Source organism: Colossoma macropomum, unplaced genomic scaffold, assembly GCF_904425465.1.
Source record: "Colossoma macropomum unplaced genomic scaffold, Colossoma_macropomum, whole genome shotgun sequence".
Classification (NCBI taxonomy): domain Eukaryota; kingdom Metazoa; phylum Chordata; class Actinopteri; order Characiformes; family Serrasalmidae; genus Colossoma; species Colossoma macropomum.
The window spans coordinates 28,389,430-28,854,238 of record NW_023494799.1 but is presented as its reverse complement, the minus strand read 5'-3'; the positions used below and the strand labels follow the sequence as shown (position 1 = coordinate 28,854,238).

Sequence of the window (464,809 nt, the reverse complement as noted above, 5' to 3'; positions counted from 1 at the left end):
TGATGCAATGATTTTTTTTGTCTTTATTCATGTCTTAATGTAGAGTGGTGGGGGTTTGAGGGGGTGGCTGCATGTCTGTGTGTGTTTGTGTATGTATGTGTGTGCAGGGGTCTTCCAGTAATTCTTAATAAGCATATTCCATTTAGACAGTTTACCAGTTCATTACTCTAGTTTATATCATTATGTGCAGAGAACAGACTACCTGTTGTAGTCGTACTCCAATTTTCACTCAGTCAATGACAACCTGTGTAGCCTGTGTAATAAAAGGGATGTGTTTGGTTAAGGTTGCTATTGCGAGGCCACACCCTGAGCAGTGGGTTTGGAGAGCCTGAACTCTGTCGCATTGTGGGATCAGCCCTGTCCAGAATATTCCAAGTTTAATGCATTCTCAGTCGGTTGTTGGGAACATATCTTCATAGATTATGATTTTTATGGCTGACCATCAACCTAAACCCACTCTCTAGCACTTATGTGACCATATTCTCTAAATCAGACTGCAGCTGTTGAATATGTACATGTATGTGATGAAAACTTGTACCATTGCCACGCCCCAAAAACCAACCCCCCCTAATTACAATAAGCAAAAGTCAGAGTAGAAATCATTGAGAAAAAAAAAACGTACTTGAGTTCCTCTATCACTGTTTCTTTTTCTGTGATCTGTAGGCTGCCTGTTTACTAGATGAAATGAGTCTTAAATGTGTCTTTTTCTTTTATCCTGCTTCATTTTTTTTTTTTTAAGTTAATGGCTTGTATAAGTGGAGGTGTGCGTGGGGGGGGCGGGGAGGGCGTTTGGGCTTACATGGTGGAGGTGGATATGAGGGGTTTTTTTGGTGGCTGGGATGGGGGCGGGTCAGGGCAATATAAAGCCTGATAGCACTGGATATGGTGCTTTAGCTGAGACAGCAAGAGTTTTGCACTAAAAGTCATGTCCTTGTCCTTACAGGAGAAGGACTGGAGAACCAGGCAAAGGCCTTTGAGTTTGTGTGAACACAGAGCCTAATTCAAGCCTGCTTCACCATGCCCTCTTTTACCTTCTCTACTGTTTGTTAATCGTTTTTAAAAAACCAAAGTAGATAAAGGCCTGGATTACTTGAATTAATTTTACTCATGCTCCTTTAAGCTGAATAAGCTTTCTCTATCTCTATCCCTGATTCTATTTGTGGGTGCATCAAACAGACGTTCAGAATACTCCTGTGATGTAAAAATCATTTACAATACAACCTGTTTCAAGCAGTGCTAAGAAAAGATCCAAGGTGCAGATTCTGTTGTCAGAAAAGACTACATATGCTCTTAAAAATAAAGGTTCCTAAACGGTTCTTGGCATGGGCATACAGTTCTGAGGAAAAGTTTCAATTGGTGTTGAACCTTTCCATGATGTAGAGGTTCTTTAAAAAACACACTTGCTCAAAGAACCCGTTCTCTCACATTTATGTTTTTTAGAATGCACCCCAACCCAAGCTATTTGAGGAAGGTACCGCATTCAGGGAATGGCCTAATGCAAATGGTTAACTGGATCAAGCCCCAAATTTCTGATTCCACAACTTTTGCCCTGTAATAAGTTGTTCCTTCAGGTTCACAGCAACTCACTGGCCTTGGCTTGGAACTTAAGCTCTGTGTAAATGGGTGCACAAGGAGTCTAGGGGGAGCTGAGTGTCAGCCTCACTAAGCAGACAGAGATATGGAGAAGAATGTGCCTTAACATGCGAGAATATTGAGTGGGTTTTTCAAAAAGGAGCTTTTCTTTCCATTTCCTTTTCAGTTCTCCAACAGTTGTCCGTATTGAGTCTCTTAACAGTCTAATTAACATAATTGTCATAGAACTTTTATACTGTATGTGGCTGAATGTAAAACGTTTGCCTGTAACCAACCACACTTTACCTTTCAACCTGTGAAGATTTGCATATGGAACAGCACTAGGATGGTCAATTGCAGTGAAATGCTCCAATCTGCTCCTCTTAGGAGAAGGTCGGCGCCTCAGCTCCCTTTTCGGCTCCTTAGACAGATGCTACACTGAGAAGATGTCTCACAAACCCTTTTATAAGACGTTTCGAAAGTGTCGCTTATGTAATATCCAAATATTAATTTGTCTTTTGTTTTATTTATTGGATGAGATGTTGAAAAAGCATTAAAAAACATCAACGACAGTGATAACGGTAATAATCATGGAATAAGAGGCAATGAGGATGGATGATGGTCACATCAGAGTGGTGCAGAAGGCCAGGCTAAAGCTCAGTAGGCTGAGGGCTGATGTATGCTAAGACCACAGCTGGTTTAGCACTGTTGTTCTTACAGATGTATGGAGAGACTGCTGTCTGTTGCCTTTTGAGCATGTTGCACTAGGGCTGCGTTCACATTACACAGGGTACATGTTGTGATTTTTTTGCCTGAACATGAAACCAGTTTTTTAGAGCTGTGTGAACACAAAAAGTGGATTTTTTTCAAATCAGATTCAAGCCATTTTCATACTTATTTACAGAAATACATGGTCATAGATTTATATATATATATGTATGTATGCGTGTGTGTGTCTGTGTGTATGTGTGTGTGTGTGTGTATATATATATACACACACACACACACACACACACACAAAATACATGCATACAAATACACATATATAATATAATGAGAATTTGAAATTAATGTTTTTGTGTTTGTTTACCCATCTTGTCCTACTTTCATCATCCAGTGTGGGCAGCGTGTCAGCAGCAGTTAATTTGATGCTAAAATGTGTACATGCGTGGATCCTTTCAGGGCACCGTTTACACTAATTACAGATGTGGGTCACCTACAGACACAAATGTAAACCATCAACGTAGAAAGAGCTGATCTGTGCAGGAAATTAAAACTGAGCAGCAAGTCTCAATGTGAACGTAGCCCAGGAGTCTTTCATGATCTGTGGGAGCCGGTGATTTGGGTGGAGAGAATGAGGTGCAGTTGGTGTCTTGAAGGGGTGGGATGAAGTTAGCCAGGTGATGCAGTGCTTAGTGCGTCCAGGAATGAATGACAGCTACCTAAGCCTACAATATCCACAGCCTGTTGTGCTTTACGAGCCATGCAGATGATGCTGGAAGCGAATGCTTGGTGCATTTGTTTATGTCTGTGTGTCTATGTGTGGGTGAGGTTTAACACAAGTCACTATTGTAGGGATTATGGGTAATCATCTATCCTTTTAAGTCAATTGCTTCTCAGGTTGAAAAAAACACTGCAGTCCATTGGTTTGTTACCAGTCCAGTTTTTTGCCTTCCTTGTAAACAAAGCTTTATTATTGTACAGTATCTGTCCATGTGATGATGGTCTAACAGAATGTGCCCGCAGTTCCCTCATTTACTTTTGCCTATGATATGTGTGTTCTTGTGTTGCTGAAGCAAAAATAGTGCCGAAACAAGTCACTGTTAGCTTACCGGATGGCAGTTTCAGTTCGTAGAACTGCAGGAGTACTTACCTTTTCATGCTCCACCCATAAATGTGTTTTTGTAGCAACTGTTGTGGGTGCAAGCAAACATTTGAATTTTGTCAGCCTTTAAGGAAAAAATCCCATTCAGCTTAATGAGACCTTGTAAAATACAACTCAGTTTTGTTAATATTGTGTAAATTAATCGCATCAAACAGCTGTGTTTGTTTAGAGTCGCTGCAACGTTGAGTTTCCAGCTTAACTATTTTGTGGACCATGTTGTAGCTAATCGGAACTAAGCATGTTGGAAATAACAAATTTGCTACTATGCCTACGTTAGATTACAGGACAGAAAACAACATCTCATCTATCCTTTCACAGGCATACAAATAAATATTTCCAATTATAAACACTATGAATTTAGGTATTTTAACAAAGCCTGTCAATTCCTTATTGAATGGAATGATTACCAATGTTTTGTAAAGCTTATCCAACCTGGCAACACAATCTACAAAAGAACGCATTTGTGGGCGGAGCATAGAAAAGGTCAATTGTTTTCTTTCCCTGCGCCTTTAGTCCGTCTGCTCTGGCTGCAGTCCAGCCTCTAGGCTGCAGAATGTCAGCGGCAGAGGTTGTGTCAGAGAAAAGGTCTCTTCAGGTCTGAAACCACCAACAAATCCAGGATGCATTCCGTAACTTCAAAATTCCCACTTAGGAGAGTGAACGGGGTTGGGCCGGAGGGAAGAGAAGTGGTTCTTTTATGTCTTAAACGTGTGTTTCTCTCCCTCTGCCCACCCAGTCCTGAGGTCAGCAGGTAGGCAGTAAGCAGGGCTTCTCAAAGCCATCATGCTGTTTGCAGCTTGGTGATTGTAACAAAAAAAAGCACTTTGCGAATGGCCATCCAGAATATTGTGTGCTTTCTCCAATGGTTATTACTGTTAATGTTATTGTTGCTGTTTTTTTTTTTTTATATGTTTTGTTTTTGTTATCTCATTGTGGATATGATGATTTATTTAAATGCAAAAACTACATGGAAAGATTACACAAACTTGAACATGCTACATTTGAGTTGAAGTCCATTTGAATTGCCGCCCCACTAAACAATCCACAGTTCTAGAAAGACAGAGCAAAAGCAAGGAACAACGGCAACAGTGAAACAAACCGGAAATGCTTTCCCTTCAGCGCTCACATGCAAACTCGAACCCTTTCTGGGGGAGAACAAGACTCTAAAGGACTTGTAGAATTTACATTTACCGATTATAACACTGCAGAATAAGCCTAAAAATGTGTTGGGGTGGCTTTGACTCCCTCAACGGTGTCTAGTATAAAGCTGCACATATTCATCTCTAACGCAGTGTCAGTCAGGTTTTGCAAAATGATTCATATTTCATGCATAGGGGCCACAGAAGGCCTCCCTTTATTTTCCCACTATAATGCTAGTTTGTACAAGCACACTGTAGTAGATTTCAGTCACTTGTGAAAGAGAATTTCACCTCTTAGAGGGACTAATAGAATATACGCAGGAATATACACAACGTTGTTTATTTTTGTCAAATCCTTATGGAGATTATTATATAGAGTATATTATAAAGTGCACAGACAGACAAGATACACTTGACAGCAGTTGAAAGACAGTAATTCAGCAGCAGCCTTTTTATTGGTGCGCTAAGAGCATTAGGGCACATTATTCTAACACTTCGGTTAGGTAGACTTTGGGGCGGCAGAATATTTCCCAGTGTCTCAGGCTTGGACGGTAGGAACCCTGTCCTTATTTTATTATTTGTTTTTCTTTTTTTTTTTCTCAACTTAAATCAAGTCCTGTTCCTTTCCATTGTCCCTTAGTGTCTGTTGAAGCTAGGGAGGGATGGGCAAGTTTGGGAGAATTTGCACTTTTGGCGATGATAAGAATTTGTAATGTATATGAGACCACTAAATGTACATCGTCTAAATCATATAATTCCATCTTTTATTCCATTTTTTTGTTCCATTTTATTCTGTTGGTTTTGTTTTTTTGATTTGTTTGTTTCTGTTTTTATTTTTACAAAATATATCCAAAAATGTCTGGTGTCCTGGTTTAAGAAATAAGATCTTTCTATTAAAAAACAGAATGTTTACGACTTCTGTGCCTCACTGTCTTGTATATTACCTGCACATGACGGTGAACATTAATGTGAGATGAAAACTTAATGAGGCCTATAGGCTTCGAGTCCTCAGGGGCCTTAGCCAGTCTATATTTTTATGGTTCCTTTTCCTAATGCACCTGAGCCAGGTAACCAGTCCTCTACAGCCTTTGATTATTATTATTTTTAAAAGATTTATTAGGAGTGTACCAATGTTCATTTTTATGCTGGATATGATTTTTTTAAATCTGAGATGAAAAATGCATTTATTCTACAAAACTCAAATTATTATACTACAAACCTCAGTTCCAAAAATGTTGGGATAGTATGTGAAATACAATAAAAACAGAAAGCTGTGATTTGGAAATCCACTATGATCTGTATTTAAACAAAATCAGTACAAGGTAATATATTTAATGTTTTATCAAATATTGTAAATATACACTCATTCTGAAATTCATGCCTGCGTGGAACAGGGGCAATTTAAGACTAGTAATGTTGTGAAATGTTAAAAAAAACATCATGAACAGTTGATGGATGCAATCATGCTTAGGTATAAAAGGAGACCTTTATAAGCAAGTGAATAATCCAGCAATTTAAGATCAATCTTCCTCAATAAGCAATTGCAAGAATGTTAAGTATTTTACAATATATGGTGCATATCATTAGATTTAGGGAATTTGAAGAAATCACTGTGCGTAAAGGGCAAGGGCGAAAATCAGTAAATGCCCATGACCTTTGATCCCTCAGATGGCACTGCATCAAACACTGACATGCTTCTGTAACGGATATTACCACATGAGCTTGGTAAACTTTAACAATCTGCCTTCAATAGACACCGTTTGTCACTGCATCCAAATGCAAGTTAAGACTGTACTATGCACAGTGGAAGACATGTCAATAATGCCAGGCTCAAGGTCACCTGAAATAGACTCGGGTGCAGTGGAAATGTGTGCTGTGGTCTGATGAGTCCACCTTTCAGATTGTTTATGGAAATAATAGGCATTGTGTTCTCCAGTCCAAAGAGAAAAAGGAACATCCAGACTGTTACCAGCGTAAAGTTCAAGAGCTGTCTTTTAGATGCTGTCTTTTTCAGGAATACCCAGGCTCATTTCAACACGACAGTGCCAAACCACATTCAGCATGTTACAACACAATGGCAGTGTAATCAGAGAGTGTGAGTGCAAGACTGGCCTGCCTGTCTCCCACTGAAAATGTGTGGTGAATTGTGAAGCTCAAAATACAACAATGAAGGCCCCGTACGGTTGCACTGCTGGAGATGCAGGAAACTGGGTCAGTTTGTGTCTTCAGTACCCAAACGCTTTTAAGTGTTGTTAAAAGGAAAAGTGATGTAACACAAATTGTGTGTTTCTGATGTTTTCAATGCATTTCATATGCCATCTTTTTTCTGGTTTATACACAGCTTGGTTTGGTTCAGAAAAATACTAATTTTATTTCAAAACAAAAGATGTATGTTATGGTGCATGTTATGTGCAAAATGCTGAAACTTATAAAACAGTACAATTGGGCTATAAACAATAAAAAAACCTGAACTGCCTCAAAACATTTAACTTGTCTCCATTTTCAACCTCACATAATTAAAATGCCAACATCTTGTCACAAAGTCTGGCACTAAGTGTTAAATATAACTACGTTGCTTTTTAAGTGTTTTTTGAGAGTCTGGTTTATTTATTTATTTATTTATTTTCAATTTTATTTATTTTCAAATAAGGTTTAAAATGAGCTGTTTTTATTTGAAGCCCTCCACTAAAGATGAGCATCCAAAAAGTAGGCTATTATAATGAAACCTCACAAACGCTATAGAATAAAAAAAAATTACATTACACAAGCTGGACGTCCCTGGAGACTGGACTGAAATACCAATGGTATAGAAGAAAACAGCCAGACGAGATGCAACGACAACGCATCGAAGTTCACTCGTAACTACTGAATATTGACTTACCCTAAAATCCCTCCTACTCGTCTGACTGCAGTGCACGGCTCTCGCCACAAGATGGCGCCAAATCTCCAGTTACTGCACACTTATGCTTCTTTTCCACCGCAGAAACCTGCCCGGAAAGTTCGAATCATTAAAGTAAAGCCGCCAGTTACGTTTTATACGTTAATTACACTGAAAATAAACTGACATACGTTTTGTGTAAGTTTAATTCCACCTGAATGAGTGCACAGATATGTGGGCCACTCCATATGGCCCCCAGACTCACTCCGAAGTGCCCGGCTAACAACAATAGCTCACTGACCTCTGTCTTCGTAGACGTTAGCATTTCCCTTGGGATTAGCATATCGATTCAGGGGGGTTTTACTCCCACTACACAAACCAAACAGTCACCATTCCGCCGTCTGACATCAGAAGAAACAACAGAAAAAGGAACTTTCACAATGAGTTTAACAACAGTCTGTGTGGACATTTTAGCATTAGCCATTTTAGCTCAGTTTGGCACAACAGGGACTTTCCAGGTCAGACACTTAAAGCTGAAGCCTACTGTTTCCCCAGTTAATGTATTATAAAGGCTAGACACAGTGAAACAGGGGAGTTGAGGGGGAATTAATAATTCAGTAGAACAGACCAGGCTATGGGGTTTCATTATTGTTCTCAACAGGGGTGGGTTTTTCTACAAACAGATTGAGTTGGAAAGAGGCTATCACAAGAGTTATTGGCCTGAAGCTAGCTATGGAGCTCCTACATTAGGCCCAGCTCAGGCTACTAATGTGTGTGCACGTTTGAGAGAGAAAGGGAGAGTATGAAAAAGAGATTTCATGCAATGACAGAAGCTCTAAAGACTCCTGCTGCCTTCTCAACAATGAACACCAGGACATTCTTTTTCAAAAGAGAAGAATGTGTCTTAATTATCCACGTTGACAGCCTGCAATTTGAAATTAAACTTTGAGCTACACTATATCACATTAAAGAAGGGCAACATTACACAGAATTGTCTAGCCAGCTTTATTTAACATGTTCATATCAGGCCTATGAGAGGAACACTATCACTTAAGTCTGTCTGACCCTGGATCTAACTATTCCATATGACAATAATTTGGCCACACTCAGGACAATCCTTTCTTTCATATGTTGATTAGGGGACCTTGCCCCTTAACCCCGTAACCCCTGTGCCGTGAGGGCACCTAACCCCATTCCACCCACACGATGCTGTTGAGGTTGGGGTGGGGGGACTACATGGCCTGCGGGCGTCTCCGCGTCCCCAGAGAGCTCGCCCGAGGTGCCTTTAAACCACTGCGGCAAAAAGCCCCACCAAAAACTCTGCAGTCATTAATATGCAAAAATGCAAATGAGTGGGTAATTAAGAGCCAGAGCTCTCTGGAGGCTCTTTGATTGCTAATGAATTCTAATCTGCAAAGAAGGGGGGGAGGGGAGAGAGGAAAATAGATAAAAGAGAAAAGGGAGAAAAAGAGGAAATATAGGAAAATGCTTCCAGGATCTGACTGTATTTTCTTCAGCCTCTGGTTTTTGACATCAAGACGTTATTGTGGGTTACGGCCTTAAACAGGAGACGAATAGGGGTGCAGGGCCTTGAGTGGTCAGTTTAAAGAAAGCACAGGCCTGGTTACAATTAGAGCACTAGAGTACAGGTAGAAGATTTGCTTGATGTTACTGGGATTAGCTTCCAGACAAAAACAAATGCTGCAGTAATGATTAAAAAGTTAGAAATTATTTTCTAGAAACAACAGTTTTAGTGAAAATGTTTATAACTTAGGTGTAACTTACTTACTCTTACTTATTACCTACTTACATGCTGATTAGAGTTGTTTTAGTACTTGTACGCTGTAAGCAAGGATGTGCATGCAAAAGAAATAAAAGAGAGTGAAAAAGTGAAAGAAGGGCAGCTTAGCTTCGCTCTGTGTCTGTGGCAGCAGCAGCTGCGTTGTACGGAGATGTTATTTCATCACTTTTGCGAAGCACTAACCCCATTCTGTCTCACATGTGTGTGCACACGCACACACACACAAACACGCTGCTGTTATTGTTGTTCAAGTACTCCCACAACACCCACAACGCTCTCCCACCCCCATCCTCGACCACTCATTCATCTCCCCCTCCTGCTTTTCCTTCCTCACATTCCGCATCTCCTCAACTTCTAATGCAGATTCACTGTATCTCACTGTTATTTCTACACATTTACCTGAAATGCTCTAATGTGACTGCACCAGAAAGGTCTGCGGTCATCATCATTGCAGTGAAGTTTAAAGGGGAAATTCCACTATTTAAAAAATCAGCATAATTAAATGGTTATGATGTAAATAAAGTTCTTCAGAGTGGTTTGGTGTGAAATGCTCAGTTCTAGAGAAACTTAGAAAGTCAGAGTTGTTCACAGTGTTGGTGGTAGGAACCAGACGTCTGGTGTTTAGTGCTGAAAGCTTCCTCACTGAAAGTTATGACATGAAATGGGTATAAATACGCTGCCTGATGCTGGAGACATTGCTTTACAATAGTTTTGAGATAAGATTTTGGCTTCAAACAAATTTTCAAAAATATATTTGTGGCAGAGAGGTACATGCAGTGCTCTGTAAGACAAAACAATACTCAAAAAATTTATTTTCTTCAGATTTAGCACTATTTCATTATATGGATAAAAACTGGGATGACGCATTTAAGTTCACTGGTTGTTTTGGATAGGAAATAAAATATATTTATTTGCTTGTCGACATTGCGACTCCTGGTTCCTATCATCACCACTGTGTGGTAAAATATCGGTCAGTAAGTTTGTCTACGGTGAACCATTTCTCATCGATTTCACATTAAATCTCTCTAAATAAATTTGTTCACATTTTAACAACTGAATTATTCTGAAATTTTGACAAATTGATAGATTTTCCTTTGAAGATTAAAAGCGTTGATGCTGATGGCACTAACAGCTCATTCAATGTGCCTTCGATGTTTTATGGTGCAGCCACAAAGTTAGTGCATCTGGGATGGTTTTGGGGGTTGTAAACAGGAAGTGCATGTTCCTTCTATCGTACTTGATGCAGGGGTGCCAGAACAAAGGCTCAGCTCGCTGCACAGCACTGGGATACCAAAGTGCAGGTGTGTTGGTATGAGGCTCCTACTGTATGTGGGGCAGCACAAAGCGTAACATAGTGACATTTAGGGGTGTCATGTTTAAAAGCAAAAGGAATGCAAAGAGCGGTCAGTAAACTGCTTGGTGAGATATTTGACCGATTTCTTAACTGTTCAAGATTTTAGAATCAATTTCATTTTGTTTGTTACATATCAATTTGCTACATATCAATATTATATACAATAATAACTTACTAGTGGTGTGACAACACACAAAATTCATCATTCGAGTAAAAATGACAGTGGTGTCTCAATACGATACATTTCAAGTTCTTGAATGTGGGCCTTGTGTTCATATGTTAGTGTGTATATGGTAATGTTTGCACATGTACACTAGAGGCATAACAATGTGCCTGTTTGCAAGTTCGATAATGTTGTAAATTCTGGAACCTGGGATTCAATATTTTGTATGTCAGAAAGGTTACAAATGTAAAATGAATTCTCAACGTTCTTCAACTGAACCCATCTAACAAAATAAACCCCCAAAAATACAACCTTTACAATTCATAACTGATTTGTGAAATACCCCAGGCATTTGACCATGGGTGTGTCCATGATAAATAGTGAAATTATACAATTAGATAAATAGATACTTGTACATCATTCTGGCTAGAGCTCTGTTTATGCCAATAACTCAGTCTGGTGTCCAGTCATTATGCAAAAGTTTGAACACCCCTGGTCAAATGACATGTTTTGTTGATTTTCTAAGTATAAATAAGTTACACATCCTCTACAGAGAACACACTTCAGCACATTTTAAAGCACAATTACTGTTTATCCACTGACTTTAACATATTGGAAAAAGAACATTAAATATGGCCTGTGCAAAAGTTATGGCACATTTTCTATTTTATGCTTTATTTTTCCAATACATTAAACTCAGCAAATAAATAGAAATTGTACACTGAAATGTGTAGAAAATGTGATAATGATGTGTGTTCGATGTGTTAACTCATTTCACTTGGAAAATCAATAAAATCAATAACACTACACAACACTCCAGAGTGGCGCAAGTGTCTAAGCATTGGCCGAAGTAATGGCAAGTTTGATCCCTGGTGATGCTACAGCCATCGTTGGTTGGGAGTCCAAAAGAGCACAGATGTTCTCCCCCCATCATTCAGCATAATGCTAACCAACACAGGTGTCTGTTAGATGACATAACAGAACTGACAGTTAGTGTTCTCCTCCAAGCATGTTGAGCTGTCCAGTGACTTTGCATTAGCGGCAGTTCTAAAAGATGTAGCAGCACTTCACATGACTCGGAAGAAGCATGCTAGGCTTTACCCTCCTTGAGTTGGTAGTATTGTGTGACTGGGGGAGACCTAGCTTGTAGGTAGAACTGGACAAGGCTAATTTGGGGAGAATATTTTATCTAAAGTTAGAAATGCGTTAGATATAAAAAAGAAATGTTAGATGTTATGAACAGAGCTGTAAGTGTAGCTAAAATGACCAAGAAAGCTGAGGAACATTAAGAATAAAGTTCAAAAGTTATTTTTGGTTATGAAACAGTTATGAAATTAATATCCAGACGCTCTTAGTTTTGAATCTTAGCTAGATAAAAAAGGATTATACATTTTTTTTGCATAATTTCCCAATAAAAATTGATAATTGTCTAATGAACAAAGCTAATGATCTATTATTTCTGTAATTATCCATTTGTAATTATTTTCTGTCACATTATCTGCTTCAAGATTTAGTTACCACATTTGAAATATGAAAACATGGAGCATTCAGGATACTAATTTTAGAATAACTTTATTCTTGATACTATACAGCTTTCTCAGTCATTGTAGGCTCATCTACAGCTCTGGACACTTCAGCTTCCTAAGAATCATTGGAAATCTATGACGTTGAACAGGACTAACATATTAGAATAATAGCTTTAATACAATAACATAATTGAAACATTGATCCAAGCTTTTGAATGGTAGTATTTTTGATGATAGAATTGTTCATAAATGGTACCAGTTATTGGCATGACCTTTTGCCCAGCTTGAGGCCAGAACGACATACAGTATGATTTGTTGTCACTGATAGCGGTAGAGGAGTAATGCGTGGTTGCTGTGTAAGGAGATGGGGGTTGTTAAGGTGGGCGTCCCAGCTTCAATGTCCTCTTACTGGCCTCCGATCGAGCAAGCTCAGCGGGGGTCAGTTTACCATGAGCACAGCGAGCAAAACAGATAGATTCCTCTCTCTCTCTCGCTCTCTCTCCCACCTTCTGCGTAGATAGACCCTGACCATGGGCAGTGGGCCAAAGCCATCAATCTAGCCCCGGCTACCAGCAGCCCCACTGTGAAGCCGAGCTCCTTTCATTTTTTTCCAACTTTATAAATATGTAACAGCTCTTAAAACGGGCCTAAAAGCGATTAACGCAAGCGTTGGGACCAGAAAATGGCTCAGTAGTCTCAGCCTTAAACAAAAGAGCCAAGCCTGGGCCTGACACGAGCCAGTCACTGTTTGAAGTGATGGGGTGAGGGGGGGCTGGGGGGTTGGGAAGCTGAAGGTTTTTGGGGCTCATGGAGCTTGGCCTAGTTTCTCGTGTCTGATCAGTAGCGTATGCACCTCATATCTCAACCTTCGCTGCAGGTAGTCAGTGTAGTCAGTGTAGTGCATGTCAAACATCTGGCGGCTTCAGCAGACACGGAGACGCTCCTTTGAAGAGCTCTGGTGGCTTCTGCCAACACGGGGACAACAGAGGGAGAGTATAGCCTGGAGAATCAGTAGCAATTATGAATGTATGAAAAGTATACAGAGGGATAAAGAAAGGGCTTAGTGGAAAGAACTTGAAAAGCAGCCCAGCTGCATAAGGTTTCACTACATTCTCAAATTCAGCGGCTTCAAGGGCTGGTCCACCTATTTCTTACAGCTATTATAACACCCGACACTTTGACATTGTGATTTACAATAGACAAAGCATGTTACAAATGATGAATTGTAACTCAATTAGGGCTGGAGAAAATGATATTTTTGCAATTGTATAGCTACATATTGTGAATATGATACACTTTTTAAAAGAGCCATTTTATGGAAAACATCTAATTTTCTTCATTTTTTCAAATAAAAGAGTTTATGTAAACATTGAAGGGGAAATCCACAGATTTTTCAACATGTCTGCATAATTTAATGGTTAAGATGTAAACAAAGTCGTTCACGATTTGATGTGAAATGCTCCGTCTAGAGAAACTTACAGAGACAGAATTGTTCACAATGGAGGTGAAGGAACCAGACATCTGAAGAAAGTTCTTTCATGAACTGAATATGCTGCCTGATGTCCAGTTTTGAGAAGATTTTGACCTAAAATGCATTTTTTACCCCATTCATGGCGAAGAAATACATGCAGGGCATTGTAAGGCAAAAAATCCCCCAAAGAAAATGTTTTTTTTTTTTCAGATTTATATTATACCATCATCAACATTACATATAAAAGCTCAGAAGGCATGTGTGGATTCACTGGTCATTTTGGATAGTAAATAAAATGGCTATATATTTTGTGTTGTAGTCATTGAAATCCCCAGTTCCTATCACAACCACTGTAAATAAATCAGAGTAAATTTCTCTACAATGAACCATTTCACCTCAAACCACTATGAATGCCTCTGCTTGCATCCCAACCACTGAATTATGCAGAGGTTTTGAAAAATTGGTGAATTTCCCCTTTAAAGTTTCAAAATGTTCATTCCCCAGTCCGTAACGTCCATATATAGAAATTAATCTGCAAATTCAGCCACTTTTTGTGATGTCAAATCAGTTTCATTTACCCCCCATTCAGCCTACATTTAACTTCACCTATTCACATTGTTATGAGGAGTGTGTCTGCTTGGACTGCTTCTTTAAATGGTGTTTGTTTTGGTATTTGTACATGATTTTTGTCATCTTTGTGGAGAGGTGTATATTTTTTTCACAGCAGGGGGTTCTCACTCTGTCTTCACAACCTCATTGCTCACCAACAGCTCAACTCTGAGTGTGGAACACACAGCAGTGTTCTAGTTACTATGATTACACAGTTAAGGAGAAATATATTTCATTTGATTATATTAATTAAAAAGGTCTGAGTTGGTTTCTATGCTGCTGATGAAACAGCCACTAGAGGGCCTACAGTAAGAGGTTCAAGACAGTAACGAAAACAACCTGTTTATTTCTAAGAGTTACAGAAAAGCTAGAAAATGGTCATGTAATAAAAAAAGGTTCTGACTGTTTTTGGTACAAAATACCACACAAATATTATAAGCAAAAAACTATGAAAATGCAGGACGATATGGACCATTTAATATACAAATATGTTTTGGTATTTGATATGGTATAAGACTAACCTGTATTATTTTGACTAAAATAACTTACCTTTGTTGGGTCATATGGAGCTTTGTTTATCAAAACACACAATTAATCAAGGTGATAAGTTACACGGCTGATGTGCATATTGTAGCATTCAGCAATATCAGTGTTACAAAGGCCAATATCATGATAAACATCAACAAATGATATATTGTGTAACCTTAACTTGAATCTGGAATTATGTGCATTTGTGCAGCGTTTCAAAACAAACACTTTCATAAATAACTGGTTTTCATTCAGTCCACTCGTCCAGTCATACAGGTCACTTTAACCTATGTAAAAGCATAATTAGACATTTGCTCTAAGACATTTATGTGAAGTATATCTACTGCATATAAATACACAAGTGTTGGCATCACATATGAAGAAAAACACATTTACAGTCAACAGAACTGCAGCATGACTTGTTCCAGGCCATAAGTGAATGATAATTGCATATTAATTCTTTAGCATATTTTTCTACTACCAAACATAGTTTTGATATATATAAACATTACAATGAAAAAATAACAATAGCTTCTCACGTATCATTCACTGAGCAATTTTTCACATGAATAAATATTTTATATGTTTGCACAAATGTATGAATGATTAGCACAAATGTATGAAACATATGCTAATTTTACTTCTACATCTGGTGTTAATTACAGACAGAGGGTGGAGGATGGCTGGAAGGAAGAGAGAAGGGCTCAACAGAGTCACTCTCTCAGATAATGAATCCTAACATGCCCTACGGAAAACTTCCAAGTCCACTATAAGAATCTTTTTTTCAGAATTGGTTGCATTTCTATCTTATTTCTAGATTTCATTTAAAATGCACACCAAATTCACACACACACTGCACTGCAATACCAAAATAACAATGTACACTTCTTTGTGTCAGTTGATTTTTAACCTTCATTCTGAATTCATTCTGCTCAAGTGCAGGTTCTCTTTTCTTTCTCTTTTCTTTTCATCCATTGTGACCCTCCCTCCTTCCATCTCGTTGCCCTCGTGCATGCTCTCCATGTCAGGCCCAGCTGTTACTACAAACTACTTGGAGCGTTTACAAGGCCTGTAGTGAACACTGACAACCGAGCTGTTCTTACCCAAACCCCACTGCGCTCTCCAGACCACTATACTACAATTATCACCTACCTTCTATTTTTGGGAAAATGACTGTGATATCGTTATATATTATGTGATGAATAGCATATGTTCTTTATTTAATGGGAACAGTAAAGGTATGTATAAACGAACTGTATTCTTTTTACCCCTGCAGTTCCTCTGCGTACTGCACAACACCCTCGGGGTTAATTATTACGATTTACCCAGGCTCTCCTTACCCAAGGGAGATTCCTGTTTTTATTTACCAGTTTTAATTTTCCCAGTGGTTGCTATCTGTGCATTTTTTTTCATTGATTTGATGTTGTTGCTGCCGAAACAAAATCTATTATCTATCTTCAAAATATTCAGGAGGCAATTATGTATGTATATATATATATATGTATATATATATATATACATGTATATATACATATACACACACACTATATATATATATATACATATATATATATATATATATATGTATATGTACATACATATATATATATATATATATATATATATGTGTGTGTGTGTGTGTATATATATATAAAATACATGTGTGTGTGTTTCTGTGTGTGTGATTATGAACCATTTTTATTGGTCCTTTCATCGTGAAATTTTGAAGCAATGTAAAAGGCTGGTATTTGCAAATGATGACAAAAAATGAAGAATGCAAGAAATGGTAATACAAAGTTTGGCTTGACTGCATCTAAATATATATCTTTTAGTTCCTAACAGATTTTTCATTTCATGATAAATGGACCAGTAGAAATGGTCCAAAGCCATTTCTTAAGAATGTTTTTTTTCCCTCCAGTAAAGTTGATGTTTTTGAGATACAAGATTTTGTTCTGACAGTTTTTATAGTAAATAAATAAATAAATAAATACATAAGCTGACATATAACTCAACTCAATGCCTTTTTATTTATCTAATAATAAAATATGAATGATAGATTAATCATAATATAAAAGAAAATTTATGAAAGTGGCATTTAACATGTTTTGGAACAAAACCACATATAGTTGTTTTTCTAATTATCAAATTTCATCACAAATATCACTCTTATTAGCTTTTCACTTATATGTTTACCCCCAAAAAACCTGTTGTCTTTGGAATCCAACTAAATCAGACCCTCTCACCCAAGAATAGGGCTTGACCTCAACAAACCTCTTAAGTGATTTTTTAAATTGAGTAAGTTTTATCACTATCCTCTTGTGTGTGATTCCTGTGACCTGATTATGAGCACGACCTAAACTGTAGTACCTAAGCGTGTCTCTCCATCCGCTCTGCTTTGCTTTCTCTGGCCCTCGGGCTGCCCACCCCTCCCCCACTCTGCTCTGTTATGATCCCCCAGTCCAGCTCTATGAATCAGCCATAGGGAGAGAGAGAGCGCTCCAGTTTTCTGGTCATGGTCACAGTTGGGCCTGAATTAGCCATTCAGGAGCAAAAAAATATATATATATTTGAACTTCAGGAAAAATGCTTTTGTACTTGCATATTTTTGTCACCCCTTCAGCCTCAATACAGTTCACAGATATTCTGCTTAAAGCTGTATCATTTTAGCAAGTAATATTCGAGTCTTAATATGCTATATTCAGGCAAGAATGCAATGAAATGCCTTATTTACAAGCAGTAAACAAGAAGGTAAACTTTTATCAATTTTGTATCCAAATGAATTACTAAAAGCAGCAGGCTACACGGTTTGGCATTTCTTTTTTAACAAACTATAAGCAAATTATTCACGTAGTGCTTTTAACTGCATAAGCAGAACAATTTCTAGTGCAGGAGACAACGTTAACCAGAGCAATAAAATGATGTCACAAGCTGCTCTCATGGCCCACGTCACTAACAAGGGCGGGCGTTGGCTGAATACGCGATCAGCTATTGGCTACCATAACCGTTCATCACATTGTACGGCTCTCCCATTGGCTACTCCGCTGCGGGTTTATCTCCCCATCTCATGCTGCTCCAGTACGCGTCGCGACTTATTCCTCTACCGTCTACGTCCGCCGAAGTATATAGTCCACCACGGCGGTGCTGTTTTACGATGGGTTCTCAACTGTAGACAACTGCATTGTGCGTTTCAATCCACTCTTCTCACTGCTCTATTTATTTCGCTTCTTAACAACAGGGCGCCAAAAATCTTGGTCCTCCTCGGAGTATTTGAAACTGGACACCGCTGGCGTTTGAGGCCCCTCTTTTCCGCGCGGAGGAATACGTTGTTGCTGCTGACAATGTGGATGGAGGTGGTTAAGATGTCTACTAGAAGAATGAATTCATCTCAATTGTAGCAACAAAAAAGAGGGGAGTCGCGAGAGAGGCTGTTTGGATACCGACTGTTTACTTTCGTGTTTTTTAAGCGTGGATTTTCTATCGAAGGATGTTTAAAGCGGAATTCGGAGACGTTTCGCGGTGATACGACGCTTTTCTCTGCGCCGAGGTTCAAATTCTCCTCTTCAAGTTTGTTGTTTTTTTTTTCTTTCCTCCTGCTAAGAGTCAGCCTTTGCTATATAGCCACTGGATGTCAAACATCTGATAAAGAAAGGTGAGCAGGCTCGGTTTTACTTCTTTCTGCACTTGTTTTTGTGCGGTATACTCTATTTACTTAAACCCCCGTTTAGGTTAGGCTGGGGAGTCACTTATTGTTGTGTGTTAAACTTCCAATTTCCCTTCGAGTAAGTTTTCTTATGGGAAGTGGAGGAGGGGGGCCATGCCGGGGTTTTGTGTAGAGGGGCTGAAGTGGCCTCTAATCAGTTCTATCTCAACTCCAATGACTCTTTTGTTCCTTTTATCAATATAAGGATTTAGGGGTTAACTTTGTTTGACTGCTATCCTGACCTACCAGACCACTGGTTGTCACTTGCAAGTCATTTGTGAGCATCTTCAACGTGAATTTCGGGCAGCTAAATTCGGTTTGTTCACCAACACTCACTCAGCAGAGAGCTGAACTCACAGCCACTTTTTTCAGCAGTCGTTAAATGACTAATAGGCAAGTCTCACATTTTTGGCAGGAAATTCCTCTTGCTCCCCCCTCTTCCCCAACCCCCACTGTCTGCTCCCTCGGCTCCATCAAATAATTTCTACGAGAAAAAGTTGACGATCTGACGTCGGACGAAGGTGAAGCTGGCTTTACTCGTCAGCTTCTTATTCGACTTTTCCCGTTCCACCTTAAATGGTGCAGCAGTTACGCGCCAGAATGCAACTGCTGCACTATTTAAGGTGGAACGGGAAAAGTCGAATAAGAAGCTGACTTCAGCCTCGTTAACGTTGGCTAGTTTGGCAACTCCGTAGATGAAGTTCATAACATGAAGAGCAAGGCTAACCTAAACTTACCCCTCACACTCAGCCTGCATGTTGAAGAAATGCTTATAACTGAAGCTCCTCCTTTGATGTCTGCAATGTTGGCCGTGTCTTAGTGTAGGTTGTTCTCATAATGTCGTGGACAAACCGGTGCAAAATGAAGGTTTATGACCTCTTTGCTGTTGGAAATGGTAGCTAACGGAGTAGAATGAGTTTACAACCCGGTATAAATATTTACATTGTTCCAGTCTGGGCAGCTCGCCCTGCCTATACACAAAGAGGGGAAATGGCATTAGTTAAGAAATATCGCCACACTAAGAAAATGTTTATGTTTTTTAATGCCTAGTTTGCATTCTCTATCTTTTAAATCGTATTTCCTTCGGGTGATCCGGGCTGCACTTCAAATAAAGGGGAACTCCGCCGATATTTCTACATTTTTGCATAGTTAAATGGGTATCATGTCAACAGACTCATTCAGAGTGGTTTGGGATGAAATGTTCAGCTGTAGAGAGTCTTACAGATTCAGAATTGTTCACAGTGGTGGTGATAGGAACCAGAGGTCTGAGGAGTTAAACGCCTCTTAAAGCTTCCTCCCAGAAAGTTAGAACATGAAATGTTTATGAATGTGTCTGAAACATATTTTAATCAATTTATTTTAGTCAATTTGTGGTGGAGCTACACATGAAAGGTTTTCTAAGGAAAAATAGTCCCCCTAAAACTTATTTTTTCAGATTTGCCATTATTTTACCAACATCAGCATTGCATAAACAAACTCAGAAGACATGTGTAAGTTCACTGGTGGTTTTTAAAGGTAAATAAAATGGCTATGTTTTTGTTGTAGAGATTACGACCCCTGGTTCCTATCACCCCACTGTAAAGCAGTCTGAGTCTCTAAGTTTCTCTGCAAAGAACCATTTCACATCAAACCACTCTGACTGACTTGATTTCTATCTCAACCAATGAATTATATTGGAATTTTGAAAAATTGGTCAAATTTTTGTTTATCATGTTGTTGTTTTGTTATTCATATTCCACATAATTTTCAGTGCTTTGCATTTTTGTGGTGAGTTTAATAACAACCCAAATGGCCCTCAGCTTCAAAACAGCTCACGAAAAAATCAAAATTGCACAATTTTGTCCTCAACCCAAATACAACCAAGACATGTTTAGTGTCTGAAGTTTGCTGCTTTGGTCTTGCACTGGAGGTGTCTGTCACTGGATAAGATTTTGAGTGACGCAGACGTCCATTACTTGTTAGCTACAGTAGCCTTGTAGTAAAACTGTAGAAGCAAACATCAGGCACCAAACATGTCTTGGCTGTTCCACTGAGTTCGGGGTTTAGGGAAAAATTGTGCAATTTTTATTTTTCGATTAATCTGTCCTTTCCATATTACTTTTAGCTTTTCACAAGGCCCATCAGAGCACACACTTGAAAGGGTTTCCATCTTTCTTTAGCACTGTTATCATTGTTGAGAAAGTGATGCCATTTTGCAGAGGCAAAGCTCTTGACCTGAGCGAGAGGTTTTGATGGAGACTTTTTATGTGGAAGACCACAAATTGGCAGAAGAAATTCCTTCCCCTTTTGGCTTTCCACCGTGCTTTTAAGTGCAAGTACTTGGTTGTGTGGAGGTCTGTCTCGCCACTCTGTTGTAGGGCACTCTGTCTTGAACTAGGCCTGATGACGACAAACAGTTAGTTTGATGGAAGCATAAGAATGGAGGATGTGTGCCTTAAGTTTTGTTATAATGGGCTATTAAAGTCCTCACTTTTATGCTTGGGATATAACAGGTCATGCCAAACTCTGCAGCCAGTTTGCTTTAAAAGCTGACTGACCAGTGGTTAAACTCTGTCTTGCCTCCTTATTGTGGTATATATGTAACAGAAATTAAGTAAGTATTTAAGTCTAGTCAGGTAAATAGTTATTTTTCATTGTAATGCAAGAGAGTTCTTATAGATTGGCTTAGTTTTTGTTTTGCTGCTAAATTGTGGTCCTGAACTTGTGATTGCTGCAAAGTGGTGGGAGAATGATTTGCTGATGTTAGCTTATTCCAGTGGATTACAAAACACATCTTAGTCTGATTTCTGCCGATTAAATACCACTTATATTTATTACGTATCGCCTTGGTGCAGGGAAACTTTTAATTCAACTACACAGTTTATAATACAGTTGTAGATAACTTTGGGTCAATGCAGAAGTAAAAACCAAAACCACAGTGTAAAATCGAGCCTGGTTTACCAGTTTGTCATTTTGATGTCCCTGCTTTGACGTTTAGCATTGAACAACTTGTTTTTTGTAAAAAAGAGGTTGTTTAATGTGCTTTTTGTCTTTTCCACTGCATGCTCTTCTCTTCAAGAGTTTAGTTTTATTCACGTTAGTTAAAACTTTCTCTTACAGGGCTCTTTAAAGACGGTGGGGCATGAACAAGCAGCAGGACCACACAATGGCGGTCGAAACAGATAAGGAACTCAGCGACCTCTTGGATTTTAGTGCGGTAAGAAAAAAGAGAGAATGTGGGGGGTTGGGCTAGGAGGTGGGCCTTGGTGGTAATGTGGGGGGGTGTTGTCTGGGGGTTTTGGGAGTTTGGAGTTTGGTTGAGGGCACACTAGAGAAGTTCATTACCTGATTGCTGATTGAGGCTCTGCGTTTAGATTACAAGCTTGTTGAAATGTGTATGTGCTCTGTGTTTTTGAATTGAAAGGCTGTGGGTCCATGCTGTGTCAGAATTATGATTGTCAGACCCTTTTTCACTTTGTGATGATGATGATGATGATCTTCACTCTTGGTTCTTTTCCTTTTAGTGACAAAAGTGCTTGCATTCAAGCCATCGGCAACAGTTTTTGTTGTATGAAACTGTTAGACATGCGTTCCTGATCTAGGCAGGTACACAAAGACATTTTACGGCGACATGCAAACATTTGCTGTCAATTTTGCCCCTAGCAGCACGCAACATCTATGCAGCAAGACAAGATTGTGGCAAAGAATCTCGCATGGAAACTCACCTCAGTGGATGCAGTGTGGAATGTTTGTTGTGCTCAGATTGAGCTTAATGGTCAAGCAGCAGTTTGTGATTTCTTTTCATTATGCCTTTTGAACATTTCTTTTAAAACCATTCATTAGAGTAAGATTATGGTTGGAATATAGGTCATTATGGCAACTGTTGGAAAAAAGCTAGCAAGCGTGTTTTCATTTCAATTTGTAGAACAGTTTGCTGTGATGGAAATCTGTCTTTTTTTTCTTTTTAGTAATATCAGGAGGTGCAAGTGTTTGAATCCTAATAAGGAAAACATTGTATGGCTAGAACAGTGAGACTGCAGTCATTCCACATTTTTCATTCCAGTGAAACTGCTTAGACAGGCCTAACCTCAAGAGATTTGCTGGCTACATATATTAGAGACTCTGCTCTGTCATCAGGTTTACTGTAGTTTACAGATGCAAAATGAGGAAACTTAGGTTAGCAAAGCTTACCTGCCAATATTGATCACTTAATCACACTAAAAGCTTTGGAAACTTGACGCATACAATATTAGATTCTAGCCCTGAGTGTTTTAGGATGGCACTGATGAATTCACTGTTCATTCGTTCATCAGTTGGGGTGCCTTGAGTTGTTTCTGTAATGACAGAAATATGAGAATGAGTAAACCTAGTAGAAGATGTGGGTTGTGTTTGGTCATGCTTCTTCATGACCAAATTAGCATTGTTTTGCTTTGACATCATGACATGAACGGAGTAGAAGAATCTAAAGTGAAAGCCACTTATTCTCTAACATGAAAGACGCTAATTTTCTTTTTAAACTTTCACAGTTGGAGCAATGCATGGTTATTGTCTCTTTTTTGAGGTTTTTGAGGGTTTAAGTGCCTTGCTCAAGGGCTTCATGTCAGTGATTACAGCAAGGGCAAAGACATTAGTACCTGTCGCCCTCTGGAAGGATCCCTTTGGCCAACCAACTGGGATACATGCCAGCATTTTTTTTTTTCTTCTTTTCTTCAGTGATATTGCTTTTCCCAATAATACTGTGCTATTCTGTAAAAGTACTGTAATATTTAAATCCTGGTTTTGGCAGATTAAACACTTAATCAGCATTGGTTGATTTGGAGAAGTAATATAATAATACATTTTTATGCACTGACTATATATTGTGGGTGAGTAAACATGCACTTTTTTGAGGTAAATTGCTGGTAAATTGTTCCATTGGTTCTCTAAACATTAGTAATAGACAATGTTTTCTTTAAATAAATACATTTCTTGCATGAGAACATTTAACTGACACTGGAGCTTAAAAACACTAACATTATGGCTAAAGCTAACTATGCTTGAAGGAACCGAGGAAAGAGTAATGTTATGGCTGTAAGCCTTCGGCATTGGCCCAGTTCATTGTCAGTCCTTCTACGTCAATTGTGGGGAAGACATTACTTATTTTAATAGAAACACTGTTGTCACCAATATTTTATGTCTAAATGTTATACATTTAAATACATGTAATAAGTTATAGAAATGGAAATTTATTTTCCATAGTGTCCCAGCATCAGTTCATTCATAGTCTTTGTGTTGTTTTTTTATTTGTGTGCTGATTACACAGGGGTCTTCATTGCAGAGAAAATGTAGTAACATAATATTGCCATATACATTATTTATTGAGAAAACAAACACAAACCAACACATAAATAAATAGGTCTGTAATTCGGGATCTGTGTCCGGCTCTGTTGTTTGAGTGTACCTGTTGATATAGGCCTCTGTGTTACATTACTTCTGTGTCCTTTCTTTCCTCCAGATGTTTGCGCCCCCTGTGGCCAATGGAAAGAACAGGCCAACCACACTTGCCAGCAGTCAGTTTGGTGGTTCAGGTAAGATTGTTTTCTCTGCCACCTCAAAATATTAGCCTTCTCTTTCTATCAGTTGTTCTTTCTGTCTTTTTCTCTTTTGTGTAATATTAATATGTAGCATATAATTGTTAATATTGTGTCTACCTCTCAACATGCATCATAACTTGAGATTGTTATTTGAAGTTGAAAGGTCAAGTTAAGGGCCCTTCTTTGAACACATTATCTTTTTTTGCTTGTTTGACCTCCTTTACTTCCCATTCTTTGTGTTTACTCTCGTCATTGGTGAGCCTGGCACCACATCACATGGTTCTGCAATCTTAGAGCTGTGTTAAGAGCTTGAGGTGTCCTTGCATTTCTCTCAGACTTTCTCAGGCATGTGTGCTTTTCTCCCCATCGACACACCAAACATCTCCCTGAATAAGAACAATCTGAGAACAAAGGGTTAAATGAAGGACTTATGGTCTCCAAACGATTCCCCCACCCCACGGCATAAAACACTCCTCCCCCTGAACAACAGAGCACTTTCTCCCCCCACCGACTCGCAGGAAACGGCTCTGCTCAGAAACAAAGCCTCCTCCATGCCCCCTACTATCTCTGGAGCTCCCCACCAGCCCAGTGTGAAGATAGCAGAGGACGGTCTGAGAAAGATCAGTGGAATATTTCTCAGTTTAGGGCTTACTTAAATGGTGTTTATTTAACGGCGACAAACTAATCTCTCAGTTTGAGGTCGTGTCATGAAAGCTTCCGATTGATACCAGGGTGACCTGGCCTTATGAATATGTCTGGGGTTGATAAGAAATAATAAACAGGTTGTTGTAAAAAGTCGTTTAAGATGCTGCAAATTACAGATATAGAAAAACAGACAGCGGCAGCATAATTTGCTAAATGTTTGCTTAAGTCCTTCACAACTGCAACATTTTTATGTTCAGGTACAGTTTTGCACCTTATCACTTGGTGACAAAAGCCTGCAAAGAAAGCGGCACACCTGATTCTAGATCAACCGTACTTTGTTTACTAGTGATAGGCATTAGTTGACCACAGATTCTCTAACACACATACTTTGGTGTTTTCATTCTGAACATGACTTGTCTGCAGAATAACTTGAACATCCTTCATTGGAGATGGTTTGAAGAGAATTTATTTAAAGTAACTGACAAAATTACACATATAGAGAAAAATCTGATAGCGCTAGCATCATGTTTGCTGAAATGCCTCATGACAGCAAGATTTCTATATATATCTCCAGGGTCTGTTTTGCTCCTCGTAGTGACAAAAGCCTGCAAAGAAAGCGGCACACCTGATCTTGGGTCTGTCATCCTTTCATAGGATGTTTACAAACCTGTCGACAAATAGCAGTATCCTAATATTGGCAGCTGGTTTTATGTGTTTCTAGAATAAGAATCGTTGAGACTTATTAACTAGTTTGAACGGAAAAAACATGCTGAACAGTTTGAATGCAGGAGAACATTATAGAACAGTGTGATTGGGCTAAATAACCTTTCTAGAGCTTTTTGAAAGATGGAAAACATTGTAGAGTCTCCCAGTAGACTCCCAATGCAACCCAATGTTTGGGTTTGTTGGAGAACTTTGGGTCGTTGTGCTCTGGTCTTGAGAAATGAATATCATCTTGGAAGAAGTAATGGCCTTCCAGTTTGCATCTGTTCCTCAGGACAAAAGTGCTCGGAAGGGTGCTAATTGCATTAAACCCCTGCTCCCCCTCCGCAGTGTGTTGGTGGAGAGTCATCTTTGCGGGAGAGCTTCACCCCGAGGGGGCTCAGCCAGGCGTCCTCTCGCTCACCTCCACAGCTGCCTGTCTCGTCACCCGCTGAGGCCAGCGTTAAGACAGGACAGAGCCCATTTCCCTCTTTCTCACACCCTGCCACCCTATTACACGCTCGGACACCTGAACTCTTTAAGCTGCAGGCTTGTTGTTTAGTAACTACTATATTATACTAACTCTAGTAACTACTGTAAAACTAACATGTTATTTATGTACCGGAACAAACTAAAGTGTGGGCCCACAAATGGGTCCTTGCAGTTTAACTGTTTAAAGAAAAGTACTGGTTTCTAGTTTCATGCTTTGCTCGGGCCAGATTCAGAGGATACTTTGGCTGCTGGGTGATTGTCTTTGTTTCCGTTCTTCGCCAAATTAGATTTAACATTTATTCTGATTGCTTAGGTGTAGGAATTTGGTCTTAAAAAGTGTTGTCAGGGGTTTTAAGGTGTTTTTCTGCTCTCAAACTCTCAAGACATCACCTAATCTAGTTAGGCTTACCAGAACGGATGTTTATCATTTACATGTTTAGCCATGCAAGACATGGTAAGCACTTACTGAAACTGAATGAATGGTTAGGAAAGCTTGTGGTGCAGTATGCTTTCCTGTATTCATTTCTCAACAAGACTGTTGGCTAAAGTTTAGCCTGCCTTAAGACTACCAGCACTGTGAATCGAACTGTAAATAGGGCTGGGTTATATGGGGAAAATATAATCATTTCAAAACATTTCCAAGATGTACAGTGTATATATTTAGTTTTTCTGAAGTTTAAGTTTTAACAGGAATCAAAATCTATCGGTACAGTGATTACAGTAATTACAAACAATATGTTACCCATCCTGGTCTGCGCTAAACCCAATTAATCAGGACCAGTTATGCTTTTTTTTTTAAACGACACATGCAGCTGGTCAGTGCTCTGGACAGACAATACTGCTACATATATACTCAGTAAAGCATATTATCATGTAATGATAAATATTGTTGTGTTGCCCAGTCCTATGTGTAAGTCATTTTGTCTGCAGAATTACAGCAACTTTGCTGTCATCAGCTGTATTTCCTTTTAATGTTTAGACTTTTATTTTTTTTATTTATTAAACATTTATTTTTTTGGCAACTTCTACTAGTTTTGGGGGAGAAGCTGCAGTTAAGGGAAAAGTATTTACATTGGGCTGCACAGTATATGTTCATTAATTATTGTTTTGATGTTGTCCTTTGCATTGCTGATGTCTCAGAAGGCTGCAATACATTAATGAGCCATCTAGACAGTAACAATGGTTTTTACTGTGTGCTGTGAACATCTTGACCAGTTACAGTTTCAAAAATGTGGGTAGTTACGATTTTCATGTAATCCAACAAAAGTAAATTATTTTGATCAAAATTAGTCCAGGGCAGTTCTTTAACGCGTGACATTATCTAGCAGTATATGGTAATCACGGTATCTAGCGATGTAATCGCAGTACGAGAATTTTGTCCATTGTGAAGCCCTAGTCTAATTAACTTTGTGAGTATTCAGAGGTTCTTCATAGACCAGTACTCTTTAACTCCTATAGAGCTGCCAAAGATCTGCCATAGCTGCCAGTGAAAGCCTAAATTCAACCCCCTGTGATGCTCAACCTTCTTATGACATTGCTGTCGTTTCATACTCCCTCTGAATCTGACTTTCCATTCCTTCATGTTCCCACCTAAAATGATTTTTATATGGCGGATTCTTTCACGAGGCCGGTCGGTGCCCGCTTCATTTGCCATGCTGCCTGCGTAGGCTCCATAGATCACGGCTGTCAGCGTGGATGTCGCTATTTGCACTGCTTTGTTAGCTTCATCACTCATGCTCAGCCTTCAGCCGCCGTGCTTGCCGAGACCCCCTCTTCCCTCACACATTTTTAATTAGACCTTCAAAAAAAAAATCAAAAGGAGAATATGAATATTCATAAAGCAACTGCATTAATATGCACAATTATGCAAATCAGCATGCAATTAAGCTGTGTGTCTCTAGAGAGCTTTGCGAGCATTAAGGCATAAGACAGGGAGAGAAAGGAGAGGCTTAGAGGAAATTTCTGCTCTGTATACTTTAAAAATTCTCTCATAGTGCTTTTGGAAACCGATACGTTGAAGCATTTCTCAGCCTTCTATATGTGAAGCTTAAGTGACTGAAAGCATTGCATAGGTGTCCATATTAAGCACCGAAACCTCTTTTCTATTCTCCCTATTAGACGCCGTTGCCAAAGCCATGTTAATGCTATTATAGCGATTCTTTGATCTGTTGTTTTTCTCTCTCCCCTTTTCCATAATTTTTTCATCCTAATGAGATCCTAATGAACGAACGATCTCTTTATGGTCACGGATGTTGAGGCTTGCTGAAAGACATGGGTTATTAGTACGGTGTGATGCCTTGGGATGAGATCCATTGCTTTGGCCTTTGAGGCTACAGCTCCTGTAATCGGAGCTCCACCAACCAAATGTCAAAAGAAGCCCATGTGAATAAACCCAGAAGGAACTTGTGTTTTTTTTTGTTTTTTTTTTTTCCCTCTTGAATCTCTGAGCTTCTCTTTACCGTCTGTCACTAACTCTCCTGGTGTTATGTGTGTTACAGGCTTGGACGAGCGCAGCAGTTCCAGTCCTTGGGCTGCTGGAGAGCAGGGCAGCCCTTCATTCAACCAGGAGCGGGTACGTATGAGCCCAAGACAGCAAATTCATTCACTTGTAAAAATAGAGGGATACTTCATCAGTAGTCATTAGAGCTGGACGATGTGGCAGAAATGTAATATTCAGCACTGTGTGTGTGTGTGTGTGTGTGTGTGTGTGTGTGTGTGTGTGTGTGTGTGTGTGTGTGTGTGTGTGTGTTTATGTGTGTGTATATATGTATGTAAAAACAGTACTGCACTGTATGTTTTTACAAACATGCAAATATATGATGTGTGTGTGCATGGCTTTGAGTCACTCTGTAAAGCCTGAAATAATAATTTTAGGTTTTGTGGGAGACTTTCTGCCCCCTTGTACGTTCTTATGTATTAGCATCACACACACAGGCTCATAGTGAAGGTCTGGCCCAGTGTTTAGGTCTTCAATGCAAATTCAACATTATACTGTCAAAGGTTTGATGATAGTAGTAGATGGTTCACTTACATCCTCTGAAGTGTTGACCGAATGCTCTCTCAATGCACTTGCAATCATTAGGTTCAGCTGCTGTCTGGTCTCCAAATCCCCAAAACTTGTGAAAAAAAGTGTGACACAGCACATGAGAGTAAAAGCTATGCACAGGAGCACTTTTCTAATTCTGTTGTTCTTCACACCAGCTTTGTCAGAAAATAACTGTTTCAGACTGTTACATTTTTAGCAATATAATATGGGCTAATAAGTGAAAATAACTGAAAAAACAGATATTTGGTTGATTTTGACAGACTAAGGTGATAATCAAGATGTCTGCAATGATCAGTTAGACTTTATAGCCCTAAAATAAACTGGAAGAATATGGTTGAATATGAAATGCTTGTCTTAAAATCCTCAATTACCAACATTGCTTAAAATAGATACATCATCTTTTGGGATGAAACCTTCAATTATAACAACACATAATGTAGGAGGTGTGCAGACTTTTGAAGAAAAAATATCAGATTGGTGCTCTCTGTTAGCCAGTAAACTTTGTTCCGATATTGGTATTGGGAGGGGAAAAGTCATATTGGCACATCTCTGTAATTTTCTGTATGTTTTTTTTTTTTTCAGAGTTACGTTGAAGGCTCACACTACAGCGAGCATGATGGGCTGTCTTCCCCATTCCTTAGCTCAGGGATCGGCGGTGGGTTTTACGTCTTGAGTTTTGTGTGTGTGCGTGTGTGTGCGTGTGTGTGCGTGTGTGTGCGTGTGTGTGTGTGTTTGTCTGTTCCGGTGATGCTAAGGCCACTGAGGCAGAAACTCTCCCTTGGGTTTAGACCAACAGTGGCTCTTTGTAGCTGAGCACTGCTCCAGCTTTAGGGGGGGAGGGCTCACACACAGCCTCCATGCAGTGGCATTGCTTTTTCTCACCATTTATTGTTCACTTTCAGGGTATGCTTCATAACTTGTCATCACAACAGAATGAATCATAAAACAATGAATCATTTCTGTATATGAAGCAGGTTGCAGTCACTGACAGCATTGCAAGGCTGTAAATGTTTATCATAAAAATCACTTTCTGAAACACTACTGTTTAATGTTAAAATGTACATAGCTTTTCAAGCTCATCTCTTTCTGCCACGTTTCTGTCATACAGTCGATTACCATAGTTAGTAATGTTGGCATGTTTCCCTGTCCTTAGTAACAGAACAGAAAACCAGTTGACTCAGGACTCATTTATAATAGAAGTTGCTTTAGCACCTGCCCATTAACTTCTTTTACAAGTGCATTTGAGTAAAAATTGAATTTCAGATTAGATTGAGAAACGAAAGTATTCTTTTAATGCTGTTATGGTTATGATCTCTGTATATTGTCGCTACCCAGCAAAAAAAATCTGTCTCTCTTTATTGATCTGTATTTTTATACATATTTTGAACACGACATCTGTCTTGTGAGAGTTTAGTAATGACTGGACCAAATTTTTCCCTTCTCCTGTAAATAACTCTTTTGGACATAGATATACTTGCCTATTGTATGTGAATGCGTGTATTTTTTTTTTTTTTTTCCCTTTCCAGGAAAAAGTGAAAGGGAACCATATTCTTCGTTTGGTGCCCAGGTAAGATAAAGCAGTACAATCTGGGATCAGTCTGGTGTGATTTAGTTTTTTTTAGTTAAAAACTCCTATGTGGTTGATCTGTTCAGTAATATTGCTGTTGTCTGCTCACTTCTGTCCATGTAGTCGGGGTTCTTGCCCTCGGACATTGTGATGGCCAGTGCCGATGCCATGTCTCCCTCAGGGCTGAAGTCTGCCTCTCAGTTTTACCCCTCATACACTAGCAACCCCCGCAGACGCCCTCCAGATGGAAACATCGGTATGAGTTATTCCAGTCCAGTCCAGCTGTTGAACTCTCAAATGAGTGCCCTGGCTGTGAAATATTTGGAAACACCTAGCTTTTCAAAATGTTTTTAATTCAAATTAGCATGTTTTCTTTGTTGCTTTGCAATACCTAGATATTCAAGACCCTGGTTTATTTTGAGGAAAACAGTATCATACATCTGAATTAGAGATGCATGATTTTATCAGAATCATATTGGTATCAGAACTTATTTGCTTTGTAGGTATATTGGCATCGGACATATGTTTAGATTCGACCACTATTTCAAACTGTTGTTTGTGTTTAATGTTCTTTAGAAGAGAAGGAAGTTTATGCGATACTGGGCTATTGTACTAAAATTTCCTTTTTTAAAGTTTATTGCTTTGGTAACCCTGCAGAAATAAATGTTAAATTTCTCCAAAATTCTAATCTGAGTAGATTTAATCTTGATTTCTACATTTCATAACTGTTTATTTATCTGCATTGGCAGATCTGTACATGAGAAAAATAAGCATCGGCCCAGAATTCCCATGTTGGCGCATAAATATTTGTGACAGTGTTTGTGATATTGCTACTTTGGGAATAATTCCAAAGGCCACATATGTTATCTTCTTGTTTTGACCTCAGCACTCAGCACTGGAAATGAGCTTATTTTATTATTAAGGCAAGAGCTTGCTCTTCAAACCAAGCATGGCACTGTGGTGGATGCTGAGTGCAGAGTATTGTAATACAGCATTAGTTGTTTAAAGTTAGCAGAATCTTTGCTGGCATTTCTTCTAGCCTTATTAAAAAGTAACAGTGAGAAAAATGTTAGTGTCCCATGCATTTTTACAGGCAGTGTAGTTGTGAGGAAAACTCCGTCTGACAGATTTGTGACCTTTTTCTGTTCTAGAAACTCAGCCAAAAAAGATTCGGAAGCCTCCAGGACTACCGTCATCTGTAAGTATAACCCTGTGGCAACTTTCTTTAAACACCCACCCCCACCTCTTACTGAACATGTTCGGCATCAATAGTTTTGAGACAGGAGTCATGCACTTACGCTGTTTAACAAAACCTCAGGTCCACAGTGAAGTGTGGTGTGCTATATTGTGGCTGCAGCTAGTGTTTTTGTGTCTATTGAATAAAAAGGGTGAGCATGAATTGGTGTAAATAATCGCTAATCTGTAATGCTCTGTAAACCTTTTATGCGTGCATAGGCTAACCAGGAAAAGTCCATTCTGAAAAAGTTGATCCAGCAATTTTCTGGTCCAAGGACTTGTAAGATTTCCAGGCTTTCATCCATTTTGACTTATGTGTTTAGCCAAAATTGGTAAATAAATGCCTCTTGGCAGGCATGAGGAAAATACCCCTGTTGTGAAGCAACATATTTAAACAAAGTCAGTGCAGGTCTTTTTCTCACTCCTACAGAAATGCACTTTCAACAGTCAAGGCTGCTTGTTGTAGCCAAAATAAAGACATAGTGCACTAACAGGAAGCTGTGGAAACTGTGATTGATGGTTAAACTAATCAAAAGCTACTTGGCAAGAGATTCTCTTTTACTGGTTTCCAAGGCCAGAATTGGATATGGTTTAATGACGTATGTTAATAATTTTGGCGTTGTTGCTTGTTGTAAGTGTTGCCATAGTCTTAAAGCCAAAAGAACTCCCCACGTGCCCTCCAGACAGTCCTCCCCCCATATGCCATCCCTCTATTGACCTATGCCTGACCACACGACATTGTCTTTCTCTCGGTCTTGCTACGAGTAGCGGGTCCGCCTTCTGCGCCCCATTTTTCTTCTTTCTTTCTTTCTTTCTTTCTTTCTTTCTTTCTTTCTTTCTTTCTTTCTTTCTTTTCTTCCCCCCTTTTTCTTCTACCCCCTCCCTTACAAACCTGTCTGAGCTCAGATTAATAGCTGCTGATGATCCCAAGCCCCCTTTCCCCTCCCCTCCCTTTTTGGAGCCCCTGCTCTGCTTGGGCTGGGTCTGCTAGGTAACTTCCTGTAGCTCAAACCATCCCCCATCCCAACAGTGCTCTAATACCTTAATGCCTGCGCTGAGTCCTCTAAGGCTGTAAGTAGGCTCTTGCAAAAGAGGAGTTCTGGACACTGGACGTTCCACCGTTTTTTTTTGAGAATGTGTCATGTATACATGTATAGCAGGCTCTTGCTTCCTGAGTTAATTTGGCCTTTTGTCACGTCTTTATTAAGGCTTTCCACCAGTTTTAATATGTTTACCCAGAGCTCTTACCGCAAAAAAGAAGTTCTTGGTATTTGGCCTTTTCCAAGGCTTTTGGTTGACGTTTTCAATTTGTTACTTTCCTTTGTGCTCTGTGGGTTATTTTTTTCTTTGTGGCATACATGCGTTAGTCTATGCCGTCCTTGTGAGTTTTTATTTTAAAACATAAAAAAAACACCTTTACACGATTTGAGAACAATCTGTCTTTTTGAGTTTTTTGGGGGGGAGCAAAGGAAGTGTCTCATTTTTCTCTTTGCAACCTCTTTTTCTCTGGCTTCCACGTGATCAAGCCAGTCTATTTTTTTCCACTTTTTTCCCCTCCTTCAGCAAGACCTCTCCCCTTGCTGCTTCTCACCACCTCCCTCCCCCCTTCCCTTTGCTCCTCTCCTTCTCCCCTCCCTCTCTCCCTCCACCCTCTCCTCTCCTCTCTTCAGCCCAGCTGCCTGTGGAGTTGGACTGGCTCCAGGAGCAGGCAGATGGCTCTGTAATTAGAAGTGCATCTCTCCATTCCCTTCCCACTTCTCCCTGTTAAATCAAATTACAGGAAAAAGAGAAATATCAGTTTGCTGGATTTGTCAGTTCTCCGCTGGGCTTCAAACGACCCCCTCCTGGTACACATGTACACGTGTGCAGTTTTATACACAGTCATACATGGCAGTGGCAGAAGTGCATGGTGGCCTATCATGTCAGAGCATGATCGTTTGCGTGTGGTGGTATGCGGTTGCTCTTGTTGGGTGTGCTGCAAAATACAATGCCACATTTTAAATGTAAGATTTAATGGGCCCGTATCTTATGTTTTTTGTTCTTATATTTTTGTTATTTCACTTATGATGTTCTTGTGGATTTATGTAATGAAAAGGCCGTAATTGTTTCTTACATGACATTTTCCAACCTTTCTTTATCCCTCAGAGTGAAACAGGTGGTTTTTATTACTGTACCTTTAAGAGAGAGTGAATGAACTGTGTTCTGACCTGCTGCTCTGTATTGTGCCTCATCCAAAAACAGTCTGAGTTGAAACACTCGTTTTAACTTCATTGCTAAAATGCTGTAGGCTGAATAGGTGAACATACATAAATGCTTCTGTTTCATGACATTACCAAAGCGATTTATTCAAAATGGGCCATTTTTGCAGCTTAGTTTCTGTATGCGGATTTTATGGCCTAGGGAGTGAACATTATGCTGTAAAACTTGAATAGTGTTTACATGCTGCACCAAACTCTCTTATTTAAATAAGGTCTTCGAAAATTATGGGCTCATGAATCTGAAAGAGCTGAAACCACAAGCTCTTTCAGCTTCCTCTACATTTATAGGAAGCTGTTTAACTTATTTCACTTAAACGTGTTTCAGTTTATTTCACTTGAGAACACAATGCCAAATAACTCTTTTGCAAATCCAAATTCTTCAAACTGTATAATTGCATAAACTATAATTTATCCACTTCTCACACTGTTAACCGTACAATATTCATGTACGTCATAACTGTCATCTACTTCAGTGCTTATAAACTACGTAACACAGATTTTACATCTGTAGTATAAATTGTAGATAATTTTGTGTATTTTATAGATTGATTCTCAAAGGGATCACAAGATGAAATAGGTGCCATAGATGTAGAGAATGCTTTGTGTGATCCTCTAGCATGGTAGACACTGAGGGTGCTTGATTTGGATGAGCTCTGAGAGATGGTGCCCTTTTGTGCGCGCCCACCCTCTCTCGCTCTTGGCTCGTGGGGGAGAGAGAGAGAGGATGCACAGACTGTGCCACAACACGGCTGTGGCTCCTTTCCCAGCATGCTCTGTTCCCAGTCCCTGCCACTTTAGCTGAGGGGGCACTGCGGAAACACTCGCACACGTCATTAACACAATAAATAAATAAATAAAATAAATCTGGAAGTCCTTGACAAACTCTCTGGGTACTGTTCTCTTCAATGCTGAATAGCTGAAGCATGCACAGCTGTGCAGATAATACTGTTTAGGTTTTTATTGTTTGTTCCCTTGAAGTGCAGATGCTGTTAGGTGCTTTAATATGTGGTGTTTATTTTATTTTTGTCCAGGTCTATGCCTCCACGTCTGGTGATGAGTATCCTCGGGACGGTGTAGGATATCCAGGCTCCAAAACGGATCCAGTGTACCCCGGCTCTTTCTACATGCAAGGTGCGTGCTTTTTGAGAAGTTAATGGAATTGTTATATCCTCAACAATAGTGTTGTTGATGTTGTTGATGATGTTGTTGTTGTTGTTGTTGTTGTTGATCATGTTTAACCCCATTTGAAAAATGCAGCTGCCCTTTTCATTTTGTTAACAATTAATGACCAGTAAATCAATAGAAGTGGTTTGAAAATATTTGGAATATTATTTTGTTGCCTGAACATACATTAAAATTATGAATTTCTCTTACAAAGATCCAGAGATTTCAGACATTTTACCCCAGCGCTGATGTGTATACATGTTTCTGCTGTAAATAATGAAATCAATTAGGTTGTGTAATTTATCTCTATGAATCTCTATTCATTAAAATGAATTTTTTTTTAAAATGTTATATTTGAGGAGTTTACTACATTAAATCAGCCTCTAAAGGTCACATCCATCCTCTCCTTTTGTTAACACAGAGAGCCTGCACCCATCCTCTGACCCCTGGGCATCCTCTGGACCTTTAGGCCAGTCAGGCTACTCAGCCATGCTGGGAAACTCTCCCCACATCAGCCAGCCTGGCTCCTTTACTGCCATTAATCCACAGGACAGGGTGGTAAGTCCTTCTCCACTGGATAATTCTGTTTAACTCTTTGCTGCATCACTGTGTCTAACAAGTGAGACCTGATTGTGTCTGTAGAAGCGCCAGCCGCTGCCTCTGTCCCCACAAAACTACCCTCTGCGCGGAGCTGACGTCAATGGGTTCCACTCAGGCTCTGGAGTTTACAATCACACATCCTCCATCAATGGAGCAGACAGCATTATGGGTACGACTCCTACACCATTTCTCTTTGAAATTTTTGGGCATACATTAATTGTACTGTGTCTTTAAAGTCACCATCAGGTTATATTCCAATCAGGTTTTCCCGAAAGATTCTTTTATTGTCTTTTGGAGCTGCCATAGGCATGACATTTTTCATGGTTCTTATAATGTGCTGATCCTAATTTATTCAAGAGCTGAGGCCGATTTTGGTCAAATCTATTTTTTCCATAGTACACCTGCTTCATTGATGTATGTGTTTTTCTTTAAATATTAAGAAGGTAAAAATGATTTGTGTAGGTTATACATATTTATAGTCTTTACATGTAAATTGTGACTGTAAGAACATCCTAATTAGGAATTATGGCTTTGAATAAAATTCAGTGTTGCAGCTACTTACTTTGTTCATTGCTAAGTATAATTGCAAGTCAAGCTTTACAGTTTGAACATGATCAGAACATGTTATTGTGTTATATTTGTGATTAAATGGCAAGTAGTAAGCTGTTTGTTCTCCCTCGCAGCCAGCAGAGGTTCAGCCACAGGCAGCTCGGGTGATGAAATTGGAAAGGCTCTGGCGTCGGTGAGTGAAGGTTTGGCCCTCAGGTCAATTTAGAAACGGCAGACAAAATATTACAAATATTTATTGTAAAATTACTAATTGTAAATTATAAATAAATGAGTGATGAATGGGATGAAATGTTGGAGAGCAGAATAATTGTCTTATGCTATGTCCTGGCATTTCACTTAGGCTAGCATCACCCTCAAACTGACCACAGAATTATATGTTATTATTTGAGATACTGATGGTATGTTTATTTATTTTAGATCTACCCCTCAGACCACAACAGCAACAACTTCCCCTCCACACCTTCCACTCCTGTCGGCTCCCCCCAGGGCATTGCAGGTAGGTCACGCGCACCATTTCTCTCCACCCATGCCCAATGTGCCTGCACTACTATGGTCATAGAGCCAGCTCATAGAATCCCTTAGAACGTCACTTCAGCATAAGTTCTGTTTTTTAGTATGCATGGTTAATAGTGTTGATGAGTAAAGCCTGATCCTAAAGCAGCACTTTGATGCTTGTGAATACATGCTTGGACTGTAAATGAGTGGCTACTTTTGACAAAACTCTGGAGTGCCCTCTGCTGTCCCAGTGGAGGTACTGCAGACTTGAAGCATGTTTTATGCTTGGCTACATTTTTTTTTCTGCAGGTGCATCACAGTGGCCAAGATCTGCAGGCCAGACAGCTCTTTCACCTAGCTATGAAGGTGGACTACATGCACTTGTGAGTCTTTTGCATTTCTTAAAAACATAAAACACATAAAACCCCAATATTACAGCATTTCGTTATAAATAGAAGATGTAAAACAACTGTGTGTGTAGTAAAATTGTTTGTTAGTGTGTTTGACTGCTTTATTCCCTCCCATCCTCAACAGCAGAATAAAATGGAGGACCGTCTAGAGGAGGCCATCCATGTGCTGCGCAGTCATGCGGTTGGTGGGGCCCACTCGGAAGTGCACACCCTGCTGGGTGCCGTATCCTCGTCCGTTCATAACGGAGCACTGGGAGGCCTCTCGCAGAGCTTCCCCAGTGCTGGGCTGGCTCTGGGCAACAGACATCCTTCCATGGTAAGGATGTTTGGCCGATGAGGACATCATTCTGCCAGCAAATGTCACCATATTGTCCTGAGTACTAAATTATTTGATGTGAAATTGGAATATAACTGTGTCACTTTAATGTTGTAACTAGAGAGGTTTTGCTGCTTTATAATTGTTCAGGGCAGGGGTGTCCAGTCTTGTCTGCACAGGGCTGGTGTGGTTACAGGTTCCCGTTCCGTCCAAGCAGGATCACAGCTGGTCTGTTGTTTAAAGACTGAACCCAATTGATAAAGCAAAAGTAAAATCGAGTGTGCTCCTTCTTGGTTAGAATGAAAACCTGCAGCACCACTGTTCATTCACTGCTAAGTTTGGACACCCTTGGAATAAGGGGTATTCAGGTCTGGTCTTGAAGGGTTGCGGTCAAGCACAGTTTGACAATTTATTATGTGCATTAGACCACGGTAAATGGTCAAACTTTGGAGTACGGCCCTCTTGGACCAGGGTTGAGTTGCCTTGCGTTTGTACCTCACGCAAAAAAGAACCTGAACTATAGTGTACACAGTAGTAAACAGCATAAATCTAAAATACACATTATAATCACATTAATGTCATAACATTTACAGTTTGCCAGCTGATACCCAAATAGGGTTTGCACACAATATATATTACATATATTAATGCTGGTTTCTGGTAATTGTTTTGGCCCATGTCTTTAGGGTGCAGGTCACCACGATGAGCCTGCATGCCTTCCTCCCAGCAGCAGCTTATTACAGACATCCCATGCCTCAGGCACCCCACAGCCTGCAGGAGCACCAGAGGGTTTCAGCAGTGAGTAGAAGCCTGATCTGACCTAACAGGGAGCTTTCAGATGTGTACCAAGCTGTTTTGTTGTGCTTTGTTTGTGGTTTGACGTTGGGTTCCTGACTGCAGGTTTGCCAGAAGGCATAGCCTCAAACAGTGCTGACATCAAGAGGGAAGACAAAGAAGATGACGAGAACTCTTCGGTGGCAGATAAGTCTGAAGAGGACAAGAAGGACACCAAAGTGTCTCGCACCAGAACAAGGCATGTCATCACTTACTGCTGATTTTGTATTCGTTACCCATGCTGAATTCAAATGGATGGTGAGAAGATTGAAAAAAATCTTTAAAATCTTGCATGATTGGAAACCTGAAGGTTTAAATCAGACCTCCAGAAAGTATGTCAGAGTGTTTTGATGTGTTTTTGAGCCTCCACAAAGGGCCAAACTCGTTTAAGAAGTGTCTGGGCTTATCCCAGACACGCTGCCTCCTCTCATGGTCTTTTTCCCCTCCCCTCCCCAACTCTCACATTGTTTTCAGAAAGGAGGCGTTTTCCCTCCAGACCCATTCAAGTGTTTCAGACCAAGAAGAGTAAGTCTATCTCCCACCATAGAATGCATTTGGGAAGCCCTATGATCAAGCAGTTCATACTCTCTATGTCTTGGAATCAGTTTTAATGTATACGGCATACACCCATTATGCTAAACACATTTCACACAGTTTTCAAGGGATTGTTCCCAAATGCTGGACGTTTTCTACAATTGGTGCAGACTTTTTCTTGATTTTTATAATTCATAGTGGTTAAGATAAACTCACTTGTGCTGGTGTAGGACTATGCAATAATGATTATTTATACTTGCATAAGCTGTCTGCCATACACATGCAAACTTTCACTTCTGCCCATTTTCATGCCATGGTTAAATTAGTGAGGTAAAATAATTCACTGTTAATAAGGGTAAATGTTTTTCCTCTTGTAGTCAAGATGATGATGAGGACCTGCCGGCCGAGGTGAAAATGGAACGGGAGAGGGAGCGGAGGGTGGCAAACAATGCGCGAGAGCGACTGCGCGTGCGTGACATTAACGAGGCCTTCAAAGAGCTTGGCCGCATGTGTCAGCTGCACCTGAGCACGGACAAACCGCAGACCAAGCTGCTCATCCTTCACCAGGCTGTCAACGTCATTCTTAACCTGGAGCAGCAAGTGCGGGGTCAGTACTGGCAACCTGTTTGTGCCTGCAAAATAAAGGGCTATTTTTGTTTTCCAAAGTTGATGTTAATTTTATAACCGTAACACTTACCTTTATAAAGTGTACTGTAATAAGCATGGCACAGTTTATATCTGACAACATCTGTTTTCTTATATCCTTTTTATCCTTCTCTGTCTGCTTTCCTTCAGAACGCAATCTAAACCCCAAGGCGGCATGTCTGAAGCGGCGGGAAGAAGAGAAAGTGTCTGGGGTGGTGAGTGACTCTCAGATGCAGCTGTCAGGCGCCCACCCTGCTCTGGGAGGAGATGGGCACAATCCCGTCAGTCATATATGATGGTAGGTCTTCAGATGTTCAGACTGATTTAATGATTCTGAACTTTTCTACAAGGTTCTTTTCTCCAACATTTCATCTTTACATTCAAATTATACTTTGAGTTCCTGTTGCTGGTGCTACACATAATAGACCCTGTACTTGTGTTTTTGCACTATGCACAATGAAATAAAACCACATTTTTTTCTAGACATTTGCTTTTACTTTTGCATTATGTGGGAAAGACTCCTTAATTGAACTTTTATCTTCCAGATCCAGCAGTTTTCTTGGCTCATGGAAGAAGTGGCCTTTTTTATCTCTTCCCTCATCCTCTTCAGAGTGCGTGTGCACACACGTGCGTATATAGACATGGAAAGTGTATCTATGAAATGTAAGAGGTGCATCTTCACACATCCAGAAACACACAAGAGTACTGCCAAAACTGACACAGCCCATTTTACCGCACTCCTGACCATGATTACCAGCGTAAATGTGAAGAACTCTTTCTCTGTATTTTTTTTTCTTTTGTATTTTTCTGCTTCCATGAAATGATGGAACACAGGGATAGTTGTGTCGTATCCACTATGGACATTTCCCACCCCACTGCTGAGAGTGAGAGGAGAAAAAAAAACTTAGAAATGTCTGAATTTAATCAAGGATTTGTGCCTAATTGTTACATTTTATAAGAGACACTGAAGCAAATTGCTTACTTGTGTGGAACAAATCTGTTTGGGAGTTGCTTGTATATGAGCAATGTTTTATGTAGCTTGGCATTCCCTACTTAAAGGTACAGTCTTACATGTGTTGTGCAACCAAACCCATGTGACGTGGGAGAGAACCTGTGGTGCTTTTGGGGACTACATATCCCACCATGCCCTGGTTCTGTGGTGGGAAGAAAGCTCACAGACCAGCTGAACTCATCGGACTCTAGTGAAATGAATATTTTCCATCCAGGCTGAGAGTTTTCAGTCTTGACGCACTCTTCAGAATTGTTTTTTTGCGTTGTGAGACCTTACATGGCTCTCACCATTTCACTGGCCACTGCCAGTCAGAGTAAACACGCAGCTCATGAATTCGTTCGGAAGGTGTCGGTCTACTCACTCGCAAGTATTTGGTACGTTTCTATGAAATAATTTCCTTTAGATCGCTTCTTCTCCCTCTGACACCAGCTTGCAATGTGTCGGCCTCATCATTCCTCCTTGTTTCTACTGTTCTTTGCTCCTATTTAAACCCATAGTGTCAGGCATCTCGGCCTCTTGTCAGCAACGTCTGCCGTTATAGATGAGGGAACTCTAAAACTGGCAGATTAAAAACCTGACAGTTTTCTCTCTTATCTTTTTGTCCTTCCAAAAATGTGTACCACCGAGATGAATGTTTCAGTAGAGGGCAGAAAATTATTTCCTTTGAAGAGGGGCATCTTTTACACACAGTGACCCACTCTCACTGATTGTTGCCAAAAGACTGAAACCTCGTACGTATGTCCGCCTCGCACATGCAAAAAGGATATTATTTCAACTTGAGCAAAACATAAGAATATATATAAATATAAATATATATATTTTTTGTTAGTATATACATTGTAGATTTTTAAATAAAAAAAATTACCACTATTAGTTTGAAGTGCAGAAAGTATATTGTGCGAGTGAGAGAGCAGGGACAAGTAAGATGAATTGAGTGGAGAAGTACATTTTCAAAACGGCCCCAGATTGTTTGCATAATGTTCAATTCAGGTCCATTCTATTCAGCTATGCTCCACCACCTCAACACGTGGACAATGTTTGTACATGTAACGTTTACTCAGTATTTTGCTGTGTTTAGGCTTCATTTAGTTCTCCTGTCGCAAAGGATGTGAAGGAGCGCATTGATTCTAATGTTAAAGAGTGCTTGGAGGCCTGTTATGTCAAAGCTTTTGTGATTTTTGTATGTTATTGATAGCTGAAATTCTTTCCTTTCATGAGGGAAGGTGGGTAACACAGTATGCCACTGTCTAATTACAGTTCCCTTCATATTGAAATGTTCTTATGGAATGACACAGCAACTATTGCCCAACTTTGTTTCAGTTTTGACTAAGGAACACATTATGCAACTGGTTTTGAATGTACATTCAAATATAGATTATATTCTTGTTTGCTATACACTAAATTACTGCCAGTTCAGTTCATATTAATTTTATTTCATTTCACAATATATATCTATCCATTTCTGGAAAAAAATCTGTTATTTTGTGTGATAACATGGTTGGTTTAGTATATGTAAGATAATAGTGTTAATTCCGTACAGGTATGCTGACAGTGGCCGTGTCCACAATTATAGACGTGTCCATAATGGGCACCATAATGACACACCGTCAACTACCAATATTTGTTTTCAAAAAGAGATTGTTGTGCATATCAGTTACTGGAAAAAATACATATAATTGACCTTTTTGAACATTTGCAATGTGGCCTTTTCACTCTCCAGACTCATTGAGAGTGGTGCCTTATCAGTGCCTGAATTATTATTTTCTTTTGATTTTTGATTTAACTGTCTTGAATTACTCAAAGTAAAGGCACGCCTATGAAGTTTCTCAACTGACATATTTCATTTTTAAGGAAAAAAAAGGATCAACCTTTCCATAAAGTTGTACATTTATGATTAGGCCTTTTTTGTGTGTTTTGTGAGTAATCTATGGACTCATCTTTTTGCTTACTTGTATAACCTTTTTTTTTTCCTTGTCTTGTCACATACTTTCCTGTTTGCTTAGCTCTGATGCTGTTTGGTTCTGAAGATATTCTTGTTTCTGTTTTGAAATCCCCATGGTCTAAAAAGCACATCAAAATATGGGAGAATACTCTTCCATGAGGAGTTTAAACACTAGACTGTTAGCAGTATTTACCACCAGCCAAATGGGCCCCCTCATAAACATGTCTTAGAAATGTCTCTTTATAGGAGTTTCTGTCCAGCGGTCAGCACAGACTGTTGAAAACTCTGGTTTGAGACTTTGCTTCAGATTTTTTTTAAGAAATAATGAAGTTATCTGACTTCTTTAAATGGGAAAACTGACATAAATCTGTATTATTTTTTTTTTCCTCTTTTGAATGCGTTAGGCGATCTTGCTCTGTCCCAGTACACTTGCTGCCCGAATAAGCTCAGAGAAGACCATCACTGCATCTTCCATTAAACCCATACGAAGTTTTTAAAGCACTGTTTACTGATCTGGTCCCACATGTGAGACACATTACAGCTGAGCAGAGAGAGAGAAAGTTATTTGTAGAGGGCAGTGCTTCAGTCTGACTTTGAAGCTGAATTTTGGGAGATTTAATGATTTTGTTCTTTTGAATTGTAAGACTGAAACCATTGTATTGTTTTCCATAAAACCCATTTCAAAGCTCTGAAAATGTTGACAAGCATAAACAGGCAGGGCAAAAAGCATTTCTGTTCAGTAGACAGCAAGTTGTGATATTTCATGGGCAGTTGTTCAGATCCTTCACACTGCAGCATTAACAGTATGTATTCTGTTTATATATGTTTGGAGTAAAAAAAAACAAAAAAACAAAAAAAAAAACAAGCACTGCCCAGCTTCTCCATCCTGAGACACAACGTTACATAACCTGGCTTCTTATACTTTCAGTAGGGACATGAACAAAACTGCTGTTGTGTCTTCAGAGTGCCTCCTTGTGTGTGCGCGCGCGTGTGCGTGTGTGTATTTTTGGTCTCTCTTATTTTGGTCTTCATTTTTATAAGTATATATATATATAAAGTAGGTATTGCGATCCTGTCCTGTATATAACAGTAATGTAGCAATAAATGTGCCATTTTTAATAACAGAAATATACATTTTTTTTCAATGTCTGGCTTTGAATCTTGTATACCTTGAAAAGAGTTAAATAAATGAAAACATTGTAATAAAAGTCTTATCATTGCTTTTAACACCCCCAATTTCCACCATGCCAAAGGAGAAAAGGAGCTTATGTATTAAATTGTAATATTCAGTTTAGCATTTAGTGTTTCAGGTGACAGAATGTATATCAGCAGTGATTCTAAAAGGAATTAACAAAACTGTTTAGAATGAATGTCTGCTAGGCATACACCACTGCTTTCAAGGTAGTAACTACTTCCATTTACTGAAGCAACATTATGATTTTAATGGATTTAAACTCTGAATATTTCCAAATGACAAAGGGCCTGCTTCTACTGAAGCATAACTGTATGTAAAGGAATCTACTGTTCCACGTGGCTTTCCAATCACATTTTTAAATTTAGTTGTAGTCTAATTTATAATTTCTGCATTGTTGTTTTTTTTTTTTTGACCTATGCATTTATTTTAGACCAAAAAGATCCTAAAGATGTAGCTAGAATATCAAAGTCCTGCGTTGATAGATGCTGCTGAATGTAATACGTTTTAATGCAGTTTTGCAGGAAACTGTATTTGAGGAACTTTTGGACTTAATCATTTTTACTCCTAATATTTTTCTAGCTGCTGTTGCTTCTTGAGTTGATTATTCTACTTCTGCTAGTGGCAGCTACTTTGCTGTTGCTCATACCTTTTACTTTTGCGCTTTAGCATTTTTTTATAGACCAGAAGGATCCTCAGAAGGGAAAAATAGCACCTATCAAACCTAATTTTCTATGTTATTAGATGCTGAATATACTACGAAACTCCTCTGCAGTTCTAATAAGGAAATCAGTTGTCTATACTACGTAGGAGTTTTTGAGCCTGATCCTGGTTGGTGTTTGTTTTATTTTTCTAACCGGCGCTTCCCGGGACACCGCGGGGACTTCAAGCAGGAATTAGACGTGTTAAAGCCGCGTCTGTGTTTTGGGTGGGAAGGAAGAAAGCCAGAGGTGAAAATGCTAAAACTTCTCTCCAAGTTAGTTGGACCAAAATACGTCTCCGTCGCAAGAGCATGGTAAGTTAAACTCTGAGCAGATCTGAACTGCATTTAGGAGAATAAAGAACGTTTGGTAAGCCAGATTGTTGCAGTCTGCCATCTTGGTTGATAATAACGACCAGTAATACAGAATAATGCTCTATATGACTACAGACTGTACTTGTAGTTTGCTATGTAATGTTTTATGCTTTGTTTCCTGCTCGATTTTCCCAATCAGAACAAAGTTCAGTCTGTTTGTGCGCCATCTGGCGGCGGTGTGGCTATAGTGACTTTTACTGCGCAAGCGCACAAGACATCTTGGAGAAAATGACCGTTTGTCTTCTTTCAAATTTGAAATCTAATCTCGATCACAGGGAGCGAGAGGAACCTAAAACCACACTGGAGTAAAAGCGCTATTTCGTTGATGAAATAATCTCGTAAAACTACAGTCTAACAAATGGCTCTTCAAGGGTTCTTTAGTAAGTGTAATGGAACCATGAGTTCTATTTAGAACCATTTAATGTTTTTTTTTTAAATGTTTTCTTTCTTCTGTTTTTACAAGCTTGACATCGTAACAATAGAAGGACCCTTTATGGTGCAATGTAGAACCATAACCACAAAGGTTCTAGATATAACCATATACAACACATTCTCCATCAATCTAAAGAACCATTTCACCATGCAAAGATCCATAGAGTATACAAGTATACAAAGTGTACATGGTTCTTTGAGTGTTTATGCAGCTATAGAGAACCATTGTCTTTACTAAAGAACCTTTGAAGAACCATCTTTTTTAAGAGTGCCGAAGTTCCTTTTCACACAAGAACAAGGTACGAAAGTAGCAGGTCAAAAGCAGTAACTAAACTAATGAGAAACTATCGCTACTTCAAGTAATAGAATCAAGCAATAGAAGAATGCTTTTTGGTGCTACATAGAACTGTATCCAGTACATTCTCCATCAATCTTAAGAACCATTTCACCATGCAAAGAACAATTTAATTATTAAGTCCTGTAAAGAAATCACAGTTCTAAATAGAACAATTATCTTTACTAAAGAACCCTGGAAGAACCATCTTTTTAAAGAGTGTTGAAGTTCCTTTTCACACAAGAACTTGAGTACAACTACGAAAGTAGCAGGTCAAAAGCAGTAACTAAAGTAATGAGGAACCCTATCAATTTTACTTCAAGTACAAATAAATACATGAAATAGGGACGCACAAAAAAATACAGTGAGGGGAAACAAGTATTCAGAAATTTTTGATTTTGTTATTTAACCCTTTAAATGGCCAAGGCCCACGGGCAAGCCCAAAGTTTTATTACACACTTCTATAACCTAAGAATAGCTCAGCCAGCCTGTATTGAAGTTCCTATAATTACTGAATAATAAGCCTTAGTATGTAAAAAGCCTGGGATTTTATATATGGGGCTAATATACTTCTAGTGAATACATCTGTTTCAATTATGCAAACGATGTCTTTTGACTTTGTACTTTAAAAAGTATGAAGTATGTATTTACAAGCATAAACAAAGACAGGTTTAAAAAATGAAATTGATTGGGGGGTTTGGGAGTATTCAGACACCACAAATTAATAACATTAATACTTTGCGGCAAAGCTGTTGTTGACCTGTTACAGTTCGACATCTACTGTTCGAAGTAATAAGCCTTTTTTGCATCATTGTGATGCTCAGTAATTCCCCAATGTTACGAGTGTCCTCCCAATTTCAAAATCCTCTATAAATATTCGAAGGGATTAAAGTGAGGAGATTGCCTAGGCCATGCAGGCATCTTCACCTTTTTTAGAAACCAGTCTTGAGTTATATTGGCTGTATGACTATAACTTGTTGAATTGGCCATCTTGTCACCTTTCTTGGCTGATGAAATTAAATTCTTCTCTAATATCTCCTTATACATTGTTTTATTCATGTTTCCTTTGATGACATGTAAGTTTTGTACAATTTACAGAGGAGCAGCCCCATATCATGGTGCCCACACATGGGTATGGTTAGTGTTCTTCGGGTCATATGCGCAAGCCATCTTTCTCCAAACATGACAAGCTGAATTATTTATACTGAATTATTATTATTGAATTCTAGATTAATTTCGTCTTACCTGGGGACATTGTTCCAAAAAAGTTCAGATATGTCTAAATGCTTGTGTGCAAATTTTAGATGTGCATCCCTGTGCTTTTTATTTTTTTATTTATTTATTTTTTTGAGCAGGGGAGTTTTGCAAGGGGTGTAGGAACAGATAATTGTGGTGCAGTTTGTTGCTTGTTGTTCTCTGTGTAACTGTCATTCCTGCTGCGTTTAGGTCATCAATAAAATCCTCAAAAAAAACAAAGCATCCAGGTGCTGTCACCAACACAGCATTTCTCAACCCTTGTGCCGGTGGCCCACTGCCCTGCACTTTTTAGCATTTTCCCTGCTCCCAACACACCTGATCCAACTAAACAGCTAATTAACAGCCCATTTTTAGTTAAATTGGCTGTTTTAAAGCAGGAAAAGCACTAAAATGTGCAGCACTGTGGGCCTCCGAGACCAGGGTTGAGAAACACTGCTATGGGAGGCAAAAATATTGTGGATTATATCATACAAATTATTCATAATATTAAGATGTAAAATTCCATTAAGCTTGGAGGTTACACGATTGCAAGTAATAAAAGCTAATTTGTTTGTATTTCTTTCCCAGTATGGTTTTAATGTTGTTTTTCTCCCTCATCTCTGTAAGGGCTCCCACTCTACTTGGCTGGAGTGCTGCAGGTGCAGTGGCTGTCGTCCATTTCACAGATTGGCGGCTCATTCTGGATTACGTGCCCTACATTAATGGCAAATTCAAAAAGAACGAGTAGTCTTGCTTTACAGCATGGAAATGAGATTATTGAGCAGTTGGTGTGTATTACACTGAAACATAACACGCTTTACATCCTCTTTTCACAGTCAGAGCTCACCTATAGGTGGTGTTATAGGCAAAAAGGTGTAGCCAGGCTTTTTTGTTTTTCATTTAATGTACAATTATTATCTGCCATTAAGTAGACATTGAGTAGATTTGTGATTATATAGTGTAATGGGTACAAACATTTCTCCCTTTTACTGAACTGGAGAAAAACGGACAGTATATTATACGTTACAATATACTGTCTATGTAATATACATTTATAATACTTAATACATTACAATTAATAACAGACTTTTATGTTTTTGCCTCTGCCCCACTTTGACAGATTTGAGGATGTGATTAACGTAGAATTGCACCGATTTTTCTAAAGTTCTGCATAGTTAAGTCATTCAGAGTTGTTCTTATGTGAAATGCTACATTCTAGAGAAATTTACCAAGTCTCTTACCAAGAACCCCTCAAATTCTTGGTGATGGCAACCAGATGTCTGAAAAGTTTAAAGCCTCTAAAAGCTCCCTCACAGAAAGGTATTATATAAGATTTTACTAACAAGTTGCTTGATGACTGAAACATTGTTTATGATAATGTGATCATGTTTTGGTTCAAAATGCTGGGCGTCATAAGGCAAAGTAGTCGCCAAAGAGAACTTTTTTCCCAGATTTACCACCGTTTTACTATCATCAATGTTACATATAAAAACACACAAAAGACGTAGGTTCACTGGTAGTTTGGATAGTAAACGAAATGGCTATATTTGCGTCACCACTAGTGTAAAGAAATCAGTACCACACTAAACCACTTTTTTTTTTTTTTTTACATCTCAGGAATTTAATTATGCAGGAATTTCGAAAAATCTGTGGAATTCCCCTTTAAACCTGGCAGTAGAATTTCACTTTATATGATGGAACCAGACATCCCACGTAAAAGGGAATGGTGTGGAAATTTCATTAAAACTCTCATCAATGTGTTCAAAGGTTTGACCAAACACCATTCAGAAAACTGATCTATGCTGTAACTGTTTTTCATTCACTATGCTCAGGCACATTTGGCCAGCAGAACTGTGACTCCAGTCCTAAGCAGTGAAGATGGATTAGTTCCCAGATGGTGGCACACGATTTGGCCAAATTTCCGAGCACCGAAACAGGCAGAGAATTCACCTGTACTCTTTTATGCTCTGTTATGAGCTGCTCACTCCAACTCCTTGAACCAGTTTGGAAAAGTAAAGGTTTACTGACCTCCAATGAAAATTGTTAATAGGTTTTTTCATGCAACAAAATCAATGCTGACAGAACCTCTGTATAGCGAGTTACTGCTCACAGCATATGATTTAGAGCATTTATTTGGCAAGAGTATTTTACATGTGATATGGGTCTAATGCTGAATTTCTTAAATGCAATGCTATTCAGTTTTTACCAGTTAAAAAAAGAGAAAGGAGGATTTACATGCTAATTGGGTTTGTGGTTAAAGGAAATATGGCTGATTAATTGTTGAGTACATTTTAGAAGCACTACCCAAAGAAGAAGCAATATTCAATCCATGTTATAATTACATATTCTTTTTTTGTTTTTGTGTTCATTTTTGTAACTTTAATTGAACATTACATTTACTGCATTTCTGTGTTTTGAGCTCATGCAACAAATGGCGTACTTCTTTGTGCCGTGTAAGTAAAGCTTCCAGGGCCATATGAATTGCCTTGTCTGTCTGCACAGGGCTATGACCTGAGAACGGCCTGTGGTGAGTGGATCACTTACTCTGTATCTTGCCTTGGCACAGTCTGTCAGAACCTTTAAAAGGAGCAGAAATATTCCTGATTAAATGCAGTTTCTATGTGCTATTGATTTTTGCAATCACCCAAAAAATAATAAAAGCTTGATTTTGTTGTAAATAATGATTTGCAGCATGATCTTTTATCCTGCACTAAATCTCAAATGTACACTCTTAAAAAAAGATGGTTCTTCAAGGGTTCTTTAAGATAGTGGTTCTATATAGAACCATGAACACTCAAAGAACCATTTGCATGCCTAAACTTTGTTGGAATTTTTAGAATTTCACTTTATATATGATGGAACCGAACATCCCACATGAAAAGAAATGGTCTTTATGTTCCATGAAACTCATCAGGGTGTTGAAAAGTTTGACCAAACATCATCCAGGAAACTGATATATGCTGTAACTGTTTTTCATTCACTATGCCTAGGCACTTTTGGCCAGCAGAACTGTGACTACAGTCTGAAGCAGAGAAGATAAATTAGTTCCCATATGGTGGCACACGATTTGGCCAAACTTACAAGCATTAAAAAAAAAAAAGATTCTATACAGAACCATATAGAGTACATTATCCATCGATCTGGACCATTTAGGCATGCAAAGGGTTCTTTTAAGTGTTCATGGTTCAATATAGAACAATTTTCTTTACTAAAGAACCCTTGAAGAACCATCTTTTCAAGACTATCTTTTCTCCCTGGAGAAAACAAGAAAGTGAACACATGCATTTTATTATTAAAAGCTTTATATGGTCAGAGGGGCTACTGGAAGAAACTGACCATGAATTGGCTGTACTTGAAGCCAATGACAGGACATCACAATTGGGGGTCTTAAGATGTATACTCTTACTTTTAACATATCTACTTCTACCAGGAGAAATGTCCATGATTCAACAAAATGGCAATTCATTTAGTCTCTTCTGCTTTATTTTAACCGTTAACCTAAGCAGTAGTCAGCAGTAATACATTTGTAAGGAAGCTATTGGGTTTCAAGCAACAGCTTGTAGACAACAACAGCACTGCGATATATTGTTAAACCAGGGTACTCTAATCAGCCTAATCGATATAAAAGCCAAACAAACGATTTTTGTCTATACAAAGAAATTTATACTCGTAAAACGGCACAGAAATCTAGGCTTTGGTCACGCTGTGCTCTAGTTCGCCGATACTGAAAGAGCTTCATTCCCCCTGTAGCGCGCATTATGTCTTTCATTCGCCTCATTGCAGGGGGAGGGGAGTGAAAGTGGAGAGAAGAGGGGATTTAACATTCACCAGGAGACACCGAAACAGCATGCAAGATGGAGAAAAACGAGTAAGTAGCAAAATTAAAATCGCAAATTAAACGCTCGCTAAATAGGTTCGCAAGATTTCGCCTTCTTCGTGTGTTAAAATGAGGGTTTTTGTCGTTAATCTGAGCTAGCAGATCCGTTTGCTTGTGCACAAAAATGTAACGTTAGATAAAGCTTTCCGCACTGGGTCTCTATTCAGTCGGTGAAAAGGCTAGCTAGCCTGCCGCACTACGTCCACTTAGCAAAGTCTTTCGTTTGCACAATAAGCAACGGGCTTCTCGATGTGAAAGTAAACCTTAAAAGAGATTAAAATAAGCTAGTGTGCTCACGGATTGGCCTGTGCCAACATTTAGTCTGAGCGAGTTCGGCTTTTAGTCGCTATGGCTAAACGGCAGCCAACTCATTTTACTAACCTAGCCGCATATCTGCATTGCTGTATGACAGCACTGGTCTTTAATGAATATTACACTGTATTTAGTCAGCTAATGCGTAAAACACAATTATATGTTTAATTTTATGATGTTACAGCTCTTATTCACCCTTTGCGTGCCTCGGAGCAACTGCAGCATTGTTTGCAGCCTGCTAACGTAACGTTAACCGTTAAAATTCAAACGTGCTGAGAATGTAACGTTAGCGTCGCTGTTACCTGTGTCGGTTTTACACAGTAACGTTAAATCAGTCAGCGACGATATTAATGTCGAGTGCAGGCTAACATATCACTGATAATATGAATTTTAACGGCGAAACACCGGCTTGTGCTGGGACATAAATATGTGTATTGCGGAGTATAACCAGGTTTATCTGCACTAGATCGCCCGTAAGTGTCACTTTCTGTGTTTTTCCGAGCGGATGGATCCTTCAGCGGCCTCAGCGCCGGGCAGAGTGACGAGGCTCCGGTCACGGCGGAGCGATTTGCATAGCGACAAAAGAAACGTGCCCACAAAGTAGTGATGGGATGTTCGATTCAATTTTCCGAACCGATTCGTTATAACGGTCAGTTTCAGTCAATAGATTCAGCGGTTCATTTTCGTTCCGTGCTGAGGGAAAGCACGGTGATGGATTAGATTCAGTTCAGTTTTATTCATGTTGATCTTTTATGTATTGCATGTAATTAAGTATTGTTACAAAGCACTCTGGTTAAAACCATTAATGAGCAAGATGAGGTCGACCTTGGCAAAAAAAACTCACTAAATATTTTTAGTTAAGTCAATTTAATTCCCACGTCCTCCATATTCATCAATTTTGAAGTCTTTTTTTAATTCTGTGGGCCAGCAGTGTCGCATCTTTGCTAGATGTGACACATCCGCATTATGTCGAGGCGATATTCACAATTATTAGTCAGATTTCAGATTGAATTCATCCTTAACGATGTTTAATTCATAAAGTGACCTATTTCCCTTAGTGCTCGCTAATGGGTTCAGGCTTGTCTTGGTAAGTGCAAGGCTGGTGCATATTCTGCATTCTACAGAGAGATAATGTAAATTCAGAGAGGTGTTTCTTAAATTAACGTGTTGTCAGTTCATTAAATTAAATTGTGAACGACTTTATTTCTTTTCATCTTGCCTTTAATATGAACGTAAACATGCTTAGAAACTACAACAAAGTCAGATTCACTTGGGAGTTGTGTATCGGTTCTACCGATTTGTTGAAAGGAACCGATTCAGAAGAACGATTCGTTCGCGGTCCGGCATCGCTGCCACAAAGAGCTCATGTTAAAGTCGGGAGGGAGGAGAGAGAGAGAAACAGAGGCTAAAAAATTAATATACGGTTGAGGAAAAGACCTTCGCCAAATCAGTGGATAGAACCGTGGATATCATGGACAGGAAAAGGTGGGAGTGCTCGGCTCTCCCAAAGGGCTGGAAAAGGGAAGAAGTGACCAGAAAGTCGGGTTTGTCAGCGGGGAAAAGCGATGTCTATTATTTTAGGTACTGAGCGAGAAGGGATGGTGTGCTGAGGTGGCCTTACGCCATTCTGCAACAGACTCCGGTCTGGAAGGGGTTTAGTTTGTGGGAACGGGTCGGCAAATATGCATAATCGAAGCCCTTTCAAAAGTCAGCCAGAGCCGAGGTCCTGTGTCAGTGTTATTTTCAGTCAGCCGTCTGAAACCGAGCATGTGGGTTTATTTACTCTCCTACTACGGGCACAGTTCGGCCATGACCAGAAATAGACGAGCCTGTTTCTTTTTTTTTCTTTAGCAGAGGTGAGGAAGAGGAGGAAGAGCAGAGGCGAGAGAGAGGGGAAGCGGGTCGTTTGTTTAGTTTATGGTAGGCTGGTCATTTTATCTAACTTCATTGTTTGCACGTCTTGCAAGCTTGAAAGTGGCCAGAAAACATGGCCAGATTTTGCATGACATCTTCATGTCTTCAGTCATACCGAGTGTCCGTGTGAAATCATGCTGTGAATTGCATCGTTACAAAGTCTAAAGTAAAAGACATGCTTGAAGGGTTGTTTAAGGGAACATGCTTGCAGAATAGGCTTGTCTTTGTTAAAGATGGTGGGAGGTGAGGGAGTAAGATTAGCCATCATGACTGTTTATGTTGTGACGCAGTGGAGCTCAGCCACAGCTGCACAAGAGATACATGGTGAACCGCTCAGTGCTGGGCGATATATCATCTATACCGGTATAACCGTGATATTGACATGTAGTGTTTTTGGAGAGGAATTCGTGCCCTATTGAAAAGCAGTCACTGCAGTGCACATTACTTTTCCACAGTGACATGCATAACAGTGCCAAAATGAAAAACAAAACCTCTGTTACATTATTTTCACTTTGCTTGACCTCTTTATTGAAAAATAATACATGAGGATTTACATGTAAAAAGTTCAATGCTGAATTTTAGGGGTGTAACGATACACTCAGCCCATGATTCGATTCTCAATACTGGCTCCACAGTTCGATATTCTCACGATATTTTAAACAGAATTTGAATTAAGAAAAATGACAATTGTAATAATGTTCTGGCACAACTTGCTAACGACATGAAAGCTGAGAGGCAGGTGAGGTGTGGATTGGTGTTGATCATTTACAAAATCTGGTGTTTAAACAACGCAGTTGCATTAGATGGCATAATTAATGGAATGCCTGTTATACACAATGCATTGTCACACCTCCATGATGCACAGTTTTGCATCATGATATCACAATGTCACTACGCATTTTTACACCCCTACTGAATTTGTCAGAATTGATCACAGTTCACATTGAAATATAATGAAGGCATGGCTATATTGCTTTCCATTGTGTAGTACTTTAAACTGATTTGCCTCATTGAAATGCAGTTCTAACAGTGAAATACAGTGCACACACAACATTACTTTTCCATAGTAACATGAGGAATAAGCGTTAAAATGAAAAGCAAAACCTCTACTACAATGTTTTCACGTTGCTTGACTTCTTTTTGTGAACTTTACATTTATTTGCCGTATTGAAATGTAGTCAAAACAGTGAAATGCAGTGCAAAGATTGCTTTTAAACAAAAACATGAGGAAAAAGGGCCAAAATAAAAAATAAAAGATCCTTTACATTGATTTAAAATAGTTTGAAGTATTGGATGTTAGAAAGTAATAGCTGTGCATTTCAAGTTGGCGATATCTGTGCCATTATATTTCAGGTAAATTGTGTTCAATTCTGATATGAATTTAGTTTTTTGTTTTTAAAATGTGAATCCTTATACTTTGTTTTTCAGTAAAAAGGTCAAGCGAAGAGAAAATAATGTAATAGAGGTTTTGTTTTTTGGGACGTACTCTGCATGTCACAATGAAAAAGTATTGTCATGTGTGCATTGCATGTCACGTTTTCACTGTAGTGATTGCTTTTCCATTTTGCATGAATTCCTCTCCATAGTAATAGCATTGAGGCTAGATAACAAATACGTGTTTGACAGTACTCAATAAAATAACTTGACTAACTTTACATGTGAAATCTAGAACCTGACAGTTAACCGCATTGTTTGTCATTTGCTGGGTGCCTCAAATTGTCCAAAATACATAACAAACAAATAAATTTTGGGGAGAGTGGGGCACAACACATTTTGGTTTTTATAACCATATTTAAACTAATTGTATAAGATTGATCTTTTTTATGCAAGCAAAGTGCAAATCTAATAAAAATGAGCATGTAACTATTGTTTGTTAACAATCCAGCCAAAAGTTGCACAAATGGAAGTGTTACAATTTACCCTATAGGTGTGGTTAGTTGGAACAGGCTGAGGGGCTAGTTCTGTAGACATTCACTAGAAAAGTCTAGAAAAGTTATGCAAACACAGTTAATTCAGTACTGTTTCATGTTGTTTGAATCAGATGAGAATTCCAGCCTGAATACATAAAAATATATGTATTAAATTAAATGTGGCTAGTGAAACAGACAACTTTTTTTTTACTACAAAAGAGAACAGTAAATATTAGTGAGATAATATTGAAATACAGTTTTTTTTACATGATTTATATTTTTGGTGAATCTGGGAGTAAAAAGTTCTGAAAAAAAATTATATTGGGGGAAATGTATTTATCTCGTTGTTTATTACAGCATGCATAAACTAACCCCACTGTGTGGAGGTTGTATTTTAGCCTAGCTGTCACTGTGTGTTAGTCATTTTCCACAAAATGGTACAGTGTTACAACCACAAAGGGGATAATTAGAATAATATAGGTGTGAATTCTGTAACTTATACACGCAGCTCAGTAATAAAAAAATTAAGTACTTAAGTAATTTAGTAATTAAGTTACTTTCAAGGTACAAAACCAGTCTTCAGGGTCAATCTTAAGAAATGTTTGTCAGGTAGCTGTTAGAATTCATAGATCACATTGCTATGATAAGAAAGCCACAAGCACGATTTAGGAAAGTACCTGCAATAAAAAGCCATGTTACATGTTACCCTGTGTTAGATTGTGCCCCACTGTACCCCAAGTTTCCTGTCTGGAAACAGTCTAATCAAAACAAGATTTGTAAGACATAAAATAGCAGCGTGGGAAGCATAGGTTGATTAACTTTATTAATGCAAACTTAAATATCATTAAATACCATAATACTGTGATATATTTGTAAAATGTTGAGATATTCAAATGTATCTGTTCTGCCCAGCACAGTGTCTCTGTTATATGCATTTGAACACTTATTGGTAACCATGCAAACCATTTTCTACCAGGCTGCATACTTAATGTGTGGAAATAACGATTATCCATATTTTTATTATAATGATTAACCTCTTAATTGATTGTCTGACAGGTGAGGTAAGGTCTGTATTGAACTGTCAGCATTTACTCAGTTTCAGCATCCTATTTTGTATTATATTGCAGATTCAGCAAAGGGAGAAAATAACATACATTACATCATTTCATAATATTTAGAGATGCACCAATACCTTTCTGTGGTATCAATATTAGGTTGGTAGTGTATTTGTAAATGGCTATTATGGATTATAGAATTTCTGCAAAACTGATATGAATGATGTAGTATTGCAGTTTTTTAATAAAAGTTTGATGATAGCCAAAGCTATAATGTCTCCACCACCAGTACAAGCAATTTGGACAGAGGAAAGCCAACACTGTAAAAGAAGTACCTGGTATTGGTGTCAACAAAAAAAGTTATTGGTGCATCACTAATTATCATTATTGACGTTGGTGACACTGTTCATGCTGTCAGTGGATGTGTGTAATTATGGGTTTGTTCTGAAACTGCTTGCCCAGTTTGGCTTGACTAACTAGGCCATGATGAATGCATGTCATGGTTTGCTTTTCCATTTGTTATTGTTCAGAAAAAAGCAACCCCATGCATTACTTCTATTATGTGTCTTTGTGCAAAAGCTTGGCAGTCACAGCATTTCTCTTAGTTTGCATCGAGTCTCCTTGTACGATTCATCCTATTTTTACTCTCCCAGTCCTACTGGAAAGAAGTTCCGGAGCAAGCCTCAGCTGGCACGTTACCTTGGCAACTCTATGGATCTCAGCTCCTTCGACTTCCGTACAGGAAAGATGCTCATGAGCAAACTTAACAAGAGCAGACAGAGGCTCCGCTATGACAATAACAGTCAGACAAAGGTGAGGGCCACCGGATCCCTGAATGAAGGAACTGTTGATGGAACATTTGATTTAAATCATTAAATCAAATTTTCCATAATACAAAAATATGAACATATTAGAAATGACATTGACAATTCTGCAGAGATTGTGCTGTGAAGTGGAATTACTAATAATAGTAATAGTTATGTTATTTATTAGCTTTTTAAAATTTGTGGAAATGATATGTTTGCAGAGAAATCTGGTTATATGAACTAGAATCGCTAGTTTGATTATTTTGATATTGTTCATGCAGTTGTTCTAAAACCAGTTGAAGCATTCATATGAGTTCAATATGTCTGTCAGTAATTTCTCCACAAAAATATGAAAGTTTCATGTCTTTTTATCCCACGCACGTCCTTTCTGCATGGATTACAGGGCAAACCAGACCTGAACACCTCGCTCCCAGTTCGTCAGACGGCATCCATCTTTAAGCAGCCTGTCACAAAAGTTACCAACCACCCCAGCAACAAAGTCAAAACAGACCCACAGAAGGCTGTTGACCAGCCAAGACAGGTACATACGTCTAAGTAACTGATTTTAGAAACACTGAATAGCGTTTATTACTATTATTTAAATAGAAAAGCAGCTTTTTTCCCCTTTGTTTTTCAAAATTCCACCATACTTATTTGCAGCTGTTTTGGGAGAAGAAGCTGAGTGGACTTAATGCTTATGACATTGCTGAAGAGCTGGTGAAAACCATGGAGCTCCCAAAAGGTTTGCAGGGTATGGCCGCTTCAGGGCTTTTACATTTAAACTGCTTATAGGTTTCTTTTTATCCTCTGCGGGGTACATTGGATTTAGAATCATAAAGTTACAGTGCTAGTTTAACATTTGTTATTAAACCATGAACATAAAACTCTAAAGCTAGTGTGACTGGCTGTCTTCCCGTAGGAGTTGGCCCTGGATGCACGGATAAGACTCTTTTATCTGCGATAGCTAGTGCTCTGCACACTAGTGCTGCCCCTATCACAGGCCAGCTGTCTGCAGCTGTGGAGAAGAACCCCGGTGTGTGGCTCAACACGGCCCAGCCCCTCTGCAAGGCTTTCATCGTCACTGATGAGGACATCAGGTATGTGCCATACTGTATTTGAACTGTAAATAATTGAACTTGCACAACTTGCAAGTAACAAAATGCTTTAGGCAATAAGGATTTGGTGTTCAGTTATACGGTATCTGAAATCATTTTAGTATTTGTTTACCCGATTGGGTAATCAAATAAGACGTGTAGTTTGGAATAAAAATGAATTATAACCTGTACTTAAAATGAAACCTGTATTTAAACAAAAGCAGTACAAAGACAAGATGTTTAATGTTTTATTTCATCAATTTTTTTTTTTTTTGGTATGTTGAGACCGTTGTGAAATGTTCAAAAAAACATGGTAAACAGGTGATGCAATCATGCTTGGGTACAAAAGGAAACATCCAGGATGAGCAAGGATGCGTCAAGGCTTGCCACTTTGCAAAAATGCGTTGTCAAACAATGCAACGGTTGAAGGACAATAGGCCTTATTCACCAATATCTTTCGAAGTTCTTTCCTAAATTTGTTCTTGAGAAAGGTCCTAAGAAACATCTACGTCCGATTCACGTGTTCTTAAACCACAGAATTGTTCACACCTTTGTGCTCTTGAGTATGTGTAGATTCTGTTCTTAACTAAGAACAAGCCCCAGATAAGAAAACAATAGTGAATGTCAGAATCTTCATGAAAACTACGCAAGTGGGTTGTTGAGAAGAAAGTTATTTCTAAGAACAGTGGGTGAGAAAGGTCCAGTGTACCTCAACAAGTGATTACAAGATTCCCTAGTGCATGTAATTATCAAAAGATTCAGGGAATCTGGAACAATCTCTGTGCATAAAAAGCAAGGCCAAAAACAAGTGAATGCGTGTGATCTTCTACACTTCAGACGGCACTGCATTAAAAACGGGCATGTTTCTGTGATGGATGTTACCTCATGGGCTCAGAAATACTTTGACAGACTGTAGTCAGTAAACACTGTTTGTTTCTGCATTCACAAATTCAAGTTAAGACTGTACTGTGCACAGTGTAAGTCATATGTCAACAACGTCCAGAACTGATACTTAGTGGATATGTGTGTTGCAGTGTGACAATTCAACCTTTCAGATTGTTCAAGGAAATAATGGATGTTGTTATCTCTGGGTGAAAAAAGGTTAAGGCCCATCCTGATTGTTTACCAGCATACAAGTTCCAGGGTTAGGGTGTGTCCTTGTATGGGTTGAATTAGTGGCCATGGCATGGGCAACTTGCACTATGAAGGTACCATTAACACTGAAAGATATATACACATTTCAGAGCAACATATCCTTTCTAATTTTATTGGCATTTCACATACTGTCCCAACTTTTTTGAAATTGGGTTTATTTTTTATTGTGTCTCATGTTAAATAGGGATACACTAATCATGCATTTTTATGGCATTTTTCGATTCCATGTTCTTTGCAGCCAAATTGGCCGGTAGCTGATTTTTTTGGCCAGTTTTTTTTAACCAGAAGCATTTTATCCTGCATTTTATGGGCCCCTGTAGTTTAGGCTCAGAAAAACATTCACTGCTTGTACTGAACTGTGAGTTTTATTCTGCTTGGCTGGTTCAGGAAACAAGAGGAGCTGGTGTACAACGTGAGGAAGCGACTGGAGGAGGCTCTGATGGCTGATATGTTAGCTCACATAGAAGAGGCATCCAGTGGTGGAGAGGCACTTAAGGAAGAGGGGAACTGTCATGAAGACAAAGATGATGTATAACAAAGGTGAGTGTGCATATTAGTTCTCTAATCCAGACCCAACTGAGCAGGCCCAACTGGTGCTGCTAAATTTCAAACCCAAATTTGCTTGGCGTATTCTTTCAAATAAAAACAGATCTACTACAAACCAAACCCCAACTGTATGTGAAAAGTCATCCTGAACCCGCCCGAAACCTAATATTTTGTTGGGCCCCACCAGCAGATAGCAGACCTCTGTAATATATGGATAGACCTAAGCAAAAAGAGTTACATTTGAACATTTGCGCTTAAGTTTTCTATTATTGTTGTACAATATTGTTTCTCTTCATTGCTATTTGAAAGTTTTGGAGTTTTAAGTGTGAAGCTCACTCAAAAGAACATGAGAGAGCAGACAGAGGATAGAATGAATGGATAAGAATAATTACATTAGAATAAGACAGTATTAAATATGATAAAACCAAGAATGAGATGCAGACCTTTAACCGACTGTAAGCCAAAATAGAGTGTGATGATTCTTTAATTACCCTTCCATCTTGTCTCTCTTTCAGGGCGATCAGGTGTTTTTAAACTACCTACATACAGGTTTATCAACCAGGACCACAACTCCCCACTCCAGCAGATCAGCTCAACACCTTTACCAAGATGCTCTAGTCCTGCTCTGTGGGACTCTGATTTAAGCCCACTGGTTGGGATTTCTCTCCAGGACTGTCAGTTGGGTTTTCAGACGTAACTTTTTTTTTTTTTTCAAAATGTGTTTTTACTGTCTATAAGAACAAAACATTTGCAGATCCCAGAGTTGAAAGTGGCGCTACGATGTGTCTATGGAGTGATGTGACAATCACTAAATCCTCCAATCAAAGTAGGTGTGGTGATATCTTAGGATGATGTAGGTGAGAAAGAACTAGTCCTTTAACAATACAGTCGTCTGTGGTCATGATACAGAGACGACAAAATGATGCAGTCAGTATTGTGCAATATAGAGCACTGCGGAAGGAGTCATGTGAAAGACATGTTGAGTTTTGGAGGCTGGTTAGACGTAGCCTCGTTAAAATAGTTGAATTTTGATCCCTAATTTTGAGCAGTTTAGGATAGTAGGACCTCATGATTGCAAATTCCTAGCAGTTTGGACAAACCAACTCTTTTAAACAGTTTGAACTAGGGACAGTTTTAACAGTCTCTTAGCAATTTTAATTTCCATTAAACCCACTGGCATCGCTTTTGCCCTTTCAAGTTTCTACAAATTCAGTGTAAGAACAGTTTGATTTGGTAGCTGCTGGAAATCGTTTAGCTTTCTACATTTTAAAAGAAGGAAGTTCTGAGCTCCAGGTTCGATTGACATGTTTTATTCTAAACTGCCACAAAGGTGTTTGTAGATTTTATGTTTACTTTGGTGTATAGACATTGATAAGTTCATAAATGGTTATCTTGGGCACAATGGTTTAGAGATGAACAACTCTTGCCATGCATTTTTATTTCGTATTTCATCAGTCCATGGTGCTTATTGTAATTACTGATGTTCTTTTATATGCTCTTCAAGTTTTATTTTATATTATGTTCACACTTTCATTTCTGAATCAAAAATTCACCACAGAACAATCTGAGCACATCTGAATTCAGTATCAAAATGTGAATGGAGACTTATACTATGTCTGGAAGTTTTTTTGAATGAACGCACATTACCAGGTTGAAACTACATGTTTATTTTTTTTTTTCTGAAGGGATGATAGTTCCAGGGTTTAACCATCTTGCAGTTTACTTTGCCATTTTACAGAGTAAAGCGTTTCTGTATGTTCCGTGTGTGAATGTCTCTTTTATTGGCCACTTTGTCAGTGATTCCAACCATTTGATCACATTTTATAGAGCCTCTTTAAAGAATTTAAAAGGCCTGTACCATGGAAAATAAGAATTTGATGTACTGTGGCAACCTTGTTAAAGTGCCCATAAACATAACGAACAAATAAACAGAATAAACAGACAAATACAGCTCATTTTGTAAGAATATGAGCACATGTAGTTCACACAGTTTTTGTTCTCAGCCTTATATCCCAAGCAAACCGTATGTTAGGATGACTAGCAGCAAATAACACATCTTTACCAAAAAAGGTCAGAAAATATGTCCTGGTGCATTTATGGCTATATTAATGAGCCCTTTTGCCAACTAGCCCCAACGGGGTTGATTTGCACAATGTTAAAAAGCTTTAAAAAAGTTTCAAAGAATACATCAACAAAATATAAACGTTCAGTTGCAACCAAATGATGTTTTTACTCAAACAATAGGAATGTTTCATGTATTTTATTCCTGGTATGAACTGAAAAATAAGAAAAACAAATTGGGCCACTTTATCTAATAAGTTTTTTTTTTTTCATTTACCTGCATTAAAACTTCCTAATTCATTACAAACAATGGTTTTCTATTTAGTCAATAAAGGACTGTTTTAGTTTTATAAACATAAATATAAATAAAACACAATTCAAATAAAAATGTCTATTTAGTAGATAAATAGAATCAAGGGTTATGTTATCTTCATCTTGAGGTAGACTCACTTATCAAAAGGCCTAAAGCTTAGCAGTAGGAATAGGTTCTTACACATTTAATGTAAATTTGAGCAGTGTTATAGTTATGTACTGCATTCTCGTTGTGATATTTGGTATGTACTATTCAGAATGTATGCAGAGTATAATATAAAATATGTCTATTAAAATTGGCTGACATGCCAACCAACCCCATCTACATCAGAACACAATGTATTTTCAGTATCTGTTAAAAATCCTTTCAAAGATAACTCTCATACTGATGCTTGTTCATAAGCAGTGATTAAACCTAAATGGCCCTCCCAGCGTCCACGTGAAGATTAACCGTTAACTTGCCATTATGGTTATGATGTCTCTCCTCTGTGCCAGAGCAAAGGGCGCAGGGCCGGTGAGAGAGACACAGAGGAAGAGAGGAGCCTCTGCTTGTGTTGCTATTATTTTGAATCTCTCATCATTTCTCCCAAACCTTAAGCCTCAAGAGTCTAGTTTACCAAAGTGGCCTGGAAAATATGGCAACTCCTGAGCTCTACACCAAGGTAAGAATGGAAATAAGTTTTGCATTAGGAGACATCAAATATAACACAGAAAAGGTTTTACTGGTAACGGTTTTTATTTAATTTTCTAGAGGACTTTTATTAAGAATCCTGGCAATAGAATTTGTTGTTTAAGGGAAAGAAGTTCAAAATAAAACTCATTCCGGTGCTTTAAATGAATGTTCCAGGCTGATGAAGAGTGAGAACATCACAGGGGAATGAATGACTGGTGTTAATGTTTAATGCACATGAGGCTGTATTATGCTGATGCTGGAGAAATGCTGTCATTGGCCTGGACACTTACAGGAAGCTCAGCTTTTTGTGTTGGATTCAAAAATGGGGCAGTTTCTCTTACACAGATAGTGGCTATTCTGTCAGTGAAAGTCAAGCTTCTGTAATGGAGAACAGAGTATATATGCAGTACTGTGTAAAACGCAGTGAAGTGTAAAAAGCTTTTTTTTTTTTCTGTAAATATTAATATGTTAGTTATAAGAACACAGCTTTAGCTTCTGACTTTTCCATTTTATAGATTTGTTGAAATCCACCAGCAGCACATCTGATTTAATTTAATGACAGATTGATTAGATGACTGCAAATACTGCACATCAATGAGGAGATCTTTAGAAATGGTTAAGCTAATACACTGACATGCAGAACAAATCACAGTGTATTGTTTATTTGTGTTTATTCTGATGGTATTTTTGTCCAGTTAAACAAACACACTGCCAAGATAAGTAGTTCTACCTCTCAAGACTGCTCCTGTAGATATAGTACTGTGCAAAACTCTGAAAACACCCATCACATATTTAATTAGTAGTTAAAATGGCAAGTACAGGTTATTAATTACTCATTTTTCTGGACATATTTCTGAGGAGATCAGGTATAAGATAATCCAACTGCATAAGGAAGGGGAATTGCAAAGGAACATAAGGGGAGAAACGAGTTTATCAAAAAAATTATTAAAAGCTACAGAGAAAATGGGACTCCTAACAGCTGTGCAAAACCTGATAAACTACTTGAAGCTTTTAACTTTGGGAGAGAGAAGAAAATCAATCTGCACTCTTGCTTCAGATCTGAAAAAATCCACAGGTGTTTCTGTTCATCCTTCCACTGTGAGAACACAACTCAGTGCTTTGAGTCTGAAAGATGTGTAGCTGTTAACAACCCTTACTGAAAAAAGGAAATAGACAAAAAACAAGCATTTTCAGATCAAACAAAGAAGCTGCAGGTGTTCACCGAATGAACACCTGCGGCAAACAACTTCTCTGACTGAACTTTGGAGGTGTGGAGAAATATCCCTGCAGATGTCTTGAAATCCGAAAGCAGGTCTCCTGAAAAGAACGGAAGCTGTAATAAAGGCAGCTTTCATTAGTTGTTGAGGCTTTTGTGTAAGTTTCTGTTAAATATATGCTTTCTGCTTAAAAATGAGTAACTTGTAGTTAAAGGCCATTTCAGATTAAATAAAAGGCAAAATCTTAACACTATTAGTTATTCTGTATTGATATTAATTCTAATGTTAATCCCAAGTAACATAATAGATGTGAGGTTAACTGAACATTTAAGTAGACCTGTCCTGCATTAAAGATGGCTCCTGTTCCCTTTAGAAGCATAACAGTTTTGGAATTTGCATGTCCTGTTATACAACAAGTGAAGTGGGCTATAAATTAATTCTCTTAATGATGAGTTTAAAAATGTAATGTGGGCTATCACTGGTGATATACTGTCAGTGTGAACATGTGAACTGCTCTCTCTTAAGGGAGCGAATGTGTGGGTGCCTGATCCTGAAGAAGTGTGGGTGTGTGCACAGTTACAGCAGAACTACAGGCCTGGAGACCAGCAACTCCTACTGCTGCTCAGTGATGGCAGAGTGAGATGCACAGATACATCAGTCGTTTAGAACATTATCACAAACAAAAACGTTAACAAGAACTGTGTGTAGGATTGTTTTGGAATGTATTTCTTCCAAAGTTACTTGGCTTCCATGACCTTCAAGAGGCTATATTTCTCTACAGAGATCAAGCAAATTTCAGAATGTAGCTGATAAATGGCTGATAAATGCATTAATCTCCTTCCACAAATGATTCTTGGCATTCCTTTAATATTTGGCTAACAATCACAAACCTCAGAAGAATGGATTCAGGTATTATCTGCCATTGGATCATATGAAACAGTGTGTTTCATAGTAATTTAAAACACGCCATAGGCCATTCTTTCACTCAGTTTCCCACAAAAATCAGCTTTTTATTTAATTAGCACATTTGCATTATATCCTTTTGCACATTTAGAAAGAATACACTAATAAGCACCCACTGAAACCAGAATAAACATGAATTTCTTAGTGTCCTCTATCACAGGCGCAGAATTTCTGAACGAACCTTATCTCTTGCTCCTAAGAAGGTGCAGTACCCAGTGGCGCCCCCTGTTGGTCTCCCTCCTCTGGGGAACCCCGACATTCTGGAAGGAGAAAATGACTTGACGGCCCTCAGTTTTCTCCATGAACCTGCAGTGCTCCACAACCTCCGTGTGCGCTTCCTCCACTACAACAGCATCTACACCTACTGTGGTTGGTGATGCTAAAACATACTACATGCAACTTATTTACACACAGCTACTTTATTTACTACAGAGCCTGCAGGAGGACACGGTGGGATTTTTTAAAAACAGGTGACTAGATAAAATAACTTAATTCCATGCTGGTCTAGTCTGGTTTATGCTTGGTTTATGCTTGGTTTATGCAGGTTTATGGTTGACCGGCATACCAGCATTGTCATTTTTCATTTTCTCACATAAATTGAAAATGCCTGTTGCTCTTTACATTGTTTGTACATTTCATGATGAATGGACCAGAAGATATGGCCCAAAAGTACTTGGAAAAAAGTCTGGTTCCACTGACTTGCATTAAACGTGAAGTATGTTTGGCAACATTTTACTGTGGAGTACTGTTCATATAGCTACATGACACCTACATAAGCTTGTCATAACAACTGACGTAACTTTACATAAATGTTTAAAAATGCTTATTCTAATAGGTTCCATTAGATATAAAGGGTACTTTTGCCGATTTTGATCAAAGGTAGCTAAAGTAGCCTTTATGACAGATTATGCTTATTGGAATAAAACATTTATAAACTTCTATTTATAAATAAGCATTTATAAATATGAACAAATAAAGATAATGTGCAAAGAAAGAAACAAAGCCCAGAATGGGCTTGTACTCAGTAATTTACCTCTCACAAAGTACTTTTCATAAAACTATTCAATCCCCAACACCTCTCTCAGGCCCTCTGTTTGAGTCGGAAAAACTTTGTGAGCGAAAACTAACAGCAAGCAAAAGCTAACTGTCCAAGCATAAATGGGCTATCAAGCTAGCTCATCTGTCTGCCTGGTGTCTGGCGTTGAGCACATTTCACTAATTTCTTATCACTCACACTGCTGTGTTTAGTTCAGCATGATGTCAATCATGTGTTCTCATTATAATGTAAGGACCACACCCAGACAGATCTCAGATAGGTCTGATCAGCAGTTTACAGGCAAGGTTTTATCATATTTCTATCTTGTTTTTTTTTTTCATTCAAACTTTGCTGTATGTTTAATATGACACTCAGTTTTAGTACCCTAGAAATATTTTTTATGTTTTACACTGTGTTCCCTGGGACTTTAAATACAAAGAAAGTGTTCCAGACCTCGACCTAAAAAATTACAGTGGCTCATTATAAAAATCCCCACCTTGTCCTCATGTGGGATCTGTATTTTACAGTTAGTGATATACACTCCAAGAGATTTTTTTCTTTTCTTTTTTTTTATGGGGGATAAAGTTCACAGTGGCATAATTCACACAAAATTACTCCCTGTTTTGTTGATCCTCTTAAAACTTCTTTGTAAACATTAGCCAGTCGGCCTGCCCGCAGCTGGTTTCTCCAGTTGTAAATTGGTTGTAATAGAATTCAGTTCAAGCTGTAACGTAGAGTCTTTTATGTCCTTCCAACTGTGTCTCTTTTAGGGATTGTTCTAGTGGCTCTAAACCCATATGAGGAGCTGCCCATCTATGGAGAGGAGGTGATTGATGCGTACAGTGGGCAGGACATGGCTGATATGGATCCTCATATTTTTTCACTAGCTGAGGATGCATACCGCACCATGATCAGGTCCGAGGTGATCAATAGTCTGTAGCCACGCTCACTTTCACACAGCCTACACTGTGGGCCTTCCTTTATTGGCTTTATTTAGGAATCACAAATCTTGGTAACCCACCTGAATGCATAATGGGTTAACATGCACCCTTTCAATTGAATTGGTTATTGTCAATAAAAGGTGTGACAATAAACAGAAATAGGAAATGTAAGTGGTTACCAGCAGGATTTATAAGACCACTCACTGCTACTCTGTCTGGACCTGTGGGTTATCTTGCCCAAGGAGACTTTTAAAGTGACAGTTTGACCAAAAATCATATTTACACAATTTTCCCCTTACACCAACTGTAGTTGATCAGCCAAGACACGTTTGGTGTTTGTACAAAACACCGTTGTTGATACAAATGGATAAAAGTGTGGACAAAATAGGCAGATTTCAAGATGGCTGCTGCTACTGCATTTAGCTAAGCAGTGTACTTTTGATCTTTTTTTACCTATATTTAAAACTTTACACAGTCTGAGGCAAGAATGTGACATAAGGATGATCCCTAGGTAATGGAAAATATAGGCTTGTGCTCCTACACTTACATGTTCCCAGGGCTCTTTATTTGCTTATTGAAATTTCAAGGAAACAAGGCTCCATGTTTCCATGGCCCCTATCCTTACCTACATACATACAAACCACACATTTACAAACAGTCTGACACTGGATGTTCAGTAAATAATATCTGAAACTGGGTTTTGCACATGCTCAAAATACATTTTTAATTGAGACACAGCCTAGTTGTACATTTCAGTGAACAAGAATGAGAATGTATTGTCTTTTTACACCTTATTTAAACTTAAATGTTATGAATATTACAAAACATTAACATAGTTAGCATTCATGCTAACAGTGGGATCATTGACACCCTTAACTAATTAGCTAATTAGCTCACTGAGGTTAGCCTAGTCAGGGATATGTACTTTCCTATTTAAAATTCACTCCTCGTTGTCCCCCTTTGGTAACCCCAGGACACTCACCATGACCTTAGGAACGCTTTCACAGATTTCTTTAAAATGTCATATTAAGACATCATATATACACCAACTGGCCACTTCATTAAGTACTCCACCTTTTTTCTATATTCATTGTCCATTTTATCAGCTCCACTTTACATACAGGTGCAATTTATATTTCTACAATTACAGACTGTAGCTCATCTGTTTCTCTGCATATTTTTATAGCTGCCTTTTATTCTATTCTTCAATAGTTAGGACCCCCACAGGACCACCACAGAGCAGGTATTGTTTGGGTGGTGGATCATTCTCAGCACTGAAGTGACACTGACATGGTGTTTAGTGTGTTAGTGTGTGTTGTGCTGGTACGAGAGGATCAGACACTGGAGTTTATAAAAACCTCAGTGTCACTGCTGGACAAAAACATCCAGCCAGCAGCGTGGTGTGACCACTGATGAGGGACGAGAGGATAACCAACACAAACTGTGCACCAAAACAGTGAGTGAACACAGTGTTTAAAAACATCAGCACTGGTGTCTGGTCAACACACACTAACACGTCACCACCACGTCAGTGTCACTGCAGTGCTGAGAATGATCCACCACCCAAATAATACCTGTTGTCCTTTGGGGGGCCTGACAATTGAAGAACAGGGTGAAAGGGGGCTAATAAATTGCACAGAGAAACAGAGAGAATACAGTATGTAACTGTAGAACTAGAAGTAGAAATGGACAAAAAGTGAAAAATGGACAAAGACTGTAGATACAAGGTAGGAGTACTTAATAAAGTGGCCGGTTGGTGTACAGCTAAGGAAATGTAACAACAATAATCACATACTGAATGCAAATGGTTGTACTTCCACACACAGGGAGGAGAAGAACCAATCCATTATCATCAGTGGCGAATCTGGCTCTGGCAAAACCGTCTCTGCAAAGTTCACTATGCGCTATTTTGCTGTGGTTGGAGGAGCAGCCCAGCAGACCAGTGTGGAGGAGAAGGTCTTGGCATCTAACCCTATCATGGAGGTAATGGCCCCTTTTCTGTTTCATTACAAAGATACAATACAATGGGACTCAAATGCATATGGTATCAATATATTTTCTGTATTGCAGTCTATTGGAAATGCCAAAACTATTCGCAATGATAACAGCAGCAGGTTTGGGAAATACATTGAGATTGGCTTTGGATCTAAAGGAGATATAATTGGAGCAAACATGAGAACCTACCTGTTGGAGAAATCCAGAGTTGTTTTTCAGGTGCCAAATTATTACATCTATTGTTGATATCTGCTCAGTTGTTCATAACAATATATTGTTCAAAGTGACTAAATAATGGCTTTCTTAGGCACCAGAGGAGAGAAACTATCACGTCTTCTATCAGCTTTGTGCCTCCAGAGATCTACCAGAAATGAGGGGACTCAAACTTAGTAAGCTAAAGGCCTCTTTCAGCGAAAATACAAGAGTTTGATTCCATGTGTTTGCTATAAGACCTTTTGATCAATCAATGCTTTTGTTTCTAGATTCTGCAGAGGATTTTCGATACACTAACCAAGGAATGGACATAAACATTCCAGGCACGGATGATGCCATGGAGCTGGAGCACACTCGAAATGCATTGACTATTTTGGGTAAGTGACCTCTTTATACACACTAAACTGATACAAGCTCATTCCATGTATGGTACCTGTGATGTGAAATGTTCTGATTCTGTCCTGCAGGAGTTCAGCCTGACCAGCAGATGGAGCTCTTTCGGATACTGGCAGCTGTCCTGCATCTTGGAAATGTGAACATCCAAGCCAGTGGGAGAGGAGGTGACCGCAGCTACATCAATGTATGGCCAATACAACATGCATCCACAATGTAACCAGTTATAATCATATGGCTGAAACAATGCTGCTTGCATAAGCTCTTAAAATAATGACTCTTCAAGAGTTCTTTAGTAAAGGGAATGGTTTTATTTAGAACCATGAGTTCTATATAGAACCATTTCATGCTTAAACTTTTTTTGCACAGTGAAGTGTTTAATCAGGTTGATGGAGAATGAGTTGTAGATTTTTGAAAATGGTTCTATAGTGCATCAAAAAGAGTTCTTCTACTGTTATAATCTTAAGGAAGTAACAGTAGAAGTAACAATAGAAGAACTCTATTGTGCTGTATAGAAGCATGAAATAAGTGTTAAAGCATGAAATAGTTCTATATGGAACTCTTGGTCCTAAATGGAACCATTCCCTCTTTTTTAAGAGTGTAGGCCTCAACATTACCATGTTATGGCAGTTAAATTATGGCCCTCTAGAGTGATAATTAGAGGGAAAAAAAAACACATTTACCCAATTTTCTCCTTACACCAAATGCACTGGCTGAATTGCTCATGTGCCTGTGTGCCATACAGTTTACATTCTTTTTGAAATGTAAACAAAATCAAAGTCATATGGAGTGGTTAGATGTGAAATGGTTCATTGGAGAGAAACATATCGATTTCACTTATAGTGGTGGTGATATGAACCAGCCGTCACAATGTCTTCAAAGCAATTATGGGCATTTTATTTACTATGCAAAATCACTAGTGTACCTACACATATCTTCTGAGTTTTTATATGTAATGCTGATTATGGTGAAATAGTAATAAAGCTGAACAAATATGATTTCTGTGGGGACTATTTTCCCTTACAATGCCCTGCAGGTACCTTTCTGTGATAAATGCATTAAAAATGTTTTAGGCCAAAAGCTAATCTCAAAACTATTGAAACTAAAAAGCCTGTCTCAGGCATCAGGCAGCATATTCTTAACCACTGATACCATATACATTTGAGTCCCATTAGATGTTCATAGGGGTGGGCGTCCTTTCTGTGTGGAGTTTGCATGCTCTCTCCGTGTCTGTGTTAGTTTCCTCTGGGTTTTCCTGTTTCCTCCCACAGTCCAAAGACATGCAGTCAGGCCAGTTGGAGATGCTAAATTGCCCCTGGGTGTGAATGTGTGAGTGTGACTGTATATATCTGTGTTTCTGCTCTGTGATGGACTGACATTTCTAGATTCCATGCAGTTTATTAAATGAAGTTCAGACACAATTTAAAACCCCTTGAGATCTTGTGGGGCTATGCTGGGAAATGTGTGGAGAAGAAAAATCCAACCACTATCTATGGTCTATAGACAGCAGGTCTAAAAAACAGTTCATATAAATCATTTTAACAAATTGATTTAAATGAATAACACTTTAATATTTTAGAGTGTGTTCACTCTTCTGCCTTCATTTTTTGGTGTGTCAGTGTTCATTATCAACAATCTTTAAGCCGTTATTTTTGACATTCTAGTGTTTATCAGCTTAGTCTAGTCTTGAAAACAACTTCACATTGCTCTGTCATATTTTCCATTTTTTTATAATGTAAAGGAACTGCTTCCCTCACTGCTTCCCTCACTTTCTGTCTATAAACCATCTACAGTGGTTAGACTTTTCATCTCCACACACTTCCCAACATAGCCCCACAAGACCCTTAGTTTCAGTTTTCTAGTATCTAGTTTTTAGGTCATGCCTAAATTTCACTTATTGAACTGTGTGGGATCTTGCATTGTCTTGTTGGGATTTCCCTCGTTTGTTGTGGTTTTCATTTGTTCTGTGGTGTACAAAACTACAGAACCAAACTTCGGACACTTGGCTGATTGCATTTGGGGTAAGAGAAAACTCAGAGGTCTCCTTAAAGGAACAAAGATGACATTCTTCCATGTGAATGAACACTGTCACCAGTAGTCAGTGACAATTTGCAAACATAGTAGCACAACACACAGGTATTCTCTACTATGTGTGCATGTTATGCATATTGGCAGGGAGATGACCGCTCCTTGGTGGTCTTCTCTAAACTGATGGGGGTGGAGGGCTCTCAGATGGCCCACTGGCTGTGTCATCAGCGGTTAGCTGTGGGTGGTGAGATGCTGGTGAAGCCCATGTCAGGCCAGCAGGCTAACGAGGCACGGGACGCTCTGGCTAAACACATTTATGGGCAGTTGTTCGCCTGGATTGTCCAGAGGCTGAACTCAGCTCTTCGGGCCCAAAGAGAGCAGTCCAAGACCTTTATAGGAGTGTTGGACATCTACGGGTGAGCACACAAAGTTGGTTAACTATGGTATAGTTTTACACCAGAACCACGCCTCTTTGTTGCTGATCAAGTTGTGACAAAGTTTTTTTTCCCATCTTCTAGATTTGAGACCTTTGACAGAAACAGTTTTGAGCAATTCTGCATCAATTATGCCAATGAGAAGCTTCAGCAGCAGTTCAACAGGGTAAGTTACAGAGATAGTTCAGCAAAAATTTTAATTGATGCTATTTTCCTCTTAGGCCTATTGTAGTTGATCAGCCAAGACATGTTTGGTGTCCAAAGTTCGCATGTTTTGCACTGGAATTATGGGGCTAATGTAACAAGGAATTCTAAACTTATACCTTACATTAGCATAGTGTAAACTGTATGTTCAAATATATCAAACATATGCCTTAAATGTGTCAAGTTGTTGAAGGCGCAGTTCCCCAAATTTTCCAAAATGTATGCATTATTCAGTTGCTTAGATGTAAACATGTTTTGGTTTGAAATGCTCAGCACTAGATAAACCCACTGAATCTACTGGCTACCGATTTTTAAAGTGGTGGTGATAGGAGTGTGTCATAAGATCTAAAAACAAAAGAAGTAAACTTTGTACACCAAGCATGTAACATTCAGCTATGAAATTGTATATATTCATAGTATTTTTTCAGCCAAACTATTTCTTTGCAATGTATCAGATTGACTGAAGACGGACGCGTCTCAAAATCAGACTGAATTGTCTCAGTGTTGCTAGCTGTTCTTGTTTCTCCAGCATGTATTCCAGTTGGAACAGGAAGAGTATGTGCGAGAGGAGCTGCCCTGGAACCGTATTGAGTTTAGTGATAACCAGCCTTGCATCACCCTCATAGAGGGCTCTCTGGGCCTGTTGGACCTGCTGGATGAGGAGTGCCGAGTAAGTCCATTTGAAGTCCACTCAAGTCTGAACTTTAGAGTTTGTTGTCTTAAACAATAGCCCTGTGTTCTGATTCTTAAAAAGAAAGGCACGCCTAGACTTCCCCTCTGCACTTGCCCTCAGGGGATTCCCTGCCATCATCCTGAAGGGCATTCTGATTCTCAAAAAGGGACGAGGGACATTTCCACTAGCATCTTTTCAAACACTTGATTTGATCTGAGGGAGAAAGTCTACAAACAGTAGACTATTTTCAATGAAGATCTATACAAAAGAGCTAATTATGGTTACAAGTGTTTAAGGGGGTTAGTGCATTTTCTTTATTTTTTTAATTTTTGCCTCACACATCTTTCAGCAAGAGCACATATGTATGAGGCAGATCTATGGAATTGGGTTAAGTAAAGAATCTACATAGGTCCCTGATATAACTGCCTGTCGATATTGGGTTTTGCTTTTTATGTAAACCACGAGAATAAGATGTCAAATTGCTTGGCCTATACTTTTTTTATCAGGTTCCTAAAGGCTCTGATGAAAACTGGGCACGGAAACTGTACGAGCAGCACCTGAACCAGAGCCCCAATTTCCGCAAGCCACGCATGTCCAACTCAGCCTTCATCGTACTTCATTTTGCTGACATGGTCAGACACTAAGCCTGGATTTTACTTAAAACAGCTATATATGCTGAGTACACTGTCCAAAGTTTGGGGACATCTAGCTTTTCTTCATGTTTTTAATACCAATGATCATGCTTTGTTTGTCAGTAACTTAACATATTAAAGTACATATTAAAATACTTGTTAGTTTCTTTTGTGAAAAGCATGTAAATACCACACATAACTATTTGTGACAGTAATTATGACAGTGCTCATTTGGGAACAAAAAAGGCTATACATTTTATCCCTTTGTTGTGACATCAGAAAACATCAGCACTTACAGATGGTTAAAAGAACAGTTCCGTGAAAAATCAGATTTGCAAAATTTTGCTTCTTTACTTTAATGCTGGATCTATGAGTCCGTCATTGCTAACAAACACTATAAACCAATAGTCACTCAAATCTTTTTCTGTAAATCTCCAAATCATCCTGCTATCCTGCTCAAACCACATCCAGGTCATCATTAAGATTGTGGAGACTTGTCAGTGTGGTTTAGGACAAACTATGACTTACTGTGAAATCTAAAAATGAACAAAACCTCACCGTTTAGCTGAAAACACAGTATTAGAGAATAGCAGTTTGAAATTGACAAAACCTTTGCTGGTAAATTCTTACTTACATTAAAAATCAAACATGGTGCCCCCAAAGTTTTGACAAGCAGTGCATAATGTCCTACATCTGTGCATGTCATTGTCTTTCTCTGTTTCAGGTCCAGTATGAATGTGATGGCTTTTTAGATAAGAACCGTGACACAATATTCGAAGAGCCCATTAATATAATGAGAGCCAGTCAGGTGTGGTTTCCTTGCCTTCTTCGCCCATCCAGTCTGGTATTTTGTGAGATACATGCTGAGATTCAAAATCAGATGCAAGCTCAGTAAACTTTCTGTCTCCTAGTCAGAACTGGTTGCAGAGTTGTTCCAGCAGAAGCCTGTTGGAGGCTCTCTCTCTGTCTCCTCTGTGCCTAATGGGGGTGTACGCTCGGGGAAAAGAGCCCACCGTGAGCACAAACTGACTGTGGGCTTCCAGTTCCGCCAGTCCCTGCACCTCCTGATGGGCACGCTCAACAGCACCACTCCACACTACGTCCGCTGCATCAAACCCAACGACCTTAAACAGCCTTTCCTGTGTGTGTGAGGGTCTCTGGTCATTAAGAGTCAGTCTGTTTAATGTGTTATGTAACTTGCCCTTCTTTCTCTCTCTCTCTCTCTCTCTCTCTCTCGCTCTCTCTCTCAGGTTTGATCCTAAGAGAGCAGTGCAGCAGTTGCGAGCTTGTGGCGTGTTGGAGACAATCCGCATCAGTGCTGCAGGCTACCCATCCAGGCAATATTAACATCTCTCACATCTAACTCCTCACATAGAATTACACTGTAGATAACCTGGGAGAGGCTGCTCTCAACTCTGCTCCCTAAAATGTGGACAAAAGCTAAAAACTTTGTATTACAATAAAAAAAGTGATGTACTATGTAAAATTGTTAATGTTTCAACATGTAACATTAATCTTCTAGCCCATACAGTACATGTTAGAACCATTAACATATTGCTATTGTCAGAACAAAACCTTGTATCTCCATTTTTGACGTTTTCAGTTTTTGATATAATTAGAAAAATTACTTGGAAAAAGGTCTGGTTCCATTGACCTACATTTAAAGTACAGTAGGTTTTTTTCCTTCTCCTGTAAAGTTACCATTGTGGAGATACAAGGTTTTAAACTGACAACAGCGATATTTACATATGACTGACCATTAAGGCCACAGCAGTTTGCACACTGACCTGTTAAGCCTACAGCAGTTTGCACACTGTGCTTTTACTGCAGTCGGTCTGTAACAGAATTATCGGCGCTGAAGACGAGGAGAAAACAATTAAAGGGCCTGTATTCTACATTTTTCTTGTATTTTATTTTTTTCTCTTAAGGTCTATTTATTACATTTGTGTGGTTTGGAGTAAAAAGAAAGTCTCAATTAATTTTTATATGATCATTTTCCAACCTGCCTTTAACAGTATTAAACAGGCTGCTTTTTTCTATTGTGCCTTTAAGACTGACACATGGAAATGGGCTCTGTTCTGATTGGCTACCCTTTACCATGCCTCATTCAAAAAGGACTCAGAGCTGAAACACTCTCTAGAACATCAATGTGAATGGGTGGAGCTAAACTGCTGTAGACTGAACAGGTGGATAAATATAAATGAGTTGGTTCTTTTGACATCACAGAACCAAGTTTTCTTGCAGTATAGTTTCTATACATGGTCTGTATGGACTGGGTAGTAAATGGGATGTTTTAAATATTTGACATTGTTTACATATTACTCCAATCTCTTTATTTAAAAAAAGTGAAGGAAATTTGTTTTTCCATGATATGGCCCTTTAATGCCCCAGCACAGTATATGGAAAGCACAGTATGTGGAAAGCCCATTTTAAATTTATTATGGTTGTGATGTTACAACCATGAACATATTTACATTAGGCCTGTCTGCCATTCACAAGTCTTAGTCTGCCCACTCACAAGTGATAAGTGATAAGTCTGTAGCTTATTATTGGAGCTGATGATGAGGAGAATGTTGGAGGAATGCTATTCCTGAATAAATCATTGCAGAATTCCGAAAAATCCACAGATCCCAAATAAGTGGCTATAGTTTATTTTTCCAATTACTTTTGTTACCATTATGTGTGTCACTTAACTTGTGAAAGGTTCACCAGTTGGAGAAGAGGTCGTTTATATATATCAGTCTTACAGGCACAGTAACAAAAAACAGCCTAGGTATAAAAATAGGCTGGAAAATGGTCATGTAAAATGACTGATGATGATTTTTGGTTTACAAAACTGCACATATATAAGTAGAAAAATGGAGACTACGGGCCCTTTAATCTAAGGGCTTTTGACCTTTAGGTAATGCCAGTCATCTTCTTCTCCAGGTGGACGTATGAGGAGTTTTTTGGACGCTACAGAGTTCTCCTTCATGGCTCATCTGCTCAGGATGAACTGCAGGTGTCCTGTCAGAAGGCGATCCCTAACCTCATCCCGGACCCTGAGCAGTACTGCTTTGGCAAGACGAAGGTGTTCTTCCGGGCGGGGCAGGTGGCTGTGCTGGAGAAGCTGAGGGCTGAGAGGCTGTGGTCGGCCGGAGTGCTGATCCAGAGCTGGGTGAGAGGCTGGATCCAGCGCCGGAGGTACCTGCAGCTGCGCCGGTCTACTTTAACGTTGCAAAGATACACCCGTGGAGCACTGGCCCGCAGGTAACCGGCTATGTGTGTGAGAGGGTGTTTGAGAGTTTGTGTGTGTGTTGAAAATACATTAAAATAACTTGATTTGATTGTGTATATCATTCATTAGTGTAATGTGTAGTTAATTTTATTAACAGAAGGAAAATAATTCATAAAATATAACATAAAAGTAAAACAACAACAACAAAGGCAGTAACTGAAGGAAATGAGTAAAAACAACAAACAGTGCTATGTTAGTGTGAGTATATTTTGGTGTTGCTTTTATAACTCATTCACGTTGAATTCATTATACGTTACACTATGCTGAATTAGGTTTTAACACAGCATCTTTTTGAATGTGTGATGTTATTAGGTTGGCGTGGACCCTGCGGTACACGCGGGCTGCTCTGATCATTCAGAAGACGTACCGTATGGTGATGGTGCGGCAGCTCTATCTTGCCATCCGAGAGGCCACCATCACCATCCAGGCCTTTGCCAGGGGGATGCAGGCCCGCCGCACATACAGACTGGTGAAGCCCTACAGTCCTTTGCTCTTCAGCTAATTTCTTATATCCTTTTCTATTTTCTTTCTCCCCTAAGGTCAACTTATAGCAAAAGCTTTTATGTTATTGAAAAAGTCTATATACTTTGATATATATGATATATATATATATAGTGCAGGTGTATATGTGATTGTAAGTCTGATTGATGGATGCTGCATCTCTAACCCTCTGGTTGTGTCCAGCTGCTGGAGGAGCGGGCGGCGGTGCGTGTGCAGGCGTGGGTGCGTTGCTGGCTGACCCGCCGCTGGTTCAGGCGCATCAGGGCTGCGGTGGTGCTGCTGCAGTGCTGTGTGCGCAGGAGGGCGGCGCGGATGGAACTGCGCAGGCTGAGGGCTGAGGCTCGATCTGTAGAGAGGTACAGAGAGCTAAACAAGGGCATGGAGGTCAAACTCATGCAGCTGCAGCTTCGTGCTGACCAGCAGGTGAGAAAGAGGAGAGTGTGTGTCTGTGTGTATGTGTAACGGTTAGTGCTAAAAGAGGGGTGATAAGCTTTGTGAAGCCTTTAAACTGCAGGCTTATTTAGTTATCGATTTTACCACTTCAGTAATGACTATTAATTGTTTGGTAAGTGCTATAATTATATATGGCAGTATAATTTCCTCTGGCATTTTAGATTAATCTGTAGTTGCTTCATCATTCAAGACCAGTGATCACCAGCCCTCTTTCTGGGGCGCTACTTTCCTGCAGAGTTTAGTTCCAACCTGCGTTTAATATCCTGCCCCTCCTTGCCTAACTAATGCATCTAGTCCAGCCAGTCAGGTTGTAGTTGCAAATAGACTTCACAGGAAGGCAGGATCTCTACCTTCCAGGGTTGGGATCCACTTATAAGGACTTATCTAAAATTTCTTACCCTTTTTTTAACTACTTCCTAACTTCATACTGTGTGAAGATAAATAAGATATGCATAAGGGGTGGTGATATCATAACATGATAATATTTGTCATTATCGTTAGGGCTGTCACAATCATGAAATTTTAGGTGACAACCGATTGTCATATAAGTAAATGAAATTAATGATTTAATTGTTGTTCTGTGTTTGCTATTAAAACACACCTTACCTGCTAACTTTGTTTACTTAGTTGTTAACACTGGTCGCACTGTTGAATCAATACTGTGCGCACACACAAATGTCTGCAGTTACACAGAATTATGTGTAGGCTTAACATTAACAAAGCTGCATGTTCTCATTCTGCTGGCATGCATGCTAAAAACAAATGAACAAACAAATCATCTCTGCCCTCTAAACGTATTAGACCACCCAGTGATAAGTTTTTTAGTTTCTAATAAGCCACATGAGGTCTAATTGAACGCATTTACTGTTTTCTTTTATTGATTTTATGTGTCCAATTTTGTTTACTGCAGCATAATATGACTGTGAAATCTAACGACTGTGGAAAATTACTGCAGTCAGGTTAAGTGATCGTGAACATCTTAAATGATTGAGATTAGATGTTTGTGTAATAATTGTGACAAATTATGTCACGTTATGTCGCCATATGCTTTTTTAAAGAACACTAACCAGCTGCATGTTTCCTTACAATGAGACCATAATTAGTTTATGTAGATTTAGTTAACTGAGTAAATAAATAAATAAATATCTTTTTGATATTGTACATATTTTTGCCATATTGTCAACCCCTAGACAAGCATATTTATTCATTTTTCATTTTATACATTTGTCTGAAACCAAATTGGTTTCTTACTGAAAATATTGATTCCGACCTTTTAAATGCTGATTCCAAACTTTTGAACAGTAGTGTACCATGGTCTTTTATTCAGTAGACTATATTAACATGTCATTTACTCACATTTATTCAGTTTAGTGAAGAATGTCTATTGGGCTTAAAAGAGAAGAACATCTTGAGTAGAATTGAGTGTGATTGTGTACGGCTGTGTGTTTTTCTTTTTGATTGTGGGCTCTGTGTCTCCCAAGGCCAAAGAGAGTGCGTCTCTTCGGGAAGCTCTGCACACGGAGCGCGAGTCTCACAGCTCTGAACTGGAGCAGCTCCGCTCGGCCCTACTCAAACTGCAGAAGCAGCTGCAGGAACAGAGCCACGCTGCTCCCTCTGTTACAGCCCAGCAGGAGGAGGAGAGGCAGAAAGCTGAGGAAAGAGCAGCCCAGGAGATCCAGCGCCTCACACAGGTCTTGTGTTCACATCTTATACATTGTCTGCCTTTCAGCCTCATTCTTTTATTTGTCATTTTGTAAACTGAAATAGCTGATTGCTGCTCACTTCCATCCTGTAGGAGATAGAGGCTCTGAGAATGGAGAGAGACTCCTTGGAAAAGGAGAGGGATGATCTCAACACTCGTTTATGGCAGCAAGAAAAATCTCAAGAAGGTAAATGAATGAATGAATGAATGAATAAATAAATAAATAGTTTGGTATCTGTGCCCTTTTTTGTACTCCATGTTTAACAAGTGCTTTGGTTTATTTGTGTTCATTTGTTTTATTTGCATTTGTTCTGACTGTGTTTGTCTTTTAGAGAGCAGACAGCAGACTGAGGTACAGGCTGCAGCAGTGGTACAGGCCGAGCTCGAGGAAGAGAGGAGGAGGTATCAGGGCCTGCTGAGGGAGTTCACTCGTCTAGAGCAGAGATATGACAACTTGAGGGACATGAGTATGCTCCCTACTGCTGAGGTACTGCTGCTGATGGAGAGTGAGAGACAGAGTGTGAGAGAGAGATACTTGTTTTTTTTGCACCTGTTTTTGTCCTGAAAAAATCCCTTGTCAACAAGGGAAAAATGTCAGTTTCTTTAACAGATGTTTCTTTTGGTCAGTGTACATGTGTTCATGTGTGTGCTGCAGCGTTGGCGTGGGCACAGGCGGACGGACTCCACTCAGAGTTTGTCTCTGGAGCCTCCATCTCCCATCTCTCCATCCTTTAGCGGTCCTCCTGACTTCTCCTCGGCTGAAGAGGGCAGGAGGATCAGTGTCACCTCTCCTTTCGATAGGAGGCCTTGGAGCCCTGAGCAGCCTCTGGTGAGACCTCCAGGCTGCACTATTAATCATGCTTATTATTAATCTTTTAGGTCAAGCTTGTCCACTTTTGAGCTAGAAAGGTATTTTTGGTCTATCCTTTCCATTGTTGGCAAGTAGTGTGTCATATTGTGCAGCAACAAATAGGCTACGATCAGTTGCTGAATACCTGAATCAGGCCTGAACGATTTGGGCGAAATATCTATTTGTGACAAATATCTTTACTGCAATTTAAATTGTGATCATTAAGGTCCAGTCTTGATTTTATGGCTATGAAGGCCAGCATATACACCTTTTGCGTAATTTCTGAACATAATGTGCTAGACTATCAGTATAGTTGTGTGGTGGTTGTGTTATGCACACAACACATGGGTGCTGTGTTGATGATATAGGCTATAATAAAAATTGCAGTTATTGCGATTTGTAAATTGCACTTTTAAATTAAGATTCCACTGTAAAAATGTTAGTCTCTCAGCCCTAACCTGCATATAGGTGTAGCTGATAAAATGGCTAGTGAATGTAGATGAAAGACCTAATAAACTGGCGACTCTGTGTATATTCAAATGGATTTTACAACTAAATATAATTTGATTAGTATGGATTGGACATAATTGCCTAAGCCAGAGCCTCTGTAGTAATAAAGTCTGCCTGATCAAGTCTTACCTTATAAACTGCAAGTTAAAAAGAATGATAAAAAACTGAAATATAAGTCTCTATATTCCCTTTGTGTGCAGAATGCCTTAATGGAGGATCTGGGTGTGCCAAAGGACACAGCAGGGAAGATGCAAGGAGAAGACCTTCGACACGCTTACGATGCCGTCCGAGTGGCCAACAAGTCAGTTCTTTCCTTTTTACCTACCATTTATTTCAGTTGTTCTGCACAAAATGCAAAATGTAAAGGCAAATGTATTTTTTATTGGTCATGAACTGAATTGAGGGCTTGCTGATAAGTGTGTGTTGCGCTTGTGTTCATGTGTGTGTATTCTTGTTGATGGTGTGTGCTGTGCTGTGCTGCAGGTTTCTGGAGAGGCAGCTGTTAGCTCAGAGAGCTGAGGGGGAGCAGGAGAAAGCTGCTCTCATGCTGCAGCTCCAGGAGGCCCAGGCTAGAGATGCTCCGGCCAGCAAAGAGCTGAAGGTGACCGAGACCTCACCCTCATCTTAACCTGTACTCTGCTATGCACTGCTGTCCAGCAACAACTTCACTCAGAGCTTTTCATCTCCAGCCTCTCTTTGTAGTGCCTCTCTCTGCATCAAAGCTGTTTGCGAGGCTCTATCATACACGGCTCTCTCGGTTTTGATGGTTGTTTGTATGTGTCTGCGTGTTTAGGATCTAATGGAGCAGATGGAGGTTCGGGAACAGGAGTGCTGCAGGCTGAGGAGGGAACTGAAGGAGCTGAAACACACAGTGACACTCAGAAAAATTCTCTCTTATGCAGGTCTGTAATGTACTGCACAGACATTCGCCACAGGCCGAAAGTATGAATGTATGCATTGTTGTTCATTTTAAGGTTTCAAAATATTTTACAATTTGTCAGCATCCAGCACAACACAACATGTTAAAAGACATCTAGTGTAGCCAAAGAGTATTTCCAAAATACTCCATTGATTTGCAGTAGGCATGTGCCAATATTAAGTAATAAGGTATTACAAAAAATTCAACACACACTCAGTCAGTGATGTAACAAGTCATCCCCAGGCCTGTATGAAACGTTTTTGGACTAGGCCTCCTTAAAGGGTAATTCCATTGATTTAAGAAAAAAAATTAAGTAGTTTAATTGTTGAGATGTAAACAGATTTATTCATTCATTCATTCATTCATTCATTCATTCATTCAGAGTGGTTTGGTGTGAAATGCTCCGTTCTAGAGAAACTTACTGATTCAGAATTGTTCACAGTGGTGGTGATAGGAACCAGACGTCTGAAGCATGCCTCTAAAAGCTACTTCACAGAAAGTTATTAAATAAAATGGTTATGAATACACTGAGACGTTGTTGTATGACAGCTTTGAGATGAAATTTTGGCCTAAAATGCATTTTTTTTTAAATACTGTGTTTAAGGTAGAGATTCAGGGTGTTGTATGGCAAAATGGTCCCCAAAGAATTTTTTTTTTTTCAGATTTATCACTATTTTACCATCATCAACATTCATATAAAAACTCAGAAGACAAGTGTAGGTTCACTGGTGGTTTTGGATAGTCAATAAAATGGCTACATTTGTGTTGTAAAAATTGTGACCCCTGATTCTTAACGCCACCACTGTAAAGAAATCAGAGGTGATCATTTTCTTTGCAATGAACCATTTCAACTCAAACCACTCTGAATGACTTTGTTTAACTCTTAATCATTAAGTTAGGCAAAAAATAAGAAAAACTTGTTTGAAATTACCCCTTTAATTTAAGACACAAACAAACTCAAGGCGAGCCAGTGTCATTATGATATAATGTTAGAAATCATAAAAGACATGAATGAGTGAGCTACCAGTAGGAATTTCAGTTTTTAGCATTATCTCATGAAGGTAAAACATACCAGTACGATTTATTCACAGACTTACTGCACACACCAACGTCCTGAGAGCATTTTTAAAATCGACTACTACAACTATGCAACGCGTGTAAAAAACAGAACTGGCACGGTGTAACATCATCCCCTCAGAGTTTAGGTGGAGCCCACCCATTTTCTATGAATACATTAGTTATATACCCAAAATACTGCTACAGAATGCAAGAGCAGACATTTTACATAAACACAACAGAAGCAAAAGACTAATAGCTAAATCTCATATTGTACGTATTTGTACATCTCAAGATGTACAAACTTCACTGAAACTACAAAGAAATGTCTCACCTTTAAACATCTATTAAAAAAACAGCATTACAGATATGAATGAAGTCTGCTACGTCCTTTATACAAAGAGCCATCATGTACGATTTTTTTAAAGGCAGAAATCTCCAAAAAGTACAACCGCCATTATTACTATTAAAATGACATGAAAATGACATGAAAACAACATGAATGTTTATCTTATGTGTAAATTATGTAGTTTTTTTCAAACAATATTATCAAAATATTCTAAACTTTGATAATAGTATAGGTAATTATCATGATATTTATATCAGCTCATACCTAGTTTGCAGTGCTGTAATATATTGGAAAAGAGTCCATGCTTATTGTTGATAACCGTCCTTACATTGATTAGTTTAAAATTATTTGCAAACTTAAAATTCAACATACATAATTCAGCTTATTAAGCTTTCAGGAGCCTTTGAATTAGCGATGTATGCTTTGCGAACAAATCGTCTCTTTAAGGTGAACACTGAGAGCTGATTTTTAGCCGTTCTTCCAAGTGTGTCTTGTTAGTTACTCTGATTTTTGACTTTCCCTGGTTTCCTTGTACATGACTGTTTGACAGATTTGTTTGCAGTTTGCCTGTCTGTCTATTTCATAATCTCTGTCTCTTATTCATCCAGTGAAACTAACATCTGACTTATTTGATTTTTTAAAGGAAAAACAATGCATTTTCGTTAATTAATTAGAAGGTAGATAATTTTTTTTTTTAATTATGATTGATAATAACTTTTTTTGGGAACAAACTGACGATGCTACTGAATGAAAAGCCTATTGATCTGACTCACTGAAAAGAGCCAGAACGCCTGTCACTTCACTAAACATGAGAACCCGGTGGATATGATTAGAGATGCAATAAAACTGCAGGATAGTCTCTAAAAAAATGAGAAAATGAAGGATTATTCAGTTGTACATTACTGCTGCAGACATGATAATAAACATAGTGCTGTCTGTTACATTTTGAGGAAAAGGTTTTGGCCATGAGTGTATGTAACAGTGTCACTGTCCTCTCCTCAGGCCTGGCCGTGTCTGTGTCTCAGGAGCCCATGTCTCCCTCCACACAGTTGAGTCCAGCACTGACTGGACTACTGGAATGTAGGAAGAAAGACGAGAGCAGGCTCATGAAAAACCTGATTACAGGTACACATACACAAACTCACTCTCACTAGCTCTCACTCAACCTGTCACTAATCTTCCCCACTGTCTTAAAGCTCCATGTGGAATACTGTCAGAGTTGGGTAGTAATGGAATACATGTAATGACATCACGCAATCAGGATACAGGAAGTGTAACTGTATTCTGTTACAGTTACAGAAAAAAAGACAGTAATGAGACTACAGATACATTATGAAAACAGAGTGATCACTACCAGGATTACATTAAAACCACTCTTAGCTATTTTCTTGCCTGTGTTAGTCTCTAGGAGCTAAATTGTTCTGATTTATTAAGGCTCGATACAATGTTGCAAGAGAACAGAGACAGCAAGATGTGGCAAGCTCACATGAAAGAAAAAACTCAGCATGTTTACAAAGTCAACTTTTATCACTTTTTATGGTAAATTTCATTTTTCTTCCAAGGTCTTTTTTTTTGTTGCTGTTGCAGCAAACATTATGCTTTTAATGGTCTTAACAACAAATCATTATGCAAATAGATTAAGTAACTTGTTATGGAATAGCTTTTTCTCTTTGATTTCTTTAAGTCTTGTGGGTAAACTTGCAGACAGCCTTTTATAGAAAATAGGGCACTGATGGCTTCAAACAGCTGAAAAACATTGCCAACGTAGTGTTTAATGTGAGACCAAACATTCTCTATAGGGTTTAAATCTGGACCCAAAACCATCATTAAAACTATTATATTTTGGCTTGGTCTGTTTTTTTGCATGTAATCTTTGTGGGACGATTAAAAAGAGACATTAAAAATCAAGTTAGGATGAAAAGCTTTCCACACAGCACAGAAAATGAGCCAGACTGAGAACAGTAACACAGCCATGTCTGAATCGTATAGACAAAGGTACAAACGGTTTGCTCAGACAGGAAATCTGTGTCATTCCAGTGAGTGCAGTTTGAAGGGTAGGTCACCATGCACAACAGAGTAGGAATGTTAAAAAGCTGTTTGGGTACAATATTCTAATATTTCATTTCTAAGTTCTAAACTATGCATGCCTTTTTTGAATACCTGAAGAACTCCACCAAAACATTTAATGACAATTTTAAATGGATGTACATAAAGCTGTACAGACTGTTACACATCACCTGTATTGTTTCTGTGCACTTCTGTTTATCTTGTTCTAGAACGTGGTCATTGTTTTTCTTGTGTCTTTATTTAATTATATGATTTTAAAAAGACAGGTTCTCCAAAAGTAACATAAACTAATCAGATTTCATTACTAACATAGTAATCCTGTGGATTAGACTACAGCAGCCTTAAGTCTAAAATAGTACATTAATCAGTAATCCATACACATTTTTAAAGTAACTCTTCTCATCTGTGTGTTCTGCAGATGTTCGAGCTGAAGTAGCTCTCTCTCTGACTCCGGGCCTGGCAGCACAGCTTCTCTTCCTGTGTGTGCGGCAGGCAGACGTCAGCAGGGATCACACTCGTGCTCGAGGCCTGTGCGTCGCTGCATTGGCAGCCTTCAAAACAGCCCTAAAGGTAAAAAAAACACAAATATAGCACAGCATTATCAAAACTGACAGCACAGTCTCTGATGGTTTTCTGTGTGACTGATATTAACCCAGTAAATATGCTGAAGTGATTGTCTCTCATACTGGATTAGTGCCTGCTAGGATCAATTTTTGCCTTTTAAATTATCAATATTTTAGGACTAAAGGCCCATTTTGGACAAAGAGGAGCACTCCTTCTCTGAGAGCCTTTATATGGACCATTGCGGATTAGGATTCCAGAAATTGGCTACACCTAGTTATGTTCATGACACAATGGAACTGATACCATATAGCTGATTTAGTAAGCAGTAGACTGTTTTTCCTTTTTTCTGCATTAGAAACACAGTGGTGATTTGGACATGACGGCTCTGTGGCTGAAGAACGCCTGCGTGCTCAAAGACGTGCTCACCAAGCACTCACCCACACAGGTCCTAGCTGCTGGGGAGGTACTAAAATTAAATGATCATGGACGAGATCCATGATTTTAATCCTCTGTGAATCTGCAATGTCTGTGGTTTTCTCAAGTGGACAAGTAATAATTACAGACAGAATTACCTTCGCAATCCCAGAGTAACAGTAATCCTGTTTGAACTGAGCTCATGGTAATGCAATAACAAAAAGTATTAACAGACATGCACAGTGTGATGTTATTACAGAATGTTATTTGAGTCATGTACCCAGGCTATTTGAGATGATCTTGGAAATGATTGAGATAATCTTGGAAACGTTAAGATAATCTTGGCAACGTTGCTTTCCGAAGAAAAATGTGCCTCCATTTTTGTCTATTTTTATTTTTCTGCATAATTTGAACAGCTGTCCTTTTCATTATGTTACAATTTCATGACGAACGTACTAACAGAAATGCTCCAGAATTGCTTGGAATAAATCCTCTTTACATTAACTTACATTTAAAGTTAAGAAGGTTTTTGCCTTCTGTGAAGTTATTGTGTTGGAAATACAAGTTTCTCTGTGGACAGTGACACCTGTGATATACTTTTTCCGTAACAGATTCCATAACACTAATCCAGCTGGAACAGCGCTTATTGCATACTAAATCTCACTATTCAGTGACTACAGGGACTTCAATGCAAACTAGTTGAGCTATTCTTAGGTTATAGAAGTGTGTAATAAAACTTTGGGCCCGCCGATGGGCCCCGGCCATTTTAGAGGTTTAACTTTTAAGCATGGGCTCTCTCTTGTTTGTGGCTGTATAGGTGGTAGGTGGAGGTGAGGAGGTGCTCCCTCTGCAGGTGGAGCTGAGGGAGCAGGTGCGGGTGCTCGGTGACGTGTGTATTCAGGCCTACCAGCAGCTGCTCGCCATCTCTGAGAGCCACCTACAGCCCATCATCGGTACAGCTCTCATCACAGCTTCCCTGTTTCTCATGATTATACATACAGTTGTCATTCTGTAGCTTGTGTGGTGAAGTATGCTTACACATTAAATGGTTTATTGTGTTGTCCAGCCATTAAAGGGGATTTTTCAAAATGCCAACATAACTGAGTGGTTCAGCTGTAAGCAAAGCCATTCATAGTCATGAAACTTCATTTCATGACTATTGTAAAACAATGTTTTGGGCATTAAGCAGTTAATTCGCAGCCATTTCATGTAATAGCTTTGTGTGAGGGAGCTTTCAGAGGCGTTAAACGGTTTGGACGTCTGGTTCATATCACCACCGCTGTAAGCAATTCTGACTAAGTAAGTTTCTGTAGAATGGAAAGGTATCAAGCCACTCTACATGACTGAATGAATAAATTATGCAGAAACCTTAAAGAACTGGTGGAATTCCCCTTTAAATGCACTTAGAAACAACATTTATAATTATGCTTTAATTCTGCATCAAGACATAATAAAGTAATAAGCCGCAAGAGGTCATGTTACTGCGATTTTATCACGGGGAAGGGCGTTTTTAGGCACGAAGCGAAGCGGTGTTTTTATAAAACGGCGGTCAACATAAAATATGACAAAACACACAATTTTTCAGAAAATAATTTGTTATTACTAATAAAAATCGACATAAACAAGCATTCCGCCAAGAAATGTAGTTCCTTTAGTTTATGGAATCGTTGCCAAGCAACCATGGACCGCTGAATGAGGAGAAGAACGTTCAGTCGCCCGTCACTGTATACTGCAGTCATTTCGTTAAATTTTTAATTATTTGTCGTATAAAAATGAACATATGATAACATAACACTATTTGATACAAAAACCTTCGCTTATAAGTACTTTTTGGTCGCCAAATTTATCACCGCACCAAACCAACGGCGCCCCTCCTCTCACACTGGGGCTGAATCTCAAATGCCTCTCTGATCCCTACATAGTACCCTACGTAGGAATTTAGATACTGGATCCTGCACCCCAACAATGCACTATACAGCTAAAAATAGTCATTTGGGATTCAGCCACATCCATACTCGACAAGTACTACTACGTGGCTGTAGAGGCTAGGATGTTTAAACATCAATAGCTAGCACACTATTTAGGGAGTACGAAGCCGTTTGGGATTCAGCCTGGGTTTGACGCTACTTCTGACTTAAACACAGACATCTGAAGCGTGTAAACTATTCAAGTGCCATTCTTTAGACTTTAAAATTGCCGTTTTACAGTGAATCATATCGTAAGTACTTTAATTCAAGCCTGTGATATTAATGAAGGAGTTGTTTAGCCTGTTAGCTATCTTTTAGCCTGTTAGCTAGCTGACCAGCCTAGTTCTAGTTACAAAGACTATATGTCATAATTCCCTCGGTTTAAACAAAATGGGTTTATACCTCATCAACACACTCGGTGCTCCACGCGAGCAGCATTTTAGAGTCAAAGCTGGGTATTACCAGCCACCTTGAAGCCTGAATTTTGTCTGTAATTTTGTTCCTTTTTATAAACAAAAGTATTTGATACAGCATCAGAAACCACATAAGCAAGTCTATTTGAGATTACTTAACAAGTTTAGGCGGTATGAGGCACAAACTGTGGACCTCCTGCATGCCACGGCTGCATTTGGGGTGAAGGGAAAATTGTATAAATGAAATTTTTTTGCCAAGTTATTGCCTTTAATTATAATAGTACAACATCTATCCACTGTATTTTTTGTCAGGGAGTGCTGCTCACTCTTAGTTCTCCCTCTCCTCTGCCCAGTTCCAGCCGTGTTAGAGAGTGAGACCATCCCAGGCCTGTCCGGAGCTGTGGTAAAGCTGGTTGGCTCTCGTAAGCGCGCAGGCTCTGACCCGCGCCCAGCGGTCTCTGGGGAGGTGGCCAGCATGGCAGCTGTGCTGAGGGAGTTTGGGGCTCTGCACACTGCGCTGGAGCGGCAGGATCTGCCTGCGGCCCTGCTGGAACAGGCCTTCAGGCAGCTCGCACACCTGCTGGCTGCAAGCACTCTTAACAGCCTGCTGCTGCGCAAGGACATGTGCTGCTGGAACCGCGGCCTGCAGATCCGGTCAGAACAAAGCAGTCTTCAGCAAAGTGTTTGTTCTTATGGTCTGAGATATAACCTGTAAAGGACTCTATATTAGAGCTAAAACTGAATGTGCTGAGATGTTACGAAAAAGAATACTTAAAGTTAATTTCATTAAGTAAACTTAAGTAAAGTTTCCCAAGTATACTTTATATAGTAAGTATACTAGTATCAATGTTCTGGTGGCATACTTGTAAGTGTACTATTTCAGTACTTCAATACTAAATTGGCCCACTTTTTAGTTATAAAACTATGCTTTTAAGTGTTCTTTAGGTGTAAGAGTAGTAAACTTTGAGAACACAACTAGAATACATATTACATTTTATTTTGTACAACTATATTAGAACTACAGTAAAAGTGAACTTATAGATATACTGTTCATTTACTAGTTATATACTTATATCCCACATTTTAGTTTATGAATGTACACTTTCATGTGTACCTTAAAGTAAACTACCAGTTAAATAGTTTATATACTGCAATTATACTTGTAGTTTTTTTATGAAATACGTAATATATAAACATACATACATACATACATAATCTAAACCGCTTATCCTTCTGGGTCGCGGTGGTGTGCTGGAGCGTATCCCGTAATATATATGAAACATGTAATACTTATAGTTTACTATTCATAAATTATTTTTGCACTCTAAAGAATACTGCTGGGTATCTATCTAGGTATTATTTTTGTACTTAAAATATACCTTTAACAATACTTTAAGTAGAATTGAAGTTAACTAATATGAACACTAACAGTGGACTACACTTCAAAAAATTCACAAGACATACTCAGGATTAAGAACATATATTTGTTTTCTTTACAAATCAAAAATTTCAAATATTGTATTTGATGCAAAAATATAAGAACATAGCACCTCAGAATCGACATTCCAGATCCAAATAAAATACAACAAACACACACATTCTTTAGGGAGGTTTGATATTAGAATTTGTGGCATGCAACCGACAGCCCACAAACAGATTATACTTCTCTACAATTTTCATAAAATATCTGTTCCACAAATGTACTATTTACCCTAAGATATTCCTCCCCAAATTATAAGCCAAGTATACTTAACTTCATATATAAGGCAAAAATACATACACTTTTCTTAAGTATGTCTAGATCAAAAGATTAATTACAAGCGTAGGCCAAAAATACTTAAGACTTTTCTGTACGTTTGTCAGTATAAGCCGATAATACTTATAGCACACTTGAAAAAATGACTTTTTTGTAAGGGAAGTATATATGTGACCATCATTCTTGCTGACAGTTTCAGATACTCTCCTAGTTGTGAAGTGTTGTAGGGTCTGAGGAAAGCATGCCATGTCATTTTTTTCTTAGATACAATGTAAGCTTGCTAGAGGAGTGGCTGCGGAGCCGAGGCCTGTGGACAGGAGGTGCTGCGGCCGCTCTGGAGCCCCTTATCCAGGCAGCCCAGCTTCTGCAAATGAGCAAAAAGACAGAGGTGGATGGACAAGCCATAGTACAAACCTGCAATGTCCTGTCAAGCCAGCAGGTGGAGCACCTTATTTAAATATTGACAGGCTACTGTAATGAACTCAGAGAGTTATATGTTGGTCAGTGACATTGTCTTGTGTTGCAGATAGTGAAGATTTTGACACAGTACACGCCACAGAGTGATCTTGAGGAGAGAGTAACGCTCAATTTTATTCGTATCGTTCAGGTAAGAATGCACGATGTTTGTTTTACCAGCGTTTATGCAAAAATAGTGGTTTAGTTCATATTTATTATAGCTATTCAGTCAAAAAGAGAGGGATTTAATACTTGTATGGGGGTTTCTCAGGGGCTGCTGAAGGGACGCTCTGATGGGCACCCTCCTCAGTTGCTGCTGGACGTTAGGAGGGTCTTCCCTGTTACTTTCCCGTACCTGCCGCCCCCACTGGTCAGTGCTGAGCAGTTGGAAATCCCAGAGTCTCTCAAGATCTCTTTTCTCCGCAAAGTGTGAAGGATGGCAGTCCCATAGTGACCCTGGACCCCTTTGTAACTAACAGGCACCTTTTTCAAAGCACCAAAACTTTATTATTTTTATGCATGTTTATAGCTGATCCATGAATTTGTCTGGGTTGAACTTTATTACTAATAATGCTATGTTGTTGGGATGTATATTACAATACTGAGAATGCTGGAGACATTTTTACAGACCATGCTGAGAGTTTCTATATATACAATATAAAAAACAATGATCATTTAGATTTATTTTATTTTTGTGTGATCAGTGTCTGTGTTTAGGTGTTTACATGAATCAAAGATGAAATGAAAAAGAAAAAAAATTATTTTATAGCCATTTATTTAGTATTCATAACCATTTAAGTAGAAACACAGCAAAAATGCTATTAGTTTCACCTTCATCCCCATTTAAGAACAATCATATTTAGAAAAACAAAAATTATAAACATCTGTGTATAAAAAAAGTCTCTCATGCTAGTACTCTGTATCACTACACATCAGTAATACATATTTATATATTCACAAGCCTTTCAAAAATAGAAAATAATACCCAAATATCAAAATAAATAAATTAATAAATAAATAAAAGACAACAATTGAAAATCACGTCAAAGACACATGCTGGCACAAGAGAGATCTTTCCCAACATGCACTGCTTTTTATTTACAGGTCTGGAGTCTTGGTTTAGGTCAGACAGCAGTGTTCGTGTGTGCGTGTTGGTGGTGAAAGTGTGACTTCTGTGTGCTTCTCTATCATTTGTTTACATGCTCACGTTAAGTCTCCACAACTCATTTCTTACGTTCAGACATTCACTAAGAGCATCTCGCACACAGCTTGAGATCCCGCAGCATGACTCGGACCATCCCTTCGTCTTCCTCCTGCAGCTATTAGCTGCTGCTACAGTTTTGTTTAACAATTTAAACCCGTCTCCTCTATAAACTAATCAGGTGCTTGTCGTTTTTCCAAAGATTTCCAAAGAATATTCAAACCTGTTCAACATTCACTAGTCCTCTATCATCCACTAAACTAACCACCATCTAAGTAACCCAAACAGTCCCCAGAAATAAGAGGGTGGCTGTAGTTTTCAAATTTAGACTCTAAAAAAAACAGCAGTGCCATCACAACAGACGATTTTGTGCTGATAATCCACAATGTAAACAATACACGACTGTCAACTAGAGCTATCTGATGCATAGAGAAGTTAAACAAGGGCACATGGCATGACGTTTTCAAACAGAAGCCATTTCGGGCCATGGATTTTTAGATCTCCAAAATTACTTGAGCTTCAAAATGCCTGTGCTTGAGCACTTATTAGAGAGTTCCTCAGTGAATCTCTGCAATAGCAGAAAAGGGCTTTGTTAAAACCTTTAGAGACGCAGCTCAGATAGCTTGCTGAGATCTTTCATGTTGGCAGGCTTAAATTGAGGCTCCAGTACCACTCCCCCTCAGAAAAACAACACCCTCCTCCAAAGCCTTAATATATACTGTGCTCTCCAGAATGCAAGAGGGTGGACTGGCTGCATTTACGGCCCAAATTGGTCAGTGGCTGTAAAATGAAGAGGACGTGATAGAGCAGGCATGTATTAATCAGGTTACACAAATACAGAGGGGGCTGCATTCGCTTTGTGTTGCTCTGCTAGTTGGACGGGTGGCAGGACGATCTGAGGTTCCCATGGCAACAGCACTGGAATGATTCTGAATAGAGAATACTTTCCATATTTTCTTCTATTGTGTCTGCTGTGGTATGTAAGGGGAAAAAAATATGTAATAAGTAAAAAGTTTTTAAAAGATGCTACTTTATAAAAGTAAACGACCACAAAATTATCTAAACGAGTCAGCAATTCTTTAAAGGTCCTATCTTAGCAAGACTGCTGATATTCACCAACAGGCAACACTGGTGTCTGATACAAGTCGCACCACAACGCGCCTTACCCAACACCACAACACCTTATTTACAAAGTCTCAGTCATACGCTCACATGTATTGCACATGCAGGCCGCACACGCTTGCACACAATGCAGCTGGTCTGAGGTCATACAGAGACTGGACAGGGTGATGACTGGCAGTGTGCTTAGAGAAATACTTCACCCAAAATGCTAATGTTAGCTTTATGCGGGTTAAACCTTAGTCCTGTTCACTAGCTGTCATTTATTGTTATCTACTGTACTGTACGAAAGTCAGAAACCACCCTTCATTTACTTAATTTCCAGTCAAAATGGCTATTAAGTACAGGCTATACATTTATCAGGAGATACTTCTTAGGAGGTAAGATACAAGTCTACCCACCAAGAAAAATATATGAAAAGAGTTTCCAAAAAATGTTTAGAAAATTTAGAGAAATGGGATTCCTAACAACTGTGCAAAACCTAAGAGACCACATAAACAGTATTTAAAGCTTTCATTTTTGAGAGATTGCTTCAGATCTGAAAAAATACATAGGTATTTCTGTCCATCCTTCCACTGTTAGAAGACAATACAGTGCTATGGGTCTGAAAGGATGTGTAGCTGTCAAGAAGCCTCACTGAGAAAAGCACACAGACAAAAAGAACATCATTTGTAAATCAAACAAAGAAGCTGACGGTGTTCTCAGAACAATAGACTGACCACCCCAGAGTCCAGACCCTAATATCACTGAAAGTCTTAGGGATTACGTGGAACATGAGAAGCAGAAAATGCAACCAACTTCTAAGACTAAACTTCGGAGGTGTGGAAAAACATCCCTGCAGATTTCTTGAAAAACTGAAAGCAAATCTCATGAAATGAATGGAAGCTGTAAAAAAGGAAAAAGATGGACACTGAACACAGAAACGTGCTATTACGCTTAGTTATTGAGGCTTCTGCAAAATTTTCTGTTAAATAATAATAAGTAATGCGTTTTCTGATTTTATCCTCACTCCAAAAAATTAATAACTTGAACTTAAAGGCTGTTTTGACAGACAATTAAATAAATAAAGGGTGGTCTCCGACTTTTGTACAGTATTGTACATTAGCATTTTAAGTGAAAGACACAGATCAGAGAAGGTACTTTATACTATTCGACACGCCTAGATTACACATTCTCTGATATTACTGAGAGGAGCCAAGTCACTGCCATCTTTCCATTCACATCATTACATGAGGGGTGTAAAAGAAATGTAGTCTCTTCTTTGTGAGATGTATTTGGTCCACAGTATGTGCACTGCAAGCCAGTGTATCATTTGATAATAGTCTTCTTGTGCTTAATCTAAAAGTTTGCATAATTTTCCAAAAGCTGAACCACAGGAGGTTTTGGCCCTATTAAAGAGTGTGCCTTTCAGTAGTAGAGGAGAAGGACATCACACTGAGAGCAAAAGAGAAATACCCTGACATAGATCACCCATGAGGAGGTGCACAAATGATTGACAAAATGAACAAGGCAGTTACAAAAGAGGTTTCCATAGAGTCTCAGACATCATTAACAGACGTTAGGGAAGAGGGATCTGAAAAGGGGAGGTGGGAGGCATCAATGGTACGACATGTAGCAACCCTGCTTTCACTTAGACTGTCATATCTCTGCTTCCTACTCTTCCCAAATGCACTTGGAAAAAGAACCTAAAGATCCATATATATGTCTTTCAGTATGAAGTTAGACAATTGTATCTTTTTTATATTGATAGAATATCTGCAATGTTAATATATTTCTTATATGCATGAATGACTAGATAAATGTTATTCTTTAAATATCTTTCAACAATGATGTTTTGTATAATATGATAACTTTAAAAATCAAGGACATCACAAACATCAAGTATTAAAGAGATACAAGGGTTTGTGCCTGTATCTTTTTAGGTGCCAAACTGTGCTTGTCAGACAAGCCTTATGGCAGGTTATGGCAGTGTCCTAGGCATTACTATCCAACGGACAAAATGATTTTTGGTCCTTGTTGGGGTGGTAGAGTGTAATCTGCTCTGTGTAGTTTGTTTGTGTGCATTTAGGTGTCTGTGTCAGTGCAACACTACAAGAAAGAAGAGGTGGGCAGTGATTTCACAACGCTGCAAAGCTTCCTTTCTCTAACTGGCACCTTCTCTTAACTACCCCGGCCCTCCTCCGCCGAGCGCTGGTCAGATTTGAGCTTGACAAACTCCTTGGCCACATCGTCGTTGTTGCGCTGTGAGAGGATGCGCAGCACGGTCAGGCCCGTCTCGTCCATGTGGATGCGCTTGCCCAGCGGAAGCCAGCAGGCCACACTGCCCCGCGCCGCCACATCCTTCAGCTGCAGCACGGCCATGCCCACCGTCCGGTCCTCTCGTGCAAAGCAGTAGTCCTTCACGCACACCTGCAGCTCATAACACTCTGGCCCCACCTCGTTGCTCAGCGTGCTGTTCACAGATAAATAGATAAATATTATATTTATAGGTAGATTAATGTTAAAAAAAATAGGAGTTGATGTCTTTTTCAAATGTGATGCAAATAAATGTTATGAAAAATATTTTAAAGTCACTTTTTGACAGTAATTATGCAAACTGGACATGATTTTGTTCAAAAGATTTAAGTGCAAGTTCAAGTCCACAAACAACAACGGGGTGTTTTGTCATACAAAAAAGTATTAGGTGTGCAACACAGCAGTTACATGTGTTTAAATACATTTGAATAAATAGCATGGAAAAATCATGTTTTACTTACAATGTGAATGTTTCATTGTATTTGGGAGCCCAGCTGTTGTTCTTTGATTTGGTGGCGTACTTCCTCTTCTTATCACTCAGGTGGGGGCCGATAATGTAGACCTCCACGAAGGGCCGGAATATTCCTGATGTCTGCCACCGCAGGTCATTTGCAGCCACCACTGAAAAGAGAGGCATTTCCTTTCTTTTGATATGAACTTATAATGAAGGAAATTCATTCACCAGAGTACCTCTAGAAGAAATCTCAAACAATTTTAGATGGTTCAAACACCAGCAAATAACCACCACTGACCTTTCACTGTGACCTTGTGTTCACCAGTGTTGGGATGAGTAAAGATCTCCACGTGGATGGACACCTCTCCCACTGCATCCTCCACACCGGAGCCTGAGGAGATTTGGTAAAGAAGAGCAGTCATACAACAGTCTCTCACTTGAGCAAATACTCTGGTCTGCCTGGAAAACTTGCTCCTGCATGACTGAAAAATAACTCTTACAAGCTGTTCTGTTGTATGCAGTCTCTTAGTAATGGCTGACCATCACAGAGAAGAGAAAATGCTGTTGAAACAGCACCTGGGTCACATTCAGCCAGAGGACATTGAAATAGAGACCTCATTGCTCTGCTCACTCTTCATAACTATTGAAGATCTTAGCTGTTGAACTGTACAGTATATTTTGAAATGATTTTATAAATGATCTCTTCTGAAAGCTAGTGAAACTTTCTGAGGAATGTACAAAGTCTTTTCATTTATAATCCCTTCACATATGATCCTCATGAATAATGTTTCAGAGCTTTAGTGTCTACGTAAAGACGGAGGAATAAAACGGCATAAGGCTTAAGAAGAAAATGTACTTAATAGCTGAAAACATCTCTTGCTAATTCATAAATATCGAACTAAGCTCAGATTCAGACTCTCCCAAGACATGCAACATCCAAAGACAACAAGGAGAACTGCTTGGGATCAAACATTTACATTAAATTTCATGTGAGATCTCTCTGATCTGCACACATGCCATGGAGGATCACTTGCTCTGTTTATGAGCAGGAGGTATGCACCATGGGGAAGAAAGGGAAGGCTCTACCACTCAAACATGAGAAGAGGTAGGGCATTTTACAGGACTCCCTTCCGTTAACTCAAACGCAGGCAGGGACATGCCAAACTGTGCCCAATCTCACTTTGTGGCTCAGAGTTCCAGATATAGACCCGCCACCTCTGAGTGGTTGGTCCTAGCTGCCACTGTAAGGCAGATCTGACTGACATTCTGCTAGAGGGGTTGCACTATGCTATGTACTCAAGAAAGTCACAAACATTAAGATCAGGCATTAGAAATGGTTACAGAGAAAAAAAGAAAAACATTTTTCACAGAATGTAATCAAAATTATTAAAATACATTGAAATAGATTTTTAACAGGTCTAATACAGGGACAGTATACAATATCAGAGGAACGCTATTAACCTGTTCTTTTATATTGTTTCACTGGTCACCAACAGGGGAGGGGAAACGCTGGAGCAGGAATTGAATTATACGGTTTGTGTTAAAAAAAAAAAACAACAATGAGGAAAAAAATTAAACAGAATTTAAAAGGAATTCCACTGATTTTTACACATTTCTGCATAATTCAAGATGTGAACAAAGTCATTTAGAGTGGTTAGTTGTGAAATACTCCATTCTTGAGAAACTTACTAAGTTAGAACTGTTCAGTGTAGTAGTGATAGGAACCAGACGTCTGAGGAATTTAATGCCCCTAAAAGCTCCTTCACACAAGGTTATCACATAAAATAGGAGTATGCTGCCTGATGTCTGGCGATAATTTCAACATTAAACAATATTTGAGAAATAAGGTTTTGGCCAGAAATATATTTTAAACTCCATTCACGGTGGAAAGGTGCATGCAAGCCGTTGTAAGGCAAAACAAAGAAAACTTATTTACCAGTATTTTTACCATACAGCATTATCAACAATACATATAAAAGCGCAGAAGACACATCTAGGTTTGCTAATGGTTTTTAATAGTAAATAAGATTTGTGTTGTAGACATTGCATTGTGACCCTTGGTTCCTATCACCTGTAAGTCAGTCTGTAAGTCTGCAAATTCTACAATGCACCATTTCACATCAGACCACTTTGATTTTGTTTACATCTCAACAATTGAACTGCACAGAAATTTTGAAACACTGGTGGAACTGCCCTTCAATCAATAACGCTATTAATCAGCTTATCACTTTTTAAATTAGCACTTTTTTGCCCAACTTTGTTCCAGTTTTTATGTACTGGGATGTTCAATGTTCTTTGTCTTTCTTTAGTTTCTAATCCCTGATTTGGAATGCATCATGTTGAATAATCAAGTTGCAAACAATGAGTCTTCAGTTATGTGAATGCACTGTACCACCCCTCTACCAGGATGTCCGTGTGAGTGAGCAGGATCTTGAGTCTTGCTGGGGCCTGTGCTCCATGCTACTAATGTTGGGAAGGAAGGGGAAGAGGTGTCATGCAAACGGGTACTGGCTTATTTCATCCATTAGGGGGCAGTAAGGCTGTTCAACTCTCTATGCCCATGGACTCCAGTGGATCCATATCTTTATACATGCATAAGTAAAAGAAAATTATCACACACTTTTAAACACATTTAGATGTGCACACGCATACAAACACACACACAAGTCCTGCTTCACCTCATTTCCTGCATTTTCAGATGACATCAAAATATATCCCCCAATATTTACCTGAGATCAACTGTTAGGTTGTAGGCTGGGTAGGTATGTGTTTGTGCGGGTGTAACTGTGAAACAGGCTGATGGCAGAGTGTGCTGTGTCCAAGTGTAAAAAACAGGATCTCCATTCTCAGCACCACTGCCCAGTTAGACAGTACAGTTTCAGCAGGCACTCAGCCAAGCAAGTTAAAAATAGCAATTTAGGGTGCTAATAGCACATTCAGGTACTCAGTATTCAACACCTGAAGGGACTCGTGAAAAGAAACAATAAAAAAAATTTTGTTGTTGTTCCAACTGCTAAATCTTATTCCAGTCTGTATTTGCTGGTGCAGCACGACTGCTAAGGAGACACGAGAACTAACCCTAACACAGTGAATCATTCTCTTTTACAGACAAGATGGAAAGGTGGCTTGAATTATCAGGCTGGTTCGTGACTGGTTCAAGTCTCACCTATAAGATAGTTCTCAATTTGTTTTCATCAAAGGTAAGGGCATTTCTCAGGGGTCTGTCCTCAGGCCTATTCTTTTTTGTATTTATATACAGCCATTGGGGCATATTATTAGGAAGGCATAAGACAGTTCACAGCACAGCCTCTCAGTACCTCTGTGATTTAATTAAGCCCTACCAGCCTTCTCATTCTCTCACTTTGCAGCAGCCACACTGCAAACTTAAATCTGTAGGTAAGAGACCCATCTCGTTTAGTGCTCCTCAGTTACAGAATACATCGCTGATTGTATTAGAAATGCCCCAACTCTTGATTATTTCAATAAACTGAGCTTTTCTATATTACTGACGTTACTGCGCTCTGCTGTGTTGCTGTACTGGCTTTACATATATGCTTGTTTTATGTATTTACCCTGCTTAATTAGGTTTTTTTTGACTATGCACTATGTTTTTGCTGTCATGTATTTGATGCTTACTGATTTTGCTAGTGTTTGTATTTAATGTATTCACTTATTTTATTTCTTAATTTTGCTCATTTTAGTATTGTTGCCTTTGTGTTTTTTGCTCTGATAATGTGTTGTCTGTTTTATTCTGTAGCACTTGAGATAAAATATATTGTTGCTTTTATTATTATTATTTTTATTATTATTATTAATTGTTTACTAATTCCAATGCCTTAGTTATAACAGTCTCTCTGTTTCTACCATTCAATTCACTAATCTGGAGTCTGAAGCCATCCCTGTATAGCTGATTTTGTGACATTCTTGATGATTCCAAAAAAAAAAAAAAACCTGAAATAATTGATGTATAATTCATTTTTCTATTTCATTTATTAACAGAAAGGGCTGGGTTTTGTTAGTGTCTTTTAGATTAAAAACCAAATGTTGCTATGGATAAAACCAGAAATGAGTGCTGGAAGTGGGTATATTTAGTGCTGACATTAATAGCATTTGGAATGCAATTCGGACAGTCAATCACCAGTCTTTATTTTGGAACAAATCTAGAACCAGTCTAGATTATTGGCTCAATGATACTGACTACTTATGTACTGAAATTTAGAACTGAATGACACCACTACAGAGAAAAAAATTAGTACTCTACAGTATTGAAGTACTTTGGTCAGTACCATACAAATACTGAAATTTAATAACCAACACTGCTCATTGACATCCTGGACTTAATAAAGCATTCACATTAGCCACCTTGCCCAAGTAAGACAACAATAAGAAAGCACATGGATATAGAGTGTGTTTCATAGAGAATTCTATGTGCTGGGTGCTGCCGCTCTTTTTGCCTACAGTACAGCTCTGTGGAGCTCTGTGCAGCTTATGCTCTGACAGGCAGCATAAGAAAACAATGCTGCCCAGAAAGCAACAACACACAAAAGACATAAATGTCAGGCTGATCTGGGATGCGGTTGTAGTGGCTAACGGCCCCCTTCTGACTTTAAGGCCACGTATTGCAGCGTAAGCAAAAGAGGGCCTGACTGAGTGTGCATGTGGCAGCATGAGTCCCGGCAGTGACGAAGTCCTAAAGGTCCTCAAGGGCCAATTGGGGACCCCAGAATGCTGATGCAGACTGACAGAAAGTGTCACATGACTTAAGAGGACCTTGCTGATTGGCTGAGACCATGCTGTCACATCTTCTGGCTGCCTGACGGGAGAAGCTTGGGGGGGTTGGGGGTGGTGGCTAGTTGGGGTAGGGGGAGGGACAACTTGTTGAAAGTTGTACAGAGACACACAGGACAGACCCTGCCTGTAGACACACTGAGTCAGCACCCATTACTGTCACTCCAACATTCAGTCAAATTCAGGCATCAAGTAGATAAATAAGCAATATGAGTGAGCAATAAGGGGGTAGAAATGCATAGAGGCACCACGAAGAATCAATCTGAAGGTGCTGCTGGATTCTGGAATGTTAAAATAGATTTCAATTTATCTTAATGTTCAGTGAAGTTTGCACTTTTTAACTTTGCAGGCTATTTTCAAAGGGGTGTATTAATAAAAATCTGTACTCAGGCCTGAGGCGATGAGCAATTTTGATAAGTCAATAATAAATAAAAATCAATTTAGATTTTTTAATTATTTAAAACCACAGGTAGTTTGCAGTTATATATTCACTGTATATAAGACAGTTTCCATTTGTGCCAGAGGGGAGTGAAACTCCACAATGAGTCTGAGGTTTAGCTTTGAAACAAACATTAACATGAATTACATCTTTCATGCTAGAGCTCATGGACACTCTTGCAGTTCGTTCATTCATTTTAATTCCTGGAGCTCTATATGGCTGTTACTACTCGATGAATCAATTTCTTATTTTTCTGTGTCTTCTTCCAGAGTTCTCACTTGACATGAAGGTTTCAGTGCATTAAATCCAGAAAAGATGACTCTGAGTGACAACTAAACATTACACTATAATGAAGCACAAAATATAATGGCTTTTACCATCAATGGCCGAGGGTGTTTTTCACTGTCTTTGCTCTATTGAAGACATATCTTTAGAAAATGGAAATTAACCTGTATCTGAAAAATTGGCACAGAATTCTTTGAAGGAATAGTGACTAATTCAACACAAGAAAAGAATCAGATTCACTTACATAAACCTCATGTTTTAGCGACTACAGTAAACTGATCATTTGTCGTAGTAGAACAGCAGGCTACAGCAGCAGGAAGCAGTGAGTCAAATTTGCACGTGTAGGACATCATGTTTTTTTTCGGACTGCTGTTACTATCCCTGCCACCATCGCTGCTTAACCTCTTTACATAGTAGCCATAAAATGTCATTTTAGCCTGTTTTGGAGGTCTCCTAGTTCACCTGTGAAATGTAAAATGTTAATTAAATTAGTAAATGTTAACATTTAAATTAATTAATTTGAATTAAACTATTTTACTTGATTATATTAATAAAATATCTGATGAATTTCCATTCTGCTGGTGAAATGCCCACTAGGAGGCCTGCAGAAAAGGCTTACACTGCTGTGCATGTGTAAATAAAGTAAAACCAGGAATGGAGTAAATGCCGAACTCATGGCTGTTATCACTAATTATCGATAAATCGATAGTGGTTCCAGCCCACTCCAACCATCTGTATCCCAGTACTGTGTAAACGGTTCCTCTAGGCACATTTGGCTATTCAGTGTAATTAAAAACAATTCTGAATTGTGACATTTGAAATTTAATGATGCACTGAATGGTTTCCTGAAGAACTGTAATTAAACTGAATCGTGAGGTCTGAGATTCACAGCCCTACAAGCTCTGCTTCCCTGATTCACTGATGGACAGAACCTGCAGCTCTGAGTTTCCTCAGACGAGCTCAGAAAAACAGAAAACCTCCAGAAGAGTCTCTCACTCATCTCGCTCGCTGTCTCGGCTCGCTCGCTTGTCACTTGTGCACCCACACACAAACACACACTCACACACACACACATACAGCCCAAGCAGTCGTGAGTCACGGCTTCCCCTCGGCACCGCGCACGTGCTCCTTTCACACTGCAGAAGTGTGTGTGCAGTCCTCATTCTCTGCCATTCAAAATCACACACTTCATTCTGGGCTTTCTTCTCTCTGTAGTGCCAATATACATGACCAACCGATGTATGTGCACATACAGCAAGTCAATCCCAAGGTCTTGTACATGCACAAGGCGGTCAGGCTGACCAAGACTGCCTCTGTAGGGGGGTATGGGTGCTTGCAGGGCATGCGATTGGGCCTTTTGAATGGGATGTGAATGATCTGACTGGGGGATGGTTTCAGGTGGGTCACTGATTCTTGGTAGTGCAGGGCGCTGGGCCCAGTGTAGACGTACCCTTTTCGGGGTACACATCCTCGCTATGGGTGAACCTCACCCCCTTCCCTCCATGAACTGGTGGAGAGAGAGGGGGACGAGAACAGGAGGAAAGAGAAGGAGCATTAAAAAAGACAAGTGTAGAGTAGAGAGAGTGCATAAGGAAAGAGAGAGAAAAAGAGACAGAGACCTGAATGAGAGAGAGTGAGAGAGTGAGACAGAGAGAGAAAGAGAGAAATAAACCAGCAATTTAACAAGCACTTCTTGGCCTTGGCTTTTTGATATTTTTCAAAGTTTAATACAGATACAACTGATCTGCCTATCACTCTCTAATGTGTTTAGATAAATAAAAGAATAGCATTTCTTCTAATTAAATTTCAAGCGATCATTCATTAAAAAGACTTCTCTGCCAGAGGCAGGAAGAGCCAAACTGTGTCAGGATTCCCACAGCACAATCATGTCTACAATAACAGGGAAAGATCATAGAAACAAGGAAAGAATGAGAGAGAGAGTGAGAAACAGTGAGAGGGAGTGTCTTAAGTACTATTCAGTTGGGATTAGTTATACAGGAATGAGGTGGGGTAATGTAATTTTACCACGACATCTTTAATTGTTATGACTGATTGGCGTGGGATAAAAAATCTTGGCATAAATGACAGAGATGGGAGTGGCTACTTTATTTTACGCATTGCTGTCACTCCAAAAAGCTCCACTGGCAATACACTCAGCTCCCCACAAGTAGAAAACAGGTCCAAACATAGAGTTTAATTATAATATGATACCCTAACCCTGTTTTAAGTGAACTGCTGAATGAAATCAAAGTTCTTTTCTGTTATTGTCATGTCTTAATGTCCTGGGTTGTACACTTGAGTAGCACAACACATACTCAATTGTTTTGGGCCACGAAAAATACAGGTAACTGCTTCTTCAAGAGCTGCCATATTTAAGAAAAAAACGCTTTTTTCACAGAATATGATGAGATATTTACTGACATTACTGACAAAGTCACACCAGAATAATATAATAATAATTCTACACTTTGTTTTACAGTAAGTAACAAATATATATGGAGTCCAGAATCTTTACTAAAGTGGGAGTGCACAGTCTGTAAAGCAGACTGACACGGCGAAATCAAAGAGGATTGAACTGAGAAACACTGGTAATATTTACATTACCCCTCCGCCCCATGTAGAACTAATCTTAACCAAAAAGTTCTTTAGTCAGAGAAAAAGAAAGGCATTTAGAAATGCCAATTATAATTAAATAATAAATCTACATGTTAGCATGCTGTCTGCAAAATATTTTATCAAAGATTAACCTTCAGCCAAGACAAAAAAACAAGCCAATTTTCCAGGCCAACAAAAACCCAACTGATAGTGAGAGTGAGAGAGAGAGGGTCGGACCCTTACCCTGTGCATTCTGTGACTGGACAAAGGTCTTGATAAGCTTGTCAGTGGCCTGTGTGTAGAGGGACAGGGCATAGTGGAGAGACTGCAGGTCAGGACTCTTCTCCAGGAAGGTTTTCTTCAGTCCTACTCCTCCAGCATGGAAATATTGCTACAACATAAAACATTAGCATCAGTGCTCTGGCTGCCTACCGCAAACTCTGCAGAACTCAGCCCTACCTGCAGAATAAGACAACTTACATACATCTATACCACAGGAGGAATAAAGACAAGAAATGGTTAACATGACACTGTTTGCTCAGGGTAAAACACTACTAATTTAAAATATTAGGAGATATATTTACAAGGGCTCAAAAATAAAACCTTAAGAAGGATTTTAAACAAACACTTGTAAGTTAATGTCTACTCTGCCTTTACTCTCTTTTTATATTCATATTTATATTTATTATTAAACCTGTGGTTTTATGTACGAACAACCAAAATTCATTTTTAAATAATCATTTTCCAGCCTCTCTGTATCCATTAGAATTAAACAGGCTGTTTTTCATAACTGTTCCTTAAAGGCTGATATATGTAAATGACCACTGTTCTCGTTGGCTGTCCTGTTCTGTGCCTTATTCAATAAGCAATTCAGGCTCAAAGATTTCTAATAACTAACTGTGAGTGGGCAGGGCTAAACTGCTGTAGGCCAAAGAGGCATATACATGTAAATGCGTTTTAGTGTAAAATCTTGTTAAATCCAGCTCTATGGTTATCTATAATTACACATATTATTGTTATCTTCATCTCCTAAAATAAAATGATATAGTAATAACTATGACAAAAACATGGCATCAAAACAGGATTTTAATGTCAGAACTGTACTGAATTTTATCAAAATATTTCACCCAATTTAAGCCCAGAGGATGTTATATAGCAGTTCCATTAAGGCATTATCAGAATATAGACAGTTGCTTTTACATTATGACCCACATTAAGATTTCACTCATGTTGAACATGCATTGGAAATACTAAACCCTGTGCTTGTAGCATGAGGTATGTGTATTCTTTAAAGAACTTAGGTTTTACCTTGATGGTATCCAGAGCCAACTCAATGACTGCACATTGCTTGGGTGATAAGGCCTTGGCCTCCTCACGCACCATGTGCTCCTGGAAAGAGGAAACACACACTGGTTATTCTCCAAGGGTGTCCACAAGTTGCTTTTACCAACTAAAATGAATGGATCGGATCACTGCATTATATATGGGAAGGGGCCCATATGCTACGTTTTTCATGTATTTTATTTTTGTTCTCTGAGGTCCACTTGTTTGTGTGGCTTTGTGTGCCAAAATCAGTTAGAATTAATTTTTACATTACCATTTCCCTACCTCTCTTTATCTCTCAGAATTGAACAGGCTGATTTTGTTACTGTGTCTTTAAGACCGATATGTAAATGACCTCTGTTCTCAGCGCCATGCGCTGTGCCTCATTCAAAAAGCTGAGCTGAATTACTCTTTACAATTTCAGCGTGAATGGGTAGGGATAAACTGCTAAGAGCTGAATAGGTGGATTGGTAAACCTGCTGATTTTCATGACATCACAAAAACAAGTAACTCAAAATGGGCAGTTTTTGCAGCTTAGCTTCTAAATATGAACTGTGTGCATTGGGGAGTGAACAGGATATTTCTGGAATTTTAACTGTGTTTACATTCTACATCAAACTCTTTTATTTAAAGAAAGCAAAAGCAAGTAAAATTCAATTTCCATGATATGAGCCCTTAAACTCTGAATAGAGTTAACAATGGGTTACCTTCAGCTTGGAAAGCTGGCCAAGCTCCTTAGCTGCATTGAAGATCAGCTGCGTACCCTGGAGGAGGAGGAGGAAAAAAAAAAGGAAAACGAAAAAGCAAGAGACAGAGAGAAGGGAAAGGATATTAGTGAGGTTATGGAGGTGAACAGAGCTTAAGATAGAAATGCCACATAACAGAGGTCAGCAACAGACAGTTGAAAAGTCAGACAAACACACATTCTACAACACACAGGTCCCACACATACAGTTTCATCAAACCTAGAAGAGTTTTCCCACACAAGCCCGCACACACACAGACATAGCCTTTATAGAATGCAATGCAAGACAGCAAACTAGCTATGTACAGAAGACACAATTGACAGAACTGTACAGAGAGAGAGAGAGAGTTGAAAAATCTATCAAATTCATTAGGTCCACAGCCTATTCGACAACACTGTGGTGATATATCTGGTATCTAGGACTGGGCGATACATCAGTAAGGATATATCACTTAGTGAAAAAGGCTTGCGCACCTTAACATTGTGCCAGTGTCCATACAATTACATCTTATGGCTTAAACACATTCAGTAAATAGACACAGAATGCAGCATACTGCATACAACAGAAATAACTCTGTATTTCTAGAACCATAAAAATGTAACAAAAGTAATCACTGAGACCAACATGGACTCTTAACTCATTGTCCATGGCTCCAAACCAGCTAAAAGCATGCACTTTCTGGTCTATCCTAAAGGATTTGAATGCTATGTGGAGGTCTGTATCATTCACTCAGCTATGAAGCAGGGACGTTGGGATGGAGCGAGCTACTGCTAAGGGGGATCTGAAGAAAACAAGGGTGAGAAACCAGTTTGTTCCCATCGGTTTGGTTGGAGACAGGGGACCCAGGCGACACAGAGAAGAGAGACATTTAGAAATGGAGAGAGAAAGAAAGACAGGACACATTGAACTAGAGGGGTTTTAGTCCTTACATCACTGTGACAAGCAAGCTTCACCCTGCCCTGTGAAGAGAGGACAGCGTTATTAACTCCAGAAGTGCTTCTGCCTTCCTCACATTGGCTGACTGACAGGGACTGACAGGCTAACCAAATGAACATCATAAAAATGTGCATAACTACACACAATATTATAAGTGTTCTTATTTTGAGATCACAGTCATATCAGGAACAGTCCAATTTCAAGTTTAATTCTTCTATCTATGATGTGTCCCAGCTGCTTCAGACCTGGCTGATCTGATGAAATCTTGATATCACTGCAGCACAAGTAGAAACATCTAAGCAGAAACACATTTTTGAGCAATAAATGAGAAACAATATGAAGAAAATGAAGCTAAACGGTGGAATGAAAAAAAGATTAAAATCATAAAATTAATTTCAAGGTCATTTTCTAGTCAGGACAGAAAAAGGAGAACAATTTTGAAGAAAAATGACTGGTCCTTGTGAGGACAACAGTAAAGCAAAAATGAAAAGTTAAAATTAATCACATAAATTAGCCTTACTCTATTTATGCATAAAATTATATCAGTAGGAAGAAGAAAAACAACACAAACAAATACTCCCATATTATCCACTTACATAAAATTTTAAACAAAACCTTATTAAAACACTTCAGACATAAAAAGGATAATTTGCTTACAGCCTGGATTAGAACACAAAGCAGTGTGATACTCTGCCGTTTTAATTTTAACCACTTTCAAGAACACAACCAAAAACCAAATGCCAGGACAAGATTGACAAAACAAAGTCTGCAAAGAGCGCAGACTGGAAAGTCAGAATCGAGAATTTGAGACGCAAGCAACGGACCGACAGAGGAGAGAGGGGTTCAAACAAGTGAGAGTGGGGGGAGGGCGGCACCAACTACTGACCAGAACCACAAAGCCACCACTGGAGCCACCCAGGCTAGAAACCCGCCACGCGATGCAGGGGAGCAACAGGTGACAGTGGAAGCGTGAGAGAGAAAGTGCCACTTCCAGAGGAGAAAGTGAGGGTGAGAGAGGGATAAGGAGAAGAAAAGAGGTCTTGGGAGGGGGGACTGGAGGAAGTGTGGAGGACCACCAGATTGAAGGATTTGTTAAGGAAGGCCTTGTCCGAGTCAACCAGGAATGCACCATGCTGCGGCCATTTCAGCTGGAAACGAGAGGAGGACAGGGGGATGGAGAGAGTGGGTGAAAGAGAGAAAGATGAAGGGATGTAATGGACAGATGAGGACACACAGTGGAAGAGGGGGACGACTTTGCAGCCACATTGAGCAAAAGGAAAGGGTGGGGGGTGGAGGGGCACCCGGCACTGACGGACTGCAGGACAGACAGACGCACAGAGAGGAGTGCTGCCGTACTTACTATCATCTGTGGAGGAGGAGCGGGGGGGCGAGCGAGAATGTAATAATAACCAGAAAGAAGGGTCAGTGAAGAGCCCCACATCAAAGCAAAGCAGTATCAACATCAAAAAATGCCCTGAGTAGCGTTTTTTGTTAAAATGCCAGTTTCAGGTCTTCTGCGTTCCTAACTATTAAGTTTCAGTGTTAAGACTAGCAAAGGGACATTAGCCATTAGCCTTTAGCCCAGCACAGGCCTGGAAACCATCCCAAAGACTGGGAATTTTAAGTAACGACATGGGGCTCTTTGTCAAAAGCAAAACAAAACCAAACAAAAAAAAGAAAAAAAAAACAAAACAAAACAAAACAACACAAATAAGAACAAATGTATAAACACAAATAAAAGATCAGGCTGGTCTCTGATTCCATGAATGTGATTTTTTTTAATCTTTGTTAACAAGAACATATCATGAAAACCCAATTTGGAGAACAAAGAGCAGCCTTTAGCGGGTGTTAGGATGATAATGGTGCACTCTCTTGGCCCTTATTCATTATTTTTAGGTGAATGGAAGAATGGGTCTTTTTGCAAGTGAATATTTGGGCCAGGGAACAGGGGAGATTACTGGCGCATCTAGTGGGCAAGACCCCGTCACTCTTCAGCTGTGACGATCTTCAGGATCCATACAGGAAAACAGTTGCAAAACTCAGTAACAGGTAATCATCTAACTTTTTAAATAAGTATTTAACATCTTTACCAACTACTAAATTCACCAGTTCAATGTAGCATACATTAGAGTCCTAAGCCACAAAAGCAGAGGAAGGGTTCATTTGGAAATGCCCTCACCGTTTGGTCAGTTAGAGGTGGCAAAACAATGGTCTTCTCCATGGTGTTCATAACAAGCTTCCAGAGCTCCTTTAGCACCCGCTTCAGAACAGTCTTTTCGCATATCTTAGCAAACAGTGACAGGCTAAGCAGATACAAAAAAGAGAAAAGCGTAAGTGAAAAACGAAGCCATAAGCCCTCGTGTACCAACACATCTTAGACAAGAACTGTAAATCCAGGATCAGCGCTCGCCATCTAATTGCCCATGTTAGTACAGCAGTGTTGCTCCGTTTTGGATTTCTTTTAATTTGTAAGATATTTACAAAGACCATCATGAGTTGAATGAAGCATGTAATGACAGCTAAAACATTAAATAATGCTCTCATAGCCCTTCTGGTTGAGAAAACCTACTTGCTGTCCAGGAAGTCCATGATAGGCTGCAGCACGTTGTCTGCATCCTGCGCCACACTGCTGCATGCGCTAGCTGGAACATTGCCCGTGCCTTTCACTTGGCTCAGAATATCTCCCATCTGCTTCACGTTCTCCTCTATGTTGGGTTGGAAACTGTAAGAGGCAGTCAGAGGGAAAAAATTACTACAGTGTTCAACAAAACTAAAAGCTAACTAGAGGTGAGAGGTCAAAATCTAGTTCTTCTAAGAGTCTTCATTTATATTTGGACAGTTCATCGGTAGTATTTAGCCAAAACAAACAAACAAACACACTAAATTAGTAATTGAAGAACATATTGTAAACTAGATGTGGGCGATATGGCAAAACATGAAATATTGCAATACTTCAAGAAATTTTAACGATACACAATATGTCACAATATTTATTTTTTCAGACATCTGATCAGTTGGCACAGAGAAAAAAGAACCGAAAGTGCTACATTTTAATAAAAAAACTAAATACAACAATTCCAGTTAAACAGGACTAATTTTGATCTTTATAATGAAACATGCAGCTGGTCAGAGTTGTACAAGCACTGACGATCTATATGTTCAGAAAAGCATACTGTATTGCATTATGGAATAATTTAGCATGATAACAATATATATTTATCATACTGCCCAGCCCTACTGTCAATGTCAGGGAGCCAGAATGGAAAATCAAGAGTGGATTTTCCTCCATATCTGCCTAATTTACCTGGTTGCAAAGATCCTTGCCAGGTCATCTAACACATTGTTGAGCTTCACCTGCAACTCCTTCAGGATGTCACTGGCCTCAACATTCAGCTGAAACAAATGATAATCTTGGTGAAAACAACACTGAGCCAAATACAAACTGACCACACAGAAAACAAGTCTACTTCTGTTCAGTTGTACCTACTGGCTATCTCAGGATAAATGAACCAAACATTGGAGTTTTTGATTTGACTCACATCTTTGCCCCCCATGGCCTCAAACATTTTCTCCAATTGAACTCGGAGCTGCTGGATGTTGTTGATCAGGATACAAGGCTAGTGTAAAAAAGGAAATACCACAAAAATATGAACAACTCAACACCATGTAACCAACTAGTAAAGTAACTCATCTAATAAGAGCAAAAGTCATTACATTGACAAAATGCTAACTTTCTGATAAGGATGCATCGAAATGGTAACCGTGGGTAGATGTAGATACCAGTACAATCGTAGGAAAAAATTTGGATGCCCCTGGTCAAATTACATGTTTTGTAAGTACACACGCTCTGCAGAGAACACACTTGCATACATTTTAATGCACAATTACTGTTATTTGTCATATTTAACATGAGGCCGGTGCAAAAGCTATAGCACATTTTTAATTTAAGTTTTATTTTTTTCCAACATTTTAAAATTTTGTTAAACTTTGTTAAATCCAAAACTGTGCACCAAAACTTGATTTAATTGTGTTCTCAGTAGAGGATAGACCGAGGAGTGTTAACTTGTTTTGACTTAGAAAATAAATAAAACGTCATTTTGACCGGGGGAGTTCAATCTTTTGCATATGACTGTACATAAGTATTTACAAAATGTAGAAACATAACATTCATTTCTATAGGTTTTCAAATGCATTAAAATGATTAAAATCCATATTTTTAGCATAGTAGTCCACTGTGGTCTAAACATTCTTCTCTTCCAGAATACAGTAAATTCACCATCAAATATCCGTTTGAAATAAGTCACTTCTAAACATCTGTCTGCTGCCAATATTTTGTTTTTAATTATTAGCTGCCGATACATCATATAAAATATGATTCCAATATCACTGTGCATCCCTGCTTTCTAAACTATAAATGTTTTCCTTGAAAGGTTCAAACTCATCAATGGCTGAAATCATACCTTTATAGCGCCATCTTTCGCATTCTATAATTGAATGGTAAAGAAAATACATCATGATAAGCAAAACCATAAAAATGTTCAATGAAAACAATGTTGTTACAAAAACATTCAGACATTTACCACTTTCTCCTTGGTGCAGTGATTGGGGAAGTCCCTGGAAATTATATCAGCATAAGAGAGCAGAACATTGCTTATTGTCTGCAGAAAGAAAAAACAGAAAAGGCATGAAAAGTCATAACTCTGACAGCTTAAAAAATATTATCTAATAAAATCAGAAAAGGTATACTTTAAACAGCCCTCATAATGTTCACCTTTGCAAATCTCTTCATGTAGTGGCCCACAATCTGTGGGTCAGGGCATTCCAACTTTTTAATGATCTCAAAGCTCTGGTTAAGCTGGGAAAAGACATCCACGACTGAGCAGGAGAAAAGAGCATGCTCAGAAGTCTGCTGGTACTGTGGGGAGAGATGAAAGAAAAGTGAGTGGGCAGGTCAGAGAAAGTTCCGGAAGCTTTGCAGCCAGAAAGACAGCAGGCTATTTGTGGCCAGACACCAGCAGGTGTGATTTCTCTTGTCTAGGAGTAATTGGGTTGAGGTGAGGCAGTGGTGGCTCTCAAAGGGGGCAAAAAAATGAACTGAAGAGCTCTCATGTTGGATGGGAAATGAGCTGGACCAGCAGGGTGGCCAATTCATCAAACATTACACAATTCATCAAACATTCTTCGCCAGAGACTATCAAACCAACATCAGGCATTACATATATTTAAAAATAGTATATATGGCATGATTTAAAACCTTCCTGTGAAAATGCACCAAAACATTAAAAATTCACGTTTTTGCTACCTTTTAAAGAGTATAAGCATGTAAAAAGGCAAAACATATGGTCATGGTGAGTGGTTAAAGCTACATTATGCAAGTTTTGGGGATGTGAAGACCTCCCTGGTGGAAATGTGAAATGGCACGCTTGTGATTTTGTAATGTCGGTTGTATTTCAGAACCCTTCTTTGGGTGGATGAATTTGATGATTGTGAGCGCACTGAAAGAGTATTCAAAGAGAACTCAGCCAAAACTTGGTGAAGGACGCAGCTTCCAAGGATGTTAAAGAATTATCTAATACTGTTATCATATCTTCATCAGTATTTTGCATTTAGACCTAAACATTGGACCTTCTTTTTCAGCCTGTGAGTGTGAAATGAAAACGTCAAGACATATGAGGAGGACCATGGAACTCCTGCAAAAAATGACCTGACACCATGACTTTTAAATTATTATTTCAAGCTTAACAGGGTGATTCGCAGCAGCGCACAGAGACCATATTTTAGTGTGTGTTTTTCTCATGACTCAGTAATGATACTTCTTTCAGTGTAAACAAAAAAATCTTACAGAGTACAGCTTTAAGATGGAAGGAAAAGAAAACTGGGTCTTACTCCATCTTTTTTGTCCCTTTCCAGAGCTCCATGCAGAAAGTCTCGAGAAACTTCCTCATTCTCATCTAGCCACTGGATGACAAAAGGCTCAAACCACCTGCAGATCAACACATGGACTTCAGGTTCAGAGGTATGTATGTAATATTTATATTTTTACATATGTCTCAGTGTCCTAGTATGTGCAGGTTCACTGGTAACTTCATAGGTTACTGTCTGACTAAACACTAAAGCCACTCACGCTGGGTACTCCGGCACACGGCTCTTGAAGAAAGGCAGGTCTTTGCAGTACTCATTGTAGAGCCACTTCACTTTGAAGTGCAGGTTCATGTAATCAGCGCTCTTACACAGGCGGTTCTTTTCATGCTCTGTGAGTGGGAGAGGTGAAGACAATGGCACTTCATTACAAACCAGGTGGACACAAAAAGGATGAAGCCACATCAACGCAGAGCAAGAGAGCATGAATCAGTGGCAGAATTCAATTTTACAATGACTAATTATGTAAATATGGCATTCATTAAACAAAACAACAAAAAAGATATCTGTTATCTATTGGTGTAAATTCCACCCAGCTGACACTTTTTAGGCTTCTTTAAAATCAAGAAGACTTGAGGTTAATGTGCTAATAGTTAGGGCTCATATCCTGGAACACAATTATCTCACATTCTTGAAGTAATGGAGTTTGATTACTGTTAAAAGTACTGTTCTCTCCCCAGTCCATGTAGCCCATATATAGAAACTAAGTGGCAAAAGCAGACCATTTTGAATTCTGTTTCTGTGATGTCACTAAAATCACCACATTTACATATCCATTTTTAGCATTTTAGCTTCACCTATTCATGCTGAAGTCATAAGGGGTGTTTCTGCCCAGACTGCTTTTTGAACAAGGCCCACAAAAGGGCAGCCAATCAGAACTGAGGTCACTTATATATATTTCAGTCTTAAAAGAACAGTAACAAGGCAAAAAAACAAAAACATTAAACAGCCTGTTTAATTCTAAGGGATAAAGAGAGGTTAGAAAATAGTCATGGAAAAAATGAATTATGGTTTTGTATATGGGCCCTTTAAAACATTTGGAACCCACAGGTGATTGTTATTAAAAATGTATATCTAGAGAACTGAAAAGAACACAATAGAGACATGTCAGTATCTTAGACTCACCCTCCATGGCATACTTCATGTCCTGGGCAAACAGATTCCACATGACTTCTGCACTTATCTTCCCAACATTCAGCTCCTGGGGAAACCTGACAGAAAACAAGATAAAAAGTATAATCATAGTGAATGGAGCAAGAAAATCTAGTCTCCAAATTCTATTCATATTCTGCAAGAAATGTGAGTCATGAAAGTATAGCCCTGGCATTGTGCAGGGAAGATGGACAGTGTGAAATGTTTAGCAATAAACTCACTGGTTAAGGCAAGGGGTGTAAGAGTTCTTGTCCTCCTCAATGATGGACACAATGAGAGTGATCAGTTTAGACCAGAAGTCCAAGTTCTTGATGCTTGGACCCTGCTCCTCTGGAGGAACTTCACCTTTCTTTGACTGTGTGAGAAGAACAAACATTTATTTTACTGTAGCTAGAGGCTCAAACTCATTTTGTTTCTTCACCACAAGAAAACACCCTAAGAAATTACCTCAACGATCACTGTAATCTGAGACAGATCATTTGAGCTAACAAACAACCAAAATTATACCACTTGCTGCGGGGGAGCAAGATAGAGAATGATCTGGTGAAGATTCTACAAAATATGCCAAGAGCCTCAGTGTCACATATTTCATTCAAAGGAAATTAAGCGTTTGATATTCATGAGTCTACAATATCCTGATGTGCTAATGAGGCATGGACAAAAGTTGTAAGCTAGCTGCAGATGAGCTGAGCCCCATGCAGTCAGGGTCCACAGCAGCTATGTGCCCAAGGGGCAAGCAGGGCTGCTACACCATGGAGAAGTGGCTTACCGGGTCAGTCTGGTACTCGCGGCTGTAGAGCTCGTGGCAGTTATTGAAGATGTACTCATAGGTGGAGTTGAGACAGGCCTTCACACAGTCTTTCACAACCTGGCTAGCACGAGGTGGGCTCTGTAGCTCTTGGACCTGGGGAAACACACGGGTGTAATTCAGCTAGATGGACAATTTGTTAAAATGTGCATAATAAATTTATGTTTTCAAAGGATGGATAATAAGTGAGTAGAATCCTCTTTTAGCTCTTTTAAAGGAAATTCGACAGACTTTTCAAGATTTCTGCATAATCATACTGTTAAGATGTAAACAAGGTAAATCAGGTGGTTTGATGTGAAATGCTCCATTTGGTAGAAAGCCACATGTCTGAAGTGTTTAATGTCTCTAAAAGCTATTACAGAAGATAATTATTTTATTAAATAGTTGTGAATACCATGCCATATACCTGGTTCATGATAATTTGGCCTTAAATGTATTTTATTAAATCTATAACAGAGTGATACATGCAGAGCACTGTAATGCAAAAAGTATCCCAAAAACCTTATTATTTTCAGATTTATCACAATTTTAGTATTATCAGTATTTAAATCCCAAAAGACGTGTAAGTTCACTGATTGTTTGGAATAGTAAATAAAATGGCTATGTGTGTGCTGTAGACATTGTGACCCCTGGTTCCCATCACCGCCACAGTAAAGAAATCGATACGTTTCTCTACAATGCACCACTTGACATCAACCCTCTCTGAAGAACTTCTCAATGATTGAACTCAGCAGAAAATTTGAAAAATCTGTGGCATTCCTCTTAATAATAACAATAAAATTACTTACACAGTACTTATACAGTGCCTTCTAAGGCTGAAATAAAAGATGTACCATGTCTGTGTACTGTGTGGCTGAGAATGAGTTACCTTCATCCTGAAGAAAGTAATACTGGTCAGTAGGTCCACAGTGGACTTGAGGTCCTGCAGTCTCTCAGGGCTGCTGGCTGGGAAGTTATTCTGTGACAGTCAAAAGAGAAAATTAACAGCCAGTTCTCGGGAAGATGTAGAGAGCTGAATCTCAGGGGACAGATTACAGTATGTCCCTCTCATTCATTATCCTTTCCTGTGCAAAATCTACATAGTCCATCTTTCATGACCCTGGTTATTTCGTAACACTGTCAACTCTGCTAGCTCATGATCCTTATTCTTACAATCAGACAGCATAGAGAGGAGAACTCCCATGCCTGCAGGGAACTGGGGGAATTCCACGCTAATCTGTGTGCTGTGGTTAAAACAAAGCCCTCAGAGAGAGCCAGAGCGAGAAAGCCAGAGTGAGAGAGACCGAGCGAAAGAGCATGAAAGAGAGTGACAGAGAAGCACAGACTGAGACATAGAGACTGAGTTAGAAAGGCTGAAATAGAGACAGCGACTATAAGAGGAAATGAGAAAGCACAGTACCCTGTACATTGAGAGATCAATCCTCAGTGAATTATGTAGCTGGTCCAGAAGCTTGACGAAGCGTTCTTTCTATAAATGAAACACAAAACCCAGAAAACAAGTTTAAAACATGAGAGTACTATCATAATTCCACTGCTCACTATTCTTATTTGGGTGCTTCTCTCACTTGCTTTGATGAATATGTGCGTATGAATTGTGTATGAGTGACCTACCCCAAAGTTGGAGGCAGCAAAGCGATCGGAGGCAGAGACGTTGTTGGTGGCCTGAGTGGTGTGGGCGTAGTAGGCATTTATGTTAGCCAACAGAGTGCTCATCACAGCAGGAACTCCAGGGCACATGTACTTAGATGACAGACAAGCGAAGTGTCTAACACAAAAAAAAATAGACATATTAAATCAATCTTTCACAGATTTTACTTCAGAAAATAACTCTGTGCTGCTCTTATCCTGAGTATAAATGGCACTGATGCCAAACTAAAGTAAACTCTCTAAAGGATTAATAAATTATTATACTGATGTTATTAATTGTCCTTCAGACAGATGCTCACGTCATGGCTTGGTAAATAGATTCCACTCCGTAACGCATAGCAAATTCATCCACAATCTCCTGTGGTGTCTCTTCGAAGTAGACCTTCCAGGCATCGTCCCCTTTAGCATCTGGAATCTTCACCACACCATTATTCTGGAGGTCTGTCACATAGTGGAAGAGGTTCTGCACATAGAAAGGGATGATGTTTACCAATCTGAATTATTTTACAGACTAGATTTTTTTAAACTAAATCTGGTTGGAAAGCACCATCCATGTTAGCTCCTATACATCACTATCATTGTTGCCCATGTAAGTTGAGTGGCATACTGACCTCATGAAGGCAGGTGTACTGGACATGGTAAGGAGCCACCGTCTCCTCTCCTTTGATCTCCACGCTGATGTGCATGCGGATGGCTCCTGACACAGCAGACTTGTCTGTACGCTTGTCTGTACAAGAGGCAGACCAAAGACATGAGAAGTTAGATCTCCAGGACCAGTGTTAGTGACCACTGTTGTAGAGCAGCTGCATTGTAAAATGGTGTATAAAGTATTAATGAGAAGTTAGGCATTGGATAGACATTTAGATTTTAAACTGATATTTGATAATGTATTTATTGTACAGGAAGAGCAGAGTGGCTAGATAATGCTGGGTTGCTATGCTAAAATGTATATATATAGCAGGATTACAAATCTAGTCCCACATTTTCTATTTAATAAAAGTCTATGCACCAGCATAGACTTTAATTAACATTCTTATATTGGCTTCCCTAATACAAACATTGCGAAAGTTGAAATTTGACTCACCCAGATTGTACCAGACATCCATCTCTCCGCTCAGTGTTCGCACCTCGATGATAGTCTGCCCTAGGAAGTCATCCGACTCTCGCTTGAACTTCTGCTTCACACGTGATTTGATGTCATCGTCCTCGTCCCACACTCGCACTTTGATTCGATCTGAGGAGTTGTGGCACTCGCTGAAAGTAGAGATCAGACTCGGCCTAATTTATATCCTCTTACATCAAATGGTTTCCTTGCAATCTGAAGCTAGTTCCTTACAGTCTTTCTCAACAGCATAGACATATTTCCTGAAATAATGCACATTGTTCCCTAAACTACAAACACATAACCAAAACTAGACATCAAACATCTACAAGAAGATTCAAATATTTGTCTTAAAAACATGTTACCTTCCATCTAAATCAAACTGTGCCCTCATAGGTGCTCTTTCCCACTGGGGAAATCAGTTAAAACACTACCATAACAACCTGTTACTGCAATAAATAAAGAGACACAACAATCTGTATATTTTGATCATGCAACCCAAATGTGCTGTAAACACAGGTAAAAACATACTGTAAATGGGAAAAACGGATTAACAGTTATAGAAGTTTAACACATAAAATAAAGAGTAAAAACTTATACACGTACATAATTCAAGAAATCACATGCATACACATCTCTTCCTGTCTTGTTGTAGTCTACTACTTTTTAATTCATGAGTTTACAGTACATATACAGTGCTGTGAAAAAGTATTTGCCCCTTCCAAACCTTTTGCATATTTGTCATACTCAAATGTTTCAGATCATCAAACTACTTTTAACATCAGACAAAGATAACCTAAGTAAACATAAAATGTTTTTCAGGTTCAATTTCACTGTCCACACAGGCATGATTACAGCCAGACCTGATGAATCTAAACATCATTTAAATAGAACCTGTCTGCCAACGTGAAACAGGCTAGAAGGTCTCAAAAATCAGCACATGATTTCATATTCTAAAAAGTTTCCAATACAGATCATTGAAATCTACCAGTCTGGACAGGCTTACAGAGCCATTGCTAAGGTTCTGGGACTTCAACAAACCACAATGCAAACCATTATCCACAAATGGAAAAAATTTGGAACAGTGGTGAACCTTCCCAGGAATGGCCGGCCAACCAAAATTTCACCAAGAGCGCATCAAAGACTAAGGGTAACTAAGGAACCCAGACGAACATCTAAAGAACCGCAGGCCTTACTTGCCTCAGTTCAGGTAAATGCACACAATTCCACAATGAGAAAGACACTGGGCAAAAATGGCATCTATGTGAGAGCTGCAAGGTGTAAATCACTGCTGACCAAAAAGAACACAAAGGCTTGTCTCACATTTGCCTGAAAAAATCTACAATTGTGGGATAATATTCTGTGGACTGATGAGTGAAAGGTGGAACTTTTTATAAGACATGGGTCCTGTTACATCTGGTGTAAAGCTAACACTGCATTCCACCATAAGAACAAACCAACAGTCAAACATGGTGATGGCAGTTTGATGGTCTGGGGCTGCTTTGCTTCTGCAGGACCTGCATAATTTGACATACCTGATGGACCCAGGAATTCTGCCTATCCGCCTGTCAGTTTGTGACTTAAAGTTCAAGTGCAGTTAAGTTATACAGCAGGACAATGATCTAAAGAACACAAGCGAGTTGACCTGAAAATTAAGATTTTGGAGTGGCTGAGTCAAATTCCTGACTTGAGATGCTGTGGCAAGACCTTAAACAGGCAACTCATGCTCGAAAACCCTCCAAATTAGCTGAATTAAAACAATTCTGCAAAGAAGAGTGGGCAGAAAGTGATGTAAAACACTCACCGTAAGTTATCACAAATGTTTGATTGCAGTTGTTATTGCCAAGGGTGGCACAATCAGTTATTAAGTTTAGGGGGACGATTATTTTTTCACATAGGTGATACAGGTTTTTAAAAATCTTTATCTCCAATAAAAGGAATGATAATTTAAAAGTTTAGAAAACTATAATAAGAAGAATCATGTAATTGTATGTTCATTAACATTTAAGACAAACATTTTAGCAAAAGCAAACACTTACAAATTGAAGGACTCATCCCACACAGGGTTAAGGTTGCCGTAGATGGTCTTAGTCCTTTTCTTGGTTTTGCCCACTTGCACTGTGACGTAGGGGTCACTGGAGCCAGTCTTATCCTTGGCCTGGAGGCCCTGGGCACATAACACTGTGGAGAGTAATGGATTTAGGGCACAGCTCAATTGCTCTTTCATATTGTTACATCAGCCAAAATCTTTCTGATCCAGCAGCAGCATGCAAAAACTTACAAACTTATTCTAAAACAAAAATACAATTAGTTGGTGATAGTTTCTCAAAACCAGTTACTGTTGGCATATGACCATAACAACTGACTGTTGTTTTTTACTGACATGGTCAAATTTTCAACAATTTTACCAAGGTGCCTGATTTTTCTTTGTTGACATAATGTATTTAAAACAAAACAAGATCTATACAGCTTTGCTGTCATACATTTCAACATATCTGCTTTAGTAAATGCTTGAAAATCTCTGCAAAACATTAAAGCTATTTCAGAGCCCCCCAGTGTTGTTAGTTATGATAGTTTTTGAGAGCACTTTATATGCATCTAACATGAAGTGCAGCTACAATGTCTATGGAAAGCACCAGGACAAACATCCCTAAATCCAAACAGCAGCACACGCTCTATCTCCAGTCAGTGCATTTTGTTTGCATGTTGCCCAAAAAACAAACAACTAAAGACACCGCTGCATTTTTTTTCTATGGTGCTGGTTTTAGATCTGCAGATTTAGCAAACAAGAGAGTAAACAATTTTAAGTGCTTTGGACAAGCCTCTTTTAAGTTCTTTGCTCAAAACATTTTTCTCTCTGCACAGAGCTCTTCATGCATTTACATTCATCTCCTTTGCTATTTTCAAGTCAGCAAAACAGTCACCCACGCACTCATCCATAATGCTCAAAGGTGGGTTGTTCTGCATAACAAATGTCGAGCCTATGCAACACCATGTTTTGATCCAGAGGAATCTTGGTTTATATTCTTGTTAGTGAGTGAATTTGCCCAATTATACATGGATTCATATGCACAGTGGTATACTAGGGTTTAGGCACCACTGTAGATTTTTGACATAAAAAGAAGTAAACACAACCTCGGCAGCAAAATATTAAACAATAACATTGTTCTGCATATGCAGTTATAAAGTAATAAAGTCTTAGAAATTGATTAGATTGTTAGACCTCGATTGACTCTTTAGGAGTGGTTAGGCAGGTCAAGAATTCCAGAGCATAATAAATTTTCTGATAATTCAAACCTTGTGCTAACACTCAACAGCTATGAGCTCCTCTAAGCAGCTGGCTGAGGACCTGAAAATGAATCTAACTGTTGCCTACAAGGCAGGGAAAGGTTATAAAAAGATATTAAAGTGCTTCTGGTTTACAGTTTTCACTGTCTGAATTGTAATTAAGAAATTGCAGTTAAGGGAAACTGTAGAAGTCAAGGCAAGATCTTAAGACCAAGAAAACTCTCAGCTAACACTGCTCATATGCTAGCCAGAAAGGCAAAGTAAAACTGCCATATGATAGCAAAGCACTTGAACAGCATCTGATGTAAAGAACACTTGCCAAATGTTAAGCAGATGGGTTAATCTTTTATGCTTTGGGGTTGTGTGGCAGCTGGTACTTGAGGAAACACTGACTGGGTAGACGGAAGTATGGATTCCACTAAATATCAGCAAATTCTAGAAACACAGTCAGTAAAGAATGAAGCTGAAAAGAGGCTGCCTTCTACAACAGGACAATGATCCAAAACACATATCATGGAGCACTTCAAGAAACACAACCTGAAGGTTTTGTAATGGCCCTCACAGTTGTCTGACTTGAACATCACTAAAAATCTCTGAGTAGATCTTAAACATGCTGTGCATGCAAGATGGCCCAAGAATATCGCATAACTAGAAAGTCTTCTGCAAGGAAGAGTGGTGGGTGGAAATTCCTAGAATAAAAAGAATAGAAAGACTCCTAGATGGCTACAAAAAGCATTTGTGAGCTGTGATATAATCAAATATAAAATAACTGCACATTAACACTTGCAGTAAAATGCTATTTTTTAAAACAGTTTACTGCAGAGGCTGTGTTTATTCTTATATTGTCTTTACTTTTTACCTAAAAATCATCAAAACATGTAATTTGGCCAAAGGTACCCAAATGTTTGCATAGAACTGTATGTGACAAGTATATAATACATACTACTACATATTTTGTATAGTAATATAAGAGTAGTACGCAATAAAACAAGAACTGGTTGTATATAATAAAAAATTTAAGGACAGTCAAAATTACCAAGGATTAACAGACGCTTGCCATTTTGTTATGTACTTTCTGTAAATTTGAGCATAGTCTGCAACCTTGTATACGACAAAAGTAGTTTACATGATGACTTTCTTTTTGTCCAACAGATAATCTAGGTCAGAAAAACTATCCCTCATTGTACAGCTAGACTGTGACGTGAGCAGTCACAGAACGGCCGATGTGTGCCAGTGTAGGTAGGTGACTCTTGACCTGTGATGCTGATCTTGGCTGACCACTTGGATGTTCCATCCAGGACGCTTTGTTTGACCTGCTTCATCGTTGCGACGTGAGTGGCCTTAATTACTCCAAACACATCCTGGATGAGCTCGAAGATCTCTGGCTTGTTCCTTTCTCGGATCTTCATGCGGTCCTTCAGCACCATAATGATGTTCTGTGTGCGGTCCTCTGCACCATGCTTAGAACTTTTCTCTGCCGCTCCTGAAAGACAGGAAATAAACAGAGTGAGGGAGAGATGGAAGGATGTGAGGAAAGTTTTAGAACTACTGCACAAACAACTTGACTGAGACTCATTAGCAATTCATTAGTGAGCTTCAAAACATCTCCAAAGTTCAGACAAAAAAGCAGACACTGCATAAACTAGATTTCAGAACAAATTAAATCTGCATAATGATCCCCACTGCAGAAAATAAAACACAAACTACCTGTAATAAATTTCGGTAGAATGTCTGTACAGTGAGAATGGTATCATATATTCACTTGGTGAACACAGAAAACAGGGACCAAACAGACAAAGATCAAAGATCTGCAGTGATGTTTTTCCCACGACATGAGGCCTTACTCTGCAAACAGTCAGCGTTCAGCAGGTCCTGGCACTTCTCATGGCATTTAACCCCACACTCTGTACAGCGCATGCCCTGCCGTGCGATTCCCCACAGCAGCCCCTCACACTCGTAGCAGTAGGTGGGTGTGGTGGCTGTCCACACCTCGAAGTTATGGGGTGTAGTGCAAGAGATGGGATAGATAAGAGCCTGGAGGGTCTTCTTATATACATGACTCTTCTGCACATGGGGATATAACAAATCAAGTCAGTAAAAAAAAAAAGGTAAATCAAACAGAGATGAGGAAAAAGAGGGTGAAAGAATGTGTGAGCATACCAGCTCTTCATTGTTGAGAGTGCTGGAGGCCATCGCTGAGGTGATTCCAGCCTTGCGGGAGTTCTGAACGAGGGACTGAAGGAGAAAACAAAAAATTAATATGTATAACATGGTGCAAAAGTCAGAGACCACCCTCTGTTTATTGAATTTCCAGTCAAAGCAGCCATTGAGTACAACTTCTTTATTTTTAAACAACAGAAAGAAATAGAAAACATAATTTTAACAGAAAATTACCCAGAAGGCTTCAAGGTGTATTAAATATACTTCCAAACTTTTCAGTATTTAGTGTGTCCAGCCGTTGCAATTATTGCAGCTTCCATTCTTTTCAGGGGACTTGTTTTCAGTTTTTCTAAGAAATTAAAGTTCAGTCTTAGAAGTTGGTTGCATTTTCTGCTTCTCATAATGAAAGTAATCTCAATTATAAATTTGGTCTCATCAGTCCATAAAACCAGATGTCTAGCAAGGCGTTCCAGAGCAACTGTTCTTCTTTTTGTCTATTTTCTTTTCTCAGTATCAACTTCTTGACTCATACTTTAAGACTTCTTTGAGACATCTTCTCACAGCAGAAGGCTTTAAGTAGTGTTTATCTGATGGGGACCGTTTTGGTGGTCTACGAGCTCCTTACTTGTTAGAAGTCCCATTCTCACTGTACCTTCTATTAATTCTTTGAACTCCAGTTTTGGAAATTCCAGTTTTTCCACTTTGTTTTTACCTTCCCCTTCTTTATGCAAGTGCATCATTTTACATCTAATCTCCCCAGAAATAATAATGTACTTAACAGTTGTTTTGACTGGAAATTTCTCAAATAATAGGCAGTATCTGACTTTCTGTGTATATAATCTTCAGTCAAAATATCTAATTCTAAATATGCTATGCATACATGGAAATCATGTAATGCTTGGCTAATCATTAACTGAATAGGACACAATATCAAAATGTTCTTTATGTGTATATGAAGAAAGACAATTCTCTATTATCATGTAACTTTTTCCCAACTATAACTCAAAAAAATAATAAAAACTCACCATTGCCTGTTGTACATGAAGTGTTTGGGGCAAAGAAAAAGAAAAAAGAAAACAAGGCATTACTATGAAGACAAATTCTCAACATCCAAAACCCTTTTTAAATAAATCAAAGTACAATCACATTAATAAAACAGACAAGCCTTTGTGAAAAAGCCTTTGAGAGATCAATCCAAAGTCATCATAAGGCAATAGAGACTGTCTGATCTAAAATGAACAAGCTCTGAAAAGTGCTTGCGTAACCGCAATATAGGGACTAAGAGTCAGATGGAAAAGAGAGTGAAGAGGAAAATAGGCAGAATAGAAAGTGGAGAAGAAGAAGAAGAGTGGGAGGAAAAGGAGAGGAAGAGGTGAGCAGGGAGGCCAGTCTTTTGTGTCCCAGATGAATTGTGTTTGACATGCATTTTAATCCTATTCCTGTCAGCACTTGTTTCTGTCAGGCTGGCCAGCTCCAACATGGAGAGCTCCCATGGTTGACAGTAAGCTGGATTAAAACAGACAAACCGCTGGACTATTTAGTGCAGTATGCAAATTTTTTCCCTCTTCAACAGGGATTCAGAGCGTGGAGCAGAGAGTGGTGCTGCTGCCTTCTCTGACACAGCATGTAACAGTGCTCACGTCAATCGTGATCGGTTTAAGTCAGAGCGTTCAGCCTGAGTCAGAAGTTTCACAGTTAGGTCTGTTCAGTTTCAGCCAGCGGTGTTCACTTGAGTCAGACTCAAAACTTGGAGAGCATTCAGAGACTGAACAGTCTCCTTCGTCTAAGGTTGCTTCCTTTAGTCCATTTACTGCAACCTTGATTCTGAAATGTTCTGAATCAAGTATATCATCTAGCAGCACCCACATATCCCTGTCCTGCCATCCTTGGAGTAGTACTGGGCAATTTTAATAAAATTCATTATCAGTACTTTGCCAATATGTCACGGTATCATGATAAGTCTGCCTTAATAAAGTTAATGAACCCATGTTTTGGCATAATGAGCTCTGGAATACTTTGTTAAATTAAGCCTCACAAACCTAACAAAGCTTGTGTTATGTGGACTGTCTTAAAATGACACTGAAGGGAACTTTAGACAGTATTGTTAACCAGACAGAAACCCTATGCTTCTATTTTACATTCTTTTCTCATTTAATACAAATATGTTTCATTACAAATGATAACATCAGCATAACAAGTGAAAGAAAAGTAGAATCTCTAAAATATTTACATGAATTTCTGAATGTCCACTTGTTGCTTTAATGACAGCGATAACACGATAAAAAACAGATCTTTTTGTCCAAAGACCTTAACATGATCAATGCCACAAATCTGCTTAAATTTAAATAGAGTAGAATTTTGAATAGTATTCTTCATCAAATTAAAATAAAAAAAATCCCAGATTTTCAATGTGGGCTCAGACTTTTGGACATCACTGTATTTTGAACTATTTTTAAAGCACTTTAATTAAGTATGTTTTTGTTATCCATCACTACTGCTAAAACTAAAAAAACAATATTAATGCATGACAGCAATAGGCACACTGGTATCTGCTGTTTTTGGGACTAAACTCCCTGACTCGACCACACTGAGTAGTCTCTTGTCTAAGATTGATGGTATTTTTGCTACAAGAAAAATGAAATCCCTTTACAATCTGAGGCAGTAAATGGATATTGTTATTCATTTCTCAAAGAAAGAGACTTATCATCGTCAGATGTGATAATGCTGAGAAGCAGAGAGGGAGTATGTAGACAGCCATGACGTGATTTTGTACAGAAAGGGAAAATAAAAGAGAAAGTGAGAGAGAGAGAGAGAGAGAGAGAGAGAGAGAGAGAGAGAGAGAGAGAGATGTGCTGCTTTAGACACTCCATCTTCTCGGAGTCAATCACAGAAAGAAACAACTCTTCAAACAATGACAGAGGAACACACACGCATCACCACGAAATATACAGGTTCAATAAAACTAGAACCACAGGTGAAGAGATCTGGGATATAAATAGAAATGTAAGTGAAGAATCAAGAATAAATTACAAACAAGTTCAGAAAGTAGGCCAAAGAGGGGAAACAAGGTAAAGAGGCAAAGAGTGGAAACAGGTTCACACATAGAATACATAGCTAAGCAAGGGAGTAGAGATTTTGAGAGAGGGAGTGAACAAAACTCATTAATCAGAGTTGAAACTTGAGCTGAGTAAGTCTCAATAATGGTCAACCCAGGAACCAGGAGTGACCAAACCCTGCCAGCCAAACAGGATCATCTCACTGATGGGTTATAAGCCTACAGGGCTGCTGGGCTGTTAATACCATGAGAGTGCAGTTTATGTAGAAACCTTGAGCAGAGCAAGAACACTGTGACCATCAACATGACTCACCAAATCTCGGACCAGAGGGATGGCCTTCCGTTTGCGCAGGTCAGGCATGCTGTCTATGCTGTACAGAGCTCCTCCAGGCCTGCGCAAAGACACAGGTGAAAAGAGCTGAAAATGAACCTTTTATCATCACCCTTGTGTTCAACATAGTTCATTGCTTGTTGTAGGCATGTTTGAGGGCATCGCATTGTGCAACTTATTTATTTATGCATTTATTTATTTATTTATTTGTTAATATATAGTACTGTGCAAATGTTTTAGGCATCTAAGCAAATTAGAATGAAAAAGCTGTTTATCTGGCGAGTAAGCATTTATTTGCTCTGAAAAAACACTAATATTAGAATACATAGAAATAACATTAATATAAAAATTAGTGACTTTACATATCTCAATGTGTTCGTTTAACCATGCCTAATTATCTCCTTATGGCAGCCTAGTATTAATTGTAGTTATCATACAACACTTGATTTGGGTAATTAATGCTTCTTTGCCCTGAATCAAGTGTGCTGGCGATTGAATTTAACAAATCCATGTGATGGCTGAGGGCATCGAGGAGAAATCTGGAACCAAACTTTGCTCTTCAAACTAGATCACAATATATGTCTACTACTTTTTTCAAAAATAAAAAATTCTTGCTTTTTACTGTACTTATGTTTGTCGGCATCTATTCTAATGATATATATTTACTGGCAAAAACAAACAATTGCCAATGTAAGTGGTTTACACTCTGTGATTAGGTGCCTAAGACTTTTGCACAGTGCTGTATACTGACTCACTTGCTTTCCAGGTGACTAATTTTTCCAAGTCAATTACAGTTAAAGCTGTAGACATTAGTGCAAATTGAAGTTCGGGTTTTGTAGCTGTTGAGTCTCTCTATGAGCTTAAGCATCATTCTGTTTTCCCAAAGGTATTGTTCACATGCGTCACTGGGCTTTTGGCCAAAAATGACATTACTTTCAGCACTCTTTTACTTTCTCCATGTCACTCACCCAGCTTGTAGAAACAGTGATGCCAGTCCAGGAGTTTCGCCCCGGGCCTGCAGACACCAGAGACACAGGTTCAGACTCAGAGGTGCATCAATTATCTCTTCCTCCCTCTGCTAGACTATATTAAATTCCTCAATTACAACAATTCGAAACCCACAGCCTGTTATTTTCGTTGGGCATTGCTTCTATTAGAGGAAAAGGCCATAGTTTGATTTGTGACTGGACCCAGAAGGGGCCTGGAGATGTGCGCCTGCTGCTCTCATTGACGTCATAGGTAGCCCTTGTGCATAATGAAACCGGATACATGTGCTAGCTTTAACTTTATCTACGATCATCATTTTCCCATAACTGCAAATCCATTTCCCAAGCTGAAGGCAGCAGTTCCTCAGCAGGGAGACTGCTTACTTCAGTCCACACAGAGACACACCCACCTTTCTGACAGCTTATCCAGCCTTGGCCAATCAGGAGAGAGCAAGACAATCGCTATGGCAATGACACAAAACTGAAAAGAAAAACACAAAACAACAATGGGGTGGAAGACGAACATAAATAAAGGGCAAACTTAAAGTTCAAAAGAAAACTGAATAACAATCAAATAATTAACAAATGATTTCATATAACAACAGAAAGAATAATAGAAATGGAAAACACAGGCAAGCAAAGGAGTGAAAACACACACAAAAAGTGCTAATGGAGTGATTCTGGCAAACAGAACCGAAGTGAGGGCTAAGAAAAAATCCACACAAATAGTTTGCTCTGCTCTTGCTGTATGTGTCCCTTGGCTGCCCTAGGTCAGCTTCACCGAACCGCATCCACTCTCCGGCGAAACACGAAAAACAGGGCAGCCCAGGGAGTCGGTGCCAGTGTCTGGATGGGTGACACTCTCACTCACCTCCTGCAGTTGAAGGCGCACCCTGTTGAAGAGTCGCAGCCAGTTAGCTTTGGCCCTCTCAGCAGGGTCCACCAGCTCATCACGCCTCGTCACACTGAAAAAAAGAGACAATGAATATTATAGCTAAAATGTTACATTAGGGGCCCAATATATTCTTTTTTGTCTTGCTGTATTGTTGTCTTTACCTTATTATACCAAATAAGTTAGTGATTCCCTGTGTTTTGAACGTACATCACTCCTGCCCTGCATTTGCGCTTTACTTGCTCAAACACACCTGATCCCACTAATAAGCTACTCAACAAACCTTTCCTGAGTTGAAGTGGGTGTGTTAGAGCAAGGACAACCTTCATCTTACTGTAATAATCAGCAGCTGAAAGTAGTTTAGAACAAATGATCTTTGACACAAAGGCTTGTTGTGCTACTTAGTTTGTTGTTCATGAACGCCTTTCATTCATGTGACGTTTTTTATTACGATGTGCACGTGGTCATTTCATGTTTGTTCACATTAATCATAGATTTGAGTCACTCAAATACACAAATGTGAGCCATTAAGTTAGAAATATCAGATCTGAGCAAAAATTGGATTTTTTTTCCCAATACTTTTTGCTCTGTGGATACGAGGTTAGCTTTGACTGCTTAAAAAGCAATCACTTCCCACTAAGTCTAGCTTATTCTAGATTGACTTTATTGGATACTAGAAGAGATGGCACAAATCTGATACTTCTTTCTGATACACTTTCCATCTTCTATCGGTATCGGGCCGTTATCAGCAGAAAATGCTGGATCAGACATTGGATGGAAAAAAACAATTAATCTGATCTACTTCTGTAACAAATCTAGCTCGAAACACCACACACTCACATTGTGTCAATGAGAAATAGCTAATTTTAAAGTTAAGTAGTTTTTAAAAAGAAAACATTGGATCGATGTCAGCTGATACTCAAGGACCCAATATCGGTATTGGTGTCATGCAATCTCTGGTTACCACTATTATCCTGTATTCAGCACAAAGTTAACTAACTATGGCTGTCACTATTACTCAATTAAATCAAGTACTTTTTTTTTAAATCATCCTTTAAATTTTCATTTTCCATGAGACCCAGCAGCATCTCCAAATGTGCATATGTTTGTAGCTAAAAATGTCATGTGCATGAAGTAAAACTAAATGTATTCTGTTATAAATTGTGTATATATGATTACTCAAACAATCGTCAAAATAATTGCTAGACAACTCGATTACTAACACAATTATACCGGAGCTCCTCTATCAGTACAGACCCTCTCACACCCTTTCTTTGTCACTGAATCTCTTCCAGTACTTTGCACTAGACTTTCTTTGCCATGGTTTTGCTGACTGCTTTCAGTCTTTCATTATTATTCACCTTTCTGGGGGAGCCTCGGTTTTCTCAGGCAGGGCTTCAGGTGGGTGCTCAGTGGCTGAAGGCTCAGCTGGAGGATGGTGCTCCTCCATGGGCTTTGCTGGAGGTGTCTGTGGAAGTGCTGCAGGGGCAAAGGGTTCCTGCTTGGAGTCCAGGGGTGGGCTGGGGGGTTTGCTAAAATCATCGAAGCTCTGCTGCTTTGGCACAGCCTCCGTGTGAAGCTCCGTGGGCTGGAATGGTGGCTGGGTTTGTGGGGGCTGCTGCTGGTGCAGAGACGTCTGCTTCTCTAGAGGTGGCCGGCTACTGGAGATCTCTGGAGCCAACGAAGGAGCCACGCTGGTTGGGGTGGGCGTGTAGGGCAGATCTTGGTCCTCGCTGAGCATGCCGTCCAGAGGGTACTCTTCATCCTCCTCATAGACCATTCCCTCCTCCTCTTCCTCATAGGGGTAATCCCCTTCCTCCTGCTCATAGATCTCTCCATCTTCATCCTCGTACAGAGCGCCTTCTTCCCCACCATCTTTGATGTAGCTGCCCTCATCACTATAGACGCCCTGAGGCTCATCTGGGTCCCAGCCAGGTGAGTCTTTGCCGTAGCTGACCGAGGAGTGGCAGGAGTGGTAGGAATCGTTCTCGTCGTAGAACTCTCCTGAACCGCGGAAGCTCTCACCATCCTCGGGGCCGAACTCCTCGCTCAGCTGGGAGCTGCCACGGCTCAGCTCACCCGAGGAGGCATAGCGGCTGGAGCCTGTGGGGCTGCGGAAAAAAGGGAGCAGTCAGACACAAGTGGGAAGGCAACCGGGGAAGTGGAACTAGGACAGGTGCGGTTCATTAGGAGAAGAGTGAGAGTGTCAGGGGAAAAAAGTGGGAGCACTGACAAAGAGGTAAAAGGTACAGGTTCTGTCTGTGTGTTTGTGTGTGTGAATGCAGGAGTGTGGAAGACCAGTGCAACATAACGGAAAAGAAGTTCAAGTAATTAACAGTAATTAAGTAACACTGATTTGTATAAGAAGCAGACAGCAAATCTCAGATACAACACATTAACAAAGAAGCTGCCCTCTACCACTGAGGGAACTCAAAACACAAAAGCAACGTAAGACCCAAGAAACAGTCTATAGTGATAACAAATTCGTTCATCTTAGGGTGAGAGAGGGAGAGAAAGAGAGACAAGAGATATATTTTTTTGACCAAATGAATCAAATATTTCATAATTAAATACAGTCACATGTAAATGTTTGAATACCCAAATATCAAATGTTCCTGATTATCTAGTTAACACATCTTCTACAGGAAACAAACTTAAATATGACATTTTTCTGCAAATTATAGTGCACAGTTTCTATTTATTTGTGGAGTTGAACATAGTGGATAAAAATAAAACAAACATAAAATGTGCCCTAACTTTTGCACAGGCCACATCTTATATTTTATTTTTTTCCAACATGTTGAATTCAGCAAATAAATAATAGAAAAATAAAGTGTGTATTAAAATGAAAAAGTAAGCTCTCTGTAGAAGATGTGTACTTGGTCAAGAAAAAAAATGATTTGACCAGAAGTGCCCAAACTTTTACATACGACTGAATATAGTGTGATGTGGCAATAAATAAATAATGGTATAAATTAAAATTAACGTAAATAATTAAATGTGACAAAAAATGTATTTTAATGAATGAGTGTAATTATTAAATTATGTAAATAAATATGTATATTTATGTATTCAGCTATTTATTTCATTCATATTAAAGGCATGAAAAACAGCTTTTTAAACTGTCATTTTGGCACATCAAACTACAGAGACTGGTGTTTGGTAGAGTATTTGTGGAAAGACCTATAACAGCTGCAGTTTAACATGGCCACTGCTGCTCCTCAGTTCAGTTACTGATGGCTAAAGTTCAGTAGCTTAAATAAAGCTCCTTTTTAGTTTATTTTAACTTAATCTAATTGTCATTTATTGCCCACAGCACCATATTTTCCAACAACTCCCCAACAGCCTGGCTACAGTGATAAAGGAAGAGACAGGTCACTATGAAAAGTGAATAGGAAAGCTCGTAACGCCCAACATGTCGTCTGAGAAACGCCCCCTGAATGAAAAGAGCCAATCGGCTTGCTGATTATGCTGCATGGAAATAAAGCCCCCCTCTACTTGGGCTCAGTTGTGAAGATATGTGTAAGTGCAGTAGCCACATTGACCAAAAACACAAAGCCATATTTTTTTGTGTGTTATTGGGATATTTGTCTGTTTTTACCAGTGATTTCAACAATGTTTTGAAATGCTAAATTGGCCTTGAGTTTCTCCACGCTAAAAAAAAATACAAGCCGATCTTGTATGACTGGTAATAACTGCCTTGTTACCGAAGTGGCTGCCGAGTGGACAGATTTTCATATAAGGAGGACTTTGACAATAGCCAGAATTAAGTTAGAATGTATGCCTTTGTTCAAACAACAGTTGTGCTCGAATGTTGTCGACATAAACTTTTTTGTTCATTTAAGAGGGCATGTCTTGAAGATATCCATAGTGAGAACTATGATCTAAAAAAGGCTCTCAGCTTCTCCTATAAGATGACTTTTTTGCTCCAGTTTAAAATCACAGTATTATCTGTTTGTCCAACAAACAGAATAATTCCCAGACAGAGTGACTGGCACCAAAATATCCTAGCTTCTGATGCTTCTTGTTCATATCACAGCTTATTGGTTTGGTTCATATCATATCAATTGTTTATTTTTTTGGAGAAGTTTAATAGAAGCCAAGAAAACAAAGTTATTAAAAAAATTATGCCCGGGGTTGGTGTTAACTGTATGTGTACTGAATCTACAGTTAGCTACCTAGTTAGCTGAAAGTGATGTAACATTTAGCTCACTTTATTACCTTTTAATTAGTTAGCTAGTTTGCGTTAATTCAGTTTGGTAGTTATGTCTCGGTCCTAATTTTGTATTTATTAATTTATTGCACCATTATGCCACATATTTATTTGTTTATTCATTTACTTAATTAATTTTGTCAGAAAAAAAAAATAAACCCTCCATAGACAGACTAATTTCAACCTCACAGATTATAGGTCATCAGATTCAATAATGATTAAAAGACAAGAAGAATAGCTGGAAAGTTTAACAGGCGCTGAGCCACAAACAGAGAATGTACCTGATTTGCTGACAGAAGAAAATATGAGTAGCTCACACACCACCCACTCATAGACTGCACAAACAATTTATACCTATTGAGTTAACCTGAACTCAACTATTTATCTTTTGACACCTTCAGTCTCACTCTTACATACTCACACGCGCACCCACACACACACACACACACACACACATACACACATACACACACACACACACACACAATTTCCACTGTAGCTGTGTCTCAAATCGAGTACTTCTATAGTGTGTTCTCTCTGGGAAATACAATAGTGATGCACTGTATATTAATACCGGGCTGAGACCACTGCAGACTGAAATTTTCAAAATATCCTTAAAACTCATAGACCGAGACACAAACGCAAAGTAGGAGCACAAAGAGTTTATATTTTCATTGATAACCCTTAGAATTCAGTTGTCACTGGTGTAACAAAAACAGTTGATGCTACCAAAAAAATGTAAATGTTAAAGGTTTACACTGTTCAAAAGTAAATTGCATGTTACTATAGTTGTATAAAATAGTATAGTGATGTCTATGTTTAGCCTAGCAACCTATTGAGTTCTTTAGTCAGCGATTAATAGATGTTTATAAATAGAATAAAATTGCAACTCGGTGACACCGAGTCACTCTAACGTTACACTGTTAGCCTTAGTATAAGCTCATCTACTGTTTTAACCCAGAGTACTTAAATGTCTTCCCTTTTAAATAACCAAAGTTGTCTTAAATTTGTTCATTCTTAATCATAGCTCATTAAAACACATGGAGAAATTCTGCCTGAAATGTGGATTTTAGACTTTTGCTGCCAAATTTGTGTTCAAGGGGAGACCTTTTATGATTGGAATTCGATGAGCAGGTACTGTTGTGCAACAAATGACACAAATAGAAGAAAAAAGATTTATTTTATTTTATTTATTTTATTTTACTTACAAATACAAATATGTAAATGTATTACATTTATATAGTACAGAAAAACTACTAATAACTTGGGTTCTAAGGGTAAACACTGGTGTTTTACTTGAGTATCTGTAAGCTTTAATGATAATGATATTGCACTGGCACTACAAGGCTAACAAATTCAGGAGCTCACAGAGCTGTACTTTTAAAACATGTATTATTATTTTTAAAATACCCAAGAGAAATATTTTGGTCACTATGCTTGAGTAACTGAGGCTGCCCCTAAGAGCTAACACTAACACTAGAGCAAACCGGTGCAGTAGATAATGGCTCTACTTAATTTGCTGAGGTAACATTAAGAACAGATACAAATACTTTTTTTCCATTGTTTTTGGTTCTAGCTTACCCCAGCTGGAGTAGTTGCTAGTTACTATGCTAGTTACAGCTGCTCTAACTCTGCATTCTCACACTTATGTTTTGTTGTACTTAATCTTAAACAGGAGGAAAACTGTCGCAATTTACAGCTCTCTTACAAAGTTAACAGTGTTTCACTCAAATGTTTGCCTATAAATTTTCTCCCTGATTAGCCAACGTAACAAATACCTGACTAATGATTTCAGGTTTAAAAAACTGTCACCTGGAATGGTTAACCGAGTATTGTAGTGTCCTTGCACTTCCCTACTGTTTGCCTGGAGGAATGATTCAATGACATAAGTCACTTCGAAATTTGTCATTTTCATTTAGTGTAAACAGTTAATGTTAGATTTGAGACAATACTACCCGTAAAAAAACCACAAACTAGATAGTTAAGTACAAAGTGTAGAGTGTGAGAACATGATGCATAGTGCTTGAATTGAGACACAGGGTCTATTTCTCACCAAACACGTCTATCAGCTCTTTTCTTTCATATACCCTCATAATTACCAGCACAGAACAAAGAGTATGCTAGTGAACCCAGAGTAGATCATGCAGTAAAACGTGCCCCCTTCTGCCACGGCCCGATCCATCCACGCAGCTTTGCCAGCTGCCAGCTCTGGGCTTGGGCTTTCTAACAGCTCTGTAATTACTGTAGCTGAAGTTAGACACACAGAATCATAGAGTGGCAAACTAACTCTGTCAGGCATAGGACAAGCAAATAGCAGCCTACCAGCAGAAAACACACACCATACTCCTTAAGTAACTCACAACACTGAACCGACCTAACATGGCACTAAACTCAGACTTCACAGCACAACAGAGAGCAAAAAGAACCGGAAACATTCAAGGGCCAGGCACCACAAAATGTATCACAATAGCATCATTAAGGACACAGCAGTCACGGTGCAGCATAGAATATGTAGAGAAAAAGAGATACAGATATATATATCAATATCAATATAAATGTAGAGAACGCATGTAAGAGAAGAGGGTTTGTGCGCATGCATGCAAGCACAGCGAGGACCACAGGACCAGACACGTCCAATTCCACGACATTATCACAGCGGGACGGAATCACAGGCTGGAGCAGGAGGAGGAGGAAGAGGAGGGTGGAGGTGAAGGAGCTACAGAGACCCACCTATCGGAGAGCGAGTGCCTACTGTCTAAGGAGTACTGGCGGCTGGTCCGCCTGCTTGAGCCGGAGGCCGAATCGAGATCACTGCGGCCGTTGGTGGCGGAGTCTAAACTATCATAGCGTCTGAGAGGAGGGAAGGGGAGGGGACAAGGCAGGAAGAGGAGGAGCATAAGTTACGGCTTCTTTGCATCGAGCTTTGAAAGGACAGCCATAGTGAACACAATAAGGCCCAATGTAGCCAGTGGGGGTTGGTTCACCAGGCTGCATAAAGACTCTTTACAAAAGCTGTCTCATAGCATAAATACAATCTTTAGCCATTCAGGAGTTAACAAAATGCTGTAAAACCTCTCAATGAGTGTGCCTTTCAAAGGGGGAATGGAGTCTTTATGTACTAATGCATCCCAGCATGCAATGCAACAGTTTGGGGAACATAGGCTTTGAACGATAAAATGGAAAGAAGACTGATGCACGTTTTGGATTGGGTTGCAAAACGAGTGGTTATGGAGGAGCACTGGCTCATAGGTGATTCCAGTATTCGAGTCATGGGAGGGTGCCAGTGAGCACCCATGGTGTGTATACAAAGGCAGCTCTTCCAAGGACTTGTATACAGGGACCAACGAATACTCTGAGGAAGTTGACAAGGATTTAGTGAATTCATAGTTACACACAATGAGACATCCACTGAAGTCAGCTGCACTAGCATAAGAAGTAACAATCTACACTGCTGCAGAGCAGAGTACTCAAAAAAGGAATCAAAGCTACAAACACATTAAGAGACCCTAGCGCTTCTTACCTCATGGCTCTCTGATTATCGTAGTCATAGTCATGCATGTCGTCATAGCGGGAACTGTGGTGCATGTGTCGGATGGGGTACTGGTGCATGGAGGCGTTGGGCTGAGACGTGGTGTAGTAGGGAGGAGGGATGCTGTTGCTCGTCTCACTGCGGTAATCGCTGTCTCTGTCATCTACTGCGCTGTCTGGATCATCATCTGGAAGCACAGACAGATGTAATTGTAAAATGTAATTGTCAAGCACTTACAGTGGACATGGAAGTGCTCAATTCCAAAAAAGTTGACACAGCATGTGAAATGCAAATAAAAACAGTGATTTGTTAATCCACTTTGACATGTATTTAGAAAAGATATTTAATGTTTTGCCTTATCAATTATGGAAGTGTATCAGTATCAAAGTTAAAATTAAAACATAACATGCAAAATGGCAATGAAATCGATGAAAGTTTGAAATTAAATTTTCCATTCATACGTGCAAATTTGGGCTCAAAATGAAAATTCTAATTCAATAATTCCATTTACATGTGCCATTTGGAGCAACAGTGTTGAAATTAATTTAAAGAAAGAATTAGATGCTTTTAGAGAAGCTTTATTTAAAGTTAAATGTATTACCAGAACTGCATATTCATGCCTTACATCATTATGCAATAATGGTGTCAAAATGATAATTAAAATGTAATTTAATCTCTAACAATGTTTCTAAAATTGCATTATCAAAGTGAACACCAAGCTAGAAAGATGTCAAAATTCAAAGGTAAATGTGAAATTACTACTCTACGCCTTGCGTCTTTGAAAATAGGTTTGACAACGGTGGCTGAAAGTGAGGCTGGACATAGAGTTTCCAGCTGATGCCATGCAGGGATATCTTCTACAAAGTGAGCATCAGATGTGGATATACTGACCTGTCATCACCTCACCTGCTAATACACTAAACAAATTGTGGAAGGCTGCAGAATTAAGCAAACTAAAAGCCATTGTTAATGCTAGCTAATGCTACATTCCCAAACAAAGCCCCCATCTGCTGATTTTACCAGCTGGCTAAATGACCCAGCTCACTGACGCCCACACATATCAAGCGATTTTTGTAACATTCATTTAAAAAGCAGGACATTATAGACTCCCTAGCTGAATTCAGCTGAAATATGATACAGTACTGACACAGTACAGCAGCTGTTGTCAACTCACTGAAAAGGCGGGTATGTGATTCACACATGTCTATGTGTGCCAGTACTAGTTACAACTAAACCATTTCATGAGTACATTTTTCGGTAACAGATAGTGGAACACAGCTATATATCCAAATCTCACTGTGTACATTAGAAGAAGATGCTGGATTACTCTCTATCTGTAGCCTATGGTTGGCTGACACAGACAACAATTTCGACCCATGGCCACTTATTAAATCAGAAAAATCTACAACAGGTTCGATGAAAGATTTTTGGGGGATCGTGCATAAAGACATAGTAACTATCACAAGTGGATATATTGCTTTGTTTCACTCCATCTTCTAATGTAAGATTGGCCACCATGGTCCAGATAAATCCTTTTCTGTTGTGTGTGCTGTTGGCTCCACCCTAACAGGATGACTGACAGGTTGGGAAGACCATGAAAATGAAAATTCATTCTGGTCGAATGCTTTTTCAAAGGCATTTTGACACGGAATTAGCGCAGTAGGTGAGAATAGGTAATTGCAAAGAGCAGAGGCACTCTTTCCCATTTACTTTTGAATTCTAACATCTTTCTAGCTTGGTGTTCACTTTCATAATGCAAATTAGAGGGTGCATATGCATAGAAGTTAATTTACATTTTAATCATCATTTTGACGCCATTACTGCATAATCACATAAAGCATGAATATGCAGTTCTGGAAATACATTAAACCTAAGGTATTCATAAAGGATCTAAATCTCTGTGTAAATGAAATGTTAACACTAGTGCACCAACTGGCAAATGTAAACAGAATTATTGAATTTTAAACTTTATTCTGAGCCCAAGCCTGCATGTATGAGTGGAAAACTGAAATTCAAACTTAGGATTACATTGCTATTTTGCATGTTACATTTTCATTTTTATTTTGATACTGATTTACTTTCAGTTGATAAGCCAAAACATTAAATATCTTTTATTTGCACTGTTTTCATTTAAATACACGTCAAAGTGGATTAACAAATGATCTTTATTTTAATTTTGATACTGATATGCTTCCACAGAGAATACCAGGGTGTGTCATGGTATGGAGGTGTATTAGTGCTCATGACATGGGTAAATTGCACATCTGTGAAAACATCATTAATGTTGAAAGATATTTTGAAGCAACATATGTTGTCTTCTAGACATCGTCCATGTTTATTTCAACATGAAGTCGTATCGAGATTGTTACAAGAGCAAGAGAGTGTGGGTGCTAGACTGGCATGCTTGTACTTCACACAGTTTCAATGAAAATGTGTGGTGCAAAATACAACAACAAAGGCCCTGTGTGGTTCTGCCACTGAAGACTTTTATAACAGGAGACTGACTGACAAAAATTTCTGCAAAACTGCTTAGTCTTCAGTCCCCAAATGATTATTAAATGTTGTTAAAGGAACGCTGTTGTGATGTAGGGGTAAACATGCTCCTGTCCCCACTTTTTTAGAATGTGTCACAGACAACAAAAAAAAATACATAAATAAAAAAAATAAAATAATAATAATTGTAAATGTCCAAAAACAAACAAGAAAGTTCATAAGATTAAACAATACAAATAACTTATTTTTGTACCAAATAAGGCAGCTTAAACAGAATTTACTAATCACTGCTTTCTGTTTCTAGCAGCATTTCACACACTGTTCCAACTTCTTTGGAATTGTTTACTTTAATAATACACAATATTGTACAAGAACAAGAGCTGTTTGGATATGAATGTGACATACTGTTTTAACTTTGCTGTCTCCTATGGTGTGTTTTCTGTGCAATATAATTGGGATGCTAGTGTTATTAGAAATTAGCATGTTCTGTTATGTAAGTACAATGGAAAAACACAGACACAAACATAAAACCCACTTTTTGTACTTGCACACTCATAAAAATCAACAAAAAGTTGCTTACTTTGCTGGTCCCCCCATAGGCTCCAGTTACCTAGAAGGGAAATGAGGAAATCAGCTTTAGACTAAGTCAACTATAAAAACAACGCAGCCTCTCTGTGACCATGAATGAGCAGGTGATTCATAAATCTAGGCAGTGAATCTATGCCAGACGTGACATGGGTGCAAACTGGACATTAGCCAAGGTGGAGAGTGACCTTCCTGCTGCAGGCTAGCTGTGATCTGGGTAGTATGTTAGCATCGAATCCTAATCAGAGCTATCACTCAAAATCTGTCTAGCCTCAGAAATCAGTCCAATGTAGCCTCGCTTATGCTCAGCTGCACATACTTGAAATATTAGTGTATAATGTCTGTACTGGACTCTTGGGGAACCATATGCTCATGACATGTTCAATGTATACTGAAATGCTTATGATATAGCCTCTATGATAGCTGATACTTCTTGTAATGATATTTAGTACCTCTGACCTGTTGGGAGGCTTGGTTATTATCTTGTGTAATGAGAGTCTGTGAATTTGAGTGTATACTCACAGCACTGTGTTGATGGCACTGGAAGTGGTCTCTCATGCTCCTCCTGGTAGGAATACTGTTACGTCAATAAACAATACATATTAGATATTAGACTCTAACAACTGAAGTGCTGACAAGATAATTTTTAATATTCTTTATGTCACTGGAACAGCATTTGAAAGGACCAGTGGGACGAGGAGAAAAGTAATAAAGCCACTGTTCGCTCAGGGTGTCTGAGTGACAGACTTGTTCAATTAAAAGCTGCTCTGCCCTTCTGGCTCAGTGCTGGAGTGGAAACTCAAAAGGCTGAAAAGAAAAAACTCACATCTTGGTCCCTCATGGCATTTAGCTGCTCCAGTTTCTTGGCCCAGTAGCGAGCCTCCTCCTCTGGAATGTCTAAAATCATTGAGTTTTTTGGTTACATAAAGCTGTTCTTTGGCACACCCAATACAAGAGACAAAAGTGTACAGTGACTTCACCTAAAGGTAGCTCAAAGCGGGTGTCCAGAAGCACACGGTGAAAGGTCGGGTCTTTTGTGCCACAAATCTCATTTTCAGCCATGATGACCTGAGAGTCTAAGGTCAGCCATTGCCCTGGTCCTTCCTAAAAACAGAAATAAAAAAGCAGTACTACTATGTGTGGTCACTGGCATGGTTTAGTGTTAATTAGGCTTATGTGCAATATAGCATTGTCTGATCGCGTCTCTAGCCATTTCCGATTGACGACTGTATTGTAGTAGCAGGCAAGTGAGATCTGCTTTCCAAAAAAAGGCATGCAGAAAGGTAAACATAAATACTGCCATCTACAGACTGAGGCGTTCTCAGTTAAGATTTGTGGCACCTTCCTCTAGTAACCCATTTCAGCATGACAAATAATACGGTGATGCCACAGAGATGCCTTCTTAAACTAGAGGTCAGTAAATGCACTGTGAATTGAAGTGTCTCTTAATTTATTTTTTATGTATATAAATGCATATTTTATGTATATAAATGGCCGCAGTGATCTCGATTCAGCCTCCGGCTCAAGCAGGCAGACCTGGTGCCACATATATATAATTTATATACAGAAAAACACAAATTATGAGACACTTCAAGTCACAGTGCATTTACTGACGTTTCAATTAAACTGTCCATCGTCAATATCTATCAAAGATTCCCCACACTATAGTCAATGAGCTTAAGCAAAGTGTGGATGGGGAATGGTGGTCAACAAACCCTGGATTCAACTTATCAGCTAACTAACAAGCCCTGATCTGATCCTGATCTGAAGTGGGTGTCTTGAAGCAAGGAAAACACTAAAATGTGCAAGAGAGATGTACTATAGCAACAGGGTTGGGAACCACTGACCTATGGCAAAAATGTCCTTTTTGGTCTGCAAAAATATCTGGGGGTCATTTAAGATGGGAGAGACCAAAAAGTATTAAATGCCAGCTGGCCAGAATCTGCATGTATATGTCTACAAGACTGAACAGTGCTACAGGCTGTTGGGGGCAAGCAGGCCATCTGTGCCATACCTCATTGGACTGGCGAATGTTGCGCAAAGGGATCCACAGGGTGCCCACCATGGTGTCCCAGATCAGGCCTTTGTTCCAAACCTCCACCGTCAGTCCCAGATCCAGCCTGTTAATCTCACTGGAGGGAGAACAGGAAACAGAGAGAGGAGGAAACAAACAGAGAGAGACCTGTAACATGTCCACCAGGAAGACATACTGCATGACTCTGTAAATGTCAGGATTTGCCACAACAGCTCAGTGTAAGCGACATGACCATGACCTCCCTGTTCAAATGGCATTTTATTTACTCCAAAACATTATTATACAGTCTTGAGATCTAATATGTCACAAATATCAGCCCCTTTATATGTCAGTTGTTGTTTTAGCAAAGGAAAACTAAAAATAGTCAAGTCAGGGTTTGGTCATCTGTAATTTGAGCAACGCCATTTAACACAATGTTCCTCTCTACAGGACAGTGGTCTTTTTGCTGCATCTAATCTCAATAATAGCCTCAGCTTTGATATCAAAACCAAGCCTTCTGTGCTGGAGACCAATCTTAGAGAATGGTGGGTGATGGTGCAACAGTAGATGCCAGACAGAGAGACAGAATGCAGAAAAGGACCAGTTAAATGAGTTGGTTTAAAGAGATAATTAGATAATTAGAGAATTAGTTAGATAGATTAGACAGATTAAAAGCAAAGCAGTGCTTTTGCACTAACTGGGGTAAAGTTGCTCATTGACTCCCCTGGTTAAAAAAAATACACATTCAGTGAAAAAAAAAGTGGAACAAAAAAAAACCTCTTCAGTCATTTCCAGTCTATGTTAACTGGACTTGGTTTACAAGTGTCCAAGCAACACTTTTAAATGCAGTGCCCTCAAAATCCTAAGAATCGTTGCAGCCAGTGCCAGGCAACATCTATGCATTCGGGACCAAAGCCGTTAGAGAATTGTGCATCTGTCGCTACCCAGGGAGTTTCAACTGTTGCCTGAGAAAACAACATCAATGCCCTCTGATCACAGTTATAGCTGAATTTGGCTTTGCAGAAGTCATGAAAGCAGAAGTTTAGTAAGAAAGGAAAATGAACACTAGGGCTATTATTTAACATCTATGGAAGTAGATAAAATTGCTCCTGCTGACATCACTTCTAGGTTTGATTCCTATGCAAAACAGTTCAACCTTTATTTCAGTTAGATCTGTCATGCTTCTGAGACAGAGAGGGACAAGAATGCTACTCACAACATGAAGTCCTGTTCCCAACATGGCTGACTGCCTCGCACAGCAATGGTGGTGCTCTTCACATTCTGCACCTTAAGTGTCACATAGGTGTTGAATTTCTCTGTAACAGACACAGATAATGAGTTCAAGCTACTAGGTGCACTTCTGAAGAGGTAGACAAATGCTGAATTTAAACAGGAAGAAAGTGATGGTGAACTTAGCTTTGTGACCAACCTTGTGGTCCATCTAGCTTGGCTTTCTTCACTGTAACATAGAAAGAGATGGGAGAGTTCAAAAGATGCAGGATAAGCAATTAATTCAATTAATATGTATAGATCAACACACATAAACTTAGCATCATTATTATCATAAAAACACTGCTGCATCCAGAGGTGGATAGTAGCGGGTTACATTTACTATGTTACGTGTGCTTAAGGAAACACTGTCCAAAATGAAAATGAAAAAACTTACAGAAGTTGTGGTCTCTACAGTAAGTTTTTCCTTTAAAGACTAGAAAACCCCCTTTCTGATGATGTATCTTGAAGGTGGGAGGAGCTTTTGAAAAACTACAACCACTTTGGGGTAGATTCTTGGGGCAGGCTGTTGAGATTTTTTTAATGCAGAACGAAGGCAGCTAACAATACTGCTAGAAAGGTAAATTATCTTATTGCAGTCCCATTCATGTAGTAACTGTCGTCGTCATCATTACAACGGAGAAAATGGATCACTCAAATATCAGAACAATGAGACTAAGGGATACGATGCTCATACTATGTAACACGACAAGCAACACATTAATCTCTAGCTTTAGGCCGGAATGCCCCTGTCAATGAATTCTAGTGGAAATGTACTTCTTAGAGTATTTTCATTAATCATACTTTTTCTTTCACTTAAGTGTATATAGGTATATGGAAGGTAATCTACTGTTTATTTAGTTCTATACTAATGATTCGCATTTAGTTACTAATTCTGTTTCTGCATTTAATTTCATTATGTTACATCAGTAACAGCATCTGCACTGATTTGCAATTGGACACACCTCTGACTTTGAGGTTTATGATGTATTTTAGATTTTAGTTTTAAGATAAATAGTTTTGTTTAATCTACTGCTTTTGTACTCCTACTTATGTTTTTTGGAAAGGTACTTCTACTTTACTCTACTCTAGTTATTATTTCACAAAATTAACAGTACTTTTACTTGACTATGGGTTCTGGCTACTCTACCGAGTCACTGAGTGCTGAGACGCATAGTATAAAAGTCGCCAATGCTCTGCTGACTCAATAACTGCAGAGTTCAAACCTCCTCTGGCATTAACATCAGCACAAAAACTGTGTGCCGGAAGCTTCATGGCATGGGTTTCCATAGCCGAGCAGCTGCATGCAAGCACAACAGCAAGCGTTGGATGGAGTGGTGTAAAGCACACCGCCACTGGACTCTGGAGCAGTGGAAATGTATTTTGTGGAGTGACAAATCATGCTTCTCTATCTGGCAGTCTGACGGACGAGTGGAAGAACTTGACTGGCCTGCACAGAGCCCTGACCTCAACCCCATCGAACACCTTTGGGATGGAGACTACGAGCCAGGCCCTCTCGTCCAACATCAGTGTCTGACCTCACAAATGTTCTTCTGAATGAATGGGCAAAAATTCCCACAGACATACTCCAAAATCTTGTAGAAAGCTTCCTAGAAGAGTGAAAGTTGTTATAACTGCAAAGGGGGACCAACTCCATATTAATGCCTATGGATTTAGAATGGGATGTCATAAAAGCTCCTGTAGGTGTAACGTGTAGGTGTCCCAATACTTTTGTCCATGTAGCATAAGTATATAGAGAACTATTTGAGGCACTCTACTTTTATCTTTCTTCCAGTCAATCGGTTCCGTTTAGAGAAATGGTGCATGCAAGAGGCTTTATAAAGAATTGAAAGAGGTCTAGACTGAAGGTGCTCACAGAAGGAGACAGAAAAACTGCTGTCACTTGTGCTTTGTGGATCTCAGAGAAAGCGACTTTTTTTAAGCCACCCTGACGTCACTGGGGCCATTCATAATTCATGTAACCCATGCAACGTGGATGGCAAGCTTCAGTGTGAAAGCGGCATTAAAATTCAAAGCTCACTTTTAATCCCCTACACCCACCCATCACTTTAGAATCCACAGCAAAAAAGGCTGAGCTGTCTCTTTTTAATCTCTCAGGTTGCTTTAACATCACTTGCTTTAATGTTTGCAAAGCAGGCTATACAGGTTTACCTAAGGACTACCTCATATTTATGAGAACTGGCAAGGTAGTTTGCAAGCTATGCATTCCTGACTCCTGATACTTCAGGTATCTATGTTGTTGGCTCATCTCATCTACCACAGTTTACAACAATCCATGTATTTCACGGTATTAGACAGAGGTGGGTGGTAACTAGTTCCACCTACATTACTGGACATACCATTTTGATGCATTTGTACTTTTCTGGAGGTCTTCAATTTTCCAATGATACTTTTATTTGTTCTCAAATATATTCACAAGGAAGAAGTCTACTCTTTACCCAGTTACATTTTAGTTATTTTTTGGTTTAAGTTCAATCTGTTCTGTCAGCACCTTTTGAGATTTAGAATTTTCTTTTAGACTACATGTGTCCCAAAATTAGAGCAACAGAAACTCCAGTTACTATGCCTCAACCTTCATTATTTCACTGAAGTAACACCATTTTGGCTTGAGGATATGCTTAGGCTCCTCTACCCACCTCTGGCATTAGACACAACATATAACCAATGATTAAATATTAGACACCATAATCTTAAATTAAACTCTTTAGATTTTGAGAGTCAGTTAAAGAATAGTCATCATGACCGTCTCCCGATCCTCCACCTCCTCCTCCAGCTCCCCCCACCACCACCACGTGGCTTCCGTGCACGTGCTCTCCCTCTCCATCTCTTCCGCTCGCGCTCCAGTTAATCTGTGGGCGCCGCCGCTAAAAATAACGTGTGCACTTCAGAGATGGGGAGGGGGCAGAGGGAGCTCCCATTAAAAACCCACCTTCAGCATAAAGCCCGGATTGACTGTACAAGGTTTAACATAGAGCCCCTCCAGGGATGCGATAAAAAAAAAAAACACAAGCTAATTATGACTGGAATAATATCAATTATAATCAAATGTCATTTTTTGTAATATAGCCACTGGCTTCTATCTCCCCATCCTGAGCCATGAAATTTAAAGAAAAAAAAAAACACTTTCTCAGTTTCTCAACTCATCTTGCCTTGCAGGAGAGCCAACCACACTTGTATACAGAGGCTAATATCTGTATATATTATATAATTATTGTAATACATATATTAGCTTCTATATATTACTGTATAACATGGTTCATCTCCTACAGCACTTTGCTTGAACAGCTGGTGAAGGACAGACTGTTATATATATACGGACTGTTCATACATACTACTGGAAACTATCCTTATATCAGCCCATCTGAAGGATGTTTCTATTCACATAGGATGAAATGCACATGAAAAAGACAACAGGAATGACAGATTAGAATGCCTGGGCCCAAGGCTGCCGCCTAAAGTGTGAACACTGTCTCTGTCTTAGAAGGGATGAAAATCCCTGACGATGTGAAAATGGCCTATGATAGTCCTGACTCTATAGACAAGATGTAATTACATGGATATAATTTCTTAGGCTGCAGCATTACATGCCGTAGCTAATCTTGAGGCTTGTGAAAGGACTATGGTCTTGTTGTGAAAAAGATTTTTCAGTCCCAGTTACCATTTTTGAGCATTTTATGAGCAGCAATCTATAAAAGAATATAAAATAATTAATTCTACTCAATTACATCTAAACATGAGGCTTTCAGATAGGCACTAACTGACTATCATTGTAAGTTCTGCTGAGCAGTTGAGTAGATGATAATAAGAGTGTTTGAAAAAATTATTCCTAAGCAAACATTAATGATACACTGTAGGCTAACGAGCATATTTGAGTATACTTCACAATATTAAATCCACATTCATCCATATTAAAAGGCCCATACAATGGAACATATGATTTTCCATTGTTTATTTATACAGTATATTAACATTTTCTATACAGTGCATATCAGCACTGTCCAAAGAATAACATTTATCTACAAAATGGCAACTCTACATGAGGGGGCAATATAAGTTAATATAAAGAAATCTTTTCTGAGCATTTTTGAGCATTTGAGCATAAAAAGTAAAATTGGAGATACTTGTTTTGTTTTTTTGAACAGTGACAATTTATAGAAACTAAGATGCAAAAACAGCCTGTTTTAAATTCATTGTTCATTGTTGACTGCAAACTCATGCATTTTCATATATCCGCTTATTCAGCATACAGCAATTTAGCCCCACCCATTCACACTGAAGTTATAAAGAGGGTTTCAGAATAAGGCACGATACAGGGCAGCCAATCATAACAGAGGTCATTTACATATAATCAGTCTCAAATGCAAATAACAAAAATAGCATGTTTAATCCTAAGCGATAAACAGCGGTGGGAAAACGGTCACATAAAAATGTATTTTGACTGCTTTTGGTACATAAAACCACACTGTAAAAATGGTTCAGATCACTTTACATGATGCATTACAATTTTTGAATTTTCTCAAAAGCTGATTTTGTAAGTCATCCATACTAACTGATTTGTTTAAACAACCTAGATTTGTTTCTTTGTCCAGTGTGAGGCTGCCAGTAGAATATGATAACATTTTTTAAAAAGCAGGAAAACTTAACCTACATTATGAGAATCGGCAGACACTCTTATCCAGAACGACTTCCAGTCTAATCATGTTACAGTGGTAACTAATGTAGCCTTAAACAAATTAACCTTAGTAAGGATGACTACTAAAGAAAGTTGAGAATATTAATGTGTCATGTTGTCTTGACATTTTAAGTTCTCTAAACAGTTTTTTTTTTTTACAACGCACACAAACATCATAAGTGGACCTCAGGGCAAAAAATAAAGCACAAAATGTAAGATCTGGTATACTGCACTGTATGTACATAATACATAAGACACTACACTGCACGGGACTATGAATATACAAACCATCCAATGGACCACTCAAGTCTTACCGTGCATCTGCCCAGGTTATTAAAGCAACTGCCAAAAATCTATCCAAGCTCTTTGACACACACCCACACACCCACTGTCGTTCTTGGACGTAAGCAGTGGAAGCTGTGCCTTTTTCATTCCAGATTGGTGGCAGACATGCCATGGACGTGAGGAGATGTGGGTGTGCATGCAAATGTAACTCAGGGAATTCTGAGCAGCGCTTTTACCATCAACCCAGGAAAGATGTTATCTGTTTGTACAAGGGCAACTGCTAATTATGAAAGGCACATTAACTTGGGCAACTCACGTGAAGTTTTAACCCACATGTTAAAACTGGCAGCCAACACTAGACCAAATGACAGCCTTAGGGTCAGTGTCAATGCATGTCAAAGTGAACCAGTCAAATGTGGTAAAGACAAATGACAAAGTGTCTGTCGTGACAGTCTGACCTCATAGACTAAGCACTCACATCTGGTTACACAGCTATTGAGCACTTTAACAAAAAAAAACTCTGATTTCCAGAATAAAACAGCTTTACAGTGAACTGTTAGTATATGGAACCCAAAAGCTCCCATCATGTTTTACACAGTGTATCGTTTCGTACCTTTTACGGGCATTTTAGACTATGGAATAACAACATATACATTGGTCTATAATAAAAAGGTTCTAATTAATGAGTCTGCTGTTCTTTTCAACCCAATCTGATATGTAAAAAATGTGAAGCATCGCAGGAACACGCCCCTAAATTCCGAAAGCAGCTGAAACAGAGACGGAGGAGCCCATATTCCCTCATCACCTATAGCATCCTCCACTACTATTTTTGACAAAGACTACAGGCTATAACGAAAAACTGACAATAAACCAAAGGAAAAGCCTCTGGTTCTGTCTCGTGTCACAGTTCTCTCGACATTTGCGGTTAAAATTAAAGAGGATCTCTAGTGAATTCAGCCCTACAGATTCCTGATCAGGCGTATTAATCAGTGAAGGGTGCAAACCTGCTATATAGTCTCTGTTATTTCAGTCAATGTCCACATCTTCACACGGTGCTGCCACACGTCTTAAAACGCATATACATGAAATGACAATACACAGGGGGTCTGAACTGAGCTCGCCTCAGAAATGACAACCAGCAGCTGGTGCTCAGACACAGCCTCACATCTCCATCCTCTAATAATGCTCACTTACCTCCAACACACAGCAGTGACATCTCTTTCTGCGGTTATAAAAGCTACTGCCAGCTCTGTGTCTTCGTCTTCGTGTCTCTTCACGTAAGAGGAAAAATAACTGTATTAATAGGACTTTATCACAGGGTGATGCTGGGTGGACACCCCCTTCGCTTCATATACGAAATAAGCCCTGCATACACGCACGTATAAGCATAACAAGACGGAGCGTTTATTTTCCTGATAGTTTAGAGTTCTCGGCTATAAACAGCTGTTTCCCCGGCTAAAAATGGAATTAATTTGCTGTCTTCTCAGCCTCTCGCTAGCCGACGCTCAGCCATCTTGTTCAGCGCGGCCGTTGTTACGGTGAATTCAGTTCCCCCCGTTTCCCCTCAGTGCGCAGGTCCAAATCATGACGTCTTCAGCTGACGCTGCGCTGCGGGGCCAAGACAGGCTTAATTCGTCCGTGTTTGTACCGTTATTTCGTTCTATTTCTCGGGTTTCAGTTTGTTTGTAAAATAGTTTGGAATTAAACACACGTTTTTAAGTATAACATGTGTTGTTAGCACAGGTTTTAATGATCAAATAGTAGGCAGGTAAACTTGTTAATGCTAGTTAGCTTTCGCTCCGTTTTCAGCTAGCTAGTTAGCTACTCCTTGTAACCAGATTTAACGCATAAATTCTAATTTACTTACTGTACATGAAGAGACATTCTGTTGTTCAGTGATTTTTAAGGTTTATTGTGTATGTCCCACAGCCTCGTCAGTCTCGCTAAGTTGTGTAAATAGATGTGAAACATTTGAAAATTTTGTTGCTGATATAAATAAACCTCATTACAGGCACAGTAATTAGTATGAGCTATTCTTTTAAACTACTTCTAAGTGCACCTAGGAAATCGGTTTCACTATAGTACAGTGGTGTCCACACTTTCAAAGAGGGCCAGATTATACGTGTCAGAACACCTGAGGACTGAAATATTCAAAATATCAGTGCATAGAATCAGAGCTTTTTGTGCCCTGTCTCCTGTCACTGTTTATTTTTTATTGTTGTTTATTGTTTATTGTAAAGATTATTGTTTGATTGCTCTTTCAGAGGAATTTGGATCAGTAAGCGCTCATAACAAATAATTAAATTGTTCAAAAGTAACAATAAAACATGTTAAATGTATTAATTATATTCCTATTCAAGTGTTTGCTTATTCAAAAATATAATTTGTGAGACAAACTAAAAAAAAATACATTTTTTGGTTTTGTTAATGTTCTTTACATGCAGCTACATCATTCAGAAATCCACTTAATATACAAGAAGAGCAGAATAAACAACATAAATAGCCGTTATTGTTCAGCCACAAACAGTTAATATTTACTGAAGTGCTGAATTTGCTCTGATTAGAGGTTGGTGCTGTGATTTACTCTGTAATTTTACGGTACTGCTGCCACCATCAGGTGCAAGGAAGAACTGCAACGTACTGGCTGGCGGGCCACTTGCAACACTGGCCAACTAAAACAGAAGCCAAGGTCCAATTAAAACTGTCCGTGGGTAGCATCTGGCCCTGGGGTCGGACTTTGGACACCCCTGCTATTGTCTATCGACGCTGGAGTACATTTACATCTTACTGTTATGGTAGTAATCTATGTTTTCTTTATAGTTATCATCAATGCAGTTGGTTTATGTTAGAACACAGAGGGAACAGAGCTACCTGGTAGTGATGGAAAAAGGTTTCCCCCAATAATTACAATATAGCACAACTAAAATTGAATTAAAATATAACAATAGTGATAGTGAGCATCTGTTCTACCTTTAAACACAGTAACTTTGATGATTTATTAATGAGAACACAGCAGGGAACAGGTTTTCCTGGCAGCCTTTAAGGTGGTTTCCCCTTAGAGAGATACAACTGGAGTGGATTTCAAGTCCAATAATGATGCTGATAAATTATAACTGTGCATGATCATTTCACTTAGTAACTGTTAGTCAACCTGTATCACCTTTACACTGAGAATAGAGGGGAAACATCTTTAACCACAGCCCTGAGAAAAGTGGTTCCCCCTTGAAAAATTACAGCTGGAGTGGCTTTCAAGTCCAATAAAGGTGCTATTAATCTGTCTGTGCATGATCATTTCACTCGGTAACTTTTAGTCAGACTGTACCAGCTTTACATTGGGAATACAAGGGGAACATATTTAACTAGACCTCTGAGAAAAGTGTATATTACAACTGCAGTGGATTTAAATCAGGGGTGTCTAAATGTTTTCCAAAAAGGCCAGATTATACCGTGTCAAAGTACCTAAGGTTTCAAAATAGCAGCACATGGAATCAGAGCTTTTTGTGTGCTATTGTATTTCCTATCACTGCATAAAAGATGCACAAGTCTTCTTTTATTGGTGGATTGGTCAGAGCAATCTGGATCAGTAAGCACTTATGACAAAGAATTAAATTGTTTAAGAGAAACAATAAAATGTCTAATGTATTAAGTATATTCCTATTCAAGTGTTTACTTGTTACACAATTTCATTATTTAGACAAACTAAACAAAAATTATAAATTTGTTTTGTTAAATAATATTCTTTACATATCAAATAAATGCAGCAACAGCATTCAGAAATCGCTTTATTAAATGATAAGAGCAAAATAAACAGTATATATAGTCACGTTTTTGTTCGACCTTGAACAGTTAATATTCACTGAACTACTGAATTTGCTCTGATAAGAAGCTGGTTCCGTTAGACTCGGGTAGCTCACAGTTGTTCTAGTTTCTCTGTCCTCTCCAGAATACTTAATGTAATGTCTTTTGACATATGAGGTACTCACATTTGCTTTGGCTCTATAAGAATATTTTGCAGCACTGCTGCCACCATAAGAGGAAAGGAAGAACTGCAACGTAATCTTTGGCCGGTCACTTAAGACATGCTGTTGAACAAGCTGCAGCTCCAATTAAAACCTGGCCGTGGGCCATATTTGGGCCATTTGGGACTTTGGACACCCCTGACTGAGAACACGGGGCACAGATATGTCATGCACAGATATAGATTACCAGCATCATTATTGTACTTTAAATGCACTCCAGTTGTGATTTACAAAGGGAAGCAACTTTTCTCAACACTCTTATTAAAGATGTCCCCCTGTAAAGGTGGTATGAATAAAAGTTATGATGATCATGCAGTTATAGATTACCAGCATCATTATTGGACTTTAAATCCACTCCAGCTGTATCTCTCCAAAGGGAAACCACTTTCCAAGGCTGCCAGTAAAACCTGCTCCCTTATGTGTTCTTATTATTAAAGGATAGGGATCAAACTTGTTTAAAGGTAGAACAGATGCGCACTATCACTATTGTTGCATTTTAATTCAGTTTCAGTTGTTCAGTGTTAATTTGTAATATATGGGGAAAAGCTTTTTTTTCCCATCAGTACCAAGTAGCTCTGTTCTCTCTGTGTTCAAGTGTAAAGCAACTGCACTGATGAAAACTATAAAGAAAAGACACATTACTACCATAACAGTAATGTACATGTACTCCAGCTTCAACAGACTATATGGAAACCAGTTTCCTAGGTGCACTTAGATAAGTAGTCTAAAATAATAACACAGACTGTTCCATGTAATGCATTTTATTTACATAACCAACACTCAAATGTTTCAAATCTGTTTACACCACTTGGCGAGACTGACGAGGCTGTGGGACATCCACAATACATCTTAAAAATCACTGGAGTCTGAACAACGGAATGTCTCTATATGTACAGTAATTAAATTAGAACTGGTGCATTAAATCTATGTTAACACGGAGTAGTTGAAAACGGAGCAAAAAGCTAACTAGCATTAGCATGTTTACGCGCCTACTGTTTGAGCACTAAAACCTGTGCTAAAAACACATTTTATACTTTAAAACATGCGTTTAGTTACAAACTATTTTACAAAGTGAAATTCTCTAACCCGAGAAATAGAACAAAATAACGGTACAAACAAGGACGAATTTAGCCTGTCTTAGCCTTTCAGCGCAGCGTCAGCTGAAGACGTCATGGCTTTGACACGCACACCGTCATCATCATTATTACATATAAAAAGTAGTTTTACTGGTAGTTTTGGATAGTAAATAAAACTGCTCGGCCAATCAGACGGGGTTCTGTGCAAAGCTTAATGAATATTAATGAGCTTGATATTATGGCAAATTATGACATGCTTGAAATTCTGATTGAGTATATGTGTATATTCAGAGTCAGTATATATATATATATATATATATATATATATATATGTATATATATATGTATATATTTCTTTTTCTTCTTAGATATTTATATTTTTTGTATTTAAATTCTATAAGGGGGCCACGCACTTAAGATTTTCACTCACTTTCCACCTGTGTAAATGTGATGTGACAGTAAACGTGATTTGATTTGATTGTTACGTTTTTTAACTGATTTCTCACCAGTGAATTGTTCCATGTTTCAAATTCAAGACTTGTAAAAATGTCAAGAATTTATGGCAAGCCTTTGTTTTAGCTTTTATTTCAATTTTCCTTGATATCAGGAGTTAAATTTACACATTTACAAATTTAATTTCCACTAGTGAAAATAGAATTTTTACTATTTTACTACACATTTTTACATTTTGATAACAATAAATTTTTACTAGCGGAAATGTAATTTCACATGTAAATTTAATTCCTGATATCAAGAAAAACCTGAATAAAAGCTAAAACAGTTTGTCATAAGATTTACTTTACCAGCAAAGAACTAAAAGTAACTAAAAGTGATGTTAAATAACACAACAACTTGTGTTACCCATTATAACACTGTTTGTTTCATATTGTTTTCTGATTGAATACATTCTGTGTTAAAGGGACCCAAAATATGTTATCCATAGAAATATTTGAACACAAACTGTGTTGTCTCCAACTGAATACACTTATGTCTCTATTTAGAGACACAATGTGTTGTTTAACACATCTATTTAAAGAGTGTAGTAAGAAATCTCTTTGAACGTCTAATAGAATTCTATGTCAAAATGAGATTTTTAAAGATTTTGTCAATTTTCCTCTTCTCATTTCAATGAATTAAGGAGAACCATGACTCCTTACTAATGGGAACTGAAACCTTATGTGCTAAGATATATGTATTAAACAATATTATGTGACACAGTAAAATTAGATTTATTGTTACATCAAATGATTTTACCACTACTGACATTTTTACATGTTAAAATTGACTTTTTATATATCAACAAAATATAAACAACACTTTCTATATGGCTTCTCCAGAAATACAGCTGGTCAAGAGTCATGAGCATGAATTTTCAGTTTATTTAAAAAAAAAGGGGGGGGGGGTACATGCTTCTCCAAAACATTTATTTCAAGTCCACAAGGCCTTTTGAGTCTGTCATATTGACATTGTTTTCCAAGTGCCCTTGTCTCTTGTACAGAAATAGTAGTGAGGTCTACAAATAATGCAGTTACACAACATATTTAGTTTAGAGATTTAACTTGTTTACTTCTTGTAAAGTGTAGGAAAAACAGGAAAGAAATATGCTTTAGTAGAAAATTCCCTTTGCTCTGAAATACCTAGTGGCGAGCCTAAAATCATGCTAAATTCATTTATTAGTCTAATTTTTTCTTACAAACTTTGTAAGATATTCTTGAAACATTTGAAATCCAGAATGACAAATGGGTCATTTAATATTTAAATGTAACATTCTTCTAAACAAACATACAGCCCAGCATTTTACTGTAGACTGTTGTACATATGCTGTAAAACGATCAGTTAATGCATAGTATGACCTAGAAACAGGATCTGAGGGAGCAAATATGTTTAAAAAAAATCAAAAGTAAATAAATTCATGCTTTAAGTTTTAATGTTTTCATGAAGCACTAATTCTTATTTTAATGTTTTGCTTTTTTGGAAAACAACATTAAATTGGGCTTCCTGGGATGTCTTCATCTATGTGATGGGACAGTGGGACTACTGCAGAGAACTGGAAAAAACCCTCTGAAAGAAAATATATTGGGCAAATCATCTTAATCTTACCATGGTGCTCAATACCTTAAAGTGCCATTTGTTGAATTTCAAAACTCTAATAACACATTTTTTGTTCAGTTTTTTTTACTTTATTCTTTTTTGATAAGTGACCTGATAGCATGAGCTGAGGTAATGCAAGTCACATTTAATAAAGGTAACTGTTTAATTCCCCAGAAAGAAAATGTGAAGTCATCTGTAAACTTTACAAAATTCATCTGAACTGACTAAAATGCACTTAAAACATCCATTTAAAGCTATGGCCTATATATATGCATTTTAGGATGACTGTGAAAGAATTTGTTAAAAAAAACAAAAAAAAAACAAAAATAACCCAACTTTATCGCTTGTTAAAAATGTCTCATTTTATAAAAGAATCTTGATATCATTTGCACATTTAACTACTAACCTCACTAAGTTCACAGGAAATAACATATTGAGAAACTCTAGATTTACTGAAAGCTTAAATTAATGGAATAAACTCTTTATAACAATTAATATGACTGCACTGCTGCATTAATCCATAGGTAATAAAGTGTGCAGCAAATATTCACAAACACTTCTTATCTGCCTGCAAACACAAGCACATCAACTGACATGCAAATCGAGATGACATGGCAGTTTGACACTGACAAAAACAGTATGGTCAGTGTGAGTCCCAAACACTTGACCTGTAAGACTCTGTCTTACTGTCTGGGACAGAAAATAAAACGTAAGAAATTACTGACAAATATCTTGCTTCAAGAGACACAGTTCTTGGTGCTTTTTGGAAAGGTTTAACCCAACACCACAAACCAACACCCACCCCACCAACACCCACCTCAAAAGGGCTGAGGATAGTCCTTTATGCTCAAACTGGTCTTAGGTCTCTCAGGTCAGTAGTGTGTTATGATCCAAATAACCTAGAGCAAATTAAAATTGTTATAACAAACAGCTTAAACATAAAACATATGTATAATGAACATTTTCATATACAGATTAGTCTATACCAATCAAGATACTCACAAGATCATGCAGAACATTATGAAGATGTTCCACAGAGCTATGAATATGCGGAAGTACCTCAGGCTCAGTAGGAACTCTCTGATGTTATCACCTGCATTTGAGAAGTGGAAAGCAGAAATTTTCATTCCAGTCACTAGGCACCCCAAGCCAGTTCACATTTTTATTTTTTTCCTTTGCAAAGGGCCGGAATGCTGCAAATTTTCATTCCAATTAGGCAGGGGCACATCTGATTCAAACTGTAAAAACAGTTCTTTAACCCCTTACAAAGCCATAGGCCTGCCGGCAGGCCCAAAGTCTTATTACACACTTCTATAACCTAAGAAAAGCTCCACTAGTTTGCAATGAAGTACCTGTAGTTAATGAATAATAAGCCTGTATGTAATAAGTATGTAATAAGCTTGGAATGTTAAGGGGTTAAACAAATTATCCTACTGGTGTGCTCCTACTTTGTTAAATGAAAACCTGCAATCCCACCAGTGCTTGGTAGATATGATAGGACTACCTTGCCCTAAAAGGTCAGATAAACAGTGTTCTACATCTTTTGATTACATGGCTAAGGAGTTATATATGTGAGAGTAAAAGTGAGGATTGGCTGAGGGTCCCCAATGACTTCATTAGCAGCCAGAGGTGGGTAAAACAGTCTAAAATCATCCTCAAGTTAAAGTGCTGTTACTGCAATGACTCAAATTCAAAAAGCTGTAACCCTTAAAAACTCAAAAAGTATCAGGTCAGTACTGAGTTCCCTATAGAACTGCAGTAGAACATCTTTATATATCTAGTTTGTTAGGTGCTATTCTTTTCTCTTTGTGATCCTAAAATAAAATCCTAAGGCAAAATAAGAGGTGTAGGGAACAGTAAAGCAGTCCAGGTGCTGACACATTCAGGATAGAATTAAATTAACACCAAAAATGAATTAGGAACTAAATGTGAATGGTAAATGGAACTGCAGCTAAAACAGATTCCTGTTCTCACAAACACACTTTAACAGAAGTACTATCATTTACAAAAAAAATCCACTTAAGCATATGAAACAGACTAACTGTAAGCAGTTGCTAAGAGAGTAATGATTTCAATACATTATCGAAAAACATGAAAGTCTGAAAAGGTGTATCGCTGATATGCCCCTCTGCTTCTTTCAATGGTCTCACAATTGCCTTCTTTTGTGGAAGCCACTGTCAATGACCAACACTAATCATCTCGGTGCTTCCTATCTATTTTGAATTGTTTGTAACTAGCAATCTTTTGTTTTAAAACTGTATTTCTCTTAGTCAATCTGTCTAGCACAGAACCAGAATCAAGACATAGATTTTCACATAAAATATCGATAATCAATTCAAGTTCAAACCTGTTGATGATCAGAAATCATATTAAATTTTTAAATGTGTATCATTTGTCATTAGAGCCCTAATAGTAACTACCCAATGGTATTGGAAGAGAACATGTGTATGAATCATGTTAGTCAGAAGGTTTGCATTAAGTTTATATTAGATCAGTGGTTCTCAACCCAACATGCAACACATCGAGATGAAGGAAAATTGTGGACCATCTTGGAAGGAGTGGGGTGGTGGTGGTGCTGTATTAGTTAACCAACTTGACCTGTACTAGATCCGCCTGTTTCATCTCCAAACCCATGTGACTGCGACTCTTTCTTTTTCCTGTTGGTGAAAACAATGAAGACAAGATATGTTTGGACAAGGTATTGTAGAGAAACCTAATCAGAGAAACTCTGATTTCTTTACAGTGGTGGTGACAGGAACCAGGGGTCACCCTGTCTACAACACAAACATAGCCATTTTATTTACTATCCAAATCCAAAAAAGGTGAAATGGTCATACATCTGAAAAAATTAGTTTCTTTCTTAGTTTTCTCCGCCATGAATGGATTAAAATAAATGGATTCAAACATATTTCAAGCCAAAACTTTATCACAAAACATAACATAAAACTGTCAGAAAGTGTCAGACATAAGACAGCGTATTCAGCATCTTCATAACCATTTCATGTAATAACTTTCTGTGAGGGATCTTTTAGAGGTGGATGTCTGGTTCCTTTCACCAACGCTGTGCCAATTCTGACTGGGCAGGTGAGCATTTCAACCACTCTGAATGAGTTTGTTTACATGTCAACCATTTAATTAGCTAGCTAGCTATGGCGATGACGTTCTCCTTTAACAAGAATACACGTCACATAAGCAATGGCATACTAAATGTACTAATGCCAACAAATGTTTAGACTTACAGTTTGAAGTTTAACACGGCTCCAGCGTTCACTAACAGAGTGCTGCGAGAAACAGAAACACAAACAGTGCGTGACGTGGAACCGCAGCTAGTCGGCTAACTTAGCTGTTTTACACAAAACACAGTAACCTGTCCACTACCGTTATGGAGGTAAATAAAATAAGGACATTAATTTAAAGTAAACTCTAAAACATGTCTCGTTTTATCCTTATCTGAACATTTTACCCAAAAATGAGAAGATCGCCGATCATTTTGCCTACACCCGTGTCTTCCCTCTTCTTCCTACGACACGTAATGACGTTAACTGAAAACTCACTGCCGCCACCTGCCGGCCGTGGCAAACTTTACTACTAGAGCGAAAGGCGATGCACGAAAGGACACAAGGATGAAGGACACATCATATCCAACAGGATTTTAAGCTTGGGTCTAAGTTTTAACTCCTATTTATTAATTGATTGATTGAAAAAAAAAACAATACAGCAAGCACAGTGTATGCAGACTCTCACTGAACTTAGATAATAGTACAGCAGTATTTTTAATCCTGCTCCCTGGGACACAGTTTTAGACCCTTGACCCTGCTCACTTAAGATCAGTAAAGAGTTTATAATAGAACACTAAAACACAAAAAACATATTTATGAGATGGTGGTCTCTTCTAATTTTTGACAGGCCAGCCTTCCATCGGCCGGCCCATGGGGGGCGGTAGCGCTGCGCTGCTCACCGCTGCACGGCGGCTCTGTGCCATCCTGAAGAGGCGCGTTAAGCTCGGTGGTGCAGATGAGGAGCTGTGTATTAATAGGAGGGTTTATGTGTCCTGAGTTGCTTTACTCGGGGAGACGGACACGGGGGGCTTGAGGCGAGTCGCCTCAGTCTAGCACGCAGCACACACACACAGCTCTCTGTTCATGTGCTAGTGTCGTCAGCCGCACAACCATGGAGGTGTTGGATATCCTAAACCTGGGCGAAATTGCCCACTATTTTTCAAAAATGGCCATGTTTCCAGTTTTCGATCTCGCCTATTACATCGTGTCCATACTCTACCTCAAGTATGAACCAGGTAAGTCTGGAGCTCTGATTATTATTAATATTATTGAGATATGATGTAAAATTGCCTGTAATATTGTTTGGGAGATGTGTGTGAGATGTCATCACTCATGTGCAAGTGTTGTTTTTTTCATTTCATTCCTTCTTGAGTGTTTTCCCTGTGAAGGCTTTTGAATTAGGCTGCATGACATACATCCAAGACTATGGCTAGAATACTAGACCAAATACTGTTTGTTGGACTTAAAGTGATGCTATTAGCTGTATGCACTGAAACTTATACTTTAGCCATTCTACAGTTTTTTCCCCCACGTTTTGTCCTTTTCTTAGAGTTAAGGCGACTCTAAGAGCCCCCTCCTCGAAATCTGATAGAGTGAGGGCACATAGCAGAGTGCAATAAATAGACTTGCCCTAAATAGACAACAGCAAGAGCGCCTCCACTGTAGCCTATTAAAACCACTGTTTAGTAATGCATGAAAAGTGAGAGTAGCCTATAGAAATGTCCCTAGTCAACTGGACAGGTGTTCATATTCCAATGACCACAGGCCAAATATCAGGATAGTATAAATGAAATTGTCTATGTGAGACTGATCATTTATGACTGACTGTTTTTTTATTCCCATATGTGGCTGTAGAGTTAAGACAAATGTAGTCATTGCAGTATACCAGCCATGTAATTTCCAGTAGTGAACTATGATATTCACTGGGCTGTTGATGCACTGCAATGTCCAACCTAAACTAAAACTAAAACTCACCTGGTGTCGAAATGTGCTTTTTAACTAAAAGAAGTGCGTCAATAATAATCTTGCTAGCTTATGTATTCCATAGAATGCTGTAGACTAATTAGTATTTAGGAATAACTGAACTACCACTAGACATCTCGAAAAGCTGAGTTTCTAGCCGAGTTTCACATCACATCTGAGTGACACATCTTCACTAATGCTGTCCAGTCAGTTTATTGATAGACAAGAATAATAAAAAAAGGTCTACACACATCCCATTAATGTTCATGGTCAGGCAGTGGGACAGTTGCTCTCGCAAGCCTCGCACCATTTGACAAGCCTCATGAATGAGCTCCGACATTTTGGGCGTGTTGGAGGTCAAAGATCGAAGCAGGCCTGCCAGTTGCCACGAATGAGACGCAACAGGCTGACACTTATTTTTAGTCAACATTTGATAGGATCACTTCTCCGTCAAAATGCCTAGCGAATGTCCTTTCTTGCCCAGGCCACACCTGTTCCATGTCTCTTCATCCATAGAGCTTTAGAGGCTCAGAAGGCCTCTTAGAGCTCAAGTTACCCTTGATATTTGCCTTAATGAATAAAACATTTTACTGAATTTGCCAGACCATGTTTTGACTAGGCTGCCAGGAAGACGCAAGATGTTTTCGCTGACCACACACGAAAACAAATAGATAGGCTTATGTTCTATAGACACATTATTATTACCATACATGTTGTTGAATGATGTTCTATGGTGTGACAAAAGAAATCAGGGAAAAACTACAATTAATGTAGGAAGATTCAATTAACTTCTCTGATATTGGTGATATATGATCTCTGCATTTCTTTCATTAAAAAATGCTTAAGCAACACATGAATGAACTTAATTGTTATGCAGTTAAAGGATTGTCCAAAAATGAAATGGGCTAATGTTAACACAATAAAGAATGTAAATAAAATGAAAGATTGTGAAAATCAAATGTTCAAATCACTAGTTACTTTTAATGCAGTGAACATGTATTTAAGTAGACCTGCTACAGTATGTGCTTATGCAGTTTTCATGTGGACGTTGATAAAGCACAGTGCCATATGTCAGATATGCCATATGCCATATCTATCCTGTACAAAGACATTTGGATGAGGAGATTGTAACGCTATCTGCTGTTTGCAGGCTCAGTGGAGGTGTCCCGCAAAAGCCCTGTGGCCTCCTGGCTCTGTGCAATGCTCTACTGTTTTGGGAGCTACATCCTTGCAGACATCATGCTTGGACACAGCCCCATCGACTATTTCCATAATAACAGCCACATCCTCCTGGCCTCAGCTGTCTGGTGAGAGTCTTTGGAATGGATCACTAACCCGGACTGATTTCCATAAGAATTTACATAACCAGTTTGCGCCAGCTCTTAAAGGTGCAGACAGTGTTATAATAACAGTCATGATAAGCATTGCTGTGAAGACTTCCATTCATTAACTATATGAATCGTACACATTGTTACAGACATGTGAAATAAAATTGAAGTTAAAAGGAATTACTCACAGATGGGTACAAATTAAGGAAAAATACCAAGTACCATCAAGTAATCTAAAGAATAAATAAGTAAATTAAGTAAAAATATTAAAAGGCTGGTTTAATGTACCAAAAATGGGCAGAATTCATTTTACTTGACTATTTTCCAACCTCTCTTTATCTTTTAGAATTAAATAGGCTGTTTTTGTTACTGTGCCTTTAAGACTGATATAACTGATTCCGTACTGATTGGCTGTCCTATTTTGTGTCTCATTCAAAAAGCACCCTTCACTTCAATATGAATGTGCAGGGCTAAACTGCTGTAGGCAGAAAAGTTCAACAATGTTCACATATTACTTCAAAATTTGTTTTCTGTAATATGGGCCCTTTAAAGTATCTCCAGAACTATACAGGAGATTGTAACTTAAAAAAGCCTGAAAGTGTTACTTTTCAAAAGACTGTACAAGGAGATACAAGGTATAATGGACAGATTTTATAACCAATGAACTTAGAAGATTTTCAAACTATTTTGGACCAGTAAATTGGCCAAAACAGGACAGCTAGTGTTTAGAAGTGATGTTAAAAAAGTTACAAGATTTTCTTATTACTGTAACAATGTGCTTCACATTAAGGTATTTACTGTAATTCCCATTTTGTAAATTAATTCTATTATTTTGTTTTTTTATGCTGGCTGAACACAACAGGTATCTCATCTTCTTCTGTCCCTTTAACTTGTTCTACAAATGCGTCGCATTCCTGCCCATCAAGCTGGTGCTGGTGGCCATGAAAGAAGTCGTCCGTACTCGCAAAATCGTTGCTGGAGTCCACCACGCGCACCATGCCTATCACCATGGCTGGTTCATCATGGTTATTACTGGCTATGTCAAGGGTAAGTATGTGAAGTTTTACAAGAGATGAGATGAAGGGCTGCATCATGTCTTCATATGGCCTGCTAGCATATGTTTTTGTCAAAAAAACAAGTAGACTATGGCCTTAAAGGTAACAAAATTGAGGAAGCGCTCTCCTGAAACATTTTACATTTATATTGTTTTTTATTGTTTTGTTTTTTTTACATCATCTACTTTAGTTGTGTGCTAAAGTATGAGGCTAATGTAGCTAACAAGCAATTGAAAGGTATACCCTGTCAATTAGGATTGTGCAAACTGCATGTGTAAAACACCAGATACTTGTCTCAAACTGTGTCAAATAGTTAGGTAATTTGTAGACTTGCCTATGTCTATGCACAAAATTCAGGACTGAATATGTCTGTCACTGCTGTTTTTAGCTATGTAACATAAGTGCTAGCACAGTGCTTAATGCTAGCACAATGCTAATAGCTATATGGACCAGTTACTTTAAATTGCAGTCACACAGTAAAACTTAAAAAAATATATTATGTATACATTATGTATTCAGACCTTAGGTACTAACAAGGATTATGTTATGATCTATTTCAGCCTAATGCATTAAATGAGATAGTTATTTTGGGAGGTGTCTGTCCCCTAAATTTCAACTTCAGCAAATCTTTTTTGAATTTTTTTCAAAGATTTTTTTGATTTCTGTTAAAGTGAAGTTGAAAGATTAAGGTTTATCATGACTTTTTGTCTGTGGGCGGAGCCACATTTTAGCCACACCCCTGCATTTTAGAGCAGGAAGTGAGACTGCATCCCTGTCCCTCATGGCCACATGATGAGCAATTCAGTCCCATTGTTTGGAAGTAAATCCCAAAATCTGAAAATCAGTGTGTAACATTAATTTTCACTACCAAAATGTAAATTATCTGCAGTTAAGTCAACCTTTTTGTGATGCAGTGAAAAATATTATTATTTTATGTGTGTAGAGCTGCTCAAAACTGTGTTTGCTAGTCTTGTTTTGGCTAGCGCTTTTGATTTATGCTCAAACTTAGCTAAAATTGTCACTACCGAAACATTCACCACCGAAACATTTGGTAGTTTTATGGTTGTTTCTGTAGTGACAAAATGGAATGTTCAGTCATTTTATTTGAATAAAATGAACGTAATTAGGGTATAGGGTCGCTCAAAGCAAAAGGATTTTAGCCTAAAGTCCAGGTCAGTCAAAAATCCGAAGCGTGTTTTCAACTTTTCAACTATGACTTTGAATCAGTGCGGTAGAATGCTTCCATTATTTGTTAGCTACATTAGCCTTGTAGCTCCTGCACAAAACTAAAGAAGCAAACTTTAGACACCAAACTTGCTGATGGAATTTAAGATGTAAAATTTTGTACATTTTTTTTTGCCAGACTATACGTTTAAAATAAAGTAAAAAACCTTCACAATTGTATTTCCACCAGTAATGTTGCTGGATGTAAAGAAGATTAGGGGCCAAGACTTTAAGCTAGGATCATCAAAAGCAGAGCAAGGATTGTTTTGGAGTGTAATAGTTAAGATGGTCTTAGCACCAGAGTCCGTGCAGTGAAGTGTGTTAATCCTCATAAGGCCGCTGAGGCGTGAGGGGCTGTTCTCACCTGACACTTTCTCATTCTCTTGATGTCCTTGTAGGGTCAGGAGTAGCTCTCATGTCAAATTTCGAGCAACTGCTGCGTGGAGTGTGGAGGCCAGAGACCAATGAAATTCTCAGCATGTCATTGTAAGTGCTCTTTCCTCAGTTCTGTGCCCTTCTTTAAGTTCTATGACTTCTAGCCCTGTAGCCTCCTGTTATCCTCAGCCCCTTTTTAAAGTAGCCATAAAATAAAATTTCTGCCTGTTTTGGGTGCCCCTCAGTTGAACTTTGCCTTTTTTGTCTTCAATAATGTGGATGGAATAAATTTGTATGATGGTAATGTGTAAGATTTTCAAAAAGTGGTTTTATTGTGTAAATGCTATTTTTTTTATTGTGGCAGTACATGATATTTTGTTGTCAAGAAAGCTGCAGTTGTTCTGTGTGTTTTATCTTTGTGGAGAGATGTGAGTGGTTTTCACAGCAGGGGGTTTCAGCCCTCATTGCTTTACTAGCACCTCAACACAGAGTCACAACATATTACACACAGAGAGCCGACAATGTCCTTGTTAATCTGATAACAGAGTTACAGCGAAGAAATGTTTTATTTGGTTCTATTAATTCAAAATATCCAAGGGGGCCTGCAGAAAGAGGCTATTGTTTGATGACTTGTCTGATTCTCATCCTTGAAGGAATATTCCAGCATTTTTCGATATATTCTCTATCCACAGTATATCTGGCATACAGATGATTACCATGGACTGCAATATTGATACATTTCTCCATACTTAGAGAACTGAAATATCACATTTTCTTAAGATCAGTAACCCTAACAATCTCATTGTGTGTTTCCAGCCCTACCAAAGCCAGTCTGTATGGAGCCATTCTGTTTACACTCCAGGAGGCACATTGGCTTCCTGTGTCCAAGAGCACCCTCATCTGCATCTTCACTCTGTTCATGGCTACTTTCAAGGTATTGCCTGCTCTCTTTTCCGTCGAGTCCTGATAGCCTTTAATTATTATTATTTTGAAACATAAAAACACATAAATGTCCTAAGTCGACATTAAGGGAAGTATAAAAAATTTAGTGGTTTGCTGGTGCATTTTGTCCCAAATTGCTTGCAAAATCTCCAAAAAGCGAGATGTCGGTATGCTTATGTATTGTGAACGTATCTTTCGCAATCATTTTATTTCTGCCATATTGTCCACCCAGACTTCTCACTCCATTTTGTTTTGTCTTTTATTTTATACAAGCTGCCCTTTATGCTATGTGAACATTTAGTACCAAGAGACCCTACAGAAACATTTTAGTTTTTTCTACACTTGTATGCAAAATTGCATCCCCAGCCAAAGTACAATTTTTTTGTAAGTGAAAATTTTCAATTACAAAAAGTATGTGAAATGACAAATTTAAATATGCCATTTCAAATATTAGTGCACAATTCGTGTTCATTTGGTGAGTTTAACATACTGGAAAAAAAGCATAAAATGTAATGTGCCATAACTTTAGCATAAGCCACATTTTGTTTGATTTTTCCCCCCAATATGTTAAATACAAATTACAAACAGTAATTGTGCATTAAAATGTACAGAAATATGTTCTCTGTAGAGGATATGTCAACTAATTTTCACTTAGAAAATCAACAACACATACAATTGGGGGCGCCCAAACATTTGCAAATAACTGTCTATTAACAGATTTTAAGCATGCTTTTCTTTCTGCTGTAAAGTTACCTTTTCAGAAAGACATGTTTTTCTTATGACAATGGTGGTAAACCAATTACACTTATTCCATTGGACCCTCTTTACTTCTTTTGTAGGTGGTTATGACCGCTCGCCACTCTCACGGCTCTCCTTTCGCTCTGATTGAGTCCTGGCTGTGCCATCTTCTGTTCGGCTCTCCTCTCGGTGGTGAAGAAGCCCATGACCATCATCATGCTGCTCCAGCAGCTACCGCTGCCCCTGCCTCACCAGCCAAAACCAAGGAGGAACTGAGTGAAGGCACTCGCAAGAGGAAGACCAAGAAAGCAGAGTAGACACCCGACCGCTTCTTAGAAGGCTAACAAAAAAAATCCTCCAGCCGACTACTGGCGTCTCAAGTCCCCTCTCAGGCCGTTTTTTGATACAGAGGTTTTCATTTGTCAGCGGAAAAGGGGAGGAGTCTCAGGAGCCTGATGTTAACCAATGCAAGTTTCATTTTTTAATGGTGCTGTAAATGACAGATGCTACAAAGGGACTCTGTAAATAGCTCACCAACGCTTCTCATCTCTCTTATGAATATACAATAAGTGTATGTCTATTTATTGTGTACATTGCTTTTCATCAGTGGAGCTCCATTCTCCTATCACCAAAAGCATGTGGTGATCTGCGCTATGGACACTGGATTTTTAAGCCCAATGAAAGGTGAATCTGTCCAAACACATTTAGATGCAGGAATCGACATTTTAGGCAGCAGAAAAAAACGAATGAACCGCCAAAGTAACTACCTTAAATTTACTGTACATGGCTGCTTTGTATGTCATATTTCATTTGACAGTACAGTATTTTCAAAAATAAATCTATTTTCCAATCAGAAGTGGTTTCTTTTGTAGATTACTTGGTCATCTTGTTGCAATTGCAAGTCTCTTATAAGGTATTTACTAAAGGTCAGCATTCATAAGGCTACATGAGACCTACATAACAACTGGCATAAACCTACATAAACATTTATAAAGGCTTCTTTCAACAAGCAGTAGTTATCTTAAAGGCTGCTTTTGTCAATTTTGTTGTAATTTAATTACACCAAGTTATGACAACTGGCATTTATTAAAATAAACCTTTGTAAATGTCTATATAGGTTTATGTCAGTTGTCATAAAGTTGAATATAGGGGTTGTAAACCTTATGAACGCTGCCCTTCAGTAAGGTGTCCCATATGTTGGACTGAGTATTGTTTGAAATTTTTCAAAACAGAGACCTATACCTATAATAATACTTTGACTACCAATTCTTGAACCACACATTTTTCCATACCTCCTTTTAAATGCTAAAAAGACATTAAATACAGAGCTGTGCAGAAGTCAAAAAGTGTTCTTTCATTTATTACATTTCCAGTCAAAACAGCCATTAGCTGTAAGTTATTCCTTTTTTAGTGTCAGGAAAAGGAGGAATATATTTAACAGAACCTCAAACACTAAATGTCATATTAAATCTGTCAGTATTTCTTATGTCCACTCTTTACTGTTGTTCACTCTGCTGCCACTTTCACTCTGCCATCTTTCCAAGGGGTGCCCTTCAAAGAGACACTAACATTGACCAAATGACCCAAACTACTTAGATTCCTTGCGTAACTCCTTGAGTTAAAACAAATTCTTAAAATGTTACTGAGAAAATAGGAAATGGACAAAAAAGATGAAAAGTCACGCTAGAATACCAAAACCAGACATGTGAGATGTAGAGCAAGGTTTTATGGATTTGCTGAGTCTAAATTTGAGATCTTTGGAAGTAACAGAAAGCAGTTTAACTCCACCAAAGCAATAAAAGATTCTTTGAATCACGTCTACAAACCATCAGTCAAGCATGCTACAGGATCAGTACAGGTCTGGGGGTGTATAACAACATCTGGAGTTGGTGATTTTGTTTCTTAACTGAAGGCCTCAGGATTGCTGATGAATACAAACAAATTTTAATGCATCATGCAGAACCTCCAGGAAGACATTTGATTGGGAAGAAATTTGTTCTACAGCAATAATGATGATCCCAATCTGAGAAAATCAAGATGTATTTATCAAAGAAAGAAGCTGCTGGTTATCTTAGAACAGTGAACTGCCCACCTCAGAGTTTAGATCTCAACGTCACTGAATGTGTTTGGAATTACACTGGCTGAGAGACAATGCAACTAACTTCTAAAACTGAACTTTGGATGTGCAAAAAATATCTCTACAGATTCCACTGAAAAACTGCAACTGAGTCTCCTGAAAAGAATGGAAGCTGTAACAAAAAATACATTTGATATTATATTTAGTTGTTGAATCTGCCTGCTGTGTAATCTGTTGAAAACATGTTTTTGGCTTTTTTTCAGATGCAGAAAAATGAATAATTTGTACTTAATGTTCAGTGTGTATATATATATATATATATATATATATACACTGAATATTAAGTATCATTGTATGTATATTACATATGATGACCACCTATTATTTAGACATTTGTGAATATATTGTAAAAATAATTAAAATACATTAATACAACAGTGTGTTTTTATGTTGCCTTATTTGTCACATACTCAAGGGGCCCCCTGGTGGCTCAGTCAGTCAGGGGCCCTAAACAATTGCTAATACCATCAAAAAACATCCCTGTGTACATCAGTTTCTTCTTTCAAAACTAGCATCGTGTTATAACTTAAAGCATCTCAGTTCAAAGTCTTTTTTCACACCCTTTCGATGCTATATTAGGAAGGTGTAACATCCTAGCTCTGTTTCTGTCTGTCTACATCTGTTTACCTTCCTTCGTGTGTCTACCAATTTGTCTTACCAATGTGTTGTTTGTAGCCCACCCTTTCATTAGTCCCAAGTGTTTCTTGTTAGTACTCCTGTATTTATACACCTTGTGTTTGAGCTGTTCCTTGCTTGTTGTATGTCGTGTTCTCTGGTTCCAGTTTAGTGTATTTATGCCCCAATGTTTTAGCTCTTTTCTGTTTCATGGTTACAGTTTTTTACATGTTATTTTTCTAATTTAGCTTTTCCTTTATTTGTTTATTCCTTGCTGTTTTCAACAGGTCGCCAGTCCATCGCAGGGCAGACAGACAGACATACACATTCACACACTCACTCACACCTAGAGGCAGTTTAGCATGTCCAATTGGCCTGACTGCATGTTTTTGGACTGTGGGAAACCGGAGTACCCGGAGGAAACCCCGCAGACACGGGGAGAACATGCAAACTCCACACAGAAATGACCCTGGTCGCCCGGCTGGGAATTGAACCCAGGCCATTCTTGCTGTGAGGCGACAGCGCTACCTACTGCGCCACCGTGCCGCCGACATCATACTAGATTATTTTAATTATTTTAAGGATGATTTTCCTGGTCTGCTGTTCTGCAGGCCTCTCATTCTCAGGCACCCCTGATGACATCAGTGCTTGATCCCTGGATCCACAGCACCAGCCAGTGCTTGATCCCTAGATTCACGGCTTCAGCCAGTGCTCTAGAGAGCACCAGTGAGTCAGTGCTCTATCCTACAGTGCCACCCAGTATGTTTCAGTGTACTGCAGGTCCATCTGCCCCGAGGACGTCACAGCAGGTCCGCGTGGATGTCATCGCTGCCCCGCTGGCACCCAAGGCCCTGGCAGCACCTGTGTAAATAACTAATAGAAAATACTGTTTTATTACAGTAATTCTTCTTTTTTGCCTAAAATCTTAAGTTAATCTGAAACTAAAATGAATTAAATTACTAATGCAACTCACTTAAAGCAATACACTTTAATTTGCCAGAACTGAGTGACGTTAATAAAAGTATTAATACAAAAGATTTAGTGCAAGATAGATACTTTCACATGCCCATTAACAAAGCACCAATAACATTTTACGAGTGACCAGATTTCAACAGTACAATTATACTTGAGACATTTTCTCTCAAAGTTATTTATAAAGTGCCTTTTTAATAATCCTTGCTGTTCGTGTAGCCGAATCCTCCTTGTGATTCTTGTAGCTGAATTCTTCAGGTACAAAAGTCCAGATACTTAAGAGTCTTTATCCAGTTGCTGCTTGCTGCTGAAAATCCCTGCACAGCTGTGAGAGCTCACTGCTAAAAAATCGAAGAGGTTTTATTACATATACTGGAAGCCCATCCACATAGCCCTTCAAAGAAACACTAAAATTAACCAAACTACCCAAACTACTTAGATTCCTTGCAAAATTCTTTCTCATGTGCACCTAAAATGGAGATATTTCTGAGGAGATTAGATAATCTACCTGCACCCCTATCCACATCATCTTTTGTTAGGTCAATCGTGACTTTGTTTTGCTGACCCTTCTGATTGTTTTGGACTGCAGCCTGGGCTTCAAACAAAGAAGAAACCAGAACTGTTTTAATCAAAGAGCAAGCAAAAAATAAAAGCATGTTTCTTTAGAACCAGTTATTTCTGAATCTCTGAAAGTGAGTCTCAAATGTGACCATATAAACAAACACTATTTACAGCATTTAAATCTCAGTCATAATGTCACTTGTACTAGTTTATACTGAAACTACACTAACTGGCCATTTTATCAGCTACATGTAACATATCGATACACCTTGAAGGTTTACATTTATTAACTGTAGCTCATGTGTTGCAAAACTTATCAAACACCCATTTCCTTCTTCACAAATGGAAAGGGACCACCATAGCACCACTGCCCACCCAATATTCTCAGCACAGTAGTGACACTCAAATTATAGTGGCAGTGCAGTGTGTTTGGTGCTGCAATGAGTGTTAGGAGTAGCAGCATTGCTGGAATGTTGAATCAGTTGTGCCAGATCAGGTAATTGCATAAGTGTTGGGTCAGAACTGACTTCAGAAACTCCTGCTGTAGCACATCAGTGGTCAGTTTCTGACCACAGAGCTGCTCTTGGCTTCATATTTTTCATTGTGGACTGCTCTCAACCTAGCAGCGACACCGATGCATCTTAAAACTCAAATAATGCAGCTGATACACTTGTTCAAACACATACACACACACACCCCTATTTCATGCCATGTCAGTGTCACTGCTCGGTTGACCACCACCCAAAAACATCCAGACAAGTCAGAACTGAATCATTGATGAAGGATTATAGAATGGCTAATATTAATTGTGCATTGGAAGATGGACCATGGCTAGCCTAACACAAATACTGACATTTTTTAGTACACCACCCAAAACATCCAGACCACTGACCCAATCACTGAGCGTGGCTAACAAACTGCACAGCAAGTGAGCTGTAGTCTAACTGTACTCCAGCAAGGTGTTTCTAATAAGGTGACTGGTGAATGTACATCACTAGTAACAAGCACAATGAAGCATGGAGGGTAGCACAAAACAAGGGATCAACCAAAAAGGACCATTTCAGCAACCTTGTAGAGTTTCAGATAGCATGCATGTAAAATTAGAGTTAATTTTAAATGAAACACAAACATTAAGATTTACTCCTCTTAGTCGGGTTTCTTTGTAGTGATGCGCTCATGTTCGGCTAAATCACTTTTCATAAGAAAGCTGTATGGCAATCTAGAAAGCACCCAAAAATTAGCCACATGGCTAACACATTTACCAACTGGCACTGCACAATATGGACCATATAAAAACTGCTTTCTTAATGTAATGGCACTACAGCCTACAATGTGCTATAATTCAAATATGTTATTTCCCTACAATATAATTATATGACATAGCCAGGTCTAACTGTGTTTCAGATTCTAAGGATTTTTTTTCCTTACTCTGAATAAATGTTAGAAATTAAAAATGACACACTAAAATTTAATGGAGCTGATATATCTAACCCAGGGGTCACAACTCAAATGTTAAGAAGAGCCATTTTGTCCTTTCAACAAAAATCAAACCACCTTGGAAGCCGCAACATTTTATGTCCATTTTAACATCTTGGCTGTAAATATGTCCCAGTATGTGCTAATGTACTAGTATAGACTAAAAAATACAATATAAACGCTATAGCTGCTTTTCTCTCATCTCCAGCAGAAAACCTTTCCACCAAAGTAGAATAGTTTTTTATAAAATGTCTCTCAATGTTTGTTTTTTTCACATGACTAAAATTAGCTTCTCATTCTCCAGCTTCTTGTTCAAATTTTCCTGTTTCACATTAAACGTTGCCTGAGGCGCCAGAATGTAACTGCGGCACCATTTAAGGTGGAATGGGAAAATTCGAACAAGAAACTGACTTCATTTTCACGACTTCTTAGTATCTGACAGTTCCTCGTTGCAGATTAAACATATCAGGAAAGGTGCTGAGTGCTCATAAATGCGAATAAGTTTGTCCATTCGTCTCTAAATGATCAATGATCATCTTAAATCTTTCTCTTTGCCGTTTCGTTAGCTACTAGCTAGGTGAAAATGTTGTCTGCATTGCTTTGGTGACCAGCAGTCTGCGCACCAACCTTCAAGGTTACAAGGTTGGTGAATTAGCTGATATAGACTACGTTAACTCCAGCGTTTAAGACCATTTAGTGTTAAAACTGTGTTAGAATGATCAACAGAGCTTTATTTTAAGGCAAAAGAGCATTATTTTATTTTTACCTAAAAATCTAATTCTACATTTAAGTCTTCTGTGGAGCCACAACAGGGCAGTAAAAGGGCTGCATGCGGCTTTGCCGACCCCTGGTCTAACGTAATGTTATATTATTGGAATTTGCCACCAGATTGGCCCTTGGGCAAGTCTCGGGCAAGAACAAAAATACATGTTTATCATTAAAAATTTACTTATAGTAAAAGGTATGTAAGTATGAGGTTTACTGAGAAATTACTGAACATACACTCACTCATAAGCAATTCATACAGCAATACTCAGCACCTGCAGATTGTGTAAAAGATTTGACATTGTCATTAAATGTTATCTATATCTCACATGCGCATACCATACAATATTCATGGTTAATTTTGACCTTTATCCTTTGTAGACATTGTAGTTGACTTTTACATGGTCATAGGTTTAAGGTTGCATAAATAGAAATCAAAATAAATCTTTCTCTCACAATAAAAATGGCAGGAAATATTGATTTGAAAAGATCTATTATTTTAAACTATCCCATCCAGATAAAAAAAAAAAGTTGCTTAATTACATGCATACAAAATATGTTGGTTACTTGCAATTGCATTTTATATTCAGCATGTATATGCTGTCCTTATTTGGCTGAAAGGAAATGTGTAGCATGAAGTTCATACAATTATTTCTTTTTGAAAATAAGCATGTGTGTGTCACATTGTGTGTGTGTTGTTGTTTCAAAATAATTGTGTAACGAAAATATACATCACAGTGTTTCTGCATAGTTTTTTTTTAGCTCAAAATAAACTTAGAGAAGAAATGCCCAGACACCTTCTTTATGCATAATCGGCTGTGTACTGTACCCAGGAATCATAAACACACACAAGACTAAGAAATTCCTGTACATGTCCCGGACACAAATTTCACAGGAAGTGTGCAGGCCATTAAATTCCCAGAAATGTCAGTTCTCATGCAGTTTTTCCATTCCTGAATCTCATGCAGGGAAGGGGGAGGTAAGCTAAATGTACAGCAGCCCAGTCAAGGCTACAAAGGTGCACCACAGGACCCAAAGGGCCAATGAACTGGAATGGAACCAACATCTGTAAATGCAATCACTGGTGACTAAAAGACACAGAATAAACACACCACCACAAATGAGCTGCACATGTTATCCTCATGTGCTGAAAAAATGCAAGTGGAGTCCAACAGATGGACCTTTTTTGGCTATTATGCTACAACATTTGGGTTCTCAGTGTATAGGTTAACTGAAAGATCTTAACTCCTTGACTTCGTTCATTGGAATCACATCTATTATGGCTGTGCTTTGCCTGGAACTGGAACATGAGCTGCTTTGCCAGTAAAAAAAAAAAACTGTTCCACCAAGCAAAATAGAGATCTTATTGCGAAACAGCCACTGTTTCTCCAATTTGCCTTTGTGCAAATGCTCTCCATAGTAAGAAAAGAGCCCAAAATTCCTGTCATAGCCAAAGGATGCCCTCCTGAAAAGAAGCGTGGCCACTCCAATCATAGAAAGTGCGATAGTCAACCATCGTCAGTCAGCAACATCAGTAAGGCATAAATTATGCATTATGGTGAAAATCTGCCATCAAGTGATCTACGCTAACCTATTCAGCAAACAGGTGAATGAATGTGCACTGTTCTGCTCTGTGCTATATTGTGAGGCTATTTGATAGTAAGATGTGTTAACTATCAAATATTAGTCAGCTACAATCATTTATCATGCTAATTTCTTTTTTACAGTTGAATAAAGTATGTGTTGTGGGTTACCTTATACACTGCTGGCTAGCTTTCTAATCATTAGACTCATTAGACTCACTAACCTGTTATGACTGCAACCTAAATGAATAACTTCCATGATCTGTCTACATGAAATGTTTAAAAAGTGATGCATTTAATTTATTTGATTCAAATACAACATTTCCTCATGAATGACTAAACTATATAACATGGACAGATGTACATACAGAGGAAAAATCACGCATTACATTTTTATGTTAATTTTATACAGTAACACTTTATTTATTAGCAGTGTGACCCTCAATTTTATCTCTGGGTCTTACCTGGCCACTCCGTTCTAAAAGTTCTAGCTACGCCCCTGCATTGGTGATGTCAGAGGTCCAGAGATACTAAAGCAGAGGAGGGGTCAGCAGGAATTTCACACTAAGGCAGACATCCTCGCAGCCCTCAAGTGGTAGAGGAGGACACTAAAAATGCGCTGGATTCTCTTATTATCCGGAATTCTTAACCTGGGTATTCCTCTAGTGTCTGGGCAGGCAGCTTCAAGAGGTAAGTGACTTCAATTGATGTCTGAACTGAATAGAATGAAACTAGGAAAGTGGACTGAATACTTATCTAATACACTGTGTTGGATTAAGGTGAAGTTGATTAGTCTGTCGCACAGAGAGTTAAGACACAATATTAGTTTATGTATGCTTACTAATTTTTGGTAAATGCAATCTGAAAGGCTTTTAGTTGTGAATTGTCAGGATTTTTAAAAAATATTGTTCTGTTCTTTTATAAATGTTCAAATAGACCACCAGTACATCTGCAGCATGTGTGTGTATTGGCAAAATCAAGGACGCAAATTTAAAAAAGGCATCAAAAATGCCAAAAAGGGTTCTTCGGATCGATGCTATAGAAGAACAACTTTTGGTTCCCTAAGGAACCTTTTTCAGCGGATTGTTCTGTAAAGAACTATTTTCGTAAATTGTACATGTGTAAAGAACCTTTTTAAAGTTTAATCATCCAAGCCAAGAACCATTTAGGAGCTTTTATTTTTGAAAGTATGTAAAAGACAAAGCCAAAAAGTTTATAACTTTTCAGAGCAAGAGTCCTGATCAGGGATCAGTTCTTACCTGTGTTCTCTATACTTATGTAAAGGTGGCCTGTAAAATATATTTCTAGTATTGTTATTCATTTATGGCCACATCACTCTTAATCAAGTGCAAAAACATCAAACACTGATGTATGATTAAGCTGAGTTGATGTATATTACACATGCAGCAGTCCATGTTCTGGAATCTCCTGAGCTTTTGCCAGGAAGGCATGTTGAAAAATATGAATGCTGTTAATGGAAAGACCATATCTCCATTCCTCTATGCCCAAAAGAGGGGAGGCAGAACGGCCCCTTGGGGAGAACAATCTACCACACATGCTGCGCTAAGAAAATCTGACCTGAGATCAGCTTCCTGTTAAAAGAGGGCAAGAGCGGAACTGGAAGTGAGGTTCGATGGCTGCCCTCTGGCCTTTTGCTACCCTAGGGGTTATTTCACAAAGCAGGAACTTAGGCCAAATGTCAAGCCTGCCCAATAGAAGATGCACATATGGACAAAAGTATTGGGACACCTACACATTACACCTACAGGAGCTTTTATATCACCCATTCTAAATCCATAGGTATTAATATGGAGTTGGTCCCCCTTTGCAGCCATAACAGCTTCCACTCTTCTGGGAAGCTTTCTACAAGATTTTGGAGGGGTTTTTTTTGTCCATTCATCCAGAAGTGCCTTTGTAAGGTCAGACACTTATGTTGGTCGAGAGGGCCTGGGTCGTAGTCTCCATCCCAAAGGTGTTCGATGGGGTTGAGATCAGGGTTCTGTGTGGGCCAGTCAAGTTCTTCCACACCAAACTCGTCCAGCCATGCCTTTATGGACCTTGCTTTGTGTACTGGGGCTCAGTCCTGCTGGAACAGAAAAGGGTCTTCCCCAAACTGTTCCCACAAAGTTAGAAGTATAGAATTGACCAAAATGTTTTGGTTTGCTGGAGCATTAAAATTCCCTTCACTGGAACTAAGGGTCCTAGGCCAACACCTGAAAAAACAACCCCATAGCATTATCCCTCCTCCACCAAACTTTACAGTTGGCATAAATAACTATAGATGAGTGGTTCCTCTGTTAGCAGGGAGGGAGAAGAAATGTAGAGAGGACTTTCAGAACGTAATTGTTGAGAAAATCTCTGTTTTTGACATTTTCTGTTGCAAGGAGAGTTTTGCTGTTCTTTGCTTTTGTTTATGTTTTTGTTTACAAGGCCTGCCAATCAAATGCTAAACTACTCCAATTTGTTTTTAGTGTAAATCCACATTCACATTAAAAAAAAAGTAACAACTGCTCATTTTACAGCACGTGTCAGGCTTCAGGCCTCACGGACCAAAACACTGCAGACTTCAGCAAACTGCCTCATTAAACATACCTGGTTCAGCTCATCAGCTAATTAGCAAGGCCTTCATGAACTGAATTCAGAGTGCTATAGGAGGGTAAACTCTAATCTCTGTAGCACTTTGGCCCGGAAGTTGCGCAGTTTGGTATGCCTGTTTTACAGATTTATTAAGAATTCTGGGGGAGGACGCCCCAAAACAACCCTACTGTGACTTGGGCTGAGCCCCAGATCTTTAAAGGCCTAGCCAAAAGCCCTGAAGAGGATGTCATTGCTGAGGAACCATCTCTGTTTATTGATGTGTAAATCCTCCCATTACATGTAAAATAAAAAACTGTACATTTTGCAGGTTAATTAACTAGTTCTGAGAGAACTATTTAAACAATCCCGCAGTGAACTGGCCTAAGCCCTGGATCTTTACGTGCTCAGCCAGAGGCCCTGGCATCTCATAAAAACTTTGAAACGCTTAGCACAAACAACCAGTAAGTTATAGAGGCTGAGACAAAAAGAGTCACAACCCTCCTGTTCTCCTCTACATCCCACTTCTCTGTAGGTTAAAACAGAGAACATTAAGATAAACGTATTATTATGATTTGAAACACACGCTCAGTAGAACAGAAACCAGAGCCCAGACAAGGTTTTCAGAAATGACAAATGAACTCGCTTGTGAATTCCAAGAGATGTGAGCAACTATCCTTCATTAGAGCAAGCTGACAACAGCCTTGTGAAAAACTCATGAGTTTAAGTCAACAAACATTGTGGATCATGAAACAGATTAAGGCCTCTCCCTTGGATTGGATCCCTTATATTCACTATACAGTTTAAAAGTACTTAACTGTACTTCATTACTGTATTATTTTAGAAGATGTACTTCAGTATTATTGGATTGAATATGTCTACTTTTACTCAATTGCAGCAGCATACATAAATTCCAAATCACAATTCAAAAGTTTGGGACCACTTTTTTAATAACATAACAAAAGTTGCAGATAAATGTGTGAAACTATTCTTTTATGCTGCTGCTGCTCTACAACTTCACACAACTAATTTGTAGGACGCCTTAGAAAATAAAAACGTAACCAGCGTGACGAACGGAACAGAGTAGATGAGTCCATAAGAATTCAGAAAGATGAAAAACATTGAAAATGAACTTAAAATTAAAATCCAGAATTCCATGCCGGAAACATGGAGATAACTGATAAAAGCATTACTATACAAAAATTATTACAGTACAGTATTTATCATTTAATAAGTTCTTGGTTTTTGTTTATAAATATTTTCCTAACCTCATGACTAGCTTACACTGGTCTTAGATTGTAAGGACAGATAAAGCTTTAAACTGCAACTTCTAATAAGTTTTACATCATATAATCCTTAAAATAAACCGAGGAGGATTTTTCCTGTTGGCTGTTTCCTCCATCATCACTTCAATTTCTTGTTTGCTCAGTTCGTATGTTTGTATTTGTTCTACCTTCATTTTGGTGTCCTCAGGCACTGATGCGATTAAAGTGAATAACTGCCTAACAGAAATATCTTAAGAAAGTAATTATGTCCTTAAGAGAATATTTGAGAACTTGAGAACTGCACTTAAGAACAATGGGCCTCATCCACCAACTGTTCTTAAGAAGAAATTTCTTCTCAAAACCCACTTACACAGTTTTCACAAAGATTCTGACATTCACCAATGTTTTCTTGTTTGGGATTTGTTCTTAGGTAAGAACAGAATCTACACACACTCAAGAGCACAATGTGTGAACAATTCTGCGCTTTATGAATCTGACTGACTTTTACTTAGAAACTTTTTTTTCAGAAAAAAATAAGAAAAAACTTACTATTAAGTCAATGAGGCCCATTCTTATGAACTTCTAAGCATTTACATTGAGATCTGTCATAAGTTTTTTCTTATGAAAGCTTTGGTGAATCTGGCCCCTGGTGTCTAGTTTAGAGTATTACAAACTACACTGTATGAGTTTAATGTTCAAAACAATAATAGTAATCATAAATATGACAAGTGATTCCAAACTTTTGAGTGCTAGTTTCCAAACAACATACTATTTACTCCTTACATTTTCATTTTGACCTTGAAAGGCCATGAAACTTTAACGTTTGTTTTTCTCTTGCCAGTGAAGTTCCTACACTTGTTCTTACACTTTTTTAAGACATCCAAACAAAATCATAACTATCTGTATGACACCACCCATGACAACACTAATATCTTTGTGCAAACAAAGAAAATATTTCATTTTATCTGCTAAAACATTATTTTTTTAAATTTATATGCTTTTTTTTTAAATGTAGACACTTTTTGACATGCCCAAACTTTCACTTATGTACAGTTTCTATGTACTTTCTACACCATTGACTCTTACAATCACAATGCAATTTATAATTACTAGTGTTGCTTTGTTGTTGATACTCAAAACAAATCATGAATGCTATCGGCTTTCACAGATGGAGAGATAATAAAACAGATTAAGGACACAAACCAGGCACTGGCTGAAATCAAGGAACTGCTGAAACAACAGGTAAAGAAGCAAGACCACATGCCTTTCATTACCCTGTTTCCTTACTGGTGGCTCAAAGTTAAGATGCACTGTTTATTAGTGCTCATTCTTGGTCTTGTCTCCTCACAGATAGAGGAAATCGTGTTCTTGAAGAACACAGTAATGGAGTGTGAGGCCTGTGGTGAGTAATTTGGGTGTGCTTGCCTGGTGGAAGTTTTGAAACAGCTACAGTAGCCTATAATGTAACACTAAGTAAATAGGAAAATTAATGATCAACCCATTCCACATGCGCAGGAGCGGCACAGTGGAACTGCAGGAAAAGCAAATGATAGGCCTCTTACAATTATTACATAATTGCCTGATTGCAATTATTAGAGCTAATCGCTGACCACAATTATTTTCCACACTTGTTGGGTTTTGTAATCATATGTTTGCATCACAACGAACAGAATGTAATAGAGTTTTTATCAGCTGATTTGAGGCAAATGCATGCAAATAGAAGAAAACAGAAAAAGCACAAAAAAACAACAAAAGTTCTTATTTTGACTGGCACAACAACACATTTAGAAGGCAGTGGAGAGTAATGTGTATTTATCTGAGCTCAAGCTGTGTCATCAGTCATCAGTTAGGAGCTACTAAGTATCGTTAGATACACTGTAAAACATAATATTTGCAAAAAATCTTAATTTTTTTGGTTTGCTTTAAGAAAATGACTATGTTGACATATCTCTCTGCAGGCATGCGTTACGACAATCCGGATCCAAAGCCTAAACCTTCTTGCACTCCAAATCCCTGTCACCCGGGTGTGGAGTGTATCGAGACAGCCAGCGGAATCAAATGTGGGTCATGTCCCGAGGGCATGGTGGGCAATGGCACCCACTGCACAGATGTGGATGAGGTGAGACACAGCAGAGGACCACCGATCGGCAAAAGCCAACAGCCACCGACATCCTGAAATGACTAGTCATGCACTGGTGGAACACTGACACTGCCTCTTTGTGGTTCAAAATAATCACAGCAAATTCTCTAGACTGTGAATTTTACATACATCAGTAAAATTGTTACATTCCAACACTTCATTCCTGCTAATATTTACCTCTGATTTAAAGCATAGGAATAATAACACGGGCTGGATGTACAGTACTGTGCAAAAGTCAGAGACCACCCTACATTTATTTAATTTCTAGACAAAACAGTCATTAAATACAAGTTACGTATTTTTAAGGAGATATTTCCGAGGAAATCAGATATTAAATAATCCACTTGACTAGGAAAGGAGAAAGTCATAGGAAAACAAGAGTTTCCAATCCTGGAATTCTAAAAATCATTAAAATAAACAGAAGAAATAGGACTCCTAATAACTGTGCAGGCCTGGTAGACCACCACAACTGTCCCCATCAGATGCACAGTAGGAGAAAATCAAGCTCCATTCTAGCTTTAGATCTGAAAAAATACACAGGTGTTTCTGTCCATCCTTCCACTTTGACAAAACAACTCAAGCACTATGAGCCTAAAAGGATGTGCAGCTGTCAAGAAAAAGAAATATACAAAACAGAAGAAAATTTGCAAATCAAACAAAGGAGCTGCTTGTGCTCTCAGAACAATGGACTGACCTCCCCAGAGTCCAGACCTCAACATCCCTGAATGTGTTTGGGATTACTTTGTCATCATGTGAAGCAGAAAATGAAACCAACTAATACTGAACTTCAGAGGTGTTGAGAAATATTCCTGCAGATTTCTTTGAAAAAGGGAGAGCAAGTCTTCTGAAAAGAATGGAAGCTGTAATAGGAAAGAGTGGACATATTAAATACCGAAAAAAAGTTATTAAATTTAGTTGTTGAGGCTTCTAAATCAATTAAGGGTGCCCCCTGACTTTTTCACACTACTATACACAGGCATAATATTATGACCACCTCGTTGTTTCTATCAGCTTTTATCAGCTCCACGTACTATATAGGTGCACTTTGTAGTTCTACAATTACAGACTGTAGTCCATCTGTTTCTCTGCATACTTTGTTAGCCCCCTTTTACCCTGTTCTTCAGTAGTCAGGACCCCCATGGACCCTCACAGAGCAGGTACTATTTGGGTGGTGGATCATTCTCAGCACTACAGTAACACTGAGGCAGTGGTGGTGTGTTAGTTTGTATTGTGCTGGTACGAGTTGACCAGACACAGCAGTGCCTGCTCTGTGAGGGTCCATGGGGGTCCTGACCAGAAACAAGGAGGTGGTCATAATGTCATGCCTGATCGGTGTAGATGTTCATTTTAAGTTGATTTTTGTGATAATGTAAGGAGGAACATGACTGTATAGTTAATGGCCTTCTTATAAGACACAACTAGTGGCCAGCTAACTTGGGAGAAGAACATTGGAGGTAAAAGAAAACAACAACAATAAAAAAAAAAAACCTCAAATATTTCATTGACTGATATTTTACCTGGTTAACCTAAGGTACAAGAACAGAAACGAACATGCTTGCTATTCTAATAGGCTGCTTGCCCTAACCAAAATATGGACGCTCTTATGTACTTTTAAGATTTTTTAAATTCAAGCCTAAGTTTTTATGCTTGCAGTGTACTGTAATGCCATGCCATATGGGTGTAAGATGCATCAACACATCTCCTGGTTTCCGCTGTGGCCTCTGTCCTGCTGGCTATACAGGTCGACAGGTGCAAGGAGTTGGACTTGCCTACGCTAAAGCCAACAAACAGGTTTCTACTTTCAGATCTTCATTCAGATCTTGACATTCTTGACAAGAGCTTGATTCAATGTGTCATTTAAGTGAGTCAGAACTTAGCGCTGAAAACCTTTTTTCCTATTTTCCTATCTTGTCTTGCCTCGAAGGTTTGTAAAGACATAAATGAGTGTGAAATCTCAAGCGGAGGCTGTGTGGAGAACTCCATCTGTCAGAACACACCCGTAAGTGACTGCTTAACAATCCAGTCCATTCCATCAGAAATGTATGCTGTACAAATCCATTTCATGCTAACATGGCGCTCTAATGTTCTTTGTAATGCAACATTGGGTACATTAAAACACTCCACAGTAAAAGGCACAGCAATAACTTCAAGGAATGTCATTAGTTCATTTTTTTTCGATCAAATACAGTTTTGCTATAATGTGCCTTAACTGATACTTTGACACTGGGTTCTTAATGACTGTGGAGAAGAAGTGTCTTCACTTCAGCCCCACTATTTCTGTGACTGATGACTGTGAACGACCTTTCATTTTCCCTGTATTTTGCATGTGTTTCTGACAGGGGTCTTTCCGCTGTGGACCCTGTAAGCTAGGCTTTGTTGGAGACCAGACACGGGGTTGTAAGCCAGAGAGGGCCTGTGGGAACGGGCAGCCCAACCCCTGCCATGCCAGTGCTGAGTGTGTTGTCCACCGAGATGACAACATAGAGTGTACTGTAAGGAGCAGTATCAAACGTTGCACATCCAAAGCACTACAGATTGTATTGCGAGTAAATATTCAGTGGGGAACCCTCAGGGCTTCTAGGTGTTCAGAGAAGGCCTAATGATTTCTGGGAACTAAAAAAATACATCTGTGAATTTAGTTCATTTTTTAACAATATCATCATGCTTGTTGTATTTAAATTCAGCAAGTATTGTGGTACTACTCTTATTTCATTGTTAAGCTGTGGCTGGAAACAAAAAGTTTAAAATCTTGAACTTTAAAAGTGTCCAGTTAGGATTTTTTTACTGTGGTGACTAGGTAGATACATGTGTCAGTTCTCCTATTGATTAGGCCTTACATGTTAGATTAACCTGAATTAACCAAGTTTTTAATTAATCAAAAAACCCAAAAAGATCATTCCTTCTGGAAGTCCTAGACCAGGGGTGCCCCAATCCTGGCCCTGAAGATCTACCACCCTGCAGAATTTAGCTTCAATCCAAACCTAACACACCTGATCCAGGTAATCAAGGCCTTCAGGGGCCTCTGACAATATGAGCCAAGAGTGTTGGATCTGAACTCTCCAGGGTGGTAGATCTCCAGGACCAGGATTGAGCACCCCTGTCTTAGACACATCACTGACAGGGAATACCAGCGGTCTAACAGTGTTTCAGCCAACTGTTAGAAATGGAAAACAGCAGCAGCAGCTCTGAGCTTGAATTCTTTACTAAAGAGTCACAGTAAAACAGCAACACACAAGGTAAAATGTATGTCTGTATGTAAAATGTATGTTACAAACTTGCTTGTTTTAAAAACATGTTTTACAAGCTTCAAATGTCTGTATTTAATCTAGAACAGCAAAAAAATGCTCATGTGTACCAGTGTTACCTTAACACTAACGTACTAGTAGACATCCCATAGCAGAAATTAGCATTAACATAGAGGTTGTTTTTTCTTCTTTTTGTTATTTTAAACCTTGTGTGGTGTTGATGTGTTTGTTCCTCAGTGGTCTGGTGGACCCACCACATTATTGTTTTTTAAATCAGTACAGCCAACAACTTATGTAAAGATACCAGATGTGTAAAATATCACAAGTGCCCAGTGTAGGGTTCTCCTTTAGCAGCTGTAGCCATTCGGCGGCATGTCCATGTTGTCCACCCTCACACACACACACCCACATACAAACACATACACACACACACACACACACACACACATACACCCACACATAGACACATATACACACACAGACACACACACACACACACTAACAGCAGGCCATGTAGGAGAACAGAGTGAAGGGACACAGCACCTCCACACTTTTATTCCCTGTGGGTTCAGCCCACATTAAATGTGTAGGGGGTGAACAGTGTGAAGTCACTGAAAATGGGTTATTTTATATGTTCTTCACAGAAAATGAGCAAAGGCCAAGGAATCTGAGGTTGAAATAATAATAAATTGCATCTTTTGGTAAGCATTTAAAATGGGTCCCACGGTCTGTCTAACGGTCTGCCACTGGATTTATCCAAGGCTGATTAAAATCTCTGTATTTAGTGTGGAGTTGGCTGGGCTGGCAATGGATACATGTGTGGACGAGATACAGATATTGATGGATTCCCTGATGAGAAACTGCAATGTCCAGAGAGAAACTGTGCTAAGGTAAAAAAAATAGATTTGTTCATTAAATTGATTTCTTGTAGATCTGAAAGTGTACAATAAGTCCAAGAATCTCACTGAAAGCGGTTTTGCAGGATAACTGCCTCACCGTACCCAACTCTGGCCAAGAAGATGCTGATAGGGATGGCATTGGTGATGCATGTGATGATGATGCCGATGGAGATGGGATCCTTAATATAGAAGTCAGTAACTTTGGTCAAATAATAACCAAAATTTGCATATAGAGAGATTGCTTTATTAGGGCCAATAAACCTCAACTCAACATACTGGTCTTTGCTTTTCTAGGACAATTGCGTGCTTGTTCCAAATGTGAACCAGAAAAATGCTGACGAGGACGATTACGGAGATGCTTGTGACAACTGCCGACTGGTTAAAAACAACGACCAAAAGGACACTGACCTTGATGGCAAGGGTGATGAATGCGATGATGACATTGATGGTGATGGTACGTTTGACTGGAATATTTCCTTTACACTGGGCAATCCTTAATGTGGCTCTGGTCTTTAAGCTTCTGCTGTGTTCCTCAGGAATCAAAAATGAAAAAGACAACTGCAAGAAGGTTCCCAATCCCGACCAGATTGATCGAGATGGTGATAATGTGGGCGACGCATGTGACAGCTGTCCTTATGTTCGCAATCCTGACCAGGTCTTGTTCCCATTCTGTATTTTACTTCAGACAATATGGTAAATGCGTTCTCTCCGTGGCCAGTTCACGATCCCTTCTTTTGCACTTACAGCTGGACATGGATAATGACTTGATTGGTGATCCTTGTGATACCAACAAGGACAGGTATTACTTTTTCTTTGCATAACTTGCAACATGGACATGTCCCTAATACAAAAAAAACACCCCGCAAGAATTCAGACCATTCCTGTATAACACATTTGGATCTCATTAGAAACCTTCAAAGGAACCTACAATAGGTGACCAAGTCACCAAAATACCATTGAACCACCAGGAACCAACTATCAATGGTTTCTATGCTTTTCCTTCTTCCAGGGTTCTAAATGCTAAATCTAAATGCTTATTGCCTTTTTTTCCAGTGATGGAGATGGTCATCAGGACTCGAGAGACAATTGTCCTGCAGTCATCAACAGCTCTCAGCTGGACACTGACAAAGACGGCAAGGGGGATGAATGTGATGATGATGACGACAATGATGGCATTCCCGATCTCCTCCCTCCAGGACCAGACAACTGCAGGCTCGTCCCTAACCCACTACAGGAAGACTGGGACGGTCAGTTTCTAATTTATGCCTTCTTTACTATCAGTCTTCACTCAAGCCCAGGTGTCACAACTACTTCCCTTTCATCAGATTGCACTATTTGATGCTTAAAGTGATCTGACCAAAAATCAAATGTGCACATTTTTCCCTTTACCTTATATGTAGATGATTGGCCAAGTCTGGTGTCCAAAGTTTGCTTCTTTAATTTTGCAGTGGAGTGATGAGGCTGATGTGAGTTCAAGCAATGGAAAGTCACACCAATTAGCACTGTGCAAACTGCATGCCTAAATCATTACACACTTGCCTTAAACTGCATAATTAAGTAATCTTGGATGCACTTTCTTATGTGGTTTCGGACTCTGTAACAGATACTGTTGTCTATAAAAATGGAAGCATGAAGTCAGACTGCTCCACACTTTTGTCTGTTTTTGATGTTAGGGCAATGCACAAGGCTAATTACTGGGGTTTAAGTTTTCATCACTTGTTAACCATGTGAGAGCTAAATCGACTACATCTAGCTGTATTAACTGTGAGTAACTTGCACAGCAGTGCTGGAATTTTGTCTTAGTTCACCTTCTGTCATAGTGCCACCTTAAAACAACATTTACAAACGTTCTTGGCAAACAACTTACAAATGTAAAATGAAAGATGCACAATGACATCAGAATTATATCAGTATTGGCAGATAATTGCTTAAAAAAATCGGTATTGGACAGATGTTTACATTTGACCGATATTTCAACCTGAAACTTGATGTTGTTTATCATATATTTATATTTATGATACTCTTGAAGAGCAGAATGTATAGGCAACGCTGGGCTACTGTGCTAAAATATGTGTTAAAATATTTTATTTTATTCCTTTAACTGCATTTATAACCCTCTACAAATATACCTACATTTTACTGTAATGCTAAACCAGGTGGATCTAGTCCCAGTTTCTACATTTTTAAAAAAGGTTATTTTTCAGCAAATCGCTGCTGTCAGAAGAAAACCTTGTATCTCCATTTGTCATTTTTAAAAAAGGTTATTTTTCAGCAAATCGCTGCTGTCAGAAGAAAACCTTGTATCTCCATTTTTGTCGTTTTTCGGTTTTTGACATCATTTGAAAATGCCTGTTGCCCTTTACACTGTGTGTAAATGTCATGATGAATGGATCAAAAGAAACGGCCCAAAATTACTTGGAGAAAAGTCTGGTTCCATTGACTTACATTAAAAGTAAAATAGTTACCATTTTGGAGATACGAGGGTTTGCTCCGACAACAGCGATATATGTATATAAAAACAGTGATGGCTGGTCATAATACTGAACTGGAGGGCTAAAAAAACAGTTATCAATAGCTCACACACTGTAGCATCACATTCGAAAGCCCCAGCAACAAAGCAACGAAATGAGCTGTCAAGCTAAGTACAGGTCGCAAATGTTGATGTCTACCATTATCTAACAGCTATAGCAACCTAATAGAACAATCTTGTTAGCACTGTTTTTATCAACTACATGAGCAGAACATGACACAATTAAATTCAAATCATTTCTGAACAACTCTGTAAAACAGCAATAGACAAATTATAAAGTGTATTTACCTAAATGTCTGTTACAATCATTTATATGCATTAAATGTCTATATTAAACACTTCAAACGTCTGTGCTGTAGCACCTCCGTTCGCATGGCGCTAACGTAATACTGGGAAAAAAATACTGGGAAGGCATCTTTTGAAAATGAGCATTATTGCAGTAATGTAAATTAAAATGTAATGATATCACAATTTTACTGTACTTGACTCTCACTGTAAACAGACTTACTTTACAAGGGATTTGATTGCGTTTCAGCCAATCAGATGTTATAACAGGATCCATCTGCCTCAACCAGTACTGACTGCAGATTGCAGGAAGGCAGAGCTAAGCATCGTGAGCTTAAATAGAGACTTTATAAAAAATTTAAAAATAGATAACGAATCTAGGGGGCATTCATTACACGTAATACGTCAAATCACATCTGACACAGTAACACAGACAGGCTGTGCGAATCCACAGCTTGGGCTGGATGTAAATCAGCCCCATCACAGCCAATGTGTATTGTTCTTGCCACCTTTTGGTGGAGGTGTTGTTCTTGAGCCCACAGAAGTCCAAAATAATCTTCTTATTGATGAACTGCAAGTAAAATGTTGTGGATGCCAAACATGAAACCTTATATTGATTCTTCCTTTAAAAGAGAAGGAAAGCTTAATCCCTCTAGCCTATTTATACCAGCCTGGATGTAGTCATCAGGCCACAATTCCCATATCGGCGCATCTCTGCGTAAAACATACATTTTTATATGCTACTTACTAGCCACTTAATACAGGAATTCCTAAGATTGTTTCCCTCCGAATGTGAATTGCAGGAGATGGAATTGGAAACGTGTGTGAAAAGGACTTTGACAACGACACAGTGACTGACCCAATTGATGTGTGCCCTGAGAACGCAGAGGTCACCCTCACTGACTTCAGAGCTTACCAGACTGTGGTGCTGGACCCAGAAGGAGATGCCCAAATTGATCCAAACTGGGTGGTGCTCAACCAGGTCAGATCTGCTGCCACTTGATTCTGAGAAAGCTAAATGACAAAAGGGTGAGCTTCATAATGCAAGCAATACGTGTTTTCTTTCAAACAGGGGAGGGAGATCATTCAAACTATGAACAGTGACCCTGGACTGGCTATCGGTAATATATGTCTATGGAGATCTACCATTAACATGACCTCACCCACGATAGAACTTCCAATATGTGAAGATAATCAGTGGTGCAATCTACAAAACTAATAATTTCTTGTTTTTCCATTCAGGTTTCACAGCTTTTAATGGAGTGGACTTTGAAGGGACGTTTCATGTAAATACGGTAACGGATGACGACTATGCTGGGTTTATATTCGGTTATCAGGACAGCTCCAGCTTTTATGTGGTCATGTGGAAGCAGGTAGAGCAGATCTACTGGCAGGCTAATCCTTTCCGAGCCGTGGCTGAACCAGGGATCCAACTCAAGGTATGCGTATATTTTGCATAATGGACTCAGCTTTGTGGCATTAAAGTCCTTGATGATAGTTGGGTTACAATTAGTAGAATGCACCTTGATCCTGAGATGCAGTACATGCTCAAAAGTATGTGGAAAGCCCTTCTAATTAATGGGTTCTGATGTTTCAGTCACGTTGCTAACATCCATTGCATTAAATCAGGCAAACAGTCGTACAATCTCCATAGATAACGTAGGCAGTAGAATAAGTCCTACTGAAGAGCTCAGTGACTTTCAACACAGCACTGTCACAGGACTCTACTGGTCCAACTAGTCAGTTCTTCAAATTTCAGCTCTGCTAGAGATACCCTAGCCAACTATAAGTGCTATTATTGTGAAGTGGAAATGTGGTCACAGCAACACAGCCATTAAGGGGTAGGCCACACAAATTCACAGAACAGGGTTCTGCTGATGCACATGAGGATGTAAAAACTGCCCATCCATGGCTACAGAACTCACTACTGAGTTCCTAGAACAGAGGCTGTTACAGCATCAAAGGGGGTACCAACTTCATATTAAGGAAATGGTTCGGCAACAAAATAAAATGAAATTTTCCACTTACCCCAGACATAGTCGATCAGCCAAGATATGTTTGGTGTCCAAATTTTGATTCTGTAGTTTTAAACTGGAGTTATGAGGCTACTACTGCAAACAAACACTACAAGTCATTAGTCACCCAAAACCTTTTGTGTCAATACATCCTCAAAACTTCTCTCAACCTGCTCACACCACATCCCGCTCTCCATAAAGACTTGTCAATGTGTTTTAGGGCTCAGTATGACATGAAAGTGAACTATAAAGATGAACATAACTTTACTATCTAGCTGAAGGCAGTGGGGCAGGCATTTTAGACAACAGGTGTTGTGGCGATTTCTGACTTCCTTTCGAATGCGTATTACACAGGCATATAGACACTAGATTAGGTTCACAATTTTGCTTCCTATTCAAAAACATATAATTTAACTGATATTTATAAATATTATATTTATATGTATGATGTACAGGTTGAAAGGAATTTTGGGGATGTATTTACAGATAAGATTTGGGTGCCTAGTGACTAATGTCAGTCATATTAGCTTTTTCACCAAACCATTCCTTTAATGCTTTTGTAATGTCCACATACTTTTGGCCATGTAATGTATTTTCCACATACTTGAGCTCTCTCCTGATGGATGGATCTATAAAATCAGGATCTATAAAATCTTTACTCCTTAGATTATAATTAGTGTATATTTACTTTCTTCCTCTTGCTAGGCTGTAAAATCAGACACAGGGCCTGGAGAGAACTTGAGGAACTCGCTGTGGCACACAGGCGACACCCCCAACCAGGTGAGGCTGCTGTGGAAAGATCCGAGAAATGTTGGCTGGAAGGACAAGACGTCTTATCGCTGGTTCCTGCAGCACAGACCTCATGATGGGTACATCAGGTACAACAGCAGTGGACAGTGCTCCATCTACAAAAGTAACTAGCTAACTATGCAGAATTTACAACACAGTACCCTGATTCTCGACCTTTAAGAGTGTTTGGATCTCTATCATACAGGGTTCGTTTCTACGAGGGTACGCAGATGGTTGCTGACACAGGAATTATTATTGACACAACTATGAGAGGTGGCAGACTAGGAGTATTCTGCTTCTCACAGGAGAACATCATCTGGGCCAACCTACGCTACCGATGCAATGGTAAATGTCATTTTTTAGATTTGTTTTAATTGTTTTAACATGAACAAACCTAGGCTTGTTATTCAGTAATTAATTTTTAGACACATTATTCAGTAACTATGAAACTAACGTGTACATTATGTAGTTATGAAAGTGAGGCACTGAAGGCCTTAAGACGAGTAGTCTGGCCTAAAACTAGCATCCAATGTTTTTGTCATGTTTTGTGATATCCTGTAGTACAGAATTGCATCTCTCAACTTTATTGGTTTGACAGAATTCACAATCAGAGCAGGGGGCATAGGAGTCCTTGCCCAAAAAAAGAGAGAAAATAATAACGTAATTTTATGCATTTTCACTTTGACTTTGGGGCGATTATTTAAAAATTTCACTTAATCAGTTTTTGCATCTTGGTAATCTCCTACTTTATATTAGCGTAAATACTGTATATTAATTTAGAGATTTTCATGTCAGTTATTTGTGCTGTTATGGTTATTGAAAATGACACTCATTCACTCACTTCTACAATAGCTTACACTACTGCCACTTTTCTTGAAAAAAGAGCTGAATTTTGTCTGCTTCACCCAAAAGGGGCATAAGTTAAGGGGCATAAATTCACATAAAAAGACTACATCCACAATCCAAATTAATTTAGAGAACATAGATAATAAAGCCACAGATCAAAGGAAACTGCCAACATGGTAATAGCGGTATTTTCAAACACAATGCACAGGAAGCAGCATGAGTACAGATGGGCTCACTGCCATAAGATTCACACAGTTCTCCTTTACCGATATTAAGTAGGATGCTATGCTATCACAAGTCACGACTAGCTAGTGAGCCAGAAGGCTAAACAACCAGATTGAGAGGGGCTGGTACTAGCCATAGCCAATTATCTTGCAAAGCAAACTATGTCTATATTCTTCAAATGCACTTTGGTGTGTATAACTATTTAATTTTCACACGTTTAAACTGATGCTCTACTAACCACTTCAGCAACACATCATTCATCAACCGTTCAGCACTGATGTGCACAGAATGCTGTGTGTCTGTAGCTGCTGCTTCGCACTGATTTCACCCTGCGACTTTTGGAAGAGATCTTTTGGAAGGGCATGACTTTCATAGTAATAAAATGAAAACATAAAAAATACAGATTTAAAAAATCTGGGGCCTGGTTTGAATGAGAATGGTGCACTTGATTAGCCATCAGTCTTCCTTCTGCATTATTCAACTAGTGGAAATAAAATCAAAAAGCCTGTTCTCAAATATCCGCCCTAAAGCAGTTGTAGGTTTTCAAATGTTCCTCTCACCTTCAAGATACATCATCAGAGGGGAGGTTTCTAGTCTTTAAACCAGAATATCTTGCTCTAGAGACTACTATGGCACCACTGCAGAAGGCGAGTGGGCATGTTTGCAACAGACGTATCAATGGTTAAAGTTTTTATTTTGGCCAGAGTGTCCCTTTAAACCAGAGACCAAGCAAAAATAAGTACTCAAACTAAATTTTAAAACTAATTGTTTTAGAAAGTGTTTGAAATACATAAACAAAGGAGTGCATACTTTGTTCTAAGCAGCTTGGAAAGAAAAAAACAAAAACAAAACAGGAGCAATTTTGTTGTAAGCAGTCTGTTATCTATAATTCAGATTATAATGTACCATTGCAACTCTAACTAGTGTCCATGTCTTTCTCTCCAGATACCCTTCCAGAGGACTTTGACACATACAGAGCCCAGCAAATCCAGCTTTAAATTTAACATCAGGCACAGCCCCAAAGTCATTCTATCCACCTCTTCGCAATGACTTCATTAGATGACACCAACAGACTGTAAATAAGTGTAAGAAGGTGTATGCCTGCATGCTAAATTGCAGTCATTTCTGTGTTCATTACCTCTAGGCACCTGTTCATGAAGATGGAAACTGGTAGTTTACAAGCTATTACATTATGGCATGGTGTCAAAGTAAATGTATCATTATTGTAAAAGCGGAAATACAAGTGTTTTTTATTGCTCTGTGTCAGTTGTGTCTAAGATGTCTGGTCTACGAGTGGAGCAATAATTCAGTAATGGAAATAAACATTGAGGTATTGTCCATTAGGGGTGGGCAATATGACAACAATGTTGCTATTGTTATTGTGGTCAATTATGTTGCAATGCTTAGTATACCATGGGCATCGTCACTACTTCTAAGTCACTGAACAACTGCATGTATTATAAAATGTCAGATTTAGACCATTTATGAAGAGCCTGTAAACAAATGCAGCGAATAGTAACTGCAGAGCTGATTGTATTTCTGCCCGCTGTGCTATTATCATTGATAGTTTTTTTAACCACTTGGTACAAAATGGTACAAATATGCTGCCTGATGTCTGCAAGATTGTTTTGATATGTTTTATGTTTTTTGGCATAAAATATATTGTAAAATCCAGAGGTAGAGGAACATGGGCGTTGTAATGCAATAGCACCCAGTAGTACCCAGTGGGCCAGCCTACAAAAGTCTATCACTGAGTCACTGACTGACAGACTGATCAGTATTGTTAAAACACGCATGTCCAATACAAGCAGCAGATGCCACTGTAGACCATTAAATCAGAGAACTTGTAGAGGAGCATTAACACTCTCTAATGTCTTCCGGGTGTCTTAAACGCTAGAGGGCTCCCGAGTGAGTCCAAAATGAATGGGTTAAGATGGAGCATTTGAGTAAAATCCAACATTATAAATAATTATAAATAAGTAAGCATTTTTAATATAAAATAATACATTAATTTCACACAGAACAGCATAAAGCATTATTTCTGAGCGCTTCTGAACTGCAGTTAAAGTAGTTTAAACGGCTCTTCATGTACGTTCATGATGTCTGTGAACGTGAACAGCCAATGAAACTAGTTTAACTATTCGTTTTTAGCTATTTAGCTCTATTCACCCCATTAATTGAGGACTTGCTCACAGGCGCCCTCTCGCGTTGTGCAGTCCTATTTTTTATATAGCGGGGGAAATAGGAAGACGCCAAGCTCATCATAAACCGGCTCTCATAAATGTCGCCAATGCTACCAATAAAAGAACAAACAATAGATGAAAGCAGAAACGCATTTAATCAAACTGTTGACGCATTAACGTTAGGTGGTACACGACCAATACGTGCACCAGAATATAAACTGGAGTAATATTATGATATGTCGATCATTTTTTAAAAATTATTTTGTAAAGTTACATTTATTCGCCAGTATGACGTTATGATCGGAGGCTAATGCTAGCGCTATTAACTTACATGCAAACAGCTAACGTTAGAGAACGAGTAGATTTGTAGTTCATTTTTACATTCTGAAGAAGAAATGTACTTTTATTTGGCTCTACACGAGTCTGAATAACTGTAGACGTGTGTGGATTATCACTTTGTAAAGAGTTTGTCAAGTTAACATCAGCTAGCTCTGCAGCATTAATTCTAGCGCTATTAGCATGTATGCTAGCAGAAAGAGAACGGGTGGTTTTTGCTCATTTTTACACAAAATGTGCGTTTTGTTTAAATCTACACATGATTCTGAGCAATTATAGAGATTTGCGTGAGTGTGTATGCCAGTAGAAATCATCATAGTTAGGTTACTAGCTATGCTTAGCTGGTATTAGCTATAGTTTAGCTACAACTAGCTGGATAGCTAATGTTAGCTAGCTTATTCTGACTTAATAGATTCATTCATAACAAAGTAGTGTACACACCATGTCAGAATTATTAAGTTAACTAATTATTAAATGATTCCTGGGAGTACAGAGATTTACTCGCTTTTTTGGAAGCAGTGTAATGCCATGTGTTAGGCAGGAATGCCAATGCTACTAGCTATGCAAGTATTAGTAGTAGTAGCACAAGTTCACCAGGAGGTCTTAAGTAAAGTTTTTTGTATATGTCCTGTACCATAGACACCAGCTAACTAGGCTTGTCCAGTCTAATTTTCAGATTTAACACTATGTTGCCATCATCAATATTACATATAAAACTCCGAAGACACATGTAGGTTCACTGATCCATATGGATGGTAAATAAAATGGCTATATTTGCACTGTGACCCCTGGTTCCTATCACACCTATTTTTATTTTATTTAGACTCAGTAGGTTTTGGTTTAATTTACCATTTCACCATTCTGAATAGCTTTGTTTTGTTACAAAATTGTGAAAAAATTGGTGGACCTCCTCCTCTTTAAAGTCTGTGAATGTCAAGACTTGGTGATGATCATATGGCACCAAAACCACAAACACAGCAGTTTAAATGTATATATTTTAAAAACACGTACAGAAATACAGATTACAAAATATAAATGATGTAATAAGAACGATCTGATATATGTAGCTGAGACATCATGCACATCCATATTTAGCATACTTTGAGAATGGAAAACATCCATGAAACGATCACTGAGACTATGTACAGAGAGAAAGTGGCCTTCTACAACCAATTTCCACAAACATGAGTCAAAATATGGACCACACCAGAAAAATCTATACAGTTACATGAGAGTTCTACATCTGTGAATAATGTAACTTTTCCCAAACACTGTTGAAAATGTTCTGCCGTACACAGCTGGTAAAAAGCTCCAGCTTAATGATGGATTTTTCATCTCAGTACATGTATTTAAAATGCATATAAACAGCATTGTTTCTGATCTGAGTGACTGCAGATTTTGAAGCTTTTTTATGTTCTTGTGAGCAGTTTTTTTTACTTTCACAATCTTTTTTTTTCACACACCTGCTCAAACACTTTTTTTTGACTAAATAAAACTGATGTTTAGAGAGTAAATCAATGCAGATGGCACTTATGTTTGGCGGATCATATATACTATATCTATTTCATATAGCCCACACTCTATTACTCTAAAGATTAATCAACAAATATTTCTGGTATAAGAGAACCACTTCCTCATTAGTTTATTATAATGGTGGAAAATTGGCGGATATATATATGAGAACCATAGCAACTGCCCAGCAGTCCTCTTAAGGCTTATAGGGGAGTTTGAAGGAGGCTCCTTTAAAGGGGCTCTGCATTCAGAAATAAATACGTCCAAAATAACAAATAAACTGCTGTTGAGATCTGAAACGATTCAATAAAAAGCCCAAAACTGCTATTACCATGCATGAGGAAAACTACTGTAGATCTAAGGACAAAAAAAAAAAAACATACATTCTGGCTGCATCTCCCAATTTTTACACTTAGAGCACAAAGACCGAGCCCTTGTTAAGTTTGCATTAAGAAGTTACATATTTGCTCCCAAAAGTGTTATCCCTCAACGTTATCAGTGCAATACAGTGGAGAATTCACCCAGAAAAATTTCACATTAAGGAAAAATAGCCTTGATTACAGGGACTAGCCATCTGTAAGGAAAGAAAAAGGAAGGAGAAGCATGATAAAATCTACAGAGCTAAACAGTCAGTGTTCTCAGAGGGTAAAACAGTCCAAATTTAATGCCATAACGCCACTGTTAAAGTGCGAAGCAACACACTGAGAAAAGATACAAAAAGAGAGAGACGCACACGCATACGCACACGCACGCACACAGTAGCACGAAAGCTGCCATATATATCAGTGACTTGAGCTGTGATATATATTAGTGATTGTGAGGGTTTATGTTGAGATGCAAGAGCTAAGCTAAGCAACAGCGCTGACAAGTATTTCAACTGAAAACAAACAAACAAACAAACAAACTAAAGGTCTAGCTTGCTACAATCATGATGATCGACAACCATGCCAAAGAAAACAATGCAAACATACACGCAAAAACAAAGTAACTAGAAAAAAAAACAACTTTCAGAGAAAACTAGCAGTTACAATATGGAAAAAGTAAACAACAAACAAAACTGCTTTGGTCAAGCAAAAGGTAATTTGGTGTTGACGCACAACATCTCATATGGAGCCCCATACACTGTACTTCCAGAGGTGATCTACCAAAATATACGTGAATATGAGTGACGTTCAGTCAAATGAAACCACTTTTTTTTTTTGATCAACGCATGCATTGCATCTCGCTAAAAGAGTCCATAGTGTATCATGTGCAGCACATTTTATAATGAAATCAGCCAAGCTAAGGAAGGCCTCTTACTGAAGATCCTTTTCTTGTTTTTGACATGCAGTCATCATAGTCTAGTGATAAGCTCTATGTACAGTATTTACCATACAAGTGTTTGAGAGGAAAAACAGTTTTGAAATAAATGTCAAAAAGAAAAACACATTGTTTAAAGAAAGTGATTGTGAATGGCACGGTCTAAGGGTTAAAAAATAAATAAATAAAAAGTCCAACCCTATAGCAGTGTATGCTGTTTTAAAGTGGCCTTTTCTGTAACACTGCATGCTGTAAACTGCTGCTCGACGTTAGTACTGCGTTTTTTTTCTGATCTGTTTCAAACGCCTAATAAACCATCTATATTATCCGTGCGTTGCTATTTTAAAAGCTTTACAGCTACACCATATAAACCATTTCACTCAATTCAACAAGATATATTTCAATTTGTAGACTGATAAATTTTCTCTGGTTTGCATAGGAATCACACAATCTGTACATTTCACATTTCATAATTTTTTTAAAGTCATATCCCTTACAAAGGTCCAATTGATCTGGCTTCTCATCCAAGACCAAATACAGTGCTGCCTGTAAGTAAATGGATGGTGACAGTTTTCTGTTGTTTTGGCTCTGTACTCTGTGCACATTGGATCTGAACTGTAACAATGCCTGAGAATAAAGTGCAAAATGGGAGTCCCATCCCAGCAGAAAAGAGCTGGCAAAAGGTCTGGAGTGGGTTCTAGGTGGGGCACTGGCATCTGGAGTGTCTTGAGTATTGCCAGTAAAATAGGCTATCATGAGGCTGAGAAATCAGAATCAGAGACGTACCCAAGACTTTAGGTTTGTTCATAGATACTACAACCAATCTGGTACATTGTAGAGATGCCACGATACCACCAAGTTTTTGATACCGATACTTGCACACTGGCCGAAACCTATCCAAAATGTTTTTCTTTAAAAACTATTACGCTTTAAAATGAGCTATTTTGATGTGCTTAACGTAAGATGAACATATCCTCGCTCTCCAAAAAACAATGTATCTCCAAAATAATAACTTTACAGGACAAGGCAAAAACAGCAAGTGAAGCATTTCTATTGATCCATTCATCATGACACATTGTAAAGGACAATAGCTATGTTCAAATTAAGCAAAAAAAAATCCGAAAAAAAGAAAAAAAAAAAAGGAGATACATTGTTTCTTTCTTTTGACAGCGGCAATATGAAACTTGGATTCATTCTTTTTTCCCCTCTGATATATGATCAAACATTTTCTGCCAGTATCAGCCAATATTTATACTCTGAAGGTTTTTAAAGAATATAGAGGAGCTTTTCAGGGCCAAAAATGGTGGAATGCTCTTGACAAGCCAAATCAAATACCCATGATTGAGCATGCATTTCAATTAAACAAAAGACTGAACGCAAAAAGGAACTAAGTAGTAAACATGACAATTTCAGACTTATGTAAGGTAAAATATTATGCATAAAAAGTGCATATGGTTGACATTCATAAAGCTGACATTCTGCACTTTAAGTACACATCAGTTGTTTCATTTCAAATCAAATGTGCAAAACTGCAAAGCCAAAACTAAAACTGCATCACTGTCCTGTTACATACAGACTGCACTCTACATACCAAGGTCAAGACTCTTGGTTGAAGTCAGTTAAAACTGATATAACAATATTCATTCCCAATCATGAAGACCTAAACAATAACAAAATTATTGTTCACAAATAATAAATGGCATCATGCACATCATTTGCCACTACACGAATTTGGTACCAAATGTTTTTTGTGCAGTGACCAAGTGCTTTAATTTTCCCCGGCTGCATAAAGCAGGATTATAACGGTTTATCTGAATTAGGCCATCCATTTCAAGTGGCATAAAACCATAAAACGGTGAATAACAGTATTTTTTTCTGTAATTTCATAGTGTACATAACTACAAAGATGTGATTCCTTAAAACTTTTCAAATGGAAAAAGACAAATGAGACATCACATGAATGACAGACAAGACAAAAACAAATATACAAATATATATGAATAAAGACGAGAACGACATTCTGGTAAACAGCACTGAGAATAAGGAGCAGTACCCTCCCCTTACTTTCACTTTAGCAGCTCAGACGGACGGACATCTGGCTTCACAACAGAACCTCCATTTAAGCGGGAACACTTAAACCTACATGCCATACAGTACTTAATTGAAAAACTGCATTTATAAAAACACAATACTGCCACTGATTGTGCATGATCAGAAGTCTTTTCAGATACGAGAATAAACATTAACAGGACGATTAGAAAACTTGTTTGTCACACCGACAGCTTAAAAACAGCTCTTTTTTTTTTTTGTTCATAAGGCAAAATCAGGTCAGCTCACAGTGATGAGTTCAGTAGCTTTCTGAAGCTTCCCTTTGACGGTTTTGGCCCTGCGCGATGACAGCCTTTTAATGCAAATCAGAAGTCAACGACAGCACTAACATTTTCAATTTGCAACTGAACAAGCAACTCACTCAACAAGGAAAACATACAGGTTTTTAGCTTTTAAAGACACTTTACAATATCACTACCAAAAATATAGGCAAGGCTGTCATTTTCACACAATTAAATCAGTGAGTCTGCTGGCAAAGTAAAAACAACAACGCCAGCACATAGATAATCATGGTAAAGTTATGTTTGGAGTTTAAAAAAAAGCGGATGCTAGTTTTTTCATTAGACATTTCGCAATAATAAAGTACATACAGTAGCAAGCGACGCTTTCTCAAATCCATAAAAAGTAGTATTGGGGGGGAGTAGTACTCCTTAGTGTTAAATAAAAAGGTTCAATAAATAATTTAAATTTTTAAATATATAGATAATTTAACACAAACATATAAAACACCCACGCAAACGCACACAGAATCAAACTAACAACTTCAAAAATACACGTAACGTAAACATTAAAAACAAGTGACAAAAAGATTTGGCAATTCATGTAACATGCCAAATAAATGAATGTGAACAACAACAAAAAAAATACATAAATAAATAAGCAAACAGACACAAAGCACTAAAGAAACCAAATGGTTTGTAAAAATAAAGCTGTGTCTTAGGGGGAAAAGCCATCATAGTCAGGAGGTTCAATATTTAGGTTAAATAAAGTTTAACACAGTCATACATGCATGCACACGCACACACACGCACACACACGCACACACACACACACACACACACACACCTTGACACTTGCTTTTCGTAGAGAACGGAACAAATACTCACATACAATGACATGAGAAAGACAAATATCACCTCAGACTCAGAAACATCAACAAAAAACAAAACAAACATGAACAAACAACTCAAAAAACCAAAAGAACATAACAAAACAAAGCAACTCAACATGTAGGCCTAAAGAGGGGCATAGCACACACTTGTACAACGGACGAGGTTTAAAACTAGCCGCCTTGCAAACGCTAGCCAGTATGGATGTAGTAACGCCACTTCCACCTCTGTGCTTGAGCGCCTCCCTTCCCCAGACGGCTTTGGCAGCATGCTATTGTAGATGCCATGTGGGGGAGGAAGGGAGGGCCGTGGACTGGATGATAAACTGGGTGGCCATGCAGCTGCACAATAAGTAGTCTCCAGCCTCTTCCTCTTCAGAGAGCTTCTTTTGAGTTCCAGCCACCGCTCGCTTCACAGTCGGTCCATGCGGAAGGTGTCCTCGGTGGCTGGATCGGCGAGAACAATGTCCGGGTCGTTGAGCATGTGCAGTCCGTCCAGGGTCAGAGGGTCAATCTTCAGCTCATCCAGTGGGAACTGAGAGTCTGCATCAAAGCTGACATCACCCACGCCGGCCAGTGAGCTGGTCAGCTCCTTGGACAGGCTAGGTGGGGACTCCCCGGTCACTAATATTTGTCATTGGAAATGTGCAGGAAAAAATACAAAGCACAGAAATGACATGAGTCCAGGTATATGGGTTAGATTTGCATAACAATGTATAAACTGTATTGCACCACACATCCAGATCCCTGGAAGGACTTACACAATAAGAAACAGAGAAAAACATATACCTGTGAGAATAATGTTGGGAATGTTGCCATGGTTACTGTAGCCTAGTTGCTGTGTGTCCTGCAAGTTGCCGTGGCTCCCGGTTAAACCCATCATTGCTGCCTGTGTGTAGTTGAGTGTGGAGCACTGACTGTAAAGGCTGTTAGAACTGCTCGGGTTCTCGATCATGTTCATGTTGAACTGCTCAAGCTAGGAAATAACAGAGGGCACTGTAATTGCTATAATGCTAAGAAATGTACTCATGATGTTACTTTTACAGGACAATCCTTTTATGGTCCAAGACCCCTCCAGAAGATTAGGTAAAGCCAAATATGACAAGATCCACCAAGGAGAGGGCCCAAAGGTAAGAGAAAGGGGCTAAAGACTGTCCTCAGAAGCACTCATAAGCACTAACCTGATGGGACAGAGCGTTGGTCTGTCTGGATGCCAGTTGGTGTTCATAGAACGAATCTCCAAAAATGCTGCCCACCACCGGAATGTGCTACGATTACAGCAAAAAATATCTCAGTTACTTCCATTAGACTTCAGTGTCTGCTGGTGTGAAAATGTTTGTGTAAATAGCAGGACAAATGCGCAAGACGCTGACATACGCGGGAATGTCTAGCACAAGACATCCACGCAAAAGATCTGGGGACATCTGTTAAAAAGCAGCGACATCTCTCAAGTGACAAAGCTTAACATCAATAAAACATACAGCTCTTAATCGACACACTTGGTAAATGAAATCAGCAGTTAAATATCAACGTAAACTTTGTTCTTGCCTGATTGGCGCTAAAGATAAATGAGTAGGAAACCAGTACAAATCTAATCTGATATCACTTTTATATGCAAAATGGTCTCTATTGTTTTCAAAACAATGAGCAAGAGTCACTACAGTGCTGTTTTCAGTCAATGTTGCCCTAGTTCAAGAAACAACTATGTAGGGAGCTACAAGGACAGTCCTTGTATTGCAGCTGCACCAAATTAACTGTGCATGCCCATTTTAGTAAGATAATATTAAGACCTAATGTGCACATATTGTGATTATCAGGCTATACCTACATTAGTATGCCACAGGCAGCAAGTGTAGCAATCTCAAGCAGCCATCTCTGAGTTTAAGATTATGTACAATAATGTCATAAATCCTTAATACAGAATGATTTTCTAATGTTGTGCCATTACATGCTACTATTCTCAACCAAGCCCGGATGATTACAGGGATGCAACCGAGCATGGAGGTCAACTGCATCATGGCACACTAGCACTACAGCTAATGAGATACTGAAAGCAAAAGAAATGTCACTGGGTAACAGGACACGGATATAGTAAAAATCTGACGCTCGCTACAGTTTATGCAAGTGAATACAAGGATGTATGCTATTGACTAAAAAAGGCAATGTATCACGCATTACTTTTAGCTAGTAGTGGGCAGGATGATCAAAACATTGTATCACGGTACAATAAACATTTTGGCTTATAATTAATGTCTTGGTATATAAAACTGCACATATATTTTCAAGATAAACAATTTTAGATGCTTAAGTAAACCTATTTTTGTAGGTTATCAACAGCTTATTATTCTGGAATGTCACTTTTTTAATAAGAAACATTTCAACATTTTTAACAACCAAAGTAAATCTGAAACATTTTATTGTGCAAAATCGTAAAACCAAAACTGAACAACATATCGACACATCTAAGTTAATATTGCTTCCTAATATTAAATCTGGCAGGCCTGCCAAAAATGGGCCTAAATGTTGCATGAATTTCTACAAGCCTGACGTTGGCTTCTCCCTAAAGGCGCCTAAGTGTAACTGCTGCACCATTTAAGATGAAATGGGAAATTCAAATAAGAAGCCAAATTTAGTTTAATGGAATTTCTCAAGTCATTTGTCACATGTGTCTTTTCCACCTGTGTTTCTGACCATCAGACACCGTTACTCCTTTACGACTGCTGATTTAAAACAAACGTGATCACTTCAGATGCAATTGACTAGATATCGGGATTGAGGGTCAGCTGCATTTTAATATTTTTATTTGAAATGTGACAAACATTTGACTCAATGACTCAGCCACTCAATTCAACCGAATAACATTAGCATTGTTTACACAGTTCTGACGTTGTGTTATCTGCGCTTATGTGTGGCATACTGATAACAGTAATGACAAAACTTTTACCTGAGGAAAGTTTTAAACTGTATGAACTGGTATACCGCCCACTACTTTAGCTATAGGCTATATATTATTTAGCTACTGTAGCGAACAACACAGACTAAACAGCCTTCAACGCACTTCAACATTGTCAGCATTACGCAGAGAAAAGAACAGGCTGTGCATTGCTCTTCATTTGATAATGACGCTGTTAGATCAAACCAATTTTGTAATTAAACTGCAATACAGCTAAACACCCCCATAACCCTGCCATACACAGACAACTGGCTAATGTGCTGCTACCTTATATATGATACTGAAGTACATCCTGATATGCTACATGGGAGAAGTTTTAAGCCATTCACCCACCCATTCATTTAGCCCGTCACAATGGCACCAGAAGACAGGATAAGTGGTACCTATAAAATCACAGCGTCATCTGAGCAATGAGAAAGGGGTTGGAATGCAGACAAAGAGAAGTGGAGGAAGGAGAACAGAGAGCTGGGACAGCAAATGAGCGGCCAAAGCACAACAAGCAGCGGGGTGGGTCCGCCCTTACTTGAGGCGAGCCTCCAGGCGAGAAGCCTTGGTTGGAGACTGGAGAGGTTGGAGACTGGTTGGCTGGAGACCCAGTCTGATTGCGATACTGCTGGAAGGAAGAGGCCTTTCAGAATGACAGCACAGGTCCACTATGACATGGGTCCATGTGTGAACACCAAACATGCCATAAAGCACTGTGTTGGTCAAACCTGACCCTAGTGTGCTCTTAGCTCTACTGGAGCACTCATCTGAACATTACGAGGATTTGTAAACCAAAACAACTCCTCAATAATAAAATGAATTTAATTTCAAACTGAACGCACAACTGAATATCCATTTATTATGGCAGTAACCTTGTGTGTTACATCTATGTCACTGTCAATGAGGATGGGTGCAGGTTGCACTCACCGAGCTGACTGGTGCACTGGTGGCCGTCGGCGACTGGGTGGCGAGGGAGGTCTGTGGTGTGCTGGAGGCAGAGCTGACAGTGAGTGGGGGCAGCTGGATGAGGCGGATGTTCTGGGGCAGGGTCTGCTGCTGCTTTTGCAGGTCGCTTAGCAGACTGAGGAGTGAGTACTGCGACAGTTGCTGCTCCAGAGACATGGTGTCCATTGCAATGGGCTGCAAAACATGATATGTGAGGTAGTAAGTAGGGGTGGGCATAACAGCAGGGCTACAATGATTAGTTAACAAATTTGACAATGACAATTTACTTAGAAAAAAAAATGCATTGAACATGAGCAGAAGTGTGTGCTCTGTAGATAACGTGTTAACTTCTTTTTGCTTATAAAATCAAGAAGAAATGTAAATTGACCGGGGCACCCAAACTTTTGCATAAAACTGTCAGTTTATTAATTAAATAATAGTCAATAGGTCATTCAGTTATAGAAATAATTGCTCGTTGCAGCCCTACTAAACAGGTGGCTTAAAAGTCAGAAACAGTAAATATTATAATCAACACAGTCCCAAACAGAGGCAAGATGGGTTAGGTTGACAATACCTGAGAAATGGGCATCTGAGGTGAGAGGGTGGGAGAGAGAGTGGGGGAGAGCTGCTGTGGGCATGGCTGCTGCTGCTGTTGCTGGACATCTATGTTGAGTGTGAGGGCAGGAGCAGGTTGGGTTTGGCCGCTGAGCGCAGGGGGTGAGGGAGGTACGTGGCTGGCAGCGCTGATGCCCAGGTGGGTGAGGTTGGTAGTGAGGTTGCCCGTGCTGCTGGAAGTGCTTGGGGTGGGGAAGGATACAGGGTCGTCTGGGTCTAATGGGGTCGGCAGAGGAGGAGGGAACTGAATGTTGGTGAGATCCGGCAGGGAGCCGCCCGTGTTGTGTGTGGCTGGCATCAAAGAGGTGTTCACTTCTTGATCAGGGGATGGGAATATGCTGTGGAAGCAGCAAAAGAAATTGTATAGAAATAGATGCATGTTCTTTGAAATGGTTATAATAAGGTGAAGCTAGGTAAATTACCTTTACCTAAACTCAGTGATTGAACCGTATGTGGCCCTTATCAAAATAATAATACAGAATCACACAATAACAAAGAAATGGCAGAAAGCTTAACAATATTATTTAGTATACTTTTTACTCACTTAATCCCTGGAACCTCATGGGATTTGGGATGCAACGATGTTTTCTGATCATCTTTTTCCATTTCTGTTTCAGCCTCCTCAGTATCTGGAGGTGTGAGCAATAAGACTAGAAAATGAAAGAAAAAAAGTCACTGAGTTCCCTTTATTTGGGGGGAGCACTGGCCAATACGAAGAAGAAAAAGCTTAATCCCGTTACCTCGTTTTGGCTGTACCTCCTGGGATCCTCCAACAAAAGTGTCTTGCGGGGCAGGTTTCATGGCACTCTGATGTAAGGCTGAGTCAGAATTGGTCCTGAAACAGATGGATGAGGATAGTGAAAGTGTGCCATAGTAAAAGTGTAAGTTATACACATGTGAACTTCCCAACGGCAAACACTGCCTTACCTCCTCCAGCTGGTGTCAGGGGGAGGTGACAGATATACTGAGCCATAAGGGCAGCTGTCAATGTAATTGTGTTAAGGACAAATGTCGCATTTGTTTCAAGCACCTGAAAGTCTGTCTGGCGTATGTTATTTTTATGTGGGCACAGGAGCGATATTTACACACTAAACTAACCGCACATGCAATGCCACTGTATTCCACTGCCATTAAACATAAATTAAGAATTAAATAAAGTTTATTAGTCATAGTAGTAGGAGTAGGATGTGATGGCTACAGCCCTTGTTGTTCTACAATCTATTCAGGTTTAAAAAGCAGAAACTAAAAAAAGATCATTGTGATTTTTTTAAGTGGTTTTGGGCCATTAAAAAGCTACTTTTTTCGCTCACCAGGAGGGGACGTCCTTGGGAAAGTGTTTGACTGGGTCAGCTCACTATCTACAATGTTAACTGAAGGCTTCATTTACTGCGAAACAGTCTGTCTCACAGTGAAAAAAAAATCATCTGCAGTTATTTGTTTCAATCATCAGTCTTGAATATTGATATGCACAATAACCACCCCTTGTCTCTGTAGGACCACTGCTGTGATGATCTTATCGTTTCAAAGTTGTGATTACAGAATGTAATAATATCATTGAATCAACCGTTTTACTGCCACATACACCCTATTACTTCCAATGATTACTGGCCACCTGAGGAACTGAAACAGCCATGAATTGTATATTATTATATTATATAATATCTACAAAAATAAACCCCAAACACCCTCCTCAAATACAACAGCTATTATTAAGAAGCAATTTTAAGGGGCAAATTTTTGCCCTTGCTGATTGAAATTCACAGACATTTTATGTAAAAATGGGGAAACACTGTTAAGTACACAAAATACCATTTTCATATGGTATTTTAATGTGTTAAGTTAAATGATGTCACTTATTTTAAAATGCACATATGTAATTTGCATGGGTACTGAGTCACAGCACAAATGTAACTATGGATGAGTGCACTCATGCTGCCAGGTCAAGATCAACGAGTTGAGCAATGTGGAGAAGGAACGGATGTTTTATTAAAAGCATGAGTCTAGAGTCGTAGCACAAATATAACTTCAATTTTATCTACAGATAAGTGTGCTCATGCTACCAGGTCAAGATCAACAAGTAAAGCGATGTGGGAAAGGAACAGCTGTTTTATTAGTGCAATCACATTGATTCATGACTTTTATAAGTTCACTTATTTAGTTCACTATATTCAATTTATTACACTTATAATTACTTTTTTTTAAGGGGCTAAAATATACAAATATGAAGATGGTGGTATATTTGCCCTTTGCCCCAGTTATTTCTGATACTGTTGTTATGCAATATAAACAAACTATTTAAAACTTTTAAATAGGATTCTTGTGACTGACCATTTGTTCTTGCTTTCAGATATCCCTCTACAAACATTAAGGCAACATGGCAATCAGTCTGAACTCCTTCCTTCAGCTGAGAAAATGCACTGCTTAAGATGTAACTTCCAGTTTCCACTGACCAGATTAAGCCTAAACATAGACTAATGAAACCCCACCGGCACTGCATTTAGTCCAAAATTAGGCTTAATCCATGTCCATGAAACTGGCCCCTGGTGTTCAGAGGTCTGTGGCTGAATAAAGAGAAAACAGTTGACTTTGTTGAGTCAACCAGACCACTAATAAAAAAGGATATCTGACGGCCATGTTTGTCCACAGACAGAGGTCTGCGATGTGGAGATGTGATTCTGTTCCTGTCACGATAAACACGGTCCACCAAGCCATGGTGCCGAGTCGTTCGACTGGTATCCAAAACTGTAGTCTGAAAAGGAATCTCATAAGTTTAAGATATCTCCACTCACAGAACGGAACACAGACACCCCTTATTTATATTCACTTCAATGGCGAGGCATAGCTGGACAAATAAAAATACAGTGCAGCCTTTTAATCAAAGATGGACAGGCAATATGCAAGCATAAAAGCAATGAAACCATCAGATTGTTTTGTTTGTAGTCTTGCTTATGTTTCATAAATGAAAAGCAATGATAAAGGCAGTGATGGCACCCCCATTTCTCAACAATAATGGTACACAGATCCACTGTGTGCTAGGTCTTAATGTGGGAAGCAATCCAGATTCTCACACCCTGCTACATGGAATTATCTGCGGGCGGGGTTTGAGGTGACTTATATGGTGTGCAACAGTTAAAATGCCTTTTAAAATGGGTTCCTGCCATAAGAAGTAATCGATGAAGGACGCACACAGCAATATGTGTTTAAATTAGGTGTACTTCTTACGGCATTATTTAAATATACATGTTCTGTATTCAAAACAATTTTATAATTTTAAACTATTTTGTATCTGTTTCATTTTAACTGCATTTTAAGCTGATCTTTGGTATCTCGAGACTATATTAAGTCACAGATTGTGAAGATCAAGCATAATGTGACAATTAAGCATTTATTTTACAGATATTACACTTTACAAGCACTTAACGTAGGTAAAAGCCTAACTAGGTCAAGCAAATTTTAGTCAAAAATTGTCTAGCCGTAAGATTCACGAACAGTACTTGTGAGAATATCTCCACTTATAAGTGGGTTAACTAAATGGGGCAGATCCACCAAAACAGTGACAAACAAAAAGACGTTTTCAACTCATATAGTTTCTAAGGGCTCACCTGAAAAGGCAGGTCAATGTTGCTATTTCCAATCTGATTGACATTGGGCAGTGAACCTCCATAGCACTGACCACGATTCTGGCCTAGTTGCAAATACTGGGTCTTCTGCAACTGCAGCTGTGCAAAATAAAAGTGCATGAATGAGTGACAGAGTGAATGACAGCATGAATGCATGAGTGAATGAAACTTAACTGGAATACCATAAAGGGAAAACATTAAAACAAAAAATCTGGGGCTCGATTAGAAAAGCAGATCAGTGGAGCACTGCTTATCTATGAAGCTGTCAAATTAAAACTAAACAGACGGGGCCAAGTAGACTCTTATGGAGGCTTTGGCTGTGTTACTGTGTTACAGATCCCTCACTATGGTGAGCACGAACAAACTCAAACGAAAGGCATGTCAGGATTTTGGCAAAGTTGAAGAAGAGAGTGGGCAGAGCAGCTAATATCCTGGCCTTGCAAGGCAATGAGGAGATGGCATGCAGTCTATGCCACTCATAACTAGAGCCTTAAAGCCATTTCAGGTCTATAATATTCAGAATTTATGTATAAATATGAGTGGATAAAAATACGGGGAGTGACAATGCGGGACATTTTGAACGTATGAAACAAAGAGTAACACGGAGTAAATCTGAGCCAGCAGGCTCCGTGCAGATGTGCAGCACATCTGTAGGCAGGCTGCCCGTTTTTTTTCTGTCGAACAGCCTCGCTTCTGCGCATCCGCATCGTTTCTCTGGTTCGCTCGCCTCACTGCTCGACTAAATGAACTGAAACGAGACGCGTTTCGTCAGGTTTCTGTGTCGACATGGTTTTATTGTGGATGTCAGTCGACGGGAAGGTCGTTGAGTCGTGTGTGTTCCGCTTAAAGCTTTAGCTGCTCGGCTAACGAGCTCCCCCACTCCTACTCCTCCTCCTCCTCCTCCTCCTCCCCGAAAACACCGAGAGGAAAAATAAACCCGACACGTACCCGTGCCGCCCGAGTAATGCTCAGGTCTTTCATGACTTCTTCAAACGCCGCGGTCTCCTCTGCCTGCTTCTGGTTGTGCAGGGCGATCTTCTCGCTGAATTTTCGCGGATTGTTTGAGGTCGCCATCTTCCGTTCTTCTCCAAAACAGACCTCTCTCTCTTTTTTTGCGCCAGACGTACGTGGCGCCGCCGCGTCGTCGCCGCGCGAAGGATTATGGGGGTTGGAGTCCGTATCGTTCGTAAAACTCTCAGCATGTTCCTCCGTCATAAAATGCACCAAAATATAATGTTCTTGGATTAAAATAGTGAAACGACATCAATGCACAATAAAGATTTTTTTTTAATTCTGCACATTTTAATTGTACATGCGGATTAGGGTCCATGAACGCCATAGTTGTTTACTAGAAAAAACAGCTCAGACCAGCATGGCTGGTCACATGCAAAACCAGCATAATGTTGTTTTTAGATGCGGGTATGCTGGTCAACCGGCAAGATCATGCTGGGTGACCAGCTAAACCAGCAAAGTCCAGCTTAGACCAGCATGGAATTCACGTTGGTTCCTTGGCAGGGTTTGCGGTAGGTACCTTGATAAAGTCTCTGGTATTTTGTTACCACCAATTTTAGGCTCTTGAAGACATTATGTAAAGACATTTAGGTACATTTTGAAATGTTAAGTATTACATGTTTGTATTAACGTCTTATACTGAACAAAAATATAAATGTAACAGCTTTTTGCAGGGTTTTGGTAAAATGTTTTCAGTGAAAAGTATTGCATTTACGTTTTTGTTCAGTATAAGTGAACACTGAATTGCAAAATTTTAAACTGTGTTGCGTGTGGAACTAGTACATTTTCGCAAGAAATCAATTAGAACAAATAATAATTCAAATCATAAAACAGTTTCAGTCCTAAAATTTGATAGGCTGAAGCATGTTTGAAGCCTATAAATGCACACCTATGATTGCCTCACAACAACTGAATTTTCTATGAATGTACCTTAACGTTGCTTGCATGGATTGAGTGTATTGATAAATTAGACCAAGCACCAACACGTATATGAAGTAAATAGCCCCAAAACACACCCTACATAAGAACCCAGTTTTGTTATTTTCTTAACAACCAAACTAGAAAGACAGCTAACAGGGTAGCAGGGCCCCCATTAATAATCATTGTAAGCCTTGAATTTAAGTATTTGCTTAAGGATTCATGGTAAAAGTTACAGTTTTGCAGTTTTACAGTTAATCCTTCAGTACAGTGAAAGGGGGGTGTACTTCGTGTCATGCTTAACAACACCCCTTACCGGTGATTAATAAAACACTGTAAAGTATGGCCTCTCGTGGATTATTGAATTAAGTTCAATGTGTCAAAATTTAAAATACATATGTAAAATGGTATTAGCACATGTTATAATTTAATCCATACTGTTTCTTTCACTTAAATGAATAGGGAAAAATTTTGACAAGGAAGAAAGGAAATAATAAATGCTAAAACATAATTCCTACTGATACAAACTGCCTTTTGACATGTTAGGTTTATATTTTTTACTTGTGGAATTTCCCATTTTTACTAGGACTAATAATATTCAAACTAAATTGCTGAGATCAACATTTGTGGCTTAAAAACCTAGACAGCTTTCCATAGGTGCAGTAACCGTTGAGGAATTTACACATCAAAAATAATGGACCTGCCAGAAGAAACATGAGAATTTACACATCTGTCACAGCCTGCTTGCTACTTTAAGGGCTGATTCCAATAAACAGCAATAAAACTATACAAGCCTTTGCTGACAGAGGAAAAATGTGACTTGTCAACATTTTGTAAACTGCAATAGTTGCACTGTATTACACACAGAGGTCGATGGCAAAGCACAACTATCCATTTCATTTTTTTTATTATTCAAGACACCATGTATTGGTACCCCAATATTAGCTGGGTGAAAAAGGGAGTAAAAATAATCTTACATATGGAAAGAAGAGGAAAAGAAAATGGGTAAGGACCATAAAAGTGCTACAAAGGGCAATACATTCAGTATCATAGGACAATGAACAAGCATAGCAGATCTCTTTCACAGTATTTAACACTGCACATATCAAAGTAGAGCACACATGGGAATTTTATATAACATGCCCATTCCCCTGACATAACACAATAACACAGTACTTACACATTAATAAAAAAAGAGGAACAATGATAAAATATGTGAATTTTAACTACATTCCTCATGTTTGACGCATTCATGGCAATACTCTCGTAAAACGGCAGGTGTTCTGAGGAAGGATTAGAAAGTTAGAAAGCCTGAGGTGAATGAGGTGAAATTAATTCATAGGAAAAAAAGTCAAATTTACTGTCAGCGTACTCTTCATAAATGCCTGAGATGTACCAGAAATGTCTGAGGTTAGTGCTTTAGCACAAACAAAATGAAAGTTCCTGTAGTTTTTTAGTATACTGTAAATAGCATAAAAACTAAAAAGGTTCTTTCGCATACTCATCAAACTCTGATGAGTAGATGTTTGTATAAACTACGAAATTTTCAGCCTTGAATAAGTTTAGTTTAATCTTCACATTACACGGTGGATGGGGGTTTAATGCTTCTTCCAGGTCCTGAATGAGCAGAGACTGCTGTATGCTAAGCTCTTAGTCATAACGTTAAGATGTGAATAGTTTGAAGGAACAGGGGTGATTTGGGCCAAACTTAAACAACTTTTAGAGATGCTGAAATCATTGGTCTTTAATAAGTTATATAATTTAACACATACACTAGCACATCACTAACTCTTGGCTAACGTTTTCTATTCATTCCACTTTCTCTGTCAACAAAGACCTGATGGTAGGAGAGTTGAAACCAAAGCCAAAGAGGTAATTTCTTGTTTCATGTATAAAAATGATTTTAAGTCACCCTTTATTTTCCACCAACAGCATAAAGACCTTAATAATTCAAAACTCTGCAAGAGCTGACAAGCATCAAACCTCCATTCCCACTCTTTAAAAGAGGGTTCTTCGAGAGTTCTTTAGTAAAGAAAATGGTTCTATATAGAACCATGAACACACAAAGATTGGATGATTAAAGGGTTCTCTGCCATTGTAAAAGCGTTCCTCAGATCGATGTGCTGTAGATGGTTCTATATTTTCTTTTTGAAAAAGGTTCTATATAGCTTTAAAAAGGATTGTTGTTACCAGCTTTATCGCGATAATAGAAGAACTCTTTTTGGTGCTATATAGAACCCTTTTAAAAAGGTTCTACATTGAAACATCTGCAGCACATTCTCCATCAATCTGAAGAACACTTTCATGGCACAAAGAGCCCTTTGCATGATGTTCTTTGAGTGATTATGGATGGTTGAATGGTTCTATATAGAACCATTTTGTTCACTAAAGAACCCTTGAAGAACCATCTTTTTATATTTAGCTAAGAATAAAATTGTTTAAAGATGAAAAGGTGGTTCCTGCAACTAAAGGCTTCGATCGGATCTAGTGAAAACTAGATATTTAAAAAGATGGTTCAAGGGTTCTTTAGAAAAGGCTATATATAGCACCACAAACGTTTTTTTCTACTGTTACAATGTCAGGCTTATAACAGTAGAAGAACCCTTTTTTTGATGCAATTTTCAAAAAAGTTCTATATAGAACCATATACAACACACTCTCCATCCATGCAAAGGACCATTTACGCATAAAATGGTTCTATATAAAACGTATGGTTCCAAATAGAACCACTGCTTTTACTAAAGAACCCTCAAAGAACCATAGTTTAAAGAGTGTATGTCATAAAATAAAATTAACTGAAGCATTTTGCTAATTGTAGTGGAGACTTAGAGATATTGTGCAGTCATTTCACAGCACATCAATGATAAGTAATGCCTGCACAATCATGTGAGAGATATATTAAAAAAAAATTATCAAAGGGTCAAAAGTTTAAGAAGATCAAAAAAAAAAAAATCAAAGGATCAAAATAACTCAGTCTCACTCATTATGTTCAAAAGTGCTAGCTCACATTTTCTCTACCTCAGGTTACCCAGATACCTTCATGTTCAATGCCTTAAAGGCAGATTAGCTAATACGCTGTCCTAGAAAAGTCCTGAGCCAACAATAGCTCCCATTAATCATTTCATGAGGACAAATTATGTTTCATAACAACACCTAGTTCCGATACAGATATAGTACCATAATGTGCTTGATCATTACAAACTCAATCACGTCATACAAACAGATTGTATAGAACACAAACAAAAACTAGAAAACATCACTACAGCATCCAGTGTTGTAAGATACCTACTGAATGCTGCAGTATTTAAGACTGTGGTGATCTTTATACATTCATATATAGGAAGAAAAAGCATGCCAATGCAGTCTTACAAAACACACTGTGGTAACAGTAGCACACTTATGTAAGACCACAAGTTTTTTTCTGTTGTTTTTTTCTTCAATTCATTCTGCAGTAATACTATACAAATCATACCAGAATTTCAGTCCATTGTATTTTTCCACTAAGCCATCACAGTGAACATACTCCGTCTGGTCCACACTTGGATCCTGCCACACTGTATTCGGTTAAAGTGCATTTTGAAATACGTCTATGTGCTTACTGACTTTGTGAGGCATCACAAAGACTATGAGGGAGAAAGGAGTTATTAAGGACATTAACCGAGGTAACTGGAACTGATCAAAGTTTTTTGAAATGTGATCAAAAACTTGTGCTTTAGTAAGAAAACCTGCAAAATATTGAGAACCCATTGTAGAGTTAAATTTCAATGAGTAGAAAAATAAAAAAAAAAAACACAAAAAATGAAATTTACACAATTTTCTCCCAATTGTAGTCGATTTGCCAAGATATCTGGATTTACAATACAAGTAATGAAATCTTGGACTCCAGCAATTAGCATCTTTCAAATTATGTCAAATAATCTCAAATAGATTTTCTTAAGTGGTTTACTTACACTGAATGACATACAGTTATCTAAAAGAATAAATAGACAAAATATGTCACAAAGATAAAAACGGTTGTAATGGCAAGAAAATGTCTTGGTGGATGAGCTATTCTCGCTACACCGCCTCAAAACATGTCTATAAAGGTCTGAGTGTTATAAACAGGTGTTTTCTAATGCATTTCCTTGCAAGGATGTGAACCACAAGTGAAAAGAAAAACCTCAATGGCTGTCAATGTGTTGTGGTAATGAGATAAAAATGCTAAATACCATATACAAAAGTATACAGACTGTAAAATTTTACCCCCCAAAAAATAAATAAATAAATAAATAATTGAGAATTTGGCCACTTAAATTGGAAGATTTAATATGAACTAAATAATTCAAGTTTAGGCATTGAACCAAGAGCATTATTGTTTGTATATCCAAAAAAAGGAAAACATGAAGTTTTAGTCATTTTATCTTTTGTAAATTGGCTCCCAGTATTTGTCATGTTCATGATAATGACTCGACTACATTTTGGGGTTAAGAGAAAACTGTGTAAATTTGATTTTTCACATAACAATGCCTTTAACCCACACTTTCAAAGATGGGATACAATCTTCCCTAGAAGTGCTAATGAGTTGAGAAATTTCCTCAGAGGTTTGTGAAGGACCTTATGTTCTGTACAATTCCATGATTTCACTGCTCTAATGCACCTGACCCAGCTGATGAAGGCCTTGTTAATTAGCTGATGAGCTGAATCAGGTCCAGTTGGCTAGGGACAAGAGTAAAATGTGCAGAGGGTGGGGCTCTCAGCACTAGGCCTGAGAAACCAGCAAAAACTGCCCACACACTAAGAGAACATTAAGTACTCTACTTGCTACAGGACCGTTACAGTATATCTAATCCAGTATCTTATTCCGTTAAGGTTTTTCAAAGAAGGTGCATAGTTGGATGTCATCGTAGAGGTCATAAAGCAATTTTTGTCTTTATCCACTCTGCGCTTACATGATGTTTGGGTTGTAGATCATAGCTTATTATAATCTTTGTACCTAATTTTGTAGTAGTTATAAATGATCACACATGGATATCTCAGCTACACATGAAAGGCTTGCCTTTAGACATTCAATATGCAAGGGAATATGAATTGGTCATACACCTTGTAAAAGATGCTCACACAGGACAAAAAGACCAAGACTACACTCATACCACTGAAATTACAGTTACAATCAAGTTTAAGGAATATTTCAGCATTTTCCAACCTAATCTCTATCTACTGTATCTGTTGCGGATGGGTCTATTATGATCGGCAACGATTTTAATGTGTTTCCCTGAACTGACTCGAAGCTCACTTATAATAGAAGTCAATAGGCAGTTGCTGAGCTCCTTCAGTAAATGTTTAAGTGAAACAAATATTATTGTAGAGCACTTTCATGAATTCTTCAGTCAAAGGTTTTTGTAAATTAAGCCGTGAATCGGTAAAATTCATTCAGAGATGGGACTAGCGCTTTTTTCCCCAGTTTGGTCAGGTTCAGATGTCATGTCCCAAAATCTGCCCTGTGATGGACTGGCAATCTGTACAGGGTGTTTCCCACCTTCTGGGATAGGCTCCAGCACCCCCCAGCGACTCAAGAAGATAAGCAGCTTAGATAATCTGCATGTAGATAATGTGTGCGTAGATAATGTGTGTTTGCTAATTCGGATTCAAATTTGATGTTTAGGTTCTCACACCATGCCTCTCAACTTTAACAGATTTTGCCTTTAACTTTATTTTCTCTCCTTACTTAAAGCTACTCTATATACGTTTTGAGGATTCGGAGACCACCTTGGTGGGTGATGCAATATGTGGAAGAACATTTTGTAAAGTCTGATGTGCTTCAGATCCCTCTAGAGCAGATAAATCTGATGTTTGCGAGCGTGTTAAAAGAGTAGGAACTTGATGAAGGACGTGTCTTCCGAGGATGTGAGTGAATTATCTACTATTCTCATCATTTCTTCATCAGTATAATATTAATTTAGCATTTGAGACCTTCTTTTTGAACCTGTGTGTGTGACATTAACATGTAAGGATGTAAGGATAATTTGTTCTGAAAAAATCCAGCAAATCCTGGACACTTCTTTTAAATTATTATTTCAGGCTTTCCAGGCTGACTCTCAGCAGCACATGAACACCATATATTAGCGTGTTTGTTTTTTTTTCCAGAATACTTTGTTCAGTTTTAACAAAAACCTATTACACAGTGTAGCTTTAATTCTTACTCCTTACTGCCCATACCTTGTAACACTTTTTAAACAAGCTGGAGTCACCCATCAGTGATGCTGCCACCCGCACTTGGGACAAAAAGGATGTACAGGAAATAAAACAGCTAATCTTTTTAGGAGAGGACAGTTTAGTGCAGTCAAAAGGATGTATATATTTACTTTGGTCAATTTTTTGTGATATGTAACATGTTTTATGTAAAGAGTTTTAGGATTAAACAGGTGAAGGCTACAGTCTTGCTTTCATCATTGTCCAGTGTGAGAACACCATAAAATGCAGTTTATCCAGACTAAAAATGTTTGGGATGTTGTTTGGAAGCATTGCTTAATGAATAAAATTGTGATACTTATCTTCGGACAGCTGAGTGTTTGGTTATTATGCCATTATTTCACGTTCATTTTTATTTTATTGAGCAATGATCTAATGATGGTTATTATTGTTGCTACATTTCAATTTAACCGGCGTATGCTATTAAGATTTATTCAGCACTTTGGTTGATGTCACAAGTGAGTTTTGAGAAAACAGGTTTACTGTTCTTTTCTAAGCACTGGGATAACTATTATCTGTTGTAATCAAGAGTAGAATACAGATGAGGCAGATAGAGATTAGGTTGAAAAATACTGGATTATTCCATTTGGGAGAACTATATAAAAGTTCATAACCAAAATGCAACTGGTTGAGAAAGCAGGCAGGAAATGTTACAATTAAGACGTAACTTTAGCTATCCCATGTAACACATCACCTCACATTTTCTTGCTAGGCCATCATCGCTGAGTGACAGTTTGTGGCAGTATTACAGGAGTGCAAGCGATTCCAGCGAAAGACTCTGGAAAGTGCAGATCCCTCTCCCACTCGTCCGTCTCAGTGTTATAGACTTGGACGATGCTTGTGACATTATTCAGATGCCAGTTGTATCCTCCAACGACGTAGATCTTTCGGTCCAATAAGCAACAGCCAGCCTCAGACTGGCCTGCACGCATAGGACTGACGGTTGTCCATTGATCCGTCTCTGGAACGTAATACTCCACTGCTAGCACATCAAAGCAGCGGTCCACATGGTCCATCCTGCCTCCCAGAGCATACACACGGTCATTTACACTGATCATAGCATGCAGAACCCGAGGCTCATTCATGGGGCATTTGAAGTCCCACTGGTCTGTGACTGGATTGTAGCAGTGGAGGGTCTTTTTGTCCTCCACAGAAACCCCATATCCCCCAGAGATGTAGAGTTTGTCTCCACATGTCGTCCCAGCATGACCCCATATCCTTCTCTTTAGAGAGTCTACGTAAGTCCATTCGTTTTTTTTAGGGCAGTAGCATTCTACAGAAGATAAGCTTCCGGATCTATTACGCCCTCCAGTGGCATACAGCTGGCCTTGCAGGACATTGAGTTGGAACTGGATGCGGCTCTCCTGCATGGACTGGATGCGCAACCACTGGTTTAGGTGGGGATCGTAGCGGAAGCAAACATCCACTGCACCTTCACCGCTACGGTACTGCAGGTGCTGGCCGCCCACTACGTACACAAAGTTGTCCAGAACAGACACACAAGCATGGCTGCAGCCAGACTCCATTTCAGTCAGCTCCTTGAACTGCCGTGCTGCGCCATCAGGGAGATAATACACTTTACTGCTAACCGTGCGGTCATTGTCGGTGTAAGGCGTGCCACCGAACGTGATGAGCGATATAACATCTGAGCGAATGATCGTGCGAGGAGACTGCATCTCATGCTGACGGAAAGGAAGGATCTGATAGTTGAAGGCTTCAAGAAGGTACTGCCGGCACAGCACGTCCTCCACCATGATGTCCACGGTCTGGACGCTGTCCACCAGCTCAGAGGAGCGCATGAGTGGAAAGCGGACATGGCGAAGCACCTGGTTGGCCCCGGCCCGACGTGACTCATCGTGCTGCAGCCAGCGGATGGCAGCACGGAACAGGTCGATCTCGCTGCAGTTCCTCAGCTTGTTGCTCTGCAGGAAAAAGACCAGCCGCTCCATCGGGATGTGAAGGAAGTCCTCCTCTTCTGCGATCTGCAGGAAATGGCGGAAGGTGAAAGCATCGACGGACTCCTTCAGGGAGGATAGACTGAAGGTGGTGGCCATCTGGCCGATGTTCAGACATGTTTCAACGCTCATGGCAGATTTGAGGAATTCCTCGCAAAGCTCCACCACCGGCACCATCTGGAGGAAGACGGCTGCCCCAAGGACATCCTGAATGCAGTCCAAGTCTAGAGTGACCTCAGAGCTGTAGGCAAAATCAATGATGTGCTTCAGTCCACGGGCTGACAAGCCCTTTAACTCAATAGTGTCCTGGTTTGATTCCTTCATGCCGCCAGTGAACATAGCTCTGGAAGAAATGGACACTTAACATAAGCACTCAGCAACATCAACAAACCTGTGACATCATTGTTCTACAGTCAATACACAATACTGCACTCACCACTTAGGCCAAATATATTTCAACATGAGACTCTGTAACCATTTGATTTAATGATTCAAACTGAAAGGAAGTGCTCGATAATTGCAAAAATTATTGACTGACACATATTATGTTTCACAAAACTCCATTCACTTTGCAAAACAAGCATTAAACTATCTCTTATCTACAATTTAAAGTATCATCTTACCTAAAGTAGTCGCTGCAGGAGGCCAGAACGGCTTTGTGAACCTGAAAGCGTTCTTCGTTGATGGCGAGCACCACATCCAGCAACTGGCCTTGTTCTCTCAGGGCAGATAACCCCTTCAGAAGAGTGCTACTGTGACTAGGGGCTGAGAACGTGCAGCGGAGGGAGCTGTTCTTATTGTTAGCCATGCTGAAAAAGAGGAATCGGTTTACATGGGCCTTTTATCTCTCACAACTCTCGGCTCATAATCTCTGGTTATATAATCCATGAAACTTCAGAAATGCGTCTCACTGGTCTGTTGTATTACAATTCCCCAGCAACAGTTTGTCAGTTTCTAAGCACGAATCAACATGACACCAGCAACTGCCCTTTCTTTTTTAATTATTTATCAGCAGTCAATTATTCATCAAAGAAATAACCGATCCTGACTCAGGAAGAGCGTAAGAATGATATAACACCACGCACTGTGAGGATGAGAGAAAATCTGACACTTATATTACAATAGTGTTTAAATTCATTATTCAGAAGAATATACCACACTGAGATAAATGTAATTGTAAATGTAAATAAATGTAAAAAATAAAAATAAAAACATTAGTAAACATTACCATAGTTAATGGTTCTATACATTCACCAGTGGCCAATTTTCTGGAATCAGATTAAGCAAAGAATGTAGATTATTTGGGTCTGTTTCCTGGACATGGATTATGCCTAATCTTGGACTAATTTGCGGGGCCAACAGTGAAACACCACTGATAATTGTAATTTTAGTGTAGGTTTACATTTAATCTGGGTCTGAGAAACCTTTAGCTTTGCTTAACGCTGGCCTGAAATCCATTGCTAGTGAAATAACGTATATTTACATAGTATCTATATAAAAACTATATATTTAAACCATATTTATACCTAAAATCTGTGTTTGGGGAACTGGTCCTATGAAATACGAGCACAGACCACCGAGTAATTTGGCCAACCAGTAACAGTGGGGCACAGAACAGGACATGTCTATGGAACATACTGTACATAGGTAAGGTGGGACTAATATATTTTCATGTCATTACTCATCTACTGTGTCTTTTGCTACAGCACATTACTGGATGTTACTCAGCCAAGAATCACAACCTCTTTTAATACAACCTCCAAAACAGAGGATCTCTAAAGCTCACTTTGGTGCTCACAGTTCAGTGCCCTGACCTCTCAGTAGACCGACTGCACGTTCAACGCGGAGAACTAGATAAAGCTGCGTCGTGTTGACACAGTCAGTGATTTAAGTCCGCTTGAGAGGCTCCTTAACTTTACCTGCTCTGTGAACGATTCGCAGAGAATTCCCCACCATCCAACTCCGCCATCTTCGGTCATGGCATTCACGGTGAGGGGCATCATGCGTGGGCTGAAAGTCCCCTCAGCACACACCGCCGCATAGTCTTCATATTACAGGTATTCGCTACAGCGTCCTAAAGCTCTTCAGAAATCATTCGAGAGTAAATGTTTACATTCCGACTGCTGGGCACTATATAGTCAGTGATGGACCTGCTCGAATAACAACATTCGCGGTGTAAAATGTACGAATGGAGTTAAATTCCTTTTCTTCCTCTTCTTCACGCATCACCTGCGCTTTATTTCTCCCCTGAATCCGAACCGCACAACTACACTACGTCATGCCATCAGGCTTTGTGTGCGTTCACATCGCGTTGAAGCTGCGCAGAATGTGCGAAAGGAATTTCTAAATAAGCGGCTGATGCACAGTACAGAGTTAGCCACACGTATTTTTTTAAATATCAGATATACGATTGACTACAGCTGCCGATGGCTTTCGTACGTTATTTAATTTCTTCTAGAAATCTTTATTTATTTTAAATTTGCGCAGCACTTTTTGTGTGAACAAACTACAAGGAGGCGTGTCCTTCGCTTCGCAGGACGCAGTTGAGTGACGTAACCACATGCGCCCGACAGAGCGCTCCACGAGGAGTCCAAGCGCTCGATTTCGCCGCTTTAAAGGCAGAAAAAGCTTTCAGATAAACACCCCGAGCTTTACCAGCTCCACTTCTCACTGTGACGGTCGACCTGATCATATTCGGCCGGGAATAAATGGCAACCTTCGCGTCCCTCGGCCTGTCCGAGTGGCTGGAGCAGCAGTGTAAACAAATGGGCATCACTCGGCCGACCCCTGTACAGGAGAACTGTGTACCGGCTATTTTAGAAGGTAGGCTCTGAGGGTCTTGAGGGTCGAGTCCCTGACAGGAATTAAATACTGTACTGTGATGTCAGTGTGTGGTGTGGTGGTAATCAGAGGAGGGTATAGTAAGATATCCTAAACCCTCACTCAAGTAACGGTATTGTTTGAAATAGTGACTCAAGTAGAAGTAACAATACTTTTTATGGAAATCACTGGAAAATATATACAGCCATTTAGGAAGGCATAATAATGGGTTTTTCATAATTATGACTTACTGTATCATAATTATGACTTAATATCTTATAATAATGACTGTCATAATTATGACTTGGAATCTCATATTATGACTTACAGTCTCACAATTTATTACTTAGTGTGTCATAATTATGACTTACTGTATCATAATTATGACTTAATATCTTATAATAATGACTCCTAATTATGACTTGTATTGTCATATTATGACTTACATTCTCACAATTTATTAATTAGTATGTCATAGTTATGAATTAATATCTTGTAATAATGACTCATAATTCTGACTTAGAATCTCACAATTATGCATTATATTCTCACAATTATTACTTAGTATGTCAGAATTGTGACTTAGCATCTCATAGTTATTACATGCTATGTCATAATTGACAATGTCTCATAATAATGATATTTGATCTCATAATTCTGACTTACTTTCTCATACTTATGACCTAGTATCTCATAAATATGATTTAGTATCCCATAATTATGACTTACTTTCTTATAATTATGAACTAGCACCTCATAAGTATGACTTACTTTTTCATAATTATGAGTTTGCTATTATGACATACTGTATGGTCTTTTTTGTCTGTCAAGTGGTGCAAATTGGCTTTCATAACAAAACAACTTGAGTAGAAGGAACAACAGTACCAGAACAAAAGTACCATGTCAAACAACTACTCAAAGAGGAATACCCTCTGTATAATCCAGTTAAAAAGACGTAAACAAAGTTATTCAGAGTGTTTTGAAATGAAATGGTTAATTGTAGACCTTCTGAGTTTCTGTATATAATGCTGATAAGTGGTAAATCAGAAGTTTTCTTTGGGTAATATTTTGCCCTACAACACCCTGCATGTACCTCTCCACCATGAATGTATTTAAAAATACTGTTTATGCCAAAACCTCCAAACTATTGTAAAACAACGTCTTAGTGATGAAGCTACAAATTTAAAGAAATGTTACATCTCTCTGTTAGAGACATTAAAGGCTTTGGACATCTGGTTCACCACCACTCTAAACAATTCTGACTCTGTAGGTTTCTCTAAAAGGGCACATTTCACTTTAAAGCACTCTCAATTACTTTGTTTACATCTTAAAGACTTAATTATGCAGAAATTTTGAAAAGCAATGGAATTCCCCTTTCCGAGTCCTCTAGCTGCAGTGCAACATCTAACAGCATAGGAATCGAAGTTTATAAAGTGCTGTTCTTCTCTTTTTGAGTTTAAAACGTTAACATTTTAAACGCTCTCAAAGCAGGAGCTTTCACCAATGCAGCATGTTGAAATTAATCACAAAAAATAAATTAATAATGAAAAGTTAATGACTAAAACGTAATCCCTTTAGATTCCTTTCCTCATAATAATACTTAAGAAGAAATGGAAAATAATTTCTCATTAAAAATCTTTAGTTTTGGTTTAGAATTAAACTTTTGTCTGGAAAACTGGCCTGAAGTTTTACTGTTCCTAGGTTACACTATGCGTACCTTCTGAATAGTTGTAGATGTTTAATTTGTCATCACACTGCAAAATTAAAGAGAGACATTAGTGAGTAATTTGATGTTTTTTGTTTTCTGCAGGTCGGGATTGTATGGGCTGTGCAAAAACTGGAAGCGGCAAAACGGCAGCTTTTGTTTTACCAGTCCTCCAAAAACTGTCTGAGGATCCCTATGGTATCTTCTGCTTGGTATTGACACCCACAAGGTTGGCTTCCTTTACACATTATGTTTATGAGCAGTGCTTGTACTGAAAGAGAGACTTACATGGGGAATTATTAGCAGTAAGAAGAATCTGATATGGCTGAGATTATGCATTGACATGTCTGTTGTCTCTTTCTTGTCTCTTCTCAGAGAACTGGCTTATCAGATAGCGGAACAGTTCCGGGTGCTGGGGAAACCACTGGGTTTGAAAGACTGCATCATTGTTGGAGGGATGGGTATGACTGCATAGTTAGCTTTTTGGGAAACTATACTTGAACTACAGCTTACTAAGCTAGAGTAGAGAAGTATCTATGATTTGGGGAAATATAAGGCTACCAGAAGTTGCTGGAAAATGGAGTTAGTTGCTTCGTCTGAACTTATTCTGAGTGTTGCTAAACAAAAAGACAGATTTATATGTCCTTCATAACAAAATACCATAATAGGGCTGTGGTTACCCCAGTACCATGGTCATATGATGCCTACTGTGGGGTTGAGCTCATTACCGTCATTACCACAATTAAAAAAAAATTGTATTTCATTCACTATCATTAATCGCGCTTGGCTTGTGTAAATTTTAAGCCACCTGTTATCTACCATGGCTTTCTGTGGTCTCAGTGTGGCTTTCATTTGACATAGTAATGGCAAAATGCTGAGTGGCACCATGTGAAATTGAACAGTGCTCAGAGTTGTTGGGCACCAGCGTTAAAAACAATGGTTTTGAATGTTTGTACGTTGCGGGACTGGTGTGCAGCAGCCTTAAGCATGATAACAGCTCAGCGACAGCTACACACGCCACAGAACATGTTCGATTCAGCTCTTACCCGGTCAATTGACGTTGCCCTCTCAGATATCCTCTAAACAGGTGTCATTTTAGCATCAGTCAGTCTGAACCAAGTCTGTGCTGTGTGGCATTTTTGGCTTGCTAACTAAAACGTTACAATCCCAAACACCACATAACCGGTTCGATTTCGGCTTTGTCTCTTACTCGACTTTTGCTCTCTCCGACGTTAGTTTTTATCATATAAACTTGTGTCAGCAGATCACCAGTTAGTCAGACTCAAACCTGTACTGTTGTGGTTGCACTGTTTGGGTCTGTAGCCTGCTTGCTAAGCTAACATTAAGTTAGCCAATCACACTGTGGATCCAAACACCAAAAACAGGTTTAATATCGCCTTTCTGTCCGTTCTTCACCAGACGCTCGACTTCACTCCCTCAGAATTGAGTCATTATCATCTAGACTTGTGTTGGTGCTTTAGTTAGCCAGAATTAAACATGTTCTGTGGTCAGCAGAGTCGTTATAAGGCTAGCTATGCTAATAGCTACTGCTAACAGCACTACTCTCTTAGCTTTCAGCTGTGTTTAGTATTTGTCAGTTGTTAGATAGATGGTGTGACATTTATTGAATGGTACATTGGTGCACTGTGTTCACCTATCTGGTGATCATGTAAGCAGACTAAACTTTTTCATTTTTTTAGATTTTGAAATAACGCAGGACGAGACGGCCAAAAAGCGCCATACTTCTTTTACATCACTTAAGACAGACAATAATACCATATACTGCGGTCATATTTGGAAATGGTGTGGTGGTATTAAAAAAGGGGATACTGCACAACTCTGCTCCATAACATAGCACACCACAATAAGTGTTCTTATTTCTTCTTCTGTCTTACACTGTTTCATCTCTTTGTTTTCTTTTATTCCTTTGTACAAGAGTTTGTAACATAGAACGTTTTTTAACTATTTTTTTCTTTTCCCACTAGACATGGTGACCCAAGGTTTGGAGCTGTCAAAAAAGCCACACATTGTTGTCGCTACACCAGGAAGATTAGCAGATCACATCAGGAGTTGTGACACCTTTAACATGAAGAGAATCAAATTTTTAGTAAGTTTTTAGCTTGAACATGTACTCTAATTCAGACTCGCTTATGAGTCTCTACAAGTTTTAGCATTATACAGAACCTTAATACCAATTAGCTTGGAAAATGAATTTGGGTGCTCATCTCTCTAGATCCTGGATGAAGCAGATCGTTTGCTTGAGCAGGGATGCACAGACTTCACCAAGGACTTGGAAGTTATTCTCAGTGTTGTGCCAGCAAAACGGCAAACACTGCTGTTCAGTGCCACCCTGACGGATACACTGCAGGAGCTGAAAAACATTGCCATGAATGAGCCTTTTTTCTGGGAAAACAAGTCAGAGTAAGAAACCACACCACATTTCCATTGCACTTTTTAAAATTGCACCGTTATCATTTATTGTTAGTCTTAGCCTATTCATGCCAAGTTGTAGAACAGCTGAGCATGCTTGGAGGACAGTGTTAACCACACAGTTCTGCACACACCTGAGATTGACTAGCATCAATGGGAATTAGTGATGGGCTTGTTTATGGAAAACGAAACTCATCTTAGTGCTCAATTACATAATCATAGCTTTGAATACAGAATGTGCAATAAAAATGAAATGAGCCTCATATCATCTTGTACTTTGAAAGTTTGTGAAACGGTCACTTTGCACGGTGATTTCTCCCTTTAGGGTCCGGACAGTGGAAGAGTTGGATCAAAGATACATCCTTACACCTGAGAAAGTTAAAGATGCTTACTTGGTGCATCTTATTCAAAAATTCCAAGATGAACATGAAGACTGGTCAATCATGATTTTCACCAACACATGCAAGTAAGTGTTCTTAAGTAAAATTTTGTACTAAGTTGGCTATATTGTTGTTTTGTCTGAAAATTGTCCCCTGTATCAGTGCAGAAATTAATGAGATTTGTTTTTTCTTATAGGAATTGCCAAATTCTCACAATGATGCTTCGGGAATTCAAATTTCCTACAATCTCCTTGCATTCCATGATGAAACAGGTATGTGTATGTCTTATTCAGCATTACTGTGTTCTTATCTTCTTGTATCTAAGTCATTGTTACTTTTGTGTTATTTAGAGACAACGGTTTGCAAACCTTGCCAAGTTCAAGTCCAATGTCTTCAAGATCCTGATAGCCACAGATGTTGCTGCCAGGTACAAAGCTTTCACCTTTGCAGATAATGCAGCAAATCGGAAACTTCCAAGTGCTGTTAAATTCTTCTTGTATTCCTTGGCTTCTAGAAAATACCTGCATTTTCTAATATCTAATCTGTGATATGGCATTATATTTATATTCTTTTTTTTATTTGAAAAGGGGTCTGGATATTCCTACAGTGCAAGTTGTCATCAATCATAATACTCCAGGCTTGCCTAAAATCTACATTCACAGAGTGGGCAGGACTGCCCGTGCAGGTATGTATGTATTTAGACTACTTTGACAGTTTGCCTTTGCATTAATAAAACAGCTATTTAAGTATGTATTTTTGTGTTTCAGGGAGAAATGGTGTTTCGATTACACTGGTTACACAGTATGACATTCATCTGGTCAACACCATTGAGGAGAAAATCCGTAAGTCTACAGCTGTCGCAATGCAGCTATCGCACAGCAGTGTGATACAACATGGTAGACAGGACTACAGCTGAGTGTAGATGCTGTACATTTCAGTTATATTACTGTTACCAACAAACAGCTTCCAACTTTAATTGAGAAAAAGGTACTATATCTTTTCAGAGACCAAGCTAAAAGAGTACCCAGTGGAAGAGAAAGAGGTGCTAAAGATCCTTACCCAAGTAAATGTGATGAGACGCCAGTGTGAAATCGTAAGAACCGATAGTTGATTTATTTTCATTTATGTTTTTAGAGGCCAAATCCTTGAGAGATATTAGATGTTCTGTATTTTCTTTTTTTTTGTTTTGTAGAAACTGGAGTCAACAGACTTTGGCGAGAAAAACGAGATCAACAAAAAGAAGCAGATGATTCTGGAAGGGAAAGTAAGTACCCTTGGAGGACTGGGACATAGATGTAAAATAAACCACCAAAATAATCTCTTAAGGAAAAGCTGAACACATCTGAATAATAATAGCAGAGTAAATGTTTGGTGATGATGGAATTTTATTCTGGTTTAATCACAGGATCCTGACCTGGAAGAGAAGAGAAAGCATAAGCTTGCCAAGATGAAAAAAGAAAAAAAGGAATCAAAGGGGAGAATTCAGGAAATCATCCAGAAGAAGAAAGGAAAGATGCTGAAAAAGAAAGGAAAGAATACCAGAGAGACTCCTCCAGGACCCTCATAATTTTGCAATTTTTGCATTGACTGCTGTAACTCTTGTGTACATACTAATAAATCTTTCTTTTTATGTATTGACCAATTTGATTATACTGTAATGAAGTTATTTTAAAATGGCAATATGGTGAATATTGTTAAATTGCTCGTCACATAATCGCTGAAGTAAAACAACGAATATTTTTGTCTTTAATTGATTTATTTTAAAGTTGAAAAGTTGAGCCACCAGTGAAGGTGAACTTTTATTTTGATATTTTCCGGGGAGCACAGCAATAACCCGGAAAAAAACTAGTGGCGCAGAAAAGTATGTGGTTTGAGCCGCTACATGTACTGAGAGTTTGTCAAATTACTGACCTCAGATTTCAGCCGTTTAATTTATAGTCCAGGTAGTTTATTTCAGTCGGCTGATATGGTAAGTACATCTCATTTATGCACTGTAGAAAAGTGTGCGCCAACCGCTGGTGTTGAAAACCGCACCATTAGCTTTGCTAGCTAGCATGAGCTACAGTAGAAATACTAAGACGCTAATGCTAATTAGCGCGTTCATGGTACAAAGGCTCAAAGCAGCATTCAGACATCAGAGCTCATCACTGAATGGCAGTTCAGGCCCACATTATACTTAATGTTTTATTTACGAAGAAATTCTGACCACGGCTCATTGGCTAGGCAGAGCTAATAGCTAAGGCTACTACCAACACAGATTGTGAGTACTTAAATGTGCTCGAAGGCTCCCTTAAAGGGGAATTCCCACTATTTTTCCAAATTTCTGTATAATAAAGGGGTTGAGATGTGAACCAAGTCATCCAGAGCGGTTTGATGTGAAATGGTTCATTGTTGAGAAACTTGCCGGCTCAGATTTCTTTACAATGGTCGTGATAGGAACCAGGGGTCCCCATGTATACAATATAACTATTTTATTTACTATCCCAAACCACCAGTGAACCTGCTCGTGTTTTCTGAGTTTTTTATATGTAATGTTAATGATGGTAAAATAGTGGCAAATATAAAATACATTTTCTTTGGTTTTCTGGGACTATTTTTGCCTTGGAACACCCTTCTTGTATCCTTCCACTGTGTGGAATTACATTGGATTAGAAAAAACTGATTAAATTGCGTTTTAGACCGAAAGCCTTATCACAAAACTACAGTAAAACATTGTTTTTTCCATGAAAGATGGCAAATGAGAGACTATTGGAAAAGACTGAGGAGCATATCTGTAATACAGTTTTAAATTTCTGATGCTTGTTTTTTTATTTATTTATTGTTTTTTACTTTTTACTTCCTTAGTAAGTGCATGAAATGAGAATGCCTCACTTAAAGGTTAATTTCTCTTTTCCTTATAGCTTCCACTATCTTTACTGAAAACAGCACAGAACCACCCAATGGTACGTATTTGATGGGTTTACATACAAACCTGTAAATTGTAACTGAACTTTTAGCTGCCTCTGTTACTTTGATGATTCAGTGTCTATTAGAACTAAAGAGACTTATGTTTAGTGTCTGCATGACTATATTTTTCTTTAAAGTTTAGCTACTGAAGCATTATGAATGTTAGTACAGCAGTATATTTAGCTGAAGCATTATGAATGTTAGTACAGCAGTATATTTAGCTGAAGCATTATGAATGTTAGTACAGCAGTATATTTAGCTGAAGCATTATGCCATCAGGGGCGTAATGAAATGAACTACTGGACTGCGAGGTCCAGTGTTAGTGTGTAGCTAATGGACTTCCTAATTCCAGCTGGTGGAGCTGAAGAATGGAGAGACCTACAACGGTCATCTGGTCAGCTGTGACAACTGGATGAACATTAATTTACGAGAAGTCATCTGTACCTCCCGCGTGAGTATCTGCCCAATCTAGTAATGCAGGTCTGGAGCTGCCAGCTTATTAGGTACCTACACTTCTATCTACACACATTAGTGAGGCACCTGATAAACTTGGACCTTGGGTTCACCACCCAAATAATATCTCATCAGTGGTGGTCCTGTGATGGTCCCTTTGCACTGATAGACGTGGTAGAGGGGTGCTAATAAATAGCGCAGCAACAGAGGGGCTACAGTCAGTTACTGTAAACCTACACAGTGCACCTATAAAGTAGGTGTTTCTGACAAAATGAGTGTAGGTAAAGGTACGTGTGCCTTATGGTGTTTTCCAACTGGGCAGTACGGTACAGTACGGTTACCAGTCAGTGGGTTCTCCTGCCAATTGAACAGTACTGTACCTGAGTATCCATACTGAATTTGGTTACCCTTCTCAATGGGGTACCAAGTGTGCCAAACTGGAATATATGGGGGAAGCTAGAAATGGTGCAAACCACTGATTGGACAGACACAATCATCACACTTTGTCACTGGAGTCAGATGAGATTATTAAAAAAAAACAAAATAAAAAAAGCTAGCTAGCCAGAATCTATTTGACTCTTTACATAAAACAAAATGCAAAGCTAAAGGTACATCAGAGCTTGAAGCTTCATTGCTAGTACTGTTTTTATTTACTGTTAATGCTAGATTTGTGTGAGAAGTCATGTGCCCACACAAAGTAGAGAGCTCTGCCTACTTTCATGATTCTGTTGTGTGATGGGTACTCAGGTACTCAACCAAGGTGTGGATAGTTCTGGGTTTGGGTTTGTAACCATACTGCCTGGTGGATAAAGGCCTTAAAAGACTGGCAACTCTGTTTATACCTAAATTGTTTGAAAATGGTCTTTTCAGTCAAAAAAGGGAAGAAATAACCAAATTTGAGAGAACTTACAGCACCTGTATATCTTTGTGCAGGATGGAGATAAGTTTTGGAGGATGCCTGAATGCTACATCCGAGGAAGCACTATCAAATACTTGCGGATCCCTGATGAAATCATCGACATGGTGAAAGAGGAAGTTGTCTCCAAAGGCCGTGGCAGGGGTGGCATGCAGCAGAACAAACAGCAGGGAAAGGGCAGAGGAGGTGGCGCTGGCCGAGGTAAAATGGGTGTCCAAGCAGAATATGGTCAGAAAGTGAAATCTGATGACTGTGAATAAATGTTGCATATTATCAGTCAAGAGCTTATATTAAGTAAAAAAAAAAAACCTTTGCTGAGCAGCATGAGTAAAAACGTAAGTGAATGATGTAATTTGTGTTTGTTTAGGTGTGTTTGGTGGCCGCGGACGAGGCATACCAGGTACTGGCCGTGGACAGCAGCAAGACAAAAAACCTGGAAAACCACAGGGTGTCAAAAACCAGCACTGAACACACAGTACCTCCTCTTTTTTCTGTATCTTTTGTTCTTCTCACCAGATGTAGACTACTAGCATCTAACTTCTCATTGCATTGCAGAACATTTCCTTCCCACAATCAGATTTTAATTTTGGACAGATTAGTATTAAAAAATGTTTTGCATCACATGTAACCAAGCAGCTTTCTAAAGAAAAACAAACCAAAACATTTTTCTTTGGATATGTTTCTGCATAGTACATGTGATATGCAAACAACAAAATTTCAGGTTTGATGTACTTTCATATTTCATAGACTGTCAATTAAAAAAAAAAAAGATCATTTGGGATGCCCCGGATATTTTCAATTTTAGTTTGGACTCTTCATTAACAAAAATGGCATCCGTTTTCTGAAGTAAGGTAACTATTTTTATTTCCTCCGTGGTCTTTGGGTTTTGGTTTGAGTTTCTTTGTTTTGTTTTTACCTGACATGTCTGTTTTTGTTTTGGAATAGATATGCAGTTATGCTGTAAATTATGTGCAGTGAACTTGTCAATAAACGTTTTTTGTTATTTGTTGCTCCTAGTCTCTATTAATAATTAGTAACTCACTGTTATGGAGTAAATGCTTGTACTTTGATCCATAAACAAGCCAGTGAAAGCAAGGAGCATGTAGGAAAAATAAGAAAATGTCAGCTTTAATTATGTCCACTCAGGTCCTGTTGTGATTGATCAGTAATGGCATAGCACCCTCTTCAGGTGAGCATCAGTCTTGCTAGAAATGCTCTTAAGGGAGAATTCCACTGTTTTTTCTTTTTTTGGTTCAATTTTTTGCATAATTAAATGTTTAAGATGTAAGAAAAGTCTTTGAGTGGTTTGATGTGAAATGTTCTGTTCTAGAGAAACTCAGTCAGAATTGTACGCAGTGGTCATTACAAGAACCAGATGTCTTGAGACGTATCCAATGTCTGAGACATTGCTTTTTGATAATTGTGGCATAAAACTTTTTGTTTTTTTAAAGACTTTCATGGCTAAGAGGTACATGCAGGACACTGTAAGCTAAAATAGTACCTAAAGAAGACTTTTTTTTTCCTTGCATCTATTTTACCATTATCAGCATTACATGTACTCACATGGACGTTCACTGGTTGTTTTGGATAGTAAACAAATCGACTATATTTGGGTTGTACACGTTGTGACCCCTGGTTGCTATCTCCACCACTGTAAAGAAATCAGTCAGTAAGTTTTTCTGCAGTGAACCATTTTACATAAAACCAATTTAAACTGAATTTTTGACTGACTTTTAACTGAATTTTGTACCATTTCAGTAGCATCAATATTGCTCACTTTTCTGTATCAGTTATGTCAAGACATCTATGCCCTGACATCTTTTGGGAGTGTTGGCAAGCCTTTGCTGTTTCTTCTGACATGGGTTTCTTTTTTCAGCAAGGTTAATTTATTCAGATGGTTTCTTGCTTGCTTGAAATAATAGATTAATATTATGGTTTTTAATTCCCTATGCAATATCATGCAGGACAGTGCAAGGCTTTAAATATGATCATCTGATCAACTACTAATGCTGTTGTGCAGTGACCAGTTCTGTTTCTTTTAACAGTATAACAGAATGCTATGAATTCTCTGGTTTGACTCCCAAGAACTTAGGATTTTACCAGAGTAACAGGTTTATAATGATATTGATCTTAATTCGCAAGTTCTTTTAGGTCATATTGCCTTTAATATCTTAAATAATGCCTATTTTCCTGATCACACCAAACACACAATTTCATCATGAGAAGATGTTTTCCTCAATTATTTCTTGCAACAAAGCATATGAATCAAAGTCGCCGGTCTTATCACATATTAAAAATGTACAAAAGGTCAAAAACAGAGGACTCCAGTCTCTGAAATCTGTGTCAAATTCTAAAAGCCATAAGAAAACAATTCCTTCCCTGAGGGACTGAAAGATTACCTTTAACTGAACATTTTACTTGTGCTATAGGACACTGTCAACCTTTCCTGCATTTTTCTTTTCCAGCCAAGGCTTATCATCCTCCTTCATAAATCACCTGATCATTCTGTCTCTCTGTTCCCATGGCAACAGCTGATGCAGGCTGTGTTTTTGACGTCATATTTCCCCCAAAGGCAATGAGCTATTTTTAGATTGGTGCCAAGAAAAGACTGTCCTCTGGTGCCCTCTAGTGCAGCTCTACTTAGACTTTTTTTCATTACAGTGCATAGAAGTGTTCAAGCATGTCTAATGATGGAAAAAATGCAAGTTCATTTTACAGCACAAACCTTTATTTTTATTTATTTTTTTCCATTTCTGTATTTTCCACAACATAGACAATTGGTTTGGTAAATTTCACCATTGAACATTTGACACCATACCCCTGTATTTAGAGTAAATTTACTACTGCATAATAGTTGATCTTGTTTTCTTAAACGTACACTGAAGTCTTATATAAGAAAAAGAAAATTAGAAAAAATAAAATAAATAGAAAAAGATCACAATGAGGCATACAAATTAGAGTGAAGACTGTAAAACAAACCAACGAAAGTAAGACAGTAAAGCAATAAAAATAGAAAAGCAACGCGCAGGTGTTTTTCCTACTGAAACTCTGTGTGGTTTCAGTGTTTGGGTGATGTGAAATGGAGCACTGAGGATGCTGAACGTTTGCTTCTGTGTTTGCATCAGATGCACATGATTCAATTTATTATTATGATCATAATAAAGTAAATCGGAGGACACAAGGGTCTGCTTGGACAACCTCACCACTATCTGGTGTCACACTGGAGCGCTGTAGACTTTTTATTGCCTCTGTTTTCCTGTTCAAATCATCCTCTTCCCACTGAGAAGTAAGACGGGACATGCTAACTTAAAAACCATAGCAAACACATTTAAGAAGCATTCCTGCAAACCTGTGAGATTCCATGTACCGGTATTTTTTTTTTTTTGCAAATCCTTTAATATTCCCCTCATACCTAAAAGGATGTGACGAAATAACGAATAATACTTCAAAAGATATTTTCTCAATATTGCTTTGTAATAAAGTGACACATTCATTCACAAGCAGGCATACACAATAGCAGATAAAGCACATACTTTAAATAATTTAAGTTTTTCTCTTATCTCTTCTTGTTTTACCCAGAGTCAATACAGCACAATCCACACATAAAACTAAAGACTCAAATATATTTACAGTAGTTTTCAGGAAGACAGCATAGCAAAGGAAAAAAAAGCTGGGAATTATCTGTCGTAGTACAGGGAGAATTCACTGAAGTCACAAAAAAGTTATTTAGGGGCACTGGTTCCTGTCATCACTGCCTTATATTTTTAATAATGCCTATATTAGCTATGTCTACTAACAGTCCTGACGATCGGCCTTGTAACGTTACAAGTACACATTTACAACATGAGAAGATGTTTTCCTTAACTTGTCTTCTGCAGCACAGTGTAAGAATAAATGTCCTACCGTCGTTTGGACATTAAAACATTTATCTTAGGTCAAAATCAGAGGACTCCACTCTTTGAAACTTGGGCCAAAGGATGGTTTGGCAGGTGGAGCTTTTAAAGGAACTTCCAGCATTTGTCAGTCTAATCTCTGCCGTATCTGGAGCATATGGTCCATTAGCACTACAATTTTGTCACACTGCTCTGAGCTTAGCAAAAGAACCAGAATTTTATAATTGAAGTCAATGGAAGTCAATAACCAGCTGCTTCAGCTGAAGCATCTGCCCATTGATGTCCATTATAAATGTGTTTCGAATCAATGTTTCTTCTGCTCTTTTCTAAGTAGAGGGAAATTACTGTCCAAGGTACTTGACTGTACTGCAAATGTGGTAGATGGAGATTAGTTTGAAAAATAATGGAATACTCCTTTAAACGTGGCAGAATAAAAGTCCTGCTGCTACAATGTTGTGACTGCAAGAACACATAGTGAACTATCTTTCAGTTTGCAAGTGTTTGGATCTAAATCAACAGTGCAGAATCTGATAACTATTCGCCTAAATGGCTTCATTTCCTTCCATGCATTTTTACACTGAGGAATATCTGTGGATGACAATTGAATTTCACAAAGTCTCATGAAGGGGTTTAAGATGAAGCAGTCCAGTGACTAAAAGGTACACCTACAATTCGGCGAGAGAGGTTTGTGACGAGCAATGCAAAGGATTACCACAAAAACACTAACATGACTTCTCGTTTTCTTCATAACTCTCGGAATGATGTCGTTTTCAAAAACGTTCTTGAATATGTTACTATACCTGTATCAATTAAATACTGCACATTGTCTATATACACATTTGGAATAAATATACAGAAATTTCTTCTCTATTCTTTGTTCGTAATTCATTTAACAAAAGGAGAGCATGAGAACAAAAGGAGTTATACAAAAATATAAAGAAACGAAAGAGGGTTAAAAAAAGATGAAAAATGGCACAATAAAGGCCAGAGGAGACAGCATTCAGCAAAAAAGCTAACACACAAAGTCATAGTTTGTGCCTCGCCAAACTTAGGACTAATGGTAAAATCGTAACGTGTAATATGGCTTTCCCTCACCGAGTCTGAGACTGGTGGGTAGCAAAAGTGGACATATTCATAAACATAGTGTCATGGGGAATGAAATTAAATCATGCTCTCAAAATGAAACGAAACATAGTGGAAAAGGGCCTGGGTAGAAAATGAGAGGGAATACGTGTTGTGGGAGGAGCCGAGTTTAGATTTCTTTTCTTTAACCCTTTTTATTGTTGTATTACCTTTTATCCTGGATGTGGTAGTGCAGGGCAGTGTATTTGGAGAGGCTTTAGGGAGGGGGACTCTTTTAGCTTTTAGCACGCACAGTCCTGGTGTGGGGCAGTCGGCTGCTCGGTCAGCTGCGGCCCCTGTTTGGCCCCTGTGACGGCGGGGTCAGCGGCGTCCAGACTCTCTGACATCTTCTCGCAGATGATGTCTACCAGCCGCTCGAATGTCTGCTTCACGTTAATGTTGTCTTTGGCGCTGGCCTCGAAAAACTCGAAACCTGGAGCAAAAAGAAATTTACACGTTAAAATGAACAACTGCTCTTATGATAAACTGAGAGAAAAGCAGTGTTTTGGTCAAAACTAAAACTAAAATTTACGCAAATATCCCAAATATAGTCGATCAGCCAAAACATGTTTGCTGTTCAAACTTCACATCTTCACCGTTTTTACTTTGCTTTTATTTCAAATAGGCTTTCTTGGTTTCAACATACTGTATGACATACTGTTGTCTAGAGCAGCACGCTACGCACATAAAATGCAATGTTTGATAACTGTACTCGATATTGTGATAATATGAGTTGCGATTAACTGTAAATAAAATAGTGTGCAACAAATGCAGACTCTAAAATAATAACATTAGAATCTCTGCTTTAAGAAAATCATGAAAAATGTTAACCTACAAAAGTACTCACTGTTGTGCAAAGTCCAAATTAAAAAAATGAATGACTAATAGCTAACACACACACACACACACACTTACACACACACACACACACACACACAAACACACACACACATATATATATATAAATATGAATGCTCCTTATGGTGATGCAGGTTTGTTGTAACAGTTGCCTTTACATATTCTACACACTAGGAATCAGAACAGTCATTTAGAAGAAAGATTAGTGGTTATATATACTTTGTAACTGGCTCTTTAGCAGAGTGGCTAAATCACTTGCTCTGCATGCAGGAAAGCAGAGTTTGAGCCTGGCTCGCTCTAATGTTAGACATTAATGCTCCTGACGTTACATTCCCACCAAATCTAATGATGTCACTCTTGCACTGCAAATGTAATTTGATCTGTCCTGTCATTGCAGCTCTTAGTAATTCATTTATCATGGACATTCATAACATGATGGCGATAAAAAATATGATTAATCGTGCTGCCCTACTGTTATCTGTAAAACAGACTTACTATTAAAATGGGCAAAATATGGACAAATCAGTGCTTTAAGACATTACATTACAGCCATAAACTAATCTGTATTGAGTTCACTTCTAGCAATCAGAGGCAATAATACACTTTTATAAATTTCAGAAATATTACTCTACAGTATGTACACACAAGAATAGCATTTATGTCCTGGATGTGTAAATAAATAGTTCAATAAATGCCTTGAATAGGGAAGAATAAACTCACCAAGATGTTCAGATAGTTGTCGGCCCCTTTCAGCGGCGACCACCCTTTCATCCTCCATGTCACACTTGTTGCCCACCAGAAGCACCTGGGCATTATCCCATGAGTATGTCTTTATCTGTGTAGACCTGTTGTATGAAAGGCACAGATATTTAAGTCAGGGTCAGTATTCTTTATATTTCTTAGATTTCATTTTCTTCTCCTGTATTTATAAAATTTGCGTGTTTTTATGTACCAAAAACCAATAAAGTTTTTTTTACTGTGCCTTTAAGACTGATATACACCAACCAGCCCCTTCATTAAATACACCCCCTTGTATCTAACTCATTGTACATGTTGTGTCCACTTACCATACAGGTGCACTTTGAAATGCTGTAATTACAAACTGTAGTCCACCTGTTTCTGTGTATAATTTGTTAGCTTCCTTTCACCCTGTTCTTCAATGTTGACACTGACGTGGTGGTGGTGTGTTAGCGTGCGCTGCGCTGGTATGAGTGGATCAGACACAGCAGCGCTGCTAGTTTTTAAACAATGTGTCCAATCACTGTCCACTCTATTAGACACTGCTACCACCTTGTAGAAGTAAAGTCAGAGACAATAGCTCAATTGTTGCTCCACGGTTTGTATTGGCCTCTAGTCATTCATAAGAACGCTGCTCACAGGACGCTGTTGGCTGGATAATTTGGTTGGTGGATTATTCTCAGTCCAGCAGTGACACTGAGGATTGTAAAGACTCAGCACAACACACACCAACATGCCACCGCCACGTCAGTGTCACTGCAGTGTTGAGAATGATCCACCACCCAAATAATACCTGCTCTGTGGTAGTCCTGTGAGGGTCCTGACCACTGAAGAACAGGGTGAAAGGGGACTAACAAAGTATGCAGAGCAATAGATGGACTACAGTCTGTAATTGTAGAACTACAAAGTGCTCCTATTGATAAGTTGATAATATGGACAATGAGTGTAGAAACAAGGTGGTGTATAAAGTGGCTGGTTAGTGTAAATAATCTCTGTTCTGGCCGACTGGCTGTCCTGTATTGTGTCTCATTCAAAAAGCAGTCCAGACAGCAGTCCAATATATAAAACAAACGGATTTCAAACAAGACTACGTTCTAAAAAATTTCAAGTTACCCCACATCTCTCATTCCCATACCTCCGCTACAGACTGTCTGCAGTAACAGCTCTCCTTCAGAGTGACTGAGCAGGTGAAAGTACTGTAGGCGGAATGGGTGGTCATATGTGAAGGTTAATAGCCCTCTAAGACCACCCCGTTCAATCCAAATTACTTACCGAGCAGTTTGATTATTGGAAAAGGGTCAGAAAACTATCAGACCAGAAAAGGCAGAAAATGCTGTAAATATTCTTTATAATCTGACACCAGGTTTCAGAAGTCACTCACCAGTCCTGTACAGCAGCAAAGGACTCCTCATTAGTGATGTCGTACATGAGGATGAAGCCCATGGCCCCCCTGTAGTAGGCTGTGGTGATGGTCCTGTAGCGTTCCTGCCCTGCTGTGTCCTAATGAGAGAAGCAACATCATCTTGAAAAACTTTCATTTTAAAGAAACGTAATTAAATGCAAAACATGGTCTCAACATGCAACTTTGGTCATGCCATTTCAAACTACACTGATTTGTAACTGCAGCGTTTGATTAGATTCGAACTGCACTAATAGCACCACACAGGCGACCAATTAAATCACTCAGTACCGCGCTTGAGCTGAGAATCAGAGCTAGTTCTGTGAAGACATAATCGCCTCAAATGGCCAAGAAAATGCTAATTAAATTTAATTTAATTAGTCAGGAACCCATCCAATTAGAATAACAATGCTGATTAAATTATACAGTCACCAAGACCGGATTAAATCAATCAACAGGACTCTTAGTGAACACCAGGCCGGTGTGTGCAGATTAATTTTAATATTTGAGTGTCTGTAAGAGTTAATGAAGGGAAAAATAACTGTGAGGAAGAAAAAAGACTTTGGATGTTATTAACATGTCGGAAGAATGTTCAGATTGCATTTACACTTTACTTCAGTCAGTGGAGCATGTGTTTATGTTTGACAGAAGGAATAGAGAGAAATAACGCATTGCATAACCAGGTTATCAGCCCTGTGATGTTACTTAATACACAAACACACCATGAAATCAATCTTAAATCAAGCACCTTTTGCCTTTAAGTCTGAAATATGTAATGTAATGTAGTTGACCTGTGCCTCGTTCAAAAAACAGTTCACTCCTCATAACTTCAGTGTGAATGAGAGGGGCTAAACTCCTGTAGCCTGAATAGATCGATATATGAAAATGTGTTGGTTTTTGTGACATCACTGGACATTTTTGCAGCTTGCAAAGTGAGGAGCATTCAGTATTTTGCTTTCTTGATCTTGTTAGAATATCATTGATTTGTTGTAGTTCACTCCTATAAGTGAACAGGCAGGATAAACACATGAAAAAGTGTTGCTAACCATCAGTGTATGACATACATGCATGTGACTGACAGTGTATTTACTCTCACGTGTACATAATTTCTAAATAAATAAAATAGATCAACATTATTTTGTTTTTCAGTTCACTTACTTTTGGAAGTAACACTGTTGATATAATACATTGTATGCATGTTTAAATGATGTACACATTTCCATCACGGAAATTCAATGCATCACTTTTTCAGTGTTTTAACATCCAGGCACCATATAGTAGTGCACAGTACATGCATGCACGCAGTGTAATACTTTGGATGTACAAATATGAGAACTGTGAGCTGATGCTGGCATTCAGTATTTTTCATGCACATATCTGTCAATGCAGATACTAATGCCAATGCTTAAACACTTATAAAATGTACAAATTTCTACCCGGATTAACATGATGGATAAATGTAGTGTTTATTTATATAAGGTTTCAAAAGTATAAATGAATAAAATGCAGATATTTTAGCTCCGAAGGCCTGTGTTGCCTTAACGTTCGGCTCTTCCAGTTTGTTTGACATTTTGGTCCCCCCTGCAAACACACACACATGGTCCGCTGCAGCTTAGACTTAATTTCTACGCTAAGCTTTTATCCATATTTTTTTTTAGCATTAATTAACTTATAAGAAATGCTTAATCAAATCACATTAAATGATCTCAACACTTTTTGGTAATAACTATATCACCTATTTCAATAACACTCAAATCTAAACATCTGATGCAGATAGTCTTCTTTTAAGCAAATATCTGCCGATACAGGCAGAACTCAATATCATCGTGCATCCCTTGTAAGAATACAGTTAAAGTATAACGATACGCAAATTTCACAAGACAATAAGTACTGTTGCTTTTGCATCATAATACAGCTTCGATACAAAATTAGAAAAGAAATGCTAACAAATCTTCAGCATTTATTTTAGATTTTAGATTTTTGGTAATTTACATTTGACAGTGCTTTTCTATGGAGATTATACAAGCTATGTATGTGAAGCTGAACACCTGTGTCAGCTACTAATTATAAGAGGTGTCTGGAAATGTTTGTAAGAAATATTTCAGTATTTTATATACTGGTACTTGCAGTGGTTAACTGAGTATCTGATTACTCCTAACAATCAACACAGCATTGTTCAGTCAGCAGTGCCATCCAGGGTTACAGCTCCCATGCTGGTGTGCAAATAATGCTAAGGGGAACTATTAGGTTACCAGAAAAGCTGTAATGAACAGAAGAAGGACTGTTTCCTGTCTTCATGACACTGAGCCCTGTGCTGCAACCCAGTACCTCATAAACAAGCCCTGTGCTAAAAGAATACATTTCCCATCTGTCTCTGCCATATGCTTCAACTCATCTCCACGAACACCATGCAAGTCTAGAGTTATTATTGTTATTTAGTTGTATTTACAAGTAAATATGTACTTATATAATTAATTACATTGCTCATTGCATAATAAATTAGATTTACATTCTATTAACATTCTGTATGGACAGGTTGGAAACTGCACTTCTGACTTGTTTTAATGTCAAAAAAAGCAAAAAAGGTAAAGGATGCTTTTTTATTCCACAAAAAAGACTATACGCACAACAACTTAATTAAATTTAAATCATAAAGTTTCTCCTACACTACTTACTAATGCAAATGTGGTATCTTATGCAAAAGTGGAATCTGCACCAGGTTTGGGCGGTATGGTGGTAATATGGTATACTGCAATATTTAAAATTTGATGACAATATTTCAAAATTACGATGTTTCAAATTTCTATTTCACGTCTGAACGGACAAATAAAAACATTACACCCATTTATATTTTTGAGGGCTCACCAGTTGGTGGTGTGTGAGCTCACCGACAGATAGTGCAAACAGAAAAAGGGGAGAAATCAGAGCCAAGAAAACCTCAGAAAAACTAAGTGTGACAGCAGCTCAGCCCCGGCGAAGAGCTACATATATCAGAACTGCACATTTTCTGCTAATTAGGCTGACAAGATGTCACCATTTTTTCAGGGAAAGTCCCCATTTTTGTTGGCCTGCTCCCGGCTGGAGCTGTCCAGAAATGTCCCCGGTTTTAACTGTGAATTAAAAACGCACCAGAAGGTCCGAAGAAAAACCTGGCAGCAGAGCAGACGGGCAGATATCTCAAGCTGTGATTGTTTTGGTCAACAGAGGGGGCTCCTACCAACTAACCACTGCTACCACTTCCTCGCCTAGTTTTAGAGAATACTGCTGCGTAAAACTCGACCAGAAGCTATCAAGTGTCAAGTTAGTCCACAACATCACCACAAAAATCTTTTCAAGACACAAGGTAACATCAGTTTCAGTCAGCAGCTCCTCTGGCAGCAGTGTCTTTCTCTCCCCTCGCACCATGTGCACGTGGGCTGGAACTGTCCCCTCTTTTTTATTTCATAGAAAAAAAAGCTGAACTGGAAATATCCCCAGTTTTCATTTGAGAAATCTGGTCACCCTACTGTACACACCACAGAACACGTTCGACTTCTGCTTTTCTTTCAACATCAGTCGCACAACTAGGCGCTATCTTTTAAATGAGCATAAACGGTGCGCTACACTCTTATTTTAGCATCAGTTATTTTAGCTACAGCCATGCTGTGGTGTAGTGTGGCACGTTTAGCCTACTAACTAAGCTCTCTCTGAAACACCACAGAACAGGTTGGAATTCTTACCGTCATTCTCCTTTTGCTCTTTCAAACATCTAAATTTGTGTCGAAAAAGCACCAATTTTCAAAGTCAAATCTGTACTATGATGGGTGGCACTGTTTGGGTCTCCAGCCTGCTCGCTAAGCTAATGTTAAGGTAGCCTGTCAGGCTACGGATCCAAACACTGTCCCTTCAACAGTCACCTGACTTCAGTCTCTCAGATTTTAATAATTATTTTTAATCATCTGAACTTGTATCAGTGCTTTAGTCAGCCAGAATCAAACGTGCTCTGTGGTGGGCAGAGCTGTTAGCATGCTAGCAAAGCTAACTCTAACCAGCTCCAGCACTGTTTAACATTTACAAGTTGTTCGATAGATGGTTTGACATTTATTCAATGTTGGCTTGAACATCATGCACTGTGTTCACTTATTTAGTAACCATGCAAAGCGAACTAGTTTTTTTTTTTCGATTTTGAAATAATGCTAGATGAGACGGCAGCTCTCTTTCCCATCATGGTCATTACTGCCGTTGGAGCATTGTCACCGTGTTACTTCAGTCATCGCTGACATCCGATTACAACATCCGATCGCTGAGGCCTACAAATAGCTATGAGTGAGAAATAGTGAAATAAAATGTATGAAGGTGTAAATACCATGAGGGGTGTAGGAGGGTTAATGAACAGCTGTACTGTTACGCAACACAACACATTTGTTTACGACCACACACAATGAAATACATGCAATAAAGCCATTGAAGAATTACTGGGCAGTCTGTAGTGTGTAATGTGCCTAATGGGCCTTTGCCGAGCTGTTTCTACTCTGCACTGTGCTGACGAGTCAAGAGGAGGGGGGCCATGCCATCACCAAAGACCCTGTGTGCTTTTCTGATTGGCTGTGAGTTCACATCAGTATATCAGCGGCCAACCAACCGTACACACTGCCCTCCTTTTGCTGCCAGGCTACTGACCATCACGCATCATACTGACCATCATCTGCTCATCTGATGCTAGTGACACATACTTTGCTTATCTCATACAGTTCAGGAGCTTCTCTTCATGTTTTGCATGGAAATGCTGAACATCGCTTTTCTATTTAAATACTTAGAAGTTGCAGTTGCTGCTGGTGATAAGAACATGGTGCAATTTGACATTAACTATTTTTTAAGTCATACATTACTTAAATAACTGAATAACTAAAAGAAATTCTGGTGAACGTTATCAGTGACAAACCATACAGTTTTATCACACTCCATCACTATGCCATTTTAAGATCAAAGAGCTGAAAAACTCACCCAGATCTGCAGCTTGATCCTCTTGTCATTCCTGTAGATGGTCTTCACTTTGAAGTCGATGCCCACCGTGCTAACGAAAGCTGGAGTGAAAGAGTCGTCGGCATAGCGAAACAGAAAGCTGGTTTTTCCGACGCTGCTGTTGCCAATGATCAGGATCTTGAACATGTAATCAAAGTTCTGGTCAGAAGACTCCTTTTGGCCATAACGGTTGTCTGTAGCTGAAGCCATCTGAAAACAAGAAAGAGAGAGATAGAAATACTGTGTTTTTTAGCAGACATTAGACTGATATTTCTATTAGAACAGCTTTTAATTAGCCATAAGTGTCATATTGTCAGTGTAGGAACCAAAACGTTGTATCTCCAAAATGGTAACTTTACACCTGAAGGAAAAACAATCGAAACGCTAGAGCTAAACGATTTGGGAAAAATATCTAATTGCGATTTTCTGACAAATATTGAGAGTGCGATTTCAGGTGCGGTTATTTTCTATAAATTGAGGTTCAGGCCTGTTATCCACTGTCCACTGTTCAGACTACAATATCCATCTTTTCTGGCTTGAGGCTTGAACCCTGAGTGTACTGTGCCAGACTGCCAGTAAGCTGTGGTTGTGATGTCAAAATACATGGAGGTTTGGTTGCCTCTGATTGGTCTAACTCATGTACAGGCAGTTCACAAGCTCTGTATTATTAGGTTAAATTTCCCCACTTAAAACTTACGACAATGTTGTTGATAATGTAGACTATGATATAAAAAATTGCTGCTCTTACAATTTGAAAATTACACATAATGCTAACAAATCTTCAGCATTTAAATTATCTCGATATAGAAATTATTAATCTTTCAGCCCCACTAAACATCTAGCTTGAAGTAAGTTTAAATAAGTTTTTCTAAATAAGATCGTTTTATTGGTTAGGGGTGTACATGGGCACACGAGTACTTGAAATCACTGTTGTGGTATCTGTTACACCGCATCACAGAAATTCGAAGATAAATATACAGCTGAACAATTTAATTTTAACAGAATTATAAAGTGCTGCAGTTTTTGATTTGTAACACATTAAATCTGCACTACGTAAGCTTTGGGTATTTAGACACCTCTCTGGTGGAAAGGTGGAATTACAGGCAATGTGTGGAAAAACATTTTGTGGCATCAGTTATGCTTTGGACCCCTTCTCCGAAAGGAGGAATCAGATGTTTCCACTGAGAGAGAATTCAAAGAGCACTCAGTCAAAACTTGGTGAAGGACGTGTCTTCCAAGGATGTAAGTGAATGACCTACTATTGTCATCATATCTTCATTAGTAAAATGTTGATTTTGCGACCTAAACATCCAGCTGGATCTTCTTTTTTTCCTTAGTATTGTTACATAGTGCAGCTTTACATATATCATATTATACTTTGCTTTTTATGTCAAGCTGCTTAGGACATGTTATGGATATAAAGGATCAGCAGAGAAGGCCAAGGTATTGTCATTAGCTAGAACCAAAAACACTGAAAATATAATTCTGTGTTCTCAGTGTTACCTCAACAAACCAAGATGTTGTCACATCATTCACTAAGGAGAAAAGCACTTATGCTGCATCTTCAACTGCACTGGTCAGCTCTAGTGTTAGCATTAGCACCTTAGATGTTCTAGAGCAGTGGTCACCAGCTCTTCTCCTGGAAAGCTCCTTTCCTGCAATGTTTAATTCCAACCTGCACCTAACATGCTGCTTCCCCCCTTTTACCTTTTACCAAACACTAATGCATCTCATCCAGCCATAAAGAGCTTCTTAAGAAGTTCACTTGCTGGAGCAGGGTTGGCAGATGGTAGTTGGAACAAGACTCTGTAGGAAGGCAGATCTCCAGCACCAGGGCTGGTGACCACTGCTCTAGAGGCTTTATCTGACATGAAAACCTACAGTTTTAACATGCAGTGACAAAAAATTCCATACCAAAATCAGTCAGAATGCAAAAGCAGTCAGAAAGTACTGATAATACCTATGATGTTCTCAGAAAAGCTTGTCATGATGTAATTTATCATGAAAATGCCTTCAAATGTTTAACTGTTTGGTAGAAAATGAACTTTTTCATGAAATCTACTCTGTAGAAGAGAAAATACTTTCCCAGGTAAATACAGTGCAGTCCTAGATGCCAGTGCTTGGTTTGTGATGTAGCACTCTGAGAAGCTGGACGAAGCCAGAGTAAAACTCTGTGCTGTAAACTATCAAATCTTAAAGCGCCTCCATCAATATTGAAATGCTATTCATAAGGCCTTATGGTAGCTGCGAGCAATCGATTGAGATCCACTCTGCACAATCAATTATCATCAACTGGCATGAAGGAAGTCCATCCCCTCCATTTGCTGTCTACATTAAAAATCATGCCATACTGACATGTAACTAGACTAAGACTAAGTCTAAATAGTGTAACTCTAGCTTTCTCTAAACTGCTTTCTGTGTCTACTCAGACCTGGTTCAGTTCACTTTTAGAGTGTGTCTGCCACTGTCATAACAAAATCTTTCGCTGCCCTTTATGTTGTGTGAACATACCGATATAAACTTTGAAGGTAAACCTTTAGTTGACAGAACCTTTCTGTAAATTGAAAGAACCTTTTTAAAGCTAACACATGTTAATTAAAGATGTTTGGTTCTTCTCTTGTAGTAGAACTTGTGTCAAAGGTATGTGCTTTTCTAACAACAAGAATTATTAGCGTGTCATTAATAGGCATGTAATGATTTCAAAACTTTATCAAATATTGGAAATATTTACACTTTAAATGGTGTATTGCAATAAGCTGCATTGTCAATATGCTTCTCAGCGTCGTCCAAGGGTCTTTCATTTCATTTCAGCCTGGAAATCTGTTAATGATCAAAACTAAGCATCTAGTAAAGTGGACAGGGAGGGGGTGGTGCTTATGTTATACATGCCCTCACACTTAAATGACTGAGCCTCTTTATCTAAAGATGCCTATACATTCTAGAGGTTGCAATTTTGTTTTATTTGAGAATTCATATTTAATCTGCAAAAATAAGATCAAACAGAATTATTTCTATAGTGTTTCAAGACATTGAGCCTATAAAATATTGAAAATGGACTCAAATCTTTAACTCAGAATCAAAAATCGTATTGAACCTGAAAATGTGTATTGTTACTCTTTTACTTGTTAAAATACCAGACTATGCAGCATAGGTGTCATACAAGTTTTGATATTTAAGCAATAGAACACGAGAGGGAGTGTGTTATCGTGAAATAACATCACAGCTGTGATTTGGTCGCAGGCATGAGCCGTGATTCGTGATAACACACAACCTCGAGTGTTCTATTGCTTTTATACAACAGTTAAATAAATAAGTAAGTAAGAAATAAATAAATTGGGCCATGAACATTTAATATGGCATTTAATATGTTTTAATTTTAGCAATTCCTTCCGCCAAATTATAGTTCCTTAACAAGCAGCTTGTTGCTGCGTCAGAGTAACGAACTCCGCTCACTCGCTGCACATTCTGCTGTAAGCCTCACCTTTTGAAGTACGGACTGAGCCACAAAACTGCCGCAATATCAAGTTTAGCTCAATGCTGTAATTTTTTGCTGGATCAATATTAATGTTGTTTTGTTCCTGCCAGTCTGTAAAGCATCTTACAGCCCATTTTGTTTGGTGAATGGTATTCGGTTAATTTCTGGCTAATTCCAGGTTGTTTAGGTGTTCTTCTGTCACAGCTGCCGACTGAAAAGCTGCTCAGTGATGATGAAATCATCGTTATGGCGAAATAACAGCACAGTTAGAACACTTCTCAACCAATCAGCTTGCGTGGCTGGAACTAACTGTTGTATAATTTGATATATACTGTAAAAATAACGTAAGTGAATGATAGCGTTGATCAACGGCAGCACCTAAGCCTACACAAATCCCCAAGTGCTAAGTTACTCCATAATTAGTGAGCAGGGTACATGTAATAGTGTACATGTTGGGGTGACGACAACATGCCTCCAGGTCATGTACCAACAAAAATTAGTCGAGCAAGATTGAAACACTACTCTTCCAAACTTGACTAAAAGAGATCGCAGATGCCAGGGCTTGGCATCAATCAGACTTAGCCGTGCCACACTGGATCAATATTTGATACAACGCCACTGGCGCAGGTCCAATCTGTCTCACTATCGGAAATCTAAAAACAGACCCTGTGATAGTGTTTCTCTGACCTCTATTTGACTGAGCTAAAAAGGATGCCCGCTGACCACTGTTTATAAAGCCTGAGAAAGCCTTGACCAGGTCTGCTGCAATCGATGCTGAGATATTTATGAAGTTACCATCAGTTGGTATTTACAGGATCGAAAAACAGGATGCACAACTGAGCAACAAAGAGAAATACAGCACAAAATGACAAGGCATTGCAGTCATGTCGTTTCATGCTGTAAATGAGATGGCACATAGTAAAATAAACCACAGGGAGGGACGTCTGATCTTAATCAGGATGATTCAGATGGTAGTAAGGCTTCTTGCACCAGCATACGTTTAAAAGGACCTCTGACTCAACCTTAAAGGGGAATTCAGAATTTCTGCATAATTACATTCATCAGAAGTACACAAAGTCATTCTAAATGGTTTGGTGTGAAATGCTCTGTTCTAGAAACTTAGCGAGTCAGAACTGTTCACAGTGGTGGTGATAGGAACTGAAGAAAAAGACACAGAAAGTCATTATGTTAAATAGTTATGAATATGTTGCTGTTTTAGGACAGTTTTGAGTTGAGGTTTTGGTCTAAAATGTATTTTTAAGACTCCATTCATGGCGGAGGAATACGTGCAGGCAAAGGCAAAATAGTCCCCAAAAACAACCTTTCATATTTACTTTGCTAAATTTCCTTCAGTCTGTCTGTCTGTCTATCTATCTATCTATCTATCTATCTATCTATCACTGTATCAACATCAGCATTTTATATAAATACTCAGAATACATGTAGAGGTTTCCTGGTGGTTTTGGGTAGTAAATAAAGTGGCTGTGTTGTAGACATCAGAACTACTGGCTTTTATAACCACCACTGTAAAGGTACATGAGCAGGTAAGTTTCTCTACAATGAACCATTTTGTATCAAACCTCTCTGAATGGCTTTGTTTATATCTCAAGGATTAAATTATACTAAATTAATTATTAAATTATATACATTTTGGTTGAATCTCCTTTAACAACCAAGCTACTGAAGCCTCAGCCAAGCAAAAGATTTCTAGAGCTTTCCCAAATAACATTTTTTTGGGCTCCAGAGTCATTTTGGATTTTTGCAGTAATCAACAGCGAATTTTTGAAGCATTGACCCGCCGGGGGTTGAAAGGGCTGCTGTCCAGAACAGCGTTATCGTGCTGTGGGTGAGCGGGACGTGCAATTAAAGCGCAATTGTTTGCATGTTCTCCCCGTGTTTGCGCGGTTTTCCTCCCACAATCCAAAGACATGCAGTCAGGCCGACTGGACACGCAAAATTGCCCCTTGTGAATGTATGTGTCTGTCTGCCCTGTGATGGACTGGTGACCTGTCCAGGGTGTATCCTGCCTTCCACCCAATGACTGCTGGGATAGGCTCCAGCTCCCCCTGTGACCCAGAAGGATAAGTGGTTTAGAAAGTGTGCGTGCGTGTTTTAGGTATATTCATATGATTTTTATGTTGAAGAGCCTGAAAACAGGTGGAATGGTGCGATTTCCAGAGTAGAGCTGAGGGCTGTGTTTTTAGCTGTTGGCACTGGAGAGGCTGGGTTTCTTCTTGCTGTGTTCAGTGCTGTTTTCAGCAAATAAAAAATACACCTGCGTTATGGAACGTAATCTCGAGTCGTCTCCCCAGCACCCCAAATGTTAGTATTTTGCAGTTCGCCTTTACTAACAGCCTAAAGCCTGAAAAGAAAATAAATACAAAAGAAACAAAAAATATCGGAATCCCAGCAAACACACAATATTGTCACAACACTGTCTACTTTCTTACAAACATACTACAAAACTGTCAAAAGATGGTGCTGTTTGTCTCAACAAGGTTGTCACAACATTGTCACAACCTTATTATTACGGAATGCTGCTGTGTGGTATTATGACTACCTATTGGCAACTTGGGTACCTACACAACGAATGAATATCCGAACGGTGGAATTTTCCAGCCCTACAAGTTTCGTAGGAAGATTCTTAATGTCATACAACAATACTCATATTTAGTCTTCATGGTATTGATAGATAACAAGTTGTAGCTCATCTCAGTTTACGTCCTTTGGTGCTTTAGACTGCCATCACAATGCTAGCCCACATATCTGTTAGCTGAAGTAAAGGGCACTTCACGTTGGCACTTCACGTTTTGATTAAGCTTGTGCTGGCCTTCACCCTCCCAGCTTGGTAGCATCATATGGTTAGAACTAGCTAACAGGTTGGAAGTTACTAAAATTGGGAAGAAAATTTAGGTATTTTCTTTTAGAGTTAGAGTTAGAGTTAGAGTTCTTTTAGCACAGGATCCACGGGTTCTTTACTTTATTAACGGACGCTTAATCATCATCTGATAACATTATATATATATATATTTAGCTAATATTGTGATATTGAATTCATAGTATTCGATCACACCAACATTTTGGTGCTGTGACTGTGCTCTGATCGTCACTGCTGCTGCAGCTGCAATGCTACAGGAGGTGAAAACCAAGCAAAGCAGACCACAATGACCAAGAAAAGATAAAAAATATTATGTGGACACTTTAGATGCAGTCTCCAGAAAACGGTATGAGTAGATGATTAGCTTGATTGGTGGACGGGTTTCATAAAACCTGCATATCTCAGAAGATTCCAATGCATGAGATTTTACAAAAACAAATAAAAACGGCTCCCAAAACTGCCAAAGCTCTTTGATAATAGATAAACTTCAGCTGAAATCGGCTTCTTCTTCAAATTTTCCCTCCTGCCTTAAATGATGTGGCAGTTTTTTTTCAAAAATAACATTTTTTAAACTGAGTATTCCCCATAAAAACTGCCTTTGCTGAATGGGTTATGGCTTCATCTCAAAGCACCTACATTTACCTTTTATGAGCACATGCAGGAAATAAAAGAACTTACATCTAGTAGAAATGAAATACAGTCACTGCAAACTTCAACTAATCACATATACATCTTGTAATACGTGATTTATAGCTCGAAATACCCACTAAACAGAACGACATCTGTGTCGACATTCTGTAACCTATTATTTCTGGACAGAGATGCTGGTGGTCAGCTAGGCATCCAGTACCCTATTGAGTTTCAAAGAAACCTGAGCAGCATGTGGCTAAGGTAAAGTGGAGCACGACGCTGCGCTCATTCAGAATCTGAGCAGGGTGTCTACAGGTTAAGTAGGACATACCTGAACCTGTGTAATGCATTGAGGATGGCAAGCTATATTGCTCCTGATGAAGATTTCTTAACACATCTTAATCCATCTTCAAACAGACTGTTGTTGTAAATAAAGGTCTTCCATATTATCTCCCTAACCGATACATTACTTAACTGCTTAACCAAAAATTATTGGTATGCGCTGGTATGCTGGAAAGCTCTGTACAACACCAAAGTGTCCTGGAGTGCTTCAACGTTTCAACGTTTCTCCAGATAACAGAGGGCCTGGGCACCCTAAAAATAGAACATCACTTTTAGGTGCGCACAATGTGGAGCCAGTGACTTTATCAGTGAGACAAAACGCTGCTGCAGAGAAACACTATTCCTTCAGGGATGAGGATCTTTAGTGTCGTAGTGCATATTGCAAAAGGGGGGTTCAGCACGAAGAAGTAGCTTTCCACAGCTGTGTGCTATGAAAGGCTGTTTATTTCACATTATATAAGGATGCAATCATCTCAATACAGTATTGAAAAATCTAAAAAATGAATGCTGAAACATACTGAAATTTAAACCTGCATTACAGATGAGCCCCTCTGCCTCTTCTGAGGGGTCGCTCATTTGCTCTCTTTCTGGGAAAGCACTGTCAATGATCAAACACCTGGCATCTGGATGCATCATATCTGTTCTATTGTTTATAGCTTGGTTATGTTGCTTTAAAGATCACTATTTGGCACAAGGACCTGATACATTGCAATCTTTTGTACTGGAATATTCTCATTTATTTTTCTGAGCTAAATCAATCTGTGTGATATATTTGTAGCTCTACAGAATCAATACACTTTTAACTCATCAAATATTGAAACTCAAACTCTGACCTCATGATCGCAGCTTAGCTTAACATTTGTGAATAATTACACCTTTCATATTACGTACATGGTGAAAGCACTGAGCTTAAACCTGTATTACTCTGGGAAGGTCTCGTACCTCTAGGAAATTTACCTTACAGTCAGCTCCATAATTACTGGCACGCTTGATAAACATATGTAAAAAAGGTCACGAAATGTCTTTGTGGTTAATTAGCTCAATCTCACACTATAATATGAGAAAATAGGAGAAAATATAACCTTTAGCTGAAGTGAAAAAAAAAATCAAGAAATCTTTTTATTAACAAAACCACGTCGTTATTATTCTTTCAACAAAATCACGTGTCATAATTATTAGTACCTCTCCGCAAATAAAAGCCATACACTCAAATATGCTGGTTAAAATGTGCAACCCTTCTATGCCAACATAATAACACTGGGTCTCATTCACCAATATCGTTCTAGGTTTTTTCTTAAATGTGTTTGTGAGAAAGGTCCTACGAAGAAGTCTACATCAGATTCATGACGTGTTCTTAAACCACAGCACTGTTCTCATCTTTGTGCTCTTGACTGTGTGTAGATTCTGTTCTTACCTAAGAACAAATCCAAACAAGTAAACATCAGTGAATTTCAGAATCTTCATAAAAAATTTCATAAGTGGGTTTTAAGAAGAAATTTCTTCTTAAGAACGGTTGGTGAATGAGGCTCAGTGAGCCTTCTCCTATAAAGCTTGATGAGAGGGCAAGGAACCTCCCTAGGTTCTCCAGGGTCTTAGGTCCTCTCTTTTGCTCTTCAGCTTACCCCTCAGGTTTTCAGTGAGGTTTAGATCAGGAGCTGGGATGTTCACGTCTGATTGATTCTGCAATCAATAACCCATTTTTATGCAGATTTGGATGTATGTTTTGGATCACTGTCCTGCTGGACATCCACAAAGCACAACCAAGCTTTAGCTGTTAAGAGGAGGCAGACAGATTTCATTGAATATCTCCTGGTACCTTATAGGGGCTATGATGCCATGTTTCCTACTAAGGTTCTGAGGGCCTTTGGAGGAAAAACAGCTCCAAAACATTGCAGATCCTCCAACTTCACAGTAGAGATGGGGCTCTTTTCTGTACAACTATTCTCTTTTATGCCAAACCCAACACAAGACATTCTTTACCCATCTTTACCAAGGGTGTAAATAATTTTGGAGCTGACTGTATTAACTCTTGTTGGTTTAGCAGTGCTCAGAGTTGCTGTCCAGCAGTGCTGCATTTGTACTGTACAGTCGATTACCACATCCAATCATTCTGATGCTTTTCTCTGTTCTTAGTAAAAGAACAGAAGCATCTGCACACCGGCTTCTGCTGTAAGTACAGAGAAATCATGCTCTGCAGTGACTGTACGACACAGATATGGTACAAAGAGATTAGCTTAAAAAATACAGGAGCATGTCTTTCACCCTAAATGGCCAGGGTCCACCAACAGGCCCAAAGTTTTATTACACACTTCTATAACCTAAGAATAGCTCAGCTAGTTTGTATTGTAGTTCAATGTAATTACTGAATAATAAGCCTTAGTATGTAATACGCCTGGGGTTTTAAGAGGTTAAGGTTATCCTAGCAAGTATTCTGTCACATACAACCTTTAAAAAAAGATGGTTCTTCAAGGGTTCCTTAGTAAAGAAAATGAGACTATATAGAACCATGAACACAAATAACCCTTTGCATGATTAAGGGGTCTTTGATTCACCAAAAGGTTTTCCAGATTAATGGAGAATGTGCTTTAGATGGTTCTGTATAGAACGTTTTTATATAGCACTCAAAAGGGTTCTTTTATTGTCACGATGTCAAGCTTGTAACAACAAAAGAACCATTTTGGGTGCTACGCAGACCTCTTTCAAGAAGGTTCTACTTAGAACCATCTATAGCACATTCATGCATATTTTCCATCAATCTAAAGAAACTTCTCATGATGCAAAGAACCCTTTAATCATGCAAAGGATTCTTTGAGTGTTCATGCTTCTATATAGTACCATTTTCTTTACAAAGGAACCCTTGAAGAACCAACTTTTTTAAGAGTGTTGTAAAAGGAACGGTTCTATATAGAAGCATTACATGTTTAAATGGTTCTTTGCACGGTGAAATTGTTCTCCAGACTGATGGAGAATGTGCTTCAGATGGTTCTATATAGAACCTTTTTGAAAATGGTTCTACATAGCACCCAAATGTCAAGCTTGTAACAGCAGAAGAACCCTTTTGGGTGCTAAGTAGAACCCCTTTCAAAACCACCTTTTTAAATAGTGTAGTAAAAGGAATGGGTTTAGATAGAACCATTTCATGCTTAAATGGTTATTTGCATGGTGAAAATGTTCTTCAGACTGATGAAGAATGTGTTGTATATGGTTCTATATAGAACCTTTTTGAAAATGGTTCTATATAGCGCCAAAAAGCGTTCTTCTGTTGTTACAAGCTTACAGCAGACCCATGTACAACTTATTCTCTATCAATCTGAAGATCCATTTTACCATGCAAAGAACCATTTAAGCATGCAAATGGATATACATAGAACTCATGATTCTGTATAGAAACACTGCCTTTAAAAGGCTTTATATAGAACTATCTATTGCATATTCATGAATATTTTCCATCAATCTAAAGAACCTTTTCATGATGCAAAGAACCTTTCAATCATGAAAATTGTTCATGATTCTATACGGAACCATTTTCATTACTAAGTAACCCTTAAAGAACCATCTTTTTAAAGAGTGTAGTACAGGGAATGCTTCTATATAGGACCATAACCATTTGCATGCTTACATGGTTCTTTGCGTGGTGAAATTGTTCTTCAGACTGATGGAGAATGTGTTGTAGATGGTTCTACAAAGAACCTTTTTGAAAATGGTTCTAAATAGCACACAAAGAACCATTTAAGCATGCAAATGGTTATTCACAGAACTCATGATTCTATATAGACACACTGCCTTGAAGGACCATCTTTTTCAGAGTGTATAGAAGGTCAAAAACGTCCTCAATCCAGGAGCTTGCAAAACCAAATCTATGATCTGGCCTCGAGGACGCTGATGTGCCATAACCAGCTACTGGCTGCTGTATTATTTAAACCTTTAGGGCTGTATTACTATGGTTGAGGCCTTGAGGAGGAAAGAAAGCCAACACAGCCCACAGCAAGCAGCCAGGCAAAGGCAACTCTACTCAGACATCACAGAAACGCTGTTTGCAGTGTGAGCTGCATTTGCTGTGCGTTTGAAAATGGAGCTGTTAGGGCGGATGATGGCGGTTGGGGGTCGCTCCACGTAATCTTCATCTGGGCCAGGCAGGATGCCTTAACCTTACCGCACACGTACACATACACACAGCGCAGCATTCCCGGTTTAATTAAGGAAATTATGGAATACTGTACATCGAAACCCGGGTGCCATCTTACGTAACGGCAAGCGAGAAAACATATGGCAAACGACAAACGTTCTTTTTGCATGTTTTTCAGTACAAACAGTCAAATTCTGTGACTGCACACTACAAAACACACACTGAGGAACATGCAGACGGACAACCACCACAGCAACAGCCCATATTAATACAGGGTACACAGAACCCAAAGGATGCTTCTCTCTTCATGTCAAATGAAGGTTATTCCTTCTGTTAAAGCGTGAACTGACTCGGCTCTGACCGTCAACGACATGCTCACGATATGCAAACGTCCCAACGTACGAATAATGTGAAAATAACATTGAGATATTGAGGCTTTGCCTTACCGCTGGAGATGTTTTAACGCGTGAATTACGCCAACGCTGCGCCTCTTCCAGCACCTGCAGAAGCTTCGACGTCACTTGACGGGCGTGTGACGCAGCCAGCGGGCGGAGTCACGGGCGGCGAGAGGCGTGGTCGGCGAGTCGGAGAGCCAATCGCGAAGAGGCACGGCTCTCTCAGCGCAGTGAAACGCTCAGACAGCGCGAACACCGCTGGGCTAGTCATGCATAATATAGCATCCTCGTTGGAGCCCTTGTATAATTCATCAGTTAAAACAGTCGCAGGAAATCATCTGTTGACTGTTTCGTGGGTGACACGGACGTGAGGGCTCTGAGAAAAAGCCATGCTCGGGTTAATGATAAAGCTTTACTGCATACCTGCATATCTGAACGGGGACTTCAGTGCATCTCAGTGTGGACACAGTTTAATCTTTAACCCGCCTGTGTGTGATAGAATCGAAGTCTCTCTCTCACTTTCTCTCTCGCTATTTCTCACCTTCTTTTCCATGACTATGACATTTGAAAAATTACTTGTGGTCTTTTTTTGGAATTGTGAACCAAATTTCCAGATGACGGATAAAACGAGAAACGTAGGACTTGTGAACTTTCAGCGCCACCCAGTGTTGAGTTTGTCATTGGGTGGCACATTTGGACCACATTTACCACAAAATGCAGCCCTTAAAAGGTGGCCTTGTGGTTTTAACCTACCTAAAACAAACTTTTCATCCTTTTTAAACAGATTGTTATCTCAAGTTTCAACAAGTGAAAATGTGATAGGCAAACAGATGAAATTTCACATGTGCACATTTAACAAACAAGGTTGGGCACAATAATTCGAGAAAGTAGTGATGGCTAAAAATGTAATACGCTGTCCTAAATGTATTCAGTAATGTATTCTGTTACAATACATAAAAAGTACCATAAGAATATATCAGAATATATTTAGAACACATCTTGGTAAGCCAGATGGGATTTTTTGTTGTAATTAATTTATTTAGATTTACTTAATTCATACTGTTACTGGTTTATATATATACACACACACATATACATATATATATATATATATATATATATATATATATATATATATATATATATATATATATATATACATACATACATACATATATATATATATATATATATATATATATATATACATATACATATATATATATATGTGTGTATGTATGTATGTGTGTGTGTGTGTGTGTGTGTGTGTGTTGTTTTTCATTTAGGAAACCATCAAAGGCATTTAGAATAAGCCACTGGCCACCTGTTAAACCATTACATTGTGATATCAACCCATTAAAAAGCCAATACATATTACAAAATCTTTAGGAATCAACAGAAACTACTTACTGGTTTCTATGGCTTTTTCAGCAGAGTGCTTAAGTCCACTGCTGCTCACACAATCCCTTGAGCAGATGGCCAGTACAACACTGATGTTAAACCTTTCACTCACAAACATGTCCACTACCGAGATTATAAGTTTAAGCATTCCTTTAAGAGCTCAGTAACACTGAGATTAATAACTGATCATCACATTGATTTATCAGTCTACTCAGGCTTTATCAGAGCTCAGTAACACTGAGATTAATAACTGATCGTCACATTGATTTATCAGTCTACTCAGGCTTTATCAGAGCTCAGTAACACTGAGATTAATAACTGATCGTCACATTGATTTATCAGTCTACTCAGGCTTTATCAGAGCTCAGTAACACTGAGATTAATAACTGATCGTCACATTGATTTATCAGTCTACTCAGGCTTTAGCAGAGCTCAGTAACACTGAGATTAATAACTGATCGTCACATTGATTTATCAGTCTACTCAGGCTTTAGCAGAGCTCAGTAACACTGAGATTACTAACTGATCATCACATTGATTTATCAGTCTACTCAGGCTTTAGCAGAGCTCAGTAACACTGAGATTAATAACTGATCACATTGATTTATCAGTCTACTCAGGCTTTAGCAGAGCTCAGTAACACTGAGATTAATAACTGATCACATTGATTCATCAGTCTACTCAGGCTTTAGTAGTAACTTCATTGCTTGTAAAGGCCATTAATTAAAGTCCTCTTCAGAACTTGTCTAACAAGCATGTTTGCTTCAAGCTGTGCACTGATTTTAAAATAGTTCATAAACAAACATTGATGGTGTTTCCTTTGAAAATTTTGTGCATTTAATTCAGTGGGTAAGTATTCTGAAAGTACCCTCCTAAAAATGCATGCTAGTCCTATTACTTTTTTAAATGTTAAAATGAATTTTTACGTCAAATTTCATTTTACTAGTATTAGTAAATACTATAAGTTAAATTGCTATTTACAAAACCACACACAGACAGCTTTCCGAGTAACTTTATTGACATTGGTTTCTAGAGAGCAACCTGAATTAATCTGGAGGTTTTGGCTTTGAAAAGTGGCAAATGAAGAGGTACACGCAGACACGCACAGGAGTGGCAAAACACCTTTATCTGAAAGAGCACTCGAGCTCCGTGGATCAAAAGACACAATTTCCTTGACGAATGAACAGAACAGGAACAGGAACAGGCCTTGGTTTGACATTATCGGCACTAGGAATAAATAGCACGCTTGGCACATCAGTAAAGATGAAAAGACAGAAAAAGTGACATAAGAAACGTACTAGAGATGCGGCGTAGCCTATGTGCTGTTTCATAAGGTGTGTTATAACCTTTGCTGAAGCTCTCTCCCACTGTGCAGGTTTAAGGCTGTGCGTCCAGCGGACCTCACTGAATGATGTCTTATCTGAGAGAAGAACAGCAGTGAAACTGTCATTGCTCTGTGTTAAACAGTGCTTTTAGTGTTTCCTGTATTAATATTGTAAAAATACAATGTTTTTTTCTGCTTAAGAAATAAGTTTAAATAAGTATAAGTTCTGCTTAAGTTTTTTTTTGATTAAGAAATAAAAAGCAGCCACATAAAGCCTAAATGATGGAAAGCAATAGAAACATTTTACCAAAACATTTTCAGACCTTCTATCTATATTATAATAATTTGCTATTTTTGTTTCTTTTTACTTTGCAGAATTAGAGCCAGTTAATGGAATCAGTCTGTCTATATAAAATATGAATCTGTACCTACTGTGTGTAGTTAATTCCAAAATAAATAAATAATAATAATAATAATAAAAAAACATTGTTAAACTTGAGTGAAAGAGGAGATATCACTGGACAGCGGGGAGAGGCATTCAGTCAGCTCTTTTCTTACATCCTGGTTTGTCTCTAGCCCTTTAGAAGCGCTGTGGATCAGATTCCTAAAGTAGTCCTAAAAAATTAAGAAAAACAAACAAGCTGCTCTCTCTTATCAAAATCATAGGCCACCGCCTGAAAACACATAACCGAGGCCAACACTCAGTGGAGGCAGTTTTGTCAACAATATACTGAAAAATGTAATGCATTGATTATACTTGATTCAAATGTGTACATCATTTTCTCATCAATAAAGTATATTACATCATCCCAATTATTGCAAAAAGTAAGTGAAGTAACTGAAAGAAAACAAATGTGTTGACGTAATATATTTAGTCATGCGGAAATGATGCACACATTTAAAAGTAAATTCCGTACATCTTTTTCTTCAGTGTAAATTTCATCTGCAAAACTGAACATTAGGTAAAATAATAATAATAAAAACAAACCATATAAACATGAGTGTAAGTGGTGTTATAGATTCAGAAAATGACACGTACTGGTACCCCTGGATATTGATCCCAGCTATACATAAAAGATTCATCATCATTCATAGATTTGTTATTAGGTGTCTATTGGGTCACAGAGTGTGAAATCTAGAACAGTGGAGGCTTTAATTCCAGCTAATTCCACCTACAGTCCTGCATGAGTCACTGCATCAGAAGGTACAGAATTATATCAGAGACTCTGTTTGTGGTGAAAATATTCATTGTCTGCAAACAAAATGTACGTTTTGCACCCACATTAGCTAGCTTGTTTTCAGATTGTATTTCTCAAAACTTTCATAACAGAAAGAATGAGACAAACATCACATCGGAATAGTCAAAGGGAAGCCTAAAAACAACTAAAACCTCAAAACAAAGCTCAAGAACATCAAACTGCACCTTCACAGGATGTATCAGACTTTCCAATTCTGCTCAAACATGGTTCTAGCCAAGTTAGAGAGGGCTGTCCTGTTAGAAAATCAATTATTTAGTATAAAAAATGTAAAATTAATATGCAGATTCCTGGCTGTTATTAGTGGATTCTGCCTTACTACAACTATATTATGAGTTAGGAGTTAAATAACCCATGAAAATGGCTGTCTGGGACTTACATTTTACTTTAGACACCATGAACATTCTCAACCTAAATAAATAAATAAATAACTAAATAAAATTAAATATCTCAACCAGCGTCTCTGGCATCACTTTTGTACTCTCTTTCGCAGTGGCTCTAAAATCAGTGACCATGTGTCTTGACATTTACCATCTCAACTGATTTCAAATGGAACAACATATTACACAATTTCAAGATATATTAAGTATTCACAAATGAAATGAGTAAATTTTACAAATGTAACATTGACATTTTTGAAGTTTGAATTCTTTCATTTACTAAAATGTTACATCTTTATGTTGGGTGCAATAAAAAAGTCACCCTGGGTAACATACAGGGGTACCTTGCTACATTAAAATGAAATCATTATTATGTCCTGAGGTTATTAGTGTCATAATTTTGTCTCTTTCCTATTTCATATTTGGTATGACCGTCACTGCTCATTCATCTGATCACTTCCAAGCGGCTAAAAATATTGAAAATACAGAGTGCTAAATTAATTATTCACAAGATAAATGAATATCCTAAATATCCTAAACTAACCGTACGGTGCAAAAGTTCCTAGACCCTGTAAGGTTACCACAAATATTACATGGACTTTCCTCTACAGACACCATGTGCATCGTTTGAAGGAAGACTCTCTTTCTCAGAAGGGCTCCTTAATTTCGTTAGTAGACCATAAAGAGGCTGCTTCATCTTCAGTTCTGTCATCAGTCTCTCAGTCACAGCATGGTCGAGTTGGGTCTATAGAGAGGCCTGTGTCCTAGACATGACTGCATCTTAAGAAAACAGGACTAAAAAGGCTTATTTGGTGGGGGAAAAAAATGTGTGTAACTGGTTATAAAGGAGAAACTGAAATGAGGAGTTGTCTCTGGTGTGGTATGTGTTGTTGTTCACTAGGAGGCAGCTAAAGCCACAATGGGCTCATCACAGATTTGGAGCGTGTCATTTCTGAGACTCGTAATGAGGACAGCAGTGCTGGTTTCAGGCCATGCTACGTGCCTAGTCACTAACTGGTTTAGCCTTTAGTCTCTTAGTCAAGTTCTCTGCTGCAGTCCCTGTCCGCTGTGTCAGGAGATAACGTCCTGTGGCGCGGGCTTCGCACAGACATGGCGGCCAGGCCGAGTGTGTGGCTGGGATTTGGTGATGGGGCTCGATGAAGGCTGTCCATTGGGTTTCTGGAGCTTTCTGCCGCTGACGGGCTTTCAGCGTCCGACTCGCCCTCCTCCTCTAGCGTCAGCTCGAACTGGAACTTTTCTCCTCCGGCTCCTCCGGCACCCAGAGAGCCGCTGCCGCTGCCCTGCGAGTCCTGCTCCTCGGGCGCAGGTGAGGGGCTGCGGGGGATCATGCTCTGGTACCACTCCCTGTTGTCCTCTAGCGTGTCCAGAATGTCCTGAGCATCAGGGTGAACTAGGTCAGCCCACGTCTCCCACAAAGGATGCACAATGTAGTCGATGAAGCCCACCTACAAACAGAGGTGCACAGAGATTAGTTTGCAGGCAAAGCCAGGATAACTAGCACTGCAGTTAAATATATCTCATTAAAGGTTCTACATTTTAATAGATTTGTGGGAACAGACATGATGCTGTAACAAGAGTGTCCAGGGACAATAAAGAGGAAATGTTAGGCTAAATGTGGGTGGGAACAAAATCAGTGTGAGATTTCTAAAGTGATCCGATGCCTCGTAAATGCGGAGCTCAAAGTTGGGAGAGATGGTGCGCTCATCAACACTTGGCCTGTCCCGAAGTCCACATTTGTGGTTTGTGGTTTTGCTTAAGTGCACACTAACGTATTTCCGAGTTTGAGACCACATGGTTCACATCTTTGTGGGACAGGCAGTTGCCAACGTTCCTCGATATTTATGAAAAAGCCTGTAAGTATGTCACCAACGCATTGAACTGTGGGATATATACCGCTCAATACTGCTTTAATGTGGTCTTCAAGGTTGAAAGCGTGCATTTTGTGTGTGTTTAGTGTGGTCTCACGAACTATGAGAAGTAGGACACACTTGCATACTTACCAGAAAGCTCACGAACACAAATTCAAGTATACAAAACCGCAAGTGCAAACTTTGAGACAGGTGATGAAAATCAATGCCTTTATATACAGAAAAAATAAATTTCTCACCTTTTGCAAAGGAAAAACTGTTCCAACAACAAACAACAGCGTTTCGTTAGCTTGCTTTGCTGGTGTTACCGTTAAGAACGGACTACAGGGATTCAGGGGCAGGTTTTAAAGAGGGTGTAACCTTGTTACCAGCGGATTTTACCACAATCCAGCACTAAAGGTTTAACAAGTTCTCAGCAGACATGTATTCTTGTCCTGAGGTCAGATCTGACCCTGCAGTACTAAGATTGTAGGATGCGTTGTTGCTGTGTAAAGCATTTAAATGTAAATAATCTTTTTTTGTTTTGCTTTCGCTGCCCTCTTTTAAGACTATTTTAAAAAGCCATCTAGGTTGAAATGTAAGGGACAAACTGAAATCCTCAAGGACACTGAAAAAAAACACCTCCTCTCTGATGGACAGTCATTTAAGTGTTCTTGGTTGTGACATTAAATCCATGATGAATTCAAAAGTTGCACAATTCCGTATGTGAACAATGTTAACATGAATGAACGAATCAAAATCATTTCATTGTAGAGGACCTAGATGATCAACAGATGATAGACTATTAAACAGTCATCTTATACCTGAGACTTCTCCACTGAGGCAGTGTGTTTGTCACACATGGGGCTGATCTCCATCCCTCTGTCTCGCTCTCGGTCACCCTGCGTGAAATACTCCACCATGATGCGGTCAGTCCATTGCCGGTAGATCTCCAGAGGCTTGGTGGGGTTGCTGAGGTCAGCACAGTGGACCATGTTCTGGAGAACCTAAAGCCATAAAATGGTACAGAGATGACTGAGTTTCAAAGAATGCAAAAAGGTTACCTTGCTACCTCATAATCGGTAAGGCCAAAACCGCAAATCTGACCTGTATTCTATCTGAGTAGTTGTCCAGCAACAACACTCCGAGACTCGTCACTTTCTTGGTCTCGACCATGGTCTTCAGGTCTGCCAGGATGTTCATGTGTTTGGACATATCTGTCGCTAACACCTGCATTAAAAATAAGGTTTGTTTCTTGTACATTTTCTGGCACGATCAGATTAGAAAAATGGACTAAGCGATAAGAACGGTTCGCCCTTATGAACTTTCTGTAGGTTAGAATCCGTGTCTCACCATGTCAATGACCATCTTGCGCAGTGACTGCCGCTGCTTCTTACTAAGATTCTGGAAGATGTCACAGTTTTCCTCCTGTACTAGTTTGAAGCCCACAGCCAGGTGGTGGTTCTCCAACACAGATGCATCATTGTACATCAGAGCCAGCTCAGAATCTGATGGGGAGATTAAGTTGCTTAGAATGAATTTGCATACCAGAAGAATTTGATTATAGTTCCGTCAGTCCTTTTTGCTTATAAACACTTATATGAATAGGGCTGCACCATATGTACAAAATACTAGTCTTGCAAGTATACAGCTACATATAGAGACTGTGATACGCCTTGCAATATAAATTAAACGTGCATTGGTGAATCAATGTGACACTGGCTGGGTTATTTTGACTCTTTTACTTTTGTTGAATCACACCTTGATTCAACATAGCACGAACAGAAACACTCATCCGGAACTATGACTGATCAAGCTACTCGCATCACACAGTAAAAAACATTGAGATTAGTTAGTGGGCTCAATGCATACTGCAGCACTCTGCAGTATCAGTATCGCAAAGACCAATATCACAATAACAATTAACAACCTATAGTGTGCAGCCTTAGTAACTATAGACCAAGAAGTCTTTCCCAGCGCACAAAAAAGTGGGCCTAGAATTTGTACAATTAAACTGAACTCACTCAAATCTAATCTGACATTACAATACTTGCTCATTGCATAGGGTCTTGCTTAAGGGGGCATTTCACAGTTTTTTAAAAATCTTCTTTTGATTAAATTGTTAATGTGAAAGTCATTCGGACTGGTTTGATGTGAAATGCGTCATTCTAAAGAAACTAGAATTAACAGAATTAACAGTGGTGATATTCCAATACATCAAGGTATTCAATACATCTAAAAGCTCCTCCATAGAAAGTTATACATGGATGGTTATATAGTCACTGATGCCTGAGACATTGTTTCAGAATAGTTTTGAAATCAAGGTTTTGGCCTAACATGTATTTTTAAAAATACATTCATGGCAGAGAGGTAATTGCAGGATGTTGCATGGCACAATAGAACCCCGAAGAAAATGTATGTTTTCAGATTTACCACTACTGTACCATCATCAACATTATATATAAAACTCATAAGACACATGTAGGGTCACTGGTGCTTTTTGGAAAGTAAATAAAACGGCTATATTTGTGTTGAAGACATTGCCCCCGGTTCCTGTCACCACTACTGCTAACCATTTCACATCAAACCACTCTGAATGACTTTCTTTACATCTTGACTGAATTATGCAGAAATGGTGAAAAATCAGAGAAAGATTTCTCAATAAATACAAATAAACATACTTGTGTTTATGAGGAACTGGTTGGACACTCCAGGGTGATCAACATCATGTATGGCACTAGCAAACAGAGCAGCCATAATTTCGAGGTCAGTGAAGACGGCCTGAAATAAAAAAAACAAATTTAAAAACAAATCTTACGTGGTCACTATTCATGTCTGAAATCGTAGCCTTATCTTGACAGAACAGTAAAGCACCTCTAGAGCAGGTGAGGAGAGCAGCACATGAGTGGACTGCACTACATCAGCAGCATGGATGTTGTTGTGGTAGGCGACGTCAGCATGGTAGTGGTCCTCTAGAGTCATCATGAAGGTAATGAATGTGTCTGTTGGGATCTTAAATGACTTCAGCAGGTCTCGTTCCTTGAAAAGAGATGAAAACAGGTGTAAAATAAGCAAAAATAGTCCACCAACAAGACAGGAAGCACAGAGGACAACTTCATGACAAAATTCCATACCTGAAAAACTGTGTACATAATAACCGTCAGTGGCCGATTTCCTGAATGCTCTGCTATTTTAAAGATATCTAAACCCCATCGGTTGATGTCCTCGACTTCCTAGAATCAGAAAGTCAGCATTCAATTACATTTTTTTCAACACTGAATAAGCTATCCAAGGTTATTTAAAAAAAATTAAGAGTCCAACAAGAAGCTTGTGAAAAATGACAGTAAAAAATCTTCCCCTAAACCCAAATGTAGATCTGCCAAGACATAATTGGTATCTGAATATTGCTTTTTTTGGTGTGGACTGAAACTATGAGGCTATTGTAGCTAACAAGTGAAGAAGCGTTTATCCTACCAGGTTAGCATTTTACAAATTGCATGCATGAATCATCACACACTTGCCACTGCATTGAGTTAAGAAATCTCAAATAGACTTGTTTATCGCTGCTGTTGGACCAAAACCTTGTATCTCCATTTTTGATGTTTTTTAGTTTTTGACATAATTTGAAAATACCTACTGTCCTTTATAGTGTGTGTAAATTTCAAGATGACCAAGAGAAACAGCCCAGAATTACTTGTAAAAAAGTCTGGTTCCATTGACTTACATTAAAAGTAAAGTATGTTTTTTTCCTTCTCCTCTAAAGTTACCATTTTGGAGATACGAGGTTTTGGTCCGACAGCAGTGTTATGCAGTTTCTGACACTGTATGTTATTATAAAAATGGACAAAAGTACATCACATAGCTAACAACAACAGTAGCAGGTACTTTTAAACCAGAATTCTGTCAATGGTAATGGTATAATGGTATAATCCACCATTGCTTGTTAGCTTCATTTGCTCTGTAGCTCGAGTGCCAGGGGAAAATTGTGAAAATGTGACATTTTGCTGACACTTTAATCCTTTACAGAACTTCTCAAAGGAGAATCAAGCTCATCTTTAGCTTAAATCTGGTGCTAAGAAACCTGGTGCTGTGTGTAGCAACAGGAGAATGTGTGGACAGACTGACCTTGGCCAGGAGGCTCTCGTGCTCGGTGCTGACCCCGAAGCGAGGGATGCAGCTGGGGGCCAGACTGGGGCTGTGCGTCAGCTTCTTCACACCGCTGATCTGAGACATGGGCCGCCGCTTCTTCTCCTTCTCCTTCGTTGGCGGTGACAGTATCTCCACATCATGCTGCTTTTCTGTAACACATTCACGAACAATTACAGCAATGACTATGACGGTACATGCAGACAGTCACTGTCGTAACAACACCTTGGATCTCTGAAATGCCAACTTTATAGGATAAGGAACTTAAATTTAGTGTAAGTTAATGTGAAACGTCATTTCTGTTGGTCCATTAATAAAATACTCATGCAATATAAAAGGCAGCTGATATTGCCCAGAAGTGTAAAAAAAAGAAATAAATGCATTTACAAGACTTTGATATAACAACAATGACAGAACACTCAATTAAAATGTCAGATTATTCCTGGAATGCTGGCTGTCACAAAGCAATAATGAAAATATAAGTAACCAGGCAAATTCTTCTCACCAGGCTTGCATATTTTCCTCTTGTTACAACCCACTGTCACAGATTTCTTATCCAGGTATATTAAAAACGTAAAAATAATAGGTTTCTATACTGTTTGGTTGCTCTCTTTTCAGCACAGCTCTCCCCTGTCACAATATTACTTAAACACACGCTGATGCACACACAGCCCGATGGCAATATTACAGTCCCCATGGCAACTAAAGACAATGTGTCGAGGAATGTTTCCATCCTTTGAAAGCACTGCTCTGTTTTCCCACACCTACGTGCTCTATGATATTTGCTGATACACTGCTAGCAGGATGATATACAGGTAAGGTCCTTTAAGCAGGCGTTTCTGTATGCAGACACGTGAACTCGAAAACGCTTGTGTGCAAATATGGACACGCTCACAGAACATAAATATGAACAGCACTTCGCATATTGACACTTAGGATGCTTTAATTCAAGTGTAGGCAAAGTATCTGACACCTCATAAAATTTTAGAGCTATAACTTCATAGCCTATAATGTGGCTAATAGCGATTGGAAGATTGGTAGCCACCAGTAGCACCATTTATGGTAATTAGGGGCAGTTTGTTTTCATTAACACTTCCCACTGTCTGTATCCATTTATACAACAGTTAGTTCCCATGGCAGAATCTGATTGGTTAAGAAGCATAAATGTTTTTTTCACAATAACTATCATACCGCTAAGCAATGGTTGCTAAGTAAAGACTCACTTTATGCTGCAGCTGTTACATTTCTACTGTAGCACATTCAAAAACAGTAAATGGATGTATAATTCCAATTAGCTAAAAAACAATAAAATTCATCAAACAAGAAGGGCTGTAAAATGCTTTACAGACAGGAACGTATTGAAAAGCTGAGCTGAGCTGATCAAGGTATTGCAACAGTTTTACGGCTCTATCTGTACAACAGCAAAGGGCTTTTTTGGTGGGAGGAACTGACAATATTAAAACACATTTTAGACATTTTTGGGGTTCATTTTTTTAAGCTTTATTTTTTTCTTTGCAGAGCTGGATAGAATTAATTGAACACCTAAGTCGCATTATCATGAATAACATCACAGCTGTGATGATCTACAGGGACCGAATCACAGCTAAGATGTTATTCATAATAATGTACGTTCTCGTCTCCTTCTAGTGTTTTATCGCTTGGGCTGAAAGATGGTTCATGATTTAACTGTGTCAAGCAGTTGCATATGAAATAAATATGAAATAACTGGTTCCAATATAATACATTTAATTCATTTGCAACCACTTCACACTTTTAAACCATGTAACCATTTTTTTTATGTGTACTTTATTCCTACAAATACTGAACGTTCTTCATACGAATCACTTGCATTTTGCTGGCTTTTATAATGTGCAAAACAAATTAACATCCCAGTAACAAATGAATTGAATACATCATAATCAGGCCTTTGACTGGTGCAAATCATGTTGAGACTCACCTAAAAATGTGCTTGCTATGAACTCTGACACTTGGTTTCCTGAGCGGCTCGTCTCTGACAGATGCGTCAGCTCTCGGTTCAGCATCCTTTTGAACTGCACACAGAACACACATTCCACAACAACGGATTAGTTACACTTCAATTACGGACAATTCATCAGCAGAAAGGTAATTAGGAGCGATAATCATGTTTGAACCAGCTGAAAGAGAAAATAATGTGTTCTTGTTAGAATTAAATAGAGATCCCACGCAATTAACTCCTCTGCACCAATTATTTGGACCATCTGACAGTGTATATATGAATGAAATGTATATCATGAATAAAATTAATGCACAAAGCAAGTAAACTGAAACACAAATATGTGTTGATGTTTATTCATGTGGAAATGATGAATACATTGGAATCAACTATTAAGTATTATCTTGTTCAGTGGGTGCTGTACTATGTATTCGCACAAAACTAACAAACAAATTCTATGAAAAGTTTCAGCTTTGCTAAACTTGCATGGAACACAAAACATGCTACACATTGAAGAAAATGCACTTTCCATAAGACTGGCTTCCATTGTTTGTGTTACTGCTTCCGCTGCTTGATTTGAGGCATAGTTAAGGTAGGTTCATATACTCTTTATTGGTGCATTGCCATACAGCAATTTAGCCAGTGTTTTTACTTATGCCAGGTGCAATTCTGCTGGCAGTCCTCTGAGATTAAAAGACTTGCTTGAGGGCACAAGCCCTGCTGTTGGCATTAAAGGAATAGTGTTTCTCAACCTGATCCCTATTTGCTGCACCTGTAGTGTACAGACAGTAATTCTCCAGCACTTAATTTCTTCTATGAACACTTATAATAGAAGCCAATGGGGACATGCTTAAGCATAAGGGTCAGTGGGTTTTCTGTTATTTTATAAACTATATAAGTGCATTAAAATGATTGCAACGGTAGTTAAATGTGATTATTTTTTCCGTAGTGCAGCACATTACTGTTTAAAGTCCTGTAATCACATTACACTTACTGACTTAATAAGAAATATGCTTTTTGTTTTATTTAGACATTTCTTAGAGAACAATATTAACAACGGTAAAATCGTACATTTCCTCTATATAGATTATCTGTGCTTGTTCTTTTTACATAATTTGTGTGTGCGTGTGACCTATGACAGCTGATTGTGAATGTGAGCAGTGAGTATTCTAATATGAAACTGATGGCTAAAGATAGCTGTGCCCCACCCTCACCTAAACAGGCCAGATTTATTCAGAAACAGCTCTGTAAGCATAATATTTTATTCATAAATATCTCATTTGAAGGCAGCTGTTTTTGAACTGTTTCTACTAGCTAGTTTCTTGGTTCTTGAACAGCATTAGCTGTTCATGATTTTAATTAAGCACAACTACAGGTCTTGTTCAGAGTAAAGGCAGGGATAGTGGCAGGCTTTTTAAATGATGTTTACTGTGATTGGCTATTTCTGTCAGCATAAATTACTGAAAGGACTATTGTTTATACACTTGTCCAGTTGATACAGATTTGTGTGGGATTCACAGAAGAACATATACGTAAAGTAATGAGTAGTGAAATGACTTTTACCAGGAAGTAATGAGTAAGCACAGCACAGTTTAAGAGACGTAATAAGTAATGGATTACTTTTTTTTGAGTTACTACAGATAATGCAGATACAGAGAGGTTGAAAAAGTGTTTCTTTAATCAATTCCTCAGTGTTGGAAGACGAGGCTGTGACATGCATCCTAAATGTACATTTAGACTTACAACAGTAGTTTCTGATCAAGTAGTAGTTTGACCAGAACCTACTGTTGGAGGTACTTTAGGAGCTGTAAGCGAAGAGAAGCAGCAGAGCACTTGCTGCCTGTATGTACACAGCGGCGGCTATACGTGGAGGCAAGACTCTTTATTCAGACGCGACGGGCGTCTGAGAGGAATGCCTGCTCAATGAATGAACCTCCTGCATCTCTGCAGAGGCTGTTATGTAATCAGGCATGTGGCTACGAGAGGGAAGTCGTACAACTAGGGGCGCACACGCACTCACACACATACAAGTTTGCATTCCATCCTCTGTGATGGATTTCCCTTGACTTCTTGCTGTAGCTATACAATGTTTTGTCAACAGGAACCAAAAAGGCCATCTTTAGGCTCTTCTAGTCCTTTAAAGAAAAGTTGCAAACATTGTAAAGCAAAAAAAATATATTTTTTCCCCACATTGTACACACAATGTCAAAATGTTAATATTTCCATAATTTCATAAACATTTGATACCCAGAAAGAGCTAAAATATGACAACACATGCACATAAATATTGTTTAGAGATGGCACAGTATTACTTCTTGTCCAATGCCGATATAAAAACAATGATACCGAATCACTTCACTCAAGACTTCTAAAAGCATCTAAAAGCAGCCTATCAAGCTCAAAGTACCTAGAAGAAATGCACAGCCAACAACATGACATCACACAGCCCAGTGTGATCTCTAGAATCAGTTCATCTCTAATGTTTCTGCATTACTGTACATGCTGTCATGAAAATATCATAAATGATGTACATATATAAAGAGATATCTGTGATACAATATATATGGATACTTTCAAATACTGTTCAGTGCCATAAACATACATACAAGATTTCTCTTAGCAAGTTGTTGAGTTTTTGCATGCTATGATGCTAGACTTGTTGAGCAACACTTGGGTCTGCTTCAAGGGTGCGGCATCGAGCCCTGTCCTTTTTTCCACTAAGGCAACCCTGATGCTTGCCCATGACATAAAAGCTTACAGATGTATTCAAGCTTTGGTTTAAATAAAGTGCACTGGAGCTTGACGTTTATTTTTCTAACCTCACTTTACTTCAGAAGAGGTCGTACCAGAGCATGGCACAAGCCACTACAGCACTTACCAGTGTGAAAGTCTGAGTTGCGGAGAACAAAAGGTAAGCCTGTGGCACTTAGACACATGTGAAGCCATGCTGAGAGCAGACTGCACGCGAGGCTATTCAGTAAAGACCACCTTATAGAGTCATATCTTTGGAATTCCGCTGCGGTCTGACGGCGCAGGTAATCCGAGATGAATACAAAGGAAAACACCAGGTGCTCCAGCAGCAATGAATGGACCAAAGCATCAAAAGCACAGACTCTTCATGTCTACTTTGAGGCAGCGTGCAGGGATGCAGCATTTTCCTGCAGTGTGTGTAAATACAGAGATTGAGAGAGTACTATGAAGACCGCGTCCCCCCTCCTCAGCTTTACACTGCATGCTGGACAGCTTCCAATCAGCCGCTCCTGACAACAGAGGCTGAGCCTGAACGCAGTATCCGATTGGTCAGCGAGCAAAGAGGGAGGTGTGTATATGCACGTGGGGCCTGGTGCGTGTGCGTATGTGTGTGTATGTGCGTGCCTTGCATACATGTGTGTAAAACGGGCCGAGTGAAGCAGAAGCACAGCTCCATTCATGGAGTGCAAGAATGAACTAAAATTAATTTAAGATTAGAGCAGGTTTTGTTAAAGTATGATGAGCTTGAGCTATTATTTTTTTTATTAATTCATTTGTCAGGATCAGTGTCCATTAATAAAGAGTATCACAGAACTGTACCTGTTGTCCATGGCCAGATAAGATGTTAAGAGGGCAGGTTTTGCCACCCATTCAAGATTTTCCTGGATTGTCCTGGATTTTGGTCATGAATGAATTGCATTCCTGGACAGAACATCTCCCAGAGTATTTTCATACTTTAATATTTATTATGATGTTTATGATTATGATGTTTAAACCGCTTATGGTGTATATTTTGATACAAGTCAAACAATATTTGATAAAAAGAATAGGTTTAAATGGTTTAGATTATCTTCTATTCAGGGATAACTGTTTGGTCTGTCTGACTCACAGTGATATGAGCATAACCATCTATCCACTAAATTTAGTATGAAGTTTAGTGCCAAGATCTTTAGTGATACAAGCATTGTAACCAAACTACCAAACTGGGACGTCCCTCTTAACATCTTCAGGATTTTGGGGTCCAGATCGAGTGTCCAGAAATTTTACGAGACTGAGGTGGCAACCTCAATGACTGTTTTACAATGCTATACAATGACTGAGAATGAATTAAAAATAAATACAAACAGCAGTGCTGAGACTGTCACTATATTTGCAATATGTCACTTGTCATTAATCATTATCTTGATATCATCCTTTGTTACACAGATACCGCAAAACAGTGCAATATGCAAATAAGCCTGCAGCCATACATCAAAAGCTTTATTGTGCACTGTGAGCATCCTGACCAATCTCAGATGTTCTGTGTGTTCTCTGTAGATGAATCAGGCCTTTTAGAAACAGGAATCAAAATCACTTTCACATTACAAAAATGTTATCTTGGCAAATGAAATTCATCTTAAATGTACTGAATATATCTAATATTTCTCATTATGAGATTATTAGATAGATTATAAGCATTATTTCTTGAAAACTAGTGCAATTATCTGCTGATGCAACAAGACCATTTCATTATTGCCAATAAAAAATGTCAAAACATATTGAATATTCTCACAACAGCCTCACAAGGAGAAATTTTAGACAAAACTGACTAGATTTAAGATTATCTGACTTGCCAAGATGATTTTTTTTTTGCAATGCACTGCATCACATCAAGCATTCATGGATCCTCAGAATACTCGATTTTTGCCGTATTGCACCCTTTCCATTGCTGATAATTAGCTCTACTGAGGAACATTTTATCTTGGTATGTTTGAACATTTAGCACATTTATCACAAAAACCCTAGAAGTACTGCAACAAGACTTTTTCAGAATATCATTCAGCTCAAGTAGTTATTCTGTAGTTATATCTCCTTGCATCAAGGCAGATATAAATAAAGGAGATATAAATAAAAATGTAGAAATTTAAACAGGAATACCTGAATAATTTTAAATGTATTTTTAAAAATACATTTATAGTGTAAAAGTACTCAGCACTAAAAATAAAAACTCTGGGGACATGTTAACATTAACTGGTTATGTTTGCTACATTTGCACTGAAAACATTGTAACCCCTGAGTCACCCCTATCACTGAGCCCCCTATCACTACCATTGTAAAGAAATTTGGTTTGTTTCTCTATCATTTCGCATCAAACCGCTCTGAATAACTTTGTTTAAATCTCAGTGATTGAACTGGGCAATCACTAAAATTGTCATCTAACATTTGCCCTCTATTGGCTTGAGATACAGTCAGGGTGCTTGACACATTTCTGTGAATTTCAGGATGCGCATGGATGAGTTGTGTTGGGGGCCTATTTATAGCACCAAATCATTTTAAATGAATACCCTCTTCATCCCCACCCCGCTGCATGCATGCTTGTGTTGAAGCGCGTGCTTCAGAGTCAAGGAGTTCCACACACACGGCCGTTCAATGAAGGAGCCATGCAGTCTCTGAGAGAGCCAATCAAAGCGTGTGTGGTGGTCTCTCATGACATCAGATCCACACTGCTGTGCTCATTCACATTTCCCAGCACACGACTGGGGAGGTGCACTTTGTGTATGTGTGTAGTGTGTTAGCGTTTGCATGTGCAAAGAAGCAGGGAGGGGGATGGGCACTTGCAGACTCGAGCCAATGCAAATGTGGTCGGTCCAAAAATAGGAACGCTACCGATGTTAAAAAATAGCTACACGCGTGCCCAAGCCTAGCGTCCATATTCAACAACAAAAAATACAGTGACGTTAATTCAGTCACTGTGTAAACATTCACAAATTAGTTGGTGTGGTGTTGATGTAGCTTGTTTTCCATGAAGTACAACATAAAAATGAAAAGTTCTTAATTTTACAGTTAAAATGGACTGATATTAAAATACTGCATGTTTTGCCCTCCCCTCTGAATGTGATATTATTTGTCCTCAAGGTCTACATTTATGTGTCATTATTTAAATGAAGCTGTGACAGGGCCCTTGCTCTGAAAGAAGTAACGCATTAAATTTACTTGATTAAATGTGTACGTGAAGAAAACATGTCACATTAACATAATTATTGCCAAAAGTACAGTCTTCAAGGCTCAACACGTTTGTGACAGTATGTGAAATGCTACTGAAAACACAAAGCAGTGCTTAGTAAATTCTGCTTGTCCTGTATTTGATTTAAAAACAGAACAAACACAGTGTTTGATGTTTTACCTAATTAATTTTGTTTATTTATTGATTTTTTTGTAAATATATGCTTATTCAAAATGTACTGCCTACAACATATTCCAACAACAAGAGACAAGTTTACTGTTTTGGACCTAATGACATCAACTGATTCAGTTTTGAAAGCTGAATTTTTTGTCTTTCTTCCATAACACAAATCTTCAGCTGTACAGCCATACGGGGCTTTCATTGTTGTATTCTGTGCTTCATAATGTAAACAACCTTTCAATGGGAGATAGATCTGGACTGCAGACAGGAAAAAGCAAGCACATCCTTGAAATGTGTTACTCCAAAATATGTATATATTTTTCAGCATTAATGGTGCCTTCAAAGATGTGCAAACTACCTATGACATGGGAACTAATATACTCCCATATCATGATAAACCCTGGATTTTGAACTTTATGCTGGTAACAATCCAAATGGCCCTTTTATTTTTCCCCCCAACTTCTTTGGAATGTGTTGCAGGCATCAATTTCAGAATCAGCATATATCTACACAAACAATGAAGCTGAGGTAAAATCTTAAACATATTTTTGCTGTTTTTGTTTAAATACAAGTCAAAGTATTTAATCACTGCTTTCTGCACATGCTCTCAACCTTTTTTGAAATTAAGGTTTGTAAGTAAACCAAAACACAAAATTGTGTAGATGCATTTGTATCTTCAATTTGATGTAATATATTTCACTGATTATTAATATACACAGTTCAATCAAGGGAATGTAATGCATTACTTTTTTCAGTGTGGCCACTGACATCTTGTGAGTCCCTCCGGATAAGAGTGTGGGGTAAATGAAAAAGTGCAAATGTATAGTATACCTTGTTAGAAGCCATCTCGCTGACCGAGTGGCGGGTCTGCAGGGTCTCCAGCTGGTCCAGACACCAGTCCAGCTCCTCCAATGTCTCAATGGCCAACTTCTGATACGTGTCATCTGCAAAATGACAGGTACTGATCTAAAAACAGCCAGGCAACAAAAACATCTCCCTATACTTCAGCTTGTTCCACTGAGAATCCCCTGTTGCAGCACCAATGGCATAAACATTGCATATTTATATTACAATTTGTAATACTAAAGTGTTTTTTGTAGGGGTCTTTTAATAAAATTTGCAATGATAAGATTTAAAGATCTTTTAAATATGGAAAATATTAAAACTTTTAATGACACATAAACTACATGTACATGTACATAAACTATCAACAGTATATAATCGAACTGTTGTTGGTGTTTACTGTCATCAAATTCTTCTTAATGCCATCACTGACACTCAGTCCTGCCCTTCTTTTTGGTTGCCTGAGAAAACTCGGGGGTACTCTAATACAGTACCCGTCCCGGGTTGCCATAGCAACCGTGATCCCGGTTTACGTTCGTGATCGGCCTCACCCCACACGATGCAGAGAGAGTGAGAGGAGCAACAGAAGAATGAATAAGCAAGCTTCACAAGCACTTGAGCCTATAAACTTATTTCACTGGTTTATTACTGAATTGCATGATGGTACATACTGTTCATTCTGTACTGGCTCACTTTGGCTCTCAGTGCAGTTTACTGCTGCCAATTGGGGCGTTGTATTTTTACCCAAACCTTCCAGCACTGTTTACAAAATAGGTCCAGTGTTCCACTATCTAGTGATAGTGCCAAATCCCTTAGCACTGACCTGGTAAGCCTGGCTTGCACATGGAGGGAGGATTGCTGCCTGATGGCCGTCTAACAGAAAAGAGAAGAAAAAAGGCGGTAAGTTCCAAGAAGGTGGTCCAATGCCATTGCTGGCGCAACAATCTCCAGAATTCCTTCCATTCTGTCAGTGGCTAGAAGGGCTTGGACATCACAGTCTGATGAATGTCTTACTTGCAACCACCCCGATCCTGCAGATGAGTTAAAGCTGCAAAGTTGCTCCGCACTGTTCGCAGACTGGCCAGAACCTAAGAGAAACCAAGGTTGGCGTATTAGTTCAGTCTTACACATGGAGGCATTTTCTGTATGGCTGTTTGCAGCACTTGCACTGAAGAAAGTGTTGCTTTGAATTAACTTAATTCAAATGTGTTCATCGTTTTTACATCAGCATGACTATTACTGTATTGTTTATTTACTGTTGGCAATAATTTGTCAATGTAATGTATTTTTCTTCTATGGAAATGATGTACACATTGGATTCAAGTGAAAATGCATCACTTTCAGTCTGTAGGATATGTGGTAACACAATACTGATGGCCAACCAATATAACTGCCAACAAACAAAGCTGGTGACCACTGTATCTAAGCAGGGGTGTCGTAAAACCTCACTAACCTGTGCAAAAGGTGTTACAATCATGTCTTCTCCATGTCTGAAATAAGAGAGAAAATTGGTGACTAAGTTCCTAAGAAAGGTCAGGAGCATGACACTCCATTTCTTAGTATGTTGAGGATGTTTTGGTATTTTCAGCTTCACAGGGCCAGCAATTCCGAATACTGTTTTGAGTGGGGAGTTATGCAGAACAGTGGCCTGCAGAGCCCAACCTCATGTACAGAGGTTAGTTTATACTCTAAACCACAACATAGTATCCTTCCCACAGGCTCAGAATATGACTAATCCAATAGCACTGCAGCACGGCTGGACTCACTGTGCAAACTGCAAAGTTCAGAGGGAGTGGTGAGGGGGAAACAAATGGAGAGCTTCAGTTTACAAGACATGAGTACTACATACCACCTTCATGATACACAAACACTGTGTCAAAGCCAGTGAAAAACAGTGACAAATATCCTATTGACTTGTATAAGACTATTGCGAATTTCTGTACATTCAAAATGTGTAACTATTTTGGCATGACCAATACGAACACTGTTACCGATATTGATTTTAAGGGGCGGGCAAATATTCCAACAACCAATAATATCAGCCAATATACTTCCACATTTTATAATTTTATCCTCCAAAAGTTTATACTTACTGCATAGTGGGCAGAGTGTTCTTGCATTCTTTGCAGTTTGGGTTTCTGTTAATGGTGTCTTGTTTTTTTGTTTTATAAGTTCTCTTCATGCAATAAGCTCTTATGTTATAACCTCAGGTCTAGTTTAGATTTAAAATCAAATGTTTTTTGTTATTTTAACTATGATGATATTGTATACAAATGTACTTGTTCAGCCTGTATTGCTGTGACATATGAGACATATGAGGAGAAATCTCAATATTGGCCAATACTATCGGCCAACCACTATTAATGGGACCCCATTACCCATGACTAACTATCATGATGACCGTAAAATCTATCCACCCGCTTTCATGGTGGGTGGGTAAGCTTTACCCAAAAAATGGGTTCAGTCTTGTAAACTGAAGCTGTTGGCTCATACCGTTTAAACTGTGGGTCATGCACATGGGATTTTTTAATAATGAGGAGAAATATCAGGGTACATGCATCATATGAAATCCTCCTAAATCAGGATGGCATTTTTTGAGCTTTGGTGAATTAGACAGGTTTAAGGATAGGCATATGTGAGAGGATCTGAGTGATGGTGGGGAAGGGAGCACACATGTTTGGAGCAGTTTGTTAAAGTAAAATAAAGTTGCCACGCGCTTATCTCACCGAGGCAGGCAACTGACTTCCCACTGTTTCAAGCCCTCTTCCCTTAAGAAAAAAACAAAAGAAGAGTCTGATGACCTAACTGGGATGTTTGGGCAAAACGACATGGACGTCAGCACAATGTCAATGATGACGAGGATGGGAAAACAGAAAGATAGTAAAAGCAGTAGGTACGTCTTTCCTTTGAAATGTAACATGCCAGTTTTATATTCCAGGCTATCATAACATCATTGTTGAAAAATCTGACTTTGCACACTTTAATAACTGGACTGGACTTGGCCTCTCAAATATTGGTCATTATACAGTACTCTTCAAAAGTTTGGAATCACTATTCAGAAGTGAAATGAATGGTGTCAATAAACTAGGCAGTTAGTTGTTGGAATGTAGGAAAATCTAAGTATTTTAGATGTTTTCAGAATGTTGAATGGAGATGTAGATGGCTCTAAAATGACTGACAAAGTGGAACAGCATCAAGAATGACATTATAATAAAATTAATATGCAGAATGCCTCATATTTGAAAAGTGGTGATTAAATCTTAAGGCAAATTACTTGTACTATTTATCATTTTTGTTCCCAATACTTGAAATATTTAGTAAAACTTTTAAAAAATAGGTGGCTAGGTAAAATATTTCAACCTACACTGTATAAATTGTGTAAAAAATAAAAAACAATATGACAAGTGATTTGAAACTCTGCAATGGTAGTGCATCATGGAATCATGACGGAATACACTCTCTGTATAACAATGGTCATGCTGCATCAGTTCAGTCTTGGAGATGGTGAAGGTCCAGTACTTACAGCTCACTGGCAGTGGAGGAATTTCTGGACATGGCCTTGGGGGAAAGGTCAAAGTCTGAGTCGGAGCGGTACAAGAAGGACTCGCGCCGCTGGCTGTGGGGGAAAGTGGCCTGTAGGACCAGGCCAGAGCTGGGGCTGACCTGAGAGTCCAGCGCACGTCCTGCTGACAGTCCATTCTCCACATCGAAACTGAAACAGAGCAGAGAGAAAACAAACAAAGAGAGAGAGGGAAACAATTAGATCATCACCTTTCACATAGATGCCGCACTACACAGAAAAACAGCAGTGGAAGCTATAGATGAAGCTGTGCATTTAAGCCTATTCACATCATCTTATTTGAAGGAGTTCTGATTCTGTATGCTGATTTTTCCCCCACAAACTGCTATGCTGCGGTTTTCTCCTTCATAGGAAGGTTGGAAAATGGTATGATTTTGGACCGACATACTGTACTCAATACTACACTGTGCAATTTGAGGTTGGGTGGGATGCAATGCTTCTAGCCGTCTTTCTCAGCCCATCCCACTTCAACTATGATACACCACACATCTATCTTTAGCACTCATTGGAGGTCCAGCGGTGGCACCCACCGTTAAATGAAGTGTGAATGTTACATAATCAGCGCTGAATGAGGCTACTCAATTCATGAGGAAAGTGAGCGGCTGGGTGAAGAGCCAATAAGGATGCAGTGGGGAGCCGCTGTCGCTGCGGTGACGCACATAGGCGCGTGTCAAGACTGCACTGGGGCTCACCGAAATGGGGAGGGGCCAAAATCAAACAAGCCCTATCTCTTCTTTGCCTCCTCTGGAGTCTTCATCTGCCACTCAAAGGGAATTTTGATGAAGGTGATGTGAGCATGATGACGTAGAAGGCTGTACAGTGCTCCAGTGGAAGTCAGAATGTGGAGGGATATAAATAGCACATGGAGCAGACTGGGCTATTTATAGCCTCTCAGGTGAAGCATGCTCCAAGCCTACTGGCAATGCAGTGTCTTCCCCATTCATATACACACATGCATGCATCAGCATCAGAAATCACTTCTATATTTATCCTAAACTGTATGTTGCATTAACCCTTTAATGTCAAAAATGCAGCTATTGCTGCCTATTAACCTACTCTTCTCTTTTAATAATGTAATTTGTCAATGCTATTGTTATATTTATTTTGATATTTAAACAAATGTGTTGGAATATACTACACATTTAAGTCACTTTTTCAAACCAATAACCAGCCCTTACATCTAAGTTCTGTTCTAAATGTGCATCCAACACAAATGCAGCAAAATGCTTCTTTTGTATAGTGATACAAAAAACTGTAGCACACAGAAAACCCCAAATCCACATGCTGATCCATTTTAACTATGGTTATTTTAACCATGTGGGCATGCAACCCTTTCCAGGGGCAGATTTTAGTATGGTGAATTTCTGAATAGATTGCTGAAAACATGTTAGGAAAGATAAAGTTAAGGAAAAAACAGTCATCAAGTCTTTCTGAACTGGTTATTGCTATACTCTTTTGAACCGAGAAATGATGCTTTGTGAAGTCAATGAAGCACGCTATGCAAAATTTAGTCAATTTGGTCCAATTCTCACTGGACTTTACTACATGACTGGCTAGATGGCCAGCCAGAGATCAATACTTTAATAGGAATATGACCAATTGCATTCCCTAAGTACTAAAGGCACATGGCACAGCTGGACTGGATCCCAAAGTGGGTACCTGTCTTGAGACCAGTCTTTAAGCATGTCACATCAAGCGTTCCCTAATGTGCTACAATATAATGGAAGCTGTAACAAAATCACAATATGTAGCAATATGATTACAATATGGTAATTTGTCCTACTACTGCCTCAATTTCCCCTCTAAATGCACAAATTGCTAAGACGATGTCGCCAGTTGGAAATAGTTTATCTGGGTGTTTTACTCCTTTTTTGTTTTTCAATTATCGCAAAAACCTAAAATATCGCAATGTCCCTTTTCCCTAAATTTACTCAATGTATACAGAATGTTGTGAGAATAAGCCACAAAAGCCAGCCTACTTTATATCAGTGTAATCATATCAGCTGTCTCTCAAATATACATATATATATTTTACAGACCAGCTTGTCACGAAGGGGGGCTTGAGGTCATGAACCCAGTGAGGACTAAATGTTTTCTGACATCACAGGAAGTAACACTTCTCCTTCCTATAGTTCCTGTGCTAGATGTTAGTGTAAACCGTTTTCTCCAGCCAAGAGTGCTCTATTAACAAACACTACACAACGAGGACGATCTGACAGATAAAAGAAAACAAAAACACATGACACTTCACTTGAAATCATTGAAGTACTTCAAGCAGCCGCTTTTTAGGAATTAAAGCTTGCCCGTCAGCTGAAAAGTGAATTTGGAACATCCTACTTGTTCCAGTGTGATTGCCAGTTGCAGTGCTACACTGGTGCGGGGGATGGGGTGACAGAGACCTCTTTTCATGTCGGTCTGAGAGGCAGATGTTATCATTAAAGAACAACTTCAACAACTTCCAGGGGATAACCGAGAAAAGAAAAAAAAGAAAAAAGCTGCCTCTTTGTCATATGCAGAAACTAAACACCAACGGTAAATTAAGTTCACATACGCTTCATATGTGGGTTCTGTGACCTTCTGTTACAGTTAGAGCGCCGTAGAATGAAGAATAAAAATTATTGCCAACAGAAAAACATGTAAGAATCTGAGCTGGCTTCCCATGACTACCAGTGCTGTGTCAAGGGATGAGGTAAGGGGCTTTCTGTTTGGTGGTCTGTACAGCCTACTATCCTGTACATCTTGCCTGCATGTAGGCAAGCCTTAACAAAATCATCCACTCTTTGCCTGGGGGACATTTTACTGTATGGTATTGAATACTGTATGAATGACATCAATATGCTATCAGTGAAAAAATCCCTGAAATCCACTTTCCCTTGTATACCACCATCTTACAAGAGAGTACAAGTTATAAAAAATGTGAACAACAGTAAATGGCAGGTGTTTTATTCTAAAAAGTCAGTTTTCCAATAGGTTACAATTCACACAATATCACCTGTTAACACTGAAAACATTGTGGAAGACAATGTTAAAGAATGAAAAAATATACTCAAAAGGAGAATATAATAACTGCCACCCTCTCCCCACTGCCTGCCTCACCAACACACTGCTAAACTTCCCAGAAATGCAAGTCTGAACATGATTCAAATGTACAGACAGACCTGTAGGATGCCATTGCTGGGTATTCCAAAGGGTTTTGCCATCAATGCTTGCGCTAAGCATGACGTTGTCTCATAGCAGAAGTACTACTCAGAAGTCTGGTAGACCTGCCTCCTCACTGCTAGAAAGAAAGTATATCACATGTCTTGCAAACATACGCTTTTGCTCTTCCGCTTTTTATTCAAATGAAAGCTAACTGTGTAAACAATGTTATACTTTTTGTGCAATCTGATCATCCTGCACTAAAATGGTCACTTACAAAAGCCCATTTCCACCAGATAAAGGTGGACAAAATTGCATATTTTTTCTTCTCTTGATTTCTGACGGCTAATTATAAAGATTATGACTTATTATGTGGATTTACTTTTTATCTCAAAATAATGATTTTCTCAAACTTTCAGATTGTCATAAAGAATTACTTTTATTCTGAAGATTTTGACTGAGTATCTACAAATACAAAAAATCTACAAAATTTTGGCTTATGTCATAAGAATGACTTATTTTCTCAAGACTTTGACTTAGTATCTCAACATCATTACCTACTTTCTCAAAAATTCAGCTTATTACGTCATAAGAGTTATTTTCTCAAGTGCCTTAATATAATCACTCATATTCTTAAGGAAAAAAAAAATCATTTAAAATCAGGTGCTAATACAACAAACATCACTGTTAGACATAACAAAAACACCACAAATATTCCTATTGTGCTCAATGGAAATGATACTCAGATGCCAATATTAGAAATACGCTAGCTAGACTGTACCAAAATTAGCACAGCTATATGATTTTTTTTTTAACAATAGAGAAAAGAACTGCAAGACTCTCTGCCTCAGCTAGAGGGATCAGCGACTGGGGTGAAACTGAGTATGCTATGCTAACTTCTGTCTCAAGCAAGGAGAGCTCTGGTTCATGATGGACTGCGACCAGGTGTGCGTCCTGGAACAGGCCTCAGACGGCGCTCTCGCTTTTCCCACGTGGCCAGCAAGTCTTCCTCACAAATCTGTCAGAGGATCATTCCTGTGTCTGTTGCGGTATGTGGCTCTTATTTCAAGCCATGTTTCCTTATTATCTTTAGAGCATGGGCTGGAGACGACGACTTCGATTCACACCATGATCTATGGGTGACTCTTGCTACACTCAGTACCAAAAACATGTCATGCTAAACTTTAACACATGAATGACAGGCACGGAATGAGGTCAGGACCGAGACATTTGCCTTTCAAATCTCCACTCCATGCTATGGGTTCTGTGGGTTCCACAAAACAATTGCCTGTTTTGCTGAGGATGATCATGTGTTCTGCCAGCCAGTGGAAACAGAAAGTGAAATGAAGAAATACAGAAGGAGAATCAAATACTAGCGAAAGGCCTGACAGGTTTAGATGTTTTGTGGTTTAGAAGGATGCCACTGGGATACAGTAGGTGGTTCTAACAAGAGCTATGATTGCAGAAAGCCTTGCAGTGCCTAGAGACTGGTCACAAATAGCCTACTTGCACCAGGTGCTTGGGAAAGGAAAGGAGGGATGGGATGGTGCAATCAATAGACTCTCCAGTGGTGGTCTTAGTGGACCGCTGTGTGGAGCATGGCATAATTGAGGGCAGCGCTCTTCAGAACGAGTAGCACACAGGGACTTGTCCTCTTCTCCGTCTCCACGCGAGCTGTTCTCCAAAGCTCGGCCTCTCTCCCGGATCCACTCTGCCCACTGCTGGGCCTGATTAAGCTCTCAGCAGATCCAGGCTTTATTTGGAACGTGGTATCGATCCTGACAGGACAGCGTGCATCACTTGCCGAGCAAAAGCAATTAAGTAGCAAAGTGCCCAGCCATGGAGGCTCAATGCACAGGCTGGGGTAGGTGTCGAGAGCAGAGAGGGTAGGCCTTTGATTTGGGGTGCAGATGTGGGTTTAATAGGGACATTTCAATAAACAAGTGATTAGGGCCTGGGGCGAAGCAGGTTCTACCACTTCCTCTCTGAATTAAGCCTTTAAGAGCAAAAGTGAAACATTCTTGATGCTCTACAAAAGTTGGTTATCTTGTACGTGGCTATAAGGCCATTCTCTTAAAAGCTTTGGCTAGGTTGTAAAACTCTGGGCAACATGCTCTTTGAACAGCGGCTTGCACGAAATGCTAGATTCATAAAAATGCCTAAAACACACACACAAACTGCGCACACATGTCTTTTGAGTCCTCTAACAGGAGCTGTGACCACAGACGCCTGTGTCACCATGCACTGCTCTGGGGTTGACGTCAGTTGCGGCTCAGTTTGCACTCTCGTCAGAGATAAATGAGCACAGCGGTGTTTGATGTATAAGAGATAAGATTCTGAGGTCTCAACCCTGAAGACAGTATTTTATTTAATCTTACATTACCCCCGACTTAAAAACAGGCGCTAGTCTAAGATTAACAGCTCATCTGACTATTGGAGGTGGAATATTTGAGCTAATACTGAAGCCATGACTCTTGTTGAGTTTCAATGAGCAGTAGTTTCTAGGGTGCCACTCATTTTCCATGGCAGTCTTCAGTGAGGACCTAGTTTGCACTAGTGGTGCCAAACTCATGCACATGGTTAATAAGGAATTCCACAGCAAACTGGTATCTGCGCAAACCACAAATGCAAAGACAATTCCTGGTGTTTATTCTGCTAGCTTCCTGCTATTGAAAATAGTCTGTAGTTTTAAGGAATCCATGCCTAAATGGCTCCCCATGGTGTCTGTTTTGTATAGCATGGGCACAGCCTTCTTCAACAACAGGAAATGATATAACAGCATTTCTTGAGAAGGTCTTAAGTTTAAGAGATGGCACGTTCAATACCGTCGGGGTTCGCTTTAAAACGTAGCTGCTTTTCCTTTGGTGGAAAAGCCTCTCTTTAAATCGGGCACATTATCAGCTGTCACTTCCTGTCAAGAAATCACAAAGGTGTCTCATAAAAGAAATGAACATGACAGTTCACGAAGGTATGTGTTCTGCAGACTGCATGTCATGGCAAGTTATTGGACCTGAAAGAAATAAAATGCATTTTTCAGAAAGTAATCACGTCTGGTTCTTAGTTGGACCACAAACCTACTGCCCTATTTCCGAAGACAAAGTTGGTCTCATTTATTATCTTAATATTTGTTTTTCACATCTACTTTAATCATTCATTATTTTAATGAATGGTCATTAAAAGTCCTAAAAGTATCCATCACATACACACTGCAAAAAAATGCTACATTAACAAAAGTGAAATCATCTTAAACGTAGTCTAATATCTAATATTTTACTTATTTTAAGTAATCTTATTAGACAAAATGATCTCACTATTTAGGCAGACAATTCTGCTTGTTTCAGACACATTTCTTCAGCAAATTGATCTGCCAACATAGTGAGATAATTTTGCTTAATAAAATTACTTTAAGCTAGTAAAAAAACAGAAATATTATTAGATGTATGTAAATATTAGATATTGAGATTACATTTAGGATCATTTCACTTGCTGAGGTATCATTTTTTTGCAGTGCACTGTCCTGCAGGCAGGTCACTGTGGGTAGGCTTTAGTGTTAACATCTAACAATCCAATAATCCAATAATCCAGACCCCATTAATCCCCAACAATCAATGGTTCATAAACCAGAAAATCTGACGCCAAAACAGTACCCCAGATGGACCCTAACACATTGAACAGGAAGAGTGGGGGCTATAAGTCTCACTTCCTGCTTGTCCCTGATGTCTTAAAATCATCATCTTCTCAGACCAACAAGCTATAGTTTGCTTTAGCACACAGGATAAGCCATGCCTGAGTACTTACCAGTACAGTCTGAGTTTGGTGTACTCACAGTGTTGGCTACTGTAAATATACTAGGTCCTACATAAACAATATGTAAAACAATAAAGTGAAACTGCATCAGTTTACACAAAATGAGCAGAGCACCTTACCTCCTTCAAGCAATGGTTATTGTTTCTAAACTCTATGAGACATTTGTGTTATTATTAACAAAAATCATTTTGTTCTTTGAACAATTTCATGAGATCTGTGGTGCACTCCTTGCATATAAATCAGCTGGATTTAAAAGTCTTCAATATATATGACCTGGACACTCTAGTCTACTAAGACTGGAAGAACAGGACACCTAAATAATTCTCTTTAGAATAGCGCCTTTTGCCTCCACCTGTGCAACAGAGCCATGTGCCGGAAATTTGAATGTGTTTACATGCGTATGGCAAGCTTTTGTCTCTTAAAGTCCTATTTCTACACCACACAAAATCTATTTGGCATTTTACTCACCACAGAAACAGCATTCAGGAGCAACTGGCACAACATAAGGTGGCACGGCTGAAGCCGTCTCCTGACGTACCAGGAACAGCTACTTGCACAGAATGTTTTTTTCAGAAACTATCTTGACATTAAAAAGAAAGAGGGAATGAAATTACCGCCTGCGTTTTTGCACGATGTCAATCGGACGGTTGACGGCACAGGGGGACCCACAGACGCTGCCGTTCCGCACTTTGAAAGCCCGGTCGGCAAAAGGGTGAAAGACACAGTTAGTTGGCAAACTCATAGTTTCCCTCTGCCTATCACTTCCCTTTGCTTTTGTTCTCCAGTTTTGCACCGTTCTTCACCTTTTCCTTTCATGTGCCCGTGCCCGATCGAAGCCACATGTGGTTCCCATTTCGGACAGGTCACAAAAGAAGAACGAAGGAGTTGAGCCACAGTGGCATGAGTAACCGAATCCACTTTGAGTCAGTCTAGAAACCCTGAAGTTTATCTGGGTTTTGGCATTCATCCTCAGAAAAAACAGCAGGTTCATACAGTCTTGCTTCTTGCCTTAGTGCTCTGTGTCACGTTTTTCTTCTCCTCTTCCTGAAAAGAAGCCTTTTGCTGCGATTCCTGCGGTAAAGGCTACTGTGAAAGCCCAGCCCGGAGCATGCTTTACATGTGCAGGACAAGGCGCATGGCTCCAAAGAGAGAGAGAAGGAAGGAGAGAGAGAGAGACAACACTATACAGATACAAAGAAAACGAAAGTTTCACAGGCTTTCCTCTTGGTCACTTCTCTTCCTGCGTTGTTGTGCCGATCCACAGTGTTTCTGACAGTGTTGAGTCGTTTCATGCTCCTTCCCCTCTCTCTTCCTCTCTTCCTTTCTCTCACCCTCAGCTTTCCTCTCTCCGTCTTACCCCGAACGCCCCCCACCCCCTTCTCCTTTCCCTCTCGCAGCTCCGGCTGCCTCTGACAGCTGAACTCATATGCGAATGAAGCCTCTCTCCAGCACGCCTACCCAATATAGAGCGTACGCATGTGTGTGTGTGTGTGTGTTTGCAGCCGCATACACGTGTGTTCTTGTGTTCTTGAACAAGTGCCAATTGAACACAGTGAGGTCAGTGAGACTAGGGGGGGCAGTGGACCCCCACAGGATGAACGGCTCCAGTCTTCCTGGAATGTCTCCAGCATATTAACTCTTCACTCTTTGTTGAAGAAAAACAAAAATCCCCACCCCGTCCGAAAAAATAAAAAGAATACACGCGAACACAATCATACAGACATACAGATACACGCACACACACAGGTTTGTTTTTATTACTTAATCAGGATGTGGGGTCGTACAGTAGTGTGCAACAGTCTTAGGCATCTGAGAAAATTATGGGTAGTAAGCATCTATTTGTTAAAAAACACTAAACATGAATACAAATAAACAAACAACACATTGTCAATTTATGTTAGAGTATGTTAGATTAACCATTTCCAAAGCTCTTCGAGGAAGTCCGGTGTTTACAGTTACCATCCAATACCTTATTTATCTCGTCAACCCTTCATTTAACTAAATCAGGTGTTCTGCTGATGGAATTTAACCTATCCGTACAATGAGTGGAGTGCAGTGAGAAGTCACGAACCAAACCCATGTTCTTCTAACAGTATTCTTCTAACCAAGACATCAATAACCAACAAGAAATTCTTGTTACTTTTTACAGTATTTATGTTTATTTGTATATAGTCAAATGTCTCATAGTGTTTTTACTAGTAACAGCACACTGGCTGCTGAGATAAATAGTTTCCATGGCTGTCTAAGACCGTATTACACTGGTCATATATACCATATATAAAATACTGTAGCATTCACCACTATTAAAGAGATGCAGCTTTTGCAAGTCTTGGTGTTTTATTCTCCAGTTGTTGCTGGCCACAGCTACACTGTACATAAGCAGAGTTATCTCTTCACTAACAGTTTGTTTGCTACCCAGCTCATGTCTGACTCTTAGCTCTTAGCTCATAACCCCCTGGGTGGAACCAGCCCCATCCTCCATAATAAGAGTCCTTAGCAGAATAATCCAGTGCATAATAAATAACCTAAAGGCAGCATGCAAAACATTTTCTGAACAAGCTACAATACTGTGCAAATTTTTAGCTACCTAAGCAAATGTGTTTAAAATGAGTTATCTCTGCAGTAAGTGTGGTTATACCAATAAAAAACTATATAACATTAGAATAAACACAGATAAATATTAATGTTAAATGTAACAAGAATGTTCTGTTTTTTTTTTTTAAGTGTCTGATATCTTTCCAGCTAGTAATAAGAACAAAGTTTGGCTTCAGATTTTGCCTCAGTGCCCCCAGCCACTGCATGGATTAGTTCAATTCCATCTCTAGCATGCCTGATTTAATTTAATGAAGTATTGATCGGCCAAACTAGGCATTAAACTGCAAATAAAACCAGGCTTCTTGAGGAGAGGTTTGGAAATGGTTAAACGATGGTGATCATGTTAGTTGTATTTATTGTAATATTAGTGTTTTTCTGAGCAAATAAAAGCTTACGACCCAGATAAACAGCTTTTTAAAATAAATTTCTTAGATGCCTAAAACATTTGCATGGTATTGTGTATGTAGTACCTACAATAATAATAATATAACCTGTATGTATTATATGTAAGTACCAACAGGCAATAATAAAACAATCATATGCCCCATATGTATTATATATAAGTACCTATATGTAACCGTAAAAGTAACTTGCGTAAAAAAGTAAAAACCCTTTTGTCAGTCCTAATATTGCAAGCTACCGCTGGTTTTTCTATAACTTCAGGACATTTCGTACTTAACTTGAATCAGGTTAATTCAGCGCAACCCCTTTTTTGCAATACACACACCCGACCACACACATACACGCAGGGCATAAACAACGTGCCTTCCCAGAGTTCCCTCATGTCATGACTGGCTGCTTAACTCTGATCAATCATCAATCGATATGTTAATTTAGTTAATATAAAAACTAAATCATCATCAACCCCAATGCAGGTCACCTTCATCCTGGCTTGAGATATATGTGAAATCGATGAGCGTCAAGAGCGGGCGCTGGACGCTTTAATTACATGACTGGACTTTAGCTGCCCAGTTCCCTCAGGGCTGAAATGGAGCGCTGCTGAAATGAGGATAAATATTTGCTTAGGCAGAAGTGTTAGAGGGGGCTTGAAGGGGTGTCTTTCTCCCCAACTGCTCACGGTCAACCACACACTGCAGAGGGGGAGTGACCCCCTGAGAAGGAGCACACATTCATATGGACACGCACACATATGTACACATAAAAAAATATGCTAGCATACTGTACACACACACTCCTCCACACATAGAAACGTGCATGCATATGTACATGAATATGGGTGCATACACACACACACACACACGGGTCATACCGTCCCAGGTCATTTGCTTCACATACACGACCAAAGTTTCCATTTCAGAAACTGTAAGCTTCAGAGAGCAGAGTACCTAGTAGTAGTAGGTAACATTTTCCAAATCCAAAGAAACCTCATGTAGAGTTTATACTGCATTTCTAGTCTTGTTTGTATGTTTTACATTTAGGCTGTTTTCACACATAGTTTGTTTGCTAAAGTCCATACCAGAGTTTGGGTTTTGGTGACATTGTATCTTTTATTTGGTTCGGTTGGATTCATGTTACAATAGCTAAAGAGCTCAAAATTATACATGTGAGTGTACTCTGATTGTTAAGGAATTTGGCAAGGAGACAGGCACTGTATTACTTTCACATTTGTCTTCATTTATGCCAAAAATACAACTTTTTTTTATAACTGTCATTAGTCCACCATTGTATTAAATCCAGATCTATTCCTCAAATATATTATTGATAAAATGCATAATCCTATCCATTTGGATGCATTTATTGTTCATCTACCATTATAAGCAGCAGCCCATGCTACAGAAACAATATGAAACCCCTTAACAAGCCAAGTTTTATTACACACTTATATAACCTAAGAATAGCTCTATTAATATGCATTGAAATCCCTGTACTTACTGAATAATAAGCCTTTGCATGAAAGTTACACCTTGCTCTCGTCTACCTATATGTAAATACAGTAATAACAAATAATATCTGTGAAAGCAGCCTTGGATTCAGGCCGTGTTCACACTTAGCAGATTTGGTTTGTGAAACCCTGGTGTAACTGCTCTGTTAGTGTGGTAAGTTAGAACATTTGAACGCTGGTGCACGCCAAAATTTGCAGGCTGCCCACTTTGCTGCCCACTTTGATTTCACACTGCTTAGTATCGTGGGAAAATGATGGCAATGCAAGGCCTCTCATGGCTAAAATTGCTCTAGAATATCACAAGACATAAAACAATACACAAAACCCACAAGCTCAGGTAGGCCAGAGTACAGCATGATACAGAAAGTTCATAGGATGTTACCCCAGCTTTTGTCACCAAATACGTGTCATAAAGTCTGCCCAATCAATGACTTTGGTTTGCTGTCAAATGTGTCAGTGTGAATGCTAAGCAAACCAGAACGAAAATACAGCAATGTATAATTTTCTGCTTTGGTCTGGACCAAGGGAAGCGGACTACAACTGTAAATGAACCCTCTAGGAGTCAGGGCACTTCTAGAAGTTAATCAATTACTTCATAACTACTGTAGCTTTAACAGTTCAGTGGACTGGATGTATAAAAAAGGTGAGGTTGAGTGTCAGATTGTCTACAAATCTCTAAAAATATATATATAACAAGATATATTCATATCACCAAAATGGTAACTTCGCAGGAGAAGGAAAAAAAAACGTTACTTTTTTGTATGTTAATGTAATATGGTTTTATTCCAAGTCATTTGGGAGTTATTTTTTTTTGCTCATTCATCATGACTAATCACACAGTGTAGAGCGCAGCTGGTATTTTCACATAGTGTAAAAAAAACAAAATGGGAAAAAAAACGTAGTTGTGAGGTTTCAGTATGGCAGGTTATAAAGAAATATTCCAAACTGGAGTACGATTCTCTGTTTTTACACACCGTCCCTGACTTATGGTGCTGGTACAAATTTAACTAGTGCTTATAGCTTTAGAACAGAACTGATCCAGGGCAGTCTGATCTACAGAATCGCACTGTGCAATGTTTAAAGGTACAGGACAGTATCTTCCTAGGCAAAGGAAATAGTGCCACCCAGTGTGTGCCACTTACATCAGCTGCTTCTGTGTGTCTCTGTGATTCATGGGGTCAGCTCGCTGCTCTGAAAAAACACATCCGCATGTGCCTGACCCAGTTCAAAATAATGAATTCACCCAAAGCGTTAGCACTTCAGACCCATGCTCAAACCATGTGAAAGGCTGTTTACTAAAGTGAAAACATGTACCTTTTAACTAGGGATGCATGATGATGCTGGAATCTTATTGGTTTTGGCAGATGATTGCTTATAAATAAAAAAATATATTGGCATCAAATGGATATTAAGATTTGACCGATATTTCAAACCGATATTCGATGATGAATTTACTCTGCCTCAGAAGAGGAAAATGTTAATGTGATGCTGTATATATATATATATATATATATGAATTTTACCTTTCTTATATTTTTCTATTTTTAATGCTAATCAAGGACCGAAGATATTTCCATAAGTCCTCAATATAATAACCTACATGTTAACCAACTCGATTGTCTAAAGTTTTTCCTTTTTTTGCCCAAAACCTGCCCAATCCTCAGATACCAACCCAGCAATTACATCTGCAAAAAATCTGCAGACAAATGTATAAAATGAAAAACTCCAGCGACATTGCTGTGTCTGATCCACACGTACCAGCGCAACACACACTAACAGGTCACTAATATGTCAGTGTCACAGTGTCACTGTAGTGCTGAGAATTATCCACCACCCAAATAACACCTGCTCTGGTCCTGAGTGGGTCCTGACCATGAGGAACAGGGTAAAAGGGGGCTAACAAAGTATGCAGAGAAACAGACGGACTACAAAGTGCACCTATATTGTAAGTGGAGCTGACTGAATAGACAATGAATGTAGATACAAGGAGGTAAGAGTACTTGATGTGTAGGTTTTATGGCTCTTAAATGCAAAGAATACTGATCAGAATTGGTCTATATAAATTCACCTTAGTGTCAGATCTGCTTTAAAACGCTAGGATGACTCTAGAATCTTGGTGGAAGTTATTACCGTTATGACGCACGGACCACGACACAGTGAAGAGCAATAGATCAAGGTCATTGTGATTACTGCATGCAGATAGAGGCTTCTCTGACAAACACGGCAGGCATGTTTATTTATTATTCCTTTACTTTTCACACTTAAACAATACAACTGACTGCTACTGCTCTGATGAACTTGTGTGGCTGCGTGGCAAGAATTATTCAGTGAATTTACTCAAATGTGTCTGTCACTGATACTGACATGATTAAAATATATTACACAATTTTGTCTTTTGGTTTACCTCCCTTTGACAGTAACTGTGTTGATGTAATATATTTCAATCATATGGAAATGATGTGCACTGTTGAAACCAATGTATCACGTTTGCAATGTGCATATACATATAAAAAGTATATTCACTCTTATGCTGTCCTAAAGTGCTTAAAGGCATGTTAAAACATTTACCCAGCTGTCGTCACATAAAGGCTACAGTGCAATAAACGTTTTTATTTTTCTTAACTTAAAACTTTAAAAGTTTATTGCAGTGTAACTTCAACTAAAATGTAAAAACCTTTTAGTAGCAGTTCCACTGCAATAAACTTTATAAGTTTTGAGTTAAGAAAAATAAAAAACAAGGTTTACTGCCGTGCAGCCTTTACGTGACATGCTTGGTAAATGCAGGACATTCAGTACTGTAAGTGTGTACGTCAGAAAAAGTGCATGCATTTGTATTTGTGCATTTTTGAAAGAAAATTTTGCTAATCAGCCAAAGTGTGACCTAAATCCATATGAAGGGCTCTTCAATAGCATATTAACTTATAATATATTATTACAATATTACTGATTTCAGTTAGAAAAACCTAGGTGGAAACCATCACTGTTGAACTGTTAATTCACATGAGAATTCACAGCTCAACCAGAAGGGGTCACTATTACAAAGTGAACTCCCCTAAGTGCAACTCCAAACTATAAAGACAACCCGCCCAACCAAAAAAAAAAGCCTGAAAAATGCATCCATTACTGGCTACTTCCTCAAATGCTTTCATTTGAGCTCAGTGTTTACAAATACAGCTCTCATGCTGCCTACTTTACGGCTATTAGCACATGAGCTATGTGAAAGTGTATGCGTGTAACCTATGTTGCAGTAAACATAGGACTACATAAATCTGGCCATGAAAGAGAGAGAGGGAACAAAATGATACAGTTTGAATTGGATTTCTTCATTAGGGGATTGATTGGAAGGTCAGGCGTGCTGTGATGGGACGGGGCACTGACGCAGGCAGACGCCGTAATCAGACTGCTGCGCGCACTCTGGGAACCAGTCCAGGCTCTGGATGTTATTTTGAGACCAGTCGCACACTCTGTTATCGTTTTATTAATTGTCTCTCCCCTTTTTTCCAGTACACGCTAAGACCAGTCAAGCATGCATCTGCTGTATGTGTTTTCTGAGAGAGAATCAGAGCATGACTTTTGTACGTAATGCAATCATCTGCAAGCGCTGCGCTATGATGGAATGCCTTTTATCCACTGAGGTTTGAGTTTTCTGTAAGCTGTAAAGTATAGAAGAACAACAGGAATTTAACCAGAAGGCCAGAACTTCCAAAAATACTCCTAAACATCTGCATTTGAGATTTCACAGCTAGGAAGCAGTTATTCTGTACATCAAACGAATATGCATGACTGGTTCATGTGAAGGTGTAAAAGAACATGTTAATGCACTACTGCCCACTGATGTTTTTCACACTTTATATAACAGCATTAACCTTTTTTCTGTAGGACTGTTACATAAAATAAACGAAAAACCAGGAATTTAACCAGAAGGCCAGAACCTTCACATCTTAAAATAGTCAGCACACCACCTTCTTTATTGCATAACCAAAAACTTGGGGCAGGACTTTCTTAAGAAATAAGAATCTTTTTCCCCAAACCTCAATCCTAAACATGATCCTAATCTCATTCCATTCTAATTATGACCCTAACCTTTATTGTAATGTATTTTTATCTGTCAAGTGAGCTAAGTTTCACCAGATAGTTTGTTAACAATCCGAGCATCTGCGAACCATCCACCAGGGACTATCCAAATAATGTAGGACCTAATGTTCTGAATCATTTTTATCTGATGGAAGGGTACCCAGCTGCATAGATCTTTATAAGGAGAGAGCTAAGCACCGAGACAACAGTCTGCTGAGAGTTCTTGAGTGTTCCACAACAGAAACTGCTGTCTCTCATCGAAGACGATGGACACGTCTCTTTCTCACAGCGGGAACCTGAACGGTGAACTTGATAATATATTACAGATTACTGGTGGGAGTTATGGTCAAAATATTATAGCATCATGCCTGAAGACGTCTTTATGATACAAGACACGTATCACAATATTTTATTTATTTATTTTTTTTGAGAACTTTTCAATTCAACATTTGCATAAACAGAAAGAAAATAACACGATTGATAAAATAGCATAAATACTAGCTACTTGTTTACAGGCTCTCTGTAATCGTTCCTGAAGTCGTTCAGTGTTTTTGAAGTATTAATTTGCTCTATGCTTTGATGCTACTATGGTTTACATGTAATTTGCACATTTCTTCTCAGGTTCAACTCTTTTGCATTACCTACATTTGTATACATTTAACTACATTTCCTTATTGTCTTGTCCTGTCTCTTCATTCCTGGTGTATTTATTGCCGGGCTTTGAGCCTAGTTTTGCGCTGTTGTGTACTTAGTATTGTACTGTGCTATTTTGTCACTTTCACTAGACTGTACGTTGTCTTGGTCGTTTGTAGGGCTGAAAGATTAATCAGTTTAATAAAGAAATTAAAACTTCGAGTGCAAATTTCAAAATCACAAGAGCTGTCATTTTAATCACAGCCTACATTCTCAACAACAAGTGGAGAAACGCAACCTAATAACACAGTGCTTGTGAACTGACTGTAGATGAGTTAGACCCATCAGGAGCAACCAAACACCTGTGCTGTCATGTGCTGTGTACATGACAACACAACCACCACTAACTGGCAGTCTGGCACAGTACATTCAGCGTTCCAGCCTTAAGCCAGAAAAGTGCATATGCTGATCTTCTTGGACAGAAAAACAGGCCTGGGGCTTAATTTATAGAAAACAGAAAATTCATTGAAAAATTACTTTGATATTTTCCCAAATTGTTCAGCCTCAGTCACTTGTACTGTGTAGTCCGACACTGTTAGAAATAAAGGTTCTGTGCAGATACATTTTTTGTTCAAGGTACAAACAACGTAAATGTTCCCTCAAAGGTACAACAGTGGTTTTAAGGTCCAGTTGTGCACCTTAAATAAGTTTTTCCAGGTGCAAAGTACGTTTTTGTACCTTTTCATAATCTAATGTTTAAAAACACAACAATAACATAAAAGCCTGGAAGGGAGATGGGGTGTGTGGAGTCAATACAACTTAGAAATTATCATTTCAATGGATTATGGCATAATTATGTTCCCTGACTAAAGGTACAGAGATGTATGCTTGGGGGTACCACCCCAGTAACAAGAGGGGTACTGCTCCAGTGACTGGAGATTGGAGCAATAGAAATTGCTTGAGTGTAAAGTTACCATTTCAGAGAGTTTTGGAGGGTTTTGTTATGACATCAATAATGACAGTGACAAACATTTTTGAGGAACCTTCGAGTTGGTGAGTGAACAGTTCATATAGAAATCTCAGTTTACAGAAAAATATCCTTGTTACATGCCAATGCTCCCTCAAGCGAAATGAAGCATTAAGTCTGATCTTAACATTTCTACGAGTTCAGTTGCTCAGATGTCTTCGCAGGAACTAACTCCTATGCTGTATTGGTGGGGGTGGACATTTTTTTTTGTGGTTGAAGGCTACTGCTTCCTTTCCGCAGTTCTGAAAAAATTGTTGCGCTCTCATGGGGCGGATAATCAAATCGCAGCCCCCTCAAGCGCAAGCTGATGCACTTTGAAAGGCTCCAGCTTTGATGCTTCCATGTGCCTGTGACATCAGCACATCTGGAAGAGATTAGAGATGGAAACGGGGTCCACTGGGGGAGAGCAGACCCGCCTTACTCTAAAAAAGGCCACGTCTAATAATAACCTAGCTGGCCATGTCCAGTTTTATTATTACATCCAGCTCTTTTACTTTAGGAACAGCAGAGAGATGTTGACACTGTATCATATTCATTTTATCAGGTACACATTCAGTGTGGATTTCAAGTAAAACTGGCTGGAATTTGACAGTTAAGAGCTGACCATATTTGAGGTAACCATGATTATCCACAGTGGACATCTGGCAATCAGAAGTCAGTCAGTAATGCACCATTTACTGAAACAATTGGAGTCTGTTTAATTTTTGACCATATAAAATCATACTGGCCAGTATTATTAGTTATTAATATTATTAATTGGTTATTAATATTACAGAAGTTTATTTTTAGGTTTTGTGGAATGTTTAGCTCCTTAAAAAAATTCACATCGGTGGGTCCTTAATGTAAATTGCCTCTAAATGTCTATAACGGTTGTAGTTTCTTCTGTTAGATGGTAGAAGCATCTGCCACCAGCTGTGTTTATTTGAAAGCAAGGCTTATTTTTACACCCATACACTCATTTTCTTCTCTGCTCTAACACTCCTGATTCAGCTCAACAAATCTGATCACTCAGATGCTAAACATCCTCAGAAACTGATTTGAAGAAAATGTAACCAAGTTCTAAGACTGAACTTTGGAAAATGTGGACAAATATTCCTGTTTATTTCACTTGACAACTGAAAGCAAGACTCCTGAAAAGAATGTAAGCTGTAATAAAGGCAAAGTGTGGACACACTAAATGAAAGAAATGGCATTATATTTAGCTGTTCAGGTTTTGGTGTCTTTTTCTAAGTACGTTTTCTTTGTTTTTTCCTCATGCTGAAAAACAAATAACTTGTGCATAATGGCCATTTTGACTGGATACTGATGGATACTGATACTGAGAAAGGTTTGATAGATCAGCATGCAAACTCCCTTTTCTTTCTGCAACCTATTTGAAGGTTTTTCAAAGTCAAATTTGCATACAGTTTGCATTGTGCTTAGTCCACAAGTGCTGCTCCATAAAACCAAGGAAATGGGACAATACTGTGCTTTGTGTCAAATAATGTGAGCACCAGTGCGTTGGATATTCTCTCATACTCTGACATCACTGCCTTACTGCTGTGCCAGGCTGACAGCGGGACCATGGTGCGTGTCTTCATCCAAACCAAACCCTTCCCCCCAACCCACAGACATGCACACAGACACACACACAACAGTGCTGAAAGCAGCCAAACATTGATCCACCATTTCCCCATTAACCCAACTGCTAGTACACACACACACACACACACACACACACACACACACACACACACACACACTTTATGCAATTTTGGGTCAGGAGCCATATATCTATGTATGTATGTATGTATCTATCTATCTATCTATCCTATATATACTATATATATGTAATAACCTATATGCAACAATGATATATTCCATGTGTACATATATAATATCTTCAGTGTTTCATTTTTCTATATGTTTTAACATAATTTGAACAGGACCTGCCATTTAAAACATGATCAAATTTCATGACGAATAGAGCAGTAGAATTAAACTTGTTCCATTAACTTTCATTCAAATTAAAACTGTTTTTGCTTTTTCTGCAAAGTTACATTTTGGAGATACAAGGTTTTGTTGTGACGGTGATGATAAGTACCTATATGTAACAATAATAGTGAATGTCCCATACGTATTAAGTATTATGGTACATATTACATGCATCTTATGGTAACACTGTACTTGAATAAACGTCAGTACAGATGTCATATGTTGTCATAAGTTATTATTACAGATTTTGTGCTGTCATAATGACTAATGTCACGACAGTTAGCATTTACGTCATCAAACATTATGACATATTTCATGACAATTATCGGTAATGATAACATGTCAATATCGTGTTTTTTTCATAGCTTTTTTGAGTTAACATCATTTAATTAAAAGTTTGTCTAACACAATTTTTAATTCTGCATCTCAGTTAGATCAACAATACAATTTAAGTTGAGCTTACGCAAAATTATACAATTATTATACAATTCATCAATTCTTCAATCATTATACAATTAAATTGCTTAAATTTGTTGTTGGATCTTTACTCTGTCTCTCTTATGCTTCGATTTTTTGATTCCAACCTCCAGTTTAAGACTATGTTGGATTTACTTAAAAATGTTATGTCAAATAGTGCGTTAAGTAGCTTTTAATATGCTCAACTGAGTAATAAGTAATTAAGGTAAATCACAAACAAGTTTTTTATGTATTACTCCAGCATTCAACTTAATATGGTTATGTTCTACTAATTAAAGTAGACAAAAAACATAAAGTTAATAGGTTTAAGTTAGATCAACATAATCTTGTTAAGCTATTACTGTTCAGCTGAGCTGTCGCAGGATTACCGCAAGTATAAGAAAGATGCACAAGCAATGGATGATAGGCCAGCGGAAAGACAACACAAAGGAAGAGTAAAACAAGTAAAACAGTATGCAAATAGATGATAATAGTTTCAGTGACATTGTCATGCGTTTGTTAAATAATATCAACAAGAGAAAACTGATTAAAACCAACAACAGTGCGATTTCATTCTTTTTGAGTGTTTGTCCCTGATAGTAACAAGCATCCCCCAGCCTAGAGGTGTGTGGCTGGCGGAGTCAGTCCTGATCTACAGGTGGAAAATATCAGAGCACAAATTGAGGGGGAAGAGGACCTCAGTAAAGATTCAACCAAAAATTAAGCAAATTTAGTTTATAATGAGGCAGCACATTTACTGCTTTTTGAGTAAGCTCAACCTAAACTGTGGAACTAAAATTGTGAGTTTAAAAAAGTGAAATTTGCCTAAAGAAAGCTATGAAATCAGTTACTGATTGTGCACTTTTTTAACAGTGTGTTATATTACTGGGCAGAATCTGTCATAATAACTCATGACAGCATACGACATCTGCCATAACATCTTTATGGCATGGTTATGTCTATGTTATGCAGCAGGTTCTGTGAAGAGTTACTGACTTACTTATATGTAATACGAATTTTCAAATTCTTTTTTTATGTTACTTATAAACCTAGCCCAAACCTTTGAGAGCACTTTAGGACCATTTTGTTGGTGTGGTATGCTAGTCCTGTTTTTCTGTGTTTTCCCTATATAGTCAGGACATTTTTGTCCTGAAAAGATATAAATATCCCTCACATCTGACAGCCATACTGACAAAGGTTAAATCAAAGCAAGTTACCCTTTCACAGTCCACATGCCTGAAAAAAGCACTGCAATTTCTTGCCTCTGTCAGTCAATCAGCACAAACCTAAATTCCACCAGTAGTTGCTGTGACATCACAGGTTGTGTGATTTTGATAAGGCAAATTGAGACGCTGTTGCCACAAGGGTGCGATTTGCAACAAGACTCGATATACTCTTCACTCCTTCAGCTCAGAAATGATGTGACTGGCTGCTGGCCGGCTTCACCACAGCCTATTATAACACATTCACACTTCCCACAAAAAAGGAGACCAGACATGAAAAAAAGAGTGCAACTGGTCATGAGGTTTCACGTGTCTTGTTTACCAACAAGCAAAACCACTAAAGACACTTACAAGGACGAGGACAAGGGGGGAGACTTTGAAGTCGTAAACTACTGTAATGTGTACGTTATTGCAAGTTAACAATAAATAAACAAATAAATAGGTCAGTCAGCCATTGAGAGAGTAAGTACATATGTAATTAGTGTAAAGTAATTAATTAAATAAGCAAGTTAGTATGTAAATGAATAACTATACCCAATGCAGGAGTGTCTTCTCCGACCTGAACCAAAGTTGAACAGTGAACTCTTCCGAGGTAAACGATGATCTTTATGCATGATTTCAGATCGCAGTGCAGATGGTCACAGTTGTTTTATCGCAAAGACTGGAGTTCCACGTGCCTTACAGGCTTCGAGTAAAGGCACATTTTGTGGCACTGTTTTTGATCAGCTCCAGCAGTAAAAACTTGAATGACCCTAGTACTTTGGGGAGGTCAAGAAGTTGGGTTAAATTAGCTTTAGTCAAGTACAGAGTCCAGGGTCCAAGAGAAAGTTCATTGGTTAAATGAATCTTGCAGTCCTTTGGAGCCCAATTTCTCCATCCGGATCTTCAAGCTCGATATCTGAGAAACAAAAATGAGATCTTCAAGCACCGCTAACAAGATGTCACCAGTTTGACACAGCTTCCAGCTCCAGGGAGAAGTTTACATCGCTGGCTTTGCTGATTGCTATCAACAGCAAGAAGTTCCTGAACAAGTTGGTGCAGTTTACTTTCCAAACTTGAGGAGAAAACCAACTGAAGTTTACGCTACTGCGCTGGCCATGCTGATTGCCATCAAACCTCAAGAACTTCCTCAACGCGTCAACAACTTGCTTCCAAAGCCCACTGAGAAACCGATCTTTTCTTTGTTGCGTGAGCCGATGAGAGTAGTTTGGAGAGCGAAAGGGAAAACAAGAGTTGGCGGAGCGTCGACCTTTCTTATGGGGTCCCAGGAGACAAGCATTTGGGGTATGAGGTCCGGCTAAGTTTCCATATTTGTTTTGCTTTGGCTGTGTGTCCAAAGTTGGAAAAGAGTGAGGCTTAGGAGGACCAGAGAGGGAAAACGAGAAAGAAAGCAAGAATGTATGTGTCGTCCAGGATCAGTAGCGTACGTTTAAGAGGAACTAAAGCTGGTAGAAACACAGCCAGCCTGAAGCGTGGTGCTCAGTCACACGCTGTGACGGTGTGTGCGTGAGTCCTGACTTGTTGGAGCTAGCACTGGGTGTCTCCTCTCTGCCTGCCTACACTAGCCCTGCCTAACACGTGGAAGCACACTGCATCCCCATGAGGCGCTAGCAGCACACACACACACACACACACACACACACACACACACACAAAACACATTGTGTATTGTTAGCCCTGATAAGGGATGAGGGGGAACATGGTGGGTAAAAAAAAAGAATAAAGGGGGCAGTGAGGGAGTAGAAAGCAAACAAAAAGAGGAAAATCCTTAGTTTAACCCGATAACGTCCCCTCAGTCTCCCATTCAAAACATACACATGGAGCATTGCTGTGACATGCATTCACAGACAGCATGCACGTCTACAGCTGCCCTCCTACACCTCGATCTTACTTATTCACTGAGTGGAAAGCCTTGACAAGCTCCATTTCTCAACCCTCTCCTGCGTCATCCTGCAGAGGAGAGGAGGCCTTGTGTTTTTGTCTTTGGTTCTACCAAAGCTTACTCAGCCACCAACAGGGCCGCCTGGACAGAGCATGCTCGTTTACCTGCTGTAGGGCTTGGAACGGAATAAATGACTACACTACTGAAAAATGGTTTCTCAATGGTTCTTTAGTAAAGGATGATGGTTATATAGTACTGTGCACAAGTCAGAGACCACTCTTGTTTTTTTCAGTTTCTAGTCAAGTATAAGTTTCAGAATATGGAAAAAAGAAAACATGTTTAACAGGAAATTACACAAAGCCTACAACACTAAGTACAATACCAAATCTATCAATATTCAATTTGTCCACTCTTTTCGTTTGCAAAGATATTTCTGAGGAGGTTAGATAACCCACTTGCACAAAGAAGGAACAATTCAAGGAGATTCAAAAACTGGAGTTCAAAAAATGATGAAAAGATACCTGTTGCATATGGTTCTTTAAAGGATCTTTTAAAAATCTTTCTACACAAATCCAAAAAGCGTTCTGCTAATGTATGTTCTATTAGCCAAGAGTGTAAAACAGGCAGACACGTGTTAGACGAAACAAGAAATTATTTGCCTTTTAAAATAATTAACAAGCAAGAAACAAAACAAAACAAGCAAACAAAAAACAATCAAAGAACCAAACAAACAAAAAACACAACAAAACAATAACGAAGGCCAATATTTTAGACACAATACCACTGGTATGACTTTTTTCTGAGAACTGCATGCTAGCGCAAAATTAACATTGGCTAAAAGAAACTTAAAATAAGTCTATAATTACTACTGTTATAATTTATGGTACATAATTCTTCAAATATAATTACATAATTACAAAGTTACATTCATAGCACACAACCCACACACAGTATGCAAATTGATTGGGAATTACTTAAAAGGTTCAACTTCTGGCTTCTCTAGTTTCAATGTCAGGAAAAAAAAACATGGCAAATATGCAAAGCATCAAATTCAAATACTAATAAAAACATCCTCTTCTAGTTATGAAACATACGTGGTATTGATTGAAAGATGAATGTTTTTCACTTGATTCAATGAGCTCTGACTGAAATAAAGACACAAAATCACCTCTGTTTATGCTAAAGGGGATGTAGGAAGGCTTATCCATATATATCTACATACACTATAGAGACCAGTTCTGCAGTTTCTATTTGAAACCCGATCACAGGTTGGGAAATCTGGCACCACACTGGCACAAAAGACTAAAAAAAATAAAAAAAGGAGAAACCCATTTACTCATATGCAGCCACCTGTTGTTCTTATTATAAAGATTACATAATGCCATGTGACAAAGCCTAAGGCAGAGCAGTGTTATGAACTCTCTATGTAAATATGTGCTGTTCAGCTATCGGCAGTGAAAGCCATTTGTAAATGCTGGGTCAGGACAGAGAAGGGGATTCTTCTTATCTGCAGGCCTCCTTGCATGACGGATGGAGAAAGTAGCCAGCTGCCAACACATACCTATATAGCATCCTTTCACCAGTGTTTATCTATAGCTAGCTCCGGTTGTGCACTCTCCTTAAGAGGAAAATGCTCTGTTTATCTTTTATGACACCAGAGCTAATCATTGATAATGGAGGCAATGCTCTACTTAAAGTAAACATGCTGTTCGAGTGTTTCTCCTGGGTCGTTCTGTTTTATCTGATTTGGCAAGTATTATGTGCGTATTGCACTGAAATGCTTTTTTTCCCTGTGGTGCATGCTGTGATTTTTGTAGTGTGTGGGTTGCGTGAGTGACTCCATTTCGGTCATGAAAGAAAATCCGAGCCACCTCAAGAGAGCCTGGACACTTCTTGAGACACAGGACATCCTTATAAAAAGCACTATATCAAACAAACATGCTGTAAAATATACTTAAAGCAGCGACATTCAACACGCGCCATCTGTTACAGCGATCGATGTTTGTGTCAAAACTGCAAGTGCTGCAAAATGCATAATGGCACAAAAAGCAGAAACTAGAAGAAGCAGAAAGCTCCATCTGAGCCAGCAGTGACAGATTGTCATGCACCATGTGATATCTACAGTGCATGTGGACCTCATAGAGAGTGGGAGGAGAAATTAAATAACAGTTTACTTACGGAGGCGTAAAATCAGCGTTTTGCAATACCACACATGACACAGATGAAGAAAAACAGAAAAATTTGTAATGTATTTGCTGAAAAAGTACTGGTTAAACAGTGTCACAGCATGTATGTTTTAAAGATTTTAAAGCAATGGTTTGGCCAACAATCAAATTTATAAAATTTCCCCTATAATTCAAAAGTAGTCAGTCAGCCACAACATGTCTGGTGTCCAAAATTTGCTTCTACGGTTTTGCAATGGGGCTACGGTGAGACACCTTTGTTTTCGTTATTTTTATACTTCCAGCGCATATATTTACACAAATAATGTCTATTTACTTTGTAGTTATAAGTATTAATAAAAATATATGTATTTATCAACATAAACAAGTAAATGTTCAAAACAATTATAGGGAAAAGTATTAATACACTATATTAAAATATACATATACTGACCAACCACTTCATTAAGCACACCTGCTTGTTTCTTATTATCCATTTCATCAGCTCCACTTACCATACTGGTGCACTTTGTAGTTCTACAATAACAGACTGTAGTCCATCTGTTTCTCTGCATACTTTGTTAGTCCCCTTTCACTCTGTTCCTCAATGGTCAGGACCCCCACAGAACCACCAGAGAGCAGGTATTGTTCTGGTTGTGCATTATTCTCAGCACTGCAGTGACACTGATGTGATGGTGGTGTATTAGTGTGTGTTGCGCTGGTCTGAGTGGATCAGACACAGCAGTGCTGCTGGAGTTTTTAAACACCTCAGTGTCTCTGCTGGACTGAGAATAGTCCACCAACCAAAAATATCCAGCCAACAGCGTCCTATGAATATTGATGAAGGACTAGATGATGACCAACACAAGCTGTGCAGAATAGATGAGCTATTTTCTCTGACTTTAAATCTACAGGGTGGAGCAACAAGGTAGGTGTGTCTAATAGAGTGGACAGTGAGTGGACAAAAACTTTAGCGGCACTGCTGTGTCTGACTCATTCATACCAAAGCAACACATACTGACCACGTTAGTGTCAGTGCTGAGAATGATCCACCAGCCAAACAATATCTGCTCTGTGGAGGAGCTGTGGGGGTCTTGACCATTGAAGAAAAGTGCGAAAGCGGGTATACAGAGAAACAGATGGACTATAGTCTGTAATTGTAGAACTACAAAGCGCACCTATATGGTAAGTAGACCATCTGTTTCTCTGCATACTTTGTTAGCCCCCTTTCACCCTGTTCTTCAGTGGTCAGGACCCCCATGGACCCTCACAGAGCAGGTACTATTTGGGTGGTGGATTATTCTCAGCACTGCAGTAACACTGATGTGGTGGTGGTGTGTTAGAGTGTGTTGTGCTGGTACGAGTGGATCAGACACAGCAGTGCTGCTGGAGTTTTTAAACACTGCGTCCAGTCTCTGTCCACTCTATTAGACACTCCTACCTTGTCAGTCCACCTTGTAGATGTAAAGTCAGAGACGACAGCTCATCTGCTGCTGCACAGTTTATGTTGGTCATCCTCCAGTCCTTCATCAGTGGTCACAGGACGCTGCCCACAGGATACTGTTGGCTGGATATTTTTGGTTGGTGGACTATTCTCAGTCCAGCACTGACAATGGGGTGTTGAAAAACTCCAGCAGCACTGCTGTGTCTGATCCACTCAGACCAGCGCAACACACTCTAACACACCACCACCACGTCAGTGTTACTGCAGTACCTGCTCTGTGAGGGTCCATGGGGGGTCCTGACCACTGAAGAACAGGGTAAAAGGGGGCTAACAAAGTATGCAGAGAAACAGATGGACTACAGTCTGTAATTGTAGAACTACAAAGTGCACCTATATAGTAAGTGGAGCTGATAAAATGGACAATGAGCGTTGAAACAAGGAGGTGGTCATAATGTTATGCCTGATCGGTGTATATATATATATATATATATATATATACACACACACACACACACACTTATATACACATTTATACGTATAAGCGAAAAAGGCCTGAATATATTGATTCAGGCCTGAATCTACTGATAAACTGACCTAATATTTCTACTAAACTGTGCAGTTGATGCTGCTTCATCTGTGCCTGAGAGGAGAATCACGGCACAGATTAGCTATCTGATCTTCTTTCTGTGCCTTTTGACGTCGAATCCAGACATTCTTTCTGCACATGACTGAGAGAAAAAATAAACGGCCTGTGAAAATAATTCCTGTGGCCCTATCTCCCTCACCTTGTGCGTTCAAATGGTCATGTTAATGATCCACAGAAACTGGGTCAATCCACAACTACCATCCAGCCACTGGATTTAAGGGTCTTCTGGTGCCTAGACAACTTTAAATGGCCCATTTCATGGAAAAAATTAATTTCCCTCTCATTTTTTAAAAAAGGGGGTTTGAAGTAATATGTAAACATTGTATAAGTTTCACTTGGTACCATTCACTCTCCAGCTCATACAGTCCATATATGGAAACTATGCCATTTTGAATTCATTGTTTCTGTGAAGTCACAAGCACCAACTCCAATATACAAACACCAATATATCCAACTATTTAGTCTGAGACCGTTTAGCACCGCCCATTCACACTGAAGTTCAAAGGAGTTGTTCTCTTCTTACTGCTTTTACAATAAAGGGTAGCCAATCAGAAATGAGCGCATTTACATCTAAAAGTATTAAAGGTCTATTCTAACCATGTGTTTACATGTTTTTCAGTAAACGGACAACAGCAAACTGTATGTTCCATCATTTTCAATTGGAGCCAGGACGGAAAACCCTGCCAACGGCAGAGGCAAGGTTCTGCAGACTGCAGTAGTGAGTCGAATGATCCACCAAGAGTTTAATTTTCCCAACTTTTGCCGTCAACAGCAGCGGAGGAATATACCGGACGTTGATTCTTTTGGGAGCCATGGATGCCAAATGTCTCTTTGTTGAGATTGAGACGAATCCAGTATTATGTAACAAAAATTAATGAGTACAGAGCATCCTCCTGCCTTTTCCACCTTAAATAAACAATCTACACTGTTAAAGCTCTCCTCCAATAATCATCCATTTTCACCAGCACCATGATATGTCACCATACCAACGACTGCGTCGCGTCAAACCACTGTCAACCACATGACGCTATAAGGAATGATGTTTTTTTCAAGTAAACATGAATGCAGCTTAAGAAATAAAGAGAATTTGGAAAATGATCAAACTTGTCATGTAAAAATGAATTATCATATTCATACATAATTTGTACATAAAACCCTTTAAGACTTCAAGATGAGATTGTGAAAGTGGCAAAGTGAAGACCAAAATTCAATAAAGAAAGGCATTTTCTATTACATTTTACAGACATGTCTGCCCTTGTCAAGGCTGATAAGGACTTCTGGACACTCTAAATACTTCAGATTTGATTTGCGTGAGAAACATTGCGAGCTGGACGGCCCATAACTCTTCAGTTTGAAAGATGAGCACATCTTATCAAGGCCATTGACTCCACAGCTGATGGAGCTACTGGATGGGCATCCACAAGTACCTCTGCCAAAACACACATCAGGCTCTTTAGCTTCAGATTTAGTCAAGAGTAAACACTAGATACTGATGTAAAACATAACGAAGAAACAATGTTGAGTTCGATGACCTGGTTTAGTTTATATAAAAAAGTTCAGTTTATATAAAAATATATTTATAAGCTTCAAAACCATGTGGACATAAGCCTGTTTAATAAGGCATCTACGTTCTATTGTTCTTAGCATCGAATGTGACCATCACAAAAGCTAGATCTTGATGGGATAAACAATTGAGGCAGTGACCGTTTTGCCATACCTAACCTTAAGAAAGTTCTTCAAATTTTTTACTTCTCTAAAGCCAAACTACAAGAACTCTTAACAAATAAACTCTGAATTGCAAAACAAAGATCAGGATATTCCTTATTGTGAAGAAAGTCATCCTATAGGTTTACTACAAGTTTTCCTTACAATCCAGCGGTCATGACCTCTGAGTGAAGAATCCATCTCTGACGTCAGCTTCCACGGAAACAGTTTAATAACATCTGGGCAATGGAAATGTTTATATGAGGATCAGAGAGACATCTGTACACTCACTCCATTCACTTACTCCAAGTGTAGTTACTCTGTCCAAAGGCTGGATGATGCACTATTGCATATATTGCTTGATTTTCAAAATGTTTCCTCAAAGAGATGCCTTTGTCGGATAGTTTATAGTTTTAAAAACACATGATACTGCTTGAGCGCATTAAGTCTTTGGAATTCTGGGATATTGCCAAAATCTTAATTTGATACATGGGAGCTCTACTTACCCTGATACTTACAAATACTTGAAACAGCCCTTGAAACAATGAGAAACTACACCATGGCTTCACAGTTATTGTTAGGATCGGTTTCACCCCTAGCCCTAGACTAAATTTTCCCTTCAGTTGAAAATCTCCATTCCGAAAGGTGTGTAGCCCAGGACTTGGCTTAACCCCTGTATGGGAAACCAATGCTTAAATGTCTCACATATTCAAACTGCAAAGTGGTCAGATGCTAACTGAGGCTACATGAAACCCATGGATCTTGTGCATCTTTTTTTCCAGTTGAGACTGTGATCAAGAACAGAGCAAAACAGAGCCTGCTGATAGCCTATTCCTGGTGAACAACGACACGCTTCAACACCTAAGGCAGAAGAGCAGGCCTGAACCTCAAACAGAACAAAAGCCTCCTTTCAAGTCCTTCACGCATGTGCTTACTTCAGAAATGCTTCTTCTGCCTTTACCAATGATTTAAACTTTGGATTACCTAAACAACACGACAGACCCTTCTGACTGTGAGTCTCCTCGTGATGCTCAGAGGTGCATGAGATGCAAAAGCAAACCACCAATGTGACACTTATCAAGAGAGATCCAAACAAGGTCCAAGGGTACAACTGACCTCATGGTTGAAGCATCAGATGAACTGGGATGACCACCAAGCAAGAACACGTTGCAGGGCCAAGGGAAGACAGAAGCGTCTGTGTTTGAGTGCAAAGGTCAATGCCATACCTGGGTGTGTGGGCCAAAGTGAAGCGTCTTTGAAGAACGATGCTGCGGTTCATCAGGAGCTTCCTGAACAGCAGGGGCGAGTTCCGGGGAGAGTTGCGAGGAGACTGTCTTGAGTTTGGAGATCCGCAGGGCGAATTTGCTGAGGACCTAGGCTTCAGCCGGATCGGCTGTGGCCCTGTGCTCAATGAGCTCTCCTCCTGGGATGTCTCACTCATGGTCCTGAGGTACCTTGATGTCCAATTAATAGGTGTCCAGTGTCCAAAGCTAATAATATGGCCAAGACACTCTGGAGCAGCTGCAGAAACTTCATTTGTTTCTGAGGGGATCCATGAAGGGTCAAACAGAAGTTTGGGAATGCATCAGAGGCCTCGTCATTCTTGGGCCCAGAACAGTTCCACCTCGCTCAGGGAAGCTGCTGAGCAATTTTGATGGACACAGACACAAGTGTAGTTCATCGCCTCCCCTCCAGCTCCAGTTCTGTTTACATTACAGGAGTTCCCTCCCTCCCCCTGCCTAAATATGGCTGGATGAATTACTGGGGGTTAGCAGGCAGCATGAGTAGGGAGGCTAGGGTTGGAAGAGGCTAGGAAGAAGAGATGGAGGACAGGGAAGATAAAGAAAGTAGGGAAAGGGGGGTTTTGTTTAGAAGCCCACAGAGGACCGATCAGTCTGAGGAAGAGGAAGGAAAAAAGTTCACTCTATAATCATTTCCTTTCTCAGCCCATCTGTGTATAAACATTAACCACCCCCACTCTCCCCCTTCTCTTCTGGCCCTCTGGCACTGCTTTCCAAAGAATAATCTGTTGCTGGTCTGTCTCAGGCCAGAGCACCAGCCTCCTCCCAGAATTCAGTCTGCCTCGCCACATCTTAGCATTTACAACACGCGGTCATATGAGAGCTGGGTCACAATGCAATAGTGTCAGGCCTCCCTCGACTTGAGTTTACTTTAAAAGTAATTATTGCATCACAGATACTAGCTGTTTTTGCAGAGCATTGCATCAAGTCTCCCATGTAATATATCTTTCGAGTACATTCCCTCTGGTTTTATTGGGTCATTAACTGCGCTATTGTTCCCAATCGTCATTCTAAGCCTTACACGGCAATCTTTGCCCTTTGAACTTTGTGACTAATATATCAGGCAGGCCATCTCATTCAAAAGTGAAACCTGAATGGACCACACAGATGTAGTCAATCAGCCAACACATTTGGTGATTTAAGTTCATTTCTTTAGTTTTGCACTGCAGCTATGAGGCTAATGTAGCTAACAAGTAATACCCTGCCTACTAGCACTGTCTAAATAAACAAAATTCTGGACATATTCAGGCTTGAAGAAGGCTGCTACTATGGTTTTCAGCTAAGAAAAGTACATTTGTCCATTTTAATAGTAACAGTATATTATACAGGGAGATTCACTCGAAAGAGGCCCCGAATATTCTGTTGTAACTCCCGTTAGGATGAAGCAATCTGAACCAAAATAATATGCTACATACCTTGACGTATATGTGTAATGGATTGTATTACATGTGATGCTGGAAGTGATTTCCGTTTTCTGCCAGACACATTAAGAGTTACAGGGGGAATGCACCCAGACGTTGCAAACGGAGGTTAAACATAGCGACGGCTGTCCGGTGCCTACCTCATCGCTCCGACGCAGGGGCATCTCAGCTTGTTCGAAGCTCCATATACTGAGGAGGACATTTCACATTGTTTCGTTCAGATTGTTTCGACCTAGCGAGAGTTATTACAGAATATTCGGGGCCTCTTTCAAGTGAATCTCTCAAACACGGACAAACAAGTAAGCAAGTCTGTTTGGGATTATTTAACTACTTGACACAGACTGAGGCAAGTTTGTGACAATTTAGACATACAGATTGCACAATGCTAAATTGATGGCAAATTACTATAAGCATCCCCATGGGATTCTAGAAGTTTGTTAGCACTAAGTTAACGGTGATTCACGTGAATATTGTTTGGTTATTGTAGATTAAACATGATCATTTGAAGCTTCTAAGACATTCTATGTTTTATTTGAAGCTTGTAACAGATATTAACACGTATTTTACCTTATATGTAGCAGTTTTACAGTGATTCCTACAGTAAAGGCTGGCAGGGTTGCCTACAGAGCACAGCTAGTAGCCTGTAAATAAATTAATGTTCTTTTTATCGTCCTATTTCGTAGGGGAAGATTTCAACCACCACCCCTTGTAACTCAGTTCCAAGGGGCAAGGCGACACTCAAAAACAAGGGGTAGGGGTAAACATTAGAAATGGGATTGGGCCTTAATTTCTAACATCTGACAAACACACTGGTCAGGCTTCCACTCATATTCACAGGTAGGGACATATGCAGGATTTCCAGAAGGCCTAGAGTGATTTTCTTCCTCACAAAATTGCTCTCAGTCATTCTAAGTTCATTCCACTGTCTGTTCCTATACACGTTAGCGATTGATCTGACACATTAGGCCTTCAGTTCAGTTCCTGAAGTCCTAACCAATTGGAAAACTTGCTTGGCTGAATCTACCTAGACACCACTGAGGGAAAAAAACCTGATTGGATAATTTTCTGTTGGTCACTTCAAGAATTCTACCCTTTTGTTTTTCAGTCAAAACTTAACGATAAAATAAGAGTACTACTACAATCGGAATCTAAATACTACACAAATAAATAATGATATTAAATAAAAATTAACTAACAATTACAGATAAGTATTTTTTTTTTATTTCATAGAAGTACCCAGATGGTTCCCCATTGAGTTTGGGTATAATGAGGACTGTGTACATTTGATCTTTTGCACAGCTCTTGCATTACATTGGTATCAATCATAAATAAAACAGAACAAAGGCAAGAAATAAGACAAATGATTATTTGCTTGTGTCAGATTAAAGTGGTGCGTGACCACAGAAGAGCTGGCCACCATAAAAAATCAAGCTCTCTTGATAGGCACAAAGCCCTGAGGGATCTGGGGATCAGAAATCTGTCTGATCTTTCTACCTATTCAAACACAGCTGTTGTATGAATGTTTGCCAAATCCAACCAGCAGATGGGGCTCCCATAGAATATTCCCAGCCTTACATGAAGCTCAAACACTAAGACCACTGAAAAAAACAGCACACTGAATTTACTATATTCAAACATGTACATCAGATCAATATGAATAAAATATATCTGTACAGCTTTGCCTGTCAGTTTATTTCTTTAATAGGTACATGTCAGTAAGTCAGTAATTCTATAGATTCAATGTACATAGAACCATCTGAATGAAGCAAATTCACTTTTTTCATTCAAAGTGTTATTTTTTAGCGTATATCAGTTCTCAGACACTTGGCCGTATAGATACACATAAACACAATTTACAGTACAGGCCAACTTTTTGAGGAGGAGGGCATTACCACAAATGCACCATCTTCTGCAGAGATAAGAAATTCTGCATTTTTTTTTAATTACATGGTTCACTGAGGCCTTTCTTTGGAGCAAAGTAAAGCGGTAATGAATCTGTTATCAAGCACTGCAGCAAATGTCCCCTGCTGATGTTAAACGCAGAGCAGAACTTAAAGGCCCCTTTAAAGATCCTTGTACTATTAAACTGATTAACAATATTCTCACCCAACTCACAATAATCCTGGTCATCCTGATGTGTATATTGCGGACAAAATCCACATCATCCAATAGCATTTTTCTTAACACATTATATCTTCCCACACAGCTGCAGTAACTACTTACTAGTGAAACACAGACAAAGAGCGCTGCTGGCATTTCAGTGTGATTCTGCTGATAAGATATCTATTCATTTCTGCTTTGGAGAGTTCTGGTAAAATCAGATGAGTGAAGGGCACCTTAAGGTTAGAAAATAAAGTTGCAGTTATTGCAGTTCATAATAAAAGCATGATATAATTTAATTATAATTATTCCGCAATCGTAGCTCATTGAAGCAAGCGGAGAAATTCTGTCAAGATAGCAGTTTTGAACTTTGAATAGAGACCACATTCCCCTTTGTAAGTAGAAAAGGAGATATTTTACTGTGATTTGAATGAGGAAAAGTCAATACTGCTTTTCCTTTACATTTCTGTCAAGTTTTTGTCATCAGTTTACATCAAAACGAGGAAAAAAAAAGGAAATGCATACTTGAAGTGCATGTAAATCGAATGAAATGATGTCATTACATTTAATTAGTATAGCAAATTGACAGCAATAACTGTAAGGTTTAAAGAACTCCTTAAGCAACACTGATGTAAACTCTATTCACTCTCCATGGCAGGATAGCCATGTGTCTAAATACAACACATCAAGAAGCTCAGTAATGGTGAACAACAAACTGACCAAAATAAGAGTGTATAATGAGGACCCTGACCCTGGGCCGGCTATTAGGAGCAACATCTATTCAGAGGCCCAATGAAGCCATAGAGAAATCTGGATCTGAGTCACAGACAAGAGGTGTGAGCTGATTGGACAGCTGAGTGCCTCAGTTCAGTAGCCCACCTGACTGGGAGTCTCAAGGCCATTGCCGTAGAAACACATTTTTTATCTTTGTATAGCCTCTAATTCACTAAGCCTTACAATAAGAATGTGTGTGAGAGTGATTCTGTCAGGAACCGTCCAACATTTCATCCGCAAAGGACAGCAAATCAATGTAACGGAAGACTGAGCTGCACTAGATAGAAAACTGAACTGGACATTTCACTGTTTTGACCAAAGTATGTGAATATCTGTCAGAATAGCTCTGCTAATGCTGCTGCTGCTAAGGCAGATAAAGACAGCAATAGTGAAACCTAACTTATCTTTTAATCTCAAGTCTCACAAGCAGCTATTTCTGTTGTTTAAATGCACTCTTTTCCGTCAGTAACCCCAGTTTGTCAATGCCGCTATCACATGCATTTTGTATTTATATTATTCTCTTATACGTAAAGAACATAATCTTCCAAAGACAAAAGCTAGTTATTCATTTTGTTTGTTTCAGTAGCTATCATTATGCAAATATATGAAATATTTACAAATCTGTTACCTGTTTCACTGTATTTAGATCATTTGTATTTATTCTAATGTTATATAGCATTTTCACTTGCAAAACACATTTAAAAATACATTTACTGCAAAACATCTTGTATGCAAAGGCTTGAAAACCCCATCTAATTACATGTTATGTTGATTTTCTAAGTGAAACCAAGTTAACACATCCTCTACAAGGAGCAAACATAAATATGGCATTTTCTCCTAATTTTCGAGTGCAAATTATTTGCTGAGCTTAATATATTGCAAAAAAATATATAAAATATGATAATTGTGCCATAACACAGGCCAAATTTTATGTTCTTTTTCTCACTAATATCTTATATTAGGCAAATAAACAGTAAGTGCGCATTAAAATCTGCAGTAGTGTGTTCTCTGTAGAAGACGTGTTCACTTAGAAAATCAACAAAAGTTATTTTACCTGGGGGGCCCAAACTTTTGCATATGACTTTATTTACACACTATAACTATCGCAGTCCATTCAACAATAGAGGCAGGGTTGTGCTTCTTTTATGTAGTGACAGAAAATAGACAGCACATCGCAACTTCAGTGGTGGAACATTTTAATTTAATTTTACAAAGATAAAGTCTCGGAATGTATTGCTGACGAGTTGTTACATACGACAGCAAAACAGAGACAAAAATAGCTCTGTGAACTGAATGAGCATATACTTCTCTTAGAAAAGCATGTCACATTTTCAGTTACGCAGGAGCACATATATATTTCCACTTCACACTTCACCACTTTACTGAGTCATCTGTTGAATCACCACATGTTAGTAGAGATATGGCATCCCTTGCTGCTGCGAAATCAAGCCTCAGTGTTGCCTGTTGGCCTGATACGGTCTATAAAATCCCCTAGGCAACCAAGGTTGTTGAAAAGCAGAGTATTTAAGGGAAAAAGGGACAGCAGTTGAAGATGTGTCAATGACCTTCAGTGAACCTGAATCTGCAGCTCCTCTGTTGGCTTTTAAAAGGTCTGCACAATGGTTCAGCAAAAAGAAAAGACCCTGGAAAAGTGTGTCTGCCAAAACCACACATAAACACATCCACAAACACAATAAAGACCTGTACACTTCCAAACTTGTTGACTTTTCCCCCATAAAGTTGGCCGTCTTGGACTGAGGATGGAGGAACGATACAAAAGTATAATCTTGTAAAGACTCAGGTCAAGCACAGCTACAACAGCTGAGAACTGTTCCAGCTCAGACACAATTTTATATAATTCTTCAAAAAGTAAATTATTATACTGTTTGGAAGGTTTTTAAACAATGTTTGAAAAACACTGCCCTCTAGTGACCGAGAAAGCTGGTGCAAGCCAACAATGGCAAAAACATCTGTAAGGCTAACTGGGTGCCACTTTGCACAAAGATTTAATGTACCACCTTTATTTGTTACCTGTGTTTGGTGGAAAAAGCAAGTGAGAAGCTACGTGTTTGAGATGTTTCACCAACGATTATAGATAATGTACCCCTGGAGTAGAAGCAAAAGAATAAAAGCAGGCCAAACTTGTGCTTGGACCCATTCTAAGAGGTAAAGCTTCTAATCAATATCTCTCAAGCCACGGTTTTGACAAATACCCTGCCACTATCTCTGAACAACATCATGTTGACAGAACGAAGCTGTGTGCCTGCGAGGAGGCAAATTATGCATGACCACTCACCGCAATGGACAAACAAGAACACCTTGGAAACCACCTTCGAGGCAAGATGGATAAATGAAAATGTGTAGAAAGGTCACCCAGGCCATGAGCGCTTATGTTACAAGCTGCATTACATGCAGCCACACCAACTGACTTGAGGGATACTGAAAAATAGAGTTGAGCTCATGTGAATCAAGGCTAACACATTGTTCAATGCAGTCATGTTTAATGTGATATAAACTCATCTTGAACATTTAATAAGCGCTAATGTTACCACTTTTCAGATTACATAGAACGACACACATTGGTCTGATGGTAGATTTGGACTAAAAAGCATTATTTCATTATAATCTAAAGTATTAGAATGAGAAAAAAAAACATTGCTGCATATTGGAACATATGCATTTCCCTTTGTTAGAGTATTAAGCTCTTTTGATGATCTATCGAATTAATATGATAATCTGAGGAACCCGAAGAACAAGAAAATCAGCCAGTATTATTTCTTACACATCAAAGATATTTCCAAACAATATTCACGCATTAATAATTCATAGTGAATGTGATATTTAATAAGGAAAATGTGTTGGTAAGGGAAATGTGTCTTTGTTTTTCATCATCACTGTTTGTTGTTTTGCAGTACTGGCTAAATGAGAAACAGGTAAAAGATGAGAAAAAACTCTGGAAAGCTCTGGAAAGAATTGAACTGACACTTCAAGTTGGCAACTTAACAGAGCTGTCCAATAGTAATGCTGTGGCACCGTATCTGCCATTAGCAATACAGGATGAAATCAAGCAAAGTGGAAGGCTCAGCCCTTTGATGTCTCTGTGAGATGGATACTCGTAAGAAAAATATTGCTTTGATAAAAATTGTGCTGGGATAAACACTACATTTCCAAAGGCACTGAAGCATTACTGTTACATTAACAAAAAGTCCTGAAAATTTCAAAACGATGCAGTAAAAATCTCTTGTTTAAAGCTAAAGAATGAATGGGGTGTTATGGTGTGACGTCACGGTATTTGATGATTTGCCAAAAACTGTGAGGGGAGGTCTTCAAGCGCAAAATACCTTTGTACTGCATATGAAACAAACATAAAGCAAAAGGAAACAAAAAGAATTAAGCCCAACTACATTTAAATTATCAGCATCAATTATTTAACAATTTTCTGAGATATTTGAAGACAGCATACGTTGCATAAAATGTGTTCATCTTTAACGCTGCCTTCACAGATCTGCAAACTGCCGACTAATACTGCCCCCCCCCATACTATGGCAGACCCTGCCTTTTGAACTTTATACTGGTAACAATCTGGATGTTACCATCCAATTTTGTTCTTTGGCCCAGAGAACACAACGTCCAGGTTGACTCATCAGAACACAATACACATTTCCACTGTGCGTCAGTCCATTTCAGATGAGCTCGAGTCCAGAGAAACAGTGGCAGCATTTCTGGATGCTGTTGACATACGGCTTCCACTGCGCATAATCCAGTCTTAATTGTATTTGTGGATCCAGCAATGGATGCTGTTATTGACAACGGTTTGTCAAAGTATTCCTGAGCTCATGAGGTTATATCCATCACTGAAGCATGCCTGTTTTTAAATGTAGGGCAGTCAGAGGGACCAAGTTTTGGTTTTCAGTCTTGTCCTGTTAATGATATTATGCACCACAGAGGGTGAAATACCTGAAATCCTTGCAATCGCTCACTAAGGAATGCCATTTTTAAACTGTTGGACTGTTTGCCGATGCATTTTTGGCAAAGTGGTGAGCCTCGACCCTGCCTTGCTCATAAAGGACTCTGCTTTCCTGGACGCTCCTTTTATGTCCAAGCATGATTGCATTACTTGCTTAAGATGTTTTTTTAACCTTCCACAATGTTCCTAATCATAAATTGCCCCTGTCCCAGCTTTTCTAGAATATGTACCAAGCATCAGTTTCAGAAAAAGCATATGCTTACAAAAACAATGACGTTCACAAAGTAAAACATTAAATATCTTGTTTGTGCTGGTTTTGTTCAACATTAATCACCGTTTTCTGCTTTTATCTGCATTTCACATACTGTCCCAACCTTTTTGGAATTGTGAATGACAGCTGTGGACAGGTTTTTTAATTTTTTAAAGATTTCATATTTAATTTGTATCCAGCAAAAAACAACATCCAAGCTTTTTTACAATGGCACCACCATAACTTACATAACAACCAATCAACTTAGTTACACACACTTGATGGTCTCATATCAAATGTAATTGCAGTGTCATCATTTAGTTACACACACAAATGTCCACAATCTGGCAGGTTATATTATGACTCAGACGTGCAAGTTATACTGAGCAATAAGAACACCGAAGTGCTCAGAGTATAGGTTTAAACAGTGTAAAGTGCAACAGATTTACTGCTTATTATGAGTTTTATTCTTTCATCATTTCATGCGCAATGCAAGCAAGAAACGCAGTACTGAGCGTCTGTACAGAGAGCGAGAAAGAAATAATCAGTATCACACCAGGGTATCTTCACAGCATGTAGGGGGGTGTGAAGCCCCACCACCGCAGGAGCTTCATACTCATTTACAAGCTATGAAAAGGTGAGAAAAGCCAGCACCTTTATCGAGTTCGTATCCCGCAGTGGCTAGACAGAAAGTGAGGATTTTAAACATTTTATTTGATGACATAACAACCACATCATGCACCTTCAAATTCAAATAATAAATACATAATCTTTTGCATATTTACGGAGAACTTCATGTGGCTGTGTGAAGTTCTACAGCAGCATGTTGACATGTCGTGCTAGACTGAGAAACCAGCAAACATGACTAAGACCGAGAACGTGTCTAGAAAACAGATCAGCTTTTCCACAGGAATTCACTACCAGCTAAAACCAAACCTTTTGCCCAAAAAAACGTTCAGTAGTGCCTGACTGTGAGAATGTGGCCACTGATACAATTACTGATTTGAATGTGCTAAAATTTCCAATATCTGATAAAATCCACCAGTAGAAATAAATATGGTCAACATTTCTTACAAGAAAATTCCATTAAGTTTTCAAAACTGCTGCATAATTCAGTTCTTGAGATGTAAACAAAGTCATTCAGAGTGGTGAGATGCAGAGAACAGAGATCAGGTTTGTTAAAGAGAAACTGACTCAGATTTCTTTACAATGGTGGTGATAGGAACCAGCATCACGATAGGTCGCAACATCTACAGAACAAATATAACCATTTAATCCACTGTCCAAAATGGCTAACAGTATTATATTAAACAATATCATTATTTATGTCACAATGTGCTATAATATGCTTTAGTTACCATACTGTGAACATCGCATTACGAAGAGAGCATAATAGTTCTGTGTTTGTTTGATAATGCAGTTTAGTATGTAAAGCACTGAATAAAAATAATTTGTACTCATAGTTTTTGATAGTATTTCTTAAATGTGGCACTAGAGGGACTTTTTTTGTCTGTTTCAACTTATCAGATGTCAGAAAAAAATGTTATTAGGTTGTTGAGTATCATGCCAAAGGCTGGTTTTAAATGCATTTTACATGTTTTTGTTATTTTACCAGCATTTTGTGTTCACGTTTGCAAACTCAGCTTGAATTGTTGCAACAAAGGTGAGCAAATGGTTCTGGATTCTTTGCTTTTACAGAGAAATTTCTGTAAAGACTGTCATAAAGCTGTAAAACCATACATTAGCATCATAGTAGAGATTTCTGCTCATTACAATGTAAAACGAAACATTTATAAATATCGGTACTATATCACTAGCATTTTCGCAGACAGTGATAAATCGGTGAGATTTTAATGTTGTCAGATTTTATCAGTCAGATGATTTATAATTTTTGGCCCTACTTTCAGACCAACAAAGGCTAATTTTACTTCAGACTGCCACCAAACAGTGTTTTATATCAGCTGCCCAGGCTCGTTCTCCTGCAGGACGTCTGGCATGCTGCTGAACCATGATTGCTGCACATTCCCAGAGGCTCTGACTCACACAGCTCCAGAATTCCTGCCTGCACCATGTGGCCAGGCGCGTACCACAGCAGTGTTAACTGCCAATCTAGATGGATTAGAAAGTACTGGAAGATACGGGCATATTTACAACAGCTTTGGAGCCAAAAGGATTTATGGCCCCTCTGAAGTCTGTGTGACTGGTCATCATTAAGAGTTCCTCTATGTCACAAACACATTACTACTGGACTAGCTGTACTTGTTTGTTATAAATGTTTCAGTTTTTGTCTCAGCCTGCACGTTTGTCAATTTCTATACCTGCTAGTTTTAAGTTTTAAGTCCAGTCTTGTTGTTTTGTTCAAGTCAGTGCAGTGCCATTGAGCTAATTTTTACCCTGCACCCTGTCCACTACATTAAACAGCACCATGGGTCTCTTGAGCAACAGGGTTAAAGAACACTTTTTTAAATGAACTGTGCAAGTGCGAAAAACCTTTTTATAGATATTTCATACGTTTAAAAATTTCCATATAATATAAAGCTGCTATGCTGACTAAATGTCTACCTAGAACCATACATCCAAGCCAAAAACCATATATTATTAACAGGGAATTCCTATCATTGTTCTGCATAATTCAAAGGTTGAGATGTAAACAAATTAATTCAGAATGGTTTGATGTGAAATGGTGCATTGTAGAGAAACTTACTGACTCATATCCCTTTACAGTGGAGGTGGCAGAAACCAGGGGTCAAGATGTCTATAACTCAACTATAGCCCATTTGTTTACTATCCAAAATGACCAGTGACCTCTATGTGTCTTCTGAGTTATTATACTCAATGGTGATAATGATAACATATCTAAAAAACTATTTTTTTTATTTGGGTAATACTTTGCCTTACAACACCCTGCATGTAGTTGAAAAAAAAGATATTTTGGGCCAAAGGCTTATCTCAAAACTATTAGAAAAATGAATAAAGGGACTTATTTTCAGACTGGGAGTTACATGATGCTGTCCAGCCCACCTCAAACTTTAGCTGTATTTCTCTCAGTGGTGGACGAAATACACAAACTATGTACTTGAGCTAAAGTAGAGATACCCAAGGTAAAATATCACTCCAGTAACAGTAGAAGTCCTCCCTTTAGACCTCCACTTGAGTAAAAGTACAAAAGTATTTGCCTTCAAATGTACTTAAGTATCAAAAGTGAAAGTACTCAAAGGTTAATTATGGCTCTAATGTCCTATTATCATTTTGTAAGAAGACTCTTGCTTTAAGTTTAAATTTAATAAAAGCTTGCTTTAAACACAAGTTCACAAATGTGTTTTCCTTTACTATATTGCATCTGTAGGTCTCTGTTCGTAAACATAAACTAGACAAAACGAATCTACTATAAAATGAAATAGTGTTTGTATGAATTCAGAAAAAAGAAACATGCCAGTCACAACTGCATATATGCACATATTTCTATATTGTGGTGTATTTACACAAAGTTTGTTTAGAGTCTCTCCCACCATTTATGCAGGAAAATTTTACGCTGCTGCACTGACGTTGAACTGTATGCTTGCACTGGGTCAGTATGTCCAACAGGACAAAACCAGTTCAAAACAAAGTGCGTGCCGTACCCTGATTGGTGCGCTTCTTTGCGCTTCTTTCGTTTAGACATGTTACGTTTTTATACACACATAAGCCAAAAGGAACGACAGATTTCACATAATGGAGTGGAGTAAAAAGTAAGATATTTGACTTTGAAATGTAGTGGAGTGAAAGTAAAAAGTCGCCCAAAACGGAAATACTTCGGTAAAGTACAGATACACAAAAAACTAGTTAAGTACACTAATGAATTACATTTACTTAGTTACTGTCCACCACTGATTTCTCTTGCTACATAGACACACTCACTCACTCACTCACTTACTCACTCACATACACAGTACAGCAAAATATCCGCACAATACCTTTTTCTAAAATCCGTGCATTTTCACGTTCTTCATTTTCTATTCTTATTTATAATTTAGATTCTACATTGAGAGTGGCTAGCTGTCGAAAGCTTTTATCTTAAATGTGACATAATTATAACAGTCAATATGCTACAAACTAATACTAATGGTAGCTAGGTAAGTGAAGGTCAGCATTTTTCACTGCTCGGATATGTCCTCATCCTCTTTAAGCACCTTTTTTTCATTGTCTTCTCTGTGCCACCTTGGCTTTTTGCAATTCTTGCCGCTGCTGTCAGTCTTCACATGATTCACATACTAAACTTGCTACATCAGAAATGAAAAAAAGTAATGAACTCTGCAGAGCACTGCCTGTTGTTGTGTCAGTCTGTACCAAATTCACATTGTCGTGCTGAATTTGATATACTAATCTCCCAAGGCTGCTCGTTATTTGATTTTTTCATTCCAGGCATCTGCATGCAACTGCTACATCATTTAAGGTGGAAAGGGAAATGAGAATAAGAAGCTAACTTCAGCTTCATCTTAACTCTATCCAGTGTATGAGACTCACAATCACCAAACTGGGGCTGTATCACCTGAGGTAATGGCTGCAACATTAGCCTGAAAGTTTCCAGTCCCCTCACAGGCGCAAATGCAACCAAAAGATCAAAACACTGAAAACATCTTGAGGGAGAAGAAAGCCATGTCAAATAATGTTACTGTTTTATGTGGTGGTCACACCAGGCAAGACTGTTTTCATCTTTGAGGTTGAGAGAGCAGCGAAATTATGATAGATGAAAAGCTGGATGATGTACGTCATAACAGGTGGTGGGGGAGTTAGTGGCAAGCAAAATGATCTTTTGATGGCGGTCTGCAGCTGGCTGAGTAGATTCGCCTGACCTGGGAACGGTCATCAAAGAGTATTAAGGGCTGAGGGACCTCTGTTATAACATGAGCCATCTATTAGTGGACACTGTGCCAAGCAGCAGAGGGAGAGGTGGCGTGACCCCTTTCTGCCTCCTGCCATTCCACAGCCGGTCCTGTGACAAGCACTCACCACAGACACGAGAAATGAGTTTCATTTCAAAAAATGGGACAGTGGCTGGCAAGTTGGGAGGGGCAGAGGAAAAGGAAGTGTTTGTGCATTGGAGGGCTGTGTAGTGCCAAACAGAACATTCTGTCCCTCTAATTTACAACAAAGTGGCTTTCTCTCACTTAGGGCTTCAGCTTGTGTCCGGTAAAAAAAACGCAAGGAAAGATGCAGATGATTCATTGCTGTGTGTATGTTATTTATGATCTTAGTGCTGGGGAGTACTGATAAACATTTCCACATTTTTACTGTATCAGATGACCTTTAAGGTTATCTTAAAGAGCTCATATCATGCAAAGCTGAATTATGCTCATTTTTAAACATAAAAGTTTGATGTGGTTTGTACACATTATTAGTTTCCAAACTTACCATTCACTCCCCAGTCCAGTACAGTCATTATATGCAAACTAAGCTGCAAAAACAGCCCATTTTGTCACGAAAACTAGCACATTTACATATACCCACTTATTCAGCCTACAGCAGTTTAGCCCCAACCCATTTATGCTGAAGATGTTTTGAACAAAGGGCAGTCAATCAGACCTTGCTCATTTACATACATCAGTCTTAAAGACACAGCAGCAAAAACAGCCTGTTTAATTCTAAGGAATACGAGAGGTTAAAAAACTGTCCTTTAAAAATGTGTAATGAATGAATAAAAATGCATACAAATATTATAGGTAGACTACAGGGAAAAGAAATAAAAGACAAGAATAACATAGGATATGGGTCCTAAAGTTAATAAACTCATTCTTACCGTCACTCTGTGCTAAAATGATTACAAAGAACTTACAAATCTGGCATAGCTTATTTTGAATGGCACCAAAACAGTATTGAATGTTAACCACAGGAACCACGTTTCAATAAAAGAATCCTATTATTTATTCAGTTTTTAAGCATTTTGATCTGTTTCTTTAAAACAATCTGAAGCACTGGGCAAATGGCACATGGCAGTAAACTGGTCATGAATATCATGTGTAAAGTACATGCATAGAATAAAGACTTAGCAACCACTACATTAGGGAATAGAATGCTATCATGGATATAATGATATTATCTATCAATACAGCTAAAACTGAAAATCAATCACAACGTGGCACCAATGTAAATGATCTATCAGTCAACACTTTATCACCTCATATCTTATGTTTAAGCAGAAGGGCACAGTACAGTACAAAGCATGGATCAATTTAAAATACACAGTTTGCTGTTCCCTAAGGTTTATGAGTCATAAGAAGATATAACTTGGAACATATTACATTTATTGCCTTATATTCAATACATTTACTTTGGTAAGCTATTATTGTTTGTAGTGAAATTGAAGCAAATTGTTCTCAACAAAGGAAAATTGCTTCGGAATAAAAGGCCCAACTACCTGAATACCCCTTCGCTGAAGTAACTGAGTCATAGAGATATTGAGTTTTTCTTTCTTTGCTTTTTTTGGTGAAAAACTGAAATGAAACCAATCAAAAGGCTGTTTTTTTTCCATCATGGCGATGTTTGCAAGTCACATTACAGGGCTGTGATTGCTCAAACCACAAGCCCAGAATAGAAACTGTATGAGTAATCATGTCAAAAATGGGCTAAGATGTCATGATATGTGACACATACATTCATTTTTTTGTAAAATCTACCTTTAATTTGTACCAAGATCATTTTTGACCTTCACAGATCTTTTGATGGCGGTCTGCAGCTGGCTGAGTAGATTCGCCTGACCTGGGAACGGTCATCAAAGAGTATTAAGGGCTGAGGGACCTCTGTTATAACATTAGCCATCTAGTAGTGGACACTATACCAAGCAGCAAAGGGAGAGGTTACTATTAACACTGTGATTTTTGTGTTAGTACAATTTTAACACATTTATCAAGATCTGAAATCTGATCTTAAACTTCAGGCTGAGGAACTACTATTATTTTTTCAGCACTTACTATGTTCTAAGTTAAAAGGGGTTAAATACATTATATAAACACACATATAAAACATATAGTACTGTGCAGAAGTCAGAGACCACCTTTTATTTAGATTCCAGTCATAAGTCATTAAGTACAACTTATTCATTTTTCAACTCTTCCATTCTCCCAACCTTAAAACCAATGAGTTACAGCTCCCAAAAAGCTGTTTCCCATGGACTCACTGATATTATGTGTTCCTTCAAAGAGACACCAACATTCACACAAGATACTACCTGAACACACCTCAGCTGCCTTACAAAACAACCATGCAAAAGCTGGTAGGCTGCCAAAACTGTCACCATTAGATAAACAACACCTCAATCCTTCAAAAATAAAGCTCTACTCTTGCTTCATATCTGAAAAAAATCCACAGGTGTGTCTGTTAATCCTTCCGCTGCAAGAAGACAACTCAATGCTATAAGTTTGAAAGGATGTGTATCTGTTAGGAAGCCCTTACTAAGAAAAGCAAATGGACAACAAAAAGATTAGCCCTAAAACATCAAAACTGGACATCCAACATGTGAAGTGAGGTGTGATGAGTCCAAGGCCCAGTCCTATTTCTTATTTTTACCCCTACCCCTTGTTTTCAAGTGTCACCTTGCCCCTTGGAACTGAGGTAGAAGGGAAAGTGGTTGAAATGTTCCTCTACGAAATGGGACCCTCGAAAAAAAAAGAGCTTTTTACTTCATTTACTTCAATTACTTCATTAACAGACTGCTCAGTAGGGAACCCCACCAGTCTGCAGTGACAACAACCTCACTGCTGGACTTTAGTTACATTTACTTCAAAAAGTGGGGGATGTGACAATTATTTATTATCACCACTCTAATTCTTCAGTAATATGAATCTGAAGTCAGCTATTCACCAGCTTCCTGTTCAAATTTTCCCGTCCCACCTTAAATGGAGCAACAGTTCTGATGCCTGAGGTGCCAAAATATAACTACTGCACCATTTAAGGTGGAACAGGAAAATGGAGGGGTAAGGTCTAAGTGGTAGGGGCAAGGGGTGAAATGGGATTGGGCCTAAGTTTGTAATTGGGATTACTTGGATCGTGAGAAGCAGAAAATGTAACCAACTTCTAAGGCTGAACTTTGGAGGTGTGGAAAAATATCCCCGCAGGTTTCTTAAAAAAATTTAAATTAAATCTCCTGAAAAGACTGAAAGACGCAATAAGGGCAAAGGGTAGACACATTAAATACTGAAAAAAAGGATAATACATTTAGTTGTTGATGCTGCTGTGGAATTTCTATTAAAATTTATTTATTTATTTAATTTGCTTTTCTCTTGATCCTGAAAAATAAATAAATTGTACACACTGGCTTTAATTTAATTTTTACTAGAAATTAAATGTGACTTTTGCACAGCACTGCATGAGATTTGTTAACTACCCTTAACTGGACATAGAGAAGAATGGCAACTGCAAAATTATTTGGCATGTTGTTTTAATACATCTGTTTTGATACTGTATCTTTCTTTGATTTTCACTGGCAAATATTTCAAATGATCATGTCTGCATTAGCAAAGGACAGCAGGTATTTAATTAGTTAATAGACTGATTCCTAGACAGGTACAGTGTCAGCGGATAAGGTACCCCTTAGTGTTAAGAGTATTAATGTCTTGGTTATCATCAGGCATAATTATAATATTCATAATTATCCTCTATACTAGCTGTGCTTTTCATTCACCTACTGCTGCTCGAAAAAAGGAGAATCCAGACAGACTCATGGAAATGCCTGGAACGAGCAACAGTGAGCAGAAAGGAAATGGATTCTGAAACACTGTGAACAAAATGTTCTTCCAGACTGGTAAATATTTTGGCCAGTAAAATGAAAACGTAGTGTAGCTGATCTGTGAGCTTACCACAGAGCCTAGAACAAAGCTGAGCTATTGTTAAATAACACGGTTTCTACAAACACTCACTGAATGTAATATCCACATATTTGTTTTTAGCATTTTCAGACAGAACCTGTTATTAACAGCATCAGGGCTCTCATTTTTCCTTTATTCTAGACAGGGATGTGCTTTACTTTGTCCTGCTTATTAAGTCTTCACATACAGTGCAGAATCATGAGAGACTAACCCTGGAAATCCAATTAATCCCAATTTGATGAAAAGTTATTGTTGAATTCTTTTCTTTAGAACAAGATTGTATATGCTTTATATTTTTGCTATAATTTTCTCATTGTCCGAGCCAAGAGAAAGAACCTGAGTATGAGACAAGAGAAAGAACCTGAGTCCAAGACAAGACAAGGAAACTGAGTCCATGACAAAAGAAAGAACCTTAATCTGAGACAAAAGAAAGAACCTGAGTCTGAGACAATAGAATGAAGCTGAGTCCGAGACAACAGGAAAAACCAAGTCCAAGACAACAGAGGGAACCTGAGTCTGAGACAAGAGGAAAAACTAAGTCTGAGACAAAAGAAAGAAACTGAGCCCAAGATAACAGGAAGAATCTGTGTCTGAGACAATAGAATGAAGCTGAGTCCGAGACAACAGAATGAAGCTGAGTCCGAGACAACAGAATGAAGCTGAGTCCAAGACAACAGAACGAAGCTGCCAAGACAACAGAACGAAGCTGCCAAGACAACAGAACGAAGCTGCCAAGACAACAGAAAGAACCTGAATCCAACACAGCAGAAAGAACCTGAGTCAAGACAACAGAAAGAACCTGAATCCAACACAGCAGAAAGAACCTGAGTCAAGTCAACAGAAAGAACCTGAATCCAACACAGCAGAAAGAAGCCGAGTCTGAGACAATAGAAAGAACCTGAGTCTGAGACTGGACTTGACTACTACAGTGGTAGTAAACAGCCTCTATGTCTAAGGTCCTCTATGTGACATTAAAAAGAGAGAAACAAAAACAGCAAGACAGGAAAAATGATGAAGAGTGCCCTGAAGCCTCACTAGATCACAGAAGACACAGAGTGACAGAAGAACTAAATGAAAAAAGGTCTCTTCTACAACGGTAAAAAATCCCAAGGGATCCAGCAGGAAATCAATGAATCTCACAGAGAGACAACATGGTTTCCCCTGGTCAAACAAACAATCAAAGGGAGGATTTATTCTGCTAGTGTCTCCTTTTCCAAAGGACAACACCCGGAACGGCTCAGTATGTAAGTCTGCTGAATTAGTCCAACTGATCCAATTCATCACTTCTGGCACTTAATCGCTGAAGCTCGTTGGTTAGAAATGCACAGGCAAGCAAGATTCTTAGGCAAGAGATGTTGGACTGGACAGATGATTGTATACAAACTGAAATTTCCTACAAGAAAAATAACTCATATCGTCTGCAAGAAGACATTAAATGTTAATATTATATTTACAAAACATCCAAGTTATCAAGCTAATGGACTTTCTTTCTTTCTTTTAATCACCAATGTCTATTTGCATGAAAAACAAAGACAAAATTATGACAAGACATATTGCTGCCTCACCTGTTTCGCAATATTCAATTCAATATTTTACCTCTTGCCAAATAACGCCACAGCCAACACAGATCATGTTTTTATTACATTTTGTTGGCATTGACAATGAATCATAAACACTTGGCAAAATGACTTCCGCTCAGCTATTGAATTCACTTCGCCTCCAGACAAGGTTTGCAGACAATTCGGTGCTAAACGTCATCCCTAGAGACACAGACTCCTTAGTTCAAACAGGTAGCTTATTCAAATGAAAAGCTGTATGTCAGTCAACAAGCAAACTTACCTCCCTCCTTCACATGCACATACGCATAGCGTAAGCAGTCAGTGCTAGAAGAGGTCCCCTGAGGCATATGCTCATCCGTTCAAACAAGTACTCTCTTCCAAATGAAAAGATGTAGCTCAGGAAATAAACAAACTCAGCTCCCTCCTACATCATTCATACAGAACACAGGCACGCAGTGTTGCTGAATCTGATAATTATATTTTAACAACTTTGTGCAAGCATGGAAATACTGTACATTTAATTTACAGTAGTGCACAAAAGTCATTGACTGGCCTTGCTTACTTCATTTCCAGTCAAAATGGCTATTAAGCACAAGCTATTCCTTTCTCAGTCTCAGGAAAAAACAGAGAAAATGTATATTTAACCAAAAATTACACAAAACTTCAATTAAATGTAAGATTTTTTTTGTTATCTATTGTGTCCACTATGCCTTTATTACAGCTTCCATTCTTTTCTGGAGACCTGTTTTCAGTTATCCTGCAAAATCTGCAGGGATATTTTTCTACACATCAAGTTCAGCCTTAGAAGTTGGTTGCATTTTCTGCTTTGATCCAACTCATTCAGTAATGTTGAGGTCTGGACTGGGTTTGGTCAGTCCATTGTTCTGAAAACAACAGCAACTTCTTTGTTTGATTTGCAAATCTCCTTTTTTTGTCTGTTTCCTTTTCTCAGTAATGGCTTCTCGACATCTACTCATCCTTTCTCTTTACAGTTTAATTACTGTTAATGTGATGGTGAAAGGTGGTCTCTGACTTTTACACAGTACTATATATATTCTCAAAACATGCTCTTTCCAGTAGAGTATATATACAGTCATTTATATAAAAAGACTACTGAATGCTCTTGGCAACTACAGAAGTACTAACGTACTTACTAATGAGAATTTTATTGCAAATTGTGACCATGTGGTTTTGTTTTTGACTGGAAAATTGAAGTGTATGAATGGTAACATCAATGAATCATGTCTTTTATTCGCAAATGTCAATGTTTAATCAAGAAGAAACAAGCAGTTTTGAGCTGGAAGACCAATTTTTGATCACAGTAAGATGGCAGAGTGAGTATCATTCTCTCAGACAATTTGGATCATCTTAACTTTACACTGATTTTAGGAAACTGAGTTCAGGGCTTTTATGCTGGGTCCATAGCTCAGTGTAAAAGCCAAGGACACCTCAGTGAGTAACGGAAGAGCCTTGATACCTACAGCTGCTTTCTCAGTCCACGACTAAAACATCTATAATGGCATTTTAATGTGAAATCTATCCAAAGAACAGTCTTATATTTGCTGTCTTTCTAACTTGATCTCTTTCTGTTATATCACTGATGAGGGCTGAACGATGAATTGTTTTTGTATTAAGACCTCAATACAGATATGGTTGCAATTTTCAAATTGCAAAATCTGCTAGCTTTATTATTATTAAATCTTGCTTATTCAACATTTCTTAAGAATTTTTAATCCTATAATTCGAACCTAATAAGGCATAGCTTGTGAACCTAATAAGGCTCAGCGCGTGAACTGGCCATCTGGCCATCAACTACAATTGGCACCAAAAGTGTCAAGCCTGAAAACAGGATGTTGTGGTCTTCTTGGTATAAAAAACAGACCTGGAGCTAGATTAATTGAAAATTATCATGTTTAACTCAATTGCAATATTCGTAAAATCACAATTACATTTTCCCCCCAAAATTATTCATCCAAGAAGACCAAGCAGGGACAGACGTAGTGTAAGTGCATCTGATAGTTATAGGTTTTAGCATTTATTGCACTTTTGTTTTACAATAGAGGTCGGGGATAGGAATGGCCCTGGGTGTATATGCAAAAGTGTGTGTGAGCAGAGTGAGAGAGAGAGAAAGAGAGAGAAAGAGAGAGACATGAGCTGGGTAGCAAACAAGGTGTTAGAGAAAAACTGCGCTCATGTATAGCGTGCTGGAAAATAAAGCACCACTACTTGTGTGAAAGCAGGGCCTCTTTTAATGAAGTAAAAAGAATGCAAAGAGACAAAATACTTATTATCCACATCAATGATACTGAAATGTCACTAGCACTTACACATCAATGCTTGAAATAACCAAATTAAAGGACATCATTATTCAGTGTCGTCTAAAGTTGAGAAGTAAAAAGGTGCAATCCTTGAAAGGTTAAAGAAGACATTATAATAACATGTGATTGCACTTTTAATGAAACTGTGGCCAGGCCTTTTCAAGCCACCTTCTCTCAGCAAGCTCAGCAGTCATTGTGGTTCCTACGCATAATACTCTCAAAAATAAAAGTGCCAAAAGGGTTATTTTGAGGCGATGTCATAGAAGAACTGCTTTGGTTCCCCAAAAAACATTTCACTAGATGGTTCTTTAAACAGTGGTTTTAGTAAATGAGATGTGTGTGAGCGAAGAAAATTTTTAATGTGTAAAGAACCTCCACATATTATTAAGACGTAAAAGTTTAAAGGTACTACGTGTCCAATCCAAGAAACATTTAGGAACCATTATTTTTAAGCCTGCAGTTAAAAACCAGAGGTCGTATGTTTAGCAATCGATAAATGGATTGATCCTCAATCACAACAGAACAGCTACATCTCTCACTGTGGCTGGAGGGGTCTGGGAGAAGAATTACTTGGGAGAACAAGGCATTACTTATCATCTCATTAGGAAACAGATAATCAAGGACCTCAGAGACCTCAGAGACAGCAGAGAGCACAGAGACCACAGTGGCTAAAACAAGCTGGATATCTTTTCATAAAGACTGACAGTACTGTGCAAAAGTCAGAAACCACCCTTCATTTATCAAGTAAAATGTATCGATTTTTCAGGAAATGTTTCTGAGGAGATTAGAAGATCATTCACTTGCAGAAGGAAGGGGAAAGACAAAGGAACATAAATGAAAAAATAGGAGTTTCCAAAACTGGAGTTAAAAAAATGATTAAGATACAGAGAAAATGGGACTGCTAACAACCCTGCAAGACCCTGTAGACCAGGGGTGTCAAACTCAACCACTAAAAGAGCCATACTGAAAAACATCTACAAATCTGTGGGCCACAGAATGTCTGTTCTTTTTTTTTTTTGCATGTTAAATAGCAATTTGCTATAACCTGAGCTGGATATTGTTTATTCAAAATATGCCAAAACACCAACATCAAAATAAAGATAGTTGTAGTGAACTTTAAAATATTACATAATGAATGCTTGAAATATGCAAATACAAAATAAATAAAGGAATAAATATATAAATAGGCTACAGTGCACAACATTATGCACTTTACAATAGGCTACATTACATTACACACATTATGTGCAGTGCATGCTGGGGATTGTAGTGCAGCACGTTGTGAAATTGGCTAATATTCATAGAAAATTACAATAATTTCATGGGCCAGATAGTACTATGCTATGGGCCTTGTGTTTGACACATGGGCTGTAGACCACCAAAACGGTCATCATTATATAAGCAGTACTTAAAACCTTAATCTCTGAGAGACAGGAGAAAGCTCCACTTTTGCTTCAGATCTGAAAATTCCACAACGGTTTCTGTCCATCTTTCCACTGTGAGAAGACAACTCAATGCTAGAGTTGTCTGAAAGAATGTCTAGCAGTCAAGAACCTTTTACTGATAAAAGCAAATGGACGAAAAAAAAATTAGCCCTAAAACATCAAAACTGGACATCCAAGATGTGAAGTGAGGTTTGATGAGTCTAAGTTTGGAATTGGGATTACTTGGATCGTGAGAAGTAAAAAATGCACTCAACATCTACGACTAAACTTCGAAGGTGTGGACAAATATGCCTGCTAATTACTTTGGAAAGCTAAAAGCAAGTGTTCCAAGAAGCATGAAAGCTGTAATAAAAGTGAAACGTGGACACACTAAAAAAGTCGAAAAAATGTAAACTTAGTTTTAGTTGTTGAGGCTTCTGTGCAATTCTCTGTTAAACACATGTTTCTGCTTTTTTCCTGATGCTGAAAATATAACTTAATGGTCGTTTTCACTGGAAATTAAATAAATAGCCAGTGACTCTTGCACAGTACTGTTTATTTGTGTTGTCTCAACATCCATGTTTAATATAATAAGACCCATCAGTGTTTACCACATGCATAAACATCCACCTATATAAACAGGAAAATATTTTTATCTCAAACATGATCTTGCATCTCCATTAAATGAGCGGAGGTCAACTTACTGCAACGATAATTAGTAAAGCTTCTCTGCTGTGTGTTTTTTATGCCCATTCCTAGAAATCTGATGGGCTCCATAGCAACACCATCCTTAACTAATCTCCAATATCCTTTGCAGTGAGAGTGCAGTGAAGTGGGCAAACGCTAGAAGTCATATAGGGTATGTTAACGTGCCAGGAGCTGAGCAGGGCTCCTCAGCCTGGACATGCAATCAAGGAGCTCTCATGGAGCTGCAGCTCAATAAGCTATAGGGCTGGTCACAGCAGGGTCCCCAGGAGGCTCCTGCTTCCACTGCAGGTGATTAAAGAGGTGTGTGCGTGCGTAACGTCCACAGCCAGGAGAGGGCAAAGGAAGGGGGAAATCACTTGGCAACTCTAATGGAAAACTGAGTCGAAAAAAACCCATTAATATGGATCATGTTAAGGCAGTGGCCCCTAAATCTCCAGCTGTCAGCCTGAAGGCTGACAAGAACATGCCACAAGCAAAAAGAAGTAAAATTAATAAATACAATAATAACATTAAAGCTGCTCATGTATATGTGACACTGTGACACTCTTAAAAATAAAGGCTCCCTTTTGCAGTTTCTGGAGGTTCTTTAACCCATTAAAGTCTATCTCTGAGATTTTAACATTCCAAATCATTACAATTATGAAGCTAAAAAATGAGTTTTTATCATTAATTTATCATATTAATTTGAGTTGTTTGGCCACATGCTGTTTTTAACAAGACAATCAAAAATCCAACTATGCTTGTGAATAAAAGTATGAAAACTACATGTAATCAAAGAAATTCAAATAGATACTATAATATAACCAACCGAGTTTCGGTCATATGCAAAAGTTTCAAACCCCTGGACAAATTACATGTTTTGTTGATTGTCTACATGAAAATAACACATCCTGTAGAGAGAACACAGTTTTTCTGCAAATTTTAGTACACAATTTCTATATGTTTATAACATGTGAGAAAAAAATTATATATATAATTTGACTTGTGATTTTTGCACAGGCCACATTTTATGTTTTACTTTTTTTCTAATATGTTAAATTTAACAAATAGACTCTTATAATGTGCAGAAATGTGCTCTTTGTAGAGGATGTGTTAACTTATTTTCTTGGTCATTTGACCAGGGGTGCCCAAACCTTTGCACAAACTGTATAACTACACAACATTTCATCGTTTTAAACAATTTTTCATTGTTTTAAACACCAGTAACAGTGGAGGAACAGCAAAAAATTCTGAAATTTACACTTAATTTAATTTCAGTTAATTTCATTAGCTGGCCACATAATTATGCAGGCAGTCTATCCCTGAGACAGATGCCATAAACAACTCCCCCATTTACGAGCTCCTGAGCAAGGAACTCTCACTGAAACAGCCACAAATGGCTCTTTAAATATTTACTCAAAATCCTCTGCCAGATGTATGGACATGGTTTGTGAGTAACTGCTTAAAACCTGTCAAGTTCTGCTGCATTTTTCTACATCATAATAATTTTAAATTCCTAGGCTCATCATATCATATAGAATAAGATATTCTTAAGCTATAGGAGAGAGGAATGGAAGATCGGACCCACCCTGGCTGTTTAAGGGGTCAAAAAGATTTGTTACATTCGTACACTGACCAAACATTCTGCAACGAACATCAACACCCTAATGTTCTCAGTCTTAATGTTTAGAAAATGAACTGATGAGCCAAATGAATCAGAGTGGATGGGGGAGAGAATGTTCTAGATTCTCTCGACAATCAAACACAGGTATGACACACCTACCTAACGTTTGTGTTTGTTGGTGTTTGTTTGGTTGGTGTGCTCTAGCCTAAAGAACCAGTTCTTCATGGATCTTTTCAGGGTTTTTCTGGGGTCTCAAGCCAAAAATCCCATTTGTTTTGAACAGTGTGCAGTGTTTTCTTATTCCAGAAACAAGTCCAGAATGAGGTAAAGTAATGCCAGCTAAGAGTGCCTCATACCTATGCCGGATGACCTCACATATGTCTCTTCAGCATGTCTATATGAATTGAGTCATTTAATGTGGGGGGGATATAAATGTCATGGGACTAGAAACTCAGCATTAATATATATATATATATATAAAAAAGCGGAAAGTAAATAAATAAATAAATCCTGAGCACTATGAGTCATGTTGATACACCTACCTCTAGCTCTCTGTGATTCAATGCTATTCAAAACTCAATGCCAAACAACCATCACTGGCAGCTTCCATGACTTGCTTGGAAAAAAAAAAAAAAAGAATCGCATCACCTATTTTTAAGCGAATGCAGATGCACAAAAACAAAGCGTCACGGCCGCGTTGTGTATGATTCGTCTTGTTTTTTTTCCGTTTTGAAAGCCTGCAGTAACAAGTGTGGGATAGTGTTCGGCATTACCAAGGAGACAAATAAGAAAAGGCACTCGTGATTGTGGTGAGATAAAACAAAATTAACATAACAAAGAGCTTCTCTGTAGAGAATATAGAGAATGGGAGAACACTAGTGAGGACGGCACGCACTTCTAATGATCTCTCTAAGCATGTACAGCTCAATAAAAGAACAAGTACGTCTGTTTATTTGGAAATAAATCTTCAGATCCAGCACTGTCCATTTGAAAGAGGTGACACATACACAAGCCGCCCAGAAGGGATTCTTTGGAAAATACTTTTGGCCGCCTGAAGAACCTTTCAGTGGAGTGGCTTCGACTGAGAATGGCTCAGAACGGTTCTTCTATAAAGAACCCTCTTTGGTGTGAAAGAGTGCTGAGCAGGTTTACACCTTCTTATATCTACAAGCTCTGCTATTCGATTGATCGTTTAGCTGTTCAACAATAAATAGATAATATGAGATTAATGTAATTACAACGTATAAAACAAAGTCTTAAAGCCTTAAAGTGTAAATGTTTACAAATCTCAAGCAAATATATTTTTCTAGGGTGTGAAATGTCCTAGTCTAGCCTGAATAAGCGTTACCGTTTGTGGAATGAAGATGGCCAGGACATGCGTGGCTTCTTGAGCCCGGGCCGGTGGTTCTCCACAGTCCGGTTACAGCACAGGTAGCGCTCCGTGTCAGAGTGGTAGCGCTGCTTGATGCGGATGTGGGTCCGCGGTTGCCTCCACAAATGTTTGGGCGGCTTGGCGAAGCCGGCGCCCTCTCGACTCAGAGCCGCGCACTCCATCCCTCAAACAGCGTCTTCTGCTTTCCACACCGGAGACCAGAGGGGTTTCTGAAGCTCTGCGGGACTCGGGCTGCTTTCTGTCAGCGCAACTTTTAGATCATTGCTTTATTACCGGGCGCGGAGCTGTCCACCGCCGCGTGGTGCTGAAACCAGGAGGCGGCTCAGTCGAGGAAAAGTTGCCAAAACAAACGTCGAGTCGCTCCTTCAGCGAAATAAAGCCTCTACAGTCAGGTTTAGCAGTCATTCAACAGATAAATAAACAAAGCGATACAAGCCTTTAGCTTGTTTCTCACACCGAACGTGTTTAGCATTAACATCGTCCTTAGACAGGAGCCTTGAGCACGATCCGTCCGCGCACAGCTGAAGTGAGCTCTCCAGGCTGAGTGAGAGAGCGAGAGAGGGACAGAAGTAGACTGGAGAGCAGCGGCGTGTTTGTTACAAGCACCGAGACAAGTGACGCCCAGCTCGAGTTACATCACCACACGCACGAGCCCCCAACTCCATCTCAGCTTACTAGTTTTAAACCCACAATCTCGATCTCGAGCTCATCGAAGCACAGTGGCAGAAAGCACATCAGGCTGAAGCACAAAGCAACCACATTCAGCTTCAGTCAAACCATTAAATGTCAAGTAGCTTATAAAGTGCATCCACTCCTGTTACATTATGTCGGCCCAGTTCTCTGACTGCTCTAATGCTGATGGTCATTGCTTAGTTTAAGAATGGAACCTGCTATATATTGAAATATCAACATACAATGTTAACATCTCTTGCATGGATTGTTAACTTGTAGTGTTCTGCTCCACATTCGCCTGTTATGATGCTCTGGTGGGAGAGCACAGACTTAATTCGGACACCCATCAGAAGTTACATTACAAACAAAACACAGTGGAGTAAAGCACAAAAAATAGCCACATTCAGCCTCAGTCAAATCTTAAGGTATCTGTGTCAATATATGTTATACATTACATAGCCGATAAGCTATACTGAAGTCTGTTTACTGTTACAGCCAACATAGAATGACTGTGTTTGGTCTAATTCAGGGGTGTCAGACTCAACCAGTAAAAGGGCCATATTAAAAAATCTCATCAATTCTGTGGGCCAGAGAAAAAAATGTTTTGTTTTTTTTTGTATTTTTGATTAATGTTGTGCTATAACCCAAACTGACCATTGTTATATTTATTAAAAATATGCAAAAACTTCAATAGTAAAATACAGACACTTGTAGCAGACCTTGAAATATTACATGAACACTTGAAATATTCTAAATTTAAATATCCCCAGGAGCTCAGTCTTTTAATCCTGCCTATTTGTTTGAACTAGATGCCTGGTATCCTTTCTTTGCTGCAAGTTCATTAAGACTTGGGCTCAGTTTCTGAGCTGCTGAGCTGACGTTAAGTGTTTATGTTGGCTGAAATGCATTTTGGTGATATGACTGGTGTGGATTTGTGCAGAATTGTGTAGAATCGAGGCATAACCATTGTCCGTTAGACTGTTGTTGGGGTAGGAGAGTCAGAGCACATTACGTTGCAGTGCATACTAGGGACTGTAGTGCAGCACATTGTGAAACAGGATAATATTAATAGAAAATTGAAATACTTTTGCGGGCCGGATAGGATTGTATGGTGGGCCTGATCCGGCTCACAGGCCTTGTCTTTGACACATGGGGTCTAATTGCTGGTGGTCAGGGGTTAGATGGTGATTAGTAGCTGCGCAAAAGATTATGCTTTTTTATTTGAGGTATAGAATTTTTCACTCGCAAAAACACACAGATATACAGACAGACAGAGAGATAGATAGAGAGACAAACAGACAGACAGATAGCCAGACAGATAAATAGACAGGCAAGCAGGCAGACAGACAGACAGACAGACAGACAGACAGATAGATTTTGTGCACTAAAATTGAACATTTTTTTAAATGTCATATTGAAGTGTGTTCACTGTAGAGGATTTGTTAACTTATTTTCACTTAGGAAATCAGCAAAACATTTAATTTCACTACAGTATTTAAAATGATATAAACAAGATATTAAAATATATATCATAATTAGCATCATCACGTAAAAATAGAAAAAAAAAATATTCTAAAATACGATCATTGCTGCCATAGCAAAATTTGTTATTTTGTTAGATACAGACTTAAAAAGATAGTCCTTCAAGGGTTCATTTAAGAAAATGGTTCTATACAGAACCATGAATACTCAAAGAACCCTTTGGATTATTAAAGGATTCTTTGCTTCATGAATGTGTTCTTCAGGCTGATGGAAAATGTGCTGTAGAAGGTCCTATATAGAACCTTTTAGAAAAGGGTTCTATATAGCACCCACAAGCGTTCTTCTATTGTTATAGTGTCAAGCTTGTAACAATATAAGAACCTTTTTGGGTGCTATGTAGAACCCTTTTCAAAAAGGTTCTATATAGAACCATCTACAGCACATTTTTTATCCATCTAAAGAAACCTTTCATGATGCAAAGAACCCTTTAATCATGCAAAGGGTTCTTTGATTGTTCTATATAGAACTATTTTCTTTACTAAATAAGCAGAAGAACCATCTTTTGGAGTGTAAAATAGCCTTAACTCATAGAAAAATACCTAAATTTATAAAAGTGTAAGTTGAGATGAGGTGGAGGGCCTAATAGTCAAACAGCAGGGTTTTAGCTGGTGCGGCTGCAAAATGTACACTTCCAGTAAAAGTGCAAACAGACATCCCCAATCATTTCTGACTCTGTATTCATGCTCATGTCACGCTGCCCTTTTAGAGCTTTAGTAAACATGACGGGCTAAATTGTGCGGAGCCGAGTGAAAAGAAACCACCTGAGAGAGAAACCACCGCCCTCCCTTCCCTCTGCTGACCTTTCTCCCACTTAATCTCCCTGCCATTTGATCCGACAAGCAATTAACATTCATTTGAGAGGGGAGAGGATAGATATGAGCACAGCTGCAAAACAACCGATTTGCTCGGGCTTCCTGTCATGTGTCCTGATCTGGCGTCTGTATCTGATGAGTCGCTGACTAGCCTTTGACTTCGCCATAACTGCCCTGCGTCAGCTGAGCCCAGCCACACCATGTAATGAAATATGTGGATACACACACAAAAGCGCAATAAAGGAGCTGATCTCCTGTAACCTCTGGCAGTGAGAGAGGCGGACACTAACCCAGCCTCTAGTTGGCTAAACCTACAGACTCTGCTCTCTGAAGATGAGCTCTGCACATACAGTAATGCCAGCCACACAGATACAAAGAATTTTTTGGCTCGTTGCAAAATACAATATTTTGTGAGATTGCTTCTAGGAAGATAAGCTTTCTTTGAAAGCTGTTTAAGCTTTCAAAACCTCCTTCGTCTATAGGGTAGGGATGTACAGTACTATCTCCGAAGAGGTTGGTGTGGTTGCATATTTTCATTTCAACAAAGAAGCAGCAAAGCATGACCAAACCTATTCAACTGTTTGACAAGACTAATATAACAGTCTAAGTGATCTACACACACCCTGCCAACAAATGCTTATAAAATATGTTTTGAGGCTGGTAAAGATTTATGGAATACTGATGAAAATCTTATTCAACCTAACAAGTTTATATATATACATACATACATACATACATATATATATATATATATATATACATATATATATATATATATATATATATATATATATATATATATAAATTATTTCCAAGCTGGAAAATGTTACAGTGGCTAATAGAAACTAAGTATGTTAGAAAAATGCTCTATTACATGAAAAAAAAAAACAGGTTCATATTCTACCAGCGTGCCATTTCAGGCTAAAACACAATAAATGACATTTTAAATTGAGCAACACTACAAATTTAGGTCATTTGGACTGTGTGCAACCATTTCTCATTCACCCGAATGTGATTTTTTTCTAGCATTCTGTAAAGCCTGTCCAACCAAGCAAGAGTTGCTAGACATGAACACAGCTGTGGGCAGATCAATTGATCAAACAAGTCAAGTCAGGTGTGCTACTGCTTGGTTGCACTGAAAATCAGCAGCCACACTGGCACTTTGTGAAAAAGACTGGACACCATGGTAATTAGTTGAAATACACTCACGAAAATATGTCCATTTTTATATGACAGAGTCTTGTGTTTCCCATTTCTGTTACTTGACTGATTTAGAACAGACATTGGCCCAATCCCATTTCACCCCTTGCCCCTACCACTTAGCCCTCTGTTTTGCGCATTCGTCTAGGGTTAGGGTGTCCCAATTTCTGATGAAACAGAGGGGTAGGGCGAAGTGTTAGGACTTAAATAGTCCAGCAGTATTGACGCCTGAAGTGCCAGAATTTAACTCTGCACCATTTAAGGTGGAACAGGAAAATTCAAACAAGAAGCTGGCGAATAGCTGACTTTAGCTTTGTATCACCAAAGAATTAGCGGTGGGCGATTAATAAATAATTGTCTTATACCCCCTCTTTGAATGCATTTGATGCCCTAAATGTAACTAAAGCTCAGCAGTGAGGCTGCTGAACTTTTCCCTTCTCTGCTATCACCGAAGACGGGCCGGGTCGCCTACAGAGCACCGCTAGTAGCCTGTTAATGACGCAATGTCTTTTTTTTTTATTTGAGGGTTGTCCCATTTCGATTTCATAGGGCAAGATTTCAACCACTACCCCTTGTAACTCAGTTCCAAGGGGTTAGGGTGACACTCGAAAACAAGGGGTAGGGGTAAAAAGAAGAAATGGGATTGGGCCATTACGTGTAGAAGAAGAGGCTGATTACTAACCCATGCTCAGACTGGGCATCGCTTATTGTGTCCAGGTTCTTGGCCTCGATGTTGGCTATGGCTGTTTTGTAGAGGGCCTCCAGGTCTAGCAGTTTCTTGGTGTCCAGAGTGGAGTGGCGGCGGGCAAGAGGAGGCAAGAGGAGAGGCCCTGAGAACCTTCTACGGACGGCATAGCTGGGCTTAGGCACTGACTCTGGCATACAGAAGCCATGAGAGTCACGCCGCCTCTGTGGATGCAAACAACAGTGAAAGGTCAATAAAACATCATGAGGAAGATGCCAAAAACAGATATGCTGACCTTGTGTCTTGCTAAACTGATTAAGGACTTATGGACATAAATTGAAATTGTGGCAGCATTTGGCACCTGTGTTTGGAACCACATGTCATATTAACGATTGCTGTTTTTATATTGAACAATAATGAACCCAGCACAGAACAAATTTTAACCTATACATGATGGGGCATTGATAGATGTTTTATTCAATATTTCAAGATTTTTGGGAAAAAGACGTTATTAAAATGATCTATTTACAGAAATACCTTGTCAGGTTATCTGCCTTAACACCACTTTTAAAATATGAGGCAATTCAGGCATATTAAATGTATAACTTCTGCATCTTTCTCAGTCATAATGGAATCATATATATATATATATATATATATATATATATATATATATATATATATATATATATATACATATATACACACACACACACACACACACACACACACACACACACATATATATATATATATATATATATATATACATTATGTTTTTTTCAATTTCCTATAAATGATTTAAAACTTAAGCAATATTAGAAATTTAATTATTACATTTTTTAAATTTAAATTTAAAAGTATTATTGGGGTGGTCAGCTCAGACCAGCGCAACACACACTAACACACCACCACCACATCAGTGTTACTGCAGTGCTGAGAATGATCCACCACCCAAAGTACCTGCTCTGTGAGGGTCCATGGGGGTCCTGACCACTGAAGAACAGGGTAAAAGGGGGCTAACAAAGTATGCAGAGAAACAGATGGACTACAGTCTGTATTTGTAGAACTACAAAGTGCACCTATATAGTAAGTGGAGCTGATAAAACGGACAATGAGCGTTGAAACAAGGAGGTGGTCATAATGTTATGTCTGATCGGTACATATGCAAATATATGCATATACCAACATGTACCATTGGGGTAATGATACATACAACTAAACTGGTATGACTTACATATGTCAGTTAAACATGTAGTAACATATGCATATGGACAATCTTTTGAGAATAAACCACGACATTAAGCTATAAATATATATTTTTAGATACACATGGAAAACATTTCCAAATTCATCTCTGTAGGAGCTCTATATATTCTCTCAAAAACCACTATGACATCCTTGATTTCAAAAAATCCTGCCTTCAGGGGCAAAAGCTGCTGGGACTAAGGCAGCATATCATCTAGTTCCAGCAGGCTGGAACACTGCAGAGGAATTAAAGCAATTTGATTACATGAAAGGAATCGAATCTGCACATGCAGAACAGATTTAGCATAGGCCTAACTGCTGAAACATGAAACGAAATGCAACTCTTCACCAGAGGCCAATCTAAGTCACATCACAGGGTGGGGTTTTACCACCAGACAAGCCCAAAATATTGCTGGCATGAGTGATCGTGTCACTTCTCACGTTCACACGATACATCTGGAGATAAATAAAGTTATTTGCTTGGTGAAATAGCTCTTGAATGAATGCAGAGTCCATGAACTTTTCACGAACTCTCAAGTCATGTCTCCGGATTGCTCAAACCTTAAAATAAACAATGAACTCAACATGCAGTTAAATCGAGGCCCACTCTAGCCTTTAATCCAGCCACTCAGAGCGTGATCACTGCTAGCAGAGCACAGAAGGACTGTTTCACAGTCAGTGGTCTTACCCGTAATTTAAACACATCAAGACAAAATTCACAAATAATAAAAATTCACACGTTTTATCTGGAAGCTGCTGTAAATAAACTGGCTCTGACTGACACGCACAGTACAAGTGTTCGCGCTCTCGCTTTGTTACAATCCACATATCTGTACTGTAGTCTCAGTGGGGCTGAGAGGTGTTAAACCATTAGAAAAGTGTGAAAGTCACTAGATCATACACACACGCTCCTCGCTCCCTCGCACAGGAACCTGGAGCTGCTTTTTCAGAAGTGGCAGGATCCTTCACACTGCCTTTTCCTATTAGCGAGAGGCTTAGGCGATCGATCAGCTGTCTCTTAGTAAGAGAGTGGAAGTCCCGCACTACTGGACCTTTTGCTTTCTCTCCATTTAATCTATTAGTCCGGTTTCTCAAAGCCTCCTTCGGGAGTCTGTCTGTTAGAAATTCATGCATAATTCTGAGTCTAGCATTCACTAACCTTGCCTGACTGTTCACTACACTGTATTACCGATGTCAGTGTGTGCCACAACTTCCAAAACCTGTAACTTTCCATACACAATATATTTTATAAAGCCCAAGGACCCCGAAATCAGTGTTTTCTTTCTAAGTTGTTTAATCTTATACATATACAATATACATATACAAAGTATGTCCTGTGAATAACTTCTCAGTGTTCAATAAACGGCCAATGTATTTCACCAAAATTCTCATCTTTCTATATAAACTGGATAGTCTTAATCCAGGCAAAACTGAACTGTTTTCTCCCACCCAGACAGCTTTAACAAAACTGTGTTCCCTACAGTCTCTCTCTGTTACAGAGTGAAGCTAACAACCAAGCGAAACCTAAGCTAGCAAGCATAACTGAGCTATCAAGCTGGCTCACGTTTCTGCCCTGTTCTTTCACTTTCCTGCCTGTTCGTTCGCTCATCCATTCAACCACCTATGCTAGTTAATAAATAGTTTCCTTTTTTAAGTCATCACCATATGAAAGCTGTATAATATTTTACACAGCGGAGTGTATAACACCACCTGTATATGTAAAGCCTGTTCCACTAATTTCTTTCCCACTCTCACTATTGTGTTTGGTTCTATTTCAGTGGTGCAACAGGAAATGTTGGATTGAGGGCTGTCCATCAAGCATATTAATTTAAATATTAGGGCCACGCACAGAAAGCTCTCTGATAGGTCTGATCAGCATTTTTAGGTAGTGTTTATCATATTTCTATCTGCTTTTTCATTTAAACTTTGTTGGATATGTAATATAGCACACAACTAAAGCAATAAGCCAGGAGCGGCAGTGCTTTACAGTGATTTTATCATGGTTAAGTGATGTTGTTAGGCATATGAAGCACAGGTTTATTGTTTTTATAAAACGCTGACAAAATACAATGTGCTACACCAATGTTCAAAAAATAATTACTTTTATTATAATATGAAATGCATTAAACATTTTTTTTATTTTTACTGCAGCATAGCTTAGTAAGAGTAGGCTATGGCTGCAAACAAGATAACAGAATTCAATTCAATTCAATTGCACAAATGACAGTAAGAGTATATCAAACATTTTATAATAGCTTTGAACACAGATCAGAATTACCAGACTTATCAATTAATATAGCTGTCCACAGTGTTCTAATAGTACTGTTGGCCTAGCATTGTACTTGTATTACCTTACACTGTCCAGTACTGCACTATGTGTACTGTGTTACACTATCCACTACTGCTCTCTTTGTATTAACTTAAACTATGTTGCACTACAGTATTTCTTTGCAAAATTCTGACTAGCAGTTTTATAGTGTGTACCATGCATGTTGCATTAGTAAAAACAGCGTAAATGCTTAAAATATATATATATATATATATATATATATATATATATATATATATATATATATATATATATAAATATATTATTATGGTTTAATGACAATGAAATTTCTAGATAATAAACTGACCATGTGCAACTGGTGCTTTGGAACTCATATCCATGTTAGCAAGCCAGTTACATTTCAGTAATAAGCATGCAGACTTGGCAGTTAAAATGCAGGTAAGATGCAGACTTTGACAACATTCAATGTGCAGACAATGTGCAATATATGCTATACAGAGTGCAGTAAATCTACTAGACTATTATCATGAAGACAGTGCTACAAATATATCCAATAAGCAGCAGAAGGATGTGTACAAAATAGCCAGTGACTGTAAACAGTATGTTATCAGAATGTACAAATACCAGCTAGCTTAGACGGTACTGTGCAAATGAAGCTAGTGGCAAAAAAATAAACAATGTTTTCAAAAGGTGTAAGTATTGATGGAACAAGATGATGCTCTATTCACGACTATAAACCTGACCTGAATTAAATGTTGACTTTGTAAGTATTTGAGGCAAAAAAAAGGCTAGCTGTGTGGAAACATTTTGGGTACAGATGTTGTGTTGACATGTAAGCTTTGAGGTGAGGGATTACACAACTTTGCTGCAGGGGAGATTTTGAACAGGTTGTGGCTGTTCTGTGTAAACCACAAGTAAGGCTAGCTTCAGCTACAAGGAAATGTTCAAACCTGTTTGAGAGGTTCTTCTCTAAATATTGCTTAACTCTTTGCTTACTGAGAAAAAAAGGTCCACTGCAAATGAAAACACGTTTCATTTAACAGTTTGGAGTGAAATCAGTTGCAACTAAAATTTAATGCAAATTATGGGCCATTTAGTCAGAGCTACTTTCCTGGGTAATGTAGTGTTATGACCTTAAAGGCCAAATTTTTATTCTGTGTACCTCACTGTGGATTTTAACAGACTGTCTTTTTTCTTCATATCCCCAAATTTCAGATTTCGACAGGAAAGTGAGATAGAATCTGAAAGTAGTTATAACTATATAACAAGGCCACTTTTATTAGTATTGCTCTGCTTAGAGAAGATTTGTGGAGATTTCAGGATTAAAAGTCAACAAGTTGTAAGAAAAGACACATTCAAAGTCTAGGCTAAGAGAAACATTAGTGCAAAGAACATTTTCAGCAAGTAAAGAAGAAAGAATTAACTAAATTAAATTAATTAAATAAGAAATAACTACAAACATTCCTATATAACACCAAAGGCCACACAGACATTATTACTAACTCTGGCTGGTTCAGTAATGAAAACCCTCTTTAATTCAGCTACACATTTAGGAACACGTCTTGACAAGTCTCAGCTGTCTCGAGTTTTGCAAGGATGTCTGGATTCCCTACACTTTCAATGCGGAATTGAGGACACCCAGCTTGACTGCTTACTCACACCAGGAGGCACAGAAATCCTGCCTCTTCACATTTCTGTGGTCATTTTATTGGCCAGAATGACTGGCCTGTATTTGGAACATGCTTCTCTTCTCCAAATGGAGGGGCAGATTCCACTGCTGTGGTTCTACTTGCCCAGCAAACAGTTTGTTTCTCACACACCCGTTTGGTTCAAGGCTGATATGTACTGCCAGTGCCTCCTGGTACCATCCACTTAGTGTACTGTGGTGGCTGAAACACGAGTTAATTGGATGGCTTCTGTCTAGCATTTAAAGTGAAAAGGTAAAGACTAAATTACAGGCAACATAATAAGAAAATAATTTCACCAAAATGAACATTTACCTTTCAGTCACTATTCGACCCCAACACAGGGCTAAAAGCTTTATTTCAGTGGATTGTATATTAAAAAGCGAATGTCACTGCGAGGCCCAGTTAGCATGCTGACCTCAACAGCACTGAGAATCTGTCGCACAGCTTGAAAATTACAGTCTGTAAGCAAAGCACGAGTAAGGTCAGCACGCTTACACAAATTGCTTATGCAGAATGGCCTACGGCACATTCACCCAATCCATAAAACTGATAGACATTTGCTGAAAATTATTCACAGCAGCTATTGTGGCAAAAATACCCTTTATGTGCAATACTGTGCAGAGTGGGTCTGGGAATGGATTTGAATAATATCTGCTCAGGCTTGCTTTTATACAGTTCGACATCTATGTATGCATGTACAATATGGCGGAGACCACCCTTCATTATTTTGATTTTCAGTCAAAATGAGCATTAAGCATGCACCATTAGCAATAAAAGCAGAAAACATATTTAGCAGAAAATAACAGAAAAACCTCAAAAACTAAATATAATATTTTTCCAGTATTTAGTGTGTCCACTCTTTGCCTTTATTACAGCTTCTGTTCTTTTCAGGAGAAATCTACAGAGGTATTTTTCCACACTTCTAAAGTTCAGTCTTAGAAGTTGGTTGCATTTTCTGCACAGAACTGTAAATAAAAATGTATTGGTGGTTTTTGGCAATATTTTTTCACATTAGTGTGCCTTTATTTATTCAGTAAAGAAAAGAGCTTTACATTATTTAGTGTAGATTCAACTAAGCGCTACACAAATGCACTAATTGTACAATGAACTATACAGCCATGAATGTGCTTGAGGAATAGGCCAATTATTTAAACTATTAGCACCAAAATGCAAATTATATTTGTAAATGAAAGCTCAGTACTTGTGCTGAGCATGTGGTTTTGACCTACTTTAACGCCCCACTCCTGGCCTTAAAACAACACAAATGCATCAAACAAGCCTGCTGTGTAAGAGTCACCACCAGAAAGTGACTATGGTCTGACTGTGCCTCCATCTGCCCAACAATAAGGCACAGGCAAATGTCATACATGCATAATGGTACCCCTGGCCAATCCTTTTGAAGCGGTGGGTGAGGGGGGAATACACCTGGGGCCAGTGTCACTGATGTAAGAAATTGCAAACCTTTTCGGGGCACTAACCGTTAAGAACATCTATCAAACCAATCTGGGTTTTTTCAGGAGAGGTGTTATCCAATAACAGAAAGCTTATTTGCATAATCTGAAAATGACAGAGAGGGCTGCGGTGGGCAGAGCTGGAGCGTATTCTCATTTACTTGCACCCAGGCTCATGAATAAAGAACGCTGGCATTGGCAGGACAGGCACATGTTAGATGCTGTATATGACAAAACCAACTGCTGTTGATTTGTAAAGAGTACAGATAGGATCACTCCAATCCCACGCCAATCTAATCCAATCTAATCCATTTTTATTTTAAATTATAGTTTAAAGGGGCCATATCATTTAAAATCTCCTTTTCTTCAAATTGTTAATGAGTTTGATGTAGCATGAAAACATTGTTACCTACTCAGTGTACAGCAGCCAAGCCCCTCCAATTTACAGTGAAGTTATAATGAGTGTCAATTATATATATATCAGTCTTAAAGGCCCAGTGAAAAACACAGCCTGTTTAATTCAAAGAGGTAAAGAGAAGCTGGAAAAGAGACCTGAAATATGACTTTTTTTCTGAAATATATAATGTCATAATGTAGGACATGGGCCTGATAAAAAATAAGCTAGTTTTAATTGAAGCAGCGACTTAAAATAGCCACCAAAAATAACTATGCTCAAACTACTCAGTCACTCTGCTACTGTACTACTGCAGAGTCAACAACCTAATTTACACAAAACAGAAACATAATCCCAGAAATATCACTTACAGTGCAAATGTATGACAAATTATTAACTGTAATACTAGTATAAGACCTAGCCACACTCTTAAAACTATGGTTCTTCAAGGGTTCTTAAATAATGAAAATGGTTCTATATAGGACAATGAACACTCAAAGAACCATGTGCATGATTAAAGGCCTCTTTGGATGGCAAAACGGTTCTTCAGATTGACAGAGAATGTGCTATGGATGGTTCTATGTAGAACCTTTTTGAAAACGATGTCAAGCCTGTAACAAAAGAAGAACTCTTTTTTTTTTCAAAAAGACTCTACATAGAACCATATAAAACACTCTCCATCAATCTGAAGAACCCCTTGACGCTATGGGTTCTTTGAGTGTTCATGGTTCTATATAGAACCATTCTCTTTACTAAAGAACCCTTGAAAAACCATCTTTTTAATGACTTGTCAAAGTCAGAGACTGCCCTTCATTTAATTAATTTCCAGTAAAAACAGTAATTAACTACATTTTTTTCAGCACCAGCAACACAAAACATATATTTAAGAAAAGCATTTCAAAGAAGCCTCAACAACTGAACATAATATCACACTTTCAGTATTTAGTGTGTCACTATTTATCTTTATCACATCTTCCACTCTTTTCGAGAGACCTGCTTTCAGCTTTTCAAAGAAAAGGGATATTTGTTCACACCTCCAAAGATAAAATCTCAAGCAAGAATGCAGCTTGATTTTCTCCTCTCTCTCTGAAAGACAAACAATAATCTCTCTCCTGTTTATCTCATGGACAGTGTTGGTGGTTTACCAGGTCTTGCACGGTTGTGAGGAGTCCTGATTTTAACTTTTTGAACTTCAGTTTTGGAACTTCCTGTTTTTTCTCTGACCTTCCTCTTTCTTTATGAAAGTGGATTATCTTACATATAATCTCCTCAGAAATATAATTTGTATTCAATGGTCATTTTGATTTAAAATTAAATAAACACAGTCAGGTCTCTGACTTCTGCATGGCACTGTACAGTGTACTGGACTTAGGCTATGTCATGTTGAGCTAAAAGGAACACTGTGATATTTCAGGTTTGATTCATAATAGAATCAGAATGGATGAGCTGTTCTTTCCGCCGATATCTGATATATCAGATATATACATATTTTCTGCTGAAGTCGGCCTGATACAGATACTGGCTAATGGATTGCTGCCAGCTCTGATTCTGAGCTGTTGTATTACTCCATGGTGATAAGACTAGGTAAGAGTTATTTCCTCCCCATCACTCCAGTAATTTACCACCACAATTACAAAACTACAGGCAAGATACAAGTCTCTCTCTCCCTCTCTCTCTCTCTCTCTCTTTCTGAATGTCTCTTTTGCTCATGTTCGTGTCCTGACGTTCAGCTGCAGGGAGCATCAGCAGGGAATCTCTTCATTAAATGTCAAAGTCAAAACAGATTCAATTAAGAGCCACATGAAGAACATCACAAAGGAAATCAGCATGCACCAAGAGTCAGGTTCATCAATGTTCAATGAGCGATAATGATTATTAACAAAAATATTCAAGGATACAAAATACAACACTTAATTAAGCAACATTAATCTGGTTGTTTTGTTTGTTCCTCTGCCGTTCAAGTACAAGCCAGCGTGTAAGATTAGGCTCATCATCATTAAAGCTGTTTTTTCAGGCACTTGATTACTGACACTCTTGATGTTTTCAAGCTGTCCATCACTGACTTCATTACGCTAAACTTTGTTAAGCTTATTACAGTATGTAAGATTATAACAAACTTTTGGAGTTTTCCAAAAAATGTCAATTCTTGTAGAATCAACTGTGCTAGACTCTTAAAAATAAATGGTCCATGGATGAATGGCTCTAAATGAGGGTGTACTGATTCTGACCCAGTATGAAAAAATAAAAAATATCTAACCAAAAAAGTATATTGTAATTTAAAACTGTATCGCTGATATGCTACTCATATATCTCCTCCCAGCGTCTTTCATTTACTGTCTTTTGTGTAAACGATCAATATCAATGATCAAAACTAGGCATCTGGGTGTGTCCAATCATCATAAAGCAGCAGGTGAGAGAGGAGGGGCCAGTGCGATACACAAATCAATGCTCAAATGACGAGACTCTTTTGCTGTAATCGCTTATATAGGATAGGGGTTTTGATTTTGGGGGCTCTGTAGAATCAAGACATTTTAACATCACTACAAGACATTTTAAGACGTTTTTAACGTCAAAAATCAAACCAAAAAAAAAAAAAATGATCCAACCTGAAAATATGTATATCTTTAATTGATATAGAACCTTTTTATTATGTGGAGGTTCTATAAGCCTTTAAAAGGTTCTTCAGACTTTGGAGGCATGTCTCATTTACAAACATGGTTCTTTAAAGAACCATCCACAGATTCTTTAGGGAACCAACATTCATTCAGGTTCATCACCTGCATCTTGTAAAAGAACCCCTACAGGAACTTTTATTTTTAGGATTGTACATGTAAGCATAACTTAATAATGGGAATATTATTAAAGGGGAATTCCATCAATTTTCAACAATTAAGATGTAAAAATAGTCATTCAGAGTGCTTTCATAGTTTTATTAGGAACCAGACATCTGAACCATTTAATGCCTTTCAAAGCTACCTCACAGTAACTGGCACTAGCATTGCATTGGACAGCAAAATAGTCCCCAAAAGAAAACTTATTTGTTTGTGATTTATCACTATTTTACCATTATAGATATTACATAGACAAACTCATAAGACATAATTGTTTACTGGTTGTTTTAAAATGGTTTTATTTACACTGTAGATAGGGCAACCCTTGGTTCTTATCACCACCACTGTAAAGTTTCTCAACACTGTGTTTCAACTCAAAAAAGTTAGTTATGGTCATCATAAATTTTGGTCAGTTGAACTTCAAACTTAAGACAAGCATTCTTTTCATGTTAAGCTATTGCACTGTTAAAAATGGGAGGCCAGCTCAACCCAAAATGATATAGTAACTGATTACACAGCTTTTCTTGAGTTGACTCAACTTGAACACATGAAGCAGCTCAGATTTTGTGTCTATAAATGTTTAATGCACTAGAGAAAATATTTATCGTTTTAACTTTTAGGTATAGTCTCATGTGGTGCAGCTGTCTAATAATTCATCCCAACATCAGGAGGTCATGAGTTTGAATCCCAGCAATGCCATATCTGTCCATATCTGTAAGCCCAAGAGGGAAATATGCCAGATGGCACTGTGTGATAGATGCTAGTGGGGAAATTGAGTAGCTAGATCTAGAAACAGTAGCTGGGAGAATTTTTGACTCAATTAAGTTGAGTCAACTCAAGAAAAGCCATGTAATCAGTTACTATATCATTTTAAGTTGAGCAGGCTTCTTACGTTTTACAGTGAAAGTGTAGTCTGTGCCCCCATTTACATAATCACTATGGAAAACGTAGGTGTAGGCTAAACTGCTGTAATGCAACCTCTGACAAATAACAGTAGTCAACGTGTAATATGTCTGTACATTCATATCGGTTACATATGTCACATATCCACTCGACAGGGCTGATGATTCAAAATTCTTTAAAAACAGCTACAGACCAACTTGCCAAGTGGTGCAGTACTAATGCTATGACAAATTCACAGAATGTTTCTGAACCAAAAACAAAGTTGTGAGGAGGACCTTATCATCTGTTCAAGAGATCGCACTGTATAATGATGTGTGATTTAGCACCTGCCACTACTCACAATCCTAATTATTCAGTGTCGACTTTCATGACACTTCAACATATGCGGAGACTTCCTTGAGGTGTTAATTGCAGGTCAAATTAATCCTGTGAGTTTGGTAGATGTGTGTGTGTACTTTGTACTGGGCTTGGGTGGGCAACGTCCTTGCATGCAAGTACTTATGCATGCTAGATAAGCTTTTATTACGGCATAACTCCCTAATCCACCCACAATTAGAGTGAACGTATACATGTCTAAGGAGACAGTGGTACTTTGCACACATAAAACACTCTTCACTAACGTAAACTGCAAAAAGGCAATCACTTTATTGTGGTGCTTTCAAGATCATTCACACCATCGCTGTCAAATCAAAACCCGGTAACTCAAGACGTTCACGTCCCTTTACGTCATGTGATTTTAGAATGAAGAAAATACCTTGGAATAAAATCTAGTTACATTAAGCAACAGTAAGGTTAAGAATGTGCTCCTTCTCAATGTCAGAGATACAGGGTTTTCTTACGACAGCGACGATGTGATTCAGAATGATTCACATACTGGTGGAAACAGTACATGAGTAAGTGTTTTACCTCTGTTGATAGACGGGACATTGACACAGAATTCCCCCTTTATGTTGTCTTGTATTAGACAAGAAGCAGCAGCATATATGTCTGAAATGAAAAAAATGAACATGAGTTATAGTAACAGCTGGAAACAGTCACTTGACAGAGGACAAATTTCAAACTCATATACATTTCACCACACCCTACGGGATGGAGACATAAAATGAGCACACTCAGCCAGGGTTAATCATGAGATTGCCTTATGTAAGTCATCACTGTCAAGACAAAACCGCATATCTCTGAAATGGTAACTTTATAGGACAAGGAAAAAATGCTTATATATGTCAACATAAGAAGCTTTTATTCCATGTATGTGTCAAAAGTTAAAAAGTTTGGAGTGACTTATCATTAACAGCTGTTGTTATTTTATTCAATAATAACTTTTACAGTGTAGACTGAAAGTCTGCTATTATACATAATTCATACTATTATTTATTCATAGTAATTTCTATATGGATTTATGTGGATATATCTGTACATAAAGAACCCTGAGTGTAAAATAATAGCACAATTAGTCCTATTTAATCAGATTTAGTGAAGTAGAGAGTGTAAAATGTAAATATCAAAAACAAAAATCGTAGTTTAATAGTAGTTTTTAAATGTGGCACTACCAGTACATCATGTCTGTGTACTGAGCATCATAAAAATGCCTTTAAGTATTGTGATATATTTTTGCCATACTGCCCACCCCTACTGTACCCACCCCAAACTTTTGAACTGTGTAAATTTCTATTCCTATTCACTACGAATTGTTCACACAATCTAAAGGGTGTCTGGCATTTCAAATGGTGTGATTTTTTTTTTAATTAAAAAATAAAAATGGATTTACAAGGTTTTGATACAACAGTGATGATACGCATTATCTTTTTGTACCCTCTTAAGACTGTATCCCTTCAAATATTAACTATTTGGAAGCTGCAATCTATGTAACTGTGCTCCCTGAGTTCGCACTTATCATGAAATACCATAAAATACAGACGTGATCTCTTTTGAAGTGTCCACCGCTCTGACGCAGACTCCTACTATCGTCTGGGGTAATAAAGTGGGGTTGAATCATAACAGTGCTGATCCTTCACTTCAATTTCTTTGGAGGTTGACAGGCAAAGTCAAATGTGGTGTCAGTCCGTGATGAAATCAAACTGAACCTCCACACCTCCTCAAAAGCTCAAGTGCAATGTAGGAAGTCTTAAATCAATCATGTCATCAAAAATGAATGCGGAAAACTGTACAAGGAGACTGCTGTTTGCCTCAGCGGGGGATTTCTGATGCCAACAGCGAGGCACAGGCAGAGACAACAGGGAGAGCGCTCCAGTAAGATTGACAATAAAATATGAAAGATAATAAATACACAAAGCTGCTCTCATCAAGGCTCATTTAAGGCCTAGTTCTAGCTATGAACTTACAATCTCATCTTAATTGAGTGCACTGATTTGGAACCATTTTTATTGCCTCTTTGACTGAGCAGTTTAATGTTCGTCCATTAAAGCGACACTTTCATTATGTCATTACTTTGCCATTACAGTAAGGTGCTGATATTTGAGAATAGAGCATTGATTCAGTAACATTCAATCTTTTCTTGAACTTAATCTTGTTGCGCCCTAATAAGCAAAGCCTTTAGTTGACAAGTAGAGAGAAGCACCAATGTGTTTGGGCAACGATGCCACAAATGTTTGCATTTGATTATGAGCTTTTATTAAATAAAAAAATGAAATCAGAGTGTGGGACCGAGACACCACCCAGAGGACAGCATGGTGAATTTCTGGACATGGCTCAAGCCGAGAGGTGGGTAAACTGGCCTAAAAGCAAGAAACACTGTGGTTTCTTCAGTAAAATAATGACTCAAACAGCCATGCATCAACCGGAAACAACCTAAAGAGGACTGACAAACACAAGTATCAGGTAAAGAAACTACTGGCCACCGAGTTTCCTGTAGAACCACAGTGGAACTTCTTAGTACAGGCAGCATCTATCAGCATAGGAACTGAAGTTTGTCAGGCTCCATTCTGCTTTTGGGACTCTTGGCAAAGCAGCCCGGGAGCTGAACCAACTGAACAGAATGAAATTAAACCCCCAAAAAATGTAAAGGTGTAGGCCAATGAAGGGCTGAAATAGAACTAAGAAGAAAAAGTTTCTTTTCCTCACAAAAGCACTTCAGTAAAAATAAAGGCATTTGTATTTAAAAAGGTCCAAATTTTACTTAAAGGGGAATGCCACCCATTTTTCAAAATTTCTGCATAAGTGAGTGTGATATAAACAGAGTCATTTAAAGTGATTTGATGTGGAATGGTTCATTTGCAGAGACTCTGATTTCCTTACAGTGGTGGTGATAGGAACCAGGGGTCATGATGTCTACAACACAAATATAGCCATTTTATTTTCTATTCAAAACTACCAGTGAACTTACACACATCTTCTGAGTTTCTACATGTAATACTGATTATGTTAAATTGTGATAAATCTGAAATATAAGTTTTCTTTGAGGACTACTTTGCCTTACAACACCCTGCATGTACCCCTCCGCCCTAAATGGATCAAAACAAATGGATTCAAATACATTTCAAGCCAAAACTATCTTGAAACACTTTCTCAGAGATAAGGCAGCATATATCTAACAACTTCATGTAATAACTGTCTGAGGAAGCAATTAGAGGTGGACGTCTGGTTCCTATCACCACCACTGTGAACAGCTCTGACTCTGCAGGTTTCTCTAGAACAGAGCATTTCACATCAAATCACTCTGAATGAGTTTAAATCACAACCATTTAATTATGTAGAATTTGAATTTTAGGTGAAGTTTCCCTATAAGTACATGGGAAAGAGTAAACTGTCACTAGTTATTTCCCACCTCTGCTGAGCAAAAACAAAGACAGAGGAAAAATAGGACTCCACACAACTTGAGTCACTGACACAGTTTGGCCGGCGAGTTATATGAATACGTGATTTCCTGCATCTCCGCTTACTTGCTTACTTCTGCTCTCATTTCTGCACTTGACTGACCCAAAAATAATACCGCAGCCTTCAGAAAGTTGAGGAAGAATAAATGAACATACCTCTTTGGTGTGTAACACTTCACTGAGCCTTAAAACAGACTGCAGGTAAACATAACGTTAGCTAACACGGGCTAGTTAGACTATAGAGACTATAGGCTGAGGTAAGTCGTGCTATTCGGAAGAAAAAAATGCTGGCACTTACTTGAAAGCTCACTCTTGCCGTTTTTGGTATTAGTACCGTCTTCTTAGTTTGGCTAAGAGACTGAAAGCCAGGAAAAGTAGCTGTACAGGATGGAGACACTCAGTTAGGTCGGACTGACAGACTGAGGAAAAGTTAATCTACATGTTTTATTCGCCCGCTTTGGGTCTCACAGACTTCAAACTCTGAACCAGACTCGTCACAGATGACGCTTTATGTGGTCACGTGGCACGAAAGCGAGTAACTCCAGATGTAAACAAATGAGCGTGTAATGCAGATGTGCTTTTAAAGTTTTCGTCGTCTCATTTTTAAGCTTTTTAGTATAAACTCAAGTGTTTCCCTGCAGTAACTTATAATAATGTTAAAGGGGAATTCCACCATTTTTTTTCAAAATTTTCTGAGTAATCCAGCACTTGAAAAAGTAATGCTGAGTGGTTTGATGAGAAATGGTTCATTGAAACTTACAGACTCTGATTTCTTTACAGTGGTGGTGACAGAAACCAGGGGGTACAATGTCTACAACACAAATATAGACATTTTACTTGTGTTTTCTGAGTTTTTATGTGTAGTGTTGTTGGCAAAATAGTGGAAAATCTGAAAAAATAAGTTTTCTTTGGGGACTATTTTGCCTTATAATGCCCTGTACGTATCCTCTGTTATGAATGAATTTAATATGAATTTAAAAATGTTTAAATTTTTTAAAATAATTCTTGAGATGTAGAGTCATGTAGAGTGGTTTGATGTGAAGTTGTTCACTATAGAGAAACTGACTGACTCTGATTTTTTTACAGTGGTGGTGATAGAAACCAGGGTTCAATGTCTACAACATCTAATATAGCCATTTTATTTAGTAATCAAAACTGTCAGTGAACCTATACGTGTCTTCTGAGTTTTTTTAAACTATGTAATGTTGGTTATACTGAAACAGTGGGAAATCTGAAAAAATGCATTTTCGTTGGGGATTATTTTGTTTTACAACCCCTGCATGTATCCCTCCATCATGAATGGATTACAATAAATAAATTAACAAGGCGTTTTAGGCCAAAACTTTATCACAAACTACTGTAAAACAATGTCACAGATGTCAGGCAGCATATTTATAACCATTATGTTGCAATACAATAAGTTTCTGTGAAGGAGCTTTCAGAGGCACTGAACTCTTCAGATGTCTGGTTCCTATCACCAACCACTGTGAACAATATTGACTCTAGTTTTCTCTAAAACGAGCATTTCACATCAAACAACTCTGAATGACTTTGTTTACATTTTAACCGTTTGATTATATGGAACTTTTGAAAAATTGGTGGAGTTTCCCTTTAACTAAGGGATAGTTTGCAAAGCTTTTTAAATCTCTATTTTATACACATTTAGACGTGTAAAAGCATTCTTAGAAATCTAACTGAGGAACAGACTGTCATTCTGACCCGTGGATCTAACATACCTCAACCTAGCTAGCTGGCTAACGTTGACTCATGCATCCCTTATCTTTAATGGTTTCCTTGTCAACAAAATTGCAACCATCAGAAATATACTACTTTATAAACTGTAAATGATCAATTCTGGCATTGCCTAGAGGGAACACCAAACACTACACATGTTAAATAGTTCTTATCTCGCTGGACTAAAACAAGTTTGGCTTCATTATTTAGATTATCAGGAATGTCAGTGCTGTGAACCCACATAAGGGAGGAACGTCCACGTTGAGTGTCCTGCATTCCTTTGCTGTTATCTAATTTTGTGTTTACGTATATGCAAATTAGGTGATAAGGGCCCATATCCAAAATTTTTCCTGCATTAATTTTTTTCCCCTGAGGTCCACTTAAGACATTTGTATGTTTTTTGTGTGCTTGAATTTTTTATATTGTGTAGTGTACTGAGACATGCGACTGGTGTGTTCTTTATGTACTGATGGCACCCATGATACGGTCAGAAAAGCATACTCTGTTGTAATATGCAGGGTTGGGAGAGTTACTTCAAAAATGTATTCCGTTACACATTACTGGTTACCTGATACAAAATGTAATTGTAACCTAATCTAAAGGATTACTATTTTAAAGTAACGTATTTGATTACTTTCCATTACTTTTGGATTACTTGTTGTTTCATATAATCAAATAAAGACAAAAATCAACAAGAAATTTTCCATCAGGAAGAAGTCATTTTTTCCATTTTGTTTTATGAAACAAAATAATAGATTGTAGTTGATTTATTGCCCACTCTTTATGTTTGACTGTTGTACTTCATTTGAAAATCAGGTGTTCTTAAACTACAAAGAAGGTGGGGTTATAAGAAGCTGATAATAAGCTGAGAAAAATGAAAACAATCGGTACGCTGAGATTAAATTATCCAGATCACTGAGTTCAACAGATATGCAAATACAATTTAGTTACAGACTACACTGCTCTACTGGCATTTATTTGTTAAAAATCTGTTGCTTACCAAGGTCAGTCTTCTTTTGAGAGCCCTCCTCATCAATAATTAATAAATAAAGACCACTCTAAAAACTTTCAACTGATCATCATGGTCTGTATTAGGTCATTATACTTCATATTGGTGCACTGTGCTTGGAGTTTCTGTTTGTGATGTTATTTGTAGACGCTCCCTAAACTCTCAAGCACTTCCAGCAGCCACACAAATCAACGTGTCCTACGTGTTTAAAAGGCACTCATTTCACACGAAAGCTAAATCAGGACTGGCTTACTAAAGTACAAATAATGATAATTTACACATATTAACATTATGCACCCATCATTCGAAACCTACTGAAGAGATGTTTACATACAATTTTGCCAATCCGATTGAATACATTCATAGTATAGAATCCGAGCCAAAATTATGCGCATGCGTAGAGTACCACCTGGTGTAGACGTTGCCGTGACAACGAGCATCACGTCCAGTCAGAATGCGTGAGATGAGCAGCAGTTTGTTTACGTGAGTTTTCCGTTGGCGCCCTTGTGTTTTTAATTGCTTTAAAATGATGTCAGAATCAGGAAAACGTGCTTCACATGTCCTTATTAAAGAAGGCTGAGAGGAAGGCGTCGTGTTCTGAGATGTAAAATGGACGTCCGTCCCACCGCCGTCTTTTAAAGGTCACAGCCTAAACTTCGTCTCCTCTGCAGACCAGTTTCTGCTCCTGCCATGTTGGACGTTATAAACTTTCACTACGACGCGACGCGCATGCGCAGAACGCACTCACACTTTCCGATTGGGAATGTAATCGGATACAGTTTACACAGCTATTATTCTTCTATTTAACGGATTATTTACAGGATTGCCCACCACGTTCAATTGGATAGAAATTGTATTCCGAATGGCCTCGATCGGACTAGTCTATTTTGATTGAGGTGTTACGTGGACGTATTCTATTCTGATAGAACTATTAGTCGGATTATTAAGGGCTTGTTAGGCTGCATGTAAACACACATATTTATCATTCAAAACGACAAATTTTTACCAAACAGTGATGAGTTTGCGTGTATGTGGTTATTGTAATCCTGAAGATAATCACCCCTGTTTTCACCAACTCCTTTTACTGTAACTGTAACAGATTACAGTTATTTTTCTTGTATCCTAATTACGTAATTATTAATTAATTATAAATATTGTCATATTGTCCAGCCCAACCTTAAAGCAATTTTCTGCTAGTAGTAGTTTCAGTGCAGCTACAGTGCTGTGAAATAGTATTTGCCCACACCCGATTTCTTCTATTTTTGCTATTTGTCACCTGTAAATGTTTCACACCATCCCACTAATTTTAATATAAGATAAAGACAACAGCTTTTAAATGATCATTCCATTTATTAAAGATGAAGATTCATCCAAAACCTATATCACCCATGTGAAAAAGTAATTGTCCCCCAAACCCAGTAACTGGTTATGCCACCCTTGGCAGTAACAACTGCAATCAAATATTTGCAATAAGTTGTGTTGGGTCTTCTGCATCGCTGTGGAGGAATTCTGGCCCACTCTTCTTTGCAGAATTGTTTCAATTCGGCTGTATTGGTGGGTTTTCGAGCATGAACTGTCCGTTTTAGGTTTAGGGCAGGGGTGTCCAATCTTAATCACAAAGCGCCATCAATTGGTCAGTCTTTAAACAACGGATCATGTGAGCTCCAGCTTGTTTGGAATGAAAACCTGCAGCCACACCGGCCCTTTGCGGGTAAGGTTGGACACCCCTGGTTTAAGGTTTAAGCCACAGCATCTCAATGGGATTGAAGTCAGGACTTTGACTTGGCCCCTCCAAAACCTTAATTTTGTTTCTTTTGAGCCATTCAGAGGTGCTTGGTTTCTTAAGATCACTGTCCTGCTGTATAACCCAACTATGCTTGAGCTCTAGGTCATGAACCAACAGGCATACATATTCCTTCAGGAATTTCTGACAGGGAGCAATTCTTGGTTCCATCAATAATGGCAAGTCATCCAGGTCCTGCAGAAACAAAGCAGCCCCAGACCATCACACTACCACCACCATGTTTGACTGTATGATGTTCTTATGGTGGAATGCGGTGTTAGCTTTACGCCAGATCTAAAATCCATGTCTTCCAAAAAGTTCCACCTTTGACTCCTCAGTCCAGAGAATATTATCCCAAAAGTCTTGAGGGGTCATCTAGATGTTTTTTGGCAAATGCGAGAGTCTTTGTGTTCTTTTGCGCCTTGCAACTCTCCCATGGATGCCATTTTGCCTAGTATCTTTCTTATTGTGGATTCATTTACACTGACCTTAACTGAGGTAAGTGAGGCCTGCAGTTTTTTAGATGTTCATCTGGGTTCTTTTGTGACCTGGATGAGTCATCGATGCGCTCTTTGTGAAACTTTGGTAGGTCGGCCACTCCTGGGAAAGTTCACCACTGTTCCAAGTTTTTTCCATTTGTGGATAATGGCTTTCACTGTGGCTCACTTAAGTCCCAGAGCCTTAGCAATGGCTTTGTAACCTTTTCCAGACTGGTAGATTTCAGTGACTTTGTTTCATATCTGTATTTGAATCTCTTTAGAACGTGGCATCATGTGTTGCTCTTTGAGACCTTCTAGCCTGCTTCACATTGCCAGACAGGTTCTGTTTATGTTTAGATTTAACCGTTGTGGCTGTAATCATGTCTGGATGTGGCTAGTAAAATTGAACCCAATAGTCGATTGAATTTAGTTAACTGGTTGATTTTGTAGCAGGGCAATTACTTTTTCACATAAGCCCAGGTAGCATTTTTCCTTCAGTGAATGAAATCGCCAATAAAAACAGTGTTTTTGTGTTTACTTGGGTTATCTTTGTCTGATATTAAAAGTAGTTTGATGATCTGAAACATTCAAGTGTGACAAATATGCAAAAATAGAAGAAATTGGGAAGGGGGTAAATACTTTTTCACAGCACTGTACATCAGAGTCTATTCACTACTAGTTAAGATAACTACACCCACTGTAGAGCTGTTAACAGGTATTTTTGCAGTTTTCTGACCTACTTATACTTGACCTCAGGACCAACTGCTGTTGCCACATGAACAGTAACCTTCACAATGACCAAATCTAATTACTGTCCATTGGCCAAGCATCAGAGCCAGAAGAAATTACATGATTGAATTGACCGACACACATACACTCTCGCTCTCTGTTTTTATAAACTCATTGCTCCCTTTTTTTATCTGTCCATTATCATTATGTACCTTTTACCTTTATCTTCCATCTCTCCATAACTGATTGTTCCATAAACTGATTTAACTCCAGTTACCTTGTTTAATTTTATTTACATATTATTAAAATTATTTATTTACCTACTTATTTTCAGGTGAAAGCACATAATGAAACCTATATAGACTATTCTACTGAAATAGTTCAATCTGCAGTCCCACAGTTAAAAAAAGGTGTCTGTCCCAAAACCTAAACTCTAAATTCCAACTTGTTTTTGTTTGTGTTGTTTTTAAAAAGATCTTTATTATTTCTTTGAAGCTGCAATTGAACAATCTAGATTTAGCATGAGTCAAAATAAAGACACCTTTATAAGGAAGCTGCTTTCCCAGGTTTTCATGTCACAACCGAAACACAGATTTAGTCAGTAGGTGGGGCCGTATTTTAGCCACACCCCTGCATTGTAGAGCAGGAAGTGAGACTGCATCCCTGTCCCTTATGGCCACATGGTTAGCAGTTAGATCCCATTGTTTTGGTGTCCCAGAGCCTGAAAATCAGTGTGCAACATCACAAATTGTCAGTATCAAAACACATATATTTTGCAATTAAGTAAACTTTTTGATGTTTTATTGAAAAAATTATGATTTTATGAGCGTACAGCTGTTCAAAACTGTGTTTGCTTGTCATGTACCATATAGCATGTCATGCACTATATTTGATTCATCCTCAAAATTTGCTAAAATTGTCACTGCCGAGACATTTGGTAAAGTTTCAGAGGCATTATTATTGGTTTGGTAGTTATTTTAATAAATTAAACATAAGCAAGGCATAATGTCATTCAAAGCAAAAGGATTTTAGTCTAAAGTCCAAAATGTGTTTTCAACTATGACTTTGAACCTGTTTTGCCAGTTTGGTTGATAGTCTTACATTATTTCATTTACCTCTGTCTTTTTTTTTTCCTCTTGCTTCCAGCTACAAGAACAAGACTAAAGCACCCTGATTTAGTTAGCAATAAAAGAATGATGGGATTTGTAGTTTACAAGCATAATCTATTAATTTCCCTCATAAACTCTGTATGTGTTCTATACCTAATCATCTCAAGAAGCCAAAGTCACTCTTGGTAGCTTAGAATCTCATGCAGATATAAACATATCGGGCAGTAAAATCTATGGCCAAACCACAGCTGTTCTGAGGTCAGCTAAGAACCAGTCACTGCTGACTGCATAGTCTCACCGCATTTTCCACACTGAATCTCAAAAAGCCCATCTAAAACTTTTAAGGTCCGGACCTTGGCGTTCTCGTGCTGGTTACGGCCATGATTACATTATCACACATACACAAAAAATAACAGTGGTACAGACTTTTCTGTTACATGTTGGTTAAAACAGGCATCTCACAATCAACTCAGAAAAAGAATCATTTACTTATAGTGCAGTAGTATATTCTGTCTGAAAATTTCCACTCTACCGCTACATTTCACTGGAGCATTAATGAGAAAAAGAGTTGACCTATATCACAGGGGTCATTTCTACTTCTTTATACATGCTTAACATGCTAACTGTGCTTTAGGCCACAGTGCAGGAGCATCTCAACTGTTTTTCCATTAGCAGGACACTCTGGACTCCATATTGAAATTTAAAGGTCTTTCACATCCGCATGGAGTTTTTAGTGCACTTGATGAAAATCTTCAAAGCCTTCTCTATTTTGGAGGGTATCGGGCAAATGGTGAATCCTCACTTATCTTGCTCTGATGGAAAAGAAAGTCACCATGAAAAACAAGGAAAAAGCAGTGATGATAGATGTGGAAAATGCAACGTGTAAAGTTGTACTAAAGGGTGTGAGCTGAGCAAACAGAAACTCACCATTGGTAAATCGTCCAGCCTTTCGAACTTCGGCTTCCTGTAAGTGGTGATGACCTTGGCGATCACCACCACGAGTACCAAAGCCAGAACTATGAAGAAAATGCACAGGACGGCCACAACCCCTGGACTCATCGGCAAGCTTTTACCTCCCACACCTTGTGAAGCTACATGAAAAGAGAAAAGGGGATAAGCCCAAAAAATACAGGCAATATTAGTTAATAAAGCTGTCTACCAATGTGGCAAGTAATCGAGTAATCAGAGACGTCTACAGAGCTGTCACTATCAACTATATTACCACTATAACTATACTAAAGTCAAGTCTGTAGATTATTCTGGAGATCAATCAAGTAATCAGAGAGGTTAACTGAGCTGTCACTATTGATGTTAGTAATCTAGTAATCCACCAATTATTATGGCTGTTAATCATAATCAGAGAAGTCATTTGAGCTGTCACTATTGATATCAGTAATCAAGTAATCTACCGATTATTTTGAAGACTAATCAAGTAATCAGAGACATCAATAGAGCTGTCACTATCGATTATATTGACCGAGTGACTGAGTAAGCCGTAGACTATTTTAACAGATAATCAAGTAATCGAAGAAGGCAAGACTTGTCACTATCGATTATATCAGTGATTGAATAATCTATCAATTATTTTGGCACTTCATCAGGTAATTAGCGAGTCTATAGTATGTGCTGTCACTGTCGATTATATCAGTAATCGAGTAATCTACCAGTTATTTTGAAGATGAATCCAGTACTCAGAGAAGTCAATAGAGTGGTCACTATCGATTATAGTATAGATTATAGTAATCGAGCGATCTAGAGATTATTTTGACAATTAATCAAGTAATCAGAGTTTTACAAAACAAATACAATCATGTATAACCCTGTAAAGTTATTCAGAATAGAAAGGCTTTGAAAAGACCTCCAATAATACATATATAAAAATACAAAGTGGCAAGTGTCCTTCAGACCATTTCTTACTCTGGCTCCAGCCCAAAAAGGGGGATTTTATTTGAAAATAATCCATTTTTTTTTTAATTGAGTTTAATCGGTTAATCCTGACCACTCTACCAGTTCAAACCTTTCCATTCTCCTGCTAAAAATCAGTGTACCTGTGGTCTGGGTTGTGTTTACTTTCTTTGTTGAAGCTGTTGCGTCGGGTTGTGTACTGCTGGCATTTTGGACCGTTTTTGTTGTTTGCTCAGAGACTGTGCTGTTGCCTCGTTGTGAAGATGTGACTGATGCTGAATGCTGTCCAGTTGCTCTTGAAGACGTGCTTGTTTCTGGACTTTTTGACCGATGTGTGTCAGTTGTAGCATGTTTTGCGGTGGCTGTGCTGAGAGAATTAGTAGCGGAAGTATGAGAGGTTGCTTCAGAAGAGTGCCTTGTTGACTCATGTCTGTCAGTGAAGCTTGATCTTGTGGTCAGTGTTGTCGATGACACAGTGGTGTGAGTGGTTGATTGTGGTGAAGAAGATGCAGCATCTGCTCGAGGTATAGTGGTCAGCGTTGCAGCGGATTTAGACCCAACAGTCACTGTTGTGGATTCTAGTAAAAAATAACACTTGCATTAGAACATATTGGACAGTGCAGATTTGCTTATGAGACTATACTTTACAGCAACATTGACTTGTATTCCTTTTTGCAACCTAAACAAGTCAACTTAATCTTTAGGAAAATAATCACTTTAGCAAACATTTCAGTTTGAGAAACCAGCTTTAAACACCACAAACCATAGCCAAGCTAGGCTGCAGTACAAATGTACCATGTGAAAACGGCTTTTTGCATAGGCAAGTTTCCTACCTTGAAGAGGAACTTTGCATGTTTTTGCATTCAGCCATGAGTTCTTCGACAGTTTGTGATGTAAAAGCAGTACAGCTGTCAAACCAGGTGATGAGAAACAATCAAACAGGCCTACCTGGTGAAGCTCTTGAAGCAATAAGTAAAATTGCTATAGCATATAGCACTTTAGCCATGCTGTTGAGCACAAGTAGCCTATGCAGAGCAGCTGCGAAACAACGCAGTGGCTGATAAGACTCTGCAGCAGAGGTGAGAACCACATCCTTAACAGGATGTGGCCGTGTAGCAGAGGTGTGGTTTCTTGAACAGCAGCTTATCAGTAATATCGGACTCTGGTTAGTCACTGTTTGCATTGGTATACATCATTCCACGTAAGAAGGAACAAATGAGCAGAGGCTGAAAAAGACAAGACTTCTTGCCAAGAAACACATGAAAACATTTAACATTAGAATCAAGAGGTTTATTTTCTGGAATTACATTTATAATCAGCTAACACTTCCATGATTGCTTTGACCTTACACATTAACATCTATAAACATACACATACATACATATACAATTTCCTAAAACTGCTTAAGACCTACAGAGATATAGAAGAGTAGAGCTAATGCAAAGTTACCCATATTATTGGAGTGGTGCATTGAAACCAACTTCTTTAAATACATTTCAGTTTTACAGGCAGCACAAAAACAGATATCAGGAGGTTCAAATATTGTACATGCATAGCATGGTCCACTAGAGGGCAGGAACAGTCACTGTACACACCAAAAGGAATGACACAGTGACTAGAAAGATATGCTAATAAAAATTTTTTTAGGGGAAAATAACAGTCACAAAGGAAGCCTTTGGAAAGAAATCAAAAACAGCAAGACAAAAAGGACATTACACTTTCCCACTGAACTGCAGCATGAATATTATTTTCCTACTATAATCTATGGTCTTTGGATTTTTTATATAAATATATGTATCCCAATCACAAATATTGGGTAAAAAGGACAAGCTCTGCATAAAGCACTGAAACAAATGGCAGTGGTAGAAAGTTACATGTACTACAGTACTGCACAAAAGTTAGAGACCACCCTCCATCTATTTAATTTCAGTGAAAACAGCCATTAAGCACAGATTGTTCATTTTTTTCAGGAGATGTTTCTGATTGTAAGATATAAAATGACCCACTTACATATGGAAGGAGAAAGTGAAAGGAAAATATGTGAAAAAACAGTTTCCAAAAGTATTGTTTAAAAAATGATTAAAAGCTACAGAGAAAATGGGACTCCTAGCAACCACCTGCATACCTGACAGACCACCAAAACTGTCCCCATCAGATAAACTGCACTTAAAGCTTTGATCACTGAGAGAGAGGAGAAAATCAAGCTGCTTCATATTTGAAAACATCCACAGGTGTTTCCATCCTTCCACTGACAGAAGACAACTCAACATTATATATATATACACAGTGTACCTGTGTAGAAGCTGATACACTAAAAAAAAAAGAGAAAAATTACACTAGAACACTAAAAGTGGATGTTAGAGGTGTGAAGTAATATTTTTAGACTGATGATTCTAAATGTGTAATTTAGATTATTTGGATTGTGACAAGCAGAAATTGCAACCAACATCTAAGACTGAACTTGGGGGTGTGGAAAAAGATCTCTGCAGATTTCCTAGAACAACTGAAGAAGCTGTACTAAACGCAGAGGGTGGACACACTAACTAGTGAACAAACAGTAATATTACATTATGTTGCCAAGGCATCTATTTATTTTCTGCCGAAGCTGAAAAATGAATAACATGTTCTTAATGGCTGTTTGGAAAAGTAATAAATGAAAGGGTGGTCTCTGACGTTTGCACTGTATTGTACATGCAGTAGAGTTCCTGAGAACCGTTAAAAGGTAATACTTGTACCTGAGAACTTCACTAAAATAATCAAGTCGAGTTATAGCTAAATTTTAGTCATAGAACTAGAAGTTTTAATTTAGATGTACGCTGCCCACAGACCCCAGGCTCATCAGTAAGTATCTACAGTGGGCCTGGAACAGTGCACTGAACGCACTGCATGAACTTTATTGAAATTTGTACATGATGTCCACATGAATAACATATATTACATCAACACAGCTTTGTCTTTCAGTTTAATGAAAACTGTTGATGTAATGTATTTTATTCATGTGGAAATGATGAACATAATTGAATCCAGTGCTTTCAGTACTTTAAATATGGCACATTTTTTCATCTTAATTAAGCAGCTTACATCTGTACTTAAGTAACTTCTCTTTGAAGTAGTAGGATAGTTTTACAGCAGTTTCTCTACAATAACAGATGGAGAACAGGAGGCACAGACATGGGATGAGATGCACATCTCCAGTCAATAATATACTCAGTGTAACCCAGAGTGTAATGATGCATTTGCTTTATCCATCTGATTCTTTGTTAATTAAACTGCACTACAGTTGTGGTAAACTCTGCAGCTGGCATTCAGCCAAAACCATTGCACTTCATTCGTCCGAAGTAGGTTTTACTGATTGGCAACTAGACATCATGAGTCCAAATCCTCTAAAAAGACCATTTAAATACAGTATACAGTATGCGAAGTCATCATTACGAGACTAGTTACATGACTGTAAATGCTGTGACTCAATCAGTTTGTCATAGCTGCCAAAACCAGATGTAATATCATTAGATTCCCAGTCACATACAGGAAAGGACAGTGTTCAGACTTGATCTGAACTGTTGTTCACCTTCCCTTATGTTCTTCTCATTAATGGTTTACATGACAATGTAAAACGGTTCAGTACAGGACTCTGGACTCCTTCAGCAGTCACTAAATTAATGACTGAATCATGGCAGTTTCTATCACTAATATATGTAATTGGTACTCTTAGACAATTAACATATTCAAGTAATGTTTCCAGGTCCGAGAACCTCAAATTAACGATAAAACAGTGTCATTACAGTTTATCATCCAGTGGTTTCACTGCTGGAAGAGGCACTGATGATTCCTGTACATCTAGCTCCGATGTGTCCACTTGCTGATTTTTCTGCAAAAAAATGTATTTTATAAAAAAAAAAAGGATGAAAATGACCATCATTCAAATTAAACATGCTAGCAATGTCTTAGACATCTACATATGGTCAACAACTAAGATGATCTATACTGTATACAGAATATTGTTGGAAGAAAAGTCTTCAAATCAGATTCAAAAGTTGACATAAAAAACATGAAATGTGATCTGAGCTTTGAAAAACTTACTCTGTGTTTGAGGTATGAGAGGTAGGTGTCCCAGCCCAGTGTGACCGTATTTACATACAAAACCCGAAACTTTGCCGGCAAGAAGTAGAAGTTAATCATCTGTGCGGTGGGCCAGACACACCAGTCCGCCTAGTGAAATAAAAATACATTCATAAGGATGTTTTTCTGTCTTCTGTTATTACTTTTTGAAGTCTTCACTTGATCCTTTTTGTTTTCATCACTGTACATCTGGACTGACTTAAAAATAAAATTCAAGTTTGACCTATACACAGATTTCACAGTCCACTGATTTATTTATTTATTTATTCTTAAAGGGGCACACTGGCCAAAATGAAACATTTGACCAATGCTACATCTGCTGTGAACATGCCTACTCGCCTCCTTCAGCGGTGACACAAGTCTCTAGAGCTGGGGTCTCAGACTTAAATTACCTAGGGGTCACTAGTCATTTGGTTTTCTGCAAGGGGCCAGTTGAAAAAAAAAGCCAGGGAAAAAAAAAATCACTTTTTTTTTTATTTAAGTATGAATTTTATCTACATAAACACTTGTTTAGGCGCATCTTAGTCAGTATTTATTAGCATCTTCTGTCACCTGAAACCACTACTACTACTAAAAAGAATAATAATAATATTAACAACAACTATTATTAGTAGTAGTACTATTAGTATAAATTAGGGATGCATTGGTAACGATACTGATACTGGGTATCGGCCAGATACCGTGCTCATTTACTTGTACTTGACCTAATAAAAAGGCTAACATCCGATATCAGCTGATACCATAAGATACAAGCCTAGTGTACAATGACGTGATAATGAACAAATGACTCAACCTGGCAGCGAGCGAGGGTCTTCTCACACAGAGAAGTGTTACTGACCTTGTGCAGGTTGAACACAAAGACATCAATGACTTTAAACACGGATTGTTTGGCATATTTCCATCACACTGTGCGATTTTTTTTTAAACACACACAACCATTTTCCTAATGTAAAAGGTAAAAAAAAAGACAGACCACACTGTCCCACCATGTACACTGGCTGGTTTTAGATGTTAGCAGCACTGCTGTAGCTCATTTTCACAGTGTGTTTGCTCAGTGCACAGCAGGTTATTCTGAATGCAACAGGTTTCTTTGAAATTGTTCATGGACAGAGCTGTCTGTAGGGGCTGCACGAACCGAGTGTTTTCATACAGTGTATGCACAGAAATCGGACTATTTGTCTGCACACAATAGTCTATTCAAATGTACGGTGTGAGTCACCAAAGAACAAGATTTCTAAAATTGCACAGTGTAGGTGTGGCTTGGGAGGACATTCAATTAGAGCTCAACCAGTTCAGCACTACCTCAACAACACAAAATGTGAGCAATTCAGATGCTTTAGCCTCGGATGTGATTCCTACTGTCACTGAGATACAGAGACTGTACCTGCTCTTTTCCAATATAATGGTCCTCGAACCAAGGTAACTAATGTAGCATAGCTAGCTAATGCTCATCATTTAAAATAATTGATGACATTAGAATGATTTAACTGTTAAGGTACATTGCACTCTTCTTCTTAATTCTACGTAGGTTATTCAGTATGGTATCAGACTTGGCATCGGCAAGTACCAGAAAACTCGTACCTGGTCCGGAAAAAATTCTACCAATGCATCTCTAGTGTAAATATGAAGTGCCTAATAAATATTTGTGTTCAATTAAATCAAGTAAACTATGCCTACTAGATGCGAGTGAGGTTACTGAGAGTAAAGTGTTGGCAAAAATAGAGCAGTTAAATCTGCGTTCACAATGGATTTGTTTAATAATTCCAGTCATTTCTTAATTCTGTCGTGCTGTATTTACTGCTGTTTTGGAACAGGAATAAATCAATGAATGCAGATTCAATAACTATCAGTCTAAATTACAATAATACCTACGTTAGTTACAGCTAAATTACTGTCATGCCCGCTCAGTATGTAGCATTCATGTTTTTCATTTGAATGACTCCTCTTGCATGCAGCACTCTGCTTTTATCACTGTATGTATCAGCCTAGGCTGATCGTTCTGAGGGGTAGATTCCTGACGACTGTATTTGCATAATGCATGCTGGGTACTGTAGTGATAGACACTGATGGATGAAAATACAAAAAGCAATCAAAACTGTGAGTTCCATCAAACTAAAGAGGCTGACAGATGCAGTTTTGTGCTACAGAATACTGCAAAACACAACAGAGAATATATTAAATGCTAGTTTTAGGCCAGAATGCCCCTTTAATATTTTGCCTATTCCTTTTCATTTTACTGCAACATTCTACATTATGAGTAGTTCATGTGCCAATATATACTTATACTAAAATTTACAAGGTAGAAATGAGAAAATGGAACCACATTGTTTTACTGTCCTACCTTATAGAATTCCCAGAATTTCTCTTTAAACTCAATGCAGCCTCTGACCCAACCACGGCCCTCCATGATGCCCATGCCTGACACAAATATACAACCACATGCATCATGACAATGAAACCGAACAATTAACAATACAAAAATCTGGACCACAAACGAATTATGGCCTGAAGAAAACATTATTATTATTCACAACATATATTACACTGACCAGCCACTTCATTAAGTGCACCACCTTGTATCTACACTCATTGTCCATTTTATCAGCACCATTTACCATATAGGAGCACTTTGTAGTTCTATAATTCCAGACTGTAGTAATTCGGTATAATGTGTTTTACCCTGTTCTTCAATGGTCAGGACCCCCACAGAACAGATATTTTAAATACTGTGTCCACTCACTGTCCACTCTATTTGACACACCTACCTTGTTGGTCCACCTTGTCAGAGAGAGTAGCTCATCTGTTGCTGCGGTTTGTCCTACAGTCCTTCATCAATGGTCACACGACGCTGTTGGCTGGATATTTTTGGTTGGTGGACTCTTCTCAGTCCAGCAGTGACATTAAGGTGTTTAAAACCTCCACACACCACCATCAAGTCAGTGACACTGCAGTGCTGAGAATGATCCACCACCCAAATAATACCTGCTCTGTGGTGGTCCTGTGGGGGTCCTGACCATTGAAAACAGTTGGAAAGGGGGCTAACAAAGTATGCAGTGAAACAGATGGACTACAGTCTGTAATTGTAAAACTGCAAAGTGCTCCTATATTATAAGTGTAGAATGAATGTAGAAACAAGGAGCTGTACTAAATGAAGTGGCTGGTCAATGTATGGCCTGAAGCTTACCTATGAAGTACCACGCTCCAAGAACTGGTGATGCAACAAGCTGGTCTATCAAGACTTTCTTGGCAACAGTCTTCACAACTCTTCCAGAATAGGCCTTGTCCAGCCACTGATACCAATAGTGGAGGAAAGGCCCCATGGAACATCCTACTGCAGACATGCGCCCTGTGGAATATAGCAATGCTTTATTGTAAGCCTTGACCAGAGGTTTATTAGAGTTGAATGGAAAATGAGTACCTAAATTGACTATTGTCTTAATGTAACCACTTAAGTGGGTAATATAATCCACTCACTAATATATTCCAGGCTGGTAAGATGCCAGACTCTTCTAAGAGAGTTCAGAGTGAGTGAATTGTTATTGAGCTTTTATACAAACTGTATTTAGTAAAAAAATCTAGTTATTTTTATATAAACAAAAGCAATCACATTCTGAACACAACAGCATGAAATATTTCAACACTGTTGTCATATTTTTAAACGCTTTCCAACTCCAGTTATTGGCCTTTCTAACAGTGCGCAATGTACACTCATGACATCAGTGTGTACAAATCACTTTACATGCCAAAGATCTAAACAGCTTGCCAACCAATCAGCACTCAGTAGCAGTAATGCTAACATTCTACTCCCCAAGATCTGTTTGCTAAAGAAAAATGGACAAATACTGGCAAGCTTTCTTCTTCTTTCCAAAACTTTAAGGAACTTCCTGTGTGAAAGACTAAAAAAGATGATTAATGAACATTTATAGCCATTTAGCTCCATTCACTTACATTCTCTGAGCATTTTGCAGTTGTGTTTTTGTTGTGTAATACGAGGAATAGGAAGCAGCCAGGGTCCCTTTAAACTGGCTATGGTTGTGTCTCCCTCTTGTGGTTACATTATTACCACTTTGCCTCCAGTGCATATAAAGACCTTATATTTGAGGCAAAGCAAAGAGGTCCACCTTGTGGCTAACACATCCTCTGTGACCCATATCAGATGAAACATGATCAAACCTAAATCTTAGCCATATATTGCTGCACAAAAATAAGTACTGCTATTAAATCATGTACACAGCTAAACAAGGATTGTGAAAAAATGTAATTTCTACCTCTAATATAACATCATTATATAAGAGGTAAATGGAGTTCAGAATGTAGGCTGACTGTAATGCATTAAGCAATTAACTGATCAGATGGTCTAACCATCTGACATCTAAAAGACATGAAAGAAGTTATGTTGGATGAGTTTTTATACTTTATAGGCCAGTGTCTCAGACATGTATTAAGCCTAGTCTTGGACTAAATTGTAGTACTAATTGTGAATCACCACTGCAAATTGTTGGTCTGGGAAACTGGCCTATATTTCCAGTCATGTATTTTCCAGTCACAGCATTTTCCTGCTCTAACACACCAGATCCCGTTGAACAAGGGCTTGATCATTAGTTAGTGATGCGACTCTTGTGCAGAGGGGTGCTCATGAGTTCCCTCTATGCGCGCTTAGTGCAGCCTACGGTGATGATCGCATTCAATGCAGACCAATACAGACAAGGATCAATCAGACTGGTAGGGTTTGTTTACAGCTGTCTGCCCAACAAGGTGGAGAAGAAGATATACAGATGTGAGTTAAAAGCTACAGCTGTTTATTAATTTAACTTGAGTTGAGCTGCATTATGCCTGTAACCGACACTGGGCCACTGTAGATAATCAAATTAGCTAATGGAAAATAAAAAAGGATGACAGATATTATCATTTCCCAGTATATGTACACGTGAGATACACGACTCTGTCCCAGACGCATAAGGAGAATGCTGTCCTTTACGTCCATTGCGCCAAATCTGAAAATTTCTGTGCAGCCCTCTTGCAGTCTTGTGAGTCCCAGTTACAAGATTGCTCTGATTTTGTTCATGATTACTTATAACAATCAATAAATCTGTGCAGAACTTTATATTTAAAGTGAGGTAACATCACTGATGGGTAGAGGTGTAACAATTCTCTAAATTCAGGGTTCGGCTCAAACCTCCATTTTTGAGGCTCGGTTCGCTTCAGTTGTGGAATGCTAAAGAGAATAACACTGATATGCTCTTGCATATTCGAACTGTTTTCTGCTGCCTGAGAAAGTTTTGCGAAACACTTTCGACAAATTGTGTGTTTTGTCTCCGACAAGACTGACATTCCTAAACTCCACTGCATAACCAAAACGTTCCCACACTGCTGACTTGACTGAGAGGGTCTGCAGTCTCAGGGTTATTATCCAAATTGAGCTAATTTAACTAAACAAACTTTTACCGCAGGCGCGATCACTCGATCATCGACACACGCAGTTGGAAAACGATAAAATGTGTATTGTGTATTGTGCGTTTACAAAATAAACAGCTTGCCCTAACTTTAAATAGAATATTAAATTCATTATTTTTATGTGTTAAAGTGTTGATTGTGGAGTGAAAAATGAGTTTTGTTACATTGGTTATTAAAACGAGAGTTTGAGGGGCGCAGGGGCACGAGACCGTGGACGTTTGTATTGTGGTTTTGGGCTCGGTTTGAGAAGCACTACACCCCTACTGATGACCAGTGGTGGGTAGAAATTTGTTGTATCTCCTTGGCTTCATGTAGCTTTACTTAAGGACAATTTTGAAGGATGTGTACTTTTCTGAGTGCTTATTGTTATTTTTACAATGCCAAGCTTGTAATAATAGAAAAACCCTTTTTGTGCTATGTAGAACCATTCTCAAAAAGGTTCTATATAGAACCATAAACACTCAGTTAAACCTAATTAAACCATTTGCATGATTAAAGTGTTCTTTGTGTCGTAAAAGGGTTCTTCAGATTGGTGGAGAATGTATTGTATATGGTTCTATATAGAACCTTTTTGAGAATGGTTCTTTTCTTTACTAAAGAACGCTTGAAGAACCATATTTTATGTGTGTATATAGAACCATATACAACACATTCTCCATCAATCTGAAGAACCCTTTTACCATGCAAAGAACCCTTAAGCATGCAAATGGTTCACTGCCCTGCTGGTGACATGCCATATAAATAAAAATAATGCGTGGCCACGCCTTATTAACACATGGAAACGAGATCCTAATGCATGGCCACAAATTAGTAATGCGTGGGAATGAGATCATGCCTTACAAAGTCATGGCCACGCATTAGGATCTCGTTTGCACGCTTTAGTAAGTTGTTCCCACGCCTTACTAAGTTGTGGCCACAACTTACTTATCTCGTTCCCACGCCTTACTAAGTTGTGGCCACACATTATTTTTATTTATACAGGATGTCACCAGTGGAGATCCATAAAAATCGATGTACGGTCTTCTCTTCTTAGTCATCACATGAAAGAAGTTATGAATTTTTTTCTATACATTTCTAATTTTTCTCTCAGTCGTTCTGTGGTAAATGACCCTGCACTTCTACCTGATTCATTACTTCAGTGAAGTTACTGTGTGCTTGCTCTGCTCAGTCCAGCTCTGCTGATGAAATCAGCGGTCACTTCAGATCAGCTCACCTGTGCGCTGCCATTCCCAGCTTTTCTCCGGCGTGCGGCGCTTTTCTCTGCCTTGCTGAATACAGTCCCCCAGAGCCAGCATGCCCCCGCTGCTGATTATGTTCGTTACTATCAGATATTTGCCCGAAAAAAAAGGTTTCCAGTAGAAAGATATCCGCACGAGTAAGTCTTTACTCCGAGGTATCATGACTGGCTAGTTATGGAGTGTTAACGCAATAACAAGAACTCAAAACATAAACCAGTTATCAGAAAAATATACACCGGCCTGAATGAACGAAACGAAAACGTGTTTGTTTTAAACTAAATCGAGATTAGCTACCTATCAGACATCTGACCAGCAGCCCGCTAAGCGCTGAGAGAAGGCATGGAAACCAGAGCCGGTTTGACCGAAGCGTTGTAGAAAGGAAACAGAAACCTTCAGTGACCCTGGATGTTACATTTCAAAATAAAAGTCTTGTTCTGGGTTTCTGTACGATGTCTTTTCTTACAAGGACACGACCATTACGGAAATGTTATTTTTCCAGTTCAGACGGTTACTATTTTTTCCTACAAGCCAACGCTGAGACAACGCTCTTCTGACTTTTTGCGTAATTTTCCCCCACCAGTATTGACCCGTACGAGTCCGCCATGTAGGGAGACTTTTACTTTTTTATGATGAAAATGTAGATCATAAGCTTTGCAGCATCATTAATTTGTTGATTAAGTTGTTACGGAAAAATGCAAATAATTAAAAACTGTTTTTGTGCAATTTAAAATAGAAATAGATCATTCTATACATACACTGACAGGACTGAAGAATGGTAAATCTAGTGCTAAATAATAATAATAAATGAAGAATACAGAAGTCTTACCGTTACAATTTTGTGAAATGTTGAAAAAAAATGAAGGCTATATTGTTAGGTATTAATACCTCACTTGTGTCATTAATGGACAAAATAAAGGGAAAAAACGTGGGAAAAATATGTTACTGTTTTATCTCCTTTTTTTATACCCAGGAGTGTATTTGCCAGTGTATTTCCTTCAGGGCTTTCTAGACTTTCAGAGCTAAATAATACATGTCTGTATTTTTAATTCTTTTTTTTTTTCAATAGAATCATTCTTGTATTTAAACTCTACAAGTATTACACCATGACTCTTGTTTCAATGTTAAGTTTTGAATGGAAACGTAATGGTGAAATTCTGGCCATCTTCTTTTTCTCTGTAGTATCTAGGTAGATATAGCTAAGAGAGCTCACCTTCTGGTTAGACATTGAAGAGCTGAAGAGAAGCCCTAAACTGTTACACTAACCATCAGCATAATTACAACATGACAGAGAAATCAGCCAATCATGTTCTGATTTCCAACATCAAAAAGTCACTCAAGGCCTTCTGGAAGTTCTAGATATGTTACTGACTGTGAATACGAGCGGCAGCCTAATCAGTGGTTTGTTAGAAATGGACCACGGCAGCAGCAGCAGCTCTATACCAGCCTCTCTACTGACAGAGTCACTGTGAAACTGCTACAAGGTAAATGTTAATGCTACAGTGCTAATATGTGTGTCACAAGCTTCAAGCCTAAAGTAAAACAAGGAATGTCTTTTAGAAACTTTTAAAAGTGTCTGTGTCTAGTACAGCCAAAACATCTTAACACAAATCGCTGTGAAACTACTAGAATACTAGGAAAGCTAGCAAAAATTAGCACTTTTACTGAGGTGGGTTTTTTCTCATGTTTTCACCAGGTTTTACAGTTATGACCCAAACTGAAGGCCTGGCTCTAATAGTCACGGTTCACCACTGGTATGTGTAGAATATATGTGTCAGTTCCATCTTTTGCTGTTATTTACATTATATAGTTCTGTTAAAACATTTTAAGGAAGAAATTTCCACTGTTTTTTCAAAAAATGATGCATAATTCAACCGTTGAAATGCAAACAGAGTGATTCAGAGTGGTTTGATGGGAAATGGTGCATTATAGAAAAACTATAGAAAAGACTTCTTTTGTTTACAGTGGTGAACCAAGAGTTGTGATGTCTACAATGGAAATATAGGCATTTTACCATTTTTACCAGAACGTATTCTGAGTTTTTATATTTTTATATTTCCAATTTTGATAATGTCCTGCATGTACCCCTCTGCTATACCATGAAACATGTTTTAACCATTTTGTATATTCTGGCATTCTGACAGTTCTCACTTGGAAAGTTTCCCTAGAGCAAAGCATTTTTTTGAAATTTTGAAAAAAGAAATTGATACAATTCTGCTTTATTGGTATACAGAATTAGCAACCAATTAGACAAATAATAAAGAATATTCAAGCTCTAGTGATGTAAATATGAAGTATAAATGTGTATATAAAGGTAAATGGTAAATGTACGTGTACATGTAAAGGACACTCCTAAATTCTTACAGTTACTTACAATGCATAAGTAGATCAGTATACACTATATGACAATTTTTAACAAAAGGTTTAACAAAAGCTTCGGTTCAGCTTCTTCAGGGCTCCAGTGCAGACAGGAGGCTTGATTCCCTTTAAGAGGACAAAAACAAGCTGATTATCAATCAAGTTCACTTTCTGATTACATTCTAATTAGGATTTTACTTTCAGTACTTTCAAGTCAGAAACAGAAATAGGACTTACTTCATACAGCTTGCAGACAAGGTTGAAGAGAGTTGACATTGCCTTGTCTTCCAAGTCATCGGTGTACACCTGAAAATGTTTCAGAGGCAGGCTATTACAGGGTTATATAGAGGTTTTTATTGTACACTAAATGTCCAATTGTATGCAGACATCTGTTAACCAACAGTTCTCCTGAAATGAAGTGTATTATTAGGGAACTGCTCTTGCTTTGCTGCAGCATCAGCCTCTACTGTTCTGGAAAGGCTTTACAATAGACAATTAGTTCTGGATCAATAACACCACTCCAAATTATGCTAAAAAAGTTGCTCCATCACTCCAAAGACTCTCTAGCCAACATTTGGCACTGGGCATGGAAATCCACACCTTCAAAGGTCAGTCTTAGAAGTTTTTCTGCTTGTCATGATCCAAGTAATCCTGGTTACAAATTTAGACTCATCGTTTCATAAAACTAGAGGCTAATAATTTACCAACTACCAAATATAAACCTGCAAACTCGTAAGCAATGAAAAATGGGACATGTTCAGAAACCAACCCCTTGTACAGGGTCCAGAGGTTTGGAACACTTAGCTTTGAAAATGTTAGTTATTTGAAATGAAAATAAAGCATTATGGCTCATTCATAGAAGGACACAGGTAATTGCTGTAGAACAGAGGGGACCAATCCTGGTCCTGGAGATGCACTACCCTGGAGAGTTCAGATCCAAAACCCCTGTGTCTGATTTTCAAATGCATCTGAAGGCATCTATTTATTGGATCAGGTGTGTTATATAAGGGCTGGAGCTGAATTCTTCAGGCTGGTAAATCTCCAGGACCAGGATTGGGTACCCTTGAAAGATAAAGATTGTAGAATGATTCAGTTCATTGAGTTCAACAACTATGACAATTCAAGGCATGTCAAAAACTGTACTGCTTTTCAAGTATTTTGAAATATTTGTTTAAAATAACCAATTGCTCACCATACCAATGTCAATGTGTATGGAATTTGGCAGACATCTCTTTTTAATATCCCTCCTCAAGAGTTATTATAAATAGAGGCCATTCTAAAAACTCACTGTCATTTGTGTTCTGTCGGCTGAAAGACCTATACTGGCACCATAAGCTGCGAAGTCCTTGGACACCTATGATTGCCAGTAGCGATGTGATAGTCCACAGAAATCAACGTGTTCTACATCAATCTTAGACAAAAATGAAGTGGCCCCTGACTGTCTTTGTTGTAAACAATAATAACTCATACTACCCACCATTCTAAAGCTACTGAAGAGAGATATCATATTTGTGAAAACTAAACTATCTGCTCAAGAACCTTCTATTGCACAGAAGAGGTTTCATTTAGCAGTGCTAAAGCGCTGATTTCCAGTAACTTTAGCTAAGTTAATATTATCCAGCAGCTCTGGAAACTCATTCAATCTATACAATTCACGCAAGTAGCATATCCACCATTTAAATCCAGGAATTTCACTGAAGGGCGACAGGTTTGACAATGATGTGACTGCACTGCAAAAATGATCTCTTGTCAAGTGAAATGATCTTAAAGTAGGTCAATATATTTAATATATTGTATATCTAAATATATGTAAAACAAATATACTTGTTTTAGATAATTTTATTAAGTTAAATTATCTCTCTATACAGGCAGATCATTTTGCTGGGTTCAAGCACATTTCTTAAAACAAGCAAAATTATCAGCCAACATAATGAGATAATTTTACTTAAAAAAATGACTAAAAACAAGAGAAAAAATTGCCTAGAAATAAGGTACCTTCTATATAGGAAAACATGCTACAAAAACAACCTGTTTTTATTCTGTTTTTTATTTGGACAGATATCGTATGTGCAAAAATAAAAAGCCTTTGATTTGTGGTCAGAGTGCTTGTAGTTGAAACCTCTTACCCCGTTGAAAGTGACCCAAGGAACATGTGTGTGAACCGGACTGAGAGACCGAGTCTTCACACCGTTCTCATGCATTAGAGTGTGGCCAAGACCTCCTTTTACACAGGACTCTATGGTCCCCCATTCCACAGATGGGGCATACAGCTGCAAACACTGGAGAAAAAGGACAGGCATTTAGATGATTGCATCATTTTCTAAACTCGTGTGTATTCACATAAAGAACTAACACTGATGAAAGGATACACACAGAAGGAGCTGCTTTCATCACGTCTGATGAGGACACCATGCAGTGAATGACTGGAAATGCTGCGTGGTCGGTCACATTTAAGATGCACGCCTGCCAAGATGAGATGAGATAATCGTGAGCATGTTAAAATGATGTGCATGCATTTCCTATCCAAAAAACTATGCAAACTATGACAGATTACCTCAATTATGTTGGCTTTGCACTCTGGCTCACCGTGCTGGCATGAGAATGAATTCAGTTCAGGAAGTTCCTGACAGTACAAGAGTTATAATACAACTGCTTAAGAAAGTGAAGTTCAGAGAGTTTCAAAATGAATCACTTCTGGTTGAAAATCAGCTGCAGTTCTATACCTTTGTATTGCCATAGGGCACCAGGTGTACCCTCATAATGTCTCTGAGCATCGTCCAGGTTGGAAAGAGCTGTTCAGTCAGGAAGGATCTACAGCCTGGACAGAGACTTTCATAGTACACAGTTACCTCGACAGGAGGCACTGATGGGTCTGGTCTGGTGGCAAGCAGCTCCATACACTGCTTCTGAACCTACAAACAAGAAAACAACAGGACATTTCAAAAGTAACATATTGGAAACATAAACTCTGATGAGCTGACCATGTTTTGCTCCCTAAAGAACCTTTGGTTGGTGGTTGTTTTTTCAAAGAATGTTTCTGAAATATGGGAGTGTGAAGAACTTTTTAAAAGTTTAACCCCTTCCATGGCCAGGGCCCACCAGAGGGCCCAAAGTTTTATTACGCACTTCTATAATCAAAGAAGAGCTCAACAGTTTGCACTGAAGTAAAGGTCTGCACTTCCACAGGTCCCACCACAATATCTTGCAGCACGGAACTAATTTTCAGTGTTGCGTGGGAGTGGGCAGGAAACCATGGGATGGGAGCAGGCCAAAACATGCATGAAGTGAAATCCCATAAGTTAATGAACAGCCTAAATAAAGTAGACTAATTATTAAATCATATCGCTGCTGTCGGAACAAAACCTTGCATCTCCATTTTTGTTGTTTTTCAGTTTCAGTCTGTTTCATGGTGAATGGAACACAAAGGGCCCAAAAATGTTTGGTGAAGTTACTTCACAGTGAGTCTGATGACCAGCCATGTTATTTCAGCAGAGAATAACGCATTTGTGAATAGACTATGTCAGATATTGGATGTCAGTCCACCTCGACGGGAGCAGGTTAAAGTGTTTCGGGTCCCACACAGACCTCTACATTGAAGTACCTGTAGTTACTGAATAATAAGCCTTAGTATGTAATCAGACTGGAACTTTAAGGGGTTAAGTAACATAATGTAAAGATTCTACACCAACACATTGTTTTTCCCTGAACTGTCCAAGCCAAGAGCTTTTTTAGGATCTTTAATTTTTAAGAGTGAGGTGCTGTTTATATACATTGATCTGCTGGCACATGGGTGTCTACCATTGAAGTATAAAATCTTTTCATAATATTTGACCAAAGAACCAAATGCCCCAAGCACCTTATATGAATGAGGGTGTTATTTTAAGGTTTAGTTATGGGTTACTGCAATGGTAAACATGAAGCCTTGCCCTACTTTAAACCATTTTTTTTAAATAAAAGAGTTTGATGTAGCATGTAAAAACTAGAAAAGTTTCAAACTGTACTGTTCCTTCACCTGGTCCATACAGTCCATACATGGAAACTAAGCTGTGAAAACAGTCCGATTTGAACTCACTGTTTCTGTGTTATCACATAACATAATATATGCATCTATTCAGCTTACAGCATTTTAGCCCCACCTATTTATGATGTATTTTGAAACTTCCAGTGTTTACATGCTGCAAAAAACTTTTATTTCAGAAAAATGTGGCCCTTTAACTTCAATAAACTGAGCTATATTGAGCTTTACAATCTTAAAAAAGGCACTGCAAAGGGTTCTTTGACTAAAGCCATTGAAGAACAGCTTTTGGTTCCCTAAAGAACCAGGTTTGAAAAAGAAATCTGAAAAAGTGTGAAGAACAGAGGGTTTAAAAAATCTTCAAATAGTGTAAATGTTCTGTACAAGTTTAAGGGTTCATCCTAGAACCTTACCATTCTGTGGAGGTTCTTTGAACTTCTAAAAGGTTCTTCACTTACACATCTCATTTACCAAAATGCCTCTCTGAAGATGTAAGACCCATCCATTGAAAAGTTTTGTAGGGAACCAAGAGTAGTGCTTCTGTGGCATCATGCAAAGAACCCAGTTGGCCCCTTTAGTTTTAGAGTGTAGTGGAAATTTTGGGCCTCTGCAGCAGCAGAGAACATTTATGTCTAAATAAGGACAGACTACAAACAAGCGCTTATTATTTATTCAGATATATTCATTAGAGTGAGAATTCACTGCATATGCTCTGACCGTCTGAGTCAAACCTGTTTAGAGGACACTCACACAGCACATGCTTCTGTCAAATTAGGAGCTGCTGATTTTCAGTTTCAAAAGCATGACACTCATTTAGGAGCACAAAAGAGTCTTTGAAAAGGAACTAGGACGATGTACTCATACTGTATATGAAGCTTAAGATCTCTGCTTTAGACCACTGGAGTGTATCCTCTAAAAGTAATAGTCTCTGTGAAGCCAAAAACATGAGTTTACACAAAGGTGGCTCGTAGCTAATTACATTTACTCAGTTATATATACTTTTATGTTATGTTATTTGTCCAAATTTGATGGACTTGTACTTCTCTGAGTATGAGAACACCTCAAATTAAAATAATTTTGGGTTAAATTTCATTCTGCTCTGTTCTGAACTGCTTGGCTGTTACTCAACTCTGTCTTTAGAGCTTTAGCATTTTATTTTGTACCAAAAAAAGAGATGAATGGAGCTTTACAAGCATCAGTAACCATGCTGATAGATGCTGGATGTGCTAAGAAGCTCTACACTCTTAAAAATGATGGTTCTTTAGTAAAGAAAATAGTTCTATATAGAACCATGAACACTCAAAGAACCCTTGATTAAGCGGTTCTTTGCATGGTGAAATGGTTCTTCAGATTGACAGAGAATGTGATATAGATGGTTTTATATAAAACCTTTTTGAAAAGGGTTCTATGTAGCACCAAAAAGGGTTCTTCTTGCTATGTCAAGCTTTTAACAATAGCAAAAACCTTTTGGGTGCTATATAGAACCATTTTCAAAAAGGTTTTACATAGAACCATGTATAGCACATTTCCGGTCAATCTGAAGAACCATAAAGAACCCTTACATTCCTTTGAGTATGAGTTGAGCAACTCAAAAGATGGTTCTTCAAGCGTTCTTTAGTAAGGACAGTGGTTCTCTATAGAACCATGAACACTCAAAGAACCATTTGCATGCTTAAATGGGCAGACTGATGGAGAACTGTTGGATATGAAAGGTTCTGAACAGCACCAAAAACGGTCCTTCCATTGATACAAGCTTGTCATCGTAATTATAGCAGAACCTTTTTTGGTGCTATACAGAACTCTTTTCAAAAAGGTTCTATATAGAACCATATGCAACACATTGTCCATCAATCTGAAGAAGCAGTTCACAATGCAAAGAACCCTTTAATCATGCAAATGGTTCTCTGAGTGTTCATGGTTCTACAAAGAACCATTGTCTTTACTAAAAAAAACCTTTGAAGAACCTTTTTTTAAAGAGTGTACTCTACACATTTTTGAGTTCAGTACAACTTATTTCAAAATAAGTATATATTACACTGTAATTGAGGATTGCGGCTTCTATAATATAGTAATAAACAACAGTCAGGTTATTTAGTGCACCAATATTATACCTAAGTAGTGAACAAAGCTAGCAGAGACTCACTGTCACAGCACTGAGACATGTTTCATATTTAATAGTTTAAAACTTACCCCACACTCCACTGCGATTTCCAGAGTCCTGCACCACTGTGATGGAGGATAACCACAAGAAGGCTTAGGGTGGGACTTCCCCTGACATTCCTCCGACATATAGAATAAGAAAAGAAACGCACAGATCAAAAAAGAGTTCATGTTGATGGCTGAATGTATTTAGAAATGCTCTCAAATCTGTGTCATCACAGCTTAGAGCTGAGGAGACTTCAGAGAATCTCTGGCTTTTAAACCCCTCCCTCTTGTGAGCTTCTCTACTGACCCACAGTTTCCTCAAAACAGGAGCATCTAAAACATCACAGCCTAATCAGTGAGAATGTAATGCTGGAATTGTTCCCTCATTTTTATTTCATAGATAAAAACACTTCATGTTTTTAACGATATATTGGATGAAGAACTGGAAATGTCTCCAGTTTTCAATTCAGAAATCTGGCCACCTTCATTCATTTAGGGAACTTAATTGTACCTTATTTAATGTTACACAATTAACCGTTTGCAAAATTATGACTTTTTTATTTTATTTAGGCTATTCTTTAATTTGCAGGATTTCACTTAATGCATGCTTAGGCCCTCTCCTGCCTGCAGTGGGCTGGTTTCCCACCCACTCCCACGCAATACTGAAAATTTGTCCCATGCCACAAGTTATTGTGCCGGGACCTGCAGTCTGCAGTCTGTTGAGCTAATGGCCTCTCAGCCAATCACAGTCATCTCAATGTTCCTTCCTCCTTCAGGTGACAACAGTGAAACAGTGTCACCGAGGAACGTCGCCTGGCACACACTATTTTGGTCATCTGGAGAATAGTGCTGCCTTTGTTTTATTCCTAAACCTAAAAAAGTTTTGGATTCATCTATGTAGAAGACCAAACTCACAGCTCAGTGCCGAGACCGTTAACAGTAGGAGTTATGCTGCTCTAAGATAAGCTCAACTTTATCTAAGTTCTGCATTTGGTGAAAAGTTGTTTTAACACAACGTCTAAAGATAACATAAATGGCAGAGTACCATTCATCTTTAACTCTGTCTCCATCTAGTGGCAAAGCAGGCAAACAGCTGTTTAACACACACTGAGTTCTTTCTAAAGCTAAAACCTTTGTGTGGAGTCCTTTCAGAATATTACACTGACTGCCTTGTGTGTTCATATATAGTTCATAAATAATACATGCAACATTTTAATTCATGTTTTATACATTCATTCACAATTTTAGCCCACAATTTGCATAACAATATTAATTACATTAGGGTGAATTAGGAATTATGTTATGACTTGTGTCATCACTAAAATGCAAAAATAGAATTCTGACATGAAACAGGTTTTGCATGATTACTACCCAAAAAAAATGCTTGCTTCAAACATTTCAAATGTAACTCTTTGAAAATAAGGCAGCAATTTCATTTACTGTTATTTTTTATTATGTGTATGAAATAAATTATGGAAACAAGACACATTCACACAGTTGACTTAGTTATTTATAGTTATTTATTGTTAAATAAAACAAGGTTATTTTCCCGAAATGAGTTGTTATTTAAGTATTTATTGTGCTTTTTACAGTAAATAAAATTAAGCTTTTATTAAATTATATTAAAATTCTATATGAAAAGCAAGCTGAATCAATGTAGATTCTCATAAGCTTCAGTAAAGAGAAGCAAAATCGACTAAGACAAATTTATTAGGAAACTTCATCCATCTGATGAAAAAGTCAAAGAAATCATGCTGTTCTACATGGAAATAAAAAGGGTTATGAAATCATCTTGGCAGTATTGTCCAACAAATATGAAAAATAATATTTAAAATCAAATACAAAGAGTGGAAACAAAAAATTCCAAGTGCACAAAAACCCTCAGTAACTTAAATGCTTTTTTAAGGGCGAATGATTTTGGGCTGGAATTATTAGAATCATATGGGTAGAGTTATTTAGGAATGCATTACAGTGCATAGAGTACCAGAAATTGAAAATAACAGTAACTGTACTTTTTTTTACTATACTTATTTTACTTATTTACTTATTTTAAGCATTATTTTGAAAAATCTGTACTTTGCTCAATTATCATTGAAACTGTATAGGGGTGTTTTTACTCAATTGCATTTCTAAGAGAAAAAACATACTTTTTACTCCTTATATTTGCATTTAGACCTTATTATGCTATAAAATGCTTGTTACAAATTTGGAAGATGTCAATCAGTCCAGTTCCTGTATATTTTATTTTTTTTCTAAACATCAAAGCAAATTCATATAAGTATAAAATGTAACTGCTATTTGAATTTATCTGTATGCGAGGGCCAGTACACCTGAATAATTGCTAAGAAAAAACATTTAATTTATCTGTTAAAACATTTACATTTAATTGTATACTCGAGTACATTTAAGTGTAGATACTTTTTACTTTCAATAAACCATCATTTTGGCTCTATACATCCACTTTTAATTGAATACTTGTGTTTTCACTGAAGTATATTTTCTCTGTATTTTAACCATCTCAATGCAGCACAGAAGCTTTGAAGCAGATTTATAAATGGACACACGATTCAGCAACAATAGACGTGATCAGGCGTCCCCCACACTCTTTTGCACCATCTTGTGGCTGATATCTGCCATTGCAGCCAGTTGCTGTATTTCAAGTGTAACGTCCAGTGGAACGTAATTTAATGTAGTTGAATAGAAGCTGATTTTACAAGCAATTAACTTTCAGTTAGAAAAGAATGCTATATATGAGAAATGTTACTGTTATCACTTTCAACTCCCACAATTTCAAACGGAGAGGGGATTTCCTGCCGATACACAGTTAGCTGTTGAAGACAAAAGCAAAGTTTGTTAAAAATGGAGTTATGGCATTTTCTTGTTGTTATAGGATCTTTAAAGGTTGTATGAAATGTTTTAACTGATAGGAAACAAGTCAAACATAACGGGAGGATGCTCACAGATGTTAAAGCACACTCTCACCTCTGGAATTTTGACTTTGACATCAAACCCCTCCTGAGTAGAAGCCACAAGCATGGCTGAAACTTCATGTTCGGTATTTTTCTCATGTTTCTGATAGAAGCCCATGAGGTAGGACACACCTGGCAAGTATTCCTGAACCCTAAAGAGATATGAGTGAAAAATAGTGGTGTAAAAGTGCAATCCTTAAAGTAGAATCCCACCCATTTTTCAAAACATCTGCATCATAAATAGTTAAGATGTCAACAAAGGGGGTTGATGGCAAATGTGCAGTTCTGTAGAAACTTATTGAGTCAGAATTGGCCAAAGTGCTGGTGACAGGAACCAGACATCTGAAGAACTTAGTGCCTTTAAAAGATACCTCCCAAAAAATGATTGTGTTAAATTGTTATGAATCACCTGAGACATTATTTTATGATAGTTTTGTTTTGACTTAAAACCTATTTTTTTATTTTGAGTAGGTCAAAGTTAATGACTAATAACTAAAGAATAAGTTATTAGTTGGAAAAGTGTGTGATTATTTCAACATAATAAATAATAACTTGTGACGATAAGTAAATATTTTGACCTTCTGTTTGGAAACACGTTTGTTTGGCAGTTTGAGCTGAACCTAAGTGCATTTAGCATTTGTGTGATATTGTAAAACCCCTTATCCTAAAATCTGATTGGCTGAGCTGTGTTCGAAGCTGCTGTAAAATACTTGATGCAAACCTATGACCGCCTCACAACAACTGGACTCTGTATTCCTGTGGCACGTCATGAAAAACTCTTCTGCTGTTATAATTAATAATAATAATTAATCCTTGACTCTCATGCTGCTCACATGGACCACCGAGTATACTGATGTACCCGTTTTTTGTTCAAACCGAGGAGCTGGCAACTTATGTTCTTAACTAGAACTAGGCTGGTCAGCTAGCTAACAGGTTAAAATATAGCTAGCTAACAGGCTAAAAGATAGCTAGCTAACAGGCTAAACAACTCCGTCATTAATATCACAGGCTTGAATTAGTACTTACAATATGATTCACTGTAAAACAGCAATATTAAAGGCTTAATCCCAAACGGCCCTGTACTCCCTAAATAGCGTCCTATCTGCAGAGGTATTGAAATTCTAGCTTCTACAGCCAAGTAGTGCACTGTTTATCGAGTATGGATGCGGCTGAATCCCAAATGACTATTTTGAATGACTTATTTTTAGCTATATTATACGCTGTTGGAATGCAGAAGCCAGAATTTAAATTCCCACATAGTGTACTATGTAGGGAGCAGGGAGCCATTTGAGATTCAGCCCCAGCACGAGAACAGTGGCCCGGTTGGATTGGTGCTAAGACTCGCTGTGGTAATTTGGTGACCTAAAAGTACTTATAAAGCAAAGGTTTTTGCATTAAACAAAAAGTTTAACAAAAAGTTAAAAAGTTAATGAAATACCACAATATACAGTACAATATACAGTACAATATATATTGCTTTGCAATAATACAATACTCTAAAGGAACTACATTTCTTGGCAGGATATTTGTTTATGTCGATTATTATTAATAATGACCTAAATAATTTTCTGAAAAAATGTGTGTTTTATGTTGGCTGCCGTTTTATAAAAGCAATAAGCCACCTGAGGTTGTGCGTTACAGTGATTTTAGCACGGGGAAGGGAGTTTTATATTCTCAGCTTTGCGTCATGCCTAGCAACACCCTTCCCCATGCTAAAATGGCAATAATGCGCATCCTCTTGTGGCTTATTGCTTTATTTGATTTTACTGTGAGCCTCCTGCTTGACTGGGAACTGTGTGATTTAAACTTATGGGAAGTGTGTTTTTAGCTATGTGTGGTGCGCCAAACTTTAACTGTGACATTTATGTAACAGATACCATAACGTGAGCAAAGTAGCAGCTTTAGTAATGCAGTAACTGCAGAGCCAAACAAAATTCACAGTAATATGGGAAAGAAAACTGCCAAATCATTATTTAGACAAAATCTGTTCTTAAGGCACTTTGAGTGTAAAATGCACCCACAGATTTAATGAACACCAGTTTAAAACACCGTTTTACTAAATCCTTTTGGTTCAGTATTTTACTTTCTGAAAACAAATGAAGAATAATATGAGGTGGTTCACAAAATGTTTTCACTGAAGCTGAAAATAAATGTGTCATAAATTTTCTCTTTTTTTCTGTCTCAGCAGCAACAATGGCAGCCACAGTAGCACCAAAAACAAGCTTTTTACAGGTGTTACAGAACACACAGTAAGAACTTACTATCAGCCTTAGTAAATCAGAGAAAGTAAATCCTTCATTAAAATCATCTCCTCCCAGTGTCTCGTGTGTTGAGAGGGAAACTCCTATAAATGCTTTTACCTTTTTAATAGCAAAACAAGGTTTGCAACAACACAGAACATTAGTAAATCTGCCCCAAGACTGTATTTAGCAGATTAATAGCAGTGGTGTACACTTAAAAAAAAAAATTAACCTTTCAGGGCACAAATACTGTCACTGTGGTAGTATCATCAAGGTCTATGTCTTTAGATGCTTTAGTTAGGGAACTTTCTACTCTATTCCATTGCAATTCTATATATTTTAAGCTACATTGACTCCATAAAGCCTGTCAGGACTCCAGACTTTTTATTTTCTACCTCAAAAGCTTATAGTAGCGATATGCCCCTCTCCTCAGGGAAAGTGAATGTGATGTACTTTAAAACTCATTTACACACAATTGGACCTCAAGGACCATGTTATACCTTTGAGGGTACATTTACACTGTTTACACCTTGGGGGACAAAACTATACCTGTACAGTATCTTTTTTGAGACAGTGACTGTACTATTTTTATATCTAATAGTTTGTGTATAAGCGGACCTCCATCTGTTCCTAGAGGGAAGCATCTCAACTTGTTTGCTGGCTGAGAAGGTTTAAGGAGACCTCGAGAGCTTTGCACTAGATACAGGAATAAAAGATGACAGACACGGAGGGAAGGTCACAGCAGTACCACCCTGTCCAGATGTTTCCTGCCGTGAGCTGCTGTATTCCCATACCAGACAGTGACTGAGACAGCTCTTGACTCTTGATCTACTTTATAGAAATGCCTCTTGGTCTCCACAGACACTCTGACGTGCTTAAACTGATGCCATGACAGATTATGTGAATTAACCCAGGAATTGAAAATGTTCCACCTATATACACTCCCTCAGTGTCTGCCATTAATCTGCAATGGCTCATGTTTACTTTTATGGAAGTCTATAACCATTTCTTCTAGTCTGACGTATGTTCAGCTATAAATTATTATCACAGTGCCAACTTACCAGTATTTGGACCTATTTTTTGTAATCCAAGAATTAATCCATCTACAGCAATATTTTCTGAATATGCCATTCATTTAATACATGATTGGAAAGGTTTTCTCCAATCAAAAGCTTCAGTAATCGGGATTTATCAAAATATCGAACCTGCTAATTCAGTTAAGTCACTAATTTTAAAGCCATTTGAGAGAAATCATGTTGAAAAATTCTAAGCAGACATAAATGTAAATAGAACAAATACGAGTTTTGGTGACTATCCCAACTAACAAAATACTATGTTATACTATTTTTATGTCAACAGTTGATTGTTATGGTTGATCTTTTAGCTCTGTATGCTGTCGTATGCAAAAGTCTGAACACCCCTGGTCAAATGGCATGTTTTGTTGATTTTCTAAGTCTTGTGTTGATCTCTGGGTTGATGTCCAGCTATTTTGTCAAGTGTTTTTATTTGTTTGGATTGGAACTCATGCTCACTTAAGTTGGCTGAAGGTTCTTCACAAGGGAGAGATGTTAGCGCTCAAGTGGTTTTATGTGCATTATTAGAATGGAGGAACAATGTTGAAAACAATTAGTTATGATATGCTGAGCATTCATTTTATCAGCTAGATTGCAGATGACCACAGGCAGAAAAGAAGCAGGGGTGCTACGGTGTGAGACTAAGCCGCTGAGTTAACGTTACAGTGATAATACAGTGAACAATGTCACCGCCCTCCCAGTTGGCAAAACCATGTCACACCACTGATATTGAATAAACCAAACTGATAGAACACATCCTGGGGTGCACAGATTTCCATTTCAATTTTGAGACCCTGTGATTTATCTGGAAGACTTTTGTTTTGTAAAAAAATCAATCGTCCACTTTGATTATCATTGCTGTTGTCAAGCTGAGCAAAAACAGAGCAAATAATTCACATTTCCTTAAGATATGGTTTAAGTTACCTTTGGCCCAACGCTTGCATGAATGAAGGCACATCTCCCCAGTTAATTTCTGCATTTAGAAAGGGCTTTGGTCCAGTTATGCCTGCGGTAGAAACCTTCAGTGCCACTTCATAAGACTGACACTCAGCACCCCATTTGAAGTGGGCCTAAAAAGTACACACGATTTAGCAGGAAAGAACTGGTGCGACAGCAAAATCTAACAGCTTTAATGACCTTTTCTGTGAACTGTATGGCTGTAGCCCTGATATTTTAATGAGCAAGTGTGATTGACATCCTTCAGTCATGCAGAACTAAACACAGCAGCATGAGTGGAGAGAAATGAGTGAAACAGAAGCTGTTAGCATGGCTGATTGGATGAAAGGACCAATGGACAGATGGATGAGGTAGCTTGCTAGCTCTGTTACGCTTGCTGGGTTAGGTTCTTAGCTATTGCTATGTAATTAGAACAGATGGATACCGTATGGGAACCCAGTTTTGTTAAAGCTGTGTGGGTTGGACTGGCCACATCAGCCTGTGACTGGTGAGGGGATTGCTTTCTTAAGCTTTAACCAAGAGTTGGACCACCCAGTTTTCACCAAAAGGTGTAGAATTTTGGCAAAATGCATCATTTATTATAGAATTATGTCCCAGACAGATCACAATACGTTTGACACCCACAACCTTAAAGCCTGTTCCACCCTGAAGACCACATTTTTTTTTAAAAGAAACAGTCCTGAAGTATTGGTTATTTGCCATTACCGTGGTCAACTACTATGCTTGCTAGCTAGGTAAGTAGTTGTCTACACTATGGAATAGTTCAATCCCAGTCTTAACCTAAATCTCTGGATGCAGAAATGCCATTGAAATAAAATGCCTACCTTTGCTCCTGCTTGGATTTTTTGAACACTCAGGTCGGCACAAATTTTCCAGTTCACCTCTTCAGCCACCTCAGAAACTATCAGTTCTATGTCGTCTCTTTGTTCGGCTGAAGTGTAATAGGCAGCAGCCTCATAACCCAGCGCCTTTACATTAGGACTGACGGCCAGCACTCTCACTGAGATCACAGTCTCAGGAGCAGCATCTGTGCCCTAAAGATAGAAAACGAGTTCAGAAATAGAGGTATGGCACAGTTTGTTATTATTATTATTATTATTATTAATAATAATAATAATAATAATAATAATTAATTAATTTAGCTAATAGCGATGTCCAAAGGGTTAGGATCAGAACTGATTCAGGCATATTTTAATGGATTAAGTATCGGCTGTATGAAGCCCAATCTAGTTCCGATCCTTTATTTCTTGTTTTTTTGTTACTCCACTGTCACAGAGGTGATGTAAACTGGCATTATTCACAACCTGAAGAAGTGAGGCGTGTTTTCAGCTGTTTAAGAGATCTAAAAGTCTGCAGTGTGGACTTATTTTACAGTGGGCTATGAAAGACTGCAGCATCAGTGTTTCCACTGTTTGAGCTAGGCACGCCATCATTTTCAATCAAGTATTTTTGAAAATGTTCTGCTTTACCGAACAGTCGCGTTACAACAATGTGACATTCTATTCCCAACAATATAGTTTTGTATTTTGCATAAGTAATACCCCCGCCCCCCAGAAAATAAAAGATACGTTTAGAGTGTATACTAATATGTGCATATCACATATAGAGTTTGCACAGACTAGTCGACTTTTTGACTTTACTGTGATATTCAACTTGCAGACTTCTGTCTTACCTAAATTGTGTGGCTATATTATCTATGAATACAAAGATTGGATTGGTCGATACTCAACTTTAAAGTATGTGGGTTGGACTCGGGCAAAAATCTGGACGCTGACTTCCCTAATTAATTTTATTAGTAGTACCATTACTATTACCATTAATATTATTAATATTTAGATTGAAACATTGAGTGTGTTTACATGTACTCAATGATCTGATCACAATCGGATTTCTGTAGTTATCTGATTATTTAAATGGTCATGTAAACACCATACTCTGATCTAAAATCTGATTAAGAAATCTGATAAAGAGAGCTGGATTTTATCTGAGTAATCAGATTTCTCAGTGCATGTATATTTGTACTCCGATTTCTATTGGATTTCTCAGTCTGTACATGTGTGAGAACAAACCAGGGTACCGGAAATCAGCAGCCTTGCCGCAAAACAATTTTGGAGTGACGCTGAAACCAAATGTGAAATAAAGGATTTAAATATTCTTCATCTTCTAAATGATGTATGTTCATATTTTTAGGAAAAGTGGCGCGACGTTAAAAAAATGACGCGGCATGACGTTTGAGTTTATGTTGCGTTCACGTCACGTCTTATCCTGTGAGTTTATTGGCTGGTTGCAATGCAGAAATCCGATTACTGCCTGACTCATGTAGACCCGGATTTTCCCCATTATCTGATTACTCAAGTGCATGTAAATGTGTTGATTAGATTACTGACAAAATCTGATTTTCTGCAGTTATTGGATTATTAAGTGCATGTAAACACAATGTTTGGACATTGGCTTTTGGTTACCTGAAGTAGTCTTGATCCAAGAATGGAGCTATGTGATGAGTTCATTTTCTAAATGAAAGAAATAAACACACTTTGGCTGGATGCTGTTTCAGTTTTTGTTGTCATGGTAAGCAATTCAAATATAGAAAATTAAAGTGTTACAGTACCTTAAACAGTTTTTGAGTGAACATCATTTGACTGACCTCCGGTTTGTGTTTTTGAGGGCCAACACTGATCTGGATTTTAATCTTTTCAACAGGTTTAACCGACCTGACTTTTGAAATATGGATGAAGAGAAAAATTCCATTAATTATGGCAGTTCAGGAATTCAGTTCTTGTATATTGACACTGTCTGGACAAAACCTCATCTCCAAAATGCTAGCTTTGCAGGAGACTTTTAAAAACGTTAATGTAAAAATGTCTTTTTGAACCTTTCTGTTGGTTCATTGATTAAGGAATATATAAGGAGCAGATGTCATTTTTAAATTATCAAAAAAAAATAAATAAATAAATAAACAAAAAGGTTTTGTTCAGACAGCAACAATATAATTTTTGTCATAGCATCAGTTTACACTTGGTGTCATTTATAATACAGCATACCTGGCTCAAGTTGACATGAAAAGTGAGTGTATCCTAAGAAGTAATATAGAGGATATTCTTTAAGGTAATAGACTCGTTTAGCTTCCGCTTGAGTGCAGAATGCAGTTCCGTAAGTGCTTGCTTGAGCACAGTACTTCAGTTTTGGGTGATATATCTCTGAACCTTCATCCTGGTCCACAAACATGCACAATTAATTTTTAATAGTTAATGAAGATGTGTTTCTTTCCTGTATGCAGAACTGTAATGCATATTGTACCTGATAATCTCTGATTTTGTCTGTTTCTTTCCTGTTCGCTGCGAAACTTTGTTCAAAATCTCCAACATCTGACATCATGGGAGTCATTTTGGCTGACAGTGGATCTTCAATATTTCTTGACACAGCGTAAACATCAGAACTGTTCAAGAAAGACACAAATAATAAATTTCAGCATTTTTTACTGTAATCTCTGTCTTCTGCATCTGTATCAGTGGGGAACTCTGGACAGAAGGCCTAATGACGTCAATGAATTTAAAAATACACGCCTGAAATTTGTAATCCATTTTCATTTAATAGCATCATTATGCTTATTGTATTTAAATCCTCCAAATTGTAGAATTACTCCTATTTCATTGAGTTTTCATGGTATATAGTGTAGATACAGCCCTATAGTAAGCTTTCCCATTGGTTAGGCCTTCAGGAGATGAACTTAAGGTCTTACAAGTCAGACTAACTACTGACATAACTAGAAAGTGACAGCGGATTCAGTTAAACATGTTATATTGGGTTGGACCAATTTTATGGGAAATATCACTCTGAAATAACAACCTTCTACAAGATATGCATATCACAGATATGTCACTGACTGCGAATGTGTGTAGTAGCCTAACCAAATTTTAGTCAATGACAAAGCTCTTTACTGAATCACTGTAAAACTGCAACAAGGTAAAATTTATGCTAATATCTGTTACCAGCTTCAAATAAATCATACCGTTGCTGTCATGCAAAGACCTTGTATCTCCATGGTTATTGTTTTTTACTCTTTTGCATAAGTTGAAAACTCTAGTTTCCCCTCTGCATTTTTTTATTTCAAGCTGAACAGACCAAAAAAAAAGTCTAACATTAATTGGAAATAAATCTACCATTAACGTCCATTACATCCTGTAAAGTCACCATTTTGCAGACATGAGCTGACAGAGATGATATGAAATTATGTATTTGACAAGTTTCAAATGTTAATTTTTAATCTAGAATGGCCAAAAATGTGTATCAATATTAGCATTGCACCAATACTATTTCACATCCTATACGTTTTTCATTTTTGACTGAGTTTTGATGTTCATGGCCTGAACTGAAGGCCTCACTCTGATATCCAGTTGATTACTTACAGTACTTTTGATACATTTATCTGTATGTAGAAAAGAACTGATAAACTACAGCCTTGAAGCTAACTTGTGATAGAAGCTATTGGGCAGTTGCTGAATTATGCAAATACACATTTGAAATACTGTGGAAATTGAAATACTATTGAAAAGACTGACAGTTTTACAGTTTTATTTTAAAATACCTGAAGTAATCATGAAAACATATGTGTTTAATTATGGAATTCAGCACATGCCCAATGCTTTCTATTATAAGTGTATTTTGAGTGAACTGGTTTTCTCTTGTTTAACTGGGGAATGTGTTGAAATTACTGTCCATGGTATTCTACCATATGCTATAAATGTGGCAGATAGAGATTAGGTTGAAAAATTCCGGGGTCTTCCTTAAATCTGTGAATATATTCTTATTGACTTTTAGTATATAAAATATTTTTAGGTAAAAATCTTGGATGACATACTTGACTGACAAGAGCTCCGTAGCTTTTTTGCATGGGGTGAGGTTGAGCTCATAATTCTTTTCTTTGGCATTCTTTTTCAAGTCAGTTTTCCAAGGCAAAGCCACAACCATCTTGCTGTTTAGCTGGGCGCCGCACTGAAATAGCTCTGTATTGATCCCATGGAAAACAAAAAAATCCTTTGCCACTCTGAAACAAAAGAAAAAGTTAGTCTATGCTAGTATGTACATAAAATTAAAAAATGTTAAATTTACTACAGTAGTAGACCCCTAAAAGTAGACTTTTCATAAAGTTTCATTCACAATTTTACACACACACACACACACACACGCACACACACACACACACACACACACACACACACACAAACATACATATATAAATGGGTCATTGACATGATGTGCATTTTTTGTGTCCAAGTCCTTTATTTTCCCTAAAAATAATTTAATAAATAAAAGACATATATCACATTGTTCAGTATCTGTGCAACACTTTTCAATGCATCCACATTTAATTCATTTCATTTTTCTTTTTCAAAAGTCTAAAAATGCCACTTGGTGCAATCATCCAACTGTGTATGTTGATTAATTAAACTATCAAAAAAGGTACTTTTTTTGGGTTTAGGTTTATTTGTTTGAAAAAAATTTAAGTATAAACTCAGGTTCAAGGACAAAGGTCTCTACAGGTGTCTAAATAGATGCCTATATGAAATTAGTCTGAAAAGTCAGGTGGCACAACCAGTCAAAGTCAGATATATATATATATATTTTTTATTTATTTATTTATATATCATGTTCTGCAGATGTCTACTTTACCCAAAAAATCCATCAGTTTGCAGGGATACATCTGCGTTGAGCAGTTCACGCAGGTGTTCTTTTGGAGGTGGGTTAATAACAGCTTTTACTGCAATTGCAAAAATCATTGTCTTAGTTCATCTTTGCACTTTCATAGTATTAAAATAGTGGAGCTAAAAGAAATAAAAGCAGGTTATACCATTTACAGTAATGGCAGTCAGTGCAGATAAATATTTGCTGATTTCGACGGGCAGGCCGAGGCAGGTTGGCTGAATGAATTGGGTTTCCAGTATAAGGTACGGCTTTGTCCAGTGCCATGAAATTCCCTTTTGTAGATGCTGAATAATGTTCCAGATTTTGTTTTCTTTACTTGCAGTGAGACTCACAGACTAATGATGGAGAACGAATAACATAAGTTTTCTCTTCCACAGGAACCACTCAAAACATTACATCAGCACAACTAAGAGGGTAATGAATTATTTCATCTGATTGTTAATGTAGCATAAGTGTCAACTTATGCTACGTGGTCAAATGTTCTGTTTATTTTCTAAGTAAAAACAGGTTAACACATCCTCTACAGAGTAGACACCACTGCACATCATAATACACAATTACTTTTTTCATTGAGTTTTTATTTTCTTTTGCGTATTTGCTGAATTTAACAAAACATAGAATGTGAGAACAAAACATAGAATGTGACTCGCTAAAGTTACAGCACATCAGCAGATAAACAGAAACAATGCACTAAAGCTCTCACTTAGAAAATTTAATTTGATGGAGGGGGTTCAAACTGCATATGACTGCACCCATATAATACATTTTTACCATTAAAATTATTAGCAACAACAGTAATTTATCCAGTTTTGATTTTCTTTACTGTAAAATATCTCTGATGATACCAATTACTTCATACAGAATCATACTTGAAAAACAAATCAGAGCTTGACAGAATTATTGGCCAGAGTTTGTATTAGTCTGGCTTTCCTGTATCCCAGACTTATGCGGCCATCTACCTTCAGAATTGCAACAAAACCATATTTTATACATGTATATTGTATGGGTTGACACCTATGATGCAGGCTTACCTTTAGAATCTGTTGAACCACATCTTGATTCAAATCTAGAAAGGAGACCTCTTGCCCAAAGACCCTCGCATGTACAGATAAGAGAGGATTATTTTTGGGGACGGACTGCCAATCTGAGAGCTTTCAATGGGAATGAAGAAATGAATTAGTTTCACAACTACAGTTTACAGCATGTCATTTCACCTATACAGAATGAACTGTACTGTATACTTAATATAGTATACTGTTATAACAAAGCGGAATGAGAATCATGTAGAATGTGCTGATTTGGAATTCTCACTGTGTTTTCAAGTACCCAAACTGATTTACTCACTATTTTCATAATTGCTGCAAAGTCAGTAGCTGCAAAATCCTTGGTGATCTCAGGTCTGTCAGTGAACAGCTCTTTCAGGCCCTCTGCACGAACACCAAGCTGCGTAAATATGGACGTCTAGTCAAAACAACCTCTACAGTATGAACTAAATGGGTCATAATAAAAGAGCATTTGAAATGATGTCTTTATACAGTTACTTTCCAGTTACCTCGGTAAGCTGAAGTATTCTTCCGATGAAGTAAAGTTTTCCTTTTGAAATGATTTCTGTGGGCATTGTACTTGTACCATTTCTCAGCAAATAAAACTCACTCGACGTGCCAGTCAATAGCTCATCTAAAGAGTAAAGCAGACTCTCAGTGAAGCAGTAAATACTTACTGTGCTCTTTCTTAGGTAAACTTACCTTGTTTCTACACTCATTTTGTCAGCTCCACTTACCATATTGGTGCTCTTTGTAATTTGTTATCCGCCCTTTATCTTGTTCTTTAATGGTCAGGACCCCCACAGGACCACCATAGAGCAGGTATTTTATGAGTGGTGGATCATTGTCAGCACTGCAGTGACACTTACGTGGTGGTGGCGTGTTAGTGTGTGTTGCGCTGGTATGAGCAGATCAGACACAGCAGTGCTACTGGAGTTTCACTGCTGGACTGAGAATAGTCCACCAACCAAAGATATCCAGCCAACAGCATGCTGTTGGCAGCGTTCTGTGACCACTGATGAAGGACAAAAGGATGGCCAACACAAACTGTGGCAGCAACAGATGAGCTATCATCCCTGACTGTTCAACATAGGTGTTGACAGTGAGTGGACACAGTGTTTAAAAGCTCCAGCAGCTCTGCTGTGTCTGATCCAAAAGTAACAGACACTACGCCACCACATCAGTGTCACTGCAGAGCTGAGAATGATCCACCATCTGAATATCTGCTCTGTGATGGTTCTATGGGGGTCCTGACCATTGATGAACAGGATGAAGGTGGGATAATGAAGTATGCAAAGAAACAGATGGACTACAGTCTGTAACTGTAGCAATACAAAGTGCACCAATATGCTAAGTGGAGCTGATAAAATGGACAGTAAGTGTAGATACAAGGTAGGTGTACCTAATAAAGTGCTCATTGAGTGTAGATAAATAACGCTGGAAGTTGAAGAAGATCAAACATACTTTGTAAATCTTTAGTGCTGGTAAGCATAATGTATGACAGCAACAATCTATGAATATGCATGATTATGCAAATTAGAAATGCATCGGTATCCTCAACTTACCACGAAACCAATCCAAATGAAGAGCCTTGCTGTATCTGTAACTTAAGCGCCCAAATTTCCGAGCAAGTACTTTCACTGCAATATTGCATGCTGTGGACCTTTTAAAGGGATGGTTATGAAGGAGAGGTTAGATTTATGCTAAACATTTGAGAATATTAACACAGACAGTGTTGTAGTGCTCTTACAGGTGCTGATTGTCGGGCGTGCGGGAGCGTGAGATGGCTCTGAGCTGAGAGTAAGTGAAGCTGGCCACCTGGAGGTCCGTCTCCTGCAGGAGCAGCTCTGCCACAGCTGAGATTAGAGCTACGGGAGGCTTCGTCTCCAGCAGGATCATAGAAGCTAGCATTCTGATTTCAGCAGGAAGAGTCCTCTCTGCAAAGATGGTTAGGGCAATGTCCTGCACCTGAAAGAGGAAAAAATCAAATGTAAACTAAATTTGCATTTCCTGAATTCATTGCATTCAAGAAAACAATGGAAATAATAATGAAAAGGAATTCTGGAGAGAGAGCATGAGTTTTAGGAAGTTGAAAAACAATTTTACAAAGAACCTTTTTGAAAAGGGTTCTATGTAGCACTAAAAAGGGTTCTACTATCATTTCAATATCAAGCTAAGTTTCTATATAGAACATCCTACAACACATTCTCCATCAATCTGAAGAACCATTTCACCATGCAAAGTAACGTTTAAGCATGCAAATGGTTCTTTGATCGTTTGTGGTTTTATATAGAATCAGTATCTTTACTAAAGAACCTTTGAAGAACCAAATGTTTGGTGTAAAAGAGAGAAGAAAGATTTTAACGTAATATCTGTGAGCATAAAAAGTTTACTTTTCAGTTTTTTCTATTGACTATTTTGTGTAAAATGTCCATAAAACGTAGAGATCAGCTGACGTTTCAAAATAGTGTAATAAAAATAAAAACCTAAACAAAACAAAAAAATGTTAGCTTCTCAGAATCACTGAAAAGCAGTATGACAAGCGCTGGTGCTCACAGTGTGAGGGTCTCTGCTGGCGAGGTGTCGGAGGGACTGCACAGCCAGGCTTTGAACTCTGGTGGAGAGGCTGTCAGCCTTTACCGAGAAACCAGGAAGGAACTTCATTATGGTCTTAATACTTAAAGGGTGGCCTGCGTTTCCCAAAGCCTTCAGAGCGAGCACCATGTCTTTATCGTCCTTCTTAGTGAGTCCATTATTTGCCATGTCAAGCAGTGGCTGAAAAAAAAAATTTAAAAATAAAGAGAATGAAAAATAAAGAGAGTGAAAACTAACTTAATTAGCACACATCAAAGTGCTTTTATAGACCCAGTTTATCATCATACCTGCACTGTGTTGACTGGACAGGGGGTCTCATGAGCACACGCTCTGTACACCAGAGAACCATATGATAAGACCACAGTGTTCCACAGGAGAGAATGGGACTTACTGAAGGGGATGGTCAAGAATTCCTGCAGTGGACATGAGGAAGATCAGTCTTACGTTCACCTAATAGCCTTAAGAGCCTCACTTTTTTTTTTTCAAAAGAACAAATGCAGTAGATGTATAAAAATGTACTGATCCGAGGGTGAAAATTCAACTACATCGATTTTGTGATATCTGCACTGATTATAACTGATTGTAATACTATTTAATTATGTGTTCTCAATTTTTATTTATAATATTATAAAATTCATGTTTTTTTTTGCAATCTTTTCAAAAACAGGAAAAAAAAAGTTATTTTTTTTATTTTTTATTTTCTTTAAACGCAATCACGTGTTTTTTATCTCACCCTGGGGAGAGAAAGGGCTAGCACATGCTTTCTTCCGACGTGTGAGTGTAGCCACCACGTCATTTCCAGCTGCCACTCTTGCAAGGACACTGGACCACTGAACATCCATAGAAGAGGACACTAACTGCCCAATTCTGTATAACTGATGCCACTGCTAGCTTCACACTGAACCAGTGCCGTAACTAGGACCTTATGGGCCTTAATGACAAGTAATTTGTTTGTTTGCTCTCTATTGCTGTGTTTTAAACAAGCTGATGCTCTCAAGGCACGTCACTTAACCCACTAGCATCGAATATTAACCTAAATCAGTGGTCTCCAACCCTGGTCCTGGAGAGCTACTTTCCTGCAGAGTTCAGTTCCCACCTACATCTAACATGCTGCCCATCCCCCTTACAGAACACTAATGCCTCGAATTCAGCCAATCAGGAACTTGTGAAGAAGCTAATTAGCTGGAGCAGGTGTGGCAGATTGTGGTTGGAACTAGAAGTTGTGGTTGGAAGGTAGAGGAGCAGAACCAGGGCTGACCTCTGACCTAAATGTTTATGCTAGACCACCTATTTAGGTTTTTAGAATTGTAAATAATGAATGTCATGTTGCAGGTTGTTTTCCCCCCTCTGAGGAGGCTCCACCCACTCACACCTGCAAGTGATTCCAGGCCTGCATTCAGGTGGGCGTTTGAAATTCCCCGGGAACATGGTCGTATCTTGGGAACGGTATGGAGTATCGACTCAGGGGTCACCATTTGATAAAGGTCTGGGTCTTGTGTGTAAGCTGGTGAAAGTTGGTGGTGGTAGGATTTTCATGAGGGCTCCGGTAAGCTTTTAAAGTCCCCTGGCTATAGTGTCACCTTCCCAGGCTTATATTTCCGGAACGGAAATAGCTAAAAGGACGTGGATAGGCTCGTTGGAAGGTGCAAAGTTTGGGACCTTAGAAGTAAAGCACAGCCGAGATCTAAGGCTCCAAAGTCAGAGAAAAGCGAAAACTTGGGCTGAATGCAAAATGTTAGCAAAACATTTATTTTAACAGGTGGTGCGCTGACCTCTCTATTGTGTTACGCAAGCATTGCAACTATGGCGGCTGAGAAGGCCATTCTTGGCATCTTCCTATCATGTTCTATTAAAAAAACTTTACACTAAAATACTTATAACAAACTTGTCTTCTAATGTCTTCAGTTGGGTACACCAAGTTGCAGAGGCCACATTTGTAGAGGCCTTTATCAGAACCCATTATGTGTACTTGCCTTTTTAATATAGTGGGGTCTACATACAGGTCACTGCTCATTGGGTAACACCTCTGACACTCCCACCAAACCTACCTGCACACCGTTTCACACCATGTCAGAGAAACATGTTCGTTTTGACATTGAACGCGCCCCAGGACTCATTATTCGCTTTTACAAACCGCTTTGTTTGGTTTAGTTTTTGCAAAGTCTGTGTTTGATATGCAGGTTCTGAGTCTGTTTTCTATGTGCTGATATTTTCCCTGTTTTTGATTCCTGCTTGTCTTTTTGGATTTTGACTATGGATTTGTTGCCTGCCTTTGTTTAGAACCCTGCTTGTTTAGGTAATGAGTACTAGACTGCCCCAAATAAAGCCATTTTGCACTCGCAACCAACCTACATATCCCTGACATTGCACATCTTGTACTATCATAGTGAAACAGTTTTTGAATGTGTTTTTGAGGTTTGAATTGATATATTGCTTACTTTTTTCATTCAAACTAAAATTTTGCTTTCATTCAAGTACTTATTTGAATGAAAACCAGTAAAATTGCTTGTTATGAAGTCATTTTTAAACTGATGAAATAATGTTTTACAATGAGTGAAGGATATGTTTGTGAACTGTTACAATAAATGTGATGCATTCTAAGAGATAAACAAGGAGATAAGTAGATTCCAGGGCTGCCTGTGTAGTGTTGTTGGAAGCCAACAGGTGAGATACATTGTTGAGAAATTGATCATGGGTGCACTGTTGTATCACTATCTATGTGAAGGGCTGAATAAAGATTTGAGGGTGCCTGGTTGCCAGGGGCCCTCCCGCGCCATATTTTAAAAATTCTGAATGGAACCAAAATGAAATTTTTATCTAATTTGAGATTTCAGAATGGAATTGTAATCAGATCAAATTGTTGTGAGGTCAAAGATTTACACCTCTGATATGCAGTCTTTACCTTTGCCGACTCCACTAGTTCAGGCTCAGCTGATAGATGGTTAAATGCCACCAAAACTGCCTGTCCAGCTTCACTTGCAGTGATATCTCCAGCTTTGAATCTGATTTTTAGAAACTTGAGCACCCTTTCATCTGTCACCTCGACAACTGTGTCCAAGAACCACCTCCTAGTCAAGAAGAAGTCATCATGGAGAACATATGAAACTTCCACATAAGTAGATCTGTCTCATTCTTTACAGGTTCCTTGCCCTGATCAGTGGCACATAAATACCTGTGCTCATTGTTTCCTGATAGCTGCTTCCACAACAGCTCTAGATCGTCATGTGTTGATGCTCGCAGGAGTTGAATAAGGGCAAGAACATCAGAACTCATGGTGCTGTTCAGTTGGTAGATGTTACCTTGGGCCAAACGTTTGATTAGGTTGGCAATCTATTGAAATTGGTGAGTAAAATTAGTGAAAAGAACTGATTTGTTTTCTGCATCTGACTGTAACCTTCATTTGCAAGACAAACCTTGGGCACGGGATCATTTAGGTTTATCATCACAACTGGAATTGGAGCTACACCCTTTTCCATCTTATACATCAAATTTCCCCTGTTTTTCACTTGACCGGTCACAGGTTTCCCAACAGTGTCCATCTCTTTGAGTAGCACAATGTTCCGCCTGCAAAGTAAAGCAGCATTGACCAGCCAGTTTAGCTGCTGTAAAGCACTGATTGCCCACATATTTAAAGGAATGCACTTCTCAGAAAACAAGTCCCTAAATGGTTCTTAGCTTGGACATACAGTTCTACACTCTTAAAAATGATGGTTCTTTAAGGGTTCTTCAGAAAAGAAAAGACTCAAAGAACCCTTTGTATGATTAAGGGTTCTTTGCATCGCTAAATGGTTCTTCACATTGATTAAGAATGTGCTGTACATGGTTCTATATAGAACCTTTTTGAAAAGGGTTCTAAAAAGCACTAAAAAGGCTTCTTCTGTCATTATGATGTCAAGCCTGTGACAATAGAAGAACCCTTTCTGGTGCTATAGAGAACCCTATAGAACCATATAAAACACACTCTCCATCAGTCTGAAGAACATTTTCATGATGTAAAGAAACTTTCAGTAATGCAAAGGGTTCTTTGGGTGTTCATGGTTCTATATATAACCATTTTCTTTATTAAAGAACCCCTGAAGAACCATGTTTTTAAGTGTGTAGAAAAAACTTTAATTAGTATACACTCTTAAAATATGGTTCTTCAAGGCTTCTTTAGTAAAGACTGTGGTTCTATTTAGGTCCGTGAGTTCTATATAGAACCATTTCATGCTAAAATGGTTCTTTGCATGGTGAAATGGTTCTTCAGATTGATAAAGAATATATTTGGTTCTATATAGAGCCTTTTTGAAAATCATTCTTTATTGCACCTAAAACGGTTCTTCTATTATTATGATGGCAAGCTTTTAATAATAAAAGAACCCTTTTTGGTGCTATATAGAACCATATACAACACATTCTCCATTAGTCTGAAGATTTCACAATGCAAAGAACCATTGAAACATGCAAATGGTTCTTTGAGTATTCGTGGTTCTACATAGAACACTGTCTTTACTAAAGAACCTCTTAAGAACCATCCTTTTTAAGACTGTAGAACATTTACATCACGTGGAGGTTTCTAAAATGTTCTCACATATCTTATTTACAAAAATGCGTTTGTGTTAAAAGGTTCTTTAGGGAACCAAAAGTGGTTCTTCTATGGTATTGCTCCAATTTTTGGCACTTTTACTTAATTAAGTGGCTACTAGGTTCCTTTGCCTGCTGACCATATAAACATGTGTGGTAAAGCTGTTTTGGTCAGTTATGGTACTTTGTGGCAAAATAAAATGGACTTACGCGGCCTGCAGTTTACAGTTGCCCCCCTTAACGTTGAATGGAGTAAAGTGGTGCCTTTCCTGAGCAGAAGCTTTTGTAATCAGACCACCACCTTCTACAGACTTCACTGTATATGCATACTTCACTGTGGCAACAGCATTGTCACCCCTCTGAAAGCCCAGATTTCACAGTATTGCAATTATTATGTACATATACAGAATCGTGTGTTTATTTAGCTCATTTGTAGATATTTGAGAATCTATCATGTCACAGAGGGATGCTTATTACATGTTGGATAACTAGGTATACAAACCTGTTGGGTGTTTTTGTTTTCCTCAGCCAGCGCCATCCCACGATACACTGCAGCTTTTTGATGGCAATCATTAATGTCAACGATCTGAGTCACATACAATTCTTTGGAAGCTGCGTTCTCCTCAATCGCGTAAGCACTGTGGCATACTCCATGAATTCCCAACTGAGAGGACGCAAAAACAAAGCACATGTAATATTCCGAGGAAGGCACTTTGAATTTGAAGGAAACATTAAGATGAGATACCTCATTAAGTTCATAAACTCTCTGGGTGGTCTTGACTGTGACGTGCAGAAATCCCACAATGCCTCTCACTATGTTCACAATGGTGTTGGAGACTTCGCCTGCTGTCTTAATGTCACCTATTTGTCCCTTTGAGTATTCAAACGTGAAGGGTCTGTTGAGCTCGGCCGCTAAGCGTTTGGTGAGGTTGGGCGAGACCTTAAATAGGCTCTGTCCTGGAATTCCATTGAACTCCTCAAATACCATATTGTAGATCTAGAAAATCAACATAATTTGTCATAGGCTGCATTCATTTTTACTAAATATTTCACTAAATATTTACCAAAAAGATCCAATAATTCCTTCACAGTCATCTTTCACAACCCTGTTTACTTATTCATTGCTTATAATTGTATATATTGTCATGTTTCAGGATGATGCTCAGTCAAAAAAGATCAGCACTTTGTTACTTTGATCCTCACTGTCATGTTAAAATCTTGTAACTGCCGGCTGACCTTTACATTCCTGATGAGTGGACCAAAAGAAATGGTCAAAAATGACTTATAATACCAATTATTAAATGTATTAATTTTTTTCCTGTCATTATAAAGAAAATTTTCTTATGATTGCAACAATATCCAAGTTTTAGAGATTTCATTACAAGTTCTAAGACACAAAAAGTCTATACAATATTTAAAAAGACTACATAAACATTCATTCATTCATCTTCTGTGCCACTTATCCTTCTGGGTTGCTGAAGCCTATCCCAGCACTCATTGGGCAGAAGGCAGGAATCACCATGGACGGGTTGCCAGTCCATCACAGGGCAGACACACAGACATACTTACTCATACCTACGGGCAATTTAACATCTGAGTGCATGTGTTCGGACTGTGGGAGGAAACCCATGCAGACACGGGGAGAACTCCACACCTGGTTGCCCGGCCGGGGAATCGAACCAAGGCCCTTCTTGTTGTGAGGCGACAGCGCTACCCAGTGCTGCCCTGGCCTACAGTTATTATATCATTTTAATGAAAAAAAATGGTCTTTTTGATGTTGAGCATACCTGAAGGAGAAAGGTCTGGACTGATACTCCAGTGATTTTGAAAGTACACTGCATTTTGACCCCAGACTCGGCCAGGTCTGCCATGTCACGCCCGATTCTCACCACTCCTTCATATTTATACTCATATGTTTTTTTGGGGTTCAGGGTGGGCTCTGAAATGTTCATGAGTGGAGGGGAAGAGAGAGAAAATGTTTGTAAATCCCTGAACTTTTTATGCTGTTACTTCAAGTGTTTATAATTTTACTCAAACTAGTGTCAGTGTAGTCAATCAGTGAAGACATGCCTCATATCAGTTCTGAACTGGAGTGGAGAAGCAGTGCTAATGAGAAATCCTGGTAATAATTATGCCATCTTACCATATAAAACTAATCCCATCTGAATAGGGCTAAAGAAGTACATTTGAGATTACCTAACAACTTGGCCGCTAGTGCTAATTGGTGCTAGGGGAGACCGGGGCATCTTGTCACACGGGATGTCAACACACTGTTAATATTTCCAATATCAGAGGGTGCTACTTAAAAGAGGGATACTAGTTTTGTGCATCTGTTTGGTCTGATGACATATCCTGTCTGGGAAAGTCAAGAAAGCTGCGAGCTGAGGTGAGCACAGATTTGCCATTTTCCACATTCTGAAGTAAAAAAAATGGAAAATTACTTTACAGTGTCTTCTGCTAATGTCCTGCACTAAGCTAACTTTCACTAAGCAACTTGTCACAAATGCACACTCACAATTGAATTGTCTGTACTGGACTAAGATATGAAAATGTACACACACACACACACACACACACACACACACACACACACACACACACATTTTCTAAGCCGCTTATCCTTCTGGGTCGCAGGGGGGAGCTGGAGCCAATCCCAGTGGTCACTGGGTGGAAATGTAATGAATACAAAATAAATTTCTGAGACTTCCTTCATTAATTTGATATGTAGTTTGTAACCTTATGACCTACTGATCCCACGATATATAAACAGGTGTGAAAAGTGTGACACGACGCCCTGGTCTCCCCTATAATCCTCCGTTACTTGTTAGCTGCGTTAGTCCTGTAGCTCCAGTACAAAACTAAAGCAAACACCAAACATATCTCAGCTTTTTTTTTTCCAGTGGACATTGTTTCCCAAAATAATCTCTATAGAATAAAACTGTATAGACATGATCTTGAAAATCACAGTGCAGGTTTATGTAGTATCAACAGTAGTGTTGCAGATAAACTGTGAACAAATGAGATCTAGTACACCTACAATGTCACCTTCTCTCACTCCCTCTCTATTTCTCCTCTCTCTCACACACACACCTCTTTTCTCTCCCCCCCCCTCTGTTTCCTCTCTCCCTGCCTCTCTCTTTTTCTGTCTCCTTTCTCTCTCTCTCTTTCTCTTGCGGTCTTTCTCTCCCCCTCTTTCTCTCCTTCCCCTTCCCTGTCTCTCTCTCCTCTCTCTGTCTCTCTCATCTGTCATCCTGTGTCTCTCCCCCTCTCTCTTTGCCTTTCTCGCCTTCTCTCTCTTTCTCTCTCTCCCCTTTTTCTTTTTTTTTTTATCTATTTTTCTCTCTTCCTTTCTCTCTCACTTCTCTTTTTCTATCTCTCTCCCTTCAATTTCTCTCTTTCTCTCTCTCTCTCTGCCCCCCAACCCTCCATCACACACACATAGCCTACGCATACAGTCTCTGAATATTAAAGTTTATTTTTAGTTAACATTCTTGTACTGGTTAATAATACTACTACTACTACTACTAATACAACTAATAATAATAATAATAATAATAACAATAATGCATATTATTAGTTAAGACCCTTTCCATTTAAGTTATGTATTATTTAATAATTCCGCAGAAAGTCATTTGACATCATTTCCTTTTGAAAGATGAATAATATTAGAATTATTGTAATGTACTTTGTTACTCACCATAATTGATGCTCTCACTTGCTGACAGAAGGAAACATCAGAGTTAATGTTTTATTGAACGCTTTATTTAAGCTCTATTCATTGCAGGAATAGCACAGCTATGAATAAATGCACCCTGATAAATGATAAGCCAAGGTAAGCAGTATAGCATTCCTGATATTGTTGATGTATAATCGGTCCAGGATATATGGTGATACCATTCGTAACTTACATTATGTAAACAGGCTGCGCTCTAATCTATACGAGATACATACCAGCCAAGGCCGCAGAGAGACAGAAGAGGAGCCGGTGCATGGCGAGTGGCAGCAGTGCAATCCCATGCTTGGGCATCATCTTATATATGGAGGTCAATCCTCCCTCTCCTGCCCACCTTATCTCCTCTGGTCAGAACCAGTAGGGTCAAACGATCTCCTTCAATCTCGCTTCACCTGCACAGGGGCTTGCTGCTGCACGGCAGGATGTTTATAGCTTCAGAGTGAATTCATGCTTTGGCTGGAGAAGCGTGACTTGAACAGTATTTACAGTTATTAAGAGGCCAAAGCTAAAATGCAAGGCAAAAGATGGCTGCACACCAAGTCCATGACATGCTGAGCCTGTGGAAATGGGAAGAGGACAAAGGTGTGGGTCCACTGTGACCACGGACAATGTCAGTGTGTCCTGCAAATATGGTGTATTCACTGAAAAATAAACACGCACGTAGCATGAGCTCTGCGGACGTTCGCCCCCTCAGACTAAAATCACACTAAAAGATCTTTTTTTAAACTGACATAAAATTAACTCTGACCATGTTTTATTCTCTATAAACAATTTAAATCATGTTAACTTGAAATTGTAAGGCAGCTCTTTGTATAGATTTGTTAGTTATCTCACAGTTTAGTCAAAGGTTCTCCTAACCCATGTTTATCCCAGTTAGTTCAACGATACAGCTTAATCTGAGCTTCCTCAAAAACTGTGAAAGTGATTGTAAAAGCTGAAATTACTTGAGTTCTTTGTTGGATTTTTTCTCAGTCCCTCCCCCCAGATTAGTCATTGCTCATTCACACATGATAGGAGTGGTGTCCCATCATATGTTGTGACCACTTGAACCCACACAGTGGGACCTCCTTATTGCAAAACACTCCAAGAGAGGAATATCCAATCCTGTCCTCAAGGAGGCCGGTCTGTCTGCAGGTTTTTATTCCAACAAAGCAGGAGCTCACATGATTGGCTGTTTGAAGACTGAGAAATCGATCAAATAAGGGGAATCAGATGTGCTCCTGCTCTTTTAGAATGGAAACAGTTCGAACGTACAAAAAGTACCCACCCAAAACAGCCTAACCAGTTTATCAAAGAACCCAAATCTTTGTCAAACATCTACGAAATGCCTGGACAAAGAAACTAGAAATAATTTCAATAAAATAACTGTATTATTTGATTTGTATGTGTATCTTATTTCCATGACTTGCAGAGCTCACACAAACACAACAAAGCTTTCAGAGTATTAACATTTTTTACTGCATTATGATGAGATTCATTATCCTGTGCATTCAGAAAATTAATAGAAACAATACTGCAAGCATAACTATTCCTCATGCACATTTTTAAAACTTGTTACCTTAATAGGCTCTGCTGAACAGATCCCAGGGTGGTCCAGTTGAATAGCACAACTGGACTGAACTGGACGATCTATATTGTGTTGGACGTGAACGCACTTCCACTACATCCATAATAAACCGGGTACAGTGACTGCTGATATATATTGTGAACGATACTAACTCCTCTCAACAGGAGTGATAAAATGTATATATAAGTTTTGATAACTGATAAAAAACTGATTAAATATAATATAAAATATTAACAAACTAGATGAAATTTTGTCCACCCGCCAAAGCACTTTTCTCTTGCCAATTCCACCTACAGTCCACCCAATTGGTGGGAACCCGCCCAATCTGGCAACACTGGCTGTGCGCATATACAAGTTTCCCACCTGTAAATAGTGTTCAAGTGCAATTTATTTGGTATTTCCCAGTTTTTGACACCACTCGAATGCAGCAAAAGATGCAAGGACAGAAGAATCCAAACCAAATGTGTTTGTGAAAGAGATGTTCTTAACTCTTAACTCTGCCTGACACGGCAGAATGTAACTACTGCCCAGATTAAGGTGGAACGGGAAATGTAGCTAGCTAGCTACCGAGACATCAGCATAATACTAGAAATTTTTTACGCTTGTTATGAAAAAAGGACCATATTACATTGAAACGACATTAAACAAAAATAATATAATGATTATTGTAATTTTTAACAGAGAAAATTCTCATATTCGTGGATTTCTTGCGCAGCCATCTTGCTGTTTTTTCTTTTTTTCTCATAACACTCTGTTTGGAGTGTGCCTCTGAAAAAAACTCAATTTGGAGAGCCATGTAGCCCTAACACTTCGCCCTACCCCTCTATCTCAACACAAAAAACGGGACACCCTACCCCCTTGAAGTAGACACGCAAAATGGAGGGTTAAGGGCTCAGTGGTAGGGCGAGGACTGAAATGGGATTGGGTCTAACGCTTATTATTCAGTGACTACAAGGACTTTAATGCAAACTGGTTGAGCTATTCTTAGGTCATAGAATAAAACTTTGGGCCCTCCCCTTGTAAAAACTGTAAAACTGCAATTTGACTAAGAAAAATGGATTTTTAATGCTTCATAAGCCAGCATAAAGCCATCAGACATTGGTGACACCAAATTACATTACCGAGTTAAGTTCTGGAAGCTGTCTGCAGTACAGAATATTCAAACATCGACAGTCAGTTATACGGCACACACAGAAGACAAGTGATTACATGTAACTTTGGTTACTGCAGATATGCTTTGCATGGTTTAAATACAGTACTTTTACTATTGCTTGAGTACAAATACAAAATGTACATTTTACTCAAAAATGTTTCATCATAATGTGCATAGTGGCTACATTCAGAATGAATAAGAACAGTTATACTATGATCATTTGGGTCATTTAACTGATATCAAAGAATTCATAGAAATTATACTCAAGTAAAGTCATATCATCGATAAAGTAACTTTGCACATAGGTTGGAACATGATGTAATCATGAAATATGATGTAGGTAGGCTCAGAATCAATGTTGTAGTTTTTCATTCTGGGTCTAATGCAGTTTTGACCTTGGAACTGATATTTTACCCATAATTTAGGTTATAATGTGTTGAACCCAGATCTATCAATAAAAGAGAAAACGTGACTATATCAGGCAGCCAATTGCACTACTTGCATATTTGAACTCACTCATACATGAGCATGTTCCTGAAAAGGTAATTGTAATTCAGTACAAGTAGACGGGTTACTTTGCCTCGTGAAATAAATATTTTGGAGCTACCATTTGCTACACAAATCACTTTTCAGTAACACATTTCTTCCCCAGAAGACATTTTTGGTGGCAACTTCAAATGCATGCTCTATTTACAGTGGGTAGCGTTCAGATCTGCATAAACATTTTCAGTATACTGCTGTGTTGGCGACTATCCAGGCATGTCTTCTTCATCTCAGGCATTCAAAACAGCACGGAACATTCTTGAACAATCTGTAGTACTCTTCTTGAACCTGTTAAGGACAGAAGACATTTCAGAGGCAAAGTTACTAACACAAAAACATGAGACACATTTCAGTTCAGCATTTGAAAATAAGCCGTACCTTTCTGGACAAAACACAGAGGAAGATGAAGATAAACATGCCCTGAAAGGCGTTCGCAAACGTAAAGAGATAAGCTGTGAGGGTCGTCTCATTGAGGATGTGCACCACACCCAAAGTCCACGTGGCTCCAAGAACGAACAAGAGGGCCAGAGCTCCTCGGGCACAAGACCTGCATTCAGAAAAGGGATTTTCACGAATGCACATTTCATTCATGCCAAACTCTTATATAAACAAAGATGTCTCACCTGATATTTTCATAGTGACTGATCTCTGGCTTCTTTACTGCCGTGTGACGGTAGACTTTGTAGATGATAACCGCAAAGGCCAACAGATTAACCTGGATGTGACAATAAGAAAAAGTGTTGCAACAAGCAATAATAAGAAATACTATCCTGTGACTCATTTCACACGCCTAAAAAATACTTTATGCTTTTTTTGAAGATGTTTAAGATTCTTTAAATACACTTTCAAGATTACATTGATTACATAATAGACTAACATATTTACAATACATAAAATTGCAATCAATAGCAGTTAATTAAACTATTAAAAATATGAGCATGGACATGACATCAAAATAGGCTTTAAGGTACAACTTGTGTAATTATGCAATTATGAAGTTAAAATTTTGGTCTCACCAGAATGATCAAACACGCAGGCCCAATAAAACTCCAGATGAAATTTTTTTCTGTGCTTAGCCAACACCTTTAAAAAATAACAACTTCTCTTTTAAGCACCATAAAGAAACATTATAGCATATATCTGTACATGATCGTGATAATAAGTCCTTTCAAAACACTTGGCCTCATTCACCAACCATTCTTCAGAAGAAATTTCTTCTTTAACTCACTTATGCAGTTTTCACAAAGATTCTGACATTCACCTGTGTTTTCTTATTTGGGATTTGTTCTTAGGTAAGAACAGAATCTACACACACTCAAGAGCACAAAGGTGTGAACAATTCTGTGGTTTAGGAACACGACATGAATCTGCCGTAGACTTTTTCTTAGGACCTTCATCAAAAACACATTTAGGAAAAAACGTGTTGTGTTTTATACTTGTGTTTTATAATATATACTTATATTGGTAAATGAGGCCCAATCCTACAATCACTTCACTGCTTGTCAGTTTTAAGATGTAAATACAGTATGACTATCAACATGACCATACTTACACAGTGCTTGTACCATAATATTTGTAGCCAAGAGTTGCGGAGATTGCAACGACCACTGCTGGACTTCCATAGCCAAATATGTAAAAGTTGCGATGAAGGAAGCCTTTGTTGTAAATGACTCCAACAACAATCAGGTACAGGTGTATGCCCTCGATGCACATCCATGCGAAAGCAGCCAGGAAGAAATAGTGCAGCAACCCAGCAACAACTGAGCAAAACAACTGAAACAAGGACATAAAGCACAATAACTACTGCTGCCATACAACCACATAGCACACAGCAACGGTCAGCCAAACAGGTGCAGTTTCAAAGTCAATCCATCATTTGTGATGGTGGGTCTAATGCATAGCTCATTAAAACTGTATACACAATGATTAATGTCAGTACTAAAGAAAATGCCTGGAATACTGGAAGTTTCAACTGATCTTGAAACTGCTTTTTTTGCATTTTATCAATCAATCAATTACTCATAGGGAAAAAAATCTAAGAAATTTTGAATGTTTAATTTGCTCCCCTAACACAATTCTTCTACTAAGCTCAGTTCCAAAAAAAGTTGGGACTGTATGTAAAATAAAATAAAAAATCAGAAAGTAGTGATTTGTAAATACACTTTAAAAGAAAACAGCACAAAGACAAGATATTTAATGTTTTTTTTCCAGTATTTATGCCATTTATGCAACGTTCCAAAAAAGTTGGAACGATTTAAGAGCATTGTAAAATGTTCAAAAAACCATCTAAAATAGGTGATGCATTCATGCTTTGATATAAAATCCAGGAAAGGCCTAGACCTTAGCCAAAAAATGTGCCAGCGAATAATCCAACAGTATAAGAACAACGTTCCTCAGTGAACAAATATCAGCATGTGGGCTCGGAAATACTTTGACAAATCATTGTCAATAAACATGGAAGCCATATGTCAACAACATCTAAAAACACCGCCAACTTCTCTGGGCTCAAGATCATCTGGACTGGAAATGGACTGATACACAGTGGAAACTTGTATTGTAATCTGAACTTTCAGATTGTTTATGGAAATAATGGACATTGTGTACTCTGGGCCAAAGAAGAAAAGGACCAACAAGATTGTTACCAGTGTAAAGTTCAAAAGCCAGGATTTGCCATGGTGTGGGGGTGTAGTAGCACCCATAACACTGAAAGATATATACATATTTTGGAGTAACATATGCTGCTTTCTAAGGCAATGTCTTTTTGGAGGATGTCCATGTGTATTTCAGCACTACAATGCTAAGCCACATTCTGCCATATTACAACAGCATGTCTGTCATAATTAGACAGTGTCAGTGGTTGATTGGTCTGCCTGCAGTCCAGACCCGTCTCCCACTGAAAACGTCTCACATTGTTAACTGCAAAATATGACAACAAAAGCCTTGTACGGTTGCGCAGCTAAAGACTTACAACAGAAGAATCGCAAACAATTTCATTTTCAAAACTGGATCAGTTGGAGTCTTCAGTCCCCAAATGATTGTTAAAGGAAAGGTGATACAAAACAGTGGTAAACATGAGTTTTTGGAACATGTTGCAGGCATCAAATTTGCAATGAGCCTACATCTGCAAAAAAACTCAGTTCATAGACAGAATTCAGCATTCGCACCTTATGTGTGTACATATTTATCCCGACCAGAAAGATGAATTCGGCCATGAAAAGGCTGCAGCACAGGTTCTTGTGGATGGTGGTTCTGGTGCTCTGGATCTCGCTGAAGAACCAGAAGGTAAAGATGCACATGAAGAGGCAGATGATGGAGATCACCATGCCCAGCTGGGTGATGCGGGTCAGTACATTATAGTGAGCAGCAAGCTGAGGAAGATAGCAGACACAAGTTAAAGTCTGGGACATGGCCAGGACCGTGCAACACAGTACATTATGTTTATGAAAGCTGTTTAATATCTCCAACTTCATCACTACTGTTAAAAATAAGGGTTCCAAAAAGGTTTATTACTCAGATATACAGTTTTACAAAAAACATAAAATACCTATAGAACCTTTAGATTATATGGAAGGTTCTTCTGAAGTGGAAAAGTCTTGCACCCTTGCACGTCTAATTTACATAATTATGGTTGGTTGTAATAGGTCCATATGCATAACTACAAAAAATTACTGCTTTCTCAATGAAACTGGTGGGTTGTTTTGAGTCATTTTATTAACAGAAATGGTCATATTCTATTCTATTCTAATGTTGCAACAAGCAAAATTATCTGTCACTAGAAAATAAGATACAATTACAGTCTTCACAATTACGCTTTATTTCCCATGTCTCTATTTTCTCCTGAGCGTGGGCCTTGTAGAGTGGCTGACTCCAGCATGCCAAATTAAAAAATGTGTTGAATCAAAAATGACCTTTTTTATTTTGTTAGTTCATGTCTCTGATCACATTAAGCACGAATGATCATGTCTTCCCCTAAACATCTTCTGAGTTTTGATTATTTGCATCAGCAGACGCAATAACTAACCAGTAATATCATGACCCCCCGACCCCTCCCCACTCCCCTACACCGCTCTCACCTAACATCAGCATTATGCATGCATTATGATTTGCAAGTCACCATTGAATGGCTTGTTGGGTAACCAAAAGTGGTTATTCAATGACATTGCTCCAGAGAATCATTCTAAGAGTGCAGCATCCACTTGCCAAATTAATATAACTTTATACTTTTGACACAAATGAAATTGTTTTGTTTGCTATAGCATTACACATTAAATGAAAACCTTAAAGGTAAAAATTTGCAATATATTTTTGTTTGAAGCAACATTAGTTTTGGGGAGGTTTCATCACTCTCAGATCTGATGCCATTGTTTGTTGACAGTGCAAACTCACATTGGCCCGGCCAGAGGACATGAGTATGGCGAAGTGTGTCAGATGATTGCAGGAGCAGGTGGTGTGGCTCTTGTTGACGAAAGCACGCTCACATCCCTCTAGAGACCAGTGACCCTTCATGTTGGCAGGTGAATAGTCCCAGAATGCACATTTGGTCTCATCTTTTTCCAGATCTATGGGCTTAATGCAAAGGTGAGAATTCATTTAGGCTAATGTGAATATTGTGCATATTCTCCAAAACACTCAATTCACTAAGACTGCAGCCTGCATTACTAGACTTATGTTTTCTCCAACCCCATTTCCAAAAAAGTTGGGACGCCGTGCAGAATGTAAATAAAAATAGAATGCAATGGTGTGCAAATCAAGTAAAACATATTTTTAAAGGAAAATACTACAAAAACAACATATCAAAAGTTGAAACTGAGAAATGTTATTGTTTCATTGCCAGCAAATTCTGTTTTTTGGCTGTGGAGATTTTTCCAGATTCTCTGAATCTTTTAATGACATTATGTACCGTAGATGATGAAATCCTCAAGTTCTTTGCTATTTTATGTTGAGAAACGTTATTTGTAAATTTTTTGCAGTATTTTTCTGTACAGTCTTTCACAGAGTGGTGAACCCCTCCCGATCTTTACTTCTGAAGGACTCAGCCTCTCTGAGATTCTCTTTTCATACCCAATCATGTTACCGGTCTGTTGCCAATCAACCACCGGGTGTTTTTTTTAGCATTACACAACTTTACCAGCCTTTTGTTGCCCCCGTCCCAACTTTTTTGGAACGTGTTATTGGCATCAAATTCAAAATGGGTGTATATTTTTCAAAAAACAAACATTTTTCAGTTTGTTGTCTTTATATGATTTTCAATGAAATATTGGGTTTAAATGATTCGCATATTATTGCATTTTGTTTTTATTTACATTTTGCACAGCATCCCAACTATTTTGGAAATGGGCTTGTAACAGCATCCATAAAGTTCTACTTTAAAAATAAAAGTTCTAATTTAGGCTATGATCTGTTATAACAGTTCATAAGTGTAAACACAGAGGCTGCCAAGGGTCAAATGTGAACGTACCTCATTGTGTTTCAGAGTGAAGTTCACACGGTCCAGGGGGAAAACACTTGGTGGAGATATAGCAGCAGCTATTACAGGAGAATTTACTGTGATCTCCCCAGCATCTGCATAGCGACTGTAGTCTGCCACACCAGGGTCAGATGTGGGCTTCAACAGAGGCCCAATGCTGTCGTAGCGGAGGAATATCACCGAGACGCTCCCTAATGCATAAAACATGAAAACACACTGCCATCTCTTGGGTCTGTAGGCCATACATGGGAGATTAAATAATGGAGTTTGCAGGGCTTTAATGAGGAATTCTGGATTCTCACCATTTTTGCTTTCCTCCTTGCTGTATTTGGGCCTCAGTGAAATGGAATCTCCACCGATGGAAGCTGAGATGCTCCGCTTCTGTTGTTGTTGGGGGTCAAATTTGTAGAGTTTTAGTTCTGTAAATGGAGAAATGTATAGTGATGAAAACCACATCAAGCAGTCCTTGAGCAGTAAAAGGATTTTTGAATTTAGACACAGTATATTATACCAGACAACAATACAATAATTTTTTTTTCTCCATACAAGTGCAACCATGCAGCTGGTGAAAGCCAGGCCCCCAGGTGTTTTTCAGAATCACCCTGAAACAATGTTATCCATCCTAAAATGAAAACTGACCAGATATTATATTGTTTTGATTATGTTCATATCTAAGTTCACATAACTGTACTGCTGTACTATATATTCCCAAAAACAGAGAATGTGACAAAGGTCTGATATCTGATAAATCACAAGATTGACTGAACACAAAAACAATTTATAGAATGAGTTAAAATAATTAGGAAAATTTTGCTTCTATCTTAAAGTATCTAAACAGCCAATAAAATAAAAAACATAGTCAGAGTTTATAGTTTTTATTTTTACATTTTTCACTTTTTTATATTTTTATGATTACATAATCATTGAAGTATCCCTAAAGTTATAATTTAGAACACAAAAAATGCTGAATAATAAATTGTTAAATTTTATATGTATTATTATTATTATGCCCAGGAAACTACTAAGAATGGTAAAGGATCATCTCTACACCTTAACACTCATTAAAAATGTGATCTATGAATGTGCAAATTGTAAAAACCCCCTTGACTTCCCACTTATAAGCTCCTCTCCCACCCACTACCGTGCACACCAGAAACAAAGCTCCCACTGTAACTTTAATAATCAGAATTATGCTGCGTCTCTCTCACTTCAACACCAGTCACTCTTTTTCAGTCACTTAGATTTGAGCCTTTGTCCTCTAAACTTGCTAACACTCTGTTCCAGTGGTAACGCGTACACTGAAGCAAAAGTAGGTAAGCTAGCAGCTTCCCACACATATGTGTAGGTTTTCCCCCTCACATTGTTCTCTAAACCACTGAAGCTTCAGTGAACCAGAATGAGCCTGTGTTGTGGTGTGCTGTAGCCGTAGCATGCTAAACTAGTGCGGTACAGTCTGCTACAAGAACAGCTCTACATGCCACAGTTTATTAGGCACATGTGGAATATAAACTTGACACAGTCATAATTTTAGGTACAAATTTCATTGATTTATTTTAGCTTAACAGCTTACTGCACAGTTATTTCTAGCTACGTCAGGACAGGCCTGTTCTGTAGCTGAAACCAAACTTACGGCCCCCATATCGTAATCCTCTTCTTAGCATAGTTTAGTATATTGGGCCGTGAAAGGTTCAATCTACAAAACTGGTGAACTATGTCGAAGAGAGTCGAAGTCAGGTAGGCCTACTCATTTGGTAGGTCAAGTGTGTCACAGACTGCCTTCAATGAACTGGCAACAATAGCAGTGGAACAACGCAGCTGAAAGCAGCAAAAGCAAAGGGGGCTTTTTTTCCTGGATATTCAGTTTGTCCGGTTAGTGTAATGTACCAACAGTAAAAGTGCAGTTCATGTTAGTTGTGTAACTTAATAACATATTCAGACACCTTATAGTTCTGAATTTAATAAAACGAATGTCACATACCAGCAATTTATAGGTAAGATTAGCCAGCATGCCAACTCCTCCACAGGCAAAACTTCAGTCGGTCCTTGGTTAGCACTTTTTCGTGTTTACACCACTGAAGCTCATTTTTTAAATCATTAACATGTTATTTCAACGAAGAGAGACAGTGTGTCATGTTAACCAAAATGGAGATTGTGCTCATGTTAATGCAACAGACATTAATACATTGATGTAATTTGTTTATTGCTAGCTAGCTAATTAGAGAAGAAGAGAAGCAAGCAAGCTAACTTAGTTTTTGTAGTGACCAGCGACTAAAAAGCTTGCAATGTTACAGCATAAAGCCAATCTCTTCCAGCCAAGGCTGTCAATCACTTCATTCCCAAGTGTAACCACACCTTCTTATGATAATGTAGAATAATGTTTTAAAGCTAATTTTCTGGGGGAAAATAAAAAATGTGCCAAGCATATTGAAAACTAAGGGTTTGAATTAGACACTGTATTGAATTAGACACTGAATTGCCTGTTTTGTTATTAAAACACATGGGGGTGGGCAGAGCTACACGTCATACTGCAGCCAGCCAGCAGGGGCGCTAGACCTGTGGTTGCTTCACTTTTTAAAGACGTTGCGCTTTCCTCTGCTTTTTACAGTCATTGCTATGCACAACTACCTTCCAATGTAGGCAGTAAATAATCCTACCATATTCAGCTTGAAGTTCAAAATTTTAGAGAAATTAATGTAAAACTGTAACATTAAAAGTAAAAATGGTGCTTGTTATCCAAATGCTACATATAGTTAGCGACTAATATACAAGGTATACTGTTATAAGAGAGAGGAATTGAAGTGTGGACCACAAATGCAGGCTCTTAAGAGGTTAAACTGCAAGGCTTTTGCGACTCATCTTACCTACATCCCCTGTGTTGACCTCTATCTCAGCTGACTTTCTGTAGACCTTAGACAGAGCCAGTGCGCCCTGCTCCGCTGTGTGCAGTAGCTTAGTGATGCAGTAGTCCTTCACATCCTCACTCATTCTGTCCCACGCCACCTTCTCCTCCTTCTCAACCAGATTATTCACACTCTCCACCAAATTCTGCAAAAAAAATGTCCAAAAAAGTTCATGTTTTGAAATCAATAGATTAGGTCTGTTTATCTGATGGTGACAGTGTTGGTGGTCTACCTGGTCTTACAGGTGGTCTACCAGGTCTTGCATGGTTGCACAGTCAGTACTATACACAGTATTCCAGCTACAAGGTTTTATTATGACGGCAACAATTTATACAACTACACTCTTTAAAAAAAGATGGTTCTTCAAGGGTTCTCTAGTAAAGACCATGGTTCTATGCACAACCATGAACACTCAAAGAACAATTTGCATGCTTATAGGGTTCTTTGCATGGTGAAATCATTCTTCAGATTGATGCAGAATGTTCTATATAGAACCTTTCTAAAAATGGTTCTATATAGCACCAAAAATGGTTCTGCTATTGCTACAGTATCAAGCTAATAACAATAGAAGAACATATTTTAGTGTTATATAGAACCATTTTCAAAAGGTTCTAGGTAGAAATTTCACAATTCTTAAATCATGAAATTGTTTTTCAGATTGAAGGGGGATGTGTTGTATATAGTTCTATATAGAACCTTTTGAAAAAGGTTCTATATAGCACCAAAAAATGTTGCTGTTCTTATGATCTCAAGTTTGTAACAATAGAAGAATCCTATTTGTTGTTATAAGGTTCTATACAGAACCATCTACAACATATCAATCTGAAGAAAAAAGTCACCATGCAAAGAGCCATTTAATCATGAAATAGTTCTATATAGAACTCATGGTTCTAAAGAGAACCATTCACTCTATTAAAGAACCCTGGAAGAACCATCTTTTTTAAAAGTGTGTTGCATATGGAGCCATAATAAAACACAGTGAACATGTATTATGTGTCTGTCAGGGGAAAGTATTTATTATTTACCCAGATAGTTTTGTTGATGGCACTCTCTTTCTGAGACTCGTTTACAAAATGTAAGGTGGAGATGGCCATGGCTTCGATGTAAGAGATGACAGCGACTGGGGCGAGGTCACCTGATGTTTGCTTTCTTATCTCCTCCATTTGCTGCTGTGGGTCTGGCAGGTTAATGATCTACAAAGATAAGACATTAAAATGGCTTTAGTAACTGTTCTGAGGTGGGATTAGTCATCAGACACAGCATGTTATGTGTTAAACTTGCTTTATTCAAATTTGTACATAATTTCCACATAAATAAAATTAATATGAGTACCTTTTTTTAAGTTTACTTATTTTTGGTAATAATCGTGTTGATCTTTTATGTGGAAATGACATACATTTGAAAAAAGGCATTTCAATGCATTGCTTTTTCACTGCAAGTTTAGCAGTTTTTCCTTCCTCATTTTTTTGATTTGCAAGTATTTGAAGTACTTTTGAAATACTTCACTGTAATGTTTTAGAGTGGGTAGTGTGGGTGTGGATGAAACTCAAGGACACAACCAGGTTATTACACAATGCTTTTAATATTGTCTGGACACAGTGCTGGGCTTCCTAAGAAAACAATACAGCCTCTACAACTCATACAAAATGCTGCAGCACCGATTCTAACAAAAATTAAAAAGAGAGCTCATATCAGTCCTGTTCTGGAAGAGCTGCACTGGCTACCTGTCTCTGTCAGGATATATTTTAAAGTTCTGCTGCTAGTTTTTGATGCTCTACATGACCTAGCACCTGCTTACATCACAGAACGTCTGTCTGTTTATGTCCCAGCACGTGATATTAGATCTGCAGATACTGACCTTCTGCAAATACCTTACAAAAATGACTGTAAAATACAGAAAACGTGGAGAGACCTCTTTCAGTTATTATGCTTCTAAACTGTGGAACTCAATTTCAACTATTATTGTCTGTCATTGTCTTGTCTATTACTGTAAAACATTATCCTCTGTCTGTAAAGCACCTTGAGCTGCCGCTGGTATGAAAAGTGCTCTATAAATAAAGATATTATTAATGAACCACAGTAAACTAGCCTCTCTTTTGATTTCCTTTTCAGGTGCCAGAAGGGTTTCTTTGGAGCAGTGCTGTAGAAGAACCACTTTTGGTTTCCTAAAGAATCTTTCAGTTAATGGTTCTTTAAAAAACAAGCTGAAACTACTCAAAGGCTCTTTCCCAAAAGTGGGAAAGCAGCAGTACTGCCCCAAAGAACCATTAATTTGTAAGAGTTCTGGCTAACAGGGCAGAGCAATCAAACAACGATCGCTCACTTTAACCAACCTGAATTTTCCACTAGAGTAAATTAAAAGCAGTATATGCAGATATTCTGTTCCACAGTCCCATCTTACATCACTAACAGCTTCTAACTGCTAATCAGACTTACAGAGGTACGCCACATGGGAGCATTTCTGTAACTTTTTAAGAAAAATGCCAAAGGATAGTTATCATATTTCAGTACTAATGGTCTAAAATAACCCACAAAGCAATGAAATATACAGCACATAAAGAGGCTCAATCACAGAATGGCCAGCACTAGCACAACAGTAAGAGGGGGCAGCATGGTTGACGCTGCACTTCCTTCTGACCTCAAGGTCATTCCGTTATGCAATTTCTGTATGTACGTGGACAAAAGCATGTCCTGTCCAGCTGTCTTTCTGTGACTGTCCGACAGTAAGCTAAAAAAACTCAATTGCAGGTAAAAGAAACAGAATGGCAATGGATATTGTCAGATTACCAGTCTTTAGATCAGCTAATGAAAGAATAAAAACCTTTTTCTAAAACATTTACTCTACATCTAAACATAATCATGGGCAGTCATGAAGAAACATGACGCTGCATAGCGGCTAAATAGACAAAACGGTAATGCCTTACTTGAGCACTGCAGTAACACTGATGTGGTGGTGGTGTGTTAGTGTGTGATGCACTGGTCTGAGTGGATCAGACACAGCAGTGCTGCTGGAGTTTTAAACACCTCAGTGTTGCTGCTGGACTGAGAATAGTCCACCAACCAAAAATATCCAGCCAACAGCGTCCTGTGGGCAGCGTCCTGTGACCACTGATGAAGGACTAGACGTTGACCAACACAAACTGTGCAGCAGCAGATGAGCTATCTTCTCTAACTTTACATCTACAAGGTGGACTGACAAGTTAGGAGTGTCTAATAGAGTGGACAGTGAGTGGACACAGTGTTTTAAAACTCCAGCAGCACTGCTGGGTCTGATCCACTCATACCAGCACAACACACACTAACACACCACCACCATATCAGTGTCACTGCAGTGCTGTAAATGAAAAGATCCACCACTCAAATACTATCTGTACTGTGGTGGTCCTGTGGTGGTCCTGACCATGAATGAACAAGGTAAAGGTGGGATAACAAATTATGGAAAAAACAGATGGACTATAGTGTATAACTGTAGATCTACCAAAGCACCTATATGGTAGGTGGAACTGATAAAATGGTCAAAGAGTGTGGATGCAAGGTAGATGTACCTAATACAGTGCTCACTGTGTATATATAGCGAAATTACTATGACCAAACCTCTGTATAACCAAATTGTTACATATTCAAATCACTATATAAATAAACTGTTAAGTAGATAAACCACTATATAACCAAACCGCTGTATAACCAAACTGCTCTATAGACAAAACACTAATTAACCAAATTACTAACCAAATTGCTATGTGACCAAACCACTGCTCTATAGACAAACCACTATATAACATAATCGCTATATAGCCATATCACTGTATCGCTGAAAGGTCAGTTAATCACACTAATCACAATTAGAAAAAAAAAGGGTGAAACAAAAGTTCACTGAAATTAAATCATGCCACCTTTCACTTTCATAAATTTACCAGCAGAGAGCACCATTCTCTCTCCTACGCTGATCTCCGCATGTCCAGAGAGAAAACCCTGGAGCAAGATTACACTGTGGTCAGGGTTATGTAGCTGCACAGACACAGTTCTAAGTACCGGTGATTCATCTCTTTTTGTAAACAAATCACACAGCAGAATTACTTTCTAAAGGAATTTTAACCTCTTAAACTGTAAGGCTTACATTCTTCACTTTCCTAACACAGAACTACATGGATCTTATGCTTAATAGTAAGTAAATGTCCAAAACCGCTGTTATCAGGCAATTGCCATTATTTTAATTTAAAAAGTGTTGATAAACTACCTGAATGGCCAGGGTCCACTGGCAAGCCCAAAGTTTTATCGAACACTTCTATCACCTAAGAATAGCTCAGCCACTTTGCATTGAAGTCCCTGTAGTTACTAAATTATAGCCCTGTTATGTAATAATCCTGGGATTTTAAGGGGACAAAATAAAAATTCTGCCTGAAAGAAATGCTGAATTCTTCATATGAACTTCTACCTTCTGTTTTTTGCATGACCCAGTATTACCTTTATGTTTCACACCTGTCCGGATAAATAAGTCCTTTTTCCCAGAAACCTTTGCTCATCATGGAAGCTCTTACTGTACAATTTCATTTACAGCTGTTTCCTGAGCACAGTGTGACCGCCAAAGGTCTAAGGCAAATATGTAAAAGGGCCCCACACAGTAAGGTGGGCTGAAAAACATCCGACAGAGCTGGACATCACATGCACATATGCACGCATACACACATATAGACGCATTCACCGAGTGTATGCTGGAATCGTGATCTTGTCTGCTCTTGAAAGCAAACTGGTTTTGTGCTGGATCTGAGTCTTGATGCTTTTCTACACATCTAATATTCTAAAAATTCTAAAATTAAACTGTTCGTTTACATGAGTTGCTACTGAACAGTGTAGTAGCTGTTTATATTTGCACTACAGCTGGGATTAATAGCAATTTTAGTGGAAAGGCTTCAGTAGTGATTATTTGTGAAGAACGTTATGGAAATACTTACATCTTTCACCGTGGCGTTAACAGTATCTGAAATACATTTACTGTCCTGATGACAGTCCTTTTTGGGGTCCTCTGAAAAAATCAAATCAATACATTTTCAATGACAACAGATATTTAGTTTGCATTTTATTCTGAGAGTCACCTATATATTATCTACAGATGCTTTAATTGCTAACAAACTATCTAGTAAAATCCATCATTACACTGCAAAAAATATATAACTTAACAAGTAAAAACGTAGTCAGCATATCTAATATTTCGCTTTATAATATCCATGTAAGAATATCATAATTATGATTATTCCACCTGTGCATTTTTACTTGTTTTAAGTATTTTTTTTTCTGAAAGTGTCTTATTCTGTTGGCAGGTTATTTTACTTGTTTTGAGAATTAATAATGATAATTTTGCTTATTTCATAAAATAATACCTAAAACCTGTAAAATGACCTGCCAATGAAATGACACTTTAATTAGATTAAATGTCTTCAAACAACAACAACAAAAATAGAAATAAGTCAAATAATCTAATAACATTCTTACAACAGTCTCTTTATGAGAAATATGACATATATTGACTACATTTATGATTCTTCACTTGTTAAGATAGCATTTGCAATGTGTTAACAGTGTTGGGTTTGGGTTTAGGGTTAGATTTGATATAATCTATCACAGTCAGTTTAAAGTTCAGTTACATTTCATATATATTTAGTTGAATGTTAGTTAAAGTTCCACCAGTTTTTCAAAATGTCTGCATAATTCACTTATTGAGATGCAAACTCATTCAGAGTGGTTTGGTGTGCAATAGTGGAGAATATTACTGATTCTGATTTCTATACAGGAGTGGTGACATGAACCAATGCAAATATAGCTAATTGTTTATTATTCAAGCCTACAGTGAGCCTACATGTGTCTCCTGAGCTTTCATATGTAATGTTGATGATGTACAATAGTGGTACATCTGAAAAAATATGTTTTCTTTGGGGACTTTTGCATTATAATGCCATTTAGGTAGCCTTTCAGCATGATTGGATTTTTAAAAATATGTTTTAGGCCAAAACCTCATCTCAAAACTATTGCAAAACAATGTCTCAGGCATTCAGGTACATCTATCTATCTATCTATCTATCTATCTATCTATCTATCTGTCTGTCTGTCTGTCTGTCTGTCTGTAAACATATAGCTACATCATTTCCTGTAATATTAAACATTGAACAAAATTAAAAATATGAAGCATTAAATACTTCAGACGTCTGGTTCCTATCACCACCACTGTGAACAATTCCTCCACACCAAACCACTCTGAGCGACTTTCTTTACATCATGACTGTTCCTCTTTAAAGATGAGGCAAGCATCTAAAAATCATATATATTGGATTGCCAAAATAAAGTGATACCGACAAAAAGGTAAATATTTATCTATCTTTACGTACATCTTTCTGAGGGTGGCGATTCAACTGCATCAATTTTGTAATGTTGGAATCAGTTATAATACCCTACCATTCAAAAGTGCAAACTTGTTGTGATGGATGACTCTAAATAGATTATTACAGTCTATAATTGATCATTTCATAACTTCTTGATGTTCCCCAAACACTTGAATGGAACATATAATAAAAAAACAGCATTTAAATCTGCAGCGATTATCAATGTCATTAATGTAATTAACTTTTGAACGGTAGTGAGAGATTGCAGTAATATCTAAGTATTCGCTCAGTGTTTGGCTAAAATAACATTTTTGGTCTAGTTTCAAAAATACAGCCATATGCTAATGTATGTGCGCCCCTGGTCAAATGACCTTTTGTTGATTTTCTAAGTGATAATAAGTGAACACATCCTCTACAGAGAAAACACATTTTAATGCACAATTAGTGTTTATCTGCTGAATTTAACTTAGAAAACATGAAAAGTGACATATGCAAAAGTTATGGCACAGTTCGTATTTTATTATTTTTTCTCAATATGTTAACCTCAGCAAATAAATAAAAATGGCACACTAAGATTTGCAGAAAAAAATCATGGTGCAATGTGTAAACAGTCTCTTGCAAGCTTGTGTATTCAATGTACTTAAACAAAACCCCAGAAGAATTCTGACTCGCTCCAAAATAAATCATTTCTGAAATGTGAAATGATGCACTGAAGCAAATCCTAAGTTACTGTAACATATTCATACATTCTGTATATTAAGGAAGTAAATTCCTGAATATTCACCTTTGCATTCTACTTTACTCCGATCCTGAAACCTGTTTGTTCCTGAAGATACTGTATAGTCTCTTTGGCATGAGCAGTAGAAAGAGCCAATCGTATTGTGGCATTTAGAGTGGCGCCCGCATATCCCATCGTTCTCACACTCATCAGTGTCTGCAATGCACATGAGAGCAGTGTTAATGACATGAAGCTTATCTAAGAGGCGAATGGTGCGCAGATCCACTCTTATGTCATGAATACGTTTTAAAAAATATCAGTCCTGCAAAATGAATGCGGCGCCTCACCAGTGCAGTGGGTTCCATCATTAGTTTGAAACTGCTTTCTTCCAGTTGATTCGTATCCAGCATTGCAGGTGCAGTAATAGGCTCCATCTGTGTTGTTGCATACGGCGTTCTCTCCGCAGATGTTCGTGACATTTACACACTCGTTGTCGTCTGCAAGGTGTATGAAAATGTGTCTGAATCAATTAGAGAACTCTTGTCTGTGGACCTTTATCTGTTAGCTTTTATCTGTTATTTTTTATCTGTGTAAAGCAATGAGCACAAGTTCAGGCACTAGTAAGATAAAGTAAATGTAAAATTTGGTTCACTTGCAAAAGGCCTTTGATACTCCAGTAAGCTATACTCATATCAATTAAAGAGGGAAAAAAGAATTTGTTCACAGTGGTGCCGATAGGAATCAGGGGTCAATGCCTACAACGCAAATATAGCCATTTTATCCCAAGTAAATTACAGCTGCAATTACCTCTGTGCCATGAATGAACTTTAAAAATATGTTTTCAGCCAAAATTCTATCTCAAAACTATTGTTAAACAGTGTCTCAGGCATCAGGCAGCATATTCATTACCATATCATATAAATGCTTTCTTTTATGTAGCTTTTAGAAACAATTTAAAGATGTCTGGTTCCTATTAACACCATTGTGAACAGTTCTGACTCGGTAGGTTTCTCTGGGGCTGCTCATTTCACATCAAAACCCTCTGAGTGACTTTGTTCCATAACTATTTCATTCTGAAGAACTTCTGAAAAAACTGTAATTTCTTCTTTAAAGCAGCACTGTGTAAGATTTGGGGATTTGGAGCCCTCTGTGGTTGAAATGTGTGATTGCATGCAACGTGTGGAGGAACATTTTGTATCATGAGTTGTGCTTTGGACCCCCCATGAGCGGATAAATCTGGTGATTGCAAGCAAGTTGAAAGAGTATTCAAAGAGAACTCAATTTAAAACTTGTGTGAGTGATTTATTCACTGTAGTCAGTATATCTTTATCAGTATAATGTTAATTTTGCATTTGAGACCTCAACATTGAGGCAGACCTTCTTTTTGAGCCTGTGTTAATATGTAAAGACATATGAACCTTTTAAATTGTTATTTTAGGTGCTACAGCTCGACTCATGTTTTACAACATATTTCAACATGTTTTTTCTCCTAACGCTTCTTCTTTCAGTTTTAACAAAACAACATATTTAGTGCTGCTTTAAATCAGATGTGCTGGTGGACGGTGAGCAAATCCATGCAGCAGCTATAGCTGCACTGAGGAGAAGAGGAACCAAGCATGTTTTCTTCTAACCAGCTCAATTATATTCTGAAATCTTGAAATTCTTACTTTTGACTGAATTCATGTTAATCTGTGCATTAAGGTCTGTCACCGTTACTCGGTTAAATTGATCACTCGGTCAAAAACTATTACTGATTACTCAATTTTCCTTCTCAATAATTGGCAATGATTAATTGAAAACATGCATGATGATAATGCATATTCACTCCCACTGGTCTTCCTTATTAGTAAAAAGCAGAGCCTGATGGACGGTGCTGTCATGTGATTATACAAGTTTCATTTTACTAATACTGTATAATCCTGTAATAATACTGTATGTCCATTTTTTAACAAGAAGAGATGCTGATGAAATAAGAGCTGACATATCACACTAATAAAGGTGGCATTAATCATAATATAGCATTGATATTGCTTGTATGTGTGAACTAATTTCAAACAATGTACAGCCCTGAGCTCAAGTCAGAAACCACCTTTCACTGATTTACAGCACAAATGGCCATTAAGTGCAATTTTTTCTTTTTTCAGCATTAAGAAAAAAGGAGGCATATATTTTACAGAAAATCCAAGTATCATTTTTTTTCAGTATGTGTGTCCACTTTTAGCCTTTATTACAGCTTCAATTCTTCTCAGGAGACTTGATTTCAGTTTTTCAAGGAAATCTGCAGGGAGATTCTTCAACACCTCTGGAGTTCAGTCTTAGAAGTTGGTTGCATTTTCTGCTTCTTATCAAGTAATCCCACAAAAATGTAGACTTAATAGTCCTTAAAACCCACCTTCACATCCCAGATGTCCAGTTTTGGAGGTGCAAATGTTTCTATATTATAGTGCTTTTGTTCTGACACTGAAAAATATAACTTGTACTTAAAGGCCATTTTGAGAGGAAGTTGAATAGCGAAAAGTTGGTCTCTGACATTAGCACAGCACTCTGTTTAATGAAAAAAAGAAAATTCATGAAAATTCAACGTTGAAATTCAACATGTGTTTTTTAAAAGCTTCACTGTTAATTTTTCCCCCCACATTTTGGAATCTTTGAAAGGCTCTTTATTTTTCATTATTGTTCCATTACCTTCATATATTATTGCTTTGCCTTAAAAAAACCTCTTGAAACTGAGAATTTGATTAATCATCAAATATTCAGTACTAGATTTACTCGACTAATATATTTGATAATAAACACCTTAATGTATTATAATGTCATATAGAGTTTTTGCTGCCTGCACTGTTAAAAATAATGCAGTGTTTTAACTTGAAAAAGTAAGTCACTTGGCTGCCTTAAAATTTTGAGTTCATCAAACATCTAATAGTAAGTTAACAGAACAATAATCTGTGTTTTACATAATAATAACTTCTTATTTAAAGTTCAGTGAGATCAGAATTTTAACACAAGCAGGTTAAAACACTGAATTATTTTTTACAGTGTGGATACATTTAAACTGGTGTTAGATTTTTTTAGTATACAGTACTGCATACTAACAAGTCCATGCCATGTAATTTCAGATGAAGTGGTCAGGGCCCGGTGGGACTCCTCTGATTTCACTATTGTAGCCACCTCCAGTCGGCAGCCCCTTTATACGCCGCCAGCTCGCTAACATGCCTGATGTGTGAAGCCTCCCTCATTTGCTCGCTTTGCTGGCTGGGTGCGGAAAAGGGGTATTCTTAGCTGCGCTGCTGTTCTCTCAGACACGATGGGGTTATCAGCCTCTCAGGAAATGTGTCCACAGCACTCTGTGTCTATTGCGCCTTTTATAATCAATCCACTGTGTGAAGTCACTGTTCTCTGAGCACAGCATCACACTACAGTGCAACACTTAGTCCTGTCTCAGTGTTCAGATCCATTCAGATTTATATATCCATTTATATTCATTCAGATGTGATTTATACAAAAATCTGTAAGCTAAAATAACACTGGTAAGCATTTTTGCAAAAATAAGTGAAAAAAGTAAAAGATTTAGAAATTTAGAAACTTTTATCATTTTTAGCATTTTAAATAACTTTTTATTCATTTATTTATTTATTGATTTATTTTTTGTCGAGGGGCTGGGGACGAGGCTTCATCACCAGTTATGTAGTGCATATACACACCTTTTAAAATATAAGGTCTTCACTCACCTTTCAAAATCATTTATCTACCTTTTTTTGTAATTTACTTCTTCATTTTTAGAGTTTAAAAAGAGCTCAGACAGGGCACAGTAAGTGATAACAACTACGAAAAGACTCACTCCATTAAAATGGCTCTCAACAATAGTGAACATACTGTATCCTGCAAAATATTATTGTTGTTTTATTAGATTTAAAAAGTGATTTATCTGGGCTGTACATGTTTATTTGCAAAAGAAAAAAAAAACACTAATATTAGAATGAATACAAATGACATTAATACAAGAAGTAGTGGGTTTACGCAACTTATCAGTGTGTTTGTTGAGCCATTTCTACACCTCTCATGGCTTCATGGTTTTGTAGTAATTATCTAATGTCTGGTTTGGCTTTTTAATACTTCATAATGTGAAATGAGGTGATGGCTGGAGGCCATGAAAATATTTTGAAAGTAGGACATTTTTGTTACAGCTTACTGTAGTTATGTTTACTTATATCTACTCTAATGATATATGGTGTTTCGAGGAAAACACACTTATTAAACCTAATGGCATTAAACGATGTGCATAAAATTCTGCACAGTACTGTATACTTAAACTGAACAATTAGTTCTATTAATTAATAAGTACAAGTTAAACCCAACTCAAGACTCAATGCTATTACAGAAAGTGGAATATACAATAGACAGAATAAACTAAATGAGGAAATAACCAAACTTCCAATCCAAGCTAATAACAACACAGACTGTTCGCAACAATAAAGCAGTGAAATATAAACATGACTACACTCTTATACAATATGGTTCTTCAAGGGTTCTTTAGTAAAGAAAATGGTTCCATGAACACCCAAAGAACCCTTTGCATGATTAAACGTTTTACATTGTGACAGTGTTCTTCAGATTGAAGAGAATACATGCTATATAGTTTTATATAGGACCTTTTTGAAAAGGGTTTTATATAGCACCAAAAAGGGTTCTGCCATAGTGACGATCTTGGCATCATAACAATAGTAGAGCCCTTTTTGAAAAGGTTCTATATAGAACCATCTACAGCTCGTTCACCATCAACCTGAAGAACCATTTAATTGAATCACCTTTAATTATGTAAAGGGTTCTTCTAGTGTTAATGGTTCTATACGGAACCATTTTCTTTACTAAGGAACCCTTGAAGAACCATTTAAGTACAGCTAGAAAATAAGGCTTCATGTGATGTTACATTACAGCATTTCAGTGTTTCTCAGTCACTATTTCATGAGAACTTCACCTAAAAGATATTATGACTCATTAAATTAAGATCTAGAACTGAAATAAGCAACACAGGAAACATTTTCAGTTCAGCTCACATTAAATAATAACTCTGCTTGGTTTGTGTATGTAATGTCTGTTGCTCCACAGTTACGTGACTATGGTTTAGACTTTACCCCCCTTTATTACCACTACATCACTCTTCACAACAGCATCAATAGTTAGTCATAGTGAAACTGAGAGCAATTCAGCTTCCAGGAATACAGAGACTGTACTGACAGACTGTCCACTGAACCAGAGTAGACCAGCTTAGACCAGCGGTTTCCCTCAGGAGATCTCAATTATACCTTTAACTAAACTACTTTTCCCTTATTTATTACAAAAAGTTTTTTAGTGACACATCAACATTCACCACCCCGATCTGGTAACACAAAATGTTTTTTCTTACTTTAGAATGCTTTAAGTTTATGACAATATCAGACCCCTGCTGAACTGCAGTCACACGTACCATTGCAGTCCTTGATTCCATCTCCAGAATATCCTTGATTGCAGAAACATCCATGATTTTTGGAGTCATTTAGTGACCGACAGCTTGCGTGCCGGTGACAGGACTTGCAAATGTCAGAAAATTTGCATGGATCCAGCACAGTCGACAGCCACACTTTTCAAAAAGAAAGAAAATCGGAAAACAAATATATTTCTTTCATATTCTACTATTCTCAATATGTAAATACTTAGAACGTTGAAAACACTTACATGTGGCAGGGAACATAATCTTTTAAAAAAGCAACGGGTTCTCTGAGAGATGCCACAGAAAAAACCCTTTTGGTTCTGTAAAAAACCTTTTAAAGTTTTGAAAAACTTTCACATAACATAAAAGTTCTGCAATATTTTTAAAAAAGTGCCACAAAGGGTTCTTCAAGCAACACCATAGAAGAACCATTTTGGTTTCCTAAAGAACTATTTGTGTAAATGAAATGTGTGAGTGTAAAGAACCTTCACATAAAGTAAGGGTACTTAGAACCTTTACATTATGTAGTGGTTCTTAAAACTTTAAGATCCCTCACACTCACACATCTCCTTTACTAAAATGGTTCTCTAAAGAACCGTCCGCTGAGAAGTTCATTAATGAACCGAAAGTGGTTCTTTTGTGGCAACCCTTTTCAGAACCTATATAGCAAATTATGGGTTCTTCCTACACTCTTAAAAAGATGGTCCTTCAGATTGATGAAGAATGTATTGGGGATGGTTCTATATAGAACCTTTTTTTCAAAATGGTTCTATATAGCACCCAAAATTGTTCTTCTATTGTTACAAGCTTGGCATTGTAACAATAGAAGAACCCTTTTTGGTGCTATAATTCCTCATTTCAAAAAAGTTCTACATAGAACCATATACAACACATTCTCTGTCCGTGTGAAGAGCCATTTTACCATGCAAAAGGTTCTTTGAGTGTTCATGGTTTTACATGAACCATTTTCTTTAATAAAAGAACCCCGAAAAGAACCAACTTTTTCAAGTGTTTAGAAAACTCATGGTTCTAAATAGGATCATTCCCTTTACAAAAGAACCATTTATAAACCATCTTTTTTAAAGAGTGTACAACCTTTACATTATGTAGAGGTTCTTTAAACAATATATCTACCAAAAAGAGAGGTTCTTCTATTTTTGTGCAAGGACCAAAAGTGGTTCTTCTATTTTTTTGCAAGGACTCTTTATTTTTTTAAGAATGTAATACAGAACGCCACAGATTTGAGCTGTATTTTTCACCATCATACCAAAAAAGTAGTTCTAAATATACAGAAAGATTGAAATTCTAACTGCAGGACAATAAAATGAATCTACAGGACATTGAAAACCATCAACCAGCATCTACAGTTCCACTGAAAAGCACTGAGGACTGACGGAGTCAACATGAAAGGTGTCCTACCTGCCAAAAGTACGAGTTTCATCGGTGAATTGAGGAAGAACTCCATTTGCACATAGAAACTGGATCACTTTTACCAGCAGCAGTGAGCCTGCGTGACGTACATCGCTTCCTTTCATCAGTTTCCTGTTTCTCCAAACCTGACCCTTCCTGTCCCAGTCCTCAATCAGCTCTCGCAAACATGGTGAAGGGACACACCAAGGGCAAGACTCTGACAGTGCTCACAAACAGAGACCTTGTGGGTCAAAATTGTCAATAATATTCTGTTGCCAATGGAATTCACCAAGGAAGATGCAGCGTACAATGAAGAGCTTAACTGAAGGTTTGAATAAATGCTATAAATCTGTAGAATTATTACAGTTCATAAAGATGAGCAAAGTGTCTTTACTCCCTTACATTAAAGTGAGAGGTCAGCGTGAGATGAATTAAACCTTACATTGAAGTAAAATTGTTCAAAAAACAAAGAAAAAACTTCCTTGTCAAAAACACACTGACATCTCTAGAAACTCCTAATTACACATGTAATTCTTCATTTATATTTTACCTTTTTTAAGCACATCTAAGCCTTTAGAAACTCTTAAATGGTCATTCATGACTTCCTATCTCACGGGGGATTTAATATGTCATGATGCAGACAGCACACATTCTTATGTCATCCAGTCATCCATCAACACGGGGAAGTTCAGAGAAAAAACACACACAACAAGAGACAAAAGGATGTTCACCTGTATTAATCACTGGGCATTAGAAACACCTGCTCATCTCCGTTATTAGGGCACTTGTTATGTTTAAAACAGAGCTAATAATGAATCTGCATTGAAGGCAACTGAAGTGTATCTTGCCCTCAATCACAGTCAGGAGGATCATTCGAGAGGTAAAACTTTCTTCAGAGATTACAAAAGGAAGTGCTGAAGTTCATTAAGATTGTTGGTAATTCTAATATCAGTTGACATTGTGGTAATAAACATCAGATGTTTGGTCATGTATAAAACAGCCTATTCCCATAGTGGTGAAGTATGGTGGTGGATCTATGAAGCTGTGAGGTTTTTGGGAGTTCCTTGGAATGCTGTTGGGAGACATTGTATTCTGGTCTCCATCAGATACCAGGTGATTTTAGACCATAATCTGACTGCCTGTATCAGGATGCTAGGCCTATGTTAAGGTTGGGACTTCCAGCAGGTCAAAGACTCTCACAGACATGGTTCACTGACCACAGAATTAAGCTTTTGCAATGGTTGTCTGAGTTCCCTCATCTAAACCCTGCTGAAGATCTGTGGGGTAAGCTAAAAAGGAGACTCCAGTGAGGGATCTGGAGAGATTTTGTACAGAGGAATGGGTAACACTTTATTTTGAGAGTCTACTGTAAATAATCTATAGATGAATGCAACTAAACATGACGTTGAATGTAATAGACTTTGCTATAGCTAACCCTAAACCAGGGGTCGGCAACATGCGGCATGCAACTTTTTAAGATGAACATTGATAATTTGGAGACGAATAGACTTATTTGCATTTATAATCACTCCAGCTGGTTTCCCGATATGTTTGATCTGCAACTGTCAAACACTAAAAAGTTGCAAAGCTGAAGTCAGGTACTCATTCTCCAGCTTCTTGTTCAAATTGTCCCGTTCCACCTTAAATAGTACAACAGTTACATTCTGGCACCACCTTTTAAGGTGGAACGGGAAAATTCAAACAAGATGCTGGTGAACGACTTCAGTCTCTTAAAAAATCAAACATTGAGAGACATTTTACAAGAAACTGTTCTACTTTTGTGGAAAAGTTTCCTGCTGGAGATGCAAGAAAAGCACCTATAGCTGAGCTAAAGCTTAAAGCAGAGCAAAGTAAGTCTATTTGTAGCCTTTACTAGTACATTAGCACTTACTGAGACATATTTACAGCCAAGATGGTAAAATGGATATAAAATGTTGTGGCTCCCAAGGTGGTTTGATTTTTGTTGAAAGGACAGAATGGCTCTTCTTAACATTTGGGTTGCTGACCTCTGCCCTAAAGCTTTAATCTTAACCAAAAATCTAAACCCGATCCCAAACCTAACCACTAACGTGTTGTCAGTTAACTATTAATCACCAACTTATAACTATCAATTTTTGCTCAAAGGAATTAGCTTAACTTTGCATCTCTACTTTCACCAGATAGTGTGTGATGCTCTGTATATGTGTGTATGCTCAGAATAATGTGTGACCAAAAGGTTGCTCTCAGGTTTTCAGTCTAAGATCACGCTGACAAAGAAAAAAAACATTTTTTCATGGCTTTTTTTATTAGTTTTTTGCAGGCAGTTTCCTCATCCTGACCAGTCTGTATCCTTAGAAGAACACTTCAGCACATAACAACGAGAGCATCACTGATAGGTGTGAACATTCACAGCACCACCAGTGGATGATTCAGACACTTAAAGAGAAGTTTGCTTAACATCCACTGACAACACCCAAATGACCAAACGGTCTGAAGCGCAAACTGCCAAACTAGGTGAAAGCTCTGAGTTTAAGTGGCTCTGAAATTTATGCACTTGGAAAAGGCATAAATATCACCAGAAAGCACACTAGCCTGAAAAAGCCCTCTTGTCCTGCCTTCAGCCTGGCTTTTGAAGAATGCATGAGAATCGTGCTGCAGCTGCTGGGCAAAACTCAGCTGGACAGCTTTGATGCAGGACTTATGACAGGGTAGCGGGAGTTATAGTCCATAAAGTATCCACAAACAATTCTATATGAATTATAGAACTGACACAGTCTTAAAATAGTTATATTCTTTAAACAGTTACTCTGACCTCAATGAAGTAAACTGATTATGAGGGCATTTCATGGCCTGCCTCTGGCCACTCTGTTTGCCAGTTAGCCAGCTGGTTGCTATAGCTTAAAGCATCAGTAAAGCTGTAGCACACTGATAGATTTGCCTGTAGTGTACTGCTGTACATTTCAACATGCTGCTAGTGGTTTTGACCACAAAAATGTGTTACAATGCAGATATTTAACCAAACGTTATTTTAAATATGACAAAAATTGGTGATTTTTTGAGCTAGTTTTATTTTTATTTTCATAGCAGGTCAATGTAAAATATTTAACTATTAAATCATATGTAACTCATCCATCATGGATAAATGGTTAAAAGAGTCTTTCAAAGGGACAGATCTAAACCATCTAAACCATCTGGACCATCTAAAATGGTCATATGTGTGGGCCGCAAGTTGCAAAATGTTGGAAACCCCTTGTATAAACAATGTATTTGCAGTTAAAAAGGCATGGTTCAGTTCCAAAAACAAATCAGGTGTTGCTGATTTGTCCACCATGTCCACTCCATACTCTATTGGTTTTTCTCTTAAACCAGTCAAACCAAGGAATGACACTGTTGTTTTTCACAATGTGATCAACCAGACTGAAGATTTTTTTTTCATCCAGTCCTTCTGATCCATTCCCACCTTCATTAGCCACTTGAGCAAAGTTCAGCAACCTCGCTGCTGGACTTTAGTTACATTTAGGGCGTCATATGCCTTCAAAAAATGGGGGATGTGATAATTATTTATTATCACCCACCCCTAATTCTTCGGTGATGTGAAGTTGAAGTCAGATATTCACCAGCTTCTTGTTTGAATGTCCCCATTCCACCTTAAACGGAGCAGCAGTTTTGATGCTTGAGGTGCCAGAATGTAACTGCTGCATGATTTAAGGTGGAATGGGAGGTTTAGCTAGCTAGCGACTGAGACATCAGCATACTGCTAGTGGTTTTTCATGCTTGTTATAAAGAAAAGGACCATAAACTTTTAAACTAAGATATTACAATGGTTATCATCATTTTTTAACTGAGAAAATACTCATGTTTGTGGGTTTCTAGTAACAAACTGTTCCTATTAATGTGAATGAATACAATTGTTATTTGTTTACTTATTATTATCTAATCATTATTAACCATTATTATTTCATGTGTTTTCATGTTACAAAATACACTAATTAATCTAAGTCATCACTTAACATTTAATGTGGAAACATTAACTAATGCAGTTGTGAATTGTTTACTTAATATGAGCTAACTATATTAATGTAGTACCAAGTGCATCACTTAATATTAGCTAGTCAACACTTATTGTACTGTTACCCACTATTTGTCATCGTTTTGTCGTAGGCTGAAGTGGAAAGTAGCATTTAGCATTGTTTTTAATGTAATGAAATTATGTTACCTTTACTGTAGTTTATGTCTAATTCAACTTAGCTAATTTGAGCTATTACAGTGTTTGAAAAAGGCCTGTTTTTTTTACTCTGCTTTAGCTAGTTGGCTAAGCTAACTTTAATATATTCTTACCTAAACAGCTACTGTTTTCTTTAAGCATTTTCATTTATTTTGTCAGTTTAAAACAAGCAGCATAACATCTCTTAATTGTGTCTGTTGTTATGTGTCAGTTAGCTAATTTAGCTCATGTAAGCTAACATTCAAAGTATGCTAATGCTAGGTGTCCTAGCCCATACACCCAGTGAAATGTGTTGAGCTTCCGTCTGTGATGTGAATGTTGAGTTTTATATAAAACACCACACTTTGGCTGTAAACACCCAGAAAGCAAGTATTATATTGGTCTCTCTATGTCATTTTACTTAGATACATTTTTTTCCACAATAAATGTCCTCATTTTTTTAAAAAACAGATACTATTTTCAGCCTCATTTTTGCACTTTTATTTTGTAAAATAGCACAGTAGTCCATATTAATGTTATGTAAAACATGCATGCTTCATGAATGTTGATTTAAGCATTCATAAACATGTTATGAAGAGTTTATGTGAGATGTTATGAATGTGTTATGCAGACACCCCTCAAGTAAGCGTTCGTTAAGGAAATGAAGGAAAAATAAGTAAACTGGACTGGTCAAAAAGCCAAATTTGCAGTCAGTGGTCCAACAGTGGCCTGCTATCCTCTTGCTGCCTGGGAAGTGCAGTATACAAACTTTTTCTGGGTGACAAAACACTAATGGGTAATGCTAACACAGCTAAACACAGTGAGCTGTCAATATCTTGTGAAATATTGCTGCCTTGGAATCTGTAACTTCATCACAACTCAGTCTTCTAAGGCACTGACTTATGAGACAGCATAGCAAGCAATTCATCAAAGCAGCTGCCTTCAGCTTTGGGCACAGCCATAAGATGTCAGCAGACCATGTTATGGCAAAAATGTAATAAATTAAAAAATGGTCCTCTAGAAATGTTTTCAAAGTAATCTAGCTTTGACTTAAAACAATAATTATTGGTAATAATTTGCTCTTTAGAACTGTTGGCTGTCTTTCTCATGTATGATGAAATGTGGCCGTTCTATACATTAAGTTTATCATATTTCAGGAGCGGTGCTGATATCTATGAGTTGTTGAAATATTGTTGTTTGTATAAAAAGCCACGGGCTCATGCCAAGCAAAAGGTTTAGAATTACTGGACGTGTCTATCAGCGCTGTATAAGTGTTAGTGAGGTGCGTAGCGGCGCTGTATTTTTAACCACATGCGTGTGTGGTCAATGTTTCTGTAAGAAATGTGCGGGTGCAGATAAGACGTGGAGCAGGACCGGCCCAGTCACCCACGAGACTTTCAATAAAGAAACTGTGACTCCATTCTCTCCACCAGGGGAAAAACCTCTGCTTCTTACAAGCCAGGAAAAAGAGATGAAAGCACTGGATAACTTTCAAAACATGATACCAGCTGAAGTTTCTTTCTGTGGTCACCGCCGTGTTCATAGGACATATGTGGTGATTGTGTTCAACTGTTAAAGGAGTTAAACTAAACAAGCAACAAAATTAGGCCATCTCAGGCTTATTACAGCTGTAGGCTTATTATCTAGTAAGTATATGTACAACATTGCAAACTTAAAGCTGTGGAAGTGTGTAGTAAAAGTTTGGTCCTGGTCACTCAAGAAATTTATAGATTAGGATAGGAACCAGGGGTGCGCCATGTCTACAACACAAATATAACCCTCTTATTTACTATCCAAAATGACCAGTGAACCAGTGAATGTTGAAAATAGTGATAAATGAATGTGTATAAAAAATGCTTTAGGCAAAAACCAAAATCTCAAAACTATCATAAAACAATGCCGCAGACATCACTATAACAATTTAATAACTTTCTGTGAGCTTTCAGAGGCATTAAACTCTCCAGACGTCTGGTTCCTATCATCACCACTGTGAACATTTCTGGACCTGTAAGTTTCTCTAGAACGGGGGGTTTCACATCAGACCACTCTAAACGGCTTTGTTTACATCTCAACCCTTTCATTATGCAGAAGTTGCGAGAAATCAGTGAAATTCTCCTTAAAATGCTTGTAAAAGTAGAAGTAAAAAGTAAAAGTAGAAAGTGCAGAAAATTAAACAAGTCAAATTTGAAGTTCACTTAGCTTGGAAAAAACATGCTATTTACTGAAACTTAGTGCTTTTCATTTATCTGATTCAAATACATGAATCATGAAGAAATTAATACATTTTTTTTGTCGTACATTTTACTTACTTTTGGCAACAATGGTGTTTATTCATGAGCTGTTGTGTTAGATAAGTGCTTAGCAGCCACATTAATGAGTGTAGCGTCTTATCCTGCAGCGTGTTCCTCTGTAAGTTTCTGAAAGCAGGCTGAAGTCTGGGAGTGGCCTGTTTCCTTGTGCTTTAGAACAATAAGAGGGGAACACTTGACCAGCAGATTTCCTATCTGGCCTGAGAGTGTATCACGCTGTGCTCCCGCTGTAATTACAGCTTCTTCCCTTAAGAGCCGCCACTAAAGAGTCTCAGGAGTGATGGCAGCGAAGACAGGACACATTAAAGAGCTTCTTTTTTCACTGCAGGCTGCACTGAAAAAGGCCTGAAGATGCCAATATGATTCCAGCAAGATGTGAATATGATTAAATTGGAAAAGGGGGGGGGGTTGGCAAAGACGTTTACAGCTAAATGATTCCTTTCAGGATTTATCTGCTCTGCCACCTTGTGGTTGTATAATGAAAGATGATGTAGAGTTATACGTGCAGGCCTGTGTCCCTATTTTTTCTCCACTCTTTAAAGTAGATAGTTCTGAATATATCTTCTGGTTTAACTGAACACATTAAGACATTCATATTCTAATTATTTAAGGGGGTAAATCGATAAAATATCTCCTATTATACAAACAACAATGAATGTGGCATGGATGGAAAGTTTCTAAACCACATTGTTGCCAAAATATCTGTACTTGTTTCAGTGAACTACCAATATTAAATTACACCATGCTGTTGTTGTTACCAAAACTGGGACTTCTAACAGTGTTTGTTTCCCATTTTTTTCCCCTCAATTTAGTAATATTGAACTCCCACCAATTGTCCCTCTATTGATGCTTCCCAGCTGGGAAAGTCAAAGCAAGCGGGAGCTTCTTCCAAGACATGAGAAGTTTCACCACATCTTTTTAAACTGAAAACTAGCACAGCAGTCATTGGACGACTCAACACACTGGGAGGGTGGGAGGTTGAACACAGTCACCCAGAGAGTGTGAGGCCAACTATGCTCTCTCAGACTCCTGGCCACGGTTGGCTGTGTCTTGATCAGTGGTAGGTCCAGCACAGGGCTTACACTGAATATGTAGAAGTTTAACAAGCAATATTTAACTTGCCTCTGTCTTTAAAAGTGTGGAATGCATCAATATCAGAATTGGTGGCCCCTGAGCATGTGCCCATAAAACCCATGGGATGATCTGGGCCTGTAAGAATCCCTGTGCTGAACAAGAAAGAGACCCAACCTCACCTATACACAAGGTGTGAAATACAGGGGGTGCTGAGACCCAGATTAACCTCTTGGGCCCCCTGAATGTCTCAAAATCAGAATTTTGGGGATCCCTGAAAATAAACTTATGATGTTATGATGTCCATTAGGGAAAAATAGACGCTCAAATACAGAATTAGGGAAGGTGAATGTTTAGCTGCTTCACCCACACTCAGCGAGCTTGTGTCTTTGATATTCTTAAGTCACGAGTGATACACTGTTGCTACACTGGTCTGTCTCAGAGTGGCGCTGTTGCAAATTGGTCCACCCTGCTAGTCCTTAATAGCCTGGCAACTATAAATATGTTCAAGATACCTCAGAAAAACTTGCTGATGTGTAAGATCTCCTTCAATGTGTGAAAAGCCACATTACCAAACTCAAAGAACCCTTTGTATGATTAAAGGGTTCTTTGCATCATGAAAGCGTTCTTTAAATTAATAGAGAATGTGTTTTATATGGTTCTATATAAAAACTTTTTGGGTTCTATACAGCTTCAAAAAGGGTTCTTTTATTGCAGGGGTCAGCAACCTAACTGTTACAAAAAGCCATTTTGTACTTTCTACAAAAATCAAACCACCTTGGGAGCCACAAATTTTATGTCCATTTTACAGTCTTGGCTGTAAATATGGTTCAGTGTGTGCTGATGTACAAGTATAGGCTAAAATATAATATAAATGGCTTACTTTACTCTGCTTTAAGCTTCAGCTCAGCTATAGCTGCTTTTCTCGCATCTCTAGCAGGAAACTTTTCTAAAAGTAGTTTCTTGTAAAATGTCTCTCAACATTTGATTTTTTATGAGGCTGAAGTCAGCTTCTCATTTGCTGGCTTCTTGTTCAGATTTTGCCATTCCACCTTAAATGAATGTAGTTTCTGTTGCACCATTTAAGGTGGAATGGGAAAATTTGAACAAGAAGCTGGCGAACAAGAGGCTGACTTCAGCTCCGTGACTCAAATCTTTCTCTTTGCCTTTGCAAGATTGTTGTCTGCATTGCTATGGTGAGGTCTGTGTGCCAATCTTCAGGGGTAAATGTTGATGAATAAGCAGTTATACATTATACATCCAGCATTTGAGACCATTTATTGTTAAAACTGTGTTAATACAATAGTCAACGCTTATTTTACTGCAAAGGAGTTAGCAGTCAGCCAATAAGAGCTGTCAGCCAACATGGGACCCCCCAAATACTAGGAGGTATGTTGCACACTGTGTCTTGGTCTGAAGCAGGGACAGTGACAGGCCTTTAAAAAGCTGTTTTGTGACTTTTTTGAGTATTTCTTTCCCAATAAGTAATAAGTGAAGCTTTACAGATACAGTTAGTCATTTGTGATGGATTACTGTTTTTCAGTAACTACCCAAACACTGTTAGTTTCTTGACTGAGAACCCAATGGGATTCCTCTGCAATTTCATATGACTGTAAATACAAGGCAGCCCATTTTTCTCACATTTCAAACGTCTTGATTCTACCCCAACATGCTAACAAGCTTTCTGAACAGGACATTATAGCACAGCATGTCAGAGAAAATCCACACAGAAATCCACGGAACTATTACTAACTGCTGTGCTCGATTCTCATATGTTGTCCAAGTGTGAACTCAGCCGTTACTCATCTGTCCAGTGTGCATGAAGTTGCATAATGTTCTAGAAAAGCCTTCATTTCCAGTGTATTATATGTATTTTTATTCTCTTTCAGTGAGACTCTGGCTGTGACCGAAATGGATCCCTATTTGTGTTTTAGGGCACTATTACCAGGGCTGGATTAGAGATGGGATGCAAAGAGATCCCTCCGGTCCTAAAAAAGCCAAAAACTATCCCTCATGTTAAACAACCATCCCTCCATTTCATCCCCTTCGGATTAACGTAATGCCACTTAAGGTGTCTATTATAGATATTTTCAATCTGACTGCTTGTGAGATTTACACACTACGGGAGTTCTTTCTGTCAAATAAGTTATGATGAGGGGAGAGCATGCACACCTATCGAAATAGTGCTTACATAAAACTACACATTTTCCCTTTCATCGGTTGTGCTGTGGAGTGTGCCCACTGTCCGGGTTGCCAGTTCCATGTTTTCTGAGTTTGAAAATGCTGTCTTCAAAGAAGAAAATTATAATAATAAAGTTTTGATATTTGGTGGGATGATTTTTGGGCTGGAGATTTTTGCTGGACCTGGCAACCCTGTCCACTGTACAGCAGGCAAGTTTATTTATATAGCACATTTCAAATACAAGCCAATTTAAAGTGCTGTACAAAACAAAAAAGGAGGTAAAAGACAAAGAGCTTAAGTGTTATAAAGATAAGAATTTGTACAAATACAGAAAGATCTGTGGATAGCTTTTAAACAGAAAAAACAGGTATGATAAGCAGCATTAGCAAGAGAGAGTTGTTGAGGTTAATACATCTGAAAATTAGATGTTAAAATCTTTGAGAATTATTTTAATATTTATTTGAATAAAAGTTAAAATTAATACAAAAAAGAAGCACAGCCAGCTACATCTCCAGATTAAGAGTTGTTAAGCTAACTTAGTGACATATGACCAATTATCTAGTGTTATATATATAGTTATACTAAGTACTGAGTAGCTCTTGTCTTGTAGAGAGCTGTGCATCTAGCCACAAAACCATAAAATAGCTCAGAGTCTGAAAGGTAACTGATACTAACTGATGACAGCAGAGCTAATGAAAATAGTTTAATCTTCAAATACACATAAGACAACTGTATTAAAATTAATAAATGATTATTATAAAAGAGAAATTGTTAGTCTGCTTTATAGAACATGCTTTGTTCTATGTAAAAATATAAGAGCAGTCTAATCACAATATCAGATGACATATTTGAAAAGGCTTATTGCTGTTTTTTTGTGTGGATCTATTCAGTTCTAATCTTAGTGCTGGACTGAATGGTGTTTTGATTTGGGCTATCTGAGATAGTTTAGTGAGATTACACAGATACTTTCTTCTGTAAGAATTGGCCAGTAAGATCCCTTACTACAGTGGTTTTCAACCTGTGGGCTGCAGCCCCCTTGTGTGCCGTGGTGGTACTGCTGGGGGCCGTGGGTCATCAGTTTTTTTAACCGCAAAAATGCATCACAACATAGATATTTAACCAAATGTAATTTTAAACATGACAAATATTGTTGATTATTTGCAAAAATAAAACATATGCATATCATGCTCATTGATTGTTCTGGCAAAATGCTAGCTAGTTCATTTTTATTTTTAGGGCAAGTCAATGTATAATGTCGTCAAAGAGAACTCATCCATCATAGATAAATGATCAATAGCGTATTTCAACGGGACAGATCCTGAGGCTGGACCACCTACACGTGAAGTGGCCACCATATCTCAGACTGAGAAAGCCAAGCATAACGAAGAACTGAAAACAACTACCGCTCTGCGCTGTTTGCTCAGAGGTCTTTTCCAATGAAGCTTAACCCAACAAGTTACACCATCACTTGAAGGCTAAACAGAGTGAATATGTTCCTAAACCTGTCGAATTGAGCCAGAACTCCACTCGCAGCTTTCCTCACTTCAGCCTGACATCCAGCACTCGGTAGCTGCCAAACAAGAACAGCTCTCATGGCGTGTCAGGAATCAGGATTGGTTAAAGCTTCTGTGTTCATTTGCGTGGGCCTTGAGTTGAGAAAGGTTGCGAACCCCAGCCTTACAAATGACATTCTCGGACCCCCTCTGATAAAACTAATCCAGCTTGAATTGGGCCTTAAAAGTCATTCTAGAGTGATTTTGAGGGCACTACAATCTCACTATGCACTCATAGCTGATTAGACCAAAGTGCTTTGTGAGTCACTTGTTATTATGCAGCAGTAGAACAGTAGCTAATGTGAACGGTGGATATAGAAGCACTGAAAATTAAGCTTATCAGATTCTTTTGCCTCTTGCTCCAGTCATGGACCAAGAATTAAATTGTGAATTTCGTCCTTTCACTAAAATTAAGAAATTCTTTTAAATTAAGAAGTAAATATGATGTAGTAGGGACCATTTTGGTCACAGCCACATTAATGATGTCTAAAGTTTTGGCAAAATTATTTTCAAATCTTTCCAATGTCTACGATACACAGGAAAAAAGTGATGCATTAAATTTATGATTCAAAAGTGTAACTATTTTTGAGTAAAATATATCAACACTTTTTTGTCATCTGGTTTACTTATTTTTAACAATAATCATTTTAATGTAATATTAATAATATATTATTGTATATATATCATATATGTAATATTATAAATATATTATGTCTATTGCAGTTATAAATGTGCATAATGCTGATTTCTTTAATTTATCGAGGATATGTATTTTCAGTGCTTGCCCCCCCCCCTCCCCCCGCAATTGCCACTTGCACCTGTTTAAATATTTTTCCTTAATTTTTGCTTGATAGAATTCCACAATTAGGCTTGAATTGAAACCAAAATTAAATAGAATATTAATAATTTCCTATTTTAGATGATAATAATAATTATCTCAAATGATTTATTTGTACTTCATAAAATCTTCAAATACAAGATAAATGTTACCTTGTTAGTTTGCAGACAGCACAGCGTACAGTATAACAGGACCCTCAGCCTAAAGACAGAGCCTACATCTGAACCAAACCAGCATTAAAATAAGTCTCAAAAGTCTGGAGTAAACTGTAGCATGAAGTTTGAAGAAGAGCGAAAGCCCACAGAGCAGTCTGTGATTTACAAATGAGAAGCCATCCTGCCTCAGTGCCTCATAAATATATTTGTCTTGACTGAAATTCAGCACAGTTGACTGATCTAATCCATATTCCTGCACAGTTTAAGTGCAGTATTTCCATTTTGTGAACCACTTTCCTCTTAAATTTGCGCATACCTCAGGTGCAGCAAGTTGGGACAAATGCATCATTTGCTCGCCTGAGATACTTATCTGACCGCACACACACACACACACTCACACACACACATACATGAGCACAGAGAGAGAAACACAAGTTTTTGCTGAAGGATACTGCATATTTACATATTTGTGTAATTATGAAGGAAGTGAATATGAAATTAACGCTGGTTTCATTTCATGACAGTTTCTCTCAGTAATGACTTCAGTGTCAGTCCTGTCCACTCTTTATTTCTGTTATCCTTCCTTTTCATGAGCATCTACAGACATTTCTGATAAGGTTAGATAAAATAGGATCCACTTACATAAAAAAGGAAAAGTGAATGAAAGATACAGAGAAAATGGGGCTCCTGATAACCATGCAGGACCTTGTAGACCCCCAACACTATCCCCATCAGATAAACCAGATAAAGCTTTTATCTTTGAGAGAGAGGAGAAAATCAAGCTGCTTCAGACCTGAAAACATCCACAGGTGTTTCTGTCCATCCTTCCACTGTGAGAAGACGACTCAGCACTATGAGTCTGAAAGGATGTGTAGCCGTTAAAAAGCTGAGAAAAGGAAATAGACAAAAAGAACATTTGCAAATCAAACAATGAAGCTGGTCACCTCAGAGTCCAGACTTCAATATTATTGAATAAGTTTAGGATTGCTTGAATCGTAGGAAGCAGAAAATGCAACCAACTTCTAAGACTGAACTTTGGAGGTGTGGAAAAACATCCCTGCAGATTTCTTTGAAAAATTGAGTCTTCTGAAAAGAGTGGAAGCTGTAATAAAGGCAAAGAGTGGACACACTACTATATACATATACACATATACACATATGAATACACACACATCTACATATATATAATTACCATACATATTACATAAATTTAAAAAATATATATACATACACACACATACACACACACACACACACACACACACACACACACACACACACACACATATATATATATATGTAATAACGTTAATATGTATATTAAATATATAGATATATGTGTGTGTGTGTGTGTGTGTGTATGTGTGTGTGTGCACCTTGTATCTCTGTAATTTTTAATGTTTTTTTTGCATATGTCCAAAGCATGTCATCCTTTGCATTGTACTATTTTATAATCTTTATTTTTAACTTTGTAATGAAAAACAGTATATGTGCAATGTTTGTAAAAGTCATATAAGCATGATATTGTTCACTGCCTTGTATTTAAAATAAAGGGGTTGCTAAAACATAAATAAAGCTAAGTCTGACAAAATAAAACAGAAATCACACAGGACAAAAAAAAACAAACAAACAACAAAAAAAGAGCAGAACACTTAATGTATGGGTTTGTTGGAGGAGTTCAGTTATTCATTTTAATTGTCAATATAATTAACTGTATATTTGTGGTATTAATCAAAGTGCTGTCTACAGTCACAAGAATCTGCCACCCAGCCTGAAAAAAAGAGGAGGGAAAACCAACCAGGATTTCAAAAATGAACGAAGACTGCTGTGCTGTTCAGGGAAGCCATCAGGGAAGATTTTTCAAAGAAAGAAATCCCAAAAATGTTTCATCAAAAATGGTTCATAATTGAAATGTGTCAAGTGGTTTAAACAATTAAAATATGCAATATCAACACCATTGCCTTGTTCAGGTTTGCTTTTTTGGCAAGAATTATATTGATGTTACAGATTTTATTTAATGGGAAACCAACATTTTAATTGTGCTGTTGTTTTTAACTGTATAACCAACCGGCAACACTTTATAGCCATTAAATATGGCATTTAGAACTCTACATATATGTACATATATTTTATTTTTAATTTCTTTTCATTCGATAATGTAGTACAGTATTCTTAGAAAAGTCAAGAAATGTGAGGATATTCCAAAAAATTATATATATATATATATATATTTAAATCACGGAAAATAGCCTTGTATTCCCCAAATGAGAACTTTACAGGAGAAGGAAAAAACTTACTCTACTTTTAATGTAAGTAAATGGAACCAGAATTTTTTCCAAGTAAATTTGGATCATTTCTGTTGGTCCATTTATCATGAAATTTATACACAATATAAAGGACAATAGGCACTTTCAAATTTTGTCAAAAACTGAAAAACGATATATATATATATATATATATATTATTTGTAACATACATGTAATACAGTACAATACAATAATACATGAAATATTTACATTATTTGACCTTTTCTGAGAACTCTAATACATTATCAAATAAAATAAATCATTATCACTATAAATGTTCGCATTACTTTATGTTGTATTACTGTATTTATGTAATAATTAGTAATTGCCTGTTTACATAATCAGTCCTCATAAAGGATTCTTCATGAATGCTTCCCAGAAGAAGAATCTTTGACTAGTTGTACTTATACTGGCTCTTTACCTCTTTTTTAAGGTCTAAAATAACATTTGTTGCTAGACAAACTGATTTCAAATCAGCATTCTGGCATTTTCCGTCTCCTGGATGGAGGTAAAAGTTGTCTGAATGCTGAACAGGTAGGCTTGCTAAGCAGAGTCTCATCTTGTGACTGTAACTGCCTGCGCAGGTAAAAAACACCACCAACATGATATCATTTGACCTTTAGTGTGATTCGTTTCTGTGCCTCTAAAGGTGAAACCATTAGCCCCCCGCATCACATCCACCTACATGCACAATTCACAATCTTTGAATTTGGAGGCGCTTCTGTAATTCCATTTTCCGCTGACCTTTTATAGGTCAGGTCAACAGCTTGCAGATGCCAGTGCCGAAAATTAGATCAATTTGTGTAATAGAAAACAGATTCTTAGACTTCTGCTGCCTGGCTATGAAAACATTTGCCACAGTGTGTCTTCCCTCATAAAACGCCTCATTTGTTTTTAGTCAGCTGTAATGAATGTGTACAGTGGAACTCAATTAACTTCCTACCATGAAAAAAAGGGAGAAAAATTAGAATAACGCAGAACAGGGAGCACTGTGTGCAGAATCTCAGTTCACCGGAATGCTCTGCACATGTATATTCATCATATTTACTTCACAGGTATAGTAATAAGACATCAGGGAGGTTTTTTACTGTACGAGTGTTGTGGTGTAAGTAGGGCACGGGCGCGCAGACAGATGGGATGTATGATGCTGAAGCCTGTACTGGACCACAGTTCTCTCAGTATCTAGGACCTCTGGTAGACCTGTTGTATCCAGTAGAGGCTGCTGTAGTCCTACCCAGCATTAGTATTCTGTGGTGGTGCTGCTGCCCGCAGAGTGCAGCTCTCGCTGGGGACGGGGAGATAATAGGCTCCCCAGGCTCCTTCCTGTTTTTATCTTCATTTAATAAAACAGAGCATGTTTATGTAAATACTCTGACCCACAATCACTCAGCATCTGCCTCGCATGCTTTTTATTCTCTCTGCACCCACTTCTCCCACACCAATGATGATCTAATAATAATAATAATAATAATAATAATAATAATAATACCATGGTTTTATTTATTAATTATTTATTACATCTTTTCTTTAATAAAATATGATTATTAGCCTATTAATTTTATGGAATAAAATTAAAAGCAAAAAACATAACGAAATGTTAGTATTTTATTTAAGAAATGTATTCATCATTACATGTTTATTCTCTTTCTTGTTCTTATTCTTATTATGCTGTGTTTGAAATCAATTATTAGATAATATTATATTTTTTATTATTAAAAACATTCAATTTTAGACAAAAATGAAACATAATATTAAAATATGATTGTTGTTTTTCTATTAGTCATTAAATTGTTATTATTGTTATCACTAACAACAACAGCAGCAACAACAACAGTAGTAATAATAATAATAATAATAATAATAATAATAATATATCAAATATCATTGTTAAAAATATGATTTTTTCTCCATTTAAAATTATTTTTAAAAGATATTTGAATGCATAATTTAATGTGTATTATTATTGTTAGTATTATTATTATCACCATTAACAACAGAAGCAATGACAATAATAATGCTTATAATACATTGTAATATATTATATTACAATATTATTATTACCACCACTACTATTAATAATAATAACAATAATAATAATAATAATAATAATAATAATAATAATAATCAATTATTATTATTATTATTATTATTATTATTATTTTATTATTATTATTTTTTAAATATTATTATAGCCTCTGTGTGGTAGATACCCAGTATTAGTTTCATATGTAGAACATATACTTTTTTATTGTGCCACGTAAGTGTTTAGTATGCGTTCAAATACATTCAAAAACTTTTGTAGAAACATCATCAGGTCATCATGTAGGACACTATAAGTAAATGTGCAGCCAGATCCTTCCTATATGTTTGAATATATGTAGTACACTATCATTCCTATATGTTTGAATATATGTAGCACACTATCCTTCCTATATGTCTGTATATATGTAGTACACTATCCTTCCTATATGTCTGTATATATGTGGTACACTATCCTTCCTATATGTTTGAATATATGTAGCACACTATCCTTCCTATATGTCTGTATATATGTAGTACACTATCCTTCCTATATGTCTGTATATATGTGGTACACTATCCTTCCTATATGTCTGTATATATGTGGTACACTATCCTTCCTATATGCCTGTATATATGTAGTACACTATCCTTCCTATATGCCTGTATATATGTGGTACACTATCCTTCCTATATGCCTGTATATATGTGGTACACTATCCTTCCTATATGCCTGTATATATGTGGTACACTATCCTTCCTATATGCCTGTATATATGTGGTACACTATCCTTCCTATATGCCTGTATATATGTAGTACACTGTCCTTCCTATATGCCTGTATATATGTGGTACACTATCCTTCCTATATGCCTGTATATATGTGGTACACTATCCTTCCTATATGTCTGTATATATGTAGTACACTATCCTTCCTATATGCCTGTATATATGTGGTACACTATCCTTCCTATATGCCTGTATATATGTAGTACACTATCCTTCCAATATGCCTGTATATATGTAGTACACTATCCTTCCTATATGCCTGTATATATGTGGTACACTATCCTTCCTATATGCCTGTATATATGTAGTACACTGTCCTTCCTATATGCCTGTATATATGTGGTACACTATCCTTCCTATATGCCTGTATATATGTGGTACACTATCCTTCCTATATGTCTGTATATATGTAGTACACTATCCTTCCTATATGCCTGTATATATGTGGTACACTATCCTTCCTATATGCCTGTATATATGTGGTACACTATCCTTCCTATATGTCTGTATATATGTAGTACACTATCCTTCCTATATGCCTGTATATATGTGGTACACTATCCTTCCTATATGCCTGTATATATGTAGTACACTATCCTTCCAATATGCCTGTATATATGTAGTACACTATCCTTCCTATATGCCTGTATATATGTGGTACACTATCCTTCCTATATGCCTGTATATATGTGGTACAATATCCTTCCTATATGCCTGTATATATGTGGTACACTATCCTTCCTATATGTCTGTATATATGTGGTACACTATCCTTCCTATATGTCTGTATATATGTGGTACACTATCCTTCCTATATGTCTGTATATATGTAGTACACTGCGCTTCCTTCTATATGTCTGTATATATGTAGTACACTCTGATTTCTATTTGTGTGTGATTGGTATTGACAGTGTGCTATGAAGCTGTTAAACCTGTAGCTAAAGGTAAACTTTCTTTTTTCCTTCTTTTTAAATCATTTAATACAGTTCCATCTACAGTGGGTCGACTCAGAACATGTTCAGCTTGTATTTAAACATTTAAAGCGAAAGGTCCTTCTTCTGACAAGCCCTAAAAGTGGTCTTGACTGGACGGCCCTCAAATACAGACAGAATTCATTATATCGGATGGCACCTTGTTGGACAAATTATCGTCTGCTCTCTCTGTCCGCTCCGTATACTCCTTCCTGCACACTGATCAAAGACTGCTTCATATGCACTGCAGCACCATGACTCATTCATTAAAACCTCACCTATAATGTAAGATGAGGATTTCTGTGTACGCTCATAGTGATGTCCACTGCAGGAGAAGAGAGCTGTCAGCATCTTTCTCTATTGATTTAAACACTTAAATACACATGAAGCATAGTAGCATAGTTCTTTGCGATTATGGTTGTAGTGGTAAGATGTTTTATACAGGCCTACAGTCTGTTTGTGAGTTTTCTCTGTTCTCTTCACTTTTCAGGATCTAAGAATACCTAGTTCGGACAAAAGTCTAATAATTGAGCTAACAAACTGTATAAATGGCAGTTTTGTTCAGTAGCTACCCACATACAGTTCTGTGCAAAAATCAGAGACCAGCTTTCATTTATGTATTTTAAGCTGTACACCTCACAGCATCAGCGAAAAAGCAGAAAACATATATTGGTAACACTTTATCAGATGGTTTGTAGATACTTAATTTAATGTACTTTCAATTTACATTCAACTAAATATCTCCTAAATTCACTATAATTTTCTTTAATCCCAAGTGGTTGCTAAGGCAATGCTAGGCCACTGCTATTTAATCCAAGGTGGTTCCTAAAGTGTTGTGTGACCATTGCAATGGTATTCCAGGTAGTTGCTAAAGTGATACTAGGCCTCTGCTATTTAATCCCAGGTAGTTTCTAAAGTGATACTAGGCCACTGTAATTTAATCCCAAGTGGTTGCTAAAGTGTTGCTAGGCCTCTGCTATTTAATCCCAGGTGGTTGCTAAGGTGTTGTTCGGTCATTGCTATGGTATCCTAGGTGGTCGCTGAAGTGTTACTAGGCCACTGCTATTTAATCCCAGGTGGTTGCTAAGGTGTTATGTGACCATTGCTATGGTATTCCAGGTAGTTGCTGAAATGTTACTAAGCCTCTGCTATTTAATCCCAGGTAGTTTCTAAAGTGATACTAGGCCACTGTAATTTAATCCCAGGTGGTTGCTATAGTGTTGCTAGGCCTCTGCTATTTAATCCCAGGTGGTTGCTAAAATGTTACTAGGCCATTGCTGTTTAATCCCAGGTGGTTGCTAAAGTGTTGCTAGGCCATTGGTATTTAATCCCAGGTAGTTGCTGAAGTGTTAACACTAAACCTGTCTCTAATCCTAATTCTAACCTTAATCTCAACCCAAAACCTAAACCCAACCCTCAAACTGCTCCTAGCCCTAATCCTGGTCTTGATTTTCTCCTCTCTCTCAAAGATGAAAGCTTTAAAGCTGTACTATGTAAGATTTGAACATTTTGCAACATTAACTGTGCTTCGGACCCCTTCCCCGAGGGGATGAATCTGATGATTGCAAAAGCATTGAACAAGTATTCAAAGTGAACTCAGTCAGAATTTGGTGAATGTGTCTTCCAAAGATGTGAGCGAATAATCTGCTATTGTGATCATATCATCATCAGTTGAATGTTGATTTTGCATTTGAGGCCTTAATGTTGAGCCAGACTGTCTTTTTAAAGAACCAGACTGGTTCAAAAAAGTCCTGCGAAATCCGACCCGACACGTCTGACTTTTAATTGATTATTTCAGGCTTTACAGGTCGACTGACAGCAGTGCACCTAACAATATTTTAATCTTTTTTCCTCCTAACTCAGCAAAAATATTGAGTAGTGCTGCTTTAAGTGCTGTTTGTCTGATGGTGACAGTGTTGGTGGTCTACCAGGTCTTGCAGGTGTTTGTTAGGAGCCCCGTTTGTTAGGAGCCCCGTTTTCTCTGTAAATTTTTATCATTTTTTGATCTCCAGGTTTGGGTTTTTCCACTTATTTCACTTTTAATTTCTTCATTACACAAGTGGATTATCTTATATCTAATCTCCTCAAAAACTGAAAAATGTGTAACTTGCACTTAAAAGCTGTTCTGACTGGAAATTAAATGAATGATGGGTGGTCTCTAACTTTTAGACAGCACTGCATATTTACTTATATCACTTATCTGTGAAAACAATGACTTCATAACTGGGCGCCACTACAGTTTCCATTGACCATTTGCATGTTTTTCCTTCATTATTACCTGTGCATTAATTCAGTGAGTTGGATAAATTGTAGGTGAAAGCAAATGTGTTGACTTGTGGACGAATGTCGCAAATTATCCCACATTTAATAGGAATCGCAGTGACCTAATGCACTCTGACCACTGGTGCATAATTGCTGAAAAGCAAGTTGAGCATTTTGGAGCAGAAACAGGGAGGAGAATCATGCAAATTGTCAGTCCAGCCATATTCGACAAAAATGACACGATGTAATTAACAGGATGATTTAAAAAACACGGAAAAGCGCATGTTAATTGGAGCCGTCCACTAATGTCCGCTGCCTGAGTTTAATGGCACGAGAGAAAGTGGAAAGAGGAAACATTTATGTTGCACCTGTGTTGTCACAACTGACTCTGTATTAACGTGCAGGTGTAAATAAGTGTACTCATATGATAAACACACACACACACACACACACACACACACACACACACATATATATATATATATATATATATATATATATACAAATTACCACTCAAAAGTTTGGAATCATTTGTCATATTAATAATTCATTTATTTATTAAAAATAATAAAGTGTAGACTGAAATGCTAATAAGCTAGACACCAGAAGGTATCTTAAGATGTTTTATTCAATATTTCACATTTTTTTGGGAACAGCAAGCTGTTATTAAACAATAAATAATATATTGTAATTATTTATTTATAGCCATTTCATCTCAAGTTATCTGCCTCAAGATTTGATCGCCACTTGCTGTGATCATCAATTGGGGCTATATACTCCATTTCTTGTGTTTCGTGTCTTCCCCACATCCTTTTTTGACATTTGTGTGGTTTTATGTACCAAAATATATATATATATATATATATATATATATATATATATATATATATATATATATATATATATATATATGTCATATTAATAATTGCTAATGGTAATAAAAATCTGATGGTAGCAGTGTTAGTCGTCTACCAGGTCTTCCAGGTGGTTAGGAGTCCAGTTTTCTCTGTAACTTTTACTCATTTTTTGAACTCCAGTTTTGGAAACTTCCCTTATTTTCTTTTACTTTCCCTTTCTTAGGCAAGTGGATTGTCTTATATCCAATTAGATATAAGCTCAGAAATATCTCCTTAGCCATCTTAGATGCACATGAGAAAGAAATCTGAGAGGTGGTCAAGGTGAGCTTGTGTGAATGTTAGTGTATCTTTGAAGGGCAACATAATGTCAGTGACCCTTCGGTTAGGAGGAATGTTTCCTGCTTCCTGTTTTTTTTCTGATGTTGAAAAATAGCTTATCCTTAATGGCTGTTTTGACCAGATATTAAACAAATAAAACTGTGCTCTTCTGACTGCCACACAGTGCTGTATGTACAGATAAATATAAAGAAATCAAACATGCAGTAAATGATGTTAAAATGAAAACTGAGACAGATAAATGAAAACTCAGTAATGTGCCAGTAGCTGTCGTTACATAGCAGCATGACCGAGTACGGCAGAGCGGTAATGGCTCTGTAGTTATACAGTTACAAAGTACACACAGTGTGCCTTACCTTCCTAAACCTGCCTCAAACATGCTATCAATTATTCTTTCAGCACTCTGCTCGGATCAGTGGTGGGAAAGACGGAGATGAAACAGGTGCTAGTTGTGGGTGAACTCACTGAGAGAGGCAGAGGAGCTCTGCCAGCAGACCCTCTGACCAAGCAAGAGAAGAGCGTCTTGCAATATTTTGGTGGAGAATCACATTTACGCAGTTTTTTCTAAAATAAACTCCAAATATAGTCGATCAGTCAAGACTACTTTAGTTTTGCACTGGAGTCACACAGATAATGTAGCTAACACACTGCAAAAATGGTATCTTGGTAAGAGTAATTATCCTATATCTAGTAATATATACACTATTTTATATTTCAACATAATTGTATGCATATTGTAAGATTACAGACCTGATTCAGAGACCGTTTTTTTCTTACATTAAGTGATTTTAGTAAGTTGAATGATCTCACTACATTGGCAGATAATTTTGCTTGTCGTAAGAAATATATTAGAAAAAATGATCTGCCAATATAGTGAGACAATTTGACTTAAAAATAAAAATAAGCTAAAAACGTATAAAAAAGTCTGTTTTAACAGTCTAAAAATGAAAAATATCAGATATGTTGACTAGATTCATATAATTTCACTTGCCAAGATACCTTTTTTGGCAGTGCAAATGACAGAAGTTTATATCCCACCCTGCAAAAAATGATATCTTGTTATAAGCTTATTATAAGATTTGTTTTATTTTAAGTTTTTACTTGTTTTAAGTAATTAAGTATGTAAAATCGAGGAAAATTATTCTACGTACAATAATCTCACTTTACTGGCAAATAATTTTGCTCGTTTCAAGCATATTTTGTGAAACAAGCAAATTATCTGCCAACATAGTGAAAAAAAATGACTTAATAAAATAAATTAAAAAAAAAGTCATTTTTAAGTAAATGTTAAATGCTATTTTTCCTCTTCTTGTTTTAAGTTATTTTATTAAGTAAAGGAAGGTGGGTCCTGCAGAAAGACAGTGACCCTAAAAACACTACCAAGAATGGTCGAAGTAGAAGAAACGTTGCTTTGGAATGGCTGCGTCAAACTCCAGACCTTAATCCAATAGGAAAGTTGGGGCAGGACCTAAGACCTAAAGTTGTGGCGTTCCTGTAAGAAAGCCTACTAACATGACAGAGTTGGAGCAGTTGAAGCAGGAATGGTCCAAGATTCCTCCAAGTCAATGTGCATGGTTGATCAATAGTTACAGGAATCATTTGGTTGAAGTCATTGCTGCTCAAGGGGGTCACAGCAGTTACAAAAAGCAGCGATTTGCTAACAAAGACATTTACTGTTGGATAAACGAATAAAAACTACAGAACTGCTTGTGTTGCTGTTTTAATTTGGTTCTCTTTATCTGTTGTTATGAGTTAAATGAAGATCTGATCACATTTCAGGTCACATTTAAGTAAAAATTCACAAAAGGTTCACAAAAGGGTTCATAAACTGTCGAGCAGTACTGTGGATAGAACAGTATGCCAAACAGTGTCAGAAATGCAAGTAACAAGTCTATTTGAAGTTACTTAACAATTTTTAGGCAAGTGTGTGATGATTTAGTTATGACATTTGCATGATTGTAACTGGCCCATCTTTGCTCCTAAAGGACGAGGCCTTGTCTGGATGCAGGACTCCTTTCCTGCAGGCCTGAATGGCAGGAATGTATATATATTTACAAATAAAATGATGGTGAGAGACAAAGCATGAAATATCTTGTGTTCTTTGCAGACTGTCTGCAAAGAAATGCAAGTCAAACTAAATTTTTGAAATCAAAATTTTTGAAAATAAAATTTTAAATTTTTATTTGCGTTTTCCATGCTGTCCCAATGTTTTCTGATTAAGGGTTGTAGTTCAAAACTAAGGGACCACCAAAACTGGCAGAAATTGCATTTTATGGCTCCTGTGGAAAAGGTTTAATCATGAGAAATGTGACCTCATTTCCTGAATTTGTACCAGTTGGCCACCAGTTTGATCATGAAATCCATTATTACGTGAACAAGACCAGTGGGCCAAGGGCAGCATGTGGCCAGTGAGCGCATGGCCAGATCTCATCCTTGCACCACCCAGCAGCTGGACACACTTGTCCCGCTGAGGACTGGTAGCTGCCAGGCGGCAGCGGAGAGCACGACCTGCAGGGCCATGGGCCAGGAGACTGGGGCCAACAACACTGACCCAGTGGGAAACCCCACATGGCACTTGCACCGTGGGGCAAGACCAGATGGAAGGAATGGGTCCAGATAAAGAAGCACAATGAACACAATAAAACGTAGTGGAAGAGAAGACAGGAGCAGGAAAAAGACGGGAGATGATTCAGCACCTGGAGCAATAAAGCTCGGATTTGAAGAGAAACGATGAAGCAATGCTTTGGCCAAAAAATCTAATTCCAAAGAATGAACAATTCCTCTTAGTCGATCAGCCAAGACGTACTGGGCATCTGAAGTTTGCTTCTGGAGCGACGAGGCTAATAGGCCAATAGTGCTGGCTAACACTTGGCCAAAGCTAATAGCTGCCAGGTTAACTGTATGACATACTATTATGAAATTAGACAAAAGTATATAACATAGCCTTAAAACTAGCAGCAGCCATCCTGATGTTTAGATTTTCTCTGTACTTCTTTCCATTTTTATAGATGTATGCAGTTTGCACAATGCTAACCTGGCAGCTGTGAGTTCCCTTTAGAGGAGAGCGGACACAACGTGACTCAATTGTTTTTTGTTGAATACCTTTAAAAATATTTAAGTTGGACTAATAATGTTTTTTGTACAAGCAACATATACATCTCTGGTACAAAGCAACACATGAACTGTTTGAAGGACATACCGTTTATGTATAGTTCCACCAAAAATGACGTGAAGCGCAGTGTTACAATTTACCCTGTGACCCCAGACAAAGGGTTAGTTGTAACACTTGCTAGAAAAGTCAGATTAATAAGTGCAAACAAAGTTAATTCAATATAATTCTATGTTGTAAGAAATGTTTTGCAGCTGTAGATAGATTGATAGGAACACACACAGCAAATCTTATATAAAAAACTGACATGAGACTGTGTGTCAAATAACGACAAATGTATATTTTGTCCAGTGAAGGACAGCAAATAAAAACGTCACACATCAGTGAAATATGGAACATTGTTTCTGAATAACTACAGCTTTACCAACTGCTAACGTCAATTTCATTATTATACCTATTTAAAACCAAAATACTGACGTCTGAAAGATACTAATAAAGTAGAAGAAATTCCGGTTTTCAGATGTTTTCTCTTTTTCACTTTAAAATCAGTGTAAACATGGAACAAAAACACAAATTTTACTTTATTTGACTTTATTTACTAAAGGTGTCTTACTTGTAACGCTGTGTCACAGCTAACCTCGCAGTACAGAGGCTGTACTTAAGCCCAGCTAGCGCTTGCCCTGAGCTTGTCACATGCTTCAAAACAGTGCTACGTTGTCGGCACAAGATGGTGATTAAAGTAATATAAGGTTAGATTCTGTTATTTACACAAAGCTCAGTAACTAAAAAAACTTGTGTTGAAAAAAATACTTACGTGCCCTGAAAACACTCTCTGGCACAGATCGCTTTAAAACGTTGAATCGCTCTGAATTTTCTCTTTAAAATGACGAATCGCTCTGAATTTTGGTGGGAGACAGTGGCTGGGAAATGTGGTGATGTGGCCAGAAACACACGCTGCTTGACCTTCTTTAACAACATAAAATCTGTGTCAAATTGTGCCTCGCGTTAGATTGTTCCCCGCACTCCTCAACTTGTTAGCTACATTAACTACATTTGTATCTCCAGCACAAAATGAAAGATTTTAACTTCAAACACTGAACATGTCTTGGTTTATTGGCTACATTTGGTGAACCACAGTTTTAAGATGGCAGTAGAGAACAGCGGCCTGTACATGAGACTAGCTGGACTTCACAAGCAAACCGGCTGCCCGAAGAGTTCGCTTCAAATTCAGTAAAAACAGCAAACTTCTCAAAATTCACCAAGAAATTAAGCTATACTTAGAACAACACTTAACCACAGTTTTAGATTATCACTCAAGTCAAGAACTATTGGGTGCTATGCTAAAAGCATAAGTCATGCCTAAGTGACAATTTACAGCGAGCATCTTGAACAAGAGACCATGAACAAGCTCCTTGAAGAAGAGAGTGTGATCAAATTTCTAGAGTGTGCTTTGCTTCTCGGCTAAAAAAAGCTGAAGCAGAGGGTAATAAATCTTCTTTTTCCTGTTAAATTCTGAATTAGGTGCTGCTAAGGTGGTGCGGTTATCCTGAGTTGGTGGTGTGAGGTTTGCAGATGGCCCTCTATTGTTTTGCTGAAGGCTTAAGGCTTTTTGCGCCAATACACTGAGGGGGGACTCGGATGACTAAAAGGCTATATAGTAGCCACTTGCGGTCGACTTTATTTATTTAATTATTAATTTGAAGCTTCACCGCTGACACTTCGGACGGGCCCTAATTGATGCGAATTGACGCCGCTCGCCATAGATAATGGCTTTTTGGGTGTCTCTCTCCACCCGCAGTTCATTCAGTGTCGCCTCACAGCAACTTAACTGCCCTTAAAATGTCTGCCAGCAACATGGGAGCAGTTGGGGCAGACAGGATTATCAGTCTTTGTTATGTTGGAGTGTCTATTATGCCGGCCCTCTCTATTCACAATGGACCCTTAAGAGTGTGTCAGTTCTGGCCACATAGCAAAATACCCCGCAGACAAACATGCTAAGCAATGAGTGCTTAGCCACAGATGCAGTAGGCTAGAAAAAGCAGTTTAAACAGCGCAGGACAGTGCAGGTAAGGTGCTTGGGCGATTGTTCTGTTTCTCTATAACCGCGAACGGTCGGACCTTATCGTCATGCCATGGTTAAAAAGTGTCCTTCGTTGTGTCCATGACTTGGGTGAAGTGATCATTTGTCTGCTGCTCTTTTGTAATAATGAATTAGTCCACTGACAGTCGAGGCAGGTCATTAGTCCAGGCTTTAACTGTTCTACCATTGGTCATTTGTCACTTGAAAATTGGAATATTAGCATTGATTAATGGATCCAATTTTGACTGACTGTGATGCCACGTGTGTATGTATGAAAGCAGTGAATGAATGAGGAGGTGATGGGCGAGCGCTGATGTGACTGGGGCCTAACCGGTCTGTGGGCAAATCTATGGGTGGCAGTGCTAGTGTAGCAAGCATGCCGTTTCTGATTAGCCTCTGCGCTAGTGAGAGAAAAGTGATTCGGTGCCCCTGCGGTTCCCCGAGTAGTGTGTGAATTTTCTGGCAAAACGCGAGCCTGCTGCGTGTCTAATTTATTCATTATCCTCCCAAGCGATGCGCTCCTCTCTGTCCTACCACTGCCTTTACCTCCTTTTCTCTCCTGTCTTCTGTTAGCAACCGCCGGGTTAATGCTTATTACAGCAAATTATCTGTGAAACCTTTAAACTGTGTCTTAGCCGAACAGCAGCTAATCCACTTTGCTTGTGCGATTGAACAGATCCAGCCTGGTGGGGTGTGGACGAATTCTTTTAGCTCCACTCCACTCTCAAATCCTGCGCGAGCCTCCCTTTCGGCCTGGAACGGCAAACAGCTCTTTCTCGCGCAGCACTCGATACTCCAGCAGCCTCGCTGGATTTCAAACAGCGCAGTTTAGGCGTGATTAGCCGTGATTGACTTCTATTTCCGTGCATGTTTGTGGAACACATTAGCATAAAGCTAATCACAGGCATGTATGTACTTGGCTGTAAGATACAGAAGGCCTGTGTTGATACTCACCCTCAGGGAGAATTCAGCTCGATTTAGATTTGACGTTCATCATGAAATAAAATGCCCTTCATTAGATATCAGTATTGAATATTTAAAGTACGTCTCCCGCTTTGTGTGAACAAGTAGAAGATACTATATTTCCAGTGAAATGCATTAAAGTGGCTGCTGATTCAAACACTTAAGAAATGCTGTCAATTTCAAGAGTATGTTCAAAAGTAGATGTTTAAAATTCACCACATTCATTACAAAACTGCTGCTTTAAGCCAGTTATACCTGAAGATGGGCAGTTTATGTTCAAATAGAGCATTGAATAAACAGTTGAATGAATCATTTGCTCTGTAGTCATAAAAATATTTCAACTATTTAATGGACAGCAAAGGATTTGGTTGTATTGATCAAATGTATGTCTGGGTTTAACAAATGTGCTGAGAGGAAAAGAGAATGCTTAAAGAATAGGAAGCGCAGACAGTGTTAAATAAATAAATAAATAAATAAATAAATGAAGCCTGTCTGACAAACATCTCTGCCCGAAACCTTGCAATAAATGAGCATCTGCAAAGCCACTGCTCCTAATCTGTTTGTCCGTGTTGTAAGAAATGATCACATACCATTTCCCAGCTTGTGCTCCCTTTTTTCTTCTTTCTTTCCCTCCAGGCAAAGACATTTGCTATTTTCAAATGAGAGACTGTTACTTACCCCGGCTTCTTCGGCAGACTGGCCGGCCGAGGGGGCGAAAGTGATTTATTTCTGTTTGCTCAGATTCCCCCTAAATCGCTAAATGGTTTGAAACTTACTTCTGACAGCTTGCCATTAGAGACTGCCTGCATGAAGATCATTTGTGGTGGAGACAGGATAGTGGCCGTAATGGATGTCTTGTGCCTTATGTAATTGTAACCTGAGAGGGATTAAATGGGCTCTCTCATGAATACTTTGTGGTCGTGAATGTGAAAACAAAAGACACATACGGCTGCGATTGCACTGCTGACCATTTTGTTATTTTACTACAATCACTTTCTGTTAAGCAAAGAAGAAGTAGAGCTAAGCAGGAAGAAACATAGACTTCTTTTATGTAGCAAGATTAAAATAGGAAATACTTTAGTATTTAATATTCATTTGGGATAGGGAATATCTGGGAATATTTGTTTGGGAGTGGGAATATTTGGGAACATCTAATTGGGCTAGGGAATATTTGGGAAAATCTATTTGGGAGTGGGAATTTTTGGGTACATCTATTTGGGATAGGGAATGTTTGCAAAAATACATTTGGGGTAGGAAAAAAATTGGGAATATGTATTTGGATATGAAAAGTTTTCAAACATCTCTTTTAGATAAGCAATGTTTTAGAAAGTCCAGGTGGGATAAGGAATATTTGGTAATATATATTTGAAATGTAGCTATATTTAGTGCAGGAAATATCTAGGAACATTTACTGCGGTAGGTAATGTTTGAGAATATTGTATAAGTTAGGGAATATTTTGGAAAATATATTTAAGATAGGGAATATTTGGGAAGATATATTTGCGATAGGGAATATTTTGGGAAAATATACTGTGGTAGGTAATATTTGAGAATACTTATATGAGTTAGGGAATATTTGGGAAAATATATTTCAAATGTATCTATATTTAGTGTATGAAATATCTAGGAACAAATACTGCAGTAGGTAATATTTGAGAATGTTTATATAAGTTAGGGAATATTTGGGAAAATATATTTGGGATAGGGAATATTTGGGAAGATATATTTGGGATAGGGGAAATTTAAGGAATGTATTTTTCGGAAAGTGATTATTTTGGGCAAGAAATACTTTGCAAGATGTACTAGGGATAGCGAATATTTGGGAAAATATGTTTGATCTAGGGAATATTTGGGAAGATATATTTGGGATAGGGAATATTTGGGGAAATATAGGGAATATATTTTGAGAAAGTGATTACTTAGGGAATATATTTTTGGGAAAGTGATTATTTTGGCAAGAAAATATTTTGTAAGATGTACTTGGGATAGGGAATATTTGGGAAGATATATTTGGAACATGGAATATTTAAGAATGTATAATTGGGATATGGAATGTTTACACTGTGTATGTGAAATGTGTATGACTTCATTGGATTGTAGAGAAAATGAAAAAACTGAATACAAATCAAAATCTGTCGAAAGCCAGTCTCAGTTGGCTCAGCTGCCAGATACAACTGCTGATACAAGTCTTCTCAGAAAAGTCTCTCCTGCACTCACAGAACCCACTACATCTGATACGAGAACGATAAGGTGAAACCTCAAACGCTGATGATCCGGTATTGCCTCGTGGGACCAGCCCGTTTATAGTCGGGACACTTCACTATTGTTTTTGCTTACACCGTGACACACTGCTGACTCGAGTTACAACCATGCGTGTAGTGAATTTTGCCTCGACATTCAAAACTGAAGTTTTAAATGAGTTTTCAGGGGCCTTTTATTCTGTGCCCCTTTTCCAAAAATGCATAATTTGTCCAAGAAACAAGAGACTGACCAAATGGGATGGGCAAAGAGAGAGGGGTGTGAGGATGTGCCCTTATTGAAGGTCACTAGTGAAAATAGGAATAATTATTAGCAGTCTAATTCCAATCATTTTTACTCATATCTTGCCTGGCCACAAATGTGCACCTGTCACCAGTCTTGTTACCCACCTTTCACAGCTAAGGGACCACTACATTTCTCTCTCACTGTGCACAAAAAGCTCATTTTAATTGACTTAACCTCTCAGGCCAGGATTCGAGCTTAGGTGTCCCTAAATAAAACAATGAGGGCTTTAAACATCCCGATAGGACGGTATAGTGTTAGTGCCCCATTTGCTGACAGTTACTCTGAGCCTTTGCCGATCTAAAAAAATATCAGGAATTTGTCCAGGGAGGGTTATTGCGACATAACTCATAGCTGATGAAATGCATATAAATCACATTAAAATGCAATTTTGTCGTCCATCATTAACGAAACAAGCATACGCGTAACATTAATCACACACACTGATCTGGTCGAACAGTCTGCACAGGTTAATGTTGCATACGAAGGTTTGGCTTCATGTCATGCATGAGAGCTTTGCTTTCCATATGGGAGAAACTGGTGACTGAAAACTCTTGAAAATAAAGGTATTAAAAAGGGTTCTTCAGAGCTTTCAAAAGAACATTTCAGTGGATGGTTCTTTAAGAAACAGCTGTGCTTGTGTGAAGAACCTTTTAAAGTGTAAAGAACCTCCACATAATGTACAGGTTCTACACCAAAGATGTAGTTAGTGTCTTTTTTCGGTGTACTTTTGCTATACTGTAATAACAATAATGGTACATTAATAATAGTTTATTACCTAAAGGTTAAAGCTTAATGATATAAGATTACATAATTGACTACAGCCATAACATTATGACCTTGTTTCTACACTCATTGTCCATTTTATCAGCTCCACTTACCACATAGGTGCACTTAGTAGTTCTACAATTACAGACTGTAGTCCATCTGTTTCTCTGTATACTTTGTTGCCCCTTTTTACCCTGTTCTTCAGTGGTCAGGACCCCCACAAGACCACCACAGAGCAGCTACTCTGTGGTGGTCTTTCTCAGCACTGCAGTGACACTGACATGGTGGTGGTGTGTTAGAGTGTGTTGCGCTGGTATGAGTGCTGCTGGAGTTTTTAAACACTGTGTCCACTCACTGTCCACACCTATCTCGTTGGTCCACAGTTTGTAGATTGTAGATGAGGTAAAGATGAAAGCTGATCTGTTGCTGCACAGTTTGTGTTGCTCATCCTCTAGTCCTTCATCAGTGGACACAGGATGCTACCCACAGAAGGCTGTTGGCTGAATATTTTTGGTTGGTGGACTATTCTCAGTCCAGCAGTGACACTGAGGTGTTCAAATACTCCAGCAGCACTGCTGTGTCAATATAGAATTTTCACAGGCCATATATTTTTTAGAAAAACGCCATATTTAAGTTCTCTGTAAAGCATATATTTACATAATTTGTATACATTTTGCCATAATTGTGCATTAAAATGTGCAGAAGTGTGCTCTCTGTAGAGGATCTGTACTTATCTTCACTCAGAAAATCATGGTCTTTTTACCAAGGGTGCCCAAACTTTTGCATTTGACTGTAGTGGTATTAACCAGTAATTTCATCTCTTAGATTTAAATGAGTTTCGATCATTAAATTGACACGCAGAGTGTAATAGCAAGTGACACACATGTCCTTAAAAGTTGAGGATTGTCCTTTCAAATGTCAATCATCACCCCTCTATTAGCATTGTGAAGGGAGCGAATTGGACCGCGAGTTGTTTGCTAGATACTGAGAATTGAGCGTAATATTTTGTTTTTTATCCTCTATCCCACAGCGAAAAGCATTTCAAGGCAATCAGAAAAGAGGCTAATTAAGTCACACAGACAGATCTTATTATTTCTACAAATACATCAGCGTGGCTTTCATAGCATCTTCAGATATGTCAAGAGATTTCATCAGCAGTGTTTTACTCACTACAACAGCATTTGCCTCATTGTGGTACGAATGACAGGCTAGATCTTTTTATGTTTCATTCATTCTACATGATGGACTGTGACATTGAAATTCATGATAACTACACCGTCTCACTCAAAACATCATGATGATTTCAATGTGAAGAGTAAATAGTTTTTGAAAGAAATTAGCTTCACATTTTTCTGTTACTCTGTAAACCATAGACCTTTAAAACTATTTATTATTATTTAACAGTTCTCAGCTTAGAGCCCATGTCTGACATATTTCTTTCTCTGATTTCACTTACGATGTTTATGTGGGTTTATGCATCAAAAACAGTCACAATGTATTTTCTACATGACCATATTCCAACCTCTGTTTGTCTCTTAGAATTAAGCAGGTTGTTTATGGTACATCAGACTGATGTATGTAAATAGCCTCTGTTTTGATTGGATGTCTTGTGTTGTGCTTCACTCAAACAGCAGTCTGGGCAGAAACCCCCCTTACAACTTCAAGTAGCTACACTACTGTAGACTCCACGGTATGAAGTGCCGCGGTTTATGGTTACTCAAACTCCTTTGTCATGGTCTGAAGTCTCTGGCTTGTGGACCAGTCAAGTTCTGTTGTCATAAGGTAAAGTCCCCTGCTCACACTACCATGTCGAGAAGTGTCCTGGCTCATGGCTTGGTCAAAGTCAGCTACTGTGTGGAGAACTCCCCAGCATGTGGCCAACGTCCTCTGGCATGGCCCTCTGTCATGGACCTCTGTCATGGTGCAATATCTCTGGCTCACAAACCAATCAAACTCTGCTGTTGTGGTACAAATTCCATTGTTATGTTATAAATTCTCCAGCTCGCAGCCTAGTCGCATTCTGTCATCACCATGCGAAGTCCCTAGCTCATGGCCTGACTTGCGGCCTAGTGATACTCCGCTACTGTGGTGAGATGTGTCCCAGCTCTTGGCCCAGTCAACCTCCTGTACTTCAGTGAGAAGTGCCGTGACTCATGGCCCAGTCAAACTCCACTACCACGGTGTGAAGTGTCCCAGCTTGTGGCCTAGTCAAAGACTGCTAGTGAGGTGAGAACTCCCCAGCTTCAACTCAAAGTCCTCTTTCATGGTGCAATATCACCAACTCACAAACCAATCAGCTTCCGCTATTACAGTACAAAGTCTTAGGCTTGTGACCAAATGAAAGTCTATTGCGGTACAAATTCCAAATTCCATTGTTACAATGCAAAGTCCCTAGCTCGCAGCCTAGTCAAATCCTGTTGTCCCCGGCTCATGGCCTGACTTGTGGCCTAGTCAAGCTCCTGTACCGCAGCGAGAAGTGTCCCAGCTCAGGGCCCAGCCAAGCTCCTATACCACAGTGAGAAGTGTCCCAGCTCATGGCCCAGTCAACTCCTGTACCGCAGTGAGAAGTGTCCCAGCTCATGGCCCAGTCAACTCCTGTACTGCAGTGAGAAGTGTCCCAGCTCAGGGCCCAGCCAAACTCCTGTACTGCAGTGAGAAGTGTCCCAGCTCATGGCCCAGTCACACTCTTGTAGCGCAGTGAGAATTGTCCCAGGTCGCAGCCCAGTCAAACGTTGCTATCACAGTGTAAAATATCTTGGCTCATGGCCCAGTCAAACTCCGCTACCACGGTGAGAAATGTCCCAGCTCACGGCCCAGTCAAGCTGCTGTACCACGGTGAGAAGTGTCCTGGCTTGTGACTGCTCAAACTCCACTACCGCAGTCAGAAATATCCTGGC

At 38.4% G+C, this 464,809-nt stretch overlaps 18 protein-coding genes across 42 annotated transcripts; 7 read left to right on the top strand and 11 right to left on the bottom strand.

Annotated features, from left to right (window-relative positions):
* The first annotated feature begins 18,022 nt into the window (after positions 1–18,022).
* On the top strand, positions 18,023–43,849 carry tcf3b (transcription factor 3b). Of its 4 annotated transcripts, none has more exons than XM_036586207.1 (21): positions 18,023–18,575; positions 21,726–21,822; positions 24,100–24,172; positions 28,516–28,589; positions 29,646–29,718; positions 30,590–30,630; positions 30,754–30,886; positions 31,782–31,828; positions 35,156–35,255; positions 35,710–35,846; positions 35,931–36,057; positions 36,572–36,630; positions 36,876–36,954; positions 37,263–37,336; positions 37,491–37,679; positions 38,366–38,477; positions 38,580–38,712; positions 38,988–39,038; positions 39,425–39,654; positions 39,843–39,990; positions 40,238–43,849. In XM_036586207.1, exons 2-20 carry the CDS (start codon positions 21,748–21,750, stop codon positions 39,986–39,988), a joined length of 1,953 nt encoding a protein of 650 aa, XP_036442100.1. In that variant the 5' UTR covers positions 18,023–18,575; positions 21,726–21,747; the 3' UTR covers positions 39,989–39,990; positions 40,238–43,849. The 4 variants fall into 4 exon arrangements, with proteins under 4 accessions (XP_036442100.1, XP_036442098.1, XP_036442101.1 ...); XM_036586205.1 differs by having other exon boundaries at positions 37,488–37,679; XM_036586206.1 differs by having other exon boundaries at positions 18,036–18,470; positions 37,488–37,679.
* Positions 43,850–50,281: 6,432 nt separating this feature from the next.
* Positions 50,282–61,344, top strand: mbd3b (methyl-CpG binding domain protein 3b). 10 transcript variants are annotated; one of them, XM_036586018.1, is made up of 8 exons: positions 50,282–50,783; positions 52,959–53,024; positions 56,637–56,796; positions 57,193–57,330; positions 57,450–57,540; positions 57,709–57,886; positions 59,426–59,578; positions 60,100–61,344. In XM_036586018.1, the coding sequence occupies exons 1-7, from the start codon at positions 50,770–50,772 to the stop codon at positions 59,571–59,573; spliced, it is 795 nt and encodes a 264-aa protein (XP_036441911.1). In that variant the 5' UTR covers positions 50,282–50,769; the 3' UTR covers positions 59,574–59,578; positions 60,100–61,344. The 10 variants fall into 10 exon arrangements, with proteins under 10 accessions (XP_036441911.1, XP_036441909.1, XP_036441913.1 ...); XM_036586016.1 differs by having other exon boundaries at positions 50,283–50,783; positions 52,956–53,024; XM_036586013.1 differs by lacking the exon at positions 50,282–50,783 and adding an exon at positions 52,433–52,685 and having other exon boundaries at positions 52,956–53,024; positions 57,450–57,531.
* A 1,114-nt stretch (positions 61,345–62,458) lies between these two features.
* Positions 62,459–91,483, top strand: si:dkey-110c1.10 (unconventional myosin-Va). Of its 3 annotated transcripts, none has more exons than XM_036586008.1 (34): positions 62,459–62,619; positions 64,373–64,483; positions 65,014–65,179; positions 66,617–66,761; positions 68,614–68,770; positions 68,858–69,001; positions 69,090–69,171; positions 69,265–69,372; positions 69,463–69,575; positions 71,564–71,832; positions 71,935–72,016; positions 72,584–72,724; positions 73,234–73,359; positions 74,084–74,167; positions 74,271–74,500; positions 74,610–74,696; positions 76,288–76,608; positions 76,949–77,105; positions 77,321–77,560; positions 79,072–79,281; positions 79,386–79,479; positions 79,625–79,779; positions 79,948–80,121; positions 80,853–80,953; positions 81,136–81,253; positions 81,446–81,554; positions 83,979–84,101; positions 85,462–85,613; positions 85,963–86,070; positions 86,839–86,974; positions 88,755–89,055; positions 90,422–90,596; positions 90,684–90,764; positions 90,885–91,483. In XM_036586008.1, exons 1-34 carry the CDS (start codon positions 62,593–62,595, stop codon positions 91,044–91,046), a joined length of 4,989 nt encoding a protein of 1,662 aa, XP_036441901.1. In that variant the 5' UTR covers positions 62,459–62,592; the 3' UTR covers positions 91,047–91,483. The 3 variants fall into 3 exon arrangements, with proteins under 3 accessions (XP_036441901.1, XP_036441900.1, XP_036441902.1); XM_036586007.1 differs by having other exon boundaries at positions 65,011–65,179; XM_036586009.1 differs by lacking the exons at positions 90,422–90,596; positions 90,684–90,764; positions 90,885–91,483 and having other exon boundaries at positions 65,011–65,179; positions 88,714–88,801.
* A 2,088-nt stretch (positions 91,484–93,571) lies between these two features.
* unc13a (unc-13 homolog A (C. elegans)) lies at positions 93,572–148,763 on the bottom strand. The gene is made up of 45 exons (XM_036586473.1): positions 148,410–148,763; positions 142,398–142,427; positions 142,185–142,284; positions 140,969–141,086; positions 139,935–140,058; positions 139,781–139,851; positions 139,477–139,531; positions 138,950–138,979; positions 135,868–136,063; positions 129,496–130,245; positions 128,114–128,207; positions 127,225–127,271; positions 126,239–126,317; positions 123,896–123,901; positions 122,871–122,945; positions 122,555–122,774; positions 121,966–122,193; positions 119,462–119,603; positions 117,405–117,574; positions 116,932–117,047; positions 116,620–116,783; positions 116,285–116,438; positions 116,073–116,141; positions 115,542–115,631; positions 114,635–114,769; positions 114,087–114,220; positions 113,839–113,924; positions 112,919–113,045; positions 112,681–112,777; positions 111,566–111,709; positions 111,375–111,452; positions 111,255–111,278; positions 110,334–110,411; positions 110,099–110,187; positions 109,364–109,516; positions 108,974–109,097; positions 108,155–108,160; positions 106,788–106,817; positions 105,820–105,876; positions 105,098–105,178; positions 104,033–104,180; positions 102,645–102,701; positions 95,981–96,073; positions 95,690–95,849; positions 93,572–95,385 (listed from the first exon to the last, which is right to left on the bottom strand). Exons 1-45 carry the CDS (start codon positions 148,429–148,431, stop codon positions 95,094–95,096), a joined length of 5,343 nt encoding a protein of 1,780 aa, XP_036442366.1. The 5' UTR covers positions 148,432–148,763; the 3' UTR covers positions 93,572–95,093.
* Positions 148,764–153,668: 4,905 nt separating this feature from the next.
* Positions 153,669–157,948, bottom strand: smim7 (small integral membrane protein 7). The gene is made up of 5 exons (XM_036587113.1): positions 157,865–157,948; positions 157,641–157,682; positions 157,000–157,058; positions 155,404–155,494; positions 153,669–155,300 (listed from the first exon to the last, which is right to left on the bottom strand). The coding sequence occupies exons 1-5, from the start codon at positions 157,888–157,890 to the stop codon at positions 155,285–155,287; spliced, it is 234 nt and encodes a 77-aa protein (XP_036443006.1). The 5' UTR covers positions 157,891–157,948; the 3' UTR covers positions 153,669–155,284.
* Positions 157,949–158,410: 462 nt separating this feature from the next.
* On the top strand, positions 158,411–165,940 carry tmem38a (transmembrane protein 38A). Its single transcript, XM_036587107.1, has 6 exons — positions 158,411–158,695; positions 160,573–160,729; positions 161,613–161,797; positions 163,428–163,515; positions 164,221–164,338; positions 165,186–165,940. Exons 1-6 carry the CDS (start codon positions 158,572–158,574, stop codon positions 165,399–165,401), a joined length of 888 nt encoding a protein of 295 aa, XP_036443000.1. The 5' UTR covers positions 158,411–158,571; the 3' UTR covers positions 165,402–165,940.
* A 7,799-nt stretch (positions 165,941–173,739) lies between these two features.
* Positions 173,740–191,958, top strand: LOC118818643 (cartilage oligomeric matrix protein). Its single transcript, XM_036585926.1, has 19 exons — positions 173,740–173,883; positions 178,201–178,274; positions 178,383–178,434; positions 178,991–179,151; positions 180,826–180,963; positions 181,097–181,171; positions 181,512–181,664; positions 183,203–183,307; positions 183,400–183,507; positions 183,611–183,770; positions 183,853–183,971; positions 184,063–184,115; positions 184,370–184,563; positions 186,935–187,113; positions 187,204–187,252; positions 187,374–187,570; positions 188,852–189,024; positions 189,141–189,280; positions 190,952–191,958. The coding sequence occupies exons 1-19, from the start codon at positions 173,808–173,810 to the stop codon at positions 191,002–191,004; spliced, it is 2,259 nt and encodes a 752-aa protein (XP_036441819.1). The 5' UTR covers positions 173,740–173,807; the 3' UTR covers positions 191,005–191,958.
* A 5,120-nt stretch (positions 191,959–197,078) lies between these two features.
* Positions 197,079–207,779, bottom strand: crtc1b (CREB regulated transcription coactivator 1b). Of its 3 annotated transcripts, none has more exons than XM_036585927.1 (12): positions 207,620–207,779; positions 206,654–206,770; positions 205,675–205,800; positions 203,979–204,040; positions 203,792–203,886; positions 203,596–203,701; positions 203,011–203,389; positions 202,419–202,631; positions 202,030–202,119; positions 199,735–199,821; positions 199,343–199,529; positions 197,079–199,177 (listed from the first exon to the last, which is right to left on the bottom strand). In XM_036585927.1, the coding sequence occupies exons 1-12, from the start codon at positions 207,743–207,745 to the stop codon at positions 198,966–198,968; spliced, it is 1,800 nt and encodes a 599-aa protein (XP_036441820.1). In that variant the 5' UTR covers positions 207,746–207,779; the 3' UTR covers positions 197,079–198,965. The 3 variants fall into 3 exon arrangements, with proteins under 3 accessions (XP_036441820.1, XP_036441821.1, XP_036441822.1); XM_036585928.1 differs by having other exon boundaries at positions 202,030–202,116; XM_036585929.1 differs by lacking the exon at positions 202,030–202,119.
* A 3,551-nt stretch (positions 207,780–211,330) lies between these two features.
* Positions 211,331–219,057, bottom strand: klhl26 (kelch-like family member 26). Its single transcript, XM_036587163.1, has 3 exons — positions 218,703–219,057; positions 217,407–217,592; positions 211,331–217,126 (listed from the first exon to the last, which is right to left on the bottom strand). Exons 1-3 carry the CDS (start codon positions 218,750–218,752, stop codon positions 215,545–215,547), a joined length of 1,818 nt encoding a protein of 605 aa, XP_036443056.1. The 5' UTR covers positions 218,753–219,057; the 3' UTR covers positions 211,331–215,544.
* A 270-nt stretch (positions 219,058–219,327) lies between these two features.
* ddx49 (DEAD (Asp-Glu-Ala-Asp) box polypeptide 49) lies at positions 219,328–225,794 on the top strand. The gene is made up of 13 exons (XM_036586856.1): positions 219,328–219,606; positions 221,414–221,537; positions 221,684–221,769; positions 223,294–223,415; positions 223,542–223,729; positions 224,064–224,204; positions 224,315–224,390; positions 224,469–224,545; positions 224,706–224,803; positions 224,886–224,960; positions 225,123–225,211; positions 225,311–225,382; positions 225,524–225,794. The coding sequence occupies exons 1-13, from the start codon at positions 219,492–219,494 to the stop codon at positions 225,683–225,685; spliced, it is 1,425 nt and encodes a 474-aa protein (XP_036442749.1). The 5' UTR covers positions 219,328–219,491; the 3' UTR covers positions 225,686–225,794.
* Positions 225,795–225,966: 172 nt separating this feature from the next.
* On the top strand, positions 225,967–229,441 carry lsm4 (LSM4 homolog, U6 small nuclear RNA and mRNA degradation associated). Its single transcript, XM_036586857.1, has 5 exons — positions 225,967–226,087; positions 227,019–227,060; positions 227,417–227,515; positions 228,451–228,634; positions 228,801–229,441. Exons 1-5 carry the CDS (start codon positions 226,085–226,087, stop codon positions 228,899–228,901), a joined length of 429 nt encoding a protein of 142 aa, XP_036442750.1. The 5' UTR covers positions 225,967–226,084; the 3' UTR covers positions 228,902–229,441.
* A 1,702-nt stretch (positions 229,442–231,143) lies between these two features.
* rab3ab (RAB3A, member RAS oncogene family, b) lies at positions 231,144–253,410 on the bottom strand. Its single transcript, XM_036586693.1, has 5 exons — positions 253,342–253,410; positions 241,427–241,654; positions 236,426–236,544; positions 235,027–235,151; positions 231,144–233,881 (listed from the first exon to the last, which is right to left on the bottom strand). Exons 2-5 carry the CDS (start codon positions 241,652–241,654, stop codon positions 233,691–233,693), a joined length of 663 nt encoding a protein of 220 aa, XP_036442586.1. The 5' UTR covers positions 253,342–253,410; the 3' UTR covers positions 231,144–233,690.
* A 2,277-nt stretch (positions 253,411–255,687) lies between these two features.
* On the bottom strand, positions 255,688–352,563 carry LOC118819278 (cAMP-specific 3',5'-cyclic phosphodiesterase 4D-like). 9 transcript variants are annotated; one of them, XM_036586988.1, is made up of 18 exons: positions 352,370–352,563; positions 349,145–349,225; positions 337,431–337,657; positions 276,140–276,328; positions 275,343–275,384; positions 274,070–274,106; positions 273,631–273,704; positions 273,440–273,489; positions 272,605–272,717; positions 265,623–265,716; positions 263,645–263,817; positions 262,654–262,752; positions 262,394–262,558; positions 262,201–262,300; positions 260,873–261,027; positions 260,627–260,749; positions 260,344–260,526; positions 255,688–259,117 (listed from the first exon to the last, which is right to left on the bottom strand). In XM_036586988.1, the coding sequence occupies exons 2-18, from the start codon at positions 349,163–349,165 to the stop codon at positions 258,686–258,688; spliced, it is 2,277 nt and encodes a 758-aa protein (XP_036442881.1). In that variant the 5' UTR covers positions 349,166–349,225; positions 352,370–352,563; the 3' UTR covers positions 255,688–258,685. The 9 variants fall into 9 exon arrangements, with proteins under 9 accessions (XP_036442881.1, XP_036442884.1, XP_036442883.1 ...); XM_036586991.1 differs by lacking the exon at positions 275,343–275,384; XM_036586990.1 differs by lacking the exons at positions 337,431–337,657; positions 349,145–349,225; positions 352,370–352,563 and adding an exon at positions 306,091–306,537.
* Positions 352,564–358,589: 6,026 nt separating this feature from the next.
* Positions 358,590–361,906, bottom strand: LOC118818973 (salivary glue protein Sgs-3-like). The gene is made up of 4 exons (XM_036586548.1): positions 361,768–361,906; positions 360,963–361,397; positions 359,842–360,005; positions 358,590–359,726 (listed from the first exon to the last, which is right to left on the bottom strand). The coding sequence occupies exons 1-4, from the start codon at positions 361,823–361,825 to the stop codon at positions 359,679–359,681; spliced, it is 705 nt and encodes a 234-aa protein (XP_036442441.1). The 5' UTR covers positions 361,826–361,906; the 3' UTR covers positions 358,590–359,678.
* A 216-nt stretch (positions 361,907–362,122) lies between these two features.
* mpv17l2 (MPV17 mitochondrial inner membrane protein like 2) lies at positions 362,123–372,003 on the bottom strand. Its single transcript, XM_036587319.1, has 5 exons — positions 371,606–372,003; positions 368,123–368,284; positions 367,280–367,356; positions 364,900–365,028; positions 362,123–364,687 (listed from the first exon to the last, which is right to left on the bottom strand). Exons 1-5 carry the CDS (start codon positions 371,790–371,792, stop codon positions 364,598–364,600), a joined length of 645 nt encoding a protein of 214 aa, XP_036443212.1. The 5' UTR covers positions 371,793–372,003; the 3' UTR covers positions 362,123–364,597.
* A 1,827-nt stretch (positions 372,004–373,830) lies between these two features.
* LOC118819025 (gamma-interferon-inducible lysosomal thiol reductase) lies at positions 373,831–380,420 on the bottom strand. Its single transcript, XM_036586621.1, has 7 exons — positions 380,191–380,420; positions 376,709–376,897; positions 376,540–376,608; positions 376,359–376,448; positions 376,112–376,264; positions 374,223–374,291; positions 373,831–374,111 (listed from the first exon to the last, which is right to left on the bottom strand). Exons 1-7 carry the CDS (start codon positions 380,329–380,331, stop codon positions 374,052–374,054), a joined length of 771 nt encoding a protein of 256 aa, XP_036442514.1. The 5' UTR covers positions 380,332–380,420; the 3' UTR covers positions 373,831–374,051.
* Positions 380,421–382,889: 2,469 nt separating this feature from the next.
* On the bottom strand, positions 382,890–405,279 carry vtg3 (vitellogenin 3, phosvitinless). Its single transcript, XM_036585944.1, has 26 exons — positions 405,240–405,279; positions 404,986–405,006; positions 403,076–403,227; positions 402,034–402,285; positions 401,791–401,952; positions 401,499–401,647; positions 400,139–400,289; positions 399,898–400,055; positions 399,628–399,793; positions 397,013–397,138; positions 396,687–396,905; positions 395,881–396,098; positions 395,696–395,793; positions 394,640–394,764; positions 394,432–394,530; positions 394,119–394,238; positions 393,233–393,422; positions 393,055–393,142; positions 392,243–392,428; positions 390,682–390,820; positions 390,426–390,594; positions 389,993–390,099; positions 388,209–388,418; positions 387,352–387,497; positions 383,128–383,266; positions 382,890–382,973 (listed from the first exon to the last, which is right to left on the bottom strand). Exons 1-26 carry the CDS (start codon positions 405,277–405,279, stop codon positions 382,890–382,892), a joined length of 3,714 nt encoding a protein of 1,237 aa, XP_036441837.1.
* Positions 405,280–407,628: 2,349 nt separating this feature from the next.
* adgrl4 (adhesion G protein-coupled receptor L4) lies at positions 407,629–430,762 on the bottom strand. Its single transcript, XM_036586987.1, has 16 exons — positions 430,630–430,762; positions 429,208–429,360; positions 424,091–424,240; positions 423,810–423,959; positions 421,604–421,674; positions 417,677–417,844; positions 416,613–416,796; positions 414,054–414,170; positions 413,743–413,942; positions 412,671–412,850; positions 411,449–411,652; positions 409,837–410,057; positions 409,301–409,367; positions 408,908–408,999; positions 408,663–408,831; positions 407,629–408,572 (listed from the first exon to the last, which is right to left on the bottom strand). The coding sequence occupies exons 1-16, from the start codon at positions 430,673–430,675 to the stop codon at positions 408,510–408,512; spliced, it is 2,235 nt and encodes a 744-aa protein (XP_036442880.1). The 5' UTR covers positions 430,676–430,762; the 3' UTR covers positions 407,629–408,509.
* Between the last annotated feature and the right edge of the window lie 34,047 nt (positions 430,763–464,809).

Coding starts and splice junctions, on each gene's coding strand:
- mbd3b (XM_036586011.1), top strand. CDS start 52,576: ATGGACAGGAAAAGGTGGGAGTGCTCGGCTCTCCCAAAGGGCTGGAAA. Junction 57,331..57,449: donor CTGTTGACCAGCCAAGACAG/GTACATACGTCT, acceptor ACTTATTTGCAG/CTGTTTTGGGAGAAGAAGCT. Junction 57,541..57,708: donor GCTCCCAAAAGGTTTGCAGG/GTATGGCCGCTT, acceptor GTCTTCCCGTAG/GAGTTGGCCCTGGATGCACG.
- klhl26 (XM_036587163.1), bottom strand. CDS start 218,752: ATGGCGGAGTTGGATGGTGGGGAATTCTCTGCGAATCGTTCACAGAGC. Junction 217,593..218,702: donor GCGAATCGTTCACAGAGCAG/GTAAAGTTAAGG, acceptor CCTCTTTTTCAG/CATGGCTAACAATAAGAACA. Junction 217,127..217,406: donor TCCTGCAGCGACTACTTTAG/GTAAGATGATAC, acceptor CATTTCTTCCAG/AGCTATGTTCACTGGCGGCA.
- mpv17l2 (XM_036587319.1), bottom strand. CDS start 371,792: ATGATACCTCGGAGTAAAGACTTACTCGTGCGGATATCTTTCTACTGG. Junction 367,357..368,122: donor TGGAGCGTGGTACTTCATAG/GTAAGCTTCAGG, acceptor TATTTGTGTCAG/GCATGGGCATCATGGAGGGC. Junction 365,029..367,279: donor AATTCTGGGAATTCTATAAG/GTAGGACAGTAA, acceptor TTATTTCACTAG/GCGGACTGGTGTGTCTGGCC.
- crtc1b (XM_036585927.1), bottom strand. CDS start 207,745: ATGGCGACCTCAAACAATCCGCGAAAATTCAGCGAGAAGATCGCCCTG. Junction 203,887..203,978: donor CCTGACACCAGCTGGAGGAG/GTAAGGCAGTGT, acceptor CATCTGTTTCAG/GACCAATTCTGACTCAGCCT. Junction 202,120..202,418: donor CCAGTGCACCAGTCAGCTCG/GTGAGTGCAACC, acceptor TCTTCCTTCCAG/CAGTATCGCAATCAGACTGG.
- LOC118819278 (XM_036586988.1), bottom strand. CDS start 349,165: ATGTCCCGTCTATCAACAGAG. Junction 261,028..262,200: donor CCAGTTCCTCATAAACACAA/GTATGTTTATTT, acceptor TCTCCCCATCAG/ATTCTGAGCTGGCTCTGATG. Junction 260,527..260,626: donor ACTACTCAGATAGAATACAG/GTCAGATTTGCG, acceptor TTATGGCTTTAG/GTTCTCCAGAACATGGTCCA.
- rab3ab (XM_036586693.1), bottom strand. CDS start 241,654: ATGGCTTCAGCTACAGACAACCGTTATGGCCAAAAGGAGTCTTCTGAC. Junction 235,152..236,425: donor TTTGCTGCTGTACAGGACTG/GTGAGTGACTTC, acceptor TTCATACAACAG/GTCTACACAGATAAAGACAT. Junction 233,882..235,026: donor ACAACTATCTGAACATCTTG/GTGAGTTTATTC, acceptor TTTTTGCTCCAG/GTTTCGAGTTTTTCGAGGCC.
- lsm4 (XM_036586857.1), top strand. Junction 227,061..227,416: donor CAGCACAGAACCACCCAATG/GTACGTATTTGA, acceptor TCCTAATTCCAG/CTGGTGGAGCTGAAGAATGG. Junction 227,516..228,450: donor AAGTCATCTGTACCTCCCGC/GTGAGTATCTGC, acceptor ATCTTTGTGCAG/GATGGAGATAAGTTTTGGAG.
- LOC118818643 (XM_036585926.1), top strand. CDS start 173,808: ATGCGCTGGATTCTCTTATTATCCGGAATTCTTAACCTGGGTATTCCT. Junction 184,564..186,934: donor ACTACAGGAAGACTGGGACG/GTCAGTTTCTAA, acceptor TGTGAATTGCAG/GAGATGGAATTGGAAACGTG. Junction 187,571..188,851: donor AACCAGGGATCCAACTCAAG/GTATGCGTATAT, acceptor TCCTCTTGCTAG/GCTGTAAAATCAGACACAGG.
- ddx49 (XM_036586856.1), top strand. CDS start 219,492: ATGGCAACCTTCGCGTCCCTCGGCCTGTCCGAGTGGCTGGAGCAGCAG. Junction 223,416..223,541: donor TGAAGAGAATCAAATTTTTA/GTAAGTTTTTAG, acceptor TCATCTCTCTAG/ATCCTGGATGAAGCAGATCG. Junction 224,546..224,705: donor GCCACAGATGTTGCTGCCAG/GTACAAAGCTTT, acceptor TTATTTGAAAAG/GGGTCTGGATATTCCTACAG.
- tcf3b (XM_036586205.1), top strand. CDS start 21,748: ATGAACAAGCAGCAGGACCACACAATGGCGGTCGAAACAGATAAGGAA. Junction 29,719..30,589: donor CCTTAGCTCAGGGATCGGCG/GTGGGTTTTACG, acceptor TTCCCTTTCCAG/GAAAAAGTGAAAGGGAACCA. Junction 31,829..35,155: donor CTCCAGGACTACCGTCATCT/GTAAGTATAACC, acceptor ATTTTTGTCCAG/GTCTATGCCTCCACGTCTGG.
- tmem38a (XM_036587107.1), top strand. CDS start 158,572: ATGGAGGTGTTGGATATCCTAAACCTGGGCGAAATTGCCCACTATTTT. Junction 158,696..160,572: donor CTACCTCAAGTATGAACCAG/GTAAGTCTGGAG, acceptor TGCTGTTTGCAG/GCTCAGTGGAGGTGTCCCGC. Junction 160,730..161,612: donor CTCCTGGCCTCAGCTGTCTG/GTGAGAGTCTTT, acceptor TGAACACAACAG/GTATCTCATCTTCTTCTGTC.
- si:dkey-110c1.10 (XM_036586007.1), top strand. CDS start 62,593: ATGGCAACTCCTGAGCTCTACACCAAG. Junction 69,172..69,264: donor AATGAGGGGACTCAAACTTA/GTAAGCTAAAGG, acceptor TTTTGTTTCTAG/ATTCTGCAGAGGATTTTCGA. Junction 77,561..79,071: donor AGCTTCGTGCTGACCAGCAG/GTGAGAAAGAGG, acceptor GTGTCTCCCAAG/GCCAAAGAGAGTGCGTCTCT.
- smim7 (XM_036587113.1), bottom strand. CDS start 157,890: ATGATCGGCGATCTTCTCATTTTTGG. Junction 157,683..157,864: donor GGCGATCTTCTCATTTTTGG/GTAAAATGTTCA, acceptor TGTTTCTCGCAG/CACTCTGTTAGTGAACGCTG. Junction 157,059..157,640: donor GCCGTGTTAAACTTCAAACT/GTAAGTCTAAAC, acceptor TTTCACCAACAG/GAAAAAGAAAGAGTCGCAGT.
- LOC118818973 (XM_036586548.1), bottom strand. CDS start 361,825: ATGGCTAAAGTGCTATATGCTATAGCAATTTTACTTATTGCTTCAAGA. Junction 361,398..361,767: donor TGCTTCAAGAGCTTCACCAG/GTAGGCCTGTTT, acceptor ATTTTTTACTAG/AATCCACAACAGTGACTGTT. Junction 359,727..359,841: donor GGCTGGACGATTTACCAATG/GTGAGTTTCTGT, acceptor CTTTTCCATCAG/AGCAAGATAAGTGAGGATTC.
- unc13a (XM_036586473.1), bottom strand. CDS start 148,431: ATGTCACTGCTGTGTGTTGGAG. Junction 139,532..139,780: donor ATGCCATGAGGGACCAAGAT/GTGAGTTTTTTC, acceptor TTGACGTAACAG/TATTCCTACCAGGAGGAGCA. Junction 138,980..139,476: donor AGTGCCATCAACACAGTGCT/GTGAGTATACAC, acceptor TTTCCCTTCTAG/GTAACTGGAGCCTATGGGGG.
- LOC118819025 (XM_036586621.1), bottom strand. CDS start 380,331: ATGAACTCTTTTTTGATCTGTGCGTTTCTTTTCTTATTCTATATGTCG. Junction 374,292..376,111: donor CTTGGGTCACTTTCAACGGG/GTAAGAGGTTTC, acceptor AAACATTTTCAG/GTGTACACCGATGACTTGGA. Junction 374,112..374,222: donor TTGTCTGCAAGCTGTATGAA/GTAAGTCCTATT, acceptor GTCCTCTTAAAG/GGAATCAAGCCTCCTGTCTG.
- vtg3 (XM_036585944.1), bottom strand. CDS start 405,279: ATGCACCGGCTCCTCTTCTGTCTCTCTGCGGCCTTGGCTG. Junction 393,143..393,232: donor GACTGCCATTACTGTAAATG/GTATAACCTGCT, acceptor TTGCAATTGCAG/TAAAAGCTGTTATTAACCCA. Junction 382,974..383,127: donor TCAAAGTCAAAATTCCAGAG/GTGAGAGTGTGC, acceptor TGTCTTCAACAG/CTAACTGTGTATCGGCAGGA.
- adgrl4 (XM_036586987.1), bottom strand. CDS start 430,675: ATGGAGTTCTTCCTCAATTCACCGATGAAACTCGTACTTTTGGCAG. Junction 429,361..430,629: donor GAAACTCGTACTTTTGGCAG/GTAGGACACCTT, acceptor CTTTTTGAAAAG/TGTGGCTGTCGACTGTGCTG. Junction 408,573..408,662: donor TCTGTGTTTTGTCCAGAAAG/GTACGGCTTATT, acceptor TGTCCTTAACAG/GTTCAAGAAGAGTACTACAG.